Here is a 451689-nt window from a genome sequence, read left to right as displayed (position 1 = left end):
GTATCCCATGTAATTAGACCTTGGAAACAGATGTTGATATTTCATTACATTTAGAATTGTTTTTAAGTGCATTTAATGGGTGCATATTATTTCAAAAGAGCCCCTACCAACGGTGTGCCCAATGGCTTACTTCTAAACTGGAAGCTTGGCATGGATGAGCCCAAGCCCATGTGTCTGGTAATTTTCCCTCGCGGTCTTATTTTAGTACCCATGATGTTTCAGATGAAGTCTTAAGAAGCTGCAATGTCCTGCCAGAAGGAATGTCTCTGCTTGGAACAGTCCTTATTGACATGGCAGCTGTGTGGAGACCGGAACGGAGGTTTAAACTCGGCTCTAAAACTCAGTTAATACCCTCAAGTCTGGAGCAAGTGCGCAGAATTACATTGGGGGGGGGGGGGCGGAGGTTTCTTAAAAGACAATCGGTTAAGTATGGAATACTTTATAATTAACAATTTTGTATAAGGAAATGAGGCATAGCTTGGACAAATAAGGGCAGGTATAAATTTACAGGGGATGACTGGGAGCAGAGAGATGGCAATTAGACATCAATATGACCACTTTTTTTTTTTTCCGGCTTCCTCCAGACCTCCCTGCCCATTTCTTTTCATCTCTCTTCAAAAGCAGTCAGGACGTACTAGACTTTGGCGACAACTGGGAAGACAATCATGTGGATGCCTGTGATTGCGGCGGGCACCAGGGTTGATGAGAAGTGGTGCTCAATCTCAGAGGCCGTGCCCGGGCCCGCCAGCCTTTCTCCTTGCGTTTAATCCAATAGATCACGTAACTAGAAAGGAAAAGTGCTATTCGCTTTGTACTAACGAGCCTACCTGCTATTTCGATCCCTTGGTTAAGGGAACCAATTGTTATAAATGTTAATTATTGGCTCGGATATATAAGGTTTCCCAAAATGGAGCCTTTCACTGAAAACCACTAAAAGAGGTAAAATGACATGAATTTACAAACCACATAAACCAAATGATCCATTTTAAATCGCACATAGAAAGGTTTGAGTTGTTCTAGTAACTTAAAACCTTTGCTGTCAATGCAAATCACACGAAAAAGAGATGCGTCGGAGATTTAAAGAGAACGAGCTACTCTAGCTGCCGCCCTAGCCGCACCGCGGCTCCCGAGGGTAACACGCTGGGGAGGGGTGTACGACGCCAGGCTCCAGCTCTCATGTGCCTCCTCTGTGCAGGTAACGGCCCGGTGCGCAAAACTGGTCTACGGAAAGGCCAAAGGGGAGGCACTACTTGCTGCTGGAGTTTCTTGCTGGGTTGACCTGAGGCCTTGGTTCAAAATCCTCTGGCTTGAGCCCACTTGTTTCCTTTCTGGCTTGGAGCAAGATGCTTTGGGGCTCCCGGCCCGCTTTCTTGGAATGCCTTCGCCAACAAGAACCAGCGGGGATCCTACTCTACTGATATTTGGAAGGGAATGACATCGGGAGGTGTTTCCTCAACAAATTAGCGTCGTCGCTCTAGGGCAGTGCGGAGACTCGCCAAATCCTGCTTGAAGTGACAGCATTCATCTTTTTTCCTCTGCTTGTTCGGAAACTCCGGGTGCCCTCGAGTCTTGGGATCACGGGTTCCGACTATCAGTGCGGCGCCTGAGCAGCCGCCCACCTGCCTCCTCAGGGACGCTGCTCCCGGCGAGGTCTGAATAGGCCGAGAGTTCAGGCTGGGCGATTTGCGGACCCGGAGAAGAGAAACCCAAAACCAGTCCATTAGCAAATGAGTTTTGTGTTGTTAAGGTTCTTTCCCATCCACTTGCTGTTCTGAAAAATAGATCACGTTTCGTTATCTTTAGTGGGAATCTGCAACGTGACACCGGATCCGCTCGGTCCCCGCCTCTCTCCCTCCCTCTCTTCCAGCCGTGCTAGGCCCGGCGGAGGGGAGCCAGCCGGCCTCCTTGGTTTATTTCTGAACAATGAAGATTTGTCTGTTCTCCTAATATATTTATGTATGGATGGAGGGAGGGAGTTTTCTCCTGGAAGCGGGAAGCGCGCGAGCAGAGCCTCCCATTTCCTTGGTGCGAAAACTCCGAGCCAGCTCCAGACGCCAGGGGCTGCTGCCTCCGCCCACACCTGGGTAAACAGAGCTGCGGGCTCCGCACGCTGCTGAAAACCCTGCTGCCCCGCGCGGCTCCTGAAAACAGCCTCCACATTCTCCCGGGGAAGGGAAAGGAGTGATAAAGACAGACACCGCCTCGAGAGAACTCAGATTGCAAGGGAACAAAACTTGGGGGGGGGGGGTATTTGGAGGAGTTATCCCCCCTCGGTGCGTGTACCCACGTCTGGTCTCTCTGTGCGTCTCATTCGCTTTCCAATCTGAAAGAGGAAGCTCGTTCATTCTGTGTGTGATCCTCTGTTTCTCATTCCTGTATTCTCTTTCGGTTTTTTATCTCCATGTCACATTCTCTCCCTCTCTTTCGGTCTCATTCTCGTTTCTCCTCTTCCTTTCTCTCTCTCTCTCTCTCTCTCTCTCTCTCTCTCTCTCTCTCTCTCTCACACACACACACACACACACACACACTCCCTCTCCTCTTTCTGTATCTCTTTATTTCTCTCTCTACGTTCTCCTCCCTTCCGCACGGCTCTGGAAGCTTGGTTTTTTTCTGCCCGGGACCAGGCACTGCGGTTTCAAAAACATCCAGAAACATCGTACCGATGTGATGCTCCAAGGTGGCTCTTAAGTCTGGGCAGGGGAGGCTATTCAATCTATCGGACACCGCCATGCCAAGCGGTGGTGTCGTCAAAAGGTGAGGGCGCCCATGGGTAGAGCGTAAGAAAACCGGCTGGGCATCTGGGGGAAAAGGGCTGACTGTGGCTGTGCTCTGAGGAGGCGCAGGCCCAGGGGCTCGCCAACCACCAGATTTGAGACAGAGGATGCCACTCGACATCAGATGCCAAACACCTTTCTGGAAAGTGAAGGAGAGTGTTATAAGACTCCATTTTTAAGAATTAAGATATTTTTGTCCCCTTCTCTTTATTAGTATTGCCTTAGAGCAAGTTTACAGAAAGATCTCTCTGAGAATCCTTATCTTCCATTGAGTTTTCAATCAGCTTTTTTTTTCTCTCAACTAATGTACATCCTGAATACCGCATCTGTCTAAGCTAAGAAGAATTTCCTTTTGGGAGGTGAAAGCCTGCAGCTCCTCCTGTTCAGAGGAAAGTGCTAGTGACAGTAATGCAGGGTGACACTAAATAAACAGTTAGGGTGGACTGGAAAGATGGAGTTAATTATCCAGTGAGCTGCATTTCAGCCCAGACCATCAGGGGCTGATTTGTTTTGGCTCATAGTCCGAGGAAGGAGACAAACCACTCTTCTCTACATCTCTTAGGGATCCTGATCATTGGTATCTCAAGTAAAACAAAAACCACTACCCTGGTTTTGTATCACTGTTTTGATTTAAAATTTGGTTTATTACTCCTTTGCACACGCTGAAAAAAAATGTCCAATTCCATTGCCCCATTGCTCTGGAGTGAAGACCCAAAAGTGACTCCAAAAATGCACTCCTAAAATCTTTTTATCTAGAGGCCTACTGGTAAGGAAAGTGGACGTCCAGCAACCCTCCCCATTTCTTGACTTGGATTCTTGAAATAAGTTTACATAACTGAATGTTTATAAAAACTAAGATGTCAGCCTGGTTTTCACGATGGTTTTACTGCCTGTCCCCCTCCAAAAAAATCAGGCTTCGTGAAATTTTAGATGCAATTAGATTTATTGTTTGCGTGATTCACTGACTATCCGGTTTCCTCAGGTAAGCCTGCACTTATATATAAATCCCAGTAACTTAAAACGTCTCCCTCCCCACTTTGCTCTTCCCTCCCTCCCCTCACGCCCCTACCTCGCCACATTCTGATATTAATAATCCCCGGCTGCCCCTCTTTCCGGGTCATTACGGTACTGCTGGTCTCTAATCAATCCTAATGCGATGGCAATTGGAGTCCCTGATGACTGAGGCTCGGGTTTCTTGTAATGGCTCTACCACATTTTCCTGGACCTCCTTCTTTAACCTGAGATGCCAGGGGGACGAGTCCCTTCTCCGTTGCTGATTACTTCAAGATGTGGGGCTGGTTCTAGCAGAAGGAGAAAGACGCGCACAGCGTGGCTACTATTGAGGGCTAGTCTGCTGGGGCAAGCAAGGCGTCTGCACACTTCGCGGCCGCCCCCTAACGCCTTTCGCTACTCTTATGTCATCTCTTCTCCCCGTTTTCTAGGCCCAAACTCACCCTGGCGGACCGAGATGAAGACTTTTAGAACATTCTTACCCCTTTGGCGAGACGCCTCGTGGTCTCTCAGCCTCTCCAGTTCTCTCGGGTACCTACTCTGCAGCGTCCGCTCGGGCTCCCAGGCCAGGCCTCTCCCCATTCCTCAGGGCCGGCTTCTCTTTCCTCCTGGTTATTTTCTCCCAATACTGCCCATCCTCCCCAAGTTGAATGTAGTTGTCACCGGATGGGAATTGGATTCTTTCCTATCTGCCTCGCTGACCCTTGACCTCTCTTCCCTTCCTTGCCCCGCAGTCCCTGATGTTCCCAACCTGTTCCTGACGCGTGGCCGGGTTGCATCTGGATACGACCCCTTCTTTCCCGACCTCTAAGGGTCCATTGCTTAGAATCCTTAACCTCCAGGGACAAAGGCCCAACACTTCTTTCCTCTAGTGCCATTGGGAGAGAGGACCTAGAGTGGGAACTTGCATCGTACCTCCCTCGCCCCCGCCGCAATCCTCTCTCTCACTCCCTCTACTCCTGGTGCAGGCCCGGCAGCGAGGCGATCAGCACGTTCGCGGTATTTATATTGTTGCATTGCTCAGACTAACGCCATTTAGCGTAACCCGAGCCCAGGATAATTGCCACATTTCTGCCGCGATACTTTAAAAACAAGATAATGCTTCTGAATTGCGGAAGAAAGTGCCTTGGACAAATTGGGCGCTGAGCTGCCGAGATGGATCGCTTTGTTAGGGCGGCGGGTGGTTCGTGACTCAATTAGCGCGTTTTGGGAGCTGCCCGAGCTCCGCAGGCGGGTCAGCTCGAGGCGTCCTCTCCCTGTAACTCCCGGGCGCCAGGAGGAGTTACGGGGGTGGGAGCCCTTCAGGCTTGTACCCATGTCGGGGCACATCCACGCTATGGGGAATTGTTTTTTTTTTTTTTTCATTCCCACATGAGTACATTGTTTGGGTTCTAAAGGATCCAGATTTTCACAGAGAGACGCTTGTCTGCCTCTGCTCCCGACTGGGCCGCGCGGCATTTGTCTGAAGCACCGTTCCTCTGAGCTGTGGGGAAAGACACTGGGTGGAGAATGCTGGGAAGGCGCCCACTCACCCCTGCCTCTCCGCGCGTCTGGCCCACCCGCTCGGGTATGGGTTTTGTAACAACGTTTCCAACACCGCCGCCGTGCTTGGCGCAGCACTCCTGGAAGCTGGCAGGCTGAGGCTTCCAGGCAGCCGGCGGACCGCGAGGGGCGCTTTGGGGGCTCTGGACAAGGCCGTAAGAGTTTTCCTCGCCTCTTCTCAAGTTCACCCGCCACTCCGCCTATCACCCCGCATGCAAGCCCGGGTCCACCTCTCGTGGGCCCATCCTGGGGTCCCGGGTAAGTCGCTCTGCCAGGTGCGCGCGCGAAGCCAACCCGCGGCGCGCCAGAGCTGGGGAGAGCTCGCCGCACCGCGTGCTCGCGGCCCCGCCCCTCCGGGCTCACCAGCCGGGGGCCCCGGGCCTCGCCCCGCGCCGGGTCACCGGCACCGGGAACCCTCCCGGGGCCGCGCGAGAGCTCTCGGGCGCCGCGTCTGCGCCGGGGACGGCTCCGCCCAGCCACGCCGCCGAAGGTCCGGCGTTCCGCCCCGCCGGCCCAGGGGTCCCTACTTGAGCAGCCTTCGGGCGCCGCCGCTCTCTTGGATTGTTCCCGGGGCAGTTATTGGGACGTGAGGAAGGAGGGGACAGAGCCAGGGAGGGCGGGGGCAGGAACGAGACTTGGGGAGGTCAGCGGAGCAGGGAGAGGACGCAGACCCGCGGCAGGCGCAGCTGGAGGAGAGAGGGCGCTGTCTTCCTGGCAAAAGATTCTGACCGAAAGGAACCAAACCAAAACAAAAAGAAAGAAAGAAGAGGAAAAGTGCCGGCTGAGCCGCTGGGGTGAGGGGTGAGGGGTGAGGGGCGCGCGGCGGGGTGGGGCTAGGGTGGCAGAGCGGATTCTCAGCCCGCCGCCGCGGCCTTGCCAGCTCCGCGTAGCCCCGGGCAGGCAGGACTCGCAAGAAAGAAACCTTCTTTGCTCCCTTTAGCTCTCCCCGTAGTTGCCTTTCTTCAGGGCCATCCCTCCCTCGCTACCTCCCTCGGAAAACTGGAGGTATCGCCTAAGGTGGGGGCGCCTCATGGGCGGCTGAGGTACCCGAATTTGCCCGAGGCGAGCAGGGAGGGCGCTGAAACTCGGATCCCCTTTCCGAAGCGAAGCCCTCTTTCTCAGTTTGTGAGTCCTGCAGAAGGAAACTGCGACGCCAGCTAGTTTTGTTGTTGTTGTTTTTTCATATCCAAGCGCCCAAGCAGGTGGCCTCACCTGGGTTGGCGGCACTTTGCCCAGAAACAACAAAGAGATGGAAGACCCTCTTACTGATTGTCATCAATTGGCCGGAGCGGTCACCTGGAGACCAGTCGGTCCCGAAGACAACAACTATCAACCATTCCCCACTCAAACTCCCAAGTCTAAAAACTGAATTGATGTTAATTCGGGGAAAACTGCTATTCCTCCATTCCAAAAGTACATACTAATCTGTCATCCACAAAGGATAATGTGTTCTTGTCTTTCTATGCTTATAATAAACCAGGGAAAGCAAAACAAAAGGAGCCCAAGCAAACTCACTCATCCTTTGTCTTGAAAGGTCCCTCTGTATTAGTGGACGTAAAGGCCCTCCTGATTTGTACATAGATACTAGAACCAATCATTTCCTTACATGTCCGCCACCTGAGAGTCTCAAGCTCCAGTCTCCATGTGCATTTCCTGGAGAGTCGTGGCTCTTCCATAGCCCTTTCAGCAGAATCCAGGTGGCCTGTAGTTCCGCCTTTGGTAACAGAGCTATTTCCTAGGAGTAACTGGGTGGGCTTCAATCCGCCTGCCTCTTCACATTGAGAAACGCTTCTCTTGTGGGAACGTCTGTTTCTATTCATCCGATTTTGTAATTTCTTTGATCAGCCTAAATATTTTCTTGGCAAACGGAAATTGACCATGCCACGAATATGATAACAACCTGCTTGGAAAAAAAGCTATTTTGTTTCCAAGCAGCAGGAAAAAAAAAAGGGGGTCGGGGGAAGTAGGAATGCTTGTAACAGATTCCGGCACATAACATCTTTTTGCAGTCTCTAAAGCAGCTTTGTGAAAGCTGCCTTTCCCGGCTAATATACTTTCTTCCCTTTCTCTCCTCCTCTCAGATAAACACACACCTGGTCTCCTAAAAGTCTTTGATACTCTTTATAAAAAAAAATAATAGAACTTCAATGGATGCCTCTGGAGAATTTCCCTTTAAAACATAGATGAAAGGCAAGGTTAATACAATGTTCTCTTAATCCCTTTGCCTTCTGAGTCAAAATAAATATTTTCTTCTGCATGTGATTTTACATCCTGCCATTTGGCTGTGGCTATAAGCAAATCGACCGGTAATAAAAGTGTTTTGAGACTGTGTATTAAATGTAGTTCTCTTGAAATCAAGGGAGGGGGGTGCGGTGGAGTGGGGGAAAGCCTTACTTCACAGGCAAGAATTGGTGGGTTTCTGAAAAAGCTGCAAGAAAAGGACCTTTCACCTCTCATTAGTGATGCCATCAGTGCTCCGGCAGAGTGGAGCTGAGGTCATGTTACATATGGCACACAGTCTGCTCAGCACTTGAAACGTCAGCTTTGAAATTTTAGAGAGGGGAAAGGTCATCTTTAATAAGCTAAAGTCTGGGGCTCCCATTGCCCTCATTGCAAACTGGGTGGGTGTCCATATGCTTCAAACCTTCTGGGTAAGTTTTTTTTTTTTTTTTAATTTGCAGTTTTAAGCTGATTTTTGTTTCACATCTTCATTGAAGCTGTAATGTTTTCAGCTGTTAATACTCCAAAGGACTTTCATTTTTATAGCAACTCTGTCATCTTTCCTTTTCTTTTCATGCAATCGTAAAACCGTCTGTTCTGAGGGATAGCTTTTTAGAACTCAACTTCCCAGGAGAAATGAAGTGTATCTGTCCATCTGCATACATGGATCCAGACATGTGGGCTATAGGGTTACCCTTCTGAGTGGGTCATTTAGACTTCACTCTTGTACACTACATAATTTACTGAACCTTCAAAACATTAAAACTTCCATATTGTGTAAAAGCTCTAGTTTCTGAAAACTTCCTGGGTACTACTAAAATTTTTCATGCCAGTTACTGAAATTTCACATTTTATTTTTACCATGTGGGAAAAACTCTCAAATCAGAATATATGAATTCTTCCATAAGGCTGAAAGTTAAGGCTAACTGACAGATGTTATAATAGTATATATAGCACTGTGTGTGTGTGTGGGGGGAATCGCTAATATCTTACTTCCTTGTTCACAAAATATTAGGAACATTTGTGAATGTTTAATCCTCAAATTTGTTCAAGAAATGGAGTCAACCAAATCCAAGCCACTGAATTATACCCAGATCTCTTTTTAGCCACTGTCAAGATGGATATAAATATCTTTCTTTCATGTAACTCTGCAAGGAACTTCTCAATAGTGATTTGTCATTGACTCAGATCCAGAAACTTTTTTTTCCATATGGATTTATTGTGCAAGACGAGCAACCTCACCAAACTTCACATGCATTCCTCTCTTATTTGTCTTTATATCTGCCAATCCATTTTATCTTTGAATCATATTCCAGGTTTTAGTTGTTTAGTTTTTTTCTTCTACATAAAAGTTACATATTTTAGCCTCGTAAAATAAACTTTAGAAAATAAGGCAACAATGTAAAATAATCCAGTTCAAACAGTGAAGTCAATGATATTTAAAAATTTCTTCTCCCCCTGCAAACTGAAAACATTGGAACAATCTTCAAACATCCACTTGAGCCAACTAAGTGTTCCTCATTACTAAAGGATTTAATGATTATAATATGCAGATAGGTGTTGGTTTTGTTTCTAGTTAGAGTCTCAAAAATCCTTAATTTTGGGTGAGCAAAAAAAAAAAAAATTAAAAATCTGCATAATAGCAACTGGAACCGTAGACGGGTAAGATGATTTCACAACCAAGGAAAACATCAAATAAATAATTTATTTCTAACCACTTTCCTGCTAATAAGCTGGTGAGCTTTGTGATACTTTAGCTAACCCAAAGCACTTGAGGCTTTGATGACCCAAATGGTTTAGTAAATCCAATCAATCTAGTCAATACAAAGTCAAGAGAAAGATGCAGACACTAGTCTTAGGAGTGTGTGTGTGCTTGAGAGGAAGGTTGTGTTGCCCTTTTTTTTTTTTTTTTTTTTAACTAAATTTTAAAGCTCCCAAAATACTCTAGGAAAATTTAAGAGCAGATTGTGTCACTCTAGTAAGTCTGAAAAACAGGAAGTGGAATATTTCAAGAAGCAGGTTCATCATTGACAGGTCAATAATTCATTAAAGGCCTATAAAAGGAATACTAATAATTTACAGATTTTATAGGATCCCTCACTCAAGAACCTTTAACATTTTACAAGGCTGATCTCATTCATCTTCTCAGAACTTTGGGAGGTATTATCCTTATTACAGAGTGATTATTCCTATTACAAAATTTGGCAAAGAGATTGTATAATTTGCACATGGGGTTATAAATCAGAGGCAGTTTGGAGATAAGAGCTATTAAGCACAGATTGTCCCCAATTTATCTAAAAAACAATTTTTCATAAAGAGATCAATGATTAAAGTGATTTGGCTTTAGCGAGTCCTTGTAAAATGTTACTCCTCTTAATTCAGACTTTATAATTCAGGTTTAAGCTTTATGAGAACTTTCATAAATGTTTTTAAATTACCAAGAAAATGAAAATGTAACATGAAGTGGCCTCAGTCCACAAAGGTCTGCTAGTTCTTCCATCCTGGAAATAAGCCATAGTCTTAGTTGGTGCAAATGTCATGTGGGTGGAGACATACAGATTATAGAACCATGAGGTAATTACTACAGCTTAACTGTCCCACAGAGAAGCGACTAAGTGTTCATAAACAGGGTTACCACAGAATACATAGTCTATGACAAAATTTGGCCTGTACCTTCAATGTTTATAATTCTTTCTTTGGCTTATTTAGGACAATAAATATCAGACATTGCAGAAAATTAAGGATTTGGTTAATCTTGAGGGCAGTGCTTCACATATTTTGGGGGGCATGCCAATGACCTGAGGCACTTGTAAAAATGCAGCTTACTGGACCCTAGGCCTAAAGGTTTTGACTCCCTAGGTTTAAAATGGGACCCTGGAATCTGCTTTTTAACGAGCATGCAGTCCATTACTGGGCTATTCTTTAATAATAAACTTTTACTCTGCCTCAGGTAGGAGCATTAAAAAAAAAAAAAGGAAGGTTCTATCAGCAGGAAAGAAGTTTAAACTGCAAACAGTTGACCTAACTAGAATTTACTTTTTGTAGTATGATTTTTAAAATTTATTTATTTATTTACTTCTTTGGTATATTTCCAAAGTTAGAAGTGGGAAGGCAGTCAGACAGACTTCCACATGCACCCAACCAGGATCCACCCAGCGTGCCCACCAGGGGCTGATGCTTGGCCCATCTGGGGCGTTGCTCTGTTACAGCCCGAGCCATTCTAGCACCTGAGGCAGAGGCCATGGAGCCCTCCTCAGCGCCCAGGCCAACTTTGCTCCAATGGAGTCTTGGCTGCGGAAAAGGAAGAGAGACAGAGAGGAAGGAGAGGGGGAGGGATGGAGAAGCAGATGGACGTTTCTCCTGTGTGCCCTGAGCAAGAATTGAACCCGGGACTTCCACACGCCAGGCTGACGCTCTACTGCTGAGCCAACCAGCCAGGGCAGTATGGTTTTTGAAAGTGGATTTTTAAATTAGGTTTTTATTAGCGGAGAGGCTGTTTGTGTTTCTGAAGAATTTTGTAGGAATTAAAATGTTTCTAGCTAGTAAGTAGATAGGAAATTATTTGTCTTTTTTAAGTGATTGCTTCGGCTGAACAGTTTAACAGGGAAGTGACTCCAGATCAGGAAAATGAGACAAGAAAGGAAGGTCTCCAAAGAAAAACAAAGCACCAGTCATAAAAATCAAGCAAATCATATTGGCCAAAGAACAATGTGTAGGAGCATAATGGAGAACAAGGAGCCGGTATTGCCTTCTGAATACCACCTTAAAAATCAGATGTGGCCTGACCTGTGGTGGCGCGCAGTGAATAAAGCGTCACCTGGAAATGCTGAGGTCGCCGGTTCGAAACCCTGGGCTTGCCTGGTCAAGGCACATATGGGAGTTGATGCTTCCAGCTCCTCCCCCTTCTCTCTCTCTGTCTCTCCCTCTCCTCTCTAAAATTAATAAATAAAAATATAAAAATAAAAATCAGATGTGTTTTGAACATCTCTCAATGTGCATGACCCTTTTAGAATAGTATAACCCAATTGGGCCCCCCCACCTCCAAGATTTGCAAGAAATGGAAATGCTCTGGAGAGTTACCACGATATGATAAAAGGCATAGAAAATAAAATCAAAGAGGATGTGAAAGGTGGTTGTCTATCCTTCAAATAGTGGTCATTTGTTACTTATAAAGGTATAAAAGGCGTTTTTACAGTAAAGAACACAGCCACATAAATCACAGCTTTTTTTTTAAGAGGGAGATTAAATAATGAAAAAAAGGTTAATAATCATAATTTATTATTTTTCTCCCTTTAAACAGCATTTGAAAATGAAATCACGGGAACATAGACACAAGACTCTTTGCTGTTGGAAGAAGCCAAGAAGTATTTAGCTAAACCTGTCACTCTAAGCAGAATCCCTCAGAAAATATTCTTGCTGAGACAACACCCAGCTCCGCTTAAACACTTGACTATTGGAGAACTCGCTACCTCACATCTGTTTTGCATGCTTCAAAACTCACCCAAACAAGAAAGATATACATGGTGGTAACAAATCAAATCACATGGAATCCATGATCCAGTACACACTAGATAAAATGTGAAAGAAACATGTAGGGGATCTTCTAATTACCTATTAGTCAAATTAGGAAGTTAAAGTAAACTACTAGCTAAACTGCTTTCTCAAGTTTCCATTTTAGGCCTTCTACTGTTTGCCCACTGCTTAGTAGGCTGCTGGAGTTCGCTATAGGAGAAGTAAATATTGTCATTTCAAATAAAGAACTGTTTATCATATAACAGAACAGAGGTTGCCTTCTATTTTTGAAATTCTGCTAAGTTAATTGGGGACAGTAGCCAAAGCAGCTGCCCAAGAGATGGAGTTTTCCAACAGCTACAGTCCTTCAAGCTAAACTGGGTTCATGTTTGTCTACAAAGTGGCAATCATATTGTTCTCTTCATGGAATGTTCTTTAGCTCCTGTTGGGGTTGTGTCTGTGGTGGCACCATTTGTACTACTTTACCAACCCATTTGACTCCTGCAGTGAGGGGAAACCATAAGCCAAAACAGATCAAAGGCAAACGTAATGGCCTGCTACCATTAACGGGATTCAGCCCAGACTTTTCTCAACGAAAGGGGAAAGGTTGACTTAATGCTTACTTCCATTTAAACCAGGGGTTCCAAAATTTCAAGAGGTTGAGGACTGGGTTTAGGGTTTTTAATAACTTTTCCACATCCGTTTTGATTGAGATTTTAGAAGCACATTTAAATACACGGTAAAGAAAAAAATCTGGACTGAGAGGTAATTTAAGATAAACAAACACAAAGTTTTGCTTAATAAAAATGTTTTCCAGGAATAATACATTGCGCTTTTATAATGCTTTCTATTTTTCAAAGGGCTTATATTTGATCCTCACTTATGAGATAGGTGAGAAGGAATAATATTACAGGGAGCCCTCAGGTTACAACACAGTTCCATTCTTGTGACAGTGACATACCCTGAATTTTGGTGTAAATCGAAACATACCCTAGCCTAAGTCACTTATCTATCCTAATACAGTTGTAAAATCATAATCTAGATAGAACATAAAAACACAACTAAGCCGCAGAAAAAGGAAAAGAACATAAATGTACTGTACACTGTACTGTAGTAACAAAAAATGAGTGTAAAAAAAAGTACAATGGTAATGGCATAAGACAAAATACTCATGTCTCAATTTTTTAAAAGTTTTTATGGGAGTGAGCATTGTAAACTCGAAATGCCGTATAAGTCTGAGTTTTCCCATTTTTGTCTACCCAGTTCTTAGTCTTATCTTTAAGTCTTTAGGTCAGAATAGATCATGTACCTCAAGCTCTTTGATGGCTATATTTCATGGATTTTATCTTATTAATTTTTAAATGTTTGTTTTATTGACTTTAAAGAGAGGAAGGAAGAGAGCAGGAGAGAGACAGGAACATTTGTTCCCATATGTGCCCTGACTGGGGATTGAACTGGCGACCTCTGAGCTTTGGGAATGATGCTCTAACCAACTGACCTATCTGGCCAGGGTAAATAGTTCATGGATTTTAAATTTATCCAACTATTCTCTTGCTAGTGGACATGTCTTTTTTTCCCAACCTTTTTATATAAATAATGATTCTGTGACTGTCTTTGCACATATATCTTTGAGTACTTGTGTCACTTATTTTTTTAACTGAGCGAGGGACAGACAGACTGACAGACAGCAGGAAGGGAGAGAGATGAGAAACATCAACTCTTAGTTGCAGCACTTTAGTTGTTCATTGATTGCTTATCATATATGCCTTGAGTGGGAGGCTCCAACTGCGCCAGTGACCCCTTGCTTAAGCCAGCAAGTTTGTGCTCAAGCCAGTAAACTCTAGCTTCAAGCCAGTGACCTCTGGGCTTACGCCAGTGACCGTGGGGTCATGTCTATGATCCCATGCTCAAGTTGATGAGCCTGTGCTCAAGGCGATGACCTTGGGGTTTTGATCCTGGGTCCTCAGCATCCCAGGCTGACGCTCCCCAAATGTCTATCTATGCTATTTTATCTTTGTCAGTCTGATTGGGAAAATGTGGCTAGTTTTTTATTTTAACATTATTAAAGTTTAGTATCTTTAAATTATGTCTAAAATAGACATGAAATAAGAAAGGGTACAAATATGAAGTGTATAGCTCAATAACTTTTTTTTTCTTTTAATTTTTGACAGAGACAGAGAGAATCAGAGAGAGGAACAGGTAGGGACAGACAGACAGCAAGGGAGAGAGATGAGAAGCATCAGTTCTTCGTTGCGGCACCTTAGTTGTTCAGTGATTGCATTCTCATATGTGCCTTGACTGGGGGAGGTGTGTGTTACAGCAGAGCAAGTGATCCCTTGCTCAAGCCAGCGACCTTGGGCTCCCACGTTCATGCAAAGACCCCTCACTTAAATTGGTGAGCCCGCACTCAAGCCGGTGACCTTGGGGTTTCAAACCTGGGTCCTCTGCATCCCAGTCGGATGCTGTATCCACTGCACCATGGCCTGGTCAGGCTAGCTCAATTACTTTTTACGTATGTATACATCTGAGTAACCACCATCCAGATGACGGTATAAAACATTCTCATTTTCAAAAAAAAAAAATTCTCATTTTTCTCAGGAAGCTCTCTTTTCCTATTTCATCCACCCACCCCAGGAGTAATCACTGTTTTTGAGTTCTGTCAGCATCAGCTCATTTGTCTGTTCTTGAATTTAGTATAAATAAAATAAAACTGTTTTATGATGTCTTTCTTTGCTCAACATATGATCTTCATTCATGCATGTTGTTGTATCAGAAGTTAATTGTTTCTTATTATTTTTTATTACATTATATGAATACAGAACAGATTAGCAATCCATTCTCCTAACAGACATTTGAGTTGTTTCTAGTTTTTTACTGTAATGAATAAAACTGCTATGACATCCTTGCATATGTCCTCCATTGTGCATACATAGCCATTTCTCTTGGTCATATACCTAAAATAGAATTGCTGATTCATAGAGTAGGTGTATGTTTAGCTTTAATAGATACTGCTTAATAGTTTTCTAAAGATATACTCCCAGTGTGCAACTGTATGACAGTTCCACCTGCTCCCCACCCTTCCCAATACTTGATGTTTTTAGTCTGTTAAATTTTAGACTTCATGGTGGATTCATAATTGTTTCCTGTGGTTTTAAATTTGCATTTTCCTGATGAACAATGATGTTGACCATCTTTCCATGTGCTGATTAGCTATTTGGATAGTCTCTTTTGCGCAATACTTGTTCAAGCCTTTTGCCCATTCTTTAAATTATTTCTGTGTGGTTTGTCAGTCCTATCTGATTTGTATGCGTACATTATACTTTCTGATATAACTCCTAATATCATAGATAGATTGATAGACAGATAGATGGAATATTATCTTAGTTTGTGACTTGCCTGTTTACTATCAAAATGATTTTTTTGAGAGAGAGAGAGAGAGAAAAGAAGTACCAACTGGTTGTCCCACTTATTTGTGCTATTTATTGCTTCTCATATGTGCCCTGACTGGGGTTCAAACTGGTGACCTCAGGGATGGAGTCAGTGCCCTTGGGATTGAGCTAGTGACCCCAAAATCATGCTGGTGACCTCAGGATTGAACTGGTTATCTTGGCTCTCTGGGATGATGCTCTATTCACTGTGCTACCAGCACAGAGCTCAAACTGGTTTTTTTTAAGTGAGAGGAGAGGAGATAGTTAAGACAGACTTCCACATGCACCTCAACTGGATCCACCCAGCAACCCCATCTGGGGTTGATGGTCAGACCAAGCAAGCTATTCTCAGTGTCTGGAGAGGATACTCGAACCATTCGAACCACTGGCTGCAAGCCATCTTTAATTAATTCTTGAATGTGGTGTCAAGGACGGAGTCAACTTTTTGAGGATTTTTTCCCCATATGGATATACAATAGTGCTAGCCTCATATGTTGAGGGGAAAAAACCCACAAAAACAACTTTCCTTCACAGAATTGCATTGCAGGGGCAAGTATTCAATATTTTACCATTAACTATGTCAGCTGTGAGGGGTTTTTTTTAGATACCTTTTGTCAATTAATAAAGTTACCTTCTGTTTTTAATTTGCTGAGAATTTTTATTCCTGAGTATTATGTTTTATTAAATGTATTTTCTGTGTCTTTTGAGATAATTATATGTTTTTTTTTCTTTTTATTCTGGTAGTATAGTGAATTATTTTGATTATTTTAGAATTTAAACAATTGTGCATTCCTGGAATAAACCATACTTGGTTATTACATATTCTTTTTAATCTCTATATTTAATTTTTTAAAATTTTATTTATTCATTTTTAGAGAGGAGAGAGACAGAGAGGGAGAGAGAGGAGAGAGAGACAGAGAGAAAGAAGGGGGAGGAGCTGGAAGCATCAACTCCCATATGTGCCTTGACCAGGCAAGCCCAGGGTTTTGAACCGGCGACCTCAGCATTTCCAGGTCGACGCTTTATCCACTGCGCCACCACAGGTCAGGCCTTCTGTATTTAATTTGCTAATGTTTTATTTACTTAAAAATTTTGCAGCCATATGCAGAAAGGACTTTGATTTTGGCTCAGATTTATGTTGGCCTCATAAAATAAGTAGGTCAGCCTTCCTTTCTTCTCTAGTCTCTGAAAGGGTTTGATAGAAAATATCATTATTTCTCAAATATTTGGCAGAATTAATCTTGAAAGGCACCTCCCTACTCCTGGATTATCTTTATAGGAACTTAACTATATATTTCATTTCTTTTTTTTTTTTTTTTTATTCATTTCAGAGAGGAGAGAGGAAGGGAGAGACAGAGAGAGAGAGAGAGAGAGAGGAGGGAGAGGGAGAGAGAGAGAGAGAGAGAGAGAAGGTGGGAGGAGCTGGAAGCATCAACTCCCATATGTGCCTTGACCAGGCAAGCCCAGGGTTTCGAACCGACAACCTCAGCATTTCCAGGTCGACGCTTTATCCACTGCGCCTCCACAGGTCAGGCTCATTTCTTAATATACATCAGAGTATTAGTGTATAACTTCTCTTTGTATCAGTTTGGTACACTGTATTATTATTATTATTATTATTATTATTATTATTAGCAAGAGAGAGAGAGAGAGGGACAGACAGACAGGAAGGGAGAGAGATGAGAAGCATCAATTCTTTATTGCAGCACCTTAGTTGTTCATTGATTGCTTTCTCATATGTGCCTTGACTAGGGGGCTCCAACAGAGTGAGTGACCCCTTGCTCAAGCCAGCAACCTTTGGGCTCAAGCCAGTGACCATGGGGTCATGTCTATGATCCCATACTTAAGCCAGCTACCCCGTGTTCAAGCTAGGGAGCCAGTGCTCAAGCCAGATGAGCCGGCAATCAAGCTGGCAACCTGAGGGTTTTGAACCTGGGTCCTCAGCATCCCAGCTACGCCACCACATGGTCAGGCAGTGCACTGTATTTTTAAAAGAATTATGTCTACTATTGGCAAGAAGTTGTTGATTGTAGTTTTCTTAATATCTGTAGAATGTGTAGAGACACGACGTTTTGAAATGCCAGATATTGGCTATTTGTATTTCTCTTATATTGATTATTTTTGCTAGGAGATTATAGATTTTATTACACTATTTAAAGAACAAATTTTTGGCTGTGATGATTTCTATATTGTATATATAGTTTCTATTTCATTGATTACTGCACTTTTTTTTAAATTATATCCTTCCTCTTTTAGTTTGAGTTTAATCTGTTCTTCTAGTTTCATAAAATGAAAGCTTAGAGTGTTGATTTTCTTTTTTTTTTTTTTAATAAATTTTTATTAATGGTAATGGGATGACATTAATAAATCAGGGTACATATATTCAAAGAAAACATGTCTAGGTTATTTTGTCATCAAATTATGTTGCAAACCCCTCGCCCAAAGACAGATTGTCCTCCGTCACCCTCTATCTAGTTCTCTGTGCCCCTCCCCCTCCCCCTAACTCTCTCCCTCCCTCCCTCCCATGTCCTCCCTCCCCCCCAACCCTTGGTAACCACCACACTCTTGTCCATGTCTCTTAGTCTCATTTTTATGTTCCACCAATGTATGGAATCATGTAGTTCTTGTTTTTTTCTGATTTACTTATTTCACTCCTTATAATGTTATCAAGATCCCACCATTTTGCCGTAAATGATCTGATGTCATCATTTCTTATGGCTGAGTAGTATTCCATAGTGTATATGTGCCACATCTTCTTTATCCAGTCTTCTATTGAAGGGCTTTTTGGTTGTTTCCATGTCTTGGCCACTGTGAACAGTGCTGCAATGAACATGGGGCTACATGTGTCTTCACGTATCAATGTTTCTGAGGTTTTGGGGTATATACCCAGTAGAGGGATTGCTGGGTCATAAGGTAGTTCTATTTGCAGTTTTTTGAGGAACCACCATACTTTCCTCCATAATGGTTGTACTACTTTACAGTCCCACCAACAGTGAATGAGGGTTCCTTTTTCTCCACAGCCTCTCCAACATTTGCTATTACCCGTCTTGTTGATAATAGCTAATCTAACAGGAGTGAGGTGGTATCTCATTGTAGTTTTGATTTGCATTTCTCTAATAACTAATGAAGCTGAGCATCTTTTCATATATCTGTTGGCCATTTGTATCTCTTCCTGGGAGAAGTGTCTGTTCATGTCCTCTTCCCATTTTTTTATTGGATTGTTTGTTTGTTTGTTGTTGAGTTTTATGAGTTCTTTGTAAATTTTGGATATTAGGCCCTTATCTGAGCTGTCGTTTGAAAATATCAGTTCCCATATAGTTGGCTGTCTGTTTATTTTGATATCAGTTTCTCTTGCTGAGCAAAAACTTTTAATTCTGATGTAGTCCCATTCATTTATCTTTGCCTTCACTTCTCTTGCCATTGGAGTCAAGTTCATAAAATGCTCTTTAAAACCCAGGTCCATGAGTTGAGTACCTATGTCTTCTTCTATGTACTTTATTGTTTCAGGTCTTATATTTAGGTCTTTGATCCATTTTGAATTAATTTTAGTACACGGGGACAGGCTGTAGTCGAGTTTCATTCTTTTGCATGTGGCTTTCCAGTTTTCCCAACACCATTTGTTGAAGAGGCTTTCTTTTCTCCATTGTGTGTTGTTGGCCCCTTTATCAAAGATTATTTGACCATATATATGTGGTTTTATTTCTGGGCTTTCTATTCTGTTCCATTGGTCTGAGTGTCTATTTTTTTGCCAATACCATGCTGTTTTGATTATCGTGGCCCTATAATATAGTTTGAAGTCAGGTATTGTAATGCCCCCAGCTTCATTCTTTTTCCTTAGGATTGTTTTGGCTATTCGGGGATTTTTATAGTTCCATATAAATCTGATGATTTTTTGTTCCATTTCTTTAAAAAATCTCATAGGGATTTTGATGGGAATTGCATTAAATTTGTATATTGCTTTGGGTAATATGGCCATTTTGATTATATTTATTCTTCCTATCCAAGAACAAGGAATATTTTTCCATCTCATTGTATCTTTTTCGATTTCCCTTAACAATGCTTTGTAATTTTCATTATATAGGTCCTTTACGTTCTTTGTTATGTTTATTCCTAGGTATTTTATTTTTTTTGTTGCAATCGTGAAGGGGATTATTTTTTTGAGTTCGTTTTCTAATATTTCATTGTTGGCATATAGAAAGGCTATGGACTTTTGTATGTTAATTTTGTATCCTGTGACCTTACTGTATTGGTTTATTGTTTCTAATAATCTTTTTGTGGAGTCCTTCGGGTTTTCGATGTATAGGATCATATCATCAGCAAAAAGTGATAGCTTTACTTCTTCTTTTCCGATATGGATGCCTTTTATTTCTTTGTCTTGTCTGATTGCTCTGGCCAGAACTTCTAGCACCACGTTGAATAAGAGTGGAGAGAGTGGACAACCCTGTCTTGTTCCTGATTTAAGGTAGAAAGTCCTCAGTTTTATGCCGTTTAATAGGATGTTGGCTGATGGTTTATCATATATGGCCTTTATCATGTTGAGATATTTTCCTTCTATACCCATTTTGTTGAGAGTCTTAAACATAAAATTGTGTTGTATTTTATCAAAAGCCTTTTCTGCATCTATTGATAAGATCATGTGGTTTTTGTTCTTTGTTTTGTTTTTTTTTTTTTTTCATTTTTTCTGAAGCTGGAAATGGGGAGAGACAGTCAGACAACTCCCGCATGCGCCCGACCGGGATCCACCCGGCACGCCCACCAGGGGCGCCGCTCTGCCCACCAGGGGGCGATAATCTGCCCATCCTGGGCATCGCCATGTTGCGACCAGAGCCACTCTAGCGCCTGGGGCAGAGGCCACAGAGCCATCCCCAGCGCCCGGGCCATCTTTGCTCCAATGGAGCCTTGGCTGCGGGAGGGGAAGAGAGAGACAGAGAGGAAAGCGCGGCGGAGGGGTGGAGAAGCAAATGGGCGCTTCTCCTGTGTGCCCTGGCCGGGAATCGAACCCGGGTCCTCCGCACGCTAGGCCGACGCTCTACCGCTGAGCCAACCGGCCAGGGCCTCTTTGTTTTGTTGATATGGTGTATTACGTTAACCGTTTTGTGTATGTTGAACCATCCTTGAGATTCTGGGATGAATCCCACTTGATCATGATGTATTATTTTTTTAATATGTTGTTGTATTCGGTTTGCCAGTATTTTGTATAGTATTTTAGCATCTGTATTCATTAGAGATATTGGTCTGTAGTTTTCTTTCTTTGTGCCATCCTTGCCAGGTTTTGGTATGAGGGTTATGTTGGCCTCATAAAATGTGTTTGGAAGTATTGCTTCTTCTTCAATTTTTTGGAAGACTTTGAGTAGAATAGGAACCAAGTCTTCTTTGAATGTTTGATAGAATTCACTAGTATAACCGTCTGGGCCTGGACTTTTATTTTTGGGGAGATTTTTAATAATTTTTTCTATTTCCTCCCTGCTGATTGGTCTGTTTAGGCTTTCTGCTTCTTCATGACTCAGTCTAGGAAGGTTGTATTGTTCTAGGAATTTATCCATTTCTTCTAGATTGTTGTATTTGGTAGCATATAATTTTTCATAGTATTCTACAATAATTCTTTGTATTTCTATGATGTCTGTGGTGATCTCTCCTCTTTCATTTTGGATTTTATTTATTTGAGTCCTGTGTCTTTTTTCCTTGGTGAGTCTTGCCAAGGGTTTGTCAATTTTGTTGATCTTTTCAAAGAACCAGCTCCTTGTTTTATTGATTTTTTCTATAGTTTTTCTGTTCTCTATTTCATTTATTTCTGCTCTGATTTTTATTATCTCCTTTCTTCGGCTGTTTTGGGTTGTCTTTGTTCTTCTTTTTCTAGTTCCTTAAGGTGTGAGGTTAAGTGGTTTACTTCGGCTCTCTCTTGTTTGTTCATATAGGCCTGAAGTGATATGAACTTTCCTCTTATTACTGCTTTTGCTGCATCCCAGAGATTCTGATATGTCGTATTTTCATTTTCATTTGTCTGTATATATCTTTTGATTTCTGCGCTTATTTCTTCTTTGACCCATTCATTTTTTAGAAGTATGTTGTTTAGTTTCCACATTTTTGTGGGTTTTCCCCCCTCTTTTTTGCAGTTGAATTCTAGTTTCAAGGCTTTATGATCAGAAAATATGCTTGGTACAATTTCAATTTTTCTAAATTTGCTGATATTGTCTTTGTGGCCCAACATATGGTCAATTCTTGAGAATGTTCCATGTACACTAGAGAAAAATGTATACTCTGTCGCTTTGGGATGAAGTGTCCTGTAGATGTCTATCATATCCAGGTGTTCTAGTATTTCGTTTAAGGCCACTATATCTTTATTGATTCTCTGTTTGGATGACCGATCTAGAGCTGTCAGCGGTGTATTGAGGTCTCCAAGTATGATTGTATTTTTGTTAGTTTTTGTTTTAAGGTCAATAAGTAGCTGTCTTATATATTTTGGTGCTCCTTGGTTTGGTGCATATATATTAAGGATTGTTATGTCTTCTTGAGTCAACTTCCCCTTAATCATTATGAAATGACCATTTTTGTCTCTGAGTACTTTTTCTGTCTTGTAGTCAGCATTATTAGATATGAGTATTGCTACACCTGCTTTTTTTTGGGTGTTGTTTGCTTGGAGTATTGTTTTCCAGCCTTTCACTTTGAATTTGTTTTTATCCTTGTTGCTTAGATGTGTTTCTTGTAGGCAGCATATAGTTGGATTTTCTTTTTTAATCCATTCTGCTACTCTGTGTCTTTTTATTGGTAAGTTTAATCCATTTACATTTAGTGTAATTATTGACACTTGTGGGTTCCCTACTGCCATTTTATAAATTGCTTTCTGTTAGTTTTGTATCTAGTTTGATTCTTCTCTTTTGTTTTTCTATCATTTGTTTTTGTTTGTTTGTGTTCCATACTTCTTTCTTCTGTTGTTACCTTTTTTAAGTCAAGTGTTTTTGTGGTGGGTTTTTTAAGGGTGGTTACCATTAAGTAATGAAAAGGGTACCTACCATATTCATTGTAGTACCCTATCTTATAAGTATTTCTGCACTTCATCATCCTTTGCTACTGTTAATCTCCATCCTCTCCCCCCTTTTTTTCCTTTGTTGTCACAGTTTAAGTTTGGTTTTATTGTGTTCTTGGTGGAGCTGTTACTTGTGGTGTTGTTTTCTTTTGTTCTTTGAATCTGGTTGGAAAACCCCCCTTAGTATTTCCTGGAGTGGGGGCTTTCTGTTGATAAATTCTCTCATCTTTTCTGTATTTGTGAATGTTTTTATATCTCCTTCATACTTGAAGGATAGCTTTGATGGGTATAGTATTTTTGGCTGAAAGTTCCTCTCTTTCAGGGCTTTAAATATTGGGGTCCACTCTCTTCTAGCTTGTAGAGTTTCTGCTGAGAAATCTGATGATAATCTAATAGGCCTTCCTTTATATGTTGTACTCTTCTTTTCCCTGGCTGCCTTGAGAATTTTTTCTTTGTCATTGGTTTGTGTCATCTTTATTATGATGTGCCTTGGAGTGGGTTTGTTGGGGTTAAGAAAACTTGGTGTTCTGTTTGCTTCTTGAATTTGAGGCTTTAGTTCCTTCCACAGGCTTGGGAATTTCTCGTCTATTATTTGTTTGAGTATATTCTCCATTCCATTTTCTTTCTCTTCTCCCTCTGATATACCTATTATTCTTATGTTATTCTTTCTGATGGAGTCAGACAATTCCTGTAGGGCTTTCTCATTTTTTATTATTTTTGAGTCTCTTTCTTCTTCTCTCTGTTGTGCCTCAAGTTGTTTGTCTTCTATTTCACTAATCCTATCTTCAATCTGGGCTGTTCTGTTAGCTAAGCTTGTTACCTCGTTTTTCAGCTCGTGAATTGAGTTTTTCATTTCTGTTTGATTTGTTTTTATAGTTTCAATTTCCTTGGTAATATATTCTTTGTGTTCATTGAGTTGTTTTCTGATCTCCCTATATTGCCTTTCTGTGTTTTCTTGTATATCTCTGAGTATTTTTAAGATTTCTATTTTAAATTCTCTGTCATTTAGCTCCAAGGCTTCCAATATGTTAAGTTTTTCTCCATAGATTTTTCCACATCTATTTGTGTTACCTCTCTTTCTTTTGTATCCATAATATTCGATTTCCTCTTTCTTATCGGCATCTGAAGGTGGTCTTATTGATAGCACTAATTAGAATTAATAAAGAGTAAAAAGTAAAAAAAAAAAAGGGTAAAACACCCCACAAAAAAAAACAGTAATAATTTATTATTTCCCCCTTTTTTTCTCTCTTCTCTTTCCCTCCTCTCCCCTCCTCAGGGAAATATTGTGCCTATAATGGAGGGCCTGATTTGGGGTGAAGAGTTCAAGGGGCAAAAAAATGGGAGTAGGGACCTACTAAATGCAAAAAAAAAAAAAAAAAAGGAAGAAAATCTTAGACAAGCATAAGATGATTTGCTTGTAAGTGATGGTCAACTAAGAGATATAATGAGAGGGATAAGAGGGAATCAGAAAAAAGGACCAAAAAAGAATAATAAAGAAGAAAAAATAAAAATAATAAGTAAAAATCTGTTGTATTAAGTGGAGCGAAGACTAAATACAATGGAGACCTTCGGTTGGGAGGACCCAAAATGCCACAAAAATAAACAAACAAGAGAAAAAAAAAATAAAAACAAAAGCAAAAAAGAGAAATAAAGCCAAAAAAAAGCCTTGAGTCCCAAATTAACTAATTTGTTCGTGATTGAGGATTATATGGGAGGAAAGTAAAATGAGAAAAGAAAAAACAAATAGAAAGGAAAAAATAAGAAAAAGAGAAAAACGAAGGAAGAAATACAATAGGAGGAGAAAAAAACAAAATAAAGCAAGACAAAAAAAAAAAAGAGGAGAGAGTGAGAGTTAAGTGTTTTGGAGTATAACCTTAAGGGAGGGTGAGGATGAAGAAGAAAAATAAAATGCAACACTCATGGGTAGTGTAGTTCAAGAAAGGGGAAGCATAAGATGGGCAGAGAATAGAAGGACCGAGGTGGAGGAAATAAAGGCAAAAAGATAGAACAAACAAACAACAACAACAACAACAAAAAAATTAGTGGATCAAGTTGTAAAGTCTGTGGGTTTTTCTTGATTTTGAGAGGTTAACTTCTTCCTTTTTCTTTTCTCTCCCTCTTCCTAGTTGGTGACTCTGTACCCCAGGCTCTGCCCCTGTGTCACTCTTAGGTAGGGATTTGCAGTTGATGGGATTCTATGGCAATGTCATATAATTGGCTTTAGTCTTGCTGGAAGTAAAGGCTTGTTGGCGTTTGCAGGGTCCAACGATGAGAGAGTTTGCTTTCCTGGATTCTCTCTCCTAGTCCCCCCTTTCTGAATTAGCAGCCTGGTGATCCAGCTATAAGGCTGCAACTGCTTCTGCCTGGGGAGTAAGAGGCTCAAAGAGCTGGGAAATCCCCACTCTATCCCCACTCAGTGCAAGGCTTTGGGAAAGGCTCTGAGAGTCAGGGCCTCCAGTGTAATCAGGCGGGGGTGGGAGTCAATTGTTGTCAAGGTGACTGTTCAGCGCCTATCATTCAGTTGGACCTCTCAACCCAGGCTTTCCACACTTTGTAGCCTGTTTTTGCAGGGAAGAAGAGGCACTAGTCTCTGCTTACGACTAGTGTAGTATAGACCTTATTATCTGCCAAGTCCTTCTTGTTAGCGTTTATCCCTGAATATGGAGGCTCTATCAATCAGAAGTTGCCCCCGCCCCTTTAGCGAGAGGCACTAAAAAATATCACGCCTCTTGTCTTGGATCGCTGAACTGAGAGAGATCTTATCAATTAGAACCGAGGGTGCGCAGATTTTATGGGTTAAGCTAATTTCAGTGATTGGGTCGCAGCTGTGCTTCCGAAGGTATTTTAGGCTGCCTGCGCGCGCCCCTCCCCCAACGCTTGATTGTTAGCTTGAATGGCTGGGTGAGGTGCCCCGCCCACGGAGAGAATCTCCCAAGCCTCTCCCGCTCGCCCCGCCGCTGGCGGCTGGACCGCACCAGGCGCAGGATAATGGAGCCCCCTGGGTGTGCGGGCCAGCAGGGCGCCCTGGGCGCGTGGAATGCCCAAGGCACGTGCGCGAATGGGGCGCTCCGGGCATCGGTGGCCGGCGACCCCCACTCGCAGTGTGCAGGCCGCTGGGAACGTCAGCGGTGCTCAACCGGACCGGGCGTGCGCGCGGCTGCTCGCGGCGGCTCGCGGTTCCCAAGTATATGGGCTGACTCACCGCAGGCGCACTCCCTCGCGGCTTGAATGAGCGTCGCTGCGGTAGCTTCCTCCACACCCTCGTCTCTCAGATTCAAGTGATAACAGTCCTTTTGCTTTCAGTTTGTGTGGAACTCTGGAATGCTCCGAGGATAAATTTTTCTGTTTCTAGTTGATAAATTTGTTGTGATTTAGGGGAGAGCTGTCGGACGCGCTTCTCACGGCGCCATTTCCGTCGAGTGTTGATTTTCAATCATTCTTCTTTTCGAATGTATTTGTTAGAAGCCATAAATTTCCTTCTAAACACTGCTTTAGCTGCATTCCACAAATTTAATGTTTCATTTTCATTATTCTTCAATTCAAAGTATTTTCTAATTTCCTTTGGGATTTCCTTTTTGACCTACAGGTCATTTAGAAGTATGTTCCTTAATTTTAATACATTTTGAGTTTTTCTTTTTGTATTTCTGTACTGATTTCTAATAGTCAGAGAGTATACTCTGTGTAACTTCAGTCATTAGAAATTTACTTAGTCTTGCTTTATGATTCAGCATATGGTCCATCTTTGGTGTACATTAGAAAATAATGTGTGTTCTGCAGTTGTTGGATATAGAGTCTATAAATATCAATTAGGTTAACTTGCTTAATAATATTTAAATATCACTTTATTGACTACTTGGTCTTGTTTTTAGTTACTGAGAGATGTGTGTTAAAACCTCTAATTATGACTGTGATTTTTTTTTTGAGAGATAGGAAGGGAGAGAGAGGCAGGAAACGAGAGAGAGAGGGAGAGAAAGAGAGACATCAACTTGTTGTTCCACTTAGTTGTGCATTGATTGCTTCTTTTTTTAAAAATTTTTATTAATTTTAATGGGGTGACATCAATAAGTCAGGGTACATATATTCAAAGAAAACATGTCCAGGTTATCTTGTCATTCAATTATGTTGCATACCCATCACCCAAAGTCAGATTGTCCTCCGTCACCTTCTATTTAGTTTTCTTTGTGTCCCTCCCCCTCCCTCTCCCCTGATTGCTTCTTATATGTGCCTTGACCAGGGATTGGACCAGCGAGCTTAGGCTCAAGTCAAATTGGCGACCTCAGGGTTGAGCTGGCGACCCTATACTCAAGCTGGTGACCTCGAGTTTTGAACAGGAGACCTCAGCAGTTCTGGTTGAAGCTCTATTCACTGCGCCATCACCAATCAGGCATATTTTTTCTTTTCTTTTACATAATTTTTGCTTTTATATGTTAAAAAACTATGTTATGTCCATACAAATTTAGAATTGTTGGGTTTTCCTACTGAACTAGTACTTTTATTATTATGAAATGTTCTTCTTGCCCTGGCCGGTTGGCTCAGTGGTAGAGCGTCGGCCTGGCGTGCAGAAGTCCCGGGTTCGATTCCCGGCCAGGGCACACAGGAGAAGCGCCTATCTGCTTCTCCACCCTCCCCCTCTCCTTCCTCTCTGTCTCTCTCTTCCCCTCCCGCATCCGAGGCTCCATTGGAGCAAAGATGGCCCGGGCACTGGGAATGGCTCCTTGGCCTCTGCCCCAGGCGCTGGAGTGGCTCTGGTCGCGACAGAGTGACTCCCCGGAAGGGCAGAGCGTGGCCCCTGGTGGGCGTGCCGGGTGGATCCCGGTCGGGCGCATGCGGCAGTCTGACTGTCTCTCCCCGATTCCAGCTTCAGAAAACTACAAAAAAAAAAAAAAAAAAAAAAAAAAAGAAATGTTCTTCTTTATCTCTAATAACACTTTTGCCTCTGAAAGTACATATTGTCACACCAACTTTCTTTTTAGTTGAATGTTTTTATGTGTTGACTTTTATAGAGAACGAGAAAGGAAGAGAGAGAATAAGAAAGAGAGAGGAAAACTTTGATTTGTTGTTCTACTTATTTATGCATTCATTGGTTGATTCTTGTATGTTCCCTGACAGGGGATCAAACCTGCAACTCAGCGTATGGGGAAGATGCTCTAACCAACCGAACTACCTGGCCAGGGTCATACCAGTTTTCTTTTGACTAGTGCTTCATGCTATGTCTTTTTCCATCCTTATATTTTCAAGTTATCTGTGTCTTTATGTTTAAATATGTTTCTAATAAACAGCCTAAAATTTAGTCTTTTTTAAGAAACATACATCCACTTACTTTTCATGCGCTTGTTGATATAATTGGGTTTCAGTCCACTATCTTCTATTTGTTTTCTATTTGTTTCTTCTTGCCTTTATTGCACCTCCCTATCTTCTTTTGTTATAGTTAAGTTTTTATTTTATTTGTCTCCATCTTATTTGTTGTTGTTTTGGGTTTTTTTTAGTAATTACAAAATGATATGACAAAATATTAAATTCTTCTATTCAGGAATATATCTGTTTAGCTCAGGTTAAGTCTCTAGTGGGTTGACTAATATCCCCCCAAAACTCATGTCTACCAAAATCTCCAAATGTAAGCTTATTTGGAAAAGTTGTCTTGCAGATGTAGTTAAGATAAAGATAGAGATGAGATTATATAAAATTAGCATGATTCCTAAATCCAGTGAGGGTCCTTATAAGGAGAAAAGAACACATAGATACAGAGAGATTGGAATGATGCATCTTCAAGCCAAGGGATGATAAGAATTGCCAAACAATCTACCAGAAGCTGGGAGAAATGGGACAGTATCTTCTTCAGAGCTTTCATAAATGAACCAACCCTGTTGATGCTGTCACTTAAGACTTCTAGCCTTCTGAACCATGAGAGAATAAATTTCTGTTGTAAGCCATCAGTTTGTGGTGGTTTATTATAGAAGCCCTAGGAAACTATACAGGCCCTTCAGAAAAGCTGATGGTCCAGTACTACTTGAACCACCTCTTGGTGTCTCAGCTAAGAAGGCCTATTTCAGTTCCACCTGGAAATTCTCCACATGTATTTGCAGTTTCTAGATTGCCTCAGGTAAAACTGACACTCTTCATTGCTCAGTGAGGCTGTCCTTCTGTGTTTGATTTGGATTTCCACCTCTGTCATTTGCTGTTCTGTAGACTGTCTGCTGGCCTACTCCACTGCACTATTGGCCACTTCACTGGCCAGAACATCAGATTTCATCACAGCTGCTCTGTTCAATCCCATTGCTTTCTTGCATCCCATGTGACAATGGGATTCCTGAAAATGTAATTTGTTTGTAGTAACCTGTTCCTCCTAACCCCTCCACACCAAAAGCTTTTAGTGTCTTGTCATTATCCATGGTGTTCTGAAATTTCACATGTCTAGGTATGAATCTTTTTCTTTTTTTAGTCATCCTGTTCTGTATTTTAACAGTCCCTATCAGTCTGAAATCTTATACGTTATATCAACTCTGGGGGATGTTCTCTTACTTTTATGATTTTCTCTTCTGTTCTCTATTCTTGGATCTCCTGTTGGACAGACACTGTTTCTTTTAGTTGGTTCTATTTCTCTTAATATTTTCCTCTGTGGTTTCTGTTTTTCTGGTCTTTTTGTTCTATATTCTAGGAGATTTTATTGTTTTTTTTCTTGCATTTCTTAGACTTATTATTTTTATTTTGGTGTTTTTAATCTCCATGAACTCTTCACTGTATTCCTTTGCTCCTTTTTAATTTAAATGGTACAATACCTTCTCATATAAATAAGTATTCCTTGTAGTTTTTTATGGTTTTGAATTATATTTATTTCTAAAGTCTGGGTCAGTTCTCTTGATGTTTATTTTGGTTATTCTCATTTGAGCCTAATAATTCCCTACAAATCCATGGTTTTTTACTTTTTTTTTTTTTTTTTTTAGTAATTAAAGTTAATGGCTTTACATTGGTCCAGAGAAACACATAAGTTTCAGGTAGACATCTTTATAGCATTTGAACTATTCATTGCATTGTTCTTTTACATATCTTTAAAATGTTTGTTTTATTTTTATTTTTTATTTAGAAATTAGATTTAATGGAGTGACATTGGTCAATAAGAGTACATAGATTTCAGGTAAACATTTCTATAGCATTTGTACTGTTGATTGTGTTGTTTACCCATCACCCAAATTCCAATCATTTTCTGTCACTGTATATTTGTCCCTCTTTACTCCCCTCCCCCTGGTAGCTACTTCACTTTTATCTATGTCCGTAAGTCTCAGTTTTATTATCCACCTATGTGTGAAATCATATAGTTCTTAGCTTTTTCTGATTTACTTATTTCACTTAGTATAATGTTCTCAAGGTCCATCCATGTTTTCATAAAATGGCAATATATCATATTATCATTTCTTATGGCTGAGTATTATTCCATTGTATATATATACCACCGTTCTTTAATCCTCTACTGAGGGATACTTTGGTTGCTTCCATGTCTCGGCCACTGTTAATAATACTGCAATGAATATGGGGGTGCATGTATCTTTTTGTACCAATGTTTTCGAGTTTTCTGGGTAGATAGTAGAGGAATTGCTGGGTCATATGGTAATTCTATTGTTAATTTTTTGAAGAACCACTGTACTGTCTTCCATAATAGCTGTACCAGTTTATATTCCCACCGGCAGTGAATTATGTTTCCTTTTTCTTCACAGCCTCTCCAACATTTGTCATTACCTGTCTTGTTGATAACAACCAATCTAACAGGTGTGAGATGGTATCCCATTGTGGTTTTTATTTGCATTTCTCTAATAGCTAACAAAGATGAGCATCTTTTCATATATCTGTTGGCCATTTGTATGTCTTCTTGGGAGAAGTATCTGTTCAGGTCCTTTCCCCATTTTTTAGTTGAATTGTTTGCTTGTTTGTTGAGCTTTGTGAGTTCTTTATCTATTTTGGATATTAGCCTGTATCAAAGCTATTGTTTGTGATTATCAACTCTCATTTGGTGATATTGGCTTTTTGTTTTGTTGTCAATTTCTTTTGCTGTACATAAACTTTTTAGTTTAATATAGTCCCATTCATTTATTTTTGCCTTTACTTCCCTTGGCTTTGAGCTCAAATTCATAAAATGTCTTTATGGCCAACGTCCATAAGTTTAGTACCTATGTTTTCTTCTAGGTAATTTATTGTTTCAGATTTTATATTTAGGTCTTTTATCCATTTTGAATTAATTTTCGTGCACAGGAACAAGGTGTAGTCAAGTTTCATTTTTTCCATGTAGCTTTCCAATTTTCCTACCACCATTTATTGAAGAGACTTTCTTTTCTCCACTGTCTGTTTTTGTCTCCTTTGTCGAATATTATTGGTTCATATATATGTGGTTTTATTTCCGGGATCTTGATCCTGTTCCATTGGTCTGTATGTTGTTTTTCTGCCAATATCATGATGTTTTGATTATCATGGCTCTGTAGTATGTAGTATAATTTGAAGTCAGCTAGTGTGTCACCTTTACAGCTTCATTCTTTTCTCTCAGGGTTGCTTTAGTTATTCGGGGTATTTTATGGTTCCATACAAATCTAGTGATTTTCTATTTCTTTAAACATGACATTGGGATTGTAATAGGGATTGCATTGACTCTGTATATTGCTTTGGGGAATATGGCCATTTTAACTACGTTGATTCTTCTGATCCAGGAACATGGAATATTTTTACATTTCATTGTGCCTTTTTCTATTTCTTTTAATAATGCTCTGTAGTTTTCAGTATATAGGTCCTTCACACCCTTTGTTAAGTTTATTCCTACATATTTTGTTGTTGTTGTTGCAAACTCTTACATATTTTTTTTGTGAATCCAGGACAAGTTTGATTGATATAAGTGGCTTGTGTGGAGTTTCCTTTTTCCCGACCCTGAATTAGAGCTAGGTTTTGTATCTTAGGGTAGGAATGTGAATGATAAGATTCACTTTACGGTGCTGGGGGCTGGTGGTCAGGTTGAACCTCTACCCAAATGCCACACCAAGGTGGGTCTTCTCTGGTGCTCCAAACTTGCACTCTGAATTGTTATTGCATGAATACACTATATATACTGCCTAAATTTCTTCAGAGATGCTTCTAACTTTGCCTAGGGGCAAAAGTCATTGTTGTATAGAATGATATGAGCAGGGAACCAAAGACTAAGGACAGCAGGACTCCATGCTTTGGCTTCATCAGTCCTGACACATGTACCCATCTTTACAGTTGGGAGTGAGGACATCAGCATTCAGGACACCATGGATTGAGCAGGGAACCTGTATTCCACAGAGGAGATTTAAATGCTTTTACCTGAAAATTAAGACAAAAACCATAACTGTCCACTATAATAGGCAAATGTGACTAGCCACATTTTATGAGTGAAATATTGTGAATAAATCATGGAGGCTAGAAATGAGGAGCAGTATGATATAGTAAATCAACCTAATAAAAAACAACACCATTGATGATCATTGTGCTGATCATTGTGGTAATGAATGGTTAAGCATTTCTATCAACTTCGCCTTGGCTCAGTTCACACCAGTTGAGGGTGGTGAGGAAGATGTCTGAAGAGGAAAAAGCTCTGAAAATCGCTAACATCATAGCAAATATGCTGTAAGCTTCACTAGAGACCAACTTTCAGTTTCTGATTTACTGAATATCTTTCACTTAAAGTGAGCACAGAGTAATCATGGGAGAAGACTGTGGCTGTAGAAAAGACTTTTGGAATTTCATAGAATGTTTTGGACCTTTTTAAAATCCACTTGTATTCAGTTCCTATCCATTTCAAAGGCTTTTCTGAGTGCTGACAAGGAAGAAAGTTCTGCTAAATTGGAAGCTTTTAAATAGATCAAAATTTTCAACATATCCCTAACATGGTGAGATCCAATGCAGATAAATCTCAACCACATCACAATGTCGATGAGATCATTCATTTCCTTTCTTTTTAGCAGAGTAACTGACAATCCCAAATACGGATCAGGCATTTAGTCTTAACAAACATAGTAATCAAAATAGAGTGATCAGCTTACTAGTTTCCCATCTATGCTTTAGCTAGGATGTTTAATTTTTATTTCCTCCTTTCCACTGACATCTTTATCCAGTCAGGGAGGTCTGATAGCCCTTTCCAGGGTATATTGTTACTGCCTAATTCTTACATAAGAACCGGAATTCCATTTGGAAAGAGAAATTGCATTGGGCTTGATCAATAACCTCAAAGAACTAAAAGAAAAAAAATTACCTGTTATTTGACTTTAATATGTACTTGATGTCCATGATTTGTGTTCATGTGTTAATTGTAGGGTCACTAGCAATTAGATTAGCCATTGTTAACATCTAAAATTGATTGAAATGCAAAAAGAATCAATACTTGCACTAAATGTTTAAATATCATAATACTAACAAGAGAGGAGCCTTCCCAATTGAATTATTCTTTATGTTCTGCATTTTAGAACATTGAGCATATCTAAGAGACCTGAAAATTACTTACTGTTGTAAAGGATAATGTAAGTATCGTGCTGTGGTCATAGATATGGCAGTGGCAGGTATGAGCAGTAAGTGGTAAGAGGAGTTTGTAAAACTAAAATATCTTAGCATTAAATTTGACAAAAGGTTATAGTAATTACAATATTTTTAAGCCCTTACTGGGTGCTTGAAACTCTCACAACAATTTTATGAAGTGGGTACAAAGTGAATCTGGGAGGACCTACCTCTATGAAGCCACACGTTGAGTTGAAGCCCACCCAGGTCTGCTGACTACATCCCCAGAACCCAGAACCTGTGTACTATGATTTAGTAATTGTGATTCTACATATTCTAAACAAATGGAATCTCAATGGAGCTTTAAAGGGTCCTAAGTCCAAAAGATTGATATATTCAGAAAGATTTTGAAATTTACCAATTACTTGCTCTTCTATTTCACTAATTTAAGTCTTAGAAACTATCTTGTTCAATTATGAGATCCCCATAATCCTAACTTTGGTCTGTTGAATTGGATTCTACAATTTTAGAAGTCTAATTGACAAAAAATGTGAACATATTCAAATCTTTTGACTCTCACAAGTTCTCTAATTAAGAACTATTAAGAATGTGTAAAATCATAGACCACAGAAACATTTATGGATCTGAGTTGAAGGATTAAACCTAGCTCTACATGTGTTGTGTGTGTGTTGTGTGTGTGTGTGTGTGTGCATACACACACCACGTATGCGCCTATGTGTTAGTGGTGAGACATCATTTCAGCCAAATAAGCTGCATTTAAACATCTGCTCTGTTTAAAAACAACATGACCCCTTGGTGCAGATTCTCCTTGTTGTTCTTTGTTCTCAAGTATTACTTGAGAAGCGAAACATAGTTATGTAAATATATGTCAAGTAGGACCCCCTGGGCCCTACTGAAAGTATATAACAAGATTTTTTGTAGCTTGATAAAAGCTACTTATAAGAAGCCCTTGGTTTGCAGAGTTGGACCCTGGAGGGGGATGGTGGGGGTGAGATGAGTAAATCTGCTGAAATTCTAGAAAACCAACATTTTCATTTCTGTGGTACATTATTAGTACATCTCTGAAAGGACTGAGATAATTTTGATGGCAGCCAGTCGGTAGGAAAGCCTCTGGATGTAAGCTACCCCTAGACAAGGAAAGTCTTATGGCTTCTGGTAGCCTGGCATTCAGAGGGTGGTCCTAGTACAGAGTGTTGGTGAGGTTGGATGTTTCTCCTGACATTGTCACCTCAGCATAGAAGATCTGCCTTAGAAGCCATGTAAGGGCAAAGCAACACAATTGATACTCCAAGCCTGTAGTGTTCTCAGCATTGAGAGGAGTGATTCATTCTTTCTTAGTTCAATTATTTAATTTTATTTTTTTTAGTGTGTGAATGAGAGGGACAGATATATAGGAAGGGAGAGAGATGAGAAGCATCAATACTTTTTTGCGATTCCTTAGTTGTTCATTGATTGCTTTCTCATATATGCCTTGATGGGGTGGGGGTGGGGCTCCAGCAGAGATAGTGACCCCTTGCTCAAGCCAGTGACCTTGGGCTTTAAGCCAGTGACCTTTGGGCTCAAGCCAGTGACCCGGGTTGTGTCTATGATCCTATGCTCAAGCTGGTGACTCCACACTCAAGCTGATGGACCTGCGTTCAAGCCAGATGAGCCCGCGCTCAAGCACGATGTCAGGGTTTTGAACATGGCTCCTTAGCATCCCAGGCCAATGCTCTATTCACTGCACTACCGCCTGGTCAGGCTATTAGTTCAATGATTTTAAAACTAGATATTTGTGCCCCAATCTACTGGAGTGTAAATTACAGCAACATTTTAACACACTCAATTTGACAAAATCTGATATTCAGTTTTAAATATTTGGGTTTTGACTACATTGACAATTACATTCTGCATAAAAACTTTACTTGGGTGCCCTGGCTTGTTGGCTCAGTGTTAGAGCGTTGGTCCAGCGTGTGGTAGTCCTTGGTTTGATTCCCCATCAGGGCACACAGGAGAAGCAACCATCTGCTCCTTCACCCTTCCCTCTCTCTCTTATCTCTCTCCATCTCTCTCTTCTCCTTCTGTAGCCATGGCTCGTTGGAGCAAATTGGCCCTGGGCACTGAGAATGGTTTCATGGCCTGTCTCAGGCACTAAAATAGCTCTGTTGCCAAGCAATGGAGCAACAGCCCCAGATGGGCAGAGAATCACCGGGTAGGGGGCTTGCCAGTGGATCCCGGTTGGAAGAGTCTGTCTTTCTGCCTCCCTGCTTCTCACTTAAGAAAAATTAAAATTTTTTTTAACTTGGGATAAATATATGCTTTATTTGGGAATAGCTTAATAGTCTTAACATTTATTTCTTTTAAACTCAATTTGCTTTGGAAAAGATTATTTCGACTTTGGAACCACTAATTGCCACCATCTTTTAAAAAATATTTATGTTGGGTCTGTTCAGGACTTCAAGAAGTTCTGCCCATCCTTTTCTGTCTCTGCTGCAATGGAAAAGAACTTTCTTCAGAAGCAAGTCTGTAGAAGTGTTTGGGTTGTAAGAATCACCCAAATCACACTGTCAGGTAACTAGGACAGGGATCACTCTTCCTACTTTTGGTTGAGGAAAGGGAGATAGGTTTGTGAGTTGAAGATGGTCTCATAGCTGGCCAGCAGCAGCCCTTCAACTTGCATGGCTATTCCTGACTATTAAAGCAACAGGTCCTCTCCACCTACTATTATGTATTGATGATCCTTATTACCATATTTTCGCTCCATAAGATACACCTAAGGTTTTTTTTGTTGTTGTTTGTTTTTTGTATTTTTCTGAAGCTGGAAACGGGGAGAGACAGTCAGACAGACTCCCGTATGCGCCCGATCGGGATCCACCCAGCACACCCACCAGGGGCAACGCTCTGCCCACCAGGGGGTGATGCTCTGCCCCTCCGGGCGTCACTCTGTTGTGACCAGAGCCACTCTAGCGCCTGGGGCAGAGGCCAAGGAGCCATCCCCAGAGCCTGGGCCATCTTTGCTCCAATGGAGCCTCGGCTATGGGAGGGGAAGAGAGAGACAGAGATGAAGGAGATGAGGACGGATGGAGAAGCAGATGGGCGCTTCTCCTGTGTGCCCTGGCTGGGAATCGAACCCGGGACTTCTGCACGCCAGGCCCGACGCTCTACCACTGAGCCAACCGGCCAGGGCCCACACCTAAGGTTTAAAGGAGGAAAATAAGAAAAAAAAAATTCTGAACCAGGCCCTGGCCGGTTGGCTCAGCGGTAGAGCGTCGGCCTAGCGTGCGGAGGACCCGGGTTCGATTCCCGGCCAGGGCACACAGGAGAAGCGCCCAATTGCTTCTCCACCCCTCCGCCGTGCTTTCCTCTCTCTCTCTCTCTTCCCCTCCCGCAGCCAAGGCTCCATTGGAGCAAAGATGGCCCGGGCGCTGGGCATGGCTCTGTGGCCTCTGCCTCAGGCGCTAGAGTGGCTCTGGTCGCAACATGGCGACACCCAGGAAGGGCAGAGCATCGCCCCCTGGTGGGCAGAGCGTTGCCCCATGGTGGGCGTGCCGGGTGGATCCCGGTGGGGCGCATGCGGGAGTCTGTCTGACTGTCTCTCCCCGTTTCCAGCTTCAGAAAAATGAAAAAAAAAAAAAAAATCAAAAAAAAAAAAATTCTGAACCAAATGGTATGTTAAAATATTTAATAACAGCGGTAGAGCGTCGGCCTAGCGTGCGGAGGACCCGGGTTTGATTCCCGGCCAGGGCACACAGGAGAAGCGCCCATTTGCTTCTCCACCCCTCCGCAGCGCTTTCCTCTCTGTCTCTCTCTTCCCCTCCCGCAGCCAAGGCTCCATTGGAGCAAAGATGGCCCGGGCGCTGGGGATGGCTCTGTGGCCTCTGCCTCAGGCGCTAGAGTGGCTCTGGTCGCAACATGGCGACGCCCAGGATGGGCAGAGCATCGCCCCCTGGTGGGCAGAGCGTCGCCCCTGGTGGGCGTGCCGGGTGGATCCCGGTCGGGCGCATGCGGGAGTCTGTCTGACTGTCTCTCCCTGTTTCCAGCTTCAGAAAAATGAAAAAAAAAAAAATATTTAATAAAATATACCACAATAATATTTCAACAATGTAAACTCAACAGTGGTATTAACAACCAGTAGTAGTGTTATTAACAAATGACAATAGACTTTAATGTTCAAATACTCTTCTAGTTGTCTGGGATCCCCAGGAACTCATTATTGCTAGCATTAGAATTTAAGATGCTCAGTTGCTCACAATCACTGGTATCACCTTCTTCACTATTTCCTTTATTTATTTATTTTTTTACAGAGACAGAGAGAGAGAGTCAGAGAGAGGGATAGATAGGGACAGACAGGAACAGAGAGAGATGAGAAGCATCAATTATCAGCTTTTCATTGCAACATCTTAGTTTTTCATTGATTGCTTTCTCCTATGTGCCTTGACCGTGGGGCTACAGCTGACCGAGTAACCCCTTGCTTGAGCCAGCGACCTTGGGATCAAGCTGGTGAGCTTTTTTGCTCAAACCAGATGAGCCCGCGCTCAAGCTGGTGACCTCGGGGTTTTGAACCTAGTCCCTCTGCATTCCAGTCCGACGCTCTATCCACTGTGCCACCACCTGGTCAGGCTTCTTCACTATTTTCATATATGAAACCATCTTCAGTGCCATCTAAGGCATTGCTAATACCACATTTTTTGAATGACCATATAATGGTTTCATTCTTCTCTGACTGCCATGATGTTTGTTTGTTTTTTATAAATAAATTTTTATTTTAATGGGGTGACATCAATAAATCAGGGTACATATATTCAAAGAAAACATTTCCAGTTTATCTTGTCATTTAGTTCTGTTGCATACCCATCACCCAAAGAGAGATAGTCCTCCATCACCCTCTATCCAGTTTTCTTTGTACCCCTCCCCCTCCCCCGCCCCCTCTCCCTCCTTTGTTCCCCCACCCCCCGTAACCTCTACACTCCTGTCCATGTCTCTTAGTCTCGCTTTTATGTCCCACCAATGTATGGAATCCTGCAGTTCTTGTTTTTTTCTGATTCGCTTATTTCACTCTGCATAATGTTATCAAGATTCCACCATTCTGCTGTAAGTGATCCGATGTCATCATTTCTTCTAGCTGAATAGTATACCATGGTGTATATGTGCCCCATCTTCTTTATCCAGTCTTCTATTTTTTTTACAGTGATTAAAAGCCTTTAAGCAAACTCTTGGCCAATACAGCAAGAATCCATAAAAGAGTAGTGTCCTTAACATGTTCACCAAGTCCAAGTTGCCCCATCACCATGCCAAATCCCTGAAAAGTGCAACCCAACCACAGTTCAGTCTGTTAGGAGCTGTCACAGGGAGCAGGAGTCCAGGAAAAATCCACATCCAGGAAAAGTCCGCATGGCACTGGAATTGTTGTCACCATTCTATACTTTGCAGCTCATGTCCACGTCCCAATGACTGCTGCTTCTAGCTGGTAATGATTCAAGTAGACTGGAAAAGCCATTTGTAGCATGCGTGGATATGGAGCTTCTGTTCTCCTCTGCCTGGAGAGATGAGACCAGGTTGCTTTTCCCTGGAGCTCTGCGACTGTGGCATGGTAAAGAGAACCTTGGGATACACTAAGCTGGGTGGCAAAGGTAGATTATTCATAATAGAAGTTGGCAAAAGGGGGAAAGAGAGCTCTAAATTAGGAGTAGGTCCCAGCCTGAAATATGAGTGGGGCATTGAGGTAGGAGGGATAAAGGAAACACTATATATTAAGCAAAGCAGCAGAAAATAGGACTATCAACACCCACAGCAGAGATCTTTGAGGGAAGAATAAAAAACCTGACTATTCAGGCAAAACATAGTTAAGTGGCCCTTGTGCAAATGAGATCAGTTTACCTGCTTCTTGGAAGAAATACCCTAGGCTCGTCCACAGTGTCGTAGATGGGGCCGATGGCCCTGGGCACCTTCAGCCTTCAGTGGCAAACCCCAGCATTCTGGGCAAGGTTAGGTCATAGGTGGCTGGAGCAGGGCTGGAAGAGACTGAACCCTCCCTTAGAGGAGCAAGGGGGAAGCCTACCTTCCAGTGTCCCTGTTTCCTCACAGCAGAGGCATGTAAGCCTGACAGGCTTTAGCTCAATGACCTTTCTTTCCACTATTGAAGCAGGACCCAGATGGCATCCTATGAGACCCCTTTGGGGTATTGGAGCCTTTAAGGGTGTATCCTAAAAGCTGGTAGTTCCCCTGATCTCTATTGGGCTTTTTCTGCCTCTAGGTATCTTAAAAGCCATGCTCAGAAGATCTCGCTGAGGGGTTTGAGGATCCCCATCTGCCTATATAAATCTTTTCCATATATTTGGAGCTATTTGGAAAAAGACAAAACAGTGTTATTAGCTGGATCTAATAAAGAAGGTAGTAGTTTGCAGGCGAAAAAGATTTGGTGTCTCCTGTTCATCCGCATTCAAAAGAAATGTAAATTTTTTTTTTAATTTAATTTAATTTTTTTAATTTTTATTTATTCATTTTAGAGAGGAGAGGGAGAGACAGAGAGAGAGAGAGAGAGAGAGAAGGGGAGGGAGGAGCTGGAAGCATCAACTCCCATATGTGCCTTGACCAGGCAAGCCCAGGGTTTTGAACCGGTGATCTCAGCATTTCCAGGTCGACGCTTTATCCACTGTGCCACCACAGGTCAGGCCAAATTTTTTCTTTTTTAAGTAAAAAGCATGATATGGTTTTCACCCATTCACGAACTTGAGTGATAGTGGGTCTCTTCATTCGTCCAGTTGGTGTCAGATCATGATTACTAGCAGCCATCCATTTGTTCCCCTCTTCTCACATAAAGACTTTAAACAGTTTGTTGATGGGAACGTTGAGAGGTTGCAACTGGCTGGTAAGACCCCCAGGAATTAAGCTAGATGAGTCTTCACTTCTTTAAAGTTTTGGGTTTTTTTTTTTTTTGTGGTTTCGCTAATATGTGCTCTAAACCGGTCAAGCACTAATAGGGCAGATTTTTTTCAGAAGCCCTCTAGCACCCTTGGCCCCTCCCCATCTGCCAGCCAGCCAGCCAATGAAATGCTATTAGGTTGGCAACAAGTGATGTCAGCACTTCACACAGAGCTCCGGCAGCTGCAGTGCAGCCCTCCACCGCTGCAGTGCACCTCTCGTCTGCCCTCAGTGATGCCAGATGAATGCGCCCACACAATGTCGCTGGCCTTCCTTCCTGTGCAGCATGCAACTGTGGAAACCGGAACCAGGAGATCACTCAGCAGATGCTGGGGTTCTGCACGCCGCTGTGGCGGGTATGATTACACACTCCTGCTGGCACTCATTCTACATATGTAGTGCCTCACAACAGTAAAAAAATGAACATTCACTCCATAAGAGGCACAGGCATTCTCCTCTCCACTTTTGGTGGGAAAGAACTGTGTCTTATGGAGTGAAAAATACGGCAATAGTTTTTTAGACTGGAAAGGGCTTTTCAAAGAGAAGGCAGATGTGGTTCCAAATCTGAAAGCTTCCATTTTCTATCTTTGGTTGGGCAAGGCACCTAAAAACTTAAACCCTAGTGTCCTCCTGTGTAGAATGGGAGAAAATAAAATAAACTTTGCAGGGTTGTTAGGATTTAATTAAGGTGACCAATCATCCTCCTTTAGGGAGGACGGTCCTTCTTTTGTAAGTTCCATCCTCTGTCAAAAAGTGGCCTCCGACACGTCCTCCTTTTTGATATTGGAAGACTAATCTGTAAATGTCCATATTTGATCTATGCAGAGTTGATCCATTGTGTGTGATGTGACATATTTGTATTTGACATGACGATTCGTCAAGGATCAGTACAGTGCGGTGAGACGAGATTATGAGACACATGCGCTCCGCATGGGAGACCTTGAGAGAGCTCGTGATATACCACGCATAAATGGTTTGATATACTTCTTATTGAAACACGACAGGGCACATATGACATTGTAGACTTACGATTATTTCTTTCTCAGTGAATATTCAATCATAGGTAAGCACAATTCACGTTTTATTAACTCATTATTTAATAATTTCCAAGTACGTATAATTTTATTTACAAGTATTTTCCCAAAATTCAAGTTTTAAAGTGGAAATCTAACCTCAAACTGTATCTATTAATAACGCATTTTGATTAAATAATTGCATAAACAGACGTTTTTTTAATTAAAAATGATAAATGCACCCGAATATCACTCCAAATTAGTGATTTTGTTTGATATTTAGTTTTGTTAATTTAGTTTCCGGAAAATTTGCCTACCACGATGTAATGTTTTCAGTTCCTAATGTACTTGCATCGTTCCTATAGCTCTATATTTTATTTTTAATTTTTAATTTCATTTAAGGGGAGAAAAAATAAAAAAAGAGAAAATGCCATTTCAATGATAAATTGAAAAAGGAATTTCTATTCCTCATATCAAAGAAAGATACCATTGTTTTCTGCAATATTTGCAGTGGAGAATTTTGTATTTCAGTTGGGGGCAGAGCAGCGATAGTGAAACGCTTGGCCACCAACAAACATAAGCAATCATTAGATGCATGGGCTTCCAGTTGTAAAGTAATAAGCTTTTTTAAAACTTCAAATTATTCTGAAGATGAATAATAGTTGGCTACAATGGAGGGAACATTTGCATTTCAAACCATAATTCACAAAGTTTTCATAGTATGGATTGTACAGCTAAATTATTCAAAAAGTTTCACAATGCAAAATTTTCATGTGTCAGGACAAAATGAGAGGCCATTTTGAAATTAGTATTTAAAAATTACTGTGACAAAATACTTACAGAGGACTTGGAAACTGCAGCATTTGTAACAGTTTTTTCTGATGCATCAAATCATAATAAAATTAAATTGTATCCAATACTAGTAAGATATTTTAATGTTACCAAGGGCATTCAAGCAAAAATTTTAAATTTAGAATCCATTGAGGGCAAAACTTCTGAAATTTTGTCAAACCATCTATACAGCATAATAAATGAAAACAATTTGAAATCCAAAGTTGTTGCACTAATGGCTGATAATACAAATATAAATTTTGGTGAGCGAAGATGCAAAGGGGTTAATACTGTGTATGTAAAATTACAAGAGTTACTCCAAAAGAAAATACTAGGAATAGGTTGTAATGCACATATTTTATCAAATGCAATCAACACAGTGTAATGTGCCATGCCAATTGATGTAGAAATAATAATAACTACAATTTACAGTGGTACCTTGAAATACGAGTTTAATTCATTCTGTAACCAAGCTTGTCAGTCAAATCGTAAATCAAACAAATTTCTCCCATTTAAAATAACTGAAATAGATTTAATCTGTTCCAGCCCTGTGAAACATCCCCAAACCATCCTAAATTATGAAAAAAGACATGTTTTTACTTAAGAAACATATATACTTTACCAATGCATAAGAAATATATGAAATAAAAGAAAAAAGTGTTATTTAGTACTGTATTCTTACCTTGGAAACAGAGGAGTGTGGATAACGAAGGTGAATGGTGGAGGAGGAGGGAGGGAGGAAGGGATGCAGGCACTGTAGACATGTAAACTAAAACTGCACTTTCTTAACACTAAATGTAAACTGAAACTGCATTTTCTTTACTTTAAACAAAACAAAAATGGCACTTTCTTTACTTAAAATGAAACCATAGCCTGACCAGGCGGTGGCGCAGTGGATAGAGTGTCGGACTGGGATGCGAAAGACCCAGGTTCGAGACCCCAAAGTCACCAGCTTGAGCGCAGGCTCATCTGGTTTGAGCAAAAAGCCCACCAACTTGAGCCCAAGGTCACTGGCTCCAGCAAGGAGTTACTCGGTCTGCTGAAGGCCTGCGGTCAAGGCACATATAAGAAAGCAATCAATGAATAACTAAAGTGTTGCAACGCGCAATGAAAAACTAATGATTGATGCTTCTCATCTCTCTCTGTTCCTGTCTGTCTGTCCCTGTCTATCCCCCTCTCTGACTCACTCTCTGTCTCTGTAAAAAATAAATAAATAAATAAAATTTAAAAATAAAATAAAAAATAAAATGAAACCATAAAAACTTAATTGTAAAAAAAAATGCATTTTCTTAACTTTAAATTTAACCTAAGCTTAACATTACGTATTTTTCATTTAATCATCACCTGTTTTTGCCTTTTTGGCTGCACTTTCAGCACTTTCACTTGCAGGACTTTTGAACAAAAATCTATCCAAAGAGGTTTGCTTTTGCCTGCCTTTTAAAATGTTACAGAAATGTGACAAGTGTCATTAAAAAGTGCTGAAGCATGACCCTGGCCGGTTGGCTCAGTGGTAGAGCATCGGCCTGGTGTGCGGGAGTCCCAGGTTCGATTCCCAGCCAGGGCACACAGGAGAGGCGCCCATCTGCTTCTCCACCCCTCCCCCTCTCTTTCCTCTTTGTCTCTCTCTTCCCCTCCCACAGCTAAGGCTCCATTGGAGCAAAGTTGGCCCGGGTGCTGAGGATGGCTCTGTGGCCTATGACTCAGCGCTAGAATGGCTCTGGTTGCAGCAGAGCGATGCCCCAGATGGGCAGAGCATCATCCCCTGGTGGGCATGCCGGGTGAATCCTGGTCAGGCGCATGCGGGAGTCTGTCTGACTGCCTCCCCATTTCCAACTTCAGAAAAAAAAATAAATATAAAAAAAAGAAAAGAAAAGAAGAAAGTGCCGAAGCACAACCAGTTGAAACTTTTTCTGGGTGTTTCTTTTCAATGAAACTTGAAAGCTTCTCCCACATTGCCAGCATGTCTTTAATTTCACTTGTAGAAATCACTTCCTCTGACTCTATCTCCTCCTCACTACTAATCTCTTGCAGAAGCTCCATATGTTGCATCATCTGTAGCTCCTTCAACTCCTCAGTTGAGAGTTCCTCCTCATGTCCCTCAATGAACTCGTTTACATCACCTTCATCTACCTCCAAACCCATCGACTTTCTGAGGGACACAATCTCCTCCAACGCTTCTACCTCGGTCTCTGGATCGAATCCTTCGAAGTCCTGTCTGCAACAACATCAGGCCATAACTTTTTCCATGCCGAGTTCAAGGTTCTTCTTGTAACCTCTTGCCATGCCACGTCAATAATGCATAAACATATCACAATGTTGTTGTGATCTTTCCAAAACTCTCGAAGGGTTAGTCACCTCAAAGCAGCAGCGGAATGAGTGTTTTGTATAAAGCTTTTTAAAGTTGGAAATGACCTCCTGATCCATAGGTTACAAGATTAAATTTGTATTGGGTGGGAGGTAGAGGACTTTCACGAATTTGAACTCATCGAGAATGTCATCTTCAAGACCAGGTGGGTGGGCTGGAGCACTATCAAGGATTAGTAATGCTTTTATCAGGAGTTTATTTTCTTGAAGATATTTCTTCATTGCAGGACCAAAGATGAGATATACCCATTCAATAAAAAACTGGTGTGTAACCCATGCCCTAGCATTGGCGTACCACAAAACCTGCAGTTTTTCTTTAAGAATCTTGTGAGTCTTAAAGGCTTGAGGTTTTTTGGAATGATACACTAGCAGTGGCTTTACTTTACAGTCACCACTAGCATTTGCACACAATGCAAGGGTCAGATGGTCCTTCATGGGTTTTTGGCCTGGCAGCTTCTTCTCCTCTGCAGTGATGAAAGTCGTCCGGGTCATTTTTTTTCCAAACAATCCTGTTTCGTCATAGTTGAACACTTGTTGGGGGATGTAGCCTTCCTTTGTGATAAGCGCAGCAAAACGTGCGATGTACTCCTCAGCTGCCTTAACGTCAGCACTCGGGAGTTTCACCACGCCTCACCACCGAGTGGATGCCAGATCTCTTCTTGAAATTTTCAAACCAGCCGTGACTTGCCTTAAACGTATCTTCTGCTGCCTCTTTTGAGGTTGATAGGTCTTTCTTCTTCAAGTCGCTGTAAATAATACGTGCCTTTTCGCATATTACAGTCTCCATCACTGTATCTCCTGCCAGCTCTTTCTCTTTCACCCACACCAGCAGAAGCTTCTCCATTTCTTCATGGATATTTGTCCTTAATTGGGACAGAATTGTAGTTCCTTTTGCTGGATTTGCGCTTTTGATGGCATCCTTTTGTTTAAGGATGGTACAAATTGTAGATGTATTGTGGTCATACAGCCTTGCCAGTTCAATCACTTGTACACCACGCTCATGGTTTTCTATTATTTCTTGCTTTACTTCTATCAATATCATTCTCTTCTTCTCACCACTGTCCTTTACACTCACTTTCTTTGTCTCCATGATAGCACACAAAAAAAGTTAGTAAAAAAATGCAAAACTGATGCAAGAACGAGTACAGCGCACGAGATTCGACTTGATTCTGCGGGTAACACATGAGAAAGAACGAGATGCTGGTGTTGTGCTGCCAATACTGGACCCATGCACCAACGTGCCAACTAGCGGCAGCTTCCCGAATCACGACTCGTATCTCGGAATTTTGCTCGAATCTTGAACAAAATACGGACCGAGTCGTAGCTCATATCTTTTAAAAAGTATGTTGGTCTGCTCGTATCTCAAGGTACCACTGTATTTGCATTTTAGTCATTTTATCGTTCATGTTGCTACTTTAAAACAATTTTGTGAAGAAGCAAATGTGGAATACCAAAGAATTTTAGGATATTCAAAAGTTAGATGGCTTGCTCTAACACCTGCTATAGAGCGTGTTCTACAATTATTTGAGCCTCTCCGTTCATATTTTTTAAGTTTAGACAAATGTCCTAAAATCCTGGAATCATTTTTCAATAATATCTGAGATATTAATTATTTTGTACATAATTAAACATCTATTTTTCACAAAATGATTCAAAAGATTTGAATCTGAAGGTGAACATATTTCAGCTAACGAAGTTAGTCTTATTTTGAATGACTTTATCCTTCAATATAAATCTTGTTTTGAAGAAAAATTTCTTCCTTTAATTATAAAAAGAAAATTGTCAGACGTAGAGGAATCAAATCCGGGCATAACAGAAAGTTTATCAAAGAAGTGCAGAATTTTTACCAGACATGTTTTCAATATATCAAAGAATGGTCTGAAACAAACATCACGGGAAATAACAGTTTCAATGGTGTTTTTTTACTTCAGCGCAAGCATATCGGACAGATATTGAATCTTGTCTTGAGTTTCTATCTAAAGAAATGCCAGACATCAAAATAGATGACAATTGTCTCTTTGAAGAAATTAGAAGACTGAATGTATATTTAAATTCTGAAAAATTAATACAATGGGAAAATGAACACATCAAAATTGATAAAAGATGGTGGAAATATTTAGCCATTTAAAAAATAAACATATTCCATGTGAAAATTTATTTATTCTTGTTCAATTTACATTGTGCTGCCCTGGAACTGATGCAGCAGTTGAAAGAGTTTTTCCAATTGCTAATAATTATTGGACAAGTGAGAAATTGACATTGAATGTTGATACTCTAGCTGCAGCACTTGCTATAAAATTCAATATGAAGGATATTTCTTGTTCAGATATTTCCAATATATTGTTACAAGATGATACATTGACAAAAAAGATTCTTTCAATGGAAAAATACTCATTTAAATATTATCTAAATGAGTACATTTTTACAATTATTAAAAGTTAATAGGCATAATTACAATATAAAATGTTACAAATGTTTTTATTATGCATTTATTATATTATAGTGTATTATTGTTGCAATGAATAAAATGTTTCTTTTATTTACGATATTGTTTTCTTCAATTTATTTTTGTCCTCCTTCCTTTTCATTATAAAAAAGTTGGTCACCTTAATTTAATGAACTACAAGTTTAAAGTGCTAGTACTATGGTATCAATATAAGAAACACTAAGCAGTGAATTGAGTCACAAGAGAATAGAGCACATTATATGATTTTTTCAAAACCTTGAGATAAGTTATTAAGACATCTAGTGATGTATACAGAAGGGAGAGAAACAGCAATTTGTGGTTCCACTTATTTATGCATTCATTAGTTGATTCTTATATGTTCTTTGACCAGAAATTGAACTTGCAACCTTGGTGTATCCAGACAATGCTCCTAGTGACTGAACTACCTGGCCAGGGCCCGTTTTGTTTTAAAATTCTGCTGTAATGTGGGGAATGTGGGAGACTCTGACTTGCCCCAAACTCAAGCAGAACAGATCCTGTTACCTCCCCTTGGTGCTATCTTCTTTCATAAGCCTACCTTCCTGACTAAAAGTAGATGACTGACCCAAGTTGACCAATCACAGTATCTTACTACCATCTGGCTACTGTGATTGGGTAATGGTTGGACATGTGATCTAAAGTGGGCCAATGAGAATTTTCATTTGGATTATTTTAGCTAAATCTGCCTCTTCCTTGTCCCAAAAAATGAGAAAACACTCTTTGCTTCTCTAGTGGCAATCTCTACAAGTGTGAATCCAGGAGCTGCCAGTAAGAGAGTTACAAGGCTTGTGGAAACGGCAGGTCTACCATAGGAGACACTAACCCCAATGTGCAGTTCTAAGTTCTACTAACTGGTTCAGTAGGCCATAAATATTCTTTTAGTTAAACTAGTTTGATTTGGGTTTCTGTCACTTACAATCAGAAGCCCTGACTGATATAAAAAAAAATACAGTATATAAAGAATATAGTATATAATATATATAGTATAAATATATAGTAAAAATACAGTATATAACAGAATAATACACATTCATAGTGCAACAAATATTACATGTATTTGTGGTAATTTTACTAAGATTTTTTTTTAATTTTTAGTTTTTATTTATTGATTTTTTAGAGCGAGGAAAGAAAGGGAGGTGGGAAAGTGGGAAGCATCAACTCATAGTAGTGGCTTCTCCTTTGTGCCTTGACCTGGCAGGCCCAGGGTTTCAAACCAGCAATCTTAGCAATCCAAGTTGACGCTGTATCCACTGTGCCACCACAGATCAAAAGCTTTTTTTTTTCTTTTGAATTTTTATTATATCAATTTTAAGTATCATTGAAGTTAATAATTATAATCTTTACAATTTTTCCCATTATAGTGGATATTTAGTCAATATCCAAATTTTGATTCATTTTGGGCATATATTTTTGTTTGTATTTAAAATTGTTACTTTGGGATATAATGCTAGAAAGTTAATTACGGAGTCATAGAGTATTTTATGAAGCATTTTACTTTTGTTGAGAAAGTGCTATATGATAAAGAGATTTAAACAGTTTAAAAGGATATAAAAGTGAACAGATTACCCTTCCATTTTCAATCACATTTCATCATTTTTCTTCTTTCCTATACTATCTCTCTCTCTCTCTCTCTTTCTCTCTCTGTGTATCTTTCTCTGCCACCTTTATAGAAACCCATTACTTTATGTTTCTGTAGAAATAATTTTGTGTACTTTGATTTTGAGAATTTTAACAATATATTTTTTAATAGCTGCATGGCATTTAACTGCCCTTTCCAATGATGGACATCTAAGCTTTTTCCAGTCTTTTGCCACTAGAAACAAGTTTGCATTGAATAAGCACCCTTATATGTAGAAGTATCACATATACAGACATGGGCAAAAGTAGGTTTACAGTTGTGATTCAAATAATACAATAATCAATAAATAACAAAACAAGAATAAACTCTGCTTTGTGTACTCATGACTGTAAGCCTACATTTGCCCACCCTATATATATATGACAGATCTCTAGAGAGAAATACTGAGTCAGATTATGTGCATTTTTCTTCATGCTAGGTATTCCCAAAATGTCTCCATACTGGTTATTCCAAATAGATTCCTACCAATAATATATGAAAGACCATGCTTTCTAATACCTCACTAAGAAAATTCATTAACAAATTTTTATATTTTTGCCCATGCATCAACAAAAGTGTTTTTGTAGTTGTAACTTTGCAAATTGCCCTCTGGAAAGGTTATCTGAATTTATACTTCCATCTCCAATATGTATAACTGTCTGCTTTATTGTATCTTCATCAGCATTAAACATTATCATTATTTTAAACCTTACTAATATAATAGGACATAATAATATCTCATTTTATATATATTTTTAGATTTTTTTTTATTTATTCAGTTTTATTAGAGAGAGGAGAGAGAGAGAGAAGAGAGAGAGAAAGAGATAGAACAGGAGGAGGAGCAGGAAGCATCAACTCCCATATGTGCCTTGACCAGGCAAGCCCGGGGTTTTGAACTAGCGATCTCAGCATTCCAGGTCGACGCTTTATCCACTGCGCCACCACAGGTCAGGCCAGAATCTCATTTTTAAAACTTACATTTTATTCATTCATATAACATTCATTTTCCAAGCACCTATAGTGCGGGACATTGTTTCAACAACAATAGTAAGACACTCTCCTTGCCCTCAAGGAGCTTACATTTCTTTGATTACTAATAAGTTTGAATATTAAAGTGAGTAGTTTCATGTATTTTAAACTAGGAATTGTGCATTGCCTCAAACTCTTTAAGGAGACAGGTGATGATGATAATTTGAAGGTAGTATCTATCATTCTAGTGGAAAGCTTAATCTATAGATCTGTAGTGGGAAAATGGCATTTCTTGACATGTTATTATGACTACTTTCATTCTATTATGTACAAGGGATAGTCCATAGGCTTCAAAAAATTAGGCTAAATACATTGGCAGACACCACTAATTGACCCCTGGTGTTTACTGTCCCCTTTTTTCTTTGAGGAATAGGGTTATCTCATTTTTTAGTAGGGCATATGGCCACTCAGGAAGAGACTATAGTTCCCTTTGAGCTAGTTCGTACTAAGATATTCAAGGCCATCCATCTGTTAAAGAACACAGTAAAAAGGTACTTATTAAATAAATAAAAAGAAATACTAACTTGTATTATATTTCCTAATTTTCAATAAAATGTTTATTTTGAGTTTCTCTTTGGCACATCTCCTATATAGCACACATTTTAAAAAACAAAACAAAAAATCCCAGAACAATCTTTGTTTTTTTTATGGCTAATTTTTTGGTTTTATAATAGCTAATGCTTTTCAACACAGGAATCCTCTTGAAGGAAATTTTCCAAGCTCTGGATAAGATAAATGTGAGGAAACAACACTGTTAATAGTTTTCAGAGGATCCAACAGCTCCGATTCTGCTGGCTGGTCCTTGATACCCACCAGGAAAAGGGAGCACACATAGAAGGAAAAAATTGTGACCCACTCTTTTCCTCTACTCATCCATCCTTCCCTCCCTGTACCCCAAACACACACACACACATACACACGCACACACACACACACACGCACACACACACACACACACACACACACTGGCTTGCTGCATTTAGAAATAAGGAACACTATCCTGATCTGTGGCGGCACAGTGGATAGAGTTGATCTGGAATGGTGAGGTTGGCGTTGGAATCTCTGGACTTGCCCAGTCAAGGCACATACCAGAAGCAACTATAAATTGATGTTTCCCATTCCTCCCTGCCTTTCTCTCTCCTATCTCTAAAATAAATAATAATAATAATAATAATAATAAATTAATAAATAAAATCTTAAAAAAATAAATAAGGAACACTTTTCTTAGTTTTATTAATCTGCAATTTACCATCCATGATTACAGTTTGGTTCATCTGAGTCTTCAAAAGTGTTCCTTGAAATGAAAATTCCTCAAGAGTACAGGGTTGGGCTCATTATACCATATAAACCGTTGACCACCCACACCACGAAGATCAGTTAAGGCACTTAGGGAGGTAGGTCAATATCTGAGAGAAGGGCAGACCTAGTAGGGAGGAAAATAGATCCATGTGAACAAGGTGAAAGAATACAAAGCTAAACATGCTTCACCCAGCTCTACACATCTGAATAATTGTAGGGGGCCACAGGCTGATGATTAAATAGCAATTATTTTATCTTTTATGTTTGTAGCCCTTCCTTGGCAGGTCACTGTGTACTTTCACTCAGTAATTGATTTGATCTTAACCTGTGTGTAGGGAGGAGGAAGTGCATTTCATTAATCTTTTTTAATATAACTATCTGGATCTCAGATATAATCATATCCAACATACCCATTTCAATGGTAATAAAAAATATGTCCAGAGATGTGAATTGATATTTCCCATATCTAAAGACTAATTAGAATCCAGATTTCCTGATGCCTAAACTCTGTGTTCCATTTACTAGTCCTCATACTCTTTAGACATCTGCTCAGTTCAAATACAAATAATAGACATATATCCATAGAGAAAATATTTTTAGAAAGTATATCTATTCATAATTATAAATAGCTTTTCTGTACAACACTGCTATTTTGAAACATTGATCTAAAAAGGCTTAATCAGTACATTTTTGCTAATGACCCACTTGTCTGTCAAACTTTAGCCAACCTCTATCATCTGGAACCATCTGGAAGTAAGTGGAAAAAACCTTGGAGCAGTAAGGAAAATAATTACTATAAAGACCATCCACAGTGCTCGCTTCGGCAGCACATGTACTAAACTGACCATCCACAGATGCTATAAGTGTCACATATCTGCACCCTGGCCCTACCCCAAAATGTATTTACTTTTGCCCTCTAAATGGGGATAATACTTGAACCAGTTTAGCCATGCAGTTCCCTAATCCATAGCAAGTGCAATGATTTAAAGGGATGAATGACTGTCAGAGTTACCATTCATTTAACTAATAATTTTAAGTGTCTACTATTCTCTACTATACAAAATGTTAGAGAAACAAAGATGAAAGTGTAGAAAGGCAGACACATAATTAATTTTAGTGATGTGGTGCCACACTAAAGGAAGATGTAAATCCCAGTCTAATCACAGAATGGGCCACGCACTATTATGCTTTGTGGGTGAGATAGAGCTTCCTGGAGCATGTGACTTCTAGTGACTCTTGAAGATTGGGTGATAAGAAAGAATCTGGTCCCTTTGGGAAATAGTTTCACATGGCTACATATTAACTAGGCAGAGAGGTAGGGCCTGGGTCTCGAGGGCTTTGTATATTAAAGAGTTTAAATAGTATGAGGGAGTGGACAGCCATTTGAAGGTTCTAAACTGGAAAGCAAGGCTGGGATGCTAAGTCTTGAATTCTGAAAGTTCCACCTGAATATAGTTGGAATGAGGACCAGACATAGGATACCAGCCAGATAAGAGGTGGTTGTGATAATTCAGTTGAGCAATTGAGAAGTACTCAACTATAGCAGTAATCTTAGCAATAGAGGGGAAGAAACTGATTCAAGAGAAAATGAAAGGGAAGACATGGATACACATAGTGATCTGGTGGAGGTGGGAAGAAAGAGAAATGATTCCAGAGTGAATCCCAGATTTTTTATTTGGCCAGTGGGTGGAAGCATGCTATGAAAATGAGGAACGCAGCATGGGGAACAGGCTTAGAGCGAAGACGATGGTTTAAGTTTTCATGTATGGAGTCATAGTTGACTGGGACATTCTGAAAATATCCACTAGGGAACTGGATCTACCAGCCTGGAGTTCAGGGAATGGGTTCAGGCTGGGACAATCCCAGCAGGAAGCTGGCAGCTTTGGTTAACAACAGCAGGCTGAGTAGACAGAAAACTTGGAGGGCACAAAATTCTGGAGACACTTGGGGACAAACTGCTATACATGCTTCAAGTATTTCCTGTCCAACAACTATGGACAACCTGGCAGAGTTTTGAAATTCCTGCCTTTACTTTTGCCTCCTACAGTGCCATTCTCCAGGGAATAGGCCTGGCGCTATTTTAAAGTGTAAATCATGTTATATCATTTCTTGCTCCTCAGACTCCAGTCCAAACTATTTGGCACAGAACAACAAAGCTCTATCTGTGATGTGATCTCTGCCTATCTCTCTGACTGGATCTTGTATCACATGACTCCTAGAGGTAGCACTGTGATCTAGCCTCTGCTCCTCCCTGGGGCCCTGCTGTTCCCTATGTCTGGAATGTTCTTTTCTAAGTCTTGTTGGCTGGCTCCCTTTCACCATTCAAGCTTCTCTGCCGAAATGTTACTTCCTCAGAAATCTTCCCGGACCAATCTAATGTATGATATATCCCCATTTCTACCCTTCCCTATTCTTAATCCCATTACCCTGTTATTGACTTTATGGCACTATTATCTGAATTATCTTGTTTACTTATGTAGTTTACCAGCTCTGGTATGGGCAATGGTGATGTGCAAAGGTAAATTCCCACATTTATTCTTCCTTAAGAGAAACTAGAAAACTTGTGATACAATCATACAGCTGAAGGTCCTGAATTCCCATTAAGGGGTTTTATTTGACTTGCTAGCTTTCCAGGAGCCAAAAAATGTTTGAAGTAGGTCTGTGACCTTGTCAAATGTTTTGAAATATTTGTTTGGTTAAGATGTTATATAATGTAAATCACTCTGCAATACCGACCCTATACTCACTGAGATACACTTTAACTGGTTTAACCACACAGAAATTTGGTATACTGTCTGAAATTAACTTTATGGCTTTAACTAGTTTTGTACTAGAATTGTCCAGTTTTATTTTATTACTAGATTCCTCTTCATTTCAGTGTGGGAGGCATTCAAAATCAGATTTCATGTAATTTTAAAACTGTACCAAGGTTGAGTCTTTACACACTTGGTAATGCAGTTCTGTCCATAACTTTGTCAAACCACTTAGGGGACCCAACTTGGGTGTAACCAGATTTTGGCTAATGGGAGTGCTTTAAAGGTGGGTTATACTGAGCTCTTTTAATAAGATTGGGAATGGGGAAATCTGTGGACCTTTCAATTTAATTTCATTCAACTTTCTCAAGTACCTGATTCAGATTTTGGGACACCTAAATGATTGATACTTTTCTTTCCTTTAAGGAGGATGAAATGTATGTAATCATTAAGCTCTGAGTATGCAGTATAGTTAAATAAACGGCATAATTTCGTACAGAGACCAATAGAGATTATTTTTCCAAAGTGACTCCTTTTGTCCTTACATTTGCCAGCCTATGAAATGTGTGCATGGGGCTTGTTTTTTTTTTTCCTTCTTTGCTTTTACAGGGAAAAATCCCTTCCAACACAAGGTATGTATAAATATAAAGTTTATTTAGCATAGTGTTTAGAAAAATAAGTTCACATCATTTCAGAAAACAAATAAAACACTTAATTGTCCAGGCATTAACCCCTATTACAGTACAACATACATACGTTAGATCTCTTTGGTTGGGTAATTAAGCACAGAAATGTTCAGGGACATGCTCTGTGTGCCATCACCTAACAGTGCAGTAAAGACTCTGTGACCCCATCCCATGATATACATTCTGTATAGATTTTCTCTTTGTGTTAAGGCACAGTAAAACCATATCGAGTATATAACTGGTTGCCTCCAAACATACAGTACATGCAAACAAAGAATAAAAGTTTTTGAGAACCCTGAAAGCCAAAAGAGTCACATGCTATATAATTTTGATTAATGAAATGTATGGTTGTAATGTTAACATGGTATATCAATTAGATACAAAATAAATGTTAGGCTCTAATCTAAGTTCTAGGAAGACTTTGAAACATCTTTTGTAAAATGTAATTCTCTCCCCCACAATTTTCCTGAATTGTTTATGTTTTTATGATGAGATGATCTGTCAAAAACATTTTAAAGAATGAAGAACTTCTGGCTATGTACTAATGCACACTTGTCTAACATGTAGCAGGGCAGGCTGCAACACATGCCCGATAATCCAACTTGAACATGCAAGATGGAATAGCATATACAAAGAGATTTAAGGTCAGTGTGCAATATAACTACGAAATTTTATCTATGGCTATAATGTCTACCTGCCTTTCCTAACACAAGAAAGGCACTGAAACGTGTATGATTTAGTCATTACTCTAAATATACATGAGCTATAAAGCAGTACAACACAGGTGCTCTTGCTTGATTGAGAAACAAATGCACCTTCTCTTTAAATAACAGACTGTCCATGACTAGATGTAACTAAGAGCTAAATGCCAAATTCTGGCTGATAAGAGTGCATAGTTAGGCTCACATCAAAAATCCCACAGCCAGCCGCAGGGGTTGGGGTTTGCAGGGAGAGTTATTTTACCCCTATTCTGATTCCTCTGTGAGCATCATTAAGGGTCATTTGCAGCATCTTCAAGCATTGGTTTATGTAAGAGAGAAGTTCTGCCACATGAACTCCAAGGGTTTTGAGTCTGGCCCTTGGTATTGCAAAAGGCATTTGCAATTCTGTGCACGGAGATCATGGGGTTTACCTTATTTCATTCACATATATATGGGCTACATACCAACTGGCCCACATTTTACTGAAAGGATAGAAATGAATATAGAGTAGGTTCTTTATAATGTGCATTGATTCTTACCTGGTATATTGTGTAGCTACCTGGAGTAACTAACTGTAGGGGTATAATTACATCATGTGAGTATGAATGGGTTTCCTAGGTAAGTCTGAAGTTTTGTGCTATCTTTTTTCTATTATTATTATTTTAAGGGAAAGAGAAAGCTCTGAATAAAAGAGGCTTATTATATTTTTGGAAGACATATAAAACCTTCCCACCTCCCTTATTAGATGGGTATTTTTAAATAATTAACAAACTTTTGATATCTGCAGCAATCAAGTGGAAAACATCATATTCATGTAAACTACACCATGTAATTAATCAGAGTAACATGATCAGCACACACCCAAAGAAAAAAAACAAGCTGTACAAATAGTGGTGGAGTGGAAGAGAACTCTAAAACACCTGACTTTGTAAAAAACAAAATGAAAAACATGTAGTTTCAGCAGTTTAGGGACATTCACCAATTCTGTAAAAAAAAAAAAAAAAAAAAAGGATCTAAAGTTCTTTATCAAAATGACAGGAGAGGAGTTCTTCATAGGGCTCTTCATCTATGCCTGCCAAGTTCCGTTTTGCAATAACCACAGAAATTAAATCCTCGATGGCCCTTATTCAACATGCTTGGCATGTACAGATTTAGAGTGGACCCTTTGTTCTGGTCTTAAAGAAAGCAAGATGTGGTGACATACTTATGTTCAACAACTCGGAGTCATCTCTGAAGAGATAATTTTCCCACTTTCAGTGACCAGAGACTTTACTTACTACAAAACGATATTTGCATTATTAAAACTTGTGTTCAGAGTCCTGATAAAAATTATAACCACAGCTCATGACATTATCAAACAAGCTTCTCACAGAAACCCCAAAAGATTTAAAGAAGACGTGATAATATAGTGCAAACAACAGTCATATGTCATAATGTACCAACTGATTCAAAACTTTAGAACTAAGTTTCAAGAGGACAGAATTTTGCTCAACAGAATCTACATATTCTTTCTTTAAAATGGGTGTTTCATAGCCTACAGAATTGATTCTACATGGTCTATAATTATTTTCATTGTAATGAAAAGCGTTAACAATAATAGGTTGTTCATCCATTTGCATCATAAACACTATACATAATAAAAAGTGAAACTTAAGTTCCAAACTTAAGTTCTTCAGATCTAAAGCAATTCTGTGGTAAAATTAACCCTGTTAGAATAGTAGAAAAGAGCCGTCAGTGCTTCGTTGACACTTCTGTACCTTAGTAAGAATAATAAAAAGGCCACAAGGTAAAAAGGCACATAGAATTTATATAAAACATATTTAAATGAATCAGAGCTGCTAAATAAAGAACACGGATGTGAAAAAAAGTACCAAAATTCCAATATTGGGAGTTGGATTTCCTGTTTCAGTGTTATTAATATTGACCTTAATAGACTCCTGATAAAAATCACTACTTTTAAAATCCTACAAAAAGTGAAACTTTGTTGGAAATAACTATGTTCACTTCCTGTTCAAACAATAAAAATAAATTAAACAGTAAGAAAACATTTTTCTTTTCAGTTCATAGTGTCTGAAGTATAAGTGAAACATATACAGCATAAATAAAATTCACTGTAATTACTCAAATCCTTGTTTATAGGACTAATATTTATACCTATATTGAAATTTGTTTCAGTTTTTAGTGGAGTTGCAAATTTTCTCAACCACACAGAACTATTAGCAATTACATTTGGAAACGTATAGAGACAAACCAAGACTTTCACAAAAACGCTGCAAAACAGAAATGCGTATATTCAAAAATATACCCTTAGACTAGTGTCGAGTACCATTTATGCTACTTAATATTATCAATGCCCATGGAGTAAAAGTAAACAAAAAGAACTGTAGTGTTTCTAATGCTCTGTACTGATACTTAATTTTGTTAGGTGCATACATTTTTAATTTAAAAAACTATCCAGTTCCATTTGACCTCAGAAGTATATTAAGTCAACCAAATGATACACTTTGACTTGATATATTCCATCTTGTTCCTCTGTCTCCATCTATTTAAAAGAGAACATATGTGAAGAAAAAGGCTGCAGTAATGCAGTTCTACTCCCTTATATTTAACTGTGATCTTCATGCAGATCAATTCAAAGTCTCTTGAAAGCATTTACTTGCAAAACTAGTGTTTCCCTTTAAATGGGAAAATGCTTTCTATCCTCAGGGCTTTGTGAGATTTGCTCACTGATGCCAGGAAAAAAAAGGGCAGGGAATAAAGTTTATAAATCTTGCATCTCTTCATCCAATTGGACGGTTTGGAGCTTGGCAAGCTCTTTTTTGTCTGTTTCCAGGTCTTCACAGACAGTCTCAACTATGCCCTCTAGAACATACTTGGATTTGGAGTCCAGCATCAATAAGTTGTCTGTGGCTTTGCTCTCTGAATTTGTTAAGAAATTCTCTTTTATGTTAGCTACTGATTGCAGAACCAACCGATGTTCTCTGACAAAATCCTGGTGTACTGCTGGGGAGGGGTGACCCACCTGGTCTTCAGCTGTAGGAACTATTTCCCCAAGGGCAGCCTGGGTCATGGGGACAGACAATAGATCTTGACCAGTAATAAGGGAGCAGTTCTGAAGAGTTGCATAGTTAGTGTTGCTGACAGATGTCACAGTAGATTTGCTTGCCACAGGTACAGACATTGGCTGGCTATCAGCAATGTCAGGGTTTAGTTCAGTGGGATTTAGTAGGGTAGGGGGAGTCAGAGAAAAACTGTGAGTTGGGGATACATTAACTAATGAGGAGGCCAATGGATGAAGGCTACTCCCCGAGATATTTTCAGAAGACAGGTTTGCACTTACTTGTGCATTCTGATTGACAGGCATCAACTGAGAAAATACCAGGCTCCTCTCCAAGCCCTCCTGTTTAACAGATCCTATAGTCTGGCTTGAATTAGGAACAGTGTATACCACTGCACTGGGAGCAAGAGAACTCAAGAAAACTTTTCCTTGCTGGACTGTGGTAGACTCGCTTGTAAATGTGCTCCCATCAGAAGTGCTTGAATTTACTGAAATATTACCTAAAAAAAAGAAAAAAAAGAAAAAAAAGAAAAAGTTCAAATTGTCATTGATTAAACTGATAAGCAAAAAAAAAAAAAAGTCACTTTTTTACACACATGATTTTTCTCAGGTTTGGCAAAATCACCTGGAGCACTTAAAACTATAGATTCTGCCCTGGCTGAGTAAGTAGTTCAGTTGATTCAAGTGTTGTCCGAATATGCCAAGGTTGTCCCCAGTCAGGTCAGATATAAGAATCAACTAATGAATGCATAAATAAGTGGAATAACAAATTGATGTTCCCCTCTCTCTTCTCCTCTTCCAATCTCTCTAAAATCAATAAAACAACAACAACAAGCATGCAGATTCCCAGGCCCCACTCCAAGAATCTGGCTCAGGAAGTCCCAGGACAGGTGTATTTTTAACTCCCTGAGGATTCAGATGACCAAGTGGGAGTGACAACTACTGGTTTAGAAACCAAGTGTGAAAAAATCTTTTCCAAGTTCTAATTTTAGTCATTTCTGATTCATAAAAAATATTCATCTTTTTCTATATAGACCCCAATTTTTTATCTTTCAATTAGTTGATAGTTATTGCTATCTCTGCTAGTTAGAACTAGAAAAATTAAATGCAAAATAAAATGCCTTTGTTCAGGACAAGCTAAGTAACTCACATAAAATATAAATGGAAATGTCAAAAATAACATAAAATGAGTTACTCTGCCTGACCAGGCGGTGGCACAGTGGATAGAGCATCGGACTGGGATGCAGAGGACCCTGGTTCGAGACCCCGAGGTCGCCAGCTTGAGCACGGGCTCATCTGGTTTGAGCAAAAAGCCTACCAGCTTGAACCCAAGGTCGCTGGGTCCAACAAGGGGTTACTAGGTCTGCTGAAGGCCTGCGGTCAAGGCACATATGAGAAGGCAATCAATGAACAAGTAAGGTGTTGCAACGCGCAATGAAAAACTAATGATTGATGCTTCTCATCTCTCTCCGTTCCTGTCTGTCTGTCCCTGTCTATCCCTCTCTCTGACTCACTCTCTGTCTCTGTAAAAAATACATAAATAAATAAATAAATAATAATAATAAAAAAAGAGTTACTCTGGGGCTTAAATCTAACCATATAAACTTGTACAGACAAGTTGCAACTTTTGCCAAATTAACCAGAAAGTCATGTTAAGTCAACAAAACATTCAGTAGGTTTTTTTCTTATCTTGTGCCATTCTGAATTTTTAGTGTTGTAGTTATAGGAAGAATTAATGATAATGAAATGTGTTTTTATGAATATAGATTAATATAAAGAACTAGAGCTAATGCTTCTCTAAAACAGTTTGAATCTTTTGAGGCTCTTGCTGTTATAGCCTGCAGAGACCAGAAGTTGAAAATGAAATGTAAATAGAAAGCTGAGAAGATGTTCAAATCAGGTAACTCAGACAAAGTAGCTAAACGAGACCCTCGCCCCATTCCCACCATCAAATAAAACTCCTTTCTTTCTGAGTCTTTACAAAGGCATAGTGAAACTGATGGCAATTATCTTGCCATTGAAGGTGACCTGGGGGAATTTTGTGACAGAATAGTTTTAGAAGGGCTGTTTATCCTGATCGTGAACTAGATGTTCAGTGAACTATCATTTGAGAAAACAGCCAATGGAAAAGGCAATTCATCTAAAACAGTCGTCTTCTTGAATTACTACAATAATTGTGATTATATTACCACTTATATTGATAAATCAGTGTCACTTGGTTGTCTGTCTTCCAAATGTTTTTAAGCATTCTAAATGCAAAGGTTTAAAATAAAAACATACATACAAACAAAAACCATAACACTATGTTTGACCTTATTAGCCACCTGTAAGAATTCATCAGTGAAATACTCATGTTAAGAAAAACATTTCTATGTTATGTTTGAGTTCTTCCCTAACATAAATGTTTGTTCTAGGCAAAACTGATGAAAAAAGTTTTCATTTGAAAGTGTGTAACTTCAACTTAACTATGCTTTAAAATTACTGTTGGCTGCTAAAAATCTGAAATAGTTGTTCACTTTCCTGTGCTGTGTGGTAGCCAAATTATTTGCCAGTGCATATAGTTATTTTTTGATAGAGTCATAACAAATAACAATAGATGGTACATTTCCCTCAACTATTATTGAATATAAATAAAGTAATATTTTTGAATGTGTAGAAACTATAACACATATATGTGAAGGGAGAAAATAAGATGTGGTCTAAAACTTGACATTTAAACATAATTGCAATTAAATTACAAATTGAACAATAATTTCAGTCAGTTAAGAATCCAATTGAAAAATGATACAGGTACAAAGTGTACCTTGTAAGGTAAGAAAAAGCCCTTATTTTCTCAGAAAAAGATGTAGATATTCTGCCTTTCCATATAAATGCCAACTATAGAAAGATTATCTATCTTGTCTAGGTATTTTTAAGAAAGACTCAGGTATCTCTTTTTGAGAAAGGCTTAACCCTCAAATGCTCTATTAAGAGCTGCAATACACCACAACTATAAAGAAACGTAGCTTCCTGGACCCAACGGTTTTACACTTAAGCCTTCAAGTCTCCCAGACAGTCTAAGGATTGACAGCTCTGTCATTTGAGTTTAGCTTTTTTAAGTGAAAATGCTATTCTTATTCATATTAAATGCCCCATTTTAAAAATTAACCATTAGTTTGCAATAATTTTCTATGGTAGCACTTTTCTAGATTACCTGTGAAAATTATTTCTGCCTTTTCCCTCACCCAGTCTACATAGGTCAAGTTATGTTCTCTAAAATGTTATGTACTATTTGGAAATTTCCTAAAGAGAGAAAAGGGATTAGATCCACGTTAAATTATTATAAAACTAAGCACTTTGGCTTTCTTTCCCTGTGGTTTTCATATTTTTGCCCCATGATGGGTAGTAACTTAATCCTTTCCAAAAGGAGGAACAGTGAGAAAACAGATAACATGCTGCAGAACTGTGGTGTTTTACTACCATTTTACCCAAAGGGAAACAAATGTACAGAATGGTATTTACTCCCCAACATCTTTTTCATTAATCCTCAAATAAGCTAAAGTAGATTACAGTTGTTTTTAAAAAGTTGCGCATAAACTGATTATTTTTGATATAACCATTTTATAAGAAGCTGATCTTTAAGGCAAACAATTACTTATTTTGGGTTGGTAAAACAATCTGGACTTTCAAATTTGCTTGCAGGAAGGTAAACATGCGTTAACATTTCTGTACTCCTGAATGCAAGGGGATATGCAACCTCCACTGCCTTTCTAACCATTTCTGTTTCTATATAGAAAAAAAAAATGACAGACATCCAGACTTGGTTAAAGTCAGTGAAGGACTGGCATAGCAGTGTCTGGTTTCCCAAATTTCAGGTCAGTGCTTTCCTTAGTAGACTGTCTTTAGTAAAGCCACAAATATACAGAATAAGGTTTACAGTTGCCTTCACTAATAAACCTGCCAATTTAGGAGGTGAGTGCACATGCAGAGCAATAGACACCCAATCACATATTCCTCTAGTTTTCCTTTAGGTCTATTAGTCTTAAAGAGAAACACAAATCAAACAGTTGATCCAGTCTTGCTCTTCTAAAACACTTTTTTGGTCAAATAAGTAATGCTTAGATACTCCCCTAATTTTGTGTTCTTAGCAATATTATTAACTTATAATCTTAAAATGCCAAGCAATGGGTTATTCTGTAAGCACCAACTGACTTATCATATTTCTATAATTGTAGACCTGGCAAGACTTGCTATGACCTGTATTTTTCCATTCAGTTGGTAGGAAAATAAAAACCCATCCCCCTATGATGTCAAGGAACCAAGCAAGCTGGATATTACGTGGCTGTTGTGAAGGAGAAACAAATCAAGGCTATTAATACTGCAGCTGTGGCACCCAATAGGGTACCTGAACAGTCACATCAATCCATAGCTCTCACCAGATATGTCACTTAAAGCAGCTGGCTAAACATTACTGGTGCATTATAGTACCAAATGAGACTTTTACCTTGTGAAGCTGCCACTGAAACAGGAGGCAGCTGCAGTGGAGAGAATCCAATGCTCCCATTAAGAAACTGGCTGTTTGCTCCGGAATTGGGGATCTGGACAATGCCATACTGATTAATTTGCACGGGTGTAGTAAATGTCACGACAGAACCTCCATCCTGAGAAGCCACTGTCTGAATGCCTTCTCTTTTCACCTCAGTGCTGGGGATCAACCCTGGGAATGACACAGGGGCACTGGGGCTGTAGGAGGTGGTAGCTGTTGAGTTAGCTGAAGAACTCTGGAGGACTTTGAATTCCTTCACATCCTGGGAGGTAGAGCCCAATATGTCAGTCATGGATAGTCCATTGCTCACAATGTTTGAAGCCATTTTGGGTGGGTTCAATGACACTGTCTGTGTATTTCCCATGTTTAATCCATTAAGGATAACTCCGTTGGGTCCCTGAATGAAAGAATTACCATTAAGGAAGACAGGTGAAGTACTTGCAGGTACCAAGCTTCCATTCAACAAAACTCCAGAAGAGCTTAATATCTTAGCACTTCCAATTTGTTGCATATATACTGGCTCCATGTGGCTGGAAAGGCTGAGGTTGGTGACACCATCGGAGGACCCAGAGAGTGGGTGAGGAGACAAATCCTCATGGCCCTTGCTGGATTCATCTTCAGTGCTGGGATTGCCATCCGACTCACTGTAGTGAAGGGGAAATCAAGACATCAAGAAAAGTCAGGGAGCTGACAATCTACACAGTGCCATTTGTTTGGAAAACCAGCTTCCAACCCCTTTAAAGGCAGCATTTAAAGAAAGCACAGCAGGACATCTTTCAGTCCTGTTTAAGCTATGAGGCCTTTTAGCAGAGTCTGACCAGAGACTCTGGGAAGATGTAAATTCAACTAATAGGATTTACAGGAGAATTGTTTTTCTAGCACTTTTATGCCGCTATTTATACCACAGGAAAAAGTTATTAAATGATTTGCTCAGTCTTTCCTGTTTAGAAACTCCTACCCCTCTCTTCAAACCAATTCAGATTAGAGTAATTGTGAAGGTAAATGAAACTGCCAAAGGAACAGGAGGTGAAAAGTGTTCTGCTTTGTTTGCCAGTTAGTTCACAAGGGGTCATTTTCTCACCTGCTCCCAAACTTCTACTCCACCAGACTGACAACTCTTTCATTCAACAAAGTGGCTGGCCTTGTAGGAAAGGCACTTTCAACCCCCAAACTGTTATGTGCAGTCAGTTGCCTCTGAATCCAAAGAAGGCCTTAGGGGCCTATTTAACATACACCATCCAGTACCCTGGTGAGGTGGAAGGGAAAGGGTAGTTCACTCAGCTGCCCAGCAACTATCAGATGCCTGCCCAGCACCCTCGGTCCTTCCAGGCAAGACTGTGACCCGCAGCTCCCCAAATTGGGGAGAATAACAAGTACGGGAAAAGGTAGTGGTGGGGGTTTCCCATTTGGTCTGAGGGTGAGCGGATGAGAAATGGTGAGTAGGACATTGGCAGTTTGGAAGAGTGGCGAGACTTGGCCCAGCATAAGATCCGACCTCCCTGCAGTGCCCGGCGATCGGTTCGCTTTCATTCCGAGGGGCGGGGATTAAACGGGCTTTGGGCTGCGGGGCCAGGAGCGCAGAAAGCGCTTTGATTTACGAGCTGAGGCTGAGCCGCCGTCGCCGTCTGCGAGGGTGACTCACCCGAATTACGGGTGGGAGGTAGATCCGGAGAGGGGCCTAAACCAGGCAACTGGGCAAGGGGCGGGGTGGGGGTGGGTGTAGAGTCGGAGCGGGGGGGGGGAGTGCTGGGGGGGGGAAAGCAGGTAGAGTGTGATGGAGGAGACCCAGGGGACGCTCCCCGTCCGGGAGCGGAGGCTGCAGGGCAGCTAGCCTGAGCCCCACGCCTGCTCCCCACCCTCAGAGCTCTTGGTCCCTGGATTCTGTTGGGGTTCGGAGTGACGGGATCTACGGCCTCAAACGGACGCGGGGGCAGGCGGCGTGGCGTTATCAATGCGCCTCCTCTGGGTTTCCTGCAGGCAGGTCGCAGTGCGCGTTTTGTTTTGGTTACCGCGAGGCCGAGCCCGGCCAGCGCCTCCTTCCCTGCCTGTGATTGGGAACCTCGGGGCCGTCGAGCCCGCGGGAGCGCAGGGGCGGGCCGCTGCGGGTGCTGGAATGCGCTGGGTGATCACCTTCGCCCGGCCGGTTAGGATCCCCGGCTCCCAGGTTCCTTCCCGGAGCAAAGCTGCGTTTGGACTCTTTCTCTCCTATCTATCCCCGTGGGGCTGGAGACACCATCTCTTTTGGTGACCTTTTCGGTACTTGGTCCAATATACAGAGACACACACCAGGTGTTTTAACTCGGGAGGACGCACAAACGAGGTAGTAAACCCGATTATATTCTACCCGTAGGGTAAACAAACCCTGCCAATCAAAAAGTTCAAAACCGCCAGGGTGGGCGCTCTGGAGGTGCGGAGTTGATACCCTACTCCTCTCTGTTGTCCTCCTTATGCCAGTCTGCCGCCGCCTCCGACCACCGGACCAGGAGGGAGCCACACAGTGTTCTGGGGCCCAGGAAGCAGCCCTCTACCCCGCCACTACCCCGGCGGCACTGAAATCCGATCCGAAGGCGTTCAGAATCAGGTTTCAAAACACCGCAAAGCCGAGCGGTACCAACACCCCACATTGCCGCGGCCGCGCAGGGAAACACGGCGGGCAGAGTGAATGATTAACTCTGTCATATAAAACCTCGACGGCCCCAGACCCTCATCTGTGCCGCCAGCCCCAACCAACACTCTCCTCGCTCTAGTCTAGAGCCACCGCAACCTCCTGTGTAGACTTGCGCGGGGGTGGGGGGCAACAGCACCCTGTGGGTCGAGGAGCGCGGGCGCGCGCGACCCCACGAAGGTACGGACCCCGCCCGCCTCGGGCGGCCGCGAGAGCTGCCTTTCCGGCGCTTACACACGCTCACGCTCCTTCGCCCCGCCAGAACCGGGGAGAGTAGCAACTTCAAAGCCAGCGGGATGGGGGTGGGAAACTGGGCAGCAGTGACCAGCCGAGGTGGGGGCGGGGACTGAAACCTGGGCGAGCGACGAGAAACTTCTTAGGGGGGAGGGTAAGGAGAGAGGTTCTCCCGCCCCTAGCCACGCCGTCCCCCCTTCCCCGGTCGCGGAGAGAGGTGGGGGGCGGGGAGAGGTGGGCAGCCGGACCAGGCTGGTGGGGAAGGTAAGCGCCATGTTTGCGAGAGCTAGGAGGAAAAGAAAGCTGGGAAGGGGGTGGGGGAGAGGAAGGGGGAGAAGGAGGAAAGTTGGCGCTCACCTTTTAGACTGGGTCTCGGAGGGGTTCCGATCGCGCTGCCGCCGGTTCTTGAACCAGTTGCTGACCTGGGTGAGGGAGAGGCCGGTGATCTTGGCCAGGTGCCGCTTTTCGGCGGGCGAAGGGTAGCGATTCTGCTTGTAGAGCTCCTTGAGCGCGTTGCGCGACTTCTCCTTGAAACAATACACCGTCTCCTCGCCGTCCCAGATGGTGCGGGGCAGGGGGAATTTCCTGCGGAGCCGGTACTTGTCCACGGCGCCCAGCGGCCGGCCGCGGGCTCGCTCCGCCTCGGTGTAGCGCGCCTTGTACCAGAGCTGCTGCAGCAGCGGGTGGTTGGCCGACTCGAAACTGTGGCTCTCGAGGATGCTGTAGAGCTCGGGGTAGATGCCCTGGTGGAAGGCCACCAGCGCCCGCGCCTTCAGCAAGCTCTCGTTGCCACGTAGCAGGTCGCTCTGGGGCAGGGACCACAGGAACCGGGCCAGGCGGTCCAGGTTGCCCCCCTGCTGTAGCGCCTCGCACACGCAGGCGACATGGTCGGGCGAGAAGGCCAGTGTGGTCTGCGCGGCGGCGGCCGCGGCGTGGTGGTGCCTGCTCAGAAGTTCCGAGTGGAGTTGTACCTGATCCGCCGCCGCTCCGGCCGCCGCCGCTGCCGCCACTGCCCCTTCCTCTCCGCTCACCCTGGCGGTGGCGTCCCCCGGCTCCAGGGGAAAAGGGGCTGGAGCCGGGGGGCTCAGGCCAGCCGCCGCGCCCCCCGCCACTTCTCGAGGCGCCTCCTGCCCTTCCGAGGCGCTTTCCATCCCATTCTCCTGCTTGATGTCCGCCGCACTTGCGATCTGCCCGGTGGGGGAGGAAGAGGACATTTTTTGTTGTTTATTTTCCTCCCTCCCACACTCCCTCGCACTCTTTTCCTCTTTCTTTCCCCCTCTCTTACTCCTCCTTCTTCGTCTCCCTCCCCCCTCCCCCCCTCCGGAAAGCCCACTCCCTCCCTCCCGGTTTCGGCTGGATCTGGCCGATCAGGTTTCCCCCCGGCCACGCAGTCACCATTAAGATAGCTGCTAGAGCAAAGTAGTGTAAAAGGATAGCTGCTTTCTGCCTTTCCCCCAACGTGACTCCTCGGGTTGCTGCATACTATATGGCACTGGCGGCCCGGCCGGCGGGCCGCGCCACCTCATTGGCTATTTCACATTCAGAGGGAGGAGGAGACACCGTTTCTATCCTTGTCGATCACCCGCCTTTCACTCCACCCCTTGCCTTTCTCTCTCCCCCTGACCCCCAGGCACCTATACCTGAAGGAAAACACCAACATTCTTTTCAGGCCGTGTTCCTGGGCGGGAAATTACCTAATGTGGCCTGAAAACTGGACAACAGACTCTTTCAAAGACAGTCCCTAGGATTCCAGAGGGAATATTAATTGTGTGGCCTAAAGGTCCGGATGCGAAACTCTTAACAAAGAGACCCCCCCCCGCCCGCCGCCCTGCATTCAGATGACAGAATTTCTAAGAGGACAACTCAGAAGTTTCCCGACCTCCCTCCTTCTGTACCTGTTTTTCCGGACGTTTTTAATAAGGGTATTCAAAAGGGTCAATAATAGAATGGCACTGGGAATGTTCTAAGGGAGAAGCATTTACAGTAAATTAAAGTTCCAAAAAGGGAAACACGCTTGGAACCTTAAAATAAGGAGTATAAGTAGTCCAATAAGAAAAAAAAAAACAAGAAACCTTCAAAATAATGTGTTTAATTTGAAATCACCCGAAGGGGTGGTAATCCAACTGAATTGAACATAAGCATATAGAATATTTATGTTTTTCCTGGGTGAGTAGGGTGGAAGAGAACCAAGCTTTAGATTTAGAGAACAGTATGCAAATTTAAGTCTTTAGTATGAACATTTAAAAAATGTACGTGTATGAACAGATCTTTGGAGATGATATTCCTGGTAGGAACACCATGTCTATGTGCAGGTGTCTTGCAAGAGATCAGTGCAGGATCAGCAGCTCTTTCCACAGCATAGACAGATGGAAGACTGCCCTCTGGTTTGAGGTAAAGTGCTTGGGGGTGGAGTCGGCTGCTCTTCCCAGTTCTTTCCTTCATGGCTTTTGCATAAGGTTTTAGCTCAAAAAAAGGATGAACACATCTCTGCTTCTCTGATAATTGTGAGTCAGTTGGGTCCATTTGCTGGTGCTTTTTCTCAAAATCCAACATTTTAATGACATCATCCTAACCTTTATTTCAGGGTGGCCTCGTGTTTCTACTTCCCAATTGCCCATAACTGCCTACTTCAGCATATTATAAAGCAGCTGTTTAGGTCACCTGCTGTCATGATGAACTTGAAGTTGTTGTTTTTTTTTCATGGACGGGCTACATTCTACTGTTGGTCAACCAAGATATCATTTGATTTTATACTTAATTTACTTTTGTACCACCCTAATGAAGCTAATACTGACTTCTCTGATAGATTTAACATTCATAATCATGGAAAAGACCATGTATTTCTACCCCACTGGAAATAACCAGTTAGATATCAAGCTTCAGGACAATATCTGTGATTCATATCTTCTGTGATTTTTTAAAAATACACTTTTTATTTTAGAATGATTTTGACTTACAGAAAAGTTACAAAAGAATACAGAGACTTCTCTACCTAATTTCGCTTAATGTTAGCATATTACATTGTAATGATACATTTATCCAAACAAATGAACATTGCTGCAATACTATTAACTAAACTCTAGACTTCATTTGGATTCACCAGTTTTTCCGCTAATGTCTGTCTTTTGTTCCAAGATCCAATCCAGGATACCACATTGTATTTAGTTCCTTGAATTTTAAAAGCCTATTTATCAAAGCAGACAGGAGGTAGTGTGGTTTAGTGGAAAGGATGTGGATTTGGGGATCAGCTAGCTAGACGTTAAGTTTAATCCTAGTTCTGCCATTTATTACCTATTTAACTATAAAAGGTGGACAGGATTGTTGTGAGGATTAAATGAGATAAGATGTGTCAAAACGCACCTGGCACATAATTTATCTTTGTCAAATGTTTTTATCTTTATCCTGATAGTGCAAAGTAGGGAACTTTTCAGTTGTATATACTTAAGGAAAATTCATTTGTCTGTATTATAGGGCTATTCAAGTTCAGATCACAGAAGTCTTCTTCAGGTGTATTATCTATCAAATATAGTGCATTGATTTGGAAAACCATGTATTGGCTTTCTCTGCATGTCTTCTGTATAGTGCCTTCAGAGCACCAAGTTCAACAAATTATATAGAAGTAACAGTGACCTTCTGTTGACATCTGTAGCCTGTGCTACATTGGCATTCTATAGCTCCTGAAGGAGATTCCTGTAGGACCAGAATGAAATCCAACACCAGGCTCTGGATTCCTTTAGAGGGCTGAGCCTCAGAGCTCATTCTGGCAGCAATTCAGAGTGGACTGGAAGCCTTTGACTCAAACATGGACAGCTACAATGGAACACCAGACTTGAGGATGTGCAGAATTAACCTTAGAGCCCTGGTTTTGTCAAACGATTTGTAAAATTGATGAATACTTGCTTCTACTCCTTATGTGTGCCATGCTGTGAACATTGAGTCTGCTGTGCTGATATGTAATCTGAAGCTGTGTTGTGATATGGGAAGAAAACAGAGTTGAGGCTGGGATTGTGTGAGAGGACAACCAAGCTGCTTGTTTCTGTATCTTTTCCTTCCTGCTTGATAATAGTGATGAGAGTATATGGAAATATTTTGCCGTTTTAGTTTACTGAAGAAAATTTGGTCCAGCACAAAATGTTACCCTTCACTTGAATACATATAATGGAGTTGCCACTAAGTATAGAGATTTCTTTTTCAAGACTGACTATGCCTGTCTGAAAGATAGAGGGAAGGGCATATTAACTGTATCTTGGTAGGCTCTTTCTGTTTCAGAATGCTTATGTACTGGTACCGTTAAGAAAGTTAGGTTCTAAGGTTATCTTCCAGGTAGAGGAGGTGGTCCATTTTTATTTAGTTACCAATGGTTGATGATATGTAATCAACATTTCTGAAGGATCATTCATTTGCCAAATATTTATTGAGTCCTTATTTAGTACAAGGTGTTGCATCAAATACTCAAGGATAGAAAGATGGATAGATTTGGGTCTTTGATCCTGGTGAGTGTAAAAGCTTAGGGGGCAATAAGACATTCCTAATTAGATACTTTACAGGGTATGGGAGTGGTGAGAATAAAGAGATTCATTTGGAGAAGAGGAGGGCAATGAGGAATGGATTTTTAACTGGGCCTTTAATGAGAAGAATTTTGAGAGAACAAGGATAGAGTTCATTAGAGAATGGGGAACAAAATAACTAAGGCATGGAACTACGATGTTATGTTGTATGATATAATTCTGAACTATTAAGTAATTCAGTGTGTCTGGAGTATGGGTTTTATGTAAGTGTGTGATGAGAGATTAGTTTAAAAGGCATATTGGGGACAAATTATGAAGGACTTTGAGTGACATGCCCAATTTGCTATAGTGCAGTGAACATGGTCCTACAGTTGCTATGTCTGTATAATATCATGGCCATAGGTGATAGGTCCAGGTATGGTTGTTTGTCCCAAACTAAAACAGTCAGAATACTATTTGGGGGTTGTTAAAACTTGTATGAGGAGAAGAGTTAAGACTAGTAGAGGGAGCCTTGGATGTAATGCTTGGGAGTTTGCAGTGACCAAGCTACCTGCCTGTGGGATACTGATGAACAGTAGGTGACAGGGAGGGTGACTTAGTGAGTTGCAAGGGTAACAGTAAAGTGAAGAGATCCTGGTAGAGATGGAATAAGTGTCAGGCTCTAGTTATCTCCTAGGTATAGCAGCATTTTTGTCTTTTGTGGTAATATGAATTTTCCCAGGGGCCAGAATCTCCACTTGAACTGGCCTAGGACCAAGGTTGAACTTAATGAATCACGTTATCAAACCGTGTGAAGAGCAGGAATGCAGCTGGTTAGATTTGAAGACCCATTGTCCCATTTTACTGGTTTCTGCCTTTATCAAGTAAGGTTTAGTCTTCCAAAGAGCTTTTCCCAGAAGGCTTGGAACCACAGTTCTCAGTAGTTTTTAGCTCACATTTTCTAACTTCAGGTGGTGCTACTTTTCCCTTCCTGTCAATTTGAAAAATTTTAGGGAAGATTTTTTTTTTTATTGGTCCAGTAAGGTTTGTATGTCAACCCCTAAGCCAGAGGGTCAGCATTGTATCGGTAGCCTCATTGAAATATCAGAGGTCTGTGGGGGAGGATCTGTTTTCCATAAGACGTTGGTGGGGAGGGGGAAGGATGATAGCTAAATATGCCCTTCAAATGAGGAAAGCCCAGCCCGGATCCATAGCTTTGGGACTGGGAAGGAAGGTCTGCATTTGAGAAACACTGTCCCAGAAAGGTAGAATCTACTCTTAACTGAGACAGGAATGCTAGAGGGTGAGCAGATCTGGGAAGAGTGGTCCATTGTTGGGATGTAGGAAACTTGATAGTTTGGTGGTTTTAATATAGGCTGAGGTTCTGTTTAAATTAGAAGTCTGGTGTTATCAGTGCTTTCTTTCTCAAAGTTTTCTGATCATTCTTTGTTAGCAAACCCTGCCAATAATAATGGTATACATTTCAGAGTTTCTATTATGTAGGAGTTATTGTAGTAGGACCTTGGTGTATGTACATGTCATGAAATCTAATCATTATGGCAAGCCTGTACAGCATGTTATATGGAAGAAGAAAACAGGTAAGGGACAATAAGAAATTTGGCTCAAAAACAAGTCTAATTTAGAAGAATAGGCTCTTCCCATTACATTACACTGCCTTATTTATTTATTTATTATTATTATTATATTTTTAGAGAGAGAGAGAGAGAAGGACAGGCAGGGACAGACAGGAAGGGAGAGAGATGAGAAGCATTAACTCGTAGTCGAGGCACTTTAGTTGTTCATTGATTGCTTTCTCATACATGCCTTGACTGGTGGGCTCTAGGTGAGCCTGTGACCCTTTGCTCAAGCCAGCAAGCTTGGGCTCAAGCGAGTGACCTTGGGCTTCAAGCCAGTGATCTTTAGGCTCAAGCCAGCAATCACGGAGTAATGTCTGTGATTCCACACTCAAGCCAGCAACCCTGCGCTCAAGCCGGCGACCTCAGGGTTTTGAACCTGAGTCCGCAGAGTCCCAAGTGAGTACTCTATCCACTGTACCACCACCTGGTCAGGTACACTGCCTCTTTTAGATATTAATGTAATACTACTCATACTACTGTTAATAATGGCTAACAGTTATTAAGCTCTTACTCTGTGTTAAGTACTGTGTTAAGCACTTTAAATTAAATATCATTTAATCTTTACAAGTGTTATCCTCAACTTATATTTGGAAAAACTGAGGCTGAGGTCATGTAGCTAGTAAGTGAGGAAGCCCACACTTGAGTCCAGCCAAATCTATAAGCACTACTTTCTACTGTCTCTAGTTCCATGATTATTTTAATAATGTCTAAAAATTTTATTTGCTCACTGATCATGTTCATTTTCACCATAAGTATCCTGCTTTGTTAAAATATAAAGATCCTAAAAGTTGCCTTTATTCTTAGAGCTTCACTCTGAGTCATGTCATATAACTGGTTTGGATGCATTCTCTTTCAGTAAGACAATAGCAGCATACATAATAAGCTTCCAGGTGGGCACATCATTTGATATTGCCTATTTTAATAAATTTACATTTGGTTTGATCTTGTTAATGAACAATATTATGGTAAAAAAGATGACATGACTTATTTGATGAATCCCTGGAGTCTGTATACTCATACAAAGCCGTGTGCTGCCATGGCCTGCTTTGGTCTCTCTTTTCCAGATGTGCTGTTCAGTTGTTTGTTAGGTTTCCTATTCATATCCCATGGAAATCCCACTGTGTTAACACATTATGGGTTCCACATCACTGTTCAAAAAGGTGGGAGTTGAATGTTCCTTCTTATATTTTTATTGAAAAGAGCAAAAGTGCTATGAAAAATTAAAATTATTATGAGTGTATACAGCTGATATTCATTGTATGAGTTATAAAAAGCTTTGTCTTCATGTCCACTTCTGATGGAATTTGAGTCAAATTACAAGACAATGCTTGGCATAAAAACTTTTCTCACAATACACTACTGTTGATAGTCATTCACTCATTTTTCATTTACTTATTAAATATCAACAAATTCTTGTAATGGAGATGATAAGATGTGTCCCTTACAGTGGAAGGAGTCTATTACCTAATAGAGCTGTTTATAGACTTCACTTTACAGCTTGATAAATGCAGTGAACGTGGCTTACTATTTGCAAAGAGATTCAGGCTCTCTAGAATTACTGAAATACATTGTATATTCTTGTGTGATTCCTCTGCACCACTATCCCCCCAACTGCACCCCTCAGCCCAGTATTTGGGGAAATAAATATTGTCTTTGATGCAGGGAGGGTAAGAGATACTGGAGTCAAGTGACACTGTTAAGCCAGGTGACATTGTTAATTTCTTCAGAGCAGATATTATAGAATATACTGACACTTAGAATCTGTACTATTTAGAGTCGGTGCAGAGACTTTCATTATAGATAACTTTTTCAAACTTTCTGTCTACGAATGCATATTATTTCTGTGCTTGCATTACTGTGCAAATATAAAGGAGAAGTATACAGCACAGACTATCAAATTGTTCAAAAGGAAATACTATTCTAAATTACAGAATATGTTATGTACACCAGGCATAAATCTTTGAAACCATGGGAATATTTTCAGAACAAGATGGAATCTATGTTCCTAATTGTTTAATAATTCTTTGAAAAAAATACATTTAGGTGTACAGAGATGAGCCTTTATGTTCAATTTGCCTGTTTAAAAGCCCTACTCCGAAATCCAAGATACTGCGCTGGCTTAACAGAAGCTAAGACGGAGCTTCAGCTGCCGGACCGGAAAACTCGCTGCCGGAACGTTTGTGCTCTAGTGCCTTTTCCCGGCCGGTGCTCATTCTCAAAGGGACCGTCTCAGCCAAGTGCCTGTTGGTAGGAGGAACCTGTTTGGCGTCGGTTCTTAGGGGGCTTGCAGGTGACTGTGGCTGTTGTGAAGCAGGCGTGGCGGAGGTCATACGAAAGAAGGTTCCATGGACGATCAGGGCTGTCCCCGGTGTAAGACCACCAAATACCGGAATCCTTCCTTGAAGCTGATGGTGAATGTGTGCGGACACACTCTGTGAGTCGGGAGACTGTGGATTTCACGGGGGTGAAACGCGCAGGGAGGGAGAGCCGAAAGATGCTTGGCCTCGGTTCACGGGAGAAAAGGGCGTCATTAGTTCTGACACACGGGGAGGAAAATGGGGAACGTTGTTGTTGTAAACGGGCCGTAGCCGCTAGCCCCAACCGCTCTGGCCTGCAGGTTCCCAGATGTGGTACCTAGCAGTTTGTCAGGTTTCCCTTCCATAGCCGAAACATCTTGACTGTATTTCCAGACTGTGTTGTCTGCTGGGGTCCAGACATATCGCTGGTTATAAGCGTGGGGGATCGGAGTGTTTACATGCAAAATGTTTTTATTGAAATGGAGCGAAAGTGCTGTGAAAACAATTACTGTGTGAGTCAGTTTGAAAGCCCCGTCTGTACGCCCACCTGTCCTGATGGAGTTTGGTTAGATTCTCAACACTTAAAGGAAGAAAAATCCAGATTCCAGGCAGTTAATTTTGAAGACATAATAATGGCTGGCATTTATTGAGTGCCCATTATTTGCCAGGCACTGTTCTAAGCGCTTTACCATGCATTATCTTACTTCATTCCCATAACAACCCCATGAAGTAGGTACTGTACTAGCATCCTGGGAAATGGGAGGAAAACCGAGACTGCTCAAGGTCCTTTGTTAAGTGGGGCCCGCCAGAATTGGAACGCAAGATGTCTAACTCTAGAATGCTGGTTTATTGTGTGTGTGTGTGTGTGGGGGGGGATTGGGAGAAGGAAGGAGGTTGGGTCTGTGTATTTTGAAGAATAAGTGCAGTGATTGGTAAAAGTGTTTCTTACCGTATTTTTTATGGTTAGATGTGTGTGGTTCACTAAAGGTGATTCTATAAAGCATGGGATGTAAAGTGCTATATTATGGTGAGCATATATTGTATTCCTGTAGTTTTTCTGAAGGTTTCTCAAAGATAAAAATGATGGATAATCTACAATGTGGTAGACAAGGTCTTTGGGTAAGCACAAATTGCGTGATTAGTTGTAGTTTTGATGATTTAATTGGGATTTATTAACTTAACTGGTCTATTTTTGTGTACTTTAATATAATCTTTGTTTTTATCCTTTATCATGATGGAATGGTTTAAGATTAGAAATGAAGTAAAAAGTACCCTGGCCAGCTAGCTCAGTTGGTTAGAGCATCATCCTGATATGCAAAGGTTGCGGGTTTGATCCTAGGTCAGAGCATGTACAGGAACAAATTGATGTTTCTGTGTTTCCCTTCCTCTCTCTCGAAAATCAATAAATAAAAAATTTAAAAAGTAAGGTAAAAGTAATCAAGTAGAATGCATGGAAAAGAGAAGTGAGGCACACGGCATATAGATAGGCTATTAGTTTTTTTGTGTGTATAATAGCTATTTTTTTATTGGTTTTAGAGAGACAGAGAAGAGGGGAGAGAGGGAGGGAGAAAGTAAAAGAGAGAGAGAGAGAGAGAGAGAGAGAGAGAGAGAGACAGGCATTTATTTGTTGTTCCACCCAGTTGTGCATCCCCTGGTTACTTCTTGTGTGTGCCCTGACCCAGGATCCAGCCCACAACCTTGGCACCTTGGAAGGATGCTCCAACCACTGAGCAACGACCTAGTCCTAATCTAGTAGGTCTTTAGAGAGATTTGGTTCATTTTCTTTAAATTTTCCTGTACCAGATTTATTACAGTGGTGTTCAAGGATAGGGTATTTGATTTTTTAGAAGGATACTAAATGTAATTGACTGGATGAAGCTTTCGTTTAGTAGAAATTAGCCAATCAGTAAAAATTCATGACAGTAAAAATCAGTAAAATAAATGGCATTATTTAGACAATTATGAAATAACATTTTTTTGGGGGGAGGGGTTATTTTTCTCAAGTAAGAAGCAGGAAGGCAGACTCCCACATGTGCCCTACCGGGATACACTCGGCATGCCTACTAGGGGGCAATGCTCTGCCCATCTGTGGCATTGTTGTGTTGCAACTGGAGCCATTCTAGTGCCTGAGATGGAGGCCATGGAGCCATCCTCAGCACCCGGGTCAACTTGTTCCAATGGGGCCTTGGCTACGGGAGGGGAAGAGAGAGAGAGAAAAGAGATGGGGGAAGGGTGGAGAAGCAGATGGGTGCTTCTCCTGTGTGCCCTGGCTGGTAATCGAACCCTGGACTTCCACACACGGGGCTGACGCTCTACCAAGGAGCCAACCGGCCAGGGCCGAAATAACTATTTTTAATTAGAAACTGCTTTTGTTTTATTCTTAGTCCTTTTTTCTTTCTCATGAAAGCTAAGAGTTGTCCCAGTCATTCAGGTGTTGCATTTGTTTTGGTTTATTTGCTAACCTGTTATAGACCACATTTTACAGTCCTTTTTTGACTTGAAATATGAACAGGCCTGACCTGTGGTGGTGCAATGGATAAAGCGTCGACCTGGAATGCTGAGGTTAAAACCCTGGGCTTGCCCGGTCAAGGCACATATGGGAGTTGATGCTTCCTGCTCTTACCCCCTTCTCTCTCTCTCTCTCTCTCTCTCTCTCCCCCCCTCTAAAATGAATAAATAAGTAAAAATAATTAAAAAAAATATGAACAGTTGAGTAAGGCTAAAAGAATAAACTTCTGATTTTGAATTCTTTACTCTTATAGGCTCTGTGGTTTTACTAACTCGTGTTTCATTTTTATCTGTACAGTAGGGATAATAGTGCTACCTATATTACAACATTTGAGGATTAAATATCTATAAAATATTTGGAAGTGTTTAATAGAGATTCTGTTACATAGTATAGTATTTGTTCAATATATATTGGCTATCATATTATCATTATTATTTGTGGATGGTATAGGAGTTAAGAAAAAGTCAAATTAAAACAGGATTTATTTGGCTTGCTATGAAAGACTTACCCAATAATGATTACCTTTAAATGAATGAGATTATAAAATGTGAAAATATAGCTTTAATTATAATGACCCTATTATAATTTTCTTAACATGAACTCGTCATGTTCTCTCATGAAATAGGATTATATATACAGTATCTTCTTTTTTTTATTTTTTAAATTTTATTTTTTTAATGGGGTGACATCAATAAATCACAGTACATATATTCAAAGAAAACATGTTCAGGTTATCTTGTCATTCAATTATGTTGCATACCCATCACCCAAAGTCAGATTGTCCTCTGTCACCTTCTATCTAGTTTTCTTTGTGCCCCTCCCCCTCTCCCGCCACCCCCCCTTAACCACCACACTCTTATCAATGTCTCTTAGTCTCACTTTTATGTCCCACCTACATATAGAATAATGCAGTTCCTGGTTTTTTCTGATTTACTTATTTCACTTCATATAATGTTGTCAAGATCCCACCATTTTGCTCTAAATGATCTGATGTCATCATTTCTTATGGCTGAGTAGTATTCCATAGTGTATATGTGCCACATCTTCTTTATCCAGTCATCTATTGACGGGCTTTTTGATTGTTTCCATGTCCTACAGTATCTTCTTAATTTTTTCTTTATATGAAATCTTGGATATCTTTTCTAAATCAGCCTGTACTATAAATGTCTTCTTTATTTTTAACAGTTGGAAGGCAGTCCACTGTGCATTTGTACTATAATTGATTTAACAAGATTCTTAGTGAATATTTAGATTTCCTTAATACACTTCTTAGTCTGAGAAGAGCAGGTACATATTATGATCTAGTATTACTATTTGTATTAGTTATAAATTGTTGTGCAATGAATTACCACAAAACTTAGCTTAAAACAGGAAACATTTATTTTTAAAGGTTTTATTTATTCCTTTTAGAGAGGGGAAAGCGAAGGGTGGGGAGGAGCAGGAAGCATCAACTCGCATATATGCCTTGAACAGGTAAGTCTAGGGTTTTGAACCAGCGACCTCAGGGTTCCAGATCGATGCTTTATCCACTGCACCACCACAGGGCAGGCCAAAACAGGAAAGATTTATTACCTTACATAGATTCTGAGGGTCAGGGATCTGAGAGTGGCTTAGTGATTCTGGCTCAGGTTCTCATAAAGTTCTCTTAAGCTGTTGTCTGAGACTGCTGGAGTGTTTGTTTCCAAGGTCACTCTTGTGGCTCTTGGCAGGAGGCTTCAGTTCTTTCTGTGGGCCTTTGATAGGGCTACTTATGACATGGCTTTTCTCAGAATTATTGATGAGAGAGAACCAGAAGCCTCAGAGTCTTTTATAATCTAATCACAGAAGTGCCATCATGTAACTTCTGCTGCATTTTGTTAACGCTGAATAACACTGTTGCAACGTGGGAGGGCATTTATACACAAGAGTGTGAATACCATAAGGCAGGCATCACTGGGCCATCTTGATGCTGGCTATCACACGGTTTTACTTACGTTATTCTTTGTTTCTGTTTTCAGGTAGCAAAGACATTTTGGGCAAGTAGCAAAAGCATTCTAGGAAGCAATTGATGGAGCGAGTAGTAGTGCTTCCCAAAAGTTAGGAAGTGTAGAATTATGGAAAGATTAATTAGGAGTACTATTTATGGGAGTAAATACAGGAGTAGAAAGGCGAAAAGAAGTGAAACATGATGAAAATACTCATCTTCCGATAACTGCTAGCAATTGAGGAAGCATATTCCCTTATGTATCAATTCAGTCTAGCAAACAACCAAATGAATTGATTGCGTACACATCCAAGATGATTGCATTCCATGTTTGTCTTAATTACAGAAAAGGGTCATTTTTATCTTGTTTATAAGGGCCACCTATTTTAAGAAATGGGCCTTTCACAGAATTCTTTCATAGACTTCTGAAGGCATATTGCATTAGGTAGAATCAGTTATATTCCCATTTAACTACAGTCTTGAATAATTTATTTTCTATCTCAACCATTCTTGACAAAATTTAGCTCTGAAACTTATGTGTATTTGATTTTACTAAATGTACTTTTTTCACTTGAAACATATATAAGATGGCCCTGGCCAGTTGGCTCAGTGGCTAGAATGTTGGCCAGTGTACAGATGTCCTGGGTTCTATTACCTGTCAGGGCACACCTGAGGAGCAACCATCTGCTTCTCTTCCCCTCCCTTTCCCCTTTCTCTCTCTTCCCCTTTTGCAGCCAGTGGCTCGCGATTGTTTCCAGCATTGCCCATGTGCTGAGGATAACTTGGATGATTTGAGCATTGGCCCCAATCAGGGGTTGCCAGGTAGATCCTGGTCTGGGTGCATGTGCGAGTCTGTCTCACTATCTCCCTTTTCTCTCAGTTAAAACAAAAACAAAAAAACATATATAAGCTAAAGTAGTAGAATAAACCAAAATGTGTCCTGATATATAAAAGTCAATATTTTACCATATTTACCTAAGATGTTTTTCTTCCCTTTTTTCTCTGTTCCTCTTTTTCTCTCTTACTGGTGTTACTGGGGAGGTTGCAAGAATTATCTATTTGAATTTTGCTGATTGCATCTCTGTGGTATTGTGTAATATGTTCTTTTGTATTTTTTCTAAATTATTAGTTATATTTAGAAGCTTTATTAGATTAAAATTATATTTATTGTTGGAAAGAGTAATTCATAAGTGTTATTAATATATTTGTTTTAACTCAGGGGTAGTCAACCTTTTTATACCTACTACCCACTTTTGTATCTCTGTTAGTAGTAAAATTTTCTAACCGCCCACCAGTTCCACAGTAATGGTGATTTATAAAGTAGGGAAGTAACTTTACTTTATAAAATTTATAAAGCAGAGTTACAGCAAGTTAAAGCATATAATAATAACTACTTACCAAGTACTTTATGTTGGATTTTTGCTAAATTTGGCAAAATAAATCTTTTTTATTTTTTTATTTTTTTGTATTTTTCTGAAGCTGGAAACAGGGAGAGACAGTCAGACAGACTCCCGCATGCACCAGACGGGGATCCACCCGGCACGCCCACCAGGGGCGATGCTCTGCCCACCAGGGGGCGATGCTCTGCCCCTCCCGGGCGTCGCTCTGCCGCGACCAGAGCCACTCTAGCGCCTGGGGCAGAGGCCAAGGAGCCATCCCCAGCGCCTGGGCCATCTTTGCTCCAATAGAGCCTTGGCTGCGGGAGGGGAAGAGAGAGACAGAGAGGAAGGAGGGGGCGGGGGTGGAGAAGCAAATGGGCGCTTCTCCTATGTGCCCTGGCTGGGAATCGAACCCGGGTCCCCCGCACGCCAGGCCGACGCTCTACCGCTGAGCTAACCGGCCAGGGCTGGCAAAATAAATCTTTATAAAACAACTTACTATAGTTAAACCTATCTTTTTATTTATACTTTGGTTGCTCTGCTACCGCCCACCATGAAAGCTGGAACACCCACTAGTGGGCGGTAGGGACCAAGTTGACTACCACTGTTTTAACTGATGCTGGACAAATGAGGAAACAACACCTCTTTTGGGCAGAACAATTAGGAAAGGCACTCATTCTGGGTAGAAGAATTAGAAAGGGAGACTTTCTGGAAATACTGTTGTTAATTTCTAACTTTATTTTTATAACTTTTTAGTGATTGCTCTAGGTATAACAGTGTTCATTATTTACAAAGTCTATTTAGAGGTAGCATCTGATACACTCTATTATTTACTTCTCACTTTAATACCCCACGAATGTGAACAAAATAATTCCATTTGTTCACCTCTTGTCCTTTATGCTGATGAAGTCCTCTTTTACTTCTGTCTATAATTCAGTATTGTTGATTTTGCTTTAAATAGCTGGTTGTCTTTAAGGAAATGTAGAAAAAAATAAAAGTCTTTAAAAAAAAACACCTTTATTGAGATATGATTAACTAAAATACCATAAAATTAATTCATTGAAAGTGTAGAATTTAGTAGCTTTTAATATTTTCTCAGAGACGGGCATCCATCACCACAGTCAATTTTAGAACATTTTTGTTACTTCATAAAGAAACCCACTAATTAATCATCACTCTCTGACCCTTCCCTCTGCCCTTCTCTCCTCCCCCTTTGCTCCCCAGCGCTAGGCAACCATTAATCGATTTTTTGTCTCTGCAAATTGCCTACTCTTGGACATTTCATATAAATGGAATCATATACTATATGGTCCTCTGTGATTGGCTTTTACTTAGTATGTTTTCAAGGTTCATCCATGTTGTAGCATGTATTAGTACTTCATTTCTTTTTGTTACTGAATGCTAGTCCATTGTATTGATAGCCTACATTTTATTTATGCATTCATTATTTGATTGACATTTGTTTTTCCCCCCTGTTTTTGGCTATTATGTTTTCTTTTTTTTTTTTTTTTCATTTTTTTTAGAGAGGAGAGGGAGAGACAGAGGGAGAGAAGGGGGGGAGGAGCTGGAAGCATCAACTCCCATATGTGCCTTGACCAGGCAAGCCCAGGGTTTCGAACCGGCGACCTCAGCATTTCCAGGTCGACGCTTTATCCACTGCGCCACCACAGGTCAGGCAGCTATTATGTTTTCCAAAGTGGCTGCACCATTTTACATTTCCACCATCAGTGTACAAGGGTTCTAGTTTCTCTATATCTTTTGCTAACACTTGTTTTTGTCTTTTTGATTATAGCCATGCTAATGAGTATAAAGTGGTGAAATGGAGTCTTTTATATCTTTTATATTCACCTACATATTTGCCTGTCTTTGGTGTCCATCTTCTGTCCTTTGATATAATATTACAGTTGTGTTGATTTTCTTCTGCTTGGAGAATATTTTTTTTAGCATTTCTGGTAGTCCAGGACTGTTGGTGAAAAAGTTCCCAGATTTTATATATCTGAAAGTGTTTTTATTTCATCCTGCTGTTTCAAGGATATTTTTGCTGAGTATGAAATTATGGACTGGCATTTTACCACTTGAAAGATAGCATTCTATTGTTTTATGGTCTTCATGGTTTGTGTTGAGAAGTTAGTTGTTACTCATATCTTTGGTCCCCTATATGTAAAAGTCTTTTGGGGCTGATTTCAAAATTTTCTCTTTACTTTTGGTGTCTAGCAATTTGAGTATGATAAGTCTAGGTGTGGTTTTCTTTGTATTTATCCTAGTTGAGGCTTGTTGAACTTAGATGAGTAAGTCAGTGGTTTTTCATCCTATTTGGAAAATATCAGTGATTCTTTATGCATTATTTTCACTCTCTTCTCATTTTGGAGCTCCAATTATATATATGTTAGACTCTTTGATATTGTTCTATAAGTTCCTAAGGTACTATTAATTTTTCTTTGCTCTTTTTTCTTTGTTTTTCAGATTACTTTCTATTGATCTATTTTCAAGTTCACTGACTCTCGGTTAAGCCCATTCAGTACATTTTTCATTTGTTATTGTACTTTTTGTTCTAGAGTTTTCATCTTGTTTTTTTTTTTTTAATTTTTTAATTTTTTGTATTTTTCTGAAGTTGGAAACAGAGAGGCAGTCAGACAGACTCCCCACATGTGCCCGACCGGGATCCACCAGCATGCCCACCAAGGGGCGACGCTCCGCCCATCGGGGCGTTGCTCTGTTGCAACCAGAGCCATTCTAGCGCCTGAGGCAGAGGCCATAGAGCCATCCCCAGCGCTTCTGTTGCAACCAGAGCCATTTTAGTGCCTGAGGCAGAGGCCATAGAGCCATCCCCAGCGCCTGGGCCAGCTTTGCTCCAATGGAACCTTGGCTACGGGAGGGGAAGAGAGAGACAGAGAGGAAGGAGAGGGGGAGGGGTGGAGAAGCAGATGGGCGCTTCTCCTGTGTGCCCTGGCCGGGAATCGAACCCAGGACTCCTGCACGCCAGGCCAACGCTCTACCACTGAGCCAACTGGCCAGGGCCCATCTTGTTCTTTTTAAAGTTTTCATATCTGATTGGATTTCCTATCTTTACACTCAATAAGACTATATATTTCTTTAGTTCTTTGGATATATTTACCTTTAATTTTTTAAATGTATTTTGGCCTAATTCTTTAGAAATATTTGTAAGAACTGATTTAAAAGTTTCTGTCTGCTTGATCTAACATCTTAGCTGTCTCAGGGTTGGTTTCTATTGACTGTTCTTTTTTAGGCTATAAGTCACACTTTTCTTTTTTCATGGTTAATACTCTCCATTTGTACACAGGATTGTGTAGTGGTACATCGCAGAGATTCTGAGTTTTGTTATCTTTCTATGAAGTGTAGTTTTTAAAAAAATATTTCTTGTTGGTAATTCACTTACTGGCTGACCATCTTGAATTTTGTAGGCTTGGTTTTAATCTTTGCAAAGATGGATTTGTGCAGAGCCTAGTGTGTTTCCTTACCTTAGTGCAACTCAACCTGCAAACTTTTAATCCCTTGAAAACTCATTGGGGCCTGATTTTAGATTTTGGGTGATTCTAGAATAGTCTTATTCCAGAATGTAGTCGTTAGTCTTGGTTGAGGCCTTTTTGGTATCTCAGCTGGATGTCTGAGGTGTTAGTGAGATGTTAATGTAGTTTCTCTGACTGGGTGGGAAATACAGAGTGTACCCTGCACTCCTTAACAACCTGTTATTCCTTTCTTAGCCACTCTATTTTACGCCTTGGTTGGTTTTGTCCTGCACTTATGCAGCCTGTTCCTGGCCAAGGACTTATGGGGGTTTCCTGGACAGACTTCTGGACCTTCTGCCTTGTAGATTTCAACCTTATCACGGTTGAATTGTGCCTATTCAGCTTAGCACAGCCACTGTGCCCTTAAACTCTTGCTTGCTGGGCTATGGTTATGGAAGTTGTCTCCAGGTGAGAAGCTGGGGTGACTATAGGGTTTACTTTGTGTGTTTCTTATCTCTCAGGGATTATAGGTTTTGTGCTGCCTGTTGTGTAATGTCTATAAACGGTTGTCTCATACGTTTGTTTGTTTTATGGTTGCTCATGGTGGGAGTGCCAGTCAGGCATCAGTTACTCCATCATTTTTCTTAGGAGATGCTGGCCTTACTGTTGCTGAGGCATTTACTTTCTGTAGCCTCACTTCTATGTGTACATACATGTTTATATTCTTTACCTCAAAATGGCAATTGCTTCTGCTCCTTTAGTATTTCTTTTGTTTTGTAGTTTCTGATTTTTAAAAATTAACAGCTTCTTTCCAGGCATACTTTTCAAAGTATTCTTTTTTTTTTTTTTAATGGAGTATTTGAAGTTGATTAAAATATAATTCTGCAGCCTGGCCTGTGGTGGTGCAGTACATAGAGCATCAGTCTGGAATACTGAGGTTGCTGGTTTGAAACCCTGGGCTTGCCTGGTCAAGGCACATAAGGCAAGCAACAGTCAAGCAGTGAACAACTAAAAGGGCTTTTAGGGAGGCAAATAATTTTGGTGGGTACACATTAAATTTCAAAATTAGCATCAGGAGAACAAAAAAGCTTAGGTAGTTCCAAATCCAGAAATGTTTTTGTGGAGCAGCCACTGTAGAGGAAAGATTTAAATGTTAGACTTTTTAGGAAGGTGGAATGGGATGTCTGATTAGGCCGTCAGGCTGAGCATGGAAGCCTGTGAAAAAGTACATGCTTCAGCTGTACTATTTGTTTTGTCAGAAGGATTGATAGGAAGCTGGCAGACTCAGTTAATTTAAAATAGGAAGGACTTTTAAAGTCCTTCTTTTTAATTCTATTCTATACCTGTCTCTCCTTTCTTAACAGGGAATCTGAAGCCTAAGAAAGGTTATATGGTTGTACTGCCTGCATAGCACTTCCATTTTCTTCCTTCTGTGTAAATCCCAGGTCAATTAAAATTTGATCACATTCACTAAATAAAATTCTTATTAACGTAGTACGATCAGATTGCAACTCAAACCCATTTTATGTAAATAGTGAAAATATTGCAAAATTATCAAAATCAATTTAATATGCTTTGAACAATTTTCTCTTTATATTTTAGTTTCCAGGATACTAGCTTAAGATAAAAAAATACTTTAAACATTCTATAATGATTTTTCCACCAATCCTGTATTTTGCCTTACCTTTTTTTAAATTGATAATATATATACAATGTTATATTACTTGGTTTTTGAGATATAGTCAGATGCAATGTAGGAAGCCTGAATGTCTTGTATTGTTTATGTGATAAAATGATTTAAAGGATAACTTTTTTCTTTAGTTTAAAACATTATTCTTTTTAGTTTCTAATTAAACTAACTAAGCAAAATTTATTTCCTTTTCCCCCCTGTTTTTTAGTATTTTTGGAGAGCGAAAGATCTCACAGTATCTCTGAGAAGTTCATAATTGAGACTTTATTTTGTGTTATATTCAAGTGTCTGGAAAGTTTATATTAACCACCTCATAAGGATAACTTACATTATTTTTATTTTGCATATGTCACTTTTTGATATTGTATATCAATAAATATATACTTGTACAAATAAACATATATTCTCTCCAAAAACACGAAAATGTAAAATTTAATTAACTTAATTTGAAATATTTTGGATTATTAGGTTTCTCTTCATTTACTAAGTTAAAGTATGTAAAAAACAGAGTTTTGAGATGAAGAAAAATTGTTGTATACCTCACTCAATTTTCTTAGAACACAAATATGATAGTGGTTATAGCATTGAAAATTAATGAGGGCTCCATCAATATGGTGCAGTGCCTCTGCATCACTGATTTATATATATTTAATGAGCCTGCTATTCTAATTTCAGGTGACTGAAGCAAACTGCATCTAGCACTAACTCTGATTTTTTTTAGAAATAATTCATTTCATTAAAATTGTAAATATCTTAAAATTTACCAATGTTAAGTATAATTTCTTTATAAGTATATCTACAGTGTTTACTTTCTGGATATAATTAACTTGTCTCTGAACAAAGTGTACATTTTTAGTACTGTTTCAGATAATGCTACCAAAGCATTTTGTTTTAGTTAATCTTATTTCTTGCAACTGATCTGTGGAGTTGGAGAGGAAAATATGAGGGGAAATAACTTTGAAATATAATAAATAGGATTGTGAAATGTGACATGGCAGATGTTATATTTTTGAGATATATATTATATATATATTTGTTATATATAAGAACGATTTAAGGGTATATTTATATATTCTTTGGTATTAGGAATGTAGTTTTTAATATTTGCTTTATTTTTAGTTTTATTTAAAATACTTTTATTTTTAAGGTATCTGTTAGTTTTTTTTATTAGAACACAAATATGATATTTGAAAAATATGAAAATATTTTGACAACAGAAAAGATTGTGTATAATGCTTTTACAGAGCCTTTATTTTAATTATGGCCTTCTGATTCTTGGGTGTCGCCCCTACACACAAATAAACATTTGGTTCGAAATCAATATTATATAATGTGTGATTTTCATGGAACAAGAATTTGTTGAGCTACATATTACTTTATTTTCTAAAAATGCTAATATTGCCAGTCAAATGAATACATAATTAATATAATAAAATTTGATGAAATATGGTATTAGTAGATAAAATTTTTTTATCCATACTTGCTCAAAACCCCTATCAACTGATAGCAAAGGAAGTGAGTTACTTTAGAAGAATGGGGTTTATAAGCAAAATTTTAAAGACAAAACTCTTAAGCTAGTTTTAAGATCTAAAGTGTAATATATTACAATAGATGTTTCAACATTATTCACATTATGAATGTCTATTTCTTATAATTGTATCTGGCACATTTATTAATATTTAATTTCTTTTGGAGGTTAATTACAAAAAGCAATCTCTGTAATGTGCTGCAACTAAATGCAAAAACATACGATTTATAGTAGGAATAGTGTCAATAATAATAAATTGCCATAGCTAGTGTAAGTTTAGTAGTTATAATTCCCCCTTGGGAAATATATTATTTGTGTCTCCTGTTGGCTTTATGTATTTTGGGTTTATATGATTTGGAATTAGAATAGAAACTAACATTTATATATTGTTTGTAGGAGTTAGAGTTAGAATGTAACAAACTAGAAATTATTGAAAACATCTGGCCAAGTGGATAGATTAATAAAATACCTAATAGAGGACAATTAGAGACACGTGTAAATACCAAGGTATTTTTTTTTTCCCCCAAGGTATTTTTTTTGAGCCAGAAATTATAACTGTGCTTTTTGATTATGTTCTCTTTACTAAAACTGTGTTCTCAATTGCTGTATTTGTTTATGGGTTTTTGGTTTCTAGATTATGCTTACAGAGACATTTTGGTGTACTGGTTAAAAGCATCAGTTTTGGAATCAAGGAAACTTGAGTTAAATCCTTGTGCTACTACTCACTTATTAGTTGTGTGATCTTCTGTAAGAGTTCTTTTTGATCCATGGATTCCTAAATCTCTAAAGAAGTGATAAAAAAATATTAGTTTGCAGGTTTGTTGTAAAGATTAAATAAATCGCAAATTGTACAAAGAGCTTGGCATGTTATGCCTGGCAGGTAGCATCTACTATTTATTGGTCATTTAACTATTATTAAGAGTGACGATGTCAATCTTAGCTGGTATACAGCGTTTCTTTGAGAAAAATTGTAAAATGTTGGCAATAATAGAAAATTTTAGTGTGCTAAGGGTAGTGGTCAACCAGATGTAACCACAGTTAGCAATTTCTATGCATATGCTTCTCTTTTATTTTGTAAAGATTAAATAAAAATGGGATTGTGCTGTATGAATTTTCTGCAACTTAGTTCATTCATTTATCAATATATCTTGGATAACTTCTCTTTTGATTATATAGATGGTGTCATGCTCTTTTCTTTCTCTCTCAGGTTTATTTTTATTTAAAATTTAAAATTTATTGATGAGAGAGAGGGAAAGGGAGAGGAAGAAACATCAGTTGTTCTGTTTATCGATTTATTCATTGGTTGATTTTATGTGCCCTGACTGGGGGTTGAACCTGTAATCTTGGAGTATCTAATCAATTGAGCTACTCAGCCAGGGTTTTTTATTTTTCAGTAACAGTTTACGTTCAGTATTATTTTGTATTGCTTTCTGGTGTTAGCATAGTGGTTAGACAATCATATACTTTCTAGTGTTCCCTTTGATATTTCTAGTACCCAACTGACACTATACATAGGGACAGCATACATAGTTATCGCAGGAATATTGTTGACTGTATTCCTGTGCTATATTTGCAGAGTATTCCATCTTTTGAAAATTCATTACTGTTGACCCTTGAACAATGTGGAGGATTAGGGGTCCTGACTTCCAAGCAATTGAAAATCTTCATATAACTTTTGACTCCCACCCCAAACTTAACTACTAGTAGCACACTGTTGACCAGAAACCTCACTGATAACATAAACATTTTTTTTTTTACAGAGACTGAGAGTGAGTCAGAGAGACGGATAGACAGGGACAGACAGACAGGAACGGAGAGAGATGAGAAGCATCAATCCTTAGTTTTTCATTGCGCATTGCAACACCTTAGTTGTTCACTGATTGCTTTCTCATATGTGCCTTGACTGCAGGCCTTCAGCAGACCGAGTTACCCCTTGCTGGAGCCAGCAACCTTGGGTTTAAGCTGGTGGGCTTTTTGCTCAAACCAGATGAGCCCGCGCTCAAGCTGGTGACCTCGGGATCTCGAACCTAGGTCCTCTGCATCCCAGTCCGACGCTCTATCCACTGTGCCTCCGCCTGGTCAGGCAACATAAACATTTGATTAACACAAAATATGTTAATTAAACATAATGTCAATAACAATATATGTTAAAATATTTTAATGTTATATATTGTTACATGTATTATGTACTGCATTCTTACAATAAAGTAAGCTAGAGAAACAAAAATGTTTTTAAGAAAATCATAAGGAAGACAATATACATCTATAGTGTATATTGAAAAAAATCTGTGTATAAATAGACCCATGCAATTTAAACCTGAGTTGTTCAAGGGTTAACTGTAATTTACTATATAACCTGTCGTATAGTAATAGAAGTTTTGGTTGTTTCCAGATGTTTAATATCACAAGTTTTCAGTGCACATCCTTATCTTTGTGTATATATGAGTATATAGGAGAAATTTCTAACTGCAGAATATGCATTTAAAATTCTGATAGATATTAGCAATATGTTTTATTTTTATTTGTTTTACTTTTTCAAATTTTTTTTTTTTTACAGAGGCAGAGATAGACAAGGACAGAGAGAGATGAGAAGCATCAATCATCAGTTTCTTGTTGCGTGTTGCGACTTCTTAGTTGTTCATTGATTGCTTTCTCACATGTGCCTTGACCGTGGGCCTTCAGCAGACCGAGTAACCCCCTGCTGGAGCCAGCGACCTTGGGTCCAAGCTGGTGAGCTCTTTACTCAAGCCAGATGAGCCCGCGCTCAAGCTGGTGAGCTCGGGGTCTCGAACCTGGGTCCTTCCGCATCCCAGTCCGATGCTCTATCCACTGCGCCACCACCTGGTCAGGCTACTTTTTCAAATTTATCAAGATAGAATTAACATGCACTACAGTGTACACATTTAAAGCATATAATTTAATTAGCTTGGCATATTTATTCACCCATGAAAGTATCACCACAATTAAGATAAATATATACACCCCACCCCCCAAATGTTCTTATGCCCTATAACCAATTTTTTTCCTCTACATCTCCAGACCATAGCTGATTTGCTTTGTCTTATCATAGAGTAGCTTGCTTTTGTTATAATTTTATGTAGAATTGTATAGTCTATATTCTTTTATTTCCTGGCTTCTTTCACTCAACTTGCTTATTTTGAAATTTATTCATCTTTTTGTGTGCATCAGCAGTTCATTCTTTATAACTGCGTAGTATTTCATCGTATAGATATGCTAGTTTTTTTTATCCATTTAACAGTTGGTGGACAGTTGGCTTGTTTCCAGTTGTTAGTATTAGAAAAGAGCTGCTATAAACTTTCATGTAAAAGTCATGTAAACATATGTTTTTGTTTCTCTTGGATTAATAGGAGTGTCATGACTAGGTTTTATGGTAGGTGTATGTTTTATGTTGTAAGTTAGGGGTCCCCAAACTTTTTTTTTTTTTTTTTTGTATTTCTCTGGAGAGACAGTCAGACAGACTCCCGCATGTGCCCGACCGGGATCCACCCGGCACGCCCACCAGGGGGCGACGCTCTGCCCCTCCGGGGCGTCACTCTGTTGCGACCAGAGCCACTCTAGCGCCCGGGGCAGAGGCCAAGGAGCCATCCCTAGCGCCCGGGCCATCTTTGCTCCAATGGAGCCTCGCTGCGGGAGGGGAAGAGAGAGACAGAGAGGAAGGAGAGGGGGAGGGGTGGAGAAGCAGATGGGCGCTTCTCCTGTGTGCCCTGGCCGGGAATCGAACCCGGGACTTCTGCACGCCAGGCCGACGCTCTACCACTGAGCCAGCCGGCCAGGGCCGAGGTTCCCAAACTTTTTACACAGGGTGCCAGTTCACTGTCCCTCAGGCCGTTGGAGGGCCGGACTATAAAAAAAAACTATGGACAAATCCCTATGCACACTGCACATATCTTATTTTAAAGTAAAAAAACAAAACGGGAACAAATACAATATTTAAAATAAAGAACAAGAAAATTTAAATCAACAAACTGATCAGTATTTCAATGGGAACTATGGGCCTGCTTTTGGCTAAAGAGATGGTCAATGTCCGGTTCCATATTTGTCACTGCTAGCCGTAACAAGTGATATGATGTGCTTCTGGAGCCCTGACGTGTGCGACCCGCGTCACCGGAAATAGTACTGTACATGAGTGATGCCGCCACATATAGTACTCCTCTCACTGACCACCAATAAAAGAGGTGCCCCTTCCGGAAGTGTGGTGGGGCCAGATAAATGGCCTTAAGGGGGTGGCATGCGGCCTGCGGTCCGTAGTTTGGGGACCCCTGTTGTAAGTTTTAGATTTTATATTTAGATTTGACTAATTAAAAAAAATTGTTTATTTGAGAGAGAGCCAGCGACAGTAAGAGAGAGAGAGGGAGGAGAGAGTAAGAAGCATCAACTTGTAGTAGCTGCTTTACTTTAGTGGTTCATTGATTTACTTCTCCTACCTGCCTTGACCCAGGGGCTCAAGCTGAGCCAGGACCTTGTGCTCAAGCTGGTGAGTCCACGCTCAAGCCAGTGACTTCGGGGTTTCGAACCAGGGATCTCAGCATTCTGGGTTGACATTCTATTCCAGGGGTTGGGAACCTATGGCTCATGAGCCACATGTGGCTCTTTTGATGGCTGCATCTAGCTCGCAGACAAATCTTTAACAACAAAAAAATAACGTTAAAAATATAAAACATTCTAGGCCCTGGCCGGTTGGCTCAGCGGTAGAGCGTCGGCCTAGTGTGCGGAGGACCCGGGTTCGATTCCCGGCCAGGGCACATAGGAGAAGCGCCCGTTTGCTTCTCCACCCCTCCGCCGCGCTCTCCTCTCTGTCTCTCTCTTCTCCTCCCGCAGCCAAGGCTCCATTGGAGCAAAGATGGCCCGGGCGCTGGGGATGGCTCTGTGGCCTCTGCCTCAGGCGCTAGAGTGGCTCTGGTCGCAATATGGCGACGCCCAGGATGGGCAGAGCATCGCCCCCTGGTGGGCAGAGCACCGCCCCTGGTGGGCGTGCCGGGTGGATCCCGGTCGGGCGCATGCGGGAGTCTGTCTGACTGTCTCTCCCTGTTTCCAGCTTCAGAAAAATGAAAAAAAAAAAAAAATAAAAAAAAAATAAAACATTCTCATGTATTACAATCTATTCATTTCCTACCGCTCCTGTTCGTAGTTGTGGGTGGCTGGAGCCAATCACAGCTGTCCTCCAGGACAACACCAAATTTTTATTGGATAATGCATAACATACACAGGTCGTTGTATGACTCTCACGGAATTACATTTTAAAATATGTGGCGTTCATGGCTCTCTCAGCCAAAAAGGTTCCCGACCCCTGTTCTATCCACTGCACCACCACTGGTCAGGCATTTGTGATTCATGTTAATTTTTATGTGTTTTGTTTGCTTGTTTCTTTTTTTTCTACAAGGATATTTAGTTGATCTAGAACCATTTGTTGATAGGCTTTTTTTTTTTCCCATGGGTTGCCTTAGCATTTTTGTCCAGAATCAGTTGACTGTGAGTCTGTTTCTGAGCCCTCTTTTCTATTGATTTATTTGTATCTTTGCCAGTACAACTAAACTGTTTACTTTTGCAGCTTAATGGTAAATCTTGAAATCACGTGGTACAAGTTCTTTAACCTTATATATATATATATATATTTTTTTAAATTCTTTAAAAAAAATTTTTTTTAATTTTTTTAATTTATTCATTTTAGAGAGGAGAGGGAGAGACAGAGAGAGAAAGAGAGAGAGGAGAGACAGAGAGAGAGAGAAGGGGGGGAGGAGCTGGAAGCATCAACTCCCATATGTGCCTTGACCAGGCAAGCCCAGGGTTTTGAACCAGCGACCTCAGCATTTCCAGGTCGACGCTTTATCCACTGCGCCACCACAGGTCAGGCAACCTTATATTTTATTTTAAAAATTGGTTATCCTAGGTCCTTTGTGTATCTGTTAAATTTTAAAATGAGTTTGTCAAGTTTTGTAAAAATGCCTGCTAGAATATTGATCGGGATTGCTTTAAACTTGGGGAGAATTGCCCTGGCTGGATAGCTCGGTCAGTTGAGTATCATCCCGAAGCACAGAGGTTGCCAGTTCTATCCCTGATCAGGACACATACAGGAATAGCTTGATGTTCCAGTCTCTCTCTCCCTCTCTCCCTTCCCTTCCTCTCTTGCCAAAATCAATAAATAAAAATTAAAAAATATTGGAGGAGAATTACTATCTTGACAATATTAGTATTCCAATTAATGAAGATGATATGTCTTTTTAATTTATTTACCTTTAATTTCACTCAGCCAAGTTTTGTAGTTTTCAATGTAGAGGTCTTGGTCAGCTTTTATTATATTTATTTTTAGGTAATTTGTATTTTTTGATCCTACTATATATGGTCTTTAAAAATTTTTTACTTTCCAATATTCTACTAGTATATAAGAATGTGATTGATTTTTATATATTAATTTTATATCCTGCAGTTTTGCTAAATTCATTTATTTTTTTAGTTGGTTTGTAGATTCCCTGGGATATTCTATGTAAATAATCATATTATCTGTAAATAGGGTTGTTTTACTTCTTTCATTTCACTTTTATTTCCTTATTCGTTCATTCATTCATTCATTGTTAATGTAATGCTGGAACTTCCATGGTAACGCTGAGTAAACATGGTGAAAATGGGTGTTCTTACCTTTTTCTTGGTTTTGGGCAGATGACTAATGGTCTTATGAAACCATTAGTTATGACATTAATTATAGGCTTTTTCAAAGATGCCCTTTATCAATTTGGGGAACCTCCTTACTATTCCTAGTTTGTTCAGTTTTTTATTTTTTTATTTTATAAATAAATTTTTATTTTAATGGGGTGACATCAACAAATCAGGGTACACATATTCAAAGAAAACATCTCCAGGTTATCTTGTCATTTAGTTCTGTTGCATACCCATCCCCCAAAGAGAGATCGCCCTCTGTCACCCTCAATCCAGTTTTCTCTGTACCCCTCCCCCTCCCCTTCCTCCTCTCCCACCTTCCCTCCCCCCAGCCCCCATAACCACCACACTCCTGTCCGTGTCCCTTAGTCTCGCTTCCATGTCCCACCAATGTATGGAACCTGCAGTTCTTGTCTTTTTCTGATTCGCCCATTTCACTCCACACAATGCTATCAAGATTCCACCATCCTGCTGTAAGTGATCCATTGTCATCATTTCTTCTAGCTGAATAGTATACCATGGTGTATATGTGCCCCATCTTCTTTATCCAGTCCCCTATTTTTTTTTACAGTGATTCAAAGCCTTTAAGCAAACTTTTGGCCAATACAGCAAGAATCCATAACAGAGTAGTGTCCTTAACATGTTCACCAAGTCCAAATTGGCCCCATCACCATGCCAAATCCCTAAAAAAATGCAACCCAACCACAGTTCAGTCTGTTAGGAGCTGTCACAGGGAGCAGGAGTCCAGGAGAAGTCCACACAGGAAAAGTCTGCATGGCACTTGGATTGTTGTCGCCATTCTTTACTTTGCAGCTCATGTCCAAGTCCCAATGACCGCTGCTTCTAGTTGGTAATGATTCAGGTAGACTGGAAAAGCCATTTGCAGCATGCGTGGATATGGAGCTTCTGTTCTCCTCTGCCTGGAGAGTTGAGACCAGGTTGCTTTTCCCTGGAGCTCTGCGACTGTGGCATGGTAAAGAGAACCTTGGGATACACTAAGCTGGGTGGCAAAGGTAAATTCATAATAGAAGTTGGCAAAAGGGGGAAAGAGAGCTCTAAATTAGAAGTAGGTCCCAGCCTGAAATATGAGTGGGATATGGGAGGGATAAAGGAAATATGGGAGGGATAAAGGAAACACTATATATTAAGCAAAGCAGCAGAAAATAGGACTATCAACACCCACAACAGAGATCTTTGAGGGAAGAATAAAAAACCTGACTATTCAGGCAAAACATAGTTAAGTGGCCCTTGTGCAAATGAGATCAGTTTACCTGCTTCTTGGAAGAAATACCCTAGGCTCGTCCACAGTGTCATAGATAGGGTCGATGGCCCTGGACACCTTCAGCCTTCAGTGGCAAGCCCCAGCTTTCTGGGCAAGGTTAGGTCATAGGTGGCTGGAACAGGGCTGGAAGAGACTGAACCCTCCCTTAGAGGAGCAAGGGGGAAGCCTACCTTCCAGTGTCCCTGTTTCCTCACAGCAGAGGCATTGTAAACCTGGCAGGCTTTATTTAGCTCAATGACCTTCCTTTCCACTATTGAAGCAGGACCCAGATGGCATCCTATGAGACCCCTTTGGGGTGTTGGAGCCTTTAAGGGTGTATCCTAAAAGCTGGTAGTTCCCCTGATCTCTATTGGGCTTTTTCTGCCTCTAGGTATCTTAAAAGCCATGCTTAGAAGATCTCGCTGAGGGGTTTGAGGATCCCCATCCGCCTATATAAATCTTTTCCATATATCTGGGGCTATTTGGAAAAAGACAAAACAGTGTTATTAGCTGGATCTAATAAAGAAGGTAGTAGTTTGCAGGCGAAAAAGATTTGGTGTCTCCTGTTCATCAGCCTTCAAAAGAAATGTAAATTTTTTTTTTTTTTAAGTAAAAAGCATGATATGGTAGACCAATAGGAGTCATTGGCCTGGTGTGCAGGATTCCCTCCTCTCCTCCTCTCACCTCCCCGCCCACAGCCAAGGCTCCACCGGAGCAAAGCCACCCCGGGCACTAAGGATGGCCCTCTGGCCTCCGCCCCAGTCGCCAGAATGGCTCTGGTTGTAACAGAGCAACACCCCAGATGGGCAGAGCATTCCCCCCTGGTAGGCATGCCAGGTGGATCCCGGTCAGGCGCATGCAGGAGTCTGTCTGACTGCCTCCCCATTTCCATCCTCAGAAAAATACAAAAAATAAATAAATAAAATAAAAAATACAACAACAACAACAACAAGAAAAAAGAAAGAAAGGAAGAAAGAAAAAAAAAGGGCATTCCCTTGTGCTAAAGCTCCAGGGAGCATGGAGTGAGCTTCAGTATGTCCTACGAAACATGGAGCTCTATGTTGACATATAAGTCTTTGAAGAAGGAGGGACTGCTGAAATAGTTCATCAGCATTTGTCCCTAAGACAGCAGTCTTTATAGTGGGAACACCATACGTAAATATTTGCTGTCTGTCTATAGATTAAGGGGGGAATATGGCAAATGCTGAAAAACCATGATCTTTGTGCCCCTCCCCTCCCCCAACCCCCTCCCTCACCTCCCCCCACCCTGTAACCCCAACACTGTTGTTCATGTCTCTGAGTTTCATCTTTATGTCCCACCTATGTATGGAATCATAGTTCTTAGTTTTTTCTGATTTACTTCTTTCACTCAGTATAATGTTATCAAGGCCCATCCATGTTGTTGTAAAAGATCCTATGTCATCATTTCTTATGGCTGAGTAGTATTTCGTAGTATATATGTACCAAAGCTTTTTAATCCACTTGTCCTCTGATGGACACTTGGGCTGTTTCCAAATCTTTGCTATTGTGAACAATGCTGCCATAAACATGGGGGTGCATTTCTTCTTTTCAAACAGTGCTATGGTGTTCTTGGGGTATATTCCTAACAGTGGTATAGCTGGTTCAAAAGGCAGTTCGATTTTTAATTTCTTAAGGAATCTCCATACTGTTTTCCACAGTGGCTGCACCAGTCTGCATTCCCACCAGCAGTGCAGGAGGGTTCCCTTTTCTCCACATCCTCGCCAGCACTTATTCTGTGTTGTTTTATTGATGAGCGCCATTCTGACTGGTGTGAGGTGATATCTCATTGTGGTTTTAATTTGCATTTCTCTAATCATTAGTGATGTTGAACATTTTTTCATATGCCTGTTGGCCATCTGTGCGTCCTCTTTGGAGAAGTGTCTATTCATTTCTTTTGCCCATTTTTGGATTGGATTGTTTGTCTTCCTGGTATTAAGTGTTACAAGTTCTTTATAAATTTTGGTTATTAACCCCTTATCAGACGCTATGTCAAATATCTTCTCCCATTGTGTAGTTTGTCTTTTTATTCTGTTCTTATTGTCTTTATTTTTTTTATTTTTTATTTTTTTTTTTGACACTGGTTTTTTTTTTTTTTAAATTTTTTTTTTTTTTTTTACAGAGGCAGAGATAGACAGGGACAGACAGACAGGAATGGAGAGAGATGAGAAGCATCAATCATCAGTTTCTCGTTGCGCCTTGCGACTTCTTAGTTGTTCATTGATTGCTTTCTCACATGTGCCTTGACCGTGGGCCTTCAGCAGATCGAGTAACCCCCTGCTGGAGCCAGCGACCTTGGGTCCAAGCTGGTGAGCTCTTTGCTCAAGCCAGATGAGCCCGCGTTCAAGCTGGCGACCTCGGGGTCTCGAACCTGGGTCCTTCCGCATCCCAGTCCGACGCTCTATCCACTGCGCCACCACCTGGTCAGGCTGTTCTTATTGTCTTTAGCTGTGCAGAAGCTTTTTAGTTTGATAAAGTCCCATTTGTTTATCCTGTCTTTTATTTCACTTGCCTGTGGAGACAAATCAGCAAATATATTGCTGCGAGAGATGTCAGAGAGATTACTGCCTATGTTTTCTTCTAAGATGCTTATGGTTTCACGGCTTACATTCAAGTCTTTTATCCATTTTGAGTTTATTTTTGTGAGTGCTGTAAGTTGGTGGTCTAGTTTCTTTTTTTTGCAGTTAGCTGTCCAGTTTTTCCAACACCATTTGTTGAAGAGGCTGTCTTTACTCCATTGTATTGTCTTACCTCCTTTGTCAAATATAAGTTGTCCATAGAGCTGTGGGTTTATTTCTGGGTCCTCTGTTCTGTTCCATTGATCTATGTGCCTGTTCTTATGCCAGTACCATGCTGTTTTGAGTACAATGGCCTTATAATATAACTTGATATCTGGAAGTGTGATACCTCCCGCTTTTTTCTTCCTTTTCAAGATTGCTGAGGCTATTTGTGTTCTTTTTTGGTTCTATATAAATTTTTGGAATATGTGTTCTATGTCTTCGAAGCAAGTCATTGGTATTTTAATCGGTATTTCATTGAATTTATAAATTGCTTTGGGTAATATAGACATTTTAATGATGTTTATTCTTCCTAACCATGAGCACGGTATATGCCTCCACTTATTCGTATCTTCCCTGGTTTCTTTTATCAATGTTTTATAATTTTCCGAGTACAAGTCTTTAATCTCCTTGGTTAGATTTATTCCTAGGTACTTTATTTTTTTGGTTGCAATTGTAAAGGGGATTGATTCCTTGATTTCACTTTCTGATAGTTCATTATTAGTGTATAAAAATGCCTCTGATTTCTGAGTATTGATTTTATATCCTGCCACCTTGCCAAATTCATTTATCAGGTCTAGTAGTTTTTTGACTGAGACTTTAGGGTTTTCTATATACAATATCATGTCATCTGCAAATAATGATAGTTTTACTTCTTCTTTTCCAATTTGGATGCCTTTTATTTCTTTTTCTTGTCTGATTGCTGTGGCTAGGACTTCCAGAACTATGTTGAATAAGAGTGGTGAAAGGGGGCACCCCTGCCTTGTTCCTGATCTTAAGGGGATTGCTTTTAATTTTTGCCCATTGAGTATGATGTTGGCTGTGGGTTTGTCATAGATGGCTTTTATCATGTTGAGGTATGTTCCCTGTATTCCCACTTTGCTGAGAGTTTTGATCATGAACAGGTGCTGGACTTTATCAAATGCTTTTTCTGCATCTATTGAAATTATCATATGGTTTTTCTCCTTTTTGTTTATGTGATGAATCACATTGATTGATTTGCAAATATTGTACTAGCCTTGCCTCCCAAGAATAAATCCTACTTGATCATGGTGTATGATTTTTTCCATATATTGCTGGATCCGGTTTGCTAATATTTTGTTGAGGATTTTTGCATCTAAGTTCATCAGGGATATTGGCCTATAATTTTCTGTTTTTGTATTGTCTTTGCCTGGTTTTGGAATCAGAATTATGCTCGCCTCATAAAGGGAGTTTGGAAGTCTTCCTTCCTCTTGAATTTTTTGAAATAGCTTGAGAAGGATAGGAGTTAGTTCTTCTTTGAATATTTGTTAGAATTCACTTGTGAAGCCATCAGGCCCAGGACTTTTCTTTTTTGGGAGTTTTTTTATAGCTGTTTCGATCTCATTTGTTGTAATTTGTCTGTTTAGGTTTTCTGATTCTTCCAGATTGATTTTTGGAAGATTATATGATTCAAGGAATTTGTCCATTTCATCTAGGTTGTCTAGTTTTTTGGCGTACAGTTCTTCATAGTATTTTCTTACAATATTTTGTATTTCTGTTTTGTCAGTTGTTATTTCTCCATTCTCGTTTCTAATTTTATTTATTTGAGTCCTCTCTCTTTTTTTCTTGGTGAGTCTCGTTAAAGGTTCATCGATCTTGTTTACGTTTTCAAAGAACCAGCTCCTGGTTTCATTGATCCTCTGTATTGTTTCTTTAGCCTCTATGTCATTTATTTCTGCTCTGATCTTTATTATTTCCTTCCTTCTACTAGCTCTGGGCTTTACTTGCTGTTCTTTTTCTAGTTCTTTTAGATGCAGGGTTAAGTTGTTTATTTGAGCTTTTTCTAGCTTCTTGAGGTATGCCTGTAATGCTATAAACTTCCCTCTCAGGACTGCTTTTGCTGTGTCCCATAAATTTTGAGTTGATGTATGCTCATTATCGTTTGTTTCTAGGAATTTTTATTTTTATTTTTATTTTTAATTTTTTTTTATTTTTAATTTTTTTATAGGGACAGAGAGAGAGTCAGATAGAGGGATAGACAGGGACAGACAGACAGGAACGGAGAGAGATGAGAAGCATCAATCATCAGTTTTTCGTTGCGACACCATAGTTGTTCATTGATTGCTTTCTCATATGTGCCATGACCGCGGGCCTTCAGCAGACTGAGTAACCCCCCCGCTCGAGCCAGTGACCTTGGGTCCAAGCTGGTGAGCTTTTTGCTCAAACCAGATGAGCCTGCGCTCAAGCTGGCAACCTCGGGGTCTCGAACCTGGGTCCTTCCGCATCCCAGTCTGACACTCTATCCAGTGCGCCACCGCCTGGTCAGGCTGTTTCTAGGAATTTTTAAATTTCTTCTTTGATCTCAAAGTTAACCCATTCATTGTTTAATAACGTGCTATTTAGTTTCCAAGTGTTTGAATGTTTTTCAATTTTTCTATTGTGGTTGATTTCTAGTTTAATGCCATTGTGATCAGAGAAAGTGCTCGATATGATTTCAATCTTCTTAAATTTGTTGAGCCCGCTTTTTTGCCCTAACATGTGGTCTATTCTAGAGAATGTACCATGAGCGCTTGAAAAGAATGTATATTCTGCTGTGTTAGGGTGAAAGCTTCTGAAGATATCTATTAAATCGAGTTGATCTAATATGTCCTTTAAGTCTGCTGTTTCTTTGTTAATTTTCTTTCTTGAGGATCTATCTAATGATGTTAATGGGGTACTGAAATCTCCTACTATTATAATAATGCTGTTGATCTCGCCCTTTAAGTCCGTCAAAGTCTGCTTTATATATGCAGGTGCTCCTATATTAGGTGCGTAGATATTTATTACGGTTATATCTTCCTTTTGGATTGCTCCCTTTATCATTATGTAGTGACCTTCTTTATCTCTAACTATGGTCTTTGTTTTAAAGTCCATTTTTTCTGATAAGTATTGCTACCCCAGTTTTTTTTTCATTTCCATTTGCGTGAAATATTTTTTTCCATCCTTTTGTCTTCAGTCTGTGTACATCTTTTGATCTAAGGTGTGTCTCTTATAGACAGCAAATGTATGGGTCCTGTTTTCTTATCCATTCAGCTACCCTATGTCTCTTGATCGGATCATTTAATCCATTAACATTTAAGGTTATTACTGATATGTAATTGTTTATTGCCATTTTTTTTCTTTAAAACTGTTTTTCTCTTTTGCTATATTCTTTTTTTCCTTTGATCTGTTTACAACAGGTCCCTTAGCATTTCTTGCAGCCTTGGTTTGGTTGCAGTGAAATCCTTGAGTTTTTTTTTGTCTGTAAAGCTTTTTATTTCTCCTTCAATTTTAAATGATAGCCTTGCTGGATAAAGTAGTCTTGGTGTAGGTTCTTGTTCTGCATTACTTTGAATATTTCTTGCCATTCCCTTCTGGCCTCAAGTGTTTCTGTTGAGAAGTCAGAAGTCATTCTTATGGGGGCTCCTTTGTAGGTGATAGTCTTTTTTTCTCTAACAGCTTTTAATATTTTCTCTTTATCATTTAGCTTTGGTAATTTAATTATGATGTGTCTTGGTGTTGGTTTCTTTGGGTTTATCCTTAATGGAGTTCTCTGTGCTTCCTGAACATATGAAATGTTTTCCTGCCTTAATTGGGGGAAGTTTTCTGATATAATATGTTTGAACAAAGTCTCTATCCCTTGTTCTTTCTCTTCTTCTTCAGGAACCCCTATAATGCGGATGTTATTTCTCTTCATGTTGTCACAGAGCTCTCTTAGAGTTTCCTCAGACTTTTTGAGTCTCTTTTTTTTTCTGCTCTGCTTCCGTGCCTTTATTTATTGTGTCCTCTAACTCGCTGATTCGATTCTCTGCTTCATCCATCCTGCTTTTAATTCCTTCCATTGTATTCTTTATTTCAGATATTGTATTTGTCATTTCTGACTGATTCTGTTTTATTATTTCAATGTCCTTTTTTATATTTGTTATCTCTTTATTTAGGTTTTCATAATGGCCATCTATGGTTGTTCTAATATCTTTGAGCATCCTAACCATCGTTATTTTAAACTCTCCATCTGGTAATTTGGTTATATCTGATTCAGTTAGGTCCTTTTCTGGGAATTTCTCTTGGTTTATTTGTGTTGTATATCTCTGCCTCCGCATTTTCTCTTCACGGGAGTGGCTGTGATCACGTGCTCGGGTACACAAGGGTTGGTGGCCTTGGCCTTTGCCCCGCCCCTGTGTGTGACGTTATGCTCGGTCCTTAGGGCACTGGCGAGCACCTTTGCTAGGCTGCGGGTCTCTGCCTGTTTCCGAGCTTTTGCCCTGCCCTTGCAGGAGGATCCCACTCAAGGAACAGCTGCTAGCCTTGGCTCTACCGCAGGGCAGGGCTGCGTGCCCAAGCTCAGCTCCATAGCGGAACTCCGCCTCTTCTGGGCTTTTGGCTCCACCCCCACGGGAGGAGCCGGCTACTAAGACCACAAGCCTGGGTTGCGTGGGCGGGGCAGGGCTGTGCTCCTCTGCCCTTGCTCCGGGGCTGGTCTCCACCCTTTCCGGGGTTCCCACCCTTCTCCCGGAGGCTGCATTACAGGCTGCCGGCAGCTAAGCTTGACCGCTTTTGCACGCCCCTTTCTGCCCAGCCGGGCAAGATTGAGCTCACACCTGAGCCCAGTGGTGGCCAGCTGGCTTCCGTCCCTGCCGGCAGGACCGTGCTTTTGTCTCCCGCCTCCCGCTGCCGCCCGCTCTCCGATGCGCCCTCAGCCGCGTGGGAGGGGGTGTTGCAGCTCGGACCCTAAGAGTCACTACTGTAGACCCGAAAGCTCCCTCCTTCTATGCGACTCTGCTCTGAATGCCGCAGGGGAGCTTGTTTGGCTGCTCTCCTGCTTCCCTTTGCTGGTATTGCTGTTTCCGGGGGAAATATTCACTTCAGCTTTGGGGAGTGACTCGTCCCAGGGGTTAGGGTGGCTATCTCCCAAAATGTTTCTCCCTATGCCTCCTAGATTACACTCTCTTCCTGTTACTGTGGTCCTCTCCTCCCCCCCCCCTCCCCAGGAGCCCCAGGTGATTGTTTTTTGAGAGAGATGTTCTGCGCGGTCCCTTTAAGAAGGATCCTGGGTCTGAGAAATCAGACTCTCTCACAAACAGTATCCTGACTTGTTTCCAGCTAAATACTGTCCTTTCGCCTCTTCTGGGCTCTGGGGCTGCAGGCTGGGGCTTTGTTCCTGGGGCTCAGGACCCTTTCCCCTCTGCTAAACTCACTTCCCGCCACGCGAGTCTCTCCCTGCTGCCCTTCGCTCCGAGGAGCAGGCACCCCTTTCCGCGTTTCTACATTTCCGCTTTTCCTACTAGTCTCGGTGTGGCTTCTGCAGTATTCCTTGGTTGAAGAGTCCTCTTAGTTTAGTCCAAAGTTGGTTTTTCCAGATGATAGTTCATAAAATTAGTTTGTAATCCACTTTGGTTCTGGGAGGTAGATGCTGTTATGTCCGCCTACTCCAGCGCCATCTTGTCTCTCCAGTTTGTTTTTTTAATCACAAATTGTTTTAGAATTCTGTCAGTGCCTATTGAAATGCTATAAGTTATTTTCTCCTTTGTCTTGATTGATTGATCTTTTTAAATTTTTTTAAAATTTTATTAATTTTAATGGGATGACATAGATCAATCAGGGTACCTAGGTTCAGAGAAAACATCTCCCGGTTATTTTGACATTTGATTATGTTGCATACCCATCACCCAAAGTCAAATTGTCTTCTATCACCTTCTATCTGTTTTTTTTTTGTGCCCCTCCCCTCCCCCCTGCCCCTCCCAACCACCACACTCTTGTCCATGTCCCTGAGTCTCATTTTTATGTCCCACCTATTTATGGAATCATATAGATCTTAGTTTTTTCTGATTTACTTAATTCACTCAGTATAATGTTATCAAGGTCCATCCATGTTGTTGTAAATGATCTGATGTCATCATTTCTATGGCTGAGTAGCATTCCATAGTATATATGTACCACATCTTTATCCAGTCTTCTATTGAAGGGCTTTTTGGTTGTTTCCATGTCTTGGTCACTGTGAACAATGCTGTAATGAACATGGGACTGCATGTGTCTTTACGTACCAGTGTTTTTGAGTTATGGGGTTATATTCCCAGAGGGATTGCTGGGTCATATGGTAGTTCTATTTTTAATTTTTTGAGGAACCACCATACTTTCTTCCATAGTGGTTGTACTACTTTACATTCCCACCAAAAGTGGATGAAGGTTCCTTTTTCTGCACAGCCTCTCCAACACTTATTATTACCTGTCTTGTTGATGATAGCAAATCTAACAGGTGTGAGGTGGTATCTCATTGTAGTTTTGATTTGTATTTCTCTAATAGCTAGTGAAGATGAACATCTTTTCATATATCTGTTGGCCATTTGTATTTTTTCCCGGGAGAAGTGTCTGTTCATGTCCTCTTCCCATTTTTTTATTGGATTGTTTGTTTGTTGTTGAGTTTTATGAGTTTTTTGTATATTTTGGATATTAGGCCCTTATCTGAGCTGTTGTTTGAAAATATCATTTCCCATTTAGTTGGCTGTCTGTTTATTTTGTTATCAGTTTCTCTTGCTGAGCAAAAGCTTCTTAGTCTGATGTGGTCTCGTTCATTTATCTTTGCCTTCACTTCCCTTGCCTTTGGAGTCAAATTCATAAAGTGCTCTTTATAACCAAGGTCCATGAGTTTAGCACCTATGTTTTCTTCTATGTAATTTATTGTTTCAGGTCTTATATTTAGGTCTTTGATCCATTTTGAATTAATTTTAGTACAGAGGACAAACTGTAGTTGAGTTTCATTCTTTTGCATGTGGCTTTCCAGTTTTCCCAGCACCATTTGTTGAAGAGGCTTTCTTTTCTTCATTGTGTGTTGTTGGCCCCTTAAAAAAAATTATTTGACCATATATATGTGGTTTTATTTCTGGGTTTTCATTTTTTGTTCCATTTCTTTAAGAAAGACATTGGAATTTTGATGGGAATTGCATTAAATTTGTATATCGCTTTGGGTAATATGGTCATTTTGACTATATTTATTCTTCCTATCCAAGAACAAGAAATATTTTTCCATTTCATTGTGTCTTTTTCGATTTCCCTTAACAATGCTTTGTAGTTTTCATTATATAGATCCTTTACATTCTTTGTTATGTTCATTCCTAGGTATTTTTTTGTTGTTGCAACCATGAAGGGGATTGTTCTTTTAAGCTTGTTTTCTGATGTTTCATTGTTGGCATATAAGAAGGCAATGGACTTTTGTATATTTATTTTGTATCCTGCGACCTTACTGTATTGGTTTATTGTTTATAGTAGTCTTTTTGTGGGTTTTTTTTTGGGTTTTCGATGTATAGGATTATGTCATATGTAAAGTGAAATCTTTACTTCTTCTTTCCCAATATGAATGCCTTTTATTTCTTTCTCGTCTGATTGCTCTGGCTATAACTTTCAGCACTACGTTGAATAAGAGTAGAAAGTGGACAACCTTGTCTTATTCCTGATTTTAGAGGAAAACTCCTCAGTTTTATGCCATTTAATATGATGTTAGCAGATGGTTTATCATAAATGGCCTTTATTGAGATATTTTTCTTCTAGACTCATTTTGTTGAGTGTTTTAAACATAAAATGGTGTTGTATTTTATCGAATGCCTTTTCTGCATCTATTGATAGGATCATATGGTTTTGGTTCTTTGTTTTATTGATATGGTGTATGGTGTATTAGTGTATTATGTAAGCTGTTTTACATATATTGGACCATTGTGATTCTGGGATGAATCTCACTTGATCATGATGAATTATTTATTTTAAATTTTTTTTTAAAGATTTTATTTATTCATTATAGAGAGGGGGGGGAGAGAGAGAGAGAGAGAGAGAGGGAGAGAGAGAGAGAGAGAAGGGGGAGGAGCAAGAAGCATCAACTCCCATATGTGCCTTGACCAGACAAGCACAGGGTTTTGAATCGGCAACCTCAGCATTTCCAGGTTGACGCTTTATCCACTGCGCCACCACAGGTCAGGCCCATGATGAATTATTTTTCTAATGTGTTGTTGTATTCGATTTGCTAGTATTTTATTTAGTATTTTAGCATCTGTATTCATTACAGATAATGGTGTGTAGTTTTCCTTTTTTTGTTGTCCTTGCCAGGTTTTGGTATGAGGGTTATGTTTGTCTCATAAAATCTGTTTGGAAGTATTGCTGCTTCTTCAGTCTTTTGGAAGACTTTGAATAGAATAGGAACCAAGTCTTCTTTGAATGTTTGATAGAATTCACTAGTATAGCCGTCTGGCCCTGGACTTTTATTTTTGGGGAGGTTTTTGATAGTTGTTTCTATTTCCTCCCTGCTTATGGGTCTGTTTAGGCTTTTTGCTTCTTCATGGCTCATTATAGGCGTCCTCAAACTTTTTATAAAAACCGCCCACTTTCGCAGTGCTGGTCAACCTAGTCCCTACTGCCCACTAGTGGGCATTTCAGCTTTCATGGTGGGCGGTAGCAGAGCAACCAAACAGCACTGCGATTAGCCCACCATGGAAGCTGGAATGCCCACTAGTGGGCGGTAGGGACCAGGTTGATCAGCACTGCAAAAGCGGACAGTTTTTATAAAAAGTTTGACGACGCCTGGCGATTGTATTGTTCTAGGAATTTATCCATTTCTTCTATATTGTTAAATTTGGTGGCATTTTGCTTTTCATAGTATTCTACAATAATTTTTTGTATATTTATGATATCTGTGGTGATTTCTTCTCTTTCATTTTGGAGTTTGTTTATATAAGTCCTTTCTCTTTTTTCCTCGGTGAGTCTTGCCAAGGGTTTGTCAATTTTGTTGATCTTTTCAAAGAACCAGCTCCTTGTTTTATTAATTTTTTCTATAGTTTTTCTGTTCTCTATTTTGTTTATTTCTGCTCTGATTTTTATTATTGATATTTTCTTTCTTCTGCTTGTTTTGCGTTGCCTTTGTTCTTCTTTTTCTAGTTCCTTAAGATGTGAAGTTAAGTGGTTGGTTTACTTGGGCTCCCTCTTGTTTGTTCATATAGGCCTGTAGTGATATGAACTTCCCTCTTATTACTACTTTTGCTGCATCCCAGAAATTCTGATATGTTGTATTGTTATTTTCGTTTGTCTGTATGTATCTTTTGATCTCTGCTTTTATTTGTTCTTTTATCCACTCCTTTTTTAAAAGTATGTTATTTAGTTTCCACATTTTTGTGGGATTGTTTACCTCTTTTTTGCAGTTGAATTCTAGTTTCAAGGCTTTATGATCAGAGAATATGCTTGGTATAATTTCAGTCTTTCTGAATTTGTTGATGTTATTTTTGTGGCCCAACATAATGTCAATTCTTGAGGATGTTCCATGTACAGTAGAGAAAAACGTATAGTCTGGCACTTTGGGATGAAATATTCTGTAGTTTTCTATCATATCCAGTTGTTCTAGTGTTTCATTTAGGTCAGTATTTCTTTATTAATTTTCCATTTAGATGAATGCTCTAGAGCTATCAGCAGTGCATTGAGGTCTCGAAGTATGATTGTATATTTTTTGGTTTTTGTTTTTAGGTCAGTCAGTAGCTGTCTTACATATTTTGGTGCTCCTTGGTTTAGTGCATGCATATTAAGAAATGTTCTGTCTTCTTGATTTAATGTCTCCTTTATCATTATGAAATGACCGTTTTTGTCTCTGAGTAGTTTTGCACTTTTGTAGTCAGCATTGTTAGATATGAGTATGGCTACACCTACTTTTCTTTGGATGTTATTTTCTTGGAGTATTGTTTTCCCACCTCTCACTTTGAATTTGTTTTTATCCTTCTAGTTTAAATGTGTTTCTTGTAGGCAGCATACAATTGGATTTTCATTTTTAATCCATTCTGCTATTCTGTGTCTTTTTATTGGTGAGTTCAATCCATTTACATTTAGTGTAATTATTGATACCTGAGGGTTTCCTATTGCCATTATATATATTGCTTTCTGATATTTTTATATCTTGTTCGGGTCTTCTCTTTTGTTTTTCTATCATTTGTTTTTGTTTGGTTATAATCCATACTTCTTTCCTCTGTTACTTCTTTTTTAAAGCCATGTGCTTCTGTGGTGGTTTTTTCAGGCATATTTACCATTAAGTAATGGAAAGGATACATATCATGTTCATTGTAGTACATTATCTCTGTACTCTATCCTCCTTTGCTACTATTAATCTTTGTCCTCTCCCCTTTTTTGTTTTTGTTGTCATAGATTAGTCTTGTTTTTATTGTGATCTTGATGGAGCTTTTACATTTAGCTTTGTTTTTTGTATCTGGTCTGAAAACCCCCTTTAGTATTTCCTGAAGTGGGAGTTTTCTGGTGATAAATTTTCTTATCTTTTCTGTATCTGTGAATGTTTTTATTTCTCCTTCGTATTTGAAGGATAGCTTTGATGGGTATAGTATTCTTGGCTGGAAGTTCCTCTCTTTCAGAACTTTAAATATTGGGGTCCACTCTCTTCTAGCTTGTAGCGTTTCTGCTGAGAAATCTGATGATAATCTAATTGGCCTTCCTTTATATGTTGTATTCTTCCTTTTCCTGGCTGCCTTGAGAATTTTACTTTGTCGTTCGTTTGTGCCAGTTTCATTAGTATGTGCCTTGCAGTAGGTTTGTTAGAGTTAAGATAACTCGGTGTTCTTTTTGCTTCTTGAATTTGAGGCTTTAGTTCTTTCCACAGGTTTGGGAAGTTCTCGTCTATTTTTTGTTTAAATATGTTCTCCATTTCATTTTCTCTCTCTTCTCTTGATATATCCATTATTCTTATGTTGCTCTTTTTGATGCAGTCAGACAATTCCTGTAGGGCTTTCTCAATTTTTTTAATTCAGGAGTCTCCTCTTCTCTCTATAGTGCCTCTAGTTGCCTTTCTATGTCACTAATTTTCTCATCTGCCTGTTCTATTAGCTAAGCTTGTTACCTCGTTGTGAACTCAGTTCATGAATTGAGTTTTTTATTTCTGTTCGATTTGTTTTCATAGTTTCAATTTCCTTAGTGATGTATTCTTTCTGTTTGTTGAATTGTTTTTTTTATAGCAATATATATTTTTTATTAAATTTAATGCAGTGACATTGATAAATCAGGGTACATATGTTGAGAGAAAACATCTCCAGATTATTTTGACATTTGATTATGATGTATACCCCTCCCCCAAAGTCAAATTGTCTTCTGTCACCTTCTATCTGGTTTTCTTTGTGCCCCTCCCCTCCTACACCCCCTCTCTCCTTCAATGCCCCATCCCCCCTTCCCCCTCCCCCTTACCCCCCTACCTCTGTTGCTATCACATTCTTGTTCATGTCTCTGAGTTTCATTTTTATGTCCCATTTATGTATGAATTCATATAGTTCTTAGTTTTTTCTGATTTACTTATTTCACTCCGTATAATGTTATCAAGGTTCATCCATGTTATTGTAAATGATCCGATGTCATTATTTCTTATGGCTGAGTAGTATTCCATAGTATATATATATACCAAAGCTTTTTAATCCACTCGTCCTCTTACGGACACTTGGGCTGTTTCCAGATCTTCGCTATTGTGAACGATGCTGCCACAAACATGGAGGTGCATTTCTCCTTTTGGAGCCGTTCTATGGTGTTCTTGGGGTATATTCCTAAAAGTGGGATAGCAGGGTCAAAAGGCAGTTCGATTTTCAAAATTTTTTTTTTTTTTTTTGTATTTTTCTGAAGCTGGAAACAGGGAGAGACAGTGAGACAGACTCCTGCATGCGCTCGACTGGGATCCACCCGGCACGCCCACCAGGGGTGACGCTCTGCCCACCAGGGGGCGATGCTCTTCCCCTCCAGGGCGTCTCTCTGCTGCAACCAGAGCCACTCCAGCGCCTGGGGCAAAGACCAAGGAGCCATCCCCAGCGCCCGGGCCATCTTTGCTCCAATGGAGCCTCGGCTGCGGGAGGGGAAGAGAGAGACAGAGAGGAAGGAGGGGGGCGTGGAGAAGCAAATGGGCGCTTATCCTATGTGCCCTGGCCGGGAATCGAACCCGGGTCCCCCACACGCCAGGCCCACGCTCTACCGCTGAGCCAACCGGCCAGGGCCTAGTTTGTCTTTTTATTTTGTTCTTATTGTCTTTAGCTGTGCAAAAGCTTTTTAGTTTGATATAGTCCCATTTGTTTATCCTGTCTTTTATTTCATTTCCCTGTGGAGATAAATCAGCAAATATATTGCTCTGAGATATGTCGGAGAGCTTACTCCCTACGTTTTCTTCTAAGATTCTTGTGGTTTCACGGCCTACATTTAAGTCTTTTATCCATTTTTAGTTTATTTTTGTGAGTGGTGTAACCTGGTGATCTAGTTTCATTTTTTTGCAGGTAGCTGTCCAATTTTCCCAATACCATTTGTTAAAGAGGCTGTCTTTACTCTATTGTATTTCCTTACCTCCTTTGTCAAATATCAGTTGTCCATAGAGCTGTGGGTTTATTTTTGGGTTCCCTGTTCTGTTCCATTGATCTATATGCCTGTTCTTATGCCAGTACCGGGCTTTTTTGAGTACAATGGCCTTGTAGTATAACTTGATATCCAGAAGTGTGATACTTCCCAGTTTATTCTTCTTTTTTAAGATTGCTGAGGCTATTCGTGTTCTTTATTGGTTCCATATAAATTTTTGGAATATGTGATCTATATCTTTGAAGTATGTCATTGGTATTTTAATTGGTATTGCATTGAATTTATAGATTGCTTTGGGTAATATAGATATTTTAATGGTGTTTATTCTTCCTAACCATGAGCACAATATATGCTTCCACTTATTGTATCTTCCTTGATTTCTTTTATCAATGCTTTGTAATTTTCCGAGTACAAGTCTTTAGTCTCCTTGGTTAAGTTTACTCCTAGGTACTTTATTTTTTTGGTTGTAATAGTGAAGGGGATTGTTTCCTTAATTTCTCTTTGTGACTGTTCATTGTTGGCGTATAAAAATGCCTCTGATTTCTGAGTATTGATTTTATATCCTGCCACTTTGCTGAATTCATTTATCAGGTCCAGTAGTTTTTTGACTGAGACTTTAGGGTTTTCTATATACAATATCATATCATCTGCAAATAGTGATTGTTTTACTTATTCTTTTCCAACTTGAATGCCTTTTATTTCTTCGTCTTGTCTGATTGCTGTGGCTAGGACTTCCAGGATCATGTTAAATAAGAGTGGGGTGAAAGGGTGCACCCCTGCCTTGTTCCTGATCTTAAGGGTTTTACTTTAAATTTTTGCCCATTGAGTATGATGTTCGCTGTGGGTTTTTCATGGATGGCTTTTATCATATTGAGGTATGTTCCCTGTATTCCCACTTTGCTGAGATTTTTGATCATGAACGGGTGCTGGATTTTATCAAATGCTTTTTCTGCATCTATTGAAATTATCATATGGCTTTTCTCCTTCTTTTTGTTTATGTGATGAATCACATTGATTGATTTATGAATGTTGTACCAGCCTTGCCTCCCCAGAATAAATCCCACTTGATCACTGTGTATGATTTTTTCCATATGTTGTTGGATCCAGTTTGCTGGATATTTTGTTGAGGATTTTAGCATCTACATTCATCAGAGATATTGGCCTATAATTTTCTGTTTTTGTGTTGTCTTTGCCTGGTTTTGGAATCAGAATTATGCTCACCTCATAAAAGGAGCTTGGAAGTCTCCCTTCCTCTTGAATTTTTTGAAATAGTTTGAGAAGGATAGGAGTTAGTTCTTCTTTGAATATTTGGTAGAATTCAGTTGTGAAGCCATCAGGCCCCGGACTTTTCTTTTTTTTTTTTTTTTTTTAAACAGGTGCTCTTTTTTTTTTATTTTTTGGGGTTTTCTTTTATTTATTCATTTTAGAGAGGAGAGAGAAAGGGAGAGAGAGAGACAGAGAGAGAAGGTGGGGAGGAGCTGGAAGCATCAACTCCCACATGTGCCTTGACCAGGCAAACCCAGGGTTTCGAACCGGCGACCTCAGCATTTCCAGGTCGACGCTTTATCCACTGTGCCACCACAGGTCAGGCCTAGCCCCGGACTTTTCTGATAACTATTTCGATCTCATTTGGTGTAATCGGTCTGTTTAGGTTTTCTGATTCTTCCAGATTGATTTTTGGAAGATTGTATGTTTCAAGGAATTTGTCCATTTCATCTAGGTTGTCTAGTTTTTTGGCATCCAGTTCTTCATAGTATTTTCTTACAATATTTTGTATTTCTGTTTTGTCAGTTGTTATTTCTCCCCTCTCGTTTCTAATTTTATTTATTTGAGTCCTCTCTCTCTTTTTCTTGGTGATTCTAGTTAAAGGTTCATCAATCTTGATACTTTTTCAAAGAACCAGCTCCTAGTTTCATTGATCCTCTGTATTGTTTCTTTAGCCTCTATGTCATTTATTTCTCCTCTGATCTTTATTATTTCCTTCCTTCTACTACATTTGATCTTTACTTGCTGTTCTTTTTCTAGTTCTTTTAGATGCAGGATTAAGTTGTTTATTTGAGCTTTTTCTAGCTTCTTAAAGTGTGCCTGTAGTGCTATGAACTTCCCTCTCAGTACTGCTTTTGCTGTGTCCCATAAATTTTGAGTTGTTGTATGCTCATTGTCGTTCATTTCTAGGAGTTTTTGTATTTCTTTTTTGATCTCATTCTTAATCTATTCATTATTTAACAACCTGCTATTTAGTTTCCATGTGTTTGAGAATTTTTGAGCTTTCTGTTGTGGTTCATTTCTAGTTTCATGCCGTTGTGATTGGAGAAAGTGCTTGATACGATTTCAATCTTCTTAAATTTGTTGAGACCACTTTTGTGCCCTAACATGTGGTCTGTCCTAGAGAATGTACCATGAGCACTTGAAAAGAATGTATATTCTGCTGCTTTAGGGTGAAAGGTTCTGAAGATATCTATTAAATCGAGTTGATCTAGTGTGTCTTAATAAGTCTGCTGTTTCTTTGTTAATTTTCTTTCTTGAGGATCTATCTAGTGATGTTAGTGGGGTATTGAAATCCCCTACTATTATAGTATTGCTGTTGATCTCACCCTTTAAATCCATCAAAGTCTGCTTTATATATTTAGGTGCTCCTGTATTAGGTGCATAGATATTTATAATAGTTATATCTTCCTTTTGCATTACTTCCTTTATCATTATGTAGTGGCCTTCTTTATCTCTTAGTATATCCTTTGTTTTAAAGTCCATTTTGTGCGATATAAGTATTGCTACCCCAGCTTTTTTTTCATTTCCATTTGCATGAAATGTTTTTTTTCCCATCCTTTTACCTTCAATCTATGTGTATCTTTTGTTCTAAGGTGTGTCTCTTGTAGACAGCATATGTACGGGTCCTGTTTTCTTACCCACGCAGCTACCCTATGTCTTTTGATTGGATCATTTAATCCATTTACATTTAAGGTTATTATTGATATGTAGTTGTTTATTGCCATTTTATTCTTTAAAGCTGTATTCCTTTTTTGCTATATTTTGATCTGTTTTCCCACTTTGATCTGTTTACAACAGGCCCCTTAACATTTCCTGCAGCATTGGTTTGGTTGTAATTAATTCCTTGAGTTGTTTTTTGTCTGGGAAGCTTTTGATTTCTCCTTTGATTTTAAACGATAGCCTTGCTGGATAAAGTAGTCTTAGTTGTAGGTTCTTGTTCTACAATACTTTGAATATTTCTTGCCATTCCCTTCTGGCCTCAAGTGTTCCTGTTGAGAAGTCGGAGGCTCCTTTGTAGGTAATAGCTTTTTTTCTCTTGCAGCTTTTAATATTTTCTCTTTATCGCTTAGCTTTGGTATTTTAATTATGATGTGTCTTGGTGTAGGTTTCTTTGGGTTTCTCTTTAATGGAGTCCTCTGTGCTTCTTGAACTTGTGAGAGTTTCTCTTGCATTAATTTAGGGAAGTTTTCAGCTATGATATGATTGAACAAAGTCTCTATCCCTTGTTCTTTTTCTTCTTCAGGAACCCCTATGATGTGGATGTTATTTCTCTTCATGTTGTCACAGAACTCTCTGAAGAGTTTCCTTAGACTTTTTGAGTTTCTTTTTTTCTTCTCAGCTTTCATGCGTTCATTCCAGTTGTCCTCCAACTCACTGATTCGATCCTCAGCTCTATCTATCCTGTTTTTAATCTTTTCCATTGTGTTCTTTATTTCTGGTATTGTATTTGTCATCTCCGACTGATTCTTTTTTATACTTGCTATTTCTTTATTTAGGTGTTCATAATGACCATCCATTGTTGTTCTAAGATCCCTAAGCATCCTTACAATCATTATTTTGAACTCTGCATCTGGAAGTTTGGTTATTTCCATATCACTCAGTTCATCTCCTGAAGGTTTCATTTGGATTACACTTTTTTGTCTTCTCATTTTCGGTGTTTTGTTTGTAGAGTTGGTTGAGTCTAGGCTTGGTGTTGTCTGCCTCCAGTTTTCAGTTGTGTTACTTCTAGGTCTTCTTGGGTTGGTATCAGCTATTATTTGTAATCCACTCTCTGATTTGTGCAGCTTTGAAGTCTTGATTTGTTTGTTTTCTTAACAAGTGATAGTCTTGTTTACTGATCTCAGCAGGGGGCTTCCTTGAAACTGTATCCAGGAATGCAGTGGTGTAACCTGAGACTCTGAAGGCCTCTTCCACCAACTAATCTCTCTGGGGGCAGGGTGTTTTCTCAGCTTCAGTAGGGGGAGGTCTTCCATGGAGACCTGAGTTACTGCCCCTCCTCCCCACTTCTTGTTTTCAGCTGTGTCTTGTTGCCCTGAGTGGAGCTGGAGAGATGTCTGGAGATCTGTGATCTGGAAGCAATTCAGTACTGTTTTGTGGGGAAGGATCAGTCCCTTCCCCAGCTATTGCTGCCTCTAGCAGAAATGAGTCAGCTGTTTTTTTAGGTCGTTTCCTGCATTCCTTAACCCCTCACAGTCTGTTCCTCTCTGTTTCCTTTCCACTTGGGAGATAAGCTGGTCTTTTCAACACACCTCGCTCCCTGGTCACCAGGGAAGTGGCTATGAGCCATATTTTCTGCTCTTTTCCCTGGAGTTAGATCCCTTCTGGGTTCTTAGTCTCACACCCCCACCCCGTTCCTGTAAGTAGGGGAGATTCAGGCGCTCTCTACCAGGTTTGTTGTGGCTTCTTCTTTGCTCCTTGGTTTTTGAGAGCTGTTCTTGTAGTCCAGAGTTGTTTTTTCACACTGATTTTTCCTAAATTGATTTGTATTCCAGTTTGGTGGTGAGAGCTGGGCATCTGTTCGTCCGCCTACTCCGCTGCCATCTTCAGGTCCGAATTGTTTTTTAAGCTCCTAAATTGCCTTTCTGTGCTTTCTTGTATATCCTGAGTATTTTTAGGACTTCAATTTTAAATTCTCTGTCATTTAACTCCAAGATTTCCAAGCTATTGAAGTTTTTTTCTATAGATTTTTCCCCATATATCTGAGCTATATCTCTTTCTTTTGTATCCATGATATTTGATTTCTTTTTTCTTAATGGCATTTGAGAGTAGTATTGTTAATAACACTAATAAGAGTTGATATATAAAAAGAAAAATTTTTTTTGAGAAAATGCAGTGAAAACCAAAATTCTATTGTGCTAAGTGGAACTAAAACTACATGGAACGGGGGGTCTGAGTTGGGTGGAAGTGATAAAGAGGCAAAAAAAATGAGGTAGGAACCAATAAAATGCTACAAGGAAAAATTGGATCAAGAATTAAACAATTTGTTTTTAAATAACGGTCAAATGAGAGAAATAGTGAAATAGAAAGGAAGAAAGAAAATGAGAAAAAAATACAATGAAAAATGAGAATTCTATTGTATTAAGTGGAACAAAAAGTACATAGAATGGAGAGCTGGAGTTGGTGGAAATGCTAATGAGGTGAAAAGTGAAGTAAAAAGCACACAAAATTCCACAAAGAAAAAAAATTGAATCCAGAATAAAATAATTTGTTTTTAAGTGAGGATCTAATGAGAGCGAAAGTGAGAGTAAAAGAATAAACAAATAGAGAAAGAGAAAACCCCCCCCAAAAAATAGAGAGTTAAGATTTTTGAAATGTAACTCATAGAAAAAAAATGGGAAATGTAACACCTATGGGTACTGAAGTTCAAAATGAAAAGAATAATAAAATGGAAAGAAGATAAAATGTCCAAGGTGGAAGAAAAAAAAAGATAAAAAATGAAAGACATAAAATGGAAAAAGTTATTAAGACTGAATTTTTCCTGGTTTTGAGAGGTTATCTTCTTTCTTTTCTCTCTTTTTGGCTGGTGGCGCTGTACCCCATGTTCTGCCCTTGTGGCACTCTTAGGCAGAGATTTGCAGTTGATGTGTTGCTATGGTGTTGATATAAACTAGGCTTCAGTCCCATTGGTAGGCTGGGCTAGTTAGCGTTTGCAGGCTCTGACAGTGGGATAGTTCGTTTTCCCTGAGCTTCTTCCCAAATCTCTCTTTTCTTACCCAGCAGCCTGGGAACCCAGCTGTGAAGTTGTCCCAGCCACTGCCTGTAGAGAGGCTCTAAGAGCTACCAAATCTCCCCTCTATTCCCGCTCAGTGCAGGGTTCTGGGTAAGGCTTTGCCAGCCAGAGCTGCCAGCGTAATCAGGCAGAGCTGGGAGCCAATTGCTCTTCATGTGTCTTCCTATGAGCCTCGGGCATGTCTAGTATGCCTCCGCGCTCCGCGAGTCTACTCTCCCCAGGTTTTTTGTACTTTATAACCTGTATCAGCTGGCGGGAAGATGCTCCAATCACTGCCTACAGAGCAATAGGCCCTAAAAGCCGACACGTCTCTACTCTAGGTCCGTTCAAAGCACAGCCCTGGGTATGAAAGCTCTTCCAACCAGAGCCACCAGCTTAAGCAGGCAGAGGAGTGGGCTGACTTCTGGGCAGGCTCTTTCCTGCCCTTCCCCGATATGTCTAGTTAAATTTGCCTTAGCACTCTGCAGGTCTGCTCTTCACAGGCTTCTCCCTTGTTGGGAAGCCTACAGCCCAGCCTGCTCAACTTCTGCAGTGTTCTCCGAGGTCTGTTCCATGGGACTGTGCTTTTTAACCTGTATTGGCTGGTTGGAAGTTCCCCCAGACACTGCCTGTAGAGCAAGAGACCCTAAGAACTATCAAGTCCCTCTTCCCAGTCCACTTAAATCGCAGGCCTGGGAAAGAAGGCTTGTCAGCCGGAGCTGCCAGTGCAAGCTGGTGGAGCAGTGAGCAAACTGTGGGTTAGGCTCCTTTCAGTGTTCTGTGGGTCTGCTTTCCAGAGGCTGTCAGCAAGCTGCCTGTGCGCCCATCCCCCCAGCTCTTCCTCAACTCTCTTTGCAGGAATGTGCTTTATTAGCCTGTATGGCTGGCGGAGGTGCCCTGCCTGGACAGGTCCTGGTGTAGGGGACCCGGCTCTTGTGCACTTTCCGTGCGCTGTTGTTCGGGGAGTTGGGATTATACATTAACCCTGGCTACAGCCCATGCAGAAGGCCACTGCTGACAGTCTCCAACCCGGCCCCTCGGTTTGGTCCGGGAACGTGGGCGCCCACGCCCAAAGCGCCAGGTGGAACCAGTGGCACACTGCCCGAGCTCACTGACTGGGAGATTGGGAGTAAACAAAGCGCAAAATCGCTTTGGTATCAGTCTCTGTAGGCAACTGCCCGCCCACATCTGCTGGGGTTTGCTGCTGGCGTTAGCTCCGCATTGGCGGTCTCAAGCTGAGCTGTGGGCACACTCTCTCCTCGGCTTGCATGTCTCTGCCCTAGCCCACTTCTTCCCTCTGCCCTCAGCCCTCCTTTCCTCTCAGTTCCAAGTGAAAGCAGCCCTTCAGATCAGTGTAGAAAGCGGAATACTCTGTTCTCCATCTTATTTCCTTCAGAGTGGATTGTATATATATTCTTTTTGCCCAGTCATACCTTTTTTTTGATGTATGTGTATTTCAGATGCTCCTGGGATTATTTTTCTGTCTCTAGTTGAACTTGTTGAAATTTCAGGGAGAGGTATCTAGAGCACCCCTTATGGCACCATTTCTCTGACATCACTCTGATTGATTGATCTTTGAGTGTTAAATCAGTATTGTGTTCCTGGCCTTAACCCTAATATGTTATGATGTATTTATATGCTGTTAGATTTGATTTACTAGTATTTTGTTAAGGGTCATTGCTTGGATATTCTGTATATATATTTTTTGGTAATGACTTTGTTAGGTTTTAGAATTATCTTGGCCTTATAAAACCAGTTATGCTGTGTAGTAGCCATATAGTTCTTAGTAACAAATTATTTAAAAATATGAAAAGGGATAACATTTTTTCATAGTTTCTTTTTCTTTTTTTTTTTTTTTGTGGCAGAGACAGAGAGAGTCAGAGAGAGGGACAGATAGAGACAGACAGGAAGGGAGAAAGATGAGAAACATCAATTCTTTGTTGTGGTTCCTTAGTTGTCCATTGATTGATTTCTCATATGTGCCTTGACGGGGGGAGGGGGGTTATAGCAGACTGAGTGACCCCTTGTTCGAGCCAGCGACCTTGGGCTTAAGCTGGTGAGCCTTGCTCAAACCCAATGAGCCTGCGCTCAAGCTGGCGACCTCAGGGTCTCAAACCCGGGTCCTCCGCATCCTAGTCCGATGCTCTATCCACTGCCCCACCGCCTGGTCAGGCTCTTCACAGTTTCTGTGAACTAGGAATTCAGTAGTGGCTTAGCTCGAAGGTTCTGGCTCAAGGTCTCTCCCAAGATGCAGTTAAGGTATAGACTGGTGCTGCAGTCATCTTCAAACTTTATTGGGAAAGGTCAGCTTCCAAACTTACTTTTGTGAGCTGTAGTCATCTGAAGGCTCAACTGGAACTGGAGGATACACTTCTAAGCTTGCTCATATAGGTTTTGTGAGGAATTCTCTACTATTTGTTGCTAGAGGTCTCAGTGTTTGCTGTGTGTGCCTCTCCTAAGGGTTACTTCAGTGTTGTCACAACATGCTAGTTTTTTTTCCCCTAGAGTGATTGATTCAATAAAGAGAAAGATAGAAGCCATAATGTGTTAGGAACTACTCTGGAAGTCTGATGCCACTCCTGCCACATTTTCTTTGTTAGAGTTGTAAGTACAGCCCAAATTCAAGAGAGGAGGGGAATTAGGCTTCACCTTTTGATGAGAGACATATTAAAGAATTTGTGTACATGTGAAAAAGCACACACCAACCAAATATCTGTCAGTTCATAACTGTTATAACCCAAATCCAAGAGGGTTCACAATGATCCTTGCCTCCTGTGTTTTGTTTGTTTGTTTTATTTTGTTTTTTGACAGAGACAGAGTCAGAGAGGGGGACCGATAGGGACAGACAGACAGGAAGGAAGAGAGATGAAAAGCATCAGTTTTTTGTTGTGACATTTTGGTTATTCATTGATTGCTTGTTCATTGATTGCTTTCTCATATGTGCCTTGGCAGAGAGGGGGAGGCTACAGCAGAGTGAGTGACCCCTTGCTCAAGCCAGTGACCTTGGGCTCAAGCCAGTGACCTTGATCTTCAAGCCAGTGACCTTTGGGCTCAAGCCAGACACCATTGGGTCATGTCTATGATCCCACACTCAAGCTAGTGACCTCGGGGTTTTGAACCTGGGTCCTCCGTGTCCCAGTCTGATGCTCTATCCACTGTACCACCACATGGTCAGGCTGCCTTGTGGTTTTAATTCCCAGATTGTATCAGAGTTGCTTGTGTGACCAGTAGACTATTCTAGTATATGTGCTGCCGAAGCGAGCACACCAGTAGACTATTCTAGAAGTGATGATTTGTCATTTCCAAAGCTAGGTCATAAAGACTGCTGCTTTCTCATGGACCACTTGCTTTTAAGAAGGATAGTTTCTGTGTTGTAAGCAGCCATATGGAATGGCTCCCTGTGGTGAGGAGCTGAGGCCTCTGGACAGCTGCCATGTGAGTAAGCCATCTCAGAGTCTCCAGCCCCAGTCATGTCTTCAGATGACAGTCCTGGCTGATATCTTGACTAATAAGCTGCTACTGATTCCTGGCACTCAAAAACATGAGAGAATAGATGTTTATTGTTTTAAGCTGCTAGACGTGGGGCTATTTTGTTATGTAGTAGTAGATAACTAATCATTTCGTCTTTATTAAAACAAAAAGGGATTTTTAAAATGATAATGGGAAGAAATTTCCATTAATAATCCGTTTTCAGTATGTAGAGAAGCAGTTTTTGTTCAGGGTCATATAAACTACTTTAAGAAGTAAAGTAATCTACGGGGAATCCAGTAATATTGTTTGCTGTAACTGCAAATTGCAAATATAAATATTTTATCTTGTAAGCTTTGAAATAATTTGGTGTTTTTTTAGTGAAAACCTTGTAACTTTTCTATCATAGACTAAGGTTTTGATTAAATTTTATATATGAAATAGCAATTTGAGGAGCTAATTCTTTTAAAGATTTTATTTATTGATTTAACAGAGAGGAGGGGTATGTGGAGTGAGAATTATCAACTCAGTTGCTTCACTTTAGTTGTTCATTGGTTGCTTGTCATATGTGCCTTGATGGGACAAGCCCAGGGTTTCAAACTGTTGACCTCAGCATTCCAGTTCGAGGCTTTATCCATTGTCCCACCACTGGCCAGGTAAGGAACTAATTCTTTATAAAAATACTTCAGCTGCATATAAATTTGTTTTTATAATACAGTAGTTGTTAAATCTTATTTGGAATTTATATTGTGAAGTTATGTAAAGTAGAAATCATACATAGTGAAAGAATTACCCTTGATAAGAATTACCATTGTTAAGATCAATACGGATAAATAGAGTTGATGATACAAAGTTGAATGAGAGGTAGTCTTTGCCCTGAGGTCTCAGAAGTTAGGTATGGAAAGTAGACAAATAAACAAAATGTTATAACACAGTACAAGAATTGTAATGATAAATGTTGTTGGAGCTATCAGAGGAACATAATTCAGATGGTGGAGGGTATACCAGAGGGTCCAATCAGAACCATGGCAGTCATTCTTGGTTTATATATTTTTGGCTTATATCCAGGCATCACTACATCCTTCCCATAGGCTCCTAAATAACTTTAAAATTGCAGTTTTTTAGGCCCTAGCCAGTTGGCTCAGTAGTAGAGCGGCAGCCCAGCATGTGGATATCCTGGGTTTGATTCTCGGTCAGGGCACACAGAAGAAGCGCCCGTATGCTTCTCCACCCCTCCCCCTCGCTTCTCCCCTCCCCCCTCCATTTTCCTCCTGCATCCATGGTTCGATTGGAGCAAGTTGGCCCCGGCTGCTTAGCATGTCACCGTAGCCTTTGCCACAGGCACTAAGGGTGTGGGTGCTGAGCAACAGCAACGTCCCACATGGGCAGAGCAACGCCCCCCAGTGGGCTTCCCAGGTGGATTCAGGTCGTGGTGCATATGGGAGTCTTGTCTCCCTGTCTCCTCTCCTCTCACTGAATAAAAGAAAAAAGTTACAGATTTTATAATCATTCTGTGATTTAAAAATTACTTTTTAAACTTACAAGAGCAATTTCTACTTAGTTGTTTTTTTCTGCTAGGGGAATATATATTACCATGTTGATGTAAGTCTTTTAATTAGATTTTATTTAAGTAATAGCAGAAAATTGAAGCCAATTTGCATAGGAAGAAAAAAATGAGAGAAATTGAAATGTCAAAGACTAGAGTTACATATAGTTTCTTTTCAATTAAATTATAATATATATTTCAAATGGATAATATATCCACTTATAGCTTAAGGAAATGGTATGGTCATATTTGAAATTTGCACAAGTTGAGTCATAGTGTACTTTTATCTTGCTTTTTCAATTAGTGGGAGTTCTTGAATATTAGCATATACTGCTTTACCTCATTTTTAGCACTTAAATTTTTTTTCAATATTAGGTGACCTGTGGTTGCACAGTGGTTAGAGCAAGGGTCCCCAAACTTTTTACACAGGGGGCAGTTCACTGTCCCTCAAGACCATTGGAGGGCCGGATTATAAAAAAAAACTATGTACAAATCCCTATGCACATTGCACGTATCTTATTTTAAAGTAAAAATAAATAGGAACAAATACAATATTTAAAATAAAGAACAAATAAATTTAAATCAACAAACTGACCAGTATTTCAATGGGAACTATGGGCCTGCTTTTGGCCAATGAGATGGTGAATGTCCGATTCCATATTTGTCACTGCTAGCTGTAACAAGTGATAATGACACACTTCTGGAGCCCTGACACATGCATCCCACGTCACCAGAAGTACTACTGCACGTGAGCGACACCACGCTTTGCAGCGCCACCACATACAGTACTCTCACTGACCAATGAAAGAGGTGCCCCTTCCGGAAGTGCGGCGGGGGCCGGATAAATGGCCTCAGGGGGCTGCATGCGGCCCTCGGGCCGTAGTTTGGGGACCCCTGGGTTAGAGTGTCGACCTGGAATGCTGGGGTTGTCAGTTTGAAACCCTAGGCCTCCTGGGTCAAGGCAGATATGGCAAGAAATGAACAACTAAATTGAAGCAACTATGAGTTGATACTCCCCCTCCTGCCATAAAATCAAGAAATGAAATCTGTAAAAAGGTAAATTTTTCTATTTATTTGAGAGAAAAAGGAAGAGATAGGTAGATAGATAGATAGATAGAGCATCGACTGTGCTCCACTTAGTTCCATTTAGTTGTGCACTCATCAGTTGCTTCTTATATGTGCCCTGACCGGGGATGCAGGGAGGATGCTCTGTCCATTGAGCCACCTGCCCAGTGCCTTAGCACTGTTTCTTTGTAAAGACGTTTATCCTATTGATGAAAAGTTAAAAATATGAAATTTTGATTTTTCTAAATTGTTATTTAATAAAGTGTACCAATTATTTCCATGCAACATGGTGTGCCTGTTTCCTCACACACTTTTGCAACACTGAGGATTTCATAAAGACTATATTGGTTTTAATCCACTGTGATCAGTTATACCTATTGTGTTTCATATTTGTATTTAACAGCAAGTCTCCAACATGATTGTAAGAAAACACACATAAGGCATTTTTTCCTTGATATTTGTGCTTTAGGCAAAACACAGATTGAAATTTCAGTTTAAAATAATTTAACTTTCTGAATAAGAAAATCTGAAAGAACATTTAGAAATACGATGGTATGAAATAGCTGTTGTTTGTAAGCACATTATCCTCCTTTTATTTCTGTAAGAGAGTCATATTACAATTAGTATGAGATGTATTCTTTGGGCAGCTGGAAAGCAGGACAAGGAAAAATCATTCTCCTCTTGTCAGGTAAAAAGTACATTGTGCCCTCTAGTACCAGACTTGGGCTTTTTTTCAAAGGATAATGGATTCCACACAGGTGAGTCAGTCCTTTGTGTTACCAGGTGCATTATTGATTTTCATGATGGCAGTCTAGGTGCTCTCATTTAACAGCAATTTTAGCAAATTCTCTGAAAGTGCACAAAGGAAATAACCAGAGATTTTCACATTTTGAGTGCAAGAAAGTGAATTTCCTCAACTTTTTGGCCATTGTATTTTTCTTGCTAGATGTTTATGAACTGCGATGCCTTTGAACATTGTATGTAATATATGTAGCTTTTTTTCCCCCTGGCATAAATTATGTGTCATGATTTATTTACTTAATTTGAAATGTGAAGCAAAGTAAATTGATTTATAGTTTTTTTCCTGCCCATAAACTGGGTTAAGTTCAGGTCGGGAGGATTCTTATGTCCCAGAATCTAGGAATACTCAGGTTCTGATAGTCATCAAGGGTTACCAATCAGTTGATATTCACTTGACCCTTAAATCACAAAACTAAAGTAAAATTAATTTTGGATTTTTGCTAAGGCAGACATTTCAGAGTAAGCTTAATGAAAGACTCTTTGACAGATTTGTGAGTGAAAACAATCTATCTGACAGCCCCTAGTAATTGAGGAAAAGAAAGTACATGCTACTTGAGATTATCCTTTTTTGTTTTGCAAGTTATTTTTCAATTGTTAGCACTGAGGTAGTTTAAACTATAAGAGTACTTACTACAAGCTTATTATATGTTGACAATATTTCAAACAGTTATAGTGGTTGTATTCTTAGGGTTTTATTTTTTTTTAAAGTTTTCACTACTTCTTTCATTCAACAAATATTAAGTGCCAGGCATAATCCTAGTTATAGAATATTATCTTTTGCCCTGGTTATTAGGTTTCTTGGGTTATCAAATATAATTCTAATTAAAGATTTTATGGGTTGCTTTTCCTGTCTTAGGTCTTTTTTTGTAAATGTTTAGTCTGAATGTGTATCTAAGCCCTTTTTGTGTGTGACACATATACAGTGTGTCCATAAAGTCATGGTGCACTTTTGACCGGCCACAGGAAAGCAACAAAAGGCAATAGAAATGTGAAATCTGCACCAAATAAAAGGAAAACTCTCCCAGTTTCATACCTATTCAGTGCAGTTTGATGTGGGCTCACACACAGATTTTTTAGGGCTCCTTAGGTAGCTATCCCGAATAGCGTCTACAGGCTCGTCACTGACTGATGGCCTACCAGAATGGGGTTTCTCCACCAAACTGCCGGTTTCCTTCAACTGCTTATCCCACTGAGTAATGTTATTCCTATGTGGTGTCGCTTCGTTATAAATGCGCCGATATTCAACGTTGCACTTTGATCACAGATTCGAATTTAGCGAGCCACAGAACACACTGAACTTTCCTCTGTACCAACCACATCTCGACTGGCATGGCTGTGGGCTGCTCCGCTGTATACACGGTGTTACATCCTCATCTGCGCATGTGCACATGCTGCCACATCATCCTACAGAAACTGGGAGGGTTTTCCTTTTATTTGGTGCAGATTTCACATTCTATTGCCTTTTGTTGCTTTCCTGTGGCCGGTCAAAAGTGCACCATGACTTTATGGACACACTGTATATATAAATGTCCTGGCTAATCATGGGATTCTCTAGATCTGTGAGTTAATAAATTCTAATTCTGGTTCTTTATATGTTTCAGTATTTGGTTTCTTTTTTCTTTTTTTTAAAAATTGATATTTAGAGAGAGAGGAAAGGGAAGTGAGAGAGAGAGAGGAAGAGAGAAACATAGATTTGTTGTTCCCTTTATTTATGCATTCATTGGTTAACTCTCCTGTATGTAACCTGACTAGGGATTAAACCCCCAATCTTGCCCTATCGGGATGATGCTTTAATCAACTGAGTTACTGTGCCAGGGCGTTGTTTTTTGTTTTTCTTTATTATTATTTTTTTAATGTGAGAGGAGGGGAGGCAGAGACAGACTCCTGCATGTGCCCCAACTGGGATCCACCTGGCAAGCCCACTAGGGAGTGATGCTCTGCCTATTTGGGGTGATGTTCTGCCCATTGAGTGTTGCTCTGTTGCTCACAAGGAGGCCATGGAGCCATCCTCAGAGCCTGGGGCCAACTTGCTCAAACTGCTTGAGCCATGGCTGCAGGAGCAGAAGAGAGAAAAGGAGAGAGGGAGAGAAAGAGGAGGGGTAGAGAAGCAGATGGTCACTTCTCCTGTGTGCCCTGACTAGGAATCGAACCCAGGACATTCACAAGCCGGGCCCACGCTGTACCACTGAGCCTATTGGCCAGGGCCTTATTTTTAAGTGAGAGGAGTGGAGATAGACAGACTTCCGCACGCACCCTGACCGGGATCCACCCAACAGCCCCTGTCTGAGGGCAATCTGCTGAGCTATCCTCAGCAATCCGGGTGACACTGGAACCAGTCTCAGCCCCTGGCTGTGAGAGGAGAAGAGGGAGAGAAGGGGGAGAGGGAAGGGGAGAGAAGCAGGTGGTGGCTTCTCCTATGTGCCCTGACTGGAAATTGAACCTGGAATGTCCATATGCCGGGCCTACACTCTATCCATTGAGCCACCGGCCAGGGCCTGGTTTTTTTTTTTTTCAAATAAGATATTTATATTTCCTTTTATCCCACATTTTATTGACTTTTTTCCTTCTTTTTCTATTATATAAATCATCTTTCTTTTATCACATAGCATATTGCTGCTTCAATTTGAGTAACTTGGCCTATCAACTAGGAGACCACAACCTTCTTTCTTTGTTAGGAATCTCATACATATTCTCAGGAGAAAAACTCTATGGAATTCTTAGATGTTAATTACTGTACTTTCTGGGCAAGTTTCATCTTCATGAGAAAATTTTTAGTTCTTTACTCCAGTGCCTTATAATGGACTGTAATTGGTTTCAAATAGATTATCAAGAAAGTGAATGTTGGAAAGTATTTCAAGACTTTCTGTGGTAAAATGATTCCATATTATGGTATTCTTTAAGTGGTTTTCTGTGAGTTTTATGTATGCTCCACCAAAAAGTAAATTGTGACTACTTGGCTGGAAATTTCTACTTGAGTTGGGGTATTGTATATAAGCAAAATACTATATACAGTATAAAACTAAGCGGGTTTCCTCTACCCCAGTTTGCAGTTCAATTTATCATTTGCTGTATAAAGAGAGTTTATTCTCATGTATAGATTTTTTAAAGCCAAAAAAACCCCTTTTTTCATATACAGAATCACCTAGTACAATTTCTTGATTTTAGTGGGTGATAGGTTTTTTTTGTTTTGTAAAGCTATTCTGGCATTGAAACTGCACATTCAGTTTGGCCTCTTAGATAAACTAAATTAGTGAAGTTAAAAACATATCTAAAGAGTTAACTTACACAGTTTTCATTGGTGCTGATAAAAATTTCTTACTGAGGGTCAGGTGAGCACAGTTATCTTTATCATTTATCTTTTTTTTTTTTTTACAGAGAGAGAGAATCAGAGAGGAATAGATAGGGACAGACAGACAGAAACAGGGAGAGATGAGAAGCATCAATCATCAGTTTTTCTTTGTGACACCTTAGTTGTTCAGTGATTGCTTTCTCATATGTGCCTTGACCGCGGGCCTTCAGCAGACCAAGTAACCCCTTGCTGGAGCCAGCGACCTTGGGTCCAAGATGGTGAGCTTTGCTCAAACCAGATGAGCCTGTGCTCAAGCTAGCGACCTCGGGGTCTCGAACCTGGGTCCTCCACATCCCAGTCCGGTGCTGTATCCAACATGTACATGTAGTATGTTAATTTCTTAGAATTATAGACTCTTTATATTGGGAGAGCATCTCCTCTATGTTATTTTTGAGAAGACAAAACTGGGGAACAGAGTGGTTGAGTGGTTTGCCTAATCTCCCATGACTGTAAAGCATTATGTATGCTTGCCTCCATTGTGATTTCGTAAGGTTAGAGCCCTTAATGCTGTGAGACCAACTTTCACTTGGTTAAATTCCAGTTTATGAATGTGTTGTATTATCCACTTTCCTATGTGGTGTAAAGTTATCAAGCAATGAAAACTCAGAATTTATGTGAGTGGTAATGCTACACAATCATTTCTCTAACCCTATCATTATCTGTAATTTAAAATTACAATGACCAGGAAGCAGTGTTAGTATAAGCATAGTTTAATACATCCATATTAATCCACCTGGCAGAATATAACATTTTAACATACCTTTCAGATCCGCAGTGATGGAAAAATGATTAAATTGCTTATTGTCAAAACAAAGAAGTACTTTAGATATGGTAATTTAATAAGCTATTTTGCTTCATGTAAACTAGTTTTGTCTAAGCTCCAAAGATATAGTCACATGGATTTATCGTTCAGTGACAACTGTTTACTGTCTGGGTTTATGTTTAATGCAGGTGCTGGTGATAGTTTGAGATTCTTGACTTATTGCCCAGCATGGGAAATGATTGGTTTTGCTAGCTTTACACAGTACTGTCTTTTAAAGGTCACTTTTTAATGCATTTAAACCTGATTTAATTATTCTATCTTTATAGTGTTATGAAAGAATTGTTAGTGGTATGATATATCTATTGAATTAGTGTATATATACTAACTACTGAATATATATAAAATGAAAAGTTTCTGTGTATGTGGTACTTATTGTAGTAATAATAAGGTTCAGAAATAGAAAATAAACATTAGGTTTATACAGGTATACATTTAAATTATACAATTTTTTTCCTTCTTTTTCCAACTGAGAGAAGGGGAGATAGAAAGACAGACTCCTGTGTGTATCTGGACCAGGATCCACCTCAGCAACCCCCATCCGGGGTTGATGCTCTGCCTATCTGAGGCCATGCTTGCAACAGAGCTATTTTTAGCACCTGAGGCAGAGGCTCCATGGAGCCATCCTCAGTGCCTGGGTGATGTACTCGAACCAATCGAACCATGGCTTCAGGAGGGGAAGGGGAGGGTGGTTGGAGAAGCGGATGGTCGCTTCTCCTGTGTGTCCTGACCAGGAATCGAATCTGGAAATTCACATGCCGGGCTGATGCTCTACCACTGAACCAACTGGCCAGGGACTTAATTACATGCTTTTGTTGTAGCCCTCTTTTTTCTGGAGGCTCTGTTGTGTTCAGTGTGTTCTTCCTTTTTCCTTGTTTATGCCTTTATGTCTGTGATAACAGTGACAGGTTGCTAAGGAAGCCTCTTTTGTCTGTTTATTGGATAGTGAAGTTAGTTTAATTATCTTTTGATTTTGTATTGCTTAGTAGCTAGCTGTCAAGTTGTCTAGTACATAGATAAAGCTTATCACAAATGGTTATAAGTTAGGTTATTTGATTTTAGAACCCATACTTTCAGCCTCTTTTATGTTGAGTTAATGTGTGAAAAGAACATTAAGGCGTTAAAGCTGAATTGAAGAAAGAAGATCTGAGACAGATTTAGGAAGTAAATTGGAAGGGTTTGGTGATTCTGTTGGTTATGAAGGTGAATAGGAGTAATCTAAGAATTCTTATATTTGGAATTTTGGTGATTAGTTGAAAAGTGGAACTTTGAAGTTTCAATGAAATTCTTTCTGAAGTAAGATGGAATGTATCAGTAAATAAATAAATGAACAAGTAGTAAGAGCTGAAATAGTGGGTCTTGGAGTCTGAGGTGAATGTGAAAGGTAGTGTAAGTAGGAGTAAGCTGTAATTAGGAGAAAAGGGAAATATCAAAGGATTGAAAGTCTGGATGAGATCAGGGAGGGCAGTGTGGGTAATGAGGGACTGAGAGCTGGTATTTCAGAAGGTTGTGGCCAGAGTTTGGATATAACTAAACAGGCGGATGCTGTGTTCAGTCCTGGGGAAGCTAGTGGTAAGAAAGCTAAACAACAGACAAACGCATGTTTAAAATATTTAGAAAATAGAACATTCTTAAAATTAAAATTTATTGGGAAACAAACATAACCGTAATAGTTTATTGCTGATTGCTTCTATTTACAGTTAAATTGAATATGAGTCTTAACCTTGCCAACCTAAGATATATTATGTTATGTTAAAAATTTTAAACTTTGTCATATGACTGATTTTAGCAGAGGTTAGATGTAACTTTTAAGTATAGAATCCTTTTCTGCCTCCATACAATGTAAAACCTGTAATCTTAGAATGGGTCTTATTTATATGTGTATATATTTTATTTAAAATTTTAAATCTGACATACAAAGGTATAACTATTACTTGAAAGTGATTATTTTTCTCTTTTTTTTTTTGCATTTTTCTGAAGCTGGAAACAGGGAGGCAGTCAGACAGACTCCCGCATGTGCCCGACCGGGATCCACCTGGCATGCCCACCAGGGGCAATGCTCTGCCCCTCTGGGGCATCTCTCTGTTGCATCCAGAGCCACTCTAGTGCCTGAGGCAGAGGCCACAGAGCCATCCTCAGCGCCCGGGTCATCTTTGCTTCAGTGGAGCCTTGGCTGCAGGAGGGGAAGAGAGAGACAGAGAGGAAGGAGGGGGAAGGGGTGGAGAAGCAGATGGGCGCTTCTCCTGTGTGCCCTGGCCGGGAATCGAACTCGGGACTCCTGCACGCCAGGCTGACGCTCTACCACTGAGCCAACCGGCCAGGGCCGAAAGTGATTATTTTTAAAATGAATCTCTTAACTTTGCAATATTTGTTTTTGCTGATGTCCTAAGATGATGATTCAGTTAATATAAAAGGATTGCATCTGTTAAATATAAACCACTCCTTATTCCCACTTTTGGGTACTAATCTTGACTTTCAAAATCTTTTTGACAATCTTTCAGATATAGGACAAATAAGTTAATGAACAGTTAATACCATTCATTCATTATATGACTACTTAGATTTCATTTTTGGGAGGTTTGTTAATACAGCTTAATAACTTAATTATTAAAAACCAAATGTATTGGTAGGTACTTGTTAGAACTTCAAATATATTACAGTTGAAATTTGAAACAATAAAAAATTAGAAAAGTGTTCCTTAAGAAATAGGAAATGTTAAAAAAAGTTAGAAATAGGAAATGTTTTCAGATAATATGGAGAAAGTGTGGGGAATTACAGTTCAATAATAAAAACTAATGTTTGTACCTAAATCAAATTTGAGAGTTTCTGTTTTAATAAGTAGTTAAGGTTTAGGTTCAGAGGTCTGTTTCTCTTATAGTAAACATTTTTAATATAGGAACAGATCAGGGAAATGGTTTCCATATGCTTCTTGAGGTGTTAACAATGCACTTTTGGATTGGGAATGTAATATAAACCTGAACTACATTCTGAAAGGTGAGTGGAGGAGCATTTCAGTGTAATATGTACAAGAAACCCTTGTGCTTTGTGGATTTGTGACTTATGGTTTTGTGAGTTTCTGGTACATGCAAATTACTCCCCCACAAACCTGAAGTCTAACACACCGTGTTCTGTCTGGCCACCTTACAGCTTTAGTCTGGTCCAATATTTCTTTTTACTGTAGTGCATCCCTCTGGGATCTTTCTAGGATACCCTTCCTATTGGGAGAATTGAGGCCAATTTTGGGGCCCACTCTCAGGGTCTTAAGATACATAAAACAAATAGGATGACTGGGGGAAGAACAAAATGATCCAAGTGGTAGTTATATCTGTCAGAGCCTTCTGGGTTTTCTAATGATCTTGGAGGCAGGAACAATTCAGTGTTTGAATATGGCTAACTTTATTCCTGCCTAAGGTTGAGTATATAGTATTATTATATTACTGATTTATTAAGAACTCCAGAATATATCCATTTAAAAATAGAATGGTGGCCGCTAATGGTATTTGTAATTTTGAAGAGTTGCATGTTTAATAACCTTTTTCTTGGTCGCCTAGTAAAAGTCTTGGTTGACCTTAAAGAATTTTAATTTTGTCTGTGTAAGTGATATAGCCCCCTGAAACACAAGGAAAAATTCTAATGGATTTTAGAGTTATATCTTTGAATGGAATTTATCTAACCTTTTAAGATAACAACAAAATCTTTCAAATGGAGGTAGGGCAAGCAGAGGATTAGAATAACCTAGGAATGTTTTTAAAACATACTACTCCTGCTATAGAAGTGTTTACTGTGTCTTAGGTATAATACTGAATGCTCTTTATTCATTATCACATTTAATCTTTATAATAACTCTAATTGGTAGGTACTGTTAATATCCTCTTTTTATGGATGTGAGAATTGAGGCTGAGAGATTTTAAGTAACTTGCCTAAGGTAACAAAACTAGTAAATGGCTCAGCCTGGATTCAGCTAGGTCTAATTGATGACAAATCTCTGCCTCTAAATTATCATGCTATAATTCTCTTCCCACAAACTGTTTTTGTCTTTCTCTTCTATAAAATAGAGTGGGGGTGATGGCAAGGCCATGTGCATTTTCAAAAAGTTACTGTAGGTCCCCAAGGTTATAATGTTGGGTTTATATTTTAAAATTATTTGTGCATACAGAATATATATGTAGCATGTGGAGCTTAATAAATAATAAGAATAAATCATATGCCTGTGTACTTAGCACCTAGATTGAGAAATAGGATATTACTGATAACTTGGAAGCCTCCATCCTTTCTACCATACTTCCTTCTTCTCCCATAGAGATGACTGATACACTGAATTTTGTATTAATCATTCCTTTTCTTTAAGATTTGCACATATTACTGTACCTCTAAGCAGTATATTATTCAGTTTTGAATTTTATGTAAGTGAATGTATTGTATATGTGCTCTTAAAAATTTATTTTAAGTGTACGGTTCATTTTGCAAGAGATCCCTAGAACTTTATTGCAAAACTGAAACTCTATACCCATTAACACTCATTCCCACTCTCCCTACCTCTAGCCCTTGACAATCACCTTTTCTATTTTCTGCTTCTCTGATTTTGACTACTTTAGCTACTTCATGTAAGTGGAATAATACAGTATTTGTCCTTTAGTGATTGGCTGATTTCACTTAGCGTAATGTTCTCAAGGTTCATCCATTTTATTGCATGTGGCAGGATTTCCTTCTTTCTTTATCCATTTTTTCTTCTTTCTTTAACCATATTTAGGCTGTTTTCATATTCTGATTACTGTGAATAATGTTACAGTGAACACGGGAATGCAGATATCTTTTCAAGATCCTGATATCAGTTTTGGATATATACCCAGAGTGTAATTGCTGGCTCATATGGTAATTTTTAATTTTTGGAGGAACTTTAATACTGTTTTCCATAGTGGTTTCACCATCTGACATCCCCACAAGTAGTGTATAAGGGGTCCAATTTATGTATGTATTCTGTTTCAGCTTTGTTCACTTAACATTGTGTTTTTGAGTTACGGTTTTGAGATTCAGCCATGTTGATGCATATAGTTGTGATGTGTTCATTTCTACTGTGATATGACAATATTGTATTTTACTTATCCGTTCTGTTAATGGACATATGGGTTGTTTCCAAAGTTGTTTTTGCTATATAGGAAGTATGTCCATAACATTCTTGTACATGTTTCTTGGGGCACATGGGTTAGAGTAGAACTGTTTGGTCACAAGGCATGTGCATGTGTAACTTCACTGGGAAACAGCAGATTGTTCTCAGGGAGTTGTACATTCTATATTCCTATCAGCAGTATGAAAATTTAGTTTTCTACATCTTTGGCAACATTTGGTACTGTCAGACTTTAAAATTAAAAATATTTTCAGATGGAAAGTGGTTTTTTTACTGTGGTCATATAATATATTTCCTTGAATTTTCAGCTTTTCATGCCTCTTGTTCGTTTCTGGTTCCTCTTCCGTTAATGCCTCTACACGGTGGGACTCTGACCACTTTTCATTCTATATTCATGCTTCCACCTTGGTTTGAGTACCTTCATTTACAATAATAGCCCATGATTTAGTTGACTAGCTTTGCCCATGCCCCTGTAGTCTGTTCTCCACACAGCAGCCGTGTCACTTCTCTGCTCTGAGCTCTGCAGTAACTTCCCATTTTTTGTACTGTAAAAGCCTGAGTCCTTACAGTTTTCTTTTTGTCTGACACGACATCTTACTACTGCCTCTCTGATAGGCTGTGTGAGGACAAAACAAAGTGTCAGCCACGTAGTAGGCACTTAATGAATATTTATTGAATAAATTTGAATTTAACCACTACATAAATGCCCATTTTCTATGGTATGTAGATTTTCCTCAAAATATTTTAGTTCTCTGAATAAATAGGAGTTTTCTGTAAAACCAAACAGTAACAGATGTTACTTTTATACTTTCTTTCACTTTTACTGGAAGGTTTAATTTTCTCTTGTTGAACACTTGTTTAGATGAATTAAAGAGAACATGTTTAGATGAACACTTGTTTAGATGAATTAAAGAGAACATGTTTAAGGGATCTAATTACTTTTGATTATATGAGTTTTATAACAGAATAATCACTAGGCATTTTTAAGATCAAAACTAGAATTTAGATCAGAACACTCAGATTACATTCTTGGTTCCATCAGAGATAATCTCATTCCACGTTAATCACAAATAGACACTTTAATGATAGATCTGAAAGTAAAAAGCCAACCTGAGAGTTCTTGGTTGTAGTGTAGTGCAGGTTGTAGTCTAGTGGAGTGGAGTGCAAGGGTGCTGGGTAGGAATGGAGGGTGATTCCAAGTCTCTGAGGTGGTTGAAGGAGCAAATGAAGAGAGGAAGGCAAGTCCAAAAACTATTGTTGTTGAAATTGTGGTAGAGGATAGAGAAACTTTGAGAGTTGGAGCTGTTATGTTCCATGTAGTGAGTAGAACTATACTTTACAAAGGTGTTACATTAATTCAACCAATATTTGTCCTGAAATACAAGACTTAGGATACTAATGAGCATAACAAATGTGACTCCTGTGTTTGTCAAATAATCTAGTAGGAGAGATATTAAACACGAAAATTGACATAAAATTATTAATTTTGATAACTGGGCAATAGCAGAGTGTGTATCAGCTGAGGTTTAGACAGGAAAACAAAAGCCATCCTATATATTTTAAGCTGTTAGGATTTTAATACAGGCAATTACAGACTTCCAAGCCTGTTAGAAGGACTAGAGCAGGAAGGGGGAACTGCCGTATTCAGGAAGTCAGGAAGAGCAAAAATTGTAGAAAAACTACTGCTGATAATCTCAGTTGTCTTTATCATTGAAGTTGGTGATTCATAGAACACCTGAAAACTGTGAATGAAACCTCACGTGTCATTTCTCATGCCCACATGCCTGTGTGTTGCTGCTGAAGGAGCAGTAATGTTTCCACTGTCCTTTAACCTTCCAAATCTTTTGCAGATGTTTTTAAGAGGTGGAATCAAAATAAGAGTCTGCTGCCAGGGATATTGGAAAATGTAGTTACCAGATTTCCCAGAGTCCTTGGGAAAACAATCTATCATAGTTAACTATGCGAGAAGAAAACAGGGTTACCAACATTAGATTGGGTGATAAATAAGGCATCTCTAAAGGAAAGACATCTGATGGATAAGATCTTTAAAAGATGGGGAGTTCAATTTCTAATAAGAATTTTGGTTATTTTATGGCACAAGTGGAGGACAACCTTAGAAAAGAATGGACAATTTTTCAGTAAGAATCTTTCTGAACTGATGATGTTTGGTTTGAGACTTGAGTAATGAGAGGAGACAGGTGTAGGAAGGTAGGTGAGAAGAACAGTTGCCCTGAAACTTGAATGACCTTGGCATATAGGAAGGACAGAAAGAAGACAGGAGTAAGTTGATTGATAGGACATGCAGTTGGAGAGTTAGGTAAGGGTCAGGTCATGCAGTGTCTTCAAGGGTCTGGTAACACAATTTTGGATTGTGTGCTGTTTAACATGAGACCTCATTGGATCATGAACAAGGAAGTGAAACAAGCCAATTTCTAATTTAAAGAGATTATTCTTGCTATTCTGTAAAAAATAAAGTTGGGGGAAGGAGGTTAGAGAAGGTTGGGGGAAATAGTGGAAGCAAGGAGAGCAGTTGGGAGGCTTTAGCAGTACTTCAGGTCATTAGTGACTGGCTTATAACAGTGGATATGGCCAAAGGTGGATATATTTTAGCACATATTTTAGATGTGATGTTAATTGGTAATGCTATAAATTAGATGTGAGGAATTAGAAAGAGAGAAACCAAGGAACTTTAGATTTTTGGATTGAGCAACTGGGTAGATGGTGGTGACATTTACTGAAAGAGGAATATTAGGGGGAAGAGTAGGTAGAGAAGGATGAAAGAGTCAAGAATTCTGTTTGGATTTCTTATGTTTGAGATAATCCTAGACATCTGAGTGGAATTGTTGATTAGGTAATTGAGCTGGAATCTGGAGCTCAGCAATGAGATCAAGTCTGTAGCCTAGTTCTGAGAATCATATTTAAAGCTATTTATACTAGGTGTAATTATTTATGGGGGGAGAAGAATGCCCAGGACATAACTGTAGGCACTTCAACTTTTAGGTATTTTGCACAGGTGAAAGAGCCAGCAAAAGAAATGGAAAAAGAGCAAACAGCTAAGAGGAAAACCAGGTAAGTGTGAGGTCACAAAAGCCTAGGGCCCTGGTCGGCAAACAGCGGCTTGCGAGCCACATACAGCTGGCTCTTTGACCCCTTGAGTGTGGCTCTTCCACAAAATACCATGTGCGGGCACAAAGACCATCTTAGAAGTACCCTAATTAAGTTAATAACAATGTACCTACCTATATAGTTTAAGTTTAAAAAATTTGGCTCTAAAAAGAAATTTCAATTGTTGTACTGTTGATATTTGGCTCTGCTGACTAATGAGTTTGCCGACCACTGGCTAGGGAATATAGTGTTCCCAGATGGAGGAAGTGGTCAGTTGTGTTACTGCTGCTAAGAGGTGGTATAAAATGAGGACGGAGTTTACTACTGGCTTTGGCAAGATAGAGGATTGGTGAAATTCTTGAGAATTGTTTCAGAGGAAAGTCAGGAATAAAAGATGGATTGAAATGAGTTAAAGAGTGGAGGGGTTCAAATAATTTAACCACCGGTTCTCTGCCCTAATGACCGTTTTAAGTATAAAAAAACAATATACAGGCCTGACCTGTGGTGGCACAGTGATTAAAACATCGACCTGGAATGCTGGGATCGCTGGTTCAGATTCCTGGCCTTGCCTGGTCGAGGCATATGTGAGAGGTAACCACTGCTATGAGTTGATGCTTCTGGCTCCTCCTCTGCCCCGTTTCTCTCTCTCTCTCCTTTCTCTAAAAGTCAATAAATAAAATCTTAAACAAAACAAAACAATATCTGAAAGGTAGTTTATTATTTCATGCATTTAATGCTTAATAAGAACAATAAAAGAGGTACACAAAACTAGATTATAAGAGTTTAAAATATTAATGAAAGAATATTAAATAAGACCTGACAAAAAACAATATCACTGTTATTTAAGGTATTTCCATATTGCTTCTTGATTGGCCTCCTCACGTGCAATTTTTTTCACCTGTGGACAGAATGAACGTTACTGCAGGCACTTAGAATTATGCTGTTGTGCAGATGAACGTTAAAAAAAAATTGTGATTTCCATATTGGTTAACTGCCCACACGCCCACCTTAGTGAGAGCCCTAAATACAAGTGCCATTTTAACAACTGGTTCGCCAAACTTAACAGAAAATGAGGTATCGGTTCTGCCGAACCGGTGTTAACCGGCTGAATCCCACCACAGGTTAAAGAGATAATGACAGGTGAGTCAGTGAAGATAGAATTACGGACAACTCTTCAGGAATTATGCTGTGAGTGGGAGCAGAGAAATTGGATGGTAGCTGGAAAGGAATGTAGAGTCAAATGTGTGTGTTTTAAGATGGCTGTTGATACTAAGGCTTGTTCATATTCTAACAGAAATGATTCAGGAGAGAAAGAAATTTATAATGCAGGAGAAAGAGGAAAATTGCAGAACTAAAGTGCTTGAGTAGAGCTTAGGGAATGGGTTGCAGAGCACAAGTGGAGGGAAGAGGTTGGGCCTAGATAAGAACAGGGATACTTTCTTGATTTTAACATAAAAAATGCAGATTAATATGGTTATAGAAGCAGTTAGATTGATGGTATTAATGGTGTTCAGAAATGAGTTTATTTTTGTCTGACTACATCCTGTACAGTGGTACCTTGAGATACGAGTTTAATTCGTTCTGTAACTAAGCTCTTAAGTCAGTCAACTCGTATATCAAACAAACTTCTTCCATTTAAAATACAGCGGTACCTTGAGATACGAGTTTAATTAGTTCTGTAACCGAGCTCGTAAGTCAGTCAACTTGTAAATCAAACAAATTTCTCCCATTTGAAAGAACTGAAATAGATTTAATCCGTTCCAGTCCTGTGAAACATCCCCAAACCATCCTAAATTATGAAAAAAGACATGTTTTTAATTAAGAAACACACATGTATACTTTACCAATTAACAACAAAATATATACAATAAAGACAAAAGTGTTATTTAGTACTGTATTCTTACCTTGGAGACCGACCAGTGCGGCTAAGGGAGGTGAATGGCGAGGAGGAGGGAGGGAGGGAAGGAAGGAGGGAGGGATGCAGGCACTGTAGACATGTAAATTAAAACTGCACTTTCTTAACACTAAATGTAAAGTAAAATTGCATTTTCTTTACTTTAAACAAAACTAAAACTGCACTTTCTTTACTTAAAATGAAACCACAGAAACTTAATTGTAAAAAGATGCACTTTCTTAACTTTAAACTTAACCTAAGCTTAACATTACGTATTTTTAATTTAATCATCACCTGTTTTTGCCTTTTTGGCTGCACTTTTGGCACTTTCACTTGCAGGACTTTTGAATAAAAATCCAAAAAAGGTTTGCTTTTGCCTGCCTTTTAAAATGTTATGGAAATGTGACAAACAAGTGTCATTAAAAAGTGGTGAAGCACGACCAGTTGAAACTTTTTCTGAGTGTTTCTTTTCAATGAAAGTTGAAAGCTTCCCACATTGCCAACATGTCTTTAATTTCACTTCTAGAAATCACTTCCTCCGACTCTACCTCCTCCTCACTACTAATCTCTTGCAGAAGCTCCATATGTTGCATCATTTATAGCTCCTTCAACTCTTCAGTTCAGAGTTCCTCCTCATGTTCCTCAACGAGCTTGTTTACATCACCCTCATCTACCTCCAGATCTATCGACTTTCTGAGGGACACAATTTCCTCCAACGCTTCTACCTCGGTCTTGATCTCTGGTTTGAATCCTTCGAAGTCCCTGTCTGCAACAACATCAGGCCATAACTTTTCCATGCCGAGTTCAAGGTTCTTATAACCTCTTGCCATGCCAAGTCAGTAATGCGTAAACATATCACAATGTTTTGTAGTGATCTTTCCAAAACTCTCGAAGGGTTAGAATTATATTCTCAGTCACCTCAAAGCAGCGGCGGAACGAGTGTTTTGTGTAAAGCTTTTTATTTTTTATTTTATTTTATTTTTTTATTTTTTTCATTTTTCTGAAGCTGGAAACAGGGAGAGACAGTCAGACAGACTCCCGCATGCGCCCGACCGGGATCCACCGGCACCCACCGGCACGCCCACCAGGGGCGATGCTCTGCCCACCAGGGGGCGATGCTCTGCCCATCCTGGGCGTCGCCATATTGCGACCAGAGCCACTCTAGCGCCTGGGGCAGAGGCCACAGAGCCATCCCCAGCGCCCGGGCCATCTTTGCTCCAATGGAGCCTTGGCTGCGGGAGGGGAAGAGAGAGACAGAGAGGAAAGCGCGGCGGAGGGGTGGAGAAGCAAATGGGCGCTTCTCCTGTGTGCCCTGGCCAGAAATCGAACCCGGGTCCTCCGCACGCTAGGCCGATGCTCTACCGCTGAGCCAACCGGCCAGGGCTGTGTAAAGCTTTTTAAAGTTGGAAATGACCTGCTGAACCATAGGTTACAAGATTGAATTCGTGTTGGGTGGGAGGTAGAGGACTTTCACGAATTTGAACTCATTGAGAATGTCATCTTCAAGACCAGGTGGGTGGGCTGGAGCATTTTCAAGAATTAGTAATGCTTTCATCAGGAGTTTATTTTCTTGAAGATATTTCTTCACTGCAGGACCAAAGATAAGATTTACCCATTCAATAAAAAACTGGTGTGTAACCCATGCTCTAGCATTGGCGCACCACAAAACCTGCAGTTTTTCTTTAAGAATCTTAAAAGCTTGAGGATTTTTGGAATGATACACTAGCAGTGGCTTTACTTTATGGTCACCGCTAGCATTTGCACACAATGCAAGGGTCAGACGGTCCTTCATGGGTTTATGGCCTGGCAGCTGCTTCTCCTCTGTGGTGATGAAAGTCCTCCAGGGCGTTTTTTTCCAAAACAATCCTGTTTCGTCACAGTTGAACACTTGTTGGGGGATGTAGCCTTCCTTTGTGATAAGCGCAGCAAAACGTGCGATGTACTCCTCAGCTGCCTTAACGTCAGCACTCGCAGCTTCACCATGCCTCACCACCAAGTGGATGCCAGATCTCTTCTTGAAATTTTCAAACCAGCTGTGACTTGCCTTAAATGTATCTTTTGCTGCCTCTTTTGAAGTTGATGGTTCTTTCTTCTTCAAGTCCCTGTAAATAATACGTGCCTTTTCGCATATTACAGTCTCCATCACTGTATCTCCTGCCAGCTCTTTCTCTTTCACCCACACCAGCAGAAGCTTCTCTATTTCTTCATGGATATTTGTCCTTAATTGGGACAGAATTGTAGTTCCTTTTGCTGGATTTGCGCTTTTGATGGCATCCTTTTGTTTAAGGATGGTACAAATTGTAGATGTATTGTGGTCATACAGCCATGCCAGTTCAATCACTCGTACACCACGCACATGTTTTTCTATTATATCTTGCTTTACTTCTATCGACATCATTCTCTTCTTCTTTTCACCATTGTCCTTTACACTCACTTTCTTCGGCCCCATGATAGCACACAAAAAATGTTACTAAAAAATGCAAAAATGATGCAAGAACAAGTACAGTGCATGAGATTCAGCTTGATTCTGTGGGTAACACGTGAGAAAGAACGAGATGCTGGTGTTGTGCTGCTGATACTGGACCCGTGCGCCAACACACCAACTAGCGGCAGCTTCCCGAATCCCGACTCCTATCTCGGAATTTTGCTCGGATCTTGAACAAAACTACAGACCGCGTCGCAGCTCTTATCTTAAAAAAATTTGTATGTTGGTCTGCTCGTATCTCAAGGTACCACTGTATTAATTTAGTAGTGCACCAGCTATGGTTGAGGTGAGAATGGGAAGTGTTGGAAGTCTGAGGAGGGGATAGAAAGTATAAAATAGTTCAGAGACTGGGAAAATGAATTTACTTATAAAGTGTAGAAGGAATGCTTGGCTGTGTTGATATTTCATGTGAGATCTTTGTTGGTGATTTTAAAGTAAATTCAGCTTATAAGGTTATGAGATTCTTAAGCAGAAATCAATAGCTCAGATACAGGCATAGATTAGTGGATAGATGGGCTCAGTCACAGGTGGTCAGAGAGTACAGTAGTGGGGAGAGTGTAAATGAGTTAAGTGTATTTGCAAAGGACTGGTTATAATACTAGATGCTGAAATCTTCGCTTATTTAAATTAGACCCTTATCATTGGGGAAGAGTAGAAGGATAAGTGGATGGGAGGTCATTGAGGGGTTAGAGGATAGAGTGATGGTACTCTGTGCAAATCATCTAAAAGGAGATGAAGACAATTTTAGAAAGTGGTTGCTAGAAAAAGAATATCCAGGGGAGATCTATCTACTGATAACGACAAGGTTGAGGGTTGAAGGTTTAAGGGTAGGTGACTAACGTGAGATCGTTGGGGTTAAGTCAAGAAATTAAGTGCCTAGGACTTATGAGGATGTTCAAGTTGCTGAAAATGATAGGAATAGGGGTGAATATGAAGACCATAAGCTTGATACAGAAAACTGTTAGGGAGATGGACACTATTAGGCTAGGACTTTCAGTACTATGCTGATTAAGAATGGTGAAAGTGGACATCCCTGTCTTTATTCCTATCTTACGGGAAAGCGCTTGTAGTTTTTGCTTATTGAGTATGATGTTAGTTGTGGGTTTGTCATATATGGCCTCTATTCCTTTGGGGTATGTTCCCTATATTCCCACTTAGCTGAGAGTTTTTATCATATATAGGTTTTGAGTTTTATCAAATGCTTTTTCTGTAACTGTTGATCTGATTATGTGGTTTTTAGCCTTCCTTCTGTTTATGTGATATATCATGTTTATTGATTTGCAGATATTGTACCAGATTTGTATCCCTGGAATAAATCCCACCTGATTATAATGTGTGTGTGTGTATGTGTGTGTGTTTGTTTTTTTTGTGTGTGTGTATTTTAATATATTGCTGGATCTGGTTTGCTAATATTTTGTTGAGGATTTTAGCATCTGTGTTCATCAGAATATTGGAATTTTCTTTGTAGTGTTTTTATCTGGTTTTGGATTTAGGATAATGCTGGCCTTGTAAAATGAGCTTGGGAGTCTCCCTCCTTTTGAATTTTTTGGAATAGTTTGAAAGGATATAGGTGTTAGTTCTTTTTTGAATGTTTGGTAAAATTCACCTGTGAAGCCATTGGGTCTAGGACTTTTTGTTTGTTGGGAATTCTTTTCTTATTGCTTTCATTTCAGTAGTTTCAATATGTCTATTCAGATTTTCTGATTCTTCCTGATTCAGTTTTGGAAGATAGTATATTTGTAGGAATTTATACATTTCATCCAGATTGTCTAATTTGTTGGCATGTGGTTGTTTGAAATATTTTATTACAGTCATTTGTATTTCTGTATAGTCAGTTGTTACTTTTCCTTTTTTATTTCTGATTTTATTTATTTGGGTCTTCTTTCTCTCTTTCAATGAGTTTGGTTAAAGTTTGTTAATCTTGCCTGTCTTGTCACTGCTCAGTGGATAAAGCATCGACCTGGAATACTGAGATCACTTGTTTGAAACCCTGGGCTTGCCCAGTCATGGCACATAGGAGAAGCAACTATGAGTTGATGTTTCCTACTCCTCCCTCCTTTCTCTTTCTCACTATCTCTCTCTCTTTCTCTGTCTTCTCTATAAAAATCAATAGGTAAAATCTTAAGAAAATGTTTGTTGATCTTTTTTAACTTTCAAAGAACCTGCTCTTGGTTTTATGGATTTTTTGTATGGTTTTTAAAATTTATTTTAGGCTTTAGTTTATTTCTGTTTTCATCTTTATTTTCTTCTTTCTACTTTGGTTGTTGTTCTTCTTTTCATTCCTTTAAGTGTAGTAAAGTTAGATTTTTTTTTTTTAATTTTAGAAAGAGAAAGAAAGAACAGGAGAGAGACAGGAAAATCTGTTCCTGTATGTGCCCTGACTGGCAGTCAAACTGGGACCTCTGCTTCTGGACAATGCACTAACCAGCTGAGCTACCTGGGCAGGGCTGGATTGTTATTTGCTTCTTGAGGTAGGCCTGTAATGCTATGAATTTCCTTCTTAGGACTGCTTTCTCTGTGTCTTGTTAAATTTTGGGTGTGTCATCCTCTTTTTATTTGTTTCAAGGTATCTTTTGATTTCGTCCTTGATCTCATTGTTAACTTACTCATTGTTTAGTAACATGTTATTTAGCCTTCATGTCTTTTGTATCTTTTTTTGTGTGTGTGATTGGTTTCTAGTGTCATACCATTACGGTTAGAAAAGATGCTTGATATGATTTCAGTGTTCTTAAATATATTGAGACTTGTTTTATGTCCTAATGTGGTCTATTCTAAAAAATGTTTCATGTGCACTTGAAAAGAATGTATATTCTGTTGCTTTGTGATGAAAGGCTCAGAAGATATTAATTAAATCCATCTGATCTATGTCATTTAAGGCTGTTTCCTTGTTGATTTTCTGTATGAAAGATATATCCATTGATGTTAATGGGGTGTTAAAATCCCCTACTGTGACTGTATTACTGTCAATCTCTCCCTTTATGTCCATGAAGATTTTTTTACATATAAGGTGCTCCTATGTTGTGTCTATAAGTGTTTATAAGGGTTATATTCACATGTTGGATTGATCCCTTTAGCATTATTTAAGTTTCCTCTGAGTCTCTTGTTATAACCTTTGTTTTGAAGTCTATTTTGTCTGATATAAGTATGGCTACCCCAGCTTTCTTCTATATTTCATTGCATGAAATATTTTTTTCCATCCTTTTACTTATAGTCTGCGTGTATCTTTCATTTGGAGATGATCTCTTGTAGACAGCACATATATGGGTCTTGTTTTCTTATCTATTCAGCTACCCTATATATTTTCCATTAGGATTTTTTAAAAAAGATTTTATTCATTTTAGTGAGGGGAGAGAGAAAGGGAGAGAGAGAGAGAGAGAGAGAGAGAGAGAAGCAGAGAGAGAGAGAAGCAGAGGAGGAGCAGGAAGCATCAACTCCCATCAACTCCAAGCCCACAGTTTCAAACTACCTTATGTTTTGATTAGCACTTAAGGCATTCACATTTAAAGTGATTATTGATCGGTATGTATTGCCAGTTTATTCTTTTAACTCTGTTCCTCTGTTTTTCTTCTTCTGCTCCTCTTCCTCTTTATCCTTCTACCCATCCTCTCCTTCACCACCTACTCTTCTTCCTTCCCTTTACCTTTTTCTCCTCCATCTTCTTCCCTGTGTCCCAATTCCCCTCCACGTCCTCTCCTGCTACTTCTTCTAGGCCCATTTTATTTTATTTTTATTTATTTTTATATTTTTAAAAGATTTTTATTGACCCTGGCTGGTTGGCTCAGTGGATAGAGCATTGACCTGGCATGCAGACATCCCGAGTTCAATCCCTAGTCAGGACCCACAGGAGAAGCCACCATCTGCTTCTCTTTCCCTCCCTCTTCCCCTTCTCTCTCTCTCTCCTTCTTGCAACCAGTGGCTTAATTGGTTCGAGTGTCGACCCCGGCCCCTGAGGATAGCTCAGTTAATTCAAGCATTGGCCCCAGACAGGAGTAGCTGGGTGGATCCTGGTCAAGGTAGATGTGGGAGTCATTCTCTCTATATCTCCTACTCTCACTTAAATAAAAAAGAAAAGATTTTTTAAATTGATTTTTTTTTGGGGGGGGGAGAAAGAGACATATTTGTATGTGCCTTGACTGGGCAAGCCCAGGATTTTGAACTGGTTACCCCAGCATTCCAAGCCAATACTCTTTTTTTTTTTTTTTTTAAATAATTTTATTTTCTTAATGGGGTGACATCAATAAATCAGGATACATATATTCAAAGATAACAAGTCCAGGGTATCTTGTCGTTCAATCATGTTGCATACCCATCACCCAAAGTCAGATTGTCCTCCGTCACCCTCTATCTTGTTCTCTCTGTGCCCCTCCCCCTCCCCCTTTCCCTCTCCCATTCCCCCCTCCCCCCCCCCGGTAACCACCACACCCTTATCAATGTCTCTCAGTTTCACTTTTATGTCCCACCTACGTATGGAATAATGCAGTTCCTGGTTTTTTCTGATTTACTTATTTCGCTTCGTATCATGTTATCAAGATCCCACCATTTTGCTGTAAATGTTCCGATGTCATGATTTCTTATGGCTGAGTAGTATTCCATAGTGTATATGTGCCACATCTTCTTTATCCAGTTATCTATTGATGGGCTTTTTGGTTGTTTCCATGTCCTGGCCACTGTGAACAATGCTGTAATAAACATGGGGCTGCATGTGTCTTTACGTATCAATGTTTCTGAGTTTTGGGGGTATATACCCAGTAGAGGGATTGCTGGGTCATAAGGTAGTTCTATTTTCAGTTTTTTGAGGAACCACCATACTTTCTTCCATAATGGTTGTACTACTTTACATTCCCACCAACAGTGGATGAGGGTTCCTTTTTCTCCACAGCCTCTCCAACATTTGCTATTACCTGTCTTGCTAATAATAGCTAATCGAACAGGTGTGAGGTGGTATCTCATTGCCGTTTTGATTTGCATTTCTCTAATAGCTAAAGAAGATGAGCATCTTTTCATATATCTGTTGGCCATTTGTATTTCTTCCTGGGAGAAGTGTCTGTTCATATCCTCTTCCCATTTTTTTATTGGATTGTTTGTTTGTTTGTTGTTGAGTTTTATGAGTTCTTTGTATATTTTGGATATTAGGCCCTTATCTGAGCTGTTGTTTGAAAATATCATTTCCCATTTAGTTGGCTTTCTGTTTATTTTGTTATCAGTTTCTCTTGCTGAGCAAAAACTTCTTAGTCTGATGTAGTCCCATTCATTAATTTTTGCCTTCACTTCTCTTGCCATTGGAGTCAAATTCATAAAATGCTCTTTAAAACCCAGGTCCATGAGTTGAGTACCTATGTCTTCTTCTATGTACTTAATTGTTTCAGGTCTTATGTTTAGATCTTTGATCCATTTTGAGTTAATTTTTGTACAGGGGGAGAGACTGTAGTCCAGTTTCATTCTTTTGCATGTGGCTTTCCAGTTTTCCCAGCACCATTTATTGAAGAGGCTTTCTTTTCTCCATTGTGTGTTGTTGGCCCCTTTATCAAAAATTATTTGACTATATATATGTGGTTTTATTTCTGGACTTTCTATTCTGTTCCATTGGTCTGAGTGTCTATTTTTCTGCCAATACCATGCTGTTTTGATTGTCGTGGCCCTATAATAGAGTTTGAAGTCAGGTATTGTAATGCCTCCAGCTTCATTCTTTTTCTTTAGGATTGCTTTGGCTATTCGGGGTTTTTTATAGTTCCATATAAATCTGATGATTTTTTGCTCTATTTCTTTAAAAAACGTCATTGGAAGTTTGATGGGAATTGCATTAAATTTGTATATTGCTTTGGGTAATATAGCCATCTTGATTATATTTATTCTTCCTAGCCAAGAACAAGGTATGTTCTTCCATCTCATTATATCTTTTTCAATTTCCCTTAAAAATGGTTTATAGTTTTCATTATATAAGTCCTTTACATTCTTTGTTATGTTTATTCCTAAGTATTTTATTTTTTTTTGTTGCAATCGTGAAGGGGATTATTCTTTTGAGTTCGTTCTCAATTGTTTCATTGTTGCCAAGCCAACACTCTTATCCACTGTGCCACCACAGGTCAGGCCAGGCCCATTTTATATTTTTTGTAATACTGGTTTGGTGTTAACAGATTCCTTTAGTTTTTTATTGTCAGGGAAGCTCTTTATTTCTCCTTCACTTTTAAATGATAGCCTTGCTGGGAGGTGTAGTCTTGATTGTAGGTCCTTGCTTTTCATTACTTTGAATATTTCCTGTGCCAATTTCTTCTGGCCTGAAATGTTTCTGTTGAGAAGGTAGCTGACATTTTCTTTCTTTTTTTTTTTTTTTACAGAAACAAAGTCAGAGAGAGGAATAGATAGGGACTGACAGGGGAAACGGAGAGAGATGAGAAGCATCAATTGTCAGTTTTTCATTGTGACACCTTAGTTGTGCATTGATTGCTTTCTCATATGTGCCTTGACCGTGGGCCTTCAGCAGGCTGAGTAACCCCTTGCTCGAGCCAGCGACCTTGGGTCCAAGCTGGTGAGCTTTGCTCAAATCAGATGAGCCCGCGCTCAAGCTGACGACTTCGGAGTCTTGAACCTGGGTCCTCCGCATTCCAGTCCAGTGCTCTATCCACTGCGCCACTGCCTGGTCAGGCTAGCTGACATTCTTATGGGAACTTCCTTGTGGGTAACTGTCTTTCTTTTGCTACTTTTAAGATTCTCTTTGTCTTTAACCTTTGCCATTTTAATTATGATGTGTCTTGCTTGGCATGGGCCTTTTTGGGTTCATCTTGTTTGGGACTGCACTTCCTGGAGTTGTGTGTCTTTTTCCGTTTACTAGGTTAGGGAAGTTTTTGGTCATTATTTCTTCAAATAGGTTCTCGATTCCATTTCTCTCTCTCTCTCTCTTTCTTCTGGATGTTATGTTTCTGTTATGATCCTGCTATGTTTCTGATGTGGATGTTATGTTTCATGTTATCCCAAAGGTTCCTTAAACTGTCCTCATTTTTTAAAATTCTTTTTTCTGCTTTGATTGTTTTGTTTTTCTGCCTCATCTTCCATATTGCTGATTTGATCCTCTGCTTCATCCAACCTACTGTTTATTCCTTCCAGTCTATTCTTTATTTCAGATACTGTCTTCTTCACTTCAGAGTGATCGTTTTTTGTGGTTTCTATGTCATTTTTCATGCTGTTATAACCATTACTTTGAACTCTATACTTGATAATTGCTTGCTTCCATTTTATTTAGCTCTTTTTGTGGAGATTTCTCTTGTTCTTTCATTTGGGGCCTATTTTTTGTCTCTCCATTTTGACTGCCTCTTGTGTTTGTTTCTGTGTTTTAGATAGATCTTCTATGATTCCCATTCTTAATGGAGTGGCATTCTGTAGTAGGTGTTTAGTGGGGGTCCAGTGATGCAGTCTCCTTGATCACCTGAGCTGGATCCTCCTGGAATGTCCCTTGTGTGGGTTATGTGGGCCCTTCTATTGTAGTTGAGTCTTGATTGCTGTTGGCCTGTTTGACCATCAGGCTGGCTGACTGTGAGGCCCAGCCCTGACCACAGCTTGCGAACTGCTGTGCAGGTGCCGACCATATGAAGTGCAGTTCGCCTCAGGGTTTGATGCCTGCTCAGATCTCCCTTTGGATATGCTGCTTATGAAGATTATTGGATCCTGCTCTGATGTTGTCTGAAGCTGGCCACTTTGGTGAAGGCCAATGTCAGGTGCTACATGTGACTGGCCCTGGGCTACCTTTTTGGAGCTATAAGCAATCCACAGTTTGTGGTTGCCTGTGCTGGGCCTGGGTGCATTTGGGAAGGACCAAGCTGCACACCAAGGTTGGCTTTTATCAGCATGAGGCCTCAGGGCAGGTCAAGCAAAAGGCTCAAGTCACCCCAACATCTGACTCCACTTGCCTTTGCCAGCTGTCTTCCTGTTACGCTCATTCACTGGAGGAGCCTCTGGGTGTACTCATCAGGGTGTAAGCTCCACAAGGTGGGGTAAGAGTGAGTCCAGAGAATGGGGTTTTTGCTTTTCCCTAGGCTGATGCTGCATGAGAGAGAGGAGTGCTCCACCCAAGAAAAGTGGTGCTTGCAGCGGAGGAGAGTGACTCAGCATGGGGCTCTTGGCGGCTGTCTCTTATGCCCTCTGTTGGATTCTTTTTGGTAGGCGGAACTCAAGAGTTAAAATTTTAGCTTGAGTAATGGTGGCTTTGGTTATGGTCAGTGGGTTTAATGGCGCATGCAAGTTCCAGGAAACTGAGATACCTTAACAGGCTTGGTGATTTAACAGGATCTGTAAGTGCCCCAGGGGTCTGCAAGCAAAGTCTGTGCTCCAGGAATGGAACACCCGCTAACTATGATCCAATTAACTTAGACTATGATCTGATTAACTCTACCTTGAATTTCCAAAACCCTTACCAACCCATTTCTTCCCCTTACAAAAAGGTTGTCTGTGGATAAGGGTTGAGATGATCTAGTAATATAACCACATCACCCCAGACTGCTGGCCATCCTAATAAGGCACCATAAAGATTCAATCTCTGTCTCTACTTATTTGGCGATTTGGTGACAGGCAGCATGAACTCCCAATATTTTGGGTTTCATTTCTAGAGTCACAGACCCCAGAGTCTCCTCATGTGAGACTAGTCTGCTCTGTTCTCCCTCCTTTGGAACCCAGGGTGAGTGACTGAAATGCAAATTTGTGCGCTGGCCCTTTAAGAAGGTGCCTGCGTGTAGATGACTCGTGTCTCTTCCTAGTGGACAGGAACCTCTACTGCTTTTCACAGTCAGGTGTTATGTGGACTCATCTTTCCAGCTCTCTCGCTGTTGACTGATGAGCCAGACTTGGGGTTTAGACCCCACTCTCTTCAGGGGGACATAGGCCCCCCGACTGTCTCCCCCCATCCCATCTGAGATACCCCTCTGGAATCTCAGCCACTGCTGTGGGCGTGGGGTCAGCTCTTTTCCTGTCTGCCCTTTCTTCCAGCCTTGAGCTGGCCTCTTCTGTAAATCCTCAGTTATGATAATGTCCTTTGATGCACTAAGTTTTTACAATTTTAGGGAAGTGTAGTGTTTTTTTTAAATTTTATTGTTCACCCTTCTCATGTCATGTCTAAGGAGCCATTGCCAAATCCAAAGTCATATATAATAGATTACCCCTAGGTTTTCTTTTAAAAGTTTAATGGGTTCAGCTGTTATATTTAGGCCACTGAATAGTTTTGAGTTAATATTTATATATAGTATGAGGTAAGGATTCAGCTTTTTGTGGATGTAGGTTTGATTTTTAAGCTGGAACAGTATAATCCCTAAGAAAACCTGCTGGCTGCTGCTTCTCTTTTCCTTCCTGTGCAGCCTTGCTGATCTGGCTGCCCTGTTAAAGGAAAGCTGTAGCTTCTCTGGCTTGTTCTGAATGGATCAAGATGTGGAGGTTTCTGATTTTGACACAGCAAACGATGATAGTAAGAAGAAAGGTGCAGTTGAACTCTTTACAATTGAACTCTATATTTAGAATTCTCTGCTTGCTTTTGAGTTGTACCAGAAACTTGTGGTGTTTCCTTTTTAAGTTGTACTTTTCCACAATATTTAGATTTCAATGATAAGAATATTGCATATGATACCATATTAGTAACTGGTGTTTTATTTAGACTATTGCATATGATAGCATATTATTAACTGATGTATCAAGTAGTAAGTTTTGTTTCATCTCAGAAAGTGTATAGGACATATTTCACAAAACTGTTTTGTACTTTGTCATAAAAACACTTTTTTATTTGAAGAGAAAAGGGTCAGTCATTGTTAATACACAGATTATCTTTGGAATTAATTTCATAGCAGCAATGAGCAATTCTGAGGAAATAGTTTATTTTATGTTATGCTCTTGAAAATAATGATTTTGCTTAGCTATGGTGTTTTTTTGAAAGAAACAAATATTTCTTCAAAGTTTTGATAATATAAACCCAGGTATCAACCTTACTGAGGTTTTCTTCTTTATGCTGAGTTCTGACAACTAAGGATAGTTCCATTTTTAGTCTTAGCTTTAAAAATTTTGTTTAAAAATTTGAGCAGTTAAGCCACGAAGCTGGCTTTATTAATGGAGTTAATAACTTACCCTCTCATATTCTAACAGCTCAAGACCTCTTATCAGAAGGAACGCTTATTAGCATTTAAGATGAACAAAAATTGTTTTGAGAAATAAATACTTTTCCTAGAATATGCCCCGTTAATGAAAGTAGAAAAAAATATGCATTTATTGTGTAAAATACCAGAATTAATATTGGAAGTTGCTGAATATTTAAATAAGTAGAAAATATTTTTTCTTATAGTCTCTAGACAATTTACGAATTATTTGGTCAGATGGAAAGGATTTGATACATGTACAGCTAATAATTATTGAACATTTACTATGTACTAGATACTGTTTTAAGTTTTTAAAATATATAATAACTCACTTAATTGATTGGATGGTGGCCATTTGATTTGTTAAAAGGTTTGAATTTACTACCTTCTTTTTTTTTTTTTTTTTTGTATTTTTCTGAAGCTGGAAACGGGGAGAGACAGTCAGACAGATTCCCACATGCCCCCGACCGGGATCCACCCGGCACACCCACCAGGGGGCGACGCTCTGCCCACCAGGGGGCGATGCTCTGCCCATCCGGGGTGTCGCCATGTTGCGACCAGAGCCACTCTAGCGCCTGAAGCAGAGGCCACAGAGCCATCCCCAGCGCCCAGGCCATCTCTGCTCCAATGGAGCCTTGGCTGCAGGAAGGGAAGAGAGAGACAGAGAGGAAGGAGAGGGGGAGGGGTGGAGAAGCAGATGGGCGCTTCTCCTGTATGCCCTGGACGGGAATTGAACCCGGGACTTCTGCACGCCAGGCTGACGCTCTACCACTGAGCCAACCGGCCAGGGCCTACCTTCTTTTTTTTTTGAGAGGAGGGAAAATAGAAAGATGCCACATGTGCCCCAATCAGGATCCACCTGGAGTCCCCATCTGGTGCTGATGCTCAAATCAACCAAGCTATCCTCAGCACCTCGGGCTGACATTCAAACCAATCAGGCCACTGGCTGTGAGAGGGGAAGAGAGAGCGAAGGGGGAGAGGGAGGGAAAAAGAAGCAGATGATCGGTTCTCATGTGTGCCCTGACCAGGGATCGAACGTGGGACATCTGCGCGTGGGGCTGACCCTCTACCACTGTGTCAACCATCTAGGTCCTGGACTTTCCATCTTTATTAGTGAAATTTAAAATTAATTGTCCTGACTGTGACTGATGGTTCTTCTCCCTCAGCTATGGCTCAATTGGTTCGATTGCATTGCCCCAGGTACTAAGGATGGCTCTGTGAAGCCTTTGCCTCAGATGTTAAAAATGGCTCAGTTGCAAGCATGGCTCCAGCTGGGCACAGCATCGGTCCCAGCTGGGGGTTGCCAGGTGGATCTCAGCTGGGATGCAAGTGGGAGTCTGTCTATCTCCATCTCCCCTCCTCTCACTTGGAAAAGAAGAAGAAAAAAAAATTGTCCCTGCCATTCAAAACATTAAAATAATTTACACCTCAGCCATAAAAAATGATGATATATTGTCATTTAAGACAACATGGATGGACCTTGAGAACATTATACTAAGTGAAATAAACAAATCAGAAAAAGCTAAGAATGGCCCTGGCCAGTTGACTCAGCAGTAGAACGTTGGCCTGGAGTGTGGAAGTCCTGGGTTCTATTCCCGGTGAGGGCATACAGGAGAAGCAACCATCTGCTTCTCCATCCCTCCCTCGCCCTTCTCCTCCCACAGCCATGGTTTGAATAGATTCAGCAAAGTTGGCCCTTGGTGCTGAGGATAGCTCCATGGCCTCAGCCTCTGGTGCTAAACTAGCTCAGTTGCTGAGCAGTGGAGCTGCAGCCTAACAGGCAGAGCATTGCATGGTAGAGGCTTGCCGGGTGGATCCCAGTCTGTCTTCCCGCCTCTCGCTTAAAAAAAAAAAAAAAAGAAATTAAGAAAGAAAGAAAAAGTAAAAGAAAACACTAAGAATTATATGATTTCACACGTAGGTGGGATATACAACTGAGACTTACAGACATAGATAAAAGTGAAGTGGTTACCAGGGGTTGGTGGGTGGGAGGGAGAGGAATAATGATACAAATATACTGTGATGGAAAATGATTTGACTTTGGGCGATGGGCACACAATGCAATCAACAGTTCAAATGCTATATAGAAATGTTTACCTGAAACCTATGTACTCTTAACAAAAATTATAAGTTTATAATATGACTTAGGCTTTAAAACAGTCATAATACATGTCTCAAGATTGTCTATTATATTGGTAACTGATTTTCCATAGTGTTTATTGGATATTTAAAGTGATTAATTGAAAATGTTAATAAATATTGAGCAAACTTTGATATATGGGGGTCCTTGGGTTACGGCAGTCTTGACATATGATGTTTCGAGTTTACAACACTCACTCCCATATTTATTTGGACCTGTTTTGGGGGACTCGATTTGTTCCATTGACTGATTTATCTGTTCTTGATTACTGCAGTTTTATAGCAAATCTTGAAGTCAGGTAGCATCACGTCTTCAACTTTGTTCTTCTAAGCTTTGTGTGGATATGATGGGCCTTTTGCCTCACAATACAGTGTGTCCGTAAAGTCATGGTGCACTTTTGACCTGTCACAGGAAAGCAACAAAAGACGATAGAAATGTGAAATCTGCACCAAATAAAAGGAAAACCCTCCCAGTTTTATACCTATTCAGTGTAGTCCAATGTGGGCTCACGCACAGATTTTTTAGGGCTCCTTAGGTAGCTATCCTGTATAGCAGGGGTCCCCAAACATTTTACACAGGGAGCCAGTTCACTGTCCCTCAGACCGTTGGAGGGCCGGACTATAAAAAGAACTATGAACAAATCCCTATGCACACTGCACATATCTTATTTTAAAGTAAAAAAACAAAATGGGAACAAATACAATATTTAAAATAAAGAACAAGTAAATTTAAATCAACAAACTGACCAGCATTTCAATGGGAACAATGAGCCTACTTTTGGCTAATGAGATGGTCAAATGTCTGGTTCCATATTTGTCACTGGTAGCCATAATAAGTGATATGACGTGCGTCTGGAGCCGTGACGCGTGCGTTACCGCGCTTTGCAGTACTCACTGACCACCAATGAAAGAGGTGCCCCTTCTGGAAGTGCAGCGGGTCAGATAAGTGGCCTCAGGGGGCCGCATGCAGCCCGCAGGCCTTAGTTTGGGGACCCCTGCTGTATAGCCTTTACAGACTCATCACTGATTGATGGCCTACCAGAACGGGGTTTCTCCACCAAACTGCCGGTTTCCTTCAACTGCTTATCCTACCGAGTAATGTTATTCCTATGTGGTGGCATTTTGTTATAAATGCGCCAATATTCACGTTGCACTTTGGTCACGGATTCGAATTTTAGCGAGCCACAGAACACACTGAACTTTACTCTGTACGGTCCACATCTCGACTGGCATGGCTGTGGGCTGCTCCACTGTATACACGGTGTTACGTCATCATCTGTGCATGCGCACATGCTGCCACATCATCCTAAGAAACTGGGAGGGTTTTCCTTTTATTTGGTGCAGATTTCACATTTCTGTTGCCTTCTGTTGCTTTCCTGTGACCGGTCAAAAGTGCACCATGACTTTACGGACACACTGTATATACTTTAGAATCAGTTTGTCAATATCCATACAATAATGTGCTGGGAATTGAGTCTTCCTATCCATGAATTGTTCCTATCCACAAACATGGAATATCTCTTTATTTAGTTCTTTTTATTTTGTTTGCAGGAGTTTTGTCGTTTTCCTCTTTTTTATTTATTCTTTTTTGTTTTTTAAGTGAAAAGCAGGGAGGCAGAGGGACAGACTTCTGCATGCAGCTGACTGGGAACCACCCAGCATGCTCACTGGGCGGGGGTGGGGTGGGGCGATGCTCTGCCCCATCTGGGGCTGTACCTCTCTTGGAACCAGAGCCATTTTAGTGCCTGAGGTGAGGCCATAGTGCCATCCTCAGTGACCAGGACAACTTGCTCTAGTGGAGCCTTGGTTGCAGGAGGGGAAGAGAAGTAGAGAAGCGAGAGGGGGAGGGGTAGAGAAGCAGATGGTCACTTCTCCTAAGTGCCCTGACCGGGAATCAAACCTGGGACATCCACTTGCTGGGCCGATGCTCTACCACTGAGCCAACTGGCCAGGGTTCGTTTTCCTCTCAGAGAGCTTTAACAAATACAAAATATTGTTAGACTTATACCTAAACATTTGTTTTTTATTTTTTATTTATTCATTTTAGAGAGGAGAGGGAGAGACAGAGAGAGAGAGAGAGAGGAGAGACAGAGAGAGAGAAGGGGGGAGGAACTGGAAGCAACAACTCCCATATGTGCCTTGACCAGGCAAGCCCAGGGTTTCGAACCGGCGACCTCAGCATTTCCAGGTCGATGCTTTGTCCACTGCGCCACCACAGGTCAGGCCAACACATTTTTTTTTTTAATTTTTTTTTTAGTGCTAATGTAATGGTATTGTGCTTTTAGTTTCACATTGCACTTGTACATTGCTAGTTGTTAGAAAAGTAATAATAGACTTTTGTATGTTACCTTGTATCCTGCAACTTTGATATAATCAAGGAGTTTTTGTTTATTTCTTGATTTTCTACATAGATCAGGGGTACCTTTTTATACCTACCACCCACTTTTGTATCTCTGTTAATAGTAAAATTTTCTAACCACCTACCGATTCCACAGTAATGGTGAATTATAAAGTAGGGAAGTAACTTTACTTTATAAAATGTATAAAGCAGAGTTACAGCAAGTTAAAGCATATAATAATAATTACCAAGTACTTTATGTTGGATTTTCGCCAAGTTTGGCAGAATAAATCTTTATAAAACAACTTACTGTAGTTAAATCTATCTTTTTATTTATACTTTGGTTGCTCTGCTACTGCCCACCATGAAAGCTGGAACGCCCACCAGTGGACGGTAGGGACCAGATTGACTACCACTGATATAGATGATCATGTCATCTACAAACAACAATAGTTTTCTGTCTTTCTTCCCAATCTATCTTTTGTTTCCTTTTTTGCCTTACTGTATTATCATAAACTTCTGGTAACATGATGAAAAGGAATTGTGCAAGGAGATACTTTTTTGCTTTATACCTGATTTCAGTGGGAAAACTTCCAGTTTCTCACTGTTAAGTATGATGTTAGCTGTAGGTTTTTAATCTAAATCAAGTTGAAAAAGTTTTGTTTCTGGTTTACTGAGAGTTTTATCAGGAATGGGTGTTGAATTTTCTCAAGTGCTTCTTCTGCATCTATTGATATGATCATATGATTTATCTTTTTTAATTTATGTGATGGGTTACATGAATTAATTTTTAAATATTGAACTAACCTTGTATCTGGGGTAAATCCCATTGGTGATGGCATATAATTAATTATTTTTATACTTTTTGGATTTGATTTACTAATATTTTGTTGAGGATTTTTATATTTCTGTCCATGAGATATAATGGTCTGTGGTTTTCTTTTCTAGTAATATCTTTGTCCAGTTTGGTATTAGGGTAGTGCTAGCCTCATAGAATGAGTTAGTAAGTATTTCCTCTGCTTCTGTGCTCTGAAAGAGATTGTAGGGAATTGGTATGATATCTTCCCTATGTGCTTGGTAGAACTCACTAGTGAACACATCTGGGCCTGGTGCTTTCTGTTTTGGAAGGTTATTATTAATTCAATCTTTAATAGATATGGGTCTATTCAGATTTTTTATTTTTTTATTTTTATTTTTTGTGGGAGGCAAGAAGAGAAAGAGACAGAAACACCAAGCTGTTCCTGTATGTGCTCTGACCAGGGAATCGCACTGAAAGCCTCTGTGCTTCGGGACGATGCTCCAACCAACTGCACTATCTGGCCAGGTTTAATTTTCATTGACTTTTAGAAAGACAGAGGAAGGGAGAGAGAGGAGGGGGACGGGAAGCATTTGTTGTTCCACTCAGTCCTGCATTCATTGGTTGCTTCTTGTCTGTGCCTTGACTGGGATTAAACCCTCAACTTTGTTGTTTTGGGACAAAACAGACTGAGCTAATTGGCCAGGGCCCAGATTGTCTTTTTTTTCCCCTTTTTTTAGGTGAGAGGAGGAGAGATAATGAGGCAGACTCCTGTATGCACTCCTACTGGGATCCACCCAGCAACCCCATGTAGGGTCGATGCTTGAGTACTGAGCTATTTTTAGCTCCTGAGGCTGACACCTGGATCAATAAGCTACCCTGAGTGCCCTGGCCATGCTCAAACCAATTGAGCCACTGGCGGTGGGAGGGGAAAAGGGAAAGAAGGGGGGAGGAAGGGGCAGAGAAACAGATAGTCACTTCTCCCGTGTGCCCTGACTGGGACTTGAACCTGGATGTCCATATGCCAGGCCAACTCTATCCACTGAGTCACCGAGCCACTGGCCAGGGACCAGATTGTTTTTTTTCTTGTGAACATTTTGGCAGATTGTGACTTTGCAGGAATTTGTTTAGGTTATCAAATTGGTGGGCATAGAGTGTTTATGATTTTTTAATTCTTTTAATTTGCATAGGATCTACAATGATACTCCCTTTTTTTTCCTGCTGTTAATAATTCGTGCTCTTTTTCTTTCTTAGCCTGGCTAAAGGCTGTTGACTTTATTGGTGTTTTTTCCAAAAACCTGCTTTTGATTTTGCTGATATTTATTGATTTCCTGTTTTCAGTTTTCTTGATTTGTGTTCTAATTTTATTTTTTTCTACTTAGTTTTTATTTAATTTGCTCTTTTTCTAGTTTCCTCAGGTGGAAGCTAGATTATTGATTTTAGATCTCCTTTTATAATATCAATATATACATTTAATGCTATGAATTTCCCTCTGAGTACTGCTTTTACTCATCCCACAAATTTTGATGAGTTCTATTTTCATTTTTATTTATTTCAAAATATTTTAAATTTTCTCTTGAGAGTTCTTCTTTGGCCCACATATTATTTAGAAGTGTGTTGTTTGATTTCTAAGCATTTTGGAATTTCTTAGCTATCTTTCTGTTGTTGATTCCTAGTTTATATAATTCCATTTGTGGTCCAAGAGCAGACATTGTATGATTTCTATTCTTTTAAATTTAAGGTATGTTTCATGGCCCAGCATGTGAACTATCTTGGTGAATATCCCAAGTGATCTTGAAATGAACATATTATCTGCTGTTGTTGGATTAAATAGCCCCGTGGTCAGCAAACTGGCTTGCGAACATATGCAGCTCTTTGGCCCCTTGAGTTTTTAGCAAAGGCCAGTTTAGGAGTACCCTAATTAAGTTAATAACAATGTACCTACCTATATAGTTTAAGTTTAAAAAGTTTGGCTCTCAAAAGAAATTTCGATCGTTGTACTGTTCACTAATGAGTTTGCTGACCACTGAAATAGCCCATAGATGTTAATTATCCAGTGAATGGATGGTGTTGTTGAGTTCAACTGTATTGATATTGTGACTTTTGGATCTTTGGATCATTTTTTTTCTTTTTTCTATTTTTTGCATGAGAGAGATTGAGTGACAAGAAGGGGAGAGATGATAAGCATCAATTTGTAGTTGTGGCACTTTAGTTGATTGCTTCTTGTATGTGCCTTGATTGGGAGACTGTAACTGAGCCAGTGACCCTTGGCTTAAGCCAGTGACCTTGGGCCTCAAACCAGTGACCATGGGATCATGTTGATGATTCCTTGCTCAAGCTGGTAAGCCTGTGCTCAAGTCAGCAACCTCCAGGTTTCAAACCTGGGACCTTAGTATCCACAACACTGTCAGGTGGATCTGTCCATTTCTGACAGAGAAGTGTTAGAGTCACCAAATATAATAGTCAGTTAATATATTTTTTCTTGTACTTCTGTCAGTTTTGGTCTCACATATTTTGACACTCTATTATTAGGGACATGCACATTAATGATTGTTGTGTCTTAGAGTATTGTCCCCTTTGCTACTATGTAATGCCCTTCTTTGTTTTTAAGTTTGCTCTGTTTGAAATTAATATTGTTAACACTTACTTCCTTTTGATTAGTTTTAGCACAGTATATATTTTTTCATTCATTTACTTTTGCTCCTTAGGTGTCTTTATATTTAAAGTGGGTTTTTTCTTTCTTTCTTTCTTTTTTTTTAAGTGAGAGGAAGGGAGATAGTAAGACAGACTCCCCCATGCACGCTAATGGGGATCCACCTGGCAGCCCTGTCTGCGGATGATATTTGAATTAACTGAGCTATTTTTAGCACCTGAGGCTGATGCTGGGTCCAACGGGCTATCCTCAGTGCCTGGGGCTGACACTTGAACCAGTCGTGCCATTGGCTACAGGAGGAGAAGAGGGAGAGGGGGTAGAGGGAGGGAGAGAGAAGCAGATGGTCACTTCTCCTGTGTGCTGTGACTTGGAATTGAAGCCGGGATGTCCATATTCTAGGCCAATGCTCTATTCACTGAGCCGGCTGGCCAGGGCCCAGTGTGGGTTTCGTGTAGGCAAAATATAGTTGGAATTTGTTTTTTGGTTTACTGTGACAATCTTTGTCTTTTAATTGGTACATTTAGACTATTGACATTCAAATTGATGACTGATACAGTTGGATTAATATCTAACAGTTGTTAGAATTTTCTGTTTGCTCTAATTATTGTTCCCATTTTTGTCTTTTACACTGTCTTTTGTGTTTTTAACTGAGTATTTTATGTGGTTTCACTTTATCTTTTCAATTTTTTTTTTTATACAGAGACAGAGAGTGAGTCAGAGACAGGGATAGACAGGGACAGGGAGAGATGAGAAGCATCAATCATTAGTTTTTCATTGCGCATTGCAACACCTTAGTTGTTCATTGATTGCTTTCTCATATGTGCCTTGACCGCGGGCCTTCAGCAGACCGAGTAGCCCCTTGTTGGAGCCAGTGATCTTGGGTCCAAGCTGGTGGGCTTTTGCTCAAACCAGATGAGCCTGCGCTCAAGCTGGCGACCTTGGGGTCTCGAACCTGGGTCCTCTGCATCCCAGGCTGACGCTCTATCCACTGCGCCACCGCCTGGTCAGGCTAATTTTTTTAATGATATGAGACAGAGAGAGGAAGGGAGAGAGAAAGGGAGAGAAAAAGCAATAACTTGTTGTTTTACTTAATTGTTCCATTTTAGTTGTATACTCATTGCTTCTTGTGCATGCCCTGACTGGGGTTTGAACCCATGGCCTCTGGTGCACTGGGTTGATGCTTCATCTACTGATAAACCTGGAAGAGGCTCTCTTTTTTTCTTATACTTTTTGTAGTGGTTGTCCTAGAGTTTGCAGTATATATTTACAACTAATATAAATCCACTTTCAAATAACACAATACCACTTTACAGTTACTGTGAATACCTTATAACCAAGTAATTCTAATTTCTACCTCCTACCCCTTGTATAATTGCTATCATATGTAAACACACACACACACACACACAGTGGTGGGATTCAAATAATTTAACAACTGATTTTCTGCCCTAATGACTGTTTTAAGTATTAAAAAAATGATATAATAAAAGGTAGTTTATTATTTCATGCATTTAATACTTAAATAAGAACAATAAAAGAGGTATACAAAACTAGATTATGTTATAAAAAAGTTTTAAAATAATAACGAAAAAATATTAAATAGGCCCTGGCCAGTTGGCTCAGTGGTAGAGCATTGGGCTGGCATGTGGAAGTCCTGGGTTCGATTCCCAGCCAGGGCACACAGGAGAAGCGCCCATCTGCTTCTCCACCCCTCCCCCTCTTCTTGATCTCTCTATTCTCTCTCTTCCCGTCCCACAGCCGAGGCTCCATTGGAGCAAAGTTGACTGGGCGCTGAGGATGACTCCAAGGCCTCTGCCTCTGGCACTAGAATGGCTCCAGTTGCAACTGAGCAAGGGCCCTAGATGGGCAGAGCATCGCCCCGTAGTGGGCATGCCGGGTGGATCTTGGTGGGACGCATGTGAGAGTCTGTCTTTCTGCCTCCCTGCTTCTCACTTCAGAAAAATAATTAAATAATACCTGACAAAAATAATAAAACTATTAAGATATCCACATTGCTTATTGATTGGTGTCCTCACTTGAAATTTTTTCACAGATGGATGGAATGAACATTACTGCAAGTGCTTAGAATATGCTGTTGCGCAGATAAATGTTGAAACAGAGTAAAGAATGTAAATTTGTGATTTTCACATTGGGCGGCTGCCGCCCAGGCACTCACCTTAGAGAGAATCCTGATTATAAGTGCCATCTTAACAACTGGTTTGCCTAACTCAATGAAAAAGTAGGTAATGGTTCTGCTGAACCAATTCAAACCTCTGAATCTCACCACTGCATATATATGTGTACATAATATATAATATATACAGATGCATACATAATCAAATTTATTGTTGCATTTATTATTTTGAAAAAAATGTTATTTGCTAAATTAACTAAGAATAAGAAAAGTGAAAGTTTTAATTTTACCGTCACTTATTCCTTCCTGATTCTCTTCCTTTATTTATGTAGCTCTGAGTTTCTGACCCATTGCTTTCCTTCTCTCCAGAGAACTTCTTTTAACATTTCTTGCAAGGCAGGTCTGTTGGCAACAGGTTCTTTCAAAATTTGTCTGATAAAGTCTTTATTTCTCCTTCACATTTTTTTTTTCTTTTCATTTTTTCGAAGCTGGAAATGGGGAGGCAGTCAGACAGACTCCCGCATGCGCCCGACCGGGATCCACCCGGCATGCTCACCAGGGGGCGATGCTCTGCCCCTCTGAGGCGTCGCTTTGTTGCATCCAGAGCCATTCCAGTGCCTGAGGCAGAGGCCACAGAGCCATCCTCAGCGCCAGGGCCATCTTTGCTCCAATGGAGCCTCGGCTGCGGGAGGGGAAGAGAGAGACAGAGAGGAAGGAGAGGGGGATTGGTAGAGAAGCAGATGGGCGCTTCTCCTGTGTGCCCTGGCCGGGAATCGAACCCGGGACTCCTGCACGCAAGGCCGACGCTTTACTGCTGAGCCAACCGGCTAGGGCCTCTCCTTCACTTTTTTTTATTTTTTTTTTATTTTTCTGAAGCTGGAAACGGGGAGAGACAGACAGACTCCCGCATGTGCCCGACCGGGATCCACCCAGCACACCCACCAGGGGCGACGCTCTGCCCACCAGGGGGCGATGCTCTGCCCTTCTGGGGTGTCGCTCTTGCTGTGACCAGAGCCACTCTAGCGCCTGGGGCAGAGGTCAAGGAGCCATCCCCAGGGCCCGGGCCCTCTTTGCTCCAATGGAGCCTTGGCTGCGGGAGGGGAAGAGAGAGACAGAGAGGAAGGAGGGGGGGGTGTGGAGAAGCAAATGGGCGCTTCTCCTATGTGCCCTGGTCGGGAATTGAACCGGGTCCCCTGCACGCCAGGCCGACGCTCTACCACTGAGCCAACTGGCCAGGGCCTCTCCTTCACATTTTAAGGATAGTTTTTCAGGGTATTGAATATCAGATTGAAGGTATTTTTCTCTGAACAGTTTAACAGTCGCATTCAATAATTTCTTCTTGTGCAGCTTCTGGGGAGAAATCGAATGTACTTCTTATTTTTGTTTTTCTGTTAGTAAAGTGTTTTCCTTCTGACTTCTTTCATGACTTTATATTTGCTTTTCTATAATTTGAAAATGATATGCCAACGTATATATATGTTTTGACATTTATTTCACGTGGTTTTCTCTGAGCTTCCTGGATTTTTGGTTTGGTGTCTGGTGTTAACTTTGAGGAAATATTCAGTTATTATTATTGTTTTTAATATTTCTTTTGTTGTTTCTCTATTCTTTTTCTGGTATTCTCAGTACATGCATCCTTTTGCAGTTTTCGCAGAGCCCTTGGATATTCTGGGTTTGTTTTTTTTTTCCAGTCTTGTTACTTTTCAGTTTGCAAGAATTCTATTAATATATTCTCTTATTCAAAGATTCTTTCTTCAGCTGTGTTCAGCTTACTAGCAAGTTTATCAGAGGCATTTTTCATTTGTTTCTTTTTTTATATCTAGCTGTTTTTTATTCTTAGAATTTACATTATTCTGTTTACATTGTCAATCTGTTCTTTAGTATTATCTACTTTATCTTTTATAGCCCTTGTCATATTATAGTTATTTTAAATTCCCAGTCTGGTAAATCTTATATCTCTGCCCTGTCTGATTCTGATGCTTTTCTGTCTCTTCTAATTGTTTTCTGGTATGGCTTGTAATTTTTTCTTGATAGCCAGACATTATGTACCTTGTAAAAGGAATTAGTAATGTTATGGTGAGGTGTGGGGGGAGGGAAAGTGTTCTATATCAATATGACTAAGTCTCAATCTTTTAGAGAGCCTAGGCCTCTGGACTGGGAACTTCACTTGTGCCTCAGTTTTTTCTCTCCCTATAGTTGGTTAGGATGGCTAGAATGGTTTAAGTTGGGTATTTCTTTTCTCCCAGGTGAGTTAGGCTCTGATAATTGCCCACCTGGTTAGGCTCTGGTTAATTAGTTTCCCCTGAGGGCTGACTTGTTAGAAGAGAGTGCGCTGGTCTATTTCTAAATGGTTTCTTTATGCATCTTTATCCCTTTACATACAAATTATAATTGTGTTTGTTCATTTGCTCTTTATAATTAAACCTTTATTGATCTTATGTAACCTGGTTCTCAGACATTTTGGGTTTAGTACCTTTGATAATCTTAGAAATTACTGAGGACTCCCCTAAGAGCTTTTATTTATGAAGGTTATATCTTAATATACTGTAATGGAAATTAAAATTGAGAAAATTTGAAAATATTAGGTAGCTATTACATATTAAAATAAATACTATCTTGTTATAAAGTATAACTGTATTTTCCAAAACAAAATATTTTGTGTGTATGTGTGGTGTGTGTGTGTGTGTGTGTGTGTAGCATAATTTTACATTTTTGCAAAACTCTTTAGTGTTTAACTTTAGAGAAGACAGCTGGATTGTGATATCTGCTTCTCTGGTGAAACTGGTGTTATGTGTCTTGGTTGAAATATGAATATGATCTGGCCTTCATAGCTATGCAGTTAGAAAAGGGATAAACCTATTGATAGCCTTTTCAGATAATTGTAGATATTCTTGGCTTACTTACGTAAACGTATATTCACTTCCTTTCAGTTATCGTGAAAGTAAAGATGATGTCTTGTTGCCTGACCCGTGGTGGCGCAGTGGATAAAGCGTCAACCTGGAATGCTGAGGTTGCCGGTTCAAAACCCTGGGCTTGCCGGGTCAAGGCACATATGAAAAGCAACCAATGAACAACTAAAGTGGAGCAACTATGAGTGATACTTCTCACTCCCCCCATCCCTTATCTTTGTAAAATAACAAATAAAATCTTAAAAAAAAAAAAGATGTCTTTTTTAGTGCAGAACCTGCATTTCTGGAAATTGTAGTATTCACTAAATTTCTCCTTTCTTTTCCCAAGGTAGAATTAATAGTAACGGTCCCTATAGGATGCATTTGTTCCCCTTAAGTTACCCAAAGCCCTGAGGCCCTGAATCCCCGGTGGCTATGGTGTGTGTTCCTTTGCCATTCATATAGTTGTTTGTCAGTACTCTCAGTCTGTAGTAATATTCTGAAGCTCTTCATGAAGTTATCTAGGGGGATTTTTCTTCCATTTCCTGCCTGAGCTTCATACTGTTTTCTCAACAGTATTCATGAGGGGTCATCAAGCCTCTACCAAGCATGCATCTTAACATCCAGCACTATTACCTGCACACACTTTTTTGGTCAAAACTATTCATCAGTGGCAGAGAGAATGGGTACAGAAGAGTGTAGTCCACATAATTCAGAACATACTTCACTCAGGACAGTGAAGTTAGAACCGTCCATGGCTTAGAGCATTTGGAATATGATGTATGAACACTCACTGGCCAAGAGTGTGCAGTATAATTTATTGAGCTATTGTTCATTGGCTGAGAACTTATGATAGTCTTCAAAATACATGTTTATTAAAGAGTTTCATTTTTTCTATTTCCACCACTATCTTCTAAGCACTTGTGCATAAAGTTGGTGTTATTCTCTTTCTCTCATGGAGTGAAGGATACTGGTTTTTTTCGTTATGTTGAGGTTGAGGTAACTTTATTTTTCAAAACAAAAATATATGTCTTTGGGATATTAAAGAAGAATTGTAGAATAGGCAAGGCCTAACAGGAACTCAGGAAGATATTTGGGCTAGTGGTACATACCAGGGATTATTGTTATAGGTCATTGTGTAAATTGTGAGTAAGAATAAGATTGAAGCCTGACCTGTGATGGGGCAGTGAATAGAGCATTGACCTGGGATGCTGAGGTCTCAGGTTCAAAACTCTGAGGTTGCCGGCTTGAATGTGGTTGCTGGCTTGAGCCCAAGGTCACTGGCTTGAGGCTCAAAGTTGCTGGCTTGAGCAAGGGGTCCCTAGCTTGGCTGGAGCCTGCTGGTCAAGGCGCATATGAAAAATAATGAACAACTAAAATGCCGCAGTTACAAGTTGATGCTTCTCATTTCTCTTCCTTTCTGCCTCTGTCTCTCTCTCTCTTGCTGAAAAAAAGAAAAACAAAACAAAATAAGATAAAAGGAAAAAATGTGGAATGTAAAGAGGACCGTAGTCAGTTCTTATTAGGTATATGACTTTATGCCAATTTTTTTACTCTCCTTGTGTTTATTGTCTTCAGTACAGGTTACTTGTATGAGCAATAATACAATACTTAAGGAATAATAATATAAGAATAGATTCCGTGTTAAATGTACTTACAACTGTAAACCAACTTTGGCCCCCTATAATGCATTCCTGTTTTAGTTGCTGAGACATGATTATTATAGTAATGAGGGTTAACTGGATTCTGTGACTAATTGATTTGAAATTCACATTATATGTTAATAGGTAATTCCTTTTTATAAAGATTACATATTCTTTCTATCAAAGTTATTAAATTCAGAGTTCTGCCATTAAAAATTTGTTTTGACTACAAAAACTGAGGTAAGCAGAGAAAAAAAACTTGTGGACACAGACAACAGTGTTGGGATTGCAGGAGGGGAAGGGGGGTGGAAGAGGTTAAAGGGGCGTTGGTGGTGATGGAGGGAGACTTGACTTGGGTGGTGAGCACACAGTGCAGTGTACAGATGATAGCTTGTAGAACTGCGCACCTGAAACCCGTATAATTTAATTAACAAATGTTGCCCTGTTAAATTCAATAAAAAAAAGTTAAAAAAAAAAAAAAGAGAAGAAAACCCCAGACCTGTTTAAGACGAAGATTCAAATTGGGACCCAAACTGCTGTAATAATCTTCTCTTACCCCATTTTAAGTCCTAGTTGAGAGCTGGTATTATTGTTTCATGGTAAAGGGAAAGTACAGAAAAACAGAAAAATTGCCTAACACAGTGTTGATCTTCTGTGGGCCAGTGTAATCTAATTGAAAACCTAATTATCATATATAATGTTATTTTTGGGAAAATATATTCTGAGTTTCAAGTCATTAATATGAAGCAAACTATTGAAACAAAGTCTATTTGTAAAGTGACTGACTACCTTTTTCAAAATGCAACAGATATTATTTTTGGTGAGCTTTCCATGAATTCTTGAACACATTTCATTGATGTATGTCTGTAATATTTTATTAATTAACTAGTGATCATTTAACTCTAAAATTTTCCATTCATTTAGGACAAAGATTTTTTTCAAATGGTTTATTTAGTTAGGATTTCTTACATTTTAATGTTCAAAGATATGGTTTTACAATCAGTAGTCACTGGTACAGAAAAGTTAGGCAGCATATTTTGGGAGAAAAAATTCCATAGTAATATTCAGCTTCTACCCTAAAGATTTCAGTACACATGGGTTTAAGAAATATAATTTTTTAGGACCCGGGTTCGATTCCCGGCCAGGGCACACAGGAGAAGCGCCCATTTGCTTCTCCACCCCTCTGCGGCGCTTTCCTCTCTGTCTCTCTCTTCCCCTCCTGCAGCCAAGGCTCCATTGGAGCAGAGATGGCCCGGGCGCTGGGGATGGCTCTGTGGCCTCTGCCTCAGGCACTAGAGTGGCTCTGGTTGCAACATGGCAACGCCCAGGATGGGCAGAGCATCACCCCCTGGTGGGCAGAGCGTGCCCCATGGTGGGCGTGCCGGGTGGATCCCGGTCGGGCGCATGCGGGAGTCTGTCTGACTGTCTCTCCGTTTCCAGCTTCAGGAAAATGAAAAAAAAAAAAAAAAAAAAAAAGAAATATAATTTTTTTGTAGAAATAAAATTTTTAACAGAAATTATCACTTAGTTTTTATCTTTCAAGACCATAGCTTCTATTTTCAGTTGTTTCCAGAAGCCAAGGAGCTAAAGAAGACTGGAAAGTGCTGATAAAACTAGATTACTTTGAAGAAAGTCTTAATACTAAGTTTGTGATTATGCTTTGCTAAGTTTGTTGATCTATTTTAATACTTATTGAAATTCAGCATGGAATATAATCACTCTTGAAGAAGTAAAGGGAAACAGGTTGGATAATAATCTTAACAAAGTAATAGAAATTGTTAAATATTCTTGATACAAGAAAATAAAATCTAAAAATAAATTGTTCAGAGAGAAAAGAGGGTAGATCACCACTCTGGTTTTTACAAACAAAAGAAAACCATAAAAATGCCTTTGGGAATGCGTAATGACCAAGGATTTTGGCTTTTTTAGCAAACTGTTCTTGTTCTGCATAATATAAGATTTTGTTTGAAAAAATTCCCAGCACTCCTGAGGCAAAAGATTGCCCACATACGGCTGTTTTGGTTGCTCTGTTGCCAGATGAAGTAAACTAGCAATTATCAACTTTTCTTCTGTTTTTTCTTATATAACTAGTTTTTGTGTCTGTAATTGTAAATATATATTGAAAATATGCAGAAAAGGACCTGGTTATATAAACACTAGACAGTATGTTACCTGTGGGAGATGAGGTATAGAACAGAATGAAGTTGAACTTCTAGGTTTTTTTTTTCTGTGTATTTCTGTATTTGAGCTTTTTAAAAAAAATGTTCTTTCAGCAATTAAAATTGGAAAGGGAAAAAGTTGTATAGGAAAATAAATTTTAAAAATTGTTAATACTATTGAAATCCTTATATTTAAAGACAGAGTTTTAAAAAAGGACATGTAGAACAGGTGGTAGAAACAAATAATGTATTATGTTTAAGATACAGTATGACCTTTAGAAATATTAAAATGTTCCATATTACCTTGTTTACTCAATTATCGATGGAGAGTACTCTTTTAAGTCCTTGAAATACAGAATATTATTTGTGGCTCAATAATTTTAATATTTCAGAATGCTCCTTGCCTATAAATATCTTTAGTCAGTATAATTATAAAGTTTGCTTATTTTTAACTTCAGTAGTTAGATTTAATATACTTTAACCACAAAGACTGGGGGAATGTACCATTCTCAGTTGTCCCAATCCCAAACTGATCTCTCCCATTTGCAAAAAATCTCTATTCTTTCTCATAGAGATTTTCCCCCTATGTATGTATGTATGTATGTATGTAATGTATGTGTTTATTTATCTTTGTATTTTTCTGAAGTTGGAAATGGGGAGGCAGTCAGACAGACTCCCACATGTGCCCGACCGGGATCCACCTGGCATGCCCACGAGGGGGCGATGCTCTGCCCATTTGGGGCGTTGCTCTGTTGCAACCAGAGCCATTCTAGCGCCTGAGGCAGAGGCCAACTTTGCTCCAATGGAGCATTGGCTGTGGGAAGGGAAGAGAGAGACAGAGAGGAAGGAGAGGGGGAGGGGTGGAGAAGCAGATGGGCGCTTCTTCTGTGTGCCCTGGCCGGGAATCGAACCTGGGACTCCTGCACGTCAGGCCGACGCCGTACCACTGAGCCAACCGGCCAGGGCTCCCTCTGTATTTTGATGGCATTATTAAGATAAAATGAAGGTGAATGTTAGTATTTTATTAATAACCAACTAACTAATAAGAAAGTTGCTAAATTATTAATTTTATTAATAAGGATTAAAATTTTTTATTTTCTTATTTCATTCTTATTTAGCTTATTTCATAAGTCAACTATGTATTTGGGAAAAATCAACCTTTTATTATTATTAGAATTTTACTTTTCTTTCCATCTTCTTTATTTTTTGTTACATATAGTTTATTGAGTACTTTATTAACTGTCAGGCACTGCAGATAGAAGACAAGATAGGCCAGATTTCTGCCCTCATTAAGTTTACATCCTAGAGAAGGTTACAGAAAATCAACACATAAAGAATTTCAGATAATGCTAAGAAACTGATAATGCTAAGAAAGTGTGGTCCTAACATATATGGAATTGGGCAAGGATTACAACCAGATGACTATATACCAAAATGTGTAAATATTTACAAGTTATGAATCAAGGTACATAATCTGCTGGGATCTGCTGGGGCAGGGCAGGGAGAATGGGTGGTAGGTTCCTGGATCCATCTAAAACAGTGTGAGCACTGCTCTATCAAGTCCCCAGGCATTTGGCACAGAGAAGTTGACCTCTCCAGCTCTTTGCTTTTCCAACTCAAGACTTCTAAGCTCTTCATATCGAACTACCCAAGAAAAGGGAGAGGGGATGCAGGTATCTGGGAAACCTGTGTAGGCAGTCACTTGAATGCATTTGGGGCAGCTAACTTTAATAACTGGTTACAGTTTTTATAAGTAGTTACTCTTTCTAGATTTCTAGGTTGAAGCTGTGATAATTTTCTCCTTTCTCTGCATGACGGAGCATTCTCAGCTCTTCCTCCTCTGGCCTGGGGCCTCCTTCAGCTAGTACTTCTCGCTTGTAATTGCCATTTGCTTAATTGCTTACTAAACTTTCAAAAAATTTTTTTTGCAAGGCTGAAAGGGAAAAGAAAAAGTCTTGGTCTTAGTGATTGTGGTTTGCAGTGCTGTCTAAGTATAGACCCCTGGCAGAGGCTGTTGTGGCCCAGATCTAGGGTGATACTAGACTGAGAGCAGAGGGGACCGTAGGCCACTCTTTCCCATGCCTCTGACTTCTCCCTATCCCGCCACCTCGGAATCCTTCTGGCCCCCAACTCTGTATTGTAAATTCATTTCATTTGGAAAACCAAATTGGTATCTCTTGGAATACCAATGTCTGAAAAGTAACCTCCAAATGAAAATTAACATTTTTCAATTTTTTTGGTAAGATTTTAAGTAGCAATCAGTAATCCCCCCCCCCCCGAAAGCCCACTCGGCAAAAACCACATAAAAATGGCAAAGTATGTACAGCTGTTGCACATTTGAATACTAGCTTCAAAGTTCTACTGTCTTTTTCTCGTATAGGTGTGAAAGTTGTGTGGATTTACTGTTCGTGAGAGGAGCTGGGAACTGTCCTGAGTGTGGCACTCCTCTTAGAAAGAGCAACTTTAGAGTACAGCTCTTTGAAGATCCTACTGTTGACAAGGAGGTTGAGATTCGGAAGAAAGTGCTTAAGATGTAAGTGTTATTGTTTGAATGATTCATTCCACAAAGAGGACTTTAATAATTATTTCAATAAATGATATCATTATTTGCAAATAGAAATGTGGACAACTTGGCAAGTGAATAAGTATAAATTCACCTATGTATTTGTTCAACAAACATTAGGTTCTTAGAGAAATCAGAAATATTAATTATCTAACCTTTGTTAGAGAAGAGTAAATCCTCTTGATTGATGGCTTCACAATTCATTTATTTGCTATTTTTACATTAATTTAATTAAAAAATATATATTGAATACCCACTATATGCAAACACTGTATTATACATATTAGGCACTAGGTATGAAATGAGTGAACCAGCTACGAACCTTCTCCTCATAGCTTATGGTATGGTAGCATAGGATACCATCGAGGTAACCAATTTAAAACAGGCAAACAAAACAAATATGGGATTATAAATTGAGAAAAATGCTGTAAAGTTAGTGATTGAATGTTGGTGGGGGTCAGTGATGTTAGGTGAGGCCTGAGGAGGTAACATTTAAGTTAATATTTGAAAGCTATTAGAGAAAATCTTGTATTAGCTATTATTTGTTTTGACATATAGCTATATGTGTGTGTGAGTACATGTATATTCTTTTGCATTTATAACTTACTTTTTTACTCTTTGTTAATAGGTTTGGGTTTCTTCTTATTTGTCTCCTTGTATTGTTTTTGAAGTTTAAAGAGTCATTGCATATTTAATTTATTATTCTTTTACTTATTTATTTATTTTGTTTTTCTTTTCTTTTCTTTTTTTTTTTTGTATTTTTGTATTTTTCTGAAGCTGGAAACGGGGAGAGACAGTCAGACTCCCGCATGCGCCCGACCGGGATCCACCCGGCACGTCCACCAGGGGCGACGCTCTGCTCACCAGGGGGCGATGCTCTACCCCTCCGGGGGGTCGCTCTGCCACGACCAGAGCCACTCTAGCGCCTGGGGCAGAGGCCAAGGAGCCATCCCCAGCGCCCGGGCCATCTTTGCTCCAGTGGAACCTCCACTGCGGGAGGGGAAGAGAGAGACAGAGAGGAAAGGGGGGGGGGGGGTGGAGAAGCAAATGGGCGCTTCTCCTATGTGCCTTGGCCGGGAATTGAACCCGGGTCCCCTGCATGCCAGGCCGACGCTGAGCCAACCGGCCAGGGCTTATTTATTTATTTTGGTGGTTACATTTCCACCTTGGTCACCAGGGTTTTAGCATCTTTCTAGGTACTTAACCAGTGTCACTTTATCAGTGCCCCAAGCTGCTCTTTATTATTTGGATTACTTTGAGGAGATAGATTCTCTTAGAATCTTGTCTTTTATCATTAATGCCTATGGTTTTCTAATTCTTGACAGGTATATTGCAATATTTACATTTTTCCTTAAGACTATAACAATCATGAAAAATACAAATGTATTTTTTGAATTAATTTTTATCTTTCTGGAAATTAGTGAATCTAATAAAAAGTAAACAATATCATGATTTCCTATGATAGACCTGCTTTAAGTTTACTTTCCATTCTTTCAGGGTCCATCCTAGTTTCTTTTTCTTTCCTGTAATCTCAGAAAGACTTGGTATTGCAGCACTCTCTCCTGATTCTACTTCTCTCTGTAGTCATATGAATTTAAGAACACATTCTTGTTCTCATTTCAAACCTGCTGTCAAGAAAACAGTGTTTTACACAGCAGTCCATTTCTATGTATCATTTATGAATTAAGACTAAACAAACTAAATAATATTAAAAGCAAGTGATATGTTATTTTTTTCTTCTCTTAAAGATACAATAAAAGAGAAGAAGACTTTCCTAGTTCAAGAGAATATAATGATTTCTTGGAAGAAGTGGAAGAAATTGGTAAGATTTTAATGCTTATACTTAAGGTGTTCTAAATTGTGCTTTTATCTTTTAGGTGCCAGGAGAACGTTTCAGAACTCTAGCAAGTTTTGATGATAGTCGATGTTTACTTAATTACTTTCTGATGTGCTCAGTCATGTTTGTTATATTGAAGGTATACTTAACTAAAGGATATTCTTAAGTAATAAACATTTTGTCTTAGGAAAAATATGATGAATACCACTTTATAGCTAGGAAAGATGGCTGTATCTGTATACATCATCTTTATGTTGATGATGTGTTAAAAAGGAGGAATATTTAGAGTTTTTAAAAACAGAATTTCTGTTAACTATATCCATGGTGACTTTTTTTCCCGTTGTTTTTTTTTTTTGACAGAGAGAGAGAGAGAGAGAGAGAGAGAGACAAATAGGGACAGACAAACAGGAAGGGAGAGAGATAAGAAGCATCAATTCTTCATTATAGCTCCTTAGTTGTTCATTGATTGCTTTCTCATGTGTGCCTTGACCAGGGGGCTACAGCAGAGTGAGTGACCCCTTGCTCAAGCCAGCGACCTTGGGCTTCAAGCCAGCTACCTTTGTGCTCAAGCCAGCGTCTATGGGGTCATGTCTATGATCCCGTGCTCAAGCCAGTGACCGTGCACTCAAGCTGGTGAGCCCGCGCTCAAGCCGGATGAGCCTGCCCTCAAGCTGGTGACCTCGGGTTTTGAAACTGGGTCCTCCACGTCCCAGTCCAACACTGTCCACTGTGCCACCGCCTGGTCAGGCTCTTTTCTTTTTCTTTTGAGAGAGTCAGGAAGGGATGGATCAAGGGGAAGAGAGAGATGAGAAGCATCAATTTGTACTTGCTTCACTTTAGTTGTTCACTGATTGCTTCTCATATGTGCCTAACCAGGGGGTGCAGGCCAAGCTAGTGACCCCTTGCTCAAGCCAGTGACCTTGGGCTCAGCCAGGGACATTGACCTTCAAGCCAGTGACTTTTGGACTCACGCCAGTGACCACTGGGTTATAGCCAGTGACCTTGGGATCATGAAAATGATCTTGTGCTCAAGCTAGCAAACCAGTGATCAAGATGATGAGCTTGCGCTCTAGCCAGCGACCTGGGAGTTTCTAACCTGGATTTTCCCTGTCTCAGGCCAATGCTCAATCCACTGCACCACTGGTCAGGCAACTATGTCCATGGTGACTAAAGGCATATGTTGTTTATTGTCATTTATGCTTCTGTGCATATAGTAGTTTCAAAATACTTCAAAGCAGTTGACTGTTGAGTGGCATTCTGTGATACAGTGTTACTCTAGAATCAAAGGTTAGAATAATCTTAGTGCCTTTTATTTCTATTGGGATTAGTTAAGGATGTTTTTATTAAAAGAAAGTATTATTTCTGGTTTTTTTTAAATAAGATTTTGGAGATATTAAAAAGTCTGAAAGTTGTTATATATCAATTAAGAAATTAACATTCTTGGCCCTGGCCGGTTGGCTCAGTGGTAGAGCGTCGGCCTGGAATGCGGAAGTCCCGGGTTCGATTCCTGGCCAGGGCACACAGGAGAAGCGCCCATCTGCTTCTTCACCCCTCCCCCTCTCCTTCCTCTCTGTCTCTCTCTTCCCCTCCCACAGCAAGGGCTCCATTGGAGCAAAGATGGCCTGGGCGCTGGGGATGGCTCCGTGGCCTCTGCCTCAGGCGCTAGAGTGGCTCTGGTCGCAACAGAGCGACACCCCGGATGGGCAGAGCATCTCTCCCTGGTGGACGTGCCCGGTGGATCCCGGTCGGGCGCATGCGGGAGTCTGTCTGACTGCCTCCCCGTTTCCAGCTTCAGAAAAATACAAAAAAAAAAAAAAGAAATTAACATTCTTTTTAAAGTTGCCATAATTATTATTACTTAATATAGGCCTAGAAATGATACAAAAATAATAGACTGTGAAAATTAGAGTGAGACTAAGAAAATTAAACAATCATCTTTTTAATTTTTCTCTCGATTCTGATAGCTAGGCTCTGCTTACATTATTTCTTATTTAAAATATAATTATAAAAAAGTTTATTATTCCTGAGAAAGTTTATATATGGTACATTTTTAGAAAATTCAAATACTTGAGGAATGGAGTATTCTAATTCCTTTAATATTTTTACTAACTGAGACAAAACCCAGAAAAAAAAATTTAATTTTATTTATTTATAGATTTTATTTACTGATTTTAGAGAGAGAGACAGGTGGCTGGGGGAAGCAGGAAGCATCAGCTCATAGTAGTTGCTGCTTCTTGACTGAACCAGCCCTGGATTTCAACCCAGCGACTTCAGCATTCCAGGTTGATGCTCTATTCACTGCGCCACCGTAGGTCAGGCCAGAAATTCTTTTTTTTTTTTTTTTAATTTATTGATTTTACAGAGAGGGAAGGGTGGGGGGGGATCAAGAAGTGTCAACTTATAGTTGCTTCACTTTAGTTGTTCATTGCTTGCTTGTTGTTTATAATATGTGCCTTGACCCAGCAAGCTCACGTTTTCGAAACAGTGACCTCAGTGTTCCAGGTCAATGTACTATCCACTGCGCTACCACAGGCCAGGCCAGAAAATCCTTTTATTTCCACTGTTACTAAATTTTTCTAAAGTATCTAAGCATTTGTTATGAAATAGCAAATAACATGTAGAGAACATGATTTTGGCTTTTTCTGGGATCTGTTTGTGCTTTGAATCAATTGTTTTTTCATTATAATTGTTCATTGCACTTTGAGTGTAATCTTAGCAACTACGAATAGTTATGAATTTTAGCTGAAAATATGGTGGAATTGGGCAAGCCAAGGCAAAGTAGAAAAGTTAAGATATATACCGAGAAGATAAGCCAAAAAAAAAAAGGAATGTGTAATAACTGGGCATGTATGCAGATGTGTAGAAATCTGACTGTATACATAGATATTAAGTGTGGGACAGAAATCTGGCCAAGCAGTGAACATAGATATCACAGAGCAAGTTGAGTATATGGTCACATGTCCAGCCAGACAGGCAGAGTAATTAAAAGAAATTGATGGATAAAAAAGGTAAAGAAGAAGGGCTCTTGATTCTGGAACAAGGTTCTGGTAGAGTCATGATTTTAAATGTATATAATATATATATATATTTTTTTAAATTTATTTTTTGCTATGAGATGAATTATTTTGAAGATAGAACAGCCTGGGACCTGTAGGTAAAACGAGGTTCATGTCTAGAAGTGGAAATTAGGACTGACAGACAAGAGCAAATCTGGATATTAGGCCTATATAATATGTAATCTTTTCTTTACCAGATAAGAAAACTGTGGCTCGGGGCATTTAGTTTGAAAGGGATTCTGTTATTTATATTTATAAAGGACTATCTTCAGTTGTAGTACGTTGAAGCTATCTTAATCAACCTCCACTCAGTTGACTCTTTGGAGTAATTGACATTTCCCAGTTTTTACCATAAAATGTACAGTCTGATGCCCAAAGCATAATGAATGTAGGATGAATTCTATTAGGTGTCTTTAGTACAGCTCTGTATTTTTCTCACCAGTTCAGTTATACACCTAAAGTTGGATGCATTGGTAACCAAGCCTTATGCTAGTGGTACTTGTTATTGTAATTATGTAATTTAATTATGTAGTTTATGAGACTGGGCAAAAATTGCAAAACTTCACAAGGATTCTGTTTCTCAAGTTTTTGGTTTATTTTGAGAAAAACAGAAACTGAACAATATAGTTGACAAGTATGGTTAATACAAGATACTCCAATGAAAGATTATATGATATCTTGGCTATGTAATTAAGTTAGAAAACAACTATACACTTACTACATATGTTTTAAGTTAAAGTGTTCAGGAGTATGTATGTTTCTTTCCTTTTACAGATTTTTAAAAATAATTAACTACTAATCTTGATTATATGTTGGCTAAAGAGCAATTCTATTGTATTTGAAGATACTGATGAAATTTGGGACCTAATCTTATGGACTGGTAGTTTATTTTCTGAACTTCAGCTCAATTCAGCAAATATTAATTGTTCTATGTGAACTGCTTTACTTGCTGGGGACATATGATCTTTGCCTTCAATATATTCAGATCATAAATGGGGAGATAATTATGTAAAGTAATGACTAAAATTTAATGTGAAAGTAGTATAAGCAGTTATTTATGAAGTATTATGTAATACAGATAACAAAACAATTCAGCATTTTGAAAATACAGGTGTACTTTGGTGTAGTTCAGAGAAGGGTTCACATTTGAGTTTGGTCTTAAAAGATAAAGAGGAGTTTACCAGGTATGAAGAGAATGGAAGAACCTTTGCAACAAAAAACTAAAGTCACACAGAGAGAAGGGTGTTTGTTGAGCATGTCGGAGAATAAATATGTAATCTGTTGTGGGTAAATAGAGCTGGGGAATGACTAGAAATAAGGCTTGAAATACAGACTAGGCTGTGAGGTAGGCTCTCATAGTAGGAATTTATTCCATGACCAATAGTGAGCCAGTGGGACAGTGTGGTAGTGATGTGGAATAATGGCAGGAGCTACTCCAGGCTGGGGAACCATTCTTAAGGGACCATTACAGTAATTTGGATGAGGAATAATGAGAGCTTGGAGTAGGTAGCAGGGGTGATTGAGAAAGGGGATGTTTTATAGATAGAATATTCAAGTGACTAATTTGATATAGGCAAGGGTGAATTAAAATAATCTGACCTTGCTTGACCAGGCGGTGGTGCAGTGGATAGAGCGTCGGACTGGGATGCGAAGGACCCAGGTTTGAGACCCCGAGGTCACCAGCTTGAGCGTGGGCTCATCTGGTTTGAGCAAAGCTCACCAGCTTGGACCCAAGATCGCTGGCTTGAGCAAGGGGTTACTTGGTCTGCTGAAGGCCCATGGTCAAGGCACATTGAGAAAGTAATCAATGAACAATGAAGTGCCACAATGAAAAACTAATGATTGATGTTTCTCATGTCTCTCCATTCCTGTCTGTCTGTCCGTATCTATCCCTCTCTCTGACTCTCTCTCTGTCTCTGTAAAAAAACCAAAACAAAACAAAAAATAATCTGACCTTGAACAGTTGTATGGTATTCATCAGGAAAATAAAAGCCGGAGAACAGGTAGAATTTTTTATTCGTTTGTTTGGTTGGGTGGAAAGTGTAGAAATGAGGGAAAGACTAGTTTTGTTAGTGTGTGCCGTCACCACTGAGTTGTGTGTCATGTTCTGGTATATATAAACATCCTTTAAATGTCTTGCTTTCAATAGTTATTTACTTTGTGTTTTATTCATGCTTTCAAAGACGATTAATTAGATGTTTGTTATATCTGTGTTGACTATCTCTGTGTTAATGAAAAGTATAAATTTTAATTAAAAAAGTTTTATTGACTTTATTGGTTAATTATATGTTTTTTTTTCTTTTTTCTTTTTTATTATATTTAGTGCAGTGACATTGATAAATCAGGGTACATATGTTGAGAGAAAATATCTCCAGATGTTTCAAGTGTACAGTTCCATACTGCATCATCTGTAAATAGTATTGCATATTTACCACCCAAAGTCAAGTCTTCTTTTACTCTTTATCCTTTTACCTACCCCATCCCTCTTTCCTTCTGATAATCACTGTATCTAAAATGTTAATTTAATAGGCACTTCTAAATGCCAGACTGAGCTGTACTCATTTTATCTCTCATAATTTTTACAACTCTTTAAGACAGAAAGACATTTTTATCCCTATTTTACTTTTGAGGATGAGGCAGAGGGAACTCAAATATTGTGCCCAAGATCACATTGCTAGTAAATAATGGTACCAAATTTTGAACATAGGTTTTCCTGACTCCCAAAACCCTTGAAAGTGCTTGGTAGCATTCAAGAGTAGTTAATAGTCTGAGTCTAGGACATGGGATGCTGCTGATTGGTGGAACAGTGGGAGATAAGAAAAAAAGGAGGTTGTGGCCATATATTGGAGGATCATAAGTTTGAACTTGATCTTACAGGTGGAAGCATTCTCTTGAAGATGCTTAGGTCTAGAGTGAGGAATAGAGTTGTCAGTGTGGTTAAGGAATCAGTGTTTGAGGATTTATAAACTGAGGAATGGTCATTTTGTTATATAAATTTCATTATGAATTATTTGAACACCACAAATATAAAAAATTTTAAATATTAGAATTCAAATAATGGCATAAAAACCACAATATAAGGACATATATAAAGATGAACTTTCTTATAGCATTAACAATGGGCTCTTTTCTGTGGTTATAACAATCTAAACAAAAATTTTTGTTCTTTTTTGCCCCAGGGATTATCTCAAAGGTTTGTTCTTAGTTTTATAATAAACAGATTATTCTTTTGGTTCAGGGTATTGCTTATTTTAAAAGGGTGAGAAAGTCCTAAGGGCTTTAATTATAAATTCTGGATGTCAAAAAGACTTCAGAATTGTACTTAAATAACATTAAATCTTTCAGAAAATACAATAGATTTTTTGTTGGCTTTTAATACTTGAGTAAAGGCAGGTCAACATCGGAGCTACACTAGTAACCCGATAAAGGGCCAAATGATTGTGTAGAAAATTATCTTCTATTTCTTTTTCTTCAAGGCTGTTATACCGGCTGATTCATTCTGGTATGAATGAGACTCTCTTCATCTGAAAAGTTTTTAAAATAACAATCTACTTTTGTGTTTTTTCTTTTTTTTAAAGAAAGAGATTTGTATTATTTATTTTTCACATGTTATATTGCTATTACCTTAGCTTTCTAAATTAAAAATGAAATTAACAAATTTGTTATTTTAGTTTTATTGGAATTCATCCAAGTTTTTAATAAGTATAAAAGAAAATTACATATAAACAGATAATTCACTTAGAATTTATTTTTAAAGTTTTTATTTTGATTTTAGGGAGAGAGAGAAAAAAAACATCGATTTGTTGTTCTATTTACTTATGCATTCATTGGTTGATTCTTGTTATGTTCCCTGACTGGGCATTGAACCCACAACATCTGTGTTCCGGACGATAACCAATCGAGATATTCAGGGTATTTGGCCAGGGCTTAATTTTTATTGATTTTTTTTCTTTTTTAACTTTTAGAGAGACAGAGAAAAGAAGGGAGTGAGAGGAGAGAGGGAAGCATTCATTTGTTGTTCACGCATCCTGCATTCTTTGGTTGCTTCCTGTGTGTGTCCTGAATGGGGATCGAACCCACAACCTTATTGTTTCAGGATGACACTCTTAACCAACTGGGCTAACCAGCCAGGTCCATACCCTGCTTCTTGAAGATGCTCTGAGGAATCTGCAGAACTCACAAAGCAGAGAGGAAAAGGAATGTGAGAGATAAGATTGGCTTTTTTTTCCCAAGACATTATAGGTTTAGAAGCAATGAGTGAACTTAGTGACTCATGACTAAGTAACATAATCAGAACTTTATTTTAGAAGGGTTAATTAATTGATAGCTGATTCCATTAAAAGAAAGAAAAGTTTACTGTATTTCATTAGTAAACATTTTCAACAACTAACACTATGCTAAATATTATTTAATGAATGATGCAAGGATACTTTTGTTTTTTGCTATTATCACTTGATCATACAGTGTCTTGTATTATTATTACTTTAATTTCATGTACATAGGGATGATCTCCCTAATAAGAGTGTTTGTCTTTGAAAACAGGAAGTTCTTTTGTATACTGACAACACTTTAGTTTTGGAAATCTAATAGATAATCATTAAGTTATTTTCTCCTTCCCTTCTTTCTCTTATGTCTGGATGATATAGATATTGTATAAAAATAGGGTCTTTGAGTGCGAGTTGGAGTACAAAGGAAAGAATGCTGTATATGTGTGTACAATCATGTAAAGTAGAAAGATTTTTATATGCGCTGTAAATAATGTTTTCAACATTTATGAGACAAGGAAGTTTTTTCTCATTAAGGGGATCAAGGAGAACTTTAAGAAAAAATATTTGGACAAACTCTTCAAGATTGGGTATATTTTCAACAGTAAGAGAGGGGATCAGGTGTTTTAGGCAGAATGGTGTGATCAGAGGAATTGGTGCAGGAACTGTGGAGACATTTAGGAAATGCAGAACTTTATAGTTTAAAGAGAGGTCTTTATTAAGGGGAGATGGAAGTAGTTATAGCCAGATTGTTAATTTAGGTGATACAGCTAGTAGATGTAGCTAAGAGGGGTTCTGAATTCTAAAAGTTTTTTTTTTTAATGAAAAGGAGTAATGACAGAGGACTGACTATAGGATGGTAGAGGTGAAGGTGTTATGAGTATGCTTCAGAAATATTAATCTGGCAGCATTGTATATTATGAATGTGATTAGGGTATAGAATAAGATGCGATGGTCCTGGAGAAAGGAAGGTAAGTCAGAGATTATTATAAGTTATTCAGGGAGAAATTATATCCTGGCTTGGTGTGTTTTCAGAATACCTTGAAAATAGGGCAGTTTTAAAGAGATTTTTATGGTTGAATCTGTAGGATTTGGCAACTGGTGCTTGTAAAATGCATAAGAGAATAGATTAGATGAATTAAGATTAAATCTTGGTGTTTGAGCATGATTGTCCTGTCATTAACAGATAAAGAATTTACAAGGAGTTGAAAATTTGAAGATGATTATGTGTTTGGTTTTCTAAAAACGCCCTTTGAGTTAGTGTCAGCTATTCCTGGCATTTATGTGGTTGAAACTGGGAAGGAAACTGCCAAGGAGCTTAGGGGGAGGAAAGAGAGCAAAAGCCAGAATCATACCTGTCAGAGACCAAGAAGAGCCAGAGATGGAAACAAGAATGAGTATTTGGACTAGTAGGAGGATGATCAGGAGAATGTATTAACTAATCAGTTAAAGGAACGAAGTGTCTGAGGAAAAACAAATGATCAAATCGTTAAATGGGCATAGATGTTGAGGATGGTAGAGGTTGTGAAAGAGTATTAAATTTGGAGGCTCAGTGGGTTGCCTGTTAAGTATAATGAGTAAGTTGTAAGTGGTTGGGAAAGATAGAATCAGACCATATTAAGTAATGGATCACAGTTGCCTTTCTGAAAACCAGTGCTAGTTTGGAGTTACCTTCTCTGTTTTGTGTTGGGGCCAGAATGTGATTTATAGAGAATGTCCTACATTGCATCCTAGGCAGATTCCCTGGTTTACCACCATTACTTTGTGGTAAAAAAGCTATAGAGGTAGCTAGAGGGCTATTGTTTCTCATTTTCTCTTGTTTCTCCCAGATGTTTTAAATTGCTCATATAGAATTGAGGAATGCTTTTATTTTTCTACATACCTAACTGAGCCTGAATTTTCAACATTGATTACGATAAATTGAAAGGTGTCTAAAAATACTCCCCAAAAGCCAGGGAAGTAAGTTGGCCTTTTTAGGATATAAAACAGTACTAGTCAACCACTAGTGGGCGTTCCATCTTTCATGGTGGGCGGTAGCAGAGCAACCAAAGTATAAATAAAAAGATAGATTTAACTATAGTAAGTTGTTTTATAAAGATTTATTCTGCCAAACTTGGCGAAAATCCGACATAAAGTACTTGGTAAGTAATTATTATTATATGCTTTAACTTGCTGTAACTCTGCTTTATAAATTTTATAAAGTAAAGTTACTTCCCTACTTTATAAATCACCATTACTGTGGAACCAGTAGGTGGTTAGAAAATTTTACTACTAACAGAGATACAAAAGTGGGCAGTAGGTATAAAAAGGTTGACTACCCCTGATATAAAACATGAATGAGATTAGTCTTCTGAGTATATATGATGGCCTTACTCAAAAATATGGGTAGTCCTATGTTGGTTCTCCTGTGTTACTTTTCAAATCTTATAGGACTCTATAATCAAGTCTAGAAACTATTTTAGATGGTTGTTAGTTTAAAAAAAAGGAGTGAGATGGTGAAGGAATTTGTAGGAACACAGAGTAGAGCAGTTATTTAGGACAGATCAAACTTTTTTTTTTTTATAATTTTATTTTTTTAATGGGGTGACATCAATAAATCAGGATACATATATTCAAAGATAACAAGTCCAGGTTATCTTGTCGTTCAATTATGTTGCATACCCACCACCCAAAGTCAGATTGTCCTCTGTCACCTTCTATCTTGTTTTCTTTGTGCCCCTCCCCACCCCCTATCCTCTACCATTCCCCCCTCCCCCCTGTAACCACCACACTCTTATCAATGTCTCTTAGTTTCACTATTATGTCCCACCTACGTATGGAATAATACAGTTCCTGTTTTTTTCTGAAGATCAAACTTTTTTATAGGATTAATAGTAGGAAGCAGTGGTAAATAATTGCAGAAAGGATAGAAGGACTAATAATGGAATGAGAAAGATTACAGAGGATGCCAAGGGAAGTTTAAAACTGAATTATGGAACAGGAGAGTTTTAATGATTTGGATCCTTCTTTAGACAAGCTGATGCAAAAATAGTGTAAGTGGTGGAGGAGTGGATTTATATCTATCAAAGAGGTTTATTTCCTGTTCAGATTATCTTTTATTTATGTTTTTGAGAGGGAGAGAGACAGACAGACAAGAAGGGAGAGAGATGAGAAGCCAACTTGTCGTTGAGGAATTTTAGTTATTCATTGATTGCTTCTCATTCATGTCTTCAGTCGAGGGCTTCAGTTGCGCCAGTGACACGTTGCTCAAGCCAGCAACCTTGGGCTTCAAGCTCACGACCTTTGGGCTCAAGCCAATGACCATGACATCATGTTGATGATCCCATGCTCAAACTGGTGACCTGCACTCAAGCTGGCGACCCTGCATTTAAGCTGGCAAGCCTATGCTCGAGCCAGCAACTTCGGGGTTTCTAACCTGGATCCTCAGTGGCCCAGGTCGATGATCTATCTCACTGTTTCACCACCTGGTCAGGCTCTTCTTCAGATAATTATAGCAACCTTTTGATTTATATGTGTAAACTTAGAAAAGAATAAAGGCATTTTTAATTCAAATTATTTTGAGTTGGAATTATAAAAAGACAGGTTTAATTCACTGAAAATTTATTAACTATAGTAACACGTCTCAGCAACTTCTCTTACAAAATTATTTCAGTCTTAAGTTTTGGTGTCATTTTCTCCTTTACCTATTAAGTTTCAACTCTTGTCTATTTCATACCTTTCCAGATCTAGACTAGATAGGAAATAATTTAAGCTTGTGTCTAGTTGTGCCGGAGACCATTAGAATGTCAATAAAACCTGTATTTCTTTATTTTTTTTGTATTTTCTGAAGTTGGAAATGGGGAGGCAGACAGACTCCCGCATGCGCCCGACCGGGATCCACCTGGCACACCCACCAGGGGGCGATGCTCTGCCCATCTGGGGCGTCGCTCTGTTGCGACCAGTGCCATTCTAGCGCCTGAGGCAGAGGCCACAGAGCCATCCTCAGCTCCCGGGCCAACTTTGCTTCAATGGAGCCTTGGCTGTGAGAGGGGAAGAGAGAGACAGAGAGGAAGGAGAGGGGGAGGGGTGGAGAAGCAGATGGGTGCTTCTCCTGTGTGCTCTGGCTGGGAATTGAACTCAGGACTCCTGCACGCCAGGCCGACGCTCTACCACTAAGCCAACCGGCCAGGGCCAAAACCTATATATATATTTTTAAAGATTTTATTTATTGATTTTATGAGGCCAGGGAATGAGAAGTATCAGCTCATAGTTGCTTCACTTTTAGTCGTCCATTGATTGCTTGTTACACGTGCCTTTACCAAGCAGGCCCAGGGTTTCAAACCAGTGACCCCAGCATTCCAGGTTGATGCTCTGTCCATTGTGTCACCACAGGCCAGGCTCAATAAAACATGTTTTTTAAAAATATAAATTATATGTATGTGATTTTTTAAAAATTCTTTTGGATATTTGTTGTTTCTGGAGCAAAAATTCTTTTGAATATTGATTTTAACCAGGATAGTAGATTCCAGACTTATTCTTTTTATTTAAAAATTTTAAGTATGCTTAAAATATTTTTAAAGTATAATTTTATATGCTTTTAAAGTTAGAGTGGGGACTCTAAAAATCAAATTTAATGTGATTATGGAATACACATGTTTTGTGATAGTCTGACACTTCACTTATATTTGGCTCAGGAAACATAATTGCTGAACTAGAATTAGTCTCTAAAATAGGTACTAGGTAAAATGATACAAATAAACTGTAAGGAATGACAGCCTGCTGAATTAAGAAGTCACTGTGATGAATAATATTTGTTTTTTACTGTTTTTCATGTCATTGTTTCCTTTCTGATGTAGTTTTCAACCTGACCAACAATGTGGATTTGGAGAACACCAGAAAGAAAATGGAGATATACCAAAAGGAAAACAAAGATGTCATTCAGAAAAATAAACTAAAGCTGGTTAGTTGCTAAGTATTTTCTTCTTCTTTTGTTGTAGAAATGACTGCTTCTATATGATCTTTTAAAAAGCTATCATTCTCTAAAAGTAGTTATACTTGCAAAGAATTTAGGACAGAAATACTAGTAAATGTACATAGTTGTTCATTGATTGCTTTCTCATATGTGCTTTGATCGTGGGCCTTCAGCAGACTGAGTAACCCCTTGCTCAAGCCAGCGACATTGGGTCCAAGCTGGTGAGCTTTTGCTCAAGCTGGTGACCTCGGGGTCCTGAACCTGGGTCCTCGGCATCCCAGTCTGACGCTCTATCCACTGTACCACCACCTGGTCAGGCACACATTACTGTTGCAAAAATAGAAGGTGACGGAAGACAATTTGACTTTGGGTGATGGGAATGCAGCATAAACAAATGTCAGAATAACCTAGAGCTGTTTTCTCTGAACATGTGTACCCTGATTAATCAATTAAATTAAAATTAATTTTAATTTAATTGATTAATCAGGGTACACATGTTCAGAGAACATTATAATTAAATTAAAATTTATTAAAATTAAAATTAATAAAAAAAGTATTCTTTTTTTTTGTATTTTCTGAAGCTGGAAACGGGAGAGACAGTCAGACAGACTCCCGCATGCGCCTGACCGGGATCCACCCGGCACGCCCACCAGGGGCGAAGCTCTGCCCACCAGGGGGCGATGCTCTGCCCCTCCAGGGCATCGCTCTGCCACGACCAGAGCCACTCTAGCGCCTGGGGCAGAGGCCAAGGAGCCATCCCCAGCGCCTGGGCCATCTTTGCTCCAATGGAGCCTCGGCTGGGCTGCGGGAGGGGAAGAGAGAGACAGAGAGGAAGGAGAGGGGGAGGGGTGGAGAGGCAGATGGGCGCCTCTCCTGTGTGCCCTGGCTGGGAATCGAACCCAGGACCTCTGCACGCCAGGCCGACGCTCTACCACTGAGCCAACTGGCCAGGGCAAAAAAAAAAAAGCATTCTTTTAAGGAAAAAGAAACGTATGAATGAAGAGATTTAATTGTCTAACTTGTACAAACTATTCTTTCTTTAGTGCAACTTGGCTTTCTGGCTTTGGGGGAAAGCAAAGGTAATTATTTTGAGGTGCATAATTAGGAATTTGTAATCATCAGTAAAAATGATACAAGTATATTTGGTTGTATAGCTTGTATTTTTATCTTGTGTTCAGAATGACTTCCTCCTTATAGTCTAAGAGTGTTTCATTTAGACACTTTATTCCCTGCCATAAAGCTCTCAAGGGATTCACACTACATTCTCATTTCATTCATACCCAGCTTGGCTTCTTTAAAAGGTAAGAGCATCAGTGTGCCATAAAGATTAGTTTTTGCCCTGTAGCCTTTTCTGGGTGCATCAGAAGATACCTATGCCAGGTAACTTGTTGTATTTGCCCTCTTTAACTCAACACTGGAAAATGAGTGCTTTTTTTTTTTTTCATTCAATTTTATACTAGGAAATACTACTGAGAGTTGTGATGAAAGAATAATTTTAGTCTGGTTATATTATTATTATTATTTTTTTAATTTTTTTTATTTATTTATTCATTTTTAGGAAGGAGGGAGAGGGAGGGAGGGAGAGAGAGAGAGAGAGAGAGAGAGAGAGAGAGAGAGAGAGGAGAGAGGAGAGAGACAGAGAGAGAAGGAGGGAGGAGCAGGAAGCATCAACTCCCATATGTGCCTTGACCAGGCAAGCCCAGGGTTTTGAACCGGCAACCTCGGCATTTCCAGGTCGACGCTTTACCCACTGCGCCACCACAGGTCAGGCAGGTTATATTATTTTAAAACAGGAATTTCTAATCATCTGAAAACTTTATAATGATAAGTTACTGAATAAAACAAATGCTTTATATTATTCATGTTACGATGAGATGATTTGGGCTGCTTCTGTTCACATTAATTTTTAGTATCTGGATATAAGTGCTTGTTCAGTAATTTATTATACTTTATTAATTGATCATTCAGATGCTTACCTGGGTTTTTGGTATTGGTGTAAACATTATAGGACCACATTTTTAAAGATGGTACTAGTTAACATAAATAAGTAATTATGGTATATTTGGATAGATTCCTCGAGTAGTCCATGAGTCATGGACTAATTTATATGGCTGATGTGTTTTTACTAAACTGAGATACCAACTTGCCTTTAATGTATTGGTGAATGTTGAAGTCTCACTGTTCCAGAAGCATCAGAGTTGTATCAAAGAAAAAAGCAATCTCTTGCATGTATAGGCTTGTAAACTTACTTGATTCTGCCACTGAGAAACTGTTACTGAGTTGTCTGCAAAAGAGATCTTATTTATTTCATTGAGCTGTCAGCATCAATCCACGTGAGCATGAGAAACTGAATAAAAGTGTTCTAATCTTAAAATAGAGTCTTAGTGAAGATTAACTTAATTTTTACTTTCACTTTTCTGGATTCTTTTGAGGAGGAGATTACTGTGTTAGAATGTCTAGCACAAAAAATTTAGTTCAGTAAACATTTGTTGAGCATCGGCTAAGAATATAGTATACAAAGCTGAATGAGAACCTTAGTTCCTAGGGATCAGATGATTTCAACACAGTGTCGTAAGCACATGGAAGGCACAGTGTGCTTGTTATGAGAGTATAGAGGATAGATATGTAACTCATTCTGGGAAAGTTGGGAAAGCTATTCCAGGCATGATCATGCCTGTATGGATGAAGGATGAATCAAATTTAGAAAGATGAACACAGTACAGGAGTGAAGGAAGGGAGGCTGCCACAAGAAAGTTCCAGGCAGAAAGAAATGATGAGCAAAGGCAAGCAAGTATGGGTAATCACCTAGAGTTCTGAGAGGTGTAAGTAGTCCTGTATTGCCAAAGGTCAATAGAAAGACCTAAAGTTGGAGAAATAGAAGAAGCCTAGGTCACTTAAGACATTATGTATTATGAAAATTAATTTGGACTTATACAGATCAGTTGTTTCTATGTTTTAGCAGGTGAATCCTATTTTTCAAATGCAAGCTTGCTCTGAATACTTTGAAGTGATAATGGAAGGAGAGATGGGCTGGATTCTCATCTGTTTAAACTCTGCTGTACTGTCTTTTAAGGCATCTTTTTAGGGAATTCTCAGGATTCCTTAGAGCAGTGGTAGTCAACCTGGTCCCTACCGCCCACTAGTTGGCATTCTGGCTTTCATGGTGGGTGGTAGTGGAGCAACCAAAGTATAAATAAAAAGATTTAACTATAATAAGTTGTTTTATAAAGATTTATTCTGCCAAAATTAGCAAAAATCCAACATAAAGTACTTGGTAAGTAATTATTACTATATGCTTTAACTTGCTATAACTCTGCTTTATAAATTTTATAAAGTAAAGTTACTTCTCTACTTCATAAATCACCATTACTGGTGGGCGGTTAGAAAAGTTTACTACTAATAGAGATACAACAATGGGCAATAGGTATAAAAAGGTTGACTACCCCTGCCTTAGAGTAATGTTATAAGAACCTGGCTATTGATGATTATCATTGAAGGGTTTTCAGCAGGGTGATAGTTAATAAAGTATAGTCCTTATTAAGATAGGTTTAGTGGTTTTTGTGGAGATTGAATTAAAAAGGATTAAGCCTGGAGTTCAGGAAGTTATTGCAGTTCATGTAGGTGAGTTCAGAGATGACTTAAGCTAAGGTGACCAATCGTCCTCCTTTAGGGAGGACAGGCCTTCTTTTTTAAGTTCTGCCCTCCTTTGAAAAGTGTCCTCCTACATGTCCTCTTTTTTTGATATTGGAAGACTAATCTGTAAATGTCCGTATTCGATTGATGCAGAGTCTATTCATTGTATGTGATGTGACATATTTGTATCTAAATGAGTATTTCTTTCTTATAATTATTATTAAGAATTAATAGGTTGCAACCAAAAAAATAAAGTACCTAGGAATAAATTTAACCGGGGAGATTAAAGACTTGTACTCGGAAAATTATAAAACATTGATAAAAGAAATCAGGGAAGATACAAACAAGTGGATGCATATACCGTGCTCATGGATAGGAAGAATAAGTATCATTAAAATGTCTATATTACCCAAAGCGATTTATAAATTCAATGCAATACTGATTAAAATACCAATGACTTACTTCAAAGATATAGAACACATATTCTAAAAGTTTGTATGGAACCAAAAGAGAACATGAATAGCCTCAGCAATCTTGAGAAGAAAGAATAAAGTGGGAGGTATCACACTTCCGGATATCAAGTTATACTATAAGGCCATTGTACTCAAAACAGCCTGGTACTGGCATAAGAACAGGCATATAGATCAATGGAACAGAACAGAGAACCAGAAATAAACCCACACTTTTATGGACAACTGATATTTGACAAACGAGGTAAGAGCATACATTAAAGACAGCCTCTTCAACAAATGGTGTTGGGAAAATTGGACAGCTACCTGCAAAAAAATGAAACTAGACCATCAACTTACACCATTCACAAAAATAAACTCAAAATGGGTAAAAGACTTAAATGTAAGCCGTAAAACCATAAGCATCTTAGAAGAAAACATAGGCAGTAAGCTCTCTGACATCTCTCGCAGCAATATATTTGCCAATTTATCTCCATGGGCAAGAAAAATAAAAGACAGGATAAACAAATGGGACTGTATCAAACTAAAAATCTTCTGCACAGCTAAAGACAATAAGAACAGAATAAAAAGACAAACTACACAATGGGAGAATATATTTGCAATACGTCTGATAAGGGGTTAATAACCAAAATTTATAAAGAACTTGTAAAACTCAATACCAGGAAGACAAGCAATCTAATAAAAAAATGAGCGAAAGAGCTTGACCAGGCAGTGGCGCAGTGGATAGAGCCTCGGACTGGGATGCGGAAGACCCAGGTTCGAGACCCCGAGGTCGCCAGCTTGAGCGTGGGCTCATCTGGTTTGAGCAAAAATTCACCAGCTTGGACCCAAGGTCGCTGGCTCAAGCAAGGGGTACTCAGTCTGCTGAAGGCCCATGGTGGGGGCACATGTGAGAGGGCAGTCTATGAACAGCTAAGGTGTTGCAATTCACAACGAAGAACTGATGATTTATTCTTTTCATCTCTCCGTTCCTGTCTGTCTGTCCCTGTCTATCCCTCACTCTGACTCTCTCTCTGTCTCTGTAAAAAAAAAAAAAAATGGGTGGAAGAAATGAATAGCCACTTCTCCAAATAGGACATACAGATGGCCAATATGCATATGAAAAAATGCTCAACATCACTAATCATTACAGAAATGCAAATTCAAACCACAATGAGATATCACCTCACACCAGCCAGAATGGCGCTCATCAACAAAACAACACAGAATAAGTGCTGGCGAGGATGTGGAGAAAAGGGAACCCTCCTGCACTGCTGGTGGGAATGCAGACTGGTGCAGCCACTTTGGAAAACAGTATGGAGATTCCTCAAAAAATTGAAAATCGAACTGCCTTTTGACCCAGCTATACCACTTTTAGGAATATACCCCAAGAACACCATAGCACTGTTTGAAAAGAAGAAATGCACTCCCATGTTTATGGCAGCATTGTTCACAATAGCGAAGATCTGGAAACAGCCAAGTGTCCGTCAGCGGAAGAGTGGATTAAAAAGCTTTGGTACATATATACTATGGAATACTACTCAGCCATAGAAATGATGACATCGGATCATTTACAACAACATGGATGGACCTTGATAACATTATACTGAGCGAAATAAGTAAATCAGAAAAAACTAGGAACTATATGATTCCATACATAAGTGGGACATAAAAATGAGACTCAGAGACATGAGCAAGAGTGTGGTGGGTACAGGGTGGGGGGGAGGAGAGGGAGGGGGTTGGGGGATGGGAGGGGCACAAAGAAAACCAGTTAGAAGGTGACGGAAGACAATTGGACTTTGGGTGATGGGAATGCAGCATAATCAAATGTCAAAATAACCTAGAGATGTTTTCTGTGAACGTATGTACCCTGATTTATCAATGTCACCCCATTAAAATTAATAAAAAATTTTTTTAAAAAGTATTAATAGGCATGTAAGCATAATTACAATATAAAATATTACAAATGTTTTTATTATGCATTTATCATATTATAGTGTATTATTGTTGTAATGAATAAAATGTTTCTTTTATTTATGGCATTGTTTTTTTCAACTTATTTTTGTCCTCCTTTTCATTGTATAAAAGTTGGTCACCTTACTTAAACAGGAATGGAGAAGTAGGGATGAATTAAAGAATATTTTGAATTTAGAATAGCCCTTTCTGATGGATATGAAGTGGGAGGTGAATTCAAGGGCAGTGGATGGGTAAGGTAGCACTATTAGGATGACCTTTCGTCTTCAACTTACTTCCCTTTTCCCAGGCTAATACCATCTTCATTGTCTCCTATCCCCCATCTTTGATTTTTAATGATGGTTTTTTCCCATTTATTCAATCAGCTAGCTAGCCTCCAATATTTATTGAGGTCTACTATGTACAAAATACTCATATATTCTATTTCAGTGAGGAATTGAAGCTGTCAATTCCTCATTGCCAAAGCTGATAAACTATTGGTCTGAGTCTTATTTGGCCAGTAGGCAGTGTTTGTTGCAGTACCCCCCCCCCCCCACCCCCCGGTCCCCTTTTAAAAAATATGAGATCAGGGTATTTACTTCCCTCCTTCCTGGGTTGCCTCTGGCTGCCTGTATCCCTTATCAGAAATTTTAATCCTCTTGGATCTACTTTCTGTACCTGATGTCTTTCCAGGTAACTGCTCTGTTCCCTGGGCCCTTCAGGCCGAGGGGTTATTATAGCTTTGCTCTTACTGCAACAGTTTCTCTATTTTAAAAAGTTTGTCATGAATTTATTGGGGTGGTATTGGTTAATAAAATTATATAGGTTTCATATGCACAATTCTATAATATATCATCTGTATATTGCACTATGTATTCATTCCAAGTAGTCTCCCACAGGCTTCTCCCTTGGTTTTGAAACCGTTCCTTAACTTTTGTGGAGCCAATTCCTCCTTGTCCTACTGTTCTCACCTTTCTCTTTTATCCTCTTCCTAGACTTCTCTTTCCTTCTTGTCTCTTACCCAGAAGTTCCTCTTAGTTCTTCTCTTTATGATTACCACTTTATGCTGATTACTCTCAGATGTTTCTGGAGCCCTGTATTTTTCTCCTGAGCTCCTAGAACAGGGGTCCCCAAACTATGGCCTGTGGGCCGCATGCGGCCCCCTGAGGCCATTTATCCGGCCTTCGCCGCACTTCTGGAAGGGGCACCTTTTCATTGGTGGTCAGTGACAAATATGGAACTGGACATTGACCATCTCATTAGCCAAAAGCAGGGAGCTACCATTGAAATACTGGTCAGTTTGTTGATTTAAATTTACTTGTTCTTTATTTTAAATATTATATTCCCATTTTGTTTTTTTATTTTAAAATAAGATATGTGCAGTGTGCATAGGGATTTGTTCATAGTTTTTTTTTATAGTCCGGCCCTTTAACGTTCTGAGGGACAGTGAACTGGCCCCCTGTGTAAAAAGTTTGGGGACCCCTGTCCTAGAATTATGTAATATGCTCATATATCTAGAAATGGTTAATAGACATTTCTTTCTGTATGTATAATAAGCACTTGTAGTTCAACATTCCAGCACTGAACATTTTAATCTTTATGGTCACTTATTTCTCCTGTATGTCTTTTTTTATCCAGTTGTTCAAGGCATATCTGCTCAGAGTTGATGTACTGTTAGTGGTCTGTGTTTACCATTTTTCAAACCTGGTTCCTCTTCAGATTTAATTATCATTGCCTTATTTAGGGTCCTCTCAACCTCTCACCTGGGTTGTTGAAATATTTTCTTCTTCTTTTTTTTAAGTGAGAGGAGGGGAAATAGGGAGACAGACTTCCGCATGTACTTTGACCAGGACCCACCCAGCAACTCCTGTCTACGGCCCATACTCAAATCAATAGAGCTATTATTAGTGCCTCAGGCTGAAGTGCCGGTACCAAGGTACCAACCAAGCTATCTTCAGTGCCTGGGGCCAATGCTTGAACCAATGGAGCCACTGGCTGTGGGAGGGGGAAAGGGAGAGAAGAGGGAGGGGGAGAGAAGCAGATGTTCGCTTCTCTTGTGTGCCCTGACCCAGTAATTGAATCCGGGATGTCCATATGCTGGCTGATGCTCTATCCAGGGAGCCAACCGGCTAGGGCCTGAAATATATATATTTTTAACTAGTCTTTCTGTCTTCAGTCTTGAACTCCATTGATCTGTGTCTGTTTGTAGTAATTTTTCTAAACTTGTTCAAATTTCCTTAATTCTCTCCTTTGCCTTATTATGGCATCAATTCTCTTAATATGGTATGGCAGACCTTTCATGTTCTGCTCTCTGCTTGCCCTTCCAGCTTTATCCAGAGCTTTTCTCACCCTCACACTTCATGACTTGGCCATACCAAGCATTCCATCTTGATTCATGTCTTTGCACCCTTGTTTTTTCTGTCTAAATGGCCATTCCACTCTAATGAGGGTAAATACCTACTGTTTGAAGTCTTAGCTCATCCTAGTATATTAGTTTCCTGGGGCTGCTGTAACAAATTCCGCAAACTGTTGTTTATAGCAACAGGAATTTTTTCTCTCACAGTTCTGGAGACTAGAAGTCTGGAATCAAATTATCTTGAGGGCCATGGTCTCTCTGAAACCTCTAGGAAAGCATACTTTTTTTGGCCTCTTCTAGCTTCTGGTGATTGCCAGCAGTCTTTGGCATCACTCAGATCTTTGCCTCTGTCTTCACATGGCCTTTTTTCTGTGTGTCTGTGCAAAGACCCTATTTCCAAAGATCACTTGCAGGAACCAGGGGTTGAGACTTCAGAGTTTGAGAACCCTAATGCACTGTTGTTGGGAATGTAGACGGGTGCAACCACTATGGAAAACAGTGTGTATGTTCCTCAAAAAATAAAAATGGAACTGCCATATGACCCAGCAATTCTACTTCTGGGAATATATCCAAAGAATATATGCATCCCTGTGATCATTGTAGTGTTATTTACAGTAATCAAGATATGGTAGCAACCCAAGGACTCCTCAGTAGATAAGTAGCCAAAAATGCTGTGGTATATATACACAATGGAATCTACTTGGCCATAAAAAGAATGAAATCGTATCTTTTGTGATGGCATGTGTGGACCTAGAAGGTATTATGCTAAGTGAAATAAGTCAGACAGAGAAAGACAAATACCAAATAGTTTCACTTGCATGTGGAAACTAAAGAACAAAATAAACAAACAAGAAATGATTATTTCAGTGGGAGGAATTGGCAGGGGGAGTTCTCAGCTTTATGTTCGGGAAAAATTATGATGATGAGTCTCAAAGTAGTTGAAATTTAATGCAGGAGAGTCTTTAATAAGGATTCTTCTCTTCTTAAGTTTGCTAGGCATCTTTGAACTCTCTGATCTATGCAGGGGGATGAACCTGGGATGCTTCTGGAATTCCCAGTAAACTGCTACTGGAGTCATTCTTGTTCTAATCACTTACAGCATCATTTCTAACCTATTCCTAAAGGTGCTCTCTGTGACTTTTTGATCTATTAAACATTTTTGATCACTCTAAAAGGCCATTTGGAAAGCAAGAGAGGAAGGTGTACAAATGGCCCAGGAGAGAGGCCACAAACCTTTCACAAGAAGTCCCACAAGTTGAAAATTGCACCTAGTCTTTTGAAATGCTTGTTCAGGCAGGACTTGGTGACTGAGTGAGGTATTTGAAGAAGGTGGCTTGATTTTCCATTGTGAGGTGCTCTGAAAAAAACAAAGACATTTTAAGGTGAAGAAAAAGAAAGACTTCAATGTATATCTGGGGGGGGGGGCACATTCAACCCACAACACTCTATATGAAATCTTTCCTGACTCTACTTGTCCTCCATCATCACAAAGAGAATTTGCCACTCTACGAATTGTTCCCCTGCAACACCGTGTATACTTCTCTAATACTTGTCCTATTTAATTGCGTATATATCACTGCTTTATTATGAAACTCATCTCTTTCTGCTTATGGGCCTCCAGATCTAGTTGTTCACTTTTCCAGAAGGTGTACCTTAGCTTCTAACCCTAACTTTTCATGTTTATTCTTATGAATCCTTCTAGATCAAGTTTGAATTCTGTTCTTCACTGGGGGCCTGAGTTAGGGTAGCAGCCTATGCACTAGAGGAGGAAAAGTTTGTAAAATTATAGGGAGAGATCCTAATAGAACTTAATGACTGATATAATTTAGGAGGAATAAGCAGGATGGGGAGAGGTAGTAAATAAAGATAACTTTGAGGTTTTAGCTTGACTTGACTGAGATATAGGTATGCACTTAGCAGAAATAACAAATATAGAAGGATGTGCAGCTTTGGGAGACCAGATACAAAACTCAATTTTGGATATACTGAGTTTGAATTATAAGTGATACATCTTTTTCCATGAGAACTTTGTTTTCTTGGGGGAGTTTTATCTTGAAATTTAAAAATCAAATAGACTTAAAAATATTTACATAAAAATATACTTTTTTTCTGAGGTCTGTTAGTTTTTATATTATGTTAGTTATCCCCAAACCTATTGTGCCTATATTTGCCTCAGGTGCCATGAATTGTCAGTGTTCGATTGAAATAAAACAAAAGACACTGCAACATTTTCAAGAGTAAGAGTCAAGGTTTTAAAATAAAACCATTCAGATTTTACTGTATTTTTTATTCATAAGACTTAAAGAGCAAAGACTTGGTATAATACTACATTTAAATATGAGAGAGTTTGAATACATTTCAGAGCCTGGAAGTATTTAATATTTCTGAAAAACTTCATAAAAAGGGAATGAGTAGACCTGTAGTTAATTATATGTACAAATTAGCCTTGAATTCAGAATTTTTCAGTCAATTCAGAGGACTCTTAAAAATTTACATGCCTATGTTAGAAAATAAATTTATTTTTAAAAATTACCTTAACTAGTGCTTTTTGGAACTCTAGCATCATAAAGACTTATTTTAGCATGGGAAAAAGAAGCTAAATGCTGTGACAAGTTTTCATTGTTGCTATTAAATAATCCAGTCTTTTAGATGGAGTATTTCAATCAATAGTTCTGTACGGAGATTGTCGGTTTGTTGTGTTTTTGATTTTTAGTTTTCCTTGTTAAGTCTGCTGAAATGAATGACTTGAAACTGTCTGTAATTATTATAAATAAATTAACCCATTATTAAGCACAGTTCCTGCAGTTCTGCAACTAGGCTCAATATACTTTGTTTATTTTAGGTGTTTGTTTTGTGCTAGATGCCATTCTTTCATTTATTTATTTAATTTTTATTTATTTATTCATTTTAGAGAGGAGAGAAAGTGAGAGTGAGAGAGAGAGAGAGAGAGAGAGAAAGGGAGGAGGAGCAGTAAGCATCAGCTCTCACATATGCCTTGACCAGGCAAGCCCAGGGTTTTGAACCGGCGACCTCAGCGTTCCAGGTCAACGCTGTATCCACTGCGCCACCACAGGTCAGGCTAGATGCCATTCTTTTTAATAGCACCATGAATTTAAGTGCAATAGCAAAATGAATTTTATTTCCTTCAAAGTGGAATTGCTACACTGAAAAACAGTAAGTGACTAATATGTTTTATGCTTCCAGTAAAGAAAAGATCAGAATGTGGTATAGGATTGATGTTGGTTAGTAAATTTATTCCATACCATATATAAATGTTTCTGTTTTAGACTCGGGAACAGGAGGAATTGGAAGAAGCTTTAGAGGTAGAGCGACAGGAAAATGAACAAAGAAGACTGTTTATACAAAAAGAAGAACAACTGCAGCAGATTCTAAAAAGGAAGAATAAGCAGGCTTTCTTAGATGAACTGGTATGTATTAATGCTAATTGCAATACAAAAGCCTTAGTCTTCAGAGTTTGCCCTTCTTATTTATTATGCTGAGTAACGGCATTTAAATGACATTTCTACAGTTTGTGCTGGTGTAGTCAATGTCTATTCCTTTGTTTTAAAAAAAAATTTGTCAATACCCATTTTATTTTTAGAAGTAAGAGTAATATAACTGACACAATTCAGTTTACTGTTAATATACATGTTTCTGACCTTACCGTCTAGAACACATTGTTTTTAGAGCATTTTCCCTTGTGTAGAGCCAGTAGCCAGGGCCAGGGCCACCATCATAGCAGCGGGGCCCATGCAGGTTCGCATAGGATTCGGACAGTCGGTAAAGAAACAACGGAGCCAAAAACTGATGGGCCATAGTCTTTAATCCTAGCTTGCACTCGGCGGGCAAGCAAAAAACACACACTGGGCTCCAAAACCCATTCACATTCAGTGCTCACAAAGCTACTGATTTATCCGAGTTTCCTAGAATCAAAGGTTTCTAGCTCACCAGCCTTATTCTCCTCAGTTCCCCATCTCCTTCCTTATCCCAGATACAAACTCTACACAAACTGGCATCTCTCACTTAGCACTCCGCCATCTTGGCTGCTTCTCCTGGCCTACTCCACATGGCCTCCTTCTGCTCTGCTCTCTCCTCTAATCATCCCAGGAACCAAGAGCCCAAACTCCCGCTCCTTCCCTATTTTATAGTGTAGAAATCCAAACTCTTAATCCAATATACAAAATAGGGAAGTCTCTAATACAAAGTCACTTCTCTGAGGCATGATTGGATTGTACCACCCCACATCAAAAAAGGTGGGGAAAGGCTTAATCCCAAAACCAAGCCCCAGGCTACAAGGATTCTCAACACACATTAATATCACCTGGGCGATGGCCTCACGTGGGCAGCGCCTATTTTTAACAAAGTGAGCATAATACATTTTATCTACCCAACACCCTGATTAATAGTGAATTTCTAATAATTGGCTCATTTTCAATTGTTTTGTTTCCATGCTGAAGTTTATATTAACTCTGGTTACTCTGTGAGGACCATATTTTACATTTTTGCGTGAAAATGAATTAAAAGAAATTGTAGTGTTTTGTAAGTTATTGGTGTTTCCAGTATTAGCTTCTTAAGTAGTTGACATTGTTTGATAACAGCAATAATAACAACAACTAAAGTTTATGAAGTGTTTCAGAGATTTCTTATATTATTTGAAGCTTATAACCCAGTGTGATATTGATGAACTCACAACTAGAAAATCATCCTCTCCAGGAAGGTCTTTTGTATTCTTCCCTTTTTCTTTCCACATAATTAATTTTCATGGGGTGTTTAAACATTTAACTCCTCAGTTTAGTTGATATACAGTTTGTTATTCTATGATCAGGTAATTGTGTAAATGTATATTGTTCTATTGTGCTTGCCCCAAAAGCTTTTAAGCCAGTTTTTAATCAAGAATAAAAAGAGAAAAGCAAGATTATTTAGATTAGAGATAGGTGAGAAAGTAAAGGAAAAGTAAGGATAAGGGTATTAAGGGTGCTTAGACAGAAAATGCTTTTCATAAATCTTATGGTACTTTATTTTATTTTTTTTACAAAGAGAGTCAGAGAGAGGGATAGATAGGGACAGACAGGAACAGAGAGAGACGAGAAACATCAGTTTTTTCGTTGCGACACCTTAGTTGTTCATTGATTGCTTTCTCATATGTGCCTTGACCGCGGGCCTTCAGCAGACCGAGTAACCCCTTGCTTGAGCCAGCGACCTTGGGTCCAAGCTGGTGAGCTTTGCTCAAACCAGATGAGCCAGTGCTCAAGCTGGTGACATTGAGGTCTCGAACCTGAGTCCCTCCGCATCCCAGTCCAACGCTCTATCCACTGCACCACCGCCTCGTCAGGCGGTACTCTGAGTGGAATGTAAATTGATTTTAAAAGTAAGGACAATGGCATGTAAAGTAGAATATGGTATCATTAGCAACTTCCATTAATTTTTCCTGAAACTATTGAGGGGCATATGAGGCTTTAACATGTGAAATGGCACGTTGTGTTTCACAGTTTTCGTGGACATATATTTTGTGAGAACTTAAAGATTTTAGTAAGTTAATTTGTAAATATTGATGTTGTAATTATTTATTGAAAGGTTCTTTTCCCTCATTTATGCAAAGAGGAATGCACTTGTCTTTGGTAATGCTTCTATGCTGTCATTTAAATTAATTATAAATACAGAACGTAGATATAAGATGAAAATACATTTTTTAACATTTAAAAAATATGTCATCTAATATACAGAGATCTTAGATTTTATTTTGGGGTTAGCTAGCTTTGCATAGCAAATTATACTTGCATATTCTTTTAGTCTTCAACATACTAAGTTTTGCTGCCTCACTGAGTTGCTGTTGGCATGGAGCTCCTTTTATTCCACGGGGCATGAAACAATATGTGAAACTGGCAGTGTTGTACATTGTGTATAATCTGGAGTTAATATTGGTTTTTGTGAGACCACCCCCCACTTCCTGTTTTCTTCACCTGCAAGTCATTACTGCACATACTTTCTTCACTGTTTAGATCATGTAACATGGTGGTTAAATAATCCTTAGCAATTTACTGTATTCATTAGAACAATTAATTACAACATATTGGTTTAGAATACCAATGAAGTTTGAATTTCTGGTTTCCATTTTAAAATTGATTTCTAAAGATTCTTTGTTACTTTAATTTTTGAATATTTATTAAATTTTTTTGTTAAAATATTAACATTTAGTCCTTATTGACTAATTGAAAGAATTTATTAAATTTCTTTTTATCCTCATGAAACCTTATTAAGTAAAAGAATACATTGTATTTCTTTTTAAATATATATTAATGAGTTACACTTTATAAAAAATATAGCATTGACATTTGTAAATATGTCTAGAAGCTTAAATTTTAGGATTATTCTCTGGATCTAATTTACTTATTAGAATTTTTCCTTCTTGTTTTGGGTTTGGTCCTTGTGCTAAAAGTCACATTTTAACCTTTTGCAAAGCATTGGCATTGCATTATACTGTAGATGACAGGATTTTAATGTTTTGTTCTTAATGTTTATGGTTTAGTATTAACCATAATGTTGCCTAAAAAGCCCATTTATTTAATCCTAACTGTAAATTCAGGTTTTTTTGGTCTTTTTTGAACACTTTGGAAAAAGATTTTCAAGGCAGGTCATGAGTTAGTAAATCTTTTTATATTCCTGTTTGAAAATTCTCTTCAGTTTATGTCTGAAATTTTGTATGGGCTAATATTGCTGTCAAAAGCAGTAGCTGATTTTTATTAGAAATATTTTTTTGCCAGATGGCTTGCTTAAAGTCAGTTAAAATAATCTTTTAAAAATGGTCATTATAAAGCTTTTAATGAGTATTACAGGCAGTCTTATTAAATTTTTTTTAAGTATTAAACAAGGTACCTTCAGGCAATTAATGTAGGTTAGGGAACCTTTTAAGGTAAAATGGTAAACTAAGAAGAATGAAATAATTTGAAGGACTGAATCTGCATTTTATGTATTCCCAAGAGGATGTATGTTTCCCATAGTTTATTTTACTCTATAGATTTCTTTTGTTGTTGTTAGAGCTCCTCTTGATTTCTAGTTCACATTCACGATTTTCAGTCTCCAGAGTTTTGAGTGCTAAAGTGGAGTAAAGCGGAGTTGAGGTAAATTGTATGCTGTAGTATCAGAATTACTTTTAGATTCCTAGAAAGTTTATTCTTACTAAATTTCAGCTGTTTTACCAAGACACTTTTTAATAGTTAGGTCCTTTTTTGTGCAAGTGAAACGAGGCCAAAGTATTGATTAGCAGGTTTTTGAAGTGAGTACATTGTCTTGCTTTTACACAAGAACTTTTTAAGAGTCAATACCAGGTATGTAAGAGCATTTGAATTCATTTATGATATACATTGGGAAGCAATGTTTTTAACCTTTTAGCCAAGGAAACTAGTTTTTCTTCTGTTAGTTTTTTACATATGAAAAGATAGTAATAACTTTTAAAGAGATATTTTGAGTCACAACCTATTTTAAGTGTCCTATAATTTTACTTTTCTTTATAAAATTATTAATGAAAATCTAGAATAGCTGCAGGAATTCATTGCAGTGCTGTTACTAATGCGTTACTAATGCTTTGTTGTAGAATGTGGAAAGTATTCAAGTATATTCTCAAAATATATTTCATTCCTTCTCCATTATTGCTAAAGCCAGGTCGCAAGGAGCTTGCTCTTTAATAAAGGTCTATTTTATAATAAAACGGGTTCTTCCTTTTACTTTTAAAAGATTTGATCTTCCTCATGTTGCTCTTGCAGAGCACTTCTATGCGTTACAAAGTCTTGAGGTAAAGATTTATTCTAGAACAATTCTGTTGAAATAAATTTGGCTTGTTACTTGAATTACTTCTGTACTAGAACCTTAAAACAATTCCTTTAACTATATTCATTAGTCATATTTGTGCCTAAACATATTATTAAAGTTGTTAGATTTAGAGAGGAAATTAGATTCTGCTATATGTTTACCTGTATATTATGAAATGTTAGACTATAGTTCTTTTTTTTTCAATATTAAATTATGGGTAGTTACTATTTTAAAAATTTGTAGGCCATTTGAAAAATACATTTATTTTTATAAACAACCTTGATATAGGAGGTAGAAATGCATTTGTGCCCCTTTTTATTGTTTACAAATATAGAAAGTAGTGTGAGTGTGTGTGTGTGTGTGTGTGTGTGAGAGAGAGAGAGAGACCCTTTCCTTCATGGCTTCCCTCTGCATATGTTTCTGTGTTCTTACTCAGCTGACAACTCAGAAAGGAGAAAGTCTGGATGTCATTTAGTTTAGACTTTAGCTCCGCAGCACTTTAAACATGTAAGAGGATTTTATGTTAAACAGGATAAATAACAGCCTGCATATAAGAATTAGTTAGTAATTTGCTTGTGCTATTAATATGTGTGTGTACATATTTGTGTAAATAGTGGCTCTGATTTACTGTCAACATAGATATTAAAGACGTTTACTATCATTTTGTTAATTAAAAAATTTAAACTTCATTTTTAAAAATTGCAAAAGAGAAAATACATTTACTTTTGGTTGTACTTAACAATCATTCCATTGTGCAAAACAGAACAAGGATCATTTCCAAACAGCCTCAGGTGAAATCTAATGGGAAACAATTTCAAACTGGTCTGAATTCACTGGTAAAAAGAATATGTCTTAGATAAACATCTGATCTAAGTTATGGTACTTTGTACTACTGTTTTTGTGATTAGCTTCTAATTTTTTTTTATTTTAATGTGGTTGGCATTGCTAGGTGAAATAGGACCCTATTATATTTTCTTTAATGTGGATTTTATAAAAATAATTTTTTGCAGGTTTTGATTTATGAGTGTAAAACAGCCTTTTCTTATTATGGAATGTTAAAATTTTTTGTAAAGTGTTCTCCATAAAGTGAATATTTACATTGACATCAAATGCTTATGGAAAGGCATAATTTAAAATAATAGACCTGTTGCTCTTTAAGTTTTTTCTTTTTAACTTTTATATTACACATTAACTTTTCTTACAGGAGAGCTCTGATCTCCCTGTTGCTCTGCTTTTGGCTCAGCATAAAGATAGATCTACCCAATTGGAAATGCAGCTTGAGAAACCCAAACCTATCAAACCAGTGACATTTTCCACAGGCATCAAAATGGTAAGCCATGTTTTAATTGCTTGTTTGGAAGATATATTTCAAGGATTGCACTTTATGATTTTATATTGACTTCTGCAGAGAAACTGAAAGGTTTAGATGTTTAAATCCAATGTCTGATCTAGGCTAGGTGTCTAGAAATATGAATATGCAAAGCATATGAGGAAAGGAAAAGCTAATAAATAATTTTCAAAGTATGCAACGCAATTTTGTTGTATATAATAATGATTTGTGTGTGTTTTCTAAGAAAACCTTAAAAGAAAATTCAGACTTCTGGTTTCTGGTATGGAACGTAAGAAGTTTGGAAGTTGCTACTACATCCTCACAAGTAAAGCCTGGAAATTGCCACTCCATCCTCACATTGAAAAACAACTTTTCTTAGATCTACAAGTGAGGAGAGGTCACTTAAAGGTCATTGCCCTTAAAATTGGAGATACCGTGCCCTGGCCAGGTAATTTAGTTGGTTGAAACGTCATCCCTATATGCCAAAGTTGTAGGTTTGATCCCTGGTCAGGGCACATACAAGAATCAACCATTGAGTGCACAGTTAAGTGGAACAACAAATCAGTGTTTCTCTTTTTCTCTCTCTCAAATCAATACATAAAATTTAAAAAATAAAAAATAAAAGAGAGACTGGCAGACAATACACAGAATCACAGCTTACTAGCACAGCAGCCTTGTAAGGGAATCAGTGGTAGTGAAGGGAAACGGAACTCTAATTGACAAATTGTGGAGGCTCAGTGTGGACAACTCTTGAAAGTTAAAAACTCCAGGGGGCACCAGATGTTGGAGGGCCCCACGCTTGTTTTTACCTCTTATGTCTACTGGGTTCTTTTAGTGGATATTGAGAGATGATGAAGGGGAAAAGGAAGCATTTTGAAATATGCCAGAGTATTCTGTTTTTCTTCACAAGGCCTGCCCTCAGGAAAAACTGTTTCACTAGAACCTAACCTGCTAGAGTTTTATTAGAGCCTAACTGATGCAGGGGAAGGGAAATACCCAACTCTAGCTGCTCAGACCTTCCCTGTGGGAAAAAGGAAACACGCAACTTCAGACCACTCTTGCCATCCTGCCCCACCTAAGAGGAGGAAGATGTGTGAAGTTCACATCCAGAGCACAAGCCTTCTGAAAGACTGAGACCTAATCATATGAGTATAAATTGCTCAGTCATGCCCCACACCGTACCACCACGTTGCTAAAGGCTTATTTACAGCAGTTCTTTTTACCTAGTACATCATGCCTGGTATCAAGAAAAGATTATGGGACATACTAAAAGGGAGAAAACACAGTTGGAAGAGATAGAGCAAACATCAGAACCAGACTTAGATATGACGGGGATGTTGGAATTATCAGCCTGAGAATGCAAAACAACCATGATCAAGATGCTAAGCATACTAATAGATAAAGTAGAAAATATTCAGGAGCAGATGGGCAATATGAACAGATAGAGATTCTAAGAAAGAACCAAAAAGTAATGCTAGAGAAAATAAAACACTTTAACAAAAATCAAGAATGCCTTTTTGGGCTTATTATTGGACTGGGCCCAGCTGAGGAAAGAACCTTTGAGGAAGGATATATCAATGAAATCCTTGAAAACTGAAAACCAAAGAGAAAAAGACAAAAACCAAGAACCAAAAAATGGACCCAGGACAGACTATCCAAGGACTTTGGGACAACTACAAAAGGTACAACATATGTGTAATGGGGCTACCAGAAAAGGAAGAAAGGAAGGAACAGGAGGAATATTTGAAATAATAATGACTTGGGAACTTCCCCAAATTAACATTAGATACCATACCAGAGATCCAGGAAGCTCAGAGAACGTAAAGTAGGATAAATGCCAAATGCATATCAGTTTAAGTTACAAAAAGTTGAAGACAGAGAAAGTCCCGAAGAAGCCAGAAGGAGAGGAAGCACCATACCTGAAGAGGAGCAAAGTAAAAATTGTACCTGGCTTCTCTTCAGAAACCACGTACGCAAGAGGAGAGGAGAGTGACATATTTAAGGTGTTGAGAGAAAAAAGCTGTGAACCTAGAATAGTGTACCCTGCAAAATTATCCTTTAAAAGTGAAGGGGAAATAAAGATTGTTAGACAAAATCGAGGGAATGTTTTTGCCAGTAGACCTTTCTTTTTTTTTTTTGCATTTTTCTGAAGCTGGAAACAGGGAGAGACAGTCAGACAGACTCCCGCATGTGCCCCACCGGGATCCACCCGGCACGCCCACCAGGGGCGATGCTCTGCCCACCATGGGGCGACGCTCTGCCCACCAGGGGGCGATGCTCTGCCCATCCTGGGCATCGCCATGTTGCAACCAGAGCCACTCTAGCACCTGGGGCAGAGGCCACAGAGCCATCCCCAGTGCCCGGGCCATCTTTGCTCCAATGGAGCCTTGGCTGCGGGAGGGGAAGAGAGAGACAGAGAGGAAGGCGTGGCGGAGGGGTGGAGAAGCAAATGGGCGCTTCTCCTGTGTGCCCTGGCCGGGAATCGAACCCGGGTCCTCCGCACGCTAGGCCGACGCTCTACCGCTGAGCCAACCGGCCAGGCCGCCAGTAGACCTTTCTTACAAGAAACATTAAAAGAAGTTCTTTAGAGACAAGGAAAGTGATGTAGGTCAGAAACAGATCTATATAAAGGAAGAGCATCAGGGAAGAAATGTTAAAATAAAAACTTTTTTTTTTTTAATTGTTCTAACAGATAACAGTTTGTTTAAGATAATAGCAACACTGTATTTGGCTATGTTTGCTTATGTAAGTTTGAATATATATATATATATGCTTATATACACACATACATGCTTATCTAAAAGTGGAATGAATGACTGATAATACAAGGGATGGGAGAAAGCAGTCAGAATTATTTGATTTATGGGTATGTGGGTATAAAATATGATTAGTTTTAAGCTTACAAATGTAGGAAGTATTAACACATCTTCAAATACAAAGAAAAACACTAGTAATTAAGGAGCTATCAAAGCTTTTGAATTAGGAGGCCATATAATATAGCGGGAAGAAAATGGGCATAAAAAGACTCAGCTATAATTGTATTAAACTTCAGCTTCACCATTTACTAGATATATTTCCACGGCTAAGATTTTACTTTATTCTTTCTAAGCGTATTTCCTCATTGGTAAAGTTGAGATATGTTTCACTTTTTATGATTATTTTGAGGATTACACACACACACACACACACACACACACACACACAATGTATAATTAGGTAATATTTTTAGAATTTTTGAATTTGAGGGAATTTTATGATAAATTTGGCATTTTGATAAATCTGTGGAATTTAAATCTGTAGAATTGCTGTGACTATGGTGTTTTGTTTTGTTTTAAAGTTTTTAAAATTTATTCTTAAATTCACATACAGCAAAGGTCATTCCCGTGATGTACAGGGCCTTGATAAATGCAGTTGTGTATCTGCCACACAGTCATAATATAGAGCAGTTCCATCACTCCTCAGAATTCCCTGGGCTACCACTTCATAATCAGCCCTGCACATTCCCCACGCCCCCCAGCAGCTGATGATCTATTCTTTTAGGTCTAGCTATGCTAGTTTAACAACACACATTGGAGACCATTCATGTTGTTGCATGTATTTACACTTGTTCCTTTTTGTTGAGTAATGTACCATTGTATGGCTTACCAGTTTCTTTATCCATTCATCAGTTGAAGGACATTTGGATCGTTTCCTTTTTTTGTGTGATTATGAATAAAGCTTCTGTAAACTTTGCATACAATTGTGTGTGTACTTAAGTTTTCATTTCTCTTGGGTAAATATTAAGAATGAGATTGGTGATTTCTATGGTAAGGGTATGTTTAGCTTTGTAAGAAACTGCCAAACTGTTTTTCAAAGTGGCTGCACCAATTTGCACTCCCCTCAGCGTTGTCTGAGTGTTTCAGTTGCTCTGCATCCTTGGTGAAACTCAGCATTATGAGTTTTAAAAATACTTTAGGCATTCTAACAAGGTGATAGTGGCATCTCAGATCATTTGCACTTCCCTGATGACTAATAATGTTGAACTTTTTTTTTTTTTCATTTTTCTGAAGCTGGAAACAGGGAGAGACAGTCAGACAGACTCCCGCATGCGCCCGACCGGGATCCACCTGGCACGCCCACCAGGGGCGACGCTCTGCCCACCAGGGGGCGATGCTCTGCCCATCCTGGGCGTCGCCATGTTGCGACCAGAGCCACTCTAGCACCTGGGGCAGAGGCCACAGAGCCATCCCCAGCGCCCGGGCCATCTTTGCTCCAATGGAGCCTTGGCTGTGGGAGGGGAAGAGAGAGACAGAGAGGAAAGCGCGGCGGAGGGGTGGAGAAGCAAATGGGCGCTTCTCCTGTGTGCCCTGGCCGGGAATCGAACCCGGGTCCTCCGCACGCTAGGCCGACGCTCTACTGCTGAGCCAACTGGCCAGGGCTGTTGAACATTTTTTAATGAGCTTATTTGCCATCAGTATTTCATTTGACCTAGCATTTAACTTAATACATTAGATCTCTTACTAGAAAGCGTTGTGACTATTATTTTCTTCCTTCTTCTTTTCCTCTCTCTCTTACAACCTTTTGTTTTGTGAAATGTAATGTATATACATACAGAACTGCACAGAATCAAATCACACAGCTCAGTGAGTTATCAAATGCATATCTGTGTAACCATCAGTCAGGTAAAAGAAAAGAAGTATTGTCAATGCTCTGGAAACCCTCTTCTTGACCTCTCTTACCTGGTCAGCACCCGATTCCTTTTCCCAAAAGTAGTCATTCTTTTTTTTATAGCAGTTTTTTCCTGAGTCTTATAAATAACATTAACATCTAAGCATATATGTCTTAAACTGATTAGTGTTTGCTTATATTTGTGAGATTATAGTGTTTGCTTATATTTGTTCACGTTATATTTGTGAGATTCATCCATATTTTTGCATATGGCTATATTTTTTAAAATTTTCATCACTAGTTAATGTTCCATTGCAGGAATATATACTTGACCCTTGAACAACAGGGGTTTGAACTGCACAGATCCACTTATATGTGGATTTATTTCGATAGATGCCTGTAATGTGTTTTTATTTAAGTGTTTATTTTATTGATTTTAGAGAGAGGGGATGGGAGGGAGTGAGAGACAGGAACAGCAATCTCTTCCTGTATGTGCCCTGATGGGGGATCAAACTGCAACCTTTGTGCTTTGGGACAATGCTCTAACCAACTGAGCTATCCAGCCAGGGCTGTCAGTTGTGTTTTTGATCCATGGTTGGGGGTCTGTGGATGCAGAGGGCTGACTATGTGTGTTGAGCTATGCCATTTTATTTAGGAGACTGAGCATCTGTGGATTTTGGTGTCTGGAGGGTGAGGTGTGTCCTGGGTTCAGTACTCCATGTAGGATTTCTTTGAGTTTTTGGTATTACAAATTATGCTAACATTTTAATATATGTTTCTTGATGCATATATACATAATTTTTTTTTGCTAACTATCTAAGAGTAGAGTTACTAGATCATAGTGAATATGTAAGTTCACATTAGGAGACACTGCCAATTGTTTTCCACAGTGGTTTTTACTAATTGTACGTTTATGAGCAGTGTTCTTGTTATTCCATGCTTTTGTCAAGATTTGTGATGTTCTGTCCTTTACAGTTGAACTATTCTGTTGGACATTTAATAATGTTCTATGATTTTAATCTGCAATACATTTCACCTTGGCCAGATGGCTTGGTTGGTTGGAGTGTTGTCCTGGAGTGTGGAGGTTACTGGTTCGATTCCCCAGTCAGGGCACATATAGAAGCAGCTTGATGTGTCTGTTTCTCTTAAAAAAAATGATTGAGTAAAACAATTTGCATTTCACATCACTGATCACTAATGAGGTTGAGCATGGGCTATCTTATTTTTGTGAAATATATGTTCAACACTCTTGCTCTTATGTAGAAGTTCATTACATATTCTGGTTTTAAGCCTTTTATTAGTCATATGTGTTTTAAATGATTTTTGTCACACTGTGACTTCTTTTTTCTACTCTCTTATGGGTGTCTTGATTGTTTTATTTTTCTATTATCTGTCGAGTTGATTGGCTTACTTATTTTTTGGTATGGTGTGAGGTATGTGATCCACTTTAATGCATGTTGAGATTTATATAATAATATGTGATAGAATACTAATTATTATTTATTATTATGACAAAATTCAGCATTAGGTTCAGGGCAAATTTCAGGTGAAATATCGAATGACAAAGTTTTTATGTAGATTTATTAATATTTATTGAATATGGAGATTGACATAAAATAGATGAAAATCTAAATGCTGTTCAAAGAATGTTTTTTATTTTACTGATTTTCTATTTTTTATTCCACATATATTTGCTCTTATTTCCTTTATTCTCCTTAATTGTAGAATCTTAGATGATTGATTTGAGGTCTTTCTGATACTTTATTATTGACATTTAAAAGCATAAATGTTTTGACCATTTTTTGCATCTAACACATTTTGACATGTTGTCTTGATAATTTGAGTCCTTTGGAAATAGTTACTAAGACAAGTTTAAATGTGCAGTAAATGTGTTAGGGAAAATACCTGTGAGAGAAAATGGGGAGGCAGCTACAGGAGGCCAAGAGCATCATCAGACTGTGATGTAACTTGATCCCGGATGAAGAAAGAATTTAGGTTGGATAGAAGTGTTGCATGCTACCATGCATGTGGGGAATCCTTGTGGCAAAGTTTTCTAGGAGAAAAGTCTTGCATCTCCTACGTATGAAATTGCCCTGGTATTCCTGCCTCACTCAGACTTTGGCTAGAAGCAGCCTGTGGAAATCATGGACGGGGCGCACATGTGAAGATGGATTTGGGAGTGCAGCAGCTGGGGATTTGGTCCACTTACTTATGCAGTGGGAGAGCTGAGCAGTGCATTCAGGTGGCCATCACAGTAGTGTTTTCATTTTCATTTAGTTCAAATTATTGTGTAATTTTATTTTTGATTTTTTTGCTTGACCCTTGGGTTATTTAAACATGTGTTGTGCCTGACCAGGCGCAGTGGATAAAGTGTTGAACTGGGATGCGGAGGACCCAGTTTCGAAACCCTGAGCTCACCAGCTTGAGGGCGGGCTCATCTGGATTGAGCAAAGCTCACCAGCTTTAGCCCAAGGTCGCTGGCTCGAGCAAGGGGTCATTGGGTCTGCTGTGCCCCACCCCCCAGTCAAGGCACATATGAGAATCAATCAATAAATAACTAAGGTGCCACAACGAAGAATTGGTGCTTCTCATCTCTCCCTTTCTGTCTGTCTGTCTCTCTATCCTTATCTGTCCCTCTCTCTGTCTCTGACACACACACACACACACAATGTGTTGTTTAATTTTCAAATATTTTCAGATTTTCTAAGTACCTATTGCTACTAGTTGATTACTAGTTGAAGTCTATTATAGTGAGAGAACATACTTTTTATGGTTTCAAACATCTTTGATGTATTGAGATTTTTTTCTCTTTCTTGATGTTTTTTGTGAACTTGGAGAGAATTTGTAGTGTGCTTTTGTGCAGAGTGTTCTGTAATTGATATTGTTAAGTCTTCTGTTTCCTTATTGATTTCATTTTTTATTTTGGTTACTGAGAAGGCAGCATTGAAATCAGTATAATTGTGGATTATAAAGTCAATTTTGTGCATATCTTTTCAAGCTCTGTTTTTAGTTGCATAGATGTATAGGTTTGTTACATAATTTTGATCCTTTGACATCTTTATTATTATGAAATATATCTCTTTATTTCTAGTAATACTCTTTGTTCTAACTACTACTTTTTCATATGTTAACATAAGCCACTCGAGCTTTCTTTGGTTAGTGTTTTGATGGTATGAGTTGCTTTCTTAAAGAGCATACATACTCGGCCCTGGCCGGTTGGCTCAGTGGTAGAGCGTCGGCCTGGCGTGCAGAAGTCCTGGGTTCGATTCCCGGCCAGGGCACACAGGAGAAGCGCCCATCTGCTTCTCCACCCCTTCCCCTCTCCTTCCTCTCTGTCTCTCTCTTCCCCTCCCGCAGCCGAGGCTCCATTGAAACAAAGTTGGCCCGGGCACTGGGGATGGCTCCTTGGCCTCTGCCCCAGGCGCTAGAGTGGCTCTGGCCGCAACAGAGGGACGCCCCAGAGGGGCAGAGCATCGCCCCCTGGTGGGCAGAGTGTGGTGGGCGTGCCGGGTGGATCCTGGTCGGGCGCATGCGAGAGTCTGTCTGACTGTCTCCCCGTTTCCAGCTTCAGAAAAATACAAAAAAAAAAAAAAAAAAAAGAGCATACATACTCTTGGATCTTGCTTTTTCACTAAATCGGACAATCTCCCTTTATCGTTTTAAGGCAGTTATTTATATGGTTGGATTTAAATTTACCTTCATCAAATTTGGAAAAATATTTCTTCATATATTTTCCTATTGTTTACTCCCCTTTTTCCTCTGTGGTTTTAATTACCTGTTAGTTATACTGCTTGATATTGTTACACAGTTCATCAATGCTTTGTTTGTTATTTTAAGTTATTTTTTTGTGTGCTTTGAGTAGCTACTGTTGATGTGCCTTTAAGTTCACTAATCTTTGCTGAGCTCTAATCTGCTGTTTATCTAACTTGTTATATTTTTCATTTTATGTAGTATGTATTTTAAATCTCTACATGTTCCATTTGGACCTTTTTTACACCTTCCATTTCTCTTATCATTTTCATGGTTTTTCTCTTTCTTGACCATACGGAGTGTATTTATAATAGCTGTTTTGACCTCTTTGTCTGCTAATTTTATCATCTTTGCCATTTGTGTCTGCTTCTATTATTGATTTGTTTCCTCCTGGTGTGGGGCATATATATTTCTGCCTTGTTTTTGAATACCTGGTAATATGTGGTATTTCATTAAATATTTTCAGACTTTGTTTGGGAACAGTTGAGTCACCAATAATCTGTTAGATCATTGCAAAGATTGCTTTTAAGCATTGTTGAGCGCACAAGAACAGACTTTAATGCTATGCTAATTTAGCCCTACTTTCAAGGTGATACTCTTTTGAGGACTGTACCTGATGACCCATGGATTGAGAGGCCTTCTACCTTGTTAATTGCAAATATGAATTATTCTGGTCCTATATGAACTTTGGGAATTGCTTGACCTATTGGTTTCCAGGTTATTTACTTGGCCTTGAGTAGTTCACACTTTCTCACGTGCAGATCCTTATCCAAACAAAAGTTAAGGACATAACTCTAGCATCTCTAGAATAGAAGTTATAACTTGGAGCCAAGTCTCACCTACCACCTGTTATTGTAACTAAAGATTTATTGGAACATAGCCATACTAATTCATTTGTGTATTGTCTTTGTCTGCTTTTGTGTTTCAATAGCAGACTTGAGTATTTATGACAGATCATATAGCCTGCAAAGCCTAAAATATTTATCTGCCCTTCAAAGAAAATGTTTGCTGACCCTTGCTTTAGAGTTTTGTCTGTGCAGCATTTTCTTCTCTGGTAATTTCCCTGCAAACTAGAGATACCCTGACAGCCCAGGCTTTGTTTGGAACCCCCTTCCATGTATCATGGCCTGGAATTGGCCTCTTTGGTGCAGTGTGTTAGGACAATATAAAGCTAACCGTATTTGCTTCCTTTCCCTTAGAGAGCACAGGCCTGTATTGACTGATAATTTAATTTCTGAAAACCATTGGTTCTTTTATTTTTTTCAGATTATTAGATATTTAATGTGGGAAATGGTTTATCTAGTTCTTTTTTTCTTTGGAGAAAAAAATCTTTGATATAATTCAACATTTCTTTGTAACAAAATATTTTAGTAAGTTAAGAACAGAACAGCACTTCCTGAGCATTTTAAGTGAGAGGATGGGAGATAGTGAGACAGACTTCCACATTTTCCCAGGCCAGGATCGACCGGGCCACCCCCATCTGTCCATCTGCGGTCGCTGGCAACTGAGCTATTTTTAGTGCCTGAGGTGGATGCTCAAGGGAGCCATCCTCAGTGCCCAGGGCAAGTGTGCTCTAATCAATTGAACCATGGCTGTGGGAGGAGGTGGGGAGAGAAAAAGAGAGAGACAGAAGAGGGGGTGAGGGAGAGCAGATGGATATCTCTCCTGTGTGCCCTACAAGGAATCAAACTTGGGACTTCCACATGTTGGGTCGATGCTCTACCACTGAACCAACTGGCCAGGGCCTGTGTCCCATAGATTTTGAGTTGTATTATCATTTACATTCATTTCAATTTATTTTGATCCTTCCTTATCTCATTGTTAACCCATTCATTGTTTACTAACATGTTATTTAGCCTTCATGTCTTTGTGCATTTTGCATGTGTTTGATTTCTGGTTTCATACCATTGTGGTCTGAGATAATGCTTGAGACTTGTTATTGAGACTTGTTTTGTGTTCTAACATGTTTATCCTGAAAATGTTCCACGTGTACTTAAAAAGAATCTATATTCTACCTCTGTGGTGAAATGCTCTGAAGATATCAATTAAATCCATCTAATCTAGTGTGTCATTTAAGGCCACTGTTTCCTTGCTGAATTCTCTATCTGGAAGATCTATTGATATATCCGTGAGATGTTGAAATTGCCTACTATGGCTGTTTTAATGTTGATCTCTTTCTTTATGTCCTTTAAGGTTTGCTTTGTTTATTTAGGTATTCCTATGTTGAATGCATAAATGTTTACAAGGGTTATATTCTCTTCTTGGAATGATCCCTTTAGTATTATGTAATGTCCTTTCTTGTCTCTTGTTATGGCCTTTGTTTTGAAGTCTATTTTATTTGATATATATATATTACCATCCCAGCTTTTTTTCCTTTTCATTTGCACGAAATATCTTTTTCCATCTTTTTACTTTTAGTCTGAATGTATTTTTTGTTCTGAGTTGGGTCTCTTATAAACAGTATATATGTCTTCTATACATATGAATACATATATATAGGTCTTGTTTTCTTATTCAGCTACCCCATGTCTTTTGATTGGAGCATTTAAGCTATTTATACTTAAAGTGATTATTGATAGGTGTTTATTTTCATTTTATTCTTTTTTATTTTTTTATTTTATTATTATTTTTTACAGAGACAGAGAGAGAGTCAGAGAGAGGGATAGATAGGGACAGACAGACAGGAACAGAGAGAGCTGAGAAGAATCAATCATCAGTTTTTTGTTGTAACACCTTAGTTCAGTGGTTCTCAACCTGTGGGTCGCGACCCACAGGTTGAGAACCGCTGCCTTAGTTGCTCATTGATTGCTCTCTCATATGTGCCTTGACCGTGGGCCTCCCTTGCTCAAGCCAGCGACCTTGGGTCCAAGCTTTGCTCAAACCAGATGAGCCCATGCTCAAGCTGGCGACCTTGGGGTCTCGAACCTCCACATCCCAGTCCGACGCTCTATCCACTGCGCCACTGCCTGGTCAGGCTCATTTTATTCTTTATAACTATATACAGTGGTACCTTGAGATACGAGTTTAATTTGTTCTGTAACCGAGCTTGTAAGTCAGTCAACTCATATGTCAAATTTCTCCCATTTAAAATAACTGAAATAGATTTAATCCGTTCCAGCCCTGTGAAACATCCCCAAACATCCTAAATTATGAAAAAAGACATTTTTAATTAAGAAATACACATGTGTACTTTACCAATGCATAATAAAATATATGAAATAAAAGAAAAATGTGTTATTTAGTACTCTATTCTGACCTTGGAGACAGACGAGTGCAGTTAACGGAGGAGAATGGTGGAGGAGGAAGAGGAGGGAGGGAAGGATGCAGGCACTGTAGACATGTAAACTAAAACTGCACTTTCTTGGCCCTGGCCGGTTGGCTCAGTGGTAGAGCATCGGCCTGGCGTGCAGAAGTCCTGGGTTTGATTCCCGGCCAGGGCACACAGGAGAAGCGCCCATCTGCTTCTCTGTCCCTCCCCCCCTCCTTCCTCTCTGTCTCTCTCTTCCCCTCCCGCAGCCAAGGCTCCATTGGAGCAAAGATGGCCCGGGCACTGGGGATGGCACCTTGGCCTCTGCCCCAGGCGCTAGAGTGGCTCTGGTCGCAACAGAGTGATGCCCCGGAGGGGCAGAGCGTCACCCCCTGGTGGGTGTGCCGGGTGGATCCTGGTCGGGCGCATGCGGGAGTCTGTCTGACTATCTCTCCCTGTTTCCAGCTTCAGAAAAATACAAAAAAAAAAAAAAAGTAAAACTGCACTTTCTTAACACTAAATGTAAACTAAAACTTCATTTTCTTTACTTTAAACAAAACTAAAACTGTACTTTCTTTACTTAAAATGAAACCACAGAAACTTAATTATAAAAAATGCACTTTCTTAACTTTAAACTTAACCTAAGCTAAACATTACGTATTTTTCATTTAATCATCACCTGTTTTTGCCTTTTTGGCTGCACTTTTGGCACATTCACTTGCAGGACTTTTGAATAAAAATCTATTCAAAGAGGTTTGCTTTTGCCTGCCTTTTAAAATATTATGGAAATGTGACAAACAAGTGTCATTAAAAAGTGCTGAAGCACGACCAGTTGATTCCGACTCGTATCTTGGAATTTCACTTGGATCTCTAACAAAAATACGGACCGAGTCACAGCTCTTATCTTAAAAATTTGTTGGTCTGTTCATATCTCAAGGTGCCACTGAGATATGAACACACATTTTTTTTCTTCTTAAAGAAGTTCCTTTAACATTTATTGTAATACTGGCTTGTTGCTAATAAACTAGCTTTTTCATTTCTGGAATGCTCTTAATTTTTCCTATAATTTTAAAGGATAGCCTTGCTGGGATTGACCAGGCGGTGGCACAGTGGATAGAGTGTTGGACTTGGATGCAGAGGAGCCAGGTTCAAAACCCCGAGGTCGCCAGCTGTAGCGCGGGCTCATCTAGTTTGAGCAAGGCTCATCAGTTTAAGCTTAAGGTTGCTGGCTTGAGTAAGGGGTCACTTAATCTGCTGTAGCTTCCCGGTCAAGGCACATATGAGAAAGCAATTGATGAACAACTAAAGTGTCGCAATGAAGAAATGATGCTTCTCATCTCTCTCTCTTCCTGTCTCTCTATCCTTCTCTCTGTTTCTCTCTCACCAAAAAAAAAAAAAAAAAAAAAAAAAAAAAGATAGCCTTGCTGGGTAAACTAGTTGTGGTTGAAGGTCTTTACTTTTCATCACTTTGAATATTTTATGTCAGTCTTTTTGCCCTGAAATATTTCTGTTGAAAAATCAGCTGAGCTGACCAGTCTCATGGGAGCTCCCCTGTTAGGTAACTGTTTTTCTCTTTTTGCTTTTAAAAATCCTACTTTGTCTTTAACCTTTACTATATTAATTATAATGTGTCTTGGTGTGGCCTTCTTTGGGTTTATCTTGTTTGTGACTCTCAACTTCCTGGACTTGGGTATATTTTTCCTTGACCAGGTAAGGGAACTTTTCAGTCATTATTTCTTTCAATAGTTTCTCAATCCCTTGCTCTCTTCCTTTTCCTTCCGGTACCTGTATGATGCAAATGTTGTTATGCTTCATGTTGTTTCAAATGTTTCCTAAGCTATCCTTATTTATTTATTTATTTAATCAAGTGAGAGGTGGGTAGGGGGGCAGAGCGACAGACTCCCACATACATCCCCCCAGCAAGTTCCCTGTGGGGCAATGTTCTGCCCATTTGGGGCCATTGCTCCATTGCTCAGCAACCAAACTATTTTAGCACCTTAGATGAGACCATGGTGCCATTCTCAGCACCTGGGGCAACTTGCCTAGATGAACCATGGCTGTAGGAGGGGGAGAGAGAGGAAAAGAAGGGGGAGGGGTAGAAAAGCAGTTGGTTGCTTCTCCTGTTTGCCCTGACTGGGAATACAACCCAGGATTTCCATAGGCTGGGCCAGTGCTCTACTGCTGAGCCAACTGACCAGGGTCTATCCTCTATTTTTAAAATTCTTTTTTTTGCTTCTCTTGATTGGATGTGTTCTGGTGTCCTGTCTTCCATTACTGGTTCCATCCTCTGCTTCATTCAGGCTACTATTCTTGCTAGTCTATTCTTTTTTTTAAGTGAGAGGAGAGGAGACAGAGAGACAGACTCCTGCATATGCCCTGCCTGGGATCCACTGGTAGCCTTTGTCTGGGGCCAATGCTGTGCCTATCTGGGGCCATGCTGACAATTGAGCTATTTTTAGCACCTGAGGTAGAGGCTGCACCAGCCATTCTCAGAGCCAGGGCTAGTGCACTCAAAACAATCAAGCCGTGGTTGTGGGAGGAGAAGAGAGAGAGAAAAAGAGAGAAGAGGGTGAAGGGTGGAAAAGCAGATGGTTGCCTCTTTTGTGTGCCCTGACTGGAAATTGAACCCGGGACTTCCACACGCTGGCTGATGCTCTACCACTGAGCCAAGCAGTTAGGGTCTCTAGTGTATTCTTAATTTCAGATATTGTAGTCTTCATTTCTGACTGGGAGTTTTTTTCTTTTTCTTTTATGCTTGCTCTCTTTGTTGAAGTTCTCACCAAGTACCTTGATCATTCTTATAACCAGTTTTTTGGAACTCTATCAGATAAACTACTTGCCTTTATTTTATTTAGCTTTTCTTCTGGCAACTTCTGATGTTCTTTCATTTGGGGCATGTTTCTTTGTCTCCTCATTTTGGTTGTCTTTCTGTGCTTGTTTCTATTATCAAATAGATCTGCTATGTCTCCTGCCCTCTACATACGGTAGGGTGGCCTTATGTAGTAGGTGTCTTGTGGGACCCAGCGGTGCAGTCTCTTTGATCAATTGTTGTTTCATGAATATCCCTTGTTTAGATTATATAAGCCTTCCTGTTGTAATTGAGTCATGATTGTTTTTGGCTTGTCCATGCCTGGGGTCCACTCTGAGGCTGGCTGGCTCTGAGGATCCATCCCGACCACAGTGTATGAGCTGCTGGGTGGGTGCTGGCCACAAGAAGTGGAGTTTGCCACAGTAGGGTCTGGTGCCTGCTGAGATCTCCTTTGCATGCATCAGTTATGAAATGAATTGGAACCTACTTTGATGTTTTCTGAAGCTCACAACACCAGAGCTGGATGTGTTGGTTCTGGGGCCTTTTGGGTGGCACTATGTTGTAGGTCAATGGCAGATTCTGCCTGTGACTGGTGTTGGGCAACCTGTTTGGAGCTACAGAGCAACCCATAGCCTATGGCTGCTCCTTCTGGGCCTGGGTCAGCATGGGAAAGGTCAAGCTGTGCAACAGTTTGACTTCCACTAGCTCTGAACTCGGGCAGGTCAACAAAGCCCAGGGCACCCGAGATCTGCCTTTGCCTGCCTCCACCTGCCCACTACCTGTGAGGTTCAATCATTTGAAAGAGTCACTGGCAGTGCGTGAGTTGTGTGAGGTATGTTCTCAGTAAATCACCAAGTAGGGGCAAGTGGTGTTTACCAGAGTAGTAAAAATTCCAACACAGTTCAAGTGCAGATTCTGAGGCCACTCAGCAAAAGTCACAGGGTACACGAAGGGTAGCTGTCACCCGCTGGGTGCCTGCAGACCTTAGGGGTGGTGTGGAGTCTTAGATAGTCATAAGAGGGAGGCCAGCAGAGTTTATCAGGTCCAAATGGACCAAGATTTACCCTTGTGAGGGCAGAGCTCTGCACCAGTGGACCTTGGGGTGTGGGAATGGGCCCTGTCTTAGAGCTACACAACTTAGTCATTCTCAGATTCTGCCCAAATACTGGCTTTTCTTAAGGAACAGATAATCTTAATTTATTTTTCTTTGATGAATATTGAATGATAATCTTTAAGAATAGGTAAATCAAACTGTAGTGTATTTAGCATTTCCATTGAGGCAAGCAAGTATTAATTGCTTTAAGAGTTTATGTCCATAAACATTTAGCTCTGGACTGTGTCATTGTCAAGTCACATCTGGGACTAGAGTTCCCAACTGGATATCTAATTTTGCTGCCTTATTCTTTTAGAAGTGTTAGTATGAGCAATAGGCAGGCAACAGAAACAAAGAAGGTGATTGGGACCAATGGAAGAAAAAAACACTGAAACAGATGGTAATGAAATAAAAAAAATAAAAAAAATTCTTAAGCATTGTTTGTTTGGGGTAATTTTCTTTTTAAGCACATGGAAATACTTTACACGTTTGAGAATTACTGACTTCCTACATGCTATTTTTGAGAAACAGCAAATCATTCATGTAATATAAACATAATTTTAGATGATTTTACTGGAACTTTTCATTTTGTGAATCTTAGTTTTTCATGAGATGAACATCAGTGCTTTCTTTGAAATCATATTTTGACTATATTTTGGGGGGTCATAAACAAACTTAAATGGAGTGGTGCTAATGCAAATAAATGGCAAACATTTCTTTAAAACTTATTATGTATTTATAGTCTTGTTGAGATATATATTCTGCTTTAAAAATGAATGTTATTACTGGAATTGGACTTCTCAGAATGCATCTAAAGTCAATATAGTGAGTTGTTTTGAAATGTCTGTGAAGCTAAATATCTGTATCTGTAATCATATTAATAAAATATTGTGGTTGAAGAATATTTTATACCATTGAATGGACTTGCATGTAAATATGCAGCATGAAATTATCAATCTTATGAGTTTAAGTTGGAAGTCAGAGTGAGAGTATAAGCCTTTAGATTCTCTCATTTTTCTTTTTTTTAAGTGAGAGGAGGGGAGAGAGTGAGACATTTCCCCATGTGCCCTGACTGGGAGCCACCTGGCAACCCCTGTCTGGGGCAGATGCTTGAATCAAGTGTCAGCTGAGCTATCTTCAGTGCTTGAGGCCTACACTTGGATCAGCTAGCTGAGTTATCCTTGGTGCCCGGGGCTGACGCTCAAACCGGTGGAGCCACTGGCTGTGAGAGGGGGAAGAGAGAGAGAAGTGGGAGAGGGAGGGGAAGAGAAGCAGATAGTCGCCTCTCCTGTGTGCCCTGACCAGGGGTTAACTCGGGATGTCTGCACACTGGGATGATGCTCTATCCACTGAGCCAACTGGCCAGGACAGTCTTTAAATTTTTTTTTTTTTTAAGATTTTATTCATTTTCAGAGGAGAGAGAGAGAGTGAGAGAAAGAGAGAGAGAAAGGGAGGAAGCATCAATTCCCATATATGCCTTGACTAGGAAAGCCCAGGGTTTCAAACCGGCAACCTCAGTGTTTCAGGTCGAGGCTTTATCCACTGCGCCACCATAGGTAAGGCTGACTTTAGATTCTCAGTTCAGTTAGTTTTTCATTATACCACAGTGTTTCTTGGGTTAAACATGCAAAGTAGCAAAGATAGGTAAGGACAGAAATGAAAGAATTTAATATAGAAAGTACCCTTATACTTGGAACCAACCATGTTATCAATGGTAGGAACTAGTACATTTTCCTAGTTTCTTTATTTTTAATTTTATTTATTTATTTTTTATAGAGACAGAGAGTCAGAGAGAGGGATAGACAGGGACAGACAGACACGGAGAGAAACGAGAAGCATCAATCATTAGTTTTTCATTGCGCGTTGCAACAGCTTAGTTGTTCATTGATTGCTTTCTCACATGTGCCTTGACCGCGGGCCTTCAGCAGACCGAGCAACCCCTTGCTGGAGCCAGGGGCCTTGGGTCCAAGCTGGTGAGCCTCGCTCAAACCAGATGAGCCTGCACTCAAGCTGGCGACCTCGGGGTCTCGAATCTGGGTCCTTCTGCATCCCAGTTCGACGCTCTATCCACTGCGCCACCACCAGGTCAAGCTTTTTTAGTTTCTTGAATGAGGATTATTGATAATGGTTTGGCTTTATAAAGTAGTCTTTATTTCTGTAGTATTGATTTTAGTTTTAGAAATTAGATCCATAAATCTAATTACCTATTTGTGGTGCAAGGCTTGCTTATCCTTTGTTGGTCAAATAAGTTTGTAAATATGATATATAGGTTTGCTTGCTTATAGTTTGCATTGGGTGTGGGGGACAGGCTGTAAGCAGGCAGGGTTGTTATGCCCTAAGGCTTAGTTTTAAGACTAAGCCTTTCCTACCCTAAGTGACTTTGTATCAGAGACTTCCTTGTTTGTATATTGGATTAAAGGTTTTGATTTCTACACTATAAAATGGAGCAGACCGGGAGCTTGCTCTCTCTCAGTTCCTGAGATTAGCATTAGCGGAGAGAGCAGAGAAAGGCCACGTAGAGGAGAGGAGAGGCAGCCAAGATGGCGGAGTGCTGAAGGAGAAGCCAGTTTGTGTAGAGAGAAGGAGATGGGGAACAGAGGTGAATAAGGCTGGCGAGCTAGAAACCTTTGATTCTGGGAAACTTGGATAAATCAGTGGCTTTGGGAGCCCTGAATGGAAAGGGAAGTGTTTTCCCACTGTGTGTATTTCTTGCCCGCCAGGTGCAAGCTAGGATTAAAGCTAATGGCCCACCAGTTCTTGGCTCCATTGTTTCATTACCGTCTGTCCGAATCTAATGCGAACCTGCATGGGCCAGGCAGCTGTGATGGTGGCCGTGGCTACTGGCTTTACATCCTTAAAATGGTAAATAATGTTGTGTACTTTGTTATTGCTGTCACCAGTTCTAGCAAAGTTTCACTGTATTTTATCAAAGGTTGTCAAAGTATTTGTGTTCTATATACTAGTAGCAACTTAGCACATTTTTTCAGTAGGTTCTCAGTGAATGAGAAATAATGGGAAATAATTGTAGCCTCCTGTCATTCTGTTTAATGACTCAAGCAAGAGACTCTTTTCTTTGTCTTTCTTTTTTTTCCTAACAGAAGTTAGGCAGATTAGCAGTGTGACTAAAGATAGATAAGGACTTTAATATCTGACCAGGTGTGTTCAAATTCTGAATCTGTGAGTTAATGCTTATGGGATATTCATTTGAAATAGGATAAACCTTATTCATTGGATACCTCACAATATGTTATTTATGAGAATAAAGTGAAATGAAAATAAGCTCAGAGAAGAATTCTTTTAATGATTTTTTTAGATACTGTCAATTATAAAGATAAACTGTTTCCCAGATTTAACATAGCAGTTCTTCCATAGATAACATAGTAGATGATAAAAACAATAAATGAAGCTAATGACAAAGTAAAAAGTAGAGAGTGACTGAGTGATTAACTTAAAACAAGATAAATCTTAGAACTGGATGTAGAATTTCTCAAAATTTTAAGCTGTCTAAAGACAAGGAAAGAACAGTCTGTTCTAACTTATAAATAGGGTAATAGGAAACAATGACACAGTCTGTTAAAAAGTATTAATGACTTCTTCAGTCATTAAAGGATGACTTGGAGGATAATTTTATTTTGCAGATAATAGAAACCCTAAAAGTAACCCTGTTCTTTATTGCATGTTACATTTCATCTGAATTTCTGTTAAGTAGATATCGTCTGGGTAAAATATGTAAAACCAAACATCGATCTGGCCATCAGTTGGAATTATTGGAAGCAGAAATCAAAATTGCAGAGGGAGTCAAAGCCTTAGATGAAATCATAGCTAAGAAACAATCTGGTGCTTTCTTGATTAAAATACTGAAAAGAAGCTTTCTAAATATTTATGAATTTATATATTGTATTACCATGGTGATTCATGTCATTGCTTTTTCCTCAGCAAAAGCATATCTCTCTTTAGTAAGAATCATACATCCTAGAAAGTCTTACGGCACAAAGAAACTAAAGAGAAGTTCTGGTTTAACTTTTGGAAGACAAATACTGTGGTTTGTGTGCATTCATAGATAATGTAGAAATTTGACTGTGTCATATAGATTTCATCACTCCTTTCATGTGTACTTTATGTGTCTATTTGGATCTTTATAGACTACTGTAGTGCATTGGCCTATTGCTAAGTTGTGAGGTATTTAGTCATAGACAGGGATATTGAAGAAAGTATTCAAAAATTCAGTGGCTAGTAAGACTGGAGATCTTTTTATTTTTAATTTTTAGAGAAAGAGAGAAACAGGAAGGAAGAGAAATTAGAAGCATAAATTCAGAGGTCTGTAGCTTTAGTTGTTCATTGATTGCTTCTCATACGTGCCTTGACCTGGGGGGCTCAAACAAAACAGCGGCCCCTTGCTCAAGCCAGAGGCTTTGGGCTTCAAGCCAGTGACCGTTGGGCTCAGGCCAGTGACCATGAGATCACGGTCGATGATCCCACGCTCAGGCCTGCAGCCCTGTGCTCATGCTGGTGAGCCTGCGCTCAAGTTGGCAACTTCAGGTTTCAAACCTGGGACTTTAGCGTTCCAGGGCGGCACTCTATCCACCACCTCACCACTGGTCAGGCTAAACTGGAGACGATCTTTAATGTTCTGTTTGCTTCTGAGATTTTTTAAATTTTCTTTTGAGAATTTTATTATTTATTAGACACTAAAGGTGTCTATACTCTTTCCAGTCCTCATCACAGAATCCCTAATGTGACTCTAGTTCAGTCATTGTGAAAAAAAAATGTTTTGAGAATATTTTTTATGTAGGGAAATGCAAAGATGAAAAAATTTGGCTCAGTTAATTTGTTGACAGTTATTAAACAAATGAAAACATTAAGCAATAGATAAAATAATTAGTGAATATTTCTTAACCCATGTCTTTAAAAGGCAACTTCTGCTTTGTATTTTGTTTCAGAAAAGAAATATTTTACCAATGTTCTTTTTTAAAGCAATAATAATTAATAAAAACCAGATGTCCACTAAGCAAAATCATGCAATGCAATTTCTTTCCTCCTAACACCTTAATGATATCAGGAAGTTTGGATTTGGAGATGCGTATCGGTGACTTAAGATCAGGGAGCATGTTCGGAGTCAGTAGGTTTGAGTGAAGTGTTTCCAATTGGGAGCTTGGTGTTACAGTGTTGTGGGGACATACAGTACCTTGGAGAAGCACTAGGCACTGAATAAGAATGCAAAAGGGCCTGATCTGTGGTGGCGCAGTGGATAAAGCGTAGACCTGGAAATGCTGAGGTCGCCAGTTCGAAACCCTGGGCTTGCCTGGTCGAGGCACATATGGGAGTTGATGCTTCCAGCTCCTCCTCCCTGTCTCTCTCTCCTCTCTCTCTCTGTCTTTCTCTCTCCTCTCTAAAATGAATAAATAAAAAAAAAAAAGTAAAAAAAAAAAAAAAAAAAAAGAATGCAAAAGGTAAAATGAGAGAAGCTTACATTTTAGAAGTTTGACAATTTTGCCCAAAGCCAAGGTTCCATCTAGGAAGGAGAAAGTAAACTTTTTTTGTTTTCTGTCATATATTGCTCTTAGGGCTCTAGACTAAATTTAAAATAATGTTTTGTACAGTATACTGTTAGCTTAGGACTGTACCATCATTCAAAAGTTTGTTTCTACAGGAAGATGTTTTGAGTTCTAATTTCCTTTCAGACAGACTTGACTTTTTCTATGGTGATGGTTGCCAGTGGTGCTTTTATCTGGTGGTGGTATCTGTGGAAATGGTGCAAACTGCCAAATATCTCTCCTCTTCCTGTTCCTCAGGAAGTTGATGATACAGAAATAATAATTATTGGTAGCATTTTGTGGACACTTGATTCTGCTATGTTCTTAAAATATATTTTTATTTTGTTTTTTTTAAAGTAATTTTACAGGTGAAATTGAGGCTTGTTCAAAAGAAAGGTTGCTCAAGATAAAATTGGATTTTGAATCTTTGGACTCCCAAGGCCTGTGTTTTTAACATTGTATTTATTCAAGGGGATTATGTAGTATAGGAACTTTAAAAGAATAGAGCATATGCTTGCATTCTTGATGGAAAGAAGAGATACAGATGGGGAAGCTGTTGTGGTGGAAGAACCAAAATAAATGGAGACTGGGATTGTTCTTGCAGCTGCTTCAAGTTATTTGGAGGTTAACCTGGGTTAACCTGCTTGACATTGCAACTATGGGTTGTTTGGATGTTATTTTTAATTATAGTTATGACTTCATCAAGAGTAGTTTTGTGTATTATGGAAATTTTAATGCACATGCATTTCAAAATGAATGAGGGCTTAGGTGTTTAAAATATATCACCAGCATTGTTATAATATTAGAATACAGTGTAAGGTCAGGTCTTGAGCTATCCTCCCCTTTTTTTTACATATTAGATTCATGTTTTATAGTTACTCTCAATTTTTATGTTGTCTCATACAGTATAGATTAATATTATGAAATGAAACTGGTTAGTAATTTTTTTATATTATAATTATATCTATTTAAAGATGTAATGCCTGTAAAACACTTAAAATGAATATAGTTAGCTATTTTCTGAAAGACTATTATTTTCAAGAAAAGTTTTTTGCTTTCGTGACGAATTAAAAAAATGTCCAAACTCATAAACTTATTCTTGTACTCTATAGACAGAGGAAGAAAGTATTAGGGATATAAATTGTTTAAAGCATCTTTTCTTAGAACAATAAATGTTGCTTAAAATGTTAAACTTTAATGAAGTACATTTTTATTTAACTCGTTATTTTGTATTCAAAAAATATTTTTGGTGCCAGCTATGAATATGAATATGTCTGTTTTGCTTACTCTTGAACCCCTAATTCCTAAAAATGTATCATTAGATTTTTTCCACCATTTAAAAAATCAGTTCAGTAGTCAATCTTCAACACTTTTTAAAATTTTATTTTTTAAACTAAACATTTTTTACTTCCGTAAAATACATATAACAGAATTTACTATCTTAACCATTTTTACGTTTACAGTAGTGGTGTTAAATACATTCATATTGTGCAACCATTACTACCATCAATTGCTATAACTTTTTTCATTTTGTAAAACTGAAACTCTGTACCCATTAAACAATGCTGCCTACTACCACAGGCCTACAGGCAGTTTTTCAATTGTTTGTATTATACATTTAATAGTAAAAAGAAATTAGGAGAATTTAGAGGAAGGGAATGTTCACCTAAATCAACATATTTCAGTTTCCTTTATGTTGAGCAATTAGCTGACAAGCTAGTTTGAACCTGACTTTCAGGATAGAATACTTTTGAGGCTATATTCTTTGTTTTCAACAAGGCAAGTCTTGATGGTAGATCAATTAATGTAAATAGTGTTGTAATTCTGTTACAAGAGATACTTCTTAGAACTCATGAAATTCCTCCTTTAACCAGGGTATCAGATTTACTGTTGGGTTGAGGAAGAAGCCTGGCAGCAGTCTTGTGTATCAGTTCAAAATTGTTTAGAATGGGAAGTGTTTTTATTTATTTATTTTTTAATTATAGTTTACATTCAGTATTACTTCGTATTAATTTCAGATGTACATAATGTTTTTTTGTTTTTTGTTTTTTCACAGAGACAGAGAGAGAGTCAGAGAGAGGGATAGATAAGGGACAGACAGACAGGAATGGAGAGAGACGAGAAGCATCAATCATCAGCTTTTCGTTGAGACACCTTAGTTGTTCATTGATTGCTTTCTCATATGTGCCTTGCCTGTGGATCTTCAGCAGACCAAGTAACCCCTTGCTCAAGCCAGCGACCTAGGGTCCAAGCTGATGAGCTTTGCTCAAAGCAGATGATCCCGCGCTCAAGCTGGCGACCTTGAGGTCTGAACCTGTGTCCTCCACATCCCAGTCTGACGCTCTATCCACTGCGCCACTGCCTGGTCAGGCCATAGTGGTTTGATAGTCATATTTTTTATATAGTGATTCTGTCCAATATTTCAAGTACCCACCTGTCACTACACATAGTTATTACAATACTATTGACTGTATTCCCTATGCTGTACTTTTCATCCCTGTGACTGTTTTGTAACTACCAGTCTGTGCTTACCCCTTCATCTGTTTCACCCAGCCTCTACTCCCTCAACCCCCTCAGGCGACCATATTCTTTGCAGCTATGGGAAGTGTTCTTAAAACACTGTTGGAAAACTAATTAAAACTGAACTTTGAAATGGAAAAGAAAGCATAAAACTGTAAAAGTAAAGACTAATATTTTCTCTGTAATGTTTTTAAAAGATCTATAAGAGTGCTGGAGGAAGATATTTTTTAAAAAACTTGTTTTTTTAAAGTATAGATTTTTAAAAACAGGTGTTTATTTATTTTATTGCATTTACCTTGCTAAGTGGACAGCAAGGCAGGTAATTATCCTTAGGTCTGAGTATTAAAAATAGTATTATTATTGAATAAATATTAAGAGATCAACTTTTAACAACTCGGTAGAAATGATTTGTGTGCTAACTTTTTCTAATGTAAGATGAATCTCAATATGCCATAGAGTTGGTGACAATTAGGAAACTCTTTGTTCAGTTATGGGGAGATCTATTTATATAAGAGCTCTCAAAGGTTGTAAAAGATTATACTTGGCTATATGTGAAGGATAAATGTTGTGCAATAATGCCCCTTAGTTTTCCTTTTATAATAAATCTTAGCTATGTGTTCAGCGCAAGGGCTCAGTGCCAAAAAGAACAGGTTCAACTTGTCTGTGAGGATTTGCACCACAGTATAGTGCACAACTGCTTTTGTAGAGGTCATGGACGAGGTCACAGTCATGTACAGTTGAATGGAAGCAACTTTAAAAACATAGTAGAACAGATAGTATTACTGAAGATTCAAGAATCAATGTTAATTTAAAGCATTAAAAGGATGGAAAATCCTAAAAAGAACCCTCATATTTTCTACTTTATCTATATATGTTTATATGTTTTCAAGTGGATTTAAAAGGAGTTCTTTGATACATTGTGCCAGCATATTTTAAAAGAACTTCAGAATCACTTCTATAATGTCCAAACTTGGAAACATTGACTGTTTTAATGTTAAATTCTGGCATTACCCTGACAAGTTCATATGATAAAGGTTGACTATGATGGTGGTACAACGAAGGATTCAAGTGTCTGTGTGTGTGCATGTGTGGGGTGGTGGAGTGGGGTAAGGTCGTGGGTATTGGGGGTTCAGTTCTAATGAAAAAGCAGATGTGATCTGAAGGAGCATGCCTTCATGAGTCCTATTTCTCTTGAGCTTATGATTGAAAAGTTCAAAATTAACAACAAAGAAAATGCTATCTTATATTTATGTAGTATGACTTTCTCTCAAGTATCTCACCCTCCCTTCTTCCTTTCCTCTCTCTCTCCCTCCCTCCCTGCCTCCCTTCTTTTCTCTCAGAAATAGCAGGTGGAGAGACTGTAAGTCTCATGACTCCAGCTAGGGATAGTTTTGGGTTTAGTATAAGAAACACCAGGAAGAAGTAATGAAGCAGATGCAAAGCTTACCTAGAGTTGTGTTTTACCTAGGTGTTTTTGGTTATAGAGTGATTGCTTCTTTTTCTAAGTGGTGATCAAAATGGCAGGCAGCCATTGGTTTCAGTATAGAGATTAGTTAGAAATCTTTAGACTGTGTATCAGCAAATGCAGCTGATTGGCAGTATCACCTGTCTCAGCAACTGGTAGAATGTTAGTGCTTTTTATCAAGCCTGTAATTTCCAGAAGGGCTTCAAAGTTGTGTTCATTAAAGTCTCCCATACTAATTGCTTTCTTTGTTCTCTAGGGCACTGTTTTACTACATGTACCTTTTAAAATAATTTATTTATATGCGTACTTATGTAGGTTATAAAATAAAGTTAGTTAAAAAAAAAACCCACTAAACTCTGTAGTCCTGTGTTTGTGGAACCACCATTTATGCTCAGTAAACACATTATTTTTCCAGATGAAAAATTTACCAAGATTGTGATTTCTCTGCATTGCTTTTGTAATTCATATAGTAAATATAAAACATATCTGACAATTATGAAAGTAATCTGCTAAAGTATAGTAGAATATAATTTAAAGGATTGGTCATTATAGTCAACTTTCTAGGAGGGTAGTTTACTTCTACATTGCTAGGAATTGTTCTTGTTGAAATTGTCTTTCTGGCTCATACTTATTTCAAAATATATTCAATTTACGTAGATTCACAAATCATCAATTTCTATGTTATTTGAGGAAGATAATATATGTGTTTGTTATGAAAAGAAAACAACTTATAAGAGAGTATCTAAAAATGAGGCACATATCTCAGTATAGTAAAATTTGCATCAATCTAAATATATTATGGAAAAGTCAAATGTGAATAATTGTATGTTTTAATGAACTAGCACTTATATACTAATTTAAAAAGCACTTGTATACTAATATTTTAAAAAACAAATGAGTACGTTCTAATTTGTTTAATTAATAAAAATATATATTGTTGAATGCTTGGATTAGTTCTTATGGTATATCCTTTCTATCATACCTTCACAGTGCCTAGTTATCTCTTAAATGTTTAGATAAGTCAATTTTCATATTGTAGTCCTGTAATAGAAAAGTGCTTGGTGCATCCAGCAGTATAGGATTTAAAATCTGGGTAGATTACTTGGCCTTGGAAGACTTCAGTTTATTTTCTTGTAAAATAGGCTAAATAATAATTACTGCTAATGTATGTATGTATAGTGTCTAGCATGGCATATAGTAGCTATTTAGTAAATATTTCTGTATCCATTGCATGGAATTGCACTGCTAGTAATCACATTCCATGTATGCATGTCTTTTGTAAAAGATAATTTATACGAAATTGCAAGTGAAAGGGAATTGGAATCCTGAATATGCTATTCTATTCTGCATTTACCGTCTAGATTTAATTGCATGGTTTTGTGAAGGCAGCGGTGGTGGTAGTGATATGTGTTTGTGGAAGGCAGATTGGGATGGTAAGGGTATTTATAATATTTGTTGTTTCCTTTTAGGGCAGAAGAAGGATAAAGTCAGTGACAGCTTGGCTTAATTATTTTTCTTATTTTCTACACCGGGAATGACACAATAATGACCCAATTTGTAGTTAAATGCCCTCAAATAGAAGGAGATTTATTATGTAATTTCTTTTAAGGAGAGGATGGCCTGGAGTATGGGATTGGAGAGAGTGGGATACTGTTTTGTTCTTACAAAACATTTGTTCAATCATGAAACATTCTTAGGCGCTGTATAGGAATAAAGTTTAGATCTAAATGAAAACACTATACTAAATAAAGCAAAATATGATCTCTTGAATTATTTAGTTTCTGTTATGGTATAAATAAGCTTTCTGCTACCTTTTCATGAAAAATATATTTGCTTCAGAAGATTAGTTTTATGTGCTATTTTTTGTTTTGTTTATATAATGATAGTAATGCTTTTAGAGAACTTTAAAGTAATTTTCATATTTTATAACATGCAGAAATTTAGATTTATATATAAGTTGTCCTTACTGTTGGTTAGTGAACAGTTCATTTAAAGTGCCAAGGTGAGAATTCTTTCTTGGATGCTATTTTTGTAATTACTAAAAATAAATACGCTACAATGTTACATGCCTGAAAAGTTGTTTTTAAAATTTTGACAAGTACTGTTTTTCTTAAAATTAATGTAGACTCTTTTAAGGAGACAGGTTTTGTTCACCAGATAGTCTCCTTGATGTTTTTCTTTACAGATCTTTTTATAGAAACAGATATGATTTGCTGGACACTCTGTCCTCTTGGCAACAAATGGTGGTTCAGTAGCACCAGAGAAAGAATGTAAAAATAATACTTTTCAACACTGCCTCATTTATCAGTGCTCAGTGGAAACTAAAACCTAGACCCACAAAAACAAATACAATAAAATCTTTTTCTTGAACCTACCTTTCCTTTAAGCCACTGCCATCCCCCCTTTCCATTTTACCTTATAATTTGATGAAAACAGTAATCAGATTCACTCAGTGTTTCTATTTCCTTATCTTCTGCCACTTATGTTCTGGCTCCTAGTTTCGCTACTACACTGAAGCTACTCTTGGTATTGAAATTCCCTTCACTACAGATGCTCTCCCCTCCCCACTTCAGCCCCATTCAGTCTTCATAACCTACGTCAAATGTCTTTTTTCTCCATGAATTCAGTTGAATGAGCATTCAGATACCTGTTATGCTTAGCAGAGTCATATCATATGTACATTTAACTTATTTGAATTAAACTAAAGTTGAAAAAATACTGAACTAGGGAGAAAAATAGTAAAGAATTCTTCTCTTCACCCAGTAAAAGTACTTTTAAAACAATGTGGTTGTCAAAAGCAGGCCAACCACTGTACTTCATCTAGTTTTCTATGGAACATAATTTATTCCAGTGCTAGAGGAAAACCTAGCTGAGTTGGATTTATATGAAGGTATTATAATATGCATAGAACAATGTACTGTATACTTTATGGGATATTTTAGGGATTTTTGAGAGGTTACTTTGACCCGTTTTTGTCTTCCGGTAATTGTATAACCTAATCTTTGTGCAGGATGTGTCTTGACTGTTACAGCTATGTGGAATGTGAGTCAGTCACATCATTTAGGTCCCTATTGTAACATTTAGATCTCTCTTGAATGTTTTATTTTGTATTTTTTAGTTTTTATTAAAATTTTTTTATTGAATTTAGAGAGAAGAGAGAGAGAGAGGGAGGGAAGGAGGGAGGGAGGGAGGGGGGAAAGAGGGAGGGAGGGAGGTCAGGGAGGAACAGGAAGCATCTACTCATAGTAGTTGCTTCTTGCATGTACCTTGACCAGGCAAGCCCAGGGTTTTGAACTGGCAGCCTCAGTGTTCCAGGCCGACTCTATCCACTGTGCCACCACAGGTCAAGCTATCTTGAATGTTTTAGATGTAGAACTGTCAGAGGCAGAGGTGACTAGCTTAATTCCTTTTCTGTTTTTATTTTTGCATTTTTGGGGAAACAAATTTGTATGAACACAATTACATATAATGTTGTGTTCGTATAGTCAAAACAGTTAAAGCAAAAGGAGGAAATGCTGTTCTTTTTCATGTTCACGTAGTTTGAGACCCTTGGCTTTCTGAAAGCAAATTGCATATGTCCACAAATATATTGTTGCATTTAGTTTCCATATGAGCTGTAATAGTTCTATCCCAGTACAAATGAATTTATAGAAATATATTTTGTAAACATGTAGGGCTAGGTTGTAATTATATTTGAGATGCTTTAATGATATTTATCTTTTAAAATAGATAATATTTTCTAACTTTTCACCAAAATTTTAAGTTTTTAAGTGTGGTACATTTTTAATGTTCTTTCTTAGGAAATAGTTTATACTGGTGTAACAAGAAGAGTTTCAAGATGGAGTTGATGTGTTATTAAAGAATATTTATTTCATGTGATAATTTGAGGACTAAATGGTGTGTGTTGTGGTGAGAGGACTGTAGATAAATGTATTTAACACATTCTTGAAGTAATTTCAGTGTAGTGAACAGATTTTGATGAAATTTTCAGGGCCAATTGATAAAGTAGTTTTGGAGATTTGGCTTGGGCAAGTGAGAGCATAATTCACTTAGGGCCATTTGACTTTTAATTTAACAAGAAGCTCAAACCCAGCTAAATGGTTATAAAAATTATTCTTTAATGTTTTAAAGCATATCATATATTTGAATGGAACTGATCATCACTGAAGAGCTGGAAAAATATAGCACTATTCTCAGTGTATTCAGGATGAAACCTTGAAAGGTTCAAATATGAATTCTGGAAAAGCCTGTTTTCTTTGAGAAGAAAAATTTGGGGAAAAATTGGTAATCTAGCTTTTAGGGACTGAAGTTTAAAAGACAACGAATACTTCTAAAGACTGATTTGTGGGACTAAGTGAGCAAAATAGCCAAACATAATTTTTTTTTTAATCATGAGAATATGATGATCAAAGCTGGGGACAGTGAACAGTAAGTATTGAAGGTAGAAGAAGCAACAGAAGAGCGTCGGTGAGGCTGCTCTGTCTCTCTAGGAATGCCGTAGAAGAGAAATGAGCCCGGGCGGCTGCTTTGGCTTGATGGAAAGTCAGAGAAAAGGGGGCCTTTCTAAACAGTTTTAGGACAGCCCAGATGAGCCACTTCTGCCCATTGCTTTCCTGGTTAAAAATCTGGTGGGGTCCCTGAGAGTTTAGGAGATGCTCTCCTGAGAGGAAAGAAGAGGAGGGAGGGACAGATGTAGGCATGCTCCTGGGAAGGGGAGTGTACTCATAATAATGTTTTTTTCCAGAAAGGTAATTATTTTGCCCATTCCAAAACATGCATTTAAATAGGGAATGTAGTCTGATGATTCTGGTAGAGAATTAGGAATCTGGGGCTTAGTGCTTGTTTGTTTGTTTTTTCCACTGGCTATTTCTCTAGTATATGTAGAATCAAGATATTTTACATTAAATTTTGGGGAAATTCTTTCTATTTTTTGTGAGGGAGTAGCTTGTTTCCACTCGGTAGAAATGCAGTCATGGCAGGTTAGACTTGGAAGATCTCTGGTTCAACCCCTCAACTTGCCCCCCAACCCCTATTATAAATGATGAAGAGAAATTATTAATGAAGCTTAGAGAAATTGTATCACCTCAGTTTATTTCAGTTTAGAGGAGGTGCCAGCATAATTTTATAGTAGTTACCTCTTATCATACAGAATTTTGTCCCTCATTTGTCTTATGTTGTTCATTATTAATTTAAAAAAAATTAGAGAAAGCCTTAAGAAAGTGATTGCCATGCAGCCGTTGCAGTGATGACAGGCTGATATCCCCCTGAGTGACCAGAGCAGCATAGTATAAAAGTTGTTCTGCTTGCCCCTAAAATAAGTAGAAAATGACTGAATTACCCCTCAATTTTTTTTTAACTTAAATTAAGCATCTTGAAGGCAGTGCCAGTCATATTTTTTAAGTATTCTCTATACCATTAAAAAGTTGTGTGAGTGCACACACACACAATTAAAAAATATATATGCACAAATAGAAAACACATGCACGTATGTGCACACACACATTTAAATTATTAGGAGATTTACCAGCATAGAAACAGTATTTCAGGAATAACTGTAACTGATTTTTCCAAACGGTCTAAATGTAGACATTTTCTTTGGAAATAATTACTAGAATTGTGTTGGATAAATGCTCTAGAAACAGTAAAGTGTTTGGTTTCTAATTCCCATTAGTAATGTGACATATTCTGTAAGATTTGGTAAATTTAACATGCGAAAGTACAGTTTATGAAAACAGCTACCACTATTACTACTTTTCTTTTTTTCTTTTTAATGTTTTGTATTAGATGATTCAAAAAAAAAGTTTAAGGCAAAATTTCATATCAGAGTGATTTAGTAGAATATAAACTCCCTGAAGGCAAGGACTGGGATATGTTTTATCCACTGCTGTACTTTTACAGTTTGTGTTATATAGTCAGTGCTCAGTATGTGTCAGGTGAATGGATCATGATTCCAACAGAATAATGACAATGTTTTGTTTCTGAAATTTTGTTAAATGAGTTCATAAGTAGCTGGAAAGCACATTTCCAACCCACAGATAAAAAAAAACATCCATTGCCCCTCTGTAAGGAATAAGTGAAAGAAACAGTATTAAAGTGTGGAGAAGGTGGAGATGTATTCCTTGTGCATGCTCATTGTGCATGCAATTAACAAAATTTCAATTGTCTATGCTTAGTAAGAACATTTTTTGTTTTCTCTTATTTTAATTGTATTTATTGGGGTGACATTGGTTAAAAATTATATAGGCCTCAGGTGTACAGTTCTATAATGCATCATCTGTATATTGTATTCTGTGTTCACCACATAAAGTCAAGTCTTTCCATCACCATTTATCTCCTCTCTTTATCTTTTTAAAAAATTTATTCATTTTTAGAGAGGAGAGAGAGGGAGAGAGAGAAACAGAGAGGAGAGAGAGACAGAGAGAAGTGGGGAGGAGCTGGAAGCATCAACTTCCATATATGCCTTGACCAGGCAATCCCAGGGTTTCGAACTGGCGACCTCAGCATTTCCAGGTCGAGGCTTTATCCACTGCGCCACCACAGGTCAGGCTCCTCCCTTTATCTTTTTCTTTCTCCTTCCACTCCCCTTTCCTTCAGGTAACCACCATATTGTTGTCTGTGTCTATGAGGGTGTTTTTTTTTCCTTAACCTCTTTACCTTCTTTACCCAGCCCTGCAACACCCCTCCCTCTGAAAGCTGTCAGTCTGTTTCTGTTGTTTGTTAGTTAATTTTGTTCATTAGATTCCACATACAGGTGAAATCATCTGGTATTTGACTTCTCTGACTGGCTTATTTCACATAGCATAACGTTCTCCAGTCAATCCATGCTGTTATAAAAAGCAAATGTCCTTTTTTATGACTGAGTAGTATTCCATTCTTTAAATATACCACAGCTTTTTTATCCACTCATCTACTGATAGGCACTGGGGCTTCTTCCAGATGTTGACTGTTGTAAATAACACTGCAATAAATACTGGAATGCATATATTCTTTCAAATCAGTGTTTTGGATTTCTTTGGATATATTCCCAGACGTGGAATTGCTGGGTCATTGGGCAGTTTCATTTTTCATTTTTTTTAAAGATTTTATTTATTCATTTTAGAGAAGAGGGGAGGGGGGGAGGGGCAGAAAGCATCAACTCCCATATGTGCCTTGTCTAGGCAAGCCCAGGGTTTCAAACCAGCGACCTCAGCGTTCCAGGTCGACGCTTTATCCACTGCGCCACCACAGGTCAGGCTTCATTTTTAATTTTTTGAGGTAACTGCATACTGTGTTCCACAGTGACTGCACCAAACTGCACTCCCACCAACAGTGCATAAAGATTCCCATTTTTTCATATCCTTGCCAAGACTTGTTGTTTGTTGATTTATTGATGATAGTCATTCTGATATGTGTGAGGTGATATTTCATTATGATTTTCATTTGCCTTTCTCGGGTGTTTAATAATCATGAGCATCTTGTCATATACTATTGGCCATCTGAAAGTCCTCTTTGGAGAAGTTTCTATCCATGTCCTTTGTCCATTTTTTTTAATTGGTTGGTTTGCTTTTTGGTGTTGAGTTTTTAATTTTTTAAATAAATTTGGCATATTAACCCCTTACCAGATATAACATTGGTGAATATGTTCTTTCATTCAGTGGGTTGTCTTCATTTTGTTGATGGTTTCCTTTGCTGTACAAAACCTTTTTAGTTTGATGTAGTCCAATTTGTTTATTTTTCCTTTGTTTCCCTTGCCTGAAGGGACACAGAAGTAATATTGCTCTGCTCAATCTTTCTTTTTTCCATATTTCCTGTTTGTGTTATTCAGCTCTCTGATTTTCACATTTCAATATTCTGCTCAGCTATAGCAGATTGCTACTAAGTCTTGCAGTTTTAACTGTAATTATTTTTTTCTCTTCCTCTTAGTTACCACTCAGATTTGGATTTTATTACTTTAACCCTAATTATTAAAATAGCTACTAACTTGACTTACTTGGTTCTATTCTCTTCTTGTTTTGGCAGTATAATTTGCTCTGCTATTTATTTTATCACTTGTTTCATATTTAATTGAGATAAGATTTTTTCAACATTGTTTTAGAGGGTCTGATATTTTTTCCTTTTGTGTTTTCCAAAGTGAGAAGGGGTGGGGAGGCAGACAGACTCCCAGATGCGCCTGACCAGGATCCACCTGGCATGCCCACCAGGGGACAATACTCGGCCCATCTGGGGTTAGTGCTCTGCTGCAACTGGAGCCATTCTAACGCCTGAGGTGGAAGCCATAGAGCCATCCTCAGCGCCCGGGCCAACTTTGCTCCAATGGAGCCTTGGCTGTGGGAGGGGAAGAGAGAGACAGAGAGGAAGGAGGGGGGGAAAGGTGGAGAATCATATGGGCGCTGCTTCTTTGCGCCCTGACCGGAAATTGAACCCGGGGCTTTCACATGCCAGGCCAACGCTCTACCTCTCAGCCAACCGGCCAGGGCCTTTTTTTTATTTTTTTAAAGTCAGAGGAGGGAAGATAGACTTCCTCATGCGCCCAACCAGGATCCACCTGGCAACCCCTGTCTGGGGCTGATGCTCGAATCAGCTGAGCTAGCCACAGCACCTGAGGCTGACGCTTGACCCAGCGGAGCTATCCTCAGTGCCTGGGGCCAACACTCAAATCAACTGAGCTAACCTCAGCACCCAGGGCTGACACTCAAACCAGTCCAAGCCACTGGCTGAAAGAGGGGAAGAGAAAGAGAAGGGGGAGAGAGACAGGAATGGAAACAGATGGTCACTTCTCATATGTGCCCTGACTGGGAATCGAACCCCAGATGTCTGCATGTCAGGATGGCACTTGATCCACTGAGCCAGCCGGCCAGGGCCAGTGTCTAATGTTTTTTTAACCATGAGTTTTTAAGCTATGCTATACTGATTCAGTCTGTGCCTTACTTTGCCTCCCCATATCCCCATTCTCTGCTCATGTGTGTTTGTTATTTTCTCAAGAAAGGACATACTACTCTGGTAATGTTGCTGTTCTCCATATTTCCTTGCTTTTGTAGACTTTGCCCTCTGAGGTCTAGTATTGTTTCATTCTTCCACTTTTTCTGATTCTTCCTCTCTCTTGATTTTGTATAGCCCTTCATGTGCATACCATATCATTTGGTACCAAGTCATGTTTTTTTTATTTATTTATTTATTTATTTATTTATTTATTGTATTTTTATGAAGCTGGAAACGGGGAGAGACAGTCAGACAGACTCCCACATGCGCCTGACCGAGATCCACCCGGCACGCCCACCAGGGGCGGTGCTCTGCCCACCAGGGGGCGATGGTCTGCCCATCCTGGGCGTCGCTATGTTGCGACCAGAGCCACTCTAGCGCCTGAGGCAGAGGCCACAGAGCCATCCTCAGCGCCCGGGACATCTTTGCTCCAATGGAGCCTTAGCTGCGGGAGGGGAAGAGAGAGACAGAGAGGAAGGAGAGGGGGAGGGGTGGAGAAGCAAATGGGCGCCTCTCCTGTGTGCCCTGGCCGGGAATCGAACCCAGGACTTCTGCACGCCAGGCCAACGCTCTACCACTGAGCCAACCGGCCAGGGCCCAACCAAGTCATGTTTAATTTAGATGTGATGCATTACTACTACGTCATCTAGTTTGCCTTCCTTAATCTGAATCCTCTTTTTCTCTGATAATTTATAATAATATATTTACTGGGTTTTTTTTTTTAGTAATATCACATTCAATTATCATTTAGCATCTGGAAACTTTCACTTAACATTTTCCACACCAGACTTGTTAAGACATGTAGTCAATGATTTTTTTAAAAAAATCTTAAAATTTTTTTAATCTTAAGTTCTTCCCTAGCTTTGGATTGAGAAACTTGGCATCTATCTCATACCAATTTTTTTTTGGGGGGGGGGATAGATTGAATATTACAAGGTCATGTTGTGTATCATTTATGATAAATGGAATTACCAGTGAAAAATTTCTTTCTAAATGTCATAAAGTTTATTTCTCTCTAAATTCATAATAAAAAAAGTCCTTTTTGAGCCTACAGTTATTTGATCATATCTAAGTTACTAGAACTTTTATTGAAAATTGTTTTAAACCATCTAGGATTTATTTATTAACGTCATACTTTTAAATTAAGCAACCGTGATTATATGTCTAAAAATAAGGATATTGGCCCTGAGTGGTAGAGCGTCGGCCTGGCGTACGGGGGACCGGGTTCGATTCCCGGCCAGGGCACATAGGAGAAGAGCCCATTTGCTTCTCCACCCCCCCCCCCTCCTCTCTGTCTCTCTCTTCCCCTCCCACAGCCAAGGCTCCATTGGAGCAAAGATGGCCCAGGCGCTGGGGATGGCTCCTTGGCCTCTGCCCCAGGCACTAGAGTGGCTCTGGTCACGGCAGAGCAACGCCCCAGAGGGGCAGAGCATCGCCCCCTGGTGGGCAGAGCGTTGCCTCTGGTGGGCATGCCGGGTGGATCCCAGTCGGGCGCATGCGGGAGTCTGTCTCACTGTCTCTCCCCGTTTCCAGGTTCAGAAAAATTCAAATAAATAAATAAATAAAATAAAAATAAGGATATTAAAATGCAGTGTGATATGGTAGAACCTGTACTGGACAAAACTGGTAGATATGACTCTGTGTGACCTTAGGAAAATTTACATTTTGAGAGTCTTAGTTTTTTTATTCATCAAATAACAAAGTTAGGGGGAAAGACCATGGGCTTTAAGAATTTGATAGACTTGGCTTCTAATCCTCAACTTGCCATTAACTACAGTGTTACCTTGCTAAGTAACTTATCTAAACCCCTGTTTCTTATTCATAATACAGGTAATAGTATTTGTCTCATAAAACTATTGTGAATGTGAGGAAATTATGCATAGCTCTTCGACTACTTAACTATTATTACTCTTAGATGATCTTTTATGGATCCTTTATATGCCCACAAACTTGCAGAAAAGACTTTGGATTGTATAATAACATAACTTCAGTTATGTGAGCATTTATATTTAGGACATGATTACTTTTAGCATGTTGTATTCCACTATAATAACTTAAGAGAGCCCGTGTTTTTTAACATCTTACCTGGAAAGTACTCCGACTCTTGAAAATGCCCATTTGATATCATCTTTTCTAGGCCTTACTCTGTAATTTATAAAGTGAAAATAGAGTAATTGGACAAAGTAACCTGCAGTTCTGTGTTAGTAGGACTATAATAGGTGCCCCTCTTTAATTCTTAACAATTTTTATTTTTATTTATTTCTTCTAACCTGAAAATGTGACACTAATACTAGACCTTTTGCATCATGTGGCAGAATTTAGAACTTGGCAGCTTATAAAAAGGACACTGAAACAAGAGATGTCAGAATGTTATTCAAAACATTCAACTTGGCAGGCCTCTTCCTTTTCTTTTTAATTTAATTTTGTTAAATTTAATGGGGTAACATTGTTATAAGATTATAGGTTTCAAGTATACAATTTTATGATACGCAATCTGTATATTGTATTGTGTTCCCACCACCCAAAATTAAACCCTCTTCTGTCACTATATATTTAACCCCCTTTACATTTTAATACCGCCACCTGCCTTCCCTCTGGTACTTACCATATTGTTGTCTGTCTCTATGTGATTTTGTTTTGTTGCTTGTTCATTTGTTGCTTCCCATTTTATATCCCACATGAGTAAAATCATATAGCTCTTAACTTTTCTGCCTGACTTATTTTGATTTGCATGATATTATCAAGGTCTGTCCATATTGTTGCAGATGGCAGTATTTCATCTTTTCTTATGGCTGAATATTCCATTGTGTAAATATACTACATCTTCTTTATCCAATCATCTATTGAAGGACACTAGTTATTTTCATGTCTTGGCTTCTGTGAATAATACTGTAGTGAACATAGGGGTGCATATATTTTTGCAAATAAATGTTTTCAAATTTTTGGGTAGATACCCAGATTTAACACTATACCCATTAAAATCCCAAAGACATTTTTTAAAAAAGAAATAGAACAGGAAAAATCATCAGATTTGTGTGGAACTACAAAATACCCCAAATAGTCAAAACAGTTCTTGGAAAAAAGAATGAAGCCTGACTTCAGATTATACTACTATGAAGCAATGATAATCAAAACAGCATAGTATTAGCAAAAAAACCAGCCAGAAATAAAATCTCATTTATATAGGCAAATAATTTTTGATAAAGGAACCAAAAACATACAATGGGGAAAAAAAAGGCCTCTTCAATAAATGGTGCTGAGAAAATTGAAAAGCCACATGCAAAAGAATGAAATTGAACTATAGTTTGTCCCCATATACAAAAATTAACTCAGAATGGATGAAAATAAGACCTGAAACAATAAATTACATAGAAGAAAACATAGGTATTAAAATTTTGGACTTTGGGCTTAAAGAAGATTTTATGGATTCGACCCCAAAGGCAAGGGAAGTAAAGGTAAAAATAAATGAAGGGGACTATATCAAACTATAAAGCTGCACAGCAAAAGTACCTGCCACCAAACAAAAAGGCAACCAACTGAATGGGAGAAGAGATTTGTAAACAACATCTCTGACATAGGATTAATATCCAAAATATGTAAAGATTTCACGCAACTCAACGCCAAACAATTCAATTAAAAAATCAGCAGAGGACCCGACAGACACTTCTCACAACAAGACATACAAATGGCCAGCAGATATATGAAAAGATGTTCAGCTTCACTAGCTTTTAAGGAAATGGAAATCAAAATTACTGTGAGATACCACCTCATACCTATTAGAACGGCTATTATCAACAAGCTAGGCAGGGCTCTTCTTAACGTTTGAAATGCTCTGTAGTCAGGTTCATTTTTCAGAAATTACCTACAGCTCATGTTTATTTAAAAAGGCTGTGAAACATATGAAGGTTAAGGGTTAAAATAATGTTAATGAAAATTTCCAGATAGTTCACTTTTATTTTCTTTTTACTTTATATAATTTCAGTAAGATAAATGGGTAACTCAGAATAATTAAAACCCATCTCTGAAAATTGTGGTAAAATATATATAATACAAACTTTACAGTTTTAATAATTTGTAAGTATACAGTTCTTAGCATTACATACATTGACATTGCTGTGCATCTGTCACCGCTGTCCTTCATTTTCCTAACAGGGTCAGCATATTTCATTAGCACCTATTCAGAAGCTTGAGGAAGCTCTTTATGAATACCAGCCACTGCATGTAGAGACATGTGGACCACAAGTTCCTGAGTTTGAGATGCTAGGAAGACTTGGGTAAGTGCCTAAAAGAACTTCTAATTGAGCTGATGTTTAGCACTAGGCCCCCCTTTTTTCCCTTAATTTTTCCATTGAATTGAGAGAAAGAGAAAAACATCAACTCAGCCCTGACCAGGGATCGAACCTGCGACCTCAATTAACTGGGATGACACTCTAGCCACTGAAATATCTGGCCAGGGCCTGTTGTTATCGTTTTTAAGTGATACTTTAAGATTATTAGGTTTTGAATTTACAGAATTTTATATTACTTTATAAAAAAGAATGGTGCTTAATACTATGTTAATGCATTTTTTTATGGTTTTGTTGTTTTTTGGTTTTTTTTGAGATGGTGGTTGGATTGTATTAGTTTCTTCTTAAGGCTGTCCTTAGCAACCATACTGAAGTAGCTGTTCATTTTCAGCTCACTATACATTTTTTAGAAAAAAGAGCTTATTTATAATAGTAGTAAGCCAGTAAAAATCATGAGAGTTGAGCTCTTTGCTGTGAAAAGGGGTTTACTGTCTGCTGTCTGTAGTGAAACTGTATTTATGAGAAGTGAGCCACAAAATATACTGTGTGAAAAGTTATAATGTAGGGCTGGCCAGTGACTCAAAAGTTATATGCATTCATTTTGAAAATGAACATGGGGCCTGGCCAGTTAGCTCAGTAGTAGAGCATCAGCCTGGCATATGGAAGTCCCGGGTTTAATTCTTGGTCAGGGCACACAGGAGAAGTGACCAGGCTTCTCCATGCCTCCTCTTCCCCTTCTCCTTTCTCTTTCTCTCTCTCTTTCCCTCCTGCAGCCATGGCTTCAATGATTCAAGCAAATTGGCCCCAGGTGCTGAGGATGGCTCCATGGCCTCACCTCAGGTGCTAAAATAGCTTGGTTTCTGGGCACCGGTGCAGTGGCTCCAGATGGGCAGAGCATCTCCTGGTGGGGGCTTGCCAGGTGGATCCTGGTCAGGGTGCATGTGGGAGTCTGTTTGTCTGCCTCCTTGTCTTTCACTTAATTTAAAAAAAAGTAAGAATGTGCCCAGTGGAATTGAAGAATTGAATTTTAGATTTTATTCAATATAATGTAAATAAACACATCTGGCTTGTGGCTACCATACTTGGATAACACATGGTCTAAATACTCCAAATAATAGACTGAGATTGCCAGATGAGATTTTAAAAAGCAAGATTTACTATATGTTTTCTATAAGGATCTCACGTTTATATCAAGATACAATTTTTCTGAGCATTAAATGTTTCTCTGAACTTCTTGAATCTATAATTCATTATTTTTTTTGTAACTATCTCAATCATTCTCTTTACAGATTTCTTCTCCATTTTTGTTTTCATTCTGAGCCTCTGATTTCATGTATGTTAGACCTTCTTATATTGTTTTACATTTCTTAGATGCTATGTTTTGTGTTTTTTTATCTTTTCATAAATTTGTGTTTGGATAATTCCTCTTGTCCTATCTTCAAGTTCATTTATTCTGCTTGTGTCCTTCTGCTGATTAGTCCATCAAAGGAATTCTTTCTGTTACTGCAGTTTTCAAATCTAGTATTTCCATTTTACTCCTTTTTGTAATTTCTGTCTCTTTGCTGATATTCTCTGTTTACTCATTTTATCCACCTTTTTCACTAGATCCTTTGTCTTAATGTTATTTTAAAGTACTTCTTTGATATTTCCAACATCCCTTGGTCTGGTTGTATTGGCTGTTTTATGCCTTAATGATGGACTTGTTTTTCCTGTTTTCTTGTGTTTATTGTAATTATTGCTTGCATATTGGACATTTTGTGCAACAGAACAGTAAAGACTGAAATAAATGATACTTATATCCAGAAATATTTATGACCTTTTTTCTGTCAGGCCATTAGTGTAGGGAGTTGAGTGTAAGTTTGTAGTTTGATCTCAGTTTGGGATTTGTGATTGCTCTAGTTACCATCAGTGTATAACAGCCTTCCAATTCTTCCAGCTGTGGTCTGTCACCACTTTGTGCTTAATATAAGGCCTGGAGTGCTGGTGGGAATTTTTCAGTCTTCTTCTCCCCCCTCAGCTTTCAGCAGGCTCTGCAAGCCTGAGACACAGAGAGTTTTTTCTCTTATGCCCGTCCCCAGCAGTAGACTGCTCTTACTTTTTACTTGGAATAGGTCTTGAGGTGCAAGCAAGGGGGTTTCTTAGTTCTCCTGTTTGAGCTTTAGTCTTAGGAGGTCCTGTGTGCTGGAGCCTCATGGTGATGCTTTCTCAGTGTAGCTATCTCTTTCCCAGAGGGAAGCTACTTCTGTCTCCACCATCAGGGTACAGGAGGGTTTGCTGTTCTTCTCCAAACCCCACAACTGAACTTTGTCTTGTTTTGGTGGGGATGGGGGCTCTTGAGTATAAGAAGATATTTTCCTGCACCTCCCCGATCTCTGCTTTGCATCAGTGTTAGCTTGGGTGAGGGGAGGTGTCCTACTTTTCCTCAGTGATTGAAGGTTTTTGTCTCAGTTCAGAGTTGGAGAAGACTGCACTAGGCTTTCTACTCCTCCCCCAGTGGCACCTAACCTTTCTCTTAGCAACTGAATCTTGGCTGGTTTTCTTTTTTTTTAATAGTTCATTTCCTCTTCCATTTAGTGTTCAATTATTGCTGATTTTTATTGGATCTTTTTAATGAAATATCCTCCTCATCTTCCTCTTTTAATCTGTTATGCTGGTTGTGCTACTATATACAGTATGGGGTAAAAGTAGGTTTACAATTGTTTTTATGGAAAATAATACAATAATTAACAAATGATAATATAAGCATAAACTCTGTTTTGTGTATTCAAAACTGTAAACCTACTTTTTCCCCACCCTATACATATGTATGTATGTATTTAATGCCGATAGAATTCTGTGTAAAATAGATATAATCTAATAGACTTTTCTTTCTTGTTTTGAGTAAATTATTAAATTGAATACATTTTGGCAATATTTTTAATTGATTGGAACTCTTTTGGTTTTCTTCTGCCTTTACCATTATGGTTTAGATTTTTTAAAAGTAATGTAAGTGCCTGGTCTGTGGTGGCACAGTGGATAAAGCATCAACCTGGATAAAGGTTGCTGGTTCGAAATCCTAGGTTTGCCTGATCAAGGCACAAACCACAAGCAAGCAAAGAACAACCAAAGTGAAACAACTGTGAGTTGATACTTCTCACTCCTCCTCCCCCACTCCTTTCTGTAAAAATCAATAAATAAATTCTTTTAAAAAAATTAGGATAAGTATCCTTTGAATAAAGCATAACAATAGTGTTCATACTTGCATTTTCAAGTTTTTCATACCTAAATTTTTTTTTAAACTTAAAGGAGGCTCAGTTGCTTTTGGTGGGGTGGTAGTGGTTGAGGTCTTTCATTATTAGTTATTGACTATTTAGAATACACTTAGTTTCAGAATTACAGAAATAGACTTTTATCTCTCTCAACAAAGACTGTACCTGTGTTCTATACCCACAAAAGAAGGAAAATTGTTTTGTTTACAGATAGACATGTATGTATTTTAAGCAGTGGATCTTGACTATAAATTTCTTTTAGACATCTGTAGCTAAGGAGTAGGGGAATTTAGATCAACAATAGTGATATCAGAATTGCTAAAGAAATATTGGCCTTTTCTTGACATAGAACTGTTTATATACTATAATAGAATGTATCCCACATCTTCTTTCTCTTCAGCCTTCTACCTTGATAAAAGGATTAAATGCCACATAGACAGTTTTAGTTTTTGGAGCTGGGATTAGCTCAAATAATCTTTTTGGTAATAGGTTATAATCTAACACTTAAACATTTGCCAAGATAAATCCCAAATTCATTTCTTTTATTACTAGTTCTTTTCTTTTTCTTTCCTTTTTTTTTTCTTTTCTCTTCTTTTTTATTCCTACTCTCTTTCTTTCTTGTGAGATAGTGAGATAGACTTCCACATGTGCCCTGACCAGGACCCACCTGGCAACCTCGTCTGTGGCTGATGCTTGAGTCAACCCAGCTATTTTTAGTGCTTGCAGCTGATGCACTGGGACCACCTGAACTATCTTCAGTGCCTGGGGCCGATGCTTGAACCACTTGAGCCACTGGCTGTGGGAGGGGAAGACGGAGAGAAGAGGGGGAGAGAGGGAGATAGAAGCAGATGGTTGGTTGCTTCTCCTATGTGCCTTGACCAGGAATCAAACCCAGGACATTCACATGCTGGGCCAGTGCTCTACCACAGAGCCACCTGGCCAGGGTCACTAGTTCATTTTCTATTCTGAAATTATTTGAACCCCCATATGTTTCCTTACTTTTTTTCTTATTAGATATAAGGATACATTTTTACCTACTGTAATTTTCAGAAATATTTAGAAACTGAAGAAATTGTTCTGTGAAGTAACTTTTCAGAGACATATTTGGTATGATCAAAGTAAGGTACAAGGAATATTAATTTCAGTTGACCAAAGGTGTAATTGTTACACTTCTTTCTCAAGAGTTGCCCACATCTTTGTTGGAAGATTGTATCCAATAAGCCTCAGTTATCCCTTTACAGCAGTCTTTCCCACTTCCCCCAAACCTCTAGCTTCCATTTCTCTCTCTTTTCTTTCTCTATTACAATAAAATTTCCATTTTATATTATGTTATTCTACATGGGAACAAGTTTAATTTCTTTAGAGGTCAATAGAGAATAAATTAACTACCACGTTTCCATTTTCTTATATCTGCTTTGAAATCTTTATGACATGGAGTTAAGAATAGTACACTTTTAGCTTCACTTTAGTTAATGCAAAACTGTGGATGTAGGCACTTTCAAAAAAATTTTAGTTATATATTTTTAGGACATAAGGTGGAAGAATGCCTCCTAAAAATTATGTTTTTTGTCTTAATGTACAACTTTGACAAAGAATGAAATTAAAAGTACATTGCTGCCTGACCTGTGGTGGCGCAGCAGATAAAACGTCGACCTGGAACGCTAAGGTCGCAGGTTCAGAACCCGGGGCTTGCCCAGTCAAGGCACATATGGGAGTTGATGCTCCCTGCTCCTCCCCCCTTCTCTCTCTCTCCCTTCTCTCTAAAAATGAATAAATAAAAATCTAAAAAACAAAAACCAAAAAAAACACCTTTATTTAAAAAAAAATAAATAAAAGTACATTGCCATGAGATTATGGTTTTGACTAAGCTCTTTTTTAAAGTTAGTTAAACTTGAGAAGTAGAAGGATAAATGAGAATTTCTCATTAAGGAGGATATTGTGAATATATATAGTTATAGTTCAGATTTCACTGGCAGTACTCTTCTGGTTTGCTGAATGCAATCTGTAAGCATGTCTTATTAATTCTGTGCCAGTGGGAGCAAGCATTGGGAAAACTTAACTGCTAATTGAAATTCCCCAGACTATGTCTTTAGTGGGTTATTTAGTAAAGTCTCATTGATTGGCACTGTGAGACTGTCTTTGTAATAATCAACTGGCTTTCTAGTGAATATTTTACTACCTTCTATCCAAAGAAGAATTATTCCCTTAACTATATGGCGTAAGCATTTTTCAACTTTTTCATTAACTTCCAATTATTGAATCAGCTATCACTACTGTTTTAAATAGATATGTGATTTACTTAACATGAATTGTTTGTTTGTGAGTTCATTATAGAAATAAGGAAAAACATTTTATAAGTTAAAATATGATCTTTAAGTAAGATGTATATTTTAGTTATCCTTATTTATGAATATAAATGAAGTTATTTACTACCAAAGTTCTGTAGAGTAAAATTTTAATTTCCCTTTTCTGTAGAACATTTCTCTATTTTTTTTGTGGCTAAGTGTTGTAGCCAAATGCACATTTGTTTCTATCTTTTCTGCCAACATACTAATGTAAGTTCTGTGCTAACAATTATGATACCTTTAAGACATAGATTTAAACTAGGATGATTTAATATCTTGAGTCCTTTCTAAACAGATGATAGATTATTTAATTATTATTACAACATCAGTAGTGGAAAAAATTGTGGTAATAATGATAGTATTAAATTAACTCAGTTAACTAGAACCTGATGATAATTTGAAGAAAGTTTCTTGTTTGCTGTACATCAGCACCTTTCTTTCTTTTTTTTATATATGGCCATAGATTACATCAGTGGTTCTCAAAGTGTGTGCCAGGGCACACTGGTGTGCCCTATAAGATTTCCAGGTGTGCCCTATGGTATTCTAGAGAAATATGTGCCTGTTGGGGACCAAAAGACCAACAAGGTTTTTGGAGTTTAGATATTTGGAGGACAGAGATTTGGGGAATTGGCTGACAGTCTGCCCAACCCCCCTCCTCACTTGCCTGATTAGGTTGCGAAAGACTGTTAAACTGTGGTGCTGGATTGTTTATGCTACCCCCCATGTTCCCCGGAAAGACTGAAGGCAAGTTTCTTCTATCCTTTGTTTGGTGTAAAGTTAAGATGATATGTATGGTGGGGGTTTTCTGCACTCAACACAATTAAGAGTAAAAAGAGAGAAATTCTTCAATGTATTGACAAGGAAGTGAGAGTTTGCCTTTCAAATATATGCCTAAACATTGAAGAAATCGCTAGGACACATCAGGCTCATGTTTATCATAAACATAGAATGAAAAAACCGGGATTCCTGCACGCCAGTTCATGCTGGGACATGCCAAATTTACTAAATCTTACTAAGAATGTATCTATATATATAAAAAGATAACTTTTTTTGTTGTTTTTTATTTTTAACCCCTCCTTTTTAGAAATTCTAAAAAGCATAACTCAAAAAATATAACATAAAAATGTTCTTTAATGTCAGAATAAATTTAATTTTGTTGTATTTATTTTGTTTAATTACCATAAAAGCATGCTTGGACTTTGTATTTTTTTCTTTAATATTTGACTTAATTATTATAGCATATTGCTCAGAAATTTGTATATAGTGCACCTATAATTATTTGTAGGATTTTAAATGCACCCCAACTTCAAAAAGTTTGAGAACCACTGGATTACATTGGTAAAAACCAGTTTACTGAAATTGGAACTTTATATGTCAAATATTTGAGAAGAGATGTTAGACATTAAAATTTTTTTTCCTTATAACATTCTTTTTGTCTTTCTTCTTATTCTTTTTTTTTTTTTCCCCCTGAAGTTGGAAATGGGGGAGGCAGTCAGACAGACTCCCGCATGTGCCCGACCGGGATCCACCCGGCACGCCCACCAGGGGGCGATGCTCTGCCCATCTTGGGGCGTTGCTCTGCCGCAATCAGAGCCATTCTAGCGCCTGAGGCAGAGGCTACAGAGCCATCCTCAGCGCCCAGGCAAACTTGGCTCCAATGGAGCCTCGGCTGTGGGAGGGGGGAGAGAGACAGAGAGGAAGGAGAGGGGGAGGGGTGGAGAAGCAGATGGGCGCTTCTCCTGTGTGCCCTGGCCGGGAATCGAACCCAGGATTCCTGCACTCCAGGCCGATGCTCTACCACCAAGCCAACCGGCCAGGGCCTTGTCTTTCTTCTTAAATCTTTCCTCCTTGTTGCCTTTCCCTGAGATGATGAATCTCATCTTCCCCTGCATAATCTGTCCACTATCTTGTCTGATAGCCATATATTCTTTTCCTCTTATACTTGGTATTTCTTAAGAATCTCATGGTGTTGCATGCATTTTTATGCCATTGCATATGCTGTTTCGTTTCCTTAGGAGATTCTGTGCCTTTGTATTTGTGGCACAGTCTCCTTAGTAATCACTTTCCCTTTTTTCTTTCCTGTGCGTGAATTGTCTGTTTATGGCCTATGCCCCTTTTTCTATTGATGTAGTTAGTATTGTTTTCCTTATTTATATAAGTCAGCCATATGGTAAGACTATTAACCCTTGAAATTCTAATTATTTTCTATTCTTACATTGTTTATGATGTGAAGTAGTTTTAATCTCTGAGCAGTAAAATATATTGATGATATCCTGCTATTTTCATTGTTATTCTACTTAGGAAATACTAAACCAGCACAAAACTTTATATATTTTTATTTATACTCAAATTTTTATGTAGCTTTAATTTTTACATTTAATCGCTTAATCCATCTGGAATTTATTTTGTTGTGAGAAGATATAAAATAATTTTTATTGACTCTGGCCAGTGGCTCAGTAGATAGAGCATCGACCCAGTGTATGGATGTCCCGTATTGGATTCCCGGTCAGGGCACACAGGAGATGTGACCATCTTCTTTTCCCACCCACCCCTCTCCCTCTTCTCTCCCTCTTCCCCTCCTGCAGCCAGTGGCCCTACTGATTTGAGCGTGGTCCTGGGCTTGGCTGATCCAAGCGTTGGCCTCAGGTGCTAAGGAAGCTCTGTTGATTCGAGCATTGGCCCCAGATGGGGGTTGCTGGGTGGATCGCGGTCGGGGTGCATGCGGGAGTCTGCCTCACTATCTCCCCTCCTTTCACCTAAAAAAAATTAATGATTTTTATTTTATTTTTTATTTATATTTTTAGTGAGAGAGAGGGAGGGATAGACAGACTTGAAGGGAGAGAGGTGAGAAGCATCAATTCTTTGTTGTGGCACCTTCGTTGTTCATTGATTGCTTTCTCATTTGTGCCTTGATCAGGGGCTCCAGCGAAGCCAGTGACCCCTTGTTCAAGCCAGCAACTTTGAGCTAAACCAGTGACCTTAGGGCTCAAGCCAGTGACCTCGTGCTCAAGCTGGTGACCTCAGGATTTCAAACCTGGGTTCTCAGTGTCTCAATCTGACGCTCTGTCCACTGCACCTCCATCTGGTCAGGCTGATTTTTATTTTTTTTAACATAGTAAATTAGTTGGCTCAGAATAATTTATTTAATAATCCTTCCTTTTCCATTGGTGTATTATATTAATACTGGTAGTCCCCAGGTTATGAACGAGATAGGTTCGTAGGTTTGTTCTTAAGTTGAATTTGTATGTAAGTTGGAACAGGTATATTTACCTGTAAAATGCAACTTAGATGTTTTTTCTTAACATAGTATTTATTTTTACCTTTCTGTGCATATAAATACTTAGAAATTTTTAAATACAACCTTAAACAATCTTGGTAGATGCAGAAGATGATGGACTAGTTAGAGAGGATGGCACTGGTGTTAGAGTCACAGTTTGATTTTGCTGCTGAAATCAGTTTCTTGAAGTAGGCATCAAGGGAGGTTTGTACAAAGCTTTTCTTTTTCTTTCTCTCATAAATGGCCCTGTAGCATCTCAGTCCTTTGGTAACTGTATGGTGAACCTCTTTGTATCAGGATCTTGCTTCTCTAACTTGGCCATCTCTGGTTTAATGAGATGAAAAGCATCAAGGTCTTTTGCAGAAAACTTTTTCGGTTCTGGAGTTTCTACTGTCATCTTCAGCTCTAGTTCCATAAGGTCTTCATTGGTTAGTTCTGTGTCATGGGAGTCGTAAAACTCTATGATATAATTTTCACTGTTGTCCAATTGTGGTTGGTTACCAATAGCTTTTATGGTGCTCACTTGTAATTACGAGTTGTATGTAAGTTGGATATTTGTAACTTGGAGATTTACTGTGTGATTTTTCTCTGCTGCTGTTTCTTTTCCATTAATGAATTTCAATTTTTAAACAATATTAATGTGACAATTTAAAATCATGATGTTTTAATATTAAGCTGTACTGTATATATTTTTTATTGATGTGTAACAAATTTAAGTGAGTTATAACAACATTTTTATCTAGGTGGGCCAGAAATAATCAGTCTGAGCATGGGCTACCAGAATCCTCTACTCTAGTTGCACATGGTTGCAATCAAAGTATCAATTTGCAGTTCCATGTAAGCTAGACTTGGGGTATCTTTCAGGCTCATTCATATTATTGGTTCAATTAGGTTTCCTGCAGATGTAGATTTCACAATGGCTTCCATATTTTTCAGTGCTTATGGGAGAAAAATCTCTTCAAATCTCTTTCTTTTTAAGGGTTCCAACCCGATTAAGTCCAACCTACCTAGATAATCTTTTTTAATTAACTTTCATTCAACCAATTTGAGATCTTAACTACACCCACAAATCCCTTTTGCTATATATAGTGCCCCCATCTGTGGTATATACATTCCAATACCTTCTGTATATATCTGAAACTGCAGATAGAACTAAACTTTATATATACTGTTTTTCCTATACACATGTACCTATAATAAAATTTGATTTATAAAATCAGCCCAGCAAGAGATGAACAACAATAGTAATAAAATGGAACAATTATAACAATATACTGTCTTAAAACTTAACATGCATGTGATCTCTCTCAAAATATTTTTTAAAATTAATTTTATGGGGTGACATTAATCCATCAGGGTACATAGGTTCAGAGAAAATATCTCCAGGTTATTTTGACATTTGATTATGTTGCATACTCATCACCCAAAGTCATATAGTTTTCTCTCACCCTCTATCTGGTTTTCTTTGTGCCCCTCCTCTTTCCCCCCCCTCCTTCCCCCCCCCCATTAACCCCCACACTCTTGTCCATGTCCCTGAGTCTCATTTTTATGTCCCACCTATGTATGGAATCATATAGTTCTTAGTTGTTTCTGATTTACTTATTTCAGTATAATGTTATCAAGGTCCATCCATGTTGTTGTAAATGATCCAATGTCATCATTTCTTATGGCTGAGTAGTATTCCATAGTATATGTACCACATCTTCTTTATCCAGTCATCTATTGAAGGGCTTTTTGGTTGTTTCCATGCTTGGTCACTGTGAACAATGCTGCAATGAACATGGGCTGCATGTGTCTTTATGTACCAGTGTTTTTGAGCTATGGGGTTATATTCCCAGTAGAGGGATTGCTGGGTCATATGGTACTTCTATTTTTAATATTGTGAGGAACCACCATACTTTCTTCCATAGTGGTTGTACTACTTTACATTCCCACCAACAGTGGATGAGGGTTCCTTTTTCTCCACAGCCTCTCCAACACTTGTTATTACCTGTCTTGTTGATAATAGCTAATCTAACAGGTGTGAGGTGGTATCTCATTGCAGTTTTGATTTGCATTTCTCTAATAACTAATGAAGATGAGCATCTTTTCATGTATCTGTTGGCCATTTGTATTTCTTCCTGAGAGAAGTGTCTGTTCATGTCCTCTTCCCATTTTTTTTTGGATTGTTTGTTGTTGAGTTTTATGAGTTCTTTGTATATTTTAAATATTAGGCCCTTATTTGTGCTGTTGTTTGAAAATATCATCTCCCATTTAGTTGGCTGTCTGTTTGTTTTGTTGTCAGTTTCTTTTGCTGTGCAAAAGCTTCTTAGTCTGATGTAGTCCCATTCATTTATCTTTGCCTTCACTTCCCTTGCCTTTGGAGTAAAATTCATAAAGTGCTCTTTATAACCAAGGTCCATGAGTTTAGTACCTATGTTTTCTTCTATGTAATTTATTGTTTCAGGTCTTATATTTAGGTCTTTGATCTATTTTGAATTAGTTTTATTACAAGGGGACAAACTGTAGTCAAGTTTCATTCTTTTTGCATGTGGCTTTTCAATTTTCCCAGCACAATTTTTTGAAGAGTCTTTCTGTTCTCCATTGTGTATTGTTGGCCCCTTTATCAAAAATTATTTGACCATATACATGTGGTTTTATTTCTGGGCTTTCTGTTCTGTCCCACTGGTCTGAGTGTCCATTTTTTGCCAATACCATGCTGTTTTGATTATCATGGCTCTATAATATAATTTGAAGTCAGGTATTGTAATGCCCCTAGCTTCGATCTTTTTCCTTAGATTTGCAATGGCTATTTGGGGTTTTTTATAGTTCCATATAAACCTGATGATTTTTTGTTCCATTTCTTTAAAAAAAGACATTGGAATTTTGATGGGAATTGCATTAAACTTGTATATCACTTTGGGTAATGTAGTCATTTTGACTGTATTTATTCTTCCTATCTAAGAACAAGGACTATTTTTCCATTTTATTATATTTTTTCAATTTCCCTTAACGATGCTTTGTAGTTCCCATTATATAAGTCCTTTACATTCTTTGTTATGTTTATTCCTAGGTATTTTATTTTTTTTGTTGCAGCCATGGAGGGGATTGTTCTTTTTTTTTTTTTTTTTTTTTTAATAAATTTTTATTAATGGTAATGGGATGACATTAATAAATCAGGGTACATATATTCAAAGAAAACATGTCTAGGTTATTTTGTCATCAAATTATGTTGCAAACCCCTCGCCCAAAGTCAGATTGTCCTCCGTCACCCTCTATCTAGTTCTCTGTGCCCCTCCCCCTCACCCCTAACTCTCTCCCTCCCTCCCTCCCATGTCCTCCCTCCCCCCCACCCTTGGTAACCACCACACTCTTGTCCATGTGTCTTAGTCTCATTTTTATGTTCCACCAATGTATGGAATCATGTAGTTCTTGTTTTTTCTGATTTGCTTATTTCACTCCTTATAATGTTATCAAGATCCCACCATTTTGCTGTAAATGATCTGATGTCATCATTTCTTATGGCTGAGTAGTATTCCATAGTGTATATATGCCACATCTTCTTTATCCAGTCTTCTATTGAAGGGCTTTTTGGTTGTTTCCATGTCTTGGCCACTGTGAACAGTGCTGCAATGAACATGGGGCTACATGTGTCTTCACGTATCAATGTTTCTGAGGTTTTGGGGTATATACCCAGTAGAGGGATTGCTGGGTCATAAGGTAGTTCTATTTTCAGTTTTTTGAGGAACCACCATACTTTCCTCCATAATGGTTGTACTACTTTACAGTCCCACCAACAGTGAATGAGGGTTCCTTTTTCTCCACAGCCTCTCCAACATTTGCTATTACCCGTCTTGTTGATAATAGCTAATCTAACAGGAGTGAGGTGGTACCTCATTGTAGTTTTGATTTGCATTTCTCTAATAACTAATGAAGCTGAGCATCTTTTCATATATCTGTTGGCCATTTGTATCTCTTCCTGGGAGAAGTGTCTGTTCATGTCCTCTTCCCATTTTTTTATTGGATTGTTTGTTTGTTTGTTGTTGAGTTTTATGAGTTCTTTGTAAATTTTGGATATTAGGCCCTTATCTGAGCTGTCGTTTGAAAATATCAGTTCCCAGTTTCCCTTGCTGAGCAAAAACTTCTTAGTCTGATGTAGTCCCATTCATTAATTTTTGCCTTCACTTCTCTTGCCATTGGAGTCAAATTCATAAAATGCTCTTTAAAATCCAGGTCCATGAGTTGATTACCTATGTCTTTTTCTATGTACTTAATTGTTTCAGGTCTTATGTTTAGATCTTTGATCCATTTTGAGTTAATTTTTGTACAGGGGGAGAGACTGTAGTCCAGTTTCATTCTTTTGCATGTGGCTTTCCAGTTTTCCCAGCATCATTTATTGAAGAGGCTTTCTTTTCTCCATTGTGTGTTGTTGGCCCCTTTATCAAAAATTATTTGACTATATATATGTGGTTTTATTTCTGGACTTTCTATTCTGTTCCATTGGTCTGAGTGTCTATTTTTCTGCCAATACCATGCTGTTTTGATTGTCGTGGCCCTATAATAGAGTTTGAAGTCAGGTATTGTTATGCCCCCAGCTTCATTCTTTTTCTTTAGGATTGCTTTGGCTATTCGGGGTTTTTTATAGTTCCATATAAATCTGATGATTTTTTGCTCTATTTCTTTAAAAAATGTCATTGGAATTTTGATGGGAATTGCATTAAATTTGTATATTGCTTGGGTAATATAGCCATCTTGATTATATTTATTCTTCCTAGCCAAGAACAAAAGCCAACTAAATGGGAAATGATATTTTCAAACAACAGCTCAGATAAGGGCCTAATATCCAAAATATACAAAGAACTCATAAAACTCAACAACAAACAAACAAACAATCCAATAAAAAAATGGGAAGAGGATATGAATAGACACTTCTCCCAGGAAGAAATACAAATGGCCAACAGATATATGAAAAGATGCTCATCTTCTTTAGCTATTAGAGAAATGCAAATCAAAACGGCAATGAGATACCACCTCACACCTGTTCGATTAGCTGTTATTAGCAAGTCAGGTAATAGCAAATGTTGGAGAGGCTGTGGAGAAAAAGGAACCCTCATACACTGTTGGTGGGAATGTAAAGTAGTACAACCATTATGGAAGAAAGTATGGTGGTTCCTCAAAAAAACTGAAAATAGAACTACCTTATGACCCAGCAATCCCTCTACTGGGTATATATCCCAAAAACTCAGAAACATTGATACGTAAAGACACATGCAGCCCCATGTTTATTGCAGCACTGTTGACAGTGGCCAGGACATGGAAACAACCAAAAAGCCCATCAATAGATGACTGGATAAAGAGATGTGGCACATACACACTATGGAACAGTACTCAGCCATAAGAAATGATGACATCGGAACATTTAGAGCAAAATGGTGGAATCTTGATTACATGATACGAAGCGAAATAAGTAAATCAGAAAAAACCAGGAACTGCATTATTCCATACGTAGGCAGGACATCATAGTGAAACTAAGAGAAATTGATAAGAGTGTGGTGGTTATGGGGGGGAGGGGGGAATGGGAGAGGGAATAGGGGTGGGAGGGGCACAAAGAAAACAAGATAGAAGGTGACAGAGGACAATCTGACTTTGGGTGGTGGGTATGCAACATAATTGAACGACAAGATAACCTGGACTTGTTATCTTTGAATATATGTATCCTGATTTATTGATGTCACCCCATTAAAAAAATAAAATTATAAAATAAAAAAAAAAAAAAAAAAAGAAAATATCAGTTCCCATATAGTTGGCTGTCTGTTTATTTTGATATCAGTTTCTCTTGCTGAGCAAAAACTTTTAATTGTGATGTAGTCCCATTCATTTATCTTTGCCTTCACTTCTCTTGCCATTGGAGTCAAGTTCATAAAATGTTCTTTAAAACCCAGGTCCATGATTTTAGTACCTATGTCTTCTTCTATGTACTTTATTGTTTCAGGTCTTATATTTAGGTCTTTGATCCATTTGAATTAATTTTAGTACACGGGGACAGGCTGTAGTCGAGTTTCATTCTTTGCATGTGGCTTTCCAGTTTTCCCAACACCATTTGTTGAAGAGGCTTTCTTTTCTCCATTGTGTGTTGTTGGCCCCTTTATCAAAGATTATTTGACCATATATATGTGGTTTTATTTCTGGGCTTTCTATTCTGTTCCATTGGTCTGAGTGTCTATTTTTTTGCCAATACCATGCTGTTTTGATTATCGTGGCCCTATAATATAGTTTAAAGTCAGGTATTGTAATGCCCCCAGCTTCATTCTTTTCCTTAGGATTGTTTTGGCTATTCGGGGTTTTTTATAGTTCCATATAAATCTGATGATTTTTTGTTCCATTTCTTTAAAAAATCTCATAGGGATTTTGATGGGAATTGCATTAAATTTGTATATTGCTTTGGGTAATATGGCCATTTTGATTATATTTATTCTTCCTATTCAAGAACAAGGAATATTTTTCCATCTCATTGTATCTTTTTCGATTTCCCTTAACAATGCTTTGTAATTTTCATTATATAGGTCCTTTACGTTCTTTGTTATGTTTATTCCTAGGTATTTTATTTTTTTGTTGCAATCGTGAAGGGGATTATTTTTTTGAGTTCGTTTTCTAATATTTCATTGTTGGCATATAGAAAGGCTATGGACTTTTGTATGTTAATTTTGTATCCTGCGACCTTACTGTATTGGTTTATTGTTTCTAATAATCTTTTTGTGGAGTCCTTCGGGTTTCCGATGTATAGGATCATATCATCAGCAAAAAGTGATAGCTTTACTACTTCTTTTCCGATATGGATGCCTTTTATTTCTTTGTCTTGTCTGATTGCTCTGGCCAGAACTTCTAGCACCACGTTGAATAAGAGTGGAGAGAGTGGACAACCCTGTCTTGTTCCTGATTTAAGGTAGAAAGTCCTCAGTTTTATGCCGTTTAATAGGATGTTGGCTGATGGTTTATCATATATGGCCTTTATCATGTTGAGATATTTTCCTTCTATACCCATTTTGTTGAGAGTCTTAAACATAAAATTGTGTTGTATTTTATCAAAAGCCTTTTCTGCATCTATTGATAAGATCATGTGGTTTTTGTTCTTTGTTTTGTTGATATGGTGTATTATGTTAACCGTTTTGCGTATGTTGAACCATCCTTGAGATTCTGGGATGAATCCCACTTGATCATGATGTATTATTTTTTTGATATGTTGTTGTATTCGGTTTGCCAGTATTTTGTTTAGTATTTTAGCATCTGTATTCATTAGAGATATTGGTCTGTAGTTTTCTTTCTTTGTGCCATCCTTGCCAGGTTTTGGTATGAGGGTTATGTTGGCCTCATAAAATGTGTTTGGAAGTATTGCTTCTTCTCAATTTTTTGGAAGACTTTGAGTAGAATAGGAACCAAGTCTTCTTTGAATGTTTGATAGAATTCACTAGTATAACCGTCTGGGCCTGGACTTTTATTTTTGGGGAGATTTTTAATAGTTTTTTCTATTTCCTCCCTGCTGATTGGTCTGTTTAGGCTTTCTGCTTCTTCATGACTCAGTCTAGGAAGGTTGTATTGTTCTAGGAATTTATCCATCTCTTCTAGATTGTTGTATTTGGTGGCATATAATTTTTCATAGTATTCTACAATAATTCTTTGTATTTCTATGATGTCTGTGGTGATCTCTCCTCTTTCATTTTGGATTTTATTTATTTGAGTCCTGTGTCTTTTTTCCTTGGTGAGTCTCGCCAAGGGTTTGTCAATTTTGTTGATCTTTTCAAAGAACCAGCTCCTTGTTTTATTGATTTTTTCTATAGTTTTTCTGTTCTCTATTTCATTTATTTCTGCTCTGATTTTTATTATCTCCTTTCTTCGGCTAGTTTTGGGTTGTCTTTGTTCTTCTTTTTCTAGTTCCTTAAGGTGTGAAGTTAAGTGGTTTACTTCGGCTCTCTCTTGTTTGTTCATATATGCCTGAAGTGATATGAACTTTCCTCTTATTACTGCTTTTGCTGCATCCCAGAGATTCTGATATGTCGTATTTTCATTTTCATTTGTCTGTATATATCTTTTGATTTCTGCACTTATTTCTTCCTTGACCCATTCATTTTTTAGAAGTATGTTGTTTAGTTTCCACATTTTTGTGGGTTTTTCCCCCTCTTTTTTGCAGTTGAATTCTAGTTTCAAGGCTTTATGATCAGAAAATATGCTTGGTACAATTTCAATTTTTCTAAATTTGCTGATATTGTCTTTGTGGCCCAACATATGGTCAATTCTTGAGAATGTTCCATGTACACTAGAGAAAAATGTATACTCTGTCGCTTTGGGATGAAGTGTCCTGTAGATGTCTATCATATCCAGGTGTTCTAGTATTTCGTTTAAGGCCACTATATCTTTATTGATTCTCTGTTTGGATGACCGATCTAGAGCCGTCAGCGGTGTATTGAGGTCTCCAAGTATGATTGTATTTTTGTTAGTTTTTGTTTTAAGGTCAATAAGTAGCTGTCTTATATATTTTGGTGCTCCTTGGTTTGGTGCATATATATTAAGGATTGTTATGTCTTCTTGATTCAACTTCCCCCTAATCATTATGAAATGACCATTTTTGTCTCTGAGTACTTTTTCTGTCTTGTAGTCAGCATTATTAGATATGAGTATTGCTACACCTGCTTTTTTTTGGGTGTTGTTTGCTTGGAGTATTGTTTTCCAGCCTTTCACTTTGAATTTGTTTTTATCCTTGTTGCTTAGATGTGTTTCTTGTAGGCAGCATATAGTTGGATTTTCTTTTTTAATCCATTCTGCTACTCTGTGTCTTTTTATTGGTAAGTTTAATCCATTTACATTTAGTGTAATTATTGACACTTGTGGGTTCCCTACTGCCATTTTATAAATTGCTTTCTGTTAGTTTTGTGTCTAGTTTGATTCTTCTCTTTTGTTTTTCTATCATTTGTTTTTGTTTGTTTGTGTTCCATACTTCTTTCCTCTGTTGCTACCTTTTTTAAGTCAAGTGTTTTTGTGGTGGTTTTTTTAAGGGTGGTTACCATTAAGTAATGAAAAGGGTACCTACCATATTCATTGTAGTACCCTATCTTATAAGTATTTCTGCACTTCATCATCCTTTGCTACTGTTAATCTACATCCTCTCCCCCCTTTTTTTCCTTTGTTGTCACAGTTTAAGTTTGGTTTTATTGTGTTCTTGGTGGAGCTGTTACTTGTGGTGTTGTTTTCTTTTGTTCTTTGAATCTGGTTGGAAAACCCCCCTTAGTATTTCCTGGAGTGGGGGCTTTCTGTTGATAAATTCTCTCATCTTTTCTGTATTTGTGAATGTTTTTATATCTCCTTCATACTTGAAGGATAGCTTTGATGGGTATAGTATTCTTGGCTGAAAGTTCCTCTCTTTCAGGGCTTTAAATATTGGGGTCCACTCTCTTCTAGCTTGTAGAGTTTCTGCTGAGAAATCTGATGATAATCTAATAGGCCTTCCTTTATATGTTGTACTCTTCTTTTCCCTGGCTGCCTTGAGAATTTTTTCTTTGTCATTGGTTTGTGTCATCTTTATTATGATGTGCCTTGGAGTGGGTTTGTTGGGGTTAAGAAAACTTGGTGTTCTGTTTGCTTCTTGAATTTGAGGCTTTAGTTCCTTCCACAGGCTTGGGAAGTTCTCGTCTATTATTTGTTTGAGTATATTCTCCATTCCATTTTCTTTCTCTTCTTCCTCTGATATACCTATTATTCTTATGTTATTCTTTCTGATGGAGTCAGACAATTCCTGTAGGGCTTTCTCGTTTTTTATTATTTTTGAGTCTCTTTCTTCTTCTCTCTGTTGTGCCTCAAGTTGTTTGTCTTCTATTTCACTAATCCTATCTTCAATCTGGGCTGTTCTGTTAGCTAAGCTTGTTACCTCGTTTTTCAGCTCGTGAATTGAGTTTTTCATTTCTGTTTGATTTGTTTTTATAGTTTCAATTTCCTTGGTAATATATTCTTTGTGTTCATTGAGTTGTTTTCTGATCTCCCTATATTGCCTTTCTGTGTTTTCTTGTATATCTCTGAGTATTTTTAAGATTTCTATTTTAAATTCTCTGTCATTTAGCTCCAAGGCTTCCAATATGTTAAGTCTTTTCTCCATAGATTTTTCCACATCTATTTGTGTTACCTCTCTTTCTTTTGTATCCATAATATTCGATTTCCTCTTTCTTATCGGCATCTGAGGGTGGTCTTCTCACATGTGCCTTGACCGCGGGCCTTCAGCAGACCGAGTAACCCCCTGCTGGAGCCAGCGACCTTGGGTCTAAGCTGGTGAGCTCTTTGCTCAAGCCAGATGAGCCCGCGCTCAAGCTGGTGACCTCGGGGTCTCGAACCTGGGTCCTTCTGCATCCCAGTCCGACACTCTATCCACTGCGCCACCACCTGGTCAGGCCTGAGGGTGGTCTTATTGATAGCACTAATTAGAATTAATAAAGAGTAAAAAGAAAAAAAAAAAAAAGGGTAAAACACCCCACACAAAAAAACAGTAATAATTTATTATTTCCCCCTTTTTTTCTCTCTTCTCTTTCCCTCCTCTCCCCTCCTCAGGGAAATATCGTGCCTATAATGGAGGACCTGATTTGGGATGAAGAGTTCAAGGGGCAAAAAAAGGGAGTAGGGACCTACTAAATGCAAAAAAAAAAAAAAAAAAAAAAAGGAAGAAAATCTTAGACAAGCATAAGATGATTTGCTTGTAAGTGATGGTCAACTAAGAGATATAATGAGAGGGATAAGAGGGAATCAGAAAAAAGGACCAAAAAAGAATAATAAAGAAGAAAAAATAAAAATAATAAGTAAAAATCTGTTGTATTAAGTGGAGCGAAGACTAAATACAATGGAGACCTTCGGTTGGGAGGACCCAAAATGCCACAAAAAGAAACAAACAAGAGAAAAAAAAATAAAAACAAAAGCAAAAAAGAGAAATAAAGCCAAAAAAAAGCCTTGAGTCCCAAATTAACTAATTTGTTCGTGATTGAGGTTTATATGGGAGGAAAGTAAAATGAGAAAAGAAAAAACGAATAGAAAGGAAAAAATAAGAAAAAGAGAAAAACGAAGGAAGAAATAAAATAGGAGGAGAAAAAAACAAAATAAAGCAAGACAAAAAAAAAAAAACAAAAGAGGAGAGAGTGAGAGTTAAGTGTTTTGGAGTATAACCTTAAAGGAGGGTGAGGATGAAGAAGAAAAATAAAATGCAACACTCATGGGTAGTGTAGTTCAAGAAAGGGGAAGCATAAGATGGGCAGAGAATAGAAGGACCGAGGTGGAGGAAATAAAGGCAATAAGATAGAAGAAACAAACAACAACAACAACAACAAAAAAAAAAATTAGTGGATCAAGTTGTAAAGTCTGTGGGTTTTTCTTGATTTTGAGAGGTTAACTTCTTCCTTTTTCTTTTCTCTCCCTCTTCCTAGTTGGTGACTCTGTACCCCAGGCTCTGCCCCTGTGTCACTCTTAGGTAGGGATTTGCAGTTGATGGGATTCTATGGCAATGTCATATAATTGGCTTTAGTCTTGCTAGAAGTAAAGGCTTGTTGGCGTTTGCAGGGTCCAACGATGAGAGAGTTTGCTTTCCTGGATTCTCTCTCCTAGTCCCCCCTTTCTGAATTAGCAGCCTGGTGATTCAGCTATAAGGCTGCAACTGCTTCTGCCTGGGGAGTAAGAGGCTCAAAGAGCTGGGAAATCCCCACTCTATCCCCACTCAGCGCAAGGCTTTGGGAAAGGCTCTGACAGTCAGGGCCTCCAGTGTAATCAGGCGGGGGTGGGAGTCAATTGTTGTCAAGGTGACTGTTCAGCGCCTATCATTTAGTTGGACCTCTCAACCCAGGCTTTCCACGCTTTGTAGCCTGTTTTTGCAGGGAAGAAGAGGCACTAGTCTCTGCTTACGACTAGTGTAGTATAGACCTTATTATCTGCCAAGTCCTTCTTGTTAGCGTTTATCCCTGAATATGGAGGCTCTATCAGTCAGAAGTTGCCCCTGCCCCTTTAGCGAGAGGCACTAAAAAATATCACGCCTCTTGTCTTGGATCGCTGAACTGATCGTTCTAATCTTATCAATTAGAACCGAGGGTGCGCAGATTTTATGGGTTAAGCTAATTTCAGTGATTGGGTCGCAGCTGTGTTTCCGAAGGTCTTTTAGGCTGCCTGCGCGCGCCCCTCCCCCAACGCTTGATTGTTAGCTTGAATGGCTGGGTGAGGTGCCCCGCCCACGGAGAGAATCTCCCAAGCCTCTCGCGCCGCCCGCTGGCGGCTGGACCGCACCAGGTGCAGGATAATGGAGCCCCCTGGGTGTGCGGGCCAGTAGGGCGCCTTGGGCGTGTGGAATGCCCAAGGCACGCGCGCGAATGGGGCGCTCCGGGCACCGGTGGCCGGCGACCCCCACTCGCAGTGTGCGGGCCGCTGGGAACGTCAGCGGTGCTCAACCGGACCGGGCGCGCGCGGCGGCTCGTGGCGGCCGCTCGCGGTGGTGGTTCGCGGGGGCTCGCAGCAGCTCGCGGTGGCGGTTCGCGGGGGTTCGCGGCAGCTCGCGGGGGCTTCCCAAGTATATGGGCTGACTCACCGCAGGCGCACTCCCTGGCGGCTTGAATGAGCGTCGCTGCGGTAGCTTCCTCCACACCCTCGTCTCTCAGATTCAAGTGATAACAGTCCTTTTGCTTTCAGTTTGTGTGGAACTCCGGAATGCTCCGAGGATAAATTTTTCTGTTTCTAGTTGATAAATTTGTTGTGATTTAGGGGAGAGCTGTCGGGCGCCATTTCCGTCGGGATTATTCTTTTGAGATCGTTTTCTGATGTTTCATTGTTGGCATATAGGAGGGCAATGGACTTTTGTATATTAATTTTGTATCCTGCGACCTTACTGTTTTGGTTTATTGTTTATAGTAGTCTTTTTTGTGGAGTCTGGGATTTTCTATGTATAGGATCATATCATCTGCAAAAAGTAGAACCTTTACTTCTTCTTTCTCAATATGAATGCCTTTTATTTCTTTCTCTTGTCTGATTGCTCTGGCTAGAACTTCTAGCACTACATTGAATAAGAGTGGAGAGAGTATAAACAACCTTGTCTTGTTCCTGATTTTAGGGGAAAAAGTCCTCAGTTTTATGTCATTTAATATGATTTTAGCTGATGGTTTATCATAGATGGCCTTTATTATGTTAAGATATTTTCCTTCTATACCCATTTTGTTAAGTGTTTTAAACATAAAATGGTGTTATATTTTTTCGAATGCCTTTTCTGCATCTATTGATAAGATCATATGGTTTTGGTTCTTTGCTTTGTTGATATGATGTATTATGTTAACCATTTTACGTATGTTGAACCATCCTTGTGATTCTGAGATGAACCCACTTGATCATGATGAATTATTTTTTTAATATGTTGTTGTATTAGATTTGCTAGTATTTTGTTTATTATTTTAGCATCTGTATTCATTAGAGATATTGGTCTATAGCAGGGGGCCCCAAACTTTTTACACAGGGGGCCAGTTCACTGTCCCTCAGACCGTTGGAGGGCCGGACTATAAAAAAAAAACTATGAACAAATCCCTATGCACACTGCACATATCTTATTTTAAAGTAAAAAACAAAACGGGAACAAATACAATATTTAAAATAAAGAACAAGTAAATTTAAATCAACAAACTGACCAGTATTTTAATGGGAGCTATGCTCCTCTCACTGACCACCAATGAAAGAGGTGCCCTTTCCGGAAGTGCTGTGAGGGCCAGATAAATGGCCTAAGGGGGCCGCATGTGGCCCACGGGCTGTAGTTTGGGGACCCCTGGTCTATAGTTTTCTTTTTTTGTGTTGTCTTTGCCAGGTTTTAGTATGAGGATTATGTTGACCTCATAAAATATGTTTGGCAGTATTGCTTCTTCTTCAATTTTTTGGAAGACTTTGAGTAGAATAGGAACCAAGTCCTCTTTGAATGTTTGATAGAATTCACTAGTATAGCCATCTGTCCCTGGACTTTTATTTTTGGGGAGGTTTTTGATAGTTGTTTCTATTTCCTCCCTGCTTATGGATCTGTTTAGGCTTTCTGCTTCTTCATGACTCAGTCTAGGAAGATTGTATTGTTCTATGAATTTCTTCTATATTGTTAAATTTGGTGGCATATTGTTTTTCGTAGTATTCTACAATAATTCTTTGTATATTTATGATATCCGTGGTTATTTCTCCTCTTTCATTTTGGATTTTGTTTATATGAGTCCTTTCTCTTTTTTCCTTGGTGAGTCTTGCCAAGGGTTTGTCAATTTTGTTGATCTTTTCAAAGAACCAGCTCCTTGTTTTATTAATTTTTTTATAGCTTTTATGTTCTCTATTTCATTTATTTCTGCTTTGATTTTTATTATTTTATTTCTTCTGCTTGTTTTGTCTTGTCTTTGTTCTTCTTGTTCTAGTTCCTTATGATGTGAAGTTAAGTGGTTGGATGGTTTACTTGGGCTCTCTGTTTGTTCATATAGGCCTGTAGTGATATGAACTTCTCTCTCTCTTTTTTTTAAAGATTTTATTTATTCATTATAGAGAGGGGGGAGAGAGAGAGAGAGAGAGAAGAGAGGAGGAGCAGAAAGCATCAACTCCCATATGTGCCTTGACCAGGCAAGCCCAGGGTTTTTTGAACCAGCAACTTCAGCGTTTCCAGGTTGACTCTTTATCCACTGCGCCACCACAGGTCAGGCTGAACTTCTTTCTTATAACTGCTTTTGCTGCATCCCAGAGATTCTGATATATTGTATTTTTTTCATTAGCCTGTATATATCTTTTGATCTCTGTGCTTATTTCTTCTTTGACCCACTCATTTTTTAAAAGTATATTGTTTGTTTCCACATTTTTGTGGGTTTGTTTACCTCTTTTTTGCAGTTGAAATCTAGTTTCAAGGCTTTATGATCAGAAAATATACTTGGTATAATTTCAGTCTTTCTGAATTTGTTGATGTTATTTTTGTGGCCCAACATACAGTTAATTCTTGAGAATGTTCCATATACTCTAGAAAAAAATGTATACTCTGGCACTTTGGGATGAAATGTCCTATAGATGTCTATCATATCCAATTGTTCTAGTGTTTCATTTAATGCCAATATTTTTTTATTGATTTTCTGTTTCGATGAACTATCTAGAGCCGTCAGCAGTGTATTGAGGTCTTCATGTATGATTGTGTTTTAGTTGGTTTTTGTTTTTAGGTCAGTCAGTAGCTGTCTTATATATTTTGGTGCTCTTTGATTTGGTGCATATATATTAAGAAGTGTTATGTCTTCTGATTCAGTGTCCCCTTTATCATTATGAAATGACCGTTTCTATCTCTGATTACCTTTGCTGTCTTGTAGTCAGCATTGTTAGATATGAGTATTGTTACACCTGCTTTTTTTTTTGAATGTTATTTACTTGGAGTATTGTTTTCCAACCTTTCACTTTGAATTTGTTTTTATCCTTGTAGCTTAGATGTGTTTTTTGTAGGCAGCATACAGTTGGATTTTTTAAATCTATTCTGCTACTCTGTCTTTTTATTGGTGAGTTCAATCCATTTACGTTTAGTGTAATTATTGACATTTGAGAGTTTCCTATTGCCATTTTATATATTGCTTTCTGATAGTTTTGATCTTGTTTGGTTCTTTTATTTTTCTATCATTTGTTTTTGTTTGGTTGTAATTCATACTTCTTTTCTCTGTTACTTCTTTTTTCAAGCCATGTACTTCTGTGTTGGCTTTTTCAGAGGTGGTTACCATTAAGTAATGGAAAGCATACATATCATGTACATTGTAGTACATTATCTCTTGAGTGCTTCTGCACTCCATCCTCCTTTGCTACTGTTAATCTTTGTCCTTTCCCCTTTTCTGTTTCTTTGTCACAGATTAATCTTCTTTTTATTGCGATCTTGCTGGAGCTTTTACTTGTAGTTTTGTTTTTTTGTGTCTGGTGGTAAACCCCCTTTAGTTTTTCCTGAAGTGGGTGTTTTCTGGTGATAAAGTCCCTCAGTTTTTCTGTTTCTGTGAATGTTTTTATTTCTCCTTCGTATTTGAAGGATAGCTTTGATGGGTATAGTATTCTTGGCTGGAAGTTCCTCTCTTTCAGAACTTTAAATATTGGGGTCCACTCACTTCTAGCTTGTAGAGCTTTTGCTGAGAAATTTGTTGATTATCTAATGGGCCTTCCTTTATATGTTTCCCTGGCTGCCTTGAGAATTTTTTCTTTGTCATTGGTTTGTGCCAGTTTCATTGTGATGTGCCTTGGAGTATGTTTGTTAGGGTTAAGATAACTCCGTGTTCTGTTTGTTTCTTGAATTTGAGGCTTTAGTTCTTTCCACAGGTTTGGGAAGCTCTCGTCTATTATTTGTGTAAATATGTTCTCCATCCCATTTTCTATCTCTTCTCCTTCTGATATACCCATTATTCTTATGTTGCTCTTTCTGATGGAGTCAAACAATTCCTGTAAGGTTTTCTCATTTTTTTTAAATTCGTCTCCTCTTCTCTCTGTAGTACCTCTAGTTGCCTGTCTTCTATGTTACTAATTCTCTCCTCTATCTGGCCTGTTCTATTGGCTAAGCTTGTTACCTCATTTTTCAGTTCATGAATTGAGTTTTTCATCTCTGTTGATTCATTTTTATCATTTCAATTTCCTTGGTGAAGTATTCTTTCTTTTTATTGAATTATTTTTTGAGCTCCCTAAATTCCCTTTCTGTGCTTTCTTGTATATCCCTGAGTATTTTTAGGACTTCAATTTTAAATGCTCTGTCATTTAACTCAAGGTTTCAAAGCTATTGAAATTTTTTTCTATAGATTTTTTCTCATTTGTCTGAGCTAAATCACTGTGTTTTGTATCCACGATATTCGATTTCTTTTTCTTTAATGGCATTTGAGAAGTGGTATTGTTAATAACTAATAAGAGTTGATAAAAATATTTTTTTGGAGAAAATGTAGTGAAAAACTGAAAATTCTATTGTGCTAAGTGGAAGAAAAATATGTAGAACGGAGGGGGGAGTGACAACAAGGCAAAAAACGAGGCATGAACTCACAAAATGCCACAAGGAAAAAATTTGGATCAAGAATACAATAATTCGTTTGTCAATGATGGTCAACTTAGAGAAATAGTGTAAAAGAAAAGGAAAAAAGAGAGGAAAAAATACAGTGAAAAATGAAAATTCCATTTTATTAAGTGGCAGAAAAACTATAGAATGGAGAGCTGGTGTTGGGGGAAATGCTAAAGAGATAAAAAGCGAGTAAAAAGCACACAAAATGCCACAAAGAAAATAAATTTGAATCCAGAATAAAATAATTTGTTTGTGGATGAGATTTGAATGAGAGAAAAAGTGAAAAAGAAAAGAAGAAACGAAAAGAGAAAGAGAGAAAAAATTGAGTTAAGGTTTTTGGAATGTAACACTCATAGAAAAAAAAAGGAAAATGTAACATCTATGGGTAATAATGTTCAAAATGAAAAGAAAAGAATAAAATGGAAAGAGGACAAAATGACCAAGGTGGAAGGGAAAAAAGAGATAAAAAATACAAGAAAAAAAAATGGAAAAAGTTATAAAGACTGTGGATTTTTCCTGGTTTTGAGAGGTTATCTTCTTCCTTCTTCTTTCTTCTCTCTCTTTTTGGCTGGTGGCGCTGTACCCCTGTTTCTGCCCCAGTGGCACTCGTAGGCAGAGATTTGCTGTTGTGTCACTATGGTGATGACATAAACTAGGCCTCAGTCCCGTTGGTAAGCGAGGCTTGTTAGTGTTCGCAGGCTCTGACAATGGGAGAGTCCGTTTTGCCAGAGCCTCTCCCTAAATCTCTCCTTCTTGAACCAGCAGCCTGGGACCTAGCTGTGAAGTTGCCCCAGCCAATGCCTGGAGAGCAAGAGGCTCTAAGAGCTGCCAAATCCCCCCTCTATCCCCACTCATTGCAGGGTTCTGGGTAAGGCTTTGCCAGCCAGAGCCGCAAGCGTAATTAGGCAGGGCTGGGAGCTGATTGCCTTTCAGGTGTCTTTCTATGAGCCTCTGGGCATGTCTAGTATGCCTTAGCACTCCACAGGTCTGCCCTCCAGGGGCTGTCTGCAAGCTGCCTGTGTGCCCCCCCCCCACTTCTCAGTTCTTTTCCCCAGGGGTGTGCTCTGTTAGCCTGTATGGCTGGTGGAGGTGCTGCACCCAGACAGGTCCGGGTGTAGGGAAGCTGGCTTTTGTGCATTTCCCGCACGCTGTTGTTTGGGAAGCCAGGATTATTCAGAAACTCTGGTCACAGCCCACACAGAGGGTCACTACTGACAGTCTCTGACCCAGCCTCTCCTTCCGGGAATGAGGACACCCACACCTGAAACGCCAGGTGGATCCACTCGCACACTGCCCTGTGCTCGCCGACAGGGATACCGGGAATAAACAAGGCAACTGCTCGCCCACCTCAGCCGAGGTCTGCCACTGGTGTTAGCTCCATGTGGGCTGAGCCGTGGGCACACTCTCTCCTCGGCTTGAACGTCTCTGCCCTAGCCCAGCTTTTTCCGCGCCCCCAGCCCTCGCTTTTTCTCAGTTCCAAGAGAAAGCAGCCCTTGCTCAGGTCAGTGAGGAAAGTGGAATACTCTGTTCTTCGTCTTATTTCCTTCAGAGTGGATTATATACCATATTCAGCCACCTTTTCACCCAATCATACATTTGTTTGATGTATGTGTATTTCAGATGCTCCTGAGATTGTTTTTCTGTCTCTAGTTGTTGAATTTGTTGAAGTTTCAGGGAGAGGTATCGGGAGCACTAATCACAGCACCATTTCTCTGACGTCACTCCTCAAAATATCTTAATGTGTTGTATTCACCTGTCTTATGATGATAGAAATGGTCAGATGCCAAACCTATTCCTGGATCTTTGTGACCACCCTTTCCTGTAGTAAATGCTTTGGTGTTTGTTATTCATGTCAGGGGATCCCTTGGGAAGACTCCATATAGGCTCAGTGCTTTCTGGCACAACATGCTGCCTTGATCAGAACACATTCTCTGTTTATGCCTTCTACCCATAAATTTAATGCCTTTTCCATTTTAACTAAGCAGTTACCATTTCTGTAACTTTTGCAGTTTGAGGTAGGACAGCCAAACTAGTACAAATTTCTTTTCTTCACAATTTCAGGGATAGAAGAAAGTTCATTCTTACAACTTAGGACTTAGCAACCTCAGCATATGATTTGTTTTTCTCACTAAGTTGAGAACTTTTACTTTATCATTTATAGGAAACACATTCAAGCTTCTTTTTGGCATATCCACATTGCCAGCATCACTACTCTTGCACTTTGGGGCCATTATTGAGTATAATAAAGGTTACTTGAACACAAGCACTATGATATCATGATGGCTTATCTGATAAGCATGATGGCTACTGAGTGGGTAGCATACACAGTATGGTGGTGCTGGACGAAGGGCTGATTCCAAATCATGTATGTCCAAAGGGACAGGATATATTTCATCATGCTACTCAGAACAGTGAACAATTTAAAACTTATGAATTGTTTATTTCTAGATGTTTTCTTTTACATTTTTGAACTGTGATTGACTGCTGGTTACTGAAACCATAGAAAGCAAAAACTATGGATAGTAAGGGACTACTGTAATATAATCTCAGGGGAAGGAATTATGCAGGATGCACATAATGTGGTGGGACTTTTGGGGGCCGTGTCAGAGTTCTGCCTTCCTCAGGTGGGGCAAGTCTTCCTTTGCTACTTATCTTTTTCAAAGTATTCTTACCTTTTGTATATGTTTATTCTTCCAAGTAAAGTTTGTTAACTAAAGCAACAAAGCACTGTACAGTTCAAGTTTTCTCTACATTTGAAAATTTCATAATAAAATATTGTGAAATAGTAATAAACAAATCAAACCAAATCCACCAATCATTTAACTAAGATACAGCCATCCCTATCTTGCCCCTAGATAACAACAAAACACCATTCCTTTTCGGATTTTATTTGAAATTGCTGAGAAAAGAATGGGCATTGGAAATTTTCTGAGTTTTCATATATGTCACACACTCTTGGAAATTAATTTTTCTTATATCACACTTGTGATGCTGTTATAAAATTTTCATTATGCGTTCTAACTGGTCCTTGCTTACATACACTTTTATTTTGTTTCAAGATGCTTTACTGAGCTGTATTAATTGTAATTGTTCTATTAGGTGAATATCTAGAGTTTTCTTTGAAGTTAATCATCTGAAAAGGTGATTTTTTCTTTTAAGTGCCTTATCTCTAACTTGAGTTTCATATTCTATTACATTCGGCTAGAACTTTTTGACCAGGTGTTACATAATTCTAGTAATTGCAGTTTCTTGGTTTTGATTTTGTGTGTGTGTGAATGCTTTAAATGTTTCATCATTAAGTATTATATTGGCTTTTTAAGTGGTTTTTCTTATGTTGAAATGTTTTAAAAAAAATCACATTGAAGACATATCTGTTTATTGACTAATTATACATGGATTGCCTAAGAATGAAGAAAAAAATGTTTATTTTGTTTTTGATTCTGTCCACTTAAATTTGTATGTTAGTTTTGGAAAAAGTCTCAGGGGCACCAGAAAAATCAAAGAATATGGTAAAATACTAAAGTTACAAAAGTGACTTTTTTATGTGTTTATAATAAATTATATATATTATACTTCTTTTAATTATGAAAGTATTACTAATTTAACTCTTTTTTTTACTGACCATGACAGCAAAATGTCTTTAGTATCTGTTTTTGCTGGCATTTAAATTAGAAATCAGCTCACACATCTAACATGAACTTTTTTGCTTAAAGTTTTAGTCTGGCTCTAGTCTGGTAAGTTTTAAATCTTTTTTTATGCAATCATGGAAAAAATATGTTTCTGCTTGAAGCAGTTGTCAAACAAGCTTCTTTCATCGACAGTCAGACACAGGGCAGCTGAATGAGGCTGTTTAGTCTAGAGTAAATGCTCACGAGATTACAAGGTCACTGAGGAAATGTAATTATGCAGTTGATTCCAGAATAGTCTTTTGTAGTAAAGTGTCTTTAAGAGTATTAAATCACAATAGTAATTTAAAAAATATATATATTCCAAAAGTAAGCTCAGAAAGAAAAGCAGCACTAAATAAACCAAATTATTACAATGAAATATAGTTTTAAATTTATATTTTTTCAAGACCCTAAGAAAGCAAGTTCAGTTTATTATTGAGATTCGGTCAATTCCTCCCAAATCACTATAAAATTCAATAGATGCTGTATATCACTATACGGTATATTGTAATTGTCTCCATTGGGAAATGAAATCTCATGGTATTTACCTCATGTTAATTGAGAAAACGGTTATTTAGCACTTTCTTTACTTTTGTTATCCATTTAATTAACAAGGTGCTGAGAAAAGATCAGTGAGCAAAACAGAAAACACCTACTTGTCATTTTGTTTATATTCTACTGGGGTGAAGCCAACAACAAAAAAAAATACATGAATGAATCTGTTAGATCGTAATTAGTACTTTGAAGACAAATGCAGCAAGATAATTGGATATATTCGGATTGGAGTAGAGTGCTCTTTTTGCGTAGGTAGTAATGGAATCTTCTGTAGGATGATATTTGAACAGAAATGAATTAAGCAAAGAAACTATTTGTGTGATATCACGGGGACAGTCAGAGGAACTGTAAGTGCAAAGGCCCTGAGAGGGGAGTGTGTGAGGAAGATAAAACAGGCCATCAGTGAAGCAGAGTGGATTGGGACATGGCAGGAAATGAGGTGAGAGGGGTAGCAGGATTTTATGTAGGAGGCAGGCTGAGCCTGGTTAGATGGTTTAGGGTTTTTTAGATGATGGTCTAGAATTGGGCTTTTTGTTTGAAGAAGATGGGAAATCATTGGAGAATTTTAAATGTGGTGTGTTATATGACTTAGAAAGGTCTATTATAGGAGAAGGAATGGCAGGGTGAAAGCGAGAAAAGTTGCAGCGTCCCGGTTAAGATGGCAGTAGCTTATAATACTAAGATGGTGGCTGTGTTGCATGGGGAAAGTGGCCAGGTTATGGATATAATTTTGATAGCAGACTGAAGAATTTTTGATGGATTGGTTATGGGAGGTCTGAATCAGTTGTTCCCAGGGTTACATCTAGTGACAAAATAGCCATATGCTGATGAGAGAAACTAGGGGGTGGGTGGGGGTTCTTTGAGGCAGCATTGGTATGTCAGTTTTTTAAAGTTATTTATCAAATATTATTGTTTAAAAAAAATAGGTTTCTAAAGAGACTGCAGAGCTGGGGAAAAAACCCTTTGTGATACTCCATGCAAATTCTCTTCTATGTAAGATCACTAGAAGAGGCAAGAGAAGAAACTCTTGTCCTCATAATTACATCTCTGATTAGTACAAAGCCAAGACTAGATTCTTAGTTTCTTAGCATAATTTTTCTTTGTTGTACCCTATGACCTTGCCATTTACAGAACTTTCAAAATATGAATTTTATTTTTTATTATGCTTTTAGATTATTATAGTTTTTTTTAAACTTTCTTTTAAACCTTTTTTTTTTTTTTTTGGTATTTTTCTGAAGCTGGAAACGGGGAGAGACAGTAGACAGACTCCCCGCATGCGCCCAACCGGGATCCACCCAGCACGCCCACCAGGGGGCGACGCTCTGCCCACCAGGGGGCAATGCTCTGCCCCTCCAGGGCGTCGCTCTGTCGCGACCAGAGCCACTCTAGCTCCAGGGGCAGAGGCCAAGGAGCCATCCCCAGCGCCCGGGCCATCTTTGCTCCAATGGAGCCTCGGCTGCGGGAGGGGAAGAGAGAGACAGAGAGGAAGGAGAGGGGGAGGGGTGGAGAAGCAGATGGGCGCGTCTCCTGTGTGCCCTGGCCGGAAATCGAACCCGGGACTTCTGCACACCAGGCCAACGCTCTACCACTGAGCAAACCGGCCAGGGTTCTTTTAAATTATTAATTGATGTCGGGGTGACATTGGTTAATGAAGCCATACAGGTTTCAGGTATACAACTCCCTAGCACATTGCCTGTACACTGCACTGTGTGTTCACCTTCTGTCACCATCTTCCGCCCCTACCATCCTCCGCCTCCCCAGTCCCGCTTTCCCTCCTGCAATGCCCACATTGCTGTCTGTACATTATTATAGTTTCAGGTAATATATTTAAAGAGGTGGTTTCAATTATGCAGCAATATTTCTTCTATTCTAAAAAGAAAAAAGAAAAAGAAAATTACTCTAAGCATGAGCCAAGTGCTCATTCTCCATTTTGTTGTGATTTGTTGTTGTTGTTTTGTGAGGAAAATCAAATTGAATTGGGCATAGGGACTCACAGGCTTTTGAGTTGGAATGCAGGTAAAGGTGACTGAATTTGATAGCAGAGGTATAGCAAGGGCGGGTGGTAGGAACAGTCTGTCCCAGGAGCAGGCAGTAAGGGGTTGCATTTTCTGTAGAGAATTTAAAAAATAATTAAACTAATTAAAAATCAGTTTTTTTATTAGTTCTAAACAATGTTAGTTTTCAAATTATTCCTTTCTAAAAATATCTTTTGTTGGTCTAAGTTCTAAACAATTGCTGTTGTCACACACCCCCCCCCCAAAGTGAGAAGCTCGGGGCAGCAGACAGACAGAGACTCCTGCATGTGCTGGACCAAGATCCATCTGGTGTGCCCACCAGCGGGTGATGCTCTGCCCATCTGGAGAGTTGCTCTGCTGCTACAGGAGCCATTCTAGCACCTGAGGCAGAGGCCATGGAGCCGTCCTCAGCGCCCAGGCCAACTTTGCTCCCATGGAGCCTTAGCTGTGGGAAGGGAAGAGAGAGAGAGAGAGGAAGGAGAGGGGGAAGGGTGGAGAAGCAGATGGGCGCTTCTCCTGTGTGCCCTGGTCCAGAATTGAACCCGGGACTTCCACACGCCTGGCTGCTCCACTGCTGAGCCAACAGGCCAGGGCCTGCTGTTGTTATTTTTGAATTTAATAGGGTATATATAAGCTACCAGTTAGCACATCTTTATTTTTGTTCTTTAATAACATTGTATTTTGTACACAGAAATTAATTCAGAGAACTTCCAGTTTTATAATCGGCCTTAGACTCTTCCCCACTCCCCCTAACACCCACAAATTCAGCTATATTTAACCTCACTAAAGTTTATAAGATTAGAATCCTTCTTGTTCCTTTTGGCAAAATTTCTATTTCCAAATTGCCTGTGGTAGTGTATATTTCCGAGTTTAAGCAGTAGCACTGAAGTAAACAGTGATAGCCCAGTGATTGTAAAGGTGAAGAAATAGAACTTAACTTTCTTGGGACTTTTATTTGTGTTTAAAGCTTTCAACTGGGGAACATCTGAAAGCTGCTACAATCAATCCTAAAGAAACAAAAACATGAACAGTATTACAATTTCTGGAATTTGTTGTGCAATAGGTATTTATGAAACATCCTTCTCATTAAGATACTTCCTAGCTATTTAGATATTTGCTGCTTCAGGAAAGAAACTTGAAATTAACAAAACTATTCCTGATTTGATTATGAACAAGGATAATTTGACAAACTGGATTTATTACCTATTGTACATGAATATGCAAAGATCAATTAGTTCATTGACAAATTTACAGAACTAAAAGCTCAAAACAAAAACTATAATGTGACAGTCCATTATGCATTATGTACTTACATTTTCCTGTTTTCAAAAATTGATGTAATTAATGAATATTTTAATGTTACTTTTCCTCTCTTACCTTATAAATTTTATTTTACATTAAACCTTTTTTTACTGGCATAGTTATGTGTACAAAGTTCAACTAAAGAAAAGTCTCACTGTGTTTCTTTATACAGAAAATTCTATTGTACAGAGGAACAAGTGTGGTAAAAAACGATCTTTTTTGGCTGTCCAATTTGATAGATATGCAAGTGCCTGATAAGAGTTGGCCCTGATGATGGGATCCTGTGTCATAAGTTTCTATAACACCTAAACATCTTGTCAATTTAGTCATAAAAATAGATTCTACATCACATGTGGTCATATTGCATTCAGAAGAATATGGAGACTTAGAGGGATTTGGGGGGGAAGCAACAAAAATAAGTAATGGTCAGGAATTAGGCACTACTTAGGTTAAAAGATTGTGATGATTTAATCTGGAAAACAAATGGCTGCTTTGGAAAGCAGAATTAACATAGTTAGTAATAATTTTTTAATTTATTCAGGGTTTTTAGAGAGAATGCTGTTTTTGAAAGGAAAATTGCCAATAAGATGGTAAAATGTGAATCAGATGGCCATCCAGGAATGGATCTTTTAAAAACTTTTTAAAAAATTGTTTGGGTGACAGTGGTTAATAAGATTATACAGGTTTCAAGTGCACAATTCTGTGACGCATCATTTGTATACTGTATGCCCACCACGCAAGGTCAAATATTTTGTCACCATCTCTTTGACTCCCTTTACCTTTCCCCATCCCTCTACCCACTTCCCTCTGGTAATAACCATGCTGTTGTCTGTGTCTATGAGTTTTTGTTTCTCTTGTTTGTTCATTTGTTGCTTTCAATTTTATATCTCACATATGAGTGAAGGCATATGGGTGTTTACTTTTTCTGTCTGACTTCTTTTGCTTAGTATGATATTCTCAAGCTTCATCAATGTTGTCACATATGGCAGTATTTCAGTTGTCTATGACTGAGTGTGTTCTCTTGAAGAAATGTACCACATTTTCTTTATCTAGTAATCTATCAAAGGACACTTCAGTTGTTTCTATGTCTTGGCCACCGTGAATAATGCTGCAGTGAACATAGCAGTACATATATCTTTGCAAATAAATGTTTTCAAGTTTTTTGGGACGATACCAACAACTCCTAAGAAGACAAAAGATTGGCTCTTTTTTTTCCTCCCTTAAATAACAGACATTTATTATCTCACAGTTCCACAGTTTGGAAGTCCCAAGATCAGGGTGCCAGCGTGGTTAGGTAACTGATGAGGGCTCTTCCTGGTTTGCTGTCTTGTATCTCGACATGACTGACAAAGGATTGACTCTTAATGCTGAAATAGTTCCGAGTAGGAGAGGATGCTGATTGGTTCTGTATAGCTTTGACATTTAATTTACTGAGAACAAGATGTTATTTGAGATAATTTCTCAAAACCTTTTGCCATTCTTGGATTCTGCATGCCTCAACATAACTTTGTTGACTCTGCTGAGCTTCAAAATCTTTGTTTTCTATTATACTATTTATTATATACTTCTATATAACACAAACTAAAGTTTCTTGATTTCCAGTTTTAGACCTATCTCTTGACATCTTACTGAAGGAGTGAAGATTTAGCCTTTAGAGACTACTTCCCTACCCTTATTTCACTTTCTCCTATTATCTCTGTATAGAGCTGTAAATTGAATCAATATTTACTGTTTCCATGGTAAATATGTAAATGCTATTTTTAGCTGAGTCATGTGTATTTTAAATTAATCTCTAATAGGTTCTAGCTTATCACTACTTCTGGTTCCACTTGCATTTGTAGTATCAAAATGTAAATACATCATTTACATTTTGAGCTTAATATTTCTTACTGTTTTTACATTTGGATTGTTAAAATTAAATACTCTTGAAAATTTTAATTCCTTGTCATATGGTTGGACAGAGGACCACCATCTCTTACTGCCATATAATTACAAGATGTTCTCATTTTTAGATTTATAAGCACTAGTTAGAATGATCAATCCAATTAATTGTTCATTTCTACATCATCCCCTTCCTTTCACAACCTTTTGTATATGCACCTACCTACTTCTATCATTTATACACTTATAAACTAGACCAAGTAAATTATGGTACACAGACATCATACAAAAAAAGGAAAAAAAAGTTAACGCATTCTATTAGCAAAACTAGTCCAAGTTCTTTTCTCCTGTTCTTGTGGAATGAAATTTATCCTGTTTAATGACTAACAGGATGAGAATATAGTATTTCTTTTCTGTTCTTAAAAATATACACACGAGTGGCTGAAAATGGGCATCACGGATATGTTTTGTGGTGATTAAAAGGTGCTAAAATTGGTTGCTCCACTCCATAAATGTACTAAAAGTCATTAACAGTATAAATAAAATATTGATAACTCATTGATTTTTGAGTTTGGGAAGATTAAGCTAGGATATTGGTGTATTTTTTTAAGAGATGACGCAAAAAAAAGATGCAATAATTCGGGCAGTTCAGTAAAAGAGCAGAGTTGATAGTTGTGATTTAACTATTGCATTATTTAGGTGATTTAATTATTCTTTTGCTTATTATTTTTAGTGGTTTTTTTTTTTTTAGCATTGTAGGGAATAATTGAAATAGTAGGATGATAAACCAATAATGTTTTAAGCTATAGTAAAAATAAGGTCACTAAGATTCCTTAAGCTAAATTACCTATATGGTACTATGGTACTTTAATTATAACACTTTAGAATAATTTTATTCTCTGTCTCTCTCTCTTTTTTTTTTTTGTATTTCTCCAAAGTTAGAAGCTGGGAGGCAGTCAGACTCCTGCAAGCACCCCACCGGGATCCACCCGGCGTGCCCACCAGGGGGCGATGCTTTGCCCATCAAGGGCATTGTTCCAGTTCTGCTTGAGCCATTCTAGAGTCTAAGGCAGAGGCCATGGAGCCATCCTCAGCGCCCAGACCAACTTTGCTCCTATGGAGCCTTGGCTGCAGGAGGAGAAGAGAGAGATAGAGAGGAAGGAGAGGGGGAAAGGTGGAGAAGCAGATGGTCACTCCTCCTGTGTGCCCTGACCAGGAATCGAACCTGGACTTCCACATGCTGGGCGGATGCTCTACCTCTGAGCCAACTGGCCAGGGTTTTATTCTATTTTTAAACAGCTCTACTGACGCCTGACCAGGCGATGGCACAGTGGATAGAGCGTCAGACTGGGATGCACAGGACCCAGGTTCAAGACCCCGACGTCGCCAGCTTGAGTGGGGCTCATCTGGTTTGAGGAAAAGCCCACCAGCTTGAACCCAAGGTCACTGGCTCCAGCAAGGGGTTACTCGGTCTGCTGAAGGCCCGCAGTCAAGGCACATATGAGAAAGCAATGAACAACTAAGGTGTTGCAATGCGCAATGAAAAACTAATGATTGATGCTTCTCATCTCTCTCCGTTCCTGTCTGTCTGTCCCTCTCTCTGACTCACTCTCTATCTCTGTAAAAAAAAAAATTAAACAGCTCTACTGAGGTATAATTGACATACAATAAATGATACATATTTAAAATGTATAGTTTGACAAGCTTTGTCATATGTATACAAACAATAAGACACTATCTTCACGATCAAGGTAATGAACATATCCATTATCTCCAAAAGTTTTCTAGTGTCAGTTAAAGATTTTATTTATTGATTTTACAGAGAGAGGATGAGGGAGGGGAAGAGGAGTGAGAAGTGTAGTTGCTTCACTTTAGTTTTCATTGCTTGCTTGTTGTATGTGCCTTGCCCAGACAACAAGCTCAGGGTTTCAAACTGATGACCTCAGCATTCCAGGTCAAACGCTTTATTCACTGTGCCACCACAGGCCAGGCTACTAGTGTCACTTTATAATTTCTCCTTCACATCTTTCAGCCCACCAACCCCTGCAAGAAACCATTTATATGCTTTCTGTAATTATAAATTAGTGTGCATTTTTCATAGTTTTAGGCTCCTTGGCTGTGACACTTTCTCAGACTTAGCTAAAATCTGCTAAAATTTTGATTGGGATTATTGAATCAATAGATCACTTTGGAGAAAATCAGCTCTGTTTTAAAAACAGAGTCTTCTGACTCATGAGGTATATTTTTCCACTTGTTTAGGTTTTTTTAAATTTCAGCAAAATACTGTTTTAGTGTACAGGTCTTGTATGTAATTTATCAGATTTATTCCTAAGTGTTTTATGTTTTAATGTTACTGTAAATGATTAAAGAATTTTTATTTATGACTGTTTATTTCTAGAATGAAGAGATACAGTTAAGTTTTTTTTTTTTTTGTATTTTTCTGAAGCTGGAAATGGGGAGAGACAGTCAGACAGACTCCCACATGCGCCCGACCGGGGTGTCGCTCTGCTGCGACCAGAGCCACTCTAGCGCCTGGGGCAGAGGCCAAGGAGCCATCCCCAGCACCCGGGCCATCTTTGTTCCAATGGAGCCTTGGCTGCGGGAGGGGAAGAGAGAGACAGAGAGGAAGGTGCGGTGGAGGGGTGGAGAAGCAAATGGGCGCTTCTCCTGTGTGCCCTGGCCAGGAATCGAACCTGGGTCCTCCGCATGCTAGGCCGACGCTCTACCGCTGAGCCAACCGGCCAGGGCTACAGTTAAGTTTTGATATTGATCTTATAGCCTGCAATCTTGCAGAACTCATTTGTTAGTTTTAATGGTCTTATAGAGTCTGTTGGATTTTTTGTATGTAAATTATCATATCATCTGCAAATGCTCTTTCATTAGTAGCAAACTTTAGGATTGTCACAGCTTCTTTATTTTTGAGCTATTTATAATTATGAAATGATCCTCTTTATTCCTGATAATATTCTTTGCTATGAAATCTAATTAGTTTGATAGTAAAATAGCCATTTCAACTTTTTTTGACTAGTGGTAGGTTATTTATGTTAATATGTAATGAGTTATAGTTGACTCTTGAAAATGTGAGGGTGAGGGACATCAACTCCCATGTAGTTGAAAATCCATGTATAGCTTTGACTACCCTCAGAGTTAACTATTAATAGCTTACTATTGACTCAGAAGCTTTACCTCTAATATAAAGTCTGTTACCATATTTTGTATGTTAAATGTATTACATACTATATTCTTACAATAAAGTAGGCTAGAAAAACATGTTGTTAATAAAGTCACAAGGGCCTGACTAGATGGTGGTACAGTGGATAGAGTGTTGGCCTGGGATGCAGAGGACCCAGGTTCAAAACCCTGAGGTTGCCAGCTTGAGCTTGGGATTATCTGACCTGAGCATGGGCTCACCAGCTTGAGTGTTGGGTTGCTCACTTGAGCAAGGAGTCACTGGCTTGTCTAGAATCCCCCCCCCCCCCTTGCTCCCCCATGTCAAGGCATGTATAAGAAAGCAACCAATGAACAACTAAGGTACTGCAATGAAGAATTGATTCTTCTTATCTCTCTCTCTTCCTGTCTGTTCATCTGTCCCCTTCTCTCTTGCTTAAAAAAAAATCACAAGGAAGAGAAAATACATTTATAATATTTATTGAAAAAATTCATATATAAGTTGACCCACCTAGTTGAGACCTATGTTTTGGGGGGTCAATTATAATAAATATTTTTAAATTTTTTAGATTTAATTTTTTATATGGAAAATATTATGGAAATAGGCAGATATAACCCACCTGAACAAAAGCTTTTTGGGAGTCCTCAGTAATTTTTAAGTGTATAAAGAGGACCTAAGGCCCAAATGTTTGGAATTGCTAATGTGTTATATTTTTTCACTAATTATGCATCTTTTGTTGTAATCATCTATTTACTAATCCCTTTATTCATTTGATTTTTATTAAGTCCAATTTATTTTTATGAAATAAATGTTTATAAGACATGGTTTTGATCATCAAAGAATTCTTCATTTAGAATGGAGGGATACGATCGTATGTAAATAAATAGGATACAGTGTAGTATGATATATACACTCCCATAGTGTCACTGTGTCTAGCATAGTATTAAACAGCAGAGATTTTGGCATTAAACATCTCTGGCTTCAAATTCAAGCCATGTTCCTTAGCTATGAGAATTTACCCTCTCTTAATCTCACTTTTCTTTTTTTAAATTTATTTACTGAGTTTTCGGAAAGAGTGAGAGAGAGGAAGGGAGAGAGAGAGAGACAGAAACATTGATCTGTTCCTGTATGTGCCCTCATCTGAAACTGAACCCACTGCCTTTGCATATTGGGACAATGCTCTAACCCAGTGGTCCCCAACCTTTTTTGGGCCACGGACTGGTTTAATGTCAGAAAATATTTTCACGGACCGGCCTTTAGGGTGGGACGGATAAATGTATCACGTGACCGAGACAAGCGTCAAGAGTAAATCTTAGACGGATGTAACAGAGGGAATCTGGTCATTTTTAAAAAATAAAACATCATTCAGACTTAAATATAAATAAAATGGAAATAATGTAAGTTATTTATTCTTTCTCTGCAGACCGGTACCAAAAGGCCCACAGACCGGCACCGGTCCGCGGCCCCAGGGGTTGGGGACCACTGTTCTAACCAACTGAACTATCTGGCCAGGGCATCACTTTTCTTATTTGTAAAATGGATATGATAATAGAATGTATCTCTCAGGATTGTTTTGAATATATATGTTAATTTATAGTACTTAAGGCATAGTAATTTTAATACTTAGAAGAATTCAGTAAATATTAATTGTTATTGTTTTAATAGTAAAGAAAGTTTGATGGGAGAGAAAGAAGTCACATCTAGCTTTAGAGGAAAGGGAAGGGATCACGGGGCCGAACGTTTGTTGAATGAGTCTAGTTTTGATTGGCCAACAATGGGGACTAGTTAATATAAATTAAAGGAATGCCATGTAGTAGTTGGGATTATATACTGCCTGCACCTGATGAAAAATCAGTGTGATTAATGAATATCAGCAGGATGATAAATTACCAGTAGGAATGTCATCTATGCCTATGCTAATTTTTCAAACATAAGGTATAGTAATACCAAACTATTTAAAATTTATCACATTAACCTTTTAATGCAAGGTTTAAGAGAACATATCTGGAACTTGTCTGCCTGGGCTTCAATATTGGTTGTTTTGTGTTTTTTTTTTTTGTATTTTCCTGAAGCTGGAAACTGGGAGAGACAGTCAGGCAGACTCCCGCATGCGCCCGACCGGGATCCACCCGGCACGCCCACGAGGGGCGAAGCTCTGCCCACCAGGGGGCGATGCTCTGCCCCTCCGGGGTGTTGCTCTGTCGCAACCAGAGCCACTCTAGCGCCTGGGGCAGAGGCCAAGGAGCCATCCCCAGCGCCCGGGCCATCCTTGCTCCAATGGAGCCTTGGCTGCGGGAGGGGAAGAGAGAGACAGAGAGGAAGGAGGGGTTGGGGGTGGAGAAGCAAATGGGCGCTTCCCCTATGTGCCCTGGCCGGATATCGAACCCGGGTCCCCCGCACGCCAGGCCGATGCTCTACTGCTGAGCCAACCGGCCAGGGCCAATATTGGGTTTTTTATTAACTAGTATTAATACCCTGGGAAGTTTACTACTGTCTTGTCTGTTTCCTCATTTTCAAAATTATGAAGTTAATATTAATGCTTATCTCATAGAGTGTAAGGATTAAAAAGTGAATAAATGATAAACCCTTAGAGTAATGTCTGACACATGGTAAATACTATACAAACGTTAGCTATTTGAGTAACAGATTGCTACCATTGGAGAAAGTGAAGTGGGAGGAGGTGGAAGAGGGTGTAGGGTAAACAGTGATGGAAGGAGACTTGACCTGGGCTGATGAACACACACTACAGCATGCAGATGATGTATTATACAGTTGTATACCTGGAAGCTATATCATTTTATTAACCAATGTCATCCCAGTAAATTCAATTAAAAAAGTAATTGAGTAATATGAATTGTGAGTCATAAAACTGTTCACACCTTTTATCATAGAAATCAGTATCAAAGACCAACTTCCACCTCCTGAGCCTGGAGGTGGGAGTGAGGATTGATTTTAAGCAGGCAAAGGGGATCTTACTGAGGTGATGGGAATGTTCCAAAGCAGGAGTGTGGTGATGGCAGTGCAATTTAGTAAATTTACTAAAAATCATTGAATTCCACATGTCAAACGAGTCAGTTTTATGATATGTAAATTATACCTCCATAAAGTTATTAAAAGTAAAAATAAATAAGTAAATGAAAACAAGAAGGAAAAAAACTGCTGCCATTGGAATGAACATTTGTTACTGGGAATATTGCTTATAGGTAGTGAGCCCTATAAATATTGAATTTTAATGTATTTTTAAAGTTTAAGTTTATCTTAACTTTGTTGATTAGTTTTGTTTTCTCCTTCTGAGATTATCATAATCTCGTAATATCTCATATCATAATTTCTCATTATCAAAATACATTTTCAGGCCAAAGTTATTTTAATATAAAAACAATTTCAAATTATGGGTCATTTGATTGTCCTGTATGATGATCTCTGTGAGTTTGACTCTTTTGCAGAATTTTTTAATTTTTAATCTAGGTACTGTTTCTGTTTCCATAATTTCTATTTTTTATTAAGTGTAAAGATTTTGAAAAGCCTATTAAGAATAATATTACCCTGTAGTTGATTTTTTTTTTTTTTGTATTTTTCTGAAGCTGGAAATGGGGAGACAGACAGACTCCCGCATGTGCCCGACCGGGATCCACCCGGCACGCCCAGGAGGGGCGATGCTTTGCCTCTCTGGGGCGTAGCTCTGCTGCGACCAGAGCCACTCTAGCGCCTGGGGCAGAGGCCAAGGAGCCATCCCCAGCGCCTGAGCCATCCCCAGCGCCTGGGCCATCTTTGCTCCAATGGAGCCTTGGCTGCGGGAGGGGAAGAAAGAGACAGAGAGGAAGGAGGGGGGGGGGTGGAGAAGCAAATGGGCGCTTCTCCTATGTGCCCTGGCCGGGAATCAAACCTGGGTCCCCCGCACACCAGGCCAACGCTCTACCGCTGAGCCAACCGGCCAGGGCCCTGTAGTTGATTTTTTATCCAAATATCAAACATATATAATTTTTTTTTTTTTGTATTTTTCTGAAGCCGGAAACGGAGAGACAGTCAGACAGACTCCCGCATGCGCCCCACCGGGATCCACCCGGCACGCCCACCAGGGGCGGAGGCTCTGCCCACCAGGGGGTAATGCTCTGCCCCTCCAGGGCATCGCTCTGCCTCGACCAGAGCCACTCTAGCGCCTGGGGCAGAGGCCAAGGAGCCATCCCCAGCGCCTGGGCCATCTTTTGCTCCATTGGAGCCTTGGCTGTGGGAGGAGAAGAGAGAGACAGAGAGGAAGGGGGGGTGGAGAAGCAAATGGGCGCTTCTCCTATGTGCCCTGGCCGGGAATCGAACCCAGGTGCCCCGCACGCCAGGCCGACGCTCTACCGCTGAGCCAACTGGCCAGGGCCAAATATATATAATTTGCACATATCATACCAAGGAGAATTCTTTCCCAGTCAGTGTTTTATAACATTAGTAGTAATCAATGAATACTTGTTAAAGGCTTAAATATTATAGATAAGGAAGAAGTGAGATGAGTATGCTGGTAGGTCTTTGTCATTTATCTTTTGCTTATAATTCTTTCAAACAACACTTACTGGAAAATGTTAAGTGTTTTTTTTTCTCTCTGTTTTTTTTTTTTTTTTACAGAGACAGAGAGTCAGAGAGAGGGCTAGATAGGGACAGACGAGAACGAAGAGAGATGAGAAGCATCAATCATCAGTTTTTCGTTGCGACACCTTAGTTGTTCATTGATTGCTTTCTCATATGTGCTTTGATTGTGGGCCTTCAGCAGATCGAGTAACCCCTTGCTGGAGCCAGCGGCCTTGGGTCCAAGCTGGTGAACCTTGCTCAAACCAAATGAGCCCGCACTCAAGCTGGCGACCTCGGGGTCTCAAACCTGGATCCTCTGCATCCCAGTCTGACTCTCTATCCACTGCGCCATCACTTGGTCAGGCATTAAGTGTTTTTAAAGGCACTTTTGAGTTTTGTAAATAATGATTTTAGTAATAAAATGTAGAAAAGAATTAAGTGAGGGTCTTTAAAAACATCAGCAAGAAAAGAGTCTCTCTTTTAATCATATGTTGGCTAGCCTGTTAATTAAAGGTACTATTAAGTGTACAACCACTAGTTAATTCTTCATTTGTTTATGTTGGGCAGATAAAATATGTATATTATGCTCACTTTGTTAAAGATGGCGCTGCCTACGTGGAAGCCCATTGCCCAGGTGATATTAGTTGCCCTTCTTGCTTGGAATGGGTGTGATTATATTGATACTAATGTGTGTTGGGGCGGGCTGTGGACAGGCAGGATCCTTGTAGCCTGGGGCTTGGTTTTAGGACTAAGCCTTTCCCACCCTTTTTGATGTAAGGTGGTGCACTCTCATGAGGAATCCCATTATGCCTCAGATAAGTGACTTTGTATGGGAGACTTCCTTATTTGTATATTGGATTAAAGGTTTTGGTTTCTTCACTATAAAGTGGGGTAGACCCGGAGCTTGCTCTCTCTCAGTTCCTGAGATTATTAGCATTAGAAGAGAGAGCAGAGAGGAGAGCAGAGAGAGGTACGTGGAGGAGGCCAGGAGAAGCAGCCAAGATGGCAGAGTGTTGAAGGAGAAGTGAGTTTGTGCAGAGAGGAGATGGGGAACAGAGAAACCTTTGATTCTAGGAAACTTGAATAAGTCAGTAGCTTTGTGAGCACTGAATGAGTGGGTTTTAGAGCCCAGTGTGTGTTTTTACTTGCCCGCTGGGTACAAGCTAGGATTAAAGCTAATGGCCCACCAGTTCTTGGCTCCATTGTTTCATTACCATCTGTTCGAATCTAATGTGAACCTGCATGGGCCAGGCGGCTGTGATGGTGGCTGTGGATACTGGCTTTACTGCTTGGCAAGAACTCAGGATCTCAGGCTAGGATTCAGGTAACTATTCAGAGGTGTCAACTGAAAGACTCATGTTCTCTTAAAAACCACTTTCAAGTACAGATAACTTTATTTTCTTTAAGTATGTAGAAATTATATTTCCATTTAAAGAGACTATTTTCTTTAAAAAAGAAAAATCAGAAGATTGAGTTCTTAGGAAATTATTAGACATGTGTAGCTTGGTGACTTTCTTAACCTTTCAAATGTAAAACATGTTGGCTCTAGGGTCAAAGAACCTTGCTAATTTATAGTTATCATGTTCTATGATTTTAACCTAGGTCTGCTTTCTTTTTCTGTCTCCTTATTAACTAAGATATAATTCATGCTTTTCATTTCTCTTAATCCTTCTACCATGACTTTGCCAATAAGTATCTAGCATTAGAAACATTAGATTTTTACACATGCTATTAGAAAGCTGTCATTCAATCCTATTTTTATAAAGAATAGAGATTATAAAAATTTAGATTTGAAAGAAGATACAATACAGATGGTGCAAAAGTAGGTTTACAGTTGTGAGTATGAAAAACAATGTTTTTTTCTTATTATTTATTATTTACTGTATTACTGTCCATATGAACAACTGCAAATCTCTAGTAAGCTTTTTCTTTAAGAGTTTGCCTCAATCATTGGAGTCACATGTAGCTTTATTAAGAACTTCTGTGAAAATAAATAAGTTCATTCAGTTTTCCCTGTTATAAAGGTAATATTCATTACAGAAAAACTTTGAAAATATAAGTAAACAGAAGAAAAATTACGTTTCAACTATTGAGTTACTGCTTTTTTTTAATATGCAAAGTCATAATAAGCCATAAATGGTCTCTACACTCAGGAAATAATTACCCATATCCTCTATGCTTTTTTTCCTTAGCACTTTATTATCTAAATGTCAACCCTCTTCTTCCTAGTTTGGAAGCAGCCATTATCACTACTCCTCAAAGAAAAATCCAGCAAGTGGAAACTAGATAGTTGGTTCTGCTGGTACAGAATCAAAATATACTTAAGCTTTGCTTCTAATAATATTCAATTATTTTAACATGATAAGAATGCCCAAAGTAGTCATTATTCTGATTTGAAGGTAATGGTACCATGTTTTTTTGTTTCTCTGTGTAACTGGTTTTAAATGTAAAAACATAAATCCTAAAGAGTGGGAGTGGAAAAACGGGGATGGTTTTCATTTGCTACAATTTCCTGTGAGACAGAGCTCTAAACAAAGCCCATATTTACACAAGACAATATAGTTTTATATACAGTGGTATATTCAGCACATTTTGAAATTCTTTAACTAGTCGTCTGTATTTAATACTTTCATAGTAAATGTGTTTAATAATGCTGGGTGAAATTTGAAATAATTTAAAAATAATTTTACAGTAGAAACACCAGTTAAATCAAACTTTTGGTAATAAATGTCGGAAAAAAATGAATCATTTTTGCTGCCACTGCAAAATCAATTGTGTAACTGTTCTTTTTAAACTGACTTTTACATTACTAAATTCTAAACACTGCACTCCTGTAACTTGTCAGAAGCAGGTTTTGGTTAATAGATATTTTTAGTGATGTAATGGGAACTTTTGGCAGTGAGTCAGAATATAATGGACTGTGATTAATGTTTTAATAAGTACTTTTCTATTGCTCATGATGTGGAGGAGAAATGGTTTCCTGCTTGGATTGATAGGAGAATAGCAGGTGTGCATATAGTGTTATTTAAAAAGCATTGGAGTATTTTTTGTAGAATAACATTAATGTTTTTATATGTATAAAATCTCTTAGGAGATGCATATATTTCTACAGAAGCTTGCACCTGATATGTAGAAGTATAATTAGGAGATAATTATCGATGCCTAATTAATTTTTTAATTTTTAAAACTTTTGGTCTTTGTTTTCTTACTTCAAGTCTCTGTTAAGTTGACACTAGTTCTTACTATAAGTTAAAAGAAAATCAGGTAACTGCTTGAATCCTAGGATATATAAGTTCTATGTTTCATTGTTTCTAAAACATTCACATTGTTTAAAATTAAAATAAAAAATTTAAACTTTTCTAAAACGTTTTCCTCTTAAGGCCAGAAAGTACAGGTTGATAGTCAGAAGGAATAGTGAGCATTTGAGATTCCTCCATTACAAGGGCACTAATGCAACCTATAAACTCAACCAAGTTCAGAAGTTCTGAACGTGAAACCCAGGAGGTTCTGTGTCAGCCTTGGAATCTGAATACATGAAGAGAAATCAGAAGTATTGGTGTGCCAAATCTGAGGGGCTTTTTACAGTTTTCTGGTTCTTTCATTTTTCTCAACTTTATTTTGGCAATTTATACATAATAAGTATACATTATTTTTGTAGGTAAAGAGTACTATGGCTCAGTAGATACAGTTTACTTGGGAATAGTATTGTACTACTTCGTATACCTTCTGCTCTATGTTTGCCTTTTTAAATATATGTAAAACAGAGCATTTGTCTAAATGTACACTTCTCTGGGAGAAAATGCATAATCTTCATCAGTTTCAATGGAATCTTGCTCCCAGTAAAAGATTTGGAGTGATGGTTCTCACACTTTGGCATACATCAGAATCACTTGGAGGTTTTCCTAAAGCTCAGGTTGCTTGGCCCTACCTCCAAGGTTTCTGATTCAGTAGAACTGGAATGGGGCCCCAGAATTTTCATTTCAAATAAGTTCCCAAGTGATACTGATATTGTTTGGGCATATACTCTAAGAACTACTGGTATAGCCTTGGTAAATAGCCTTCTAAACCTTTTCCTATTTTTCATATATAATGTATATTTTACAAAACACTTATGTTATATTGTTACCTCTTTTAACTTTGTATAATTTTCCATATTTATCCATAGCATCATTTAAAGGATTTCATATCATAATTTATTTAACCAGTTCTCTATTAGACATTTAGGTCACTTTTCATTTGTTGTTTTTATAAACATTGTTACTAAATTGTTGTGTAATCTTCCAATTATTTTATTAGCAAAATCCCTGGATTGCAGGATAGACGTGTTTCTAAGTCCCATTTGAGGCTAAATGACTTTTAACATCTGGCAGGCACCTGAACAGCAGTAAATGTAATGACCACTGCTTTAAAATGACAGAAGAAAATTTAAAAGTAAAAAAAAGAAAAAAAAAACTTTCATTTTTGGTTCAGCAGTTTACATATTTTTAATGATGAAAACTTGTTTGATCAGTAGATTTTTCTAAGTTAAAAACATTTATTTCAATCTTTGTAACCATAATGAAATATCTAGGGAGTAATAATAGTTTTTAAAAAATTAATTGGGAGATATTTGCCTTGTTTTACTGTCACATACACAGAGTTTACAGTTTACACAAAATTTATATTACTATGTTTATGCCAGCATTATGGAGCTATTCAGATTCAGTGCATGTGTTTTAAAATAAAAACACTGTACTTTATGCCTTGAAAATAGCAAAACTGTGATATAGATTAATGTGGGAAAGGTGTTTTTTTTATTCTATTTAAAGCCATCATAAAAAAAACCTAAGAGACTGTTTTTGAATTTGAAAAAATGAAGTATTCATTCATCCACTTAAAAAGTTTGTTTTACTGAATTTATTGGGGTGACATTGATTAATAAAATTATACAGGTTTCAGGTGCACAATTCTACAATACATCATCTGTGTATTGCATTGTGCTCACCACCTCAAGTCAGGTCTCCCTCCATCACCATCTGTCGCCCCTCTACCCTCCTCCACCTTTAAAATTAAGAAATAGAAATATATATTAAACCTCTCTATTGTGTTGTAAAACCATCCTGGCAAACAGTATCCTCCTCCTCGACTCTCAAAGTACTAAACTCATACAGAGAAAAATAATCACAAAGGGAGTTCCACAAATGTAATCACTGACAGGTGTCCAACCCTGAGGGTCTTGCATAAAACAAGGCAGGAATTGGGTGGAGAGAATTGACAACAGGGACACAAACTGAATGATTTTCCCCAGCAGAGAAATGTGTTACGTTATGGAGTAATGGTAACTAGACTCAGATAAACAGACACATTGGCATAGCTGAGTACAGTAAGTCATAGAAAAATGAATAAAGTATCAGGATGGTCAGTCTCACCATGTTCTTTCTTTTGACTTAGTTTTACCATGCAGTCTCTCCTGGAGGTGGTGTTTTTGGAGTTCTCCTTAGGTTGTTGTTTTTTTTTCTTCCACATTTTGCCATTGGCAACTTTACCCCTTCCTTACAACTCCTTCCTTTCTAATTACATTTACATTTTTTATTCTTTTATCATAAAACTTACATTTACTGTATTATCTATTTATTTGGACTTGAACCTTTTAAAATAAACTATGCTGATACTTTGGGAGAATTAATATTAATGTTTTTGTTAGTGATTATGAAGTTTGCTTAGGTTTTATGTGGACTGCCTCAATCCAGTTTTACCCATAATGTTAATCTATGCAGTTGGCAGAGTGTGAGGTCTTTCAGTAACACTTATACCATGTTATCCCTGAGTCAAAGTAGGCTCAGTCAGAAATAATTGTCACCGGAGATCTTTTGATGGAGATTCAGTCTTTATTGTGGACTTGAATCACAATGCTGTTAATTTAGTCCTACTCTGTTTAGAAAACTTGAAAGGTCTTCTCCAGTTATAAAATGAACTCATTATCTCAGGAATCACCCTTATTCTATCTACAAAGACTTGTTGCTTTACATATTTTAAAAAGAGAAACATGTCCTCTAACATGTGGCTTTCAGAGATACAGTTCCTTCATTAGAGAGGACCCTTTCTTTATTTGGCTCTGGAAAAGACCTTCAAGTTGGGATACTTACTTAGGCCTTGATATAAAATACAGACACATGCACTCTCTAAGATGCTTTACCCATTTAATAAATTTTATTACCTGTTATATAAAAAAATGTGTGTGGAGGGTAGTGGTAAAGGAAGAGGTGGGTGGGCTTCTGTTTATCTTTTGAAAAGATGCAAAATGTTTCCAATACCAAAAATAGAATAAATTTCTGAGAAGCTATTGCCTTTTGCCCAGGTATGTGCGTGGCCCAAAAGATAGTATTAACTTTAATTTTGATTGTAACCCATTGCAGTGGGTAAAAGTGATATCAGATTGTGGCTTTAATTTGTACTTCCCCAGTGACTTATGTTGAGCATATTTATATATTTTTATGAACCATTCTAATATCCTCTTTGTTGAAATGTTTATTCAGATATTTTTATCGTCTTAAAAAGTTAATGAGTTCTTTGTATGTTATGTAACTTGTCAATATTTTCTTCCATGGTTTATCTTCATTTTTTTTCTTTGTTTTTTTAAGAGAGAGAGGGGCAAGGAAGTACAGCTGGACCGGAAGGGAGAGAGATGAGAAATATCAACTTGTTGTTATGGCACCTTAGTTGTTCATTGATTGCTTTCTCATATGTGCCTTGACTGGGGAGCTTCAGCAAAGCCAGTGATCTCTTGCTCAGCTAGCGACCTTGGAGTTTTGAACCTGAGTCCTACGCCACCACCTGATCAGGCTATCTTTTCATTTTTTAAATGGTGCCTTTTGAAGCATAACATTGAATTTTGATTTTCATTGCACCAATTTTTTTCTTTCACAGATTATACTTTGGTGCTATATCTGAGGCACCTTTGATTAATCAGAGTTCATGAAGAGTTTCTGCTATATTTTCCTCTGAAAGTTTTATAGTTTTAAGTCTTATTTAGAGGTCTGTGAGTCTATGATCTGTTATTTTTTTTGTGTATCATGTGAGATACAGGTCCAAGTTTATCTTTCTGCACATAGATACCCAACTGTCCCAGTGTCATTTGTTGAAAAGAATATCCTTTCCTTGTTGAATTCCCTTTAAAGTCATGTGTTTTGCATATTATCCTCAGGAATTCTTACTATAAGCAAAGCTATGTGATTATTGAGTCTTGAATTTTTCTTTGACCTGAGAAATGTTGTCTTTCCTTTTCCCGAATTACATTTTTAGCTTTGAACCTATCTGGAATAGTGAGTGTTAGAAGTGTGTATTATGTTTGAGGAATGTTTAATTTTAAATGTGAAAACTGTAAAGAAACATTTCACATCTTTCCTGTCAATGTCTAATTAAATCTTGAAATAAATATTTATTATTACTTCTTTAGATCCAAGATCCTCAGCAAGGAAACATTTTGACAGTAACCACCCTCTTTCAACCTCAAACAAGCAAACACCCAACTTTCTAATGTCAAGAAGTCTAAATTTTGTTTCAGTCTTCGAACCCAAAATGTTTGTATTCAGAGGTCAGAAAAATATAACATGCCTTGGTAAAGCAAAACTGGCTCCCTTAATTACTTTTCCAGGTCAAAAATTAGAGGTCATTGAGGCAGTGTTTAGTTTTGGCTGTGTTACAAATACTGTCATCAGTTAATTCCAGAGTATTTGCTTAAGAAGACATTGTCCTTCAAAATCCTTATTACTAAAGGTTTATCTTACTTCTTTATCTTTTTAAGTCTGTTTCCCTCTCTAGGTTGTAAATTCTTCTAAGTCTGGAAACATCTCTTACCCATTTACAGTTTTTCCCTCACTGCACCCCATTCCACCTCTTCTGATGGTGCCTTGAGGGCACAGATGTCCTGAAATGATTTTTTTTTTTTTTTTTTCTGAAGCTGGAAACGGGGAGAGACAGACTCCCGCATGCGCCCGACTGGGATCCACCCGGCACGCCCACCAGGGGCGATGCTCTGCCCCTCCGGGGCGTCGCTCTGCCGCGCGACCAGAGCCACTCTAGCGCCTGGGGCAGAGGCCAAGGAGCCATCCCCAGCACCCAGGCCATCTTTGCTCCAATGGAGCCTCGCTGCGGGAGGGGAAGAGAGAGACAGAGAGGAAGGGGGGAGGTGGAGAAGCAAATGGGCGCTTCTCCTATATGCCCTGGCCGGGAATTGAACCCGGGTCCCCCGCATGCCAGGCCGACGCTCTACCGCGGAGCCAACTGGCCAGGGCCCTGAAATGACATTTTAAACTGAAGACCACTTAGGTATAACAGAGAGTGCCAATATGCTTCTTCCTTCTCAGAGTATTAAATGTAGTCATGATGGGTGCTAAAATTATGAACACCAGCCAATTGTTGTTCCTCCTTCAAGTGCTGACATCTGAAAATGGAGACTTATGTAAACAAGCATCCCATTATATGGGAAAGTGTCAAGGAGGCGGCTTCATGGAGATGGTGGAATATCATCTACATTTTAAAGGAGAAACTTGAGTCTGTAGTGCATGCATAGACCATTGTGTTACATGAGAAGGAGAGAGATTTGAAAGAACATGGTGTCTTAATAGGGATATAAATAGTTCAGTCTGACTAGACCACAGATTGTGACAGAGGGACAAGAAAGTAGTTCGGATTCAGTTCATGAGAGTCTTATTTGCCACATTAAGTCTTTTGGATGGTATATGTTTTCCCCTTTTATTTCTGTGTCCTAAAACAATGTTGAAAACCACCATTTTCTTGATAGCTGTCCTCTGGACCATGCACTTTTTAATTTTTTTGGTATTTTTCTGAAGCTAGAAATGGGGAGGCAGTCAGACAGACTCCCGCATGCGCCTGACCAGGATCCACCTAGCACGCCACCAGGGGGCGATGCTCTGCCCATCCGGGGCGACGCTCTGTTGCGACCAGAGCCACTCTAGCACCTAAGGCAGAGGCCATGGAGCCATCCTCAGCGCCCGGGCCATCTTTGCTCCAGTGGAGCCTTGGCTGCGGGAAGGGAAGAGAGAGACAGAGAGGAAGGAGAGAGGGAGGGGTGGAGAAGCAGATGGGCGCTTCTCCTGTGTGCCCTGGCCGAGAATTGAACCCGGGACTTCCACACACCAGGCCGACGCTCTACCACTGAGCAAACCGGCCAGGGCCCATGCACTTTTAATTATAGGGAGCTGTTGAAGAACTTTTACTAGGTCACACATTTAGATTTACATTTTAGAAAAATACTTCTGAAGGCAGCAATGTGGAGGATGTATTTGAGTAGGCTGAAATAAACAAAAAATAGCCAAAAATATAGACATCTGAACAGTGAGAATGGAGGTAGGAGAATGAATCTTAGATTTAAGAGACAGAATTAGGCCTGACCTGTGGTGGCGCAGTGGATAAAGCGTCAACCTTGAAACGCTAAGGTCACTGGTTCAAAATCCTGAGCTTGCCTGGTCTTGGCACATATGAGAGTTGATGCTTCCTGATCCTCCCCTCCTTCTCTCTCTCTCTTTTTTCTCTCTCTTCTCTCTAAAATGAATAAATACAGTCTTAAAAAAGAAGAGACAGAATTAATAGGACTCGCAACTAAATTTAACGTGGAAAGTAACGAATAGTCTAGGAAAATGCCATGGTTTTGACTTGAGTGTCTGGACAATTATGATGACTTTCAGGGCAAGAAAGCCACCTTCAAAATTTTGTATGGCCTACAGAATTTGACCCTGGTACACAAGACTTTGTGTGTGAGAGCTGCAACATGTATCTGAAAGATTAAGGCAGCTGCTTCAGGCTGTCTTTCTCCCTGCTCACTCTTGCTGCCTAGTGTGCGAGTGTGTGGGAAGAGGGGCCAGGAAGAGAAGTCAGTGGGGGACAAGGACTGCATTTGTTCTGCTGCCAAAGGGTGTGCAGCTGCCACTTTCTTCTGATTCACCACCACCACTTGCCACAGCTGCTGGGCTGGACCAAAGTAGGTAGACAGTGGAAACGTCTTTGATAACAAGGCCCATTACAGCATTGGATGTAACTTAACATCTTGTATTCATGGTATTTCTCCAACTTTTGTCTCAGTGTCTTTTTATTTTAGAAATTTGTTTTTAGATATGTATTTTAGACCTAAATTGTTCGTGTAATATGCTGAAACCCTTAATTTTCATGGTTTAGTTAGTGTGAGTAAATACGACTACTTGTTTTAAAGTCCAAACATATAGAAGTTAGAGTCCAAGAAGAATTGCATAGTTGTCAAGGGAAGAGATTTTTAAACACTCTCAAAGTCAGTTTTAAAAACAAATGGTGACTTAATTATTGTTTTCCTTTAGAAAAACAGTTAACTAAATGTTTTAGTCAATTATTTTAGGAATTAAGCTTGCTATTTGTTCATAAGATATTTTGTATGTAAATATTTGCCATTTCTAGAATGTTCAAACTTTTTATTTTTACTAATTTTTCTGTAGCCCAAACTTCATATTATAAGGGTATTAGTTTTTATCCATTTTACATTTAGTTATAAAGTTTTTTCCCCCTGCATGTAGTATGTCTATATTTTTGCTTTGTACAAGCCCCTTGGGGTTTCCTGTCAAGAAAAAGCAAAGTTTTTTCTTTTTCTTTTTTTGCTTTTTCTCTTTCTTTTATTTGTTATTTGGCAGCTGCTGATCTGTCTGAGGAGACCAGTTCCATAGCTTGTCATTCCACTTGGTTATGGTTGTTGATAACCTAAGATATAAACGCGTACATTTTGTAAAACATAGTCAAGTGGCACAAAATATTTTATCATATCAGGTGGACATTTCACACCTGCCATTACCCTTCTCCTTTTGTTTTCTTAATTTGTGGAGAGCAGTACCATCTTCACTGGATGACTAGCATTATTCCCCGTTATGTTTAAGAATGGAAAAATCTCTTTTAATCATTTGGTGTATTTCTAACTCTATAACCTTGTTTTAGTGTTTAAAAATTCCAACTTCATTTTTTGGAAAAATAATTCAAACCTCTCAGTATTAGTTGTTATGTTAATATTACTTGACTGATGATCAGTCAATTTTTAATTACCATTTGTGTTTTATTTCATTTTTCATAACTTATTTGATTAAGGACATCAAATAGAACAAAATGATAGAGGACCCATTTCATTTGATGGACCCAACCACATTTTTCATTTCTACTTCCTGCTTTGTAGCCTTATAAAAGACAGGTAGTTTCAAATTGGCATGATATTGGTTCCAGTTGCAGGTGAAAAAATGAGGTTCTTTTACGAAAAGCATGCAGGCACTTTCTTTTACTACGAATACTTTGCCACCCAGTGACATCCGGAATTTATTATTACTTAACTTTGGTAAGTGATTTTTCTCAAACAGATTTTATTAATATTCCATTACTTTTTTTCTTGTGTTAAGTGCAGTCTACAATTAGACTGACAAATTAAGTTTCTTACTCGATTTCTTAAAATGTTTCATTTTTTAAAAAAAAAAACCCTTTTTAAGAGAATTATATTTAATTTTTCTTTTCCCTTGTAAAGCTGCAACAACCTTAAATTATGCCATGGGTGTTCAGTGTAACAGCTCTATATCCTAGAACTGTTCATTTCACTTAGTTTAGCATTTTATTTCATTTTTAAGAAGGAGATACCATTTTTAGAAAATCTGAAGTTTTTCCTCTTTCCATAGAGCTATGGTTGAATAATGATTAAATGGTTCAAGGAAATGCTGCAGGTGGAATATGCAGATATTTAATTAAGCTATTTTTTATTTTATACTCATTAAATGTTAGATACATTTTAGTTTACACTTTTAGGACATTACTTTTAAAGAGTTAACTATTATATGTATAATATTCATATTTACGTCACTTATTTAAAACTCTTAGTCTGCACTATTAACATTAATTACCAGAGCAGTTAAGCATACCATAAGTTGCTGTTTAACTGTTTCTTACCCTGTGATACTCTAGCATTTATCTCTTTTTTTTTTTTCAGAGAGAGAAAGACAGACAGACAGGAAGGGAGAGAAGAGAAACAACTCATAGTTGCAGCACCTTAGTTGTTCATTGATTGCTTTCTCTCTCTTTTTTTTTTTCAGAGGCAGAGAGAGAGTCAGATAGGGACAGACAGACAGGAACGGAGAGATGAGAAGCATCAATCATTAGTTTTTCATTGTGCGTTGCGACACCTTAGTTGTTCATTGATTGCTTTCTCTTTCTTTTTATTTTTATTTTTTATTTTTATTTATTCATTTTAGAGAGGAGAGAGAGACAGAGAGAGACAGAGAGGAGAGAGAGACAGGGGGGAGGAGCTGGAAGCATCAACTCCCATATGTGCCTTGACCAGGTTTCGAACTGGCGACCTCAGCATTTCCAGGTCGACGCTTTATCCACTGAGCCATCACAGGTCAGGCGCATTGATTGCTTTCTCATTTGTGCCTTGACCACGGGCCTTCAGCAGACCAAGTAACCCCTTGCTCCAGCCAGCGACCTTGGGTCCAAGCTGGTGAGCTTTTGCCCAAACCAGATGAACCCGCGCTCAAGCTGGCGACCTCGGGGTCTCGAACCTGGGTCCTTCCGCATCCCAGTCCGACGCTCTATCCACTGTGCCACCGCCTGGTCAAGCTGATTGCTTTCTCATATCTGTCTTGACTAGGGGCTCCAGCAGAGCCAGTGACCCCTTGCCTAAGCCAGTGATCTTGGGCTCAAGCCAGTGACCATAATGCTACACTCAAGCCTGCAACCCCGTGCCCAAGCTGGCAAGCCTGCGCCCAAGCTGGTGACCTTGGGGCCTGGAACCTGGGACCTCAGTGTCCTAGGCCGTCACTCCATCCACTGTGCTACTGCTGGTCAGGCATGAAGTAGTATCTTTTATATTCCAATATTTTTTGTTCATTTAATAAATATTGTTGAGTGCATCATGGTATATGATGTATATGACCTTTGTGAAAAATTTAAAGATGTATTAGACATTGTTTCTGCTGTGAGAGCTTACCAACTAGTCATATAAATGAGTATCTCTAAGACAAAGTAAAAAGTAAGAACCATAAGAAAATAAACATAGAGTACTACTGGGGTTCAGAGAAGGGAATGGAGAAGGAAGACTAATTTTGAGCATATATAGTCCTAGCTCCTAATTGAACACACTCACTCTCAGCTAGACAGTGTATTAAGCATTTATATTACCTAAATTCATTGCATAACAACCCTATGATTGGTAAATTGTCACCATTTAATAGATAAGGAGACAGGGTTTTAAAAAAGGCTAAATAACTTTTCAAAGTCACAGAGTTTTGGAAAAAAAGATTTAAATCTAGAACTGACTGACTTCAAAGTGTATATTCTTTCTACTCTTTGCAACAGATTCAGGTAAGCTTAGACATTCTACAGGACTCCCCAGCTCTCACTTTAGAAAAAAAGAAAAGAAGTTCTCCAAGAATTTTAGCTGGGAATAGGAATTTAGGGCATCATGGGCGTCTAAAGTGTTATCCATACAGGTTATGCGTATGGAACGATCTCTTACTAGTCTCTAGCTAGTATTGCCATGTCCTTGCTTTTCCTGAAGCTATTAAAATGCTACATTTGGCCCTGGCCAGTGGCTCAGTGGATAGAGTGTCGCCTGGAGTATGGACATCCCAGGGTCCATTCTTGGTCAGGGCACACAGAAGAAGCGACCATCTGCTTCTCCCCTTCCTTCTCCCCCTTCTCTTCCTCTCCCCCTCCAACAGCCAGTGGCTTAATTGGTTGTAGTGTGTATTCAAGAACTGGTCCCAGATGGGGTTGCCAGGTGGATCCCCATCAGGGCACATACAGGAGTCTGTCTCACTATCTCCCCTCTTCTAATCTTAAAAAAAGAAAGAAAGAAAAAGCTACTTATAGTTGTTCCTGTTGTTTCTATAATTAGCTCATAATTTGTTGCATCTGGCTATTTGGACCTAGAAACATGAGCGAAGCAGAATGTATTAACTATTGAAGGAGGGAGAATATTTTCTGTAATGTAGTGTTGAGAAGGTAGACAGTTAACTGGCTCTTGTTCTGAAGAGAATGACAAATGGTCAGCCAGGTGCCCTTGCTCATCAAAGACTTTTCAGTTTATACAGACCTGTAGTATGGAAGTGATTTGTAGATAAAAGAAGGACTTGGCCATACATTTCTTAAACATAAGAATTTTATAAATTTTAAGAATTTTATATCACTAGTTATATTGTATGAGAAACCTATTGCCATATAGGTTATGAAAATCCCCTTAAGGCTTCTGGCATTAAAAAAAAAGCATTGAAAGCTATTATTGCATAATACAAAAAGATTATAATACACTTTAACATACATACTTTAAGTTGTTTAGAAAAAAATACATTTAAAAAAAGAAAAACAATAAATTGAATAAAATAGCTATGTTATCTTCTAATTATGCTTGACTCCACTTGAAAGAAATTGTCAGACTCACTATAAAAGAACTAATATAATATAGCCTTACCAGGCGGTAGTGCAGTGGATAGAGCATTTACCTGGGATGCTAAGGATCCAGGTTCAAAACCTCGAGTTCCCTGGCTTGAGTGTGGATTCATCCGGCTTGAGCGTGGGGTTCCCAGCTTGATCCTGGGATCATAGGACATGACCTCATGGTTGATGGCTTGAGGGTAGAGGTTCCTGGCTTAAAGCCCAAGTTTGCTGGCTTAAAGCCTGAGGTCGCTGGCTTGAGCCTAGAGGTCGCTGGTTTGAGCAAGGGGTCATTGGCTCTACTGAAGACCCACTGTCAAGGCACGTATGAGAAAGCAATAAATGAACAACTAAGATGGCACAAAGAAGAATTGATGCTACTCATCTCTCTCCCTTCCTGTTTCTCTTTCTGCCTCTCTCCCTAAACAAACAAACAAACAAACAAACAAACAACTAATACATAAATATACTAGGGTTCTTTTCTTACATACATGGGGCTACTTTTAGGTGCACACAAATTTATGAAATCTTATAGGATTACTCCTTTTATTATTTAGATTTATTCTTTATTTCTGTTAATACGGGCTTGCATTTTAAATTTATAAACACTTTATCGCAATATATTAAAAAACCTATCTTAGTATTTGCCATGTATGTGAGATTTTTGGAAAATCTTTTTTTCATTTTTTGTGTGGTTTTATTTTATATCACTTGTAAATAGAATATGCATTGCCTTTGTTGTGTATTGGAAAGAATTTACACATTCACTTATGTATGAATTAGAATACAACTTATTAAAAGTATAAATATAAATCAAACTATTCTTAAGCTTTTAGTTTCAATTTAGAGATCTTATTTGTGAATCAAGTGATTTTTATATAAAATAAGAACCATTTTTTCTTTATGTTCAATGAACTCAAATTTGATTTGAACTCTTAATTCCAAGTTTAAAAGTCTGTTTCTTTAATGCACATCAAACTCCTAATAAAGTTAATTTACAAATCTAACAAGATGTCCCAAGAACTTAAACTACTGTAAATGGAAGAAATCTTACTTAAAAATTAAGTAAGTCAATTATTTTAAGTCTTTTAAACATTTAAAAAAGAAAATCAGTATATACAACACAGCTCATTAATTACAGAACCTTTGTATATATCCATGTAATTATAGTATACACAAAAGTATCACTAATGTAGTTTCAATTTACTTCTAAGACTAATATTCACTCACTATCCAAGGTAAACAGAATTACTTATTTTAGTCTTTCTGGAACTGAGTTAATAGCTTGGGATTCTTTATTGGGAATCTGGAAATGGGACATAAAACTTTGGAATACTTGTCGTGATGGATGTCTTTTGTTAGCTCCTTCAGATCCATTCTTCTCTCTTCTCTACCCCGGCATGATTTGTATGGACTGTGTCAATGGCTCTTGTGTCTTTTGGTTTTCAGGTTGGAGTGGGGGTGGGAAATGGACAGTATCAGCAGGAAATCAAAGACAGGGACAAAGGTATTTATTTCCATACCAGGTTACCATATGGTGGCTGTTGTCTTTAACAAAAAGTCACAACTCTTCAAGGCAATCCTTTCTAAAAACTCTTTTTTGAGTTTTTAGAGCTACTCTTGTTTTTCTTGCCTAGAGTGGCAATGTCTCCACTGTTATCCTGAGTTACTGAACTATCCCTTTATTTCTCTACATCTTCACTTCTATAAATAGTCCCTTTGTAAATAAACTCTCCTCAGGTTATCCTAAGCAGAGTGTCTCATCTGTTGTTAGTTGGCATCCTAACTGTTACACAATCTGCAACTCAAGTCAGTATAGTCAGATTTTTCCTGTTTGGTCAGTGGGGCTTTCTAAACTCATCCATACTTTTCACTGGGACTTAGCTAATTATAACTGTCAGTTTTTTTCTACCCCTCCCCCTTTGTCTTGCTGTTCAGTGCCTTTTCTGAGATGGTAATCTCTTAAGCTTTACCTGAACTTTTTTTTCATGGCCATAGTAATGCCTTTTTAAAACAAATATATAAACCCCAGTCTTAAGTTCTGATACATGTTGAGGGGATCCCGAATCCCTCCTTTATTTGGAGGGACTGTCACTCACTTTTTCTTTTTCTAATATTGAATAATTTATTGAGCTGAAATTCACCCAACAAAATTAACCATTTTAAGGTAAACAGTTCAGTGGCATTTAGTACATTCAAAATGCGGTACAACCACCACCCACCCCTGTCTAGTTCCACACATTTCCAATCATTCCAAAGTAAAGCCTCTTACCGCTAAGCAGCTTCTCTCCATTTTCCCACCCCAGCCACTGATAACCACCAGTCTGCCTTCTTGTCTCTATGGATTTCTCTCTCATGCAACTTGTGACCTTTTGTGTCTGACTTCTTTCATGAAACATGACATTTTTGATGTTCATTCACATTATATCAGTACTTAATTCCTTTCTTTGGATGATACTATTACATTGTATGGCTAGACCACAATTTGTATATACATTCATTTATTGATGGATGTTTGGGCTGTTCCTGCCTTTTGGCTAATCTTGAAAAGTGCTGCAATAAGCCTGCCTGTACATGTGTTTTAGTACTTTCTAGTTCTTTGGAGTATATACTGAGGAGTGGAATTGCAGGGTCATGTGCGTATTTAACTTTTTGAGGAACTACCAAACTTTTCCACAGCAGCTGAACCATTTTTCATTTCTACCAGCAATGTGAAGGATTACAGTCTCTGCACATCCTCACCAACACTTATTTTCCTTTTTCAAATTTATTGTAATTACCTTAGTGTGTGAAATGGAATCTTATTTTAGTTTTGATTTGTGTTTTCCTAGTGACTAATCATGTTTGCGTCTTTTATGTTGTCTGGCCATTTTATGTCTTTTTCTGGAGAAATAGCTATTCAAATTGATTGCCCATTTTTTTTTAGTTAGGTAGATTGTATTTTCTGAATATGTACCAGATATATAATATGTGAAATTTTCTCCCATTCTCTAGGTTGTCTTTTTACATTTTTTAAATAATGCTGTTTTATGCACAAAATGTTTTAGTTTTGATGAAGTCCAATTTATCTAATTTTTTCTTTTGTCGCTTATAGTTTTAATATCATTTATAAGAATTGTTGCCAAACTCAAGGTCATAAAGAATTACCTTGATCTTTTCTTCTAAAAGTTTTGTGGTTTTGGTACATATATGAAGGTTATTGACCCTTTTTGAGTTAATTTTTATATACGGTGTGAAGTAGAGTTCCATACTTATTACTCTTTTCCATGTGGATATCCAGTTGTCTCAGCAACATTTATTGAAGAACTGTTCTTTCACCAATGAATGGTGATGACACCCTTGTTGTAAATCAGTTGGCCATAGAAATATGGGTTTATTTATGGACTCTCAATTTGTTGCAGTATCCTTTAGTTGGTGCCACCTTATTTGGATTACTGTGACTTTATATAGTAAGTTTCGAAATTGTGAAATTTGAGCCTTCCAACTTTGTTTTTCTTTATCAGGGTTGTTGTGGCTAATTAGGGTCTCGTAATATTCTATGAATTTGAGGACTAGCTTTTCTATTTCTGCAAAAAAAAAAAAGCTGTTGTAATTTTGATAGAGATTGCATTAAATCTGTAGATGTCCTTGGATAATACTATCTATCTATCTAAAATCTATCATCTATCAGAGTAGGGGAGATACAGAGACGATCTCCTTGCACCCTGACTGGAACTACATGGCAACTCCCATCTGGGGCCATGCTCCCAATGAGCTATTTTTAGTACCTGAGGTGGAAGCTCCACAGAGCCATGGTTAGCACCCAGGGCCAACCGCTCAAATCAATTGAGCCATAACTGTGGGAGGAGAAGAGAGAAAGTGAGAAGGGGGAGGGGGAGGAGGGAAGAAGCAGATGTCTGCCTCTCTTGTGTGTCCTGACCAGAAATTGAACCTGGGACTTCCACACGCCAGGCTGATGCTCTACCACTGAGCCAACTGCCCAGGGCCATCTTTTATTTCTTATTCTTGCCTGATTGCTCTTGTTAGAACTTCCAGTACAATGTTATTAACGTCCTTGTCTTCTTCTTGATCTTAGAGGGGAAAGCTTTTAGTCTTTCACCATTGAGTATGGCATTAGGTGTGGATTTTTGATAAATGCCCTTATCATGTTGAGAAAGTTTCCTTCTATTTCTGGTTCTTTTAGTGTTTTTATTATGAAAAGGTGTTGGATTTTGCCAGATGCTTTCTGTGTTTCCATTGAGCAGATTATGTATATTTCCTCCTTTATTCTATTAATGTGATATGTTACATTGGTTAATTTTCTAATTTTGAAGCACCCACATAATTTTTGGGATAAATTCCACTTGGTCATACTATATAATCCTTTTGATATGCTGTTGAATTTGGTTTGCTAGTGTTTTGTTAAGGGTTTTATGTCTTGAATGACAAGGAATATTGGTCTGTAATTTTATCTTTTATGTGAATCTTCTTTTATTTGGCTTTGATATTGGTAATATTGGCCTTATGAGTTAGGAAGTGTCCTCTCCCTCCCTTTTTTCATATTTTGGAAGAATTTGAAAAGGACTGGTGTTAATTATTCTTTAAATGGTTGGTGGAATTCATCAATGAAGCAACTTGGTTCTGGACTTTTATTTTCTCTGAGGTTTTTGATTACTGATATAATCTCTTACTTGTTACAGGTCTGTTGAGATTTTCTATTTCTTTTTGAATCAGTTTAGATAAATTGTGTGTTTCTAGGAATTGTTCATATCAAGTACCTAATTTGTTGGCATACAGTTGTTCATAATTTTTAGTTATTTGCATCTTTTGTCTTTTTTCCCCCATTGTCAATATAGCTAAGTGTTGTTCGATTTTGCTAACCTTTTCGAACTACCAACTTTTATTCCAATTTTTGTTTTCATTAATTTTCTTTAATTTTTCCTTCTATTTCATTTATGTTCACTTTAATCATCATCATTTTCTATTTTTGCTGCTAGCTTTTGGTTTACTTTGCTCTTCTTTTTCTAATTCCTTGTCACATTAGGTTATTGATTTAAGGTCTTTCTTTTTTAATGTCAGTTTTAAGTGCTATACATTGCCCTCTGTGGCCTTCTCTGTATCCCATGTTTTGTGTGTTGTATGTTAATTTTCATTTATTGCTAAGTATTTTCTAATTTCTCTTTTGATATCTTTGACTCTTTGCTTGTTTAGGTATATGTTGTTTAATTTCTTCATATTCATGAATTTTCTGCTTCCTTTCTTTTATTTATTTCTAGCTTCATTTCATTGTGGTCAGAGAGGATGCTTTGTATGATTTCAGTATTAAGGCTTGTTTTGTGGCCTAACATATGCTCTGTCCTAACAAGTGTTCATGCATTAAAAAAAAAAAAGTATATTCTCTCCCGACATTTCCTCCTAGGTTTAAGGCAGTTTATTATATCTCTCCACTGTATCTTTCCTCCTGGATAGTGATGAGTGCCTTGTGCCATTTCTTCAAGTAGCCTCTAGACAGGATAGAACAGACAAGCACAATGATTTGCCCATGATGTTTGTTCTGTTCCCTCTGGAACCAGGAGTTATGCCTCTCACAGGAACGGTGGGCTGCTGAGCTGGAGAAGGTATGGGGCAAAGGCAAGGATAATGCCACAAAGATTTTCTACCATTTTTAAGTAACTTTTTCTTGATTCAGTATTCCCTTGGAGGCTGTAACCTTCAGCTATTTTTTATTGGTTCTGATAGTTTTTACTTGTTTTCAATGTTTCTGTGGAGGGACAAGTTTGGAGCTGCTTTCTCTACCATTTTCCTAATGTCCTGGTCCCTCATTCACTTTTTTTTTTGTGTGTGTGTGACAGAGAGAGAGAGAGAGAGAGACAGAGAGACAGATAGGGACAGACAGGAAGGGAGAGAGAGATGAGAAGCATCAGTTCTTCTTTGTAGCTCCTTAGTTGTTATTGATTGCTTTCTCATATGTGCCTTGACCAGGAGGCTACAGCAGAGTGAGTGACCCCTTGCACAACCCAGTGACCTTTGGGCTCAAGCTAGTCACTATGGGGTCATTCATGTCTCTGATCCCATGCTCAAACCAGTGACCCCCCACTCAAGAGCGTGAGCCCACATTCAAGCTGGATGAGTCCGCACTTAAGCCAATGATCTCTGGGTTTTGAACCTGAGTCCTCTGTGTCCCAGTCTATCCAATGCACCACCACCTGGTCAGGCCCTCATTCACTTTTATAGTTCATTTATGTCTCCTTGACCACCATATGTAATCACTTTCTAAATAGTCTTATTTATGTTTCTATTACCCTCTCCTGGTAAGTTGAGGGGACATTACCTTGGCCATATTTAACTTCTTTGAACCATGACTTACTCTTTAGAAATTGAGGATAATCTCCCTTTCTTCCTCAGTGAGTTCTTCTGAAGACCAAAGGAGAATATGAACATGAAAATACATATTTGTATATAGTTAATCTGATTATATAATCTATTGACATAGAACTTTATCAATGGTTTATTTTTCTTTGTCATTGAAATGTGAGTCATCAAAAACCATTAAGTAGAAATAAGTTAACCTGGGAGCTCTGAATCTATTCTCTGCCCTTCATATTTTGTCAGCAAGTTACGGTTGCAACAGAAAATGTTTATTTTTTGCATCACTGCAGACTGAAATGCTTGCCCATGAGCAAAGAAAGAAAAAGAAGCAAACTAGGGGAAAACTTACATCAGCAAACTTTTAATCTTTTATAATCAAATTTGTGTTTAAACATTGCCAGTTACCTAGAGTATTAAAGCATAAATTGATTAAAAAGTTGTACTGAGTTTCCTGCATCTTAGAAATTATTCTTAACCTTCTGATTTCTTTATGCTGTCCTGATTTTAAAACATTAAACGTGAGATCTTTAGTTTTGTATTTAGGTAGTATCTTAAATATTTGTTCAAATTAGCTAACCTGTGACCAGTTTTTAAGTTTGCAGGCTCTATTGGTTTATAACTAGCATAAAAGCTGATTTCCTCTGAATGCCTTAAGAATTACAAAATTCCATAAGAATTACAAAACTACAGATTGTCCAAGTTCTGGTAAGCCAGGCACTTCAATTTTGGTTTCTAGAACTAATAATTTTCTATGAGAAATTATCTCTGGTTTTCTGGCTGGTACTGAGAATCATTTTATTGTCTTAACTATTCATAGAAAAATAAATAAGAAGAAGTCAAGGAGTTTTCAAGCAAACATAGCTATTAAAGAATGTTAAGCCTTTGCTCACTGTGAGGAAGTAAATGTTTAGAAAATTCTTACTGTAAATATGATTATAACAGTTTCCCAAAGCCAATAAAATAAGTATTTGGTCAGCTAATGAAAAATTCAGTCAGTGCAATTAAGCAGCTAATGTGAAGACATTAATCAGAATTTCAAAGCTACTAAGCACCACTTACTATCATCATGTGCGCTCAAGAGCTTTTCAGTCAAGTCTCTGCTGTGTGCTTTCTTTCTTGTTCAAGGTAAACTTCTTGAGGAGTAAGGATATTTCCAAAACTACAGTCTTCTATTGTGTTCGGAAATGTTTTCTTGACACAAGGTAGCATTTCCTTTTTAAAAAATGTACCTTCTGAGTTAATAATATGTCATGAAAAAACCTTAAGAGAGGAGCCAGGTACTTGGGCCTCTGTTGAGAACTCGGCCAGGAAAAAGGGAGCATCTCTATATGAAGGAATTTTAACATTATGTGTATTCTCTGTTTTTATTTGCAGCAAATTTGAATACAAGATGAAATTCTTATAAGAAACATTTTACAATATGCACCCAGACCTGAGGCCGAAGAAATCTTTGGTCATTCTTCTCTGTAATTACAAGACAAGAAGGGCCATTGGGGCATTTCCTGAAATTCTTTTATAAGCACATACTTTATTTTTTATGAATCAAGATCATAGGGGAACACTGGCCAAGTAGCTCAGGCAGTCAGAGTGGTGTCCCCATACACCAAGGGTGTGAGTTTGATTCCAGGTTGGGGCACATTAAATAATTAATGCATTTATTGTTTAATTATTGTATGTGCTCTAACTGAAGATCGAACCTGCAACCTTGGCATATGAGGTTGACACTAACCAACTGAGCTACCTGGCCAGGGCATGGGACTTTTTTTAAAGATATGAATTATTACATGGGTTCTGCTGAGTACAGCTGGAGAAAATCATACAATTGAGTCATTTTGATGCCACTCTGCAGTCATTTTACATAAACTTATGGTTGGTTTCTCTCTTTTTCGACAATGGCTTTCTCAGATCACTGCTCGCCCAAATCTCTCACTCCCACCTTCCCTTTTCCAAACTCAGCAGCTAATCTTTTTCCTACTGTGCATACACAGAGAAAACATAAATAAGAGTGTGTTCCCCAAATGTCAACCCCAACTGTAAACTTGTCCATGTTTGCACACAAGGTTAACACCTCTGGTCATCCTTGGAAGCGGAGAAATCTATCCTTATATGAAGCTAACACTGCCACTTCTGTTCTGTGGTCTGCTTTGACCTTCTACTCAGGGATACTACACCATCAAGTTGGTTTCCACTCCTTTTTCACATCTTCTCTTCTTTGTTAGATCTTTAATTTACCACGTGAACATACTCAAGTTTCCATCTTCAAACAACTTAAATCTTCCTCTAATTACAGCCCTTTTCCCCATATTTATCAACAAATTTAAAAACAATTTTTTAAATTAATTTGAGGTTTTTTGGGAGGGGCATTCCATTGTTCTACTGTAGTTGTGCATTCATTGATTGCTTCCCATATGTACCCTGACTGGGGATCCAACCTGCATCCTTGATGTTTTTGGATGACACTCTTAACTGACTGAGCTAATTGGCCAGGGCCTTCATCAAAATTTTTTGAAAGAAGTTTTATGCTTGCTATCTCCATTACCTTATTTTTTATTTATTGCCCAAACCTAGTCCATTTTGGCTTTTACTAAATATCTGATTTTGCTAGTTCACTACTGACTTCCCAATTACCAAATTTGGTGGGTTATCTTGTAGTCCTTGACTTATTTTATCTCTCATCTGAACCAGGTTTTCCCCTCAAACGGTTTTTCCTTTGCTTTGTGTCACTAGTTAATTTCTTTTTATCCTCTCTGACCTCTCTTCTAAACCTTCTTTGACTAACTTCCTTTGCTAAAGTTATTATACAAAAGATCCTTTTTTCTCTGGTCTCACTTACTATTGAGTACCTCTTATGTACAAGGCTCTGTCCTAGGCACTTCTTGTACATTGTTCCTGACAATTTGTAGCAACTCTGAACAGTCACATAACTTTCCTGAATTCACAACTAAGGAAGTAGTTAGGATTTTACACCATATCTATTTGATTCTAAAGCTATATTTTAATAGTTTTCAAACTTTTAAAAGAAACAGAATGTTTTTAAAAAATCTTACTAGGACCCCAAAAAATAAAGCATAACTACTCTGTTACAGTGGGAGTGACAGGTCCATGTTGTCCCTTCTCTCCATTCTGTCCCCATGATGCCCTAAAGTCACTTACTTACCAAGGCCCTGTGAAAGCCAGTTTAAAGGTAAAGTGATTTATATTAAATCCCATGCCTGTATTTATTTGTTTTAAACTCAGATTTCCAGGTGGAAGTTCCTATTTTTCTGCCTGTATGCCTGCAAGTACCTCCATTCCTTATGTTCAAAGTGGAACTATCTCCTTTGTGTAAACTATTCTGTTGTATATTATGTTGTGGTGAAAATTTCTAGCCCAGCCAGTCTTCTCTGAGACTTGGGAGTTGTTCAAGACTTTTTTTTCTTGCTGCTATCTTACATATAATTAGACTATTAAGGTCCTTAGAGTCATAACCCCTAGAAGCTCTCATAATCATTTTCTTTGCCTCTTTTCATCTTCTTTCTCTAACCCATCTTTCATACAAAGATTTCTGAAATCCGGGTCAGATTTTATTACTCACCCACTAACATTTTCCATGAGTCCTCATTATCTATTTAAAGAAATATTTAAGGCATACAGGACCCTTCAAATTTGACACTCAGAATACACTGTGCTCTCCAGATTTCCAGATGTTTTAAATACTTTCCCCCTTTCTAGTATACCCTCCTTGCTTCTTTATCTACCTGGAAAATTGTTGTTCTTCCTTCATATATCAACCTATGCACTATGTTTTCTGCAAACCCTCTCCTGAATTCTTTAGGTGTCCAGTTCTTATATTTAAAAATTGTTTATTTTCATGTCTTTCTTTACTCTAGACTTTCAGCTCCTTGGGAACCAAGATTGTCTTCTCATCTAGCTAGCACAGGCATGGCCAACATACGGCCTGTGGGTGGATCCGGCCCACGTAATGAGTTTATGCGGCCCGCGATTAAATTTTTAATATTCTCCACTACTTTAAAATCTCAGCTACTCAGAAGTGGAAGCATCTTTGATTATTGGAAATCGAGATATTTAAGAAGATAGTGATACGTGGAAAAGAATTCCGCGTGTGACTAATCTAGGGTTAACTTCCAATAATTGGTCGAATGATTTCACGATACTTCTTTATTTTAAAATTCCATTATAAAGTTTTACAACTTAAGTACTCGTCTGTACTCGATATGACTGTTTGACGTTAAGTAGTGATGTGAAACCCACATTCTTTTAGGCAGAGTTTGCCAGTGCGCACCCAAGGTCAAACAATTCGTTATTTTTGTGGTCAAGTGTGCTAAATCACGTGGCATTGTAGCATAGACAATAGCTGCAGTTGATAACTGAAAATGTGTCCAGGCTGTTTGTAAAACGAAATAATTGTTTTATTTGTGATATAACCCCTTCAAACTCATTCTATTAATTAAATATTGTTTTGATTGTGATACAGTTTGGATATTTATACAGTATATAATTATATTTTTATTAAAAATGTTTTTATTAAAATATTGTATATTAAATTTTTTTCACTCAACATTTATTCATAAAAAATTACGTAATAAAATTTTGTTTACTTAAACGAATCATTTTTGTATTTAACATTTTTAAATTTTAATATTTTGTCCGGCCCTTGGAAAAAGTTTTTTTCTAATCTGGCCCAGGGGCAAAAACTGTTGGCCACGCCTGAGCTAGCACCTAGCATAATACTGGTACATATAATAAAAGTTTAAGATATGTTTGTTGAATAAATGAATTCCAAGAAAATTAATAATTTTAACCTGTCTGGGAGTCAGCTGCTTTTTCTGTTCATAGGCAATGGCATAAAATGATTATTTTTTTCTTAAAGAAGTCTCTTTAACATTTCTTGTAATACTAGTTTGGTGGTAATGAACTTTAGCTTTTTCTTGTCTGGGAAGCTTTTTATTTTTCCTACAACTTTAAGTGGTAAGCTTGCTAAAGTAATCTTGGTTCTATGTCCTTGCTTTTCATCACTTTGAATATTTTGTACTAACCCCTTCTGACCTGAAAAGTTTCTGTTGAGAAATCAGCTGACACTCTTATGGGAGCTCCCTTGTAGGTAACTGTCTTTCTCTTGCTGCTTTTAAGATTCTCTCTTTGTCTTTAATCTTTGCAGTCTTACTTATTTATTTTTATTTTATTTTATTTTAAATTTATCAGAGTGACATTGGTTAATAAAAGTGTATACATTTCAGGTGTACAATTCTAAATACATCATCTGTATATTGTATTGTGTGTTCACCACCTCAAGTCAAGTCTCCTTCCATTACTATTTATCCCCCTTATACCCTCTTCTTCCTCCCATGACTTCCTCTTTCCCTCAGGTAATCACATACTGTTCTCTCTGTCTATGAGGTTTCTTTTTCCCCTTAATATGTTCACCTCTTTCACCTACCAGTGGTCAGCAAACTCATTAATCAACAGAGCCAAATATCAACAGTACAACGATTGAAATTTCTTTTGAGAGCCAAATTTTTTAAACTTAAACTGTATAGGTAGGTACATTCCTTATCGAGGTAGCACCCATCTGTGGTATTTTGTGGAAGAGCCACCCTCAAGGGGCCACAGAGCCGCATTCGTGAGCCGCAGTTTGCCGACCAAGGACCTAGCTCCACAACATCTCTCTGCTCTGACATTGGCCAGTCTGTTCTCTCTGGGTGTGTCTGTTTCCATTTTGTTTGTTAGTTTATTTTGTTCATTAGATTGCATGTGTGAGTGAAATCATATGGTACTTGTTTTTCTCTGACTGGCTTATTTCACTAAGCATAATTCTTAGTCCATCCATGTTGTCTCAAATATTTCTTTTTTTATGGCCATATATTATTCCATTCTGTAAATGTAAATGTACCACATCTTTTTAATCCACTCATTTACTGATGGGCACTATGGCTGCTTCCAAATTTTGGCTACTGTGAATAACCCTGCAATGACTATAGGGGTGTATATATTTGTTCCAGTTAGGGTTTTGGGCTTTGGATATGTTCCCAGAAGTTGAATTTCTGTTTCAGAAGGCAGTTCTATTTTAAATTTTTTGAAAAATTTTCATACTGTTTTCCACAGTGGCTGAACCAATTTGCATTCCCACTAACAGTGCATAAGGGTTTCCTTTTTTCCATATTCTTGCCAACGCCTGTTTTTTGTTGATCTTTTTCCTTTGGGTTTTGTGTGTGTGTGTGTGTGTGTGTGTGTGTGTGTGTGTGTATTTTTTTGTATTTTTCTGAAGGTTGGAAATGGGGAGGCAGTCAGACTCCTGCATGTGCCTGATTGAGATCCACCTGGCACGCCCACCAGAGGGCGATGCTCTGCCCATCTGGGGCGTCGCTCTGTTGCAATCAGAGCCATTCTAGCGCCTGAGGCAGAGGCCACAGAGCCATCCTCAGCGCCCAGGCCAACTTTGCTCCAGTGGAGCCTTGGCTGTGGGAGGGGAAGAGAGAGACAGAGAGGAAGGAGAGGGGGAGGGGTGGAGAAGCATATGGGCGCTTTTCCTGTGTGCCCTGGCCGGGAATTGAACCTGGGACTCCTGCATGCCAAGCTGACGCTCTACCACTGAGCCAACCGGCCAGGGCTGTTGATTTATTGATGATAACTAATCTGATAATTGTGAGGTGATATGTCATTGTGGTTTTAATTTGCATTTCTCTGGTTTTTAGTGACATTGAGCATTTTTCATATGGAGAAGTGTCTGTTCAGATCCTTTGCCCATTTTTTTTTTAGGGTTTTTTTTTTTAAATTTTTTTACAGAGACAGAGAGTGAGTCAGAGAGGGATAGACAGGGACAGATAGACAGGAACGGAGAGAGATGAGAAGCATCAATCATTAGTTTTTCATTGCACGTTACAACACCTTAGTTGTTCATTGATTGCTTTCTCATATGTGCCTTGACTGCAGGCCTTCAGTAGACTGAGTAACCCCTTGCTGGAGCCAGCGACCTTGGGTTCACACTGGTGGGCTTTTTTCTCAAACCAGATGAGCCCATGCTCAAGCTGGTGACCTCGGGGTCTCGAACCTGAGTCTTCCGCATCCCAGTCCGACGTTCGATCCACTGTGCCACTGCCTGGTCAGGCCCTTTGCCCATTTTTTAATTTTATTAATTTTTTGGTGTTGACTTTTATAAGTTCTTTATAAATTTTGGATATTGAGTGCTTATCAGATGTGTCATTGATGAATATGTTCTCACATTCAGTGGATTGTCTTTTCATTTTGTTGATGGTTTCCCTTGCTGTGAAGAAACTTTTTAGTTTGATATAGTCCCGTTTCTTTATTTTTTCTTTTGTTTTCATTTCCCGGGGATATATAACAGAAAAAATATTGCTATGGGACATGTCCAAGATTTTACTGCCTATGTTTTCTTCTAGGATTTTTATGGTTTGGAGTTTAATTCTTTAATCCATTTTGAGTTTGTTCTTGTATATGGTGTAAGAAGGTGGTCTAGTTTGATTTTTTTTTTTGCATATATCCAATATTCCCAACCCCATTTATTGAATAGACTGTGTTTACCCCATTGTATGTTTTTGTTTTAATTTCTTTGTCCTTGTAGTATACTTTGATATCAGGTAGTGTATCAGATTCCTTTATTGTTGTTCTTCTTTCTCAAGGTTGCTGTAGGTATTTGGGGTCTTGTAGTTCTATATGAATTTTTGGAATACTTGTTTTAGTTCTGTGAAATACACCATTGATAACTTGATAGAAATTGTGTTGAATCTATAGGTTGCTTTAGGTAATATAGACATTTTAATTATGTTAATTTTTCCTATCTATGAATGCTTTCACTTATTTGTATCTTCTTCAGTTTCTTTCTTCAGTGTCTTATAATTTTCTAAGTACAGGTGTTTTATATCATTGATTAAATTTATTTGTAGGTATTTCATTCTTTTTGAAACTATTATAAATGAAATTGTTTTCTTAGTTTCTTAGTTTCCCTTTCTGATAGTTTATTATTGGTGTTTAAAAATGTGACGAGATTCTGGATATTTATTTATTTATTTATTTATTTATTGTGTGTGACAGAGAGAGGGATAGATAGTGACAGACAAGAAAGGAGAGAGATTAGAAGCATCCGTTTTTTGTTGAGGCACCTTAGTTGTTCGTTGATTGCTTTCTCATATGGGCCTTGACCAGGGCGCTACAGCAGAGCGAGTGACCCCTTGCTTAAGCCAGCAACCTTGGGCTCAAGCTGGTGAGCCTTGCTCAAACCAGATGAGCCCGCACTCAAGCCAGCAACCTCAGGGTTTTGAACCTGGGTTCTCCATGTCCCAGTCCGAGCTCTATCCACTGTGCTACAGCCTGATCAGGCCTGGATATTTATTTTTTATCCAGCTACTTGACTGAATTCATTTATTTTAGTAGTTTTTTGGTGGAATCTTTAGAGTATATACAGTATTATGTCATCTGCAAATGATGACAATTTTACTTTTTCCTTTCCAATTTAGATGCCTTTTATTTTTCCGTCTTGTCTGATTGCTGTGGCTAGGACTTCTAGTACTAGTTAGAGTGGTGAAAATGGTTACCCCTGTCTTGTTCCTGATCTTAAGAGAAGTGCTTGTAGTTTTTGCCCATTGAGTATGAGTTTGTCATATATGACCTTTATTGTATTGAGGTATGTTCCCTCTATTCCCACTTTGCTAAGAGTTTTTATCATAAATGGGGCTGGATTTTATCAAATGCTTTTTCTGTATCTATTTATATGATTATGTGGTTTTTAGTCTTCATTTTATTTATGTGACATATTACATTTATTGATTTGCAAATATTGTACCAACTTTGCATCGCCAGAATAAGTCCCACTGGATCATGGTAGATCTTTTAATGTATTGTTGCATCTGGTTTACCAATACAGTATTTTGTTGAAGATTTTAGCATCTGTGTTCATCAGGGATATTGGCCTGCAATTTTCTTTTCTTTGTAGTGTCTATATTTGGTTTTAGAATTGGGATAATGCTAGCCTTGTCAAATGAGTTTAGAGGTCTTCCCTCCTTTTGAATTTTTTGCAGTAGTTTGAGAAGGATAGGTGTTGTTTCTTGAGAGTTTTTTGATTACTTTTTCAAATTTACTAGTTGTAATCTATTCATTCAGAGTTTCTCATTCTTCCTGATTCAGTTTTGGAAAATTGTATGCTTCTAGAAATTTACTCATTTTGTCCAGATTATCTATTTGTTGGTGTATTGTTCTATACTTTCCCATTTTAATTCTGATGGGTTTTGGCGTGAGCCTAGAATAAGGTGATTTCATTCTAATGTTTCCTTTCAGTTTTAGGATTTTGAGTTACGTCCCTTATTGTGTTGTGTATATTATCTTTACCTACTATTCTTCTTTTACTTTATAAAACATTTAAAATTTATTTTTAGTAACGACATGTAGGATTAATATGAAATGTATCATTCAAGGATGGTATTATCTTTTGGTATTTATTTTATGTCATTTCCAATATAATCATAGATTTAGTTTCTTAAAACATTAGTTTTTACAAATGGAGGCCAATTAGGAACAAAATATATTGAAATGATCTTAGTTTGAATTTCTTTTTTTTTTTTTTTTTTTACTTTGTTGACTCATTGTGGCCCATTAACCACAAAGCATGAACTAGAAATAAGAAAATTTTGTGGCTTATTTTATGAACTTGGTATGACAGGTAGAAATAATATTTCTCCCAAAAGGTAATTCAAGAAAACAGTAGGTTTTTTTTCACTTACCTTTATCCTTTTAAAGTAATAAAATAAGAAATCTAGGTTTAAATTAAACTTTAAAAAATTAAATTAAACTTTTAAAACTTAAGACTATCAAAACAAGTCATATGTAAATGATTAGTATGTTTTTAATTAAAATATTATACTAGCATGTGCAGAGTCATAATACATTGCCAGAAAATGTAGTCTCAAAGGAAAACAGAATACTGAAACTAATGTCATAATTTTTTAAATAAGAGAAAAATTTTTTTACACATGATGTTTTTTGTTGAAATGGTATGTAACCAACTAACTTACTTGTCTATTACAGCATTCTATTCCAGAAAAGCTTCATTTTTGATAAAATTGATTGCATTAGCACATTACTTATGACAATGGGCACAGATATTTTCCCCTTAAAATGATGCTGTGGTTTTGCTTTTGGAAGAAAGTGCAAATTTTCTGTGGGCTTAAGTATTAAAAATGCTTCTTAAAAACTTGAAATTGTTTTGTATTAAACCAGAACTCTTGGAGCTTTTTCAGATTTTATTGCTTATAATCACTTGTCCCTTGAGTAGATATTTTATAAACTTGTTTCTACTTGTTGGAATATAGAATTTTCCATAATTGAGAGAAAACATCAGTTATTTTATTCACTTCACTTTGTCTTTGTTTGTTATTGTTTGCTTTAGAGATTTATATAAGTTATTGACATGATTCAGGTTCCATTGTGTGAATTAGAGCTTTTGAGAAGGTGCTTTGAATGGAAAAATAAATATATTACAAAATATCTGGCTTTGGGTGTGTCTAGTTCTGTTTGAATTTCTTGTTTTTCTTTGCATTCACAGCTATATTCCATCATAGTATGTATCATTGAGTATAAAATGGGTTAACATACCGAGATTGAGTTTATGAAACATGATGGTAACAATCTCGAAGTGATTTTTAAATGAATCTGTTAAAGAAAATGCCAGTATTTATCATTTAAAATGAAGCCACGCTCACAGTGTTTTGCATCCTTTTTAAAATATATTTTTAGAGATAGAGGAAGCAGGGGATGGGGCATAGATTTTGTTGTTTGACACTCATGCCCTCATGGGTTGATACTTGTAGGTGTCCTGACCAGAGATAGAACCCACAATTTTGGCATATTGGGATGATATTTTAAATAATTGAGCTATCTAGCTAGGACCTCCATATTTATAATTAAATAAAGTTATTTTACTCTATACATTACACCTCATCTCTCTGTCAGTATTACAGTCACCTTCTAATTTCCAAGAAACTTTCCTGTCCTCAGTGACTGGTTCACAACTCATGTTCCATTCAATCTTCTGCCATTTTTCACCACAGCTTCATAATTTGTGGTGATAATTCTTCAAATCTTCTGTGTTTTTACATACCATCTGTTATCATGACCGATCTATATCTTAACTACTCAGAATCTTTATTTACTTTTATATCATCATAGCTGTTCTTTAGATGTATATCTTAACTACCTAGAATTTTGATTTACTTTTAAATTTCTATATTCTCTGTTTACAAGTTAGGATAACTTATTTTTTTAAAAAGTGATGGCTGAGCCCTGGCCGGTTGGCTCAGTGGTAGAGCGTCGGCCTGGCGTGCAGAGGTCCCGGCTTCGATTCCCGGCCAGGGCACACAGGAGAAGTGCCCATCTGCTTCTCCACCCCACCCCCTCTCCTTCCTCTCTGTCTCTCTCTTCCCTTCCCGCAGCCGAGGCTCCATTGGAGCAAAGATGGCCCGGGCACTGGGGATGGCTCCTTGGCCTCTGCCCCAGGCGCTAGAGTGGCTCCGGTCGCGACAGAGCGACGCCCCGGAGGGGCAGAGCATCCCTCCCTGGTGGGCAGAGCGTCGCCCCCTGGTGGGTGTGCCGGGTGGATCCCGGTCAGGCGCATGCGGGAGTCTGTCTGTCTCTCCCCGTTTCCAGCTTCGGAGAAATACAAAATAAATAAATAAATAAATAATAAAAAAGTGATGGCTGGCCCTGGCCAGTTGGCTCAGTGGTAGAGCATTGGCCCAGCGTGTGGAAGTCCCTGGTTCAATTCTCAGCCAGGGCAGTCAGAAGAAGTGCCCATCTGCTTCTCCACCCTTCCCCCTCTCCTTTCTCTCTGTCTTTCTCTTCCCCTCCCGCAGCCAAGGTTCCATTGGAGCAAGTTTGTCCCGGGTGCTGAAGATGGCTCTGTGGCCTCTGCCTCAGGTGCTAGAGTGGCTCCAGTTGCAAAGGAGCAACACCCCCTAGTGGGCATGCCAGGTGGATCCTGGTCGGGCGCATGTGGGAGTCTGTTTCTCTGCCTCTCTGCTTCTCACTTCAGGGAGAAAAAAAAAAGTGATAGCTGTTTAGTGAGTAGATACTTATTTTGCTATCAAGAAAATAATCTGGCCCTGGCCATATGGCTCAGTGGTAGAGCATCGACCTGGCGTGTGGATGTCTCGGGTTTAATACCTGGTCAGGGCACACAGGAGAAGTGACCATCTGCTTCTCCACCTCCCCCCTCCCCCACCACTCTTCCCCTCCAGCAGCCATAGCTCAATTGGTTCAAGCCTGGAGCCTCCACCTCATGTGTTAAAATAGCTCGATTGTGTGTATGGCCCCAGATGGGCAGAGTGTCAGCCCCAGATGTGGTTGGAGGTTGCTGGGTGGATCCCACTCAGGGCACATGTGGGAGTCTGTCTCTCTATTTCCCCTTCTCTCACTTGAAAAGGAAAGGGAGTGTGTGTGAAGAATCTTATCTAACAGGTAGTATATAATACTTATAAATAGCCATGATACTTACAAGAGAGGTAGAGGTAAAGTATTATGCAAATTTAGAGAAGGAAAGAAATAATTTTACCAGGGCAATCCAGAAGAGGTACCATCTAAAATATTGTTAAATATTTCAAACAGAAATACAGAGAGTAATATAAAAAAGAAATTTTATAACCCTGCCACTCAGAATTAACAAATGTTAATTTTAAAAGTCTAAATGTAACACCTCTCTTCCTTCTGAACAAAAACAAAGGCTATCGAATGCTTAACCTTAGACTTCTCCTTTCTGTCTTAAGTTTTGTATGTGGGTTTTTTTGTTTGTTTATTTTTTTTCTTTTTTTTTTTTTCATTTTTCTGAAGCTGGAAACAGGGAGAGACAGTCAGACAGACTCCCGCATGCGCCCGACCGGGATCCACCCAGCACGCCCACCAGGGGCGACGCTCTGCCCACCAGGGGGCGACGCTCTGCCCATCCTGGGCATCGCCATGTTGCGACCAGAGCCACTCTAGCGCCTGAGGCAGAGGCCACAGTACCATCCCCAGCGCCCGGGCCATCTTTGCTCCAATGGAGCCTTGGCTGCGGGAGGGTAAGAGAGAGACAGAGAGGAAAGCGCGGCGGAGGGGTGGAGAAGCAAATGGGCGCCTCTCCTGTGTGCCCTGGCCGGGAATCGAACCCGGGTCCTCCGCACGCTAGGCCGACGCTCAACTGCTGAGCCAACCGGCCAGGGCCTGTTTGCTATTTTTGTTATTAACGGTGTGTGTGGTGGTGGTGTTGTTTTGGGCTCATCTTTGCTCCTTGTATCTTATTCTTCCCTTTGGGGTTTAATTTCCTTTTGGCTGAAATTCCTCCTTTAGTGGTTCTTTCAAATTTTCTGTCTTTTAGCTCTGCTAAATTCTTTGTGTTTTTACTCACATTTATTTTTCAATTCACAAATTTCAACTGCTTAACCTGTCCAGTGAGATTTTCATTGTAAGAATCAGTTTGATTTTTTTTATGAAAATAAAAAGCCTGCTCTTTTCATACTGTCTTTTTTCTTGTCTTATGGCATTGATTTCTTTCTGCATAACTTTTGACTTCCCCAGCAACTTAACTACAGTCCTTTGGTATCTGCAAGGGATAGTTCTATCCCCCCACCCCCCAAGATACCCAAATTTGTGGACACTCGAGTCCTTATATAAGATGGGGTGAAAAATGCTTATAGTTGGCTGTTCACCTCCATGGATTCCATCATCTGATGGTTCCATCCACGGATGTGAAACCTAGGGATAGGAGAGCCAAATGTATATTTATTGAAAAAGATCTACGTATAAGTGGACCAGTGTAGTTCAAACCTGTGTTTTTTAAGGGTCAACTGTATACTTCTTTTAATGTTTCTTTTCAAATTCTCTTACCTGTGGGTCTGGTTATCTTGTCGTGTCATTGGTTGTGTCTTCTGAGTCTTTTAAAAGTGAGGCTCATTCATTTTTTAAAAATCTATGAACCTTTTTTTTTAGTGGGAGTTGTTTTTCCATGAGCCTTGGATTGTGAAACATACTAATACAGAGATTTATATTTGCTTCTGCCAGACTCCTGGCTTTGCTGAATCTGGACTGATTGTTAATTCTTAATTAGATGGAGGTAGAATAGGCTTGGGTATTGTGATTTATTATGTATGATTTCTTCCTACCCATGACCCTTGACTTTTTGAGACTATCCCTGAGCCAGTGAGCAAAATTTTCCTACAGGTTGTTTTACAGATGGGACAGCATTTTGTAGATCCAGCTTAATTGGCTGTAACCAAGTCCAATCCCTACCTCTTTTCAGAACTGAGGCTCATCTCCTGTCCTTATATGAGTGTTCAATTACTAGTACCTAGTACCTTTCTGCTCCTGTTCTGATTTTGAGTATAATATCTGGCACCTGAGAGTTTTCTTGCTTTTAAGCTTATTTATTTTGTTCTGTGTGTTGTAACATAATAATAATTATTAATATTTATCATTAATATTAATATTTATATATATAATTTTGTATTGACTAGGAAGTTTCTTATGTCTCTGTTCAGAATTCAGAGATTGAGCCCTGGCTGGTTGGCTCAGCGGTAGAGCGTCTGCCTGGTGTGTGGAAATCACGGGTTCAATTCCTGGCCACTGCACACAGGAGAAGCGCCCATCTGCTTCTCCACTCTTCCCCCTCTCCTTTCTTTCTATATCTCTCCTCCTCTCCCCGGCAGCCAAGGCTCCATTGGGGCAAAGTTGGCCCCAAGTGCTGAGAATAGCTCCATGGCCTCCACCTCAGGCGCTAGAATGGTTTCGATGGCAACGGAGCAACGCCCCCTGGTGGACTTGTCCAGATGCATGTTGGAGTCTGTTTGTCTTGTGTTCCTTCCCCTTCTCACTTCAGAAAAATACCCCCCCCCAAAAAAAAAGAATTTAGAGGTTGATGTTTGAACCAGGGCTTTGGAAGACAGGCAATGGTGAAGGCATTCTAAGGTAATGCAACACCATGAGCAAAGATACAGAGTGACTAGTTATGAGGCTTTCCTAGAGAATAACTGAAAACCACATGGTTTACTTTGGCTTTAGTGGGGTGTACATGGAGATGAGTAATGGGAAGTATTAGAATTTGGAAAGGTGGGTTAGAATCAAGTATGGTAGGCCTTGAATGGTAGGCTAAGGAATTTGGACTTTAGTCTATGTAGAGCAGGGAACCAGTGGATGTTTTTGTATAAGAGTGATCTAGAGTTTTGCACTAAGAAAATTAATTTAGTTACCATGAATAGGTTGGAATAGAGAGAACATACTGTACATGGGGGGGGGGGGATCAGTTAAAAGAAAGTTAACAGTAGTCCATGAAAAAGATAATAAAGAGCTGCAATAAGCATGACAGTGGCAAGGAATATGATGTGAGAGGTAAATTAGATGTTTTTAAAGAGATTGTGTGGTGGAGGTTTCTCATTGGCATGCAGGAGAAAGAGGATTCCAAGATGACCCTAGGAGTATGTTGAAACTATTAAGAGAAATTCAGAGAGACAGAGAGAGGGGTACGTTTGTAAAGGAAAATGAATTCAGTTATGAAAATACTAAATTTGCAGTATAAAATTTTTTTTATATTAAGTGAGAGGCAGGGAGGCAGAGAAACAGACTCTCGCATGCGCCCAATACTCTGCCCATCTGAGGCTGCTGCTCCATTGCTTGGCAACTGAGCTATTTCAGTGCCTGAGTCGAGGCCATGGAGCCATCCTCAGCACCCAGGGCCAATAGCTCAAATCATTCAAGCCATGGCTGCAACAGGGGAGGAGGGAGGAAGGGCGGGAGGGCGGGAGGGAGGGAGAGAGAGAAAGAGAGAGAGAGAGAGAGAGAGAAGCAGAAGGGGGGAGGGAGGAGAAGTAGATGGTTGTTTCTCCTTGTGTGCCCTGACCGGAATTGAACCTGGGGCTTCCACATGCTCCGGGCCGACGCTCTACCGCTGAGCCAACCAGGCAGGACCCTTAAATTATTATTATTATTATTATTATTATAAAGTTATAGCCCAAGCAGAGAAAAATGCTGTTCTCTAACTAAGATGGGCAAAAGAGAAGTATAGGGTTTTGTAGAACAGAGGTGATAAATGAAGCCATAATAGGAAGTAAGCCAAGAAGAAAAACAGTAATTAGGAAACAGAAAAAGAGAAATTTGGGGTATCATTTGTCAGAAGGTAGAATGGCCCAAATTATAGGCATTGTTATGGAAGCCGGAGACTGTCTTCAGGTTTAGAGAGGCGAAGGAGAATGGAGACAGAGAAATGGGCATTTAATGGTGATGGGGGTCAAAATACTGGATATGAGGAATAAGAAGGAGAAAAGTCCGTGAGAGTGGAAAAAATGTAGCATTAAAAAAATTTTTTTTTTTTTACAGAGACAGAGAGAGAGAGGCACAGACAGATAGGAACAGAGAGAGATGAGAAGCATCAATTATCAGTTTTTCGTTGCGACACCTTAGTTGTTCATTGATTGCTTTCTCATATGTGCCTTGACTGCGGGCCTTCAGCAGACTGAGTAACCCCTTGCTCAAGCCAGCGACCTTGGGTCCAAGCTGGTGAGCTTTTGCTCAAACCAGATAAGCCCGTGCTCAAGCTGGTGACCTCGGGGTCTCGAACCCAGTCCGACGCTCTATCCACTGCGCCACCTCCTGGTCAGGCAATAATGTAGCATTTTTAATCTCTTTATAAATAAAATATACTAGGGCATGCATAGTGTTTGTGAAATACATATATAGATCTGTATGTATATGTTTGTGTATATATATCTGTATTATATATGTATATGCATATATGTGAATTTTTCCTTTTATTTTTGTAATAAGTAGGTGTTGGTGTCCTTGGGTTGCTCTGTCACTTGACTCCCAACTGTATTAGTATAAATCTGAAATCAGCTTTAATAATTAGTTTATTCAAGTTGTATTCTCACTTTATGGCAGGATATAAAGTCAAGAGTAACATCATGAGTGTAGAAGTTTGTTATATTTTTGCCTGGAGTTCACGAAGCCATGTGGTTTTATAACCAAATTGCCCTTAGAATTATGAACATTTCTGACTTGTACTGCTTTTCCCACTTATCTTAGAATAAATGATGATCAGTTTCCCTCTGTAGACAGTTTGTCTATTATTCAGACATCGTGATTAAGTTAGGATACCTGAGCACTAACCTCTATTTTCAGAATGTTTTTGCTCTTTAGTGATAATTATCTGAGCTTGCTATTGCTCTGATTGTTTTAAAATCTCATTGAGATAGACCCCAGGTTGTTGATGTAAATCTTTTGTAGCTTTGGCTGAATTTCTTCCATGAGCTCTTGGTCTTGACAGCTGAGATCAGATGGCTGATCTCTCTTAATGATACTTGTATTTAAATTTTGTAGGCTGGCAGGCAGAACAACTTGGAACTGGTCTGTTTAATGCATGATGGCTTTAAATGCAGACTTTAAAAAATGGGCCACCTTGTAAAAATAAAATCTTAGTCTCTAGAGTTTACCCCCCTTCTTAGTTTAAACCAGTCCAAAATTTTAACTCTGTGGTGTGTTTTTTTTCTTCCTTTTAACTCTCCATAGGGCCTGATAATTTGAGGTAGAGGGAACTAATATGAACTTCACATTTTTATTTCAACTTGAATTCCAAGATTCTTTGCTTCTCTGGAGCCAGCATTTGTCAGTGGTGTACACGGGGAGATTATGACTGGAGGGGAGAGTGCTGCCTCTTGGTCCCGAGCGGTGACCCTGCCCTCTGCCCCAGCTCAGAACTCAAAGCATTGTTGAATAGCACTAAAGAGATCCGAGTCCAAGACTTCAGCCAGATGGTCAATATAGGGCTTTGAAAGGAGGGGAAATGGTAAAAGAGGAATCTCAGAGGAACTCACTTCTGTTAAAGAACTGAAAAAAATGAAGTTTTTCTGAAGCTAAGTGTAAATTATATCGCCTTCTTTGGGAGCAAAAGCTGCTAAATGTAACAGAAGAAAATGACAGGGTAGGAAATCAAAGTTCAGGAACACAAACTTCAAGGGTGGTTTTCTAATGCTGAGTCCTCTCTCCCTCCCCTCTCAGTCAGGACCCATTGCCTCCTTTTCCTTCCCCCTTCTCTGAAGTCTGTTTGAAAGGGATTTTGATGGGTAATGGAAAAGAAGGCAACTTTAGATGAGTATAAATTAGGGCATAAGATTTCCTTTATACAGGAATTATGCTAGACATGCTTTTGAAAACATACCTTTTTTTTTTAGCCTTATTAAGAAAATAATCAAATCTGTGATTTTTAAATCTTTGAGGTCAGTCTGCTTTTAGTAAAAATAAGGTATAATGAGGTTTAGGTACCAAAATAAGCAGACTTTTCTTTTCCCCCCCTGGTTTCTGCTTATAAGATTTACAGGTATTTAAAATAAACCTATTGAAAACAGAAATCCTGCCCTGGGATTGGCTAAATAGAGCAATTACCTCTGGGCTCCAAAATCCAACTGAGCTTGACTTTTGGAAATAAATTTGGCTAAGACTTCTTCCACATTCTGTTGTATAAAGGTGTACATGAAATGATACTGACTTCTGCCAGAAACCCCAGGAATACTATTCAGTGATGTACTGTATGCAACAGTTATGAAAGAATTAAAGCAACACAGATGTGGATTAATGTGAAAAAGTAGGCAAAACACAAAATTCTCATTGTGTGGTTTCAGTGTGGCAGATCCTTTAAAATACTTTGGTGAACCACAATAATTAAAGTCTTTAAGAACATTAAGTTAAGATACCTAGAAAATAAAGCCCACAGTTGAATAACAGGAATGAACTATGTTTTTTTTTTTTTATGAAAATTGGAATTAATGTAGGTTGCCATGGTGAAAATAGGTTATCCTATTTAACAGTAACTGTTTTGTGCAGCCCTAGAGATCAAAAACAGCAGTGTAAATAGGCAGGTCTTTAAAGAATTATTCTCACAGACATGTTTCATGTAAATGATTGCGAGAAAGGAAGTGCATTTCTTCAGTGCTGTGCAAAGAAATTTTAATTGACTTTGTTTTGGCAGTGAGAATCTATAATTTAGCATTAATAACCCAAATTTAAAAATATTTTCTCATTGCTCTGGATTATGGCTGTTCAAGAAACACTATTTTCAAACACTAATTAATCATTTTAAATACTTTTTTTTACACATTTATGGCATCAATGAGTATGACTGTTTATTACATTTTACCTATAAAAAGTTGAACTGTTTTCTATTCTCTTTATGGATACAGTGCATAGTCATAAATTAAAAGATGCAACTGTTTTGGATATTTTGCTGGTGGTCCTGTGTTTTTCTGCCAGCAGTGCAGCTGTTTCAGGTTTCTCAGGATAACATATAAAAAGCTATATGTACACTGCAAGTTTATGCTTGAATTGCCAAGCCAGAGATGGTATGACTCAACTTTCCCAGAAGCGAGTTGTACCAAAATGTGATGAATCAAAACAGCTAGTTGCATAGTGGTTTGTATTACTGCTATGAAACCAGTTCTAATTTATGATAGTTGGCTTGTGAAGGTTGACAGACATTCCTCTGTGGTACTTGAATTCTGCCATGAGTGAAAAGCCGCTGGAGCCAAGACTATGCTTTTCTTTTGAGGGTCTGAGGAAAGGAAGAAGGGGGGATACAACATTATCTGGAGTATGGGTGAAAATCAGCTGGAAACTTGTATCAGGAACGAAACATTGCATTTCCAAGAAACTTGTAAAAATCATACTCACTTATTATTTGTGTGATAGTTATTGAGTTCCCAGTGATTTTATGCTGTTCCAGGTTGATTTTTAGATATTCTAAGGTGATTTAACACTTACCTCATTTTTCATGCATCAGAGTCCTAACAGTTTGACATTTTATGGTGTTTTGGGAGGTAATAAACAGGTATTTTTATGACTGTGCAGAAGGTTTGATGAATTCTTATTTAAATTCTGTGGGACCTAAGGTTCTATCAAGAGTTTGACAATGAGTGACTGCTTAGTAACAGAAGTCTCCAAAGTGGGATGCATCCTACCAAGGTGTGGAAGATGGGATATAGGGTGAAATTATTGAAACTTTTATTAAGTATTTTTATCTCATCCTTTAAATGTTTCTACTATGTATTTTATAATATACTTATGTTTATAATTATATAATACTACCTAATATATTAATGCTACATGTGTATAATTTATAAATAAGTATATAAATTGTGAAGAAGCATGCTCAAATATTTTTTATTACTCTAAATATACTATTGAAAAAGTTTGGAGATCATTGCTCAATAAATATTAATTTCCGTTTTCCTTCCACTTTCCCCTTTCACCCTTGGCAGGGAAGCAAAAAATTGAGTTAACACCTTGATTTGTGACAATGTGAATAAATTATAGCCAATTCCAGGAGCTTATGCTGTGTCTTACTTTGACCACTTTTTATATTTGGCCTCTTACATTGCCATATATTTTTTAATCACACAAGCTTATTAAACATGGAAACAAATGAAAAACAGACTTGTTATTATGTTAGAAATAATAAGTTGCTCATGCATCAAAACTTTGACACACAGGAAGTTTGAATGAATGAGTAGAAAAGTTTCCAAGTTATTAAAATGTTCTGGTGCCTGATTTATTCATTTGCCATACCCGTAATTCTAAGGTAGGTGAAGCTCCCTTACTTCCTGAGGCCTGAAGAAACAATGTGGTTTCTTAAACTAGGCATTAGAGCAAAGCTGGAAATATTTGTTTTTCAGCAGTGCTGGTAATCATGCTAACAAGTTGCTCCCTCTTTGACTGAGATTCTCCCAAGTTTTAGGGTTATCTACCTTTACCAAGGTAGAAAGTTTGAATTGCCTAATAATTATATGTGTGACTGATGAAAAATAGTGACTTTTACACTTGTCTTTTGAGATCAGTTCAAAATATTCCTCTGTATTTACTAATTAAGATATTCTTTTGAACTCAGGTGTAGTCTCAGAGATTTCTTGGACATGTAATAGTCTAAGGCAGGGGTAGTCCCCCTTTTTATACTTACCGCCCACTTTTGTATCTCTGTTAGTAGTAAAATTTTCTAACTGCCCACCGGTTCCACAGTAATGGTGATTTATAAAGTAGGGAAGTCACTTTACTTTATAAAATTTATAAAGCAGAGTTACAGCAAGTTAAAGCATATAATAATAATTACTTACCAAGTACTTTATGTTGGATTTTTGCTAAGTTTGGCAGAATAAATCTTTATAAAACAACTTACTATAGTTAAATCTATCTTTTTGTTTATACTTTGGTTGCTCCACTACCACCCACCATGAAAGCTGGAATGCCCACTAGTGGGTGGTAGGGACCAGGTTGACTACCACTGGTCTAAGATTTCCTTTACTGTAAAGAAGGAGACAATTTAGTATTTTAATATTAAAGTAATTTTGAAGCAATCAGTATGTTCTCTCCCTTCTTCCATTTGTTTATGCAGTTGTTTCAGAACATACAGGGTTGGGCAAAAGTAGGTTTACAGTTGTGAGTACACAGTTTATTCTTGTCTTAATCATTGTATTATTTATTTGTATTAAAACTATAAACTTACTTTTTCCCACCCCTGTAAATAAAATGCTCAATAGATAAGCCTTCTCCATCTATAATTCCTTAATAACAGGGATAGAGTTCAGTGTGCAAATGTCTGTGACACAGCACTCTTCCAAGGTCATTCCTATTCTGATAGCCTTTTGACAGTGAGTAAAACTTTTTATTCATATAGATTTGCTCTTGCCTCACAATTTTATTACATGTTAATCTAATTGGTTTGGGCAACTTCAGTGATATAAAGTATGAAGAATAGAAGACAGAGACCAAAGCCCAAATATTCCAAGGTTTTTCTTTCTTTCTTTCTTTTTTAATATTTTTTATTTATTCATTTTAGAGAGGAGAGAGAGAGAGAGAGAGAAGGAGGGGGGAGCAGAAAGCATCAACTCCCATATATGCCTTGACCAGGCAAGCTCAGGGCTTCGAACTGGTGACCTCAGTGTTTCCAGGTCAACGCTTTATCCACTGCGCCACCACAGGTCAGGCTCTTCCAAGGTTTTTAAAAATGTACTGAGCCCTGGCCAGAGAGCTCGGTTGCATTGTCCTGATGCACAGAGGCTGTCAGTTCAATCGCTGCTCAGGACATATTCAGGAACAGGTCAGTGTTTCTGTCTCTCTCTCTTCCTCTCTAAAATCAATAAAGTAATATACTTAAAAATGTAATGAATGATGAAGAATCAGAATAATTTCATGGACTCAATTGCTATGTAATAAATAACAGTAAAACATTCAAAGACAGTGACTGGCAATGGGTCCATTAAAACTTTTTTTTTTAATTTATTGATCTTAGAGAGAATGGGAGAGGGAGAGAAAGAGAGAAACATGATTTGTGTTCCACCCGTCAGTGCGTTCATTGGTTGACCCCTGTGTGTGCCCTATCAGGGGATGGAATCCGCATTCCTGGCATATGGGGACCACACTCCAACCAACTGAGGTACCCAGCTCGGGCCGGTGGGTCCATTTTCATCCAAGGAGGTCCCACTAATCACCTCTAATAATTCTTTCAAATAAATTTGAACAAAGTAACCTTCTTTTTAAAAGAAAACAAGAAAAAGGAAAAGAATATAAATTATCATAGAGCAGTAGTCATTATCATGCTAATATAAAGCAAATGAAAGAAAGAATGAAGAAAAAAGTATGGAGAGCAAAACTCAGCAGAGTATTCATAAAAGAAAGCTTAAAGTAAATGTCTTTCTTCAAATAAATGTAATATAGTGAAGCAGTCAAACCAAAGATCCTTGGTTTTGTAGTGAAGACAGGAACAAGCTGCGGTGGTCCCACGCTCTGTGCTTTAAGGGTTCATCAGTATAAATTAATCCTCTGTAAGTTAAATATAGGTCTGAAGGGCTTATAAAATGTTGTCAAAGTTCCTGCCACATCACTTGAAAATGACTTCTCTAAGAAAAAAAGGAACAATAATAGTTCCCTTCCAAATGGCTTATCTGTATTTCTCTCTGTCTCTGGAGAGAAAACTTAATACTAAAACAGAAGGAAACTGGGGACAAATGTAACTAATAAATACTTTTATTTTAAAAAGTCCAGGCAGGACACACAGGCAGGGGCCCTGCAGGCCATTTTCCAGCTGGCACGAAGGCGAGGCAGGTTTTCCTGGACCTGCGGGTTAGGTGGCCTGCAGCTAGAAGGCTCTTGCAGGAAGGTGAGAGGAAAGCGCTGTGATTGGTGTTGGGTCTGGGGTGTTGGGTCTGAGCGGCCTCGGGGTGCTCAACCCAGAGGGCTGCCCCGAGGAGCCTCCAGGAGAAGCCTCAGTGGACTTCCGGATCATCTGGACACAGTGTAACAGAGGGGCCTAGACTCCTTAGTGGGCAGCGTGGACACTTAAGGCCTGTGGATGCTGTACCCGTCACAACCCCCGCAACTCCACAGCTTTCTGGTCTCGTCGCCTGGTGCAGGTTTGGGTTCTGGACACAAGCAGCCACATGTGTTCTGCTGCTGATTGTGGCCAGCCAGGCCCTGTCTGCGGCTCCTGTATCCAGAGCAGCAGTGGCGCCCTTGAGGAGCTCAAGACTGCTCCTCGGCCATCCTTGAGGGTAGGGTGGTCCTGGATGAGCTAAGCAGGGTGGTGGCAGCATTGCCTGAAGATATGAGAAAGGTCCTAACCCCTGTGGTTTTCCATGGGAAATTGCTGATATGTGCTGGAAATTGTTGTTTTCTTGTTTTTGTGGAGACATTTTCAATTAATTACAAGCCAACTTTATGTGGAAAGAGAGAAAAAGCTTTTTCTAGAACATTCTACATTAATTTGAGAAAATGTAAAGTATTTGAAAAATTTAGCTTCATACAAAAAGGTATGAAGGCTTAGAGTCATTAAAGGATTCCAGCTCTGAGAAGGAGTCAACAAAAGCTCAAAATTTGGAGGCAGTTAAAAGCTCAATAGTTCCAAATCTGAATTTGAGGAAGAAATACTCTTTCTAGAAAAAGAGTCAAAGGAAGAGAAATCTAAACATTTTGAACAAGATGAATTGTTGATGGATAATTAAAAAAAATACAATCCTTTGAAGATGAATCAAAATCAGTCAAATCACAAGTAGTTGAAGTCAAAACAACCTTCAAAATACTTTAAATAAATGGAGAACAACTTACGACAGCTATAAAAGATGCTTTGACTGAAAATTCCCAATGTCAGAAGCTGAAGAGTGGAAAGAACGAGTGATTGAACAAACAAAATAACATCTGAAGACACCAAAGTATATGCAAAACAATCTTCTTTGTGATAAAGAAAATCAGATCAGACCTCTGGCTGAACACTTGTTAGAGATGGAAGATTAGGCTGCTGTGCTTGGGGAAGATTTAACGATAAGGAATTGGAAGTGAAGAGTGGTTCTGAAAACGGTGCAGTTGTAGATAATCAACCAAAAGGAGCTTTGAAGAAGCTGATTTATGCTGCTATGTTAAAGGCTTCTTTAAAAACCTTAGAAAGAAAAAGAAATCAAATATACACTCAGTTGATTTAGACAAAAACAAAGGAAGCTTATAGAGTATTTAAAAATCCAGACTGAATAAGTATCTTTGCAGTCAGAAAATAAACATCTTGAAAATGAGAATCAAAAGCTTTTGCACAAACTTAAAGTAATGACCTAACTGTATCAAGAAAATGAAATGGTACTTCATAGGAAATTAACAGTAGAAGAAAACCACTGGTTAGAGAAAGATAAAACTTTCTAAAGCAGTTGAAAATATCAGCTATGCCTGACCAGGCGGTGGCGCAGTGGATAGACCGTCGGACTGGGATGCAGAGGACCCAGGTTCGAGACCCCAAGGTCGCCAGCTTGAGCACAGGCTCATCTGGTTTGAGAAAAAGCTCACCAGCTTGGACCCAAGGTCGCTGGCTTGAGCAAGGGGTTACTCGGTCTGCTGAAGGCCCATGGTCAAGGCACATATGAGAAAGCAATCAATGAACAACTAAGGTGTCGCAACGTGCAGTGAAAAAACTAATGATTGATGCTTCTCATCTCTTCATTTCTGTCTGTCTGTCCCTGTATATCCCTCTCTCTAACTTGCTCTCTGTCTCTGTAAAAAAAAAAAAATCAGCTATGCAGCTGAAGAGCTGGAGACCTATAGAGAGCAAACCAAAGATCTTGAAGAATTGGAGAAAACCTTTCATTCTTGTTGGGCCGATAAAATGTATTATGCTCACTTTGTTAAAGATGGCGCTGCCCAGGTGGAGGCCTATTGCCCAAGTGATATTAATGTGTGCTGGGGGCGGGCTGTGGCAGGCAGGATCCTTGTAGCCTGGGGCTTGGCTTTAGGACTAAGCCTTTCCCACTCTTTTTGATGTGGGGTGGTACAGTCCCATCATGCTTCAGATAAGTGACTTTGTATTAAAGACTTCCCAATTTTGTATATTGGATTAAAGGTTTTGATTTCTACACTATAAATGGGGCAGACCGGGAACTTGCTCTCTAGTTCCTGAGATTAGCATTAGAGCAGAGAGCAGGTTGGAGAGCAGAGTAAAGCCACGTGGAGGAGAGGAGAGGCAGCCAAGATGGCGGAGTGCTGAAAGAGAAGCCAGTTAGTGCAGAGTTTGTGTAGAGAGAAGGAGATGGGATACAAAGGAGAATGAGGCTAGTGAGCTAGAAACCTTTGATTCTAGGAAACTTAGATAAGTCAGTAGCTTTGTGAGCACTGGATGAGTGGGTTTTGGAGCCCAGTGTGTGTTTTTACTTGCCCGCCGGTGCAAGCTAGGATTAAAGATGATGGCCCACCAGTTCTTGGCTCCGTTGTTTCATTACCGTCTGTTCGAATCTAATGCAAACCTGCATGGGCCAGGCGGCTGTGATAGTGACCTTGGATACTGGCCTTACAATTCTTATCTAGGGCAGATTATTTCCCCTGAGAAAAAAAGCACATAATTGGTGGGCAGCTCAGACTGCTGAAAGAAACCTCAGTGTCTTACCTTAGACAAAAATTAATGAAAACAGACTTAAATGCGAACTTTTAGAAAAAGATCATTATGCATTTGATGTTCCAAATACAACACACTCCATATGGTCCCTCACCGTTGGGGTTACTTCATCTGAAATGAGAGCATTTCTCTCATCTGATGAAATTTCAAATCAGAATTCTTCTTTAAAATTGAATCTGACAACATTAGAAACACCCAAACCTGTAAGAATTTTTATGGTTTATTTGAGCCACACTGACAACAATTGATAGGAAGAAAAATTGCAAGGCATTGAGAAAATGGTCCAGAGAGTAGCAGTTTTGCACCTTATTTTATACATTCCAATCATGGAGGAGGCATCAAGGGGTTACATGAACTCCACTGGTGACAGATTAGGGAGGTGGGAGGAGGCATCAAGGGGTTACATGAACTCCACTGGTGACAGATTAGGGAGGTGGGAGGAGGCAAAATGGGGAAAGCTCTGGGATTGGATAAAAAGTAAACTGAATAGACACATACTTTTACATTGGTGCATTTGGATAGCTAGCAGTTAATAACACAGTAACTGGAGTTTTGTGGTTCCTGCTCTGGTGGGAGATTGTGTCATGAAAGGTCTAGAGAAAGGAAATTACGGTACCTTGACCTTCCTATATTATTGTAGGCAGTAGTCAGGCTTAGTTAAGGTAAAGATTGACCTTTGTCGAGGAAGCTATCAGCAGGGACATAACTACCAGTCATGACTCGCTTCTAGTTAGGAAGTTAGCAATGTCAGACCATGCAATGTGGTTACTTTTAGGTCTCTCGAGTTTGTAAGGCTTAGGTCTGAGTGTGTAAGGCCCACCATGCAGGCCTTCCCTGAGCTTGTCAGGTTCAGTATGTGGCCCCTTTTCCATCCACATCTTTACTGTTGCTTTTTGAAATGTTACCAGTGTTTATGTGCTTTCTGAATCAATGCTACATTTTTGTTTTGTTCTAGGTATTTAAACCACGTCAGAGCTGCCTCTCCACAGGACCTTGCTGGAGGCTATACTTCTTCTCTGGCTTGTCACAGAGCACTACAGGATGCATTCAGTGGGCTTTTCTGGCAGGCCAGTTAACCTTTATTTCTCCTTTGCACAGTTTGGACCTGGGAGCAGAACTAGAGAGCTAGCAAAAGTAAAACAGACTTGTAAAACTAGCCCTCCGCAACTGCCAAACAACAGTATTACCATAGCAGCTGTGCTAAAGTATTTATAAGGAGAAAATTTCAGAACTAAGCAGAGCAAATTAGTGGATAAATATTTGTTAAAAAAGATTTTTTTTTACTTATATTTTTTTGAGAGGGATTAAAGCTGGAAGCCTCATCTGATGGAAGATAAGAATAATTTACCTATGTATATTTGAGCTTGACAGACTTGTAAAATCTTTTTAAAAATAAAGCTAGACTTTATGTTAAATTTTGTGGGTTTTCTCTTATTACAGTGTTTTACTTGAACACATTATAAAATGCCATTTTGAATACGACATTTAGTGTTAATATCCAAGTCTATTATTTCTTCTCATAAAATGTTCCTTTTTTTTTTTTTTTTTTTCCAATGTCTTCTTAATACTAGTCGAGACAAGTGTATATATTTCCTTCTACCAGCAGGTTATGGCAAGTAAAATCTGACCTGTGATAATGACACTCTGTTAATATTAAGGACTCGGCTGTTTTGAGCAGTGGAAAGTGAGACAAAACTTGACCAAGGTGTTGGAGTTCCCAGCTGTGAGTTGCTCTTAGGATAAACCAGAGAAGAGTATTAACCTGCTTTAATGACAAATTCAAAGAAGTAAGTTAATAAAATTTAATACTTTAATGGTACCTTTCACCTTAAAAGTGAACTCGTTTTATGATGAAACCTTGGAGACTGGACTGGTTGCATTTTAAATGAAATTTCCCTGTGAGACTCTGATGTATTATTTTCTGTTGAAACTTCAAAGGCATTTAGTGTACTCAGGCTTTTGCTTAAAGAGTTTGAATGTGGATAGCATGAATATTTTTGTAGGATCTCAACCTTGTATGACTCTGTTACAAAGAGCACTGGATATGGGACATAGTTTCTCTAAAAAATGAAGGGATTTCCTATCAAATCTCCATCACAATAGATGTCGATTTTATGGGTAGAAAGTTATGTAAAACAAGTTTGGTTACATTGGAGTGGAAAATCCTTATTTAACAACTCCATCTTATTTGGCTAAACAGGTATTAATTTCAGGAGTAAGTCTTCATTTTTACAGTACTTTTGACTATCTTTGATAATTGAGAAGACATAGGCATTGAATAATTAAGTACACCAAGATCATACAGACAAGTTAGTAAAAATCAAGCATTAGAAAACGGGGGTTTTGTTCTTTTTTCTGTCTAGTTTTATCTGTAGGCTACCAGGGTACATTCTGTTTTCATATCTATTAGTATTCCCCAACTGAGGATTGGCATTTTCAGTAAAATCTGTAAGTCTATTCAGAGAACAATGAGAACTTTGGACCTATGTATGGTTAAGGCTTTCCTCTACTCAGCTGCCAAAGTTAGGTAACTAGTCTTTTTTTTATCTTAATAAAAAAGCAAAACATGTTTTATATTAAACAAATGAACAACAACTGGAAATGTACTGGAATGACAGTAGAGTGCAAGGGGCAGAATGGCACAGCTGGACTGCATGACATTAAATCTCAACTCTGGTACTCATTTGCTGTAAGACCTTGAACAGTTTATTTGATCTCACTGCATTTTATGATGCTTAATCAAGATTTGGTTTGAGGTATCCAGTCTTTTAAAAAAGAAACACTATTACTACTTTCTGTTGCCTTGCATGATGTATTTAAATGGAATTAACAAATTAACAGAACATTTCAAAAGCTTTCAAAACTTTTTGAGCCCACCTTATTATTTAATAGACAGAATTTAGAAGTTGTTAAATGATCCTGTTAGATAAAAGGGAACAGTGAAAGATAACCTAATAACAACAATTCGTGGAATAACATATATATTCTAAAATGATGAGGTTATTCTCTATCCTTCCAATGACTTCCTCTCTGAAACAGCAGGTTGTACAAGTCTTTCATATACATGAATTTAAGTCTTTTAAATATGTACTAGCACAGAAATAATAGCTAACAACTGAGCATGTGTTGAGCATCATGCTTCCTGCTTTGTGTGTTTTCTAATCCTTACAGCAGTGCTAGTATTATTTTCCCAACTTTAACATATGGAGGAGCTGAGGCATAGAAAGGGTAAGTAACTTGCCAAAGGTCAACACAATTTAAAAGTAGCATAGTTTGGATTTGGATCCAAGTGGTGAAACTCCAAAATTCATGCTCTAGAGATTACCATCAGGTTCAAACTTATAAACAGCCACTGCTTAAAATGAAGTCTTGAGTAGACAGCTTTTTTTTTTTTTTAATTTATTTTTTACAGAGACAGAGAGTGAGTCAGAGGGATAGACAGGGACAGACAGACAGGAATGGAGAGAGATGAGAAGCATCAATCAGTTTTTCATTGCGCATTGCAACACCTTAGTTGTTCATTGATTGCTTTCTCATATGTGCCTTGACCGCGGGCCTTCAGCAGACCGAGTAGCCCCTTGCTGGAGCCAGCGACCTTGGGTCCAAGCTGGTAGGATTTTGCTCAAACCAGATGAGCCCGTGCTCTAGCTGGCAACCTCGGGGTCTCAAACCTGAGTCCTCTGCATCCCAGTCCGACGCTCTATCCACTGTGCCACCGCCTGGTCAGGCTAGACAGCTTTTTTCAAGACTTCAAAAAAATTTATAGGTCAGGTATCTAATTTTTTTATGAGATATGTATGACATCAACTAAATAACCTTCATAATATCCTTGAGAGAAGTTTCAAGAAATTATGTAAAACATGATTATTAATGGTATTGAATACATTTACATCATAGTTAGGGTGCATTAATACCTAGTATTTCTTAATTTCTTTCAATAAATATTTGATCTAAGCATCTCTTAGAATTTATCTTTAGGCTGTCAACAGGTGGTCAGATAATTATTTCAAATTAAGGTGGCACAAAACTCGTCAAAAATTAACAAACTTAGCCTTGGTGGGTTTGCTCAGTGGATAGAGCACCTGTCTGATGTGCTGATGTCCTGGGATCCATCCCGGGTCAGGGCGCATGTGAGAAGCGACCATCTGCTTCTCTTCCCTACCTTCTCTCCCTTCTCTCTCTCTTTCCCTCTCACAGCCAGTGGCTCGATTGGTTTGAGCATTGGCCTCATGTGCTGAGGATAGCTCGTTTAATTTGAGCATTGGCCCCAGGGGTTGCTGGGTAGATCCTGGTCAGGGCCCACATGGGAGTCTATCTCCCCTCCTCTCACTTAAAAAAAAATAACAAACTTTAAAAATTATATTTAATGAGTTTTCTAACTCATTTTCTAGTAGATTCATCAAGTTTAGTTACCAGGTATCACACCAGAACTAATCACATGTTCACTTATCCACTTTGAAGGAAATGGGGGAAGGGCTAAAATGTTAATGGAAGCATTTAAGGATTGTTTTTTTGCAACTATGCGCTGTATATTTTGTCTAATTAAGGCATGACTAAATGGATATAGGAATATTACCACTTTACATGTACAAATAAGAACATCATTTGTACCCACGCTTAATATTTATAATTTAGCACAGGGGTCGGGAACTTATGGCTCATGAGCCAGATGTGGTTCTTTTGATGGCTGCATCTGGCTCGCAGATAAATCTTTTTTTTTTTTTTTTTTGTATTTTTCTGTAGTTGGAAATGGGGAGGCAGTCAGACAGACTCGCGCATGCGCCCGCCTGGGATCCACCCGGCATGCCCACCAGGGGGCGATGCTCTGCCCACCAGGAGGCGTTGCTCTGTTGCAACCAGAGCCATTCTAGCGCCTGAGGCAGAGGCCATAGAGCCATCCCCAGCTCCCGGGCCAACTTTCCTCCAGTGGAGCCCTGGCTGCGGGAGGGGAAGAGAGAGACAGAGAGGAAGGAGAGGGGGAGGGGTGGAGAAGCATATGGGCATTTCTCCTATGTGCCCTGGCCGGGAATTGAACCCGGGACTCCTGCATACCAGGCCGACGCTCTACCACTGAGCCAATCGGCCAGGGCTCGCAGATAAATCTTTAATAAAAAAAATAATAACGTTAAAAATATAAAACATTCCCATGTATTACAATCCATTCATTTCCTACCGCTCATGTTCATGGTTGTGGGTGGCTGGAGCCAATCACAGCTGTCCTCTGGGACAACACCAAATTTTTATTGGATAATGCGTAATGTACACAGGTCGTTGTATGGCTCTCACGGAATTACATTTTAAAATATGTGGCGTTCATGGCTCTCTCAGCCAAAAAGTTTCCAGACTCCTGATCTAGCACATTAATATATAGCACTAGAAGAAAATTTCATTCCTACTTTCAAATTAATTCTCTTCACCTAGATCAGAGGAAGGCAATTTACCCCTAGTCAAATCCAGCTGCTGTCTGTTTTTGTATGTTTTATAAGCAAAGATTGATGTCTATATTCTTTTAAAGTTTGAAAAACACCAAAAGATTAATATACCTGTAAGGCCAGTAGCCACGGCCACCATCACAGCCGCCTGGCCCATGCAGGTTCAGGTTTGATTCGGACAGATGGTAATGAAACAACGGAGCCAAGAACTGGTGGGCCATTAGCTTTAATTCTAGCTTGCGCCCAGCGGGCAAGAAATACACACAGTGAGAAAACACTTTCCTTTCCATTCAGGGCTCTCAAAGCCACTGACTTATCCGAGTTTTCCTAGGATCAAAGGTTTTACCTCACCAGTCTTATTCACCTCTGTTCCCCATCTTCTCTCTGCATGAACTCTGCACAAACTGGCTTCTCCTTCAACACTCCGCCATTTTGGCTGCTTCTCTCCTCCACGTGGCCTTTCTCTGCTCTCCAGCATGGGCTCCTCCTAGGACATAATTACTCTTTTTCTGGATGTAAAGCCAGTAGCCACGGCCACCATCACAGCCACCTGGCCAGTGCAGGTTCACATTAGATTTGGACAGTCGGTAATGAAACAGTGGAGCCAAAAACTGATGGGCCATCAGCTTTAATCCTAGCTTGCACCCGGCGGGCAAGTAAAAACACACACTGGGGACTTTGGGGTGATGAGAATGCAGCATAATCAAATGTCAAAATAACCTAGAGATGTTTTCTCTGAACATATGTACCCTGATTTATCAATGTCACCCCATTAAAATAAATTAAAAAAAAAACACAACAAAAAAGACACACACTGGGCTCCAAAACCCACTCATTCAGTGCTCACAAAGCTACTGACTTATCTTTTTTTTTTAATAAATAAATTTTTATTAATTTTAATGGGGTGACATCAATAAATCAAGGTACATATATTCAAAGAAAACATGTCCAGGTTATCTTGTCATTCAATTCTGTTGCATACCCATCACCCAAAGTCAGACTGTCCTCTGTCACCTTCTATCTAGTTTTCTTTGTGCCCCTCCCCCTCCCCCTCTCCCTCATTCCCTCTCCCTACCCTCGTAACCACCACACTCTTGTCCATGTCTCTTAGTCTTGTTTTTATGTCCCACCAATGTGTGGAATCCTGCAGTTCTTGTTTTTTTCTGATTTACTTATTTCACTCCATATAATGTTATCAAGATCCCACCATTTTGTTGTAAGTGATCCGATGTCATCATTTCTTATGGCTGAATAGTATTACCATGGTGTATATGTGCCACATCTTCTTTATCAGTCTTCTATTTTTTTTTTTTTACAGTGATTAAAGCCTTTAAGCCAACTCTTGGCCAATACAGCAAGAATCCATAAAAGAGTAGTGTCTTTAACAAGTTCACCAAGTCCAAGTTGGCCCCAACACCATGCCAAGTCCCTGATAAATGCAACCCAACCCCAGTTCAGTCTGTTAGGAGCTATCACAAAGAGCAGGAGTCCAGGAAAAGTCCACATCCAGGAAAAGTCCGCATGGCACTGGAATTGTTGTCACAATTCTATACTTTGCAGCTCACGTCCAAGTCCCAATGACCGCTGCTTCTAGCTGGTAATGATTCAGGTAGACTGGAAAAGCCATCTGCAGCATGTGTGGAGATGGAGCTTCTGTTCTCCTCTGCCTGGAGAGATGAGACCAGGTTGCTTTTCCCTGGAGCTCTGCGACTGTGGCTTGGTAAAAAGAACCTTGGGATACACTAAGCAGTCTCGGTGTGGCTTCTTCAGTGTTCCTTGAAGAGTCCTCTTAGTGTAGTCCAAAGTTGGTTTTTCCAGATGATAGTTCTTAAAATTAGTTTGTAATCCACTTTGGTTCTGGGAGGTGGATGTTGGTACGTCGGCCTACTCCAGAGCCATCCTGACTTATCTGAGTTTCCTAGAATCACAGGTATCTACCTCACCAGCCTTATTCACCTCTGTTTCCCATCTCCTTCTCTCTGCATGAACTCTGGGCCATTAACTTTAAGCCTAGCTTACACCTGGTGGGCAAGTAAAAACACACCCTGGGCTCCAAAACCCACTCATTCGGTGCTCACAAAGCTACTGATTTATCCGAGTTTCCTAGAATCAAAGATTTCTAGCTCACCAGCCTTATTCACCTGTTTCCCATCTCTTTCTCTCTGCACAAACTCTACACAAACTGGCTTTTCCTTCAGCACTCCGCCATCTTGGCTGCTTCTCCTCTCCTCCACGTGGCCTTACTCTGCTCTCCTTTCTCTGCTTTCTCCTCTAATGCTAATCTCAGGAACCAAGACAGAGCAAGCTCCTGGTCTGCCCCACTTTATACAGTGTGTCCGTAAAGTCATGGTGCACTTTTGACCAGTCAGAGGAAAGCAACAAAAGACGATAGAAATGTGAAATCAGCACCAAATAAATGAAAACTCTCCCAGTTTCATACCTATTCAGTGCAGTTCGATGTGGGGTCATGCACAGATTTTTTAGGGTTCCTTAGGTAGCTATCCTGTATAGCCTCTACAGACTCGTCACTGACTGATGGCCTACCAGAACAGGGTTTCTCCACCAAACTGCCTATTTCCTTCAACTGCTTATCCCACCGAGTAATATTATTCTTATGTGGTGGTGCTTCGTTATAAACGCGCCGATATTCACGTTGCACTTTGGTCACGGATTCGAATCTAGCGAGCCACAGAACACATTGAACTTTCCTCTGTACCATCCACATCTCGACTGGCATGGCCGTGGGCTGCTCTGCTGTATATGTCATCATCTGCACATGCTGCCACATCATCCTACAGAAATTGGGAGGGTTTTCCTTTTATTTGGTGCAGATTTCACATTTCTATCATCTTTTGTTGCTTTCCTGTGACCGGTCAAAAGTGCACCATGACTTTACATATACACTGTAGTGTGGAAATCAAAACCTTTAATCTACCTGACCAGGTGGTGATGCAGTGGATGGAGCATCGGACTGGGATGCAGAGGACCCAGGTTCGAGATCCCAAGGTTGCTAGCTTGAGCGCAGGCTCATCTGGTTTGAGCAAAATCCCACCATCTTGAACCCAACGTCGCTGGCTCCAGCAAGGGGTTGCTCAGTCTGCTTAAGGCCCATGGTCAAGGCACATATGAGAGAGCAATCACTGAACAACTAAGGTGTCACAACGAAAAACTGATGATTGATGCTTCTCATCTCTCTCTGTTCCTGTCTGTCTGCCCCTGGCTATCCCTCTCTCTGACTCACCCTCTGTCTCTGTAAATAAATAAATAAATAAATAAATAAACAAAAACATAAAACCTTTAATCCAATGGACAAATAGGGAAGTCTCTAATATAAAGTCACTTATCTGAGGCATGATGGGATTCCTAATGAGAGTGCATCATGTAACACCCTATATCATGTAACAGTCAAGAGTGTGGGCAAAAGGTTAGTTTTAAAACTAAGCCTTAGGCTATAATAACTTTGCCAGTTTATAGCCTGTCTCCACACACAATGCAAACTAGAAGCGAGGCAACATATATATATTTACAAACTTATTTGACCACCACTGGAACGTGATGTCTCTTCCTTTTTAAAACCTTTTGGTGCGAAAGCCCTCCCCCAACACACATTAATATAACCATACCCATCCCAAGCAAGAAGGGCAACTAATATTATCACCTGGGCGACGGGCTTCCACGTGGGCGGCACCATCTTTAACAAAGTGAGTATAATATATTTCATCTGCCCAATAATACCTTTTCTTTTTTAAACAAGCAAAAGTTTATTTAGAAAGTCACAGCGGTAGAAGTGAATTGTGGAAGAAGTGAGCCAGCTTGTGGGCTCAAGAAACAAGTCACAGAGGCAAAAGTGGGGCCCTTGGAACTTAGGAGAAAGAAAGTACTGTATGCACTTGCGGGACAGAGAGGAGAAGGACTTGGTTTCCTGCTTCAGAGAGAGGCGCTGGGAAAGAAGCGGGTAGGGATGTGCATGAGCATGGATGTGTGTGTGAGAGAGGGAGAGAGCTGTGTCAGTGTACTTTTTAACATGTGACAAGTATACGAAATTCAAACTTCAGTCTCTATAAATAGATTTTTTTTAACAGTGTTTATTGCCTATGGTTGCTTTTGGGCTACTGTGGCAGAATTGAGAAGCTACATCCCCTGTTGGTTACAAAGCCTAAAATACTATCTGGCCCATTACAGAAAGTTTGCTGAACCTGACCTACATACTTCTCCCTGGGAGGGTAGGAAGGGGAAGAAAGTTAGAAATCCCAAACTAGCAAATCGTGGCTGAATTAGCCCTCAAGCTCTTGCAGAGGATAGGTTAGGTTGAGTTTCAAAAGAATTTTTTTTTTTTTTACAGAGACAGAGTGAGAGTCAGAGAGAGGGATAGATAGGGACAGACAGACAGGAACAGATTGATGAGAAGCATCAATCATCAGTTTTTCATTGGGGCACTTTAGTTGTTCATAGATTGCTTTCTCATATGTGCCTTGACCGTGGGCCTTCAGCAGACCAAGTAACCCCTTGCTCAAGCCAGCGACCTTGGGTCCAAGGTGGTGAGCTTTGCTCAAACCAGATGAGCCTGCGCTCAAGCTGGTGACCTCGGGGTTTCGAACCTGGGTCCTCCACATCCCAGTCCGACGCTCTATCCACTGCGCCACCACCTGGTCAGGCTCAAAAGAATTTTTAATGCCTTTAGATAAGGAATAAAGGCTCTAATTCTTTATTTCCTAAACACTTCTTATTATTTATTGTCTTCGTCTATTTGTATTATCTGCTTGGCTTCTGAAGGCATTTGAGTTAGTAATTGACTTGGATCATCCTCAAATGTCTTCTGTAGGGCTAGACAGTAAATACATATTTTAGTTTTTGTGGGCTAAGAGGCAAAATAGAGAGCATTAAAGTAGGTACTTCTATAACAAGAGACAAATAGGCACAATTTTTATTTATTTGTTTGGGTTTTTTTTTTTATAGAGACAGAGAAAGACAGAGAGAGGGACACAGACAGACAGGAAGGAGAGAGATGAGAGGCATCCATTCTTTGGGGCACCTTAGTTCACTGATTGCTTTCTCATATGTGCCTAGACCAGGAGGCTACAGTAGAGTGCGTGACCCCTTGCTCAAGCCAGCAACTTTGGGCTCAAGCCAACGACCTTGGGCTTCAAGCCAGCGACTATGGCATCGTGTCTATGCTCCCATGTTCAAGCCAGCAACCACTCATTCAAGCTGGTGAGCCTGCACTCAAGACAGAGGAGCCCATGGTCAAGCCAGTGACCTATTGGTTTTAAACCTGGGTCCTCTGGATCCTAGTCCAATGCTCTATCTATTGCGCCACCACCTGGTCAGGCACAGTTTTTAATTATCAAAAAATGCATTTGAGTATACATTTTGTAATTAGTTTTTTGGGGAATAGCATTTTCTTTAATTGGGGTTTTCAGTGCTTCCTATCCTTAAAATCAATTGTAAATAATCACCTGTTAACGGTTATCTGTAATGAGATGCTGCCTAATACTGATATCAATACAGAAGCATATGATACTGAGCATATTCATCACTTGGAAGGCATTTGTATAACTCTTAGATTCTTCCTTTCATATCTGCCTTTTAGATGTTACTACATAGCATATTATTCAGTTTCAATTGAAGATTAGGAGGAAGCTCAATTATAGTTAAATGGATTTTGAAATACATAAACTTCCTTTATATCTGCACTGAGGTTCCAAAAATGCTGAATTCAGAAAGTATAGCCACTGCTAATTATTGTAAGAAGGGAAATCTTGTTTCTTGTTTTAATTTTTGATGGCATAAAAAATGTACATCACAGGATATCATGATTCAGATGTTCACTGTTGAAATAATTGCTGTTTGCCTTGTAATTATAGGTCGAAATCTTTAAACAAGATTATCATCTTTAGCAAAAACCAATTTCCAAAGCCATTCACTATTCTAAGTGTCGTGGTTAAGTACAGTTCTTGTAAGAAAAATTTCAGTCTTGACCCTGATCTAAAAAAAAATACAATGAGACTTTACAGTTGCTAAACAAATCAATTAGGTCAAACAAGTTAGGAAATTCAGCTTCAATTTCTGACAAAATTCAAGGACTACAGAATAGTTAAAGTCTATGAAACATGAAATTTACCATGAATGCTCCTGGTTCAGTTACATATAATAGATTCAAAAATTTTCTGCAAAATACTTGCTGGTGAAGATAGTGAATAACTATTGATTTTAAACATCTTACATTTTCACAAGCTTTGTAAATTTCTCCAACTTACCAGCATTATTATAACATCTTAGTAGATTCTACTTCAGGTTGTCCAGAATTAGTTTTCTCAACTGCTTTGAAAATATTTACCAGGTAGATGTTCCTTGCAGAGTATTCAGGGGCTAATTCCCCCCCCCCCCGAAGCGAGAAGTGGGCAGGCAGAGAGACAGACTCCTGCATGTGCCTGACGAGGATCCACCTGGCAAGCCCACTCAGGAGTGATGCTCTGCCCATCTGGATTGCTCTGTTGCAACCGGAGCCATTCTAGCGCCTGAGGCAGAGGACATGGAGCCATCCTCAGCACCCAGGCCAACTTTGCTCCAATGGAGCCTTGGCTATAGGAGAGGAAGAGAGAGAAAGGAAAGGGGGAGCGGTGGAGAAGCAGATGGGCACTTCTCCTGTGTGCCTGGCTGGGAATTGAATCCGGGACTTCCACACACCAGGCTAATGCTCTACCACTGAGCCAAGAGGCCAGGGCCCAGGAGCTAATTCTTTTGCAATTTCAAACTCACAATTGATGCCTCAAATAAACAAGAACTGAGAAGTACTGGCAACAGGTATCAACTCATCAAGTGTCAAAGGACCATTTGGACGCATTTACCTTTTTAATTGACTATTGAATATTGATCCTATTGTTCTCAACTCTGAGCAGTTTTTCTTTCCAAAATACCAATAGTCTTAAAACGTTTCCTTTCGCTGGACACATTTCTTTGGCAGCTGCATTCAAACACAGTTAATTCACAATGTGAATGAAAAAGGGACCACACGCTGAACCTGACAAGCTCAAGGGAGGCCTGTATGGTGGCCTTGCAAACTCAGAACTAAAGTAACCACACAGGATAGTCTGAAATTAAAACTTTCTAATTAAAAACAGTTCATGGTGGGTAGTCATGTTCAAGGGAGGTATTTTTCTCTAACAAAGGTCAATGCTTACCTTAATGGAGCCTGTCTGTTGTCTTTTGCATCTATAAGAAGGTAGCTGATAACATGCCTTTGAAATGTAAGGTAATCTTTTCCTGCCCCACTCAGGGCAGGCATCTCACCAAGAAACCCCCTGATTGTTACTATCATGTTAACTGTTAACTACCTTATCCCACCTATATAATTGAAGTTTCAGTATATATATTTTTACTTTTTACCGAACCCAGAAATTTCCCCACTTCTATTTTTCCTGCCTCCTTAATCTATCACCAATTTCATGTAAACCTCCAACCCGATACCTTCCCCTTTGATTCTAATGTATAAAATAACTAGTCAAACTGTGATTTTCCGGAGCATTTTCTCAATCTGTTGAGACTTTGCTTCCCAGCAATTGTTGACAGTTTGGCTCAAATAAACTCATAAAAATTCTTACATGTTTGGAAGTTTCTTACGTTGACAATTAGTGAATTAAATGGCTGTCCCTGCTTGGTTTACAGTCACTTGGAGATTTATTGTGGTTGTAGCCTTGTTTTTATTTTCTTTTAAAATATTTATTCTTTTATATTGTTTTCATTTTTAATATTGAAGAAATTCTGCTATAACATTTCCAGGTTAAATTTCTAATTTTTCTGACTATTGCTTGCCTATGAGTTAGAAACACTGTGATATTAAATACTTCTTGCCTGACCACGCGGTGGCGCAGTGGATAGAGCGTCGGACTGGGATGTGGAGGACCCAGGTTCGAGACCCCAAGGTCACCAGCTTGAGCGTGGGCTCATCTGGTTTGAACAAAGCTCACCACCTTGGACCCAAGGTCGCTGGCTTGAGCAAGGGGTTACTCGGTCTGCTGAAGGCCCATGGTCAAGGCAGATATAAGAAAGCAATCAATGAACAACTAAGGTGTTGCAATGAAAAACTGATGATTGATGCTTCTCATCTCTCTCTGTTCCTGTCTGTCTGTCCCTATCTATCCCTCTCTCTGACTTTCTCTGTAAAAAAAAAACAACCCCAAAACAACATCATCTTTTGGTAATGTCAACACATACTATATTTTAGTGCCCGTATAGGTGCCTTGTCATCTAATTCAGTAACGTGCCTTAAAAGCACATTAGAAGTCCACTTTTCTTGTTCTGAAATGATGGCTATACTCTAGTAATAATAAAACGTTAGAGGTTGGTGACATACACAGCACTGAAAATGCTATTGAATTATTACAGTATCACTGTGATTTGTTGGGTGCTGAGCATAAGTATGAAGTGATGAGAATCACATCCTGTCTGTTACAACTATTCAGCCCTCCTGTTATGCCATGAAAGCAGTATGTAGGTGTAGACAGTATATAAACAAATAAGCATAGTATATTCTAATAAAATTTTATTTGCAGACACTGAAAGTCAAATATCAAATAATTTTCACATCATTAAATGTTATTCTTTTGATTCTTTATCAACCATTTAAAAATATGAGAACCATTCTTAAGCCACTTGCCAAAACAGGTGGTAGGCCAGATTTGGCTGTCAGATGTGTTTTGCATATTCCTGATCTAAATAATCTCATTTTTATTACTTTGTGTGTGTGTGTGTGACAGAGGCAGATATAGAGAGAGGGACAGACAGGCAGGAAGGAGAGAGATGAGAAGCATCAATTCTTCGTTGCGGCACCTTAGTTGTTCATTGATTGCTTTCTCATATGTGCCTTGTCCTGGGGACTACAGTAGAGGGAATGACCTCTTGCCTCAAGCCAATGACCTTGGGCTCAAGCCAGTGACCATGGGGTCATGTCTATGATCCCACGCACAAGTCAGCAACCCCTCATTCAAGTTAGATGAGCCTCCGTTCAGGCCAGTGACCTCGGGGTTTCGAACCTGGGTCCTCTGCGTCCTAGCCCGACACTCTATCCACTGTGCAACCTCCTGGGTCAGGCTCACTTTATTATTTTTATAGTGACAGTACAAAAGTACTATATTCAACTTAGCTACAGTCTTCAGCTAAGGATAACTGCAAGGTGGTGTGAGTGCCTTCCTACTTAGCACACAATTATCCTACCGTCAAAACTATTTCCCCAAGAGATAGACATATTTAAACAAATTAGTTTGTAAAATTGTAAGTATATAGTATAATTTGGGTAATAAAAATGTTTAGTAGACTTATTTAAACTTGAATTTGATAATCCTCAATTTATAAGACAGCATCGGTAAAATACAACAGTATTTAATTAAAGTATGAAGTGATGAGAATCACATCCTGTCTGTGTTACAATTCAGCCCTCCTGTTATGCTATGAAAGCAGTACAACTAAATGCTAAAATAACTAAATGCTAAAGTTTTATGAATCATACAAATTATATTTCGCTATATAACAATCCAGTGGGGAGATAGACAAAACATTTACAATTAAGTTATTTAAACAGTTATTGTTTTTTCTTCTGAAAGGGCTTCATCTGTCCTTTGGCGTTTAAGGGGTGGAGGATCTTCATGATTCTCTGTAACAGCAAATCCAGAAAATTTTATGAGATACTTAACATTTGAAAATACTTTTAAAAAGCATAATATAGGTATTTCAATTTTAAATATTTTTAATCTGTCTTACGCATGAAATAGTAACAGTCCTGTGGATTATTACTGTAATGAAATAAAAGTAATCTAGTCTTCTACTAGACTGAACAGTGTGACATACTAAAATTTGTTAAATTGAGAAAAGCTAGTCACAAATGGCAAGGAGTCTTGAACTGAAATATCTAAATTAGAATCAGTTCAACCTAGTCCAATCTTAATAAGTAATATAAAAAGACAGTCTAAGAAAGTTATCTGAGAGGTATTCTAGTTTGCTCACCTAGATCTAGGGTCTGGTTCTTGTAGAGTACAGCAGCAGGAATCCGAAGGGTGATGCACAACATCTCCTTGTTAGGGGCCACATTTCTTACCAGGTGGACTGAACTGCATGCATCCAAGGAAATGCCCAACACAGCTTCAGCTTGTTGCTGAACGTCCTTAGCAGGATTAGCATCTTTGGAAAAGCTGTAACAGTGTACTAAGGGAAGGAGCTCACTGCTGCATGGCTGTCCATCTAAAAGTGATTTGAAAGCACCAAGAAACTCGATAGCCTTTGCTGGTAAGTTCATGACAATGTGCACAGAGTGTTTTCTTTCTTTTGACAGTGGTCCCAGCTGCTGCATTAACTCTTCTCTGACTGGTCCTTTCAGGAAGTCTTTCCCATCCAAGTTAAAAACCTTTACCTTTTTGTCCACTTTATTCAATTTACAGTTGTGCAGTAGCCACTTATAGGATTCAGGATTGAGATCATTGGCAAATACAGTGCAGTTTTTCTTTGCTACTGGAATGGCAAAGGGCCCAACCCCAGCAAAAACATCAAATAGGACATCTCCAGGTTTGAGAAGTTCTGTGATACGGCTGTGTTCTGTAGAGAGACGAGGATTCCAGTAGACTTTTGAAAAATCAAATTCATAGGTGTAGTTGTTTTCTCGAACCTGAAAAGGTATTGAGCTTTTGGTTAATGTGCTTACTTTTAAATTCCAGTTACTGATATGTTTTGATGCATTCACACACATATACATATTTCAATTTACTACTATTAAGAGCAAATAACAGTGCATTTAAAGGCATTTTAATTAGAATTCTGGTGTTTATACTATACTTGAGGCCAGTTAATATCTTACAGTAAACTTTTTCATGAGAAGTCATCTCTTCAAAGTCAGATGGCTCCCCTATCTCATCCATCCTCAAGAGTCATAAAGTGGTTCCCAAATCACATGAGGAATTTTTCAGGTAGGCCAACTGACTGGTTAACCGGACAAAGAGGGAACACACCTCTATTTTGAGACAACACACTACCTGTATCATTACGGTGGATAGCCAAGTTGCAGACAGCACATCCATAGAGCGAACAAGCTTCCCTCCTTATTTAATAGTTTACAGTGTGTAAGAGGGAAGCCAATAGATGTGTCAAGTGTCATTTAATTTTCAAGTATTTTGCTATGTCTTTAGATACTTAATTTGACTTTGCATGTTTCATGTTTAGAACCAGCATATAAGACAAATTATTCAATTTTCTCCTTTCCCAATTTTAACTCATATGGAATCAAAGGCCATAAAGTTCTATAAATCTGAAAGAGATATATCTTCTACGTTCTGCTTTCATGGATTTTAATTCCAAATTTGTACATATTTTTTCCCCCTCTACCACGTCAGATGCTCTGGCTATATTATTAAGGTTCCAGAGTTGGAAATGTTTTCTCATGATTCTGCCAACTAAAAGTCTTTCTGGGTATATAACCTGGAAGGTTAAATATGTCTTGTGAATGCTTTTCCTCAAATCTCCTTTCTACTCCCCCTTTTAAGGTCCCTAATGCGAGGCACAGATGTAGTTTGAAAATTGGATTCTAAATAGCCTCTGGTTTTGTTCATGCTGTCTTCGACACTACCTACTCCCTTAAGCAGTCAGGATTAATTTTAGCCAAATGCACTTTCAGTAATTTTTTTATTCATAATATACACACATAGTACTTAAATGTTGAATGAACCCAAGTTAAAACTTAAATGGACAAGGATGTGTTGGTTACCAGGGAGAGGGGGAGGGAGGACAGGGAGGGGGTCGGGGGGGGGGGACAGGCACAAAGAAAACCAGATAGAAGGTGACGGAAGATAATTTGACTTTGGGTGATGGGTATGCAACATAATCAAATGTCAAAATGACCTGGAGATGTTTTCTCTGAATTTATGTACCCTAATTAATCAATGTCACCCCGTTAAAATTAATTGTCTAAATAAAAAAAATGGAAAAAGAAATATTAAAAAAAATGTGACTCTTTTGGAGCATAGAAATTATACTGACTTTTAACATTTATTTTATGGTAAAAATATTAGGTATAAAATATGTCCTAAAAACAAACTTTATGACTTAGGATATCAATCAGAAGGCCTTTATAAAATTAATGTAGTTCTCAGAACTCTTAGATCTTCTCCTGAGAAAGATGATGTTACTGGTTACCCTAAGAGATGGTACCAAGTGAAGAGCATGCAGTGTTCAGTCAGCATGTGATTGAGGGTATGCCAATGTCAGCTGAAATAAGCAACATTATTACCAAAGGATTCACATTCAATTTTTTTTTTTTTTTGCCATAACAGATATCATACAGTATTCCCAAGTAGTAGGCAGTAGAGTTTTGGTATATAGGGGAGACCATGCATGGACTCCAGAGTCAGAGGCCTGGCTCCAAACACCTTGCTCATTTAGCTGCATAGAGAGATTAATAACAACCACCATTATCTTCTTAGAATTTGTTATCTTCTGTGGGCTTCTTAGAATTTGTTACATATGAAGCATTTGGCTCAGAGCTTAATAGTAAGTGTATATTTTAACATCCAGATACTATAAAATTATAGAGAAATAATATTATACTTAATATTCACCAAAGTCTAGTGGCCTAGAATCTTAAAAAATAATTAATTTACATAAGCCCCATCCTGAGTTTTATAAAGTCCTGTTTAAAAGATATTCTAGCCTGACCAGGCAGTGGTACAGTGGATAGAGCGTCAGACTGGGATAAGGAAGACCCAGGTTCAAGACTCCAAGGTTGCCAGCTTGAGTGCAGGCTCATCTGGCTTGAGCAAAGCTTACCAGCTTGGACCCAAGGCTGCTGGCTCGAGCAAAGGGTTACTCGGTCTGCTGAAGGCCCACGGTCAAGGCACATATGAGAAAGCTAATCAATGAACAACTAAGGTGTCACAACGAAAAACTGATAATTGATGCCTCTCATCTCTCTCTGTTCTTGTCTGTCCCTATCTGTCCCTCTCTCTGTTTCTGTAAAAAAAAAAAAAAAAAAAATTTTAAGAGCGGCCTTTGTTATTAATATTTTTGTCAAGTTATAGAAAGAGTTTAGCCTATTTCCCAGTTTGAGTACAAAATTTCACATGTTAACATATCATAATCTATGACTTCTGGTTTAAAAAAGTTTACTACATCCAGCACTCCAGAGGATTTTTGGGGATGGAGGATTAGAAAGTATTTTATATCAGAACCTGTTCTTACATATTTTATTTTTTCTTTGAAATAGATTTATTTTTCTTATAAAATATGTGCTCAGTAGAAAAGTATGAGGATGATAACAGAGATTACCAACTACATCAAATAAAAATATGCCCACTGTTAAACATTCTTATGTATGTGCATATTTACATAGATAATTTAGTTAAAATGGAACTATGTTATATACTTGCTTTTTTGTTGCTTCACCTGTCAAAAGGCAGTTTAGTTTAATAAATATGGAGCTAATTAACTTTAATTTTTATTTATTTATTCATTTTAGAGAGGAGAGGGGGAGAGAGAGAGAGAGAGAGAGAGAGAGGAGAGACACAGAGAGAGAAGGGGGAGGAGCTGGAAGCATCAACTCCCATATGTGCCTTGACCAGGCAAGCCCAGGGTTTCGAACCGGCGACCTCAGCATTTCCAGGTCGATGCTTTATCCACTGCGCCACCACAGGTCAGGCTGGAGCTAATTAACTTTAAAATGATAGAATTTTCTATTGTATTGTTAACCCAGAATTTAATCAATTCTTTACTGATGAACATTTATGTTATTTCCATTTGTCTATTTCTTTTGTAATATAAAAAGAATGATGAAGAATTTAGTACATACAGCAGTACAATTTTGTTTAATTATATCCTTGGGATAGTTTTCTATAAATGCAAAACTAGGTCAAAGCACATACCTATTCAAAATTGCAATATATTACACACACTTTTCCTGAATGTATCACATTTGCATTCCCATCAGTAGTATATGTATAAATATAAATGTTCATATTCTCATATAATACTGGGTATTAAAAATATTTTTTAATCTTTGTCACCTACTCTGATTCTAAATATGAATCTTGATATACACCATACTAGGAGACAGTGAAATACTCCATACCTTGGTCATCATGTTTTCCTCGCCAGATAGCACTTCCATTTGGAAATTTCGATATGTATTATCAATATTGTTGATTTTATTTACTGCTGAGGTGATTCCTGGATTTTTGTCAATCATAACCTGGCCTAAAGGAAAAAATAAGAATTCATAACAAATACTGCCTATTCGCAAAAGAAAAACTAAAACTGCAAATATAAAATGGAAATGAACTATATTTTCTTTTGGTTTATAGATAAAAACTGCATCTAGTGTGTGTAAAGTGGTATGCAATTCTAAAAACTCAACAGATTACTAAAAAAATAAAAATAACAGAATACTAAAATCAACATCTGACAACCTCCAATACAAACACACAAAAAATGTTATAGGTACATTTTTAAGGAAACAGTTTTGAGGGGTTAGGGTCTACTTAACTATTTTTCCATGTTTTTTGCTGAATCTCTAATGTGCCAATACTACAATAAGCAAATAGGTGGACCATAGGAAATTGGTAATGAATAAAAAGAAGCAATGGAAAGGTCGTGGCAACAGAGGGTTTCAGAAAACACCTGCCCTGTAGCCATTGGTCTCAAATCAAATGTTTGTTTTACTGTATACTTGAAATGCCTCTACTTTTGAAATATATACCAACAAAATAATGAAAATAAAGGAAATAGATTCTTTAGTCTTATCTAAATAAAATTTTTATTCAGTTAAGTTGTTCTTTTTGTCAAATATTTGCCACTGCAGAAGAAGCTACAAAGATAATAAAATACATCAGAAATGGTATTGATGCCTGTTAGTCTACTTTTATTGTCAGCAGTTAAAAGATTTTAGGAATCTGGCGACTTCTCTGGCCCCTGTCCCCAGACCAGAGAACCTCGTCGGGTGGGATGCGCTGTACTAAATAAAGTTTTCGCTGTTCCACACTTCGTGGCTACACCCTTCCTTCTTCCTTGGCTGGGAAAAATACCTTACATTTGGTGCCGAAACCCAGGAGAAGCTGAAGCTCACTGGGGCCACTCCTCTCCCCTTCCCTTCTGAGGAAGAACCAGGATCTCCGACCTTCCACCCACTTTGGCACATGGTGTGGTAAGTCCCCTGCCTCCAGCCTCCCCTCAGTTCTTTCCACCGAGACTCCCTGTCGCAGCTGCATCAGGGACCTCTTTTCTGTTCCAAGTGCGTGTGTGCTCACGAAGACGTCCCAGTCACTCCCACTTTACCTAACTGTCCGGTGGCCAGAGATTGAGTTACAGGACGCCAATTCTCATCTCTGATCACTCTGAGAACTGAGGGTGGCCATAGAGGCACAGGAATCTAAACCTGATCCAAAAACACTCCTAGAGCGCCTTATCTGAAATCTCTCCCTCCCTAAAGAAGAAGAAACTGTTCTTCTTCTCCGCTGTGGCCAGGCCACAGAACCCACTGGATAATCGAACCAGGTGGCCCCCTGAAGGGACTTTTGATTTTAACATCCTCACCAATTTATCGCCAAAAGAACTGAGAACTGGTTGGAGATCCCTCACACTCAGGGCTTCTAGTATTTGCGCTCCCGTCCTAATCTCTGTGCCGCCTGCTCCCTGGTGCAGGCCCTTTTTGGCCAGAGAAAAAAAAGAAGAAGAAGAAGAAGAAAAAAAGATTTTAGGAATCTACATGCTATTTCATTGCATCAGGAAAAATAATTTGATTTGCAAGTTAGTAAAAAGGACTCAATAATACAAATATGCTGAAATACAACCAGAATTTGTCCTATTTCTCTCTGATAATTATTAGAGATTCTCTGATAATCTCTCAGATACTTGATTTTGGAAATGATAATATCAATAAACTCTAGTCAATCATTATTCTTATTCTGTTCTGCTTCAGGTATCAGAACTCAATTTTTAAGGTACAGAAGTTAGTTTTAAAATGAAGAATTAAAAATTTTTTAAACCCTATTCTAGAGGTCTGCGGTAAAAGTTTAAAAATACCACTGTATGAAACAGTTTCAGTTTTCATCTATGAGTGCCCCTTTATGGATGAGAATTTATAAAATAGGGTTTACAGAAGTAATGTTTGATTTAGGATAAGCAATGAGTGACTCATAAGAAAACCTAGACTTGACGTTTGCACCCAGTCATAATTATAAGGATCTGCTTAAGTATTTATTATGTTATCACTATGCATCATCAGCCCTTTTCATCAATAAAACAAAGGAAGTGCACAAGAGCATATTTCTGAAATCCTACCCATACGAAAACATTAAGCATTACATTTTTTCCCCCCCAGAGACAGAGTCAGAGAGAGGGATAGATAGGGACAGGCAGACAGGAACAGAGAGAGATGCGGAAGCATCAATCATCAGTTTTTTGTTGTGACACCTTAGTTCACTGATTGCTTTCTCATATGTGCCTTGACTGCGGGCCTTCAGCAGACCGAGTGACCTTTGCTCGAGCCAGTGACTTTGGGTCCAAGCTGGTGAGCTTCTGCTTAAACCAGATGAACCCCTGCTCAAGCTGGCGACCTTGGGGTCTTGAACCTGGGTTTTCTGCATCCCAGTCCGACTCTCTATCCACTGCGCCACTGCCTGGTCAGGCTAAGCGCTACATTTTAAAGCGAAAAATAATTCCCAGAAGTTTGGAAAATTGCTTGACATTAAAATAATCTGGAGAATGCATGGACATCAAATATTCATAGAAAGACAAGTATAATTTTGATTAGATTTTTACTCCTCTTTTATCCCAAGAAATAAAGGATCCAGGCTCACCTGGGGCTATAGAGGTACAACATATATCATACAAGCATCATTTATAAAAGACTAGGAGCACTAAAAAACAAAATATGGTGTTGACATATAGAAAAAATTCAAATAGTTAAATCCATGAAAGTATAAGTAAACAGTGTCTTGCTCTTTTGACTATAAAACACAAATTCATGAAACCTAGCATCACAGTCCTGAGGCTTAAAGCCTGTGTACAAAAGTGACAAATGGCCCTCAAAAGAGAAAGTAAGGCCCTGGCCGGTTGGCTCAGTGGTAGAGTGTCGGCCTGGAGTGCAGGAGTCCCAGGTTCGATTCCCGGCCAGGGCACACAGGAGAAGCGCCCATCTGCTTCTCCACCCCTCCCCCTCTCCTTCCTCTCTGTCTCTCTCTAACCCCTCTCGCAGCCAAGGCTCCATTGGAGCAAAGTTGGCCCCGGGTGCTGAGGATGGCTCCATGGCCTCTGCCTCAGGCACTAGAATGGCTCTGGTCGCAACAGAGCAACGCCCCAGATGGGCAAAGCATCACCCCCTAGTGGGCATGCTGGGTGGATCCCGGTTGGGCGCATGCGGGAGTCTGTCTGACTGCCTCCCCATTTCCAGCTTTGGAAAAATGAAAAAAAAAAAGAGAAAGTAAATAACTCCAGGTTCAGCTTAAAATTAAAAAGACATGTCATAAGAATGGCAGCATGAGAGATCTCCTTGATCTCTCTCCTTGAAATTTCAACAATTTGAACAGCTATATCTCAGGGAAGGACCCCAGCTGGGCACACAGGCACGTTTGATAGATCTGTGTGTCAAAGCAAGTACAAGTGGGCTAATGGGGGTGTGTGTGTGCAAAAAATAGGGATGCAGCTCAGAGCTCGCAGTAGGACTCTGGAGAGGGGAGGAACCTAGTTGTGTTTGGGTTCCCTTCTTTTGGGAGGATACAGAGATTCAGTGGGTGCTCTCCCAACAACTAGAGTGGTGAGTGCAGGAACCTGTGTAGGGGTCACAGCTCTGCGACATTGCCGGTTTTCCTGTGGTCTGTCCGTGGTCTGCCGGCTGCTGGTACTCTAGGCAGAGAAACTGGACACACAGAGCCCTGAAATCACTCAGCCCCATCCATCCCAGGACTTGCTTTCCTTTTCCCTTAGTGTTGGGGTGCAAAGCACATCAGCAGCATACCCAAGAAAAGACACCAAAGAACCAATGTTTCCCCATAACAAAAAGGGTACTCTGTGTCTGGTCCCTGGTTGGGGCACAAGGAGAACATGGGGAGGCTGGAGGTCACCATTATAGGGAGGAAGAACAAAGAAGTCGTCTAGATTCCCCCAGCCCACCTCACCCCCAGCACTGCAGATACAGAGGACAGCCAGAATGGGGTGGGGGTCCAGCAGGGATTTCACAGAGCTAAACTTGCAACTCAGTGCCACCTACTGGGAAATATTAGAAAGACCTCTTGGAAGTTACTAAAAAAGCCACTCATGCAGATGACTAGAAAAAGAATCATGCTGAATACCATAAATTACTAAGGGAATGACAATTTAAGAAATAAAATGAAAAATCTCCAGAAGGCAAAAACACATGGAAAATTGGGACATAACTGACAGATCACTCAAAATAGAAGTTCTGAAAATACTCAAGGACATGCCAGAAAACACAGGTAGGCAATTGAATGCACTCAGAAAACAAATTAATAAATGAAATTTTCCACCAAAGAGATGGAAACTTTAAAAATAACCGAACAAAGAGTCCTTGTCACGTGAGGCCCAAGTGGAGGCCGAACTACGGCGAGAGTCCCGTGGCGGGGCCGGCCGCTGCTCCGGCCCCAGGATGCAGAATGTGATTAACACGGTCAAGGGAAAGGCACTGGAGGTGGCCGAGTACCTGACCCCGGTCCTCAAGGAATCAAAGTTTAAGGAAACAGGTGTCATCACCCCAGAAGAGTTTGTGGCAGCTGGAGATCACTTGGTTCACCACTGTCCAACATGGCAATGGGCTACAGGTGAAGAATTGAAAGTGAAGGCATATCTACCAACAGGCAAACAATTTTTGGTCACCAAAAATGTGCCATGCTATAAGCGGTGCAAACAGATGGAATATTCAGATGAATTGGAAGCTATCATTGAAGAAGATGATGGTGATGGAGGATGGGTAGATACTTACCATAACACAGGTATTACAGGAATAACCGAGGCAGTTAAGGAGATTACACTGGAAAGCAAGGACAGTATGAAACTCCAAGATTGCTCAGCATTATGTGAGGAAGAGGAAGAGGAAGAAGAAGGAGAAGCTGCAGATATGGAAGAATATGAAGAGAGTGGATTGTTGGAAACAGATGAGGCTACCCTAGACACAAGGAAAATAGTAGAAGCTTGTAAAGCTAAAACTGATGCTGGAGGTGAAGATGCTATTCTGCAAACCAGAACTTACGACCTTTATATCACTTATGATAAATATTACCAGACACCACGACTATGGTTGTTTGGCTATGATGAGCAGCGGCAGCCTCTAACAGTTGAGCATATGTATGAAGACATCAGTCAAGATCACGTGAAGAAAACAGTGACCATTGAAAACCACCCGCATCTCCCACCACCTCCTATGTGTTCAGTTCACCCATGCAGGCATGCTGAGGTGATGAAGAAAATCATTGAGACTGTTGCAGAAGGCGGGGGAGAACTTGGTGTTCATATGTATCTTCTCATTTTCTTGAAATTTGTACAAGCTGTCATTCCAACAATAGAATATGACTACACAAGACACTTCACAATGTAATGACGAGAGCGTACAATCTATCCTAATTATTGGTTCTGATTTTTAAACAGTTAACCCATAGATGTGACCATTGACCATATTCACCAATATGTACAATTTCTCTAATAAAGAAACTTATATGTTTATGCATTAAATAAAAAAGTTCCCACTACCAAAAAAAAAAAAAAAAAAAAAAAAAAAATAACCGAACAAATTCTGGAGATTAAGAATTTAATAAATAAGATCAAGAATGAACTAGCAAGCATAGCCAATAGACCTGAACTGATGGCAGAAAGAATCAGTGATCTGGAAGATAGAAATCTAGAGATGATGGATGCAGAGGGAAGAAAAGACACAAGAATTTTAAAAAAATGATAGAGCTCTATGAGAGTTATCTGTCTCCATCAGAAAGAGCAGTGTGATAATATTAGGCGTACCAAAAGAAGAGAAGGGAATGGAGAACCTTCAAATAACAGATGAGAACTTTCCAAACCCAGGAAAGAGCTAGATCCTTGAACCCAAGAAGCAAATAGAACACCTAGTTACCTCTAGCCAAAGAGGCCTTTTCCAAGGCCTGTTGAATTAAAACTATCAAAGGTTAATGACTAAGAAAGAATTTTCAAAGAAGCCAAGGAAATGAAAATAACTTGTAAAGGAAATCCCATTACATTATCATTGGACTTCTTAGCAGAAAACTCTATAAGCCAGAAGAGAGTTGAACCAAATAATTCAAAGCACTGAAAGAAAAGAATTACCAGCCAAGAATAATATATCCAAACTTATCCTTTAAATATAAAGAAGAAATAAACATTTCAGATATACAAAAGCTGGGGTAATTTATCACCAGAAAACCTTCAATGCACGAAACACTCAAGGGAATTATTCTACCAGGACACCGAACAAAATGTCACAAAACTATGTGTAAGATCTTCAACAAACTTACAGCAGAAACGATAATTTGGACAACAAAAACATAAAAGAGGAGGAGGCAAAGGTCTGAATTAGCAAAGGAGGATGAAGGATAGAAGCATTCATAAGACAAAGGTCTACTGTATACATGAAACTTTCTTTCTCAGTAACCTAATGGTAACCAGCCACTAAAAAACCAAAACTGAAATACAAACTTAAAGAGGAAATAGACAAAGTATGGAATACCACCAAACAAAAGCAACAGACAGAAACACAAAGAAAAAGAACCAATGGAGTCACAGAGCTACTAGGAAACAAAAGATAAAATGTCTATAAAAAATCCTCATGCATCACAGCAATTACTCTAAATGTAAATGGACTAAACTCACCAGGAAAAGAGGCACACAGTAGCAGAATGGATATAAAAAACCAAACTCAACCAAATGCTGCCTTCAGGAGACCCATCTAAAGTGCAGGGACAATGTTAGGCTCAAACTGAAAGGATAGAAAATGATTCTCCAAGCAAATAACAACCAACGAAAGGCAAGTGTAGCCATACTTATATCTCACAAAACTGATTTCGAGAGAACAAAAGTAATGTGACAAAGGACATTTCATAATGATAAAGGGGACACTACGTAAAGAAGATGTTACAGTTCTTAATATATATGCACCAAATCACATAGTACTGAAATATATAAAACTACCCAAAGAACTAAAAGGAGAAACAGGCAAAAACACAATCATAGACATCTTAATACTCTATTGACAGCTCTAGATATGATGTATGATGATTCCAAGCAAGAAATCAATAAAGAAATATTGGGCTTCTGACTTGTGGTGGTGCAGTGGGTAAAGCATCGACCTGGAATGCTGAGGTCACCAGTTTGAAACCCTGGATTTGCCTGGTCAGGGCACATACTAGTAGCAACTACTATGAATTGATGTTTCTTGTCCATCCCCCCCCCTTGTCTGACCAGGCGGTGGCACAGTGGATAGAGTGTTGGACTAGAATGCAGAGGACCCAGGTTCAAAACCCTAAGGTCGCCAGCTTGAGCATGGGCTCATCTGGCTTGAGCACAGGCTCACTGGCTTAAGTGTGGTGTTGCCAGCTTGAGTGTGGGATCATAGACATGACCCCATGGTCACTGGCTTGAGCCTAAAAGGTAGCTGGCTTGAAGCCCAATCTTGCTAGCCTGAGCCCAAGGTCACTGGCTTGAGCAAGGGGTCACTGGCTCTGCTGGAGGCCCTGACCAAGGCACATATGAGAAAGCAATCAATGAACAACTAAGGAGCTGCAACGAAGAACTGATGCTTCTCATCTCTCTCCCTTCCTGTCTGTCCCTATATGTCTCTCTCTCTCTGTCTCTGTCAAACACACACACAAGGAAAAGAATAAATAAAAGAAATATTGGGCTTAAACGACACATTAGACTAAATGGACATAATTGACATTTATAGAACCCTTCATCCCAGAACATCGCATTATACATTCTTCTCCAGTGCATCATTAAGGATAGACTATATGTTGAATCACAAAAATAGCCTCAACAAATTCAAGAAGATTTAAATAATACTAAACACATTCTTGGACCACAATGGTCTATAATTAGAAATCAATTGGAAAAAGGAAGTAAAGAAACCCACAAAAATGTGGAAATTAAACAACATACTATTAAAAAATGACTGGGTCAAAAAGAAATAAAAGGCAAGATCAAGGTATTTAGAGATAAATAAGAATGACAACATGGTATATCAAAACTTCTCGGATGCAGTAGAAGCAGTAATAAGAGGGAAGTGTATATCAACCAATACAGGCTTATCTCAAGGAACAAGAGAAATCCCAAGTCAACAAGCTAACACTACATCTTAAAGAACTAGAAAAAGAACAAAGGCAACCCAAGGTCAGCTGAAGAAAGGAAATAATAAAAATTAGAACAGAATTGAAGGAAATAGAGATAAAAAAAATGAAACAAAAGATCAATACAACAAAGAGCTGGCTCTTAAAAAGATAATAAAATGGACAAACCCCTAGCTAGACTCACTAAGGAAAAAAGAGAAGTGACTCATATATACAAAATCAGAAATGAAAGGAGAAGTTACTGGAGACATCACAGATACACAAAGGATCATAGTAGAATACTATTAAAGATGATATGCCACCAAATTCAATAACCTGAAACAGATAACTGTACAATCTTCCTAGACTGAATCATGAAGAAGTGGAAAACCTAAATGGACTGATAAACAGTAAGGAAATTGAAACAACCATCAAAAACCTCTGAAAAATAATATTCCAGGACTAGATGGCTTCACTAGTGAATTCTACCAAACATTCAAAGGTACCTATCCTTCTCAAACTCCTCTAAAAAATAGAACAGGCAATACTTCTTAACAGTTTATGGCACCAACATAACCGTGATACTGAAACATAGCAAGGATACTACAAAAAAGAAACTACAGACCAATATCTCTGATGAATACAGATGTAAAAATCCTAAACAAAATACAAGCAAATCGAGTACAGCAATACATAAAAAAGTAATACATCATAATCAAAGTGTTTATTCCAGAGTAACAAGGATTGTTCAACATATGCAAACTGATCAATGTAGTATACCACATCAACAAAACAGGTAACAAAAACCATATGATCAAAACTCTAAATAAAATAGGTATAGAAGGAAAAGTACCTCAACATGATGAAGGCCATATATATGACAAACCATCTGCCAATATCATACTAAATGGCGAATAGCTGAAAGCTTTTCCTCTAAAATCAGGAACAACACAAGGATGCCTATTCTCATCACTCTTATTCAGTGTAGTTCTGGAGTCCTACCCACAGTAATCAGGCAAGAGAAGGAGATAAAAGGCACCCAAACTGGGAAAGAAGAACTGCAAGTGTCACTTTTTGCAGGTGACATGATTCTGTATACAGAAAAACCCAGCCTGACCAGGCGGTGGCACAGTGGATAGAGCATCATCAGACTGATACTCAGAAGACCCAGGTTCGAAACCCCGAGGTCGACAGCTTGAGTGCAGGCTCATCTGGTTGAGCAAGGGGCCACTTGGTCTGCTGTAGTCCCCTGGTCAAGGCACATATGAGAAGCAATCAATGAACAACTAAGGTGCCACAACAAAGAATTGATGTTTCTCATCTCTCTCCCTTCCTGTCTGTCTGCCCGTATCTGTCCCTCTCTCTCTGTCTCTCTGTCTCTCTCTCTCTCTCACACACACACACACACACACACAAAAGAAAAACCTAAAGACTCCAGAAATAAACTACTAGAAACAAATACAGTAAATTTGCAAGATACAAAATTAATATACAAAAGCCTGCTTTCTTACACACCAACAATGAAACCTCAGGAAAAGAAATGAAAAAAAATGGAACCAGATGTATCACACTACCTGACTTCAAATTATACTACACATCAAAACAGCATGGTACTGGCAGAAATAGACACACAGACCCAAGAACAGAATAGGGAGCTCAGAAATAAAACCACATGTATATGGACAAATAATTTTCAACAAAGGAGCCAAAAACACACAATGGAGAAAAGAAAGCCTCTTCAATAAATGGTGCTGGGAAAACTGGAAAGCCACATGCAAAAGAATGCAAACTTGACTACAGTTTGTCCCCTTGTACTAAAATTAACTCAAAATGGATCAAAGACAAATATAAGACCTGAAACAATAAATTACATAGAAGAAAACATACATACTAAACTTGTGGACTTTGGTCACAGAGAACAATTTATGAATTTGACCCCAAAAGTGAAGGAAGTAAAGGTAAAAATAAACAAATGGGACTATATCAAACTAAAGAGCTTCTGTGCAGCAAAAGAAACCGATAACAAAACAAAAAGCCAATCAAATGGGAGAGGATATTCACAAACAAAATATATAAAGACCTAACAGAACTCAACACCAAACAAACAATCCAATTAAAAAATGGGCAGAGGACCTCAATAGACACCCCTCCCATGAAGATATAGAAACAGTCAATACATATAGGAAAAGATGCTCATCATCACTAGCTAGCAGAGAAATGCAAATCAAAACTACCTTATATCTGTTGGATTGGCTATCATCAACAAGACAGGTAATGACAAGTGTTGGAGAGGTTGTGGAAAAAAAGGAGATCTCACTCACTGCTGGTGGGAATGTAAACTAGTACAGCCACTACAGAAAACAGTATGACAGTTCCTAAAAAAATTAATTTGCTCAGTAGTAGAGCATCAACCCGGTGTGTGGATGTCCTGGGTTTGATTCCTGATCAGAGCACACAGGAGAAGCGCCCATTTGCTTCTCTACCCTTCCTCCTCTCACTTCTCTTTCCTTCCTGCAGCAATGGCTCAATTAGAACAAGTTGGCCCCGGGTGTTGGGGATGGCTCCATGGCTTCTGTTTCAGGTGCTAAGAACAGGCTGGTTGCTGAGCAATGAAGCAACACCCCAGATCAGCAGAGCATCACCCCCTAGTGGGCTTGCCGGTAGATCCCAGTTGAGGTGCATGTGGGAATCTGTTTCTGCCTCCCCTCCTCTCACTGAATTAAAAAAACAAAAACAGAAAACCAGCATGACCCAGCATTCTGTCTACTGGGTAGCTACCCAAAAATCTCATACATTTGTTCACAGAAACACATGCACTCCCATGTTGATCACAGCAGTATTCATGGTGGCCAAGATGAGGAAACCAAGTGTTGCTGGATAGAGGATTGGGTAAAGATGTGGTACATATATACAATGGAATCCTACTCCACCATAAGAAAAGATGAAATACTGCCATCTGCAACAACATGGATGGACCTTGAGAATATTATGCTAAGCGAAATAGCCAGAAAAAGCTAAGAACTATATGGTTTCACTCATGTGGGATATAAAAACGAGACTCATTGACAATAATGCGGTGGTTACCAGAGGGAGGAGTGTTGGGAGGTAAAGGACTAATTATATGTTGATGGAAGATGGTTTGACTGGATGATGGGCACACAATGCAATATACAGATCATGTACCATGGAGATGTACATCTGAAACCTATATGATCCTATCAACCAATTTCACCTCATTAATTTAATAAAAATAAATAAATCTTAAAAAAGTTAAAAAGATAACATATCCTGCCTCTGCAATTTAGCTTTTAAAAATAATTTAAAAAACTAAAATTAGAACTTTGTAATTGCTTTCTAGTACAGGAATACTAATTACTAAGACACACCTACCAATTAAATGCTTGAAAGGTAGTTGATGATCTCGAAGGTTCAGGTGGGCAATATGTCCAACTCTGCTAAACCCTGAAGTCACATCTTGACCTTCAGGAAGCACAGCTCTCAAGATTTCTTCTGACTTAAAGTTTTCATAAGTTAGTTCCAAATTATATTTGGAAATCTGTGGACTGACATTAAGCTGCTCTAAAATACTGAGTTCTGCTTTTTCAAAGGAATCATTAGTAATCATTTTATAGGGATCCAACATAATTAGTCTACTTTCTTCATCTTCTGGATCTTCAATCACCCGTTTTATGCCTGGGCGCTGCAGTGCTGCCCTTTTAAGGGATCGCATCAATTTATCGACAATTTCTTTCTTCACTTTAAGCACCGGGATGGTGACTGTCTTTTTAAAAGCTGTTCTGTCAAGTTTAGTCATTCCTCTAACATCAGAGGGTGGTGAAAACAATTCTGAGTCTCTTTGACTTGTTTCTATTTCAGTCATGGTTGAGACTCTTTTTCTTTGATCCAGCAAAAAAATACCAGGTACTCTGTGAAGTATCAGTGATGTCCAAGCTAATGGGATCAATGATTCTGGTTCAGTTATTCTACCGTTTTCCACTTTGAGACATCTTCTTAAGAATCCAAATGGCCTCCATAAAATCCTAAAAAAAAGTATTCATTTTCATAAAGCTACAGACCAATTTACATGTTCACAATAGGTTTTGAGAATAAAAATATAAATTGTATTGTTTTACATAACCTGCTAAATGCTGTAATTATAAAACTTTTTAGTGGTGTTGGAGAAGTATGTCATTTTTTCCAGGGCAGAATGGCTTTTTAAATTTTATTCCTTTTAAAGATTTTATTTATTGATTTTACAGAGAAGTGAGAGAAAGGCAGTGGGGAGGGAGGAGCAGTAAGTATCAAATCGCAGCTGCTTCCTGTATATGCCTTGACTGGGCAAGCCCAGGGTATCCAACTGGCGACCTCATCATTCCAGGTCTACATCTTATCTGCTCCTCCACCATAGGTCAGGCCAGAATGACTTTTATTAGTGGTAAATAATAAATTTGCACCTTCAACACACCTGCTGCTAGGATGAGGGATTAGTGATATATAAGCTTCCCTTTAACCTCTCCACCTAGAATTTGTTACAGATTTCATTTGGAATTGGAAAGCTGAGATTTCAGTTAAGGGAGTACATCTAAATGAAATGGCCATATTTATGGCTTTCCTAATGGCAATATTTCCTAAGCTATTCTTGTGGGTTCTTACAGTGTCAGATGCTAAGCTAAATGCTTTCTTTACACACATCCAAATTGGGCGGTGTGTGGTATTGCATCTTCATTTTGTAAATGAATAAACTAAAGCTCATAAGTAAATTAACTCACCCAGTGTTCTTGCTGGTACGTGGCTGAGCAAGGATTAAAACCGAGCTCTGACCGACTTCAGTGCCTTTGTTATTAATATATTGCTGTACCTTCGATGTTTTATTGCCACAAGCCTATAACTAGTTTCAGGATTTTCAAGATGGGGACCTTGCTCAGTTATATATACATACCATTAACAGTATCAGTTATTCAATTTGCCTTCTAGAATACCAAAGAAGTAATTGTAAGAGGAAAAGAGTACTGCCCTCAACACTGTAGGGCAAATATCAAACTCCACAGCCAAGGTTCAAATTGAGTCTAGCAGTTAATCAGCTGTGTGATCTTGGGTAAATTAATGAGTCTCGGCTTCCTCCGTGTAAAACGTAGCTAATGGATCAATCAGAAAGCTTTTGAAAAGACTAAATATTCCGCACTACCCAGCACTCGAACCTAGGCTCAGCACCCGGGCTGCTGATGGATGACCTCGTGACGTTTCCGCGGCCAGGCAGCGCGAGGCGGAGAGCATCCCGGGGCAGACAGTACCGCCATCGGACCCTCAGCCCCTTCAAACTAAAAACGGCACCGCGGCCGCCACCTCACCAAGGTCACCATTCTAATTCGTCGCGTCGATCTGCACCTTGCTCCGGGATCAGATCTCTCACCTCATGCTTCATGCAGCCTCGGAAATGAGTCGCTGGTGGGTGGGCTGGTCCTCGATGACATCATCACCGTTCGCCGCCAAGGAGCGAGCGCCATCATATCGCGTCGATTCCCTCCTTTCTTCCCGGCCCCTGTGAGGTACGGGAACCCGGAAGGGCCGGCGCACAGCTCCGCCTCTGGCGCGACTAACCACGGGAGGGCAAGGGTAGTAGCTCGCAGATGGACCTGGAAGTCGGCCAGCGAGGAGCATGGAGGCGCCCTGGGGGTTCATCAACGTGGAGCCGGGCTGGTATGTCTCTTCCCAGCAGTCGGAGGAGGAGGAGGCGGAGTCGGAAGAGTTGAGTCCGTTGCTAAGCAACGTAAGTACGCTCCGCTAGCTTCTTGGCGCCGGCTGCCACCCGGCTTCCCTGAAATGCCTGACAAATAAGACCCGAAAAGGAAGGAGGGTGGCACAGGGAAAGAGGCATGGTGCCCAAAGGCAGCAGCCGAGATTCAGATGCGATCTGGCGGAGCTCATGAATGTGACAGCAGCCTAATGTGCCCTAGGAAGAAAAACTGACTTAAAGGTACAGGCTGGCGCTGGTGGGACTGGTGCAGCGGATGCCGGACTGGAGGAGCAGCCCTAGGGTTATGTAGCTCACGGCTTCTTGTTGATATCTTTGTCAGCTTCCTGTTTCCTCCACCAGTCTTGTGAGATTTTTGCAAGAGTCACAAGATTTTTCTTTTCTCGACTTAGTCATTGGGGGCCTGTAAACATCTTAATACAGAGATCCTTAACGGTGAAGGAGTGGAGGTGGCCCAGTGATACGTACACAACGCTTTCCTGACCTTGAAGCCTGTGCAATGTGCACTCAGCTTTTAAACTCAAGTCCCTGCACTGTAACTGATTCTAGGACCTTGTTCCCAAATGCTATTTTGAAGGAAGGTGTTTTCAGGGATATCCTCACCAGAGCAACATGAATTACTGATTATACCCACATTGCAAAGTATTCCTGATCATCCTTCCAGTTGGGCAGGCTTAATTCTTTAAGTATATAAAGAGAAATTAGTGTTGCAATACCAGTAATTGAGGAGCAACAATTGTGTACAGCAGCCTTAAAATGACTCAGAAATTCTTCAATAATCACATGAGCTGAGGCCGTCAGCCCCCTTTCCCTCCCCATTCCATTCCTATCCTATCTTAATCTTTGCAGTCACAAGATTAGTCAGTCATGGCTCTTCCTGAAGGCTACCTGGCTTTTGTGCTGGTAGAGATGGTTTTCCTAGGAAACTATATTTTTGGAGCTGCGCTAGTGGGAGGTGAGAAGGGACAGAAAGGAAACCAACCAGTGCTAATTGAGCAACTGGTGTGTCAACTAATGCCTGAGGTTTGCAGATTTTCTCTATAACTTGTCAGTCATTTCTTGGTGAAGCTTAAACCCATCATCCAAACATTTAACACTATTAAAATTTTATTTAGAAATTAAATTTAATGGGGTGACATTGATCAATAAGAGTACATAGGTTTCAGATAAACATCTCTATAGCATTTGAACTGTTGATTATGTTGTGTGCCTATCACCCAAAATCAAATCATTTTCTGTCACTGTAAATTTGTTCCTCTTTATTCCCTCCCCCTGGTAACCATTTCACTTTTATCTGTGTCCAGGAGTCTCAGTTTTATCTCCTACCTCTGTGCAAAATCAAATAGTTCTTAGCTTTTTCTGGTTTACTTATTTCATTTAGTATAATGTTCTCAAGGTCCATCCATGTACGTCATTTCTTATGGCTGAGTAGTATTCCATTGTATATATGCACCACATCTCCTTTATCCAGTCCTCTATTAAGGGACACTTTGGTTGTTTCCATGTCTTGGCCACTGTGAATGATGTTGCAATGAACACGGGGCTGCATATGTTTTTGAGGTTTTTGGGTAGATACTTAGTATTACTGGGTTATATGGTAATTCTATTCTTAATTTTTTGAGGAACCACCATACTGTCTTCTACAATGTCTATATCAGTTTATATTCCCACTAGCAGTGAATGAGGGTTCCTTCTTCTTCACAGCCTCTCCAACACTTGTTATTACCTGCCTTGAAGACAACAGCCAGTGTAACAGGTGTGAGGTGGTATTCACTGTAGTTTTGACTTGCATTTCTCTAATAGCTAGTAAAGATGAGCATCTTTTCATATACCTATTTGTTGTCTGTCTTCATGGGAGAAGTATCTGTTCAGCTCCTCTCCCCTTTTTTTTTTTTTTTTTTTTACAGAGAGAGTCAGAGAGAGGGACAGACAGGGACAGACAGACAGGAACAGAGAGAGATGAGAAGCATCAATCATCAGTTTTTCGTCGTGACACCTTAGTTGTTCATTGATTACTTTCTCATATGTGCCTTGACTGTGGGGCTACAGCAGACCGAGTAACCCCTTGCTCAAGCCAGCAACCTTGGGTCCAAGCTGGTGAGCTTTTGCTCAAACCAGATGAGCCCGCGCTTAAGCTGGCAACCTTGGGGTCTCGAACCTGGGTCCTCTGCATCCCAGTCTGACCCTCTATCCACTGTGCCACTGCCTGGTCAGGCTCCTCTCCCCATTTTTTAATTGGCTTGTTTGCTTGTATGTTGATGAGCTTTATGAGTTCTATATATTTCGGATATTAACCCTTTCTAGGAGTTAATGGGATATAGTTTCTTTTTTTTATTTTTGACTTTACTTTCTTTGCCTTTGGGGTCAAATTCCTAAATTGTTCTTTATGACCAAGGTCCATGAGCTTACTACCTGTTATATTCTATGTAATTTATTGTTTCAGATCTTATATTTAGGTCTTTGATCCATTTTGAATTAATTTTTGTGCAGGGGGACAAACTCTAGTCAGGTTTCATTCTTTTGCATGTGTCTTTCCAGTGTTCCCAGCACCATTTATCGAAGAGTGTCTTTTCTCCATTGTATGTTTTTGGCTTCTTTATCAAAGATTATTTGTCCATATACATGTGGTTTTGTTTCTGGGTCCCCTATTTCATTGGTCTTTGTTCCATTGGCCTGTGTGTTGTATTTCTGCCAATACCATGCTGTTTTAATTATTGTGACTCTGCAATAGAATTTGAAGTCAGGTAGTGCGATTCCTCCGGCTCCGTTTTTTCCCCTCAGAATTGCTTTGGCTATTCAGGGTCTTTTGTGGTTCCATACAAACCTGGTGATTATTTTGTTGTTCTATTTCTTTTAAAAATGACATCGGGGTTTTAATGGGGATTGTATTAAATCTGTATATTACTTTGGGTAATATGGCCATTTTAAATATGTGCATTCTTCCAATTCATGAACACGGCGTATCTTTCAATTTCGTCATGTCTTTTTCAACCTCTGTTAACAATGTTTTGTAGTTTTCAGTATATAGGTTTTCACATCTTTAGTTGAGTTTATTCCTAGGTATTTTTTGTTGTTGCAATTGTAAAATAAATTGTGTTTCCCAGTTTATTTTCTGATTTCATTTTGGTGTATGGGAAAGAAGTAGACTTTTGTATTTTGAGTTTGTGTCCTGCAACGTGACTGTATTTGTTTATTGCTTCTGATAGTTTTTTGGTGGAGTCTGTGGAGTTTTCTGTATACAGGATCATGTAATCTGCAGAAAGTGATACCTTTACTTTTTCTTTCCCAATATTGATGCCTTTTATTTCTTTCCCATACCTGATTACTCTGGCTAAAACTTCTTGTGCTATGTTGAATAAGAGTGGAAAGAATGGTGATCCTCATCTTGTTCCTGATTTTAGAGGAAAAGCTTTCAGTTTTTTACCAGTTAGTATGATATTGGCTGATGGTTTCTCATATATGGTCTATTATATTGAGGTACTTTACTTCTATATTCTTTTTACTGAGTGTTTTAAACATAAATAGATGTTTTATGTTATCAAATGCCTTTTCTGCATCTATCAATAGGATATGATTTTTGTTTATTGTTTTCTTTTTTTTTTTTTTCTTTTTTCCGAAGCTGGAAACGGGGAGGCAGTCATACAGACTCCTGCATGAGCCCAACCGGGTTCCACCCGGCATGCCCACCAGGGGGCGATGTTCTGCCCCTCTGGGACGTCGCTCTGTTGCAACCAGAGACACTCTAGCGCCTGAGGCAGAGGCCACAGAGCCATCCCCAGCGCCCGGGCCATCTTTGCTCCAATGGAGCCCCTGCTGCGGGAGGGGAAGAGAGAGACAGAGAGGAAGGAGAGGGGGAGGGGTGGAGAAGCAGATGGGTGCTTCTCCTGTGTGCCCTGGCCGGGGTGGGACTCCTGCACGCCAGGCCAACGCTACACCGCTGAGCCAACCGGCCAGGACCTCATTGTTTTCTTGATGTGGTGTACTACATTGATCAATTTGCATATATTGAACCATCCTTGTGACCCTGGAATAAATCCCACTTGATTGTGAGGTACTACTTTTTTAATATATTGTTCTTTCGATTTACTAGCATTTCTATTTAGGATTTTTGCATCTGTACTCATTAGAGATATTGGTCTGTAGTTTTCTTTTTCTGTATTGCCCTTGCCAGGTTTTGATATCAGGGTTTTGTTGTCCTTGTAAATTGTGTTAGGGAGTATTGCTTCTTCATCTGTATTTTGGATGACTTTGAGAAGGATATGTACCAAATCTTCTTTGAATGTTTGGTAGAATTCACTAGTGTAGTCATCTTGTCCTGGACTTTTATTTTGGGAGAAGTTTTTGATTGTTGTGTCTATTTCCTCCCTGCTTATAGGTCTATTTAGGTTTTCTACTTCTTTGTGATTCAGTGTAGAAAGATTTCATAGCTCTACGAACTTACCATTTCTTCTAGATTGTGAATTTGGTGGCATATGGTCTTTAATAGTATTCTGGTATGATCTTTTTTATATCTGATATCTGTGTTAATTTCTCCTTTTTCGTTTCTGATTTTGTTATATGAATAATTTCTCTTTTTTCCTTAGTGAGTCTAGCTATGGGTTTGTCAATTTTATTAATCTTTTCAAAGAAACAGCTCTTTATTGTATTAATTTTACTGTAGCTTTTTGTTCTCTATTTCATTTAGTTCTCTTAAGTTTTACTCTTTCCTTTCTTCTGCTGACTTTGGATTGCCTTTGTTCTTCTTTTTCTAGTTCTTTCAGATGTAATGTTTGGTTGTTTACTTGGGATCTCCCTTGTTTCTTGATATAAGCCAGTAATGATTTAAACTTCTCTTATTACTGCTTTCGATGCATTCCAGAAATTTTGATATGTCATGTTGTCATTCTCATTTGTCTGTATATATCTTTTACCTATGCTTGTTTCTTCTTTGACCCAGACATTTTTTAGATATTTAATGTCCACATTTTTTGTGGATTTCTTTACTTTTTTTTGCAGTTGAATTCTAATTTTAGAGCTTTACAGTCAGAGAATATGGTTGATATAATTCCATCTTCATGAATTTGTTGAGGCTAGGTTTGTGGCTCAACATATGGTCTATCCTTGAGAATACTCAGTGCACACTGGAAAAGAATGTATGATCTGATGTTCTGATATGAAATGTTCTGTAAATGTCTATTATGTCCATTTGGTCTAGTGCAGTGGTTGGAAAACTCATTAGTCAACAGAGCCAAATATCAACAGTACAATGATTGAAATTTTTTTTGATAGCCAATTTTTAAACTTAAACTATATAGATAGGTACATTCCTTATTGAGGTAGCACCTGCATGTGGTATTTTGTGGAAAAGCCACACTCAAGAGACCAAAGAGCCACATGTGGCTCGCGAGCCGCAGTTTGCTGACCAAGAGGTCTAATGTGTCATTTAAGGCCAATATTTCTTTATGGATTTTCTGTTTGAATAATCTACCCTAACTGTCAATGGTGTGTTGAGATATCCAACTATGGTTGTATTTTTGTCTGTTACTTTTTCGTTCGTATATATAAGAAGATGCCTTATATATACATTTTGGTGCTCCTTGATTTGGTGCATATATATTAAGAAGTGTTATGTCTTCTTGATACAATGTCCCCTTTATCATTATGAAATGTCCATCTTTGTCTCTTGTTACCTTTGTTGTCTTGAAGTTATTATTGTCAGATATAAGTTTGGCTACACCAGCTTTTCTTTGGGTATTACTGGCTTGAAGAATCATTTTCCATCCTTTCACTCTGAGTCTACTTTTGTCCTTGCACCTTAGATGTGTCTCTTGAAGGCAGCAAGTGGTTGGGTTTTGCTTTTTGATCCAATCTGCTACTGTATACCTCTTTACTGATCAGTTTAGTTCATTTACATTTAGGTTAATTATTGATGCATGAGGATTTCCTATAGCTGTTTTATCTTTTGTTTTCTGGTAGCTCTGTGTCTCCTTTGGTTCTTCTCTTTTGTGTTTCTGTCTGTTGTTTTTGTTTGATGGTATTCCATACTTCTTTTCTTTGTTTACTTTTTTTTTTAAACTATGTGTTTCAGTATTGGTTTTTTTGTGGGTGGTTACCTTTATATTATTAAGAAAAAAATGTTCTTATGTACAAGAGTCCCTTGTCATATGAGTGCTTCTGCCCTCCATCGTCCTTTGCTACTACAGATCTTTATCCTCTCCCCTTTTATGTTTTTGTTGTCATAGATTATCCTTATTAATATTGTAACCTTGTTGGAGCTTTTACTTGTAATTTTGTATTGTTTTGTTCTTTGTAGCTGGTAGAATAACTCCCTTGAGTATTCCTAAAGTGGAGGTTTTCTGGTGATAAATTCCCTGAACTCCTGTATGTCTAGAATTTTTTTATTTCTTCTTCATATTGGAAGGATAACTTTGATGGATATAGTATTCTTGGCTGGCAATTTCTTCTTTTCAGTATTTTGAATGTTTGGTTTTACTCTCTTCTGGCTTGTAGAATTTTCTGCTGAGAAGTCTGACGGTAACCTCATGGCCCTTCCTTAATGTGTTATGTTCTTCTTTTCCCTAGCTGCCTTGAGGATTCTTTCATTGTCATTGATTTTTGACACTTATTACAATGTGCCTAGGAGAAGGTCTGTTTGGGTTGAGGTAACTAGGCATTCTGGTTGCTTGTCATAGTAAAGGATCTACCTCTTTCCATAGGCTTTGTAAATTCTAATCACTTATTTGTTTCAATAGGTTCTTCGTTTTCTTTTCACTCTCCTCTTTTTCTGGTGTACATATTATAATATTGCTCTTTCTGGTGTAGTCAGACAGGTCTCATAAAGCTCTCTCAGTTTTTAAAATCTTGAGTTTCTCTTTTCTCCCTCTGTATCATCTCTAGTTGGCTGTCTTCACTGTCATCGAATCTCTCTTCTATGTGGCCTGTTTTGGGGTTTTTCTTCCTCCCCCTCCCTTTCCCCCTATGTGACCTGTTATATTAGCTAATCTTGCTGGCTCGTTTTTCAATTCATGTATTGAGTTCTTCATCTCTGTTTATAAAGTACTTGTTTTGTTTTCAGAGCTCATTAAATTACCTATCAGTGTTTTCTTTCATCTCATTGAACATTTTCAGAACTTTTAATTTTGAATTCTCTATTGTCAAGGTTTCCATGTAATTGAAATTGCTTTCTGGAGATTTTTCAATTTTCTTTTTCAACTGCATCTCTTTCTTGGTAGGCAGGGTATTAGTTTTTCTCTGCCGTGGTGGCATTTAATAGTGGTATTGTTAAAAAATCAAGCTGCCCTGGCCGGTTGGCTCAGCGGTAGAGCGTCGGCCTAGCGTGCGGAGGACCCGGGTTCGATTCCCGGCCAGGGCACACAGGAGAAGCGCCCATTTGCTTCTCCACCCCTCTGCGTGCTTTCCTCTCTGTCTCTCTCTTCCCCTCCCGCAGCCAAGGCTCCATTGGAGCAAAGATGGCCTGGGCACTGGGGATGGCTCTGTGGCCTCTGCCTCAGGCGCTAGAGTGGCTCTGGTCGCAACATGGCGATGCCCAGGATGGGCAGAGCATCGCCCCCTGGTGGGCAGAGTGTCGCCCCTGGTGGGCGTGCCGGGTGGATCCCGGTCGGGCGCATGTGGGAGTCTGTCTGACTGTCTCTCCCTGTTTCCAGCTTCAGAAAAATGAGAAAAAAAAAAAAATTAAAGCCCTGGCCGGTTGGCTCAGCGGTAGAGCGTCGGCCTAGCGTGCGGAGGACCCGGGTTTGATTCCCGGCCAGGGCACACAGGAGAAGCGCCCATTTGCTTCTCCACCCCTCCGCCGCGCTTTCCTCTCTGTCTCTCTCTTCCCCTCCCGCAGCCAAGGCTCCATTGGAGCAAAAATGGCCCGGGTGCTGGGGATGGCTCTGTGGCCTCTGCCTCAGGCGCTAGAGTGGCTCTGGTCGCAACATGGTGATGCCCAGGATGGGCAGAGCATCGCCCCCTGGTGGGCAGAGCGTCGCCCCTGGTGGGCGTGCCGGGTGGATCCCGGTCGGGTGCATGCGGGAGTCTGTCTGACTGTCTCTCCCTGTTTCCAGCTTCAGAAAAATGAAAAAAAAAATAAATAAATAAATAAAATAAATAAATAATCAAGCCCCACCCAAAAAGAAAAAAAAAGCCTGGTCAGGCAGTGACGTAGTGGATAGAGCATTGAGCTGGGGTGCTGAGAACTCAGGTTCAAAACCCCAAGGTCACCAGCTGGAGTGTGGGATCATAGACATGACCCCATGGTCACTGGCTTGAGCCCAAGGTCACTGGCTGATTCCAAGGTCACTGGCTTTAACAAGGGGTCACTGGCTCAGCTGAAGCCCCCCAGTCAAGGCACATATGAGAAAGCAACAATGAACAACCAAAGTGCCACAACAATGAGTTGGTGCTTCTCATCTCTCTCCTTTTCTATCTGTCCCTGCCTACCCCTCTGTCTTTCTCACTCAAAAAAAATTAAGCAAAAAACAACAAAAACTTAAAAATAAAAGAGAGAACCCAGGAAAAAAAGAACAAACATAATAAACTAATAATCAAAAACAAAAAATACAAAAATAAAAACAAAAAAATAGAGGAAAATAAAGCTCACCCTCAAACCAAAGCAAACAGAAAAGGAGTGGTATTGTACTTGCAAGAGGTTTTTCTATTTGTTTCCAGTAGGTGGTGCTGGATTGCAAACTGTAGCTCTGTATAATCTCTTAGTTGACCTCCGCTGAGATGTTGCTGTCTTGATGAGGGGGTGGGGTATGCTGTGAGGACTTGAGAGCTTTAGCAATGGTGATATCCAGCTCCTCCCTGCATCTCAACAGACCAGGGAAGCAGATAGAGCACCTTTGTTCTTCAAGAGAAAGGATGGCTCTGTAGAACTAGTTGTGGGGTATGCCTCTGCCACTCTCCATACCTGCAAGGGGAGAGAGGCAGGATCTGGGAGGTGGGGGCGTGGCACTTTGTATTTCTGTATATTGGTCTCAAATGTGGGCCGCCAGTAGATCATGGGAACATTAGCCGTGATCCCATGCTCTGCCACCACTTTGGTTCAGTATTTCTCCAAATGCTCCCCAGTCTCTTCGTTCCTCCTGACAGAAGACCCAGACACTCCAGGTTTCTTGCCTCTCTGGATCCCTGGTGATGAAAGCCCAGACAATCAGGGCCTTTCCCCTCTTGGAGCCCCACTGCAGTGCTTATCTCCCCCTCCCTCATTTTCACCCTTCCTACCTTTAGTCGACTGGATGTGCAATACTGGTAGCCCATCTGGGGTTCCTTCACTGTGTTATAGCTGTTCAATTTGCTGTAATTTCAAGAGGAGCAATCAGGAATATCTCTCATGCTGCCGTTACTCTGATGTCATCCCTAACACTATTAAATTTGTGTGCTTACAGGAACTTCACAGACAAGGATCCCCAGGTGTGTCATATGGTTTCTCAGTGTTTAATTTGATGAATGCCATCATGGGAAGTGGCATCCTTGGCTTAGCTTATGTTATGGCTCATACTGGTATTCTTGGATTTAGGTGAGTTCTTTCTTTTTTTACCGTTCTTTTTTTAAAAAAAATTATTGAATTTTTGGGGGTGACATTGGTTAATAAAGTTATACAGGTTTCAGGTGCATAATTCCATAATACATCATCTCTATATTACATAGTGTGTTCACCACCCCAAGTCAAGTCTTGCTCTATCATCATCATCTATTCCCTCTCTACCCTCTCCCATCATTACATTTTCTTTTCCATTTTGATAATACAATGAGAAAAATGAGATAGGCTCTAGAAGCTGGTGTTATACAATTTCTAGTTACATTATTTCAGGGGTTTTAGTATTCCTGCTACTCACCCATTGTTGCTAGTCTGTAGCTTGGAGGGTTTACTCTATAATTTGAATTTTTTATCCAACAGTGTGGCTAATTTTAAAAAGTAGAAACTTGATCCACACTCATTTATAACCTCTCTAAGTGATTTATTTGTTTTGTCAATTTGGCCAAAGTGAATTCAAATTTATCAGCCATGCAGGTTACTTATAAATAGCAATTTTGTGAGTATAAGTAAAGCACATAATCTTTTCATTTCTATCTATCTCCTCCTCTCTTCCCACTATTAAGTAGTCATGTTTTCCTCTCTGAGGCCAGACGTGTTCTGGGCCTGTTCCTTTTCATCTTTTAAGACTATTCATATACCACTTTGCCCAAAATAAAAGACATTCCTGGCTTTTCTCTGTTTCTATAGTACTTTGTATATTTATTCTGTTATTATCATGTAATATAATGATTTGTTTTCAAATTCGTTTCCCCATCAAATTCTGAAATCCTTTAGAACTGGACCTTACCTTTAGCATCTAGCACTATAGTTAACAGAATGAACAAGTTCGTTTTGTCAGTAGAAGCAGACCTATTTTATTAGGCAGTTTGGACTACACAGTCTTATTTAGGTTTTTTATTTTGAATTTTTTGATAAGCAAACCAACTTTTAAGTAGCTCAGCTTGCTTTTATTATGGGATGTAGCCACAAATTTTCATAATTTTAAAACTTCAAAGCTATATGTGATACCATAGGCAAGACGTAATTATAGGACTTAATTTTTGTTCCCTTTGGAAAATCATGTTTTATACTCCAGGGTCTTACATGCCGATATATACCAGTAAACATGTGCTCTCTGAATCATAACACACATCACACTTTCCATTTGGTGACAACAGATTTTTTTTATGAAGTCTCTGATGTTCATTTACTGACAAGTGTACTTTAACCTCTCACTTTTGCAACTTATTAACAAGTATTAAATGGAACACAAAGATAGGATTTCTTCAACTATTAGGACACTCCACTGGGGATAGCTTGTAGAGGCTTAGACTGTCAGTATCATCCTGAGAATGAGTGGGGGGATTATACATGTTTTCTTTTCACATTGTTACTGACTGGACCGCAGTTGCTACATTGTTTGTATATTTTTCAAATTGTATTATCACAAGTGTGTTAACTGCATTGGGGGTAGGTTGGTGAGTATTTGTGTGTGTTTAATAGATGCTAGGTTTAAAGCCAATAGGCACAGCCACCACTACAGCTGCCTGGCCCATGCAGGTTCGCGTTGGATTCAGACAGACGGTAATGAAACAACAGAGCCGATAACTGGTGGGCCATTACCTTTAATCCTAGCTTGCACCCGGTGGGCAAGTAAAAACACACACTGGGCTCCAAAACCCACTCATTCAGTGCTCACAAAGCTACTGACTTATCTGAGTTTCCTGGAATCAAAGGTTTCTCGCTCACTAGACTTATTCCCCTCTGTTCCCCATCTCCTTCTCTCTGCACAAACTCTACACAAACTGGCTTCTTCTTCAGCATTCCACCATCTTGACTGCTTTTCCTGGCCTCCTCTATGTGGTCTTTCTCTGTTCTCCTCTCTAATGCTAATCTCAGGAACTGAGAGAGAGCAAGCTCCCGGTCTGCCCCACTTTATAGTGTAGAAACTAAAACCTTTAATCCAATATACAAACAAGGAAGTCTCTGATACAAAGTCACTTATGAGGCATAATGGGATTCCTCATGAGAGTGCACTACCCCACATCAAAAAGTGGGAAAGGCTTAGTCCCAAAACCAAGCCCCAGGCTACAAGGATCCTATCTGCCCACAGCCCACCCCCAACACACATTAATATAATCACGCCCATCCCAAGCAAGAAGGGCAACTAATACCATCACTTGGGTGATGGGCTTCCACGTGTCAGCGCTGTCTTTAACAAGGTGAGCATAGTACATTTTATCTGCCCAACACTAGGAAATTGTTCTTTTTCTTTTTTAGTCTTTTTTTAATTAACAATTTTAATTTATTGTGTTGATTTGGTTTTACGTGTAGCACTCAAATAACCTCTTCACACTAAATTGTGACCCCCTCATGCCGTATGCACAGTCTCTTTCCACCCCTATTTCCCCCTTGGCCCTGGTCCTCCAACCCTGGTCCCCTAACTCCAGCCCCTTTTCCCTCTGGCTATTGCTACCCTGATGTCTGTATGTATGTGTTACGTATATATATTTTTGGCTAATCTCTTTACCTTCTTTGATTCAGTCCCCTCTTACCTTTTCCCTCTGATAGCTGTCCATCTGTTCCCTGTGTCCCTGCCTCTATTTCTATTTTGTTCCTAAGTGTATTGTGTTCATTAGATTCAACATATAGGCCCTAGCCAGTTGGCTCAGCAGTAGCGCGTCCATCTGGGTTTGATTCCCAGTCAGGGCACACAGGAGAAGCAACTGTCTGCTTCTCCACCCCTCCCCTTCCACCTTCTCTCTCTATCTCTCTCTTTCTCTCTCTGTTCCTCTACTGCAGCCATGGCTTGAATATTTCAAGCAAGTTGGCCCTGGGGTGCTGAGGATGGCTCTATGGCCTTGCCTCAGGCACTAACATAGCTCAGTTGCCAAACAACAGAGCAGCAACCGCAGATGGCCAGAGCATTGCCTGGTAGGGGCCTGCTGGGTGGATCCCTGTCTGAGCACATGCGGGAGTCTATCTCACTGCCTCCTCGCCTCTCACATAATTAAAAAAATAAAAATTTAACATTTAAGTGAAGTCATGTGGTATTTGTCTTTCTTTGCCTGGCTTATTTCACTTAGCTTAATAATCTTCAGGTTATTAAGCTTAATAATCATCCACGCTGTCACAAAAGGTAAAATTTTCTTCTTTTTTATATCCATGTAGTATTCCATTGTGTATATGTACCCCAGTTTTTTAATCCACTCGTCCACTGATGGACACTTGGGCTGTTTCCAGATCTTGGCTATTGCAAACAATGCTGCAGTGAACATGGGGGTGCATATCTCCTTTTGAATTAGTGTTTTGGGATTCTTAGGATATATTTCTAAAAGTGGGATAGCTGGGTCATAAGGCAGTTTCATTTTTAATTTTTTGAAGAAACGCCACACTGTTTTCTACAGTGGCCTCATGAGTCGGCATTCCCACCAGCAGTAGGAAATTCAGTTTTAATTCAATATTATAAATAAAGATGTGATAGGGAATTACACATTGTTCAAACAAGAGGGATGGATGAAAGTAGAAGGGAGAAGACAATGAGATTTCACAGCTAAAACTTTTGTTTAGACTTAGAATAGGAAAAGTAGACATAAAGGGAAATACTGTGAGATTATTGAATGGCTGGACCAGCAGTCAGCAGACGAGTGGTAAATAGGAAGTTTGTTTTTACTTAAAGTTTATTTCTTTCTGGTTTTTTTTATTTTAAAAGCAGTATATTTCCATTTAAATAAAAATTTTTGAATACAGAAGATAATCTTTTTACTTTCTTTAATGACCATAATCCAACTACTCAAAGACAGCCTCTGTGAGCATTTAAATGTGAAAAAATTTGTTGTTGTAATGAGGTACCATAAGAAAACTTTGTTTTGTTTTTTATATTTTAGTTTCTTGCTGCTGATACTTGCTCTCCTGGCTTCTTTCTCAGTTCATCTCCTGCTTAGTATGTGTATTCAGACAGGTGAGTAAAAACATTATGCTGATTCATTTGATAAACCAACCCCTGGAGACTGTATCCATGTACAAGAGTAGATGTCTCAAATCTAATTCTCAGCAGGCATTCATTATTATAGATAGGGTATTTGAAGTGGAGAATTTCAAAAAGCCAGGAGATATAGAGTCAATCTGATTGGGGGATATCCATGGATAGGATGGGAGAAGAAAATTAGCATTCTTATGTGCCTTTCACCACAACACAACATAGTTTCCTGCCGTAAAATACATTGGGCGAAGGGCCTGAAAGGAGTCCACAGGAGCCAGACCTTACACTTACGAGGAAGCAGTAGACAGGTGTTCATTCTGATCGTTATTTGTCCTAGGGGTAATCATTTCCTCAAGGAGCACACTTTCCCAGGCCTACTGCTGCCTTCCCTGCCAGAGAAGGGTGGCAGATTTACGATTGTAGGAGGAAATGTCACTAAGCTTTGGATTTATTTAAATAGTTGGTATTGGTCCTGGCTGGTTGGCTCAGCGATAGAGTGTCGGCCCTGTATGTGGAAGTCCCGGGTTCAATTCCTGGTCAGGGCACACAGGAGAAGCAACCATCTGCTTCTCTACTTCTCCACCCCTTCTCTCTCTCTCTCTCTCTTTTCCCCTCCTGCAGTCATGGTTTGACTGGAGCAAGTTGGCCCTGGGTATGACGATGGCTCCATGACCTCCACCTCAGGCACTGGGAGGAACTTAGTTGCTGAGCCAATGGAGTGGTACTCCAGATGGGCAGAGCATCACTCCCTGGTGGGCTTGCCAGGTGGATCCCAGTTGGGGCACATACAGGAGTCTGTCTCTGCCTCCCCTCTTCTCACTGAATAAAACAGAGAGAGAGAGAGAAATACATAAAATAAATAAAAATGGAATTTTTCTGGCTTAAACATGAAGTAAAAAATGCCCAAAGGTATTTTGTGAGAATTTTAAGACTGTTCAGAATGCAGTTCTAAATCCACCCCACCAGTCTATTTTCCTAAAATCTTTCTATGCCTCAGACATACCTTTATATACAAAGCATTTCTAAACATCAGGGATTCTAATTCCTAGAATCTGTGGATTTAGAAATATATTTTTAACAAGTCCTCTAGGTCAGTGGTCCCCAACCTTTTTTGGGCTACGGACCGGTTTAATGTCAGAAAATATCAATATTTTCACGGACCGGCCTATAGGGTGGGATGGATAAATGTATCACGTGACCAAGACAAGCGTCAAGAGTGAGCCTTAGATGGATGTAACAGAGGGAATCTGGTCATTTTTTAAAAATAAAACATTGTTCAGACTTAAATATAAATAAAACGGAAATAATGTAAGTTATTTATTCTTTCTCTGCAGGCCGGTACCAAATGGCCCACAGACCGGTACTGGTCCATGGCCCGACAGTTGGGGACCACTGCTTTAGGTGATTCTTATGCAAAACTGGTTTAGGACCCATATTTTGTAGCTGTAACTTGTGCCAATGCCTTTGTCCATACAACCTACAACTGTATATCCCTCTTTCAAGGGGATTGGGTAAAGGAGCAGACAGATAATAAAATACTAAGAAACAATGCAAATGTTAATTTCAAAGTAACAAGTTGTTCATAACAGCATCCCAAAGTCAAGAATAGCATTAAAAGAAGTGTATTTGTAAATCCTCCTGCAACTTGACTAGAATTTTTATGACATGTTTTGAAATTTCGATTCTTTTTCTGAAAAACTTATTTTTACTTAATTGTGATAGTTATCTAACTAACACCTTTGTAGGTTTTATTATGAATTCTACTAAAAAGATTAATACCTTAATCAACTATGTGACAATTATGTTTTCATTAACTAAAATTCTTTGTTGTATTAATTTCAATTACTTGAGAGTAATAACCAGTTTATGAAGATTTTCAATAAAAGCTAAATATATTGTTCTCCTTCAGTTCATCTATATTTAACTTTAAAAATTCTGATATTGTTGTTCTCTTCTATAGCTTTGGGGCATAGAAAGTGAAAACCTTCGTTTTACTTTTTCTTTGATTTTTTAAAAAATATTTATTTGTGCCCTTTTCCAACCTCCTCCCCCTCTCTCTCCTTCCCTTCCCCCGCCCCCCATAACCACCACATTCTTGTCCATGTCTCTTAGTCTCGTTTTTATGTCCCACCAATATATGAAATCCCGCAGTTCTTGTTTTTTTCTGATTTACTTATTTCACTCCGTATAATGTTATCAAGATCCCACCCTTTTGTTGTAAGTGATCCAATGTCATCATTTCTTATGGCTGAATAGTATACCATGGTATATATGTGCCTCATCTTCTTTATCCAGTCTTCTATTTTTTTTTACAGTAATTAAAACCTTTAAGCAAACTCTTGGCCAGTACAGCAAGAATCCATAAAAGAGTAGTGTCCTTAACATGTTCACCAAGTCCAAGTTGGCCCCAACACCATGCCAAATCCCTGAAAAATGCAACCCAACCCCAGTTCAGTCTGTTAGGAGCTGTCACAAGGAGCAGGAGTCCAGGAAAAGTCCGCATCCAGGAAAAGTCCGCATGGCACTGGAATTGTTGTCACAATTCTATACTTTGCAGCTCACATTCAAGTCCCAATGACCGCTGCTTCTAGCTGGTAATGATTCAGGTAGACTAAAAAAGCCATCTGCAGCATGTGTGGATATGGAGCTTCTGTTCTCCTCTGCCTGGAGAGATGAGACCAGGTTGCTTTTCCCTGGAGCTCTGCAACTGTGGCTTGGTAAAGAGAACCTTGGGATACATAAGCTGGGTGGCAAAGGTAGATTCATAATGGAAGTTGGCAAACGGGGGAAAGAGAGGCTCTAAATTAGGAGTAGGTACCAGCCTGAAATATGAGTGGGGCATTGAGGTAGGAGGGATAAAGGAAACACTATATATTAAGCAAAGCAGCAGAAAATAGGACTATCAACACCCCTAAAAGAGATCTTCGAGGGAAGAATTAAAAACCTGACTATTCAGGCAAGACATAGTTAAGTGGCCCTTGTGCAAATGAGATCAGTTTACCTGCTTCTTGGAAGAAATACCCTAGGCTCGTCCACAGTGTCGTAGATGGGGCCAACGGCCCTGGGCACCTTCAGCCTTCAGTGGCAAACCCCAGCATTCTGGGCAAGGTTAGGTCATAGGTGGCTGGAGCAGGGCTGGAAGAGACTGAACCCTCCCTTGGAGGAGAAAGGGGGAAGCCTACCTTCCAGTGTCCCTGTTTCCTCACAGCAGAGGCATGTAAGTCTGGCAGGCTTTAGCTCAATGACCTACCTTTCCACTATTGAAGCAGGACCCAGATGGCATCCTATGAGACCCCTTTGGGGCGTTGGAGCCTTTAAGGGCGTATCCTAAAAGTTGGTAGTTCCCCTGATCTCTATTGGGCTTTTTCTGCCTCTTGGTATCTTAAAGGCCTTGCTCAGAAGATCTCGCTGAGGGGTTTGAGGATCCCCATCTGCCTATATAAACCTTTTCCATATATCTGGAGCTATTTGGAAAAAGACAAAATAGTGTTATTAGCTGGATCTAATAAAGAAGGTAGTAGTTTGCAGGAGAAAAAGATTTGGCGTCTCCTGTTCATCAGCATTCAAAAGAAATTTAAAATATTTTATAAAGCATGATATGGTAGACCTGTAGGAGTTCCAGGATATGACTCCCCCCTTTTAATTTTTTTTAAATTGACCTTAAAATATTTGCTGGGTACACTTTAATAATACCTTGACTTTAAAAATTGTAAGAATGACAAAATACAGTCAATGCTTTTGCTCCATATGCAGGAGCATTGTCAGTTTAACCAGTTTAGGAAATCCAATAATAGAACAGTGCATACAGACAATGAGCTATAACATGCTTAGCAGCCTCTCCTGTTCTGACAGAGGTTACTATAAATCCAGAATATGTTTCCACTGTAACATGGACATACGACTGTTTGCCAAATGAAGGTATATGAGTAACATCCATTTGCCAAAGTTGTCCTGGTAGGGGTCCTTGAGGGTTAACTCCAAATGAAGGGGCAGATTGTTGTATAGGACCCCTTGGACAGGCTTTCCCAATCTGCCGTGCTACTTCCCGAGAAAGTTGAAACTGTTTACACAGGGCTGCAGCATTCTGGTGAAGAATAGTATGAGACTGAATTGCTCGATCTGTCCTGGTTGCTCCAAATAATTTTCTTTTGGGTAGCTTGATTAACAAGGGAATTCCTAGGCCCTGGCTGGTTGGCTCAGTGGTAGAGCATCGGCCTGGCGTGCAGGAGTCCCGGGTTCGATTTCCAGCCAGAGCACACAGGAGAAGCGCCCATCTGCTTCTCCACCCCTCCCCCTCTCCTTCCCCTCTGTCTCTCTCCTCCCCTCCCGCATCCAAGGCTCCATTGGAGCAAAGTTGGCCCAGGTGCTGAGGATGGCTCTGCAGCCTTTGCCTCAGGTGCTAGAATGGCTCTGATTGCAACAGAGCGACACCCCAGATGGGCAGAGCATCCCCCCCCCCCCCGTTAGGCGTGCCGGGTGGATCCCGGTCGGGCGCATGCGGGAGTCTGTCTGACTGCCTCCCCGTTTCCAACTTCAGAAAAATACAAAAAAAAAAAAAAAAAAAAAGGCATTCCCTTGTGCTAAAGCTCCAGGGAGCATGGAGTGAGCTCAAGTATGTCCTATAAAACATAGAGCTCTGCCTGACCTGTGGTGGCACAGTGGATAAAGCATCAACCTGGAATTCTGAGGTCGCCAATTCAAAACTCTGGTCTCCCTGGTCAAGGCATATATGGGAGTTGATGCTTCCTGCTTCCCCCCCCCCTTTCTCTCTCTCTTTCTCTCTCTCTCTCTCTCCTCTCTAAAATGAATAAATAGATAAAAAATCTAAAAAAAAAAAAACACAAAAAAACCCATGGAGCTCTATGTTGACATACAAGTCTTTGAAGAAGGAGGAACTGCTGAAATAGTTCATCAGCATTTGTCCCTAAGACAGCAGTCTTTATAGTGGAAACATCATAAGTAAATATTTGCTGTCTGTATATAGATTAAAGGGGGAATATGACAAATGTTGAAAAGCCATGATAATGGCATATAATTCTAGACTTTGAGCTGATTTTATGTTGACGGAGTATAAAGTTGTCCATTGATTTGCAAGAGCGATTTGCCATTTAGTGGAAGTTTCCCAGAGCCATTGTTGTTGATCCTTTGAAAAATGGAACAACAATAATTTTGAGGCTCAAAACCTATAAGCTGTAAGGGTCGCCTATGCCCCTTGATAATCCAGGAGGCAACAAGATCAAGATATGGAAGTGTATTCCATGGGCTATTAGATGGTTCAATGTTCCCAAGCTGTAGCTGTTCTTGTACCAATTGAACAGCTGCCCTAAGTTTCTCCTGAGAAAGGGGCCATTGGTCTACCCATACAGGATTATCTGATTTCCATGTAATTGGGTCTGCACAATGCATTATTGGGGTAGCAGGAGCTACCGGGGCCCCTATGCTAAATTTTGATATCCTAATCCACACCTTCTGCTATTGGGTGCCATTTCTATGGGGGTGAGAATTCCTCGCTGTTCTTTCCCTAGTCCCTTGGTGGGCAAAAATCCCCGATCAATCATCTGAGTACTGACTAAACCATTAGGACTGAGAAGCAACGCTCCCATATTTTTCAAAACATCTCTACCGCACAAATTAACTGGCCATCAGGGAGCACATAAGGCTTAAAAAATCCAGAGTGACCTTAATCTTACTAATGTAGAAAACTAGAACTTTGTTGAGGGGATTTACTCTGCTCTATACCTTGTAATTCTGTGGCTGCTGCATGAGTGGGCCAGGAAGGAGGCCAATATAGCTTAGCAATAACAGATACATCAGCTCCAGTATCTAAAAGTCCTTTAAATTTATGCTCATGTATTGTTAGTTCCATTTCAGGGCGTTCCTGACTTATTTTTTTAAAATCCAATTGGCAAAATCAGAGGAGCCAAATCACCAATTTGCTTGGGGCCCCTTTTGCAGGATGTGGCCTGAGAAGCAGAATTAGCATCCTTATACTATTCTTCTAACTGCCTGAATTAGCCGTGAGACACATTCTTTTTTATTATTATTATTAATTTTGATGGGGTGACATTGATAAAATTGTCTTCCGTCACCTTCTAACTGGTTTTCTTTGTGTCCCTCCCCTCCCCTAACCCCTTTCCTCTCCTCTCCCCCACCCTGTAACCCCAACACTGTTGTCCATGTCTCTGAGTCTCATTTTTATGTCCCACCTATGTATGGAATCATATAGTTCTTAGTTTTTTCTGATTTACTTATTTCACTCAGTATAATGTTATCAAGGTCCATCCATGTTGTTGTAAAAGATCCAATGTCATCATTTTTATGGCTGAGTAGTATTCCATCATATATATACCAAAGCTTTTTAATTCACTCGTCCTCTGATGGACACTTGGGTTCTTTGATTTTTGTAGCTTGCTTGGTCTATGAACTAACTTCATGGTTCTTCATACACACTGATGCACCTGTCTTCTGTTGATTGAATCCCTTCAGTCAGTAAAATTTTCTGTAGAGGTAGGCTTTTAAAAAAATACATATTTACTAGAGAAAAACATGTAGCTAAATTTTCTCCTAAGTTTACTGAACTATCATAAAGGAGTATTGTGCTTAGATAGAATTCATTGGTCACAGAAAGGACTATCATAAGTTATTATTATTATTATTATTATTTTATTATTAAATGCGAGGCAGGGAGGCAGATACCAACTCCAGCATGTACCCCAACAGGGGTCCACCCAGCAAGCCCCCTATCAGGCGATGCTCTGCCTGTCTGGGCCACTGCTCTGTTACTCGGCAACTGAGCTATTTTAGCACCTGAGGTGAGGCCATGGAGCCATTCTCTGTTCCTGGGGCCAACTTTGCTTGAACTATTGGAGCCAAGGCTATGAGAGGGGAGGAGAGAGAGAGGGAGGGAGGGGGTGCAAGGGTGAAGAAGCAGATGGTCGATTCTCCTGTGTGCCCTTACTGGGAACCAAACCTGGGACTTCCACACACTGGGCTGGTGGTCTCCCACTGAGCCAACTGGCCAGGGCCCATAAGTCTTTACAAAATAACTTCTTCACTTACTTGCCTGAAAGTAAAAGGTGAAGAGAAAATTTTATCATTATAAAAGTAAAGGACTTATCCATATGAAATTCTGCTATGTTAGAGTTGTGAGAATGAAATAAAATAATGTATATAAAGTGCCTTGGTAAATACTAAATTTTATTATTCTGAGTTCTCATTGGAGCAACACTCTTAAGGATTTCTCACTATTCTCTGAGAAATAGTTGGCTCACTGCAATTATTTTGGAAAATGTTTAGCTCTGGGAATAAACTCATAGTTCCTCTCCTCTGGCCTCTTGGGTAAAAGGATTTCACTATTGAATTCTATACCCAGCCAAATTAACACTTAAATGTGCAGGTAGAATAATGACATTTTCATATATGCAAGGACTCAAAAATTATCTCTCCAGGAGGGAATCAAAGTTTTAGAACTCTGCATGCTTAAATATGGTTAAAGCCCTGTTCCCTAGTTTTCAATCCATGCTACTTACTTAATTGTTACCATTATTTGCCTTAAGATAATTTGGATTAATTATATTATGTGCTTTATCTCAATTTATATCAGTTACTTCAAGAATCCTAGGTTGCCCTTCATTTCCCAGACACATCCCATATGGCTCTGTCAACCATATTCTAACCTCATCTGCTCCTCCCAAACTCCTGAAATCCTTCCACTTTTCTTTTCTAGAACTCATGATCAATCAGCAGCAAAACTCCTGTGTCCTCAACTTTTCTCTAAACATTTCCTTCACACTCTTTTTTTCTTTTTTTAAAGAGAGAGGAGGGGAGATAGTGAGATAGACTCCCGCATGTGCCCTGACCAGGATCTACCTGGCAACCCCCATCTGGGGCTGTTGCTCCAATCAACCGAGCTATCCTCAGTTCCTGAGGCCAACGCTCAGACCAACTGAGCCACTGGCTGCAAGAGGAGAAAAGAAACAGAAGGGGGAGAAGGAAGGGAAGAGAAGCAGATAGTTGCTTCTCATGTGTGTCCTGACCAGGAATCAAACTTGAGACTTCATTATGCTGAGCCAGTGCTTTATCCATTGAAGCAACCGACCAGGGTCTCCTTTACTTTCTTACTCTAGGGAAACTCAAGTCTTTTCTGAGAACACTGTAGTTGTTATCCTCTCATGTAGCCATTCTTTTCTCTTCCATGTCCCTCATACTAGTTTGAAGATAACCTTCAAAAGTCATGGGGAAAATGATTTCACTATAGAATTCTATACCCAGTCAAATTATCATTTAAATGTGAAGGTAGAATAATGACATCCTCTTATATGCAAGGACTCAAAAACTGTCACCCATGCACCTATACTTAATGAGCAATAAAAGATGCCATTAACCAAGAGTAGAAGTAACAAAGAAACAGGGAACCTAGCACAGGAGAGAAGTGAAGGGAATTTCCAATACAGCAACTGAACAGCAGACCTAAAAGCCACCTCCAAGTATGAGTAGTTCTTTTTACAAAGGCACAGTCAGCATGTTAGTTGAGGCTTGTTAGTTGAGGGTTGTGTTCAGGATCGAAACCCTTTTCTTTTTCTTCTTCCTGAAGAGAATGCCTTTCATGTTTGCCTGTCTAGCTTTAATTTGCACTAATGCTACCTGAGTAGGTTAGTGTCAGACCTGGCTGGTACAAAGGACTAAGAACCAAATAGTGGGAGATGGAAACAAGGTATTATCAAGGGTAATAGAAGAAAGAAGCAGGGTAAGGAATGAGGGAATTAGAATTGAGTGTGGCTGATGTCTGACTGAATGCAGAAGATAATGGAGAAGGAGATATCTGAGGATATCTCTCAGATTTCTGGCATAGGCCACCAGATTATTTGTAGTGTCATTAATGGAGACAAGAACACAGCAGGAGGTGTTGGTTCAAAATAAAAATGAGTTCAGTTTTGGATATGTGGACTTTGAAGTATATGTTGATGGACTGGTCCTAGAACTAAATTCCAGGATAGAGGTTTGTTTATTCATTAAATATTCTTTCATCTACAAAGATAAATAAGACTCACTTCCTTGAAAAAGTTTATAGTCTAATAGGGAAGACAAATGCATGAGCCAGTAATTAAAATGTAGTGTGATAAATGTAACAATTTAAATATGTATAAAGTACAGTGATAACTCAGAAGAGGGAGTGATCTGCCTTGTCTTACTGGGGAGTGAGGGCCAGTACATATTACTGGAGCACTAAGCTAACAAAGAATTAGGCCAGCAGACAAGACAAGGGAGAATATTCCAGCATATACAAAGGTACAAAGGCATATACTGCATATTTTACTTAAAGCAGAAAAGGTAGTTTACTATATAACTTTTGCATAAGGTATAAAGAAGAATATGAAACTGAGGAGATAGATACATGTCAGATGCTAAAGAATTGGAGTTTTTATTGAAGCAATGAGAAAGCATTGAGGTGTTTTTAAAATAGTCAAGTTAGATACTGGGATTCACCACTTGCTACTTCAAAATACAATTTGGGTCTTCCCTGGAGCTCAGTGACAGAGTCCCCTATCTTCCTCTTCCTTTTATAAGGATTTAAGTTTTTAGCAATGTTAAAGAAATACACAGAAATAAAATGGGCCCTTGTGCTCTGCATTTAGTTTTTTCACTTGAACCCTCTAGAGCAGTGATTCTCAATACCATCCATCACAACACCCTCCTTTTATATATATGAAAAATTCTAGATGCTCCCTTTACTACCAGAAATGAGATTTCTGGAGGTACTAGACCCTACCTATGGTGGGCTGCATAATGGCCTCCAAGAAGACATCTATGTCCTAATCCCTGAAGTCTTTGAACATTAACTTCCATAGCAGAAAAAAACTTTGCAGGTATGATTAAGTTAAGAATATTAAGATGGAGAGATTATCCTGGTAGACTTTAAATGCAGTTACATGGGGAAGACAAGATGGTGCTGGAGTAGGCGGACGTAAAAACATCCACCTCCCAGAACCAAAGTGGATTACAAACTAATTTTAAGAACTATCATCTGGAAAAACCAACTTTGAACTAAACTAAGAGGACTCTTCAACCAAAGAACACTGAAGAAGCCATACCGAGACTGGTAGGAAAAGCAGAAACGTGGAGAGGGCTGCCCAGCTCCCCGGAGCGAACGGCAGCCGGGATAGACTTGTGTGGCGGGAAGTGAGTTTAGCAGAGAGGGGAGGGTCCTGAATCCCAGGAACAAAGCCCCATCCTGTAGCCCCAGAGCCTAGAAGAGGCGTATGGACAGTATTTAGCTGGAAACAAGTCAGGATACTGTTTGTGAGAAAGAGACTGATTTCTCAGACCCAGGATTCTTCTTAAAGGGACCGCACAGAACACCTCTCTCACAACCACTCACCTGGGGCTCTGGTAGACGGGGAGAGAGGAGAGTACCGGAGTAGCAGGAAGAGAGTGTAATCTAGGAGGCACAGGGAGAAACATTTTGGGAGACAGCCACCCTAACCTCTGGGATGAGTCACTCCTCAAATCTGAAGTGAATATTTCCGTTGGGAACAGCGATACCAGCAAAGGGAAGCAGGACACCAGCCAAACAAGCTCTCCCGCAGCACTCAGAGCAGAGTCGCTTAGAAGGAGGGAGCTTTCTGGACTACAGTAGTGAGTGTTAAGGTCTGAGCTGCAGTGCCCCTACCCACACGGCTGAAGGCTCGCTGGAGGGCAGGTGGCAACAGGACATGGAAGCGTGGTTCTATTGGCAAGGGCAGAAGCCGGCTGGCCACCACTGGGCCCAGGTGTGAGCTCAGTTGTGCCTGGCTGGGGAGGAGGAGTCGTGCAAAAGCGGTCAAACCCAGCTGCGGGCAGCCTGCAATCCAGCCTGCGGGGGAAGGGTGGGAACCCGGAAGGGGTGGAGACCCGCCCTTGAGCAAGGGTGCAGGAGCACAGCCCTGCCCCGCCTGCAGAACTGAGGCTTGTGGCCTGACTTGGGAGCTGGCTACTCCCGCAGGGTGGAGCCAAAAACCCAGAACAGGCAAAGTTCCGCTACCGAGCATGGACATGCAGTCCCGCCTGGCCTGTGGAGCCAAGTCTTGAAGCCGTCCCACGAGCAGGCTCCTCCTGCAAGGGTGGGGCGAAAGCCCAGAAACAGGCGGAGACCTGCAGCTGAGCAAAGGTGCCCACCACTGCCCTCAGGGCCGAGCATAATGCCACCCACATGAGCGGGGCAAAGGCCAAGGCCACCAAGGCTTGTACACCCGAGCACGTGATCATGGCCACTCCCATGAAGGAGAGAAGAAAACCACAGCAACAGCCCCAGTGGGCAGGCATCAGCAACGCCCATACCCAAATGCCCTAGGCAGCAACAGCAGAGGGGGTGGAGGGCTTGCAGACAGACCATACCTAGGGAACAGAGGCCAAACCCAGTGGACTCCAGTGGCCAAAACCTTCCTTTACACAGAGAAAATGAGAAGGCAGAGAAATGCAACACAAATGAATCAAGAGAAATCCCCAGAAAAGGACCTGAATGAATCAGATATAACCAAATTACCAGATGCAGAGTTTAAAATAACAATTGTTAGGATTCTGAAAGATATTAGAACAACAATAGATGGTCATTACGAACACCTAAATAAAGAGATAGCAAATATAAAAAAGGACATTGAAATAATAAAAAAGAATAAGTCAGATGACAAATACAATATCAGAAATGAAGAACACAATGGAAAGAATTAAAAGCAGGATGGATGAAGCTGAGAATTGAATCAGCGAGTTAAGAGGACAAGATAAATAAAGGAACGGAAGCAGAGCAGAAAAAAGAAAAGAGACTCAAAAAGTCTGAGGAAACTCTAAGAGAGCTCTGTGACAACATAAAGTGAAATAACATCCACATCATAGGGATTCCTGAAGAAGAAGAGAAAGAACAAGGGATAAAGACTTTGTTCAAGCATATCATAGCTGAAAACTTCTCTCAATTAAGGCAGGAAAACATCTCACATGTTCAGGAAGCACAGAGAACTCCATTAAAGAGAAACCCAAAGAAATCAACACCAAGACACATCATAATTAAAATACCAAAGCTAAGTGATAAAGAGAAAATACTAAAAGCTGCTAGAGAGAAAAAGACTGTCACCTACAAAGGAGCCCCCATAAGGTTGACTTCTGACTTCTCAACAGAAACACTTGAGGCCAGAAGGGAATGGCAAGAAATATTCAAAGTAATGCAGAACAAGAGTCTACAACCAAGAGTACTTTATTCAGCAAGGCTATCATTTAAAATTGAAGGAGAAATAAAAAACTTTCCAGACAAAAAAAAAAAAACTCAAGGAATTCATTACAATCAAACCAAGGCTGCAAGAAATGCTAAGGGGCCTGTGTAAACAGATCAAAGGAGAAAAAGAATATAGTAAAAGAGAAATACAGTTTTAAAGAATAAAATGGCAATAAACAATTACATATCAATAATAACCTTAAATGTAAATGGATTAAATGATCTGATCAAAAGACATAGGGTAGCTGCGTGGATATGAAAACAGGACCCATACATATGCTGTCTACAAGAGACACACATTAAAATAGAAGATGCACATAGACTGAAGGTAAAAGGATGGCAAATGGAAATGAAAAAAAAAAGCTGGGGTAGCAATACTTATATCAGACAAAATGGACTTTAAAACAAAGACTATAGTTAGAGATAAAGAAAGTCACTACATAATGATAAAGAGAGCAATCCAACAGGAAGATATAACCGTTATAAATATCTACGCACCTAATATAGGAGCACCTAAATATATAAAGCAGACTTTGATGGATTTAAAGGGTGAGATCAACAGCAATACTATAATAGTAGAGGATTTCAATACCCCACTAACATCACTAGATAAATCCTCAAGAAAGAAAATTAACAAAGAAACAGCAGACTTAAAGGACATACTAGATCAACTTGATTTAATAGATATCTTCAGAACCTTTCATCCTAGAACAGCAGAATATACATTCTTTTCAAGTGCTCATGATACATTCTCTAGAATAGACCACATGTTAGGGCACAAAAGTGGTCTCAGTAAATTTAAGAAGATTGAAATCATATCGAGCACTTTCTCTGATCACAATGGCATGAAACTAGAAATGAACCACAACAGAAAAACTGAAAAATACTCAAACACTTGGAAACTAAATAGCATGTTATTAAATAATGAACGGGTAAACAATGAGATCAAAGAAGAAATTAAAAAATTCCTAGAAATGAACAATAATGAGCATACATCAACTCAAAATTTATGGGACACAGCGAAAGCAGTCCTGAGAGGGAAGTTCATAGCATTACAGGCATACCTCAAGAAGCTAGAAAAAGCTCAAATAAACAACTTGACCCTACATCTAAAAGAACTAGAAAAAAAACAGCAAGTAAAGCCCAGAGCTAGTAGAAGAAAGGAAATAATAAAGATCAGAGCAGAAATAAATGACATAGAGGCTAAAGAAACAATACAGAGGATCAATGAAACCAGGAGCTGGTTCTTTGAAAAGGTAAACAAGATTGATGAACCTTTAACTAGACTCACCAAGAAAAAAAGAGAGAGGACTCAAATAAATAAAATTAGAAACAAGATGGAGAAATAACAACTGACACAACAGAAATACAAAATATTGTAAGAAAAGACTATGAAGAACTGTACGCCAAAAAACTAGACAACCTAGATGAAATAGACAAACTCCTTGAAACATACAATCTTCCAAAAATCAATCTGGAAGAATCAGAAAACCTAAACAGACTGATTACAACAAATGAGATTGAAACAGTTATCAAAAAACTCCCAACAAAGAAAAGTCCTGGGCCTGATGGCTTCTCAAGTGAATTCTACCAAATATTCAAAGAAGAACTAACTCCTATCCTTCTCAAGCTATTTCAAAAAATTCAAGAGTAAGGAAGACTTCCAAGCTCCTTTTATGAGGCGAGCATAATTCTGATTCCAAAACCAGGCAAAGACAACACAAAGAAAGAAAATTATAGGCCATTATCCCTGATGAATTTAGATGCTAAAATTCTCAACAAAATATTAGCAAACCGGATCAAGCAATATATGAAAAAAATCATACAACATGATCAAGTAGGATTTATTCTTGGGAGGCAAGGCTGGTACAATATTCACAAATCAATCAATGTGATTCATCACATAAACAAAAGGAAGGAGAAAAACCACATGATAATTTCAATAGATGCAGAAAAAACATTTAATAAAATCCAGCACCCATTCATGATCAAAACTCTCAGCAAAGTGGGAATACAGGGAACATACCTCAACATGATAAAGGCATCTATGACAAACCCACAGCCAACATCATACTCAATGGGCAAAAATTAAAAGCAATCCCCTTAAGATCAGGAACAAGGCAGGGGTGCCCCCTTTCACCACTCTTATTCAACTTAGTTCTGGAAGTCCTAGCCACAGCGATCAGACAAGAAAAAGAAATAAAAGGCATCCAAATTGGAAAAGAAGAAGTAAAATTATCATTATTTGCAGATGATATGATATTGTATATAGAAAACCCTAAAGTCGCAGTCAAAAAACTACTAGACCTGATAAATGAATTCAGCAAGGTGGCAAGATATAAAATTAATACTCAGAAATCAGAGACATATTTATACACTAACAATGAACTGTCAGAAAGAGAAATTAAGGAGTCAATCCCCTTTACCATTGTAACAAAAAAAATAAAGCACCTAGGAATGAATTTAAGCAGAGAGATTAAAGACTTGTACTCGGAAAATTATAAAACATTGATAAAAGAAATCAGGGAAGATACAAACAAGTGGAAGCATATACCATGCTAATGGTTAGGAAGAATAAACATCATTAAAATGTCTATATTATCCAAAGCAATTTATAAATTCAATGCAATACTGATTAAAATACCAATGACTTACTTCAAAGATATAGAACACATATTCCAAAAATTTATATAGGACCAAAAGAGAACATGAATAGCCTCAGCAATCTTGAAAAGAAAGAATAAAGTGGGAGGTATCACACTTCTGGATATCAAGTTATACTATAAGGCCATTGTACTCAAAACAGCGTGGTACTGGCATAAGAACAGACATATAGATCAATGGAACAGAACTGAGAACCAGAAATAAACCCACACTTTTATGGACAACTGATATTTGACAAAGGAGGTAAGAGCATACATTGGAGTAAAGACAGCCTCTTCAACAAATGGTGTTGGGAAAATTGGACAGCTACCTGCAAAAAAATGAAACTAGACCACCAACTTAACATCATTCACAAAAATGAACTCAAAATGGATAAAAGACTTAAATGTAAGCCGTAAAACCATAAGCATCTTAGGAGAAAACATAGGTAGTAAGCTCTCTGACATCTCTCGCAGCAATATATTTATATTTGTCGATTTGTCTTCACAGGCAAGTGAAATAAAAGACAGGATAAACAAATGGGACTTTATCAAACTAAAAAGCTTGATAAGCCTTTTAAAGACAATAAAAACAATAAAAAGACAAACTACACAATGGGAGAATATATTTGACAATGCATCTGATAAGGGGTTAATAACCAAAATTTATAAAGAATTTGTAAAACTTAATACCAGGAAGACAAACAATCCAATCCAATAATGGGCAAAAGAAATGAATAGACCCTTTTCCAAAGAGGACATACAGATGACCAATAGGTATATGAAAAAATGCTCAACATCACTAATCATTAAAGGAATGCAAATTAAAACCACAATGAGATATCACCTCACACCAGTCAGAATGGTGCTCATCAACAAAACAACACAGAATAAATACTGGCGAGGATGTGGAGAAAGGGAACCCTCCTGCACTGCTGGTGGGAATGCAGACTGGTGCAGCCACTGTGGAAAACAGTATGGAGATTTCTCAAGAAATTAAAAATCAAACTGCCTTTTGACCCAGCTATACCACTGTTAGGAATATAACCCAAGAACACCATAGCACTGTTTGAAAAGAAGAAATGCACCCTCATGTTTATGGCAGCCTTGTTTACAATAGCGAAAATCTGGAAACAGCCCAAGTGTCCGTCAGTGGACGAGTGGATTAAAAAGCTTTGGTACATATATACTATGGAATACTACTCAGCTATAAGAAATGATGACATCGGATCATTTACAACAACATGGATCGACTTTGATAACATTATACTGAGCGAAATAAGTAAATCAGAAAAAACTAAAAACTATGATTCCATACATAGGTGGGACTAAAAAATGAGACTCAGAGACATGAGCAAGAGTGTGGGGGTTACAGGGTGGGGGGGGAGTTGAGGGAGGGGGTTGAGGGAGGGGAGGGACACAAAGAAAACCAGTTAGAAGGTGATGGAAGACAATTGGACTTTGGGTGATGGGAATGCAGCATAATCAAATGTCAAAATAACCTAGAGATGTTTTTTCTGAATATATGGACCCTGATTTATCAATGTCACCCCATTGAAATTAATAAAAAAAAATAAATGCAATTACATGCTTCATGGAGGGAGATCACAGGCAGAAGAGAAGAGGGCATTGTGACCACAGAGTCAGAGATATGGCCACAACTCAAGGCATGCTAGCTATCACCGGAAGCTAGAAAAGGCAAGGAACAGATTTTTGCTAAAGCCCCTAGAGAGAGCGTGGCCCTGGTGACACCTTGAATTTGACCCAGTGAAACTGGGCCTCCAAAACCATGATCAAATAAATTTCTGTTGTTTTAATCCATCAAGTTTATAATAATATGTTCTAGCAGCCATAGGAAGCTAAATACTACTTATAAATAATATGCCATGCGGTAAAATAAAGGAGAACCAAACCCAAAGTAAATGCTGTTCGTTATGGGATTTGCCTAAACAGTGAACAATTTTTGACAAAGTTCCAAACAAAACAAAATATACATTTACATGGTAATTGTATTCCTTGAAAATTTAGTGTATATTCCAACAATTAGCCATTGTTTTCTCTGCATCAACCAAATTGTGCTTGACACACAGAAGGTATTTAAGACAAGCTGGATACACAGGATATGAATGGATGGATGAATTAGAGCTACAGAGAGATTCTATTTTAAAAGTTCCAAAACCAACACGCATGGCAAAAATTATGTATAGTCAAAAATTACCTTTGAAAATTTCTTATATAATTTGTAAAATAGAGTGTTAAACATTTACATGACCGTTTCTCAATGAGAACCTGTTTTGTTGTTTTTGAGCCTTGTTTTGGGCACCATGTAGAAGATATGGATTGCTTCAGGGTCATGATGAGTCCCGTTCTGCACTGCAGGGTGCTCTCACTGTGACAGCAAACAAGAACAACTGACTAAAACAGCGTTGATCCTTTTTCATCTCAGTGTTCACTGTGAGCATTTGCTTATTGTTTGGAATGAGAGCTGCCCAAACTATATGTTCATCTCTTTTTCTTCTCATCATTAGTGAGCATAGTTCTGTAGACCCACAATTAATTAAGTGGGGTGATAAAGTAACTCCATCTTCAGTGGATTGGTGTTCTTGTCACATCCTTTTGCTAATGAGTAGTTTTCAGTTGAGCTGGATTTTTCTCTCCAGGTGCATTTGACAATGTCTAGAGACATTTCTGGTTGTCACAGGTCTACTGGCAGTTAGTGGATAAAGGCCAGGGATGCTGCTGAACATCCTACCATCCCAGGACAGCCCTCCACTATAGAGAATTATCTGAGCCAAAAATGTTAGTAGTGGCCAGATTGGAAAACCCTGGGCTAGATTATGTGTGTGCTTTGCTCATGTAATGACTCCTTGATTTATTTGCCTTGACATTAGAGAAGTGCTTCCTGTAGCAGAAACTGAATGTGTTGTTATTGGGCTCTGGGGAAAGGGTGGATGTGGGTCTCTGCTCAGGTAAACATATCTATAAGTTAACCTTCTATTTTATTTTTATCAAAAGTAATATTTGGTCACATGTGCATGATTGTGTGTATGTGTGTGCACTCATGCAGGAGGACTGGGACCCTTTTCTGTCCATTCTTCCCCACTTCTAGTATCATTTCCTACAGTTAGCAACATTTAGAGTTTTTGCTTTTAATCCTTTTGGTGTTACCTTTCTAAATCTAAATAATATTCTTCTACTTTTATTTACTGATTTAAGAGATTCTCTGTTGACACTTCATTACAAAAGGTCAGGATTTAGCTTGGGTACACTAATATCCTCCTTTCCCCCTTCTAATTTTCATTAGTTTGTATTCAGTTTTATTGATTTTTTATTACTCTAAATAGTACATTTAAACCTTTATTTTTGTTCCATGTTCTTTAAATAATATCTCTTGACTCTGCTATATGTGATATCAGTGCTCCCATCATTTCTACCTGTCCTCTTCCCATTTCCCAGTCTTTCTGCTATACTCTTACATCATCAAGGTTGATAATACTTACTTTGTTTTGGTCAGGACACACATGAGAGCGACCATCTGCTTCTCTTCCCCTCTCTCTCTCCCCTTCTTGTAGCTATGGGCTCGATCTGTTCGACTGTGGGCCCCCAGCACTGAGGATGTTTAGGTTGGCTGCAATGTTGGCCCCAGGTGCTGAGGATAGCTCGGTTGATTTGAGCATCGGCTCCAGCATCGGGCTTGCTGGGTGGATCCCGTTCAGAGTGCATGCGCAAGTCTGTCTATCTACCCTCCTCTTACTTAAATATATAAATTATATATATATATATATATTTACTTTGTTTTGTACTCATATTTAAATAGTTCTTGTTATTATCTATAAGATGAGTCTAAAAGTTGAAAACTAATGAACAGCATTTCTAGGCTATGACTATGTAAATATTATTTCTTCAGAGCCAAGCAGTTATTGGGATCTCAGAACTCTCTGTGTGTGTGATACCACAGCCTCTGTGCCATTTGAAAGGAGAATATTTCTAGTACCCAGTATTATATATATATTTTTTACTGCATCAACTTTTCTAAAATATGCCACATTTGGCTGATAAACTGACATTTAAGTACACATTAAGAAAGGTGAGAGGTGGCAATATAATTGCGTAGTGGACATTCAATAAATGAATGACCTGCATGACACTATTAGGGAGAAAAAAGAGTGAGAGGAAAATGATGGAAAACACAAGAAAGAAAAGAATTTCAAAATAATAAAAGTGCATTCCAAATGGCCAACTTTCTGAGGGTTGAACTGTATTTGAATAACTCATGTCCCTCCATCCAGATCCAAAGATAATATTACTGCTGCTGAAACTTGGGCTTTGTACTGTAACCACAGTTTATTAATTGTCCTGTTTCATTGAGGAAAAAATGCAAAGCAGACAGAACACTGGAGTAACTAGTTGGAACTATTCCACTACTTCATGGGAAGCAGCTTTCCAAACGATTCCTGTGGAGGCTGAAGTCTTGGTCTAGCCAAAATAGCACTAAAGTGTACCTTGATGGTACATTAAAGAAGAAAATTTTCCCCAATTTACTTCATTAGGATTTATAGCCTTTCTGCTCCCTCAAAAACATAGCATTGATTTCTTTAATATCAAAAAATAATTTCCTAAAATAGATCGCTTATGACTGCCTTCAGTTACTTATTTAAGGAGAATTGTGCCAAATACTGCTTGTATGAATTCCTGTAAAAGAGTGAATTAACTTTATAATTTTTATAATTAATGTTATTTCTCTTCTATAGGAATATGCTATTAATGTGATTGTTCATCACTACATCTTATTTGTTTTAATTTAAATTTTTCTGTTGATTTGAGAGAGAGGAAAGAAGAAAAAGGAAAGGGAGGGAAGGAAGGAGAGAGGGAGAGAGAAAGAAAGAGAGAGAGAGAGAAATATCAATTCATTGTTCTACTTAGTTGTTCCATTTAGTTGTTCACTCATTGGTGGATCCTCAACTATGCCCTGAGTGAGGATCAAACCAGCGACCTTGGCATGCCAGGACGACACTCTATTCACCGAGGAACCCAGCCAGGGCCACCACATATTATTCTAATATCTCTCAAAACATCTTTCACTTTATGAATAAGATATTAAAACATTGGTCATATGAAGAGCAGCAAAAATATCTCTTATTAGCAGACAAAATAATATTTAAATTACTAAACACCAGAGAAATTAAAAAAAAACTGCAGTGTAAATAAACCCTATCAGATATTTGGTAGAGGAAACAGAACTATTCAAGTAATATGGTTATTGGAAGTAAAGTTTTATCACTCCATTATAGTCATTATAGAATATTTGAATTTCTCTCCCTTCCAAAAAAAGGAAGAAAAAGACTACACAACGATTTGTTTATAATTTATTTTACTCTTCTTTGTGTATTGCTTTATAAATCAGAGTTGAATCCTATTTTTGCTTTATTTGACATTTTCATGTTATTATAATCATAATTTTTAATAGCTACATATTATTTCATCAAGTATACCTACCATAATTTACTTAACCACCTTACCATTATTGAGCATTTATGTAGTGTTTTTATTTCAATATAAATAATGCATGGTGAGTATCTTTGCATATAATGATTTCTCTGTTATTTTCTTGTTTCCTAAGATGCAAGCTCCTAGTGGTCAAATGTTATAAATATTTTAAAGGCCCATTTTCACATTGAAGTATAAAAATCAGTGCCAGTTAATATTGTCTCCAGCATCTTAATTGCCCAAATGACAGAATTTTAAAAGTATTTTACTAGTGTTGTTTTGGTTTATATATTGAGATGATCCAGAAAACCATTAAAAAGTGAATATGTAGAGATAAAGCATTTGAATACGTATATATTTTAGTAAAGCCTCAATGTTAAAACAGAAGCCATTATTCATATTCATGATGTCTCAGCTATGGAGAAGTGCTTCAGATTTTTGCAACATAAGAGAAGTATGATGACTGTGGCAGAACTGAATGACTAACCAGCCAGACAAGCTGACTTGAAAGATGGAGTTAGGTTTTGAACATTGTACTTACTCTCCCCCTAAAATTCTAAGCCTTTTTCACTCTAAAATTGGGTGTGTGCTGTATTTAGAGATGTTTTTATAAAACTAGAAAACAATAGCAATTTGAGATTGCTAAAATGTATGCCACAGTGTCAGAAGTTACAGTTATAGCAATCATCATTGTGCTGTTGGTTTAATTATATTTTCTGGAATAATAGAGATTGTCTTCTAATTTAAAAATTAAGAATAAATGTTTAATTTATTTATATTTAGAGAACTGAAATACCAATTTCTTTTGGAATCTTAATACCATATTCTCCCATGTATAAGATGCACCTTAATTTTGGGGCCCAAAATTTGAAGAAAATAAAAAGAATTACATAAAGTTATTGAACTCAAGTTTTATTCATCATAAAATTCATACAACTCCTCATCACTGTCAAAACTCCCATCCATTAGATCGTCCTTGTCTGTGTCTGATGACGAATCACTGTCTTCAACAATGAGCTCAAAAACAAGCGCAAAAAAGCGGGAAATGAAAGTAAAAAAGTCTACAACCACTGTATAAGATGCACCCAGTTTTTAGATCCTAAATTTTTCAGAAAAGGTTGCATCTTATACATGGGGAAATATAGTATTATGATTTTTACGTATGGGAAAGTTATTTGCTTTTTTATTAAGTATATAATCTATACTTGTTTGTGCTATTTAAAAATAAAATAAGCCCTACTTTGATGACATTATCTTGATAACTTACCAACTAAGAATCTGTTGCAAAATAGGTCATTTTAAAAACAAGTTATTTGGACCCTGGCTGGTTTGCTCATTGGTAGAGTGTCAGCCCAGCGTGTGGATGTCCTGGGTTCAATTCCTGGTCAGGGCACACAGGAGAAACACCCATCTGCTTCTCCACTTTTCCCTCTTCTATCTTTCTCTCTCTCTCTCTCTTTCTCTCTCTCTCTCTCTCTCTCTCTCTCTTCCTCTCCTGCAGCCCTGGCTCATTAGAGTGAGTTGGTTCCAGGAGCTGAGGATGGCTCCATGGCCTCTGCCTCAGGGGCTAAGAAAATGGCTCCAGTTGGGAGGGAGCAAGGGCCCCATTTGGGCAGAGCATTGCCCCCTGGTGAGCTTGCCAGGTGGGTCCCAGCTGGCGCACATTCCGAAGTCTGTCTCTGCCTCCCCTTCTCTCACTAAAAATAAAAATAAAAAAGCAAGTTATTTGAACAAAACAGATATAGACTCAGATAGAAAGAACAAACTGGTCTTTGGCAGAAGGGAGGGGAGTGGCAGGGTGAGGCAAAACAGGTAAAGGGAAAAAGAAATACAAACTTCAATTATAAAATGCCTGACCTGCGGTGGCTCAGTGGATGAAGCGTCAGCCTGGAACACTGATGTCGCCGATTTGAAACCCTGGGCTTGCCTGGTCAAGACACATTCGAGAAGCAACTATGAGTTGATGCTTCCTGCTCTTCTCCCGTCTATTTCCTCTCTTTAAAATCAGTAAGTAAAATTTTTAAAATAAAATAAAGAAATAAGTCACAGGGATGTAATGTACAGCATGGAAAATATAGTTAATAATATGTTAATAACTTCATATGGTGACAGGCGGTAACTGTATTGTAGTGATCATTTTGTAATGTACAAAAATAATGAATTCCTGCATCATATACATGAAACATATAATATTGTATGTCAACTATAATTCAATAAAAATAAATTAAATTAAAAAATAAAAGCAAGTTATTTGATATATTCCCATGTATAACACAAATTCTCCTTGCTCTAAATTCTTAAGAAAGAACAGAAACATGTAACTATAAAAGGGGGATGTTAAAAGTGAACAGTGATGTTTCTTTAATCTCCGGCCTCACAGTGATAGATCAGAGACCTTCTGGAGACTTGGTTCACATATACATAATATAACAAAATTACCTTCCCGATCCCAAATTACATAGAAGCTAACAGAGAACTTTCTGATTTTTATTACAAAGATGCCAAAGCTTTGGAATGTTAAATATAATGAATTGTGCCTCTATATAACATTAATACCCAGTTGTATTTAGGAATATTAAACTAGTAAAGAATTATTGATTAAAATAATTATTCATTTTTGTGATGACATACACATTAGAATGTGTATTTGGAAAAACAGAATATCAGCGTTTACCGTAGGAGGAAAAAATTCTAGTTCTTAAAGTTTTATAATTCTGCTTTTTAATTTTATGTTCCAAAATACTGTTGACCCCTGAACAACACACTTTTAAACTGAGTCCTCATATTTGCAGATTTTTTTCAATAAGTATATTGGAAAAAATTTTGGAGATTTTCTTACTACTGTGAGACAGTTGTATCACTTACACTGGTCTACCATAAAGCGATCATATTGCTGCCTCTTCATTATCAATGCACAAATCGTTATACATGTAAATAAATAGGAATTTATTTTTCACATTGTCTTTTCACTTTGTATGTCTAGTGTTAGTAATCTATGTAACATCACAGTGTTTTTATCATATAAGACAATATTGAGGTAGGTACTGACGGGGTACATCTTGTAAACAGATGACGTGAACTTACAATATCAATACATATAGCACAGTACTGTAAATGTACTTATTCTACCTTATGATTTTAATATTTTTCTCTAGTTTACTTTATTGTAAGAATACAGCATATAATACATACACAAAAAATTGACTTTCTGTTATCAGTAAGGCTTCTGGTCAACAGCAGACTATTAGCAGTTAAGTTTTGGAGGCATCAAAGTTGTACAAAGACTTTTGACTGCCCGAGGGGTCAGCGCCCCTAACTCCTGCCTTGTTCAAAGGTCAGCTGTATACTTAACATCTACCTCTATAAGATTATTATTGCAGTTTTTCCTTGTTAAAACATAAAGTTTCCTACTTAAAATCAAATTATATATCCCAAATCCAAAACTAAATCGTCCTGTCCATGTGCTTAGTAGCATGTAAATAACTGTGTCATTCAAAGAGTTTCTAAATTCTTTGATCAACTCTAATAATAAAGTTAAAAATTTAAATGTATACTTGGCAAGAAAAGTTAATATTTTTGTCCTTAATTATGAAAACTTATTTTTCAGCATTTCAATGTTTTCTTTTTTTTTCTTTCTTTTTTTTTTTTTTCTGAAGCTGGAAACGAGGAGGCAGTCAGACTCCCGCATGCGCCCGACCGGGATCCACCCAGCACGCCCACCAGGGGGCGATGCTCTGCCCATCCGGGGCGTCGCTCTATTGCGACCAGAGCCACTCTAGCCTTGGGGCAGAGGCCAAGGAGCCATCCCCAGCGCCCGGGCCATCTTTTGCTCCAATGGAGCCTCGGCTGCAGGAGGGGAAGAGAGAGACAGAGAGGAAGGAGAGGGAGAAGGGTGGAGAAGCAGATGGGCGCCTCTCCTGTGTGCCCTGGTGGGGAATCAAACCCAGGACTTCCGCACCCCAGGCCGATGCTCTACCACTGAGCCAACCAGCCAGGGCCTCAATGTTTTCTTTCTAAGTAGTTATAACATGTAAAGACCATATACGGTTTTTTAAATGCTTGTTTTTACATATCTGGAAGTCTTTGTGTTTGAAAGTATCAAGAATTTTTTTGTTAATTTAGTAGCAGTTAAAAGAAAACCCAGGCATATCTTAAGAGTATCTATTAAAACTTGCTTTCAGTTCACTTTGTTCATTAGATTCCACATATAAGGAATAGCGGCAGAGATGGGATCACAGGGATTAGAGGGACAGCTGTCAGAGGGAAGGGGGATGAGGGGATAGGATCAGAGAAGGTGAAGGGATTAGTGAAATTATATATACATAACACAGATACAGATAACAGGACAGCAAATCCCAGAGGGAATGGGGGAGGGAGGCAAAAGGGGTGTAAATAGGAACACAGGGGTGGAGGGTGAGGCTGTTTTATTTAGTGGGACACTTGAATCCATGTAAACACAATAAATTAAAATTAATAAAACTTAAAAACAAACAACAACAAAAAAACTTGCTATCAGCCTGACCAGGCGGTTGCGCAGTGGATAGAGCATTGGCCTAGGACGCAGGGGACCCAGGTTTGAGGCATCAAGGTCACTGGCTTGAGTGTGGGATCATAGGCATGACCCCATGGTCGCTGGCTTGAAGCCCAAGGTCACTGGCTTGAGCAAGGGGTTCACTGGACAACTAAGATGCTGCAACAGAGAATTGATGCTTCTCTCACCCCTTGTATCTGTCTGTCACTATCTGTCCCTCTCTATCTTTCGCTAAAAACAAAACAAAACAAAAAAAACTTGCTTTCAGAAATGATGAGCCATGTGTATGACTCAATAGATGTGTTTTGCTATGCCAAAGACTCAGTATCTGCTGGTTGACTTCTTTCTAGTGCCAGAACTGTAAGGTTAAGCACTTTTCAAACTAGCATTTTACAAGTGTTTTTACTTTTCTTATTTTTACCGGTGGTGTCACTAGTTAGAACATAAAGCTATGTGGGTTGAGGAAAAACTTAGTTCATAAAGGCCATTTAACTCTCTTCTGTGACTACATTTCTTGAACATTGAAGTGAAAATGTAATTTTATACCCTTTCATGATGAAAAAAGAAAATGTATGACTTACTAATTGTGGGATAAGGGTAAATCTTCTATCATGAACACATTATCATTATCCTAGTTAGCTGGAAAAGTAAATGTTTCTGAAAGTGTGATACAACATTCATACTTTATTTAACTTCATTTACATCTGCAGTCTTCAGAAACTTGCCAACAAATACTTATGTTTTGACAGTATAGTAGGCAAGTACTGTTTAGTGAGAAGGGGGTTATAGGGTAATTATTCCAGTTGGATTAATGCAGCCTGGGTTGTTGTTAAACAACCTTGAGTTTTACTAAGCTCTACTTATTCTAAGAGGACTCTATCCTTACAGACCAAAAGTTTCCCAGAAAGTGGTTACTTTGTTTTAAATTTTGTGTGACCGTCTGGTAGTTATAAGGTACTGTATTTCCCCATTTATAAGACGCACCATTTTTCAAATTTGGGGTCTAAAAACTGGGTGCGTCTTATACAGCGTTTGTTGTTTTTTTTACCTGCATATGTGCTTTTTCATGCTTGTCTTTGCGCTCATTGTTTCGCACTTGTTACCGGTATGTTACAGAAGAATATGTTTTGCCACATTCTGCCCAGAAATGGCTCAGAAAAGATTTTCGTACAGTGCTGAATTTAAATTAAAAGTGATCCAGTTTGCAAAAGTGAATGGGAATCGTGCTGCTGAACATAAGTTTGGTCCTCCTCCAACTGAGAAATCAATCCGAGACTGGCTACAGGAAGAAGAAACCCTACTGAAAACGCCATGGCAGAAAAAGGCCAGGAGAGGCAGGTCAGCAAAATGGCCTGATTCAGAGAGGGAATTGAAGATATGGATTGAAGAGCAAAGGGAAATTGGAATTCCAGTGTCCACAAAGATGATTCAGCATGAGGCAAGAAGAATTGCTGATAAAAAAGAAGTTACTGATTTCAAAGAAGGACACAATTGGTGCTTCAGGTTCATGAAACGGAATGAATTTTATGGTGAATAAAACTTGACTTCAGTAACTTTATGTAATACATCTTTTTTCAAATTTCGGGCCCCAAAATGAAGGTGCGTCTTATGCATGGTAGCATCTTATACATGGGGAAATATGGTATAGTAATGGAATAGCTTTCTTCCCTTTAAGATTTGTCACACAAATAGTTTTGTGTAAAAATGAAAATTACAATTTCTCTTAACAGCTGTGACATCTTATGAAGATCTTGGACTCTTTGCATTTGGATTACCTGGAAAGGTAACTTTTTCTTCCTTGCTTTGTCCAAAATCCAGAGAGGCATATTTCCCTTATACTTCTAGTTAAAAGAGACAAATATATATACTTAGAGAAAAAATAGAGGAATGAAAGTAAACTAAAGACAGAATGATGGGAACAGGAAGTGAAGGAGAAGCAATCTCTCTCTACGTCCTTCCTAAAAATACATCAATAGATTTAATTCAGCACTTAAACCTTTTAGTATTTTTTGGTAAAGGAGAGCAATGACTTGAATAGTTTTGAAGTATATAGTAACAATGGCTTACTTTAAGTCTTCCTTATTAAATTTGATTATATTCCCTGAGTAAATTCTCATAAAGACAGGAGAATAAAGAAGTACGGAGTTAAAATTACAGCATGACTATTTACAATACTGATAATAATTAGAAGATCATATTATTTGAAAGCTGAACGGTGTTGCAAGATTATCTAGCTATCGCCTCTTTTATAGGTGAGGAAATGAAGACCTAGAGAAATGGAGGGGCTGTTTTTCTACAGTTAACTTAAAGGACTCTAGACCCTAAATCTACAGCAGTATTTCTTGGGCATTCATTTGTGATAGACATCTAAATTAATTTAAGAGGAAACACTGTCTTCTTCCACAGATAATCAGGAGTTAAATATTAGTGTTAGTGCTGTAGTTCTTTTTTATATTTCTGAAGAGCTATCATACTTCTAAAACCTATTTTCATGTTGGTTCCGAACATACTTTTTAAAAAATCTGTTTATATTTTTTGCTTGTTTGTTTTTAATCTAAAAATATATTGTTTTTGTAAATGGCTAAACTAATTTCTAATAAGTAAATCTAGAAGGAAAGATATAGCTATGTAATAGTGTGGACAAGGCCCACCGGGAGTGAAGACAACAGAGACACAGAGACCCGACTCCGGGGACCAGGTTCAGTGACGCAGATCCACTTTATTCAGGAAGTAAGCTAGCTTATATACACAGGTTCAGCCTATAGGGTTTACAGCGTGTTCTTCAAAGCCAATGGCTGAAAAGATCAGGGAGCTGCCTGGTTGGTGCTGAGTCACTTCCTTATAGCGGCGAGCTCCCTGCTGGGTGTGCCTAGGAGGGTTTCAGGTACTGGAGTGTTCTCACAGCATTGCATCAGCCACAGCTGCTAGGAATGCGCTCTGCGCTCTACCTACATAATAGGGGGAAAGACTCTTATTTACATTCAAATTAACTTTGTTCTTAAAGTACAAAAGTGAATGTTTTAATTATGCTATGTTACCTCCAAGTTGGGACCTTATCTTAATAACCTGAAACTTGAGCAAAATGGAGAATAGTTATTTGAGGGTAAAGGGTTTTGTTATTAACCTCTGGTAATAATTTCTGTTTCCTAAAGATCAGAATGTTTGGTAGAATCATGATCAAGTTCCTACATTCAGTTTAACCAAGGAAGAAGAAAATGTCGTTTACATGAGAAAACTCTCCAATTAATTTAATATTCTACAACATGACTCTAAGTCTCATCACTGTTACTTCACTTTGATATTTCCTGCATGCCTTGTATGTCAGCAGGATCTACAAGAGGAGGATGGATTGTTAAGTGTCCCCTTTCCTAAACCTCCAGAATAGTTGCATTATCACTTTAATGTATGCACCTGGTACTTAGCAGGCAGGTACACAGACAGAGGGTACTCTACATAAGAAGTTGTTGTTTGTTTGCTTTTTAAACATTTCCTCTTCATTTCCATAGTTGGGTTGAAACTTCTCCATTTCTTTATTTCCAGATAGAATATGGATATGATATGATACGTGATAGGATAACATCATTCCGAGAACTAAAGAAATGTTCTTTAAACTTTTTAAGGGAGATTTATTAAATTGTCTATAATTTTATTTATTTACTCACAAACAAATAATTATAGAACAAATGCCATATGTCATGCACTGAAGATAGATTAGATAGACAGACAGACTTTCTAGATCTTAAATGCTTAAATTTGGCCCAGAAAACCTAAAAATAACCATCAATAAGTTGATATTACTGCCTTTTGCAATATCTTAATAGGAAAGAAATCCAGTTTTCATGTATGACTGATAATAGGCATCAGTTGCATACAAAAAATAGTGTACAAAAGTTCAAAATAGTCTCTTCACAAATAACTGTGAATTGGGAACTAATTTTTAAATGGGCTGATATGCAAAGTATCCCCCCCCCCAAAAAAAATGTTGGAGTGGCAATTTCCACATCTTAAAAGACATCTCTCCAAATATTCTTGTCATTAGTCCTGCTGTGCAGACTCCAAGGCCTCTGGGTCTCAGCAATTTAGATTGTTTCCAGGATAGGCAAATGCTGTGCTACTGATGGAATTCCTGGTACAGGCAGGTCTGAAGGGCGGTCTGTTCCCAATCCATGTTGGACTGAATGATCCTAGCTTGTTCCCAAAGTACACCGGGGGCGCAGATCCACTAAGATTTGAGTGACTGGAACGCCCAAGTGGAAGCAGAATGTTTATTTCCTCTGAGTACATCTGATTACCAAAATGGATCAAGTACGATCTTGAGCTTCCCAGGAATCTCATTAGAGATCACAAGCTAGCAGCCTGCAGGCTGAACTTAGTCCTCAAGCATATATTTTTTTTGGTTCAATTCCTTTTTATTTTTAACTGATTGCCAATTAAGAGTTTTGAAATGTGGAAAGTGCAATTTCTGACTTTCTTTCGAAAATCAGAAGATCTAGCTGCACTGGATCCACAATGTCATATGCCAGCAACTGACCCGTGAAAGGGGAGGAGTTCATTAATTCTGCACTGCAGTCTTGACAACCTCCTGTTGTCTTATGCTTAACCCCCTTCATATTAATTGAGTTTGAAACTTTGCTAAAGTTTTCTGCTCTAGATTACTATTCCCTGGGACAGGGGTGTTGAAAGCCTTGATGAATGCCAAGCTGATCTAGTCAGAAGACTGTGTCATTTCCTTTCATGTAGTACAGCATTGGCACAGCACACCTCGAGCTGTCTCAGTCTACCTACTAAAGCACTGTGGTAAACCAGCGAAAATGGGGAATGAGACCAGATAGATTCAATTTCAGTTTTTTGTACTTTGATAACCACTGATTACTAGCTTTTTAACACTTTTCATTGTTTAAAAATGACTGCCAAAAAAACTCAAAAGCATTCTTTATAGCAACCATGGAACTATTAAAGAAAGGATTTTTATGTGATGATTATTAGTTTTATGTATTACAAATGGCTGGCAAAATTTATTCTTTCCAATTTCGCTTCTCTCGATTTCTGCATCTGTTTTTTAGTAATAGTTATTGGATTTTAATATAATACTGATCCATTATATTATTTCTCCTTTCATCTTCTAAATACATTTGTTCTTTTATAGGTGCTAGTGGCAGGCACCATAATAATTCAGAATATTGGAGGTAAGCAATTGAAAGTGCGCTGCTCATGCATAGATGTGATGGAAATGATTTCCCCTTTCGGTTTCTGGCCTTACTACAGGTCTAGCTGGGAGCCTGAACTCTCTAGCCCAGGGGTCAGGAACCTATGGCTCGCAAGCCAGATGTGGCTCTTCTGATGGCTGCATCTGGCTCGCAGACAAATCTTTAATAAAAAAAAAATAATAACGTTAAAAATATGAAACATTCTCATGTATTACAATCTATTCATTTCCTACTGCTCATGTTCATGGTTGCAGGTGGCTGGAGCCAATCACAGCTGTCCTCCGGGACAACTCCAAATTTTTATTGGATAATGTGTAATGTACACGGGTTATTGTATGGCTCTCACGGAATTACATTTTAAAATATGTGGCGTTCATGGCTCTCTTAGCCAAAAATTTCCCGACCCCTGCTCTGGAGAAACCCTGTGTGTTGTCCTCATTACTCTTTGGCTGTAGATTTTTGTAGCAGTCCTTCTGTACAATAGTTTCTAAATCAGTTCAGGTAAACCCTTGATTTCAATCTTGCCATTAGGTCTGCAACATACCTCTGAAGCATTGGCTTTCTGTAGTTGTGATAGCGGTGAGGTACTGTTTAGAAAAACTCACCAGGTGATTCTAAAATCATTATCCTCTACTTTTGTCCCAGTCACCCCCACTGGTGCATGCTGCTTTAGTGGGAATGGTGTTACATGAGCTGTGAACAGTTAGGTGTGGACACGCAATGTCCTCTTGTAGCAAAGAAATTAAAAATGACCAAGGGGTTTAAAAAAATAAAGCCAAGACAAATGTTCTCATATTTACGTGTTATCGTGTTCTCATTTAAAAATGATCCCAATATGAAGAACCATATAGAAACAAAAATTAATATTACTTGTGGACAGTTCTACATTTAAATCCAAAATACAGGAATTATGTTTGTATACATTGTAATGAAGTGACATAGTGTTGAACATGCTTTTAACATTGACTGGAGTGCTAAGTAAATGCCATTAGTTTAAAGCAGCAATTTTCAACTGGTGTGCAGCAAGAATCTTTAAAATATGCAGTACCTAAGTATTTAGTCAGGGTAGCTGAACTCTCTTCCCTTAGATTGTCAAATAAAAAAAAATGACAACAGCCAACACAACAATAGCCATTTGGTGTGAATGAATCAAAATTATACTTTTTTTTTGTCAAATTGGCAAAAAATACATTTTTTTGGTGTGCCACAGAATCTTAGCAATTAGTTTATGTGTGCCATGAGGTGAAGAAAGGTGAAAATCAGTGGTTCAAAGGAATATATACAGAAGATTGATATGCACTTTGGGTCTTACACAGACTGTATGATCAGAGGAAAAATGAATATTCTTACATGTAACAGTTCAAAATAATTTAAAGATAACAGCTTTAAGAAATTTCAACTCTCATACTCAAAATCTGACCTATTTAACTTTAAGTGTCATTCAACCTAATTCTATCTCTAATGGGTTGCTTGATCAAGGAAAAAAATTAACTTTCCAACAAGAAATTGTAGTTGTCATTGTTTGAAGATCTTCTTTGGAATAATTTATTTTGTTTTAGCAAATATGTTGCTTGACTGTGCCCTTATCTCTAAAATGAATGTATATTTTGTTATTTTCAATCCCTTATTATCCTCCCTCCCCTGTGTGAGTACTAGGCACCATCACATTTTATTTAGATGAGGTTAAGCTTTATGTTTAGCATTTTATATAGAATTTTCAATCCAAGGATTTGAATCCAAATGTGTGACCTTGGCACAAAATCCCCTGTTGTATTCTCAGTGTCCTTCACCTTCATCTCTAATGTTGTGTGTATTTTATGGAACACCTGCTGTTATTAAAGTTATCTGTGTATGCTTCTTCCCCCACCCCAACTATATTGTGCTTTCCTCCAGGGCAAGGATTATGTCTCATTTCTCTTTGTACTTCTAGAAACTAGCAAATACCTGAGACTTGATAAACCTTTGTTGAACTGAATGGAGCTGAATATGATCTGTATGAGCCATTTCCAAGTACTTTTAAGTGTTCCAGTTATATTTATCAAAAAGAGAAAAGGGGACTGCCAGACTGATTATTAGTTTTAAATATATGAAAAGCTGAATATGAAATACAAAAAAAAAAAAAAAAAAGATACTAGACGAATTCAGTATTGTTCCAGAGAGCAGAGCTGTTCCTGATGGGTCTGCGGTGAGGCTGGTTTGGGTTCATCTGGAATGCCTTTGTAACTAAGCTGTGTAATAATGGGGATGACCTACACGCCTTCAAAAATGCTCCTGATCCCTGAAAACATTCAAACAAAGCTGGTTGGTCATATGTCAGAATGTTCTAGAAAGGATTCCTTCATGGGTGGCAGGAAAAAGATCAGTTTTCCCAGCTCTAAGTTTATTGATTTGCTTGCTTGCTTTATTTTAGAACCTTCTACTAAAAAGTGACTTAGAAACAGAAAAAACTTTAAGGTCCCTCAAATTCAGAAAAGTGGGTAATGCTTATTTAATTTTTAGAAGAATGTCCTCATGATTTTCTTTGCATTGATTTAAAGTTTATTCATTTACACCCCCTAAGTGTTAACCGAAACGTATTTCAGAGCTTTTTGTCTAAATCGGGTATATAGAAATCATTCCCTTGTTTTAATAGAATTGGAAGCTTGCTCTTAGGAGCAGAATACTAGATTGAAAGTTAGATACCTTGAATTCTTCCTACTCCAGTCTCTGCCACTGGGTAGCCATGTGTCTTGGGGAAATTGCTCCCTCAGTCTCTTGGCCTCAGTTTCCTCTTTGTTAAATTGCTGGGGGTAGGATGGGAAACAGGGAGCTTAAGGTCCCTTATTTCAAAATTTGAATTTTAATTTGGCACTTTGGAAGGCATAGTAATTCTTTCAGAGCATTAAAGCGTTTCTGTTACAGGAAAGTTCACTGGAAGGGTTATACTTGGTTCAAAAGATGATTTGTTGTTTTCTCAAGTATCTTTAAAAATCAACAACTATTGCTCTCAGCACTTTCAAAGATGATGTACCTTGTCAGAAAAGGGGTCTCAGTTCTTGGAACTTTAGGGCAGCCGCTGAGCCTCTGAGGTTAATGACTAGGAACTCCAACCTTAAGATATCCTTGATTGCTGTAAGTTGAGTCTGTGGAATTCCTAAAAGTTACCAGACCACGTATTCTTGAGAGGAAACACTTATTTAGGAGGATTGTTAATATATTGTGTTTATGACTTATTTAATGTTATTTTTTCAGAACAGATTTTGACTTTTTTCCTACTACTTGGAAATGCGTTGGATATTTATAACATGATATAAAGTATATAGCATCATACTGAATTCTTAAACTTCTTACATGCCAACTGCATATAGTGTAATTCAGATAGCTTTTTTTTTTTTTTTTTTTGTATTTTTCTGAAGCTGGAAATGGGGAGAGACAGTCAGACAGACTCCCGCAGCGCCAGAACCGGGATCCACCCGGCACGCCCACCAGGGGCGACGCTCTGCCCACCAGGGGTCGCTCTGTCGCGACCAGAGCCACTCTAGCGCCTGGGGCAGAGGCCAAGGAGCCATCCCTAGCGCCCGGGCCATCTTTGCTCCAATGGAGCCTTGGCTGCGGGAGGGGAAGAGAGAGACAGAGAGGAAGGAGGGGGGGTGGGGGGTGGAGAAGCAAATGGGCGCTTCCCCTATGTGCCCTGGCCGGGAATCGAACCCGGGTCCCCCGCACGCCAGGCCGACGCTCTACCACTGAGCCAACCGGCCAGGGCCATTCAGATAGCATTTTTTGAAAGATAGAATATTCTATCATTAATATAAATGGTCTGAGTTTCCACAGTGTTTGTTTAGAACTGAAAAATAATGCAATAGATTCTATCTAGGTCAGGCGAACTACTAGTCACTTTAATTATGCTTACCAGAACCTTTCAAGGTAGACGATATTATCCTCATTTTATAGAGGAAGAGATCAGTACTCAGAGGGATAAGTAACTTGCTTACGTTCACTCCTTAGGCCAGGACTCAGACCTCACTCTGTCTACTTTGAAAGCCGTTATTCTTCCTGCTATGATACAGTAAATGTTTGAAAAGCTATAGAAAGATTAAATGTCGAGGATTTTAAAAACTCCTTGGGGACAGGGACTGTGTTTTCATAACTTGACCTAGTTTCTGGTAGAGGAACTCAATAAATAATATTTGTTGAGTGAACGAGACAGTTTAAAAAGTTCTACTTAAAAGCCCAAGATTTTGCCTCAAAGAGACAATTTTATACCTGATATAAATGATAGAAAGAAACTGAAAGTCCATAGAATGATTTGTAGTTTAAAATTATATAAACATTAAATGGTTGAAGATATTGGGAAGAGTTAGATCTTGGGTAAAATAGAAAATGAGGTATTTTGAAATCGACTGTTTTCAGGTTAGATATTTATGTCTTAGATTAATACTTCCTGACTCTTTTGTTCCTTAACAATTAAACATTTTTCAGTTTTCTTGGGATTCTATGCCCCTGAAACATCTGAGAGAAAAATGGAACAGAAAGACCTTTAAAAGCAAAATGATCATGAATTCAATAATTGTTATGTGGATCTTTAAGTGAAGACATAGTTTATTCCCTAAATCTCTATATTCCGTAAATCTAAGTAACTCGCTCATTCATTTATGTCCTTAGTATTCAGCATGTAGAAAGCAATTGGTAGGTAATATTTATTATAGGAAGAAAGGAAGGAATAAGAGATGGAGGGAGAGGAGGAAAAGCCATTGACCTGGTGTGGTGCTCTTTTAGTGGGAAAAGAAAGTTAATCAATTGAAAAAAGACCACAGAATATATAAGTGAACATATAGTTACTTTAGAAAGGAACCTACTGTCAGAACCTCATAGAAAATCTTCTTTTCCCAAGATCAATCAGGCACTGGGCAATAATGTGTTTTTACAAATTGATTAGGAAAAATCTGTCTTTGAATAATCTCTAAACCAGGGGTCCCCATAGTACGGCCTGCAGGCTGCATGTGGCCCCCAGAGGCCTTTTATCCGTCCCCTGTCGCACTTCCAGAAGGGGCACCTCTTTCATTGGTGGTTAGTGAGAGGAGCACATTGACCATCTCATTAGCCAAAAGCAGGCCCATAGTTCCCATCGAAATACTGGTCAGTTTGTTGATTTAAATTTACTTGTTCTTTATTTTAAATATTGTATTTGTCCCCATTTTGTTTTTTTACTTTAAAATAAGATATGTGCAGTGTGCATAGGGATTTGTTCATAGTTTTTTTTATAGTCCGGCCCTCCAACAGTCTGAGGCACAGTGAACTGGCCCCCTGTGTAAAAAGTTTGGGGACCCCTGCTCTATACTTTCTGATAGAAAAAAAAATGTGACTCACTAAATTTAGTACTTTTATTCTAAGGTTATGGGAATCTTTGCCTTTAGAAAATGGAGAGGATATAGTAAAATTCCACTGAAAAGCAAGTCCTGATCTTTTCCCAAAACTAATGAATTAGGGGCATGAAGTAGGCCGGAGCCCGAGTTAGCCCCCAATTGCCCTTTCCCTCGGGAGCTGGAGTGGCGTTTGCTGAGAGTCATTGCTGCCGGGACCCAGTCAGAAAAGAGATGTCTGGAAGTTTTAATACTTAATGCTGTTACAGGCAAGAGAACTCTGGCCTAGAGTTTGAATTGAGTGTACTGCTAGTATAAGGATTAAGAATTGTAATAGTAAATAAGTATAGGTAATTTCCACATAGTTCCTCTGTGTTGGCATTATGAAAATCTTTTAAAAATCAAGGTAAGTACTCACGTGGTTTCAATTCATTTGAACTCCTGAGATAGACCACCCAGTAGGCTAAAATATCCCTGGAAATCAAATAGTAAACCTCAAATCATCTTTAGTCAAGCTAGAGAAAGTCTTACGAACTATTAACTCTTACAAGGACGTGATAAAAGTGAAGCTAATTGGTGTTATTTCTGGTTTCATATATTGCCCAACTCAAAAGGTGGAAAGGTGAGTGGCTCCTGGGAGTATTTTAAATCCTTATTTTGCTCTTAAAAATATGAACGACCGCTATGGATAGCATGTTCTTTCCTTAGTTCTTGAAAGCCCCAAACCTTTAAAGGAGATTAAACGTTGAATTCTGCTCCATATTGCGAAAGGAAAATAAACAGTAGTAGTCTTACTGAAACCTCTGAAATACTAGAATGACCCAGCCTTTCTAGTCTGGCGCGGATCCCACTAGCCTCCTCGGGCAGCCTCAGTTAACACCACAGTTGGGGAATCGGAGTTTTTAGAGAAACTCAGCAGTTCCTTTATGCATTCAGGCAGCATAGTTACTAAATCTCATTCATAAACAGAAAGGTACGAATAAGGTCATTTTCAGTTGAAAACTAAAAACATTTCAAATTTAAGTATTTTTCAAATTTATGATTTAATATGAGATCATTGAGAATCTATTTTGTCTTTTTTTTTTTTTTTTTTTCATTTTGGTAGGTTAGTGAAGTCTTTTAGAAACACTGGTTTGTATTGTCTCCTGGGAAACCAGGATTGGGTGTGCTGTTACAATGCCATCTGCTGGTAAGATCATCTATAGTCAAACTACAGCTTTATTGAGCTTGAACAATATTGTCCAGAAATTCTAGAAAGCACTGCCTTAGGAAGAGAAGGGAAATTTGGAAGGCGTCTTTTTCACAAGTACTTCCTTTGGCAATATCTACTGGTAGCACATCATTTTAAAATGATTTAGAAAGTAATGCATTTCTCAGTAATAATTTGTATTTAGAGGAGCTTCAGAATGGTAAATATTCTGGTCATTTTTTAAATTCAAATTTAGGATTCTGATAATGATAAAGATATTTATTTTCTAGAGTTATAGGGGAAAAGTTCCTCCATATATTTTCATTTTTATTTGTGCACAAATTAGGGAAATGACATTGTTTACAGGTCATTTTAAGTCCTTTTGAAAAAGAGAAACACTGTGTTTGTGTACTGAGTGGGGATAGACTGTCAGTGGTATCTGAACATTTAGTAGGAATATCAGGTTAATAAGACATGTTGAATATAATAAAATAGTTCCTATCCATGACTAAGAACATGTTTGCAGTAAAATTGAACCTTTCTTAGATGGAAAGGCAAAGTTATTATTTCCTCCTATAGTACTTCTGTTTAGGGCTGGCTGACTAATCCTTTAAGAAGTTGCTGAACTTCCTCCAAGTGCTGAAAACCTAATTCTGTTTTTAGAATAGCTATATGTAATCTTCATATATGTATTTTAAGTGTTTAACAAAAAGGATAATTATTTTTGTAAACTAATGATTTCTTAGGCCCAAACTCCAATTGAGATTGTGTGTGTGTGTGTGTGAGAGAGAGAGAGAAATTTTTTTTTTTTTTTGTATTTTTCTGAAGTGAGAAGCGGGGACGCAGACAAACAGACTCCCTCATGCACCCAACTGGGATTCACCAAGCATGCCCAACAGGGGGCAATGCGCTGCCCATCTGGGCCATTGCTCCATTGCAACTGGAGCCATTCTAGCGCCTGACATGGAGGCCATGGAGCCATCCTCAGCGCCTGGGCCAACTTTGCTCCAGTGGAGCCTTGGCTGCAGGAGGGGAAGAGAGAGAGAGAAAGAAAGGAGAGTGGGAAGGATGGAGAAGCAGTTGGGCGCTTCTCCTGTGTGCCCTGGCTGGGAATCGAACCTGGGACTTCCACACACCCGGCCGACACTCTACTGCTGAGCCAACTGGCCAGGGGAAGAATTTCTTTTTAATTAAAAGAGTACTGGGAAAAATAGTCCATAAAACTACAGGTATTATAGGAAGAAGAATGACTGGTTTTTGTTGTAATTTTTCTTTTCTTTTTTTTTAGATTTTAGTGTATTGTTAATATCTCAAATATGTGTGAATTGGAAACTTTCTTTTCTTAACAACAATAATAGTTGTTGATGAATAGAATCGTAATGGTGGAGTCCTACCAGTGTCCTGGCAGGTAGAACCCCATCATGAAACTCCTTAGCTTGTCTGGAGGATCTCAGACTAATCTCTTCATCAAACCACCTTACTGTCATGAAATGAATTATGCTGAAAATACATTTCAAAGGAAGTGATCATTAGAAGTGTTTTTAAAGTGTCTCCCTGATTTTATTTGTTGTGTAAATAATTTATTTGAACGCAAATGATAAACTGAACATTCAGAAGCAATTCGTTGTTTAAATGCTGATGACAAAAGAAAAAGGAACCATCCCTGGGGGGTGGTCCTTCCTATGCCCTTCCTCTCTCTCCCTTAGCTGTGGCGATTCCTTCCCAGGGCGCCTGCACTTCCCCGGAGCACAGTAGTTAACAGTGCAGATTTCTCAAGCCAGACTGGCTGTTTCCACATGGCTCGCTTGAGCAAGTGACTCCTTTGTGTTTCCATGTCTTCATCTGTGAAATAAATAATATCTACCTCACAGGTTTGTGGTGAAGGTTAAAGGAGGATATAACTTACAGGCCACTTAGAATACTGTCAAGCATATTCTAGGCACCCAGACCCGGCCATGTGTGCTGTTCTCAGCCTTCTCCTGCTGAGCCCTTTGCCCTCTGTTTCTGACATCTCTCCCCTCAACCTCCATGCTGCCAGCTCATGTGTTTCTCTTTATGATTAGACAGCCAATATGAATACCTATCACTTGCTATTGCCTAATCCAATTTTACCCTGTTTTAGTCATTTCTTAATATAAGAGTTGCTTTTCCCACATGGTTTTTGAAGAATACTTTCAACTTCTGTGTTTTGATTAGGTTCACAGATTTTTAAAAATTTTCTTCCCAAGGCAGTTTTTATTAAATGAGTTCTATTATGTTTAAAATGAAGGAGAAAAGAATACCTATTTAGTTAGTGTGGTGAAACAAAATGATTTGTAATGCTTGAATACCTGTCATCAAGGTATGTCTTCCAGCACTAATTCTGGCGTTGGTGGTGTGTAGGCAGACCCACTTAACTAGAGCCCTGGATCTTATGGATGACCCTGTTACAGCTATTAATTTAGAGTACAGTATGGTGTGTCTTGTATTAGGAGTCTGTGCTATGTGCCGATTGATGTCAGCAAAAATCATTGACAAATTCTTGCTTATGACCTGTCTCCAAGATGTCTTTAAACACTTCCTTATGCCGTGAGACAAAAGATATGACAGCTAGCTATTTGATCTATTTAAAAATAATGGATATATGAGCTTTCTTACCGATATTATATCTTTAAAACTTTTCCAGTTTATTTTATTGAGCTGATTATTCTTTTCATGTAAATCTAATTAAGATGCATTTCTAACTTACTGTATATTTTTCTTTCCTTTCTGTATTACATATAACATGTTAAAGTGCTAATCCTTGCATGAAAGTTTACTTGCAGTTAAGAAAAAAGAATTTAAAGCAATCAATGAATAACTAAGGTGCTACAACTATGAGTTGATCCTTCTCATCTCTCTCCCTTCCTGTCTGTCCCTATCTATCTGTCTCTTGCTATTAATAATAATAGTAGAAATAATAATTTAAACAGTGAAGAAGATAGTGTCTTTCTTTGTTCTACTTACCTAGGCAGTAGAGTTTTTCCCCCATCATGAGTTTTGTGGTTCTTTAGCTCTTAAAACAAGCACCGCCATTCTCTAAGAAAGAAGCAGTATTCTGCCTGTTTTATTATATTTATATCTTGTATTCTGAGATCTTTTTTTGAGAGAGAGGCATGTGTTTGGTGAGTTCACATTTCTTGAAATATACATGATTCTCTAGACTGGAATCTGATGAAATAGGACACTTATCCATTTGAAAACCAGAGTTAAGGCTACGACAGAGGATAAAAGTGATCAAATGATTAGCCAGGGGCTAATAGAAATTCTGGGAAGAATGACAGATTGTATATTAGAAAGAAATATGATCTCATATTCATTGAAGCTTTTCACAACTAAAGATCTAAAAGAAATAATAGAAAATTACTGAAAGAGATGAATGTCTGAAACTTTAGAAATACATGTGGTGTTGGATTAATCCAAGCAAGAAAGACTGATGGGCAGATAATAAAGTACATTGTGTAGGAAGTCTGTATTCCTTATTTTCATCTTTTTTTTTTTTTCTGGCAAGATATATGTAAGTAGCTCTAAGCCAGTTTCAGAAAATTCAGTTTATGATTTTCATCATCACACCATATGTATATGATTGTTTGGAACAGATAAAGTATATATTATAAACAGAGACATCAAATCCTTGAGTGGAAGAAATGAAACCTTCCTTCTGTGTCAAAGTGATAGCATTTTTCCTTATGAGAGTATAAACAATATAGAACACATTTTCACACATACAATCAGTTGTAATATCCCATAAGTAAAAGAGTTTGAAGAAACATACTGTACTTCTGCTTAGGAAAAAGCTATACTTCAACAGCTGTGCTTCTGCTGGAAAAAAACAAGCTGGCACAAACTGGAAATTGTGTATACAGTATGTACTGTTTCACTATGAAGAGGTGGTTATTTACTTAACTGTTCTAAATTTTACTTTGCCATAGGTACTTGTTATTTTACTAAAGAGATTGAGAGTGTATGTTTGTGTGTGTAAGTATCGTCTATTTTCATATAAATTTATATACAAACTAGTATATACCCTTTTTTTCTGCAGGGTTAAGTGGTCACATAGCCCTGTAATAATTGTGTGGAAGTTCAGCTACTTGTAAATATGTTGATTGAGAAACACACATTCTTCCTCTTAAACTATTTGAACCTTTTAACCAATTTCCCCCTAGATTTTTGTCATTCATACTTGGCATTCATTTGTGTTCTTAGTTTTTGTAGGTCCAAGGGGAAAGTGAAGTGTTTCCTGAAATATATAGTATATAAGTAGTAAAATTAACGTGCATGCAGAGTATACTCTTTATTCTTCATGGACGTATTCTTATTGGCTCTTTTTCAATATGTACTTAATCTCTGGGGGAAAGAGAGATTATTACTCTGTTAAGTTGAAGTTCTGACTCCAAATCCTCTGGGTTTTTATATAATTAAGCATTTAAGCTTAAACTCAAGTATTTACATATAAATGAGTTATGTATTCTGTAATTATAGTGAAACATTTCCTAGTATGTGATAGGCAGTTTATAGGATTTGTTTTTTTGGCCCTTTTTAAAAAATAGTTATATCAGAAATAAGATCATTATTGCAGTGCTTTGAAAGCTACTTTTTTCTTAGATCCTGTTGGATAAAAGGTGAGAAATAATGCTAGATTCAAGTTTTGATTACATAATACAGATGAGCCCTGTTAATAAAATAGAATAAAAGTTCTAAGTTTTGTCCTTTTCATATGCTTAATGATTTCCATTGAAAATGTAACTCATTGGCATTTGTTTTTGTTTTCTTATAACATGTCCATAATGTGTGTGGATGTCAGTGAGAGAGAGAGAGAGAGAGAGAGAGAGAGAGAGAGAGAGTGTGTGTGTGTGTGTGTGTAGGGGAGCAGAGAAAGGGCAAGAGAGAGAGTGAGACTTCTAAGGGGAGATCTCTCTCTAGTAAGAAAGAACAAATTATCTAAGGTATTGGCCATATTATACTCTTGCTTCTCTATCAGTTATTGCTGAACTAACCCTAATGCCTTAGACGGGGGTGACATAACATATAAGAAGTTTTATAAAACTTCAACCAAAATTCTGTTATACATGGCCTATAATCAAGACCGTTTCTCTTCCCAGAATGATGATTTGCCTTGGACTTGAAATGTAAACAAAGGATACTTAATGAGCTACTTATCTCCATTCCTGGTTCTCTCTCTCTCTCTCTCTCACACACACACACACACACACACACACACACACACATCTTTGAAGACAGTGCAGTATTACTACTCTTCCATGTATTGTCATAGTCCTAATGGATATCAGTTCTTCTGGATAAATTATTCTTTAAATGGTTAAAAGTTATAGAATTCTAATGGAAATTCTTTTTATTCTTTTTGCAGCTATGTCATCTTATCTTTTAATTATTAAAACTGAGCTTCCTACTGTTATTTCAGAATTTTTGTCTGGAGACTATAATGGGTAAGAAAAAATATTTCACATTGTATCCATTTACTTATTAATTCAATAAGTATTTACTAAGCTAATGGTCAGTAAAACAAGCAAAATCCCTGCCCTCAAAGCACTTACACATTAGGCAGGGGCAGAGTAGCAATGAAGAAAAGAGTAGATGTTTGTTGATCCATTATGTACAAAGCACTGTGCTATGAACTCTCTGAAATGCCAGGTGTAATCCTTGCAGTCTTGCAGGACAGGTATGAGCTAGATCTTGGAGAAGAGTAAAGTAGAAATTTCTAGAGATATGTGAGATTGGGGTGGGGAATGGGGGAAGGCTGAAAGTACTAATAACTAAGGTCAACAAAGGATGGAGCGGATAACACTGCTGTCACTTTTCAGGCAACCCTAGTGATAAAGGTGAACTACATTGATCAAGTTACAGCCATATTTGTGTGAGATTTCTATAAGAAAGCATAATTTAAATAAAAAAATCAAAGGCCCTGGCCGGTTGACTCACTGGTAGAGCATCGGCCTGGTGTGCGGGAGTCCCAGGTTCGATTCCCAGCCAGGGCACACAGGAGAGGCGCCCATCTGCTTCTCCACCCCTCCCCCTCTCCTTCCTCTCTGTCTCTCTCTTCCCCTCCCACAGCCAAGGCTCCGTTAGAGCAAAGATGGCCCGGGCCCTGGGGATGGCTCCTTGGCCTCTGCCCAGGCACTAGAGTGGCTCTGGTCGCGGCAGAGTGACGCTCCCGGAGGGGCAGAGCGTCGCCCCTGGTGGGGTGTGGGGTGGATCCCAGTCGGGCACATGCGGGAGTCTGTCTGACTGTCTCTCCCCATTTCCAGCTTCAGAAAAATACGAGAAAAAAAAATTATACAGGCGTCAGGTGCACAGCCCCACAAAGCATCACCTGTACATTGCACTGTGTGTTCCCCACCCCAAGTCAGGTCTCCTTCCATCGCCTGCATCCCCCTCTGACCCTCCACCACCTGCCCAGCACCCTGGGACAGTTACCACCCTGTCGTTGTGTCCGTTCATGAGTCTTTTCTCTTCTAAAAACTACTGACTCATTTCTTTTAATAGGGAAAAACAATTAATTATACTTTTCCTTTCACTACGTAGAACAAGAAATTTTGAGAAAAATAAACTTGAAAAGACAGACTGATTTCTTTTGTCATCAGGTTATTTCACATAATTTCTAAACTACAAGACAAAAACCTGTCAGACTTTTAGAATTAAATATTTTGTTGTTTTGCTCCAATATTTGAACTTGTTCTGGATTAAAGGGCAAGTTTTCAAAATTTAGTTTTTAGCTTTTACAACTTGACTTTCATGAAAGAGTTCTACTTAGTTAACTGCAAATACATATCATATTTATAAGGAAAGTATAGTATACTTTATTTTTTCATTGAATTTATTGGAGTGACATTACTTAATAAAAAATAGTATAGACTTTAAATCTAACTAAGAACCATTCAGAACATGTAGTTGAAGAATGTTAGGTAGGGCCCTGGCCGGATGGCTCAGTTGGTAGAGCATCGTCCTGAAGCACTTAGGTTGCCAGTTCAGTCCCTGGTCAGGGCACATACAAGAACAGATCGATGTTCCTCTCTCTCTTACTCTCTCTTACTCTTTTCCTCCCTCTCCCTGCCTCTCTTGCTAAAATCAATAAATATTAAAAAATAAAAATGTAGGTAATAGTACTTAATGATTTTTCATTATCAGAAGAACCTTTATACAGTACTTTATAGTTCACAAGGTTTCCACAATCATTATCACATTTGGTGGTCATAAGTACTTTATTTTATCTGCAGCTTTATATAGTTAATTTTAATTTTTATGCTCTTAGTTTGATAAATAATTCCTATAAGAAATAGCTACGGGAAAATAATGTATTTTGCTTGCAGCAAAGATATTGTAGACAACTGCTATTACTCAAAAAGTTCTATGTGATGAAGTTTTTTTATAATTCAGAGCTAAGAACTCAAGGCGATATGAGGTAAAATAAAAAACATTAAACTAAGAGTAAGGAGTTGTGTGTCCTTATCCATTTCATATTCAGTAACCTTAGGAAATTAGTTTAACTTCTTTTCTTTGTAGAACTTAATTTTGAGCCTTAGGTTTCTTCACCTGCCTTAATGGGGGTGTCAGTATTGCCTTTTTAACAAAGTTGCTAGGGTGAACAAATAAAATATATATACACGTGCTTTGGTAAGCTGATAGTGTAGTGTAAATGTGCAGAATTAAGAAATTCCATAATGTTGTATGTCAATTATCCCTCAATAAAGAAAAGAAATTCCAATAATAACTCTATTAAAGATTTTTTTTTTCTTATTTGCTCTACTTGCCAGGAAAATCAGACTCAAATCTGAATGTTTTGCATAAACTATGTTAATCCTAATAGTTGTCACATGTATGTGTTTTTCCTTTTTTTGGTCCTGAATCTGGTCACTTCTATTTATATTTTTTTATTGTCAAATGTGCTTGTGGAAAGGGGAGGGATAAAAATACGTATAAAATTTTAGAAATAATTAAGGTAGTATGTGGCAGAACTGTTATTAAAACTTTTTCTTTCTCTAAAAGTGATACTTTTACCATAATTTTATTTTCAATCAATTGCCATTTACTTTTTTTTTTTTTTGGCTTGCTTAAAAATATAAAAATTAACTTCCATCTCACTTACGTTAGTAGAAAATTGATAACAATGTTATTTTAACGTCACATGTGGATTTTTAAAATTATATACTTCCAAACACAGGCCAATTTGCATCATCTCTTTCACAGTATTTTAAAATTGCACACTTTTCACTGCCTTGTGTTTTTTTTAATTGGATCTATTGAGGTGACACTGGTTAATAAAATCATATAGGTTTCAAGTGTATCATTCTGTAACACATCATGTTTACCACTGTGTGGTCACCACCACAAATCAGGTCTCCCTCCATCTCCATTTACCCCCCCTCCCCCGTACCCTCTTCTGCCTCTGCTCCCCACCCACTCCTCCCCCCATAATCACCGCGCTGTTCTCTGTTATCTAGGAATTTTATTTTTCTGTGCTTAATCTCTTCATCTTTTTCACCCAGCCCACTAGAGCCCCTCCCCTCATAATCTAATATATATTGACTCATTTTGGATTTCAGAGTTTTGAAAAAAACTAGTAAGTTACTAATTATATTGGTTAGAATGCAAATAAATCATTCATCAGTCTTTAAAACTTAATGCTGTAAACTAATTAAGAAACAAATGTTATGGTAATTTACTTAACTCTCTAGGGCAGTTTATTTCTGGGTAGAGTTACATAGCAATATTTGTTTTATTAGATGAATATGATATCAATGTGCTTTTATTTTAGAGTTGGATATTTAGTGACTTGCAGTTAGGATCTTTTAGTTGTGCTTATTTTCTAGGTTAGCTGTGAGATTTGATGTACCTTTGTGAAACATAAACCTTTACAAAGGTATTAAAAAGAAACTTTATGTTCATAATATTCTAATTTCAAAGATTACTATCAGAAGTCAGAAGCTATAATACTTCTACCACACTTTTATGAGACATCTATAGTTTTTATAGAGTAACTTATATTTTAAAAATCTATGGCTGTTAAAATTTGGAAGCTCTCTGTTAACATTTAAAGATCTTGTCAGGGGAATATGATTGACACAATTAAGTTGTCCTGCATTTGAGTTACAAAATTGATATGGGATGTGAGTAAGATCCTAATTCAGAACATATGATAGTCTTGTTCCATTCCATTCAAGAATGAAATTAAAGCAACTTATAAATAAATCTGGTTTTCATTAAAATATGGGGAAAAAATGTCTACATGCCAAGCATTTGAAATACAACTTAGGATTTATACTCTATATTTCATACTTGGAACATTTTTATCATATAAGATTAAATCCACAGATCAAACAAGTTTTCTAGGAAGTATAAAACTTTTTACTCTAATTCTATTAGCTTACAGAGAATATATGTTTATATCACAGTAGGAAAACAGGGGTTCTGTTAGATAATTCTTTCTTCCCCCCCTTAGGAAAAAAATTAAGATTAGTATATTCTTCTAAACTCTTGGTTTATAAAAGTTATGTACTTAATATGTACTTTTTGAGATTTCTTTTTTACTGCTTTGTGTTTTATAAGTTTAATCACTTCTGTGCTTTGGAAATGCCCATTGCCAAACACATTTCATGACATGCATGTGAAAAGTACCTGTACTGTGTGCACTACTGTGCCTTTATTATTAATATAACTTAATAAGGATAAGAAATGATTCATAATAACCAGTAGCCAAGAAGGGAGAAAGGATGAAATGAAATATTTTGAATAAAGTTTTTTTTTAAATATATATTAGGAATTTAAAGTCAACCTAGTAAAGTGTAGGGTAAGAAAAAACAAAAAACACAATCTTGAGAGAAAGGAGGCAGCATCTGGAAAATGCTGTAAACTCAGAGTGTTCAAGAGTGGAGAGTATTTCTTTTTTCTTTTTTCTTTTTTTTAAATATTTTATTTATTGATTTTTAGAGAGAGAGGAGTGAAAGAGAGAGAGAGAGAGACAGAGAGAAGAGGGAAGAGCAAGAAGCATCAACTCCCATATGTGCCTTGACCAGGCAAGCCCAAGGTTTCGAACTGGCGACCTCAGTGTTCCGGTCGACGCTTTATCCCACTGCGCCAATTTGCTTCTATCACTAAGGTCATCATCTTTTTTCTTTTTTTTTTTTTTTTTTTTTTTTTTTTTTTCCATTTTTCCGAAGCTGGAAATGGGGAGGCAGGCAGACAGACTCCCGCATGCGCCTGACCGGGATCCATCCGGCATGCCCACCAGGGGGCGATGCTCTGCCCCTCTGGGGTGCCGCTCTGTTGCGACCAGAGCCACTCTAGCGCCTGGGGCAGAGGCCAAGGAGCCATCCCCAGCGCCCGGGCGATCTTTTTTCCAGTGGAGCCTTGGCTGCGGGAGGGGAAGAGAGAGACAGAGAGGAAGGAGAGGGGGAGGGGTGGAGAAGCAGATGGGCGCGTCTCCTGTGTGCCCTGACCGGGAATTGAACCCGGGACTCCTGCACGCCAGGCCGACGCTCTACCACTGAGCCAACTGGCCAGAGCCATCATCTTTTTTTTTTTTTTTTTTTTTTTTTTGCTGATTCTGCTGACACGTGACATGAAGTTGAACCAGGTGATTGCCATGACCCTGGTTCTGAGTTACTGCTGGGAGGAGCTGAAGTTATCTTTGGACCCAGAGCTCCGTGCTTCAGGCAGTCCCGTGGCTTCTAGGAACAGGACTGAAATTGTGTTTTGAAATAGTATAAAATACTAAGATGCTTTCTAATATAAGTATAAAGTATAATATAATAAGTTATAAAGTTCAGGATTTCAAAAGCGTTTCTTTATTCTTACACAAGAGAAAAGAGTCTGGCCCTGAGGATTATTGCGCTCCCTTCACAAGTCTACCTTCATGACAGCAGGGCCAGCAGAACGAACAGACGGAATCTGCTTTGGTGCTCCTCTGGGCCTTCCTTCTCCTGGCGCTGCAACTGTCTGGGCTTGAGACTGAGTCCCAGAGGAAGCAGATTTCAGGCATAGAGCCTGGGCTTTTTGCCAGCTTACTATGTTTAGTTGCCAGGTGTTCCTCAGTAAGGGGTATTTTGAAGTTCCCATTCTGATACATACCTATTTAAGACTGTCTAGAAGATGAACATGCCAAGTATCAGTTTGGATTGTTAGTAAGTGTTCTCTCTTAGGACCTCCTGCATACCAGGATCTGAGGGGCATGTGGAAATGCAGAGAGCACAGCTTCAACTCCATTACATCTAGGAATACTTGTACATAGATTTTAGTTTCTGGCACATACATTATCTTTTTTTAAAACTGAATTTATTGGGGTGACACTGGTTAAACATAAGTACGCAGGTTTCAGGTGCCCAGTTGTACAACACACCTCTGTACTGGCACATGCATTTTCTGAAGACATGAATTAGGGTGGAGAGGGGAAAGTTGTGATCATGGTGCTATTTCTGCTGTTACTCCTTCTCTTGTTCTGTTAAAGGGGAAGTTGTCAGCACCTAATAGTACCTATTAGAGAGCGGAAGAGTGCGGACGTCGGAGAGGTAGAGGAGGGTAAAGGAGAGATAAATGGTGATGGACTGGAGACTTGACTTAGGGGTGAACACACAGTACAATGTATGGATGTGTTATAGAATTGCGCATCTGAAACCCATATAATTTTGTTGACCAGTGTCACCCACTGTGTGACATTGAATAAATTCAATGAAAAAGAAAAAAATAATGATAATAATAAAAAATACATTAGAGAGGGACTTCATCATACACCAGGGAGTAAATAAATACAATGAATGAACCATAGAGTCCATGTTAGAAGCCAGGGGTCAAAACCATGCAGAAGAAAACCTTTTAAAAAATAATTTTTCCTTCTTTTTTTCTTTCTTTCATTCGTTCTTTCTTAATTGAGATATAATTGACATATTGACATTGTGTAAGTTTAAAGTGTACAATGTGTTGACTTGATACACTTACATACTGCACTATGATTACCACAGTGTTGTTATCTAACACCTCCATCATGTTACATAGTTATCATTCTTTTTTGTAGTGAGAACTTTAAGAGTCTTAGCAACTTTAAAGTATATAATGTAGTACTGTTAAGTACATGTAATCACAATGTTGTGTATTAGATCCTCAGAACTTATTCATCCTCTAACTGCAAGTTTGTATTTTTTAGACCAGCATCATCTCAGTTTCCCTAACCTCCAGCCTCTAGTATCCACCATTCTTCTCTGTTTCCACTAGTTAGGATGTTTTAGATTTAATATATAAATGATATGTAATATTTCTTTTTTTCTGTCTGTTTTATCTCTCTCGGTATAATATCCTCAAGGTCTATCCATGTTGTTACAAGTGACAGGATTTCCTTCTTTCTCCTGACTGAATAACATTTCATTTTCAACATCACATTTTCTTTATACACTCACCATTGACAGACCCTTTGGTTGTTTCCATAGTGTGGCTACTGTGAGTAATGCTGTAATAAACAAGGGAGTGCAGATATCTCTTCAGGATCCTATTTTCATTTCCTTTGGACATATGCCCAGAAGTGGGATTGCTGGGTCATATGGTAGTTCAATTTTTAGTTTTTTGAGGAACCTTTATACTATTTTCCACAATGGCTGAACCAATTTACATTCCCAACAATACTACACACGGGTCTCTTTTCCACATTTATATCTTGTCTTTTTGATGATTCTCATTCTAACAGGTTGAAAATGTTATCCCAGTGTGGTTTTGATTTGCATTTCCCTAATGATGAGCATCCTTTCATGTACCCATTGGCCATTGGTGTGTTTACTTTGGAAAATCATTATTTTCTCTTCCCATTTTTTAAAACAGATTTTTAATTTTTTTGCTATTGAGTTGTATGGGTTCTTTATATATTTTGGCTATTAAATCCTTATCAGTTATATGGTTTGCAAGTATTTTCTCCCATTCTGTAGATTGCCTCTTTTTTGTTGTTGTTTCTTTTGCTGTACAGAAGGTTTTTAGTTTGACGTAGTCCCACTTATTTTTGCTTTTGTTGCTTATGCTTTTGGTGATACGATTGCCAAGACCCACATCAAGGAATTTTTCCCTTATATTTTCTTCTAGAAGTCTTATGGTTTCAGCTCTTGCACTTAAGTCATAAATCCATTTTGGAGATTATTTTCGTGAGTGGGTGAGATAGGAGTACGATTTCATCTTTCTGTATGTGGCTAACTAATTTTCCCAGCACCATTTACTGAAGAGGCTTCTTTCCCCTTTGAGTATTCTTGGCTCCCTTGTCAAGGTGTTCTTGATGCTGTTGTAAGTGGGATTATTTTCTTTATTTCTTTTTCAGATATTTCATTGTTAATATAAAGAAACACAACTGATTTCTCTATGTTGATTTTGTGCTCTGAAACTTTACTAAATTTGTTTATTAGTTTTAATAGTTTTTGGATTGAGTCTTTAGGTTTTTCTATATATAAGATTATATGATCTGCAAATAAAAACAGATTTATTTACTTTTTCCTTTCTCATTTGGATGCCTTTTACTTCTTTATCTTGCCTGATGGCTTTAGTTGGACTTTCAGTACTCTGTTGAATAAGAGTGGTGAGAGTGGGCACCCCGTCTTGTTCCTGAGCTTAGAGAAAAAGATTTCAGCCTTTCACTGTTGAGTGTGATCTGAGCTGTGGGTTTGTTGTATATGACCTTTATTGTGTTGAGATATGTATCTTCTATACCCAAGTTGTTGAGGAGTTTTATCATGACAGGATGTTGTATTTTGTCAAATGCTTTTTCTGCATCTATTGATGTGATCATATGATATTTAACTTTCATTCTATTAATGTGCTGTATCACATTTATTGATTTATATATGTTGAACATCACTTTCATCCCAGGGGTAAATCCTACTTGATCAAGTTGTATGAGCTTTTTAATGTGCTATTGAATCTGGTTTGCTAATATTAGTTGACAATTTTTGCATCTATATTTATCAGGCATATTGGTCTGTAATTTTCTTTTTTGTGTGTGTGTGATATCCTTATCTGGATTGGTATTGAAAGGGTTCCCCACCCTTCAAATTTTTTGGAAGAGTTTGAAATGGATTAGCCTAAATTTTTAAAATGTTTGGTATAATTCACCAGTAAAACCATCTTGTCCTGGGCTTTTCTCTTTTGGGAGGTTTATGATTACTGATTCAGTTGCCTTATTTATTATTGGTCTGTTCATATATTTTATTTCTTCAGGATTCAGTATTGGCATGTTGTATAATATGTTTCTAGGAATTTATCCATTTTATTAACATCACATGGCAGTGGGACGCTTTGGTTACCTGATGGAGAAAGAGGATGAATTATTGATAACTAGGAATTAGAGCATCTACCAAATTATCTGAAAACTAATCTCTCTTGTCTTGATGTTTCCAGCTCCCATATTAACATGAATTTTATTTTGTTATTATTGTGCATGTATATATATGAATATGTTTCAGTGTAAAAATGACAGCTTTATTACAGAAAATTTAGAAAAGAGAGCAAATAAAAATTATACAGACTATCATCTCTTACCTAACCCCTGCTGTATTTCAATTTTCTTTGAATTTTCCTTGAAAGCTTTTAAAAAAAATAACTAATAATCATATATTTTATATTTCTGTTGTTAGCATTTTCCATTCTACTAAATTGTTTGTTTGTTTGTTACAGAGACAGAGAAACAGAGAGAGGTACATATGGGGACAGACAGACAGGAAGGGAGAGAGATAAGAAGCATCAATTCTTCAATGTGGCACCTTAGTTGTTCAGTGATTTCTTTCTCATACGTGCCTTGATGAGGGCGGGGCTACAGCAGACCAAGTGACCCCTTGCTCAAGCCAGCAACCTTGGGTTCAAGTTGGTGAGCTGTGCTCAAACCAGATGAGCCCACACACAAGCTGGCGACCTCGGGGTTTCAAATCTGGGTCCTCTGCATCTCAGTCCGATGCTCTATCCACTGCACCATCGCCTGGTCAGGCTAAATTGTTTTTTTTAAATCTATATAATATTCCATTATGTATGCTATTATTGATATTTTCTATTGTTGGAATTTCCCCCAGCCTCTTAATATAATAATAATTTTATATTTATACCTTCATGAACATAGAATTCTTTATTTTTAAATTATTTTTTAGAGTAGATTCCTACATTTTTATTGTTCTTGCTTTACATTATTGTTTTTCCAGAAGATAGTAACTGATTGACAAGGCCACTAGTAACATATGTAGGACCAATTATGCTACATCCTCAAATATTATGTTTAAAATAATTTTACTAGTTTAATTTCAACAGCCCCAGTATTTATTTATTTATTTATTTATTTATTTATTTAATTGCAACAGATATTGAATTTTTCTTCATGTGTATTTACTAGGTGTACTTTCATGAATTGTTTGTCCTTTATACTGTATACTAAAGTAAAGTCTTTACTATTAAAGTCTTGGGTAATTAGCTCTAACTTTTTAAAACGTCTACATGGGGATTTTACATTGAAAAACTAAAATCATATATTTGCAAGGAGAAAATAAAATCACTTGTATTGCTGCCACATAGAAATACCTACTTTTTGTATTTTAAGTATATTCTTCTGATTTTTTTAAAAAAAGTATGTGCAGTTTTTGTTAAATAATGAAAAAGACTATCACACTTTTAACCTACCTTTTCTAATTCAATATTCTAATGCCTTTATATGAAAATTTTAATGCTTTTTTCTGATAATTCATGCCCTTTCCTTAAAATGTGGAAACTATAGAAACCTGTAAAGAAGAAAAACTACCCATTATTCTATCACACAGAGATAATGGCATCTCTTTGTTTGGATAAATTCCTTAAATGTAAATTCATTAATAAGAATATTAGGATCAAAATGCAGTGTATAGATGATATTTTATTCAATTGCACACCTAAACCTGTATCCCAGTAAATTCAATTTTAAAAATATTTACAAAGAACATATTTTAACAAGAGGAGGTGGGCTTTTTGTAATGGTGTGTGTATGTTAACACAAACCCTGGAGCCCTGTGCCTAAAATAGAACTATTTTTTTTCTCTAATAGGTCTTGGTATCTTGATGGACAAACACTACTAATAATCATTTGTGTTGTCATTGTATTCCCTCTTGCCCTCCTTCCTAAAATAGGTAAGTCTTTTATTTTTTTATTTTATTTATTTATTTATTTTTTAAATTTTCTAAGCTGGAAACGGGGAGAGACAGTCAGACAGACTCCCGCATGCGCCCGACCGAGATCCACCCGGCACGCCCACCAGGGGTGACGCTCTGCCCCTCCGGGACATCGCTCTGCAGCGACCAGAGCCACTCCAGCGCCTGGGGCAGAGGCCAAGGAGCCATCCCCAGCGCCCGGGCCATCCTTGCTCCAATGGAGCCCTGGCTGCGGGAGGGGAAGAGAGAGACAGAGAGGAAGGAGGGGGGGTGTGTGGAGAAGCAAATGGGCGCTTCTCCTATGTGCCCTGGCCGGGAATCGAACCTGGGTCCCCCGCACGCCAGGCCGACGCTCCACCGCTGAGCCAATCGGCCAGGGCCCTAAAATAGGTAAGTCTTGATAGAAGAGAACATTATTCCTTTAAAGGAAAGACAATAATATTAAGGGGCTTTGAAACTTCACAGTACCACATTTTTAGCAGAAGGGTGGTGGTTGTGCATAAGTTGGAATTTGGACTTGTGTTCAGCCTTCAGCCCTGTCTAGTTAACCTATTACTTGGTTTGCAGTAGTATTTTGTCTGCCCCACTAAAATAAAATCTTTACAGCAGAACATTAAAGAGCAGCCTTTCCTTACAGTGTACCATTAGTGGTCAGCCAGTTCCAATTCTGCTGTACAGAGCTACGTAAATGATCTGTGACAGATAGTTGGAATGTTGTTATTCTCAGCCCTAAGCCCCAGATACCAAGCACTGTAATAGGAAACATGCCCAAGATGTATAGCTTTAGCTGTACGTTAGGATCATTTTCCTTATAAATTGCTTTTTATTTTACTGTTATTTTACAGGCTTTCTTGGCTACACAAGTAGTTTATCATTTTTCTTTATGGTGGCCTTTGCTCTTGTGGTAAGTTTAAAATATAGTGTATTGCTTATCTCCTCACTAAAATTGAACTCATTGTCTTAATGCCTTTCTTTCTTTCTTTCTTTCTTTCTTTCTTCCTTCCTTCCTTCCTTCCTTCCTTCCTTCCTTCCTTCCTTCCTTCCTTCCTTCCTTCTTTCTTTCTTTCTTTCTTTCTTTCTTTCTTTCTTCTTTCTTTTTAACTGTTTTGTTTTTGGGAGGTGTCCCGTTTTATTTCAATGTGTTATTCAAAATGTTTTTGTTTTACAAAATTACTTCCTTCATTTTATCTATTTTGAAGAGAGTTAGCTAAAGCAGCATTTCAAGTTTAGTGTCTCTTGTGGTTCATTAGGAGAGCACACCAAATCTGTTCAAACTTTTGATAGGGGTATAATTCTTTATGTAGGGTATATATCACTCTATTTCTGTATAATATGGTATGTGGGGGGGGCTACTCAGTATGAGAATCAGGCTGGTTCTAATCTGTAAAATAGTTTGATACTAGACATCTTAATTTTGCAACTTTCTTCCATTAATGAAACCAGAGCTTCTGGGGCTTAACTGTGGTGATCTAGTGATCTAGTAGGAACTGGGATGTCTGAATTTTCTCTGGTCTGGTTTATCCAGCATAAAGAAGTTCCCATAAAAATATTGTTGCAAAGAAATATTTTTCTTCCCATGTGTAATATCTTGATTTCTTTAAATTAAATTAGCATATTTGCATTATAACAGGAAGAGTATCAGATGGTAACTTATTATTTATAAAATAATTAAATATAAAGATTTTAAACTTATTTCCTCCTAAATCTTCTAAAACAGATATAACATCCAAAAGGTAGTATCTTAGTGTGAAGTTTTGAAAAAAATTATTTTTCTCTTTGCATAGTAGTTTATTCCATAGTATCTATCAAACCTTAAGTAGGATGAAACATTTTAAACTTGTCAAACAGATACATATCTAAATGGCTTGATTGAACTTTTAAAATGGTAAGCTGATTAAACTCTCCCTTATTATTAAGAAATGAATAAAAGAAAAATACCCTCCCAAATCAAGATAATATATCAGTAGTTTAAATCATATTACATAGCCAGATTTCTATGCTGTCAAAACAATCTAAGATGCATTTAACTTAGTCTAAACTCATCTTCTGGGATATAAGGATAAAACAACTTCAGATTATTTTAATGAAGTGGAAGTGTCACTGGTCTAAGTGTACAGAAACACTTATACTTTAATGAACGTTTTTAAAACTAAAAATACTAAGCAGTGTTTACATTTAATCATTTGTTGAATTTGTCAACATTGTCCTCCTCCCTCAAATTGTCTGACTTGTACTTTACACGTGAATTGAATATACACTTGCTCTTAGATATTTCCATCGAGTTTTATTGAGCTATGATTGCACACAGCACTGCATAAGCTTAAGATGTAGAGCACAATGACTTGACTTATATATATTATGAAATGATTACCATAGTAAATTTAGTTAACATCTATGAACATGCGCTTTTTAGGCCTCCCTTGAGAAGGGAAACAACAAATATTTTTATGATAATTTGAATGTAGAGAAGCATCTACATGGTCAGGCGTGGCCTACATATGCAAATGAACATATATGGATATTTGAATCAGTACAGATAACAATGAATTTTTTCCTCACAGATGATTTGCATTCTAAGCTCTCCTTTTTTAGAGGGAGGAACAGAGACAGATAGATGGACTATAAGAGAAAGAGATCAGACAGACAGACAGACAGGAAGGGAGAGAGACGGGAAGCATCAACTCATAGTTGTGATACTTTTTTTTTTTCCTTTATTCATTTTTAGAGAGGAGAGAGAGAGGAAGAGAGAGAGAGACAGAGAGAGAGAAGGGGGGAGGAGCTGGAAGCATCAACTCCCATATGTGCCTTGACCAGGCAAGCCCAGGGTTTCGAACTGGCGACCTCAGCATTTCCAGGTCGATGCATTATCCACTGCGCCACCACAGGTCAGGCTAGTTGTGATACTTTTAGTTGTTCGTTGACTGCTTCTCGTATGTGCTTTGATGGGGGAGGGAATGGGGCTCCAGCTGAGCCAGTGACCCCTTGCTCAAGCCAGCGACCCCTTGCTCAAGCCAGCAACCCCTTGCTCAAGCCAGCGACCTTGAGCTTCAAGACAGCAACTTTGGACTCAAGCCAGCAACCATGGGGTCATGTCTATGATCCCATGCTCAAGTGGGATGAGCTGCATTCAAGCCAGCAACCTTGGGATTTTGAACCGGGGACGTCAGTGCCCCAGGCCAGTGTTCTATCTTCTACACTACCAATTAGTCAGGCTTTTTCTTCCCCAAGCTTTGCATAGGGAGTAGTTTTGTTTTTACAGCCATTAGTTTGACACAGGTGAAATGTATTGATATGATATGTCTGTTGCACAGAATTTCCACAGTATTCATTTCTGTCATTTCAGATACTCTTTAATTCGATACAGGTTTCTACTGTAACAGTCATATGGAAATAATATCCTTAATCTGCATTTATTGTAATGCTTTACAAACCATCTGCTCAGATTTTTACCTGTGAGCACAATTTAAATTTGGTCTGCAGTGGGATAATGAAGACACTGTACACTTTTTTAAAATGACCTTTTTAATTGGCATACGTATCTATTTGAATCTCTAGTAGGTTTTGAATACATAATGGTTAGGGAAAGGGTACATGTATATATGTATATTATCCCAGATTTTTTAAAAAGATGCCAATTTTTTATTAATTGGTTTTGTCATATGTGTTTTATAAATCGGTATAACATTTAATTACATTAAAAAATCCAGGAAACAATTATTTTATTAAATTACACTCTACAAAAAAGAAAATCAAAACCTGTACTTCTGTTGTCCCACATCCTTATTTTGCATAACAAATTTTTGCCCCCTCTAAAATATCTAAAATTTTAAAAATAAATTTTGCCTGACTGGTAGTGGTACAGTGGATAAAGCATCAACCTGGAATGTTGACATTGCTGGTTCAGACAGTGGGCTTACTTGGTCAAGACACGTATGAGACGCAAGTACTATGAGTTGGTGCTTCCTGCTCCTTCCCCCTTCTTTCCCTCTCCTCTCTCTAATGTCAGTAAGTAAAATCTTTAAAAAAATAAAATAAAAAGAAATTTTAAAATATTTTAGCGGTGACTTAGAATGGCAGCAGCCGGATGGATTTGCCTTTTTTGGTCCATTTTAGAACGAATGTATTTCCATTCTTTTTAAAAATTCCATTTTGAGTACAGTATTCTAAGTAATATTTTAATAAGTCAGAAATCAAAATCGAGCACTATTTGGATGAATTTTAATCAGAAATTTTCCCTCAACTGAGCACTGTAAGGCATATGGGAGTTTAACCTGGACACAACTCTTAAGGATCTATCAATCTGGTAGGTGAGATAACATAAATTTATTAGGAAAAAGTAGAGAATAGTATAGGCAGCACATAATTAGGTGTTGATTTATTTGCTGCAGAATAAGAACTTCAGGAGTTGAGAGGAGAGAAGGATCATGGAGGGCTAGAGTAAAGAAGCAGGTGGAAGGAAATAAAACTTGAGCCGAGCTTTGGGAGATGAGAAAGATGGGGACAAAGTGAAGGAAAGGCCTTTAGTGCAAATGAAAAGCATTTTTAACTTGTAATCATTGTTTTCCCTCTGTCTTTCTAACCCTGGAATTATCTTCTCACCATGTTCTGTCTTCACCCAGAGCGAGGACTCCCTGCTGCTCTTGGTTGTTGGGTAATTTTCTATTCCTGTTCTGTACCTGTGCTTTATAGCAGTGGTCCCCAACCTTTTTTGGGCCACAGACTGGCTTAATGTCAGAAAATATTTTCACGGACCGGCCTTTAGGGTGGGACGGATAAATGTATCACGTGACCGAGACAAGCATCAAGAGTGAGTCTTAGACGGATGTAACAGAGGGAATCTGGTCATTTTTTAAAAATAAAACATCGTTCAGACTTAAATATAAATAAAATGGAAATAATGTAAGTTATTTATTCTTTCTCTGCGGACCGGTACCAAATGGCCCACAGAGCGGTACTGGTCCGCGGCCCGGGGGGTTGGGGACCACTGCTTTATAGGACGTCACTTCTATCCACTCCACCCACTCTGTGGGCTCGGGATCGCGACAGATCTCTGCAGATAAATTAGCTGTAGTAACTAATGTTGTTTTAATATAAAATCAGGTTGCTAATGATTTTTTCTAGTTAATGAAAAAATAATGATTCTATTGCATTATAGAGCATTGTTTTTGAAATATTTTGATTTGCAAGCCTAGTGACAACAGCTGATAAAGTAAATGAGGTAGCTCACAGACCGACCTTATCGCAGTAGCTGTTACACAACAGATGCTCAGTGGATGGCTGTAGCCGCCACCAGCAGCCCTGTTAGGAAGGGGAATGAAAGACTGAACTTGGAGCAGGGCTGAAGAGAGACCAGTCACAGCCTTGCTTTCTAGCTTCTGCCCCACTCATCCTCATCCTTTTTTTGAAAACATACCAAGAAAAAGATGATGAGATTGTCACTTGTGTTTTGTTTTGTTTTTTTTCCTTTTCTCTTGGTAAATTGACCAGTTATTATTGCATATTGAAAACTTATCTAGAAATGTCAAAGCAATTTGCCTAGTTTATCATTATAATTCTTCCCGCTTCCCCCTTGGGGAGAGTTTTAATTAAAAGTCATTCTTTAGTTTACTCATTAACATAATCCTAAAAGTATATGTTTTCCTTAGATTTGTTTTATCACTATGTAAAATCTCTGTTGAATTCGTTTAAGTCCAAAGCTAGATAAATACTAAATAGAAACAGGAATAAGAACGGTATTTACTCGTTGGTCTCCTGCAAAGGACAGATGCTCCCTTTATTCTCCGTTGCCCCTTTGTGTGCTGGGTTTCAGCCTGGAGCCAATATTTACAGAGTGATTCTGTGCCCTGAAACAAGGGCAACAATGGCAATGTTGACACAACCACAACTATAGGTCTAGGAACAGGATGGCCACAATTAAGAGTAAAATCCTGAAACATTTTTATTGATTATTTCTGGGAAATGGCAGCCCTCTGAATTTTAGAAAATTTGTTTCAATTTGTTTTTTACAGCCGGCATCCCCTAGCTGTGTGCTCTTATTCTTAGCCAGCTTTATCCACAGTCACTGACAGTAATATAAATCTGAACAAAGTAACGAGGGACAGTACTTATATATCAGAAATCTCTGAGCTCATCTTTTGTCGTATAAAGGCAGTCAGTCTTCTCTGCCTATGGCCATTTCCAAAACAGCTACTAACATTTCTCTATCTGCTACTGGTGGCAGGCCCACAAATAACCAAACTCTTGTACCATTGTCACTAAAAACATCATGATCCTATTTCGAGGAGCACCTTTTTTAATGCCTTGATGCTGTTGGAACTTTGAGAGATAACATGAGAGTACTCTCAGTCTCTAATAGGGGAGATCCCCGCTAAACAGATAGATAGCACGCGACCTCACCCTCACCATAGGTGACTCCAAGCTGACTGGGAAAAATCATACGTGCAAAGGATCTTCAGTTAGGTAGCATATTGACTTGGCATGGTGTGAGATTAATTGAAATATTATATATGTATAATGATGATGTATTTGAAATCAATTTCTTGTTATAACTTTATGAGAAATAATCTGAGTATTGATTCTACTTTTTCTTACAGATAGTAATTAAAAAATGGGCCATCCCTTGCCCTCTGACATTAAATTGTATAGAGCAATACTTCCAGGTAATAGTTTATATTTTTTTTGCAGTTTCTTTTTATTTTAAGCTAAAAAGAAAACAAAAATCAGACTAATGTCTTTTTTCCTAATAGAAAAGTAATGGCTATATTGCATTTTGGAACTTTGTTTTGAAATATTTTTATTTGAAAGCCTAGTAATAATAAATTAATCATGTTTGTTGATGTATTCTGACTTTTAATGACTGTTGGTTTCTCTTTTTCCCCTCAATTCTCTTAAACAGATTTCAAATGCTACAGATGATTGTAAACCAAAGCTCTTTCATTTCTCCAAAGAGGTGTGTAAGTTATTAACAGATACTTTTGGTTGATTTTTCACATTTCAAGTTTTAAGAGATTTGTGTAACAGGGTCTCTTAGGTCTTTGTACCTGTAACTAATTAATTTTCATGAAAGTGCTAAGTATAGGGTTGCCTACCAGAAGAATAATATTATTTAACACAGGGTGGCCTATTATGAAACAGCCACCTTTTCTTTTTTTCTTTTTTTCTTTTTTTCTTTTTTTTCTTTTTTTTTTTTTTTTGGCATGCTTTTAAATGGAGCCTGTTTTAAATGGGCAACTGCCTAAAAGAACAGATTTACTAAATGTCTGGTCTGGCCAATAAGGTCCTCTGTGGATACAGACTTCCTGTTGCCCTCTGGACTTGTAAAGCTAAATAGCCAATTATATCAAAAACTCCTCCCTTGTGAGTAGAACCTTGGTCTGTAGCTCAACAGCCTCATCATTGGGCCCGCAGCTGAGCACTGCCAGTGTGTCTTCTGGCAGACATTCCAGAGTTGAAGTCTGTGGAAATTCAGTGGAAACTAGAAGACCAAGTCCCCTTGCCTTCTCCAAGAGCCTAGGATACTGAAAATGCCTGTAAGAGCCCCCGGGCACCAACAGAGGAGACAGGAGCTGGGATCTGGGTGATCCCCACCATTCTGGGAGAGCTAAAAGTCTGTCATTGTAAGTTTCTTCATCTACACTTCTTGATTCTGCTGAAATACAGGTTCCAGATACCGGAATCCCCTCCATTCATGTACAACTCTGTCAGTGTAGCATCTTAGTGCAGTATCTCCTCCATGCGGAATTTTCCTTTTTATCTGCAGTTTTTATGTGGGAAATGTCTCTCTGGCCCCACAAAGGAGGTTCGCACATCTTTATATGGTAAAGGCCTCCTTGTGCCTTAAAGATCTAGGTAGGGTAATTGACAAGCCAGGAAATTGAACAATATATGAAAGGGAATTTGTGAATTAAAGTCTCATCCCCCTAATCCAGCCTCAGGAAACACTACAGCTTTCCTTCCTCCCAGTTCCCTTCAAATATTTGAGGAGATTATGTCCCAAGATAGGTCTTCAGTCATCTGGAACTTCTTTTGCTGAAGAGCCTGAAGTTAGTAAGAGAATTCTTGTTCTTTTCCAAATAGAGAAAAGAAAGTAAATCATCACCATCCATTTTGTAGAAACAGTCTTTTCATTTACACGGTAACTTGTTTCCTTTTTAACTACCTATCACTCTTAAATATTCTAATTTAAAAAGGGCTAGGGGAGGTAGAAGAGGGCAGGGGGGTAAATGATGATGGGAGGAGACTTGACTTGGAGTGGTGAACACACAGTGCAACATGTATTATAGAATTGCACACCTGAAACCTATATAATTTAATTATCCAATATCACTCCAGTAAATTCAGTGAAAAAGAAAAAAATGTTTTCTGTTTAAAAAATAGTCGTGTTTGTATATTCTAATGAATCTCTAAGAATTTTCCAGTCTAGAATAAATTATGGTCATTCTTATGGAACGAGAACCTAGGCAAAGATGCTAATATGTGATTAATATTTTCATTATTCCCTTGGATTAAATTGGTGATAGTTCCTTGGATTGGGCTGGTATAAGCAGGTTCAAAACATTAATGATTATTTCTGCTTAGAGTAGTAAGATGTATTTAAGTTTCCTAGTGCATACATTAGGAAAGACTGAAATTTATAATAAGACTTTTTCGAAAATGCTATTATTTTGAATCTTACCTAACTATAACTTATCTCACCTGTTATTTTTATTTTACTCAAATAATGTGCAAGCAGCAATGATTATAATAAAAGTAACATGGTATAGAAGGCTGCCAAGAAATATCTGGCTAGGCCCTAGTCAGTTAGCTCAGTAGGTTAAGAGCGTTGTCTCAAAACAACAAAGTTGAGGGTTCGATCCCTGGTCAGGGCACACATGAGAAGCAACCAAAAAATCCATGACTAAATGGAACAACAAATGCTTCCCTTCCCCCCTTCCTCTCTCTCCCTTCCTCTCTCTGTCTCTCTACAACTCGATAAAAATAAAGCCCTGGCCAGATAGCTCAGTTGGTTGGAGCATCATCCCAGAGCTCAGAGACTGCCAGTTCGAATCTAACTATATTATAGGCAACCCATCTATTAAGGAAAAAAGATTTGCTGGTGACCATAATTGTGTCTGTCTTTTAAAAAACAACACCCTTATTTTATAGAGAAGATCTATGAAAAATGAAATAAACTGTTAAATGAAATAGTGGTTTCAACAGGGTAGCATTTAATAATTTTGTCTTTTAACATTATTTTTCAGAGCGCATATGCCATACCAACCATGGCTTTCTCATTTCTCTGCCATACCTCAATATTGCCCATATACTGTGAACTTCAAAGGTACCTTCGAATCCTGGAATATTTTAAATGTATCAAGTATGCCTTTTTACTCCTAGGACTTTCAGATTGAATGACATTCTCTTTTATGAATTCTGCCTTCCCATCAATGGATTCTAAATGTTAGTTAAAACAAAATGAAATAACTGAGAGTTAGTTTCATCCAAATTGAGAATGTTTCCTGGAAGTGTAATCTTTGTGCAGTAATTTCAAATCAGAAATTCTAGTGTATAATAATTAATAAACTAGGTCTTGAGTGATTAAAGAATCTTTTTGGCTAGCTTGGGAGATACTTGTTTGTATCAATATAATACAGATCACTGATTCTACTCTTGTCATTTTGTCTTTTAGCCCTTCAAAGAAAAGAATGCAGAATGTGACCAATACAGCAATTGCTTTAAGTTTTCTTATTTATTTTATATCAGCACTCTTTGGGTACCTCACTTTTTATGGTAAGGATATTATTTAATATATATATATATATGACAAAATATATTGTTATATAGTTGGTCTCACACTTGAATATGGAGTTTGTTTCTGCCTTTCATTAGTAAGTTAATTTGTTCAGGCTGCCAGAATTCACTGCAATATGGAGGTGACTTTATGGGCCTTAAAGAATTCATTTTCTTTCTCTTATAAAGGTAGATCAAGTTCAAGGTTAATAACTTTGTTCTTTTTTTTTACAGAGAGAGAGTCAGAGAAAGGGATAGATAGGGACAGACAGACAGGAACGGAGAGAGATGAGAAGCATCAATCATCAGTTTTTCGTTGCGACACCTTAATTGCTCTCTCATATGTGCCTTGATCGCGGGCCTTCAGCAGACCGAGTAACCCCTTGCTCAAGCCAGCGACCTTGGGTCCAAGCTGGTGAGCTTTTGCTCAAACCAGATGAGCCCACGCTCAAGCTGGCGACCTCGGGGTCTCGAACCTGGGTCTTCCGCATCCCAGTCCGACGCTCTATCCACTGCGCCACCGCCCAGTCAGGCAATAACTTTGTTCTTAAACATTTGAATAAAACCTTAGGCTTAGGGACATTGATGTTTTTCTACAAGAAAAAATGCACAATAATGCTTATTTTTAATTTATTTTTAAATTTTTCTATTGATTTGAGAGAGAGAAAGAGAGATGGTTAGGGGGAGAGAGAAACATCAACTCATTGTTCCACTTAGTTATTCCATTTAGTTGCTTCTGATACGTGCCCGGACTGAGGATCAAACCCATGACCTTAGCATGCTGGAATGACACTCTATCCACTGAGCCACCCGGCCAGAGCCAATAATAATTGTATTTTTATTTTTATTTTTCTTCTTATTTTCCAAGAGAGAGGAGGGGAGATAGACAGATTCCTGCATGCTCCTGGACCAGGATCCCCTGGCAACCCCCATCTGGGGCTGATGCTCAACCCATCTAGGGCAACTGGCAATGAAACTGTTTTTAGCACCTAAGGTAGATGTGCTTGAACCAATCAAGCCATGGCTGTGGGAGGAGAAGAGAGAGAGAGAGAGAGAAGGGGGACAGGAGGGATAGAGAAGCAGATAGTTACTTCTCCTTTGTGCTCTGACCAGAAATCAAACCCAGGACATCTACATTCTGGGTCCGACATTCTACCACTGAGCCAACTGGCCAGGGCCATGATTTTATTTTTAAAAGTTATTTTAGAATAAGTCTTATTCTCTATATTAGACTCAACAGTTTAGGAGAATCAGTCATCTTAACCGCAAAAGAACAAGTTGAGAAAGAGTTTTACACTGAACTCTAGTTGTATAAGTACATGTCAGAGATCTCTAGTCTCAATTCACGCAATTCAACAGTGTGCATTCCATGGTGCGCCAGGACCTTACTCCATAGTTGTTTTTTTAAACGATCCTTTTAAGTTCATAAATAAAATTAAATATTTCTTTTATTTAGTTTTGATAAATTGGCTGCTTGATATATGTTTTTTTTTCTCTTCTGATAAGAACCTCTGCCTGACCTGTGGTGGCGCAGTGGATAAAGCATCGACCTGGAAATGCTGAGGTCGCCGGTTTGAAACCCTGGGCTTGCCTGGCCAAGGCACATATGGGAGTTGATGCTTCCTGCTCCTCCCCCCTTCTCTCTCTCTGTCTCTCCTCTCTCTCCCTGTCTCTCTCTCTCCCTCTCTCTCTCCTCTCTAAAAATAAATAAATAAATAAATAAAATAAAACTTAAAAGTCTAGAACAGGATTAAAACAACTGTGAGCTCTTTTGTTTAATTTGCAAACATACTTGTTTAATTTGCAAGCAAACACATTATAACAAATTAAACTCAATTTGTCAAACCCTTCAGTACACTCTTCAGTTTCTGAATGCTTTCTTACAACGCCGGAAGTAAACGGCTGTTACTACTTTGGTGAGAGTTAGCTGTTATGACTCTGATTTCCCAGGCGGTAGCCTTGTGCACGTTCCAGGTTTCAGGCATCCACGATGACTGGTCATGGAGCTTTGCTTATCTCTCAGGGTTTGTTCACGTCTGACAAGATTTTGTATAACATTTACTTGCACAGCTACCTTTCCTAAGCCTGGTGGAAAGAGTATGGATTTTGAAATCCAAGAAATATGATTTAAATAACTACTCTGCTCTAACTAGCTATGTGACCTTGAACAGGGTACTTCACCTTATAGTATCTTCATCTCCTCATGTGTAGCCTGGGGATAGTTGCATAGAGTTGTCTTGAAGAGGTAATGAGTTATGTGTAAAATGCCTATTACAGTGTCTTGCGCATAGCATTCTTTCACAAAGGGAAGCAGCTCCTGACGGTGTTATCACTGTGGTCATGATTGCATGATTACAGATGCTCTGTTTTCAGCACTTTACTTCTCTTCTTACTATCTTTAGTACATTTTCAGTCTATGTTGTTAGTATTATCTTGGAGTTTTCAATGTGTAAAACAATTATAATTGCTCTATATAGTCCTTTTCTTGCTATCTCTGTTATTTCAACAGTTGTAAAGGTCACTTATTAATCAAAAGCAGCTCTTGCATTTTCACACCGTTGTAGGATAAGAGTGGTGCTCTGTGCACACCATCGGAAAGAGCACCCTTTCCAACATGAGTGTGGTACCCCATTGGATACACTACAAAGAAAGTTAAAACAGATTGCAAAGCTTTTTTGATCATTGCTAATGAACCAAAATTCTTGAAATATATAAATTCTATTTTTTTTTTTTTTTCTGAAGCTGGAAACGGGGAGGCAGTCAGACAGACTCCCACATGCGCCCGACCGGGATCCACCCGGCACGCCCACCAGGGGCGATGCTCTGCCCATCCGGGATGTCGCTCTGTCCCGCCAGAGCCACTCTAGCGCCTGGGGCAGAGGCCAAGGAGCCATCCCCAGCGCCCGGGCCATCTTTGCTCCAATGGAGCCTCGGCTGCGGGAGGGGAAGAGAGAGACAGAGAGGAAGGAGAGGGGGAGGGGTGGAGAAGCAGATGGGTGCCTCTCCTGTATGCCCTGGCCGGGAATCGAACCCAGGACTTCCACACGCCAGGCCGACGCTCTACCACTGAGCCAACCGGCCAGGGCCTATAAGTTCTATTTTTGATTGTTGGGATTTTTAGTTTTTGTACAGACTTGAGCTTAGTAAGACTTTTTTATATCAGCTGAATTTGGAATTCAGCCAAAACTTAGTATAGCAGTGATGGTATACTTTTCTAAATTAAAACTGTTACCTGACACAAATACCATTTTATTTAGAGGTCTTCAACATTGAAATTAAAAAGTCTAAAAAAATGGACCTCCTTTTTTCCCCTATGGATAAATAGAGCTATCTATTTAAATAAATACGTTTATATTATTTCTATTTCTATAAACAGAAACATCAAATGGCCTCCCATTTTCAGGATAGCTGAGAAATAGTTACATAAGTTGCTATGAGATGCTTTAGGAGCTGCATTAAATTGAAAGGGAAGTAGAGGAACACATTTTGGAGCTAGTATTTATTATGTAAGTGCTGGGTGTTTTATATGCATTGCCTAGCTTACTCCTTATAACAACTCTGCAAAGTATCGGTTCATATAGGTTGAGTAATTTGGCCAGCTAATAAATAATAAGTTGTGATTTGAATCCAATTCTTTCTCCAAAGTCAATGCCTTTGCCACTGTGCTGCATCCTCAGGAATTATGGTGTGGAACTCAGATTTCCTTCATTCCAAGTTTTTGTAAAGGTGGATTTTTAGAAAAACCTGGCTCACTTAAGTTTTATGCATCTTTCTTTCCATCTATCTATCATCTATCTATATCTATCTATATCTATCTATATCTATCTATCTATCTATCTATCTATCTATCTATCTATCTTGGTCTGTCTTATCGTTCCATCTGTCCCTCTAGCTACTGATGTTTGAACACATTTTCATCATGTAAATATAATGTTTACCTCACAGAAATTTTCCTGATTTTCAAAAAAGTTGTTATATTGTCTTTGACTTAACCTTTCTCCGCCAATGCAGATTCTTCAGAGTCTATATTTTATTTAATGTAGAAATACACATCTAAGAAAAATCACATGGTAGATAGGTAGGTATGCAGAAAGGTGACAGATAGATAAGGAAGGGAGGGAGGGAGGGAGGGAGGGAAGTAAATTCTCATCCCTGGCTGGTTGGTTCAGTGGTAGAGCATTGTCCCTGTGTGTGGAAGTCCTGTGTTAGATTTCCAGGCAGGGCACAGAGAAGTGACCATCTGCTTCTCCATCCTTCCCCTTCTCTCTATCTCTCTCTCTTTCTCTCCTGCAGCCATGGCTCAAATGGTTTGAACAATTTGGTCCTGGGTGCTGAGGATGTCTCCATGGCCTCGCCTCAGGCTCTGAAATAGCTTAGTTGCTGAACAACAAAGCAGCGACCCCAAATGGGCAGAGCATAGCCCTGTAGGAGGCTTGCCAGGTAGATCCCGGTCAGGGCTCATGTGGGAGTCTGTCTCTGTCTCCCTGCTTCCCTGCCTCTCACTTAATAAAGAGAAAGAAAGAAGGAAGAGAGGGGAGAGGGAGGGAGGGGGGAGAGGGAGAGAGGGAGGGAGGGAGGGAGGGGGAAAGAGAGAGAGAGAAAGAAAGAAAGAGAAAGAGAGAGAGAGAAAAAAAAAGAAAGAAAGGTCTCCAAAGACAGAGGAAGATTCAGATACTCATTTGCTGTTCACAGTGTTTCGTTTTGGGGTTGTTAATCATGACCAGGGAAAATATTTTATGGCATATTTCTATCTGGACAACAGTAGTGCTCAGTCTTCTGGAAATAAATTGCTAATTGAACCTGAGCCCTTAATCAAAATGGCTCATCAGAAGTTAAGGTTTCAATTTATTTTATGGATGAGCAACTAAAGTCCAGAGAGTGAAGTGACCTGTCACACAATTGGTAGTAGGGCTCCTGAATACTAATCCAGTGGTCCTTCTGCTGCTCTCTGGTAATGTTGATAAACTTCCTACCCAGTTTGACAATGTGAATTAAACAGGACAGGCTCCTGACTTCAATAGCACATGTAACTCGCAGCGATCACTGTCAGGCCCTCACAGAGATTTGTAGAGATTTGTCTGAATCCACAGAAGTGTGTTGTACTCTATAACTTACATATGGTAAGACTCAGCTAAGAACACAGAACTGAGGGGCTCGGGAGGAAGGTTTTAATCCTGGGAAAGTAGAAAGTGGACATGTAACAGATATTTTGAATATGTAATAAATCGAGTTCTTCAGGCTTCAGGAACTGCTTGGCATTCTTTCATCCACTGCTCCCCATCCACCAAGGCTTAGTTAATACTTAAATTTTGTCAGATTAAAGAGACCTATAACTAGGTACCTAGATTGCTAATATTGGCTCTTATTACAGATGTTAAAGCATTTTAAGGGAAGAGAGGGAAAAAAAGTGGTCCTCTGGTGAGCCAGGCCAGTGCCCCAATGTTGCGTAGTGGCCAGACACCGTTTAAAGACTACAAGGTTGTTAAGCAATAAGTGTTAACAATTCAGAAAGTGAGAATAAAGTAGTTTGCCATATTTCTCCAAAACTCACAAGTGTCTCACCGATTTGAGAATAGAGTCTGACTTTAATCTCCTACTTAGTCCATAGTCCCACACTGTGTATAAAGTATGTCTTTGATAATTTAGACAACTAGTCTCTCCTCTTTCCATTATCACTAGTCTAGTGCAGATCCTCCTACCTCCCAGTGATTGTGACAGCTGTCTTCTGTTATCCCTGTTTTGGGTCTCTTTTTCTCCCTGTCTGGCCTCCTACTTAGTTCAGATCATAGTACACTACTCTTCATAAGCCATTGCGTCTCCGTGGCCTACCAGATTGAGTCCAAACCCTATGAAGGAAGAGTTCCATTGCCGGGTCTTAAATGCATTTCCGGCCGTATCACTTACTGCCCTTTACACCACAGCACACTCTATGTTAGCCATCGTGGTTCTCCCGGTATGCACATTTTCTCAGCTGCGTATTCCCTCTGCTTACCTCAGGACTTCTGCTGTGCTGAGTCTCGCTCCTGGACTCTCATCCCCCACATCTTTGAGTGTTAGCACACACACATTAATTCATTTAATGCTCTCAGTAACTCCATCAGTCAATATGCTTTTGTCTCCGTTTTACAGATGGAAGAACTAAGAGATTCAGACAAGTTAATTTGCTATTAAGTGGTAGTATTTCAACATTCTTCTGTGTGGTTCCAGAATTCAAGCCCCTGTACCATCCTGCCACCCCCTGTATCCTGATGACTCTCCCCCAGCCTTCCTGGAGTTCTTTCTTGCACATCCCAGAGCCCTGTTTTCCTTTTCTGTTCAGAATCACTGTAGCTATTTGTTAGACCTTCTTCCTCCACTTGCGTGTGTATCTGTGTTTATACATTGTTATGTGTGTATTCATCTTATCTGCCCTTTAAATTTTAAGATCCTTGAAGACAGAGGTGTGTTTGATTTCTTATTTCCTCCAAAACAACTTTTCCAAAATGTCCACACATAAATTAAAAAGCACCATTCTATTCTAAGTATAAATTGATCTTTCCCTACAAGAAAGTGATATGCAGTGCCCTTGAATACCCTCTGTCTGGCTTGGGGTATGGAAAATGTGTGAGAATGAAAGAACACCATGGAGCAAGGCACAGTTGGCATGATCAAATTCTGTCCCTGGCTACCACACTGGCTTGCTGAGTAAGCCAGTTCCCTAAAACATTTATGAAAGATGAATCTACAGAGGAGATGATGAGGAAACAGGCAGCATGCACACAGCTCTGTGAGGGTCTAGAAAACATTGCGGTATTGAGAAAAAGGGACTGGCTTTGGCACCAAAAGAAAAATTGGATGTGGAGCTGTGCCAGCTCTGTCCCTGTAAGTCATGTGATCTTAGGCAACTCATTTCTATTTTTTACCCCACCTACCAATCTTATATTGTTTTCATACAGACCAAAGTCAGTAGTACACATGAAAACACTTTACAAAACAAACAACATAAATGTGCAAAACCTTCAGATTGTGGAAAAGTTCTAGAGAGGTATTTTTTATATATGTTGCAGTACTTTAGTTGTTCATTGATTGCTTTCTCATACATGACTTGACCAGGGGGCTCCAACTGAGCCAATGACCCCTTGCTCAATCCAGCGACCTTGGCGTCAAGCCAGTAATGTTGAGCTTCAAGCTAGTGACCTTTGGGCTCAAGCCAGTGACCATAGAGTCATGTCTGTGATCCCACACTCAAGCTGGGTGAACCCATGCTCAAGCCGGTGACCTCAGGGTTTTGAACCTAGGTCCTCAGCATCCCAGGTCGGTGCTCTATCCACTGCACCACCATCTGGTCAGGCTAATATAGATATATATTTATTGTCATAATTTAGGTTCTGCTTGTGCTAATTTATACTTTCATTAAAGGAAGAGACTGTAGGTTTCAAGAAGGTATTTAACATCTCTGTGTTTCATAGGAGAGAAAAAAAACCAGAGAGCAGTTGGGTACTGGGAACCCCAAATCTGAGAAAATCCATTTGTGCAAAGGAAAATAATTTTGCTGTTATTGATGTCTTAGTAGTTTATAATGTGATCCTTATTGTTATTTTCTTTTTGAAATTTACAGACAAAGTGGCGTCTGATATACTTCAAGATTATGGTAAATACTTGCCACATGATGTTGTTGTCAGGACTGTGAAGTTATGCATACTGTTTGCTGTGCTTTTGACAGTCCCTCTAATCCACTTCCCTGTAAGTACTCTTAAAGGTTTTGTTGCTTGGGGTAGCAGCTCCCTAATGTGGCAACACTAATTCTTTGCAGACTAGAATGTTTGAATCCCATCTAGTCTTGTATATCTTATTCATTTGTCAAGTAATTGATCAAAGACCTTATACTTGCATACAGCCCCAAGAAAGCACAAAACTAACAGTGAACCAACCACTGTGCTAATTTGTGCCTTTGGAGATTTAGTTTAGATTTATGCTTTCCCACAGCATTGTTTCCAATTTAGAGACTGTAGTTCTTCTAAGGTTTGGGGGGCTGTTTCCCTTTAATTCTGTATTCTGTTTTCAAAAGAATGTGCATGACAAGGAAAAAGTCAAGTCAGCAAAAATAAGCTCCTTCTGGTTTATTGTAAATTTATTTTCACATAGACATTGTAGTTTAACTTTAGCCAAACTATTCTATTTGCTCTAGAATTATAATTTAAGGGACAGAACAGACCTTCATTTTGCATTTAGTTGCCATACATAAGAATCTTAAGAATTCCTGAGAAAATGGAAACAAAAGCTTTGGGTATAAATGCTTCTGTGTGGATGTCTTGAATTCCTAAACAGTGAGTTCCTTAAGAACTGGGCCTTTAAGGCCTTTTGCGTCCTCCCTGTGCAGCCTGCAGGGCCGGGAGTCCAGCAGGGGCTGTGTAAACATGTGTGGGACCTGACGCCTGCCTGCCTACGGCCTTAGCAGGGGGAAGTGTCACAAACTAGTTTCCATATTTACATGCTGTGAAACAGATAACATAGAATAATATAGTAAACGGTGTTTCTTTCCCATGGCGTAATTCCTTTTCTTGTTTTAAACCTTTTGCTCTTCTTTTGAATTTAATGAGAACTATTCTCTGAGAGTTCATCACAGTGTTGTTAATTTTGAAAGTGATGCAATCTAAAGAAATTGTATGTGAAAAGTATTTTGTTTTGTTTTTTAAGATTGTATTTATTCATTTTAGAGGGGAAAGTGAGAGACAGAGAAAGAGAGAGAGAGAGAGAGAGAAAGGGGGAAGAGCAGGATTCAAACCAGCGACCTCAGCATTCCAGGTCAATGCTTTATCCACTGCGCCACCACAGGTTGGGCCTGTAAAACGTTTTTCAAGAATTAAAGCAAAGTACTTTTTATGAAGTTCACACCAAAATATATGTTTCTTAATTTGTGAATAATGAACACTAGATGATAGATTATATTTTTTGACATCGAAGTGGTGTAGGCGACAGGAATACTGTGGATACTGTACTGTACATGTGCCCCTCAGCAAGTATTTTGGCTTTGACACGTTCTTATTGCTTAAATCTGTTTCTCTTTATGTTTTATAGGCAAGGAAAGCTTTAATGATGATGTTTTTCTCCAATTTCCCATTCTCATGGATTCACCATTTTTTGATCACTCTAGCACTCAACATTATCATTGTTTTACTTGCAATATACGTTCCTGACATTAGGAATGTATTTGGTGTAGTTGGTAAGTTTTCTAGTTCAGAAAACCCACACAATAAAATGAGTATAATTGTTACCCAGCCTCACATCTGAATCTGACAATAACCCTCTCTTTCTTCCCCCTTAAAGGTGCCAGTACATCGTCGTGCTTGATTTTTGTGTTCCCAGGACTATTTTATCTCAAACTGAGCAGAGAGGATTTTCTCTCATGGAAAAAGCTTAGGGTAGGTTAGTTTTTGTTTGTTTCTTTTAAGAATATATTTTAGGAAATAATTTGTCCTTTTATAATTATTTTATCTACATCAAGAAAATGTATTTTGAGCTTAATGTACATTATTGGGGAGGGTGGAGATTTTTTAAATATACTCTAATTGTGCTTATTTTTCTATTCCCACAGGCCTTTTTTTTGCTTGTCTTTGGAATTTTGGTTGGGAATTTTAGTTTAGCACTCATCATTTTTAATTGGATTAATAATAAATAAAGTATATATTTTTCTCATATCTTATGAAGAATAATTTACCTCCTATACAAAAAGAAGTCATTCTTGAAGGCGCGTTCAAAGAATCCTCTTTATAGAGCTAACATTGTTGTAAACAGTATCAGAAAAGTGGAATAAAATGGGAATGGGTAGGGGAAAGTGGGAGCAGTTTGAATCACAATGAGAAACTCAAAATGCTCTTAAATGTATTAGGTCAATGTTTTGTTTATTTGTGGGTCTATTACTTAAAAAAATTAATAGCCTTTATCTTTTAGAGTAGTTTTAATTTTTACAGAAACATTGAGCAGAAAGTACAGAGTTCTTAAATATTTCTCCACACCCCCCCACACACAAAACAGCCATGGTTTTTCATTATCATTAACATCTTGAATTAGTGTGGTATAATTGTTATGCTTGTTGAGACACTATTGATACATTATTATTAACTGAAGTCCATAGTTTACATTGAGATTCACTGTTGATGCAGTCATTGGTATCCAACAATCCTTTTACTATCTTCATAGAAACAGTGAGCCTTTTCCAGTGTGTCGTGCTGTTGGAATTATATAGTATCTAACCTTTCAGCCTGGCTTCTTGCACCGAGCAATATTCAATTAGGTTTCCTACATGTCTTTTCATGGCTTGATAGCTCATGTCTTTTTGTCACTGGATAATATTCCGTTGTATGGATGTACCACAGTTTGTCTTTCTGTTCACCTGTTGAAGGGCCTCATGATCATTTCCAAATTGTGGCAGTTTTGAATAAAACTGTGCAGGTTTTTGTGTCGATGTAAGTTTTCATCTTATTTGAGTTAACACCAAAGAGCACAATTGCTGCATCGTATGATAAGAGTATGTTTAGTCCTGTAAGAAACTGCCAAACTGCCATCCAGACTGGCTATAACATTTTGCATTCCCGCCAGCAGCGAATGAAAATTCCTGTTGTTCCACATCTCTCCCAGCATTTGGTGCTGTCAGTGTTTTGTATTTCTGCCATTCTAATGGGTGTGTAGTTGTATCTCATTGTTGTTTTAATTTTCATTTCCCAAATGACATGTGGTTGAGTATCTTTTCATGTGCTTATTTGCCATCTGTGTATTTTCTTTGGTAAGGTTCAGATCTCTTGCATATTTTTTAAATTGGGTAGTTTTCTCATTGTTGAGTTACATGCATTTGTATATTTTAGATACTGATCCTTTATCAGATATGTGTTTTGTAAAGTTTTTCTTCCAATCTGTTTTTTTTTATTCTCTTAGCAATGTCTTTCATGAAGCAGAGTCTTTAATGTTATTAAATAGAGTCAATTTTTTGTTTTGTTTTTTAAAGAAATCAGTATGTTAAGCTTATATAGAGCCTGACCAGGTGGTGGCGCAGTGGATAGAGCATTGGACTGGGATGTGGAAGACTCAGGTTCTAGACCCCAAGGTCGCCAGCTTGAGCACGGGCTCATCTGGTTTGAGCAAAGAAAGCTCACCAGCTTGGGCCCCCTGGCTTGAGCAAGGGGTTACTCAATCTGCTGAAGGCCCACAGTCAAGGCACATATGAGAAAGCAGTCGATGAACAACTAAGGTGTCGCAACGAAAAACTGATTATTGATGCTTCTCATCTCTCTCTGTTCCTGTCTGTCCCTATCTATCCCTCTTTCTGACTTTCTCTCTGTCTCTGTAAAAAAATTTTAAAAGCTTATATATATAGAAAATTGAATCTTAGCTTGTGGGCTAATGTTGTCAACATCAATCACTAATAACAAAACTGTGTGATTATTCCATTTGGTATTTTGCCCTGATTCCAAATCCTGTCTAAGAAACTTTTGTAATTTTTCTCTGTTGTTCATTATGAGATAGAGCTGTGATGCTTGGCTGTGGATTTGAAAGTTCTCTAAGCCTTTTTGTTTGTCACTAAAACATGTGACTTTCTATTTGGCAAACAGAGACAAATAGTGATGATTTATATTATTTTTTGTTTGGAGGTTATAAATCATTCCAATCTTCCCAATGATGTGGCTTATTTCTGGTTGGAAACCAGATGCTAGGTCTCTCCTCCCCATGAGAATTCTATGTAAAGGGCACTTGAGCCTCCTACCAGAGCCAGGGTGTATCAGTGAAAACATCATCTCGCCCCTGTGCACATGTAAAGTAGGGAATTGCATGCAAAGTGCCAATTTGCATGTATGGAAATCCATACTTTTGCAGGTGCCTCCTGGTTTCCCACTTAGGTAATGTGTTGAAAAATTGACAGCTGAACTTCTATTTTGAGTTAAGATACTTCTTCAGCAGCATGGTGTAATGGAAAAAGTCCAAGTTTGGGGTTTAGAAAGACTTAGATTAAGATCTCAGTGAGTTTAGGCAAACTACTTAACCTCTTTAAGCCTCCACTTTCACATAGGTATTAGATGGAGTTAATTATACAAGGTTGTGTTGAAAGGATTAAATGACCTTTATAAATTAGGTACAATTTGAAACAGGCTCCCTTCATAGATTAGATATTTATCTCCTTTCTCCCAACCCTTTATCCGGAGCAGTAAAATGAATTTGCTTTCAATCAGGAAAATGGAATTTCTTCATCTTCCATCTTGCACAACTAATATGTTTAGAATCTTTCTCTTGCCTTCACTCACAGGGGAACTGGCCCCATGTGCCCTCTCTTCCTTGCTTTCCCACAGTTCTACCCCAGCTGTACTCTCCTAATGCCTTCCTGAAACTGGGCACTTAGCAGGGTCCCAGAGGCACCGCCAGGCATGGTCTCCCATGCGGCTCCAGGTCAGCCAGAGTCCATCAATCTGAGAAGCTCATTCTTGTACCCTTTTTTTTTTCTGTTTATGAAATTATAGATCCAAATACAAATAGGTGTTCAGCTGCTTAAATAAATCTAACTCCAGTAATACCAAAATAACCTTAAATCTGCAACAGATGCAAGGATGCCCCCTGGGGCAAATGTTAAGTGTGATGACAGCTGGGCATCAATTAATACATTTGTCACCTGCTCATGGGATGGGAGCATGGGAGGTTTGGCAGAGGGACAAGGAACCTATTGAACACTCTGCTCAAAACTTAGTTAATATCAAGAGAAGTTATATATGGAGGTGTTTATTTTTATTTTGCTTTAATATTCTACCTTATCTGCTTTCCTTGCAAGTTTGGAAGAAGTTAAAACGATGGCTGGTGTTTTGGTAATCTTCACCAGGATTACCAGAAAATCTTGTTCAAATACTCCTCAGCATTTTTCCTGGGAAATTATGGGCTTTCTTATTATGGGTTTAATGTTTATAATTTATTAGGTAGTAACTATTTAAAATAAAACTAAGTTAAGCACAAAATATATACTTTCCCAACACTTGGAGATTTGTTTGCTAAATTAAAAGAAGACGAAGTGCTGAGAATATAAATTACTTTCGTATGTTGAGGGTGAATGTTTAAATTGTACCTTTTTTTAACAGAATGTTTACTCATGAGCTTAGCATTTAAATGGTTAAAACAAGCCTTTGAAGTTAACACTCCATTAAGATGAATGGGGGTAATTCACACCTCTGCTAGTGCTGTATTATTTCAGTCTGGCTGCGGAGAAAATAAGGCAGCAGTGGGTTGATTTACTGTGTGAAGGCCCTTTAAACACCCACAGTCTGGAAATCTTTGTTGTTGTTGTTTTTTTTTCTTTTTCACCTAGAAGCGGAATCTGAAAGTCAGCACAATCTAGGTATAGAATTGAAGTCTTGGAAGTACCACAGATTCTCTATTATCTGGCAGTTCCCAACTGGCTCTCTTTGTTTCTGTACTGGGCTGTTTCTTCCTCCCACAGCACCCTGTAAATCAGAGTATAGTAATTCACCAATGGGAAAGCAGAAACAAATCAGCCATTTTCAGGTAAATTTTCCATATGCATTTAAATGGGTTATGAAATAATGCTCAGCCTTCTCAAAAATGATCATCTTCACAAACTCTCAAGTTCTGTTTCTACCTAAACATAGAGCATCCACCTTGAACAGCTATTTTCTCCCCCATTTGGGGGGGTAGATAGGGGTGAAGTGAGCAGAGATCAGCTGGGAAACATGCATTGCATTCTCAGTGGGTCCTCTGCAGGAGGACTACTTTATATTTGAAATGTGTGTTCACCCCTCAATGGAAGTCTAATAGCCAACTGACAGTGAAACGATTAGTTTCCGAGCCCAGGAATTAGGTTGTATGAACATTGTATGTATGTAGAGGTAGATTAAGGTCGGTTGAGGTCCTGTTTGCAGAAGAAAATATTGGGCCGCTTTAAAAAAAGAGAGAGAGAGGGAAAATAAAAATATGTTAACCATGTTTTTAAATAAATGAAAAATATTATATACTATTAATGTTAAAATTGCACATATGAAACCAAACTTGGTGTCACTAGAAAAAAAAGTGTAAAGTTGGGGTTTTGTGGGCCCCTTCAGAAGTTGGGGCCCAGGGTACATGCCTGGTGCACCCGCCATTAAATCCGCCTCTGATTGTATGAGATGGTAATGAATTTGGAAGATCTCTTTGGAAGGTAAAAAGGGTTTTCTCTTCTCCATTCTCTGTCCTGTGTATTTGCAGGATCAAG

At 38.8% G+C, this 451689-nt stretch overlaps 5 protein-coding genes, 1 non-coding gene and 1 pseudogene across 13 annotated transcripts; 5 read left to right on the top strand and 2 right to left on the bottom strand.

Moving 5' to 3' along the window:
* Window positions 1-50622: 50622 nt before the first annotated feature.
* SIX4 (SIX homeobox 4) lies at window positions 50623-66619 on the bottom strand. 3 transcript variants are annotated; one of them, XM_066274523.1, is made up of 4 exons: window positions 65536-66448; window positions 62238-62923; window positions 58037-58254; window positions 50623-50680 (listed from the first exon to the last, which is right to left on the bottom strand). In XM_066274523.1, the coding sequence occupies exons 1-4, from the start codon at window positions 66390-66392 to the stop codon at window positions 50657-50659; spliced, it is 1785 nt and encodes a 594-aa protein (XP_066130620.1). In that variant the 5' UTR covers window positions 66393-66448; the 3' UTR covers window positions 50623-50656. The 3 variants fall into 3 exon arrangements, with proteins under 3 accessions (XP_066130620.1, XP_066130619.1, XP_066130618.1); XM_066274522.1 differs by lacking the exon at window positions 50623-50680 and adding an exon at window positions 66574-66619 and having other exon boundaries at window positions 53977-58254; window positions 65536-66365; XM_066274521.1 differs by lacking the exon at window positions 50623-50680 and having other exon boundaries at window positions 53977-58254.
* Window positions 66620-73531: 6912 nt separating this feature from the next.
* MNAT1 (MNAT1 component of CDK activating kinase) lies at window positions 73532-329352 on the top strand. The gene is made up of 8 exons (XM_066274524.1): window positions 73532-73736; window positions 168059-168211; window positions 169990-170063; window positions 182235-182338; window positions 194029-194169; window positions 199752-199877; window positions 238053-238174; window positions 328893-329352. The coding sequence occupies exons 1-8, from the start codon at window positions 73648-73650 to the stop codon at window positions 329011-329013; spliced, it is 930 nt and encodes a 309-aa protein (XP_066130621.1). The 5' UTR covers window positions 73532-73647; the 3' UTR covers window positions 329014-329352.
* TRNAS-GGA (transfer RNA serine (anticodon GGA)) lies at window positions 171522-171597 on the top strand. Its single transcript has one exon. It is a non-coding gene; the product is annotated as a tRNA-Ser (tRNA).
* Window positions 325692-328185, top strand: LOC136333867 (melanoma inhibitory activity protein 2-like; annotated as a pseudogene).
* Window positions 329353-341898: 12546 nt separating the features above from the next.
* Window positions 341899-361160, bottom strand: TRMT5 (tRNA methyltransferase 5). 5 transcript variants are annotated; one of them, XM_066276021.1, is made up of 5 exons: window positions 361084-361160; window positions 359064-359713; window positions 347471-347595; window positions 343369-344023; window positions 341899-343018 (listed from the first exon to the last, which is right to left on the bottom strand). In XM_066276021.1, exons 1-5 carry the CDS (start codon window positions 361086-361088, stop codon window positions 342939-342941), a joined length of 1515 nt encoding a protein of 504 aa, XP_066132118.1. In that variant the 5' UTR covers window positions 361089-361160; the 3' UTR covers window positions 341899-342938. The 5 variants fall into 5 exon arrangements, with proteins under 5 accessions (XP_066132118.1, XP_066132119.1, XP_066132117.1 ...); XM_066276022.1 differs by having other exon boundaries at window positions 361022-361118; XM_066276020.1 differs by having other exon boundaries at window positions 361031-361107.
* Window positions 351934-353093, top strand: LOC136333944 (ubiquitin-like-conjugating enzyme ATG3). The gene has a single exon (XM_066273658.1). It carries the CDS (start codon window positions 352001-352003, stop codon window positions 352943-352945), a length of 945 nt encoding a protein of 314 aa, XP_066129755.1. The 5' UTR covers window positions 351934-352000; the 3' UTR covers window positions 352946-353093.
* Window positions 361161-361309: 149 nt separating the features above from the next.
* On the top strand, window positions 361310-447129 carry SLC38A6 (solute carrier family 38 member 6). Of its 2 annotated transcripts, none has more exons than XM_066276025.1 (16): window positions 361310-361440; window positions 370797-370927; window positions 374815-374888; window positions 401541-401593; window positions 404957-404996; window positions 416932-417010; window positions 427600-427682; window positions 428549-428607; window positions 434297-434362; window positions 434599-434652; window positions 436943-437022; window positions 437371-437471; window positions 445069-445193; window positions 446529-446673; window positions 446778-446872; window positions 447046-447129. In XM_066276025.1, exons 1-16 carry the CDS (start codon window positions 361330-361332, stop codon window positions 447127-447129), a joined length of 1380 nt encoding a protein of 459 aa, XP_066132122.1. In that variant the 5' UTR covers window positions 361310-361329. The 2 variants fall into 2 exon arrangements, with proteins under 2 accessions (XP_066132122.1, XP_066132123.1); XM_066276026.1 differs by lacking the exon at window positions 361310-361440 and adding an exon at window positions 361531-361647.
* Window positions 447130-451689: the final 4560 nt, after the last annotated feature.

This window comes from Saccopteryx bilineata, chromosome 4 (genome assembly GCF_036850765.1).
Source record: "Saccopteryx bilineata isolate mSacBil1 chromosome 4, mSacBil1_pri_phased_curated, whole genome shotgun sequence".
Classification (NCBI taxonomy): Eukaryota; Metazoa; Chordata; class Mammalia; order Chiroptera; family Emballonuridae; genus Saccopteryx; species Saccopteryx bilineata.
The sequence above is the reverse complement of the archived record's forward strand: the minus strand, read 5'-3'. Positions and strand labels throughout refer to the sequence as shown.

Coding starts and splice junctions, on each gene's coding strand:
- SIX4 (XM_066274521.1), bottom strand. CDS start 66,392: ATGTCCTCTTCCTCCCCCACCGGGCAGATCGCAAGTGCGGCGGACATC. Junction 62,924..65,535: donor TCCGAGACCCAGTCTAAAAG/GTGAGCGCCAAC, acceptor CCTTCACTACAG/TGAGTCGGATGGCAATCCCA. Junction 58,255..62,237: donor TTCAGTGGCAGCTTCACAAG/GTAAAAGTCTCA, acceptor TCTTTTTTTTAG/GTAATATTTCAGTAAATTCA.
- MNAT1 (XM_066274524.1), top strand. CDS start 73,648: ATGGACGATCAGGGCTGTCCCCGGTGTAAGACCACCAAATACCGGAAT. Junction 168,212..169,989: donor CGGAAGAAAGTGCTTAAGAT/GTAAGTGTTATT, acceptor CTTCTCTTAAAG/ATACAATAAAAGAGAAGAAG. Junction 199,878..238,052: donor TTTCCACAGGCATCAAAATG/GTAAGCCATGTT, acceptor TTTTCCTAACAG/GGTCAGCATATTTCATTAGC.
- SLC38A6 (XM_066276025.1), top strand. CDS start 361,330: ATGGAGGCGCCCTGGGGGTTCATCAACGTGGAGCCGGGCTGGTATGTC. Junction 434,653..436,942: donor TCTTTCATTTCTCCAAAGAG/GTGTGTAAGTTA, acceptor ATTATTTTTCAG/AGCGCATATGCCATACCAAC. Junction 445,194..446,528: donor TCCCTCTAATCCACTTCCCT/GTAAGTACTCTT, acceptor TATGTTTTATAG/GCAAGGAAAGCTTTAATGAT.
- TRMT5 (XM_066276020.1), bottom strand. CDS start 361,095: ATGAAGCATGAGGTGAGAGATCTGATCCCGGAGCAAGGTGCAGATCGA. Junction 359,714..361,030: donor CGACGCGACGAATTAGAATG/GTGACCTTGGTG, acceptor ACTTTTTTTTAG/GATTTTATGGAGGCCATTTG. Junction 344,024..347,470: donor AGGAAAACATGATGACCAAG/GTATGGAGTATT, acceptor ATACCTTTTCAG/GTTCGAGAAAACAACTACAC.
- LOC136333944 (XM_066273658.1), top strand. CDS start 352,001: ATGCAGAATGTGATTAACACGGTCAAGGGAAAGGCACTGGAGGTGGCC.